The following is a 489,273-nucleotide window of genomic DNA, read 5'->3' as shown; positions in this document are numbered from 1 at the left end:
TTTTCTCCCCAGGGATTTCTTTATATATATATATATATATATATATATTTTTAGAGGGGAAAGGAAGGAGAGAGGGAGAGAACTATCAATGTATGGTTGCCTCTTGTGTGTCCCCTGCTGGGAACTGGCCTGCAACCCAGGCATATCGCCTGACTGGGAATCGAACCGTGGTGGTTTGGTCCCCAGGCCCACGCTCAATCCACTGAGCTACACCAGCCAGGGCACTCTCCCCAGGGATTTCACTGGAGCATCTTTGCCCTCCAGTGGCTGTGTGTGAGGAAGACTTGTATATGCCAAGGAGACCCTCCCTGATCCTCATGTCCCTTTTCTGCCACCTTTTTTTCTTCCATAAACAAGCTTCTTGAGAGCTGCCCACCCTTTCCGTCTCTACTGCCTCCCTCATTCACACCCAGATTCTTGGTGTTACAGCTTCTACTGCCAACCACTAGCTCACGGTTTTCTTGTCAAGGAGACTGTTGAGCAAACCTTTCCTGTCCTTACCTGGCTTGATCTTGATGTTGCACTTGGCACTGTTGAACACACTTCAAGTGTTCATCTCAGTTTTCAGAGTCCCAATCTCCAGCTTTTCTGTGTTTCTTTTCCTCTGCTTGAATTTCTTCAGGGGCATCTCTTCCTTCTGAGTCCAGTTAGAGGTGTTGGCTGGGGTTCCACTGTGGCCTAAGTTTACTTCTATCCATTCTCCATAGGTTATACGATTCATTCCTGTGGTTCTACTTCCATTTGTAATGCCCAAATCCCCATCTCTGGCGCATTCTGCCGGATGTAGTCAACAGCCAATGGGCGTCTCCACTTGCCATGTCCCAGGTCTACTCTACGGTCATCAGTAAGTGGCGCCCGCCATTTGCCGAGTATTATTTTGTAGGACTGCCACCACAAAACTGCCACAGGATAGGGGCTTACACAGAAATGTGTTTCCTCGCAGGTGTGGAAGCTGGACGTCTAGGATCAAGGTGCTGGCAGATTGGGTGTCTGTCAAGGCCTCTCCTAGGCGTTCAGATGGCCACCATCTCCCTTCGTCCTCACATCTCACGTGGCCTTTCCTCTGGGCAGGGGCCTCCTGGGGTCTCTTACAAGGACACCAGGCACGCTGGATTAGGGCTGCACCTTTGGACTTCATTTAACCTTAATTACCTCTTGAAAGGCCTTGTCCCCAATATTGTGAGTGTGGAAGGGAGGAACAGGGAGGGGTTTCAAGCAACAAAGAGCCTCTGGGGGGGGGGAGGTCAGCTTCAAAGGAACCGCCAAATTGGTTCTCAGTTTTGAAATGCCTGCCCGGTTGGCTTCTGGTAGCGGAATGGGGGCACCTCTCCTGAGAATGTGACTGTATAAAGGTTGGTTCTCCTGCCTGTAATTATGTTGTCTGAAAGCATCATTAGGGAAAACTAGAAGTGGCATGTTTGAAGTTCAGAGTGGTTGGAATTTTCAGGCCACTAGTAAATGGAACCAGACAACACCCCCAGAAGGCCTTGCTGTGCAAGGCACGGCTTCACAATGGGGTGCCAGGGTGCCAGGGCCCGAGTAGGTGACGGAGGGTGGCCTGCCGAGATGATCACTTTCTGTGTGTGCCTTGTGACAAGTCCCGCGTCCCAGCCCTCAACAACCCTATGCATTACCATATGTCTCCATTATCACCAATCTGATTGAGGGAGAAGTACCTCCTTATATTATAGCATTAATTTCTTTAATTACCAGTGTTTTTCATATGCTGATTATTCCACTGCATTTTTTCTTTGTGATTTTTTTTTCTTCTTTCCCCTTACTCATGTTGCCACTGGGGCTGTAGCTTTTTTTAAAATAAAGATTTCTGAGTACTACCTAGGAACTACCAGCAGAGGGCACCAGTGCATCAGAGTGCCGTGGGTCTGGTCCCGGAATCTGAACTTTAAAAGTGTGTTTTCCACAAAGGAGAACTTGAGCCCTCAGAGGTTGACATCAGTGGGCTCAAGGAACTTAGGACAAACATAGACAAGGTGGTTAATTTCCTCTCCAAGTTGAGTTAATGTCTGAAGGCCTATGGGTGGGCTAGGAACAAGAAGATGACTTCGAAAGCTCAGGACTGTAGGTCCCAGAGTGGTCACTGAATTGTCTGAGAGGAGACATCAGGGAGCCCTTGGATGGAGGCACTTTTTGTTTTTTTGTGCCACTGCATGAGTCTTTGGTTGTTGCTAGTGTGTGTGTGTGTGTGCGCGCGCAAATGCCCACCCCACCCTCCAGAAAGGTAGCTGACTAAGCTTTTTTATCTGCCAGCCTCTCTCTCTGAGCTGATTGTTCTCAGTCTCGTAGGGAAATCGCAGCAGCTTACTAGGGAGGCCCTGGGTGGTGATGCAGAATGTGGGGATGGGGAGGGGGGAGCGAGCCCCTAAAATCATGCAGAATTGTCTAGGTACTTATATCAATCAGTAGTTTTCAATGAAACAACTTAACCAAAAATCTGTTACAGAATTTTGAGACCCATTAAAACAAAGTTTAATAAGAAAAAAATTACTTTTGAAATAATGATTGATTCAGAAGAAGTTGAAAAAAGAGTAGAGAGACCCCATGTACCTTTTACTCAGTCTCCCCCACCCCAGCCCCCCAGTAGTAACATCTCTTATCACTTTAGTATAAGATGTAAAACCAGGACTTTGGATTAGTACACTTCGGACCTCATTTGGACGCCAGGAGTTTTATATGCAAATCGTGTGTGTTTATGACATTGCAAACCTATATGAGCGGTCCTGGACTGTCATCTTTTGGACTTCTTGTTTTGTGCAAAAGGCATACCCATATTTGTTAAAGTTATCGTTAGTAGAGTCTTCTTTTACTTGCAGCCATAACATATACAAATATACATACAGTTGCAAGGTGCAGAAAACCTAATGCAAACTGGTTTAATTTAAAAAAAAAAGAGGAAGGGGGGGAGTATTGGTTCATGTAATAAAATCCGGAGGAATAACTGAACCAGCACCAGAGGTTCACGGAGGGGGGAGGTGTCTGAGAAGAAAGAGGAGACGCCGTCCCCAGGGAGAGGGTGAACTGCTGCTGGGAGGTGGACCACGGCTGTCCAATACTGCCAGCAGAGGTTCTGTGTCTCTTCCTGATCAAGTCTGCTATGACCAGGGGGACAGGACCATATAGTACAGGCATGTCTACTGGGGTGGGGGTACAGTTGCTGCAAAAGGGGGGTTACAGTGGGGCAGACACCCCAGGAGGTCTCTACCACAGTGGTGGTTTACACCCCTAAGGCACTTCTGCTGCAGGTCTCCATGTGTCTCAGGACAGCAGGCTAGTTGTGGCGTCTCTAGCCATCGCCACTGGCCTAATGTAGGTCTGTAGGGGCCCAGCGGGCTGCAGAGGGAGGCTGTGGTTGAGATAGGGTCATGGGTCTCAGCTGCGTGTGTTGGGTAGGACTTGGGGTATATTCTGACTTCTAGTGCCCCGTGATACTCGGGTTCATGGAAAAGGTCAACATTTCCCAAAGTGTGCTATTCATACCAGTGTGCTATGTGACTTATTTTAATAGGTATGCATCAAATATGCATTTTAAATATTCCTTTAAAAGCCTTTTTCCTTTTTTTAAAGATTTCATTTTATTTTTTTTTTTTATCTTTAGAGGGGAAAGGAAGGAGAGAGGGAGAGAAATATCAATGTATGGCTGCCTCTTGTGTGCCCCCTGCTGGGAACTGGCCTGCAACCCAGGCATGTGCCCCAACCTGGAATCTAACCTTGATCCTTTGGTTCACAGGCCTGTGCTCAATCCACTGAGCTACACCAGCCAGGGCCCATGTGGTATAATGTTGATTGTTCTCATTTAAATGTCTTGATTTGACCATTATCAACTTCAACTGGTCTACCCAACCTTGGAGCATGGTCCAGCGAGAAGTCTCCAGCACAAAACATCACAAACTACTTTTGATACATTAGGTCAGTCACAGGACCTTCTATACATTGCACAAATCTTTTTTTAAACTTTCAGTTGCATTTTTTGCCTTTCTTGAAATAATAAAGCATAATGTGCCAAAAACATTGTATATTTTTTCCATCTTCATTATTAAAATGGATACACACAAATTCACCAACTTTAGTAAGTTTTTTTATACATTGCACAAATCTTTTTTTAAACTTTCAGTTGCATTTTTAGCCTTTCTTGAAATAATAAAGCATAATGTGCCAAAAACATTGTATATTTTTTCCATCTTCATTATTAAAATCGATACACAGAAATTCACCAACTTTGGTAAGTTTTTTAAAAATGCACACTGATATGACAGCTGTCACAATACAATGTAACAGTGATTTCAAACAAATCAAAGATGACTGAGCACTACTAGAGCCATCTTACAGGAAAAAGCAGTTTTGGCATCCAACCCTGCATCCCCTGGGAACTGTGGTTCAGTCTTACCCACTTTAAAGACTTGACCTCCCTTTTAATCTATGGCTTCTCCCTGCATCCTTTTCTTTTCCTTTCCTTTCACCCGTTGAAGAATCCAGGCAATCTAACTGGAGTGTTTGCTCCAGTCTGGATTTTGCTTGCTGCCCACTGAGGGGAGAGTTCAGGTGGCCACATAATGTCTGGCCTGCTCACGTCTGGTGTTCACAGCCAGGGGTGCTCGGCCCCCGGATCCGTTCACTCCCTGGGGCTCCAAAATGGTGACGTGTCAGCTTCATTGTGCTGTGATTCACACCCAGTTGCTTACCAATTTTCCCATTCCACGCAACTTACAAGCAAATGAGCTTTGAAGAAAAATACAGAGAGCACTAAGCAGATGCAGGCAACCTCCTGAGAGTTGCTGAGAGTGCTCCACATCAGGTGTTTCACATCAAGTCACGAGAAGAGCCGCGGCTCCACCACCAGAACATGACGGAATTTTAGTTCCAGCGTCTCTTTCATTTAGTTGCAGGAATTTTTTTTTAAAGATTTTATTTATTTATTTTTAGAGGGGAATGGAGGGAGAAAGGGAGAGAAACATCAGCGTGGTTGTCTCTTGCATGGCCCCCACTGGGGACCGGGCCTGCAACCCAGGCATGTGCCCTGACTGGGAATGGAACCAGTGACCCTTTGGTTTGCAGGCCGGCCCTCAATCCAGTGAGCCACACCAGCCAGGGTGGTTGCAGGAATTCTTTATAAGTAGATGCTTCCTTTCATCTACCACAGGTTACCTAAGGGTAGAGCTCAAATAGGAAAAGCAAGATAATAAATGCTTCCTTTTCCCCTTACATTGACCAGTTTGTAAAATAATAAGCCACCTTATTATCTTCTGGAGGTGACCAGTTTGTTTTCAGTATCATTGCAGACTCGGGGACTGAGATAAACTCGGTGCGTTTCAGTTTGCTGCGGTGACTACTGCGGTCAAAGCTCTAGTTGTCCTGCCTTGCCGACGGGAGCCCCATGCTGCACCCTCATCCACTCACAGCTGCCCGGGGTGGCTTCCGGGCTGTTGTCACTGCTGAGACATGCCAGACTGCTCTGTAACACTTGCTGCTCAGGTCTGCAGTTTGTCAGTTCTGCACATCTGCCCTGGATTCAGTGGGAAACAGCGTTCCGTGACTGCCGTGCGGACCACAAGGGTGCTTGCTGCTGCCGGGTCCGTCATGGCTTCTCGGCCTTTTGGGGGGACAGACTAATAGGTGTCCATAGAATGGTAGTTAAAATACCCCACAAGTGCACACTGTTACTTCCAATTGCATTTCAGGACTACAGATTTTTAATTTAATCTTTAAAAATAAATCACAGCTCCATCTCCTTTCTTCCATGCTGAGAATCCTGATTTTTAGAACACAGGGGCAGTCATTAACATATCCCATAATTATTCATTTGGCTCAGGCAACATCACGCACAGCAGGGAATAGTAATACTGGCACTCCTGCCCCTAGAAGGATGATGGGGGGCGGTCGAACAGTTCTCGCCGCGGATTTTGTAGTTGTTCCGTATCTTCACTGGTCACTCACCGATGGTATCCTCTTCCTTTCAAACCTCGAGTAGTTTGGTTCTACAGGTCCCGTGTGTTCCCTGCTCTCCACTGGCTCTGATGCCGGCATCTCAAGTCATGTGAGCAGTCTGATGCTTGTTCTCCGGGAAATTCTTCAGGAAGATGGATGAGAATACTATTCCCCCGAGTGTTTGTACACTGGTGACATTTTGTATGTACCTTTTATACTGGGAAGCCAGTTTTCCCGGAAATAAGTCCTTGGCTCACACTTTTGACCTTTCAGTCGGCCCTGCCGCTTTCTTCTGGTACAAAGCCGTGCTGTTGAAATGGCTGATGGTGATCGGTTTTCTTGCACTTTATAAGTCAGTTGCTCCTTTTCTCCTCGATGATTAAAAGATTTCGCCCCTTTAATATCCACTAAATGTACTAAAACACTCCGAGGTCTTGGTATTGCTCATTCTGAGTCAATTTTTTGGGCCTGTTGTGTATCTTTCAAAATACATTTACCAGTTAGTAAGGCATCGTGTCTCAGCTCCCAAATCCACCTCTCAAGGTCACCTCTGTGACCACAGGGCTGGACGCCGTAACTGTTTCTCCTTTGGGAGCTGGCCCGGGGTCACACTCTGTCAGTGGAGGGTGCTGTGGAGGCCCTGGAGGAGGGCGGGGGTGGGTGGGTCTCTCCTGGACTCAGGCGGGCCTCGGGCACCAGGCTCAGTCCCAGCAGCCGGTGGCACCAGCTCGAGGACAGCTCCCCTTGGCAGCCACTTGGGCGGCTTCCCAGCAGGCCGCTCCGCCTTTCCGGGAGTCGTGGCTGTGTCAGCTTGTGAGTTCTTGATCTCAGCCCTGGGCCAGGGCTCCTTTCCTTGGCCGCTCGGTCTCAGCCCCAGGTGTAGAGGCTTCTCCCCTCCTCTGCTCCTCATGTATTCCTTTCACCCCTTACTAGCTGTTCCTCCATCTCCAGTCCCCTGTTAATGGTTAGTAATTCTGTAAATAAAACTTTTCCTGTTTAAATTGCTTTGTGGTTCCTCTCTACTAAATGGATCCTGACTAATGCAGTGTAGTATCAATCTTTTTTCCCCTTTTTAAAAAAAGATTTAATTAATTAATTAATTTTTAGAGAGAGGGGAAGGGAGGGAGAAAGAGAGGGAGAGAAACATCATATGTGGTTGCCTCTTGAGTGACCCCTTCTCCAACCCAGGCATGTGCCCTGAGTGGGAATCGAACTAGCAACCCTTTGGGTCGCAGGCCAGTGCTCAATCCACTGAGCCACACCAGGCAGGGCTAAAAAGGGATAAATATTAAGAGAGTGTGGTGGTGGCATAAAGATAGATATATAGATGACTGGAATAGTTTATGAATAAAGCTCATTTTTCAATTGATTATTGGCAGGGGTGCCGAGACAATCAATGGGGGAAAGAACAGTGTTTTCAGTGACTGGAGCTGGGACTACTGGATACCCACAGGCAAAAAAATTGAAGTGTGTACTTACCTCTCATACCAGACACAGAATTACCCCCAAATGAATCATAGACCTAAGTAGATGAGCAAAACTATAAAGTTCATAGGAAAAAATGCAGGGATAAATCTTTGCCACCTTGGATTTGGTAATGGCATCTTAGCTATGACACAAAAAGCATAAGAAACCAAGAAAAAGGTAAATTGAACTTCACAAAATGAAAAGCTTTGTGATTCAAAAGACACCAACAAGAAGAGTTAAAAGATAACCCACCACGTGGGAGAAAAGGTTTACAAGCTGCGTACCTGATAAGGGGCTGGTATCTAAAATATGTAGAAGTCTGGAGTATCTGGGACTCATACAGCTTGGTAAAAAAAGGACAACCCAATCACGCGTACTGCGAAAGGTGTTTGGTCCTTGTCCTCAGTTGCTGGCACAGAGCTCCCAAAACCCTTGGAATTGCCTGAGCGAAAAGGGTGACAGGAGCATCTTTGGTTATGGTGAAGTGGCCCTCGGTGGGCCCCTCAGTAGTGTCTGGATGGGGGGGGAGCTGGTTCCCAGCGAGACCCAGCCTTGGTCAGAAGGGGCAGCGGGCTGGAGGCTGGGTTACGCGCTGTGGCACAGTCCCGTGTGCACGTCGTGAAACCTCCCTGCAGGCCTGGACGTGACAGGTCGGGGGGAGCTGAGGTGGGGAGCAAGCCCCAGGGCGGAGGGTGGTGCATGCACCCCAACCCTGCGGGGACAGAGGCTCCTGTGCTCATGACCCTTTAGGCATTTTTCTGAGTTTTGGGAGTCATTTTAGCAAATTATCGAACCTGGGTGGTGGTGGAGGAGGGGGATGGACACTGGCCCTGTAGCTGAGTCGGATGGAAGTGTAGGCAACCTGGGGACCCGATCCTTGCGGCTGGCATTCGAAGTGAGGGCAGTCTTGTGGCTGCGTCTGACATGACCTAGTGCTGGAATGGGATTGGCTGGTAGGACACCCAGCTGTATCAGAGAGCTGGCGAAGTGAGGCGGGAAAGATACCACCTCTCTGGTGTCAGGAGGGGAAAGGAGCTTCTCACCAGTTACAAAATGGGCAAAGGATCTGAATGAACATTTCTTCAAAGAAGATACAAAAACGGCCAGTAAGCACCTGAAAAGATGCTCAACATGTTTTATCCGGGAAACGCAAATCAAAATTGCAGTGCAATACCATCCCACACCCACCAGAGGGGCTGCAATCCAAGAGACAGCTGATATGCACTCCGCATCCATGGCACCGTGATGAAAAAGTCCTCAGAGACAAACGCCGTGTCGGTGAGACTGGAGGAGCCGGCCCTCCCGCACTGCTGGTGGCGATACTGCTAAAAGCCGGGGCAGCCACTTTGGGTGACAGCCTGGCAGTCCCTCAGAAAGTCAGACACCACGTCACCACTTGACCATAGCAATTTTAATTCTAGGTACATGCCCAAGAGAATGGGGAGCATTCTCCATTGCTCCAGCATTCTCCTGTGTCCACACAGGAACGCGAACACGAGTGGCGGCTGTTCTTTCTGTGGGGGGTGAGGTGGGGTGGCTGGGCGGAGTCCTGGTTGGGCACCAAGCCGTCTGCTCTCTAGGATGCGTTCACATTAATCAAAGTGAGGAGGATGCATCAGCCCAGAATTCCACTTTAGTTTATTAGTTTTTGTGCGTGACAAATGCTGCCGCCAGGGGAGCTGGAAAACACCTGGTCCCCTGAGCCGTGAGTTGTTTACTTTGGGGCTGACCTACATTTGGAAAAGCAAACCTTGGAAGATGGAATGAGGGCGAGGAAACCTGACGAGGCCACCAGCTAATGGCGTGGTGGCCAGACACACCCATCTCTCGTGGACGAGGCCTTGTTCATGGGTCAAGAACTCTACCGGGCACGGGCCGGCTCCGCTGCTGTTCTTTGTGTGGTCAGGGACCTGGAGGATGCAGTCTTTTCTGAGACACATCCTTCCGTTCGGGAGGCTCCCAGGGTCACGTTCGAGGTCTGAGAGCCATTCTAGATCTTTCCGATGGGCTTGCGTGGCTCTGCTGGGTTCTTTCTGGGCTCTTTTGATACCTCTCAGCAGGGGGGTGATCCCTTCCCTCATCTTCCATGTTCTTGAGGGGTTGGGACAAGCTCACAAGGCTGCTCACAGTTTGGTCAAACGTCCCAAAGGGACAGGGGGACGATCCTCAGTCACTCTGTGTCACAAGGAGTGGCCTTCACTTTGGAGAGCCAGTTTGTCATCGTGTTCTAACACAGGGCAGACTAAGAGTGGTTGTCTGCCCACTTGGACTTCTCCTGAGGAGGCAGCCGGGAGAGGGTTAAATTCCAAGCATGAGATACTTATTCAAAGAATGTAGCCAGCCCTGCTGTTCTGTGACCTCGTGAAAACACCCACACCCTTGTCTTTACCCCCACCCCAGCACCTGCCTCCTGCTCCCCATCCTTCACCGGGCAGGTGGGTCCAGCCTGCCCAGCGCCCCTCTGTGCCTCACTCCTCACCCCTGACACTCAGTGCCCCTTCACTCAAGGACGCTCTCAGCCCCGTGTCGTATTTCAGATTCCTGGAGGGAGAAACGGCTGACTGCTTCAGGCCAGATGTCTCACCAGCGGGGTGGCTGTGGCCACCGGGAACCAGCGCAGGGAAGCTTCTGTAGGAAGGGAGTGCAGCCGGAGGAGGCCAAGTCCTCTGGGGTCCAGCCCTGCCCCTCCCCTGCCTGGCACCCCCTCCTCCTTCCCATGAGTCCAGTCCTGGAGGCTCCCTCACCCCATGCCTTCTACGAGCGCTCCCCTGCCCTCGGGCTCTGGCTGACTGCGTTGGTCCGCACAGCACTTTGATGTGACAACACGAGTTTCCTTGTCCATTGTCTGCCTCCCCAGCTAGCGCCTGTGCTGGGGGCAGGGGCTTTGCCTGGCCTCCCTTTGCGGCTGCACCCTGGCTCCTGCAGGTGTGCCTGGTGCTCAGCGGACAGCTGTGGAGTGACTGCAGTAAACTCTCCTCCTCCCCAGCAGGAAATGCCCGAGTCCTGTCTGGGGGCTGTCCTGGGACCACTTTGAAAGCTCAGGTACCCAGAGACCACTGGGTAGTGGCCAGTTCTCCGTCCCCCCTGCCTCCCCCCTTGCCATCAAGGCCCCTCCTGCAGCCCTGGGCGCACCGCCTCCGGAGGAGGGGTGGGGAAACCTACGTGGCACTTTTCCCCCAGTGGCTTCACAGTCATTCTCGCCATTTCCCGAAACTTTCCGTGGAGGATTTGATTGACGTTACTTCAGACACCCGTTTGAGATGAAACTTCGTCATGACAACGTTGGATCCTACCGTGAGCACAACATCTCTTCCTTTTCTTGTCTTCTATAGCTCCGTTTTCACAGTTCCTGCATATTTATCATTAAACTAATTTCTAGGGTACTTTACTTTTGCAGTTGCTGTCTTGTATGTCTTCCCTTACACTTTTACTTTCTAATTGTTGGTAGAGAAGGAAGGAATTGGCTTGTGTTTATTTTGCATCCATTCACTTTAACTCAACTCTTATTAATCCTCAAAGCTTTTCATCTGATTATTTTAGGAGTGAAATCACATTATCGACCAGTGGCCATTTTATCGCCTTCCTCTTCCTTCCTCTAGTTGAACCTCATTTTCAGCCTTTCCTTATTGCTTCCGGGAGAGTGGATTCCTTCTTGAATAACCCTTTCATGAGGGAAGACGTTGAGGACTCCACAGAATATTTAAAGAACAAAACCAAGAAAGTGACATATCTCAGTTTCTGGGAGACTGCCAAGGCAGTACTTAGAGGAGATTTATTGCTCCCAGTGCTTATATTAGGGAGGGAAAAAAGAGAAACAGTAAATCAAGTCGATACTTGATGAACTTTATTCCCTTTGAGTTACAAACCAAGAGAAAGGAGAAAAGGAAGTAATAAATTTAAACAAAATGGAAGGAGAGAATTGATAAACGTAATCAATAGCACGTGGGAGGAAATGGCCCATCTGCAGAGTGGGGCCACTTGGACAAGGCCAGGCAGGCAGCCTGTCCCTTCCTTCCTGTCGGACCCCCGGGGCAGGGGGCTGGGACAGGGGTCTGTTTGCCCCGGGGCCTTCCCTTGGCTGTGGACTCCTGACTGGAGTTCCAGGGTGAGAGGGTGCCAGGTCAGGAGGCAGCCAGTAGACGCCCATGCTTGGAGACAAGCTGAGGGGAAGGCACAGAGCTGAGGGGAGCAGAGGGTGCACCCTACTGTGGGCCTCACACCCGACTGTGATTCCATCGAGTCTTATACTGATTACAGCGTCTTCCTCTTCCTCTATCTTGCTTCTTTTGGGGGTTTATACACACACACACACACACACACACACACACACACACACACGAATTTTACCCTGGTGGAGAAAAGGTCAAGTCCCTGGCTGTGCCCAACTTCAGGCCAGAGCATTCGGGGCCAGACACCCGAGGCCAGGCGGGCACAGTGGTCAGTGCGGGCACCAAGGGCGGAGACCGGCTCTGCTGGGCTCACATGTTCCCATCGTAGTGGTTCTTTAGGGAATTTAACACGGCGTCTATTTGAAGGGAAAGTTCTCTTACAGTCGGTTTTAAAACAATGAGCAAGCCATTAGTTAAGTTTTAAAGAGGAACACATGAGAATTAATAATGTACTCTGGAAAAAGGAACAAACTGAGAGGATGTTTTACAAGCAAAATGAGGGGACCAGATTCTCAGCAGTCAGTGTGTTTTCGTAACAAAATGGAAATTCCTGTCTTTGCAGGGGTTCATTGTCTATTGCCCTGACTCGAGGTAATATGCAGCATTTTTTAATAGAGAGGGAAAAGCTCCCAGCTGCTTCTTTGAACAAATAGAGACAGAAGACGTCTTGGAGTAGGTCTGGGCCTGCTTCGAGTCAGGGTGGCCCCTGGGTCTCCAGATCGAAGGAGGGTGGGCTCCCGTCTTTCAGGGTGGGGCCGCCGCAGAGCAGGCTTAGCAGGCTCTGGCACAGGCAAACCAAAGGCCTCTAGGGGGAAAAATGGAGACCTCAGCCCCTTCTTTCTGAGACCTGAAGTTTGGGAGGCCTGGGAGGTTGCCCAGTGGGCCTGGCTGCAGGGCTGCCCCTAGCACAGTGAGGGCTGCGGCTGGAACCCAGCCTCCTGCTGGTGTGGAGGGCGGGGGGATAGTCCCAACATCGTGAAATGATCCAAGGAAACAGAGGCCTCGGAGCCCATGTGGGGTGCCCTTGGGTCAGGACCAGCAGGGCGTCCCTGCCGCTGTCCACACATCCTGTGGGCTTCCAGACCTGTTCCCAGCAGTGACGCTGGGTGGAGGCCTCAGAGGCCAAGGTGGCAGCTGACTCTCTCTGCCCAGCATGGGTTCATGCTGGGGTGGGGTGGGTTGGGGGAGGGGATGCAGGATGCAAGTGCCCATCTTCCTGTAAGCAGGGGCATGTGGACACTGTCCTGTGGGTGGGACAAATGCAGGTGCCCTCTTAGCTGCCGGGTCAGCAGGGCTCTTCTCCCAGATGGGGAGTTGTCTGTTTTTGCATTTGCACATGTTGCACCCCGTGGCTGCTGCCAGGCCGCTGCTGGTCACCGTGTGCATGACAACACGTGTGGGCACCCCTGCCACCGCCAGGCGCTGCGGCTAGACACACACGGCACATTGCCTCAGCCCTGCAGCCTCTGCAGGAGGCCCTATGACAGGCGGGCTTCTGCCTCCAGGAGCGAGAGGCACGCTCAGCTGCCTCAGGCAGTGGTCTTCATTGTCCAGAGCACCCCGGCCGCTCTGTCTCCTGGGCTGTTTTATTGTAAATGGCAGTTTTGTACTATTCTGCTGAAGGTGGGGGTGGCGGAAGGGGCTTGCCTCACTGTGACACTCTTCACTGTGTTGAAAACTCTCTAGGGCTTCCTCACCAAGGGCTTCCCTGCATTCCTGTCTCCACCACCTGCAGCTCCTAGAAGTCTGAGGAGGTGCCCCCAGCAGGCCCTGACTCCATTAGGGGGTCCTCCCTTCCAACTCAGCCTGCTCATTATGCCAAACAACTGAAATCTCCCCACACTGGGTCCTGGGCCTCCCTGGGCACCCCAACCCCAATAATGTTCTCTGCTAACCAGAGGCGGCCCCTTCCTGCTTGCTCTCCCTTCCCCACTGATGGGCCTTCATTCCCCTCCCGACCCCAGGCAGAAGTGGCCGCAGTCCCCCATTTCCTCTTGCAGCAGGGCAGAGAGGTGCCCTGAGCAGCTCCCCCAGCGCAGGGACCGTGGTGCGTGGCCCTCGGAGATGAGCTGTTGTGGAGTCGTCAGAGTGGAGGCAGCTCTGGGACCTGGTCTTCCGTCCTCTGTCCTGCTTCCCTGCCAGCCTTCATGGCTGTTCATGGTGCCCGTGCGGGCACAGCCCTCTCCCAGCTGCATGACTGGCTCCTCATATTCCCCACCTCTCATTTCTGAAAGGGAATCTGGCCAGCTAATTCCCACTCTCCTTTCACGCCAGCGCCCACAGTTCAGATGCCTTCCTGGCCTGTCAGCTGTGGCCAGGTTGGCATGGAACATGGCCCTGTTTCCTGGGACCTGTGCCTTCTGGGAGGACAGGGCGTGGCATTGCCCGTAGAGCAGAGCCCCTGGCTGCCCCTGGGAGGAACTCTGGAGCACAGTCTCCCACTTTGTGCAAAGTCGTACAGCTGTTTAGTGTCAGAGGCAAGTTGCAAATCCAGGTCTGCTCCTGCCAAAGCCACATGGCCATCAGCCCCTCGTCCATACTGGCCTTTCAGAGGGAGGTGTGGGAGACACGGGAGGGTGGGTGGGAAGCAATTCTTTGGCCGAGACTGAATATGGCCAGAAAGGTGGAAATGAGAACATCCTCTTTTTCAATCACTGCTTTAGTAGATACGTTTACAGCTTCCCCACAAAGAATAGTTATCAAGCCCTTAAACAAATAAAAAACCTCACATTGCAGGATAATGCAAGAAAAAAAGCCAATAAATCATTACCGAATTTTTGGAAAGTGGCATGAATTGCATATTAAAAAGCCAAGGGAATGGAGTGAGCTCATCTTAAAATGGTGGGGGGGGGGCCCTCCAACGAGGGCCAGCTGTGCTTGGGTGCCGCACCTGGCCCCGCACACGGGCCAGTCCAAGTGAGAGAGGAGTCCGGAATGGAATATAAACTATCTGAGAGCCACAGGGGACAAGTCCTTGGCCAGGTAGGAGCTGAAGTGGGACTGCAATGACATCAGCAGCCTTTCAGCTCTGCACGGTTCAATGCTTCAGAGGCATCCTCCAGCGTTGGTAAAGCTTTTCTCCCTTTTGTTTTATTTTTTGTGAATTTTAAAACTGCCTTCTCCCACTCTCTTCTTTCCCCCTGGGCCTCGGGTTTACTTCCTGTTCCAGGCACCTGCAAACAGTACTGGTTTCCCCGGAGTGAGACGGACCCCCTGAGTCTTTGTCCCCAGTTCCCTCGGTGAGCTTTGTCGCCAGGGCACGCTCCTTGAAGGAGGACTGGGTGTGCGAGCACTCAGCGGTTCCAGCCGCGCTGTCTGGGCTTGAGTGCCCACTCCCGTCCCCCCAGCCTGGTGAGCTAGTGCTGTGCCCCGGCCTTCTCATCTGTAAAATGGGGGTAGCGTAGTAATCACCCAACAGGACGAGTGTGAGGATTCAACAAGAGGACTTCTGTTGATTATTGGGGTCACAGGGCAGGGTGCATTGTGAATATTTCCTAAATACTAGCTATTTTCCTTATGAAGCCGGGGGTGGCCTGCTCTGGGACTTGGCATCTCTCCATGGGCCCGAGTCCACTGCAAACGACATGGTGGCTCAGAGTGAGTGATTCTGTGAGCTGTGGTCTTCCACCCTGGCAATAGTTCAGTGACTGTCCCCTCATTTGCCATGGGCACTTGCCTTGTGGCCATCAGATATGCATTTCCATTTTTTGAAAAAACAGGTCTTGACCTCTTTATGGGGGACTTGCCCCCGTCCCATTGAGCATAGTTCTGGGGAGCAGTGGGTCAGGAAGCTCCCAGCTCACTTCATTGCAGAAGAAGCCAAAGCGGTCTTTGGAACCCATCGTGGAACTCAGCGCTGCCCTCGAGTCCTTGGGGCCCAGGGCCCACACTCCACCTGTCACGCTCTGCTGGGCCTCTGAGGTACAGGGACAAAGGGTGACATTGACTCATGGCAGGCACAGCGCTACGCCAGGTCCTGCTCTCTCTGAGCTGCCACCCCTGCCTTCCTGTCAGCCTTCCGAGCTGCCCAGAGCCATCTGTTTGCTTCCAGCTGGCCAGAGTCTCGGTCTCTCCTGTTTGCAATCAGAGACCTTCCACCGAAACTCAGTGGTTCAGTCTATTCAGAGTTGTTCGGTTTCACGGTTCTGACAGGCCAAAGAGCGTGAAGCCCACTGCTGGTGTTCAGCTGGCTCCTGACCTGTGCGTTGGGACCCAGGCGGGAGGTTGTAGAATGATGCAAAGGTCACAGAACTTGGGTTTGTATTCTGATTCTTGTTCATCTGCTTAGAATTCCTGCAGGCAACCCCTCAGGCCTGCTCTCTCTCAAAACCTTCCATGTGTCCCATAACCCGGGCTAGGAATCACTGCACCTGTCAGGAAACTGAGGGTCCGCCAGACTCACTGACTTGCAGAGGCGGGGTTAGAACCCAGGACTCCAGACCTTGTTCAGCACTCCTGTGTTATACCGCATGGCCACCATGAACCAGGAGCTAAAGCTGTTACGAATTAGCAGACAATCAGGTCACTGTTTTTCAGTCTTGCCTCCACGCCCTTTGCCCTTTGCCGCAGGGTCCCGAGTTGCCTCCCACCGAGAGCAGGAAGAGTGCAATTCTCTGCTCCGTGGGTATTGGGCTTGGCCACGGGACTTGCTCTGATGATTGGAATCTGAGCAGAAGTGACCAATGTGCCAAAGGGCACCTGTGTTGCCACTCACCCCTCTTGCACTTTCTGCTACTCACCATGGGAAGAGAATAATAGCCCAGGTGACCACTGGCCCCAGAATGAAAGACACGTGGGGGAAAAACAAATGCAACCCAGAGCCAGGCATAGGGCTGCCCAGCCAACCCACAGGCCCATGACTAGGAAATACACTGAGACTTCTGAGCTTGTGCCACCCAGCATGACTCGGGACGAGGCTGCCCAGCCCAATGTTCTCGAGCTCAGAGAAGAGCTCTGTGAGTAGCCGAGCGCATGGTTCCAGATCCTGGACAGGCTGCTGCAGATGGCCCTCCTAACTCACCCCTGGTTCCTGGCGCCCTGTAATCCAGTTTACCCTCAATGGCTTGGCAGCGAAGGCTCTTTCTTGACCGGCACCCAGTTCTCCAACCTCAGCTCCCTCTTCTTCCCTTTACTAAACTTCCACTCCAGCCACATGGGAACCACGTGTCCATTTCTACCCCTAACTCCTATGCACCTAATTCAGTCCCCAGCTTTATGCAGACAACCAACCCAGTCCCACCCATCCCCCCTTTCTCTGAACACAGGTCATCTGAGCAGACAGAGAGCTCAGCCATGCTTCCTGCCTCTCACACACTCCCCTTCCCACCGTTGTCTCCTCCATCCTTCTGGGTTAGGAGTGTCTGGTGCAGCCCTGCCTGGTCCCTCTGACATGTCGCCTTTGTCACCCCATGTCTCCCCTGGGCACCCTCCCTGGTGCATCCACCCAGGTGACTTGGGATGGAGGAGGCCAAGAGAACAGATCCTTGAAGCAGCAACTAAGGCCAAGGAATGAGGTCTGCCTGCCTTGGGGCTTTGACAGGACCAACCTGGATGCCAGGCCAAGTTCTCCACTGAACCCGAGATCCTGGGAAAGCCCTGGCTTGACACTTGATGGTGACTTAGAGTTCTTAAGGCCCTTCTCTCCCTGGCAGGTGGACATCAGGGCATCAACACCTTTGGAGGAGTGGGGCACGGTGGGCCTGCCTGGTCCCACCAAAGGAAAGTGAGTGGCCACCTGGGTTTTGCCCAGTGGTTGTCTGAAAATATTTTACTGAATAAAACTTTTCCCAACTGGCAAGAGTGGTCTAGAAGCAGATCTCTCAAATAAGAGAGGAAGTCCCTTGGACGTCAGCACAACTCCTGATGCCCTGACGCAGAGAAGCAAAGCCACCACCAGGATACCCAGGTGCACAAGGCCTCCGGCCCCCACTCAGATGGGAGAACCCGCAGCCTCTGGCGCCCAAAGCCAGAGCATGTGTGGGGGCAGTGTCCCCACAGGCACCTAAGATTAACCAGCTGGAGCTCCTCTTGAACAATCATCCTGTTCACGTACTGGAACTAAGTGGTGCATCTTTGAGCAGGTGGTCAGCGTTTCATGGTGAAGACGGAAGAGGGAACAGAGTGTTCTTGGCTGGGTTCTTCCCAGGTTTCCAGGCTCCTTGTCTGGATCTCTCAGCATGTGGCCCAGACACTTATTAGGGCAAGTGTGCTCCAGGCCTGACAGACTGGAGGCCTGCAGACCCCCTCAGCAGGCCGCTGCCAGCCCCTGAGTGACATGCATGGGGTGGGGGACCTCCCTGGAGTGACGTCATCACCTCCTGCGGTTCCACTGGTGCCTGGAAAAGGGATGTTTTAGAACGATCCATGGATTTACCCAAATCCCTTGTAAGAGATACTAAAATGGTTCATAGAGCTACAGTGGTTAAAACTGAAATGTTTTAAAAAACATTCTAATATATTTATTTTTTGAAAGTAGACTTTAGGATACACAGGAAATCAACATGTAACAAAAAGGGGCGGGGGAAACTCATTCCTTGAATAGATCAATAAACTATGAAAACTTCTGGCCAGTTTTACAAAGATAAGTCCACATAATTAGGGAGAAATATAGAGAAATAAGCCCAAGGCAGCTCCTGAAATCAAAACCTGACAAATCAGCAATGAAAATTTATATGGATCAGCCCTGGCTGGCGTAGCTCAGTGGATTGAGCATGGGCCTGCGAACCACACGATGGTGGTTCGATTCCCAGTCAGGGCACATGCCTGGGTTGCAGGCCGGTTCCTTGCAGGCTAACTACCAGCAGGAGATGCACAGAAGGCAACCATACATTGATGTTTCTCTCCCTCTCTCCTTCCCCTCTAAAAATAAATAAATAAAATCTTTTAAAAATTTTATATGGATCAATCTTTCCTACTTGTGAATATTGATATAAAAGTCCTAAATAAAATATTAGCAAATTTGATTCATCTGTGTATTAAGCCACAATTTCACTATGGGAGTGCAAGAAGAGCTTAAAAATTTGAGAAATTTAGTCTTGTAATTTATCACATTAATGGGATTAAACTCACAAGATTTTACACATTATTATCCTCACTGCTGCTCAAACTTTGATGTGTGGAAGAACGCCTGATGGGGCCCCTAAAAAATGCAGATGCCAACTCCTTAGGTCTGGGAAGAGACGGTTTCTAGCAAGCTCCTGGCTAAAAGCTGTGGGTTTAAGGACCCCACGTCTAGTAAAGAAAGGCAGGCTCCCGAGCCCCGCCCCCTCCAGACCAACTGAGTCAAATCTGCAGTTGAGCCGGATCCGGGTGATCCCAGCGCTCAGTGGAGAGGCAGGTTCAGAGGCAGACTTCCAGCGCAGCAATTTGCAACCGGTGTGCTGTAAGAACTTTTTTTTTTTTTTTTTTAAGATTTTACTTTTAGAGAGAGGGGAAGGGAGGGAGAAAGAGAAGGGGAGAAACATCAGTGTGTGGTTGCCTTTTGCATGCCTCCAACTGGGGACCTGGCCTGTGATCCAGGCCTGTGCCCTGACTGGGAATCAACCAGCGACCTTTCAGTTCATAGGCCGGCACTCAATCCCCTGAGCCACACCAGCCGGGCCTTTTTTTTATGTTTATTGTCGACACTATTACTGATGTCCTCATTTCGCCTCCTCCTGGGCCCACCTCCACCCACCCCTCCCCAAGAACTTTCAGAACATGCAACACCTGACTGTTTCGTCAGGGGCACTGACCTCCTCTCTCAGACTGTCACATAAAAACGTGATGACAGCCAGCCCAGCAATAGCCATCTGGTGTGAGTGAATAAAAATTATACCTGTTTTTTTGTCAGATCGGCAAAAAAGATATTTTTTGACGTGCTACAGAATTTAGTAATTAATTTATGTGTGCCATGAGATGAAAAAGGTAGAAAATTGCCACTCTAGCTCAATAGGTTTTAACCCTGAGTAGGTGCTATAATTACCAGGAGAGCTTTAGAAAACGTGCATGTTTAGGCCCCACTGCAGACCGATGAAATCAGAATCTGGATGAGAGGGAACCCAGGCAATAGTGTTTTTAAAAGATTCTAGATGATTCTAATGAAGCCAGTATTGGGAGCCACTGACCTAGGCCAGTGCTGAAAAGACACTGGATATAATTCAACATTCATCACTGACCAAAATGCTCAGAACCCCTAAACAGGAGGGTGAAATCCTTAAAGTGTGTTCCAGAAACCAACAGCAACCACTGTATTTAATGGAGAAAAAACAGAGGCAACCTCATTAAATCAAGAACAGAATGGAAATGCCCACTGTCTCTGCAGGTATTCAAAAGTTCTTGGTGTTTCAGACGATGGAATTAGGGAAGAAAAAGGAAGTCAGGATGTAAGTTGGAAAAATAAAGACCAACCATGATGATTTCCATGTAATATGATTATCCACCTAAAAAATAAAATCAGCTCACTAGAGAGTATCAAAACAATATGAAACTCAGGCTGCGTGGCCAGATACAAGGTAAACAAAAATCAAGAGCCTTTTTGTATATCAGAAACTAGTTACAAAACATCCTTTAAAGACTTTTTGCCCAATAGCAACCACACATAACGTATATCCTAAAACCGCTTCATTAAGAAATGTGTATGGCAATGTGACAAACTCACCAAGTGACAAAACGTTTGCCAAGGAGTAAACGAGGGAGTGAAGAGACACATCCTCTTTGTGGATGGAAGTATAAAAGTGTCAGTTCTGCCTCAAATTAATGAAGAAATTAGCCCGACTGGTGTGGCTTGGCTGGTTGGACATCATCCTGAAAACTGAAGGGTCGCTGGTCAGGGCAGGTGCCCGGGGTGTGGGTTCAGTCCCCTGTTGGGGGGTGGGGTATGTGAAAGGTCACCAATTGACATTTCTCTCCCTCTCTTCCCCTCTCTAAAGAGAAATAAATTCTTTTTTTAAAAGATTTTATTTATTTATCTTTAGAGGAGAAGGGAAGGAGAGAGGGAGAGAAATATCAATGTACGGTTGCCTCTCGTGCATCCCCTGCTGGGAACTGGCCTGCAACCCAGGCATGTGCCCTGACTGGGAATCGAACCGTGATCCTTTGGTTCGCAGGCCTGCGCTCAATCCACTGAACCACACCAGCCAGGGCAAATAAATCTTTTTTAAAAAGAAAGAAATTAATAATTTTTATCAGGAGCCTGATGTAAATTTAAAAATTTTTATAAAACATGTGCAAATTCATCCGGAAGAATAATTTTTAAAGCGGAGAAAAACAAATTTTGGAAACGGCAATTAATTGAGGAGACTTGACTTATCAAACATTTTTAATCAAGGCATAATTTACATACAACACAATTGATCCTTTTTAAGTGTACAGTTTGAAGTCTTGATAAGTGTATGCACTCTTGTGACCACCAACCCTGTGGAACATTCTCACCTTTCTGGAAGGTTCCCTGAAGACACTTTATGGTCAACCTTCCCCCAGCCCCCTCCTCCCCAGCACTGGGCCTGACCCAGGCCACCACTGGTCTGTTTTCCATCACGACAGATGAGTTCCACCTGTTCCAGAATTTCATCAGAGTGGAATCTTACAGAATGTTCTCTGTAGTGTCCAGCATCGGCGTGATGCCTATGAGATCCATCCCCTATCAGATATCAAAACAGGTTATTGTGCCCATAGTAATCAAATAGTGTCATGGCAGCACAGGAACAAACAGGCTGCTTAATGGAAGAGAGCAGGGGCCATCCAGATGGGACTCAAAGTTCAAGTGGGAGTTTGGGAGATGAAGAAGGGAGTAATTAGCTCCATCCGGAAAGTAGAGAGGGGCTGCCGAGTGCTCGTCCCTTGGGGAGATGAGGTGAGATTTCCTGCTGCTGATCTTGAGCTGAAATGAGTGACAGGTGGGTCATGTACAAAGACTAATCTATCAAAGAAGAAAACACAGGTAAAACATTTTATAATCTCGAAATCGGAGAGTTCTCTTTAAGCATCAAGCAAAAGCCAATTTGCATATAAAATAAGAGATTGATAAACTTGACCTATATAAACATCTGAAATGTCCACCTGGCAAATAAAATCATCTGGGGAAAATAGTTGTGATAAAAATAACAGAGAAAGAATGTACATATGCTAAATAGATAAGAAGCTACCAAAAATCAATTAGGCAAATATAAAGAGGAAAATAGCAAAGAACAGCTCACTGACTCAGGAAGAACTCCAAATGGCCAATGAACACAAGAATGGGGTTTAAGGAAATACAAATCACAACAATTGTTGAAGCACCTGATTGACTATTGTTAACTGTCTGACTGACTTTTTAAAAAATTAAGGTGTCCATTTTCAGTGTGCAGAACCATTCATATTCTGCAGAATGGCCGAGTGGTGAGCAGTGTTTGACAAAAATGCGCTCGTGCCACTCCACGTGGTTTCGCAAAGGCGGAGAGAGGAGGGTGAGGAGTTCTTACCTGGATTCTACAAATGAGGAGCCCGAGTCTGGAGAGGCTCCTTTCCCCGGGTCAGCCCGGGGGCTCACGGGTGCTTTTCTTGTGTTTGCTGCGCCACGGCTTTCTCAGAGCCAACGCGTTAGCTTTTTCCCCGGTGAATTCTTATCAGTTCAAAAGTCTTAGAATTATTAATGCTAATATATCATGTTCTCATTTCGGGGAAGATAAATTTCATGCCACTGGACTCTCCAATCTTGTTTCTTAATAAAACATTAAATCCATTTAAGGGGAAGACACAATTGATAGATTAAATGTCTTAGATAGACTGTGAAAAATGACTGCATCATATTACTTCTTTAGCATCGCAAGGAAGCCCTGAGTTAAAGTGCCAAAGAGATTCTCATGTATTTTTAAAATTTGTGAAATTAATTAATTGGTTAATCCACTTCTACAAATATGTGTTGAGTGCCCACAGGCCCTTTTCTTGATCGAGGGGATCGGGGTGGGTGAGCCAGGCCCAAACTTCTGCGTGGAGCAATGATTCTAAATTTACTTTTGACACATGACGAAATAGCGTTGGTGCTAGTTTAAGTATAAAGTAGATGACTGTGCTGCAGGGTCTTAACAATCCCGATAGCATGAAAAGCAGATAGTAACTACACATGGCAGTTTAAAGGACACACAGGCATTCCCCATCTCTGCCTGCTTTATAATAAACTTACAATTATAGGGGTGTCAGGTTGCCCTTAGAGGTTAGGTTTATATTTTTGTTCCTCTTTTTAAAAGGTTTCAGAAAGCCCCCTTGGTCTCATCCAGGGGTGGGGACCCCAACATCTGTCCACAGAACCAGGACATGAAAGGGAGCTGAGAGGACACAGTTACTTTGTAATTTAACACAGTTGGTTGGTTTTGTTTTTTAAATGGACACGAATTATTGGCTCATGTCAGACAAAAGCTGTGCGACCACCCAGGAGGTTTAGGCTTTCCCTACCTGTGCACCGCGCATGTGAGCTTGGCGAATGTGTCAGGTGTGAGGCCCTTGGACTTGACAGAAACTCAGCTGCGGTCCCTTCCGCGCTCTAAGGAGTTTCCGAGGGGTCCTGCACAAGACCTCTGCCGTGCCAGGTGGGGGTGGGCGTGTCAAAGCGAGTGACTCAGGCCTGTCCTTGTCTCCTGACCCCCATCCGCCAAAAGCCCACCCACGAGGGAGGGGGATTCACATTCCAGCAAAAAAACGACTTCGCACTGCCCCTTAGATCTGGCTCTCCCCGCCTGCCACTCCCCAGCTTCTCCGTCCCTCTTTTTTTCATGTTCTCTCCCTTTCTGGAGCAAAGCAAGTGCCCCTTTGTCTCGGACGGAACAGCTCAGCCAGCTCGGATGACTGTTCTCCAAAGCCCCGTTCCCACAGCGCATCAAGCTGTGTTTCTGTACAGACGGCTCCTCTCCCCAGAGGCTTCTGCTGCCAGCTGCTACACTAATAACAAGTTTGCTTCCTTTCACCTGACATTGAACCTCTGCAGCAGGAAGCACAACTGGACACGGACCAGCCATTTATTTGATAACCGCCGATAAGATGCAAACATTATATATAAGCCTCTGGAGACATACTTGAGTTCGTTAATCATGGATATTTCAGAGGTTAGCAGGTGGGGACCATCTCCAGTGGTAGCAAAACAACCCCTTCAAATTCTAGGGTGACTTGTCCACTTGAAATGGTGGAATTGAACCATGTGTGAATTATATCTCCCTAAGACTGTTACAGAAAATCTGCAAACTCTATGGCAGCTCTGAAATGTCCTCTTCGGACCAGCCCGGCCCTCAGGGCACAAGGGCTTCTTTGCTGCTGCTGCTGCTGCTGCTGCTGCTGCTGCTGCTGGAACGAGTTACGTAAACTGGTGGCTGAGACCTTGCCCACTCCTCTTGCAGGTCTGTGGGTGGGAAGCCTCCCGTGGCCTCCCTGAACTCAGGGTGGCACTCCTTGCTGGAGGCCCTAGGGAAAATCTGCTTCCTTGACTTTTCCAGCTTCTAGAGGCCGCCCCCATTTTCCTTGACTCACAGCCCCCTCCTCCATCGTCACACCCGCAGCCTTGTGTCTCTGGGCCTTTCTTCTGCAGCCACGTCTCCCTCTGACTCACCCACATGTCTCCCTTTTCCACTTTTAAGGGCCTTAGGATTGCATTAGGCCCACCAGATAATCCCAGGGCGCTTCCCCAGATCAAGGGGCCAGCTGTTCTGGTCAGGTGGAATGGAGCATTAAACCGAAGGCACCGCCCCTTCTCCAGCGCCCCCACCTGCTGCAGGAAGGCCCAGGATTCTGTTGGCCACAGTGCAGGGGAGACACAGCCACCAAGGGGGCCCAGTCCCCTGCATGGGCCTTGGGACTGGATTCAAGCTCCAACCCCTGGGAGCCAGGGCAATTATGTCCCAGCCCCTAGGCAGTGTCTGGGACACTTACTGTGTCTGCCCCCTCTCTCTGGGGAAAGTAAATCCTGCCCCAAGCCAATCAAGTGCATGCCAGCCGCATTGGGGTTGTGTGCCCATCACAAGGCCCCTGAACTCCAGTCCTAGCGAGCTGGGCTGAGGTGAGTCCGGGACCCCAGCTGGGCTGGTTGGGGTCCATCCCTGGGAATTTTCCTTCTGGAGTGCCTCCCTAACCTGCAGTCTCTCGCTCATGGTGGAGTTGGGAGGGGACACGTGTGGGAATTGCCAAGCTCACAGTGCCGGTGGGTCTGAGAGAACCCTCTGACCCTTAGCGAGAGCCCGAGAGTTGATCAAGGAAAGCCCCTGTGGCCTTGGCGATGCTGATTCCCAGGAACGCACTGCCCCCTGCCACGCCCACTGTCTGTCTCCCCCTGGTCCCTGCCCTGTCTGGGAGTTCTCCTTTCTGCAGCCAAACCGACCCTTCAGCAGACAGGAAGGGTGTGCGCTGGGCCCCAGTCTCAAGAACTCCTCTTGCTCAAGCCGGGGAAGAACCTGAGAGCAAGGGCCAGGGGCAGGCAAAGGACAGGCCTCAGGGGCCCCCGGGGCAGAGGAGGCACCAGCCTTGGGGAAGAGGGTCTCCTCCCATGTTTGGGGAGCCAGCCCCACAGGCCCAGGGCCCAGCTCTCATCTTCTGGGTGGGGACTTTGCAAGAAGAGGGTTTTTGACAGAAGGTTTGTAAAAATGCCAGTAAGGGCCCAGGCTCTGAAGTGCCCAGTCCATCTTTGCAGCGGTCTGTGGTCTGTGGCTGCCTCTCAGAAGGACATCGTGGGAATGGTCCTCCAGGAGTGAGGTGCTTTGGGTCTTTTTGTTTTGTTTAAAAAAAAAAAGCTATGACCCCAGTGCAAAAACTTGGATGATCAAAAATCATCAGAAAGGCCACCCATAAACTACTGTTGAGAGGTGGAAAAATGCTGGTTTTAATGATTTCCTAGCATGCTGTCTAGTACGACAGATGCAAGAGATTAGAGGAGATGAACCCAATCAGTGACCCTCAGTGTCGCCTCAGAAACAGCGGCAGCGGCACCTGGGAACCTGTTATAAACGCTCACTCTCAGGCCTCATCTCAAACCTTTTCAGGAAGAAGCCCGGAATGCGGCCTGGCCCACTGTGTTTTAACAGACCTTGAGAAGCTAGTCTGGGAACCACCATTTAGAACCTTTGCAATCCCACGCAGTTCTGCCCTTTGACCACTAGAGGGAGCCAGCAGGCTACGGTATCCCCTGCCAGACCTCCTCAGACATTTTTGCTTTTTTTGTTTTTTGGATTTTTTTCTTTTCTTTTTAAAAATTTAATTGTTGCTCGAGTACAGTTTTCTGTCTTTTACTCCCATCCCAGCCAACCCTCCCAGCCCTCCCCACCTCCCTCCCACCCCACCCCCATTTTTTTCTTTTTGAATAAAGAATGACTGAGGATTTGCTGAACACCATTGGCTAACTTTAAATGCCATCACGTTTGGGCCAAGTGGAGCTGCCATTCTAGTCTTGCTGAGCTGCGGCCAGTGTGTTTCATGGTGTGGAACGTGGTTGATAGTGCTGGTTTTGTCTGAAACATAAAGGAATGTGAAAGCATCAAGGTTGGCAACCAAGCTTACCTACTTCCCAATAAAAGTCTATGTTCTATAAAAAGCGGGATACAGCTGCACTGTGACCCCTTCCCCCCTTTCCTTTTTCTGCAGCCCCGGACCTCTTACCCCAGGGGCAGGTCCCCTGGCCCCAGGGCCTGGCTGTCACTGTGACCACCTTCCTCCCCTCTCTGGTTACCTCTTTGTTTGTAATTTTCCAACCTTCTGTGCGGAGATGTAGTGTACAGACAAGAAGTGTAGCCATTGGAGGCGTTTGATGTGTTTTAAGTTCATTGAATTTTGGCAAATGTAGCCACCATCATGGAGTTTTTAAAATACATGTAATAGGCCCAGTTATTTGTGTCTCCACTTTAAACACAAACTTTGGCGGCTGTCTTAGCACCCAGGATCCTCTGAACTCACCTGTGGGACAGAGGGCTCCAGGCACCTTGTGGCCTTTCTTAAAAGCATCCCAGAGGAGGCCAGGGTCCAGGAGAGACGCAGTGGATCCAGCTTCCGGCTGTCTCCCTCCCAGGGCTTCAGCTTTCCCCTTCATATCTCTGAGTCCCCTTTTCTGAGGACAAGTCAGACCTCACAATTTGCCTGGGTAACTTGCAAAGCCCTTATGCCTCCCCAACAGACTCAGGCCTTGTATGTTTTTTGAAACTTGCTTGGAACTGAGTGGTTACCCAGGACTTGGCTGTAAGTGTGATTTATTCATTGGACAAATATTTATTGAACACTTATTGTTTAGTCTCTAGATACGGGGTTTTCAGTGAAAACAAGACAAAATCCTGCCTCAGTGAAATTTACATTCTAGAGGGAAAGGCAAGTGATCATGTCAGAAGAAAAATAAAGCAGGGCAGGGTAAGGGGGTAACCTGTGTGTGGGGTGGTAAGGTAGGAAGGTATTCTAGATAAGATGGTCAGGAAGACTTGTCTGAGAAGTTGGCATTTGAGCAGAAATCTGAATAAGTGAATCCACCAGGAAGACATCTGCGGAAATGGCTGTCCAAGCAGAGAGAACAGCAAGTGCAAAGGCCCTGGGGTGAGCACGGTCGCTTGGGTTTCTGTGTAAAGAGAGGGGCATAAGACTAGAAGGCATGGAGACCTACCAAAAGTCTCTTGTGATTGTCCAAGCAGGAGACTCACGTGGCTTGAGCAGGCCAGAGGGAAGCTGCAGCCAGACCCAGGTGTTCTGGGAAGACAGGGTCAACAACATTTGCTTCTGCACCAGGTAAGTTAGAGCCCCGGTACATAGAGAGGTGGCTTCAGGTATCCTCCTCAAATTCTGTTTTTGTGAGTTCTGCATCTTTTGAAATTTTTAAAATTCTCCTTTTTGAAATAATCTTCCTATTTTTAAACTAACAGATTTATTGAGATATACTTCACATACCATGCAGTTCTCACATTTAAAGTATATGCCCTGGCTGGTGTAGCTCAGTGGATTGAGCACGGGCCTGCAAACCAAGGGATCATGGTTCAATTCCCGGTCAGGGCGCATGCCTGGGTTACAGGCCAGTTCCCAGCAGGGGACATACAAGAGGCAACCATGCATTGATGTTTCTCTCCCTCTCTCCTTCCCTTCCCCCTAAAGATAAATAAATAAAATCTTTAAAGTGTGAGGGTGAGTGGTTTTAACATTCGCAGAGTTGAGTAGCCATCACCACATCAATTTTAGACTGTTTTCTTAATCCCCCCAAAGAAGCCCACATTGACTAGCAATTACCCTCCACTTCCCCTCACCCTCCCACCACCGACTGAGACAACCACTCAGAATGGGCTCCATTTCTATGCGTCGACCTACCCTGGACCTGTCATGTGGGTGGAGTCACGCAGTGTGTGGCCTCTTGCGTCTGGCCTCTTTCACTTGGCCTGATGTTTTTAAAGTTCGTCCACGTCGTACCATGCGTCAGTACTTTATTCTCTCTAAGTTGCCAGATAATAGCCCATTTAATGACTAGTCCTCTTTTTGTTCATCCATGCACCTGCTGATGGACCTTGGGTTCTTTCCACTTTTGGGTTATTATGAACAAGGCTGCTGTGAGCACTTGTTTGTACACGCACCCACATGCCCGCCAAACCTCTTCATTGCAAACAATGTGAATATAACCGAAACATATTGAAATTAATAAGTCAGAGTCTCCCGAAATCCCCCATCTAGAGATACTAGCTGTCACCATTTTGGCAAACATCCTGCCAGATGTCACCCACTTTCAGCCTCAAAAAATGACCCAAACCTTCTCCTTCAGTTTAGACCCAGCCTCCCTTATTTTTAAAAATATATTTTATTGATTATGCTATTATAGTTTTCCCAATTTTTCCCTCCCCCTCCACACCTCTCACTCCCCTCTCCCTCCAGCATGTACCTTCCTTAGTTTATGTCCATGGGTTATGCATAAAAGTTCTTTGGCTTCTCCATGTCCTATACTGTTCTTAACATCCCCTGTTGATTTTGTACCTACCATTTATGCTTCTCATTCCCCGTACCTGTTCCCACACTCTCCCCCTCCCCTCCCCCCTTGCAGCTGATAACCCTCCAAATGATCTCCATGATTCTGTTCCTGTTCTGGTTGTTTGCTTAGTTTGTTTTTTTTTTTAGATTCAGTTGTTGATAGTTGTGAATTTGTTGACATTTTTATTATTCATAGTTTTGATCTTCTTTTTCTTAAATAAATCTCTTTAACATTTTACGTAATGGCTTGGTGATGATGAACTTCTTTAGCTTTACCTTGTCTGGGAAGCACTTTATCTGCCCTTCCATCTGAATGACAGCTTTGCTGGATAGAGTAATCTAGATGGTAGGTCTTTGTTTTCATCACTTGGAATACTTCTTGCCAGTCTCTTCTTGCCTGCAAGTTTCTTTTGAGAAATCAGCTGACAGTCTGATGGGAACTCCTTTGTAGGTAGCTCTCTTTTTTCTTGCTGCTTTTAAGATTCTCTCTTTATCTTTATTCTTTGTCATTTCAATTATGTGCTAAATTAGAGAAGTTTTCTTTCATTATTTTTTCAAATAAGTTTTCAAATTCCTGCTCTTCTTCATCTCCTTCTGGCACCCCTATGATTCGGATATTGGTACCTTTGGAGATGTCCCAGAGGGTCCTAATACTATCCTCATTTTTAAAAATTCTTTTGCTATTCTGGTTGAATGCTTATTTTTTCCTTATGTTCCAAATCATTGATTTGAATTCTGGCTTCCTCCCCTTCACTGTTGGTTCCCTGTAGATTCTTCTTTATTTCACTTAGTGTAACCTTCATTTCTTCCTTCATGTTGTTGCCATACTCCATGAGTTCCTTGAGCATCCTGATCACCAGTGTTTTGAACTCTGCCTGTAATAGGTTGGTTATCTCCATTTTGTTCAGTTCTGTTTCTGGGGTTTTGTTCTGTCCTTTCATTTGGGCCATATTTCTTTGTCTCCTCGATTTGGCAGCCTCCCTGTGTTTGTTTCTGTGTATCAGGTAGAGCTGCTCTGACTCCCTGTCTTAGTAGAGTGGCCGTTATAGAAAAGGCACCTGCGAATTGTGTGGGGCGGAGCCTTAGGTAATCACCGAGTGGGGCAACCTGCTTCACTTCTTTGTAGCTCTGTGTGCGGGGAGGGCTCAGAGGGGGGACAGTGCTGCTTTCTGGCTTCTGGAGGTTTTCCCGGCACTTGCTGCCTTTCCAGTCACTTTACCCACTCCCCATATGTGACTGGGACTCTTCCAGCTGTTGCCTTGGTGCTAAATCCCAGATTGGGTGGGTCTGCATGTGTTCTAAGACTGTGTGGGCCTTTTAAGTGGGGTCTCCTGAAAATCCAGCAGTTAATTCTGCTACCCAACACCCACTGGTTTTTACAGCCAGAAGTTATGGGGTTATATCTTCCCGGCGTCGGAACCCTGTGCTGTGTAGTCTGGCCTGGGGCGGGGATTGCTGGCTCCCAAGGTGTCCCTCCCAATTTTTATCCACCACACATGAATGTGGGACAGCCCTTTCTGCAGCCTCTCTGCCTGTCTCCACGTCTCCGCCCATCCTACCTGTCTGTATGAATGTGGCTTCTTTAAATCCTTGGTAGTTGGACTTCATCATCTGGATTTTCTGATGGTTCTGGGTGTTACTTGTTTCGAGGCTTAGTTGTGATTTTCTTTGTGGTTGCGTGAGGAGGCAAAGTGTCTGCCTGCGCCTCCGTTTTGCTGGGAAGTCAGTCTGCCCTATTTTCAAGGATCCTGCGGGAACTGACAGCATCCCCCGACAGTCCTTCCACGGAAAGCCCTGGGGGCTCTTTGGGCCCAAGCTGCCCATGCGCGGGTGTGTGGGTGCATCTCAGGGCCTGGGAAGACAGTATGAGCATATATATAATCTTATAGCTAATTTTATTAACATGAAAGTGCTTGTATTTAATAAATAATTATACCCCAGTTTTTACTGATGGGTGCTTGAGCCCACGTTCACCCGGGCTACTTTGGGTGATGAAAAGGAGGCCGGTCCTGAGCAGCAGGCCGCCCTCCCACAGGCACATCCATGGGCTCCCAGCCTGTCCCCGATGTCTGAGCCCAAGGTCACCGCCACTGCCTGCCTGCCTTGCTCTTTTTGCAACCACCCAGAATCCACACCAGCAATGGACTCTGCCTGTCCAGGGAGGACACCAGGGCCGTGTCCGCAGACGAGATGACAGCAAGCTAGGAGAGGGAGCCCTGCGGTCTTCGCAGGGTTCAAAGTTCCCCGGGCCCCCCCCCCCTCACTCACCGCGAGCACCCAAGCCTGCAGTCCACGCCCCAGTCATCACGCGCGGCATCTTGATGCCCCCCAGTACCCTCGACTTTAGCTGCCTTTGTCCCAGAGGAACCCTCGATCCTTCCAGAGCTGTTGCATGTCCCCTAGTGTCCACGTAGGTGTGGAGCACCTTCCCTGGCCCTACTGGACGGTACAAACAGGACACCTGGAACATTGTTTCTGTCCTGCTCCCGTCTGAAGCCTCACGGTGGTCACAGGGCTCCACAGCAGATGAAAAGGAGTGGGTGAAGACCTCGGAGGGATGCCTTGGAGAGGCGGGAGCCCTGGAGATGACAGGTCTGTCCATTCTCCAGCTCCGCACCTGTGGTCCCTGGGTCAGCGGCGTGCTCCTCGTGGGATGAAGCACAGAGCCAGGGCTGCATGGAGCCAGGGCTACACGCGTGTTGGTGAAATGAAAGGGCTGGCCGGCTCCAGCACCATGCGCAGCACCCCCATCCGCCCCTACATGTGCACCACCCCCAACAAGCTGCTGAGGGGAGCAGGCTGCCAGGCGACAGGCAGACGGTGGAGAAGCCAGCCCAGACCTGGAGGCAGTAAGTGTGCAATGGGGCCTGGCCTGGGAAGAGGGTTAGAAAGGAGAGTCCAAATATCTGGTGGAAATGGGGCCACAAAAGGAAACCTGAAGAAATTTCGAAGAGTGCATGTTTTGGTGCTTTTGATAGTCAGGGAGAGGGTCTGCAGACTGTGTTCATGGAGACCCAGAAAGGGCGGAGGAGGCTGGGGAAGCAGGCAGGCTGAATTCTCCATCTCTCTCGTGAAGGAGCCTGAAGTTACTGTTTGTGATGGTGATTTTCATAGTAATAGATAAACGTGGGTTTACTAATTTCCATGGAAAACTCAACAGAACCACTGACAATTTAAAAGCAGAATGTCACTTTCCAAGTCATTGCAGAAGAAAAAAGCCAGCACAACAGTCTGCAGTGAAAAAAAATCAAATAAAAAGGAACAGAAAAATGAAAGAACCATAAAACGCAGGTCAACATTCAGGTGACGCCAGCCCAAGCGTAAGCAATAAAGACAATAAATGGAAACAATCTAGGTTTCCTTATTAAAAGGCAAAATGCCTCAAATTACATGTATTTTGATTCAGTATCTCATAAATATACCTACATTAAAAAAATATACACAATGGGAAAGAGTCAAAGCTACCGAGCCCAAATGGAAGTGAAGTAGCGCGGATAACACTCCGATCACATCGGATGAAACCAGGAACGGGGCTTGGCGTGGGTGGGTGCCGGGCAGGCGCACTCTGTCCCAGCCACCTGGGTCTCCTCCAATCCGGGCTCCAGGGAGGAGTCCCGGAGCGAGGTTGGCTGCGTGACTTGTTTTCACCAATTCAGAAAGAGTATGTCTCAGGTGTCCCCTATGGGTGGGGACCTTGGGTGCTTCATCTGCTTGACCTGCTGGCAGGCTCTCTTCTCTGCTCCATGGATGGAGGAAAGGCCCTGGGTGGGGGGAGCTGCCCGGGGGGCTGACCAGATCCACAGTGCACTCTACGTGGCCAGAGAGAAATCTTTATTTTAAGCCACCGGGATTTGGTTGTTCGTTACCACTGCCAACCCTCATATATTGCATCTCATACATATATTAATACTGAACCTTTATGTAATAAATAAATAACTACTGTATAACTATTAAACTATACAAATAAATAGAAAAAACCAAAGCATTGCTTTTTTCTAATATCAATTCTCAATCTTTAGTGAATCAAATAGAGAGAGGGTCAGAAGGTTTGGACATGGTAATATAAAAGGTAAATGGGTTAAAAAATTTTTATAGAATTTTGAAAATGCAAACAGATATTCATCTTACTTTCAAAGTATCCATGAAACATTTATAAAATTGATTAAAACATAGGAATGAATAATTTAATAAGCCAGATATTGTATAAGCACTGACACTAACCTCAATAAAGCTAAAATTAATAATATAAATTAAGCAACAATTAAACCCCACTTTGAATTGTTTGATGAAAAAATCCAACAGACTACATAGAAGATAAAAAAATGAGACTGCAATATATCAGAACTTTGGGTTATGAATGTGCCGTACTCAGAAATAAATGTTCAATTAAGAATTTAGAAAAGGTACAGAAAAATGTTAGGGAAACCAATATAAACAACAGTATTAAGTAAAAAATACACAAGCAAAGATAAACAGATCAGAAAATAGCAAAATAACAGAGTTTAAGAGCTTGTATCCTGGTATTTTGAAAAGGTAAAAAACATTAATGAAATAGGGAACCTCTGCTCCTTACAAATCTAAAGATAATTTGTTAGCAAAAGCAGTTTCTGGCCCCAAAGCTGTTTGGGGAGAGGGTCACACGTGCAGGAAGGTGTGGATGTGACCCCAGACTGGAAGGAACGAGACTAATAAGGTGCCGGAGAGAGAAACACCCAACCCAGCCTCGGCTTAGGGCCCCTGCCCCCGGGCCTGGGTCAGGATCCAGCTAACAGGCAGCTACCCAGGATCTCGGCTCCACGCAGAGCTGACCGGAAGCTGGCCAGCCCCTCTCTGACCTCCCAGGTGATGTTCTGTAAACATCAGGGCTTTTCCTGCCTTTTCTGATGTTCCGCCACTGTCCCAACATTTTTCTCGTACCTTCAGGATTTGCAGGGGACAGGCCTCCGAAATGTGTTTGCAGAAGGACCTGGAAGGAAGTTTCAGGAAGCTGTGGTACTTTCTACGTGGAATGCAGGGGCCATGGTTTCTAGGACTGAGGAGCTGAAATGAAAAGGGAGCAGAGTGGGAGAAAAGGAAGACAAGGTGACGAGACGGGAAAAGAACGAGATGTGGGAAACTTGCAAAGGAAGGAAAACAAGCAGAACCTGCAATGGTGGACCCAAAGGTGCCCGGGAGGCAGTTCAGAACAGAACAGGTACAACGGAAGATCAAGTCAGGGATGCGAATACGAACTCAAATTCTGGAACAGGACAAAGAGTAGATGAGGTGGGGGCAGGAGTCCACCTGTGCTGGGGGTCAGGCAGCTGCTTCATGTGGGTCAGTCCTGGGGAACAGGCAGGGGGGCTGGCCATGTGCCCCTTCTGCTCCTGAGCCTTCCCTGTAGAGACGGCGTCTGCCCGGGGCCTGGACCGGGACGGGCAGAGAACACCAGGCAGCCCGCCACCAGGGAGAGGACCCTTGCCTGGCGGGGCATGGAGGGAGGACCGGAGACGCGCCAGACGAGCTCAGTGAGGGTACGGATGTGGGCCTGCCCCCAGAACCTGAGCTGCCCATCATGCAGTGGCCACACTTCTGACCCAGTCAGTCCTCTGTGTCCTGCAATCAAGATGTGGGCCTGGCTCTGGGAGGAGCTATTGGCCTTCCACCTGCCAGGGAGGGCTATTGCCCCTGCCTAAACCAAGGCCCTTGAGACTGTGGAGTCTGTTTGTCTCCTGGCCGTCCTGACCAGCCAACCTCAGCCAGCCCCTTCACGGGGCTCCCCTGTCTGGGGTCTGGTGGGCTCCCCTGTCTGAGGTCTGGTGGGCTTAGCCAAGGTGGCACCACAGAGAGACAGGGTGTGGGGGGAGCGGGGGTTGGGGGTAGTTCTCCCTCCTTCTGCCCTGTTTTGGTGACGCATCCTGCATGCCACACAGTCCCCTCAGGGTGATGCCTCCACTCAGCTCCCACTCTGGGACTTTCCTGCCTTCACCCCCATGAAGACACTGGCTTCCTGTGGGGCTCCTGGGTCACCCCTGCTCTCGGCGCCTCTGGGAGCCATCAGAGTCAAATTCTGTTCTGAGGGGGCCCTGAGCATTGCTCCCTAACTGAGGGTGGGGGCCCCTGGGTCTACACCCTGTCTGACTGAGCTGACAGCTCCTCCCACAGAGGAGCAGGGCTCGGGCCTGCCCAGGCCCTGCAGAGCCCCTGCTGAAGGCCCCTCTGGACCAACCCTGGGGGTCCGTGGCTGTTGGGGGAGGGCTGTCCGCATTTTGAACAGTGAGGGGAAGGCAGGCTCCTGGAGTGGTATGCCTGGCGTGTGCCCTGGAGGCCCTGACTCCCCCATCACCTCGTGGTAGTGGCTGGGGTTCCTCTCTAGTGCCTGGCATGGGTCTCTCCTTCAGGTGTGTCTGAGAGCTGAGGTGGTGCCCTGGGCCCAGTCTGTGGGGCCTGGGCTCCTCTATGTCACCAGCTTCGGTGCCGGGGAGCCTCGACCAGGCTGCTCTCGACTCCTCTCCGTTCCCTCCACCCTGAATCCCCAAGAACTGGGCACCTCAGAGAAGGGAATGGCTCCCCCTGGAACACCCCGAGACCCTCTTTGCCTCTGTCCAGCCTGGGGCCCTTGGCAGGGAACCCTGTGACAATGGAGAGGTGCCACCCTATCCCCGGAGCCATCCCTTCGAACTGGTCCTGGCTGCCGAGAAGCTGCAGGTTCTCCAGGCGGCTTTGGAGGGGGACACGCTGGTGGAGGGGGGGAGGCTGGAGCCCAGGCCAGAGGGCTGGGAGCTCTGGGGTAAAAGCACCTGGGCAATCTTTGGAAGTTTCAAAACGTTTCCCGTTCCTTAAGGAATATTGGTCGATCCTTCCTGGCTTTCCAGCAGAAAGTCCTGGCAGGGGTGACGTCCGCATCGCTGCCGAGGACGCCGGCTGGGGGCTTTAGGCTGGCGTGTCGAAAGCAAATTGGCTGTCCAGCAACATTCCCGCCAGCAGGTTGGGGGCTGGCCTCCTCCTGGCCGGGCCTGAAGTTGGCAGGAGAGGGTCATCTGTGTTGCTCTGTTGTCCCAGGGCTAACTCACACATGCAAGTCTCTTGGCAGGACAGCAGGTGCAGCTTAGGCCCAAGGGTCCCAGTAGCCCCAGGTTACCAGCAGCTCAGGGACTGTCCCGGGGAAAACCTTTAGTTCCTGGAGGTGGCTCCCCGAATCCCACCTTTACCACTCCTTTGTCTCTGGGCTTTGGGAGAATGTGACTGACCAGCTTCTAGCGAAGTCCCAAGTGTGCCTGCCTGCCTCTTCCCACTCGCTCCTGCTTTTGTGGTGGCCCAGCCCAGGGTCTGCACACGGCACAGGGAGGCCTGGGGGCTGGACGTTCACCCTGACTTACATGGGTACCCGAGTTCCGAGCCACAGAAGCAGGGTGAGTCCTGGGAAGAAGAGAGCCCCACCCAGTCCCAGGAAGGGCGCCCAGGTGTCCACGGGGGCAGTGGTGGAAGCTGAGGAGGTGGGAAGACCTGGAATCTTCCCCAGTCAGAACACGTCTTAAAAGCAGTTTCCTCTCCTGGGTTGGGTCACGGTGTTGGCCCCCCACTCATATGACAACCTGCCGCTGGAGTGTGACTTGGGAACAAAGGTCACAGAGCTCAGATGCCAGCAGAAAGGCCAGGCCCCTGCCACCTCCCTCAGTGCTGAGTTTCCTCTGGAACTGCTTAGCTGGGCCTGTGACGCTGTGACCTCGGGGCCACACAGCTCCCAGGGTCTCTGAGCCGGGTCAAGCCCACTTGATACAACCAGCCTGAAAGGCTCTTAATGGCCCCGCTGTCACCAAACGGGGACAGGAGACACACGGGGGAGGCTGTACGAGAGTGTTGCTGTACCAAGGATGTAGTGAGATGATCTCAGAATTACTTGGAAGTTTCCTGCAGGTTCTAGGAAAAGGGTCTCCGAGTGTCCACACTCTCACATTTAAGGGGCACAGGGCACAGGAACCACAACTGTGAGGGGCTGCAACTGGAGAAAAAACATCTCCCCCCTTCGAACGGCACAGTCTCGGGTGCCCGGCCTCCGCTCTGCCTTCCCCACCCCCTCACGGGCCTTCACTCTGAGCTAAAAACCACCAGCAGGTACAGGTCTACACGGCACTGCTGGGATTGGAAAGGTGCCCTGAGCGATTCTGCAAGATGCACAGAAACGTCTAGGTCTCCCCACACGAAGGGGGGTTTCCAGTCCCTCCTTAGTGACAGAGAGAAGGCTCCAGAGAATCAGAGGTCCCTCCCTCAGCTAAATGCAATTTTAACTTAATTCCTGACTTCTGACTTCCTGGCTGTCAGGTGCTCTGGGCGGAGCTTCTTGACCTGGGCAAGCTGGTCAGAGCCATTCCGGACGAAGTCCCCAAGGCCAGCCCATCTGGGGAGACCGGAGGCAAGAGATTTGGACACAGAGAGCCAGACCCAGGACCCCCGCTGCTGGATCTGTCGGGGGGCCAAAAGCCTGGTCTCCCACGTCCTCCCTCTTCCTCAGGCCGCTTCCTAAAACCAAATGCGAGGAGTTTATAAATGAAGACAGTTTTCAGGATGTTCATGGAATGACTTTTTTTTTTTTACATTTTTCAACTAGTTAAGACAAAAACATTACAATGATTGACTTCTTCCATTGTTACATAAATAAAATTTTTATAAATATCTCTTTATAAACAATATAAATAGCTTTACAACATAAATACACTTATGCATGACACGAATTTACAGACAGCAGTGTGTATAGCTGGTTTTGTCCGTCTCTCCAAACAAACTGTCCCTTGTCATCACGTCGGCGTAGGTGCGTGTTTCGTGTATATAATATATATATAATATATAACTTTTTATTTTTCATTTTCAAAGACAAACAAACAAACAATAAAATCAGCCCCCCTCCCCAGATAATAATGAAACAGCTGGTGTTGCATTTTCCCAGTACCACAAAGGGGAAAAAAGGAAAGAAATGCAAAAGCCACATTGCCTTGGAGGTGCTTCCAGATGACCAAGGATGACCTCAGCAAAGCGGAGTGAGTTCTCAGTCCTGAAACACAGAGGGGACATGGGACACTCAGTGCTGGCTCCTGAGCTGAGAAAGCCCGGCCGACCTCCCTCCCCTTTCCCGACGCAGCAGGAGGCCAAGTCCCTGCACCTGTGGCCCGGGCCCTGATACCAGCCTTCCAGTAGGGAGATGGGCCCTCATCTCACCTCCTGCTGGGGCCCTGGCACCTCCTGCCCAGTACTGGGTGGGACTAGAGCCTCGGCCAGCCCTCCTCCCCTCGAACTAACTGTAGGCTGGCAACCTGGGGGCTCTGTGGGGCCCAGTGAGGGGAGGAGCAGGGGAGATGCACCCCTTCCCTTTCTCCCTCCAATACAAACCCTCCGACAGGTGCTCGCCTGGGTGATGGAGGAGGGGAAATATCGGAGGAGTCAGGGGTCCAGGGTTCGAACCCTAGCTCCGATTAATTATGTCCTGCCTGGCCCTGGAGAGCTTTGAGTATCGCTTCCCCCACCGATAAAATGGGATAGTAGCCACTTCCCAGGGCTGGCTTCATCAACGGGCCACACACTGGGCATCAGCAGAGCCCCTGGGTCCCAGCTGCCCCTCAGTAAACAGCACTTCTGTCCCCAGCTGGCTTCCCCTCGAAAGGGTCTCCTTTGAGAGCGGAGGAGCTGGCACCTCCCCAGCCCTGGGCGATGAGGAATGGTCCCGCTGGGTTTGCAGGTCCAGCCGGGTTTGCTGGTCCAGCCGCCAGAGTCACTGGGCGAGCGCTGTCCCTGGTCTTTGCTGATGGGTATGTGGGTGTTCTGGGGTCTCAGGAAGGATCCTCCGGAGACAGTGCGGTGCCCCCCACTCTGTCCTGGCTAGAATGGTGCATGCAGAGGGACCTGGGGCGACCTCTCCCACGAGGCCCTTCTCTGGGCATCTCATGTGTTTAAACAGAGGTCACTGGGGCCCACGGCCAGGTGTGTTCATTCAGGCGTCGGCCTCACCCTGTCTCTGTCATTAGCATTTTACAGTCAAGACTGTAACCTCAGCGACAGTCATTATGGTGGCTGCTTAGAAGAGCCAAGGTCATGGGGGTCAGGAGGGGGTTGGGAAGGTTAAGGGTATTGGAGGTGACTTTCAGGAGGCTGACCGATTTCCCTGAACAGGGGGGTTGAGATGTCTTAGTGACCCCTGCTGGCTCGTCATCTGACACCCATAGACAGCCACCACCAAGAACAAGGAGGCTGTGGGGTCACCCATGCTGGCTACTTCCCAGGCCCTCATCTCATCTCCTGCTAACCCACAAAGTAACACCGGTCTAGACTCCAACGTTTGAGCTCCGTGCTTCGGTCGCAAATGAAAAGCCGGAGGCCTGAGCCTCCACCTCTGCGGTGCTGAGACTGGAGAAAAGAGAGAGAGCCTCGCCATCACAACGGCAGCTATGCAGTCTGGGCCCCGAGGGCGGGACCCATCTCTCCCCTGTGGAGGCGAGTCAGACCAACAAAGCCACGTCCCGCTGCAGAGACAGGAAGGGTGCCCGCTGGAACCCCAGGCAGGGGTGGAGGAGAGCCCCTAAGCTGGGTGGGGCAGGTTCCCCGAGCAGTGACACAGGGGTGCTGCGTGTCACCTTCGGTTAGCGTCTGGCCCTGAGTTAAGCTGAGGAGGCGCCTCGGAACTCAGGTGGAACAGTGTGCCAGCTGTGGGGACAGAAGGTAAGCTCACAGGGTGGTCTGGTCATAAAGTCCTAATGGGGCAGGTCGTGGTGGGTGGGCATGCCCCAGGCCTATAACGTCCCCAGTAAAATGTCTATCTTTGCCCTAAACCAGCCCTGCCTGTGTTTGTGCATGTCGATTTTTCTGGCCTTTGAAACGCCAGAATAGCCCTTTTCAGACCCCAGAAGTGACACCCCCCCCCCCGAGAGAGCAGTGATCTAGTTAACTACCCCATCTTGCTTCCTCCCACCTCACGTCATAATCTTTAGGTCTGTCCTGAGTTCCAAATGCGTAAAAGAAGCTGCGGATTGCCATTCTCCGGAGAGTTGGAGATCTTGCTTCCCAGCAATGTCGTTAGTTTGGCTCAAATAAACTCATAAAAATTCTTTATAAATCTGGACATTTACTTGTCATTGCTGGCAGGACTTTGAAGAAGCCTGCCCAGGACCGCCCGCCGACCCGGACCCAGGGCTAGGTACCAGCATGGGCCCATTGAGCCCCGTCAGCTCCCCACTACAAATGGGGGGAACTTGGGTGAGTTTTCTCTTGGGATCCCAGACCTCCTCGCTTTACGTAGCAGGCCCTGTCTATATTTGAGCTGTTATTAGAGAATCCTCAGGGTGAACCGGGGTTACGATAACCTAAGGAAAGGACAAGAAAAACGGACACCTACTTTCCATTTCAGTTTACTTGGACTGCCGACTGAGAGTCGGAACAGATGCTTGCTGGTTAAATGAGAAACAGAATCTCTTTGGCTCCAAAAGAAAAAAGGACACTTGCTTCCCCACCCCGAACAGTCAGTGGGGTGGGGATAGAGGTCGCAGATCCCCAATCCGGAGGGGGGTGGGGGATGGGCTCTGTGAGCCGTCCTGGGAGGTCCTGGAACCAATCCCGAGAACCAGTGGGAGCCCCCGTGAGAGTGGGGGAGGTGTCTCTGAGAAGGGCAGGGGGGCCATGCCTTGGAGAGCGGCGTGGTTCCGGTGGCTTCGGTAAGCTCTCCCAGCCCTTGCTCTGGCATTTTTAGATGACTAAGAACCTTTGAGGGGTCGCTGGAGGAAAACTCTCCTCTAGGGCATGAAGGATCCTACCGGATTCCCACGGCCTTTGGCCCATCCGGAGACGTGCACACAAGGCTGGTTTGCCCTCGAAGTTTGTACAGACTCTAGAGATCTCAAACACAGCACGGGAAGTGGTGCCGGGGGCGACAAGCACTGGGAGGGACTTCTAAATCTGAATCTTTTGCGTGCACAATGAGAAAAAGCTGACTACAGAAATAGGTGGGATGAATGGAAAGTATATTTTCATTGGTCTCTCAAAGCTTCAGTCAGAGAAATTTGACCAATAGATCAACCTGGGATGTCGTTGAGGTGGCAACTCAGCTCTCTGCGGTAGTAAAAAACAGCTGTCCTTATTGTTAAAGGGGGAAGGTCATTTGGAACTTGACTTGTCCAGGACAGATACGAATGGTGTCTTCTTATACCAACTGCCAAAACAAAATTTGGATCCACTGTTTATAAACTAGTGAATTTTTCTCATGGCTGAATGGTCTGTTTACATGTGTCTGTGTGTGTCTGTCTGTGCATGCTGCGAATATGAGATCATTTTCTACCTCTGGATAGTATTGATACAATCAATTTAATAAATTAAAATTAACTGATTTGAAGGCAAGCACTTATAAGAGTGCTTTGAGCATTGGGTATGCTAAAATTCTTAGAAATATAGAAACTAACCCAAATTCTCTTGGAGTTCGCTCAGTCCATGTTAATAACTGACTTTGACATCTATGAAATGTTTTTAAAGGTTATAAAATGTCCTTATAAGTGACTTCTTGGTTACCATTAGAAATTGAGATTTTCCTTCCTTTTTTTTTAAAGATGTTTCCTGCATGGTTTGTCTCCTCAGTCCCTGTCCAGAGGACTCCGAGAAGCTGTAGGAATACGCAGGCGCAGACTCAAGGCCCGGCTTTCTCTCCAATGTTGTGGAAAGGGACTGTGCATCACCAGGCAGAGCCCTGTGCTCCCCTACGCCACCTGGACAGAGCCCGGGAGAGATTGGGGTTTTTTAGGGGTTCATATCCCAAGGTATTTATGCAATTAAAACTACTAGAAGTAATGTTGCAGTGTTTCAGAAAGGCTCCGGCACACCTCAGAAGATTTGTTTTTGCTATGTTGCGTGGGAAGCTTCATACAGTCAGTGACAGAAGACTTCTACAGTTTGTCGTGTGGGTGAACAACAGCCTGTAAGTTAAACTTCCAGTTGGGGCTATGGGAAACCCAACACGGCCTCTGTGTTCTCCCAGGCCCCCTGGCCAAGCCCGTTCTCTGGTTTTTGCCTTCCTTCATGTGTCCTAGTGCGATTTTAAGCTGAACTGAAATTAGATGAAGAATCTTATGATATGACATTTATTGAGAGGAGACATCGTACATTGTGGCAAGTTTCAATAAAGTACTTCGAGAAAATGCCAAATTAGTTACCACTTCCTCCTTTCCCAGTGAGATCCCAGGAGACAAAGACTTAAGATATTGTTTTTTAGAAAGGACATCAAGTAAAGACACTCTCCAGCCTCATGGGAAGGGACCTATCAGGCACCTAGTCATGAATGTCACCTACCCTTGTCTCCACCTATAGGGGACATCAGAGACCCCTCTAGGATGAGGGGCTGTTGGCATCAGAGGTAAACAGCTGTCCTGAGACACTGACAAGGCCTGTGTACCTACGGGTTGATGTTGAACTCAGAAACTGTTTGTTTGATTGTCTTTATCCGTCTGCCAACGATATCAGCCATAGTAATAGTTACACTTGTCCTTTGGGTTTTTCTACACAGTCCAACTCTTTGTGACTGCTGAGCATGTACAAGACAACTGTTAATACTCTTTATGGCTTATGTAACTGCTACTCTAGATGGAAATATGGAAACACAAGGCAGCCAGCCAAAGTGGGACCACGGGAGGTCACAGGATGGAAATGATGCAGGTGGTTTTCACAACGAAGGCCACCCAGCCTGACTGCCTTCCGTTTATCGGCCCTGCCCTTTCCGGGAAAACTCAGCCTCAACTCACATGCCACGGTGACGGGGTTGCCCCATCCCCAGGGGTCAACAGGGGGATGTCAATACTGAGACTTCCTAGGAACGAGACGTCCCGGTGCTGAGACCTCACTATCGGATCGAAAGGCTGGGCATTAACACATTCTTCAGGTTGAGTTATGACCAAAACGGGGAATTGTGAATGGAAAGGGGCTTTGCGGCAAGTCACTTCACACGGTGACCTGATCCTCAGTTCCTAACTGGGGAGGTCGTGGTGGGTGGTCAAGCCTCAGGCTCAGAACGTCCCAGTAAAACATTACCTTTGGCCTTAAGGGACCTCTGCCCATTGTTTCTGTGCATCCAGGGGAACACACTTTTGAAATGACTCTTTTTCAGATCTCTCAGAAGCATAAAGATTCTCAAGACAGCATATTCTCCCGTTAACTATCTTGCAATCCAATCCCTGCCTTGCTTTCTCTCACCTTCACATAATCTTTCGTACATTCTCTCCTTAATTCCAAATGAATAAAATAAACTGCAAAACTGTTATCCTCTGGGGCAAGATTTGAGATCTTGCTTCCTGGCAATATTGTCAGCTTTGCTCAGATAAATGGTCATAAAAATTCTCTATAGATTTGGACATTTCTTATGTGGACAACTGTAAAAAAAAGGCTTAAGCAATGTGCTGGAGGGTTTCAAAAAGGAGTGCTCTCGCTACCCTCTGGGGAACATAGTGTGGACACTGATAAGGCTTCTTGGGCGAGACGGCAGCTTGGCCTGGAGTGGAAGGGACAGACAGGCTGTGGGACAAGGAATGGCAATAGCCAGGCTGCAGGAGAAGGCTGGGAACCAGTAGGGGTCAGGTTCTAAAGCACTTGAGCGTCAGTTTCCAAGGTCAGGACGTGTTTTTTCCTTGGGCACTGACGGCAGCAGCCATGGAGAGAAGGTAAGGGGAGGATGTGGGGGCCTTTGCCACCATGCCTCTCCAAATTGCAGCACCTGGCGGGGGGCGGGAGGGAGCCCAGGGGCTTCTAGCCCTGGTGAAGAGTGAGGAGGCAGTGCCAGAAACAGGGAGCCCAGGTATGATGGGCATGGGGAGGTTGATAAGGAGATCAGTTTGGGACAAGCTGAGTTTGAGAATTATAAGATTTATTTTAGTCTCTTTTTCCTTGCCCTGACATAGTGTCACAGACACTGAGGTTGGATCCTGAAGTCACACGGGCTGCAGCAGCATCAGGACCCTGGACAGACCAAATTGCCCACAGCCACTGTTNCACCTGGCCGGGGGGCGGGAGGGAGCCCAGGGGCTTCTAGCCCTGGTGGAGAGTGAGGAGGCAGTGCCAGAAACAGGGAGCCCAGGTATGATGGGCGTGGGGAGGTTGATAAGGAGATCAGTTTGGGACAAGCTGAGTTTGAGAATTATAAGATTTATTTTAGTCTCTTTTTCCTTGCCCTGACATAGTGTCACAGACACTGAGGTTGGATCCTGAAGTCACACGGGCTGCAGCAGCATCAGGACCCTGGACAGACCAAATTGCCCACAGCCACTGTTTGGAGAAGGGACAAGAATCAGAATGCCCTGGGGGCAGGGAAGCTCTCTGGCGGTGCCAGTGGAGGGCTACTCTCTCTGCAGCAAGGGGGCAGGTATTTCTCCAAGTCTGTCCCACCTGAGGGACAAGAGGTCTAGGAAGCATCCCAACCTCTGCGCTGCCTGCCTCTGGGCACCGAGATATAGTGCCTGGGAGATAAACTTACCCTGGGCTAGAGTGCGTGCCCTTCCTCCTGTGTTCCCGCCAACCCATGCTCTCCCCTCAAAGCTCCCATTTGGCATTTTGGGGCCAGTGCGGACCGTCCACTTATGGTCCAGGGATAGGCGGGAGCCCTCCAAACTGTCTCTGCTTCTCCAGAAGAAGTTGGGTGGGCTCATTCCTCCTGAGCTATTTCTGACCTCTCCAAAGTCCCCTCACCACCTCATCCCTCAATTTCTCCATCCGTAAAATGGGATGATAAACAGGATTGGGGACAAATGCCTAGCGCACACGTGATCTCATGTCCACATCACTGGTTCCCCTCCAAAGGCCCTGGGAGGCCGACCGGCACCAGGGCTATGGGACCGGCCAGCGAGTGGGTGTTCAGGCTAGGTTCTGGCGGGCGCCGCGGAGAAGCTAGGTGTGCGGGAGCGCCAGGCGGCCAGGTTGGTGGTACTCACCGCCGCCAGGGGTCGCCGCACTAACATCCCAGGCCGCTCGTGGCGCCGATCCGGTCCAGCTTGAGGCCGAAACAGCCCTTGGACGAGCCCTTCTTGGTGCCCGATTTCTTGCGTGCGTTGGGGTTCTCCTGCAGAAGGCGGGCCCACCGAGACTTGGTGTCCACGCGCAGGTCCCGGAGCAGTCTCGACTGGTCGCCCTTGAGGTTGGCACCGCTGCCTCCGGGAGTCTTGTCGCGCTTCTTCTGAGCGCCGCTCTCAGCATGGGACACGGCAGGCACCTCCCCCAGCGGAGCTCGCGGGACCTGTCCGAGGAAAACAGCAGGCAGGTGAAGGGATGCGCGGGGGCAGCAAGGGGGATTTTGCGGGGTCTCTGACGCTCCAGCCTGACACGCTCATGAGCGCGCGATCTGCCCCTTCGGAGCCCTGAGCACGCCCCCACTGATGCCGGACCGCTCGGCCCTGCATCCACCTGCCACAGGGCCGCCGCCGTCTGCTCCTTCGGGGAGCCCCTACTCTCCCTTCCTTTGCCTCTTGCCCGACTGGGGCAGGGGCTGCGCATCTGTCGACGTACTCCCGAGGCTGGGGACGTAGACCCCCGAATCCGAGCTTCGAGGGCTCCCAGGCTCTCACCCGCGCACATCTCAGAGGAAAGGGCCGCCTTCCCGCCCTCTCCACTCCCTCTGGAGGGCCTCTTTCCCCTAAACCCTCAGCCCTCCTGCACAGCCCCTCATAGTCTGACAGCGCCGCGACAGCACCCACCTTCGGCGACCCCGGCTTGGCTTCGGAGGGCAGGAGCGACAGTAGAGTGAGCAGCAGGGCGCAGGCCAGCAGTTGGGAGAGGTGCATGGTGCCGGTGGAGTGGAGGGGCACACACCGGCGGCAGCGAGGGCAGATGCGCAGGCAGGCGCGCGGCGGGCTGGCGGGGCTTCGGTGCGGACTGGGGTCCCAGAGATGCGCGGCGCCGGCTGGGTGCGCTCTGAGTCCGTTGCTCCGCTCGAGCCTTTATAATCCAACCTGCCGCTGATGTCATCCCCCCGCCCACCCGGCCGCCCGGGCCAATGGCACGCGCGCCCAGGGCTGGGAGGGGGCCGCGAGGGCTCCCCCCTCTGCCCCCACCCTCATCTTACCCCCTAGGGATCCCGCGGCTCAGCAGGCTCTCTCCCCGACCGAACTTAGAGACCCAAAGCGGCGCGCAAAAGGGAACTCTATTTGCATCAACGCTCGCCCTGGCGTGCCAAGAATGCCAAGCGTTCGTGTTCCAGCTGCCCGGCACACACCCTTGGCCTTCAACACACACCTTCTTCCTGGAAGGGATCAGTTTCCCTCTTTGCAGGTGCAAAGACAGGCTCAGAGGAATTGAGTCACTTGCCCAAAGTCACACAGCCAGAAAGTTGACACTGCCCCAAGTCCACGCAGATCTGACTTGTTGCCAAACTCTTCCCCCAGCACCTGACAGGCTCAGGCCTGGCGCCTCGGCTCCACTTTTCACCTGCTGGCGGGGAGTTCAGGTCGCACCGACGCCTGTGGGATGGGAAGGTAGAGAATGGTCGAGGGTCTGGACGCAGGCACAGCGGCGATCTCCCCGGGCCGTAGCGGGGAGCGCCAGTCCTACACAGGCATGTGCAAGCATTTCGCCAGACCGTGTGTTTGAGAGCGAAGAGCGAACAAGGTGGGCTAAGAAAGCAGGCCTGAAATTCAGGTGCCAGGTGCGGTGGCATCATGGGTCTGCCACTGTGGCTTTAAGCGCACACTCAGCCCGGCTGCGAGTATGAGCACCGATGGGGGTGGGGCACCCGACCCTATCTGTACCCACGCCAGTATCCACAGGGTGGAGCCGCCCGCCCCAGGGTTCTGTGTACCTGTGCAAACTGGAGAGGGTTCTGTAGCTAGCCCTGAGCTCCGTGTGGCTGCGCTGGTCGCCTTCCCGTTTTCCCCGTAGAGAGGTCCCTGACCTGGCTGTGGGACACAGCCTGCTGCCCACCCACGACTCCCTCTCCTTGAGTAGGGTGTTTGATCCCTCCAGCTCCGAGGAGAACCTTCGCGATAAGCCTCGAACCTGAGAGGTCGGCATCAAAAGAATTCAGTGAGGTGCAGGAAACTATGCCTCCGCTGCCCAGCAGAACTGGGCCAGACAACCCCGGGGAGGGAGGAAGCTCCGGGTGGGTGATGGAACTCGGTTGTCTACCGAACAAAGAAGAATGTAGCCAATCTAGAATTTCTCTGAGGCTTGCTGTATGTACACGAGCTTAAGGAGCCAGGCAGACTTACTCTAGAGCCAGGCAATGGGCTAGTTTCCAGGAGCAACAGTCAGGACACAGTGGCAGTTTCGTCGGTAAGAAGACACACAGGTTGCAGCGGTGACGATCAACTTTTTCCCAGAGAAGAAGCTGCACCAGGGGCGGGAGGACAGCTGGAATGAAGAGGGATGGGAGAATCAGGTACTAGGAGGTGGCTCTGCAGCAGAGCCGGAGCCCAAAGCTGGGAGGCAAAGGTTTTACGTCCCACCCCGGCACACTGAGTCAGAAACTGCCCACCAGCCAACCCTGCCCTAGGGGCCTTTGTTTAAGAAGTAATCCACACCTGAGGCCTGAGTTTGGGTAGAAGAATCTCCTGCTTTTGAAGTGGATCCAGACATGAACAGAGCACCTTATGTGAGTTCTGGTGAGTTGACTCACCACCTCCATGCAGCCCTCAGATTGCCTTTTCAAGATAACCCCTATAGAGCGGCACCACTCTTTCATTTGAGGAGAATGAACGAGGAGCAAGAAGGGGATGAGGAAAGTATCTCCAGGTGGGTGATAAAAATCCCCTCTTCTCTATCCCTACTGGACAAAAAGGAATGTAAGCAACCTGGAACTTCTCCCAGACTCACTTTATTCACACCACCTATACCGGGCAGAATGGCTCCAGAGCCGGGCACTGAGCTGGCTTCTGACACAACAACTACACCCTCTGAAACCCCTTATTAAGGGCAGGTTGGAAGCTTCCAGGGCTCCATCGTCACATCCTCAGTCTAAACATTCGTAGGCTAGTCCTCCCTGTGTTCTGTGTTTCTTGGATGTGCTTGGTGACAGCAGGTAACTGTCTAGGTCCCCTGTCTTTGAGCTTTGAGACTAAATTAGAGTGAACTGTGGACTAAGGCCTCCCTGGGGCAGGCCGTACAGCAGCTCCCACTGAGCTGAGGCCTGAGAGGTAGGGCAGATGGGTGTTCTAGGCCTGGGCTCAAGGGGCATTCGGGGTGGGAGGTGGTCAGCACAGGACTACCTTTGCTGCTGAAGGTCCCCCCCACCCTTGGCTTCATTGCACAGGAAGCTGCAGAAGAAACTCTGTGTCCCTCCTGGGTCTAGACTGGGCCCTCAGGTCCCTGCCCGCTTTTCCCTCGTGAGGTCCACTTCTTCTGCTCTGGCCCCAGGAGCCAGCCCTGGGAAAGCTGGACCCACGAGCCGAGGCACGTGAGGTGTTCGTGGCACTTCACTGAGTGCTCAGTGTGAAAAGTCCGTCCGATGGCAAAGGAGAGAGAAACGGCCTGGCAGTTCTGTGGGGAACCTGATGCTGTCATTGCCACTTTCCCACCCACTGATTCTGCACGTACCCACCAAGCATCCCTGCAGCCTGCAGAGTCCCATCGGGCAGGAAGAACCCACAGGAGAGGCACGTGGCAGGGAGGAAGGCCATCTCCCCCAGCCTGGACTAGGGGGTAGGCTTCCTGGAGAAGGAAAAGCCTGTGCTGAGAGGGGGAAGGAGACTAGCAGAAGGAGAGAAGGGAAATCCAAACGGAAAACAGCAATGTCCCTTTGGCCTATGGGGGAGTGCACCCAGGTTTAAAAGGCAGTAAAAAAAATCAGGTGAGAGACTCTCCTTGCTGAGGGCAACCCAGTGAAACGAGGGACGTGGGAGGGCAGTGATGTTGTAGAACCCAGCATGCCCAGACCTAGGGAAAAGGGGGGTGGCATTCAGGCAGGGTGCCCAGAGGAGGCAAGCTTGGGAGACAGGCAAGTCTGTGGGGGAAAGTCCTGGAGGCAGGTGATGGGATAAAGTGGGGGAGGAGCTTTTCTTCCATAAGTGGGGGCCTATTGAGCTCTTGGGGGTGGGGAGGGCAAGCAAGCCTAGGGGGCATGACAGGGGAGGCTGAGGAAGAGTGGTCAGTGGTAGGGGAGGCAGAGAGGGAACTGGGAGTGGGAAGGTCAGAGCAGGCTGAAGTGTCCCAAGCCCCAGGCGTCAGAGAAATTGCATGGTTGGGACCTGCCTGAACTTCTGAAAGCTGGGGATGTGGAGAAAAAAAGATCTCATTCTTGTAGGTCCCTCTTCCCATTTCCCCTTCTCCTCGAAGGGCAAGGTGAGACTCTTGCACCTACCATGGACGGACCCTACCTTGGGACAGTGGATGTCCAGTTGCTTAGCAGGACCTTATGAAAGATGAAAGGGGGGTCTTGGTGAGGATTTCCATTGTGACAAAGCTGTACAGAGGCTTCTGGGAGGCTGGGGAAGGGATAGCTAAGGCAGGGTTGCCCAGCCCCACTCCCCAAGAGGTGGGAAGTAGCGCCCTGGGGAACAGCGCCTCCTCCTGGCCCTGGGGCCAAACAGGAGGATTCTCAGGCACTCTTCAGAGCGGAGGATTGCTCAGCGGCCCATCTGTTTTCCTTTGCAATTATTTCATCTCAGGGGCCCCCTTCCAGCTGCATAACTTCCCAGAGAGAACACTGAACAGGCGGTGAGCAGATCTCATGGAGGCCGGGCAGGGAAATTGCAGCAGGATCCCGGCCAAGTCCCATCACTGCATGGGGCCTTCAGTTTCACCACCTATAATTGGGAAAAAGCAGAGTGAATCAGGAGACCGGATGAGAGGCTTCTGACCCCTGCATGAAGGCAGGACAGCACAGCTGTGGCAGAAGAGGGGTCTGAGTATCACTGCACAAACACACACACACTCCCAGAGGGCAGGGCGGTTGACCCCATACCCCAAAGACTCCACGGGACTGTCTGGTGATGGAGACCCATGGAGGACCCAGAGGCCATGGCCTGGCCAGGTCTCCTTGAGCTTGGGACCTCCTCCAGGAGTCCTGCACCTACAGGGCCTGGCTGTAGGAGAGGAGCTGGAGGCCAAGGATGCGTCATCCACCCTTTCTGGGCCAGAAATTCCAGGAAAGCTTAACCTCATCGTGACACAAGGTCTCTGTCTGACCCCAGGACACCCCCACCTGATGGGCCAGCTGCTCTCCCAGGGGAGGAGACCTTTTCCTTTCCCAGGGGCCCTGCCAGCACCTGCTGCAGACGGCCTCCAGCCCTGCCGTCCTACGCAGCCTGTGACGTCAGAGTTTATCCCTTCGTTCTCCCCCTCCCTTTTCAAATAAAAGATAGACAGAGAGATAGATAAGCTCCTCAGATAGCCTCAACAGACAGGCTCATTTCCTGGGGGGCAGGAGGGGGGAACAGCGGCTCGCTGTGAGGCTGTCAACACACAGGCGAGGCAGTAGAAGCTGAGTTCTGAACCCTGAGAAAGTGAGCAGGGTGGTGAGGGAGGGGGCCTCCTTGCAGAGGACAGAGCAGCATGCCGACCTCAGCGTGGAGCATGCACCAGATGTTTGCAGAAGGAACGGGTCTGCTGCCAGGCCTGGGCCTGCGGGCCTGGCTTGCTTTGGCCGGGGTCTGGAGCTTTTCCATGTAGGGAGCCACCCCTTGCTTCTCTGGGGGTCCCTGCACTGAGCCTGCTTCTTCGTGGGCACCCAGAGGAGGATGTGTATTGTCTGGTCTTGGAGACCGTGTTGCAGATTCGTTGGACATTACAGCCTTTAAGGCTTCTCCCTGTGGATAAAAGGGGCGCAGAGGGATCAAGGATGGGCCTTCCAGGGTCCAGGGCCACCAGTGAGCCGGAGGAGCCACACCTCTGGGTTTTCCAGGCCAGAGACTCCTCTGTAGACTTCTGCCCCAGAAGAGGGTGCTTACCAACTATTTTCAAGTGAGAAGTCAACTTCTAAGAGGAGAATGACCAGAAAACATGAGCGAAAGAGAGACAACCAGATGCTAATGAGGGTTATGGAATATATTTTTTGCAATGTGGGTTACACAGGGATTGGAAAATACTTTTAAGCCCAAAGTCCCTCCCCCCACAAAAAGCCGTAAATTGTTTGAAAACCATCCTTGTGCCCGTGCGAATTCTTTGCGGGCCCATTGTGCTACGTCGTGCGGAAACCCCTTTCTCCTGGATTGCCCGGGAAGGTCCTGTGTCCCAGTGCCAGCTGGGCGAGGAGACGAAGGGTCCTACCTCCCAAATGATGGCCTGTGGTGCCTTGTGGGTAAAGTGATTTAAGGGAGGAGGTCTCAGCTGAGAGTCCAGTAGGCTCAGCACTTCTGATCACCTGGCTGATTGGGGAGCTTGGCTCCACAGAGGTGCTGAGGAGGGGAGGCAGCCGCTGTGTGGAGTGGACACACCTCAGAGGGATTTATTTATTTATTTATTTATTTATGCTGCTTGGATTCTCAGCCCACTGGAGAAGCTGAAGTGCCAAATGCTTGCTTGCCTGGCCATCCCTGCGTGATGCCCTGGGCAGCCCACAGCCTCAATGCCAGGTCACTGCTTAACCTTTCCAGCCTGTCCTACTTGAATAACCAGTCTGCCAGAGCCCGACTGCCCCCCCCGCCCCCGGCAGCCCCTGAAGTGAGGGAGAGGACATCTGGTCTGCTTCCTGCATCCTTAGTGACAGCTTGAAGGGCAATGTGGACGACACCGAGAGAAGCACCCTCTCAGAGAACACCCCGACTGGCCACCTGATGGAAACAGTGAAGCAAATCGGAGGACAACATTGGACAATTGGGTCCAGGTTGACCATGCTGGCCGTGTTGTCTCGAAAAATCATGTTTTAAATAATCTTATGGGATGATTAAAAATATCACACAGATGCTATAGAATCGGACAGTTGCTGACCATAGCTCACAGCCTGGTGGGGGAGAGTTAACTTCGGTAAAATGAATGCAACATATGCTCATACATATTACTAAATTGAGCAAATATTTCTAACTTCAGCACCTTCTTACCCCATTGAATCCAAATGTGTTTCTCAAGCAGAACAGGCTTCACGGAGCTGGGAGAAATACAGCGTGATGAGTGATGTGTGATGAGACAATCCAGAAAGCTGGGTGGTGGCTGAGCCCAGGAGTGGGGCCGAGAGGGCTGGAAGTCTGCAGGCTGGGCTGGGGGGTGGGGTGCCTGGTTGCAGAGAGCATGCCCGGCTCCACGGGCTCAGGCAGTGGGGCTCTGCCCCTTCCTCCTACCCTGAGGGATCTTGGACCCAGAGGAGTTAAGCATCATACTCTGGACATCCTGGACCCACACCTCCAGGTGCTAGACTCACCTGAACCATGGTCATGTCACCTTCTCTTTGTCCCTTTGAGTTTTACCTGGTGCGGACCACAGATGACCGCAGGGCAGCAGAGCAGCGGTCAGAGTAGGGGTGCATGGTCAGGGCTGCTCACCAAGAACCTCTTGGGAAACGAGGCTCAGGAATATATTCGTGGCCCTTGGGACAGTTTGTGAGCCCTGCAAATGCAGGAAACGCTGTAGGACTGGCTGGTTCCAGGCAGACAGGCCCAGGCAGACAGGCCCGGCCAGGACCTGAGGTGAAGTGGGGTGGCCTGCAAATCTTTTGGTGTGATGACTCTGTTGAGCACCGATGCTCTCTTCCTGGGCCTGTTGGTTCTCATGGGCTTCTCCTCTGGTTCAGCAGAGACACCTGGGGGGTTCCAGCCTCGGTGTCCCTCTGAGCATGTCATGGTCACAGCCCTAATACCATGGGGGCCTCCTCCTCTCCCTCTGTCAGCTTCTCAGGGGAAACCCTGTGTCCATCTCAGGGTACCCAGCTCCTTGCACACTGCCTGCCACACAGTAGGCACTTGATAAATGAACAGAGATGGAAGCCCAGCCCTGCAGAAGGCCTCACGGGGCAGCAGGGACAGAGACAGCCTCTGCGCTCACAGAAGGAGGGTGCTGGTTAAGTGCCCACTGCTCCATTTTGCAGATGGGACCGTAGAGTCCCCAACTGGCCACCTGATCTGCCCTCAGCCACCCACTGGGCTCGGCAAGCTGCTCAGCCTAAACGGTGAGCTGGCTGAACTCCAGTGAGTCATGGGGACCGGGCCGGGGAGCAGCGCCCCTGCTTTGGGCGAGAACATCTGCTGAGAGGAACAGCTGTCTCCGCCCTGCGCTGAGCGGCTCCCGTGGGAATGTGGTCTGTGGCTTGGCAGAGAAATGACACAGCTCCTTCGCCACCCGTAGCCATTTGTGGGGTGGGGGTGTTCAGAGTTCTGGGGCCTTTGTCATATCTGTCAGCGGCTGTCTCTCTGGGCCTGTACTATTCCCTCTTCCCGTTCTTTTCCACTGTAATTTCTGGGAGGCCTGCAAAGGGCAGGGCCAGGCTGGCCGGGCCCATAGTGGCCGTAGTTTTGGGGAAATGGAGCACTCTAGCATCAGGAGTCCAGCATGAAGTAGGTGGTCTGGGGCCAGAGCTGGCGGGGACAGGATTCTGAAAGGGTTCGGGTGGTTGGTGAGGGGTGGGGGTAGGAGGTGGGAGTGGGCGCTCTCACTCCCATTGCTCTGGGGAGAATTGCCCAGTTGCATTGGGACTCACCTTGGACTCCCAGGGGGCTGGGGCACAGGGAGATCGAATGGAGTGAATGAGCCAGCTCTGATCCAGCAGAGAACCCCGACTCACACACTCCAGGGGATGGGGTGTGGGGGGCTGAGGCGGTCAGGGAGAAGAGGCCAGAAGCTGGGCTGGATGGAGCCTCTGTTTCCGCCTTGGAGATCCTTGCAGCTTTCTGACTCTGCTTCCAAGCGTCTCCTCTGGCGGACACCTGGCAGGTGGCTGCTGCCAAGTCTGGGACTGAGGCGGAAACAAGAGAGTGGCGCAGACATGGGCAAGGCCTGGGGTCCAGACAGGGTTCAGCTTCCCAGGCGCTGTGCAAGGTGATGATGGGATGGGCGGAGTGAGCGTGGAGTGTGGAGGGACAGGGTTCAACCCCCCAGGATTTCGGCAGAGCTCAAGTCCTTCAGCTGAACAAGTGTCTGTTCGACATGGAACCAGAGAGTGGGAGTCAGGGCAGCTCTGTGTCTCCTGGGGTCACAGGGCAGGGGCAAGAGGTGGCAAAGGAGCTGGCCCTGACAGGGATCTGACCCCAGGGAGCTTTGCCCGGCAGTGATGAGCTCAGGGGCACCTTTGCTGGGTGACAAGAAAGGGATGGCGATTGTTCGCTGCAGACTTGGAGGCGAGCGGCTCTCACCCAGGCCCATGCGGGGAGGTGCTGCCCAGGCCTGGCCAGCCAGGAGCCTGTGGGTCGCTGTGTCCCGCAGGAGGAGCCCCTGTCAGCTGCTGCGCCCCATGTTCCTGCTCTCGCTTGCTTGGAAACCCCCAGGCGAGCCCCTGGGATCCAGCCCTGAGATGACCTGGGCAATGTTGGACTGATTTGGGTGGAGTAATGAAATGCCAAGTTGATTTGCGATACAGGAAGGGTTGGGAGGGTAGAGAGAGAGAGGCATTGATTAGTTGCTTCACACACACGCTCTGACCAGGACTGAACTCATAACCCAGTTATGTGCTCTGATGGGGATTGAACCCGCAACCTTTTGGCATAGGGGATAACACTCCAACCAACTGAGCCCCACACTGGCCAGGGCCTTTTAAAAAATCTTTTGTATAGAATATTTACTTACTGTTAAGTGCAAAAAAGCCAAGAAATGTCAAACTACCAGCAAAATACACAAATACCTCCATCAACACAACATAACTGCCAGTCAGGTTTCCAGATCCCCCCCAGCACAATTCGTGTCTAGTCGGAATCTAAGTGCACATAGTATCTCATGGTCGACTTCTTCATATAACGTTATCTTGTATAACCTTTTCCATGGATCTATGTAGTCTGCAATATAATAACTCACAGCCAGGGTCCTGTCACAGCCAGGACCCTGGCTGTGTTTAGGGTTACGTGCTAACAAATCACAACCGCTGAAAACATCTCTGCTCAAGCTGGGCCTTTCTCTTTTCTTCCGCCCTCTCTCCCCGCCTCTCTTTCTTCAGGCAGAGGGATGCTGGGTGAAAGGTTTATAGTGTGACCTCTCGGCCACTGGCAGGTGCTGATCAACTCGGCTGATCAGTGTGTAGTCGGTGTGCCTCATTTCCAGCTACTCTGCTGAAGCAGCACCTTTATCTGTATTTGCTGGAGACCCTCAGAGTTGCCTTAAGTTGTCTTCCTCTAATTTCTAAGGACTTTCTTAAACATTTTATCCATTTGTGAAATATTTTAACATTATTATTTTTCATATTTACCATGAAGTATTCTTGCACACCATTGCCTTTCTGTTTACATACAGATGTTTACACATTTTAAAGCCGTGTTAAATTCTCATAGCCTCCTTTAATTCCGGGCTTGGACAGTTATTTGAGTCGGGTCTTTCTTCCCAGCACTGTCTGTTCCTAGCAGCGTCTCACGACCTCTGTGGACAGCTTAGGGACATCTGCTCCAGCAGCTAAGAGTGTGGACCCTGGAGTGGGTTTGATTATTATGAACTGGGTATTTCATTCACCTCCATCACAGATGGGCAACTGAGCTCAAAGGTGTTAAATATTTGAGTAAGCACCTCAGGTGGGACTGAAACTCAGAGATCTGTCTATCCTGACACCAGCGTCTCAGCAGACTGAGTGAGCATACACTTTTACATTCTTCTGTTGTGGTTTTTTTTTTTTAATGGTGTGTGTGTACACCTGTGTGTGTTTAACTGTAACGTGTCTGGAATGTTCTGTGGTAAATAGTATGAGTAAGGATTCACTATTCACACGTCATTCTCATTCATTTCCCATTGAATGTAGTGATAATTTTTCTTCATTTTATTTTCATTTGATTTGTTATATATTAAACTCAAATAAATGGATTCACATCTGCTTCACCATCAAAGTTTCAGCAGCTGCTGCATGTGTTCTATAGATGGGTAAGTAGGTATTTTCCTGGTTTTGCCTTAAATAAAAGATTTTTATAAAAATTTTATATAAAAATGAACAGTTGCTTTTCCATATAAATATTTTTATTACTTTATAAACTTTTATAAAATGAACTTTATTTTCTTATGGATTTTTAATTTTATTGCATTGTGGTCAGAGAATAGAACTCATAATATTTCTGGGATTTGAACTTCACTGAGATTTTCTTTGTAGCTGAATATGTTATTTTTATAACTAATTCCTGGGCACTTCAGATAGTGCTGTTCTTTGTAGTTCCGCGTATCTATTATATAAGATTATGTCATCATTTTCCATGGCATTCTAATGTATGGAGACCTCATAATTTATTTAGTCACTTCCCTGTGGGCCGATTTGCAGGCTGTGCCCACACCTTCACTGGTAGGAACCGGACAACGTGCCCGCCGACGAGCGTAGATCCTGCGGTGTACCGGGCATTTCAGCCTGGGCCAGAGCCTCGCCCCGGGCCAGGTGGCGGAGGGGCTGCCCCTGCAGCGACAGACATTTCCGCTGTCAGAAGGCGGGAAGTGAGGACAGGGTGGACAGTGGAAGAAGACGGTCACTGTGGAGCTGACTGCCGGCTGGGCCTGGCGTCGCCCGCTGGGGAGGCCGGTGGCCTCGCGACAGCAGGCATGCCCCCCGAATGGCCCTGGGCGGGGGTTCCGCCCGCCGAGGCCGTCAGCTTGCTGTCTGTTTTGTGCTTGCCTCCTGGCCTCGGCACATTCGAAGAGCCAGAGTAGGGACTTGCGGGGTCCCGAAGGGGAACCCCAGCCGTGGTCCCCCTGAGAAAAGCTTCTTCGCCCCAGGCTGCGGAACCGAGTCCTCCCAGCCGGGAGCTCGCTCCGGTCCCTTCGCCGCCCCTGCGCTCGGGCACCGCGGGCGTCTTTGACTTGGGGCGTGTTTGGCTTGGAAGAGCTGCTTTGCCTTGGGGTGCTGGTGCCTCTTCTAGACACCCTAGTACATGGTGTTGCGGGGGGCGGGGGTCAACTTCTTCCTTCCCCTCCCACCTGAGCGGTCGGGGTGGGCGAGGGACATCTGGTTTCACGGTGGCAGCAGAGGTGGCGGAGCAGGCACTGGCGCGAGAGCCACTGTGTTTCCGAGTCTCTGCTGGAGCGTCACTGCGCGGGGACCTGAAGAGGCACCTCCGCCAGCGGAGCCAGGGAGTTGGGTCCACCTTGGCCATCAGGGCCTCGGGACTGGAGGCGCCAAAGCTCGCCCCGCCAGCCAGGTGAGAGCGGAGGCGAGGTGGATGCCTGCCAGGTGGAGGCTTTGTCCCCGAGGGACTGTCTCAGTTTCCACTTCCCCAGCCGCATTGGGGGGGGGGGGGGGTGGCAGACTGGGGGACTCATTCAAGCACCACAGAAAGGCCTCACAGGTCGGGAAAGGCTACACCCCCAAACCGACTGGCCTGCCCGCTGCAGGGCCGGGAGGTGCCAGAGTTGGAGTCACTTGGGCATCGATGTAAATGTGATCTTAGCTCCGTCTTCGGAGCAGGTGACATTTATGACTTACCCATTACACTGGTTTTGATACTATGAAAAAGCACTCACGTTTCTCAGGGAAAGAAGTGGGAACGGGTCCATGAGGTCCATAAACTAATCTCCCTAACATTGAGATTGGATAAACACCTGAGGAGTTGATTGACTTTGGAAAATTCACCGCATCTGGGTGAAAGCTTTGAGTTTAACTAATTACAAAAAACTTTCTTTGTCCCTATGAAGAAGAGAGCTTCCCTCCACGTGCTTATTAGAGATGAAAGACTCGGACATGTTTACGCCTCTGGAAAGGATAAATTCACCTGCAAGGTAGAAACGGTTGTTCACCAAGGAACCAGCTCCTCCAAATTTGTTGAAATTGGTTTAATAATTCCTTTTGGATCCCATATTAAAGCTCAGCATGAAAATACAGTAAGTTTAGTGTGTGATTATTTTGAGGATCAGTAAAGTACAGTGGAATGAGGGTGGTAATATGCAAACTTAAAGCATTTTTCACCTGTTTGATACGAAGAGTTTTTAAAACAACTTTTGAGATAAAGTTCGTTTACTACGCAATTCACCAATTTAAAACGTAGAATACAATGGCTTTTAGTTTATTCAGAGTTGAGCTACCATCACCATCATGCATTTTAGAACATTTTCATCACCCTGAAAAAACCCCACACCCCTTAACCATCAACCCCCATTCCATGCTCCCCAGGGCTAGGTAACCGCCAATCTGTTTTCTGTGTCCATAGATTTGCCAGATGGTTTTAATAAACAGAGAAGACACACTTGGTACACTTTTGCCAACTTCCCAAGTGACATAAATTTTACTAATGAGCACAAACTCTGGAACTAGACATCCTTGGTCCAAAACCTGGTTCTGCCATTCCTAGCTATGCGACCTTGGACAAGTTACTCAACCTTGCTGCGCCTCAGAGGCCTGCTCTATGAAAGGCGTGGCCTTATGTGTCTGACTTCTTAACCAGATGGTTTTAAGATCTAGCCATGTTGTAGCATGTATCAGCACTTTGTTTATTTTTACGGCTAAATGACATCCCACCGTGTCAAGCGACTGCATTTTGTTTATCCGTTCATCAGTGGCTGGACATCTGGGTTGTTTCCACTTTTGGGCTACCACGAATAATGCTGCTACGACACACATGCACAGATTTTTCTGTTGACATGTTTTCATTTTCTTATACCTAGGAGAGGAGTCCCTGGGTCTATGGTAACTCCATGTTTAATTTGGATCTGCCCATTTACCGTGGTGGGTTAAACATGTCCCTACGTTCTATTTTCTGCACATGTAGTATCAGCAAACTTTTAAGATCGTGCAAGTGTAACTTATCCCAGTCTAATAAAACTGTTGTAAATTACATGTGGTAAAATCTGTACTTTCATGATGCCCTTTGATCATCGCCTTTCACACAGTGAAAGCAGCCGTACCAAGGACCTACTGATGCTACTCGGCTCTCCGCAGTGAACAGTATTAATGCAGGCGCTGGCGAAGGGCAAAGTGTGGATATTTTTAAAAGAATGTTTACATAGAACAGGTGCTGTTCCAAGTGTTTACTAGGCACTAATTATTAACATATTCAATCCTGGGAGGTACTTTCACCCCATTTCACAGATAAGGGCAAGGTTGAATAACTTGTCCAAGGTCACGCAGCTAAGAATGGTGGAACCCGGATTCAGACCCAGGAAGTCCAGTTCCAGAGTTTGTACTTGTTGATAAAATCTCTGTCACATACATTTGGGAGGTAGATGGAGTGTATCAAATGTGTCTGCTCTGTTGATGGGAACCACCTGGCTAATCAAACCCCTTCATAAAACTGGGACAAGCCAACCTCCAAGGATCATACAGAATCACCCCAGTTCACACAATGGGCCCCCAACGGCCCCAGTGAGTTTCTCTTCCAAGACAGAGGAGGCTTTTGAGCAAGAGTGAGACAGCTTCTGACTTCTGCATGTCTCCAGCGTTGGCTAGCCGGCTGGTTTGGGCTGCCTGGGAGCCTTTCACGGCCAATCTCAGATATTCAGATGAAGGTGTGTTTAATTGACTGACCATCTGTCAGTAAGAGGTGAGAGAAGATATATGCCCCTGGAGGTATGCCTGGAAGAATTTTAAGAAAGCCTCATAGCCAAACAGTTCCTAACAGAATTTGAAAGTAGCTTGACCCTCCCAGCCTTCACAGAGCCATAATCTCACCAGCTTATCCCAAAGGCAGTTACCAGCAAGGACAGCTTTGGAATGGAGGAAGGACAGGGAGACCTGTATTTTGGGGAAGGAGGAGGGGAGCAGGAAAGTGAGGAGAATGGCATTGAGGATGGCAGGTGGCAGGAGTGCTTAAACATCAGAAAGTCAAGGATGCTCACCCCAGGATGGAAACAATAGGGAAATCAGCGTTCCATCAAAGTACATCTCAAAGTACCAGGTTTGTTCTATACACCATCCTTCAGCATCATCAGGTTATACTAGAAATATTTTGCAAATAATTGTTGGCTAAGATTAGTCTATCTGCATTTGGAAAAGAGTCTAAGAGGCAAGAAACCTCATTCTTCAGCAACTCTAAAAGAATATTATAGAAATATTTATATACTTTTAATTTTTGCACATTCTACTTTTAAAAATGTATATGTTTGCCCTGACTGCCTGCCTCAGTTGGTTGGAGCGTTGTCCCACACACCAGAAGACTGTGGGTTCCACTCCTGGTCAGGGTGCACCGCACACCTAAGTTGCAAATTTGGTCCCACACATACAGGGCACCCTGTTGATGTTTCCCTCTCACATCGATGTTTCTGTCTGTCTGTCTGTCTGTCTTTCTCCTTGCCTCTCTCTCTAAAATCAATAAATGTATCCTGGGGTGAGGATTTAAAAAATTTATATATTTGATTTTTCTAGAATTTCTTTGGGTTTAAAGTGAAGAATATAACTATGATTTCCCCAAATAGATCACCGGTTGTCCCAACATTGATTATGAAATTTTATATCACATTTGTTGAGTTTTTCTCCCCTAAATTTAAACTTTAACTTTTGTCATGCTGAATTCTCATTATACTTATGTAAAGTTTTGGACTCTGTTTTATTGTTCTGTCTGCTTATTTCTGATCATACTGTTTTATTCACTATGGTTTTAAAATATGTTTTAACACCTAGTAGTTGTTAAAGATAATTTTCTTTTTCAGGATTTTCTTTACTCTTCTTCAATATTTATTTTCCAGAAGAACTTTAGAATAATTAATCCAAGTTCCCCAAATATCCTGCTATGATTGTAGAGGATTTTATTGAAAATACACATAAACTTAAGACAATTTGACATCTTTCCAATATTAAGTTTTCCTAGCCAAAGAAAAGGTGTGCCTTTCCATTTTCCAGGCTTTAAAGTTTCCTCATATAAGTCCTACACATTTTTATAAAGTTATTCCTGTTTTTATAGGTTTTGTGGTTATAATAAATGGAATTTTTAAAATGCGATTTTCTTACTGAGAATTAAAAAAGTTACTAATTCCTGCTGACATAAATAAAATTATTAATGTTTACATATTGATTTTAAATTTGGACTAATAACTAAATATTTTTTATATTAATAGTTGTTAATTTTACTCTCTCTCTTTTGGCATACAGTCAAATCATGGCAAATAATAATAATATAGTTTCCTGTTTTTCAGGTCTTATTCTTATTATTGGGTTTAATGAAATAACTATTTGAAGGAAATACGAAAGTGGCTCTGGACAAAAACATTTAAAAAAATTCTCACCCGAGCCCTGACTAGTGTGACTCAGTGGGTTGGGTGTCATCTGCAAACTGGAAAGTCGCTGGTGTGATTCGGCTCAGGGCACATGCCTGGGCTGTGGGCCAGGTACCCGGTTGCCTGGTGCTTGAGGCAACCGATTGATGTATCTTTAGCGCATCGATGTTTCTCTCCCTCTTTCTCCCTCCCTTCCGCTCTCTCTAAAAATAAGTACATAACATCTTTTTTTAAAGATTTTTTTCTAAAAAAAGAAAAGTGTTAAGGCATATATGTCCTCTTAGACACATAAATGTGTTATAAATGCTAATTAAGAATGTGTTATTAGCAAAGGACTAGATAGGTTGAAAACACAGAACAGGAGGTGCGGGGATAGACTAAGGTTATTGAGGCAGGTCCCAACTGTCTGAAGGAGATGGACAGATTTGAAACAATACCAGCGCACTGTTAAAAACGTCCGTAGATGAATCATGGACCATGCTGAAGAAGGAACTGGTGGGCACCTCCTGCTGCTCCGCTGGGCACTCCCTGCTCACCCTGCCAGTCCCACTGGTCCCACCGCCAGGCTGTGAAAATGGACCTCTGGGGGCTCCTCACAGCCAGTTCCTAGAGAAAAACCTTAGGCCCTAGGAGCCCATTCTGGGGGCGTGCTAGGTAGCCAAGGCTGTGAGCTTTGCAGCTGAGATTCCACGGAGGCCCCTGTTCTTGGTGGAGCTGCTCCCCAAGATCCAGCTAGTGCAGCTGCTCTGACCTGGATGAAGTATATCTAGTGCCTGGAGGGAAAGGAAATGGGTGGTCCCAGCCTCATCTGGCTACTTGCGCCTTCAAATATTGGGCTGGTACAGGGAGCCAGCAGGCCGTGTGGGGGTGGGGAGGGGAAACCTCTCAGCTTCCTCCTGAGGGTGAGTGGTTGGGAACAGCCTTGTCATCTCACAGGTGGCAGCTCCCTGGTGGCAGGAGGAACCAGAGAGGAATGGGGGGAGTAAGTAGCTTCCAGGTGGCTGCGCCCCCAGATGCACCAGCCTCCTCCTGCCTTGCCCTCCAGCAAGAACCCCACCACCCCTCAGAAGGTGCCCCTTCCTCGGATTTGCTTAGTGCATTTAGCAGCACAATGGGAACCCTATTAAAAAATAAACATGTGTTTGGATATAGGTATTTCCAGACCGAGAGCTTACTTTTCTCTGCAGACGGAAGGCACTGCTGGTGAAGATGTCGGCCAGGATTTGCAGAGTTCAGTGACTGTTTTTCAAGAACAAAAACGATGACACATGAATTAGGTGTATGAGTTCACTACTTATGTTAACTTTCCCGCCCCCAGTGGTTGAGTCCTTACCGTCTGTAATGCTGAGACCAAGCTAAATGCTTTTACTGCATCTGACAAGATAATTCCGGTGAATGTGAAGTTTGAGAATTTGGTTAGCAATTCTCACAGAACCAGGCAGTGGGAAAGCCCCCAGTTTCTGCCTCCTGGCTGTCTGTGGGGCCTGGCCCTGTGGATGGGCCCCTGGGAGCAGGAGAGGACAAGGAGGAGTCTAGGTCAGCAGCAAGAGAAATAGCCCGATGCAAAGGGGGAAACTCAAGATGGGTTAGCCTGCAGACCTAAATGGGACGCCTGATGAGAGCTCTTGAGGACCGGCCACATTGGGCTTGTTCACAGGGATATCTCTAGGACCCAGGCCTCTGCCAGTACCTTGTCTGCACAGGGCAGGAAGCTGAGGCTTGATCAGGTGTTTTGCCCAGGGCTGTGGGCTGCGGTGGTGGGGGTGAGATGCTAAGCTCTCTGACCCACCATACCTAGGCCTACTTTCACACAGGGCAGGCACCACAGACATGCTGTGGGTGTGGGTGGGTCGGTGATGGATACTTCGGGGGAGGAAAGCGCTAACAGAGAGGGCACCCAACTGCAACTGGACGGAGGTTGGGGATATCTTCTCACTAGCTATCCTTTGGTACATTTTGAATTTTGCACTGAATGAGTGTATTATTTCTAAAAACAAATACATAAAATAAGTAGGATTAATATCTCCCAAGCAGAATAGAATAAAAGGCCGTTTTTGAAGGATTGGGAATTGGCTTAGCTTCAGTTTTCATTTTTTTCCAAAATAAATATTCTAAGCCCAGCACGACTCCCTGGCTGCTGTTACATCCTTGTACATTAAAAATAAATGAGGCAAAATGAACGGGAATTTGTTTACAGCAAGAACGACAGAAAATGGTTAACATTAGACTTTAATAAGAGACCTTACAAATTAGTTTAATGGAAGGCCTTAACAGAAGATTTTAAAGTCATGAAAAAATAATATACTCAGAAGAAAATATATTAATAGCATTGAAGAGAAGTCAACAGCGCTCAGTAATCATATAAATGCATCAAAACATAAACGAAAGGCCATTTTCAATCACTAAAGTAGTTTCTTAAAATTAAAGTACTCAATTCTGACAAAGTTGTACTGAGATTGGTACACATTGTTCAGGGCAGCATTAAATTGGTACGATACATATTGGAAATACAGATTGGATATACATCATTGTCATAAAAATGTTTATACCCTTTGGAATCTTAAGTTAGTAGTTTGTCTAAGGAAATTATCCAAAAGGAGCTTAGTTAAATATACAAAAATGTTACTACATCATTATTTATAATACTTAGGTCCTAAATGAAATAATTGTATATAGACTTAATGGTATATTATACAGGCTTTGAAACTGATAAATATAAACAAAGTAATTTAATGCATGTGCAAAGATTTAGTTGCATGGATGTTTATTAAACATTTATAATAACAAAAGATTGGAAATAACCTATGTATTAACAATAAGATGCAATTTTGGTCAAATAACTTATGGAAAATTTATAATGTGGAACACTACATATTTATTTAAATTAATGCTGTAGAATTATATGTATTGACATGTTAATGTGAAAATTTTCAAGTTTTTGAAGTGGAAAAGTTACAAAACAGTGTTAGAGTATATTCTATTGAAGAACTCACACTTTCAATTTAAAACTTACTACAATAAGATACCACTCTACCAGATGAGATACTACTTTATTAGTATGGCTATGATAAGAAGATGCAGCCCTGGCTGTTGTTGCTCAGTAGTTGAGAGCTGGGCTGCAGGTTCGATTCCTAGTCAGGGTGCATGCCTGGGTTGCAGGCTAGGCCCCCAGTGGGGGTGCATGAGAGGCAACCACACATTGATGTTTCTCTCCCTCTCTCTCTCTCTCTCTTTCCCTCTCTGAAAAACAAATGAAATCTTAAACAAAAAGATTATTTCGTGTGTTTTGTGTGTGTGTAAAAACACACACATGAAACAAAAAATGTGATTGTATATACAATGGAATATTATGTAGCCATGGAAGCAATGAAGTACTGATTTCATGCTAAGTGAAAATGTTATGCTCAGTGAAAGAAGCCAGTCACAAGGGACCACATAATTGTCTGATTCCATTGATATGAAATGTCCGGAAGAGGGAAATCCACAGAAACAGAAAGAAGATCGGTAGTTTCCTAGGGCTGGGAAATGGGGTGACTGTTAATGAATATGGGTTTTCTTTTTGGTGTGATAAGATGCTTTAAAACTGATTGTACTGATGATTCCATAACATTATGATTATACTACAAACTACTTGACTTGTACATTTTTAAAAAAGATTTTATTTATTTCTAGAGAGAAGGGAAGGGAGAGAGAAAGAGAAGGAGAGAAACATCAGTATGTGCTTGCTTCTCGTGTGCCTCCGACTGGGCACCTGGCCCCTCAACCCAGGCATGTGCTCTGACTGGGAAACGAACCAGCGACCCTTTGGTTCGCAGGCCAGCACTCAGTCCACTGAGCCACACTAGTCAAGGCTGACTTGTACATTTTAAAGTGATGAATTTCATGTTATGTGAATTTTATTTCAATTTAAAAATTTCAAAAAAGTATATCCCATCAACTACAGATATATATGTGTATCTACTTACATCTGTCTCTGGGTGGTGAAATTACACATAAGTTGTTGTCAATGAACATTTCTCATTTGTATAAAAAAGAAAGAAGATAAAAGAAAACAGGGGAAATACTAAGATACAATTTATAACAGAAGGGTTGTAAAATAGTTATATATTCTGTAATGGCAATATAAATGTACAATACTGGAAATAGAATACTGTGAAAATAATTATGCAAATGTGGTAAAATTATGTATAAAGTAAGTTTTTTCAAAACTTTTTTTGGATTGTCAGAATGATCTCTACAAGTAGGTGGGAAATGACTGTATTTGCCTCACAGTGTGAATTTGTTTTTTATTTATTTGCTGTTGAGTGTTAATGACATTATCAAGTCTTGGTGTTTTTCTTCTAGAAATTCACTCATTCATTCTACAAATCTTTGAATGTTTTCCCTGTTCCTTCCTGTTCCTTTGCTATTCTTTCCTTATTCTTGAGATTTTTTTCTTGTGTTAATTTTATTTAAAATTGTTCATTTTCTTTAATGTTTTAATCTAAAGGTTTAACTTTGAATGATATTTCCTAATAATTGACACTTGTGCTTAGTCTTTTGAGTTTTGTTTCTCTTGTATTCTCTTGTCTATATTTGTGGTTTGTAAATATTATATTAGTTAATTTTTATCTTACTGTTGCATGTTAAACGGATATTTTCTTGTTTTCTAATTTATTTATTTTATATTTATTATTTTTCTTTTTAAATTTTTTTACTTTTATCTTTTTGAAATTTAGGTGCAGATTTACTTGATTCTTTTTCTTTCTCTTTCTTATTACCATAGGCATGAAAGATACAACAGTTCCTCCAATACAGTTTTTTTAAAATTAAAAAGTTATTTATTTATTTATTTATTTTTGCCATCACCATATACCCCCCCTCATGGCCTCTTCCACTGCCTCCTACCCACCGCCCCCACCCACGGTGACCACACTGTCCAATACAGTTTTAACTGTGACCCTGAATCTTATTTTTTGTTTGTTAGTGTTTAAAATAATTTCCCCATATTTGGTGTTGCCCTTTGAACTCATCACACTCTTTGTTCCATTCTTGTCTGGTCCCATGCACATAGGTGGCATATTGGCTTTCTCTCCAATAGTGTTGTATGGACGTCTGAGAAAGTGTGGGTAAAAGTTTGGTGTATTTATTTATTGTGGATCTCTTTATCTGAAAAATTGCTGTTAAGTTTTATGGGAGCTTAATGTACACTTGAGAAAGCTCTGTGTTTCCCACTTTTTCCTCTTTGGAGCAATTCATCCAGTCGCCTCCTTTTGTAGAAGAAATGGAGGCTCAGGGACTTGCCCACGATCCCTCAGGGAGGCTGGGGCAAAGCCTGTGTTTGGGGTCAATGAATGGAGTATTGTCAAGCTTGCTCCAGCGTGACCCTTCCCCAGCTGGTGCCTGTTCTGTTGAAAAGCTCCAGAGCAGGCTGCCTTAGGCCAAGCAGCTTGCCTTGTGGGTGCTGCCTTTCCCTGCACACAGCATCCTACTGACCGGCCGTCCCTGGGCTTCCCTGTAGAACAGATGCTTCCAGATAGCTAGGACGCTAGCTTCTTATGGAAACAGACCTCCAGTGGGCCCTGCCACTGGTGTTCTGGGCATGCCCAGGTATGCCAGAGTCCTGGGCTGCACATAACTTCATCAGTCAAGGTGGGGCCCGCCACACTTGCTTTTATGAAAGCTGGATTTATCTGAGTCAGGCTTTTAAATTCTCCTCTCTCCCCTTTCTTTAAATGTGTTTTTAATAAGATTTGTAGGTGTGGATTTTGTCTTTTTAATTCAGTTTATGAATTCTGTTTTTTAATTAGGAGAACATTTACTTGTAATCTTGTAATTGTTGTAATTGTGTAAATTGTGTAATTTCTCAATTAGTAAAATTTGTTGTTTCTCTTTACCTTAAAGAAGGATTTCTATTGGATGCTGCATTTTTTGATCTATTTAAGTGAGATCAAATGTAACATTTTTGGAACAACCCAATTTCCTAGTGTTTTATTATGTTTTCACTTACTCAACAAAAAACAGCCTGTGCTCATTTCTTTATATTTGTTCTAACTTAAACATGTTTTTCTTTCTTATAAAAAAATTCAGAATTTTTTTTGTCATTCACTCACCTTCTCTAAGTCCTCCTTAGTCAATCTTTTTAGTTTTGGTTTTGTATTCTGAAAACTTTTCTCTCCAGCTTAAATATTTTTAAACTGTGATCATCACACTGTATGACTACACTTTATACTCTTGCTTTTTAGACTGGAATATGCACACCCATGGAGATAGACTAGGTCATCAGGTCTTCACACACAGAGCCCCTGAGAAAGGTGTAAAGCTGAGCAGCTGTGATTCTATGTGGTGCGGCTGTTCGCCTGGCTCTGCTGGTAGGCTCCGGTGGACCCTAACCCAATTCATAGGCTGGCTCGAGCCAGTCAAATGTTTTCTGTCCAGCATTCTAGAATGCGGAGACTCAATCAGTGCTGGGCCCTGGAAAGGGAGAAACAGACTCATCCTTCAGTGAACTTGTTCCCCACCCCAACCCCAACCCCAACACACACACACACACACACACACACACACACCATGCCATCCCCTCCAGAACTTTGTGGAGGACTGTTGTTATCTGAAAGAAATTGGGTTCTGTTAGGAGTGAGAATGCCAAGGAGCAGTTTGGTAGGCTACAGTGTTTGCCACGAGTGGAAGAATAAAAGATGCTCCATCAGTACCATCATCTACAAGATACTTGGTTATTTTACACTCCTGAGAGTGGCTACTGTTTAGGATAACTTCTTATTCAATCGTGATATTAGCAAAAACATATATTTACTAAGTGCCAGGCACTGTTCTAAATGCTTTACATGTATTAACTCATTTAAATCTCACATCAACCTTATGAGATGGTACAGTAATCGCCCACATTCTAAAGGTGAAGAAAGCAGACACAGAGAGGTGGAGTCACTTGCCCAAGATCACACAGAGAGTAAATGGAGGAGTTGGATTTGAACCTGGCAGTTTGGTTTTCCCTTGGCTTATGTGCTGGGCTGCATTGCTGCTGTATCAGGCTTGCAACACAAGAGATGGCTTTCTAGCCTCACATGAGGCTGGTATCTGGCAGGGGGCCAGGTACAGGAGAACACGATCTTGTCCTGTGAAGACGTACCACTGCAGTGAATTCTCCAACAAGGCTATACACATCCTGCATCTGGTGAGTTTAATGTCATTCTTTCTCTTTTAAAGTGTAATAATTGTTAGATGCTATTTGTAGCTGTTCAGACACACCTCTGATTAAAATGAAAAGTTTGAAACCAGAAAAAATCTGGGAGATGGGATGTCCAAGAAAGAAAAGAAAAGGTTAAAATAGGATGAAAGAATATAAAAATTAAGACAAATTTAGACATGTAGGAATAAAAGTTTATAAAGATAACATTGTAAGTTAGAGAATTTTCTAAACTTTACATTTAAAGTAGTATATGTGAAATTAAAAAAAGCAAAGAACTAGAAAACATTTAAACCTAAAAAGCTAAGAATAACATGATGTAATGCTGATAAAATAAACAGTTTAAAATATTTAAAAAGATAAGATAAAAATAATACTATAAAGGTAGAAGGAAAAGAAAAATGTAGTTTTTAAAACTAAGTTTAAAGTGAGACAAGATCAAAAACAGGCTATACTCAGACAAAAACTGCAAGCTGGGAATGGTGGTCCGGGTGGGTCTAGTTGTTGGAGAGAAGAAGGCCAAAAGCAATGGACACGATATCTGATGAGAAATGTTTTCTGTTTACCCACAGCACCACCAGCCTGCACTGGTAAAGATGGCGCCAGGGCTCATGGCGCTTTAGTGCATCCCACAACCAAGCTGGAGCCCGCCAGAGTCTCCGGCCCAGGCCAGCAAACACACCTTCACTTTTGGTTCTTGGAACATGTTCATTCTACCTTAGTTTTTCTTTAACTCAGTTCTTTCATTATCCTTTATTATCTTCCTTCAAGGTGAAATTAGCATGTGAAAAGTAATTAAAACGTGTTGTTTTTGAGTGAAATTATTCCATCGTACCTCCTGAAGTTCTTTTTTTTAAAAGATTTTATTTATTTCTTTTTAGAGGGGAAGGGAGGGAGAAAGAGGGGGAGAGAAACATCAACTCGAGGTTGCTTCTCCTGCGTTCCCAACTGGGGACCTGGCCTGCAACCCAGGCATGTGCCCTGACTGGGAATCGAACCAGTGACCCTTTAGTTTGGAGGCCAGCGCTTGATCCACTGAGCCATACCAAACAGGGTGCCTCCTGAAGTTCTTAAGGTGTTTGGTCATTGCACTGTTTTCATACACACCACACACACAAACACAAACACAGGGACACAAGGTCCGCCTTTATCACCTTGCTACATCTTTGAGGTTGCAACACTTTTTATTGATCCTGCTCATTTATTCTTTTTGCTGTAATTGGTGGCAGTGAAATTGGGTGGGCAGAACAAGACCATCTACAGGGCTTGTTCTTGGACTTGGCCGTTAGAGAGAGGGTGAGGTGATGAGGGAAAGTGGAGGTGTCAAGAATGACTTCTGAGGGTCTGCCTTTGGGACTGGGTGGATGTCAGGATGGAAAAAGGCCAAATGGCTGGTGGTGGTTAGGAATCAGGGCTGGGCCGAAACTGGGAAGCTCTGGGGCAACTACACCTGTCTGTAACTCTTAAATTGCCTGGAAGGCTTGGACTTCACAATACCTTGGCCCCTGAAGGCTAAAATGGATCTCTAGAGGCACTTCGAATACAAACAGGGTGTGATAACCCTGGTCTTCAACTCTCCTATTGGATATTGGGCAGGCTCCGGTGGCTTCCTTCATTTGGCTCAACCCAGTGCTCAGGATACTGCCTGCCCTCCTGCCAGCCTGACATTCAGGGGCAGGGACCACACCTAGATTGCCCCCTCTGAATCCCCAGTGCCAGCCCTGCACCTAGCTCTGAGCAGGTGTTGTTGAGTAAACCCTGTCACAGGAAAAGGCCAGCGTTGCTACACTCGGCGACTAGAAGCCAGGTGAGACTCCGTTAGGCTAGCGGCGACCGCCGGGGTTGAGGGTCCGCCCGGTGTAGGATTGTCGGAGGGCCCGGGTCGGGTGGTGGTGGTGGGTGGGTGGGCGCGCGCGCGCGCGCGTGTGTGTGTGGCTGGGAGGTGGGGGTGCTCGAAATCAGGAATAGGGGCGGGAGCGCGCCCTCTGACAGCTGTCCCCGGGGACGGGAAGGAAGGCGTCTCGCAGGCCGTCTGGCTCGAGCCACCGGCTTCAGCCAGTCGCCCACGCGAGGCAAGACCGGAGAAGCTACAGTGGACCCTCGCTCGGCCCTTAGCCCCCACTGCAGTGGAACTACAGCAGACTACCACCTCTGCAGCGCACGTGCTGCGCATCGCTCTTGGTCCCTTCCGGCCACCGTTGCTCTCTATAGCTGCGCGGCCGTGACCCGGAAGAGCATTCTCCTTAGCAACTGCGGGACCGCGGCGGCGCCTCCCGGGAGCTACGGTGAGGCTACCCGCCCCCGCCCGGTCAGCCCCACCTTGACCCCTTTCCATGACCGACCGGGGTCCGGCCCGTGGAACCTCCACAGCCCTTCGTGGAGCACCTGCGGCGGCCCCGGGCGAGCGCCCTCCGCCTCTTGCATGTCTCTCCGGTCCTGGCGTCGCCCCAGCCTATCTCACGCCTCACGCTCCAGGCAGACCCGGCCTCCGAGCCCCAGCTCCTCGCCGCGGGCCCTCCCTCGTAGCCCGGTGTGGAGTGCAGGGCACAAAGCCTGGTGCTGTAGAGAGGCTACTTGCGGAGGCTCGGGTCACCCGTGGACGCATTCTCATGGGACTGGCAGGGATGGGGCGTCTCAGGAGCCGTGAAGAGCAGCCACTTAAATTTATCACTTGACGTTTGCCAGCTGCCTCCCAGAGTGATGTACTTAATCTGCCTTGTCGATCTTGGAGACCCATTTCATTGATTATTTTGTCTTTTTCCCGGGGAATTAGCTTTCCAGTTTTTAGTGATGTGCAGTTAGTATTCAGTAGTTAAAATTTGTTATCTTCCACATTTCCATAGAAGGAACTCTCCCTGGACTGAGTAGGTTTAGGAAAAATGTCAAGTGAAATTCGCTAGGTTGAAGAAAGTAGTAGTAGGTGTGGTTAATATCTCTGATTTACATTGGAAAACATGCAACACAGCCTTTTATCAAAATCCCAGCTGTTTATGTTTCTTTCCGGAAATTGTCAATCTGAAATTTATATGAACTACAAGGGCTTGAATGAACACCTCCCTTAGCTGAGTTAGGAGGAAGGAGTGGCAACATTGTTGGAGAAAGACTTTATGTTAATCCAGTGATGAGGGAGCCAAGACAGGCATATGAACAATGTTTGGAAATGACGTTATTTGCGAATAAAATGCAGGAGTGGAGTTTATAGATCAATAACCATTATTCAAAAACAGCGTAATTTAGTTTCAGTTCAATGAGTATTGATTAAGCACCTACAGTGCCGTACCTGTTACAGACACATGTAACCTGAAAGGATACATGTAAGAAGTGAGACTGCACATATTCAATTTTAGGAGAATTATAAAATAGCATTTGTTTACATGCAAAATTGGTGAGAGGAGAAATCAGTATTAGTCTGGGTTTTCAGGAATATGTTTAGGTACTATAAAGTATAGATACTATTTGTCCCCTCTCTATGGGTATATCATATTCATATTGGAGAGGACAGGGAATCCTAAATAGTTTCTTTCCTTATATTCTTGAGGGCTTGGGAAATAGTCTCCTGTGACATTTTGTAGTATTTATTTAAATTTCTAAGGCCACTTGATTGTAATATCTATTTCCTTCAGTACAAATCTGTCTGGCATTTTTCTGAGTTTGAGATCTAATATCATGAGGCTGCTAGCTGGGGGAGGGGGTGTGGGGAGACTTTGCTGCTTGGAAACTCTTCCCTCTGCTTCTGCATACTCACCGGTCTTGTGAAATGTCGCTCTTCTTCCTTTGACAGGCGTTTCCAGGGTGCTTCCTGTGCAGCAGGCTCTGCGTCAGGAAATACCAGAACAGGCGACTCAACAACTAGTAGCTCTGCTTTACCTATGGGGGGTTGTGTGTGTGTGTTAGACTGTCACCTTGGATACTCTGCATTTGCCTAGAGACATAGAAGGGCCAGAGAAATTTATACAGGCATACCTTGTTTTATTTTGCTTTGTTTTATTGTGCTTCACAGGTGTTGCATTTTTTACAAATGGTAGGTAAGACCCTTCACCAGCAGAAACATTATGCCTCACTGTATTGTGTTATTCACTTTATCACGGTTGTCTGGAGCTGAAACCGCAATCTCTTTGAGGTGTGCCTGTACATGCATCTGAATTAACTTATTTTTCTTTTTAAAGAACTGAATAGGGATTTTAGGCTCAATTGCTTTGGGTATCTGCCAGAGATTCATCTTGTGAAGAATGTACACTCTTAAGGAGACCTCTTGTGATGTTTTGTTGCTCTCTTATGGATTTAGTGCCCATTTAGTCACTTAGTAAATTGAGTGCTTACTTGGTACTAGGCACTGTCCTTGGCCTTGGAAATGGGGGAGAGTGAGTGCATACAGGGTCCCTGTCCTCAGCAGATGATACCACATCATCACATGAATGTAAAACTGCAACTGTGACAACTATTTGAGTTAGGGAAGTCACAGAAGTGATATTTGGACTGAAATCTGAAGGATGCACAGGAAAGGAAGAGTGTCCCGTCACCGCAAACGATGAGGGCAGAGCTTTGAAAATCATGGTGCGGGGTGGGGGTGGGGGTGAGGAGGACTTACAGTACAGTTCCTCATAAGGAGCAGGAGGAGTGGAGAGGGATCTGGTGGGAGAGGGGCTGGAGAGGTGGGTGGGAGAGTGCTGCCTTCAAGTAGGCGGAGGAGTTTCTCTTGGGAGTAAAGAGAAACCTATGGTTTTACTTAATGGATTTGGTTTGGATTATGGGTGGATCTGACACAGTCAGATTGTGTGTGAATAGCCTGCTTTGTATTTCCACTGTTTGTTACTATTTGTATTATCTTCTTGTTCCTCATTTTTTCAACGTGCTCCCTCAGCTTTATTGTCGCTGGGGAAGCCTCTCTGTCCTACTAGCAAGACATGTTCATTCTTTTTTAATTGGGAGACAAGGAATTTCAGGGTTTGGGACGAGACATTAGAAATTAGATATGGAATCTTTATGCAGTAGTGTGACCTCTAGGACACTGATTTCTGTGACTCTTGTTTTAAATTGTAATAAAAACATTAAATTTACCCTCTTAACCATTTTGGAGTGTACAGTTCATTGTTGCATAACAGATCTCTAGGACTTTGTCATCTTACAAAATGAAAACTTTACCTATTGAACAACTCCTTCTTTCTCCTTCCTCCAACTCCTGGAACTCCCCCACCCCCCCTTTACCTTTCATGATTTTGACTGTGCTAGATATAGCATGTAAGTGAAATCCCACAAGGTATGTTCATTTTTACCTTCATACTCCTTCCCTAGAACTCTGGTATAATATCCTTTCATTTCCCGCCAGTAAATTCAAATCCTCTGAGTTTTTTTTTTAAAGATCCTCACCTGAGGATATATTTTTATTAATTTTAGAGAGGGAGGGAGGGAAAGAAACATCGATTGTTATGAACCTGCGACCTAGACATGTGCTCTGATCATGAATCGGTTTTGCAACCTCTTGTAGGGATGATGCTCCAACTAACTGAGCCACCTGGCCAGGGCCCTCGGGGTTCTTTAACTCCCAGGTCCTCTCCTTGTCCTTCAACTTGGATTAACAAACCCATAGTAGAAGAGGCCTTATAAATTTTCTGGGTGAGCAAATCAATCCCTGTGGATGATTCAGTGATCTGCTCGTGGACAGATCTCTAGTGAGGAGAGCAAGGCTGGAACTAGGGCTCTATCTAGTCTTTCGTCTCTTGGTGGGTGGGTGCCTGTTCTGTCTCCACCTGCTTGCGGGTTGTGATTCAGTGCTCTGTTCTTTAGTTAGAAGTAGCTGAGGCACAGACACGTTTTCCTGTCTCTGTAGTGTCATGCTGAGGCATATTAGATGCCTAGGAAGTATTTGTTAATAAATTGATCGTCTTCAGCATATTTGTTGCCCAAAGGTGGCCCTACATAAAAATTGGACTTCATTGATTTTAGATCCTTGCTTATATGAATTAAATTTACAATAGTCCTTCAGTTGAATAATTCTTTCACTTTTGCAATCAGAATTAAGACTTTCCCACTGTTTCCTGACACTCTTTATTGAATGTATTTGTCCATGGCATGTATATTGGATTCCCTTGCAAATTTTGATGAAAATCTAATGAAGAAGCTGTCAGAAATGACAAACCTAATGCATTCAACTTTCTAGGTTAGCTGATTTATTTTGAGTTAAGGGCTTATGCTTCTTTCTGAGCTCTATTGCTGCTTAGTGTTTCTGAAAGAATCGTATCTGTACCACACTGTATAGTGCTTATCTCAGACTGCCTGTGGATCAGTTGATTCTGGGCATTGGACTGGACATGATTTTGACATGGCTCAATATTTTTAAGGCAAAAAAAAGTGTAACAAAGCATTTTCTTATGTGAGGAAGACTTGTAAACTTTTATTTGAGTTTCCCCATTTATTCCAGACTTTCCTTTTCTGTAATGTTGTATTACCAGCCTTATAGAATCCAACTTTTAAAATGTCCTCTTCAATATAACCTTCAAAAAGTTTTTGTTTGTTTGTTTTATATGGGCCATTGCTGTGGGAAGTAAGGTTCCTTTTTCAGTGAAATACTACTGAGCACATGTACAGATCGAACTGTGAGCTTGGCATGGGTCCATGGGTCCTTCGGAGGCTCGGCCAGTGTTGGCGATGCTGGGGGACTTGGCCAGAACTCCTGTTGTCCTTATCAGACCGAGTGTGGTGGTGGAACTGCACAAAGTGCCCCTTTGTGCCCTGTGACAGAAGACAGATCTGACAGGGAGGGCTTTTCAGATAGCATTTTATTTGGAACCACAGCAAGAACTCGGTGCCGGAGAACGCAGTGCCCCAGAATTGTAATCCTGTGATTACCTCTTATACTGAGGCTAGAAATGGTCAAGTTTAGTCCCGTTAGTCCAAAAAAACTACCTTTCCCCCACCTCTCAGTATTTAAAATTGTGGCGTATTGTGGGGATTATTATTTATGGATCCCTTTGTATGTCAAGTAATTCACATGCATCGTGTCATTTCATAACCAGTATTTGTCCAATGAGAGATGTGATTTGACTCTTATTGAGAAAACTGAGTCATAGGCAGGAAGTGTTAGAACCGAAGTGTGAACTCATCTCTGTCTGATGCCAAAGCCCACACTCCTTTCTTCACGCTGCACCGGGTTCTGAGTCCAGCATTTCCACTGGTCAGGAGGACATCAACAGAAATGCTGTAGTAATGGTAAAGAAAAGGGCAAGTAATGGAGTAAGTAGGCTGATATGGTAGGAAGTTACCTGTTCCTTGTGTCTTAAAAGGAACGACTTCGCCACCTTTAGAAAGCGTTTTCACCTCCTGGAGGTGGCTGCTCCTGTCTGTCCCTCTTGGCCGTGGTCAGCCTCAGTCGGAGATGGAGGGTTGGCGTGGGAGCTGCACCGCAGCTGTCGGGCGGGGATAATGGCGCATCGTTCTTTTTTGTTTGATCCTAAAGTAGAATCCACAGTTTATAGAGTTTGTTTTTATTTCTTAGTTGTTTTCAGGATTTTTTAATGAAAAAATATTTGTCTTTTTCAGATATCTTTTGCTTCTGTGAGACATTTACTTTCTTTACGATTTACTGAATTTTGCTAGTTCAAATCAGTCTTTCTTAATACTTTGGAAGGTAGCCCATGAATTTTATGATAAAATGCATGTTATTAACAAAGAATAATTTTAAGTGAATGAATTAGAGCCCAATTTGTATTATTAAGGATTCCCAGCTATTGGTTAAGCCCATATTTGTTGAAAGCTGATTTATTGAGGTGTAGCTGACCTACTACTACATACAGCCTACTGGAGGTCTACAGTTGACCTACTGTATATATTTAAGGTGTCCACGCGGTTAAGTTTTTTTTAAAAAATATTTTATTTATTTATCTTTAGAGGGGAAGGGAAGGAGAGAGGAAGAGAAACATCAATGTATGGTTGCTTCTTGTGCATCCCCTACTGGGAACTGGTCCCTGCGGGGACCTTGCCTGCAACCCAGGCATGTGTCCTGACTGGGTATCGAACCGCGATCGTCTGGTTCTCAGGCCCGCACTCAATCCATTGAGCTACCCCAGCCAGGGCACGTGGTTAAGTTTTGACATACATGTAGACTCATGAGACCATCATCATGACTGAGGGGGTGAACATATCCATCGCCCCCAAAGCTTTCCTCATATCCTGGCTCCTTGGCCCCCATACCAGACAGCCACTGATCTCTTGTTATATATTTTCATTTCCTAGGACTTTATATAAATGGAATTGTACAGTATGTAGTTGTGCTTATTTCACTCAAATTAATTGTTTTTAGATTCATCATGTTTTTAGTGTGTTAGTAGTTGATTCCTCTTTAATTCTGAGTAATATTCCTTTGTATGGATGTACCAGTTTATTAACACATTTGCCTGTTGCTGTGAATATTGTTTCCAGATTTGGTAACAAATAAGACTAGTATGACACTTGTGTACAGTTTTTGTGTGGACATAATAGTTTTATTTCTTTTGGCTACCTCAGTGTGTAGGAATAGAATGGCTAGATCATATGGTAGGTGTATGTATAACTTCTAAAGAAACTGTCCAGGTTTTTCAAAGTGGGTGCACTGTTTTGCATTCCCACCGGTTCCTCCAGATCCTGTCTACATTCGGGATAGTCAGTCTTTTTAAATGTCAGACATTCTAATTTGTAGTGGTGTCTGACTGCGGTTTTAATTTGCATTTATTTCTCCAACAATTAGTGATGCTGAGCATCTTTTCATGAACGTATTTGCTACCCACATAGCTGTCTTGGTGAAGTGTCTGTTCAAATTTTTTGTCAATTTTTAACTGGGTTCTGTGTTTTCATATTACTGAGTTTTAGGAGTTCTTTATGTATTCAGGATATAAGTCATTTTTCAGACACGAGATTTGCAAATACTTCCTTCCACTCTTTCCATTCTCTTAATGATATCTTTTGAAGAGAAAAGTCCTTAATTTTGATAAAGACCAACTGATAATTTTTTCTTTTATGAATTGTGTTTTTGTTGCTTTATTTAAGAAATCTTTGCCTAAGTCAATATCACAAAGATATTCTCCTATATTCTAGAAGTTTCAGCTTTTACTTTTAGATCTATGATCCACTTTGAGTTAATTTTTATGTATAAAGTACTGATCAAGTTTTATTTCTTTCATTTTTTTCTATATGGAGTACAATTGTTCCCAAACCATTTAATAAAAAGACCATTCCTTCACTAAATTACCTGGTACCTAGATTAAAAATCCATTTCTATATGTATGGTTTTATTTCTGAACTCTCTTTCCTGCTTCATTATTGATCTGTTTGTCTTGGTACCCAGTACTACACTGACTTGATTACTGCAGTTTTATGAGAAGACTTGAAGTCAGATAAGTGTAAGTGTAAGTCCTTCAGCTTTGCGTTTTTTTTCTCAGATTTTGGATCTTCGAAGTCCTTTCATTTCTTTCTTCCTCCCTCCCTCCCACCCTCCCTTTCTTTCTTTTTAAAGGTTTTATTTATTTATTTCTGGAGGGAGGGTAAAGGAGGGAGAGAGAGAAGGAGGGAAACGGCAGTGTGTGGTTGTGGTTGCCTCTCGCGTGCCCCCTACTGCGCCCTGACTTGGGGTGGAACCAGTGACCCTGTGGTTGGCAGGCTGGTGGTCAGCCGCTGAGCCACACCAGCCAGGGTTTAAAATTGTGGTCTTTTATTAAATACTGAGGAATTACAAAATAACGTATGCAAAATATGTGTGAGGTATGCAGAATAACAGGGCAGTGGATGGTCCCGTACCCAAACACCTAGTTTAAGGGAAAGTTAGCAGTGCCACCAAAGTTCCCTGGGATCCGTTCCTTCCCCTTTCTGAGTAACCTGAATTTTGTGTTTTCCTCATACTTGAACCACATACTTTACATCCTTAAGGTGTTCAATTTTGCATGCTTTTGAAATCTGTAAAATGGGATCACAGTGCAAATGTTTTTCAGTAATATTTGGAATTGCGTATTACATATCAAGCAGCTGGTAGTCTTAGAAAATTGGAAATGGGAATTTAGAGGAAACTCTGTTAAGCTGTCTGTCCTTCAGACCAGGTAAAGATGGTTTCCTCCAGCACATTCTTCAGTGCTTGGCTCAGTCTGTTAATTGTCTCAAAGGAAGTGCTCCACTATTCCAGGAAGAAAATAGTTTTGTAATCTCTGGTCTGTCTGGGATGTGTTCTTGGTAATCACATTACGATGATTAAAACATACTTTATTTTTTCAAAATTTTTTTTACGGCACTAGCATCTGAAGTAATACAGAAGACATATGCCCCGGCTGGTGTAGCTCAGTGGATTGAGCGTGGGCTGGCCAGCCGAAGGGTCTCCAATTCAATGCCTAGTCAGGACACATGACTGGGTTGCAGGCCAGGGCCCGGGTAGGTTACCCAAGTGGCAATCACACATCGATGTTTCTCTCCCTCTCTTTCTCCCTCCCTTCTCCTCTCTCTAAAAATAAATAAAATCTTTAAAAAAAAAGAAGACATATATGTGGGCATGTCAAGAGTACAGTTGCTGTGGGAATCATCACTTTGTATTTCTTTATTCTGGATTAATGAATTGTGCCCTGTATGAATATAGGTTTTATGTTTAAGGTGCATCTGTAGGCAGCAGGTTGAACACTTGCAGTATGAGGTTTTAAAATAATCCCAAGGTTATGAGCTTGGTAGTGGAGCCAGTGCCCCACACTCTGCTTCTCTGCTCAGAATCAGTGCGGGGAAACGGAGGCTCCGGAAGGGCAGTAGAGGCCTAGAAATTTACCTGCTGTCTTTGGGCCTTGGGTTTGTTTTGTCTCTATGAGAAGCAGGGATTCCAGTGTTGCCATTTTGAGTTCTTTCTTAGAAGCAGCAAGGGGAAGAAAGGCCGCAGGTCTGTCTTAGTTGCATTTCAATATTTTTGGAACTATTTTGGCTAATTGTTGATTGCCTTATTTCTTACTCTCTACCTGAAGTTATTAACTATTAAATCATGGTGATGCTCTGGTGGGTAGTAGAGGTTTTTATCAGGGAAGTGTATAATTTTAAAAAGTTGCAAACCCTGGACTCTCCATCTTTCAAACTCACTCACAGTGGAAGCGTAAATGTGGAACATGACTCACCCACAGGAGGAAAGGCCGCCATCACCTGTTCTCTGTAGGACTCTCTCAGGTCCCTCAGTACACGGCGCCCAGCCGACAGGCCAGACCCAGGATTGGCAGGTTGGCACAGGGGGCATTAAAGTTCCCCCATCTTTCCATCTGTGGTCTGGGTTTAGTATTAGTCATTTATCTGCTTAGAATTTCTGTCCTACACTCCTTCAGATGCTCTGAGTTATGCTAGAATTTTTCTCTGTGACTTTGATGGGACAGGATAGCTGCATGTAACTTTGCATGTCTTCTTCTGGGAGTGTTCTGTGAGATCCCCACAGGGACCTTGTGTTATAGGCAAGGATGTGCTCCTTAGCCAGGCCTTACCTCTCTTGGGGCTGAGTGAGTCTGAAGGTAGTAAATTCCAGATGTTTTCAGCTACAGCCCTGAGAGTAGGTAGGCATTCATGTAGCAATACATTTCCAAGAGGAGAGTGATAAGATCCCAGACAGACTTTATCTGATATCAAGGACTACGAGTTGATGAATCGATGTTATGATAACCAGCGTCTCCTGTGGTGGCTTTTTCAGTGCTGCTGAAGTACTGCCCCTGAGTGACTTTTGGAAAGATAATACTATTATTTCGTCCTGCTATTGCCCAAGTTTGCTGATCATGTTAGGTGTTTCACTGTGACTGCTCATATGTTATGAAAATAAATCCGTTTTTTTAGTAAGATACTTTCTTTTGCTGTTTGGAGCTGAACATGAATTCTAACATCAATGGGTGCCTTCCTGTGCTTCATTAGACTCTTGATTTCCATTAACAACTGAAATTTTAATTTAGTTCCCATTGTTTTACATGGCACAAGTCTCTGTTCCTCCCCTTTGTTGGATAGAGAGATTTCTTCTTATCTTTAAAGGTACTTGTGTTTAACCTGAGCCTTTTTCTTGCTGTGCCTAGTGTTTTGTCTCCAAGGTCTTCCTAAAAGGAGAAGATAGAACACATTGCAGTGGGTTGAAAGTACTAACTGGTATGAAAGTTTTTAAATCATAAGAAGTAATCTTATTTGTTCCAATTTAGTAATTCTGTAGATGACTTTAATTGTAGTAATAAAATAAGGGAGAGAAACATGAGATTAAATTTAAAATAAATCCTAGGCAAAGTACACATTAGAAATGAAGCTATTTGTTGAAAAATGAAGCAGTTTTCACCTCAGCGTTTTGAGGCCTTAACTTGGTAGCAAAGCTTGCATTTGGGAAGACCGCTCTGAGTCTGGATTTGTGCTGCAGCACTGCGGAGCATGTGTTTGCTGTGGTCGGACCAGAATCTGGTGCCTCAGTTAGGTGAAGGTGATTCTGTCTGTATCAGGCCAGAGGTTACCTAGGTCCACCCTAACAATATCCATAATGTGCTCCCTGCTTTACTGATGTGCTCCTGCGTGTTATCGAGATGTGAAAATATTTAACTGCAGCATTCAGATAAATTTTGTAATAGGCACTGAGATTTTAGAGTGTTACATGAATTTATAAAATAATTTTAATAAGCAGGGGAAATATAGTTTGATTGTTTTGAAGGGTTTAGAATTTAGAATATGAGGAAATATTTTAGTATTTTGAGGACTGCTATTGTTATTTTTTAAAATTAGAGTTAAGAAACGTAGAGGTTTTTTATTTTTTTTTCATCAGTGTCAAGGTATATTGTTAAGTTTTGTCGTTTAAATTCCATTGTGATATTAGGCCATAATCATCATCCTGTTATCAAATTTATTCAGTGTCTACTTTGTAGGGCACTGTGTATAAGTAGGTCTGAGGCATAGTCACTGCTCTTCAGGAATTTACAGATGAGGAGTAACAGAGCGTCAGTTTTAATTGCTTCATCCAGGAAACATCTCCTGGGTGCCCTGCCCGCTGGGCACTGGGGGTACAGTGGTGAACCAGACAGACGAGGCCCCACACTCTTGGAGCTCACATTCCAGGATCTTAACAACTTAATGCTAAATGATGAAATTGTTTAGGACTTTAGGAGGGAAGTAGTACTTGTTCTGGTTTGGTTAGGAAAGGCGGTACTGCGGGGTAGGACATGAGCTGGACAGGAAGTAGGGTTTTCATTTCCCAGTGTATATTCTGTGGAACCTGCTATAAGGGGTTTGTGATCAAAGAAATGCGGAAAACGTAATATACCATGGAGTTGCAGAGAAGGGACCCCAAGAGCTAGTGGAATTAAGTGAGGTTCACAGAGGGGGAGGCCATGAAATGCGAGCTGTTCTGTAATGTGTATAATTTTCAGTGTGAGGTTGGAGTGAAGGGTGAGTGAATTGTGTGAGCTGGGGGAAACCAGTCAAAATGTACCCATGTCCACCCTCTCCTCGGGGAAGCTGTCATTTGTCCTCAGCCCCACCTTCGTGAGCCTGTCAGCATTTGGGCGCACTCAGGGTTCCCCTTTAATGAAAATAATAGCAACAACAATTACCATCACCAGAAACTCTGCCTTTTGATTTCACCTCTCCCTTTTCATAGCGAAATGTCACAGAAGAGTTGACTGCTCACTCGTCCACTAATTTCTCAGCTTCTTTCTCTTTGGTTGCTGCTCCCAGTGCTTTACTAAAGCAGCTGTCACAAAACTCCCTGTGACATCCGTGCTGCTGAGTCTAATCAACACTTAATTTTTTATTTCACTTCTTTTATTCTCCACTGGCTTCTCAAAACCTTGGTTTTCTTGACAACCCCCCCCCCCCACGTGTCTCTTACATGGGGGTACCTCTCTGAGGCCGTTCCTTCTTCGTCTTTGCCATTTTGACTTTCTTCTCCCTGGCTGCTGAACTTTGTCAAGTCTCCATCCTCGGCTCCTTCTCTTCTTCACTTCATACGCTCCCTTGGCTGATCTCATCTGTGTTCACAACTTCAGTTACTCTCTGTTCTCCTGGGACTCCCAGATCTGACCTAGCCCAGATGTTCTCAGAGCTCCAGACTGTGTATCCAGCTGCCTGTTTGATATCATCTGTTGGTGTCACAAAGTTCACTCACACTCAGCGTGTCCAGTGCTGGCCCGATGATCTCTCTCTGTCTACCCCAATCCAGTAATCCTGTTCTAGTGAATATCACAATCGTCCGTCCGATCGTATGAGCCAGAGGACACGAAGCTATCCTTGATCGTCTTTTCTCCCTCCTTCAGAGTCCAACCCATCACCAAGTTTTGTTGATTTGGGTTCCTAAATATTTCTTGATTAACATTTCTTGATTTTAATGTAATTATTTTTTACATGGACTGCTCAGGTACTCTCCTGACTGGAGGCCCCATTCATTCTTTTCCCCAGTCTCCAACCCATTTTCTCCCCTGAAGCTAGAGGGGTCTAAACATAAATCTGATCTTGTCACTCTTCTGATTGAAATACGTAGTACTTCTCCATTGTAAGATTAAAAAACCCACAATTCTTAATCTCCCCTGCCAGTTCCAGCATGGTGTTACCTGTGCTTTCCCTCCAACCTACTCTTGTCCTGCTTGCCTTTTTGTCCTCTAAGCTGTTGCTACAGTATGTCCCCTGAGTGTGTCATATGCCCTCCCACTCCAGGGTAGAAGATTGAGTTTGAAATTACACATCAATTGGTGTATTGTAAATAGACTATAAGCTTCATGAGAAGAAGTCTTATGAGTCTCTTTTTCTTTTTTCCATTGTATTCCTTTGGGCCAAGCATAGTACCTGGTCCAGTGTAGGAACTCAATATATTTTTGTTTCATGTGTGAATGAGTGAATGGTTCAGTCAAAATAATAAGATGTGAAAGAATGTGTGAAGTGACGTGAAAGGAACAAGCAGATGCTGAAGGACTTTTTGAGGTGGTGGCATGAGATTTAAGTAGGGTGATGACAAAATCAGAGCCACACATTGGGAAGGGTAAACTGGCTGTGGGATTAGGGCTTTAACAGAAATTCTAGAAGAAAGAGTTTTATTCACATATGATTTGCAAATTGGAGAACGTGGACCTCACCTTGAACTGAAGGCGTGCTCCTTGGTGGGGTCAGAGAGTGGGGTTTGGAAAGGTGTGAGCTGCAAGGACCTGACCATTAAAGAGAAGGGTTCCTAGGTTATAAACTTATGTTCTTCATTTTTTGATTGGTGGGGCAACTGACCTTTCAGTGGTCAGGAAAATAGGTAACATATGATTAAGCATTTTATCAACGTCCTGGTTTGGTTCTGGCTGACAAAACACAGGCTTTTGGTAGAACAGTTCCAGTATGGGGGTGTTGCTTATCGACCACTGGGGGTACAGTTTATCAAGCAGTGCGGTCAGTGCAGGGAGGCCGTGTCCCCTGCAGGCAGTTTGGAGCTCAGAGGAGCAAAGGCATGCCCTGGATGTAGCTTGAGAGTTTAAACTACAAAATGTCCAAATGTTGGGGCACAAGTTACGATTTTAAAGTTCTTGTCAGTTCTAATTTCCCCCTTCTCATCAAACTTTACAAAATATGTTGGAGTTGATGAATCTGTGTTCCTTTTTTTTTTTGAGTCCCATTGTCAATGGCCAGAGTGGCATGGGCTTCCTGCTCTGGGTCTCTCTTGTCTGGTGGTTGGAGAAAAATGAGACCAAAGATCAATAGAAGTTTTAGCCCTGGTGGCCAAAGCCTGTGAAGGTTGGATTACTAGGATGCAGGGAATTAAAAGTTGCGGAAAATAGAAGACTTTAAGCTGATAGTTGAAACATAGGGCATGTCTACTTATTCAGGAGTATAGGAGTTAAAGGGCTGTTGTCTCAAGGCCAGGCGGCAGGCCCTACCTGGGCTCTGGGAGTTAACTGGCAGCTGTCGTACCCCACGCAGGGGTGTCCTCCACCTGTGGGGCTGAGTAAGCACACCTGCTGCGTCTCTGTGCCTCTCAGGAACAAAAAGAAAGAAGGGGAGATTATAATGGGGATGTCCTAGCATTGGTGCCTGTCAGTTGTTCTTTCAAATAGTAACAGGATCTGCCTTGTTCCCTTGTAGGGGTCTGGAGAAGAGGCTTTCAGGAGCTCATATGAGGGCTGGGAGAGTGAGGAAAAAGTAAGGAGCCAATTACAGTAGTAGCCTGCGGTAGTACCCAAGAACCCTTGACGTTGTCCTTTAGTTTTGGGTTTGGGGAAGCTAATATACTCCACATCTGGGAGGGGGTTAGGTTTAGGTAAGAAGATACCCTAACAATTTTACGGAAGGCTGGCAGAATTGAGGCTTCTCTTTAGTGACCTTGTGTCTCTTTAGAGCAGAATATGTGTTAAGTGGAGACTGTCAGGCCTGTTCGGAGGGAGAGCGTATTGAGAGGCAGCTCATCTATGTATTGAAGTGGGCAGATGATACAGTATTTGTGAGATCTCCTTAAGAATTTGAGAAAAATAAGTGGGGCTTTCAGTATACCCCTGGGGTAAGACAGTCCAGGTATATTGTTGGTTTTTCCAAGTGAAAACAAATGAATGTTGACTTTCTGAATCAAGTGGCATACTGAGGTCTATGGCAGAGAAAAAACAGGTCTCGGGTTAAATAAACAGGAGGGTATGGGAGTCAGGCCTATAGGATGATTAAAGAGAAGGGTTGCTAATGTTGACAAAAATGGGATGCTGAAATAAAACTGACAAGGTGATAGAAAGTAACCTTTCAGGGTGATCTGGTTATAAATTCTCGACTGGGCAGGTCATGGTGAATAGTCGTATAACTTCAGGCCTATAACTTCCTTAGTAAAGGTTTGTCTTTGCCTTAAACAAGCCTTGTCCATTGCTTCGGTGTGCGTAGGATCACACGTCTCTGAAATGCCTCTTTTCAGACCCCTGGGAAGCACAGCCACCCTCAGCAGAGCACAGGATCTTGTTGGCCATCTCGGATCCTGTCCGTGCCTTGCTTCCCCCTTCCTCTGGAGCCTTTGAGATCTTGCTTCCTGACAGTGTCATCAGTTTGATTCCAAGTCTTATAAAAATGACTACGCATTTGGAAACTAAGGGAATAAATAAACTTACATTGTTCACTTTCTGGGGCAACTGAGCTTTCAATGGTGATGATATCAAACTCAGGTTCAGCTGCCTGTTGCTGATGTAAGGAAAGAGGTTCAAGTGTGGGCAGCTTGCAGAGAGGGCGGACTCCCCGTCCTAAAGACCATCCTAACCCTTCAGGGCCGGCGGGGGCTTCATTAGGAGGCAGTGGGGAAGCAGAACAAAGAAATCAAGGGTGGGGGTTGAAAGTTCTTTATCTGTAAGTTAGCATGGTCTATTCCGACCAGTATCTCAGAACTGCTCAAGCAGACGTCTGGTTTTTATGGTCGAAAGCCAGCAAGTGTCCTGAAGCCGGAATGTCCCGTTGCTGGGGTCAGCTGCCTTTGAAGTTAGTTCTTGGAACTCGTACACAAATCACAAATATGCTGTTTATCTATGGGTTACATACTAGTCAACAATTCGTCTTTTACAAAAAACACTTTCAACAAAAACAATATTAAAGGAATGGAAGAGCACCCTGGCTGGTGTGGCTCAGGTGGTTGGGTGTCATCCTGCAAAGCAAAAGGTTACCAGGTTCGACTCCTGGTCAGGGCACATGGCTGGGTTATGGGTTCGGTCCCCTGTCAGGGTGGGTGCAAGAGGGAACCAACTGACATTTCTCTCCCTTTCTCTTCCCTTCCCTTCCCCCCTCTCTAAAAATAAATAAATAGAATCTTAAAAGAATGGAGGAGTGGGTCACAGTAAGAACAAGGGGTAACATACATATGATTAAGCCTTTATCAATGTCCTGGTTTGATTTCAGACTCGCAGAACGGTTTGGGTTGAGCAATTCCAGTACAGAGGGTACGATTTATCACACAGCACACGGCCAACCAGGAGGGCTGTTTACCCCGCTGGCAGTTTAGGACCTCAAAAGGGCAAAGTCATTCCTTATACTCAGCTTTAGAGTTTAAACTGCAGAATGCCCAAATGTTGGGCCATGAGTTAGGATATTAAAATTCTTGTAAGTCCTCAAGTGCTAGATATAAAGGGGGATAGAAGTGAAGCAGGAGAAGCTATTAGCTATCGGTTTAGGACAGAGCCAGTACGGACCGATACTAGTCGAGCAGTGACAGGAAGACTCGTGTTCTGTGGGTGGGGAGTGAAAACGATGGGGTGGGACTGATGGTGGCGCGTGGGCTGAAGCGACAGAATTCCAGTGCTTTGTTATTTCTCTTAAATTCAGCACTTCATTTTCCCTTGGGGAATGGTGGAGTTTTTTTTGTTTGTTTTTTTTTACAGATTTTATTGTGCTGTTATTTAGCAAGCATTTTGCTAGGTTTTGGGATTGCAGAAGTGAAAAAAATATTTCGTAATCTAGGACTCTTAATTACATTTGGTAGTATAATAGTTTTAAACTTAGAGTAAAACTCTATAAACCTAAATTCCACTAAGTGTTATAATGCTTTACAAGTTAGAGAAGCTTTGGGGAGCTAGAGTTCAAGAAGCGTCCGCCTCATTCCAGTACATGAGATGGCCCATTCTCCGTCAGCAGTAACCCTTGATTGATACCAGCAGTCTCAGAATTAACCCTGAAACTTTTAAATTTAATGCCTGGAGATTTTCCCAAAGATCTTAAAATGATAAGTTGTAGGTAAAAGGTGTTAAGCCAATGCCACTCAAATGAAATAATTATATGTAAGTCCCTCTTTTCCACTTCACTACTTAAGGATAAAACAGAGAACTCAGGTTCTAACTATACTCTTTTCAGTCTTCTGAGAAGAGCTCTGGTGTTGGGTAAAATTGTCTTAAATTGTTCTTCAGCTTTGACAATGACCGGGTCCTAGAAATGAAAAGAAAAGTAATTTATCTGTTTTTTCCTTATGATTGATGCTTTTGGTGTCATGTCTGAGAACTCTTTACCTAAGCCTTGGCCATGAAGTTTTTCTCTTAGTTCTCTTCTAAAAGTTTTACAATTTTATATTTGACCTACTGTCTATTTGGAGTTAATTTATATATAAGATGTGAAGTTTGGGTCAAAGTTTATTTTTTTTGTCTTTTGATGGCCAGCTGTTTCGGCCTCATTTGTTGAAAAGCTGTTTTTCCTCCCTTGAATTGCCTTTGCACCCCGTCACAAATCAGGTGGGCATGTCTGTATGGATCTGTCTCATTCTCTGTGTTGTTCCATTGGCCTGTGGGTCTGCCCTGCCGAAAACACCATGTTGTTTTGATTCATATTGAAAATCAGGTAGCACGCTTTCTCCAACTCTGTTCTTTTTTTCCCATCATTTTAGTTATTCTAGTTCCTTTGCATTTCCATATAAATTTTAAGATAAGCTTATCTGTATATAAGAAATCTGGGGATTCTATGAAGAATTATATTGACTTTAAAGATCAGTTTGGGGAGACTTGGTGCTTTTCCTTTGCCATAGTCTACTCCTACGTAGGCTACTACTGCGACATGGTGTCCACATCTTACCACTTAGAGTGAAGTGTAGGAACCTTACCGCTGTGGAGGCCCCTTTATCCTCGACTTTATGATTAGTTGTCTTAAGTGTCTCCTTTACATGTATTGAGAGTATCAGACATACAATACTTTTCCTTTTAACCATCTAACATAATTTACACCTAAGGTTAGTCACCAACATTACTTACTTTTTTTTTACTTCTAAAAGCTCTGTTTAATCCTTAAAATTTATCATTTAGTAAGTCTCTTTCACTTTTTTCTTTATACACATTATAGATTTATTTTTTATTTATTTAGATTTATTTAATTATTTATTTATTTTAGGCAGAGGTGAAGGGAGGGAGAAAGAGAAAGAGAACCATCAATGTGTGGTTGCCTCTCACACACGCCGCACTGGGTCCCTGACCTGGCTTGCAACCCAGGCATGCGCCCTCACCAGGAATTGAACAGGTGACCCTTTGATTTGCAGGCTGGTGCTCAATCTACTGAGCCACACCAGCCAGGGCAACACATTATAGTTCTAAAATATTGTTTATTTATTGTTTTTATGACCTGAAATTGTTTTGTACCACACCTAGCTGTTTTTTCTGACTTTCAGTCATGATGGTTTTCTTCCTCATGTGTTTTATAAGCCTTTACCAGGCTTTGGCTGCGGGATTATTCTGAATTGGGTAGTTCTGAGAGGAGTTTTCAGTTTGGCCAACACCCTGGGACACCCACATAGGATCACTCGAGGTTAGTGCATGAGCCTGCGTTAGCGTGACTCCACTGTATGAGTGCAAACTGGAGTTATGCATCTCCAGGGCAAAGTCTCCCGTGCCCCCAAGTGCAGCCTGAGTCAAAACAGACACATTTCTTTTATTTTTTAAAATATATTTTATTGATTATGCCATTACAGTTCCATTCCCCCCTTCATTCCCCCCCACCCCCCCAACATTCACCCCTTTAGTTCATGTCCATGTGTCATAAGTTCTTTAGCTTCTACATTTCCCACACTACTCTTGCCCTCCCGCTGTCTATTTTCTCCCCACCGTTTATGCTACTTATTCTCTGTCCCTTCTCCCCTCCTCTCCTCCTCCCACTCCCCTGTTGCTAACCCTCCATGTGTTCTTCATTTCCATGGTTCCACTCCTGATCTAGCTGTCCTCTTGGTTTGCTTTTGTTTTAGGTGTGGTTGTTAGTAACTGTGAGTTTGCTGTCCTTTCACTGTTCATATTTTTATCTTCTTTTTCTTAGATAAGTCCCTTTAACATTTCATATAATAAGGGCTTGGTGATGATGAACTCCTTGAACTTGACCTTATCTGAGAAGCACTTTAACTGCCCTTCTACTCTGCTGGGGAAAAAAAGCTTTGCTGGATAGAGCAATCTTGGATGTAGGTCCTTGCCTTTCATGACTTGGAATACTTCTTCCTAGCCCCTCATGCCTGTAAGGTCTCTTTTGAGAAATCAGGTGACAATGTGATGGGAACTCCTTTGTTAGGTAACTGTCCCCTTATCTCTTGCTGCTTCTAAGATTTTCGCCTTCATTTTAATCTTGGGTAATGTAATTATGATGTGCCTTGGTGTGTTCCTCTTTGGGTCCACCTTCTTTGGGACTCTCTGAGCTTCCTGGACTTCCTGGAAGTCTATTTCCTTTGCCAGATTGGGGAAGTTCTCCTTTATTACTTGGTCAAGTAAGTTTTCCACTTGTTGCTGTTCCTCTTCCCCTTCTGGTACCCCTATAATTCAGATGTTGGAGTGTTTAAAGATGTCCTGGATGTTCCTAAGCCTCTCCTCATTTTTTTGAATTCTTATTTCTTATTCTTATTTCTTCATTCTTTTCCGTTTGGTTGTTTCTTTCTTCCTTCTGGTCCACTCCATTGATTTGAGTCGCGGTTTTCTTTTCATCACTCTTGGTTCCCTGTGCATTTTGCTTCATTTCACTTAGTGTATGTAGCCTTCAGTTTTTCATCTAATTTGTGACCAAAATCAACCAGTTCTGTGAGCATCCTGATCACCAGTGTTTTGAACTGTGTATCTGATTGATAGGTTGGTTATCTCTTGGTCCCTTAAAAGTATTGTCTCTGGGGCTTTGATTTGTTCTGTTTGAGCCGTAATGTTTTGGTCTGGTTGTGCCTGTTATGTATGAGTGGTGGAGCCTTAGGTGTTCACCAGGGTGGGACAACCCATTTTCTGGGTTGTGGTGCTGTCTGTGGGGGCAGAGATAGAGAGGGATCGATGGCACTTGTTCTGCTCTCTGTTGGATTTCAGTCCCCTCTGCTGCTTCCCACAAGCAAATTGGGCCCTTTTGGTGCTGGTTCTTGCGTGGGTGGGCTTGTGTATGTTCTAGGACCCTGTGGGTCTCTCCAACAAACTCTCCTGTGAGGCTGGGAATCTTCTGCCAGCACCTCAACCCCCACAAGTGTTTTCAATCGGTGCTTTTAGGCTTTGTTTCCTGGCGCTGGGGCCCTGGGTTTCGCAGTCTGTCTCACTGCCAGTTTTTTGCCTGGTTTATCTGCGCATGAATGTATGACCACGGTCAGCCAGCCTCCTTGCGTGCCTCACTGGATTGGGTCTCCTTGTTTCCTCCCCGCGCCCAGGTTTGCCAACCACCGCTTTTTCCTGCTCCGACCCCTCTCTGCCCCTCTTACCAGTCTAGATGAATGGATCGTTGTCGGAATTTCATATAGTTCAATTTTCTGTTTGTTCTGGTTGTTTTTGTTTCTAAATCTGTTGTTCTTAAATTTGGTTGTGCGAGGAGGCACAGTGTTTCCACTTACACCTCCATCTTGGCCAGAAGAAAAACACATTTCTTGATTCTTTTCTTCACCAGAAGGTGTATTTTTATTCTAGCTCACCTTTCACTGAGTTGGTTGCTTTTTATGGGTCTTGATTTTTTTCCTGGATAACTTCTACTTCTCTACATTTCGTATGGTCAGAGCCTTATTTCTTTTTTTTTTTTTTTAAATATTTTATTTATTTACCTTCAGAGGGGAAGGGAAGGAGAGAAGGAGAGAAATATCAATGTATGGTTGCCTCTCGTGCATCCCCTGCCAGGAACTGGCCCCTGCTGGGAACTGGCCTGCAACCCAGGCATGTGCCCTGACTGGGAATCGAACCTCGATCCTGTGGTTCGCAGGCCCGCGCTCAATCCACTGAGCTACACCAGCCAGGGCCAGAATCTTATTTCTTGTCCCCCTGCACCTTTAGACCATAAGCCTCTTGGCACCGACACCAAGATGTCAAGGTCTCTGTAGCTTCAGCTTTGACATATTCTGGTTTCTACCTCTTGTTTGATTTGGGGGATTTTCTTTTCTCTTTTGAGAGCTCCACTGTGCTGTCAAGGAATTGGTAATATTTTGTTCAGCAGTTGTGATTTGGTATCAGAAAGATTTTCAGAATATTGACTCCACTAAATTATCAGAAATATAATTTTCTGACACACCATTCTATAGATCACAGATTGTTGGGTTAGGGACCTGTTCCTGGTCCCTTCAGAACTGGTCACTTGGGTCACAGGTTGCTTGTTGTCTCTCAGGAGGGGCTGTGGATGTGACATTTGTCCTTGAAAGGAAGTATGGTCATCTTTTGCTCTGCAGTCACATCTGCCAAGCAAGTAGAGAGGCTCAGGAAGAGGGGAAATGTTCAGCTGTGTCAAGGGCTACAGCAAGGTCAAGTGAGACCAAGACTGACATTCGGCAGTGGGGTTTCTCAGTCTGAAGATCCTTGCCAAAGAAGTCTCCGTGGAAGGGAGGGGAAAGAAGCCTGTTGGGTTTTAATCTCTGGGGAGGTGCTTCTTCATCTAGGCAGTCCCCGTCTCAGAAAGCATGACTGTTTCTTCTCAGTGGGTGGCTGTTCACTTTATCTTCTCTTGTTTTAGTTCTCCCTGGGTTCCAGCCCTGCCTCTGGTTGATTAGCTCCATCTCCCAGAAACTGGACCTAGTCCCAGAGTTCCGGGCCTGTCCAGTGTGCTCCTGTCCTCAAAGCTTTCGTTTCATCTCCTCACGTGAGGTAAGCGCAAGACCGAGGGGGTGAGGGCCGAGCTGGGGTATGAAAGTAGGAGGAAGAAGGCATGAGGAATACCTTCTAGTTTTAGCACAAAATTTCTGTTCTGTGGGGTTTCTAACAATTACTATGAAAGGTTTCAAATACACAAAAACTAGGGAGGGTAGCTCACCAGCCCCCATTGACCTGTTTCCCCAAGAATTTTTGCACATTTGCCCCGTTCATCCCGTTTTTAGTTCTCTTTCCTTTGCTGAAATGTTTTAAAGAAACCACCGACGTCATTTACTGTACTTCCATGTACATATACACACTATACAGTATGAAAATTGTTGTCCACAGTCACAATGCCATTACCATACCTGACCCCAAATCCACAGTTCTTTGGTATCACCTACAATATTGAGAGTATTACTGAGGTCTTTTTTTTTTTTAAAAAAAACACCTTCCTTGAACATCCTGAGATTGTTTCCCCTTTGTTGTTTTTTTGTGCTTGTCATGTTCTCTGCCAAGAAGGCTCTACCCTGAGACCTTCATGTGGGGACTTCTTGTTGTTTGGACCTTGGCCACAGTACCGTTTCTCAGTAGAGGCTTTTCCTAATGACTGAAGCTGAAGTAGTGTCCCAAAGGGGACCCATGACCCATCCATTGAATGAATGGGTCATCCAATGAATGACCCATCCATTGGTCATTCCCCGTCCATCTCATCAGTCTGTGTCACTGCTGTGCCTGATTGCTGGGTTCTCCACCCCTAGCCTGTCAGTGCCACGACAGCAGGGGCTTTGCAGGTCGTGTAGAGCTCGTGGGTCTTTGCTTGGGGCCTGAAGAGGTCCTAGCATAGGGCAGTGAAGCACATGTTTAGAAACAAGTCGGCTATTGGAGAGATTAATAGGAAAAGATTCCAGAATTTTCTTAATATTTTATAACATTATCTCTTCCTACAACTGAGACCCATTCCAGAACTTTTCTTTTCTCAAGAGCTTTAACCAACAGCTGTGTTTGCAAAAAGTGCTGGATTGTTGTCCCTTTCAGGACATTTAATCTTTTAAATCCTCAAAATATTTTGTAAAATGTGAGTAAAGTCACTTCTGACCTGTTGAGAGGCAGTGTTTTTACTGACATAACTCTCATTTGAGATCACTTTATTTGAGCTTGCAGCTAATAAATCTGTTTTGGCCCATACGAAACAGGATGAAATGGTTTTGTAGCCCACATGTCTTTTAACTGGTTATTTGAACTTTGTTTTTTTAGTACATCATTTGTATTCCCTTTTATTATGGGGTTGTTTTTAGTTGTTAAATTGTCAGTTTTTGGGAATGTTCTTTAGCATGAGAAAAGTAACTCAACGTTTTAATTATAAAAACAGATATGATTTTATAATTAAGGACTTGGATTCTTTTTGGAAATATAATTTCACACCTACAGAAATGATTGAACTTGGAATTGAAATTGATGGAATGCCATTGATGTAATCTATAGATCCTATTCAGATGTTCTCAGTTTCTCAGTCACATTCTTTACGTGAAAAGAAAATTCCAGTCACAAGTAGTATAGAGTTGTCATGTGTCATCAGTTGCCTTTAATCTGAAACTATTTTAGCTTTTATGAATTTAACATTTTTGAGGATTACAGGCCAGTTATTTTGTAGCAGGTCTGATCCACGTTTCATAAGTGACATGTTTTTCATTGTACCAGGAGGCACGTGATGCCAACTGGTCCCCTTGCAGGCGTCTACTCGGACCGCTCGGTGTGGTGGTCTGCCAGATTGCTCTGCGGTCGAGGGTGCGCTTTCTCTTTGTATTTAATGAGGATCTTTGAGGCTCTTTATTCTGTTACTCCTCAAAACTTTTACCCACTAGTTTTAAGAATCCATCGATGAATCTGAATTATTATGATGATCATCTGTGGTAATTTTCTGATTCTGTCGTTTTTCTACATTTATTAGTTGGGATTCTGATGTAAGAAAGAGCTCCCCCCTTCATTTATATATTATCTATATATCTATCTATCTATATCAGTATGAACTCATATTTTTTTACTTTATGAATGATATAAACTGTCATCATTTAAAAATTTAATCCTCAAATTGTCATATATTTGGCCAGTAATAACCTTTTCAACTGGCTCCTGTGAACTTTTGACATGTCCCCATTATTTTTTGAGTGTTTTCTTTTTGGAACAAGAAGATATTCTAGGCCCAGGGCTTGGCAAACTTTTTCTGTAAGTGGCCAGATAGTAAATATTTTTGGCTTTGTGAGCTATACCGTCTCTGTTGCAACTACTTACTCCACCCTTGCAGCAGGAGTGCAGCCATAGATAATTTGTAAGTGAATGAGCATGGCTGTATTCCAATAAAACTTTATTTGTAAAGAAGGTTGCTATCCAGATTTGGCCTGTGGGCTGTAGTTTGCCAACCCCCTTCTAGACTCATATTGTACTTTTGTTAAGCCAGTCTTAGAACTGACCATTTTTGCCCCGGCTGGTGTAGCTCAGTGGATTGAGCGTGGCCTGCGAACCACACGATTGCGGTCCTAGTCCCAGTCAGGGCACATGCCTGGGTTGCAGGCCAGTTCCCAGGGGACTCACTAAATGCACAAGCACTGGCCACTATATTTAGAAGACAATAAACACGAATTTTGCTTTTGTTGTTAGAGGCTTATCTACAATGAGAAAAAGTATTAAGGTAGTTGATGCTTCAAAAGTTGAAAATCATGTAACCCTCTCGTAAAGCCAGAGCTCAAGTGAAGAAGTGAATAGAATTTCATCAACTACTGTGATTCATTTGGGGGACTCACGAGAGGCAACCATACACTGATATTTCTCTCCTTCTCTCTCTTTCCCTTCCCCTCTAAAGGTAAGTAAATAAAATCTTAAAAAAAAAGAAGAAGAACTGACCATTTTTTCCGAGGAGCCCTGCATGCCTTTTGCAGTGAATGGTATTTAGAAGCCGAGATCTGGGTACTAAATATGTCCACTGCTGCTGGGATATTGGTATTTATAGGCCCTCTCAGCACACAGAGCTAGATAATATGAGAATAGGTACGTATCCTTGTACGTATACTTTTATGTGTATACGTAAAAGTATACACATATAGATATATAGATATAGATATAGATAAATAAATATAGATTATATTTAAATATAATCTATATAAATATAGATTATATTATATAAATATAAAAATAGATATATAAATATAGATATAGACATATCTATATTTCTGTATCTATCTGCATATATTGTAAACCACTGAGTGATAGTGGTGTCTCTACTTCCATTTCTATACCACAGATTTTATACTGGTCTTTCTACTTTCTATATTTGTAATTTCTTTCTCATATTGACAAGCCTGACTGCTATTATCTGCAGTATACTTACTTATTTGTAGAATCCTAAAATATACAGAAGTTAATTTTAGAATTGCTAATGCATACCTCTGTGAAAAACTAATCTATTAATTTGAATTGAACTTTTATTTATACTTCTTTATTTATCTTTAACCTTAGGGTTTAAATACTGTATTCAAAAATTATTTGGGTTAGTTCTCCCCCATCCCTTTAGTATATTGTGTTTTTCATTTTGAATATAGTTAGGACCATTCATTTTTATTTACATTGCATTTTAGGATGTTTTTATCTTACTTTATGTTGACTTTTTTGAGTATGTGAAACATGAATGTCGTTTCAAAAGTCAGGACGTGCCCATTCTGACCGTGAAGTTGCTTCACATCCGTCTGTCTTACTCAGTCTTCCCTGCTGCCTTTTCGTCCTGTTTTAACTTAACCTGTGTAGGTCTCCATTCTCACTAGTTCTAACTTTCTGTGTGTCTTTCTTGCAGAAATGTATGTGTGTGCAATTCTTGTTTTCTCTTCTCTTTCTTTTCTTTTTTTTAAAGATTTTATTTATTTCTAGACAGAAGGGAAGGGAGGAAGAGAGAGGGAGAGAAACATTGACATGTAGCTGCCTCTCACACACACCCCCTACTGGGGATCTAGCCCACAACTCAGGCATGTGCCCTGACTGAGAATCAAACTGGCGACCCTTTGGTTCGCAGGCTGGTGCTCAATCGACCAAACCACACCAGCCAGGGCACTTCTCTTTTCTTTCATAAAAGGAAGCACACTATAAATAATCTGCCCTGTAACTGATTCACAAGCCCTGCTGTGCCATTCTTATTTAAGGTTGGGATCCTGAAGGGCTACCATTGACAGGTAAGAGTGGATGGGATGTAGACAGGCCCTCAGAGGAACTGTGGCTCCACTTTGACTATATTTAGATTATAAAAAGAGGTTGATGTTAATTTATTGTGTTTGTCTCAGGTGCTTGGCAAAAAGCAAATGTAAATCCTGTTTGGAAGATGATAACATTATACTAGGCCTCAAATTATTTCTACAAACATTTTATGATGTAGTATCCATCCTGTAATTAAGAAAATCAGACACAACATGAACAAAATCAAATAGAAGCAATAGAATATAGTGTTAGATCCATAGGGGCCTCTTATATTGTAGCTTTTACGAGTCAACTTTAATATAGCTATGTTTACCTTGTTTAAAAAGACAAAAGAGAAGATTCACTATTTTCAGTCATGAACTGGAAACTTTCCAAAAAAACAAAATGGAAAATCTAGACTTGGAACCATAGTAACTAAAACTAGAATATTATTGGATGAGTTCAAAAGAAGATTATGTAGAGCTGAAGAGAGAATTAGTGAAGTGGAAAAATTACTGAAGAGATTGAGGGAGGCACAGAGCCATCGAAAAGATCAAAAGTGTGTAATTGAGGGAGGTGGGGAGGGCTGGGGGTGGGTTGGGGTGGGGGTAAAAGGCAGAAAACTACTCTAACAACAATTAAAAAAATAAAAGCAAATATTTTTTCTAGTGTATCATTAATAAGAAAACCAATTGAGCATAATTAAAAATGAAAAAAAGTTCCTAATTGGAGTCCCAGACAAACGGTTGAGAGAGAGTGGGGCAGATATGATATTGGAAGAGACTGACTGATACTTTTCATAACTGGTAAAAGTTATCAAGGAATAGATTCAAGAAACCTTACTAACACCAAACTGGGTAAGAAGAAATCCACACCTTGGGTTATTTTAGTAAACCTGTAGAAAACCAAAGATAAGGAGAAAAATTTCAAAAGCTTCCAAAAGTGGGGGGAGAATTTCAAAGAATCAGCTATTTAGACCCCAAATCAGATCGACAGATTTCTCAACCGAAACAGTAGAGGCTTGAAGACAATGGAATGCTATCTTCAAATTACTGAGAGAAAATAAGAAACACTTAGAATTCTGAGCCCTGTGAAAATATCCTATAAGGTAAAGATGAAATACAAATATTTCAGACTGGACAGTTATACTAGCCACCCTTGAAAATGCTCAAAAGACACATGATGTCATGTGGCTACCATGTTGGATGACATAGATATGGAAAATTTCCATCATTTCGGAAAAGACAGCACTGTTGCAGGTATTAAGAAAATCAAGGATATTTTGAACAACATCCTGCACCAACACCCCTGCTCCCCCATGGAAACTTTAGATGAAATTCACAAATTCCTATAAAAATGCAAATAAACAAAACTGACCCAGGAAGAAATGTTAAACTATGTTTAAAACTTTTTTGTCTTGTGCTGTTTTTGCCTTTGGTATCGGGGGATATTATCCTTATGAAATGAGTTGGAGAATATTTCCTCTCTTTTCTGGAAGAGTTTGTAAAGGACTAGTATTATTAATTTTTTAATATTTGGCAGAATTCACCAGGGAAGCTATTTGGGCTTTTCATTATTGGAAAATTTTAAATGACTAATTTTGTTTCTTATTATATGTCTATTTAAATTTTCTATTCTTCTTAAGTCAGCTTCAGTAGTTTGTGTCTTTCTAGAAATTCGTCCATTGCATCTAAGTTGTCTAGGGGGATAAAGTTGTTCATTGTATTCCCTTATAATCCTTTTCCTTTCTGTAATTGGTATAATTGTCCCTTCCTTCATTCCTGTTCTGTGGTCACCCTGCAGAGGTGGGATGCACCACTCCAATTAGTAATCCTACTAATTGCTGACCTGTTCATGCTTACTGCACTCCGTGCACTAAGAGAATTTGAGAGAAGATTTATTACTCATCTGAGAGCCTCAGGGGGCGATTAGGATGGGTACGGGGCCTCAGGGGGAGCTGGTCTGCCCTGGTTTGAGCCAGGCAGAAGGTGTGGGTCAGGCCTTTATAATGGCTGGGGGGCTGGAGAGAGGTGTTCATGTGCATGCCAAGGATTTGCAAAATTTGAATTTGCCTCTAGGGCCCAGTGTGGGGGCAGTGTGGACGTTTCTTATCAACCCATCTGGCTGGGTCAAAGCAGAAGGGGGAAGTGAGGCTTTAAGCATCTGAAATTGGGGCCAGACTCTATTACAAGACCTGAATTTGGATTAAAATTTTCTTAGTTTTTATCTTTTCTTCTTAACTGACCCCCCCGCCCCCCAGGTTTATTGATTCTTTCTCCTGCCAGGTCAAATCTAATGCTGAACCCTTTAGTAAATTTTTCCTTGTTATTCTACCTTTCAACTTGAGTTTCTATTTGGTTCTTTTGTAATTTCTGTCTTATTTATTTGATGAGTTGTTATCCATACTTTACTCTAAAGATGGTTTCTTTTAGTTCTTTGACCATATTTGTAAGACCTGCTTTGAAGTCTTTGTTGTGTAAGTCCAAAATCTGGGTTCCATCAGAGACAGTTTTGTTGAAACTGTCCACCCCAAAATTTAAAAGTGATATTGGCCACACTTTTACATTTTTGCATATACTATAAGTTTTTGTTGAAACCTGGACAATTTTGGTAATATATTCTGCATTCTGATTCATTTTTCTCCAGAGTTAGAGGTGGTTTCTCTTTTTGTTTTTTTGGTTCCTTGCCTGGAACTGATTTTATGAAGTCTGTTTTTTTCCTGTGGGGTGTGCTGCTGATGTCTTTGCTCAGTTCCTCCTTTCTTGTTTTTATTTCATTCATTCATTTATTTGTCCTCACCTGAGGATATTTTTTCAACATTGATTTTAGAGAGAGAGGGAGGGAGAGAGAAACACCAATCATTTGCCTCCCACATGTGTCCTGACTCCAAACCTGCAACCTAGATATGTGCCCCGCAACCTTTTGGTGCGTGGGATGGTGCTCCAACCAACTGAGCCACTGGGCCAAGGCTCATTTTTATTTTAAGCCTGACTTTCTAGTAGTTGCCCTTGGATCAGTGTATCCTTGTAATCAGCCTGTGATTGGTCAGAGGTTGTGTTTCAACTCCTTGAAACAGTGGGGCCTTCACCCTCTGTCAGTAGTTCTTGTGAGACGTGGGGCGTTCGTTCCAGGTTCAGGGGATTTACGGGTCTGCCCTGGCTTCCTGTATTTGCAAGGCTCACGCTCATCCAGGCATGAGTAGCTCCCTGGGGCCCTCTCATTTCTCTCCTGTGTGTTCATAGTCTTGTGCAGGCACACAGCAGGAAAAAGTAGACTCTTCCCAAGGCCCACGAGGTTGTGTCGTTCCCTGATTCTCCGTGTTAATTCCCGGTAGCTCTGCTTGCCCTAACTAGTGTGGCAAATTCAGGCTAGCTGTGATATTGGCCTTCCCTGATTTGTTTGCCTTTTGAATCATTATTGTTTTTGGAAATGCCCCTGGGCATGGAATTCTTCTGGTCCAGGTGAGTTTAACTCCCTCTGCCAGTGGGGCTGCCAGTCTTCACAGTTTGCCCCATTCAGATAGGACTTCCCCATCACGGAATCGGGGATGGATGTGGGCTGGTGGGAGCCCCAGCCTCAGTCACCACACATATCATATCTACTGCTCTTGCTGAGGTTCAGTAGATTTTCTTGAATAAACACTTCTCAATTTGTTGGATGTCTTTGGAAAATATCCAGATTCTTAAATGGTTGGTCTGGATAATTCTGTCCACTTTCATTGTTGGGGATAATATTTGTCACATTCCTCAGTCAGCCACCTGGGCAACTCCTTGCCCTTTCTCTCTCTGTCTTTGTTTTCAACATTTAAATTCTATTCACACTGAGTTTTATTTCAGAATATTATGAAGTGGGGATCTATTGGCTCTTTTAAAAAATGGTATTAAGTAGTATTTTAACATTACTTGTTGACCATTACATGTATTTCCCATTGATTCATAATGCAAATTGTTTATTTCCTTAATTTCAGTGAGATTAATATTAGTTTCATCCTTTAAAAAATCTATCAACTGTGCCCTTTTTCACTTGTTTTTATCATCTGTTGCTCTCCATGGGCCTCTTCTTAGCTTCTGAGTAGGCTCAGCCTTTTCACTCTTTAAACTTTTCTTTTGAATTTATCTCTTTGAGTTTCCTTCACCACCCAGGTTCATAAATTTCATCTGCTCTTGCTACTCATCTGGGCTAAAACTAGGACAAGGCAGGAGAGATGCCTACGGCAGACATTTTCTGAGGCAGTCACCCTCGGAGTCCTGCAGAGTGACTCGGGGCTGGCGCTCATATGAATCTGTTTTAGGAAATTTGTGTCCTAGGTGCCTTGCTTGCCTCATCCTCGTTCTGGCCCTGCAACTCATATTTCTCATTAGTTATATTTACCGAAACCTGGTGGTTTTTGTCCCAAATTGGCTTCGTTTATTTAAATTTTGTGTTCACCTGTTCTGCATTGTGCAGGTTTGGGGAATATAAAGGGTCTCAAGACATCACTTCTTTCACCCAGATGCTTTCTTTAGATTTACTCTCTTTTAAGTTGGTTGCTTCCCCTTTCCTCCTCATTCTATTAGTATTACTGCCTGTCTGTCCTGACCCAGCCCAACTCTTCAGAATGAAAACGTATGGCTATTTCCATGGTAAAACCTCCTCCATGGTAGCCAGTGGGCAGTTGGGCAGCCTATCAGTGGCCCCATTCTGGAAGCTGGTGAGGATTAGAAATTACCTTGTGCTTTCAGCATGTCAGGTAGGAGTGCCAAGGTTTCTTCAGGGTTAAGGGGCATTCACAACTACGTCACTAAGCAGGGAAGGTTGCTTATTTGCTCATCTGCTTAGCATCATATATGTTTGGAATCTTTCCAGCCTCTCCCAGTACTTTGATACCCAAAGCAAGCTTTGACTCCCTGACCAGCTGTCTGGCTTACCCTTGCCAATTTTGTTTCCTGGGTCTTTTTTTTTTTTTCTCCCATTCTTTGCTGACTTTTTTTTTTTTTGCTGTGATTTCCTGGAATGACCCTGCTCTGCTTGGTATTCTCACTGCTTGTGTATGAGAACAAACTCATTATTTAAGGAGCAGTAATTGAGTATCTACTATCTCCTAGGTACTGTGGGAGCCAGTGGGGTTACAATGATCAATGCCACCAAACATTCCTTGTCTTTCTGAGCGAGAGAGACAAGTTAGCTATAATCACACCAACTGGGATATTTGCCGTGAAGGGAAGTCACAGATGCAGCCAACCCAGGGACAGTTACGTCGAGATTTCTGTGCCTCCATCTCACTGAAGTGGCAGTAAACTCCCCCTAATTTTGAACTCTTGCCTACTCAGGACTTGGTATGAAGTACCCCCATTTCAGTTCTGGCTCGTTTTGCATTCTTTTTCCTGCCTTCAGCTTGCCCCCAAACCTTTGCCCTACCCAAGGTTGACATTATTTGTATTCTTATTTAGTAGTGGGTGCAAACCCTGGTCGTGAACCTGTCTTTGGAAGTTATTTTCTTCCCTTAAAAAAATTTGGCTTTGTCAGTTATTTACCAATATCTTTATTAGCTTCTTTGTTATATTTTCTACTTCTTCCTCTTTGCATTTCCTAAAAGTTGCCCTAACCCAAATTTTGTCCTAGGCCTTCTTCTGTATTGGTTTATTCTTGCTTGACAATCTCATCCATTCTAGAAAACTTTGAGGTACCATTTTTATGTAGATGGCTGGCTCATTTAGCTGTGCCCTACTTTCCAGTTATTTGGTGTATAGGTATAGGTGGAGGTATGTATTTCCATGCATAGAGGTACATATAAAGGTATCTATTTTCACATGGAGGTATATAGTACCCCAAGTGGAATTCATCATCTTCACTAACTTAATGATGTTATCACTCCCCAGTCTTGTTGTTTGGAATCGTACGCAATTTCCACTTCCTTGCTCTCCTCCAGATCTACCTGGTTGCCAAACGGTGCCCCTTGACCCTGTGTGATACCATATGAAGGGTCTCTTCCTTTCTGTCTCTGCCTGTACCACTCTGGTCCAGGCCTTCCTTTTCCCCATCCTGGTCTAGTTCTTTCCTAAGGTGCAGCTGCTGCTAGGTTTTCTCAAGTGCTGATGACTCTGAATCCTGAGCAGGTTAATTTTTCCTGAAATGTGACTCTGATCTGTTCTCTTCTGCTCACTCAGCCTTCACAAATTCCCTGCTGTCTTTGAAAAACTGGGCTGGTTCTCCAGACCTTCCATGTTGTTTCACTTTTCTGGCCACTGCTTCCCTTCCTATAGGCTGGACTCCATCCAAATGGAATGAATGTTGCAAGAACCTGCCTGTGCGGTGTGTCTTTTTTTGTTTCCTTTTGCCAGCAGTATGCTTTTCTCACATTCTCAGTTCTTCCTTAAATTTTTTTTCTGAAGCTTTCTTGGATTTCCTGAGCTGGAGATACCCTTTCTCTTCCATCATATGTACATTTACCCGTACTTAAAAAATATTGCTCTCACTTCCCAACTTGTATCAATTGTTAGTTCAATAGGAGTTTTATAAATCAACTCTCGTATCCCTCCTCGTGCCCAGTACGGTACCTTGCAGAAGTATTTGTTGAATGAACGAGTGGGTGAATGCATTTTGGAAGGAGACCATCAGAGAGCCTGGACTCCAGGCTGTGCCCCCCCGCAGCCCTGTTCACCCACAGTGCAGCACGACACAGAATGTTGAGGACGTGGAATGCCTGAGTGTTTAGTCAGGGGCACTGCCCTCCTTTCCCTTGGACTACCAAATAAAATAATGACGACAGCCGACGCAGCAGTAGCTGTCTGGTGTGAATGAATCAAAATTATATCTTTTTTTTGGTCAGGTCGACAAAAAGTATATTTTTGGCATGCTGCAGAATTTTATAGTTTATGTGTGCCGTGAGATGAGAAGGATTGAAAATCACTGATCTAAGACCATCGGATCTCTTCCTTGCTCTTTTTTTGACTTTATGAATCTCTTCATGTATCACTAAATGACCTGTTACCTTTTGTTTCTGCTGCTTCTCTTCTCCTGGGTTATATTAATTTCATTTTAAAGAAAAATTACATCATTTCGGTAAAGGATGTTTTTGGGAAATTTAGAGGAAATGGAAGCCAGTGTTCAGAATGACATCTTGATCCATTTTAGGGGAAATCATAAAGGCTGCTTACCAGGGTTTTGGAAATTTGCAAGTATAGGCTTAGGTCCTGGGCTGGTGGCCAGCCCCGAGTAGGAAGTAGAAGCTGTGATGACATGTTCAGTGTCCAGGTGGCAGGTTGGGGGCCAGCTGCAGGGCCCCGTATTCCAGTCTGCTGATCCAAGCAGCTGCCTTGTATTCCTTAGAAGCAGCTGCCTGAGCTTCTGGTCAGATGACTGGTTTGAAGTGATGGCAGGTAAGAGTAGGCTAATAGATGCTTAACTACCGTATTTCTGTTTTTTGAAAGTTAGGGAACCATTCTGGGTTCCCTGAATGGTTTTGGACTGTGGTTGTGGCAATGAATCAGGTTTTGTTGATGAACTCTAAGGAATCGATTACTTGTTTTTATAGAGGAATGTCATTTTGTTCAAGGTTCAACTTAGGCAGTGTCATGTCTCTTGAGTCCTAGTTTAGTACCTATTTCATTATAGTGTTTAATTCTAGGTCTTTATACCATTTTTCAAAACCATATTCCCTCCTGCTCTTGTGCATTTCAGAAGCTGACTATGAATAGAATGGCAGAACTCCTTAATTTCTACCTCGTTGCCTATTTGTGGAAGTGTTTAGTTGAATTGGCCCAAACAAACAAGCTAGTGATACCTTTGAAGGTAAAGGCCTTGAAAAGAAACTCAGGCCAGATGGTGTGTTTGACTCACTGCCCAGGAGAAAGCGATACCAGGAGCCACGGAGGGCGCCGCGTCGCCTTTGCCATCCAAGTACTAAATGTCAGAGAGCACAGAGGAGGCTTCAGGTTAATTGCTCTTCAGTCACCCACTTCTCTTTGGTTTCAGCTTGTGACACCCGAGCTGCTCAAGGCTGGAAGGACTCTGAGCCTGGGCAGTGGAGGCCGCTCTGCGTCTGGAGAGAAGAGGCAACCATGGATCCAGCAATGAGCCATCCTGACTACAGGCTGAACCTGGGGAGCCTCAGAGGTAGCAAAAGGAATGGGGGGGGGGGGTCTACGCTAGTAGCTAGAGACCTGGCATAGACCCCAGGGTAAAAACAGGGGTAAAATATCTCCAGTTTTAAAAATACAGAGATGTTTGATTGAGGAGAGAGTTGATTACTGCCTCACGTTTCTAGGTGTGTCCTCTGTGGTTGGCCCACGTGGTGTTGGTGCTTCTCCAAGTGACAAAAAGTCAAAGAACAAGTCTACACGAGGGAAGAAAAAGAGCATATTTGAAAATTACTTGTCCAAGGAGGATGTTTCAGAAGGCTTGAAGAGAGGAACACTTATCCAGGTGCTTGAATCATACTAGAAGGCTGTTCCTTGGATGTGTGGGATCAGAAACAATCTGTGTTTTCAGTAAAGTGTCTGTTTTTCTGTGCTGTGTGTTTTGAAAGAAATGATGGTATAACAGGCACAGGGCTTCCCACTTCTGGGACCTACAATACCATTAGAGGTAATACGCGCTGCAGGGCAGAGAAAGCGCAGTGCTCTGAGAGTTGGGAGGCAGGTGCTATTACTTCCAGTTAGGGCTGCCCGCGGATGTGGTATTGGAAGGGATGTCGATGATGCAGGCCGTGGACCGGTGCAATCTCTATAAGATCAGAGAAAGTGCTTTATAAATGGAAGGACCGATAGACAAAAGTGGGAAATGGGGTTTGGCTAGAAGCATGGATAGTTCAGTTTGCCTCAAGCCCATGAAAGCTGAATGACAGAGAACAAGGTTGAAAGGGAAACCATGAACAGCAGCAGACAATATTTGTTAAGTGCTTTATAGTTTACAAAATACTTTTACAAGCTAGTACAGTGGTTTGGCTCAGCAAATGTTTATTGAGCATCTGCTGTTAGCCAGGCACAGTTTGCAGCTAAGAGCAGGCATGTGGGTACTCTTGGGATGACTGTGGAAGAGGCCACCTCTGTGTGCTGTGAGCTGGCAGCCCAGAAGGAGGCTGGCAGCTATGCGAACAGGTGATTGCTGGGTAGACGGTTAGCGCTGAGAGAAAAGTGTGGCTGGGGGCATGGGAGAGTGGTTGGGGGAAATCGGAAAACCGTGGGAGGTGCTGTCTGCTGTGCATGTTGAAGGACACCTAGCTTGGTCTATCCAAAGAGTGACATGTGTGGGAAGAAGGCGTGGAGGGTAGTGGCACTGATGAAAACACGAACCGATGAAATGCTGCGCAGTAGGGCAGCTGAGGCCTCCTTAGGCCTGAAGCCTGAGGCAGGTGGTGGGCAGTGAGATGGAGAGGGGGCAGAGCCACATGTTCTTTGAATTAAGTTCGTTTCATAATTCCTGGATAATGCAATATTGCCATGTGTTACCTGGCTCACTTGAAAATGTTGACTGTGTTCCACTTTTTTTCTCGTTCTGAGAGCTCAGCTTCTATGTTTGTGTTTTTGGCTGGAGATCCAGCCAATTAATAGACAGTATCATCTTCTCTTCCTTTTTTACCACCGTTTTTGTATTTCCCTGTAGTCAAGTGCTTGTGTGATTCATATAAACTCTTTTTTTAAAAATTATTTTATTTTTTAGAGAGAGAGGAAGGGAAGGAGAAAAAGGGGGAGAGAAACATCAATGTGTGGTTGCCTCCTGCACACCCCCAACTGGGGACCTGGCCCAAACCCAGGCATGTGCCCTGCCTGGGACTCAAACCTGGGACCCTTTGCTTTGCAGGCCAGTGCTCAATCCACTGACCTATGCCAACCAGGGGGATTAGTATAAACTGTTAGATGGAAAACTATTTTTTAACAAACTGAGTTGATCTTCTGACTTTAGAAGTCCTATTGGCTTTTTTAAAAAAAAGCTTCCCTTGGATTTCTTTGACAAGCCTCTCTCAGGAGAATTGGACATTTGTCCATTCGTTAGTCCACACACGTGCTGGGTTTCTTTCAGCACACACGCTGAACTCCAGTTTATCTACAGTTTCTTGGCCCTCACCTTGTTCCACGTGCGTGGACCCGTTGTGCCTTTCCATTCTCATCTCCCTCGTTTCTTCCTGGTACGCTCTGCTCTATTTACCCTGCCCTTCAACTTTTCCACTGGAGACTCTGCTCTTCGACTCCTCTGCGACCCTGTGCGTGCTGTTCCTGGTGCTTGGGGTGTCTTCTGTTGTCTTAATGTCATCATGCTCAACCTTTAAGTCCTGAGCGAAGTCTCACCCCCTTTGAGAAGTCTCATTTTAATTCTCTGCAGAATTGGCCATTGCCACTCTTCCTGAAGCAGACTTCTTGGCTTACATTTTATTTTATTTTATTTTTCTTTTACAGTATTTTATTTATTTATTTTTAGAAAGGGGATTGGAGGGAGAAATAGAGGGAGAGAAACATCACTGTGCAAGAGAAACATTGATCAGTTGCCTCTCACCTGCCCCCACCCGGCAACCCGGCCACCCGGCCTGCAACTTGGATATGTGCCCCGAATGGGAGTCAGACTGGTGACCTTTTGCTTTGCAGAGTGACGTCCAAACCGCTGAGCAACGCCAGTCAGGGCTGCCCTCCATGTTAAACCTGTATTCATGTCCTGACATTTATGTTTCCTCAAGTAGATTATTTACTTCCTTTTGGGCAGGGTCATATCTTATTCCTACATACCTGGCATTTGATTGATGCTTAATAAGCTTATTGAATAGTTATTTACTGATTCAACAAAGGATCAAGGTACTTACTGTCTTTGAAGAAAAATGAGGGGAATTTCAGTTGTTGTAACTTGAAAGAAAAATTGCTTATAATTTTGATTATAGAATTTACACAGATAACCTGAGGTAACTATTCTGCAGTTGTATTAGTTTTTGCTTTCTCCTATTAATTTTTGCTTTTGAAGCAACTGTTTGGTGATAGTAAAATAAAACAACAAAAAACTGATCGATATAACAACTCTCATTTCATGGAGTTTTAAGTGGTTCCTCCTGGCCTGTGATATCATGAGACTCCAGCCAGAGCCTCTCCCCCTGCCCTCCCCCTCCCCACGGATGAGAACAGTTGTTCTTTGCAGATGGGGAAAGGAATGGGTTCCAGATATGAGGTCACCGTGTGAAATATACAACACTGTAAATAAGATTTTCATAGGCCAAGGAACACAGTCCATCTGCTTTCTGATGCAAACTTTGTGTGTTCAGGCCTTGAAGGGTGAGCTAAAGAACTAGACAATAAAAGATTTTTGAATGTTGGAATGTATAGCATTTAGCTTTTTATTCACATGTAAGTATATCATTACATCCTTTTTCTTCTCCCCATCCAGAGAAGCAACTTTTAATGAGAGATTTGAGCTATTTTAATATAGGAGTAGAATAATTTTTTGTTTCCTTTCAATACTTTGACCAGTAATTTGACATTTCATTGGTATTTGGCCTATGTGGGGAAGAGAAGTCTACAGTGACCAAGAAACCTCTTTCCCGTGTTAGAGCTGACCAGCAGCCACCCATGACCATGCACATCTAGTTTTGAGGATATTTTGATAAATAAGTTCTCACATCGAAGAACATAGATCCTTTCTCTTTATGTAGGTAGACAGTTGGAAGGTTGATATAGGAGGTGCTGGGAGAAATCGAGAGTATGGGATGGACGGTCTCGGGAGGGGCTCAGGTTTGGGGGCATGACCAAAGTGGCACGGGTAGGGAGGTGGTGGACTTGATTGGCCTCACCATCCCAGGTGTTGCTGTGTCTGCAGGGGGTTCAGGCTGAGCCGCCAGAGCTGCCCGAGACATGACGTCAGAACTCCAATAGAATATCCGTGTAAAGCTGTTATTGGACCTCAGAAGAAATCCTAGTTCAGGAGGACAGGAGCGGAGGAGCTAGTTTCTAGACTGTCACCATTTGTTAAGAGTGAAATCAACTGGAGAACACTGGCTGTGGATTAAAGAGAGGAATAGAGGTGACATGGCAGTGGACTGTGCAGTCATTTAGAAGGAGGAGATGACATAACATTAATACCAGGGGGTGGTGGGAGAATTCAGCTCTGCAGACATTAATTAATTAGCTCAACAAATCTTTCTTGACTGCCTGCTAAGTGCAAAGCATATAACAGACAGGTGTTTCACTGGGGAGATAAACAAAATGACTGGAGAAATAGAGGAAATTACAGCCTGTGACCAGTTCTGTAATCACCTGAGTCGAGATCTGAAGGGTGAGAATGAGCCAGCCATTTGAAGGATTAGGAAAAGAACATTATAGGCAGAGAGATGAGGTAGTAGAAGAAATAGCAAGCAGAAAAAGGCTTGGTGTTTTTGAGGACTAGGGAGGAAGCCTGTTGGACAAAGGGAATGACCATATGGGAGTAAGTTGGAGAGTTAGGCAGCTACCAAATCATGTAAGGTCTCTGGGCTGTGTCGGAGAGTTGGATTTGATTTGAAGAATGGTGGAGAGTCACCAAAATGTGTTAAGCAGAGGAAGGACATGATCTATTTTATGCTTTAAAAACATCTCACTGGCAATTTTAAGACAAATAGACTCGAGTGGAAGCTGGGGGACCATGTCGAAGGACATCCGAATACACCAGGCAAGAACATGTGGAGATGTGAACAAGGCGGGGGCCGGGGAGGTGGAGAGAAGTGGGTGGAAGTGGAGCTGGAACTGGCGTGGCATACGGATGGCTTAACTGTGGGAGGTGAGGCAAAGGGAGGAACGCAGGATGTATGTAAGGTGAGCGGCTGGCTGGGTGATGCCATTCGCGGAGATCAGGAAGCCTGAGGGTCGCAATGTGGTGCGGGATTCCTAGGGGAGGGGGTAGATGATGCAAGAGAGTGGAGAGGCCCTGGGGTGACCGTGGCAGACAGAGGCAGTCTGTGGGTGGTAGTTAGGAGCAAGGTAGTTAGGAGCCAGACGGCTTGGGCTTGAATGTGGGGTGAAAGTGGGCACCTCACAGTGCCTCTCTTTTCTCGTTGTAAACAGGAGAGTAGCAGCACCTACCTCATGGGGTTGCCTGGGTTCGAGTGTTAGATTAGTTGGGTAGATAGAAAGCCCTTAAAACTGTGTGTGACGTGTGGTATCCTGTGTGAGTGTTATTTGCGATTGCTTTTATTGCTGTAAGAGAAGCATCTGTTACTCAACTCAGGTGGTGGCTGCCATGTGGGGTTAGCTGGTGCTTCAAGAAAATCTGGAAATACATATTTATGTGTGAAATTCTTTAGTTTTGAGTATTCTCAAACATTCCTTAAGCCAAATAAAACATGTTTGTGATTGCCAAGTTAGGCTAATTAGCCCAGTTGTAGGGTATTTTCTACAGTGACATTCAGCTCCTTGGGTTTCGGCGTAGAAAACGAAGATGGTGGGGCTAACCGAGGGTGGGGTTTTACTGGTCAGATGTGAGAGGACCAGCAGCCTGAAGGCTCCAGGTTTGCATTGACAGGAGGGGGCGACTGGCTGTGGCGGCTAGGTAGCCAAGGAAGGGACCAAACATAGGGGGACAATGACGAGGGTCAGAATGTGGTGAGGCCTGTGGGTTGGAGTTTGTAGTGAAGACAAAGAGTCATTGAAGGTGTTTCTACCCTAAGTGAGCTGAAGGCCAGAAGATTTTAATCAGAAGGTGTTATACGTGTTTTGTGGGGGTCTGTGTGGGCGTTTGGAGGTGGTGTGATTAGCACTGATGACAAGGCACAGGCCGTGCGCACAGGAGAGAGTGGCTGGGACCACGGGCTGGGGTCGCCTGCTCATCCGTATGGATGCAAAGGCCGTTAAGTGTTTGTAGGGTTGTGTGGTGGAGAGGAGGGCAGTGAGCTACAAGTAAGAGTGTTAGTGAATCAGGGCTGTGACCCGGTTTGAAGATGATGGTGTGAGGAGGTATAGGAGGAGCTAAGGACGTGAACTTCAAAGGATCGGGCGGGTGGGGGGGCAGGGTGCAGCGGTTTGGAAGAGAATGGAGGGGGAAATATTAAAGCCACAGTGTGGAAACAACGGGGAAACATTCTTCCTCTGGCCCCCGAGGTAGTGGAATAGGAGAGAAGAAGTGGTTTCCTGAGAGCCCAGCGAGGAAAGGCAGCATAGGAGGGCACAGCCAGGTTTTGACTGCGTCGAGGAGGTGCAGGAGCATTCAGAGACAAGAGGGAGCCTGTTGGAGCCTTACGGTCCAGCTCCAGGCCTAGGGAAGGGTCGAGGAGGAGGAAGGGGTGGGGCAGACTAGGCGACAGTCATAAGAATATGACAGTGGAAGCGCTGGACTTTTTAGGTAAGATGGAACATCTGCTGGAAGTCTCCTAGTCAAAGATCGTTTCCTTCTGTGCTTTAGTGATAGCTCCTTCTGTCAGGCTGTGGAGGCGACTCTGGTCTGCTGAGGACACTGTTCGAGTCTCTCCGTCCTCAGCGTGATCTGTGCTCTCAAGGGCATGCTGAGGGCCAGTCCTCGGGGACCTGCTGCAGTCAGAGTGCAGACATTCTCCTGGAGCAAGCCTTCTGTCCTGCCGTATGCTTTTCTACATTGTGTAGTTTGGAGTAGAGAGTCAAGAATAGAATCTTTAATGTCCCTTTAATACCTGTTCTTTTAAGTAGAGCCTCGTTACAGCCCTGAGCAAGCTGTCCCTTTCCTTGAGCCCGGCCTTGACCTCTGTCAGTGCTGTGTACTCAACAGGCACTCTGAAAGCAGAAAGCGTTCTCCTCTCTAGACTTCATGTACTAACTGTTCGTGGAGCTAGAAGGGATGATAGAAGAACAGCAATTGAAAATAGTAGAAACTTAGAAAAAATGCCTGGGGTCAGAAAATAAATTAAAAAAATTAACATCAATGAATCTACTTCTGTTTATTTGGAGTGTCTTCCCCTCATTAGACTGTGAGCTCTAGGAGAGCAGAGGCTGTGTCACTCTCCACGGTGTCCCCGTGACTTAGTACGCTGCCTGTCAGTCCTTATCAGGACTATTTGTGGAATGAGTGGATGAAGGTTTAGGATATGCTTTTTTTCCTTCCTCTTCCCAACATGAAGAATCTGTCTGAGAAGTGAGGTTGCTGGTCTGGCCTCAGCAAGCTTTGCCAGCCTTTCCTTCTGGCCCCTTTGTCTCTTAACCTAAGCAGAGTTTCAGCCTGAGAGAGGAAGCACATTTGTCCTCTTAGCCACTCTTGCTTGTATCACTCTGCCTGTGTTTCCTTTCTGATTTATCTGAAAGTTTTCTCCTCCATCAGGACAATGGTGGTCAGACACTGTTTCTGGAGCCTAAGTGCCCCCAGCTAGAAGTCAGCTGTACCCTCTCAGCATTCAGTCATGTTTCAGTGGGACAGAGCTTGGCCATCACTCCTTCTCCCCTGCGGTCTGTCTCAGGGTCTTGAACATCGACAGAATTCAAGAAATAATTACTGAATTAAGGACTGAATGAGCATTTGTAATGCTCTTACTGGGGTGTTAATGGTAGTAGAAACTGTTGCATGGAAATTTGTAATTTAAACATGAAAGGAAGAATTATTTTCTGCTGTATTTTATACCCTCACCTGTTTTGTTAATTATGTATCTTTGAATTTTTCAACATCTTAGGGGGAAGTGTTGTTTAAAACACTTTCTCAAGACACTCTTTGAGTTCTGGCTCTTAGGAAAATAACTGCCTCCATCGTGTGCTCCAGTGGCTTTCAGATGTAGCTGGGACTCGGGGAGGGTTACAGCTTCCTGCAAGAGCCCAAAATACTGAACTCTTATTGAAGACAGCCCCCGTCTGCGCCGCTGTGCGTAAATAGAAGCAGACCCTGATTTGGTGCTGGAATAACATGGGGTTGAAGGCAGACTGGGTGGCCCAGCTGTTGGAGCCAGGCTTCCCATTTACATTAAGAGCTAGTTCTAGACTGTTTTGATTTATTGACTTATTCAGCTCTGCTGAGGGGGCAGAGTAAAAAATATACACCTAATCCCTCCAGGCTAAGTTCCCAGGTTGGAAATCAACCTGTTTCACTTTGAAAATTGTCACAGAAACAAGCAATTGTAGAAGGGTGCAGAGAGTTAAGAAGGCCATTATGTAGTTAGGTGTAATCCCCTGGTCACCTTGTTCTTGAAGTAAGAGTTTCAGTCTGAAGCCTGGCACAGAGGGGCACGTAAAACCCAGCAGCGGCTGCTTTCCCGCTGTACTCCGGCCCTGCTGATGCCCCCTCAGTCCGCTTGGGGCCGGGCGCCCCGGGGGCTGTGTGTCTGCGGAACCTCCATGACAGGTGCCGATGTAAGTCATGTTTCGTGTGCTTAAGGAGTAGTTCTCATAATCCAGCTTGTTTCCAGATTGAGCTGTTTAATTAATTTGAAAATTTGTTATTGGAGAGTAAGATAAGTATAGAAAAAATCATACATGTGTAATGAGTTAAATTTTAATAGATTTTATTTTTATTTTAAAGGGTGTATTGAGAATTAATCCAAAGAAATTTCACGAAGCCTTCATTCCTTCCCCGGTAAGTTCAATAATTTTATAATAAACTTAATGTCACATTTAATTTTTTAGATGTGTTCTCAAACAGAAATAATATATTCCAACTAAAAAGCAGAGTAGTAAAACAGAATTGAGAATGGACATGGATTTGTTTCAGACTTAGATAGACAGGAGTTGCCTGTGGTGAACAGCCCTTTTTGCTGGTCTTAAAGTCACGCTGCCTGTGGGAGGGGCGGCGTTTGTTGCTGGGCTGCAGGGCAGCTGCGCCCACACAGACACCCATCGGTTTGTGTCACTGGATGCCCTTAGTTTGTAGCTTAAAAGGATTTATGGGTTTTCCACTGATTTAAGTTAATCTTTCCTAAACAAATATGCTATCTACTTTCGATCTACTGCATGAGCTAATCTGCACATTTGACTAAAAATAATGTGTAATGCTTTTTTTTTGGTCACATCACTTTTGTGCAGGTGATAGGACTTGGTACAAGGCTCCTCACCACTGGGCCTTCATATCCTTCCTTGTGTTCATGACTTACTTTAACGGGCTGTCTCCCATTAGGGGAGGTTCACTCTGACATACAGTCAGCAGCAGGTCTCTGCATAAGGCTTGATTGTACAAAGCTGGGAGAGCAATGTTCTTAAATTCCTGACCTAACTTTTCCAGGACACCATAAATAGGATGGCAGTAGAATTACAGATTTTTCAGGGTGGAAAAGACCATAGAAATAAACTTTTGCTTATAAATGAGGAAATGGAATATATATATTTCACTTAACATATTTCATTATGTTACGTGACAGGTTTAGTGAAAATATGGGTTTAGTCGTGTATGTCATAGATATTATTGTTGTTGTTATAGTAACCTTAAAACCTGTTCTAGAGCTGAGTTCCCCTTCCTCCAGAACCCAACGATTCACATATTTCAGGTTCCAGTCTTACCCACTGCATTAGACAAAAAACTGTTACTGAAACCAAAGGGAGGATGTGGAGTAGAGGGAGCTCTCATGTCCTGTTGGTGTGATTGTAAATTGGTTCAGCCAGTAGAGAGAGCAATATGGAGTTCCTCAAAAAATTAAAAACAGAATTACCATATAACCCAGCAATTCCACTTCTGGGTATGTCTCTGAAGCAGTCGAAGACACTAATTTGAAAAGATATACGCGCCTCTGTGTGCATTGCAGCATTATTTACAATAGTCAAGATATGGAAGCAGCCCAAGTGTCTATCAATAGATGAGTGGGTAAAGGAGATGCAATACATTTATATTATGCAGTCATAAAAAGGAAAGAGATCTTGCTATTGCAAAAACATGGATGGACCTAGAGGGTATTATGCTAGAGGGTATTATGCTAGGGTATTATGGTATTTTTGAAACAAATCACATGGAGAAAGACAAAGACAAATGATTTCACTTACTTGTGGAATCTAAAACACAAAGAAAACCAACAAAATAGGAACAAACTCACAGACAGAGAACAAAGTGATGGTTGTGGGTGGGAGGGGGTTGGGGCTGGGTGAAAAAGGTGAGGGGAATGAGAAGTACATATTGGCAGTTAGAGAATCGTCACAGGGATGTGAAGTACAGCAGAGGGGGTATAGTCAGTAACAGTGTGACAACTGTGTCTGGTGTCAGATGGGTACTACTTTCATGGGGTGATCACTTCATAAGTTATAGAAATGTCTAATCACTATGTTGTACACTGGCATTTATATGATATTGTATGTAGTTGAGAAAACATACAATATAAACTAATAAACTAATATTAGTTTAGTATACAAAACACACAAGACTAACAATATTGTACGTAGCTGATTGTGCAAAGCCGATTCTCTCTGAACCGTATTCCTTTCCTGTGACAGAATGTGGCATGTATGCCAGCCTCGGTAAGTGGATTGTAGAACTGAGGGTCAGCTTCGAGGAGGTGACTTAGCTGCAGGAGCAGTTCCGTCCTAAGTGAAAGCACATTCTACGTGGGTGTTAGGTTCCAGAGTTTGTGATAAGGAGAAGATTGCATTCAGTAGTCATAAAAGTTACCTGTGGAAATCGCTTAGGCATATGTCATGTTGGAGACAGGTAAGCCATCTCTCAGTAAGTCCAGCACAGCCAGTGTTTTCTCCACAGTAGAAAGGGTGACTGTCCCCTTGTTGGTGTACCAGTCACAGGAGCTTGGTTGTATTAGCTGCCTTGGTATGCGACAAACACGGTTTTTTAAGGCTGGGAATCACAGGCACTATGGAGAGGAGTTCATTCTGAGAGGCACCTGGGGACTGAGCAGGTTTCACATCCCTCATCTCTTGCGCGTACTGAGACTTGCTCTCCCTGATTGGAGCGGTGAGGGGAACTGCACGGAGCATCCTGAAATTCACACTGCTCGCTTCCTCTCTCCTGCGTACCCAGTACTGAATTTCCCTAAGTTAGAGCCCTGTTAGGATGGCCCCTGACAAGTGTGGGGCATAGGACAAGAGTGCACAAGGAGGCATACATACCTTATATCGAATACTTAAAAGTTATGAATCAAACTAATAAGCTGTTAAGTAAAATATATTCATGACAAATAAAATATATCTTGCAAATATACCTTCCATGAACCTGGGTTCACGTGTAGAATTCTCAGACTCTTTGGAGCTGCACGGAGAAGGCCCACCTCTGGCCTGCCCCTCTGCACTCCCCAGTCCTGGCTCCCTAGCCCCTGTTTGCAAAGGTCCTTGCATACACCTGCATGGGCATCTTTTCCTACACATCCAGTCTCTATGCAGAACCCACCTGTTGAATCCAGGGGTGCCATCTATGACCTGGTCTGCCTTCAGGAAGACAGTCCTGGGGAAGATGCCAGTGTGTGCGCCAGAAGTGGACCTGGGGCTGAGTACCAATGGGGATGGATACACATCCGTTTGGCCCTGAGAACTCCTGATGGGGAGGAGTGTGGCTGAGGGGAGGGCAGAGCAGAGGTCCCTTAAAGTGTGAGGCCTAATTAGTTTAGGTTTTTGTAACTTAAATTTATGTGAATTAAATTTGCAAATCATGTGTCACCATTGTTTAATCTGACTTGTTAAAGGAAGTTAAGTAAAACATATTGATATTTCAAAAGCTAAACTTGTTCTATTTGAAATTGTATTCCTGGTGTGTCCTATTTAGACTTTTTTAGACAGTTGTGATATTAGGATTGGCTTATTTCTGTACCTTTTTTATTCTCCTATCTGCCCTGATGGAGTAGTAATATTGTTTCAGAGGGAGAAAAAATGCTAATGATTTACCTTTAAGTAATGAAGAACAGACTAAAAGCTCTCTCAAGGTCCATTTGCAAGTGATTGTAGATATTCCGGTTTGGGGCACTGGAACAATTTTGCATTCTATTTTCATGGGTTTTGGGGTCAGTTTCAGGTTTTTGAAGAGGGAGATAGTAGAGGCAATAAATTATGTGTAGATGAGTCCTACCACTGGTTTGGATTTCTGAGTCTACGTGGCTCATGTCTGTGTCTGGTGTGAACCTATATGAACTGGAAAATGCTCACAGGTGCCCTGGGAGGTGGGGTGTCAGAACCAGGGCCTGAATGTTACAGTCCCCTGCCTGAGCAAGGAGGGTGAAGACAAGAGCTGACTCTAAAGAAGATGTTGCCTCTGCTGTGCTAGTAAGAAACAGAGGTTTTCTTATTTGTAAAATGAGGGGGGATTAAACATTGTGTAAATATGATCTAATGTTCCTATCAACCTCAAAATTCTAAGGTTTTTGGAGAGTCAAAAATAGACTAGATTTGATGAAATTATCTAGAATTCTAAAATGACTGACTCTAAAAGAATATTGTGAACTTATGCAGTGTCATTTGCAATGTTCAAATATCCGCTTAAGTCACGAGACTGGGATCAGTGAACGGATCATCATGTATAGAAAAGATTTGGATTTTTTTTTTACCTAAATTCATTATAATTTCTACTCATAAAAAGTCGATTTTCGTTTTTCCATGACAAACCCAAAATACATGGAATAAGTCACTTTTATGTGTAACTGCTCTCTCTTGCAGTACTGAAAAAAGTAAGACATAGAATTAGAATAAAACTTTGTGACTTTAAGCAAACCAAGATGACCTGATATTATCAAGATGACTTTTTATTCTATTTGGGCATAAGATAGAAAGGAGAAACGGACCCAATGTAACAACCTGGCTTTTTTTAAAAAAAATGTTTCAAATGAATTATGTTGCTGCAAGAAGTTTTGTAGCTTTTTGGTGCATCTTGTCATGGGAGGCACCCTTTGTACGTTTGTGGAAGGGACTTCTGGTCCAAAAGTTGCTATTCCGTTGATGGAGGATGCTCTGATCATCCCACCATGCGTGGGCTGTCCTCTCCCCTCTGGCTTCTGTATATGCAGTTAGGTTACCCCCAGCTCCCTGTTTGCTTCCTCTAGGGTTGTTCATTATCCAGTTTTCTTTCTTTCTTTTTTCTTGTTCTTTCTGATGGGTAAAGCAAGTCTTCTGGCATTCAAATAAAGGGCTGAAACCTTCGGCCTTAGAAAGTTAAGAGAGATTACTCAAACTTTTAACATCGAGGTGTTCCCAAGTTTTGTATCATTAAAGTAAGAGGTTCTGCAATACATATAGGCTTCTGGATGAAGGAAGTAAGAGCTGAGTAGTGATGGAATAGTCACAGATTTGTGTGTTGTCTGAGGTTCCACTCAGCCCTGCTTCTGTTGGTTTGCTGGGGTAGAAACGTGGCAATGCCAGTGTCTTATCTCGGCTGAAGCCTCTGAGCTAAGGGTGGTGTAGCCGTTTATCAGACAGGCACCGCATTGCGTACGTTTTGACTCATGATGATGGGTAGTGTGACCTACATGCAGGCAGCTCTATTTTCACTCTTAGGAAGCCGGAGACATCCTGCTGCTCTCAGTTGCAGACGGCACTGATCGAGGATGCTGTGCCACACTTCGTTGCTCACCCTCTGTGTGCCGGCTGCCTCTCTGTGTGCCGGCTGCCTCTCTGTGTGCTGTTTCTTGGAGAAGCTTGTCCTGAGGTCAGCTGCATTAACTCTGTCTCTGTGGCTAACATGGTAGCTGGTCCTCAGGGCCGGGGTGGGTCAGGTTTGGCAGAGTGTGTGGGCTGCAGCTTCCAGCCCACGGCTAGGTTGGAAACTGAACAGGAAGACTGTGCAGAAAGATCTCTAATGGTTTGTAACTGGAAAGTATAAAAATCGCAGAGTGTCTAAAATCCCATGGGGGTGGTGAGTTTGGAATGCCAATTTTAACTTTGACTAACATGTCACAGTAATCCCTTGTAGTCAACTGTTGAGTGTTAAATCCATTCTATATCAAGTGTCTGTTAGAAAACTTTGAATTTCCAAATGGGTTTCCTGTTATCTCCTCTAAGGAAAATGGGCATTTTACTTCTCTCATCCTCTGAAAGGAAGCATATGGTATTAACTTTTGGAAGGGTAAAAGGATGAGAGTACATGTTTGCATGTTTGTTGAGGAAACACGTTGAAAATGCTTAATTTTGTCACTTACTGTGAAGGCATACTTTTCCTTAGCTGTGTTTTCCATGTAAGTGTTTTTGTAAAGTAATTTGGCTTGTTTTTATAAAGTAACCTGGCACTAATTTGAGTGTAGCAGTTGATACCTGGGGGTTCACTGGGGCTCCACTGCTTCAAGTGGGTTGTTGCTGGTAAGGTGTGACTGAAGCTGAGGTGTTCGTGCCTTGTTGTGTTCACAGTTGGAGTTTACCCTGCTCCTAGGTCAGTGAGGGAGGTGGAGCGTGAGAGAGCTTCAAGAATCTCATTTTATGTCTTTTTCCTTTTCTCCTTTGCCTTCTCCTTAGGTCTCCATAAAAACAACCCCAGTTTCCTCTCCGCCACTTTCCTGGGCGGGGCTGCTGGGGGCAAATGACTTTGCTGGTCTCCTCTTGGAGATCCCAGATCCTAGAGCTGGTTGCTGTTGCTGCTCTTAGTGTTCCCGAGGGATTATGTGCTGCTGTTCTGTTTTCTTGCAATCCTTCTATGTTTCTTTACTCTTTTATTAAAAAAATTCAGCCCATGTAGAAAAGATATCAGCGTGCTTTATTTTATTTTTAAAAAAGAATGACCTAAGGGTAACTTACTCCTTTCTTATTTTAGTTATGAAAGCATGCCGTCCCAGTTTTTTGTTTCATGTGCTTTCATTTGTTTTTGGCCTGCCTGTATTCTGCTGATGTTCTCTTATGTGTTCATCACCATTTCTATTAGTTCCAAAGAGACTGGGCTCTCTCTAGGTCTGCTTGTGGCTATGTACAATTCCTATGAAACCAGTGGACAGATTGTGGAGTGTACAGTTTTTAAACCAAGAAAGTAATTTTTGGTTTCAAGCTTTGGTAAGCTGATTATTTTATTTCTGTCTCCAACTTAGGATGGTGATCGAGACATTTTTATTGATGGGGTTGTTGCTCGTAATAGAGCCTTGAATGGGGACCTGGTCGTCGTGAAGCTGCTTCCAGAGGAGCAGTGGAAGGTGAGTTAAATTTTCATTTTCTAATTGTGGATTTCTCAGGGCCTTCTGCATTCCATGGTGCATCAGCGGGACATCATAAACTAAGCAGTTATGGAACTCCTAAGGCCCTGTGTTTGCCTCAGAAATAGGCCACGTAATGCTTGGGACGTAGAAGCATCTGGTGGGCAGACATTGAATGATTTGAGTTGTTTTCCTTGCTCTCTCCCTGGTGGTCTGTCTTCCCTGTCACATGCTTAGCAAACTGTATAACTTCTCTGTGCCTCAGATGCCTCATCCATAAAATGGGAATGATCATAGCACCTACTTCATTGGCTTGTCATGAGGATTAAATGAGAAACCTGTAAAAATCTGCAAATGGTGTCAGGTGAATGGTAGCAGCTCAAGAAACGTTAGTTCTTATTATTAAGTGGCCCAGAGTGTGGGAAGTATTACCTTATACCAGTGCTCTGTTGAGACATAAGCTTAATTCATCTCATCTGACAGGGCTAGAGTAACTGAGTTAGATTTGTGTGCCAGTGATTCGTGACTCAGGGAAATTAGTCATGATCAGAATGACATAGTTCTTGCCCTCATAGAGCTTTTAGTCTGGTGGGGGGTGCAGGCAGGAAGAGATACATACTAATTATGCTTATACAAATTTAAGAATGATTTTGATTAATACTGTGAAGTTAAGTGCAGAGTGTTTTATGAAAGTTAATTATCCTAGTCCAGAACATCCTCCCACCCCGTTGCTGCCAATTGTGGATAGAGTCTCCTCCCCTTGATTCCTTGAAAGCACAGCTAAGGGTTGGCTCCAGGTCCTAGGAACATAGATTGATTTGGTTCACTTCCTTTTTTCATGGGAGCATCACCTAGCACAGTGTTGACCAGGTCCGAGAAGACATTAGGGCTTGGTCAAGCCAAAGAAAATATTCTTAGAGGTCATTTGACAGTAAAGAGGCAGAATTATAATTAGGATGAGTCAAAGACAAGAAAGAAAGCTTCCTTTGACTTGAGGAGTGATGTGGGTAGAATCGAAAGAAATAGAAGAATGGTTAGTAAGTTGGGTAGGTCTGGAGCTGATTAGGTGTTGACTGGTGAAGAGTAAGCATAGAGTGCATATAGTAGAGCATCTGTTGAGCTCTGCAGAGGTTGTTTAGAAGAGCAAGGCCAAGTTGCCTGGCATCCTTACTATTTTTGGCTAAGGTAGGGGATGGCTAAAATAAACAAGCATGTAAATAAATACTAACGAACTAACTAAATAAATGGTTGCATCATTTCCCTTGTCCTTCACTTATTTGTAGTGAAGACCAGCAAGCACGTTCTTCCCTGGTATTTTTGGAAGCACTCTTGTTTTGGGCAGGACGCCTAAGACGGTGGTGGTAGGCTGGAGGTGAAGGTGTCTATCATTGTTGCGTTCTAGGAGGACAGATTTCAGACTTGGGCGTTCTTACTTCTGCCTTGGTGCCTTTAGCTCTAGACAAAATCTGTACCCGCTTTAAGACTCAACAAAACAAAGTTGTGGTTCTCCCCAAAAGGTCTAATTTTGTGGATTCCTGGGTCACTGGAGCTAGTTAAGTAGATAAGAATTTGTAGATTTCTTATAGCATCTCCACAGTCAAAACATTGAAGCTACATAGACATAGCTTGTTGTTTTTCTGTTTTACAGTTAACATCCATTGGCATAGGTACAGAGAAGGGCTGAGACTGCCAAGGAGGACCCTGCTTTCTGGGTTGCTGGCAGGAGCAGAGTGGGGGCAGTGACAGAGGACCTGCCTTGGTGCGTGCGTGGGCCTCTCCAGCTTTCAGATTTGAAGTGTCGAGGATGGTCCAGGGTTCTCAACTTACGCTGTTTCTGTAACGCCCCTGAGGGTCTTCACAGTGGCTCCCTGACAGTTGCTGTTTATATTAAAGCCAGCCCCATTAGGTATGTCTCTTACGACTCGTTAGTTAGAGTGTTTCACTGCTTCCCATTCTGGAGAGGGGAGCTCTGTTCTCTGTAGCCCACCTGTGACAATTGTTGGTGATAGGTTCAAACTGGGGAGAGCATTCAGACTGTCATCAAGAATCCCTGGCGTGTAGAATCTAAACACTTCAAAGCATACTGGCCAATTGTATTACAGGTTTGCAAGCACAAAAGCATATTGTTATCAAAGGAATGTGTAGTCAGTGGTGTGAACAAGTGCGAATTAATTGGATTATTCATCTTTGCTTCTTTACACTTGTTGTGCTCACCCCTCCTGGGTAAACTATAGGGCCTTTGGGTTTTCAAAAAAAACAACAGTTCTTTTAGCTATTGTGTAAACAGCCAATTTATTTCACAGCATGTTTTTTTTTGTCAAAATAGAGAGCTAAAAAGTATCAAGCTGTGAGGCAATATCAAAAAATAATTTGCTCATATATAACAATTTTAATTTCAGAATTATTCCACATTTTTTATATTTATGCATTTTTATTACAGACATCTAATGAAGGATAGTTGAAGGGAAATGATAGTTTATTTTTACTTTGTCAATTGAGAAGTTAAGTGACTTCTTTGAAAACTTGGAGTTTTTGACAGAACCTGGGAATAGAATCTAAAATTCAGATATTTTGACTTTTAGCTTAATGCTCTTTTCATGTGTGTGTGCACATGCGTGTGCGTGTGTGTTGAGTTAGTGCATGTGTGGGTATTTTTCTAGGCTGAAGGTCCAGGGTTGTCCTCAGGCTTCCAAAGCTGGGGCCATGTCGCCCAAGTGTTAGGAACCGGGGTCCTGATGCTTCTGCCTGTGGCAGTGCAGGGCGCCCAGGGGCTTCTCAGCCTTCACTCACCTGGCTCCACGCTAGATCCTGGGGGGACAGACTTGAATAGGTTACAGGTTTTGTTTTAAGGAGTGTGGGGCCGGATGGGAAGGGGATAGGAACAGTTGTGGTACAGTGTGCAGGGTAGAAAGAGAAATACGTGTTATGGAAGCATGAAACTCTGAGTGAATTGGGGAAGGCTTCGTAGAGGAGGTCATATTTGAAGTCAGGTTTGAAGGATGGGGATGGAGAAGGAGAGGATTTGCTTTGTTTTCAGAGAAGGTCAATTTGTGCTGAGAATGATTGGGCAAGAGAGGATTATGAACATTTCCCTTTTGAGGGAGGAACAGGTGGAATAAAGCCTCTCTTCTGCCATGCCATTGGCTGAGCTCTGTAGCCCTTCAATCAGCTCTTCTAGACACTGGCCAGCGCAGGGGATTCCTGACTGTCCTCTAGGCCCCGCCCTCCAGGAAGACCTGCGTCCTTGGCCCCCTTTTACAGATGCTCATGGAATACTGCACTTTGCTTTGTAGAGTCTCCCATTTGCCATTTATTTGACCTTCCCTCTGCCTCTTCCATTCTCTTTTCTGCCATCAAGTTTATCTCCCATAACTATTAAACAACCTTGTCCTTCATCCTTTTTGTTAACTTTTCCTTCTATTACTACTCCAGCACTTTACAAATAAGCAAATGTAAACCTGTGGATGTTGCTACTGATTGCTGATGTTTCAGTGCTTACTGTGTACCACAAACTGTGTTTAGTGCCTCACGCTGTTCTTTGGTTGGCTGCCATCTCTCTCAGTTTTGCAGATGAGAGATCTGAGGCTTAGCTTAAATATCTTATTTATGGGGCTGGGGAGGGAAAGAATTGGGATTCAGATTTATATCTCATTTTATAATCTCATTGCTGGTTAGTCAGTTCACGGATATAAAGAGGAGAGTTATTCGATCTGTAGATAGATATTGTCAGGTATCATAAAAATCAATAATACATAAAAAAACAGTAATATATGCTTTAGCATTAGGTAACATTTTAAGTTGCCATCATGGGTAAAGAAGATGACTGTATTAATTGGAATGACCAAAGGCCTCGTATTATTTCAGGAAATAAACAGTTTAGAAAAAAATAATTAGAATTCTAGTGGTTGTATCTTAAGGTTAGAGAGGTACGGTGGCTTCCCCGGGTGTTATGGAGGCAGATGTTGGGGGTACATCACAACCTGCCCAGACATCTGCCGGAGATAGTGGATCAGATACTGAGAGAGTCAAATCGAGAGCTGGATAAGGTACAGAGTCAAAGGCGTTTCAGACCCAGATGCCACCCTGACTTGCTGGCAGCAGACCCCACATGCATGGGGGCATGTGGCATAGGTATTGGGAAAGCAGGTAGGCAGTTGTTGTGTAGGAGGTAGGTCCCTCGAGGGCTTTGGGATAGGGTTCTAATTTCAGAAATGCGGAACCATCTTATTATAAACAGACTAGTAGAGGCAGCCACTGCGCTGGGCGTCAAGGGTAGGTTTTGATCCCCAAGCTAGGATTGGCTAGAGCAGTACAGGGAGCAAGAACCAAAGCGGAAGACCAACCCACAGAATTCTGGGCCTTTTCTAGGTGTATAAAGTAAATTTGGGAGACCAGAATTCAGCTTTGGTATCTTGGGTCTCGGAGGGGGGTTAAAAGCTAAGGCTTCCTATAGGAGGAGCCAGAGCTGTTTAAGTATTGCTTGTCTTGCCTGATTGGGAGCTAGGGCCATCAGCTTAGTTGATGCAACCAGAACGAGTGAGAACATCGGAGGGAAGGAGGCCAGCAGGAGCATGTGAAAATTACCCTCAATTAGGTAAAACAGTATGAAACAGAAGCTAACTAGCTGAAGAGTCAGGGTGGATTGCAAGTGAAATTACTACTCCTTGGAACTTAGCTTCTGTATTCTTTTGTCTGAATATTTAAAAATATAGTAAGACAGCCTTGGATTGATTTGGTCATTGATACCCACTGTGAAACTGGAGTGCTGTTCATGTACTCCCAACTGTTTGAGTACTTGTGTTGCATTGACAGGGTGTAGTGGGGGACGCTGTGTTAGCTAAGTCTAAGTTTCTCTCAGAACAGGGTTCTTCCATTTGACTTGCAACAGAGCAAAGGATGCATACATGAAATTAAGGAGCGGGGAAGCAGGGACAGTTACTCTGTATTTTCTAACATGTCTGTTACCCAGTTTCTAAGAAAACATTTTAATATAATGATACTAATATTTTAGCAAGGAAATAATGGAAGTATGGATGAGTATTTTAGAAGAGATTGGCATAGAAACAACTTCAATTTAGAAGAATAAAGGAAGTACTGATAGGAGTAACCACTCTTATTCTAAGTTAAACAATAGAAAAAATCAAAGTGCACATCTAATCCCTGGTTTTCGATGGCTGTTCCAAACCTCCTTATGGGCACATGAAATTGGTCCAGTGCGGTAAACTGTTCCCTTTGACTGGCTTTTCCTTCAAGTGACTGTTTTAAAGCTTTGTATTCCACGTTCTTCTTTAAATACGCACCCATCATGCTAGATCATATTTAATCCAATCTCTTATATAACCACTATCATTTTGGATTGTTCTCAGTTCTAGTGGAATTAGGATTTCTTAGAACTGTTTGGTTTCTTGGCCTGGGTGGCAGGCCCAAAAAAGACTTGGAAGTTACTTAATGAGGGAGGCAAGGTCTTTGCCGCCTCCACCCACAAGCAGTATGGTAGGTAAGGTATATCTACTGCCACGATCAGATTTTCCCCAAATTGTTATATACACAAATCTATTTTTAACAACCATCTTTTCTTCTTCATTATTGCCAGCTCTGGGATCAAGTACTTCAGGTTCTTTACTGTTTTAAGCATGCTTTCAGATCTCTGTAATTCATATTGAAATGTCTGAAATAAGGAATGTATCATTTAAGGATAGAGTAGCTTGTTTGTGCTGGGAAACTCCCAATTAATATTTCAGGATTATTCGCTAGAATACTGATTCTTTCCTTCTTAACTCTATGGAAATGGTCTGATGGAGTTCACGCTCAGTGTTGGGAATGAGTCGATGTAGATAAAGTACTGAGAACAGTTGGCACACTACAGGTACTCCAGAGGTGTCAACTACTGCCATTATTATTCTTTGAAATGAGGCCTGAGAGTCATGGTTTGGCCAAGACCACATGAAAACTCAAATTTACTTTTTCTTGCTCTTGAAATTTACCACTGACAACATTTACTTATTGACATAAAATGTGATTGACTAAGCATTCCTTTGCAGTGTTTAAATTGCTAGACAGCTGTGTGCTACGTGAGGTTATACTGCGGAATGACATAGCTTGTTTCTTACTCATGCTGCTTGCCCATCCAGATCATTTAGGGCTTTGCTTTGTATTGTCTTCATTCCAGAGTTCCAGAATAACTGAATAGCTGCGATCAGGAGTGTCCCCTTTCCTGTGGCAGAAGGAAACAGAGCCCTTAAGGGCCACATTTAAAACACCTTTCTTCAAAAGTGACAGCCAGTTCTGCTCACAACTCTTTAGCCAGGAAGATTCATCTGGCTCTACCACCAGAGAACCATGAAGTGTGATCCTTCCAAGTGTCTCCACGTAGCAATAGTAGGATATATCTGGTGAACTGCACTAATGACTGACACTCTGGATTAATAATATGTTGCAGTCTTGAATAGCCTTCTAAAAGGTACATGCCCTTTGGTTACTAGGGAAATCTGGTAAAAGCTTATGTATCACTTATTACAAAGTTATCCCCACTAGTGAAAAAAGAAATCAGAAGTACCTGAAAGTGATCTAGATGGTCTTTAAGATCACCCTTAAAGTGTAATCACCCTTAAAGTTGGTTATGTAGTTCTTGCTTTAAAGTACAATGGGTGATACAAAGTGAATTTGTTGATCTTTGAATTAACAAATCAAAGATCAACAATTGCAGTCTTCGTAAATGAAAGGCAGGGAGGGAACTGTACTGGTGTTTATTTGGTAATATTTATAAATAATAAAGAGTTTATCATTAATAGTAATATTGTGATATTGCTTTTTACTACCATTGTTAAAATTTTTGTTCCTTATTTTTAAAAAATTTGATAGGTATACCTTATCTCATGTTTTATAGACATTAGTAATGATTTAGAGTATATTTAACTGTATTATCAACTTAGGTTTCTGTCAAAGTAGGGGAAAGATGACAGCTTTAAAAATGACAGCCCTGGCTGGTGTGGCTCAGTGGATTAAGTGCTGGCCTGTGAACTGAAAGTTACTGGTTCGATTCCCAGTCGGGGGCACATGCCTTGGTTGTGGGCCAGGACCCCAGTTGGGGGTGTGCGAGAGGCAGCTGATCAGTATATCTCTCACATATTGATGTTTCTCTCCCTCTCTTTCTCCCTCCCTTCCCCTCTCTCTAAAAATAAATAAATATTTTTTAAATGATTTAAATAAAACTATGAAAATTGTGTTTCTAGCTTTGTGCTGTTAGAAAATGGCTGGTTTAAAGAAAAGTTTACCTTCAGGAGACTTACCATTGGCTTAAATATAAAAAATAATAGCACCACCAAATCCAGCATAAAGTCTAGATGACTCTTTTAAGACTAGATTTTACCAGTGGATTTTGAAAGCAGCATTTGGGGCTGCTCAGTGACTGGATAGCCCCAAACAAGCAGGGTCTATTGTTCAAAAATAGCTTTCTGTTTGGTACTTGGGCTTGGCTCTCTGCAAAGCAAGGAAGAAAAGTGCTAACAGGAAAGCAAAGACACGCTTTTTACGTGATCAGAGACTTACCCAGTGAAGTGAGGGAGCTTCTTGTTAATGTAACTTTCTTCCCAAAGCTTTGGGCAGGTCTAAGCTTGAAAAAAAGGTCAACCACAAGGTAGATAGACTCCTTGCTTTTATGCTCTTGTAAACACACATGCACATACAGTTCTGCTGCCCTTTGCAGCTTGGGGCCAGGTTTCTTCTCCTTTTTTAATCCTTTTTTATTTCTTCTTCAAAGCTAAATCTCATAAACAGATTATCTCCTGGGATAATTCTGTATGTGGCAGTCAGCCTAGTCTCAGAGTTCATAAGAGCTTCCTCTGTTGTGTCAACTTCTGAATCATGGAAGTGCCTAGAGCTCACAGGGAGCATTTGAGGTCTTGTGGGTTTGAAATGAAATGTGACATTATGTGAACAATGAATCGGAAATGATACTGGGTTGTATACCTACAGTTGCTCAGAAATACAGTCTTTGTGGTGGCGAATGAACTACCTCCTTAGTGAGAAACATGCCCCCCACCCCCATTCTCTAAAGTAATGATGCTGTACCTCCCTTAGGGCCAAACAAGTCAAAAACAAGAACAACAAAAAGCCCTTGGACAAATATATTTTAAAAATCAGGTCAGTGTTTATTCAGAGATCTTGGGGCTGTAGATTCTTAGAGTCATCTTGTTTGCGTGCCAGGGCTTCCGCTGTGGGCCTGCTGGGCTGGGAGAAAGTCTGCTGTGGCCGCAGAGGTGGAAGCCTGTCGCCCTCTCCAGCGTCATCTCTGCTGAGAAGTCGCTTTCCCGTCCTTGCCTGGTCGGATTCTGGGCGGCGCAGCACGTGGAGCGGCAGGCGCTCACAGCTCGCCGGAGCGGAGGTTCCAGCCTCTCCCCTCTCGCGGCGCACGGGAGCCAATTAGTGAAACTGCGGCTCACCAAAAATGCACTTTTGCTAATCAGACAAAAAAAGTGGGTTTAATTTCGATTCATTCACACTGGACAACTATCGTGTTGGCTGTTGTCATTTTTTAATGTGACAACCTAAGTGAAAAGAAGTCAGTGCCCCTGACTGAATAGTCAGGTATTATATATATTTTTAAATTTTTATTTTTTATCCTCACCTGAGGACATGCTCACTGGTTTTAGAGAGAGGGGAGGGAGGGAGAGAGGAAGAAAAACATGAATGTGAGAGAAACATTAATCAGTTGCTGCTTGCATGTGCCCTGACTGGAGACCAAACCCACAACCTATGCATGTGCCCTGACTGGGAATTGAACTTGTGACCGTTCGGTTCATGGAACAATGTTCCAACCAAATGAGCCATACTGGCCAGGGAACATATTGCTTGTTTTAAAATTCTTGCGGTGCACCAGTGTTGAAAATTGCTGCACTAGAAGCTCAAGATTGAAATCTTAGGTGTGGGAGTGGTGGTGGGCATCTGAAGAAATGGCTCCTACCATACTATTGAGCAAATGTTTGACTCCTCAGTCCCTGAAGAGTGGGTGTGCTTAATGTAGAGATGCTCTTTGGGAGAGAGTGGATTATGTAATTTCCCAGATGAGTTATTATCATTATTTTGTCCCAGTTGCCCCCCAGTGGAAGTGGGCCAGTGGAAGCCCCCCAATTTGGCATCTGTGTCATTTTGACATGTTTTGAAATTCTTTGAACACTTCTTTATTTTCTGGAGATGGTCCACTCTCACTTTGTGTCTTTTCTGTGCTGGCCCTGGAAACAGCCATTTTCGAAGAAGCCCTGGTTTCTTTTAGTAGAGAAATCCAAATGCTCCAAAACCCTCCCAGTGAACAGATTTAGGAAATACATATATGTGTATATATGTCTGTTTATGTGTCTCTCCATCCGTCTGTCCATGCATCTATCCATCTGTCCATCCATCCATCATCTGTCCAGAAAACCAATTCACACTTATAGCTCTAATTCCAGTGCAGCATCACAAGATTCATTATAGTTTCTCCTTTCTACATTTGTAACTCTCGTCTCTAATAGTGAGAGACCCGGCTCTCGTTGTCCCTGCTACATTGACATACTTGCTCATTCCTGTTGGTAACCACTGTGCTGATACTGCTGGCCTGCTATTCCATTAGGTTGCCTTTCTTGCTCAGGCTTTGATCCCTTTCAGCTTTTGCCTCCTCATTCCCCTGATTCCATACCATTGTACATTGTTATTAATATTACTATTATTATTATTACTATTTTAACATATTTTAACTAGTATTTAAAATGCTTATTGTTAGAGGGAGGGAGGGAGGAAGAGAAATGTTGATGTGTGAGAGAAATACCGACTGGGTATGTATTTAATTTAATTTATTTATTTAATAAATAAGAAACACCCCCAGCTGGGGACCTGACCAGACATGTGCCTTGACCAGGAATTAAACCAGCAACTTTTCAGTTTGTAGATCAACACTCAATTCACCAAGCCACACCAACCAGGGCTGTACCATATTATTTTTGAGTCCTTTGAAAGTTGAGAGTTCTAGCTTTCTACATGGAAATCCATATATATAGCCAGTGGATCAGTGATACTTGGTGTACAAGAACCTCAGCTCCACTTGTGTTTAGAATGTTACTGTCTTGGAGTCTGTCTTGCTGACTATCTTTCTTTTAAGCATGAGGTTGAGACTAAAGAAAAGAAGTAAACGTGTGTGCATGCATGTGCATTTAAGATATGTATGTTTGACATTTAGGGCCGTCTTTGGCAAGGTAGCACTCAGTTTTTCTTTGTGGGGTGTGTGTGTGTGTGTATGTGTGTGTGTGTGTGTATGGCAGAGCCTTCAGCTCTTACCACACCTGTCTCCTTGTTTATCAGACGTGCCTGCTTCCTAGACTTTTCCCTTATCTTTTTCATCAGTATCTCTCCTTTCCACCCATGCTGTTACCACCACCTTCCATAAACCCTTCTCTGGTCATCGCAGTAGAAAACAGTCATTCCTTTCATTGCTTAGAGCTTATGCTACTTGAATAATGTTGATTTCTGCTTAAAGATACTGGGATGTACTTTGTGGTCCTACTTGATTCCAGGTATCAGTGAACAATGCTAGTGATGATAATTTTGAAAGTGTCTTATTAAGTGTCACCTCATTGTAAGGAGCAGTTAATGCCTAGGAGATGCCTTACACATTATAAGATTTTGATAAATGTTTATTGGATTTTGCCAGGATAAAAAATACTTGGTATCTTCAGTTAATAACTTTGGCTCATACTTTTGATATTTTAATTAAGTTTTGCTGCCTCTTATATATACATGATAAGCTTGTTTGAGTACAAAAGAGAGTTATTGGGTTCAGTACAGTATTTATAAACAATAAATTCATGCTTTTTGACATCAGTTTTATGAATTTTAAAACATATAGATTTGTGTAACCATTACCACAAACCAGACAGAAAACAGCTCCATCACACTCCCAGATTCCCTTGTGCCCCTTTTTAGTTAACCCTGCCCCTTCTCCACAACCTCTGCCAAACACGGTGTGTTTTATGTCCCTGTGGACTTGCCTTTTCCAGTGTCGTATAAATGGAAGTATTTTGAGTCTGGCCCTCTGTCGGCATAGCCATTTGTGAGTCATCCGTGTTGTTTAGTGTTGTCGAATAGTATTCCATTGTGTGTATGTCTCAGAGTTTGTTGACCCATCTGACAGTTGAGGGACATTTGGATGATTTCTGGGTTTTGACCATTAAGAATAAGATTGCTGTGAACATTGCAGTACATGTCTTTGTATGGACATATGTTTTTATTTCTCTTGGTTAAATACCTAAAGTGGAATTGCTGACTCACATAGGAAGCATATATTTATTATGTTCATAAGAAACCATGCAGCTGTTTTCCAAAGTAGTTTACCATTTTCCACACCCATTAAAAATGTATAAGTGATTCGTTTTCTCCACAACCTCACCAGGACGTAGTATTATAATTTTTTTACCACTCTGGTGAGTGTATGTATAGTAGTACTTACTTTTTGTTGCCGTCATTGTTTGTTGTCTTTTGTTTTGTATTCTCCTGACGACAAAATGATGCTGAACATATTTTTTGTGTGTGCTCAGTGGCCATTCATACACACACATGCACGTATACACATACATACATGTATATGCACACACACATACATATATATTCTTTTCTGAAGTGTCTGTGAAGTCTTTAATTTATTTTTAATTAGTTTGTCTTCACATTAATGAATTGTAAGACTTCTTTTATAATATGGATATACATACACATATACATACACAAATATGTATATTTGTGAATAGATTTGTATATGTGTATTTCAGATCTGAGTCCTTACTAGTTTTTTGTCTAGTTTTCTTATTTGTTAAAATATCTATGATTGGCTATTTATTTATTTCTCACTTTACTTTTGTCAGAGTTTGTTTCATCTGGCTTGAAGCTTTTTTATTAGATGATTATACGTTTACGGTCATTATAGCTTATTAGTGCATTGACTCTTTTATTAATATGAAATATTCCTTTTTGACCTGTAGAACCTTTTTTTCTTGAATTTGACTTTGATATTAATATAGATAGCTACTTCAGTTTTCTGAGAGTGTTTCCAAAGATGGGAAAATATGGAGAATATCTGTATGGTGATATGAGCAAGTGTTACCACAGAGGAGGAGGGAGCAGTGTAATGGGGGCGGGGGCAGTGTGACCCAATGAGCAAAGCCACCAGGCAGAAAATAATGTTCAAAGTTGGATGCCCCTGTCTGTGATTCCAGTTGGGAAGAAGGGAAGGATAGTTGCAGATACAAGTAGATTTTTTTGAGTAGGCCATACGTTAGATCTATTTTTAAAATCCAGCAATAGGTGCAAAGTTTATAGTGTGTCAACAACCATTAATCAAAGAAATGTGGTTTCGGTTTTTATTGTCAAGTGTTGGCCGGCTTTTCAGGTGATCGTGGGTAACCTGTTAATAGTGAAGTGGCTTTAATGATATGGAGCATCATTAGTTTCTCGGATTGTGGCCCTTGTATTACTGTCCTGAATCTCTCTTGTCCTGAAATTTTTGCATGATATTCTGTCTGGTTTTCTGAAATAATCTGTGAATTGAGCCGTATTTCAGTGAGGTCCAGGATATTGAACTGTGTCTCCAGGCTGTGAAATCCATTTTGCTGGAGGCTGATGTGATGTAAAGGAATCTGAGGTCAGGTACTGCAGCTAATTCTTTATACCTGCAAAAACTTTAAGCACAGATAATCTTTATTTGATTGTTGTTTAAACTTTGCAGGTTATTTTCTTTTCTAAATGACATTACAGCCTTGCTTTGATTTCATATCAGAAATTGTGATTCTTAAAGAGGAATGATCTTTGACTTAGGGAAATAGTTGGAAATGATATTAGTAGGCTTTTACTATTATTAAAAATATAGAGAATGTCTTTTAAAAATTCTGCTTTGAGCATTTCCAAGGAGGCTGCAACTTTGTTCTTTACTTGGATTGAACAGTTGGCCACATTCCACAGTGTAGCCCACCTCCTCACTGTAGTGACTGATTCCGTAGAGAGCATCTGACCCGAATGACCCAGCAGAGGAACCTTGGGACTTTTTGCAGAGCACCTGGGCAAGAGTTTCTTTTTCTCACTGGGGGTGTCTAAGAGGGTGGGGTATAATTCTGAAGCTGCTGGAATCCTTCTTTACCCTATAAGGAGAGAGGCTGCTCTGGAAATGGAGCTAGTACTGAGGAAATCTGAGCGCTCTCTCTCTCTCTCTCTCTCTCTCTCACTCACACACACACACACACACACACACACACACACACAGAGTCACATATTCCCACAAACATCAGATGATTGACTCAATTACTTAAGTCACTAAGTTACTTTTAAAAAGCCAATTCTATTTGTCTTTTCTGTCTCTTGTGGCTAAAATGATCATAATTAATAAGTTGCATATATTTTAAAGACCTAAGTCAATATACAATAAAGAAAAGGAACACAATGTACAAAGTTATATGTACATGCATATATTCCTTCTTAAAATTTTTCCTTACTTACTGATTTGAGAGAGAGGCATTGGTTTGTTGTTCCCCTTATTTATGCACTCATCAATTGCTTCTTTTTTTAAAGATTTTGTTTATTTTTAGAGAGGGGGAGGGAGGGAGAAAGAGAGGGAGAGACCTATTAATGTGTGTTTGCCTCTTGAGCGCCTCCCCACTGGGGACCCGGCCTTTAACCCAGGCATGTGTCCTGACTGGGAATCGAACCAGCAATCCTCTGGTTAACAGTCTGGCACTCAGTCCACTGAGACACATCAATCAGGGCACTTCTTGTAAGCGCCCTGAGTGGGGATTGGACCTGCAACCTTGGTGTATTGGGACAGTGCTCTAACCAACTGGGCTACCTGGCCAAGGTCACATGCATATATACAAGTATTCTTTCACTAAATCTGAGTAATTATTTATTCCTTCTATGAGCTCTATTCTTGAAAGTTTTTTGTCTCTTAGGAACTAGTCCTTAGGATTTGTTTTCCCAGATTTGTCTGTATCTAGCTTCTTGCCTGACTTTTTAAAAATTCTTCTGAGCTTCAGAACTTGGTGTTATACTTTGCCAAATTCTTTCCCTACCTCTCTGCTTATTTCTGCCATCAAAATATTTATCATCTTGCTACTGAGATTGCTCTAATTGCATCCTGCTGTGTTCTGTAAACTGGGTTTCCTCTAAGGGGACCCATAGCTGCTTCTCACTCTCCTTTGTGACTAGGTACAGAGGCTTGGTTGTGTCAGAGTTAGGTGATGGGTAGTTAATTGCTTGTGGTGGCTGTGCAGAAGAAAAGGAAGGCACATGGTGCAGGACACCCACCATTCTGTTCCCAGTCCTGTGATCCCTTGGGAAACTATGTCTGGAGACTCTTAAGGTCTGATGACTCCTACTTCTGCACTGTCCCCCTCCTGCAGCCCAAGCCTGGTCTGCATAGCAGTGGGCACCTTCATAGACCTGGGTCACTTATTTCTGTAGGAGCCCTTTTTTCTTAAAACAGCTAAACCAAAATTGAACCATTTTTAAAGGGAGCTATGTAGTTTTCCCTGCTGTAGTCACAGAGAAGTAGAAAGAGGGAGACAGATTCTACTGTTCTAAGTTTTAGAAACCTATTCTTGGATTGCTGTGATCTAAGCCGTGAAAGAGTTGGCAGCGGCCTGTGAATGGTTTGTAATGGAAGGTAGTGGTAGGTAAGTTTAAAATGGCCAAAAAGAGTCAATGGACATTGAAAAGGTTAAGGTCTTGGAACAGGAAGCCAAGGAACAGGGAATTAGTTTTTTCTGGGAAGAGAAATTCACGGAGTTTTTTTGAGTCAGAAGGGAATGTAATCAGATTTTTTATTCCTAGAAGTTTGTGGGGTGGTGGCATTGAGAATAGCAGGGAATTGTTAAAATGTAATCTTTATTGTATTTTTCCCATTACCATCTAGTCCCCTGGTGCCCCACCTCCCCCGGCAGAGAATGCTAGGGAATGTGTGGAGACACCAGAGTGCTTGCAGGGAGAGGAGTGAAGGGTTTGGTGCAGTGGTGCGTTCAGGGGAAGGGAGAGTCAGGTGTGGCTGTGGGTTTGAAAGGCTTGAAGAAGTGGTACAAGTGGTTTTGAAAAGGAAGAGACCAGAAAGGGGGCTGCTCTGAGGGGAAGGACTAGTGGTTTTGATGCTTTGAGTTTAAGAGGGTAGTAGCACATTAGGATGGAATTGTCTAGAAGACATTGTGTTAGGTACTATATTAAGTGTTGGGAATAGAACAAGGAGCAAATAGGCACAAAAAAAAAAATCCCCTTCTTCACGGAGCTTGTGTTTCACTGGAAAAGATAGAACAATGAAAATAAAATATGCTTAGTGTGTGCTCGCTTCGGCAGCACACATACTAAAATTGGAACGATACAGAGAAGATTAGCGTGGCCCCTGCGCAAGGATGACACGCAAATCCGTGAAGTGTTCCATATTTTTGAAAATCTCAGGTATTCCACGCAGCAAGATTTTTACTGATACGTTCCCTAGAGCAAGGGACATAAAGGAAAGAATAAACAAATGAGATCTCATCAAAATTAAAAGCTTCTGCATGGCTAAGGAAAACAGTATCAAGATAAAAAGAGAAGCAACTGTTTGGGAAAACATATTTGCCAATGATACCTCAGACAAAGGTTTAATCTCCAAAATATACAAAGAACTCACTCGACTCCACTCAAAGAAGACAAGCAACCCAATTAAAAAATGGGCAGAGGACTTGAACAGACATTTCTCCAAGGAGGACATACAGAGGATCCAGAGACACATGAAAAGATGCTCGATATCGCTAGCTATCAGAGAGATGCAAATTAAAACCACAATGAGATACCACTTAACACCAGTCAGAATGGCTATCATAAACAAAGAAACAAACAACAAGTGCTGGAGAGGTTGTGGGGAAAAGGGGACCCTAGTTCACTGTTGGTGGGATTGCAGACTGGTACAACCACTATGGAAAACAGTATGGAATTTTCTAAGAAAACTAAAAATGAACGTGCCTTTTGACCCAGCAATTCCACTATTAGGAGTATATCCTAAGAACCCTGAAACACCAATCCAAAAGAACCTATGCACCCCGATGTTCATAGCAGCACAATTTACGATAGCCAAGAGTTGGAAGCAACCTAGATGCCCATCGGTAAATGACTGGATCAAAAAGCTATGGTACATTTACACAATGGAATTCTATGCTGCAGAAAGGAAGAAGGAGCTCCTACCTTTTGCAACATCATGGATGGAACTAGAGAACATTATGTTGAGCGAAATAAGCCAGGCGGTGAAAGACAAATAGCATATGATATCACCGTTAACAGGAATCTAAACAACAAAACAAACAAGCAAGCAAAATATGACCAATGACACTCAAATATGGAACAGGCTGACAGGGTCCAGAGAGGAGAGGGGAGAGAATCATATGAAAAGGGAAAAGGAGAGGGACTCACATGAATAAGTATAAAGGACACATGGACAATAATTAAGGTGGGGGGGGAGGAAATGGGAGGGACATGGGAGCACTGGGGGGGCAGGGCAGGGAATATAAAACAGAAAACTGTACTTGAATAAGAATTAAATAAAAAAATAAAATTAAATTAAGGTGCTCATAAAACCTAGTTTTCCCAGTTTAACCCTGTTGTTATGTGGGGATTATTGTAGCAACCCATTTTATTCTCAGTGTCCATATTTAGACAATAAAGTACATAATCACTGTAATTATAATATAGAGTACAAAATTGTTCTACTATACACTTAGGAGAATGAATTAGATGGACTCTGAAATCATGTAAAACATAAAGGTTTTGTTAAAATATATAGTATTTTGTTAAAGTACAAAAAATATGCTTAGTGTGCTCAGTAGTGGTATGTATGGAAGATGAAAAATAAATGAGATAAGGAAGAGAGATAAGAACTTTGGGGGTTGGCATTGAGATTTTAAATAGGGTGACCAAAGAAGACGTCATCAAGAAGGTGACTTTGAGTGAGAACTGAAGGAAGTAAGGGAGCTGTCCTTGTGGCAGTAATCTTGGGGAACAGCATTTAGCAGTTATGTGCCTAATGTGTTCGAGGAACAGTAAAGAAGCTGAGCTGGAGAATCGCTGGAGATGACGTCAGAGGGCTCATGAGGCTGGGTATAGATCAGGTAGGGCCTATGCATCAGAGAGGAGCTGGGTTTTAGCCCTGCTGGAGGTGGGAAGCTTTGGAGGATGTAGAGCATTGACATGATATGACATATGTGTCGTGGGCTCACTCGGCTGCTGTGTTGGGAATAGAGAGTAGAGGACTCCTTACAAGGCTGTTGCCTGTGTCCAGGTGAGAGATATATGGACCAGGGTGGTGGCCATGGTGTCAATGAAGGTAGAATTGACAGGATGAGCGGACAGATGTGATAGTAGTGTGTGTGTGTGTGTGTGTGTGAGAGAGAGAGAGAGAGAGATTAATTGACTTAGAAGGATAACAAGAATTTTGCCCTGAGTCACCAGAAGAATGGAGAGAGTATGTTCTCTTCCTGTTAACTAAATAAAAGGTGCTTTTGGATGAACTATCTTAAGCAAACAAAGTTTCCAATAACAGGTATGCCTCTAAGAACGTCTGCAGTATGTCTTTAAGACGATAGTGTTCATGGTCATATTTTATGATGAAAAAAGCTATTGGCAAGCCTTGTCAGGAACTCCCTGTGGAAATATCAATTGCTTTTCTTGGCTCCAAAGTATTTCCTGCACAGTGTATTATACTTTGTCCCAAGTGTGCCATTAAGGGATTTGAAGGTCTGTTCAAACATGTATGGCAAGTGAGTACTGTCACTTAAGCCTGGCCAGAGGAGCCAAGAAACGTGAAGCACCTCCTAGGTGGACTGTGACATGCTTGAGGGCTGAACCAGAGGTGCAGGGAGTGGGAGGGGCAGGGCATTATCTCCTGCGCACCATCCTTAGCCAGCACGTGCTAAACTAAACCGCCCTTTCGGCGGAAAGTGTGTGCCCACATGTCTGTGTGAATCTTCAGGAGAAGCTTCATTATACCGAGCCAATAGCAACCCCCTATCCCAGTGGGATGTAATAGAATTTATTTGCTGGAACAGAATTTACCGGTGCTAATCTAGACTTGCTCTTTTTGTAAGATTTAAAATAACCTTCTTCAAATTTATCTTCAGAAGTCATCAAAGATGACTTTTGTGTTCATGAAGGGCTTTTCTATATGACTAAATGGGGAAACTATGGGATGTTTGGTGCTTGGAGTTTGGGTAGGCCACGTGTGATGGAAATGTCCGTGATATTTTTGTGCAGGGTTTCATTTGAGTTATTTGGTAACAAGGTCTCTTTCTGTTGCTGTCCAGTTTTGCAATACATTATATTAATTTTGAAAGGAAGGGGAAGAAAATCTAATCAACACCAAACACTTTTGAAGTGGCCAGATTCTTGATTCTATTAAGTTTCAGTTGCTATTGGTAGTTGGTCTAATTTATAGCTCACGGTAGACTGGATGGTTTTTCTCGCTTTCTGAGGGAAGGATCAGTAGGACTCAAGAAGTTGTGCGCAGGTCTATACTTGCTTCTCTTTATCTAGGCATTTGTGACTTTTCTTGCTAAAACTGTTGTTTTCAAGTTGGAGAATGGTGAACTTTATGGTTATTTTGAGTTTATATTGAAACTAGAGTTATAATTTACATATGAAGCCTTAGAGTTGTTTTAGGAAAATGCATATATTTAAATGGCTTCCAGTTTTAGTCATTTACGTTTGTGTTTATGTTGGCTCCTTATGGTGATAAGTTTAGACTGTGGTGAAGGAACAGATAAGACTGCCAGTCTCCAGATGTGCGTATCGTGCTGACAGGTATCTTCGTTCAGCTGGCTCTTACTGCTCGGTAGTTATTTCATTCATTTCTTGCAACTTTTAAAGAATGTTTCTTTTGCAGCTGGTTCAGGTCTTTCTCATTCTCTTCAGAAGAAGAGAAATGGAAACCAATATTTATTGAACATGTTTTATATGCCCAACATTTAGGGAGCCTCTGGGGAATATAGAAAATGAATGTGACATGGTTTTCTGCCTGGTTGGAGAAGAAAATATGCAAGCGAAGAAATGGAATATAGCCTGATCAAGAAACCTTATAATGAAAAATAAAGAGAAGAAAAGGAATCTCGTAATGAAAGAATAGTTAAGGAATCATAGTGGAACAAAGGAAGGAAATAGAACATTTCTTGAGAGGGAGGGTGTAGTCAGAGAAACATTCCCAGGAGAGCTGGGTCTCGCATGTTGACTGTTCTCCAGGCAGACAAAAGATGAAGAGGCACTGCACGCAGTGCTGCTCGTGGTGGGAGCTGTGTGTGCAAAACGCGCTCTGAATCTGTTGGCAGGGAACGTCCCACAGGACTGTGCGGGGCTGCGGGTGGGGGGCCGAGGGCCCTAGATCCGCGTGCCTGTTGCGCCTCTGCCCTTCAGTTGCTGAAGGGTTGTGACTGTCTGAATCCATTTTTCCTCTGAGTTGGAGAGTTACCATATTTTTAGGACGATAAGATGTACCAGACCGTAAGATGTACCTAGGTTTTAGAGGAGGAAAATAGGGAAAGAAATTTTGAAGCAAAAAATGTGGTAAAACATTTAATAGCATAAATAACATAGGCTGCTTCCCCTTGCTCCCAGTAAGTCAGGTAACTTACATTCGGACTATAAGACATGCCCCCTTCCCCGTCAAATTTGGGGAGAAAGTGCATCTTATAGTCTGAAAAATATGCTACCCTCTTCTAAATCAAAGGGGCAGTCATTGTGTGGGTCAAATTAGTTAAAGGCACAGGGAAGATTATATAACAAGAATGTGAAGCGATAATAAAAGCCTTAGTGTTTATTACGATCAACATACTCATAATTATATTTAAATTCTCTCTACTTCACTAACTCCTCTCGCTTGTTGAACCCCCTTTATTTGAGTCTCTTCTCAGGGTTCTAATGTCAGCTTCTTTTTTCAGTTGACTCTTGGCCCTGGGACACCTTTGCTTCACTGTCAACACATTGTGGTTCATTCCCTAATCCGGACTTCTGTCCCTAGGACACTCTTCCATCTTCAAACCTACATTTCCAGCTGCCACTGGGGTGGGCCTTTATCACCTTGGACTTCCTGGCTCTAAAGACTGACTGTTTCCCCCATACAAATTCACCTGTTGAGCTCCCTGTCATGTTCCAGGCACCTGTGCTAAGAGCTTTTCCATATATAATCTTGGTTTACACAATAACCTGGTGATGTTGGACACAATTGTCCCCATTGGAAAGATAATGAAACTGAGATTCAGTGAGATTAAATAGCTTTTCTGAAGTGGTATGACTAGTAGGTGGCAGAGTCGTGGCGCGAAACCCGTTTGTTCCTGCTCTTAACCACTTTCTCCTGCCTCTTCACTTTACTTGCTTTACAGTCAAGACCAGACTCATTAAATCGGCATTCTGGACTCTCATGTCTGCTTCTTCATCTTCCTTTCTCACTCTTACTGTGCAGTTCACTATTACTTGCCTTTCCTAAGGGAAAGTCTGCACCTTCTTATCTCCTTGTTTTTGTGTGTATGTCCTTCCCCAGCTCAGTCTTCTCCTTTTCACCTGTTTACCGGTCAGAACCCCGAGGGAGGCAGGGCGGTGTAGTGGAGTAACCCAGGCAGGATCTGTTGCCCGTTGAGTGGGTCTGTTTTCTCTTCCCCTCGCAGTCCTGGTCTGTTCTACAAAGGGCCGGGTCAGTTCACCCTCAGACCGGCAGTGTGGATCTAAAGTGCACATTCAGTGCGCATTCAGTGTGTTAGCAAGCTGTGTGCTGCCACGCATTTTGCCAACATTTGCTGTTGTCAGGCTTGTTAGTTTTGCCCAACTGTGGGTTTATAGTGTTATCTTGTTGTGGTTTTAATTTGCATTTCTCTCGTGACTAATGAGGCTGAGCACCTTTTCCTCTCTATGGGCTATTTTGCATTTCTATTTTGTGAAATGTTATTCAAGACTTTTTCCCATTTCTCCGTTAGATTGTTTGCCTTTCACTGATCTATAGGTGTTTTTTATACATTCTGGATATGAGCACTTCTGTGGCTTCTCTTTTTACATTTCGTTTATGTTATCTTAGGATAAAAGGAGAACTTTAATTTTTATGTAGTTGGGTTTATCAATGTTTTCTATCATGACAGTGCTTTTCTGTATGTTTATAACATGTTTCCCTGTATATTTTCTCACATACTATTTTGTAAAATCCTGCTAGCCTTTTAGATTAGCATCTTCCTTAGCCATTTCCCACTCCCTCCATGAACAGTGGCTGACCCAGCTAGTGTTCTTGTCTTCGAAGGAAGGGGATTCTAGCAATTCTGTCACTAACGTGAGGCTTATGTTCCTCTTAGAGTAGAGAAGTCCTGCTACGACTCCCCAGCTTTTCTTAAAGGTCTGTCTCCTCCTCTCTTGGCTCTCTCAACTCAAGATTTTGAGTCAAGCCTCATCCCTACTCATTTCAGTGGTAAGGTTCTCATAGCCCCCCCTCCCCCAATTTCATTCCTGATCTTACTGGAGAGCAAGATTGTCACTCGCCATGCTTTGGTTTGGAGAGCACAGGGGTTGCAGCCTGATGGAGAAAGGAGATTGCCTTTTCCTCATCACATTGCCATACCGCTCTGTCACCTGTGTTACTTTCCAAAAGGAGACAGTAGGCAGATTGCAGATCTGTCCTCAGGAAAGCTAATTGCAGGGCGTACCTGGCACATGTTTCTCTGTGTGTGGGTGCATGTGCATGCACATTTGTGTTTGGGGAAGCAGAATTCAAGGAAATTAAAATTAAGTATCATAGCGTGCCCTTTCTTGAACATTTTTAGTAGCCATGACACTTTTATTTCCTATTAGTACTCCCCAGTTGGTATCTGCATATATTTTCACTGTTTATTTTTGTTAGCAGACCTCATGTGACACCCATGTTATCCTGTTCATGGAACAAGACTGAGTGAAAAGGATTTGTGTGACCTGTGATTTGATTCCCTCACCAACCCGTTTCCGGCCTGTCCTCCAGAGACCAGGCTAACCCTCCAGGGAGAACGGCCCCCCTGCAGCATGTGCTTCTGGTCGCGAGTGCAGTCAGGGCTGTGGGGGAGACCGGAGGGCTCGTTCAAGTCCTCAGTTCACCAGGTCAGGAATATATTCATTCTCCTCGGGCCCCACGCCTCCTACTCTGAGCCCAGAGCTCTCTGAAATGTTGACACCCCGAACTGGTGGCCGTCAGCACCAGACCCTTTACTCTCCTTACTTGTACTTCCTTACAGAGTGTTTTCTGTTTGTAGTATGCCTTTTTCTGTGCAGGAGGGTTGGTTGCTTTCATCTGATTCTTCGAGGGAATCTGCCAAACTCCAAAGTCAGTGAACTAGACTCTTCAGCCTTTGAGGTCACTCCCACAGAAGAAGGCCACTCCCTTTGCATGTCCGGGGGAAATTGGGCTTCTGGTTTCTAACCCACATACTCTTGTGTCTGCAAACTGTCCTGAAAGCTCTCTTGCGTCCTAATGATCTGTTATGTTTCTTTCTTCATTGTTCTGTCCATGTATTCATCTGTTTATTTGTCAGATATTGAGTACCTAGATTGATTATCAAGTTTCTGTAGCATATACAAAGATGTGTAAGATATAATTGATGAGCGTATAGTCTTAACAGATGAGGTAAATCATGGATGTAAAATACTAATATAGTGAAGAAATTGGGCAGTGTCATAGAAGAGGTATAGATGAAGTGCTTTGGGACTTTAGAAAATGGAGAATTTATTTGCCTAGGGCAGGTGAAGGTGGTGGAGTGGTAAGGAAGTGGGAAAACTGTGTGGTGGACTCTGGGCCATAGAACAGCCAAGTCCTTTGGACTAGGCCTTGAGAGATGGATAGACTGATACCTGGAAATGTTAGAAGCAGCGTACCGTCTCTGGTCCTTTGTTTGTTCAAATGAGACTTGAGTACACACTCTGTCAAGCCTAACCTTGGTCACTTCATAGAATTTATAGTTTATCAGGGAAGAGAGACGCTGACCAAATCATTTCCTAATTAATTAGTTCCTTCCTTCCTGCCCTCCTTCTTTCCTTTATTCAATCAATCAGTATATATTTGAGTGGCTACTAAATTCTGTTCTCAACTGTTGGGAGTCAGTAGTGAATAAAATAGCCTCAGTGCTCATGAAGCCTAAGTTCTATTTGGGAGACAGAAAGTAAATTATTATGTAATGTGTTCACAGGCAGGGATAAGTACAGTGATGAAAAATAAAGCAGGATAGGGTAATGACAGTGAGGTGGGGCTCTTCAGTTAATGTGATCAGGGAAGGCCTTATTAGGGAGGATATTTGAGCAGAGACCTGAACAAAACGAAGAGAGTGACCGCTATGAATAGTTGGGCAAAGAGTTTTCTAGATAGAGGGAGTAGCAAATGTGAAAACCTTGAGATGGATGGCGTTAGTATTCTAGGCACAGCAAAAGATCTCAGGGTTGCAGTGTACTTTGCAGAGGAAGGACTTGTAGAAAATGAGGATGCAAGAATAGATAAGGGCCGATTTGACAAGGCCTTGTGACGTGGTGACGTGGTGATAGACTGATGTTGGGAGCTGTTGGGAGAAGGGCATGATTTGATTTATGTTTTTAAAGTGTCACTCTAGCTGCTTTGGTCCAAAATGGAAACCAGGAGACCAGTTATTGCAGTAGTTCAACAAGGAGATAAAGGTTGCCTGGGTTTGTGTGGTAACAGTGGAAGTGGCAGGACGATACACATGACAGGAAGGGCCGATGGGCCCTCCTGGTGGATGTGGGTGTAAGAGGGAGGGCCAAGGGTCATGCTCTAGTTGGGTGTCTTTGGCTGAGAGCGGGGGTGCTGGGAGAGGAGTGGGTTGTGGTGGGCACCGAGGACTCTCTTGGTTCAGGTGTCAGCTGACATCCAAATGGATATCTAGTGGGGAATTGAACACGAGTCTGGAATTCAAGGAAAAAGTTAAAGATAGGCATTTAATTCTGGTAATTAATAGCATATAGAAGGATTCAAAGCCATGAAACTGGATGAATTCTCCTAGGGATTAAGTTAAAAGGATCCTCTCCATGGTGTTGTTTACTCTTACTTTGTTTCCTTTACCAAATCAGATTTAAGTTGAACTTTTGGGGAAAAAGTACTTCATAGTTAATTGTATGTACTTCCCGTTACAGGTGCGAGAGAACGCACTTTTTGGTTCTTCCTCTTTTTAAGGTATTTATGTTGATTAGCGGGTTCAGGCGTTGCCACTGTGTCCCATCTGTTATAAAACTCCATCCCAATCAGGTTAGGACTGTCTGGTTTTAGTAACCATTGTTGATCAGATCCTGAATCCATTATTTCATTAGGGATGGTAATATGGTGGTATTGACCGTCTTTCCTTTCTCCTTAATTAGCTAAAACTCTTCTGTGAAGAGCCACAATACCTTAGGGACTATTTGGTTAACCTGAGACACAGGAAAGGTAGGATAAATGCTTGGAATTTTCTAAGGTTGAGCAACAGAGAACCCTTTTATGATGATTCCTGAGTCTTAGACAAGATTGTGTTAGCCTTTGATGGCTTCCTTGTTTTCCTGTTATGACAAGATGTTCTAGGATATTTTGTTTGTTTTCTGTTCCAGAGTCGAATTAGCTGTTTCTCTAAGGACTCACACAGTCCTCGCTCTGCCCCCGACGTTTGTTCTCTTCTTGTGTGTGCCAAGACAGCAAGATAGACTCAACATACTTTTTAAATGCAGCGTATTAATTTATATGTTAATTGCACCATTTCTAGTGACGTGATTTATTTATTAATTCCTGCTATTTTATGGAAAATATTTGACATTGTGTAATGCTTCATTCTTATTGGTAGTGTAAATGTTCATGAGTTGTGTACTTTCCTGGTTTCGGGCCTTGAAATGGAGAATTAAGGGTTTGTGTTTTATATGAGAACATTTTGTAAACTTTTATTCACGCTTTTGTTTTCTTCATTTATATTTTATTCTATGGCTTCGTTGGGAGTGCAGCGACATGCTGCGTTGAGGCCTTTTTTCATTACCCGCACACTTTACTGATCTCATGCAATGAGCTGTATAAAGCAGCGTGGTACTTCTGGTATTTGGGGCCTTTAGGGGAGAAGGAATGAAAATGTGTGTCAGGAAAATGAGTAGATGTGGCATTGATCTTGGGTGTCTTGAAGAATTGAGTGCCAACCTGGCGCTGCTGGATCGATCATCTCCATGAGGTAGTCTGTGCTTTGGACAGTAAAAACCCTGCTCAAACCCTGTGGTGAGTGTCTAGTGCTGGAGCTTCCGAATGGGCAGGTTTTCCTTAGGAAGGAAAAATGAAAACTTTGCTCTTTTCCTTTCTTCCCTCCAGTGATCTAGCAGAACTTTCCTATTTTCTTCAGGTAATTAAACCAGGGAGCAGTGACAAAGAAACAGAAGGGGCCTATGAATCGGAGCTCCCTGAGGAGCTCTGTGGGAGCCATCTGCAGCAGTCCCCGAAAGGCTGTAATGACAGTCCTGACGTCATTGTGGAGGCTCAGTGTGATGACAGCGACTCGGAAGATGGACATGGCAACGCACCAGATGTTCTGGTTGATGGTGTCAGGAAACTTGCAGTGTGCGTTCCTGAAAAAGGTGAGTACTGGACTGCCATCCGACATTCGGTTTTAGTGAGTTGGTAGTGTTAGGCATTGGAGTTCTCTCTGTGGTCCCTTCTCAATTTCCAACCTGTGTCAGCTTTTAGGGAAGGGGATCTTCATAGACATTTAGTTCCTGGTTGCCAGGAGGGACAACATGCCACTGGTAATTGTGGTCAGTGGTTGCTGTTACCGTTTCCTGGTAGGTTTTGAGTTGGTTGATAACTGACCTGAAATGTCCTGTGATGAGCCCTGTCCCACTTTATGGTTGTTGGGAACAGAATTAGCCAGCTTTTAAAAATCCTTACAAAAAGCACTTCATTTTACCCTGAATTTTTCTTTAACGCTGTACATTTGGTAAGTATTTATGTAATTGGTGGTGCAAATGGATCACCTTAAATTTGGTAGGTAAATTATTTTAATGTTCAAAGGACGTCCAACCTAAGAAAGAGTCTTAAAGAGTTTATTTGAGTTAAGAGCTAACCTGATGACAGTCACTGAGAAGCACAAACTGAACTGATTCAGAAAATGCCCTGGAGAATGGCAGCTTTGCAGCTTATTTTATACGTGCGAGTCAAATGAGGATATGTTACGAGGGTTACAAGAAATTCACTGGTGGCAGATTAGGGGGGCGGGAGAAACCGAAGCTGGGATGCCTCTGAGAGTGGATAAAAAGCAAAATGGAGAGACACACATCTTTTACATTGGCGGGTACAGGGTAGTTAACATCTACAGCACGTCGAGATGTATGTGGCAGAACAAGATAACAATGAAGGTTCTGGGGGCTGGAAAAGAAGATGACTCTGACATTTCAAAGGTGTTTTGTCTTAGATGCACAGAGACAATAGACAGTCTCAGAGTTAGAGATTGGTGTTTGTCAAGGAAGCCACAGGTCCAGGGCACCACTGCACCCCATGGCCCATTCTGCTCAGACCACCTGTGGGCTCGCCGTGGCCTCTGGGGCTTTATGGCCTGTCGTTGGGCCTCCCCTGAGCCTGTCAGGTTTAGTATGTGACCCCTTTTTCAATTACGTTTACGTTACAAAGTGTTTTTGAAAAATTTTAAACCTTTAAAAAAGCTAGACTTATTTTCTCTGATCAGAATCTAAGCCATGTGTCATCTGAATGCAGAGGACAGCAGTCGCAAACACATGGTGAGGAGCCATGAGCAAGGCTGACCACACTCTGGGAAATGTAACGGCAGGTAGCGATGAAATTGGAATAGCTCGATGTATAGATCTCGGAGAGGTTTTAGGTGCAGGGAGTATGGTTTTAAGCCAGATTGAGTTGAATGTATATTATGAAATGGAAAAGATTGACCTGGCTAGGCCAACTAGACCATTAGTTTTTTTATCAGGAAGAAGTTTCTGGCACAGTCCCCATTAAAGGCTAGAAGAAATGCCAGAAGATCACTAAGGAGAATATTCAGCAGACACCCTGTAATAGGGGCTGGTGAGCACACCTCACTGACGCCCTGAATGGAGCCGGAGGTGATTTCCGGAGATGACTGCGTAAGACACGGGCAGCTGCTCCAGTGATGACTAGGTGGTAGCTTGGTGCTAAGAACAGTGGTATCTTGGTACTCGTTGTTAATTCTTTCCAGAACTCGTGATGAGTGCCTGAACCCACGAGTACTGAACAATGAAGCATTTTCTCTCGCGGGGCAGTGCCGTGGCTCATACGAGTTCTAACAAGTGTGATGAGTCCTGAGCAAGCACCAAGTGCTGAAACATATTTTTCTCGTCGAAATGTGAAGAGTACAGGGTTTGATGAGTTCTAAAGCTAACGAGTACCAAGGTGTGACTGTACGCATTCTGAAGGACTCTCCGACTTAGAAATTTTTTTAATAATCTATTTTATTGATTATGCCATTACAGTTGTCCCCTTCCCCCTCTTCATTCCCTTCTACCCTGCACACCCCCTCCCACCCACATTCACCCCTCCTTTAGTTCATGTCCATGTGTCATAAGTTCTTTAGCGTCTACATTTCCCACACTACTCTTGCCCTCCCCCTATTTTCTCCCCACCGTCTGTGCTACTTATTCTCTGTACCTTCTCCCCCACTCTCCTCCTCCCACTCCCCTGTTGCTAACCTTGCATGTGATGTCCATTTCTGTGATTCTGTTCCCATTCTAGTTGTTTGCTTAGTTTGTTTTTGTTTTTGTTTTTGGTGTGGTTGTTAATAACTGTGAGCTTGTTGTCATTTTGCTGTTCATATTTTTTATTTTTTTTCTTAGCTAAGTCCCTTTAACATTTCCTATAACAAGGGCTTGGTGATGATGAACTCCTTTAACTTGACCTCATCTGGGAAGTATTTTATCTGCCCTTCCATTCTCAATGAAAGCTTTGCTGGATAGAGCAATCTTGGATGTAGGTCCTTGCATTTCATGACTTGGAATACTTCTTTCTAGCCCCTTCTTGCCTATAAGGTCTCTTTTGAGAAATCAGATGACAGTCTGATGGGAACTCCTTTGTAGGTGACTGTCCCCTTATCTCTTGCTACTTCTAGAATTCTCTCCTTCATTTTGATCTTGGCTAATGTAATGATGATGTGCCTTGGTGTGTTCCTCCTTGGGTGCTCCTTCTTTGGCACTCTCTGAGCTTCCTGGACTTCCTGGAAGTCTATTTCCTTTGCCAGACTGGGGAAGTTCTCCTTTGTTATTCGTTCAAGTAAGTTTTCCACTTGTTGCTGTTCCTCTTCCCCTTCTGGTATCCCTATAATTTGGATGTTGGAACGTTTAAAGATGTCCTGGATGTTCCTAAGCCTCTCCTCATTTTTTTGAATTCTTGTTTCTTTATTCTTTTCTGTTTGGTTGTTTCTTTCTTCCTTCTGGTCCACTCCATTGATTTGAGTCGCGGTTTTCTTTTCATCATTCTTGGTTCCCTGTGCATTTTGCTTCATTTCACTTAGTGTAGCCTTCATTTTTTCATCTAATTTGTGACCAAAATCAACCAGTTCTGTGAGCATCCTGATCACCAGTGTTTTGAACTGCGCATCTGATTGATAGGTTGGTTATCTCTTGGTCGCTTAAAAGTATTGTCTCTGGGGCTTTGATTTGTTCTGTTTGAGCCATAATGTTTTGGTCAGGTCACGCCTGTTACGTATGAGGTGTGGAGCCTTAGGTGTTCACCAGGGTGGGACAACCCATTTTCTGGGTTGTGACACTGTATGTGGCGGCAGGGTCCAAGAGGGAACAATGGTGCTTGTTCTGCTCTCTGTTGGACTTCAGTCCCCTTTGCTGCTTTCCACAAGTAAATTAGGCCCTTCTGATGCTGGTTCCCGGGTGGGTGGGCTTGTGTGTGTTCTAGGACCCTGTGGGTCTCTCCAACGAACTCTCCTGTGAGGCCGGGAGACTCTCCCAGCCCCTTTTCAATTGGTGTTTTTAGGCTTTATTTCCCTGTGCTGGGGCCCTGGGTTTCATGGTCTGTCTCGCTGCCCGTTTTTGCCCAGTTAATCTGCGCACAAATGTGTGACCCCGGTCAGCCCTGCGCCATGTGCGCTCCCGGGTATGGCTGCCACCGCCTTTTCCTGCCAAACCCCTCTACCCCAGCCACCGACTCCCCCCCTCTTACCGGTCTGGTTGAATGGTTGTTGGACTTCCGTACAGTTCAGTTTTCTGTCTGTTCTGGTTGTGTTTTTGTTTTTAAATCTTTGTTGTCCTTAATTTTGGTTGTGCGAGGAGACACAGTGTTTCTACCCATGCCTCCATCTTTGCCGGAAGTCCTTTTTTTCTGGAAATTTTTTCTAAACGAAGAGGCTGCTGCTTTCTCCCTGCTCCCCAACCCCCTTCGTCCCCCAGCCCCCCAGGTACAGCAGCCTGAGGGCACTCAGGTTCTTTTGGTTTTATGCCTCCAGGACTAGTGGTTTAACTGTTCAGGGACCAGCCAATTCCACTTGGCTATTACTCTTTGAAATTTTATTCTTCTGTTGTTTCTTTTTTCTTCCTTTAAAAGCAGTTGGATACTGTGACCCTTTTCTGAGAGTGAGTGTGTGTTATCATAATGGCGTCAGTACTGTGAGTCATGTTTTTTCTATGAGAAGAGAGGGAAATAACCAGGACCCTAACTAGCCAAATTCTTCATCATTAAGATCACCAAGGGAGAGAGATACTTGCAGTCTGAATTCAGGCAAAGGAGCACTTTAAAACTTACTATTTGGCCCAAAACTGCTTCATGGAAATGGAGTCCTGATGATTGGACTTGGCAGACCTCAGCAGCCCTTTTCCCCCTGGGCTTCAAGGTGAAGGGATAAAATGCCTTGATTTCTCATTAGTGGTTGTTACCAAAATAAGGGCAAGAAAGTATTGCTGGGTGGAAATGATGGCAAGTTGGTGCCCCGGGTGCATACTAATAATTCACTTTGCCCTTTGTCTTTGGAAATGTGTTCTTGGTTTGTCCTCTATTGTAATTCCCGTCCTTCTCTCTTACAAATAAATACCATTGAGTGCTTTACAAGTCCACTGAATGCTTGTGTTTTCTTTACTCTTTTTACAGTCTTCCTATCCTGCTCTTATTTATATTGCTTCCTTACTGGCCCTGACTGAGGGGACAGCCTTAATCTTTTCTTCAGTATCTGGTACAAATTTCTCTTTCCTGTTAGCCTCTAAGTAAGGAGTTTGTGAAACCACATGGCTGTTTCTCATTTCTTGCCCTCTTGATATTTAGGAAAATTGCAATTTGCTTTTTAAAAAATCATGGTGTTTTTAAGGATATTTTAACCAGCTTTTCTTGTCCAGATAATATGAAATCTGGTTATAGTTAAGATGTTAGTACTTTTTGCACCATTTAAGGTTTTGAAATTTGTTATTGAGACAAACCATAACCTTAAGAACATCGTAAACTTTTCCTTAGACTTCTAGAAAGGTTCTTTCTTTTGTGTTGTAATTGCAAATGGATTATTTGTCGTATTTCACACTTGTATTCAAAAGAGTGCTTTTTACTTGTTTACTTTTGTTTTAATATCATGTTTCTTTACCCAAAGCAACTGTTACATAGTACATGTGTATTCATTATCTATCCCTGTTTGCCCAAGAAACATTTTTATCTTTAAGTTAACTACTGGTTTCTCTTTTAAGTAGTTGCTGCAGCTATCTGTAGCAAGTGCCAATCAAAGTGTTGAGAAAAGTTTCTGGGCATCTCAGACCTACACAATAATGTCTTTTAGGAAGACCGCAGGACCTGCATCATCCTTAGTCCCTGAGAGACAGACAGTGAGCCGAAGACCTGGGCCCCTTTGGTAGGTCCAGTCCCACAGCCTCCCGAGGCCAAGCTTTTTCCGCTTTCCAGGCAGTGAGTGCTATTTTTGTCAGCACGGAAATCCGCCATCTGTATAGAGCCACGGACAACCCTGGTAAACTTTCTTTGGTATCAGATGTGTGGGTAATGGTGGGCTGGTTTACACACTCCAGAGGATAGACATCAGCATGGCCAAATGATACAGCTGGGCCATGTTCTTTCTCTGTGTTTTTAATCATCGGAATTTTAAGAACTTGGCCTCTGAATCTTGGTGACCATGACCTAATTAGGTTATGATGTACATTTCCTCTTGTCTTCCTGGTAGGCTCTGCCAGAGATCTTGTTTAGTTTTCTGGTCTGGAGACAAGCCTCTCCCAGTACTGTGATGACTGAACTTGGGTTTGAATGTGGACTTGGTGACCCTTTCACTATTCTCTTCTGTCTCCTGGCCACCTGCAGTTCTTTCCTGAAGGGACAGTCCACATGGAATCCTTGAGCCTTTTAGAGGTTTGAATTGATCTACTGCTGAGTTCAGGAGCCAGGTAGAGCTCCTTTTCTCACTTGACATTCATCTCCTTTCAATGACTGGCCCGTTCAGTGCCCCTGTTCAGTTCTCATTCTTTGGCTAAAAAGTAACTGTATTTCCCTTTGGCTGAGAAAAAAGATGCATGTGATTTCCTCCTGTGATACTTCAGGGTTACTGAAATCCCAGAACATTTTCTTTTAAATGTCAGGAACCCCTCTTCTTTCTTGAAAATAAATTTCTTCATTTTTTTTCCGAGATCAGATTTTTTCTACCCTTTGTTTCCCAGCTCTCCACTGTGTATGTGATGATTAGTATAACTGGAATGCAGTCAGTCATTTTGCTTCCAAAATTATATTTAAAAAATTAAATGTATAACAATTTTCCATCATCCACAATTTTTGGACAGTGTTTTGTGTCAATATTTTAAAATCTCATAAAAATGTAAATTCTTGTCTAGACTGATTTTAGAAGATACAGTAGGAGTTTTTGCCTCTCTGTCTTTCTGACCAAGTGGAGAGTACAGTCATATCAGGTGTGAGTCAGGTAGAGAAGGTGCACCTTCTGTGTGGGCCAAGAACACCCTCCTCTTGTAGTTGAGCCTTGGTTGCTGTTGGCAGATCAGTGGGAGGGATTTATCCAGGTCAGTCAGCTGCAAAAACTGGCTTCGACCCCTGACCACCAAGCTCCACCCTTTGTGGAGGATCAGCTGTGCAGGGGCAGGGTGGTGGTGCTCTGAAGTGGTCTACGGCTGTCCCCTGGGTGCACTGGGCCTGGGGTTTTTCTGGTGGTGCAGGCCAAGGTCCATCCCCACCTTTTTTTTTTGTCTGGGGCCACCCTGCCTGAGTTATAAAGCAATCTGAGATGGCTGCTACTTGTGCTGGTCTTGGAGATTTCCAGGCAAAGTAAAGCTGTGAACCTAGGCTGGCTGTTGCCAGTGCTGGGCCTGGGGATCACTGAAGCCAGCTATTGGAAGTTGTGAAGCATGAGCCAACACCTGCCATTCGTGTGGAAAAGCAGCTTGGGTGGGCCCCTAAGATGGGTGGGTCAGAGTCTCTGGGGATCTCCAAGAAGGGTCAGACAGTGTTAGCCAGGTTTATGGAGTCTCAGATATGGTACCAGCTTGTTGGCTTTGTTGGGAAAACGTGTAGGAACAGTGGAAACGATGGCCTCTGCTTGCCTCGATACCAGACCTGTCAGGTTCTCCCTGTATGCCGCTGGTGCCTTTCAAGATGCTACCCCAGTGCTTGAGCTCAGGGGGGTGAATCTGAGTAGGTGAGTCCATGTATGGGTTCTTAAAGAGGAACTCCTTGGGGATCCAGAAGTTTCTTCCACTGACTCAATTCCCACTGGTTATTGTAGCCATAAGTTGTGTGAGGACTCAGCTTCCTGGCACTGGAACCCTGGGCTGGTGGGCCTGATGTGGGGCTGGGACTCCTCACTCCTGAGAGACTCCTCCTGAATTTTTATCCACCCCATTTGGGTGAGGGATGAGCCCATTCCACACCTGTGCTGCTCCTACCAGTCTCATGGATGTGGTTTCTATAGTTGTCAGACTTCCATTCAACTTGATTTCTGATGGTTCTGAGTGATGGTTGTTCTATATTTTGTTTGTAATTTTGATGTGTTTGTGCAAAGAGGTGAGTCATGTCTTCCTATACCACCATCTTACCTGGAAGTCTAGTTTTTAAGTTTTTTCTTGTTTCTAGCTCACATGGATATTCTTCCATGTAATTTTTATTAATTTCACAGTTTTGCTGAATTTTATGATGCTGATTCTTTGTTGATTGAAATTATCATCTGGTTTCTCATCTCTAAATCTATTTCTAATGTTGAACCATCCTTGAATTCCTAGGATAAAACTGCTTAATCCTGATATATAATTATTTTTAAAACACATTGTTGGATTTACTTAGGTAATATTCAGTGTAGGACTTTTGTGTCATGTTAAATGTCCTGTCATTTTCTTAGCATTACTCGATTTTTTTAATCAAGAGTATATTAGTTTCATGAACTCTCTCGGTCAATTTTTGACTCTTTCCTATTTTTCCAGAATGGCTTGTATAAGACAGGAATTAACTGTTCCTCAAAATTTGGTAGAACTCATTGTGAATTTGCCTGCACCTGGTGTTTTTCAGGATGCAAGATGTTTGCTTTTTTAATCTTTTCCATACTAATTGATCTGTTCAAGCTCTCTCTTTTTGTGCCAGTTTTGGCATAGCTTAATGGAAATTTATCCACTTAAATTTATTAACATATAGCTATTCCTAATACTCTTTAATATTCTTTAATTATTAAAAAATGCTCTAGTGTTTGTACTTTTGCCTCACTTTTCATTCTGTATTTTAATTATTTGAACATTCTCTCTTTTCTTGATAACTCTTGCTTGCCAAAGATTTATTTTATTAACCTTTTTAAGGAATATGCTTTTTATTTGTGTTATTTTCTCTGTTTATTGTTGATGTTCTGTATATCATAGACGTTTGCCCTTATCTTTGTTCCTTATTTTGAGGGCTTGCTTTTTTGCCTTCTTTCCAACTTCCTGTGTTGAGTACTTACTGTTTTTAGCCTTTTTTGTTTCTTTATAAATGTTTTCAAAGTTATGTTTCCCTCAAAATACTTTCTTATCTGCATTCCATAGATTTTTGACTTGCAGAATTTTTATTATCAGGCCATTTTAAACATAAAGATTTGTTACATAACCAGATTGGTTGTTATAGCTATTTCATTTCTAATTTTTTGCTATTTCATATTATGGTCAGACAACAGGGTCTGTTATGTTGTTAATTGTTTTTTTTTTTACTTTGTTAATTCTTTATAATTTATTGAAGCTTCCTTTATACTCTATTACATGGTCTTTATGTCTAAACATTACCAGTTTGCTAAGGAAGAGGAATGTGTATATATATATCTAAAAACTTAATATGTAATTATATTATTATTCCCTTCATAAGCTCTTTATTGTTTTATATACTTAATCTGTGGGTGTCTGAGGGGGCTGTTTAAAAATACATGTTTATAAATTTATATTTCTTCTACAGTATTTTCAATTGTGGCTTGGTATCTTTTGAAGTTGAATTGTTTTATATATATATATATTAGGATATAGCTAGATATATTTTTGTATACATGCCTATGTGTTTTCACACATATCACTGATATTTATTGAGCATTTACTAGGCCCTAAGTACTTTATAATTAATCTTCATTATGTTTAATTATTTGATGTTTAAACATGCCTAGTATCTATTGCAGAAATATTAATAGTATCTCTCTTGTACTTTTTATTCCCAAAGCACAAAAAAGTTGTACAGCTGATAAAGGAAGTTTAGAATCCCTGGGAGGTTTTTAAAAAGTTATCAATCCCTGGTACCACCCTAGACTATCTGATTCTAGTTGATCTGATATTTTTAAAAAAATTCTCCAGAGACACAAGGATTCTCCTACGTACATGGCCAGAACTGAACAGTTGTAGACTTGTCCTGTTAACCATTACACTGTGTCTCTGCTCACATGCAGGAGTACACAGAACACAGGTTAAACGTTTCATGGCAGTCCAACCCTCCGTGTGATAACTGGTTCTGTCGGGATCATCAATAGGTACTACAATGGATTGTTCTGTTTCCATTCCTATGGAATGCTAATTAAAATAATTCAGGCCAAGATCTATTGCCTCAATTTTTTTGCTTAATTGTGGGAATTTTTTTTTTGTGAGGTGGGGTGTGTGTCTGTGCCCTATTTTGCTGTTTTGGCTATAGCCTGGTCTACATACATCTTCATTTATCAAACCTAGTCACACTGTGAACTATGGACTCTTGAAACTTCTTCATGTGTTTAGTAGTTTGTATATATAGCACTGTCTTGAACTTTTCTTATTAGAAAGAACTTGAGTATTTCGTGTATTTTGTTATTAATTCAAAAGGAAATTTTTTTTAGCATTTTCCCACAGGTTGTTGTTGATATGTGAGAAAGTTATTGGGGTTGTTTAACTGTATACCTTAATGAGTGCTCTTTTTATTTCTAATAATTTTTCAATTGGTTATTTTGATTTTCTAGGAGTAAAATAATTTTATCTGCAAATAATAATTTTGCCTCTTCCTTTCTAATTTTGTGCTTCTTATTACCTCATTCCATTGGCCATCTCTTTAAGGGCTGTATTACATAATAGTGGTGATTGCTTTCTTCCGGACTTTAATGGGAATGCTTCTAGTATTAAACCCACAAGCACAATGCTGGTTGTTGGCTTGAGACCAAGTTAACCAAGTTTCCTCTTTCTTTTTTACTAAAAGTTTCTATTAGGAGTGGATGTTGAAATTTTTTCAAGTGCCTTTTGAACTTCTTTCAAGATGCTCTTTTTCCCTTTGGCCTATTCACATGTTGACATATAACTTTGAATAATTCTTGCGTCCCTCATGTGACCATCACCCTTGTTTTGTCATGGTATGGAGTATGTTTTGTATCTCAATTCTGTTTGCTAATTATTTATGATTTTTGCATTTATAATGTAGAATGTGAGACTGGTCTGTGGTTTATTTTTATTGTGGTGTCTTTGTTGTGTTTTGGTATCAGGCTCTATTAACTTTGGAGGAAGAATCAGGGGGCCTTTCTCTTTCAGTGTTTGGAGCAGTTAGAATAGCCTAGAGAGTGACCAACTGTTCTCAATGACTGAAGCATTTGAAGAACTTATGCTTGAAACACGGGCTAGGGCTTTCCTTAGCCCGCAGCTTTCTCTGGCTCTAGTGGTTTTTGGCTTCTGTAGGAATTTTTTCTCTCTTGCATTAATTTCAGTAATTTGTATTTTCTAGAAAATCATATATTTGAACGACATATTCTGATGTATTAGAAAATAATTGTACAAATTTTTTCAATTTAATTTCTTGTGCATTTATGATCATAACCTCTTTCAATTTTCTTCTCATTTTAATGATATTAGCTAGTGATCTAATTTTTAGTAGAACTTTATATTTATTCCTCATTTACTGTAAATAACTAATTTCTACTTTTATCTTTTATTACTACGAGCCTTCTTTCAGACATATGAAGTCTGAGGTAGTTGGAAATGACAGAAGGTTGACTGGGAATATAGTTTAAAGAGTCATTGGCCTCTAGTTAGTTCCGTGAAGAACCCCTCCCTTCTAAGAATCCCTTTAAGGGACTGTCAGAGGACAGGGCCCACCTCTTCTAGTCTGCCCCTGGACTCCCCTTCGTGAAAGCCGTAAGTATGGTTTATCTCACTGCCCCCTGACCTGGAGGCTCTGTAACAGACAGAAACTCGTGTGTATGTATGTGGTAAAATATATATATATCATCAATTTTGCCATTTTAACCATTTTTATGTATACAGTTCAGTTGCATTAATTACATTCATGATGTACAACTGTTACTACTATCTATAAACTTTCTCATCATCCTAAACTAAAACTCTCTAGTTTTAGTTTAGGATGATGTAGCAGTAACTCTTCATGTCACCTACCTCAACCCCTGAAAACCACTAATCTACTTACTCTCTAAATTTGCCTGTTCTCAGTATTTCATGTAAGTGGAATCATACAATATGTCTCCTTTCTGTGCCTGGCTTATTTCACTTAGTATAATGTCTTCAAGGTTCATTGGTGTCATAGCATGTATCAGCATGTCATTCTTTTGATGGCATCTGAATGATAATCCATTATGTTTATATACCACATTGTGTCTGTCCATTCGTGTTGATGGCCACTTGTGTTGTTCCCGTCTCTTGGTATTGAATAGTGAGTAGTGCTGAAATGAACATTGGTGAGCAAGTATCTGGTTACCTGTTTTCAGTTTACGGGGGCGCATACCTAGGACTAGGATTGCTGGGTCGTATGGTGAGTCTATATTGAGCTGACTGAGGGATGTGGGTTTTTTTAAAGGATTTTTTGTTATTAAATTTGTAGTTATTAGAATGGCTAACAGAAATATAAAATCACGACGAGCCCTAAGAAATCTTTTTTTTTTAAAAATATTGTATTTATTTATTTATTTATCTTTAGAGGGGAAGGAGAGAGGGAGAGGAACATCAATGTATGGTTGCCTTTCGTGCGTCCCCTGCTGGGAGTTGGCCTGCAGGGAACCAGACTGCAACCCAGGCATGTGCCCTGACTGGGAATCGAACCGCGATCGTCTGGTGCGCAGGCCCGAGCTCAGTCCACTGAGCTACACCAGCCAGGGCAGCCCTAAGAAATCTTGAAACAATAATCATTACATCTGTTTGTTATTGAAATGTAACTGGTGCTTGCCCAGTTCTTTTTCCAGCTTGTCCTTTTCACCTTCTCCTTCTCCCGTCTTTGTCATGGAGTCACCTCTGCCTACTTGCCTAGTTTCTCTCTGACACATCAGCAGGCCTAGGGGCTTGAGTTTCAGAACATTTGTCTAACATTACAAGTAGTTTATTTTATAGAATACATAAATAAAACACCTAGGAATAGACATATCTATCAGCCTTTGTGCTAGCAGTGTTAACACAACGTTAATTGGAATAGGAATTTAAATAAAAAGAAATAATAGTAAGCGTTGTTTATGCTGTTGTCTGGCAGTGGGAGCTCCCAGGACGCCAGCACGTCGGTCACTCTGTGTGCCTGCCCTTCGCTTCTGTGCAGTGAAGGAAGACCTGAAGGTCTCGGGGACCACCCTCCCTGTGGCTCTTGGAGTACCTTTTTGATGTGGTTCAGATTCTCTTGCTTGTTGTTCACTTTTAGCTTTATATGTGGTCCCTGGGTTATTTAGTAATCCACTTTCTTGAGTTTATTGGTAGTAGAATGGGAAGATCAACATCTTTATGTGATAGTATCATTTTCTCCTTATTTTTTCAGATTTCGGTATGAAAAAATTGTCATGGAGATTTCGGTCCCCCTTGGAATCTTTCTCCCTAGTCCATCCATTCATTCCCCTCTCTGGTACTCTTAGACTCGACAGTTTGTGCTAGTGACAGGGTCATAACTGTTCATAGTTACATTGTCATAGAAGTAATAGAGTTCTGGACCTGCACAGGTCCTACATGATCATGTACTTGACCTGTGATGGTTTACCTGTGATGGCTTTCAGTGGAGCATTTGACATAATTTATCAATATTTTGTAACACTAAATGAGAACAATAAATTTGCTCTCAGTAAGGCTGCAAGGTAAACTTACTTCAGTTTTGCTATAAACGATGCCAGCTCACCATTGTAACATTGACTTTTCTTGCTGAACAGAGGCTCTTAATGAACAGTTACATGTTTTGGTTAAATAAAAAACAACAGGATGACAAGTTAATTTTCAATGCAGTTACCAAAAATACTTCAAAGTGTGAGATCCCGGGCAAAAACTTAATTTCTAAAATGTACTTATAAAAATCTACTCTGGTTAAAAGGCCAGAAACAACTGATCTAGTTCATCCCTTTTGTTTTACAGACGAGGAAACTGAGGCTCAGAGAAGTTACTTGGCTTGTCCAGTGTCCTGCAGGAAGTTAGTGAGTTCATCAAGGATAAATATTTTATACTTACAATAACAACAGACAGTTTCTACATGTGGGTCATATTTTTTTAGAGTAAATCATGCTAGATCATTTTAATGTCTTTCTGTAAAAATGTGTTGGTCATTGTTCATTGACTGCCTCTATTTCCCCTTTTCCTATTCCCATTTGTTCCCGGGTTTGCATCTGGACATCTGTTCCTTTCCCAATTCGCTGTGCTGTGGGCAAAGTTGACCCCAGTTGCGGAGCTGAGTCTTGGTTGTCTGACATGAGTTGCTTGGTGTACTGGTTACCCTGTGGCGGAAGGCTGCCTGAAGCAGTGGGGGTGTTCTGATCTGTATGATTCAGTGCTGTAGCCACATATGGCTGTTGAACACCTGAAATCTGGCTAATGTGACTAAGAAACTGAGTTTTTAATTTTAGTCAATTGTATTTTAAATAGCTATATATGGTTTGTGGCTACTGTATTAGGCATTATAGCTTTATATGACTTCCTCTTCCCATAGTCACATGACCTAAGCAGTCTAATCAGGTTGGCTCCTCCTAAGAGTTCTGGGATATAAGTAGTTTCCTGATGGATACAAACAAGGAAACACTTACCCCTAATTGCTACTGGCAGCTATTTTATGTCTTGCTAAATGTAGTGGATAGAAAAGTGGAGAACCAAGAAAAAAGTCTGAGCCCCTAAGTGGGCCCTGGATCAACCGGTCCTGAAGTCCACCTTACCACTGAACTTTCAGTTGCATGACCCAGTAAGTCTCTTTGATATATAAGCCAGTTTGTGTTGAATGTTCTGTCATCCCAAGAGTATCTAAGCAAATACAGAGGGAATGACACACGAGGCATGATGTTTCTTGTTTGCAAAAGAAAGATGAAAAAAAGTAAAATCTAGATGCTTGTCCTCAAGGTGAAATTAGCTTATAAGAGGAGATACAATAACAGACATGTGTTCTGGGTCTTGCCTGCCTTTGTTCCCTTCGATGAGAACTGCCTTTACTGAACTGGTACATACAACCTGTCCCTGCCCCTGGGTCTTACTTAGGCCATGAGTGGATCCCTGACCTGAGGACGATTAACATGTAGACTGGCCAGTAATCTGTTAGATTTTTTTTTCTCCCTAGCTTGAGGACTCTGGAGCTAAAATGCTACATAGAGTGAGGACTGGAGACAGTCTTTAGGGAACAGTGGCTGCCAGTAACCACTCAGTGCACATGGAGAAGAGGAACCAATTAGCAGAGGGACGGAAGGGCCATACAGAGAGGAAGGGGGAGAAGGTGAAAGGAGGAGGAGAGAAAAGGGAGAGAAAAAAAGACAACTTGTTCTCTGGGCCTTGAAGGATGAGTAGGGTTTGTCAGGTGAAGAAGGGTGAAAAATACTAGAGGTCTGTCCAGAAAAAGCCCAGCCATTGTTAATGTAATGAGAATGGTTTGCATGGCATAAATGTAACCTGGCAGTCAAGGAGAGTGGACTGGAATGCTCATGTGTGAACAGTGACAACTTTGCTGTACTGGTCAGTGGGGGCGGTAGATGTCGTTGAGAGAGCATGTGTACTGTGTGGCCTTCACATTCGAAATGACTTAGCGAATAGAGCAATGAATCTGCATCAAATTTTGCGTGAAGCTTGAACATTCCTTGGTAGAAACTATTCAAATGATTCAGAAGGCTGCAGCCATGGGCAACTGGTGATTGGCAGCTTCATCACAACAACGCACCTGCTCATGCATCATGTTTCACGCAGAGTTTCTTTGTGAAACATCAAGTCACCCAGGTGACTTAGCCCCCCTACAACCCAGACTTGAAACTTTGTGACTTCTGGCTTTTCCTAAAACTAAAATCACCTTTGAAAGGGAAGAGATTCCAGATTGTTGTTGAGATTAAGAAAATATGATGGGGCAGCTAATGGTGATTGGAACTGTGTGAGGTCCCATTATACCTACTTTGAAGGGGACTGAGGTGTCATTGTCCTATGTACAGTGTTTCTTGTATTTTGTATCTTCAATAAATGTCTCTATTTTTCATATTACATGGCTGGATACCTTCTGGACAGACTTCATAATTTTGGTATGAACAGGGACACAGAGGTGGATGGTAGGTAGAGGAATATATACAGTGGAAATAGTACAGGATGCATAGTGGGGATACTGGAAGGGAAGCTAGAAAAGTAGGCTCTGGTGACATTTTGTCCAGTTATTTGGTTGCTGAGACACCTGTGTCATCTAAGAATCCGGGATCCAAAAATCATCCAAAGTTGTTAAGGAAAGGAGACCAATTATGAGAAAGAAGGGATAGCTTCCAGTCAATTTGGAGGTGTAGATAAACATGACTCACCTCCTTGCACAACTACAGCAAAAATTACACCTAGATTACAAAGCAGCTATCACCCAGAAGTGTTAGAAAATTGAGCTGTATGGAAGTTTGACAACTGAAGAATTAAAGAAGTCACATTCATTCAGACAGGTAGTGAGGGTAGATATGCAGAGACATGGAGACATGCACAGGTAGTCCCACACCTATGTGCGGTGGATAAAAACCAAGAGGGATACCTTGGGAGTGAGGGATCCCAGCCCCACACTAGGCCATTCAGCCCAGGGTTCCTGTGCCAGGAAGATAAGTTCCCATGACCTCTGGCTGTAAAACCAATGGGGGTTGCAATAGTGGAAGAAACTGTGGGATTCTTAGGCATCTCCTGCTAAAGGGCTCACAATAGACTTAGGACTTATGCAGACTCACTCCCTCTGGGCTCCAGTACTAGGAAAGCAGCTAGAAGGGCACCGTGGCATATAGGGAGAAGCTGAAGTGTCTGGCATTAGGGTGCGTGCTGGGGGACAGCCTCCTCCTAGACAAAACTCCAGAGGCCAGGCAGTGGCCCTTGTCCCTTTTCTGAGCCCTCCTCCACACAGAGCCCTCCCCCATACAGAGTGGTGACACCATATTTAAGACTCCATTAACCTAGTTGACAGGGATTGAGCTGCTCTGGTGATTCCCTAAGGCCCTGCCCCATCCGAATTATGGTGTGTGCTTTTCTACAATAAGCCACGCTACTAAGACAGGGAGTCAAAGCAGCTCTACCTAATACATGCAAACAAACACGGGGAGGCTGCCAAAACGAGGAGGCAAAGAGATATGTCCCAAATGAAAGAACAGAACAAAACTCCAGAAAAAGAACTAAACAAAATGGAGATGCTCAAAGAACTCATTGGGTAGTTTAACCCCATAAAAAATCTAGGCAGAAATGAAAGTTACATCAAGTGAAATAAAGAAAGACTTATAGGGTATCAACAGTGGAGAGGATGAAGTTGAGAATCAAATCAATGATTTCGATCATAAGGGAAAAAGAACATTCAATCAGAAAAGCAAGAAAAAAAAAGAATCCAGAAAAACAAGAATAGGCTAAGGATCCTCTGGGACGATTTCAAACATACCAGCATTCAAATCTTAGGGGTGCTGGAAGGAGAAGAGGAAGAGTAAGAAATTGAAAACTTATTTAAAACAATAATGAAAGAAAAATTCTCTAATTTGGTGAAGGAAAATAGATATACAAGTTCAGGAAGCACAGAGAGTCCCAAACAAGATAGACCCGAAGACGAGTACAAGAGACATCATAATTAAAAAGCCAAAGGTTAAAGATAAAGAGAAAATCTTAAAAGCAGCAAGAGAAAAGCAGAGTTACCTATGAAGAAGTTCCCATCAGACTGTCAGCTGAGCTCTCAGAAGGAACTTTGCAGGCTAGAAGGGACTGGCAAGAAGTATTCAAGCAAGGACCTACAGCCTAGATTACTGTATCCAGCAAAGCTATCATTTAGGATGGAAGGGCAGATAAAGTGCTTCCCAGACAAGGAAAAGCTTAAGGAGTTCATCATCACCAAGCCATTATTCTATGAAATGTTAAAGGGACTTTTTCTTATTTAAGAAAAAGAAGATCAAAACTATGAACATAAAATGGCAATAAATTCACAACCCTCAACAACTGAATCTAAAAAACAAACTAAGCAAACAAACAGACCAGAAAGAGAGACATTGATATGGACATCATTTGGAGGGTTATTAGTTGGGAGGGGGAAAGGGAGAATAGGAGAAAGGTGCAGGGATTAAGAAGTGCAAATTGGTATGTACGAAATAGGTAGGGGGAGGTTAAGAACAGTATAGGAAATGGAGAAGCCAAGGGACTTACATGCACGGCCCATGGACAGGGACTGTGGGATTGCCAGAGGAAATGGGGTGTACTAGGTGGAGGGGGGCAATGGAGGAAAAATTGGGACAACTATAATAGCATAATCAATAAAATATATTGAAAAAAAAGAAAGAAGGGGAAAATTAGGACATGGCATAGAACCATGTAAGACTAGACGTGCTCAAAGCCCTGACTGAGAGCAGCAGCAGCTGGAATGCAAGGGGGCTAGAGTCCCAAGCTGTCAGAGCTAGAGCTGACAGAGTTGAGTAGCGGTCCGATGTGGGACTAAGGCCGAGGAACATTTGGATAAGAAGAATTTGACACCTAGGTTAGCAACTGCATAGATGCTGGCATTCCTTTTTTTAAAAGCTTTTTAAAGTTTATTTTTAGAGAGAGGTGGGGGAAGGAGAAAGAGAGAGAGACAGATATCGATGTGAGAGAGAAACATTGAACAGTTGCCTCTTGCGCACCCCCAGTTGCGGAATTGGCCCGCAGCCCAGGTGTGTGCCCGGACCAGGAATCAAATCAGTAACCTTTCAGTTTGCGGACTGTGTTCAACCCACTGAGCCACACTGATCAGGGCAGGCGCTGGCATTCTTAAATGAGAAAAGAAGACCAAGGGTAGGAAGGACTAGGAATTTGGGTTCTGATGATATGTTGGATTTGAGTTACCCAGGGAACATTGAAGTCGTGACATCCAGTAGGCAATCGGAAACAGAGGTGTAGACTCGGAGGAGTGATGGTGAGAGTTACAGATCTGAACATTATCAATTGAAGCCATGGGAAACCAATGAGATTATCAAGTACATGGCTCGTGGTTGGCATCACATGAAGTAGCCATTGTCTCATAAAACCAAGGCACAAGCTGGTTGATATGGAAGATTCGGGGAGAAGGGTGGGCATTGGAAAGTCACTCTGATGAAGATTTTGAGAGTGTTGTACAAGAGCTAACAGAAGAGTATATAGTGCTAAGAAGGAATGCCTCTCTTTCAAGGGTATCAAGTGATTAAGGATTATTTTCATTTAAAAGGGCTAATTCTTACCATTATTTCAAATCAACCTTCATTCAGGAAGGCCCCTCTCTCTTTTGCATTTAAACATTATTCTGGAAGGACAGATTGAAGGAGGAGAGTTCAGTTTGGTTTTTGTTGAGCTGGCGAACAGAATCAACTGTAGATGGGACGGTGCGTGTCCTCATCCCACCTGCCTCTGTCCAGGCCTCTGAGCACTGCGGCCTGTGCAGTTAGTTTCCAGGTCTTCAGGCCGCAGGAGAGATAGGCCCTGTCAGGTGGGTCTTCCCAGTTCATCCCTTCAGTGAGCACATGTCAAGTTTCCTCAGTGGAGTGATGAAGCCTTAAAAAATAATTCTAAGCATTTAACCAGCTTCCTTAAGGGTTCATGTATTTTTTTCTTTCTTTGTTAGAGACCCTTTTATTGCCACTGTTCAGAATTACGTGCCTGTAGATTCATCTTAATGACATTGATTTCCCCTTTGAATCACTTTAAGTAATTCTCATTCTCCCTAAAGAACTAGATTTTTCTGGTCATGCAGAAACATGTCATAGGAAATCGTTGCCCAACAAATAGTAATGTTGCAGATTCCAACTCAACCTGCTGGGGAAAACAAAAACAAAACCTGGGTTGTGTGGCTGTGGATGGGGACAGGGAACTGACAGCTGTCCTGCTCTGGGTATAGAATGTCCATCATTAAGGACAGATCTCATTTAACATTTTACAGTAGAAAATTGACCCTGGTTTTCTAATATTAGTTCAAAAAACCCAGACCTAAGAAGTGATCGAGTTATCTATATCCTTTAAGTGGAAGCAGCCTCTCACTCCTGCACACCCTTTTTCTAGCTGCTTCCTGAGTGAAAGTTCAGCTACAGTGTGAAGTCTCTCATTTCTGCTCCCAGTTAGCTTGCCCCCTTTTGGCCATTCCCTGAAGCTTTGACTCATTTGTTTGAGCCAGAAGCTGCAATTGAGTTTGAACTCGATAGACTTGACTTCTGCTCTAACCCTCCTTTCCACCCTCATATTTCAAAGCCCCTGTGATACTAGCGTCTGCAGTCAAGACTTTAACTCTTGACTCTGCTGTCCACCCTGGCCTCACTGCACCTTCTGTCCCAGGTGGGAATCCACAGGCCAGGATCCAAAGCTGTCTGGCTAGATCCGTTTTAATGGACGCCAGGAAAGGGGATCCAACAAAGCGTGGCAGCACTCTCCGTCGGGAAAAGTGCTGAACGGGAGCTTTTGCCAGTCAATCTTGACTCTTAGTGCCTCATATTCCTTTTCTGTAAAAACAATAACAAAAACAAAAACCCCTTTATAATAAATACTTGCCTGGGCTTCTTCATAGGCTCTTGCATAAATCAAATGAGGTAATGGAAGGGAAAGTATCTTAAAAAGGAGAACGCATGACATTCTACTATGGACAGTTTCCAAATCATTTTTTGAAGCTTGTTGTCTCTCGAGGCAGCAAGTGTCGAGTGAATCTTCCCCCGGAGGCGTTCAGACCACACGATGTCAGCGATGAGCTCTCAGGGCTCTCCTTGGCCTCCCCTGCCCACCGGGGCTCCCCTGCCTGCCTCTCCGGCCTGTGTTCCTGCACCTGCCCGTTCGGATCTGGGTCCAGTCACACCAGACTTTGTATTGTTCCTAAGCACTCCCTTCCCTCTTCTGCCTTTGTGCCTCCGTGCCTCCTCCTCCCTGCCATGAATGCTGCCTGATTTCTCATCTCCTCCTGTGAGGATTCCTCCAGTCTTAAAATGCCAACTGTCTTTTTACATGTACATTAATTATCTATGGCTGTGCCACAGGTGTAGTGGTTTAAAACAACACATTTGTTATCTTGCATTTTATGTGTGTTACTGTAATGTAATAAGAAATGTGTATTTGGCATCTGCCCCCAGTTCCTGACATAGAGCTCCTGAAACCTTGTAATTTCCTGAGTGATAGGAGTGCTAGGAGCATCTTTTGTTCTAACATTTGGTCTTTGACCCTGGTTCCTGACACAGTTCCCAAAACCCTAGTTATTTCCTGAGTGATAGGTGCATCTATTGTTGCATGAGGCACTGCAAGGTGGACTCCTAGACAGCCTCAGGGTGGAGGCTGGTCACCTGAAAGACCAAGCCATGATTAGAAGCTGGAAATTTGCAGCCTCACCCTTCATTTTCCAGGGAGGGGAGAAGGGCTGGAGATGGAGTTAGTCACTGGTCGTGGCTACATGATGACATTGGTCATTCCTGTATGATTTCATAAAAAGCTTAGCGCTCTGGGGATTGGAGAGCCTGTGGGCTGGCCGATTCGTCCGTGTGCTGGGCGGGTGGCACACCTCTGCCCACAGGGACAGAAGCTCCTGTGCTCAGGACCCTTGAAGACCTCAGCCTGTGTGTTTCTTCGTCTCGTTGTCCATCTGTCTTTTATCTTGTTCTTTGTAAAATCAGTAAATGTAAGTTATGTGTTGGCTGAGTTCTGTGAGCTATTGCAGAATTATTGAACCTGAGGAAGAGGCCATAGGAACCCCACCCCAGCTTGTAGCCAAACTCAGAAGTCTGGATAACTTAGAGACACATTACTTGCATTTGGTGTCTGAAGGTAGGGGCAGGGTTGTGGGACTAAGTCCTTCACCTGCAGGGCTGTGCTAACCCTGAGTATTTAGTGTCAGAATTGAGCTACTTGTAGGACATCCAGGTGGATCCTGAAGAGAATGGGAGCGTTCCTTAGTGTGGAAAACCCATACATGTGGTGTCCCACATGTGAGCAGAGGAAGGAAACAGTTTCCCTTTAGTCGGGCCAGCTGGGTTCTCTGCCTCAGGGTTTCTCAGGAGGTGTCTGCAGACAAGGTGGCGCTCATCTGAAGGTTCGACTCAGGAAGGATCTGCTTCTAAGATCATGTGGTTGTGGGCCAGACTTAATTCTTTATGGGCTTTTGGACGGAAGACCTCACTTCCTTGCTGGCTGTGGGGCCGAGGCCCCTCCGCTCCTTGCTGCCTGGGCCACGCTCCGTGGCAGCTGGCTTCGTCAGGTCTAGCAACGGACAGCGTCTGCTATGCAGGCTGAAGTTATAGCCTTAATGTACCTAATTCTGGGAATGACATCCTATCATCTTTTCCATATTTAGTTGATTAGAAGCAAGATACAAGTCCTTTTCACATGTGAAGGGAGGCGATTATACAAGGGTGTGAGGACTCAGAAGTGTGGGGATCACTGAGGGCCATCTTAGAGTCTGCTCACCCCAAGATGTTTCTCCTGCAAGCCTTTACTGACTTTTTCCAACTAAAAGTATGGTCTGTCCTTTCTGTGGCTCTTCGGAGGTACTTTCTGTTTTTCTTTTTATAGCCTATGACTGATGTTATAGTTGAGTATTTTTTATTTTCTTCACATAACTTTTTGCTCATCTTTCATCCACTTGCAACTTCTGGAACAGTCTTGTGTTCACAAATATTGTACAAAAGACTCCCCCCCCTCAACCACCGCTTCCCTTGTTTGAATCTGAAGAAGGACAAATCTAGTCACTCTCCTGATTAACACCTGAGTTTTTTTTCTCCACCGAAGCCACAAAAGATCCATTATAAAGCCTTCAGATTTGCCAATTTGGCATCAAAAGCAATGACTCATCCATGTCTCTATAACCTGGGTGGAGTGATTTGCCTTAGTCTGATTTGCATGTAAAGCTAGACTTGTTACCTTATTAAGGAAAAGCAATTTTCCATCAAAGATGCTTCAGACGTTAGCTGTTTTGGATCAGTGCATTGATCTCTTTCCTAGGGGGCCTGTGGACCTCAGGAGTGATTCAGTCAATAAAAATCAACTTCTTTAAACTCTTTTTGTTTTTTGGTCTGGTCACCGTCACTTTGTGGTCCTGCTATTATTAGGTGGCAGCAAATGAATTGATAAAGAGGACCGGCTCTTGCAGAAGTGATGTTTTCATTTTGTATTTGTTTGTTTCACCCAGGCAGTGGGCTGGATCTCATTATCCCTGCTGATGTTCAGCAGGATGAGGTATCACGTGTGCTGTAAGAGTCTTGGAATATAGGAAAGATATAATGCATGTTTGATATGTGGGGGATTGCAAACTCAAAACATGGCAGAACCCTGCTAGTCCAGCTTCCCAAGCTTTGAGGCCATTCTTAACTCTGTGGTAGCTTAGCACCTTTTTCATTTTTTGTAGTTTTGGTAAATAGCTAGTTCTTGGAAGGCAGGTAAAGCAACACCAGTTTGATTTTAGTAAATGCTGTTTCTGGTGTTGTAATGTGTGATGCTTGGCCTTTTTTAAGTAAAACTCACTGAGGTCAACTTAAACTTGGAGGAATCATCATTTGTTGGGAAAGCTGCAGAATCAGTAAGTTAGAGCTAGAGATGGGAGCATGTAAGTGTGTGTGCCTACTTTTGGGTCTTTTGGGAGCCATGAGGCTAAAAACCAATTAAAGTTTTAGTAGAGAGAAATTTAAAAGTGGTTTCTCCTGGGCAAGAGAAAGATTTGGAGCAGAGAGTGCTCCGAGAAAAGCAGGAGGGTGTTGATGATGTACTTAATAGAGTTAACAGCTGGCAACGGGAATCAGTGCAAAGCGCCCTCTGAGAACACGACCCTGTGGGGGACTTGGGCCCGGGCCTGAAAGCCATGCAGTCCAGGCCTTGACTCCCACTTAGGAACCGAAGGCATCTGCATGGTCAGCCTGATGAGAGGGGCGACCGAGTCCGGCCACAAAGAGCACCTCCCTCCTTTATCTCTCACTGGTTTGTAAGTTTGAACAGGGCAGGATAATTGAGTAGCAAAGGGAACTTTTTTCTTTTAATGCCTGAATATTAGTTTTCCTTCTTTTGTTCATCCTGTTACTCTTAATATATTAAGTCATCTCTTTCCAGTCCCTACACGTTTGTCTACTCAGAAAATGTTATCATCTTAATTCATATTTCCAATCTACAAGATGTATAATTATGTCTCCAGTTTTGTTAGAGACAACTTNTTGAACAGGGCAGGATAATTGAGTAGCAAAGGGAACTTTTTTCTTTTAATGCCTGAATATTAGTTTTCCTTCTTTTGTTCATCCTGTTACTCTTAATATATTAAGTCATCTCTTTCCAGTCCCTACACGTTTGTCTACTCAGAAAATGTTATCATCTTAATTCATATTTCCAATCTACAAGATGTATAATTATGTCTCCAGTTTCGTTAGACGACTTCATCATGCTTTTATTTCATTGTCACCTCAAATTGAAATGTACCCCAGGGTTGATTGGCTTCTCCCTGCACCTCATCACTCAGGCAGGTCTCTCCAAAGTCGTGGGCTCTTTTCCATTCTCATGTGCATCCATCCCTTTCAGATCTTCAAGGTTGAGTGGCATCATGCGAAGAGACTGAGATGTTGGCATTCATGAGATTCTGGTTTGATTCCTGTCCACGTCATTTTCCAGCTGGTAACCACGGGCAAGCATGCTGTTTGACCTTTGTGACCCCCATTTCCTTTATCTCTAAAATTGGCATGATACTCTCTGCCTCCCTTTTTGGATTATTGGAGACTATTAAATAAATCACATAACTGCACTTGGCGTGTTCAGCTTCTGTGCTGAGTTGCCATTTGCATTTGATGCTCACCTGTGATTGAGGAACCCAGTTCTGAATGTAGTGCGTATCCTCCGTCTCCCCTAGCACTTTCCAACAGGCGAGTTTGGCTCCTGTGTTTCAGAGAAAACAACAGCTGCCTCCTTGTGCCCCTCAGCTTTTAGCCAGCAGACTTACAAGTGGCTTGTGTCCAGACTTGTCCCCTCCTCCATTTACTTTGATACAATGAAGTTGGCCTCTTTCTGTTCTTCTGCCTGAAGTCAGTCCTTTCCCCTGGGTTCTGGATCCCATCCCTTCCTACCCAGGGACCTCTCCCTTTCCTAATTATGCCCTCTGTGACCGCACCTTCTTTAGTGGTTTCTTCCCATCAGCAATGAACCGTGTCCAAGCCTCCCTTATCTTAAAAAAATAAAATAATGGAAACCTTGTCTCTCTCTCTCTGGAGCTACCACCCTGTATCATTCCACTCCTTCACAGCTGGACTTCCGGAGCCTAGTTCACGCCCTCTTCCCTGCAGTCCACCTCCCCACTCGGTTCCCCGTGCACATCATTCTGACTTCATTTCATTTCTTCCTTCAGAATCAGTCTCAGTAGGGTCACCTGTTAACTTGCCACTGAGGCCACACTGCTGACCATGCGTTTCCTATCGAATCACTTGCTTTTCTTTGCTTCTCTGACCCCACATTAGCCTAATTTTTCTCTTATGTTTCTGACCATGCCTCACTCTCCTTACAGACTTTTCAGCTTGTGCTTTCTTAAATATTGGTGTTCCTATGGTTCTGTCCTACGCTTGCTGCCTTTCTAATTCTGAACCACTTCTGAGGGGCCGGTTCACTTACTCCCCTGCCCTCTGTACATAGATGACGCCTTCGTTTTTTCTCTAACACCTCGCACTTACTAGGTCCCAACTGAACTTCCATCCCCTTGAGATTCCCAGGTGATGATGCTGCTGGTCAGGGAACATAGTCTGAGAATTTCAGCAATGAGGAAACGAGGCAGTTTTCCCCATTGCTTACTGTACCCGGTATAACCATCACCACCTCCAGTTCCCCTCTAGCATCTAAACAATCCTGTCAGGTTTGCCACTTGTCTGGTTTATTGCAACCTGCTAACTGGCCTTTCTGCCTCCAGTCTCACTTCTCCTAAATCTGTTCCCCGTGTAACAACCAGTGCAAATTGTGTTAGTCTCCTGCCTAGTTTCTTCTGTACCTCTCCATTGCCTTTGGAATAAATCCAGACTCCGTGTGTTGACCTGGTCTCTCCCTCTCTAGAGAGTGCCGTTTCTTGCCTCTTCTTACTTCAGACAGAATGTGCCAGCCATACAGGAAAGTGTGCATGAGTTAAGTGTGTATATTACGTAGCAGTTATTGCGTGCTTACAGTGTTCTCGCCACTGTGGCACTTCTGTAAAATTGATTTCATTTGATCTTCCCATTAACCCTGTAAATGGGTTACATTTGACAGATGATGAAATGTGACCCATTTTATAATATAGCCATTGTTCTATACACCAGTCCTGTTCAGTTGTGCTGAGGGCAATAGGGTTGGATTTATTCAAAATTTACTGCAAGAGCTAATAACAATAGCATTAATAACATATAACAAGTTTTGGTCATGTACTTTGTGCCAGAGCCCTACATGTAAACAGGACTCACATAAACTGTCCCTGATTCACAAAGGAGGAAATCCAAAGGGAAGGAATAACTGGTGCGAAGCCACATAGTTTTGAATTTAGGTCTGGTGACTCTGAAGTTTATGCTTTTATTGTAACTTACTCTGTGGGTACACACAGTGAAATTATATAAGAGTTATTCGTCACTTGGCATCTTCTAAAATTTAAAATCCTTCAATGTCTGCCTATAACTGAATTATAAAACTGTCAGCAACACTCCTATCCCTTCTGGAACCCTCTGACGTGCACCGGTCTTCCCTCCAGATCTCACCCTGCTGTGGTGGGAAGAGTTTGGATGTGGAGTTATACTGGGTATGACTGCCCTCTCCAAACCATATCTGCTTGGATGAACCCTGGGATGTGTTACTTTACCGCTTTGATCTGCTGATTGCTGTTCTCTGAACATCAGAATAGTAGTACTTCCCTCATGGGGTTGTTGAGAAAAATAAATGTCCGACTACCTGCCTCTTCTCTCCATCTCTTGTGCTTCTGCCTTAATGTAGCACTGGGCACTACCAGTGCAGCTTCCATACCGTCTCCCTGTTGCGTTTCTTGTTTGGATCCCTAGTGCCCCTCTCCTGACCTTGCCCCTGTCACTGATCCCCAACTGTGCTTTACACTGCCACCTGAAAAACACTTCTAAAATACAAAGAAATAAAAAGGTCCTAAGAACGTTCTCTTAGTAGTAATGGTGGGCTGTTATTCAGACACACACCTTCCCACTGAAACAACCAGAAATAGTTTGATAAAAGTAAAAAACAAACAACCCCCCCAAACTCTTATTTTTAAAGCATCTCAGAGCTGACAGGCATTACCAGGTTAAAATTGGAATGGAGAACCCAGGCTGCATCGCAGGTTTGACCAGCAGTTGTGGGGAACACGAATAAAGCCCAGACTCCTTACGTGAAGCTGGCATTCTAAATGGCTATCTTCCATCAGGGTGAGGGCAGACCTGAGACGTTCCAGCTGTGGCTGGAATTGTAGCCCACATTCATCCTGACTGGTCATCCATGGAATCTCAAGTCTGGAATGGGTTTAAGGGCTGGTAGTACCTTTAGGTATCTGGCGAGATCAAATGGACATTCTTTCAAAAGGAAAATTTTCTCAACCTTGGCATCAAATTATTCAGTGACCAGCAACCAAGGGAATCATATCCGAAGGAAAGAAGCACCAGCAACTGTAAACAACAGAAACAGCCTCTTATAAACGTCATCAGATGCTGGAATCATTGCCATCTATAGAAAAGCTGTGTTTTAAGAAATAAAAGATAAGTCTGAAGGTATCTGCAAAGGAAACCGTGAAATGTGACATAGCAAATTGGAAAAGGAATGAAATAAAACTTCTAGAAATGAACATACCTGTAATGAAATGAAAAACTCAGTGAATGAGGAAAAGTGTGTATTTGAGTTTAAAGAAAAAAACCTCAGTGGATGGATTTAAGAGAAAAGTGGATAAAGCTGAAGAGAAAACAAACGGGAAGACGTAGAGAAAAATTTATCCGTGGAGACAAATAGAAACCACAGAGAGAATAGAGAACATCCAAGTTCAGTTAGAGTCACAGAAAGAGGTGAGAAAGGAATGAGCAAAGGAGAAATTGGAAGTTAATGGCTGAGATTTTTCAGAGCAGTTGAGGTACCAAACTACAGATTTATGAAAACTAGTGACTGCCAGTAGAATTGTTTTAAAAAAAACCCACACTTAGATATATCAAGGTGAAACTAGAAAACCGTCAACACCGTGTACCATCACTGTTGTCCTCTTTGTTTCGTTTCTAGCACATGAGCTCTTTGAGGACAGAGACAGCGTCATTTGCAGTGCCTGCCACTCCGCTGGCAGTCAGGACCCTGACTGGGCTGTCTCCAGCATCCCGAGGGGTCCCATCACCACTTACACAGAATCTGGATGTAGGTTTCCATGGCTCTCTTCATGATGCTCTGATTCTTCCCTGTGTGGAGAGCAGATCACCGTGGTCAGCACCAGGGTCGCTGCATACAGTTGTTGACTGGCTCTGTCTGTTCGATAATCCTGTTTCCTTGGTAAAACTATGGTGACAGTACCCACCTTACCTGTGGTATGAAGTTGCAGCCTGCACCACATGACGTAACACATATGGGCACACCGTGGAAACGCCCTGGCACCATGCAGTTTCATCAGCTTTATTTCAGAAAGAGGGAGAGGCTTGTTCAGGTGGGGATTTGGTGAAGAAGGGGACTCATTGGTGCCCACGCTTTGGCCCTGGCAGGGGCTAGATGGGAGGTCCTACAGTGACCAGTGACACTCACTGTGCCTGGCAGATGTTCAGCGTAGCAAGTGGCTATAACACGAATGTCATCTGCCCCTGTGAGGACTTGTGTATGTTTCACTGGAGAGACAGGGACCCATGAAATAAGTTTTCTTGGCTGATTGAGTTTGAGAGATCTGAAGGGAAATGTTTTCATTTATGAAAAACAATTGCAATTTTCATTGAATTTCTCTGGAAATTGTAAATTTCTGTGGCCCCTCATTCAGAAATGGAAAAAGCTTAGATTTGTCAGAGTTTGTCACTCCTTTATTTATTTATTTTTTAAATTTCATTCTTGTTCAAGTACAGTTTTCTGTCTTGTATTCTGTCACTTTTTTAATTGGATGGAATGAAACGCCCTTTTGCCCAATTCCTTTTCTTTTCTCGTTGCCCCCGCCTAGCATCACAGCTAATCATGAAAGAAGAGAATCAACAGTTGGGCAGTAACGAGATTCACTGGCACAGGCCCCATCCCACCTCTCTGTCAGCCTTGCTGCTCTCCCCTTCCTGGGCCCTGCCCGCCCAGCACTTGTGGCCTTGACCTGTCAGTAGCTACAGCAAATCTCTTACTGCCCCTTTACCGTGTCAGGCCCTCTCACAGCTCTGGGCCTTTGCATGAGCACCAGCCTTTACCTGAAATGCCCTTCAACTTCCCCATCTCTCTTTGTAACATCTGTACATCCCTCAAACTCCAGTCACTTCCTCAGCAGTGTTCCTTTACTTCCTTCCCAGTGACAGTGTCGGTGACAGTGACAGTGCCTTACTTCTCACTTGAGCACATAGCAGTGGAAGAGCTTCATGAACTTAGTTCAGCAGGCTTGGGTTCGAATCTCTTCCCTGCAGCTTGGGCTGGAAAGAATGAATAATTGTGGAAGTTCTCAGCACAAACATTGTATTTAAAGCCACAGCCCAGACCTCTCTTTCTGAGTCCCAGATCTTCATGTTGAACTGTCCCCCAACGTTATCACTTGAAGCTTTCACAGTTGACCTCTCAAATTGAGCCACCTCTGAAACAGAACTCTTGAGCTTCACCTTACTCTCTAGTCTTTCCCATGTCAATAATGATGCCTCCTTCATCATCCTAGTTGCAGAGGCTAAAAAGCTGGAAATAAGCCTAAGCTCTCATATCAGACTGTCACCAAGGTCTATTAGATCAACTCCAGAATAAATCTTAAACCAATTCCTTTCAATTCCATCTCCAATGCTTGCATGTAGGCACTATCCCCAATGTCTGCACTACTGCAGGTATGAGCCTGCTCAGATCTCACCTTGGGCAGCGTCATTTTCTTGCACAAAATTCTTAGCAAGCATCCTATTGTGTTTAGGTTTAAATTCAGGATTCTTAAGTCCTAGAAGGCTCCACCTGATTTGACTCCATCTGCCTCTTATTCTCACCTGTCATGCATGCTTTTGCTCACTGTGCTCCAGCCGAATGCTCTTCTTTTCCTCTTCTTTTCCCTCTTTTCCTTGGGAAGTAACAAGACCTTCCCACCTCTGCCTCTTCCCTAGTAGCACCTCCCCCGCTTTGGTTCCCTTCCTCATTCCTACACACACCGTCTTTGTGGTCTCAGGTGAAATGTCACTTCCACACAGGGCCTCTCCCTGACCTCTTGGTGTAAATCATATGTCCTCTCCTCTCCTTCCTCGGGGACTTTGCCTTCCTGTCATTCATCACAACTTACAACTTTATGTTTATTGAGTGATTATTTATTGAATTTCACTTCCACATTAAGGTATATGCTCTATAAGGTCTGGGGCTCTATTTCTTTTATTCGCCACTGAATCCTCAGTGCCCAGTTCTCAATCAACACACGTGGAATACATGAATAAATAAATGATCTTGTGCTTAAACGATGCAGTAGATTCTCTCATCAAGTTGGCAGTTCTATTAAGGTGATTCACCTTTCTAACCTGGCATTGTGTTTCTTCATATTTATTGAATACATCTGTGATGCTCACCCGCAGGGCTGAAAACTTAGTTTAATTTGTTAGTTAACTTATTAGCTGTATTTCTGCCAGGACATTGTTATGAACACAGAACCTGAAAAGGTCACGTTCAGGTGTGATATCGGAACATCATGACTAGGCCCACTGCTGTGGCTTGCCCTCTTTCTTTGGATGCAGCCTGGCATCACCTTTGGAACTGAAGACTTGCTTTCTGTTAGATGGGATTTAAAGCAGCAGTCATAAGATGGAGCCATTAGTGACTACCACAGGAAGCTGTATGCCCAGGATTTGGGATAAAACCCTCATTACCCTGTGTTGACTGCCAGCTCTTAGACTGAGAGCTCAGATATTAGATAACTAGGTAGAGTGTGCTTGTTCACAGTAATTCCATGCTCCTAATCTTTCCCAAATTGATACCTTGTTCTGCAGAACACTGGCAAGATATGTTATGGAACAGATCAACAACTTGTGTGGTTCTTTTATGAAGAGTATAAGAGATGTTGTTCTGGAAGTAGCCAGTGATTTTGGAGTTCTGAATTATGGTCTAAGATAAAAGATGAACTTGGATGTTGTCCCTGTTTTACTGATGAACAGGGTGATCAACAATGGGAAAGTTTTTGTTTGTTTTTTCATTTTGGAAAACAATGAGAATTTTGCTTTCACTGGGCACGGTGGTAGGTATATTTCAGCATACATGGAAAAGCAAACCGTTGGCCATTCTTAAACCCCAGTAGGGTCAGATCAGGTCTGTGTTTCCAGGAGATGCCCACAGTGGTAAAAGCTGGCTTTAAGCTGAGGCCTTGCTAAGAGGCAGCTGGTTCTGAAAAGAATGTACTTGTTCTAGTCTTGGTAATGTCTAAATGATGATAAGTACAAGCCTCTCAGCCCTCTGGAGTGGGTCCCACCTGAATTGGTTGTGACCCTTAGAATCCAGAAGCTCCAGTGTAAGTGGCTGAGGATACTTTGTGGTGTGGGGGCACTCTAACGTGACACGCGGGAACACAAAGCACTAGCTGTTCGAAAGCGTGTAATTTGCTGCTTTTGTTCATGAGTGGTTTTAGTACTTCCGGTACAGAACCTAACTCTCTTTACTGGGGAGACGTGGTCTCAGTTTCTGGGGTGAATGTGCATTTGGAAGTTTTTTTTAAAGAGGGGAAATTAAACATTAAAAGACTTTAAATACTTTACTCTTTATATAATGTCACTAAGAAAGCCAGGAAAATCAGGGTTGGCATTTTTATTTTTTATTTAATAAATATAATCTATTTTCCACCATTTTGTTTGTTATGGCTGATACCAAAGTACTTTTAAAAGTTAACGTTTATTTTGATTTTGTTTTATTTCAGCAGATGTGCATAATAAGTTAACCTATCACTGTTCTTCATTGTGGGCAGGGGCAGTATTTACTATCTAGTTATTTTGGCATTTTGACATATAGGCAGTTCAGTTTAATTCAAGCTAGTGTGATGCCATCCACATGTGTGATGCTGAGCATGTGAATGATGTTAAATAGGTACAGTGTGGCCTGCTGAGTGTGAGCATTAAGGCAAGTTGGTGATGTGATTGACCTTAGCCAAGTCATCGGACCACTGGGGGCCTGGGTTCCTGTTTCTGTAAAGTGAGCAGTTTGGGGGTTAAAATGGTATCCAAGAATTCTTGTAGTTCTGAATTTAAAAATCCCATGAGTCTTTATGCCTAATAGATTAGGCCTAATGGATATGTGTATAACTGATTCCTCCCTTTCTCTCTTTTTGTTTCTTTTTTTAATCAAGGAAAAGAGGATGCCGGTGCACCAGTTACAAAAGACGAGAGCACCTCCATGCCACAGGACACAAGCACTGTGCTAGAGAAGTCACTGCAAAGATCAGCAAAGGTCATTGCCTACAGCTTTTCTCCATTTGTCCAAATGGCTGTCCACTGGGCTGCCTGTCAGAGGTCTCTTAGGACTGTAGTTGGTCAGCTAATCAGAATAGTCAGAGGAAGCAGGATATCATAAAAAGAGATTTTTTAAATGACTCTAAATATATACATATGTCTTCATTTGCCTGTCTTTGGATAAAGGGCCAAGGCATTTTCTTTGCATGTAGGTATGTGTATTGATGGTCTGCATTATTTTTTCTGTTTAACCACACTTGTAATGTGGCATGTATGATTTCCAGTTTGGGTTATTTAGAGTGGAGTGAGAATTTAAGCATTGGTGAAACAATGTTAATGTTGAGTCCTAGATTTTTGTAGTTTTGGACCCCATTGGTTTTTTATTGTTGTCATGCCCATATCTAATTCACAAGTAAGCTTTGAAGAAGTCTTTCTTAGTTTTTCCAAAGTATTTAATTATCACAGAAACAAAGACAATTGTTTTTGTATCCTGTTGTTTTGCATAATTCAGTTTTATTTTTTAATTACATATACTAGTGCCATAGTCAGATATGGAATGAAACACAGCTGACCCCAGCTAAGCAGCTCACGGTGGAGGAGGCATGCGCAGGCAAAGAACGAGGTGGCGTGACGGTGCCAGGCTCCCTCTGCCTGAATCACTGGCAGTGTGTTTAACCGGGGAGTGTGGTTTTGCCGCGAGTGGGTCAGGAGAGTGTCTCTTGGGTAGTGACATGCGGGATTTCTGAGTTATATTGCATACGTGTTACTGCCATTGCCCATCCAGTTAGTTGCTTAGATCTTTATTTTAATAGATATTTTGAATACTAACCAAATGTCAGGCACATGCTAGGTATGGGAGATTATAATGAATGGGAAGCCCGGGGGCTAGATCTGGCTCACAGATTTATGTTTTGTTTGACCTGTCAGTATTTAAAAATTTCAACTTGGTAGCTTACATTAAAAAAATTGGAGTGGTCACATAAAAAAATTAAACTTCTGGCGTCCCCTGACAAAACAAAACATCCGGCAGCCCTGGGCCACATTCGGAAATGACTTTGGATCAGAGCTGAGTAGAGGCAGCCCTCTGGAGATGGAGCTTGTAATTTGCTACTGCCCTCCAACTGTGCCCTCTTTCTGGCTGGGTTTTTTTTTCCTTTTTTCTTTTGATAGTTTCTTCATGAATTCAAACTGAAGTTACAAGGCCAAACAGCACGTGGGTGTGAAACCTACACTGTGGGAAAGCCATTTCTGTGACAACTCATAGGAATCATAAGTGACGTGAAGCTGCTTTATACACTTCAGATGCTGTCAAATATTGACACAAGAAGCAAGGACTTCTGGTTTAGATAAGATGCCATAGATTTGTTTCTCCTTGCTCTTCCCTACTAACTACAGCTATAAACCCTGAAAAATAACAAGAAACAACCAAAGGAGAATTCTAAAAAGGGAAACCGGGAAGGCAACCTATTACAGTTAGGGTCTCCTAACAGTGTGGCAGCAAGGGACTTCACAGTCCCCTCGCCAAGGCAAATATCAACTACCTAGTCACACAGTTTCACTAAGAGGTACTCCATATGGACCTGGGAAAACTGAGGGACCCAACTAGTCGACCGAACAGTTTCCTGCTGACTTGTACCCGGTCCTGTATGCAGATAAACAGCATTGAGTGCATCTTTGGTGTTTGCAGGTGGTTTACATCATGGAGAAAAAGCATTCTCGGGCAGCAACTGGCTTCCTCAAACTGCTGACTGACAAGAACAGTGAACTGTTTAGGAAATATGCCCTGTTTTCTCCCTCGGACCACCGAGTGCCTAGAATATATGTGCCTCTCAAGGACTGTCCTCGAGAATTTGTGACCCGGCCCAAAGATTACGCCAACACACTGTTCATCTGCCGCATCGTGGACTGGAAGGAGGACAGCAATTTTGCCCTGGGGTAGGTGAACTCTGGTGAGAAAACCACAGGTCCCACACGGAAACTTGGTTTAGGAGGCCTTTCAGTACCCTTTTTAAAAAAAATTATGATTTCTTTATTAAAGCATGGGTACTTGATGTATTTTGGTCCTGGTTTTTAAGAAATAGACCTTAGCTATCACCTCAGGTGGTCACCTCGAATTGGCAGGCAATCATCTTTTTGGTTTGCTTTTGTTGTTTTAAAGATTTTATTTATTTATCTTCAGAGAGAGGAAGGGAAGGAGAAAGGGAGAGAAATGTCCATGTGTGGTTGCCTCTTGCGCGTCCCCTATTGGGGACCTGGCTCACTACACAGGCATGTGACCTGACTGGGAATAAAACTGGCAACCCTTTAGTTTGCAGGCCCACACTCAGTCCACTGAGCTACACCAGCCAGGGCTGTTTTGTTTTTTGACATAAAATATAAGCACATTTGTTTATTTTGTTTTTTTAATCTCCATCCAAGGGCAGGCTTATTGATTTTTAGAGAGAGGGGAAGGGAAGAAGAGAAACATCAATGTGAGAGAGAAACATCAGTGGGTTGTCTCTCATACTCACCTCACTTGGGGACCAAACCTGCAGCCCAGGCATGTGCCTTAATCAGGAATTGAACCAGAGGCCTTTCAGTTTAAGGAACAGCACTCCAACCAACTGAGCCACACCAGGGTGAGCACATTCTGACCCTCTGCGCATGTCCTCTTATGTCACAAATCCTGGCTTGTTACCTGTGAACTATAAAGAATTCATCGCATTAGACAGTCAGAGCCCCCCTTTCAGACACTAGTGTTAAGATTTGCAAGTTCCAGGCCAGGCACCCCAATCTCCCATGCTTTAAATATCAATCAGGTGTGTTTGAATGATGTGCTTTTTTGGTACTGATCTTCAGAAGTTTCACTTATGGCGGTAGTTGTAAGCAGGAAAAGGGTACCATATTTTTTATGGAAGCTATCGGAAAACAATCTAACTTAACTTAATATGGATTACGTAGGCACAGAGCGTCATGGATAGCCACTTTATTTTGATCTAAAAATCTGCTGGACCCAGCTGTTTGATCAAATGCTGTGCCTGTTTTCTTCTGACAGTTGGTATTCGTTTGGAAAGAAAAGGAACCTTAAGTTTTAACTAAATCTTTAGCTCTTTATCATTGATGGTGTCTAGTTTACGCTTCACAGGAAATGAAAATAAAAGCATACAAGCTAGAAAAAAGTCTGTTCTAACACTTTTTGTCCATTTGGGTGACTTGCTTGCTGGCCCTGCGCAGGGTGGAGCCTCCTGGGAATGCTCTGTGGTTTCGAGCACAGGCGCTGGGCGGAGGGCCACGATGCGCTGCTCTGATCAGGCTCGCTCCGTGCTTAGCCGCTTGCGCCTCATGAAGTGAACTGAGTCAGATCTGTGTGCCACACGCAGTGCCATCGAAGAAACACTGCCCTGTGCCGCTCCTTTGGTGACAGGAAGGTCAGTGTGACTGTGGGGTCTCAGAGCCACTCAGGAACAGTTGCACTTTCTTTTTTGCTCTCAAGTGGTGTGATCGTAGCATCATCATTTTTAAGCTGAACTCATTATCCAAAAGTGACATCAACCCCTTGAGCCCTAAATAGCCCTTCTCAGAGGCTTGCCAGTTTCTCACCATCAACTCAAAGAGCCCGATAGTGGCAGTGCCACCTGGCCTCCGTTGATTGCAGCCACCACACTTTGCTTGGCAGTGAAAAGGGGATACTTTCACATCAGGCAGGAAATCCCGCCTTGTCTTTTATCTGATTTTCTGATTTAGACATTGTGTGTACTTGACTGGACTTCTTCCTTGGTTTTCAAGTTCTAAGGGTGTAGTCAGGAAATCTTCCGGGTGTGGGTTTCTTGTAGTGCTCCAGTGACCTCACAGGGTTTTTTAACAGCTGAGCCATCACTTCATCAAGAATTCTTTTTTCTTGTGCGTAAAGTACAATAATATTTGAAAAAGGACTCAAGCTTTTGAAGTAGTGAGGATATTTGCTGAATCTAAATAACGAACATTTAAAACTAATAACCATGTTAATTGTGTAATTTTAAAAACAAGAAAATTAGAAGATTCTCAGATGGAAAACTCTGATAACTCCTTCTCTACCTCCTTACTGCAAAGACATTAAAAATGATCTTTTATGGAAATATGCCTTTAAAAATCAATGTGAAAAATAGAAAATTTATCTTAAGTACAACGTGGCAGGTTTCCATGATGTCGATCTCAGATGACGTCTGTCTCATGAGGAGGGCGGGCTGCAGCTGCTGAGCACGTTGGTGGTCGCCTTGCCATTTGGTTCTGGCTATCAGTTACTGATCTTCAGGGACTGAGGTCACCGTTTCCCAGTTGGAACGCACTGTGCTGTGACTGCCTGGGTCTCCTCTCTTGTCTTTGCCAGTCCGGCCAGGAGCAGGAAGGTAGTACTTGTTGTGGATGTGAACGTGTGTGCTTAGCTTCTACAGAAATTATGCCTAAAAACAGGGTTTAGCCAAAGAGCCCTTCTTCTGAATTTATTTCCTGCCCCTACACTCTACTCTTATATTGATTATTCAAGTCCAAAATCATTACTTCTGTAGTTAAATTCAGTTCATGAAACAAGTGTTGATAACTATGTGTAAGTCACAGTGCTGTATTATATGAGAAATAGAACAGTAGACAGATACGGTTTCTTTATTTGAAGAAATTATAGCTTAGTGCAGAAGGACTTGTACATAAATGTCTCAGGATTCATTTAATTCTAAGAAATGGAATCCTACTTGACTTAAATACAAGTGGTGATTTACCAGGGCGAGGAGTGTAGGCAGGTCTCACGAGCATCTCCGAAGCAGCAAGGTGGCAGCTTCTCTCTCAACCTCCCTAACAAGCCCACCCACCACGGGTGTCCTTTCTCTACCCCTTTCCACACACAAGCTGTACTGTTTTCTTCACTGCAGCCCCCTCCCTGCTGAAGAGCCTACACAGCCCGGAGTGGTGCTGCTGGTCCTCTGCGGGTCACGTACTGGAGTCCAGGTCACAATACAGAACTTCTAGGGTAGAAAATCTTACTGATCTGGTTGGAGACAGTGTATGTCCTGGTCTCTAATCAGTGTATTCACTAGAGGTGGGGGTCCAGTGTCGCATGCCCAGGTAGCAGGCACTGTGGGGCTCAGCTCTCTGTGAAGGAGTGTGGGTAAAGCAGACAGATTGAATTCGGGCCTGTGTCTTTGAGCTCTCGTTATAGTATGAAGCAGAATATTGTAAGTTCTTCCATAGGAACAAAGTAATTTTCTGGAAGTTTAGAGGAAGTGGATGAAGAGAGAAATCCAGGATTGTTTCTTGGGGAATGGAAGCCTCTTGGCTAACAGCTCACTCACTGGGAGTCCAGAGCGGATGGGAGGGGACGTGACCAGAAGTAAGCAGTCATGAGAGGCTACTGTGGTAAGAGGAGATGGGGAGAACCTGCAGGCGGGGAGTTGCAGTGAGGGAAACAAACAAAAGAAAAAAGGCAAGGATTCAAAGGAGATGAAGAAGGTCAGTTCTCCCAGGCATGATGACCGATTGCGAATGGGGCATGAAGAAGGAGGACAGAATCTTGGATGAACTTCCCGGCTTCCAACTTGGGTGATTGGGTAGGTGGTGCTGGCGCTTGACCAGGGTCCTCTGAGAGCAGCCTCTGCTCCTGCCATTCCCTCCACTCAGGCCTCACTGTGTCCCAGGCCGGCTGGCTGTTCACAGCTGCTGTTCACATCTTTGATTCTTAAGTCCTCCCTCGTAGGTGCTTTTTATAGTTTCTAATAATTCCATTCTTGTAGTTCTCATCTGTTTGTATTGTAATTGCTTATGTAAGTTGTTTTCTTGGCTGTGAGCTCCTTTAGGATAGGGTACTCAGTAAATGTTTGCTGGCCGGTCAGAGGAGTAGATGAAAATTACTTGATGACCCCCAATGCGGACTAGGAAGATGCTGTATGATGAATCAAGCTAGGAAACATAGAAGGTGTTTGGAACAGAGAATGGTGAGAACCAAGGTTCTGTGATTCCAAAATCGATACTTGGTAACAACATATAGCCAATGTATAAACTCAGGTGGAGAACCCTTAATTTAGAATCTTTAACAAAAAGTTTAAATAGAACTTACACATTGTAGAAGGTATAGTGTCAGTAGCTGTGGAAGGGACTTAAGGAGTCCGTTAGTGTCGGTGCCCTCCATGGTGTGAGCATTGCTTCTCCAGCACCCGCAGTGGCTCTCCAGTGGCTCTGGTTAGAGGAAGCCCGGGATCATTACGTATTGGAGACCTCTAGTTGTTAGAAAAGCTGTTTGTCATCTCGTTCTTAGAATTGTCACGAGAGGTCTCAGTTGAGCCCTGTTCACCTCTCTACACTGCCTCCACCATCCTGCCATTTATCAGAAACCTGAAGGTAACCCTTCTTAGTGACACCTTGCTGGCTTTTAGGGAGCACTGCTTTTTACTATGCGCCGCAGCATATGCTGTGCTCTGCATATTTAGTACCGATAGTCCAGGATATTTAAAAAGCCGCATTGACTTCCTTGCTGAGATGATTTGTAATTATATAATCAAATTCACAGTTCTAAGAGTTTCCCAACCCTCTTAAATCATCTTTCCCTTTAGAAACTCTTGTAGTAGAATTCATGCTTATATTTTCTCAGACCTTTGTGAAATCTGTTGCCCTAGAGTCTAGACTTTGCAGCCCCGGACTTCCCTTCCAGGTTGTCATAAGCATGGAGATATCATTATGGTCCCTTTCTCTTAGATTTGTCATGGTTTCTTTTCTTGAATATTTAAGGATAAATCTTGAAGTTTGAAAAGTTTTACAGCAGCTACTACGAGGAACAGAATTGTGTTTCTTGGCAACACTGAAGACTAAACTGAAGATGTACTGCATGAATTGACCTAGAGCAAATGGACATATTATTTTTTAATATTATTTTCTCTAGCAGACTTCAGTAGCTTTAAGGGATGGGGAGGAGGGAAAATGAACAGGTCAGTGCAGATGTAGCAAGGTTGAGAAATTTTTGGTTGAATGTGGGATTGCGTGGGCTTAATGGGAGGCCCTTGAAATGAGAACTAGGGAACTGGTCACAGAGCTGCTGGTGTTCGTGAGAGCGAAGCCGGTTCTGCTGTAGAGCGTGGCTGGGCAAGGTGAAGGGGAGGTTCATCCTGAGGGAGGCTCATCCTGAGGGAGGTTCCGATGGACGTATACGTGGCTGGTTGCGGGGTTGGGTCTGGTATTTCCTTCATCTCCCAGGTTTGTACCCACAGGGTCTTAGTTCCTAGGTAATCAGAAATATTTGTTGACTGATGGAAGCACATACTTTCACTATTCCATTCAGTTTTGATAGACATTGACTTTCTAATGAGGTAGATACAGGTTGGGCGGTGGTCGTAAAATTGTATTTAGTAGAAACATGAAAGAATGACCAGGTTGGTAGAAAAAACAAATAGGAGAAATTAGTTTGTTTCATTGAGGCATAGCCTACATGATTATCAAGTTGAAAAATAGCTCTATCCAGTTTTTCTTCTTGTGCAAAAGGACTAGTTCACAATTTTAAGAGTATGTTCTTTCTTATCTGAGGACTTCTGAGAAAGAGGCTGTTATGTAATCCTATGAACTTGCATTTCCAAACTTGGATTTGGATTTGGATTTGGTGAGTCCTTTGCGGGGGTGGGGTGGGGGTGGGAATGGCTTTTACCTGGCTGGCAGACAAAAAGGGCTTCAGGATGAGGAGGGGTCTCTTTTGTGACTGTTGGGCTCCACCTGGTGGCCTGTAAGGATCAACTTTGGAGAAAGGTTCTTCGCCATTGACAAGAGCATCCTGGTCAAAGCGGAAAAATCGTGAGAGGAATGGAGGACAATGGGCCTGACACAGGCTCTGGTTAGCTACCAGTTTGTTCTTTTCCTCTCTCTGTGTATAATCCTTAAAATGCCTTTTGTGGTTGTCAGCTTCCTCCACAATTTCTAATCCATCTTTTTTCTTTCTGTTTTTACTTTAATTAGTATTTATTTTATGCCAAATTTACTCCTAGGCCATCAGTTTTTGTTTCTTCGGTTTCTCCTGGGATATCTTTTTTTCCGTGCAACCTCCTCTTCTGGTTTAGGAATAAGCTGCTCCTTTTCAGTGGGATCATCTCCACGTGGTGGGGAGAGCTCGTGTGTGGTTAACCCGCCACGAGCTCTGTAAGTTCTACGCCACATCTTGGGAGCGCTGTTCGCCTGGATGGGCTCAATGACCAGAGCTGCACCTCCACCCTTCGGGTTGGCACTACTCTGTGTTTTTAAGCATGTGCAGCAACAGCTCAGCACTCTTTTCGGGCCCCCAACCCTGTGTCCAGTCCCACTGTTTGACCTGCGCACACTTACCAACCCCACCCTTGTAACAACGGAATAGGACCTGTTGCTTCTGCAAGGTGACATCCTTCAGATACTTGGGGTTTTTTTGGATACACGTACCCTTGGTGTCTTGGGCAGCTTCATGAGTGTTCTTAAAGTGAACACAAAGATTTGAACCTCTTGATTTGCATGATTTTGGGGGGTTTTCTGGGTCCATTGAGTAGCAAACCATTCTCAGCTGTCATTCTAAAGTCACTCATAATCTTTACTCTGTAGAATATTTAACACCACTTGTTAGTATTCCTTTTTAATCTTATCATGAATGTTTTTGTGTAGTTACATTGCTATACCTACATACATTTTATTTTTTTCATTTTATGTCATAGTCATTTTTTATGTTGCTATATCTTCAAAATTACCTTTCCAAAGTGCATAGTAGTCAATTGAACAAATATACTGTGATTTTGTTAATCACTTACCTATTATTGGAAATCTAGATGATGTCTTTTTTAAAATTTCTATTATTTTTTTCTTCTGTATCTCAGTTTTTAAAAAAATAAACTATTTTTTATAATAGTTTCAGATTTACAGAAAAATTGTTAAGGTAGTACAGAATTCTCATATATCCTTATATGTACTTTCCCTATTATTTACATATTAGTATGGTAAATTTTTTAAAAGATTTTATTTATTTATTTTTAGAGAGAGGGGAAGGGAGGGAGAAAGAGAGGAATAAAAACATCACAGTGTGGTTGCCATTCGTGGACCCCTTACTGGGGACCTGGCCTGCCACCCAGGCGTGTGCCCTGACTGGGAATTGAACTGGCAACCCTTTGGTTCACAGGCTCATGTTCAATCCACTGGGTCACATTAGCTGGGCCTAGTGTGGTAAATGTATTTGTTAAAATTTATGAATGAATGCTGCTAAAGTCCATATGTTTATTCAGAAATCCTTGATTCTTGAAAATACCGATTATTTTTTTTCCCTATTCTAGGTTCCCACCGAGGATATTTATGCATGACATTTAGTTATCATGTCTCCTTAGGGATTCTCTTGGCTATGAGAGTTTCTAAGTTATTTCTGAAGGACGCTTTTAAAGGCTGAGTAGGCGGGAGCATGGCATTTAAGAGAATGGGTCAGAAGTCTTGATGCAATACGAAAGAGAATTGTCCTAGGCCGTTGTTGCCATTTCTTCAGACAGTGAATAGAAGACAGAACCTGCTTTGAAAGCTAAAATATTTGAACTATAACACATAAAAGGGAACATTACTTTCAGTATTCATTTTAAATAAAGTTTACACTGAAATTAAAATATGAAAACAGACCTTTTTGTTAGACAAATATGCCATATATGCCAGTTACCTAGTAGAGTCTGCTTTTGTTTAGACCCTCAAAATGCTCTGACTGGCAGGGAGATGGCGGGGTTTATGGGTAAGTAGACAGCACAGGGTTCTCTCTGGGGCATTGAGGCCCAGATGCCTGAGCTTTTTCAGCATGCTGACCTGTTAGATTTTTATCTCCTGCAAGTTGCCCAGTCCGTGCTGCTATCAAATAGATCTCCAATGAAAACCTGCAATAAATTTATTTAAATAAAGTACTCAAGAAATGTCTGGAACTTAGTAAAATAAATGTTAATTACTGCTAATAGAAACTTGGAGTCGTTGATCACACTGGAAGCCATAACGGAAATACAAGTTTTTCTCTGTGAGCCATGTTGTAATTTCAGTGAACAAATCAAGCTTTCTGGGACTCAGACTATAAGGTGGTGAAAGATTTTTGCCAGAACACAAAGCACCAATAAAATTACATAAAATAAAAGGCCAATTTATTTTTCTTTAAATTTCGGCAAAGGTCCGGTGACTGGTGTGACTTGTTCTGATCATTAATCTTAGGTCCGTCTTCACCTGCTTCCATTTGTCCTCCATTCTTTTCATCCGCCCACCCCAGAAGTGATCCAGTGCTCAGCACCGTCGTTCTTTTGGGAGAGAGTTGTCTATTTTTGGTAGGCCGTGGCTCTGCATCTAGTACACAGATGGCAAACAGAAAGCTGAGAGGTAAATCCGGCCCTCTCCCTTGTTTCTACCCAGCGGCAGCGCTGAGCTCTTGCTCCACCGTTGACGAGGAGTCCCGTTTGTACAGCCCTCACATGACATTCGGCCTGTTGAAGGCAACAGCGAGGCTGATGTGGCCCCTGGTGAAAATGAGTTTGACACCCCTGATCAAGTAGTTTTTTCTAGAACTCTGTTCCCTGAGTTCTTGTATTTAGAAATTTTCACCTTTGAAATCACTATTGGTGATTTTCAGTGGTGATTTTCTGCATTAGTTTTCTCTGAAACATGGTATATACCCTTTCTGTCTGTAAAATTTCTTTTATTTCAGGAAGGTTGTCTTAAATGGTATCTTAGAAAACGTTTTCTGTTCCATATACCACATTTTGCTGTGTATAATGCACACCCACTTGTTTCACATTATACACGGGATTATTATACCCATGGTATGTAATCATTATACCTATGTATAATGCATATCCTCATTTTTCCCCACAAAAATTTGGGCAAAAAAGTGTGCATTATATACCGCAGAATATGGGTATCTATTTCCTTCCTTCAGGAATAGCAGTTATGCCAATGTTGGAGCTGCTTCATCTGCCTTTCATGTCTGTTTTCTCTGTGATCTTTTTCTTTAAATCTTTGTGCATTTCAATTCCATTTCCTCATTTCTGTCGAGCTTTTTCTCTGTGATCATTTTTATCCCAAATAGTGTCACTTCTTCATTAGTTACCTCCAGTATCACCTGCATGTCTAGGATGGTTTTATTTTTCCTTTCTATTTATTTCCTAGGTCTAAAACACTAGTTTTTATTTCCTTTTGTGAAATCTATTTATTGCTTTGAGCTCTTATCTTATAGCAGTGACATTTTCATTAGTTTTTGAGTTCTTGTGAATATTTTTTTTCACAGTCATTTTTTATGACCATGTACTGGAGTATGTGGTCCTTTTACCATTTCTTTTTCTTTTTCTTTTCTTCCTTTTTACCTGTAATATTTCCTTTTAATAAAACAGATGGGATGGCTTAGCTCCTTCTTCTCTCATCCTCAAATAATTAGTTCTTTGTGGATGTTAGTGTTACATTTTAAACGTTGGGCATTATAAAGTGTCTTCTGCTTACATAGTTAGGCTCTTGTCTACTCCAGGCATAGGAGAACCATTTTTGGCCATTCCAACCTCACCAGGTAAAAGCAGGATGGGTGTTGTGTTTTAAATCTGCCTCACAAAGCCTGTTACCGAGGTCCTTCTGCCCCACAGTGGAAGTCTTTTGCTGAGCATTCTCATGGAATACAAATAGTGATGCTCTAGGCTCATTTCAGTTGGCCTATTTGTCCACAGGTCTCTTCCCCAGCTGTCCTCATTACCAGTCCTCCAATATCGCTTCTTTCAGGCCCAAATCCATCTGGCTAAACATATAACAGCAGCCCATCAGGCCGTCTTTGCTCAGCCATAGTAGACCATGGCTGTATTGTTTGACGTTCTTTTGCAGGGAGAAGTTTCTGCTCTATTGTCTATTCAGAGACCACCCTTAGAATGGATATAATGTTATCTAGTTCCCTTATGACTTGTGACAGTGGAAGGTCAGTTGGCACTGGCCATCCTCCCGTATAATGTCATGTGTGTGTGTGTGTGTGTGTGTAAATCTTGCTCTCTGAGTGTAGCTCTTTCTGATTAGTGCTCCTCAACTTTTCACATAAAGTTTAGTAAAACCCTGACTGCTATGATGTAATGATTTGTCACCCTTTGAGTTTTTTGTCTTATCCTCTAAGAGATTAAAATTATCTTTTTGATATACGTAGGAAGTCCCTGAGTTTCCCTGTTAGCCTGGAATCAAGAATTTAGAGAGAGTGAACATGTAATCCTTTGTTTCCACCCCCTTTCCAGGTTCTCCAAGACTTACTGTTTCTGTGAGCTCTTTGATATCTTTCCAATAAATTCCTTTTCCAGTCAGAATTGGTTTCTTGAGCTTGCAACTAAGAACCTAGATAGTTAAAGACATTAATCTTAGGAGATGGATGTAGAAAACAGAACCTCAGGAACCTGTGAAAATAATAAATAGTTTTAGATGGATTGGAAGTAACTCAGGTTTTATTACTTAGTAATTTTCAGAATACTAATGAATTTCCAAAATGTCCCTTAAACTTCAGAGACAGTGACAAGAGTCCCCAAATTCTCAGTGGGAACTTTATTCTAGTGAACACAGGTAATAAGGAATATAGTAATTTTGAAAATTAATGAGACCTGATTCTTTAACTGTCTGGATTGCTGGTACAAACAAAAAAACAACTCTGGTTGAAAAGGAATTTATTAGAAGGATATTGAAGGGCTCACAGAAACAGTGAAGAGTCTTGAATGCCCTGAGAGGGTTGTGGGTGGGAACCAAGGCAGATTTGGAGAGGCAAGAGCAAGAAGTCTAGCCGTTGTCTTTCTATCAAGGTTAGTTTGTCCATGATGCTGACAGTTTTGACCACTGCGCTTAAAGGACAGCATTGCCACCAGACACTGTTATGCCACTACTGTTGCTAGAAACCACTCCAGTAGCCATGAGTGAACCCTAAGCACCTCTTTGTCTTTGTGTATTCTGTTCACATTCAAAGTGTTGAGTCAGAGTTCAAATCATACGCAGAGTGCCAGCTGCTGGTTTTCACAGAATGAGAGAGGTCTTCTGTAAAGAGAGTCCAGGCATTGTGAGGGAGGCTGGCTGCTTCCATAGTGGGGTTGCTTGACCTTTGCCCCACTTGCATGCAATGTGGAAGTCATCCTTTCCACTCCGTATGCCTTTGCTTTCTTTTTCTTGCTCACTGGTATTCACTAGGACCGCCAATACCACATTTAGTGGTGTTGAGAGCAAACAGCCTTGTCTTTTTCCTGATCCAGTGGAACACTAATGTGTCTTTTCCCATTGAGTTTCACATTCAGATTTTTATAGGGGCTTTTAATCAAGTTGAAGGTGTTCTTTATTACTCATTTGCTGATGGTTTTAATCATGAATGGATTTTGAATTTGTCAAATGCCTTTTCCGCCTCTATTGAGAGTATTGTAGTGTTTTTCTCATTGTTTGCGAATATGATGAATTATATTGACCGACTTTTAATGTTGGACAAAGCTCAAACTACTTGGTCATGATGTATTATCCTTTTTATATATTGCTAAATTCTTTTTGCTAATATTGTATAGGAATTTTAAGTATGTGGGTCTTAAAATTTAAAATCTTATTAATGAAGAATGTTGATCTCATTAATTCTTTGTCTGATTTTTTTGTATCAAGGTAATACTGGCTTCAAGAAACTAGTTAGAAAGCATTTTGTCTTATTCTATATTTGAAAGTTTGTGTAGAATTAGTATTAATCTTTTCTTAAATACTTGGTAGCATTCATCAGTGAAGCCATCTGGCCCAGAGTCTTCTTTGTGAAAGTGTTTTAAACTGTGAATTCAGTTTCTTTAATAGACTTAGGAATATTTAGTTAATGGTATCTTTAAAGGAGTTTATTAATTTCATCCAAGATGTTGAATTTAGTGGTTTAAAGTCATTCATAATTGCTTTCCTATCCTTTTAATGCTTATAGAATTTATAATGATGTTCCCACTCTTGGTAATGGTATTGGTAATTTGTGTCTTTCCTTATTTTTCTCTTTTTTTTATCCTCACCTGAGAACATGCTTATTGAGTTTAAGGAAACAGGGGAGGGGAGAGAGGGAGAGGGAAAGAAACATCAGTGTGAGAGAGAAACTTATGATTGGTTGCCTCTTGCACATGCCCTGATTGGGAACCAAACTGGCAGCTTAGGTCTGTGCCCTGAACGGGAATCGAACCCCATGATTTTTGGTTTACGAGACAATACTCCAACCAACTGAACCACTCAGTGTGGAATGTTATTTTTCTTGATCAACCTCACCAGAAATTTATCTATTTTATTCTCTTTTCAAAGAATAAGTTTTTTGTTTTATTGTGTTTTTTTTGTCATTGTTTATTTATTTTCTATTAATTGATTCCGTCTCTTTTTTATTTCCTTCTTCTTGTTTACCTTGGATCCATTGGGCTGGCCAAAAATTTTGTTAATGCTTTTTCTGTAAAATGAAAGACATTTTTCATTTTCACCAATAACTTTACTGATTTGGATATTTTGAGTATGTCAGCTGTCTCCCGCTATTGGCTTCTGTTGGGTAGAGGCCAGGGGTGCTGCTTAACACCTTCCAATGCATGAGACAGCCCACAGCACAGAACTATTTGGCCACAATGTCAGTGGTACCAGGAAACTTCACATGCCACTTCAGACACGTTCAATCAGTCATCTGCATACACTACACAAATCTGTTTTTGCATTTCAGTTGCATTTTTACCTTTCTTGAAATAATAAAGCATATTATACTGAAAATGTTGCATATCTTCTTCCATCATCAATATTAAAATGCATAAAAATGTACCAGTTTTGGTAAGTTTTTAAAAAGTGCATGCTGATATGACAGCTGTCGCAGTGCAATCTATCAAAATTGTTTTGAATGAGGTAAAGATAGCTACATGCTGCTAGAACCATTGTATGTTAAAAATGTAATGGCAGGTTTTTTTGTTTTTTTGTTGTTTTTTTTTTTTAATAAAGATTTTATTTATTTATTTATTTTTAGAGGGGAAGGAGAGAGGGAGAGAAACATCAATGTATGGTTGCCTTTTTGTGCATCCCCTGCTGGTAGTTAGCCTGCAAGGAACTGGTTTGCAACCCAGGCATGTGCCCTGACTGGGAATCGAACCGCGATCGTCTGGTTCGCAGGCCCGCACTCAATCCACTGAGCTACGCCAGCCAGGGCGTAATGGCCGTTTTGACGTGTCATTTTTTAAGGTAGAAGCTTAGATCAATGAGTTGATACATTTCTTCTTTCTCTCATATGAACATTTAATATAATAAATTTTCCTGAAAACACTGCTTTAGCTGTTTTTCACAAATATTGATGTTATATTTTATTCAGTTCCAATTCTCTTTTTATTTCTTTAACCCATGGGGTTTTTTTGTTTGTTTGTTTGGGGTTTTTTTTTTTTTTGATGTCTAAATATTTGTGGATTTTCCAGACAGCTTTTTGTGATTTTTTTACCTTGTATTTTTTCTGTCTCTGGCTTTTTGATGTGCTTCCTGGGAGATCACTACCTACATCTCAGGAGAAGACACCGATCTGAGCCCATGTTGTAGGTGAGGGGGCCATAGGCTGCCAGGGCCTGTGCTGCTGGGCAGGTGTAAGTAGTGTATGTACGTGTCGGTGTGGGCTTGGCTCTCTTGGCTGGTGTGTGAGGAATGGGGCCAGCCCTGCTCCCACTGCGGCCACGTTCACGGGGAATTTGTTAAAGGACTGTGTCCAAGGCAACCACACGCCTCACTCCCTCCACCACTATGCACCTAAGAACTTTGGCGACCAGACATCTGCCCTTACAGAGGAAGCAGAATCTTTTTAAAGAAATTGAATGGCCCTGGAGAAGGCCTGATGGCAGATCGAAACTCCTTGCTGGACGAGCTGAGGGTGGATTCCTGGATCACCCTGGTAGACCTACAGAAAAGAGGAGGTGGCCGTCTTCGGTCCCCCCAAACCCTCTACAAAGGCATCCACTTCATATATTGCATGTCTTACTGGCCTTCTGTATTCAACATAAAACTTTGGACTTCAGTCCGTTTGTGGTCGGCCAGCACTGATGAGAGTGGAGCTGTCGGTTTTGACATGTGTGTGGATGATTCCTAGAGAAAGAGTGGGATCTGCCCCTGGAAGGTGGAACCATGCTGTCAATGTCAGAAGTATCCCCTTAAACGCAGTCTTACGTTTGAGGGACCAGCACCCTAAATTGTGAATAGAATTTTGCCAGGAGACTGGATTACAGATCATTTTCATCTCGGCACATTTCTGTATTTTGCAACCTCTCTACAGTGAACATATATTACTTTTGTGTTCAGAGAAAATGTTTTAAAATATTAAGATAAGCATCTGTAGAACTATGAAATGAAAACATCGAATCTCATCTAGTGAGCATGACCTAAGGTATGGGCACTATGAAAGTAATGATTGAACAGCAAATTGGGTCCATCAGAATTGTCTATAAAGGTGTTTGTGATAGAAAAAATTGACAAAAGCTTTTAACAATGTCAATTTGACTTCCCCATAAAAAACTATTGTGGAAGTCCTAAGGATAGCTCTCTGGCCCCACCCCCCTGCCGGAATTCCTAAAGAAAGGTAAGATTCCACTGTAGTGTGGATTTAACAGGACAAGAGTATCATTGTCTCTTCCGCCTGCCCCCCCCCCCCCCCGCCCCCCGCCCCCGTTCGCTGGCCACGGTGCTCCTGCAGGGTCAAGGGCAGGCGGTTGTGAAGACTTTTCCACTCCGCTCAGTTTTAAAGAGGAAATGGGCACCTATCTTCTATTTACTCCCTGACACACTTGTCTCCCTCTGTCCTGTCCACAGGCAGCTGGCTAAGAGTCTTGGGCAGGCGGGTGAGATCGAGCCTGAAACAGAAGGGATACTGACAGAGTATGGTGTGGATTTCTCTGATTTCTCTTCAGAAGTTCTAGAATGTCTCCCTCAGAGCTTGCCCTGGACAATACCACCAGAGGAATTCAGCAAGAGAAGAGATTTAAGGTAAATATGTGAAGCTCTTTAAAAACATGTTTATACCTTTCTGCCTTCTAACTTAACTTTCCTGGGAGCTGGGCTCAGATGTCTCCATTTTTCCATCAATGTTCATGTTCAGTTCAGTTGAGAATTAATTGCTTTGTACCAGAGGCTGTGATATTATGGCCCACCAGCTAAATCCAGCCCACTGCCTATTTGTGTGCAGCCAATGAGCTAAGAATTATTTTATATTTTTAAGTGGTTGGAAAAAATTAAAACAAGAGTAATCTTCAAGGAGAGCTATGTGAAATTTAAACTTCAGCATTCATAAAGTTGCATTGGAACACAGCCATGCTTCATTCAGTTGTACATTATTATCTGTGGGTGTATTTTACACAACAACAGCAGAGCTGAATTGCTGCAACAAAGACCTGCAGCCTGCAAAGCCTGAGCGATTTGCTCTCTGGCCCTTTATAAAAAAGTGTGCTGACCCTGCTCTAGGCTGTCTGATTTCAGAAGGCGTGGTTGCCACCTTCCTTTTGCATTCTCTGCCCTGTAGGTCTGCTCAAGTAAAGATGGTGTTATCTGGTTAGAAGTGCCTTCCTTTAAATGGGCCTCTTCGGGCACAGAGCAAAGGATTCAAGACTCTGTGCTTGGAGCTTCATTTTAAAGCTTTACTTTTAGGTCTGGAATTTGTTGGAAAGTACTTTTGTGGTATTTTTATAACAACATCTTCTTTGAAGATGTTTCTTCATTGTGGGATGTTAGTTCTTTTCTGATATTTCTCTTTAGAATTTGGTTTCAGTACTGGCATTCATTTTGGATGCCACATGGAGATATTTAGAACCAAGAAACTTTTCATACAACCCACTGAGGCCGTGGAAGGTTTTTTGCTAAGGTCATCCCGTGTCAGAGTCTTTTCCACCGCACTTGCTCACTCCGTGCAGCTGAACTTATGATACCTTCGGCTCTTCCTCCACCGAGTTTGAGTGTCCTCCTTCCATGCTCCCTGTTGCTGTTGTATCTTTTAGGAATTTACTGCCTTTTTTACTTTTCTTGCTGAGGGTAAGCAAGGGAAAGGAGATGACACTTAGTTCCCTTTTATACTTGTTAGTAGGTCTGGTGGGACACATTACATTTGAGGTCCGTTAACTGAAACTGCCGCCCTAGCCCCTCAGCAGTGTCGGCTGTTCTTGGAACTCCCGCTGGTCTGTTATCTCATTTCAGTGGCCTTGAGAGCATGGGCCTATGACCTTACTCTGGGTAAACCTTTGTTTTCTCAGGTACAAGTCGAGGGGATTATTTCCTGAGATCTTTCCCTAAATCTAGGAATCTATAAAAAGTTTAATGAGAAAAGGTCAGAATGAATGGCTGAACTTTTATTGTTTGAAATGTGTTATTATCTGTGTATAGTTATAGTTATAGTTATCTGTGTATAGTATAGTTATTCTGCAGTTGCTGTCAACATTTTAAATGTACCTACCCTTTCACCCCAAAACTCCACTTCTGGGAATCCATCCTACTCAAAGAAGTGTGCAGGGATCTATGTTCATTACTGCCTTGCTATAAAGACGCTGCTGCTGCTGTCTGTGGATAAAGCGTGGTTAAATAACCCGCATCGTGTCAGTGAGACAGCACTCCCTGCAGCTGCAGAAAAGGAGCCAGACCCATGTGCGCGGCCCTAGAATGGTGGCAAAGGGAAAGGTGGAGGTTTCCGAACAGTGTGAATCTGAGCCTATCTTTTATGTAGGCAAATAACAAGTCTGTATAAGGGTGTATACACGTATGTGTACACATTAAAGTATATATGCATAAAAATTCCTGGGAGGGAAGGAAATCCAGACCTTTCTCTATGGTTATTGACAGGGTATGGACTCAGTAGAGTAGTAGATAATATTATACTTTTCATTTTATAAATTCCTCTATTATTTAAATTAGTTAAAGATAACTTACAACATAAAATTTTAAATGGGACTGTCAGAAAAGAGAGATGCTCTTCCCTGACTGGTGTGGCTCTTTGGTTGGGCCTCATCCCACAGATCTAAGGGCCGCCAGCTCTTCCCCATCAGTGCAGGTGCCCGGGGTGTGGCTTCCGTCCCCATCCTTGGTTGGGGCGTGCGCGAGAGGCATCCGATCGATGGATCTCATCAGATTGATGTTTTTCTCCCTTTCTTTCTCCCTCCTTTCCTCTCTCTCTAAAAAGAAATAAGTAAAATCTTTAAAAAAGAGAGAGAGAAGAGAGATGCTCGGTCATTTCTAGTCTGACTCCTGGCCTGAAGATAAATAACAAGGCACTTAACAGTTGTGGAGCCCAGTGTTGTTCTCAGTCCCCTCTCGTGGCAGCACCCTGCCTTTTTCTTTGGTCCCCACTGCCTTCTGGGCGGGCCACAGAGCCAGAGACCTTGCTCTGCAGAAAGGTGATTATTAAAATACACAATGTGTCCGGCAAAGGGCTCCGAAGATACAGGGGGCAGATGGGATGCTCTCTGCTGTTAGCGTAGTTAGTAAAAGGGATTTTTAAAAATCATTTTAACCTCTAGGCACTTCCTGCCTATTAGCTCTTGGATTATGTTTCTGAAATTCAGATCTGATTTTCTTTTACTCCTTTGGCCTAAAATCTTTCAACTGCTTCCTGATGCCCTAAAGTAGTAATCCCTAAACGTGCTGAACATGCATTCCCAGTAATATATGTCTCTTTATTTTAAAGTTAAAGCATACTGACTATTTTACTAGTTTATTATGTGCATTGTAAATTAACATAGAAGTAGAAAAATGAAATAAATTTTTAAATATTTTCATTTTACTTAAAAAGGGTATAGAAAACTTCATATTAATTTTATTTTCAATTAATGTGATCGAATATTCTTTACTTTTTAAATTTTGCTTTAACAACTTATGGTATAGAAATGAAAAGCTCTGATTATAAGTTCTGTAAATTCGATGCTTAGTTTTGCTTTTAGTGATTACCATAACTGAAAAAGAGACCTGAACGTACTAAATCACGGTACTCATTTTTTACCCTATTCGTTGATTGTATTCAGATTCATTTTGCAGTCCAGCTAATCTTCATCTTTCATGTCAGTTCTTGTAGAGTAACAGAAAGGTGCTGCATTGTTAGATTTTTTTTAAAAAATGGGTTCATAATCCTTGGTTATTCTTCACTTGGCATCTTTAAACACTAGTTAGAAAATTCTGTTAGGGTGTGTAAGTGTATGGATACAAGTAGTTTTAAAGTTTATACACTTAGATTATTTTAGGCTCCCAAACTGTATAACAATGGAAACATTTCAAAACATTCATTTAAAAAATTTTATCTTCAGTGCCTGAATTTTTTGTTCTATTTTTTTATGTCTTTTTTTAATTGTTAAAACATTACTTTTCCTTTGAGGGGACAGATTGTGTTTAATTTTGTCCAAATATCTGCCCAGTAGCATACGATTGATAGTCATTTGCTTTTAATCCCCACTTGAGGATATGTTTTTATTGATTTGACTGAGGAAGGGGAGGGTGGGGGAGGGGAGAGAGATAAAGGGAGAGACAGACAGATGGACATCGATCAGTTGCTTCCCATATGTGCCCCAAACAGGATTCAAGTCCATAACCTTTTGGGATACAAAACAGCACTCCAGTCAACTGAGCCACCCCGACAGAGTGACAGTCATTATTTTGAAGTCATAACGTGACTGATCATGAATTCATATTAGGGGAGGAAGATATGTCCTGGTTTTGGTAGTGTTAGTATTATTATTAGTTTAGCTTATCTGTAATCTGTGGATCTTTGCAATAATCTTCTTAGCCACTTGCCTATGCTGTAAAGGTTAGTTTAACTAAAACCAGATAATTTCTGGAAATACCATGGATGGCGGAAAGCGTAGGCATGAACGGAGTGCGGTGTCACTGCCCTGGTGGGCTGGAATGCCGGCTCTCACCTGCACAGCCCACTCACCTCCTGACCCACATGCCTGGGGAGGCGCCAGGCTTAATTCATGTGGCCGTATAGTCATGGTCAAGTTTTCATTTTTTTAATGAAAAACATAAAGAGAAGTCCATAGTATGCTGAGGTATTTGGATTTGATTATCTTTCCCTTCTCTTTGACTGGTCTTGTGATAGATTTATTAAATTTTTCAACTAATGAACATTTACTGAACACCTTCCACGGGCAGTGGGGAATCAACAGTGAACAGATGTAGCTGTGGTCTCTGTTCTCGTGGTGCTCGCCATCACGGCAGAAGGGCAGGAACCTGATGTTGAACGGCGGTCAGGCATGGGCTCGAAATGGAGGAGAGAGGAGCTTGGGACAGGGCTTGGGACACCATAATTTCTTCTCCTCAGGTTCCGTTCGGTACCTTCACAGGAGCTTTATGCATATTGACTTTCCCAGGAATGTCAGGAGAGAACTAGGAATGAGTCCCAGAGCACACTATAAACATGTGCTCTGAATAAATTAGCACATATTCCACAAATTCCTAAATAAAACCTTCTAATTCTTTTCCCCCTTCTTCTCTCCTATATACACTTATTTACGTAAATTATTATACTCGTATCTGTGTATGTATCATGTGACAAGGAATCAATTAGTCACTGGAAATACAAAGACAAGTAAGGGCCAGCCTGCATTCTTCAGTACTCTGCTGTTTCTCATCGGGAGTCTCACGCTCAGATGAGTAACAGCAGAGTATGTGCTGTAATACCTGAACAGACTGTCAAGGTCGTTGGTGCTTGAGGTGACATCTGAGAAATGAGCAGGTTTAGAGCGAATGAGAGTGACTAAAGCATGAAAATTCATGATAAGCTGTGGCTGCAGAGAAGGTGACATGCTCCCCAACACGCATAGATCCTCTCGTAACAGGGCTCACTGCCCCGGGGTTCCAGTAGCTTCTCGACCCCCTCTGCCGAGCCGCCCTGCCGTAGGCTTGCAGTGTTTCTCTGGCTCTCGCTATGCAAGGGCTTCAACATACCCGTTTAGGTTTGGTATTTGAACAATTATATTTGGAACAGAAAAGTTCCATCAATCTTTAAACCTCATAATCCAATTATGTCAGTAAAATTCCAGTTTTTTAGTCCAATGGAATTGGGGTAATATTTTGCAAACTGAAGTTGAGAGAAATAGTGTTTATTTTGAAAAGAAAAATGGTTGGTTAGCAGTTTTCAAGAAGGAAGGCTGGTGTGAACTCCTAGGGGCGATCTGGCCCTTCTGATTGGGAGCACCGTTTTTCTGAACCTGAAGCCCCAGCTCTGGAGAATCCCTGCTCGCATGGCCTGGACCTGCAGCTCTCATTGGCAGGGCATTTGAGGTGAAAAAAAGAGCAACACCAATACTGCAAGCCTTTGGGGGTCAGGAGAGAATGCATCAAAGGAAACTGCTTAAATGGGTTGTACCAGAAGCCCAAGAAACCCCAAGTTTATTCCTGAGGCTGACTCCAGTAATTACCAATTTCATTGATACTGCTTTGTTTCCTTTGTTGCTAAACTAGAATAGAAAACCAAAGCTTAAAAGCTCAATTAGATTAGAAAATGAACACCTAAATATTGGAGGGGGAAATACCATGCTAAACTGGTTTTTATATTTTTCCTATAGTCGGTAAGATTGGGGAAGTTTGGGTCATGTCACTTTTTGGTACAACTATGAGTTTCATTGATGTAGAGGTGGTTTCTATGGATTTTTTACAGGAGAACTGGTGGATATCTATTTCTTTACTATTCCCTCAATGAAAAGGAAGCCCAGTGACCTCCACCAGACCATTACAAATGTGAAACTTGGCACTTAAAATTGCTTGCTCTAAATTTTCCAACTGCTTTCTTTTTTTTCCATTTAATGTCGTTCTGCCAACTAGTGATTTTATTATTATAAACAGGACATTGTATTCACTTTTAAGAAGAAATATGAAGCTGGAGGTAAAATTACAAACTGCAGCTTCTCGGCTGCCAAAATAGAAAACAATGAACTAAAAATACTGAGCACAGAAAGGGTGTTGTGGTAAGAAATATTGAAATATCTTCAGGATGGAAATGTTCCAAATAGACAGAAATTTCCTCTCACTCCAGGTAAACCAACCTTGAAATAGCAACTTGAAAGGAGAGACATATAACACTAACCTCCTTCAGGTCAACCCTTTCGTGGGAAAGCTTTCAAACATAACGAACATTAAATGACTAATAATCTTGCTGTTTATCAGGAAGTTCAATATGATTAAATTGCCATTTAGAAAAGGTTCCTCTGGTAGAGGGTGTGTGGCGGCATAGAAGGGGCACTAAGAAGTTAGTCCTTGCCCTCTCAGGGACTAGCGGGTAACCTTGGGCAAATCAGTTGAACTTGGGAAGATAGAGAAAGAGAAAGCAATTTCATCTCTTGTGGATTTGTTGACCAGGTTAGAATTTTTCGAAAGGTGTTGGTAGGTTACAAGTTCTTTGGGATTTCAATAGGTGTTACAGAGAAAAAGCAGCCCAAAGGCATGTATTTTTAGAAAACAGTGGGTTAATAGATTTCTTAGAACTTTTTCTTACGAATCATATCGTGGAAGTGTAGTGCTCCTTAGAATACACTTTGAAATTGCTAAACTAGGTATTTCAAAATGTACTAGCTCCAACAGTGTGTGACTCTGTGTTTACGATGTTCTTTCTGAGTTCATGAGAATCCATCTCATTCTTGGTTTTGAAAGAAAATGATACCCCATTGGTGACTATCTTCCATATTTATCTGGCAAATAAATATTGACTGTACCTCACTGTGGGCAACACAAGGTATCCAAGGATCATGCTATAAAGCTCAGCTCCTCCATTGCCAAGGGAACCCCTTTTTTCCTTACCTGGAAGGAAGGAAGATGAAATTATTTGCATTAAGTGGGGAGCTCCCATGTCAATTAAACTACATGAGAATATTATTCCTTTCATGTAAGTCCCAATTCACTGTATGTGAAATTACAAGAGATTCATAGATAGTAACAAAGATTAGTGGGTTCTAAAGTAAATACACAACTGGATATTCATAACTATAAGTGCTTGAGTAGTTTGTCAACCCATAAAATTTGTGTTGACAAATTACACCACTCTTAGAGAAGACAAATATTGGAAGATAGAGATGTCATCTGATCAGGTGGAAAAGTGCCTGTTGGCAGAGAAGGTATTTAAATTTATATCCAGGAATAACTAGAGCACTGTGGAGACAAGTTCACAGGAAAGATGACTAATTTCTATAAATCCTAAATAAAATGTGTTTGGAAATTATACTGTGATGACATAAAAACACTTTTTGTGTGGGTTGTGTAGAATTTGGAGTAAACTATTGGGGTATAAATTAATTAAATGTCAGGGTGGCAAAGTCTTTACTTTTTTTTATGTTGAGATATTCAAATACCATAAAATTCACCCTTTTGAAGTGTACAATTTAGTAGTTTCTTGTATAGTTTCTTTTTTAAAAAAAGATTTTTATTTATTTATCTTTAGAGGGGAAGGGAAGGAGAGAGGGAGAGAAATATCAATGTATGGTTGGTTGCCTCTTGTGTGTCCCCTTCTGGAACTGGCCTGCAACCCAGGCTTGTGCCGTGACTGGGAATCGAACCGTGATCCTTTGGTTTGCAGGCCAGCACTCAATCTACTGAGCTACACCGGACAGGGTGAATAGTTCCAAAATTGTGCAACCATTGCCACTAATTCCCGAGCGTTTTCATCATCCTCCAAAGAAATCCCATTCGATTAGCAGTCACTCCCCATTCCCTCTGCCCCCAGCTCCTCTTAACAACCAAACTACTTTCTCTTTGTACGAATTTTCCCTCTTCTGGGTTCAAAAAATAAGTAGCCTTTTGTATCCGGCTTCTTTTACTTGGTATAATGCTTTCAAGGTTTCATCCATGTTGTAACATGTGTCATGTATCACTGTGGTCCTTTTTATGGCTGAATAGTACTTCATTGCATGGATATAGCACATTTTAAAAATATATTTTATTGATTATGCTATTATGGTTGTCCTATTGTTCCCCCCTTTATTCCCCTCTGCCCTGCATACCCCCTCCCACCTGCATTCCCCCCTTTAGTTCATGTCCATGGGTCATACATATAAGTTCTTTGGCTTCTACATTTCCTATACTATTCTTAACCTCCCCCTGTCTATTTTCTACCTACCATTTATGCTAATTATTCTCTGTACCTTTTCTCCCTCTCTCCCCTAAACCAGTCCCCTGCTGATAACCGTCTATGTGATCTACATTTCTGTGATTCTGTTCCTATTCTAGTGTTTGCTTAGTTTGTTTTTGTTTTTGTTTTTGGTGTGGTTGTTAATAACTGTGAATTTGTTATTCATAACAAACTTTGTCATTTTGCTGTTCATATTTTTTAGCTTCTTTTTCTTAGATAAGTCCCTTTAACATTGCATATAATAAGGGCTTGGTGATGATGAACTCCTTTAACTGGGAAGCACTTTATCTGCCCTTCCATTCTAATTGAAAGCTTTGCTGGATAGAGTAATCTTGGATGTGGATCCTTGCCTTTCATGACTTGGAATACTTCTTTCTAGCCCCTTCTTGCCTGTAAGGTTTCTTTTGAGAAATCAGCTGACAGTCTGATGGGCACTCCTTTGTGGGTAACTGTCTTTTTTCTCTTGCTGCTTTTAAGATTCTCTCCTTATCTTTATTTATTTTTTTAAATAATTTTTTTTATTTAATTCTTGTTCAAGTATAGCTTTCTGTCTTATATTCCCAACCCTCCACTTATCTTTAATCTTGGCTAATCTAATTATGATGTGCCTTGGTGTGTTCCTCCTTGGGTCCAACTTCTTTGGGACTCTCTGAGTTTCCTGGATTTCTTGGAAGTCTATTTCCTTTGCCAGATTGGGGAAGTGCTCCTTTATTATTTGTTCAAATAAGTTTTCAAGTTCTTGCTCTTCCTCTTCTCTTTCTCGTACCCCTATGATTCGGATATTGAAACATTTAAAGATGTCCTGGGGGTTCCTAAGCCTCTCCTCATTTTTTTTTTTGTATTCTTATTTCTTCATTCTGTCTGGTTGAATGTTTTTTTCTTCCTTCTAGTCTACACTGTTGGTTTGAGTCCCAGTTTCCTTCTCATCCCTGTTGGTTCCCTATACCTTTTCCTTTATTTCACCTAGCATAGCGTTTACTTTTTCCTCTATTTTGTGACCATACTCAACCATTTCTGTGAGCATCCTGATCACCAGTATTTTGAACTATGTGTTTGATAAGTTGGCTATCTCTTCATCGTTTAGTTGTATTTTTTCTGGAGCTTTGATCTGTCCTTTCATTTGGGCCAATTTTTTTGTCTTGGTGCACCTTACGTGGTAAGGGGTAGAGCCTTAGGTGTTCACCAGAGCGGGGTAACCGACATCACTGCGTTGTGTCACTCTTCATGGGGGAGGGGTCCGAGAGGGAGCAATGGCACTTGCTCTGCTCTCTGCTGGTTTTCAGTCACTTCCCCTGATACCCACAATTAAATCGAGCCCTTCTGGTGCTGATTCCTGTGTGGGTGGGTTTGTGTGCATTCTAGGACCCTGTGGGTCTCTCCAACAAACTCTCCTGTGAGGCTGGGAGTCTCTCCCCCTGCCTCAAACCCCACTGGTGTTTTCAATCAGAGGCTTGAGGTTTTATTTCCCAGTGCTGGAACCCTGGGTGTGTGGTCTGTCTCACTCCCCAGTTCCTCCTGGTTTATCTGTGAGCGAATGTGGAACCGCCCACCCCACAATCCGCCACCTTGCTGGGTCTGCCAGCTGCTGCCTTGCCTGCCCCAGTCCTCCAGCCGCCACCTTGACATGAGTCCTCTCAGCCTGGCTCTCTGTCTCCGCCCCTCCCACTGGTCTGGATAAATGTTTCTTCTTTAACTCTTTGGTTGTGGGACTTCCATACAGTTCGATTTTCTGTCAATTCTGTTTGGTTTTTGTTTTTAAATTGTTGTTGTCCTTCTTTTGATTGTGCAAGGAGGCACAGTGTGTCTACCTATGCCTCCATCTTGGCCAGAGGTATTCATTGCATGGATAGAGCACATTTTATTTATCCATTTATTGACAGATATTTGGTTGTTTTTCACTCTCTGACTCTTATGAGTAATGCTGCTGTGAATATTTGTGAGCAGGTTTTTTTGTAGACATGTTTTCAATTCTCTTGTGTATATACCTAGGAATGGAATTGCTGGGTCACACAGTCAGTCTAAATTTAACCTTTTGAGTAGCTGTCAAACTGTGTTTTGAAGTGGCTGTACTCTTTCTCATTGCCACCAGCAATGTATGAAGATTGCAAATGCTCCTTACTAACAGCTGTTATCTGTATTTGTAATTACAGCCATCCTTAAGGGTGTGAGGTAGTATCTCATTGTGGTCTGGATTTGAATTTCCTTAATGACTAATGAAGGATGCTAAACATGTTTTTATGTGCTATTGGCCATTTTGTATCTTCTTTCAAGAAATTACCTATTGAGATTCTTTGCCTATTTTTAAATTGGATTGCCCCTATATTATTGAGTTATGAATAGTTTATATATTCTAGATATCAATGCTTTATCAGATATGTGATTTGCAAATATTTTCTTCCGCTTGTGGGTTGTCTTTTCAGTTTCTTGATGCTGTTCTTTGGTTTCCAGCTTTGATGAGGTCAAATTTATCTGTGTTTTCTTTAGTTGCCTATACTTTTGGTGTTCCAAGAAAACCATTGACTAATCCCAGATCACAAAGATTTCAGCCTGTTTTATTTTCTGAGCTTTATAGTTTTAGCTCTTTCATTTATGTTTATGATCCATTTTTAGTTAAATTTTGTATGTGATGTCAAACTTTCTTATTTTGCATGTAGATGTACAGTGTATGAACACCGTAGTAAAAAACTTGTTCAAAAAATAATTGATTCCCTACCCACTGAATTGTCTTGGCACCCTTTTGAAAATCAGTAGGCCATAAATGTTTGTGTTTATTACTGACTCTCAGTTCTGTTCCATCATTTTTTTCCAACTTTTTTACTATTCTGGGTCACTCGCATTTCCATATTAATCTGAGGATCAGTTTGTCAATTTCTGCCAAAGAAAGAAAAGGAGCCAGGATTTTAATAGGGGCTTGTTGAATCTGTAGATTAGTTTGGGGAGTAATGTCGCTAAGCCTTCCAACCCAGGGACATTAGATCTTTAATTTCTTTCAATGTTGTTTTGTAGTTTTCAGTATATAAGTCTTATGTTTCTTTTATAAAAATTTATTCCTAACTATCTTTTTTCTTTTTAATGCTATTTCAAATGAAAGTGCTTTCTTAATTTTCAGATTGTTCGTTGCTGACACACAGAAATAAAATTGATGTTTGTATATAAATCTTATATTGTGCACCCTTGCAGAACTCATTTAATTTTAGCTCTAAGTTTTTTGTGGATGCCTTAGGATTTTTATATTTCTAAGATTGTCATCTACAAATAGAGATAGCGTTACTTTTCCTTCCCAACCTGGATGCCTGTTTATTTTATTTTCTTACTGACTTTCTCTGGCTACTCCCTCCAGTACAGTGTTGAGTAGGAGCAGCCCCAGTGGGCCTCCTTGTCTTGTTCTTGGTCTTAAGAGGAAATCATTCAGGCTTACAAAATTATTTATAATGTGAGCCATGGTGTTTTTTGTAGATGCCTTCAGTCAAAGTGAATGCAGTTTTTTATTTCTAGTGTTTTTTTAGTGTTTTTCTCATGAATTTTCTGGGTTTTGTGAAGTAGTTTATCTGTGTCTTTGTGATTTTTGTCCTTTGTTAATATACTGTATTTCATTGATTGACTTTTATGTGTTGAACTAACCTTGCATTCCTGGGTTAAATCTCACTTATCATGATGTATAATCCTTTTTATGTCACTAGATTTGGCTTGTTAGTGTTCTGTTGAGGATTTTTGCATCTATACTTTAAGGGATCATGGTCTGTAATTTTCTTTTGATTGCTTTGTTTTTGTTTGAGAATTACACGGGCCCTGTAGAATAAGTTTTAGAAGAGTTTGTGGAGAACTGGTGTTAATTCTTTTTTAAATATTGAGTAGGATTTACCGATGCAGTCATCTGACCCTGTGCTTTTCTTTCTGGGAAATTTTAAAATTATTATTCAATTTCTTGTTATAGGTCTATTGAACTTTTGCATTTTCTTTTTTTTTATTGATTTTTTTTGAGAGAGAGAAGAAAGGAGAGAGAAACATTGGTTTGTTGTTCCACTCATTTATACATTTGTTGGTTGCTTCTTGGATGTGTCCTGACTGGGGATTGAACCTGCAACCTTGGGGTACTGGGACAATACTCTAACCTAATGAGCAATCTGGCCAGAGCTCTGTTTCTTCTTAAATCAGTTTCAGTACTTTGCCCTTTTTCTTTACACTTTTTATTGTATTTTATTGATAATGCTATTATAGTTGTCCCAATTTTACCCACTTTGCCCCCATCCACCCAGCATCCCCCATTCGGTCAGGGAATTCCCACACCATTGTTCATGTCCATGGGTCATGCCTATAAGTTGTTTGGCTACTCTATTTCTAATACTATGGTTTACATCTTCGTAGCTATTCTGTAACTACCTCATTGTGCTTCTTAATTCCCCTCACCTCTTCATCTATTCCCTCCTCCCACCTCCCATCTGGCAACCATCAAAACACTCTTCATATCCATGATTCTGAATCTGTCCTTTGTGTTAGCTTAGATTGCTTTTTAGATTCAGTTGTTTATTGCCATTTTATTGTTCATAGTTTTGATCTTCTTTTCTTAAATAAGTCCCTTTAACATTTCATATAATAATGGTTTGATAATGGAGTTCACCAAAGTTTTTTCTCTTCTTATCTGGGTAGCTCTTTATCTTCCCTTCCATCCTAAGTGATATCTTTGCTGGGTAGAGCATTTTGGGCTGTAGGTCCCTGCTTTTCATGACTAAATATTTCTTGTCAGTCCCTTCTAGCCTGCAGTGTTTCTTTTGAGAAATCAGCTGACAGTCTTGTGGGAACTCCCCTGTAAGTCACTAACTGCTTCTCTCTTGCTGCTTTTAAGATCTCTCTTTATCTTTAACTTTCAGCATTTTAATTGTGATGTATCTTGGGGGTGGGCCTTTTTGCATCCACATTGTTCGGAACTCTCTCTGCTTTCTGGAATTGCATGTCTATTCCCTTCACCAAATTAGGGAAGTTTTTTTCAGTATTTTTTCAAATCGATTTCCAGGTTCTTGCTCTTTCTGTTCCATTCCGGCACTCCTATGATGCAAATGTTGGAAGGTTTGAAGTTGTCCTAGAGGCTGCTTATACTATCCTTCTTTTTCTTTTTTTTTTGGATTCTTATTTTAATCTTGTTCTGGCTGGTTGTTTTTGGTTCCTTATGTTCCAAATCATTGATTTGATTCTCATCTTCATCCACTCTACTGTTGTTTCCTTATAAATTGTTCTTTATTTCATTTAGTGAATCCTTCATTTCTGACTGGATCGTTTTTATGCCATTGTGGTCCTAAGTTCCTGGAGCATCCCTATAACCATTGTTTTGAACTCTGCATCTGATAGATTGCTTCTCTCCATTTTGTTTAGTTCTTTTTCTGGAGTTTTGTTCTGTTCTTTCATTTGGGCCATGTTCTTTGTCTCTTCATGTTGGCAGCCTCCTGGTTTTTGTTTCTATGTATTTAGGTAGAGCTACTTTGACTCTGTGTCTTGGTGGCATGTCCTAATGTATAATGTAGTAGATATCCTGTAGTCAAGTGCTGTAGCCTGTCACCCAAGTTGGGTACTCAAGGTGTGCCCTTAGTGTGGGCTAAGTACACCCTCCTCTTGTAGTTGAGCCTTAAATTGCTGTTGACAGGTCAAAGGAAGGATTTATCCAGGCCAGTCAGCAGGCAAGTCAGACTGGCTATGACCACTTACCACCAGCCTCTGCCCTCCATGGAGGATCAGCTTTGCAGGGGCAGAGTGGTAGTGCTCCAGCGTGTAGCTGTCCACTGGGTGTGCAGGTTCTGGGGTTTCTTGGGTGGTGAGGGGAAGGTCAGTCCCAACCTATGTTCTTCCTGGGGCTACCCTGAATTAACTATAAAGCAATCTGAAATGGCTGCTACTTGTGCTGGGTTTTCAGATTCCCAGGAGAAGCCAAGCTGTGAATCTAGGCTGGCTTCTGATAGTATCAGTCCTTGGACCACTGAGCAAGAAGTTGGGGGGCTAGGTGCTCGCTGTTGCTTGTTTGAGAGGATTTAGGAAGTTGTGAAGCATGAGCCAAGACCAGCCATTTGTATGGAAAGTCACTATTAACGGCTTGGGTGGGCCCATAGCTGGGTGGGACGGGAGTCTCAGATGATCTCCAGGCAGGGCCAGTGATGTTAGTCAGGTTGATGGAGTCTCAGATATGGCACCTGCCTCTGTGGCTGTGTGGGGGAAAGGTTTCAGAAAAGGACAATGACTTCTGCCCATCTTTGTGTCTGGGATAAAACTATCCCCAGCTCTTGCCTTGATGCCAGACACAGCAGATTCTCCCTGTATGCCACTGATGCCTTTCAAGCTGCTACCCTGGTGCTGCAGCCCAGAGGGAGTGAGTCTGAGTAAGTGTGTGGGTTCTTTAAGAGGAACTGCTTGGGACTGCAGAAGTTTCTCCCACTGACTCAATCTCTACTGTTTTTTTCAGCTAGAAGCTATGGGGACTTATCTTCTTGGCACTGAAACTCTAGCCTGGGGGGCCTGGTGTGGGGCTGGGACTCCTCACTCCTGAGATTTTTCCCTCCTGAATTTTTACCCACCACATGTTGATGTGGAACCAACCTGTTCCCTGTGTCTGCCCCTCCTACCAGTCTGGATGGTTGTGGTTTCTTTAATTCCTTAGTTGTCAGATCCATTGAACTTGATTCCTGACATTTCTGAGGATGGTTGTTCTATATTTTAGTTGTAATTTTATTGTAGTTACAACTATAGGCCAGCTGTGTCTGCCTATGCTGCCATTTTGGCCAGAATTCCATAAGTATTTCCTTTGTCTTGGTTATCTAATTTGTGTTTTTTCAAGTTTTAACTCACATACCATTCTGAGTAGTGTGCTGAAATCTCACATCATCCCACCCAAGTTGCAAATCATCTCTATGTCCAGCATGTTCATGTTGTATATACTGTCTGCCCTTAGTCCCTTAGTAGCCCTAAATAATGGGAATAGTCCCTTAATAGTGCTAAATAATGGGAATAGTGATTCAGATATGCCAAATATGCAATTCAGATATACCCAAAAGAAGCCATAAAGTGCTTCCTTTAAGAGAAAATGAATATTCTCAGCTTAGTAAGGAAAGAAAAAATGTATGCTAAGATTGTTAAGATCTATACTAGGAACAGTTCTTTTATATTTGAAAAATTGTAAAGAAGGAAAAAGAAATTTGTGCTAATTTTCAGAGAGAAAGTGTTTCATAGTTTTGATTAGTGTGTTGTTGTAGTTCTATTTTAATATTATTGTCATTAATCTCCTTATGATGCCCAGTTTATGAATTAAATTTTATTATAGGTATATATGTATAGGAAAATAGATAGTGTATGTAGGGCTTGGTACTATCCACACTTTCAGGCATCCACTGGGGGTCTTGGAATGTATCCCCTGTGGACGAGGGACTGCTAGTGTAATTTGAATCCTCTCCCTTTTTCCTTGGTCAGTTTAGCTAAAGGTTTGTCAGCTTTGTTGATCTTTTTATATAACTAACCTTGGGGTTTATTTTCACTCCCGTTTTCATATTCTCTTTTTCATTTATTTTTGCTTCAGACTTTCTTATTCCCTCCTTCTGCTTGCTTGATATTAGTTTGCTCTTCCTTTGCTAGTCTCTGAAGTTGGAAGGTTATGTTATTGAATTCAGATCTTTCTACTTTTCTATATAGGTATTTATAACTACAAGTTTACCTCCAAGCAATACTTTAGTTGCTTCCCATAGGTTTTTGTAGGTTGTATTTTGTTTTATAGTTTCTCTGTGATTTCTTCGATTAATTACTTATAAGTGTGTTAATTTACATATATTTATGTATTTCCCAAATTTCCTTTGGTATTAATTTCTAATTTCATTCCATTTTAGTTAGGGAACATACTTTGTATGACTTCAGTCTTTTGAGATTTATTGAAACTTGTTTTATGGCCTGGAGGATGTTCCGTGTGCACTTGAAAGGAATGTGTATTCTGCTGCTGTTAGAGGGGCCCCTCTGTGGGTGTGTGTTACACTGGGTTGGTGGTGGTGTTTTCCAGTCTTCAGTTTCCTTGTTGATCTTCCAGTTGCTGTTTTCTGTGTTGAAAGTTGGGTATTGAAGTCTTCAACTATTATGTTTTAATTGTCTATTTATCCTTTTAGTTCAGCCAGTTTTTGCTTCATTTGGTGGTTCTGTTTTGGGGGCACATATGTTTATAATTGTTATGTCTTCTAGGTGGATTGACCCTGTTATTCCAAATTGTCCTTCTTTGTATTTAGTAACACTTTTTATCTTAAAATCTTTTTTCTATTTAGCTACTATAGCTCTCTTTATTACTGGTTACATATCTTATCATAAAGATATATCTTTATTGCATTTTTAAAAAGAGTTTATTTATTTTTAGAGAAGGGGAGGGAGGGAGAAAGAGAGGGAGAGAAACATCAATGTGTGGTTGCCTCTCACGTGTCCCCTACTGTGGACCTGGCCTGCAGCCCAGGCATGTGCCCTGACTGAGAATTGAACCAGTGACCCTTTGGTTCGCGGGCCCGCACTCAGTCCACTGAGCTACACCAGTCAGGGCTATATCTATTGCACTTTAAATAATGAGGAAATTCTGAAAATCAGATTAAGTCCCCAAGGTTTGTTGTTGTTCTTGTTTGTTTTTGCTGCTGTTTGTGACTTTCCTAAACTAATTCTGTAGAGTCTGTATTCTTTGTTGTGTGAAGTTTCTGTTTGACTAGTTTAGTGGTCATTTAATGAGTCAACCGAGATTTTCTTAAATGCTTAGAACCTAGAGTCTCTCAGCCTTTGCTGAGGGCCTCTGTGCATGGTTGGGGCATCCCTCCAGTGCTCAGAGATACACTTTCCAATGCTGCCTTAGTCTTCACTTCCTGCCTGGTCAGAGTTTCAAGGTCAGACAGAGGTGCAGGCTTAAGGCCTTATCTGGCCTTCCTGGGGCATGTGCACAACCCTGTGGATTTGCGTGGCCGTCTCTATCCCAGGAATACATTTGGCCCTTTCACACCTCTCTATGACATCTTAATTTCATATTTCAACTTTTAACTCTTTTGGTTAGCTTTTTATTTGCCTCACTGTTATAACCACCTCAAAAATCTGCGAAGTTAAATAATTGCTGGTGGTTGTTTTTGACAAGTACCCCTGGGGCTGTGAGATTCTTTGCATTGAGCAAGGTGTGAGTCCGCTCAAATTAATGTGAATGGGGATTTTCATGGAGCTGCCAGACCCGTGAGAGAATGTCAGGTCCTCTGGAATGCGGTTGTTGGTAGGCTTCTAAACCTGTTCCGCCCCTTCCGGTGGCTGCTGAGCTGTCCGTTTTCACTTTATTCGAGGGTTGTTTGTTTTCCAGGCTGCTGCAGCGCTGAGGAGAGGAACACAGGAGCAAGGCAATAAAAAACATACCAAGCTCGCTCTTCTTACTGAGATTAAGCTGTTCCTCTTGAGTAAATGAACAGGAGATTGTTAGAGCTTTTGGTTAATTTCTAGAGTCACGAAAAGGTTGATTGGACAGTTCTGCCCCTGTTGTCAGTGTTTATGTGGAGCAGGGATGTTTCCGAGGCCCGTCCTCTCCCGGCCAGTCCCACCGATGGAACTCTCGTCTCTTCGCTTTTTAATGCAGAGTTTTGAGAAAGAACGAGTCTCTCATTGAAAAGAATAGAGAGAGTAAGGAAGATATAATTTGAAATAAAAGCCATGAGAAGTATAGCAATTTTTTTTTAAGATTAGCAGTTGTTGGATAGCTGGACTCTTATATCAGTGCAAGTGAAAAAGTGAAATTATAAACACTATTGGTAATATGAAAAGAGGGAAGTAAATTTCTTAGCTCCAATGCAGTATCCTGTTCTGCATTTGACCCTTCGTCTTTCCCCAAACCATGTTACTCTGTTGGAGTTACGCGTCTTGCCCGTGCCTCGCCATGCGCTTGCTTCATTTTCCAGGGCCCGTCTTGACTTCATATGCCTTTGCTGGTGCACCAGGAAGAATCGGTCGTGCCCCACTGTCTGTCCCTTTGCTATTCGTTTATCCCTATGTAACAGTACTTGCCATACTGTACTCCAACTTACCTAAGTTTGACTCTGTCTTCCCAATGAGTAGCAAAGTCCTGAAGACCGAGGGCTAGGTCTTAATGGTCTTCCTGTTTCTAGAATCTAACTCAGTGCTTGTTATATAGTGAATTTTATAGAGTGGTTACCCCTCATCTATGTGGGATGTGTTCTATGACCCCCAGTGGATGCCTGAAACTGTGGATAGTACCAAACCCTACGTAGTATACTGTGCTTTTTCTATTCATACATATATACTTGTGATAAAATTTAATGTATAAATTAGGGACAGTAAGAGATTGACGATGATAACTAATAATAGACCTATGATAGAGGTATATTGTATAGAAGTTATATGGGTGTCATTTCTCTCTGGTGACCAGTCTGATAACCAGGATGGCTACTTAGGGGCTCATGGGGAGCTCACACAGTGTGTGTACACCGGAGTAGACACGCGGATGGCTCATGTCCTGGTGAGACAGAGTGGGATGGCTTGAGATTTCATCATGCTAGTCAGTGTGCAGTTTAACACTTCCGAATTATTTGTTTCTGCAATTTTTTATGTAATATTTTTGGGCTGCAGGTTGACCCTGGGGGACTGGAACCACGAAAGTGAGACTGCAGGTGGGAGAGGACTGCTCTGTGTAGACAAGTGTGTACGGGGCCAAAGAAGGGAGGAAAAGGAAGAAGACAAAGAGGGTTATATTTAGAAGTTTGCAGGATATGTACTCATTCATTCAACATAACGTGATTTTAAGCAAGTGCTGGGGTTCATTCTTATGTCTTGATATTCTAGGAAAATGAATATTGATAAAATACAGTTCAGTGCTTGCAAAGTAGTTGCTGTATAGTGTGAAAATTAGATAGGAAAACATCTTAAAGAATAAAATATTAAAATTACTTGAGTAAAATGAAGTACAACTTGAAGTACAACTTTGTCCCTGACAAAGATAGAGCTCCCCTGGGCCTTCCCATGGGGAGGATACCCATTTCTTGTGGGCCTGCCTTCTTGAAGCTGCGAACATGGGCATAGCACAGCAACAAGCGCGGGGAGCATCTGAACGGCGGGAAAAAGAAGACAGAGGTCTGCCTAGGGGTCTCGGGACGCGAGCAACAGGGTGACAGGGGTTCCCCTGAGTTTCCTTATTGCCACCCGTATATCCCAGACAGGGTGCTGTTGAAGTCGCCAACCCGAAGTGGCCGAAAGGCACAGGAGAGATAGTGTCCAAAAGAAACCTTTTTCCTGTAGCCAAAAGACCAGGGGAGGCATGGTCTAACAACAGAAGAGCTTTTTGGCAATATCCACCATATTCCAGCCAAACACTGGTGGAAAGACACACACACACACACACACACACACACACTTTCTTTCTCACTGTTGTTCAGTGGGGCTGAGCAGGCTGTTACTATCCCCACACCCCTGCCCCAGCCCATGAAACTGAGCAGCGATGCTCCAATTCCCCCACCTGGTGATGGCTGTGGAGCCATGCAGTGACTTAATCTTCCATCCTGTCTGGTGACACTCCAGTTCCCCCATTGGGAGGTGTCTGCAGGTCTGAGCATGGAGCTAATCTTCTGTTTCCTGCACAGCAGAAGCAAATTAAGTCCATAATGAAATATCAGTACACACCTATCAAAATGGCTAAAAACTGAAAGGAAAAAAAAAGTTGGCAAAAAGTGCCAGGCCGTGCAAAATGCTGGTGAGGATGCAGAGCAAGCAGGTCGTCCCCACGCGGCTGGTGGAAATGTACGATGGCACAGCCACCCTAGAGACACTTCAGTTTGTTAAAAAGACTAGACACAACCACCGTACAGGCTGGTAATTGCGTTCCTGGGCACTTATCCCAGACAAGTGAACGCTTATGGTTCATGCAAAAGCTGCACACAGATTTTCATAGCAGGCTTATTCATAACAGCCTCTAACCAGAACAGCTGAAATGCCCTTCCATGGGCAAATGGTTAAACAAACCGTGGTACATCCACATCGTGAATGATACTCAGCAATGACAAGAAATGGACTGTTTATACACGCAACAACTTGCATGAATCTTCAGGCTATGCCAAGTGATAAAAGGCCAATTTGAAAGGTTACAGATGTGTGATTCTATTTACATAACATTTTAAAAAGAGACATTTTAGAAATGGAGTATAGACATGCAGTTGCCAGGGACTGAGGAAGGCAGGGCAGGAAGGAGTTGGATGTGATTATTATTAAAAGGCAACAAGAGGTGTGCTTGAGATAATGGCAGTTTCCAACATTCTGATGGAGGGAGTGCCTAGTGAACCTGCGTGTGGTATAGTTGTAGAGAACTTAATGAGGACAAGTAGGAACAGACGATCAAGTAAGATGAGTGCATCCTACCAACAGCAACATCCTGATTTTGATATTGCACTATTTATAATTTTGTTAGATTTTACCATGGAAAATTGGGTAAAAGGTAAATAATGTCTGTTATTTTTACCACTGCCTGTTAATCACAATTATCTCAAAATAAAAGGCTCAAAACTGTTTTAAAAGGCACCAGAGAAACACAGATTAGAAAGTAATAATTAATTTTGCATGAGGAAACTCTAAAGCCAGGTAATCTTTGAGCTTGGCCTTGAAGGATAAATAGGATTTCCATAGGCTTTTGTCTTCTTACTATTAAAAAAGAAGAAAGGCAACTAACACTTAGTGACATCCTCTTCGAAGACCTCTCAGTTGCGGGGATATGCCTGTGTGGCCCTCACACTGTGGCGGTTACCTCAGGCCAGGGTGGGATTCAGGAGAATCTGAGATTGTGAGTCAGAGGGCAAGAACAAAACGCTTGGATGGAGAAAGATGACTAGAAGTTGGATATTACCTGCCTGGAATACCAAAAGGAACCGGCCAGGTGGCAGAGAGAAAAACGGGCCTGGCCAGGCTCAGGAAAGCAGCCCGGGCTGCAGACAGCTGTTCAGGTGCGTGTGGGTAGGACTGAGCCACCGAGTGGAGGGGACCGCTGTGAGCGTGCAGTCCGAAAGAGAGGGGGCCGTGGGGGACTCGGGCGTCCAACGTTCAAAGGGTGGGGGCTTCTTAGGAAAGCAGGGCTGGGGGTGCAGAGAGGAGGATATTGGAGGAGTGAAAGAATACGAAAGGCTGGCTTCTCTGGGTTCTGTTGTAGTGAGGTCAGCAAGGACAAAAGCCACTGCTTTTAGCCATCAAGTCCTTTTCTTCGGCCCTTGGAGTCTCACCAGTTGCATGGGTGGAGTGATGGGAGGCGACCGGAGTGAGCTGAGGAGTGAAAGGGAGGGCCGAAGTGGGACACTAAGTATAAACATCTCTTTGAAGGGGGCTTTTGGTGGGGAGCAGGTGAGAGGGGACTTGACAGGAGCGGGGTCCTCAGGGCGTCTGAGAGTGAAGAGGTTCGAGCTTGCTGGTGAGCTGCGGAGAGGGAGCCGGGGAGGACATATGCATTTTTGGACTCCTCTTCGGAAACTGCCTTCGGAGAGCCTAAGGCACATTTTCAACAATGGCAAATCTTCATCTTCTGAGAGTGGCTTTGATTTTTGGAAACAGCCAACTCCATTTAGAGCCAAGAGTGGTAAATCAGGTGGCGATCAAGCTGGATAATACAACTTCAAAAAAATAAAGTATAATTATAAAGTAGTAAAACTGATTTTCTTGTGAAGCTCATGAATTGGCTTAGAAAGTAGTTCTTAAAGAATTCCAAAGCCCTTTGAGCAGTTGTGGCATGATGTGAACAAGTGTGTGGAGTTCGTTTGTGACCCAGAGGAGGACACTGACGCGTGCAGAGGTTCTGCATGGGAAGCAATTGGCTTTGTTGTTTTATATTTACTCTTAATGTGCAAATGTCAAGTTACCCTATAATCTTTTTGCCTGAGAGGTGACTTAGTGGAATTATACCAAAGTTTGTGTATGGGAGAATCAGGAGTTTCAAATTGTGATTGTTTAAACAGTTCTCCTGTGGTCTTACAGATGTAATTAGAATTCCTAGGATAGGAGTGTTCCCACAAGCATAATAATACTCTAAATGTGTGTTCAATTATCCTTTTCTATAGTCATATTTAACTGTTTCTTTTTGAAGTGGAGTTACTTTGAAAATATTAAATCACCAGCATAATCTCTACTGTCAGTCAGACCTAGGACAGCGCTGGGCACGTAGTAGGTACTCACTGGGTGTCCCTGTCCTGTGTTCTCTGCCCTGGGACCTGACATACACCAGGGGACACACCAAGAGACAGATTGGTTTCCTAGTAGTGGAGTACCTCTATTACTGTTCAGCCCAAAATAGCCAAGATAAAGAAATTTAGCTTTGTTAATGTGAGAAATATACACATACCAGAATGTGTTATTTATCAAATTATTCTTTTGTTTTTGTTTGATTTTAGAGAGAGGGAGGGGAGGGAGAAAGAGAGGGAGAGAAACACTGATGTGAGAAACTAATATTGATTGGCTGCCTTCTATATGCACCTTGACTGGGAATCGAACCAGTGACCTTTCAGATCCCAGAACAATGCCCGACTGACCGAGACGTACCAGCTGGGGCTCAAATGTTTCTTTGATACCTTTTTATGTGGATTATCTCATTTAATTATTTTATATTTATGTAATACCTTATTTAATCATTGAAACAACCCTGTGAAATAGCTTTTCCTATTTTACAGGTAAAGAAACTATGACTTAGGCCAGTGTAGTCACTTGCCCCTGGTCTCATGGCTGAGAGGGGCAGAGCTGAGGCTTGAATTCAGATCTCCAGTCAGGAAGCTCTTACCTACCATCCCTGTGTGTCTCCACCTTCTTAAACCCATGACCTTAATAAACATTTTAAAATAATCAAAAGCACCGCATACTTTCCCAACCCCATATTAAGGAGGTTAGAGTCTTCTTCAAATCCCTACTGACAAAAAAAAATGTATAGCACTGTATTTTGTGTTACTTGAATTACAAAAGCAATCCTTTTTTAAAGTGGATTTGATTTTTAAATAGGAACTTCATATCTATAACCTGTCATGGCTCCCCACACCTCAGACTCTTGCCGTGCGCCCAGGAGTGGGAGGTGTGGAAGCATCTGCCACAACCCCGTCCTGGCTTCTTAAGGAGCGACATAGAGAGCCGCAACAAGCAGGCATGCTGGGGAACTTTCGCAGCTGTTGCATTAATTAGGACTTTTTTTTGGTCCCACCTAACAGAAGCCACTGGGGCTCATGTAAGCAGAAAGGGAAATTTAAAGGTCCTGTGGTAACTCCAGGGACTCAAGGGCAGGGAACCCAAAAGGGCTTCTTTCTTCATATCTGCCTCTCCTGCTCTCTCCACGCCTGACCCTACTCTTCGCCCAGACCAGCCTCTCTCCTCCTGCCCCTCATTGGGAGACTGCTACGGACCAGCCGCCACAGCCTTGAAAAGGGAGCCTGCCCTCTCTCTCTCTTCTCTCCTCGCCTACTTCTTCCTCCTCACCTCCCTCTCCCTTTCTCAGTCCCAGTTTGAAACTGTAGGCCCAGGGTCAGTGTGTCCCCGTTTGGGTTACGTGCTGGTTTGGGAGAGGGAGCAGCAGGATGGAAATCAGTCTGCCTCAGCTGTGTTCACTGGTTCTTTTTCTGTTCCAGGAGTTTGAAAATTTTAAATGACCCTGACGTCACAGGGCTGAAATATAAGAACATAGGCTTTAGAGACAGATTTGACTTGAATCATCACTCCCTCTGCCACTGACTGGGTATATACGAATAGTCTTAGGAGACTCAGCTCCTCAGAGCTTTACTTTGTGCGCAACTCAAAAGGGATGTATAGGTGCTGTCTTTCTTTTTTATTTAGTCTTTATTGGTTTTTTTCCATACCATTTAGCCCCGTTATACCCCTGGCACTGTCTTTCTCATGAAGTTGTGGCAGGGATAAAATGTAACAATGTGCGCAGTGCGCAGCGCAGGGTCTGGCACACGTATGCTTGATAAGGTACTGCTCCTTCTTTCCGAGGAACATTAATAAGCACACTGATGTTTAAGTCATGTGTAGAGTAAGAAGTTCAAACTACCTTCTGCCCTCAAATTCTGTTTCCCCTTAGCCCATTTTTAGTTCTCGTTTTCATCTACCCTTGAGTATCAGTATATTCATAATTGAAAGGACTTTGGTCTAAACCTGGAAAATTCTCTTGCATCGTGTTCCCAGGAAACATGTCCAGCTGGGGAGAGCTGCTTCTGCAGGAAAAGAGGGTGGGATTATGAAGACAGGTCCAGTCCCAGGTTTGGTAAGGACCAGGTGATGGAGACGGGGCTGAGGCAGAGGGAGTATACTGGGAGACTTGACCTCAACATGCAGGACGAGGTGCAGACTGTGCGCGGAGTCATCCAGGGTCACCTGGGCTGCTCCTGATGACGATGGGGTAGGAGTGGAGAAGTAGCCCTCTGTGCTTCACTCAGTGTGCATTCTGCAGCCGAGGGGTGCGTACCGGAACCGGGGTGCTGCTGTTAGAGCTTTATATGCTCACCTCCCTCAAAGGGAAGCTTTCTGGGGGGTGCGGGTTATTGTCGTTTTTGAGAAAGGAAACCTAGATGAATTTCATGCCTTATTGGAAATTCTCTGGAGCAAACAAATTATGAATATGTTTTTTATCTCAAAATATAAATATTTAATATGGAAATCAGCTAGGAAGTCATTGCCAGCCTGTTTGTTTGTATTTTTTAAACTATAGAATCAGTTACGTGAGCAGTGAAGCAGAATTTTGGCCCAAAGTGAATATCAAGATATTCAATACAAGAATAGACTAGACTTTTCCCGTTAATGAGAAGAAAGAGTTGAAAGAGTTCACACTTTTTTTTTTCTGTGAAGAGTTACAGAGTTCTACTCACGTTAGCCAAAGTAATAGTAGTGAGTCCCTGATTGTCCTGAAATGCAGCTGGCATTTATTTTGGCATTTTTGTTTGACTACTCAGGTTGTTCCTTTCAGCAGTGATTTTAATGAAACGCTGTGTGCGTCTCTTAGACAAGTCTCTCACCTCGCTGCACTGGGACTCTAGTAAACGTTCCCAGTGTTTTCCAGAGCTGTTCAAGGTCTGTTAAGGCTCATTCATGGTGCTTTAATCATCCTTTTAATAAAAAACAATCATTTGGGAATACATTTTCCAGGCAGTTCCCTTGCCTCCCAGGGAGAATATTTTGAGGCCTCCCAGTGACCACAGGATTAAAAGCCTTGACAAGGAAGCCCTAGAATTCTTGAAGAGCTAGGCCTTTGAAAGATTCATTGTTGTGGAATCTCCCTCTGAAAGAGACTACTTTATCTTGCTCCTAAACATCTATAGGACAGACATAGCACTTTCTGAAAAGAAATTCCGGGCCGTGTAGGAGAGCAAACGCATGTAGGTAATCCAGTATGGGCAGTGTGTAATTTGAAGAATGATAGTTCCACTTTGATGGTTACCATAACAATCATACAGTTGTGCAAAATATGTGTATGGCTTTTATAGAAGGGAGCTGGCACCATTGTAATGATTCTTCCCATATCGGAACAACTGTTTTCAGATCTGGAAACGGGTGGCTTAACCCTTCCCCGGTTAGCTCAGCATGCTCCCTGAGAAGGCTCTTTGGAGCTCCCGGGCCGTTGAAACGTATTCACCGCTTACATTTGCATGTTAGCCTGATAAATGGATGGAGAATTAAGGATGATGATCCTTTCAACAGCAGGTTCTGAATTCCTAGCTTGAGAATTCAAAGGATGAGAAAAAAAATACTGTTCCTCAAATAGAAATCTAGGAGAGATGTCTAGACATAGTTAATTCCTTGACTTTGTGACTATTCTTAATTCTGCCCACTAGAATTTAAATCCGTTAAATGCTGGCCTTTACCCCCATTGTGTTTAAGTCTCTGACAAAGTCCTATTAAAATTTGGTTACAATTTCTGTTTTATTTTTACATACTAACTACGTCTCTTCTGGAAATTCTATAGCAAATTTAAAAGAGTAGTATTCTAAATGAAAATATATCTATGTATAGTCTTTTCAAAGCTCCTTTTTCCTATTTTTGTGTATCCTTTCCAAAAGAAAGTGTTTGGGACTTGACTTTCTATGACAAACTAAGGAATATTCACTTTGAATAAATTTGGTACTGGAACTCTGTATGTGGATTTTCAAGTTAAAAGTTATCAGATTTGAAATTAAGTCATTGTCAACTTAGTCCACCATAGAGCAACTTTTTCTGAAAGAAATTTTTGGTAATTCTTATTACAGCCGAGATGTTTCTGGGATGTTTAAATCTTAAGATAAAGTGTGGAGCTAAGAGTAATTAGAAAAGACTTCAACTTCTATTGAAATAAAACTTATTGGTCTAATTCATTTAACACCTACTCTTTTGAATTCCTGTCCCATTAAACCAAAGCTCTGCAAGTCTTTGACCTTAGACATGTTACTTAATGTCTCTGAGCCTCAGTTTCCCCATCTACAAAATCAGAGTGAAAAATAATACCCACCACTATTGTAGTTCTATTTTCTCAAGAGGTAATTTGTAGGAGATAGGGGGAAAAGTGTTCTAATGAGAGCAAGGTTTCTTATACTTTGAAGACCTCTAATATGTTTATATTCTGTGAAGATTTATATATTGTATGGAGTGTTTTATGTCTAAGCTCTTAACACTGTAGGTATATAGGGGCTGAGAAATCCGATCCCCGTATGGGAGCTTTTCTTGGAAGTTTCCTGCTACCTCATTTCATATAGCTTTGAAACTTATTATCGATCTGTGTTCTCATAGCTTGGTTTAACCCCAGTCTGATATTTTAAATCTGGATTATAGGAAAACACTACTACCAGAGGTAAGAGAAGACAGAGAGGTATGCGGTCAGAGCTTTGGATAGAAGGACTTTTTAAAAAAGATTTTATTCAATTTTAGAAGGAGAAAGAGAGGGAGAGAAACATCAGTGTGTGGTTGCCTCTTGCACACCCCCGACCGGGGACTTGGCCTACAACCCAGGCATGTGCTCTGACTGGGAATCGAACTAGTGACCCTTTGGTTTGCAGGCTGGCTCTCAATCCACTGAGCCCCACTAACCAGGGACAGAAAGACTTGTGGGCAGAGTGGGATTCGGCCACTGTGGTTGCTACTCCCTTAGACAAGCCTAAGTTCTAATGGGAAGTAAGGGAGTGCTGAGGCCAAGCTGTCTCTGCTCCGGTGCAACTCCCTTGGTTCAGTTTGCCCAGTAGTTCTGGGCCTTCAGGGACACTAATGAGGTGGGTTCTGACTGTTGCACTTGCTCTCTGTTTGGCCCAAGTCTTCCTTCCTCCAGATACCCATGGCTCACTTCCTCACCTCCTTCAGTCACCCTCAGTGTCACCTCACATCGAGGCCTGCCCCGACTGTCCTATTTATAATTGTACTTGGTACTTCAAACTGGTCTTGCTCTGTTCTAATGTTTCTTTTTTTCCTCCATAGCACTGAAGTACAATACTGTTTATTTTGTCTCCTCTCCCACTAGAATGAGTAGATAGGAATCTTTGCTCTCACATGTGTCCCAGACACCTGGGGCAAGTACTAGATGCCCAGTAAATATTAAATGAAGGAATTCTGGCCTTCTTTCTCTTGACCTTCTTCACATTGATGTTTCACTGGTCCCTATAATTTTGATTAGATCTGAATACAAAGTAAGTGAAATTTATGAAAGAGCTATATTGCATGTAGTTATAAACCATTTAAAGCAGGAAAGGGATGGGCCGGTTTCAAGGGGAAAGTCATGTTTGAAGGACTGTGTGGTGAAGGAACCAGCTACTTCTTTGTGGCTGCAGAGGGCTGAATGATGAAGTTGCTCAGAATCAGACTTAATTCAGAATATGAATTAGTGCTCTCTAACATTCAATGGCCTGTCTAACAGAGCTCTCTAAAATTCACTGGCCTGCCTAATGAGGCAGTGAATTTCACTGCTCCCCGTCCCGGGTGTTCAGGAGGAAAGCCCATCTGCCTGAGTGAGTTCTGGTTTGCTGGCGCTTAGGGGATTAGACCTTGGACTAGGGGGGTGGTTGAGGCGCTTTCAGCTCTGATGATTTGATGACCTTGTTCCCAGAACTGATGCAGAGTACTTCCCAGATTTATTGTTCAGCGAAAAATCGGGCAGCAGAAGAGAATTTATAGTATTCCCCTGTTCATGTAAGAAATGAGAAAGAATGTATATCAGTAAAGAAAAGCAAAAGAAAGGATAAGCCAGAAAATGATAAAAACAGTTATTTGTAGGGATGGATAGGATCAAAGTAAAAATATAGAGGCAAGAATAAGACTCAATTTAAATTTGAACCATTTAAATATTTTAAATATTCAACAATAAAATTAAGTCAAATCTAAAAGGAGGTAGAAGCAAAATCTCTAAAATAGACCTAAAACAAAAATAAATTGTTCTAATGTTTAGCAAATGTATATTATCACCGCATACAGCAAAAAGAATTAATTCAAGTAACTTTTCGGTACTGTGCATTGGACCACTTTGAATACCCTTAGTGACTGTATTCTAAGGCTGAAACTCCAAAGAAATCTTATACTGAATAGGTCTTTGTTGCCAGTAGCATTGGGATTAAAATTCTGAAGCTATTTTGAATACGAAGTTGTTGGTAGCTGACATCTCAGCTGACATGCTCACTGGGAGAATAAAGGCACAAATACAGGATGGGAGGAGATGAGGAAGAGCTCGGCAGTATTAGATTTCAGTTGGACGTGTCAGTTTGAACTCCTCATTTTCAAGCAGTAGGTCAGGTCGAACCACATGACATTGCCAGTTTTTAGGCCACAAGTGGTCAAATGTTAGCAATTTTACATGATTTAACCTGTTACTTTTCCATTCTACTCTCTAAAAGGTATTGTGTTTCTGTAGAAGCATGCCCTTGTTCTTACCTATGATCAGGTATGGAGGGGTAAAGTTTTGTGATCTCTGCAACACAATTTTAAATGGTTCAGATGTGAAAAAAATCTAGCCATAGGGAGGGAGGGACGCAGAGAGGAGAAAAATAAAGCAAATATGGCAAAGTGTTGGCATTTGGTGAATCTTGATGAGAAGTATGTGGATGTTTATTTACTGTTCTTTCAACTTTCCTGAAAGTTTGACATTTTTGAAAATGAAAATCGAGAGGAGGAAAGTTAATTTCAGCGCAGTCTCTGAATTTAGACCATGGCTTGCTTGGACGATGCTGTAGTCTTGGCTCCCACAGTCCCGCGCCAGCCCTGTCCTGTGGCCTCCGCTCTAGAGCGCCATGTTTTTTAAGAATAAAGAGAGGTGCGGCTGGCGAATGAGTAAATGAATGTAAAAGGGGCGGTCATTTCAGTCGGTTCTGAGTCAGTCTAATAACCGTCCTTTAGTCGCTCTCACAACCGCCATTCTAGATCCCTTGGTCTAGAACTTTGCTGCTGCACGAGGTAGACCTTCCACAGATGGGTCAGCTCCTCACTTGGAGCAGAGGAGGCAGATGGACCAAGGTCTCTTTCTGCTTTAGACAGACCTAAGCCTTCCTCTGTTCTGAAAAGTCTGTGATTTGTGTCAGACTTGTTAGCATCTGTTGTGACATTAGAACTGAGTGAGTGTTACCATAGCCGTAGCTGGCATCAGAAGGAAAAAATGGGGAGCCCCTACATCAAGGGGGCAGAGCGAGGCGGGAATGATGATCCCAGCTCCCTTTGCCTCCAAGAGGAGCGGTCAGCCCAGCCCCAAGAAAAGCCAGAGGGAAATGGAAGTGCAGGCGAATTCAGCGTCCACCCTGACTGCACCGTCCCGGCACCCGTCCGGCTGGCTCTCCACATGGCGCCCTTAAGGCCATGTTACTGTGGATGGAGCGCTCCAGCTCTTCTGCTGTTTTTCCTGCTACAGTTGACATAAAAATTTCTGGTTTCTTTATAAAACTGTAATACCATCTAATCTAAGAAAGTGTTTGAGTAAAAAAAATTACTCTTTATTTTCTTAAGGTTAAGTCTTAAATTTTTCCATTCCTTTTCACCCATTCACCACCACTGACCCAGATCCTCCCAGCAGAATTGCTTGCTAGCAAGGAGACCGACTCCGAGGCATGGACAGAATCGGTCCTCTGTACACTTTGTTAGTCCACAGATGGTCCCTGAACTGCAGTGTATAGAACACTGTTTTGAGAGAAAAGAAGGACCCCTGGCTGGTGTAGCTCAGTGGATTGAGCACGGGCTGTGAACCAAAGGGTTGCAGGTTCGATTCCCAGTCAGGGCACATGCTTGGGTTGCGGGCCAGGTCCCCAGTGGGGGCCACACAAGAGGCAACCACGTATTAATGTTTCTCTCTCTCTTTCTCCCTCCCTTCCCCTCTCTAAAAATAAATAAATAAATAAAAATTTTAAAGAGAGAGAGAGAAAAGAAGGTGGGCCAGACAGAAAAGGACGCCCTAGAAACAGTAACCTGTGGTGTGACCACAGGTTTGGATGCCGAGAGGTCATGGGTTCTAATCCTAAATGTATTTCCCAAGACACAGTGGCAGAATTGAATGGAAAACTGCTAAAGAGAGCCCTTTCGTCACATTTTCATTCACTTGTCCATCAGCTGTTCTTTGCACGTGTGCCTTCAGTATGCTGGAGGAGACACTGAGACAGGCCAGCCTTGCAGCCAGACCCTGGAGTGTTTCTGGCCTTGTCACTGCTGTGAGACACATCCATAAGCAACTGCTGGCATGCAGGGGCGGTGGCCGGTTTTGTTGGAGAGGGGTCCCGGGTGTGGGCAGGGCAGGCAGGGAGAGGTGGCTTCCACTCTGGAGCCACGAAGGTCCCCTAGAAAAAAAGATGGCGTTGCAGCCAGGCCTTTACAAGCCGTGTAAATCTTGGCCAGTGGAGATTGGTGGGGAAATGCCTCGGCGTGAGGGACAGCACCAACAATGTCTCAGAGACCAGTTTGGCACATAAGGTCCGCGTTGGGCATGTGCAGTCTTGCTTGAAAAATACAGGTTGGGGCCCTCTTGGAAAGGTTTTGAATTCTAAGCGGAGTTTCTGTTTTACTCAGTAAGGAGTTGATGAAGGTTTTTGACCAGATGCATGCTTTAAGATGGTGAATCTGGCAGCCTCATGACCGTGGGGAGAACAGTTTCTATGATGTGGTAGGAGCCATGGCCAAACCCCAGTGAGGTGAACAGTGACAAAGTGGTGAGTAGCAGTTGTTGTGCAGACCAGACAGCTGTTGCGCTGCTGCGAGCAGCGGCCATGCCGGTCCCTTGAGGAGGAAGAGGGTGTGAGGCGAAGGAGAGCATGTGAGTGACAGAAGGAACAGAAACTCTTCCTACGCTTTCTGCGTTCCTAGGGTTCTTGGCCAGCCCCTACAGATTACAGAAGACTTCTTGTTATTCTTCCTGTGTTCTTTTCCTGAACCCATGGCTTTGCATAAGATGATCTTAGAAGATTCCTGTCACTTTAAAATGTAATAGTGAGCCCTCAGTCACGTGCCTTCGGAAATTTTGGTTACATAACATTGCTCTGAACTAGAATTCTGCAGCCTCATGAACGGGAGTCTCCCTCCCCCACCTGGTACTTTATTTCCTGTGGGTCAGGGTTAGCTTCTTTCTAACCATTGTTGCGGAACTCTTTAAATATTTGGTCTCACAGGTTCTAAAAGCTGGCAGGCCAGGCTGCTCCCTGCAGGTTGTGAGCCCAAAGCCTTCCAGAAAAGGAGCCAGTAAAATCCGAAGCATGTTAACAGAGTATAACAGCTGCCCAGCGCACTGCCCATGGGGCCAGGCTCCCAGGTGCTGGGGCCAGCAGCTCCCAGCCGCTATGGCCCGCAACCAGAAGGAGCCCTCAGGCGCCACATCATGGCTGAGCCTTAATTGTGGCGATGACAACAGATTAAGTCACTGGCTCTCAGCACTGAGGACTGGACTTTGTGAGGGTCACTCACTGTTCCCTTGCTTCTCCCAAATTTCCAGAGTGAGAGAACAAGTTGGAGTCCACTGCCACAGTACGAATACTCGTCGGGCGCTCCGTGGGTTTGCTTGGCCTAGAAGTTGGTTTCCTTAGTAGCCCATACTGAATGTCTCCTTTCCTCCCCAAACCTCTCGACATACATAGGTATTTACCTCTACTCTGCTTTTAAATGTATGGTTTAAGGCAGCTTGCAGTAACACATTTAATGCAGATAATTTTTTAAATTAGGATATAGGGCAGAAGGAATATATACATAGAAAAAGTAGGCACAGCCAGGATAAAGGTTAGTTCACAAAGTTCAGACTAAAAATAAGATCCTTTAGAGGCAAGACACAAATGGTTTGAGTTTCCTGGCAGCCAAAGCAGAGAGGGAAATCTGAAAAGATAAAATCCCTATGTCTGTAAGATACAAACACACCAGCTCCAGACAAGAAGAGGGAGTTCTTGCACTGTCTAAACTTCCCTTGAAGAAGGGGCACTGAGCTGTGACACAGGTGAGGCCCCCACCAGTTTCTCTGCAGTGAACAGCGTAGCCATTTCGTTGACTTCTTGCAGTGTCCCTCAGGGTAGGCTTGGTGACAAGGTCCCAAGTGGAACAAGGACTCCCTTGGCGGCTTGTACAGGGTGTTTCTGTGCAGTTCATCACTTCTCAGTGGGTACTGGCCTGAGGGACCCTGCATCTGGGAGAATCTCTGCCATTAAAAGTGCCAAGATCAAAAAAGTCTGGCAAGAACTGGGCAGTACCAACATACTGAAGGCTCTGAGAAGTCCCACAAAGTGGTGATGGGAGGAGACTTGACCTGGGGTAGCGAGCATGCGATACGGTGGTCGGATTATGCATTATAGAACTGTACCCTTGAAACCTATACATTGTATTAACCAGTTAAAAAAACAAACAAACAAAAACAGAAGTCCTACAATTAAGAAATTGGCTCGGCATTTCCCAAACCGATTTAATCACAGGAACTTTCTAAAAAATTGAAATTTGATTCCCCACTTACTTGGCACATTGGGGAAGCACTGATTTAAAACAGGGGTCAGCAAACTTCCTGCTAAGGGCCAGGCTGACAGGGTGTAAGCAGACAGTCCTGTCATACTTACCTCGGCCACTGTACTGAGAACGGGTGGTGATGTGTCAATAGAGCTCCGTTTATGGAAACTAAAATTTGAATTTCATATAGTTTTTACATGTCATGAAGTAGTCTTCTTTTGATTTTTTTCCCAGCCATTTAAAAATGCAAAAACCATTCGTAGCTTGCAGGCCATTCCAAACAGGTGGCAGGCCCCATTTGGCCTGTGAACTGTAGTTTGCCCACCCCGGATCAAGAATAATGTTTTGCTGGTGTGTTTTTCCAGCAAACTTTCCTGATGACTGTTCCTCAGAGTTGTTTTAATTTAGATTTTTATGTTTCTGGTTTAAGAGTCGATTTTTTTTTTAAGTAGAAAAGAATTGGTTTGAGTACTTAGAGTTTAGTCTAAGATTTTTCTCAGTTTGTGGGTCGTTTCAAAGAAGATGTGGACAAACTAAAATTTGAAGCCTTACAGTGTAGTTTTACTCTGTTACATATGACTGAATCAGTTCGAAGCTAGAAATATTCATTTATTTCTAATTTTCTAAAAAGGTTTTTATTTATTTACTTTTTAGAGAGAGGGGAAGGAAAGGAGAAAGAAAGGGAGAGAAGCATCAAATGCGTGGTTGCCTCTCAAGTTCCCCTCACTGGGGACCTGGCCCACAACCCAGGCATGTGCTCTGACTGGGAATCGAACCCGAGACCCTTTGGTTCTCAGTCCAGCTCTCAATCCACTGAACCATATCAGCCAGGGTGAGGCTGGAAATATTTTAGTGGGAATTATCATTCATTCATAGAAATAAAAGTCTCAAATCACCCAGACATGTAATTGTAAGAAAACATTTCTTTCTAGTTAACTCTCTAAGTAAACCAGTAAACTGTGGTCCTCCCCCCATTCCCAAGATAAGAGAGTTCTTTTTTATTTTGGCTACAGGGATGTTTTTTTCAGCTTCTTTTGATATCATTATGATGAAGAGAGGAGGACCAAAATATTCCTACCATCAAGTCTGACATTTCAGTTCCAATTCAACAAATATTACTGAGTACTCAGTATATATAAAGCATTTTGCTAGCTTCTATGGAGAATACAAAAAGAAGCAAGAAGCAGACAGTTTCTTCTTTACTTTGTGAATCAGGTTCAAGATTCTCACCAATTTAGAGCCCATTACTGCTGTGTCTGGATTAATTGCAGACACATCCCTGTCCCATCCTGTCAGCATTCATTCATTCATTCCGTAAACACTTGTGAGTTGTAGGCTATGTTCCTAGCACTGGAACACAGCCTTTGGTGACCTGCTGAACACCCCCATCTCCAGGCCAGTGCCTGGAGGGGAGAGGGCAGAAGGGATGGAGAGTTGGGGCCAGAATCTGCCCTGATCTTTAGGTATTTACACGCTAGGAATGGCTGGGTTGGGTGGGGCATGTTATTTGAGAAGCTCCAAAGCAAAAAGAGAATGGCCAGGCATTTCACAGAGTAGGAGTGACGTGTGCATGGAGGATAGTGAGTGAAGATAGATGGACAGAGGGTGTGTCTGGTGATGGGACATGGAAACAAACTGTGATGAGGATGATTTCCAAGTAGAATTCTATTATGGCTAACTGTATGGCTTCAAGTTTTTTTGCAAAACTTATTCTTGGGTCAGAAGAAGTTAGGTTGGGTCAGAAGAAGTTAGAAGAAAGATTTATATGATCCGAAGGGAAACCAGAGTATAGGTGGTTTATTTTTTACCGCAGTCCTCTTTGGGGAGAAAGGAAAAGGGGCAGTAGACTATCCTCATACAGCTCTTGAAGGGAAACCGGAGGAGGAGAAGGAGGACAGGCCTCCGTCAGCCACTGAGGAGGAGGGGAGCCAAAGGAAGAACCAGCCGTGGGAGAATGATTTACTGAAGAGACTTGCTGCTCTCGTGAGACAGCACTTCTTGGGAAGCCTCGTTCATGGATGCTGCCTCGCTTCCACCTTCTGACAGCTGCTTCTCTTCAGAGTCAAGGAGAAACAGGTCTACAGAGAGAGAGACAGTCACTCCGAGACAGCATGGAGCCTTGTCACCCCCCAGGGCCCCCCTGCCCCGTCTTGAATTTTCCTGAAGACCCCCCTCAGAGAGACACTGTGGAAGTCTCTCTGCACTTTGCCTACCATTTGCACATTTTCACAGCAGCTGCGCTGCAGTGAGTAAAGTTTCTGTTGTTTGTGGCATCACTGATTGTTTCTTCAATCTTTCCTAGAAAGGACTGTACCTTCACCATTGACCCACCAACTGCCCGAGACCTTGATGATGCCCTCTCCTGTAAGCCACTTTCTGACGGTAGGTTAGAGATTTTTGTACCATTCTGGGTAGCAGACAGTGTGCATAGCTTGTGGGTGGCCTGGCTGCTTTGCACTCCCCAGGCGGTGTAAACCCAAGGTACAAACTTGGGTTTGCCTTGTTCCTGAACTTGTCAGAAGCCACTGAGGCTGCACAAATGTGTGGCATAAGGATTGTGCTCCTGTGGTGACTTTGGTGAGGGTGAAAAATGTTTTTTCAGCAGAGCAGGGTCCTTCTGTGGCCTTAGAACAGGCAGCAGAGAAGGTAGAAGAACTGGTGTCAGGCCTTGGCCCTCCAGGGCTTTCCAGTTTGGGTATGATGTATTAGAACACAGGTGCCAAACACAAGGCCCAGGGGCCGAATCCGGCCTCCACCTTGTTTTATCTGCCTGGCACCTGGTTTCTACTTGGCAGCAGCGCGGCGCTTTTTGCCTCTAGTTAAGGAGTAGTTAGTTAACTTATACAGCCCTAAAATTATATTCGGCCCTTTGAAGGCAACCACGAGGCTGATGTGGCCCCTGGTGAAAATGAGTTTGACACCCCTATCTTAGAAGAAAGCCCCGAAGGGCTCTGCTTAGGAGAAACATAGAGCTCTTTTCCTGCGTTTACCAGTGGGCGGGGTGAATCGGGTGGTGCTCTCTGGAGGCATGCGTGGCAGTGGGTGTTAGGGGCGCCTCCCCTGAGGGTGCTCCTCCAGTGAGCTGGAGAAGCCTGTGCTGCTCCCAGTAGGTCTCATGTACCCAGTAAATTGCAAAAGGCAGCTGTTAGGGGCTCTTTCTACTTTCGGGATGGAGCTAAGCAGGCAAAGGTGGGATTTGAGGTCAGCAGCCTTTGAAAACTACAGTAGGGAAAAAGGAAAGTGTGATATAAGAAGAGCAAACTCTTATCAATCCCCAGTTTAATTTCTCCCCAGATACACCCCTCGCTAGGGTGGTGTCTGGGTGACCGCTTTGGCTTCAGTCATTCTCAGTTGTGGCTTTGGTTCTAACTTGGCCTTGGATGGTCTGCCCAGGGTGGCTATACACTCTGTGGTTCTAGTAAGCAGAGAAATGTTGATGGTCAAGTGGCTTAGTCTTTTTTAAAACATTGCGGAGGTGTTTACATATTCCACTAATACAACACTGTGCAGGTTCAGCGTCTGATCTCTACTGTAACAGGCAGTGAAGCTAGTAGAGAGGAGCCCGAGAGACAGGGAGCCTCATTGCCTAGAAGTGCTTTTGTCTTCTGTTAGTGGGAGTCCTCCTTGAAACTGCGGGCAGAATAGGTCAATATTTTCAACTGAAGGAAATGGAAAGGAAGATAAAACATAAAGAGAGAAAAAATCCCCATGGAAATTTTTGAGGAATTGTATATTTTTAAAATCCAAACTGTGAACACCCTAATTAAAAAAGCAAATACTGTGTTGGTTTCTTAAGCCCTGAGCTGTGTCTGCTGTGTGCGGGGGCTGTGGCCCTGAACCCTGGTGTGAAAAGTGCCCCCGGACAGAAAGCCAGACTGCAGCGGGTCACGCTTCCTGCACTCCAGGTTCACTGCGCAGCCGCTTTTAGGTGAATGCTTGCAAACAGCTGCTTCACTTACTCTGCCCCCTTTCATAGTTGCCCACGAGAAGGACAGGTCTAGTACCTGGGACTCCATAGCAGCCCGCCCCAGTAATACTCCCCTTGCAGGGTGGAGCACGAGGGAGCTGGCCTGTGTGCTGCCTCTAGTTTCCTGTGTACCAGATCCCTGCAGAGGTTTCCGGTAGCGCAGTGGTAACAGGTAGGGCAAGAAAGGTAGATTGGGGACAAGTTCTACATTTTTGTAACCAAAGAATCTACTTTGCCAAACAGTCCAAAATCTATTGTTTTCAATTTGTGGTTTAGGAAGAGCAGTGAAAATGAGGAAAACAGCTTATTGGTACTGATGAAGGCTAAGGAGAGGAAGTAGAGGCAGAGAAACGAGTCAGAGAAGCTCCAACTTGTGATTGCTTGGGGTTGTAGGTAGGTAGTAAAGAGCTGGGCTGGAGCAGGTGGCAGCATTGCTGGGGCTGGGGAGGAGGGACGGGAGAGAGGGCAACAATGGAAATATCGGTGGGAATGGGTGTTGGAGTTCAGGGAGGGGAGTCGAGATGGGGCGCAAGCTTCAACCTGGCGGATAAGGAGGTAGAACCCGGGAGACAGGGGGTCAGGCTGGTTTTGGAGATAGTGTATCCACATGGAGCCGTCTGTCCGATGACAGGGTTTGTATGGGCTGCTGCAGACCCTGTTCAGAGGAGGTGGGGCCCAGATAAGCTACACACATGTGGTCCGTATGGCTCTGTCTGGAGAGCCCTGAAGGAAAGGAGACAGTGCACCAAATGCAAACAGTGATTTTACTCGGGTGATGGAATCATAAGTGATTTTTCTATTTTCTCTAGTTCCCAAAATTTTATAATGTGGTAATAATAGTTTTATAATGAAAAAAGTTTTGCAATAAAAAATATTATGAGGTGCCAGAAATCCCAGGGCTGCCGAGTAGCGCACTGCACCAGGTGACTAGATACCTCCCATCTGCTAGGTTGCTCTTACATTCCAGAGGTGATTAACATCTGGTCAGTTGGCAGAGCGGCAGGAAGGGACAAGGGAAAGGGGTCAGGGGGGGATCTGCAAAGGCCTGAGTTGGTCAGTCAAGTGTTTTTATGATGGCACTTCTACAGTTGGCCTTTGTGACAGCAGTTTCTGCCAAGGTCATTTATCCAGGGAGCTGAAAAGTAAAAGTTCCAGTTTGGATGGAGGTGAGGTTGGCTAAGTTCAAGTTCTGTTAGTTACCAGTTCATGTCATTTCTTGCTTAGAGGAAAAAATGTTTAATGTTTCAAAGAGCAAATAATGTTTTCTGGCCATATTTACATCATCTATAACCATTTTATTTATTTCTTTGCTGAATTTATTGGGGTGACATTGGTTAATAAAATCATACAGGTTTCAGGGATACAATTCTATATATAAACTTTTCTTTGTTCACATTGAAATTATCTGAATGACTGTTCTGTGAAAATAAAACACGCAGACAGATGTAGCTAATTTAGTCCTCACTCACCCTTTGGACAGATTTCCAGTGCAACCCCAGAACTTGTTCCTAGTGTCTCCTATAGGCATGAGGCTGAGACTGAGACTGAACAACCCATAGATAAACTCAGCAGAAACACAGTGACACCTGTTCTTCAGTGGGTCCTGATTAGGTTGAAAGGCCAGGGGCAGGGGTGGGGGGGGGGCCTACTTTTGAGGAATCTCGGCTGTGGAAGGGATCCTACCTGTCATCTAGCCTGGTAATGCTCCACCTATAAACACACTTGAGTGGAACATTCCCGTGAGCATTCCCCAGCCTGCCACCTTGAACACGGAGTTTTTCACTTTCGCTCGAGAAAGTGCTTAACAATGTAAGTCAGTAAGAGTGGTGTTATAATGGTAACCCACAATCTAAACACAGTAAATCACACACTTCAGTTTTAGTGCTCCAGTGGGTCACTTGCAAGACACCCCACAGCTGACCTCCCCAGTCAAGTGTGGGAATGCCACCGCCGTCACATCACCTTCTGTTTTTCAGATTACCTCTACTGCATCCACTTATTGAATGTCCAGATTGCATTTTAACACCCTCCCCTACAGGCAGCCCATTTGGCTTGGGGATTGCGTGACTAAGGAAACCCTCTCCTGTAATGACCTGAAATATTGTTGTCTCCCTGTAATTTTCTACCCTTGAGTTCCATTGTGCCCCTGGTGGCCTACACAACAAGTCTCAGCTCTCAGGTGACAACCCTTCAGATACCAGATGACAGCGATCACATGTTTCCGAGTCATGGCTTCTCAGCTGAGCACCCTGTGTACTCTTCTGTACCCTTTGGAAGCTTTGGAAGCTTTGGAAGTTTGGAAGTTTGAGCCCATTTCCCATGCCATGGCATTCCCTCTACCTTTATAGGGTCAGAGGAAGTTGACTGTCTGCGTCCAGACCTCTCCTCATTGGTGGCCAGGGCACGATGACTCTCCCAGCCAGTTCCTCCCCACCGGGCAGGCAGAGTCTGGAGTGATACCACTCATTCTGATAAGTTAAACTCATGTTATTGCTTTGCTCTAGTCTCCGAGAGAGGAAATTGTTAGCCAGATGAGTGAGGACCTTCATTCGGCATTCAGCTGTTCAGGCTTCCAACAGACCCTATGCAAAGTTGACGTTCAATGCATCTCTACCGTCTTGTTTTTCTAATGTGTTCTCCTCTGATGATGCATTGCCACTGAGCATGTCAGGATTGCCCTAGAAATGAAGGATTGAGGGGCTAAGGAGGGGGGGTGAGGAATGCCTGCTAATGGGCGTGGGGTTTCTTTTAGGGGTGATAGAGTGTTCTGGAATTAGAGTGTTGTTGGTTGCATAGCTTGGTGAATATACTACAAACCACTGGGGGAATTGAGTGTAGGGATGAATGAAGAAGGACAAATAAACAAATCACACATCCTGAGGCTTTCTGGAAATTGGAATTTACACCTTAATCACAACTTAGCAGAAGATTTGATGGAATGTCTGGGCTGGATACCCGGAGTGACTTGACATCCCTCTTCTCTGTCTCCCCCTCCTTACTGCTCTCATGTATGGATCAGGGAGCACAGCCGCCTGCTCATATTTCCCTTCCCCACAGAGCACAGCGATCTGACTCAAAAGAAGGAAGGGCAGGTCCTACTGTCCAAAGATAAGAAATGACCAGATAAACAGGCACCATCTAACCTGAGGACACATGTGGAAAACGTTTGCTGAATTAAAGAGTTAATAAACTTTCAATATTGGGTATAAGAGAAGAATCTAAAATGTCATTTAAGTTTCTGGCTTGGGCACTGGATGGAATGTAATGCTGTTCAGTAGGCCATATTGAGGGAAGCCTGTTTCTGAGGGGGAAAGATGGTGAGTTCAGAAAAGCGCAGGTTGAGTTTGTAGTCCCTGAGAGGCATCCGGGTGGAAATATCCAGGGGACAAGGAAAAGGAGTTGGGGCTAGAGTAAGGAGTTGCGAGTCATTAGTGCGTGGGCCTGGGAGTGATGACCCAGAAGTCACAAACAGAGGAAGACCAGACCGGACCTCTGGGAGAGATGCCCAACAGAGTAACCCAGAGGGTGAGGCCCTGAAAACGGGAGGCAAAGCAGAGGAGACAGGCTGGGCGGGCTAGGGGTGAACTCAGGAAGGAGGTAGGAAAGGCAGGCAGGCAGAAGAGGACCGGAGAAGTCTGGGTTTGGCACCTGGGATGACTTGGCGAAACCGCGTCAGTGGTGTTGAGGCGAGGAATGCAGACTGCGGGTGGACGACAGGAGTGGACATTGTTTCCTGTGAGCAGCATGGCTGTGAAGGCTGGGGGTGCAGGAGGGCAGGGTGAGAGGGGACTTCTCCCCTGTTTTTAAGATGGAAGTGGTTTTAATGTGTTTCTGTATTGAGAGATAAGAGATGGAGTAGTTGAAAATATAGGAATGAGAGGAGATGATTATATCTTCAAGGTCTTGAAGAAGGAGGGAGTGAACTCAGCGTATAAGTGGAGAGTGAGCCCGAGACAGAGGGTGACCCCCTCTCCCTTTGAAATGAGCAAGTCATAGAGAATGGGCTGCTGCTGCTGAGTCTTCACACCTGATACTACCTGCTTTACCTGTGGGAGGGGGCAGAGATGGGGGTGGCGCCGACGAGAAATCCATCGTACCCCCATTCCCAGATACGCTGACCAGGAATGCTGAGTTGGAGTTACCACTAGCAAGTCCAGGGGATTTTCTTCCAAACCCTCAGCCTCCTAGATCTGGGAGCCGGAGTTGCAATGATCCCAATCTGGGAGCTTGCTGGGAGAGAAAGCGTGGTCAGCACCAAGACAGGGGTGCTGGGACCTTGCCTCCCCTCTGAATCTATTTTTTTCTGTTCCCTCCTTTTGTAAAAACATCACCTGCCACCTAGTCTGCCAAAGGCTTCTTGGAAAAGGACTCTCGGCATCATGTTTGATTCCTCTTAGCACTGTCATGGCCATTTCAATAATTTCCTTCCCTCCTCCTGCCCACTCTCCATCTTGCTACCCAGCTATCTCATCTGTGCACGCACAAGAACCAGGTCACGATGCTTTTCTGCGTGGAATTCTTGTACATGTTGGTGTAGTCCACATTTTCTAGCAGAGCTTTGTTATAAAAGCCCTTTAAGATTAGTCTCCAGCCTCTTCTTTGACCACCCCCACCTCCCAATGCCACTTCTCCCAATACACACACACCCCTAATGACAGTTGGCCACTCTGGGCTCTACATATCCCACTGCATTCTGCCCTGCCTACTTCTTGTCAGCCGAAATCCCATTGAAGAGCAAGATAAAACCTTCAGAGCTTTTCCTACCTCCTGGCAGAATGAATTGTTTCTAGCCTATCAGCATATTTTCTTCATGTCACTAATTCAGCAGTCAATAAACATCATTGCTTGTGGATTTAATTCTCCTTTCTGCTTATTTCCTAAGGGCAAGGAGTGCCTTGGATATCTCTATATCCTGAGTATCAAAACCTATGTTTAAAAACCATTTGGTCTAGTTAGTCTAACCAAGCAACCTGGTGTATACCTTCGGAGCTTTACTCCTTTTTCTGTTTCTTACCTTGCCCTTTACATTTTGACCCTTAAGCCTGTGAGTTGTCTGTGGGCTTAGATGCTGCCATATGAGCCTACTCCATGTGTTCTCCTAAAACAGTCTATTTTTTTTTTAATTTGCTGTACCTTCCCATCATCACAGTCAAGTCTTTCAGTTCATTTCATCACATCCCAGCGATACTAGGAGATTGCTGAGTTACATCTTAGGTTCCTGACACCTGTTTCTCCAGCTCTGTGATTGGCGTATCTGAGCCTCACTCCTTCTCCATTATTTCTGTTAATGCGTCTCTTGCATGGTCTACGCTGCTCCTCCCATTTCACACCTACAGGCCGCCATGGCAACTGGTTTCATGGTTTTATTTTGTCATTTTCCTCCATCTCCCTCCTGCCTGTATCTTTGCCATTTTCAAATTCAGTGATCACTAACTTTCTGATAAAATTAACTTTCTGAATGAATCTCAGCATAATACAAAAAGACCAGTTTGTGATATAAAAACCGGAATTATATTGGCAAACAGGCTTGATAGTTAAGTAAAGCCTTTTTTAAGAAAGGCTTCCTCACTGGAGAAGGAGAAAGTTGGTAAACTCTGAATCCAAGTATCTCTCGGGACAGATAGGTCTCAATTAGTAGTCAGCTAAGACACTGGAAATTAAAAAGATTTTTTTGAGTTTCTCCTGTTGGGAACATTTGGTGGTTAGGGGCTGCATGGGGATCACGTCAAGGTGATACCAGAACATAAAAATCCGGTGACATTTTGAGAATAGAAGTCAGCTTTAAATGATTATCTGCAGAATTTCCTCTTGCCTAGAAATCTGTAAAACATCAGGTAAAATCTACTATTTTAGTTTGCAGAAGGCTGAAACAGACTGGTAACAGGGTTAGTCTCTTCTCGTTGCAAATCCCTTTGAGCATCTCATAATAGCTATAGACTCTCTTCTCAGAAAAAATGCCCAGATGTGTATATACACACAATATTTTGCACAGGATTTACATTTCCAGTAATATTGTAGAATGAATAGCCAGAAAAACCCTTCCAGTAATAGAAGATAACTATTGACAATGACACATCTTTTAAAAATGTATGGCTAAGCTGATAAGAAAAGGTGGCTAGTCCTTAGAAGCCGAGAGTCAAACAAGAGCAGGCGACCAAGGAAGGACGTGCCGAAGTAGCCAGCCTAACAGCACCTTTGGAAGCCTACCGACTGAGGCAGTTTTCTTAGCACCTGCATTAAGAAACGCACGGTCTACCTGCATTGGTCCATAAAATTCCAAGCCAAGTATTTAAAGTGGCACCAGGTAGACAATGTTTTCAGAATCCAGGCAAAATCACAAACATATTCATTCTGGAGGAATTAATCCTCAACAGAAGCCTTAAAGATTGGCCACAGATAAAGTTCGAGTAAACGTCAATGCACATAAAAGTCATGAAACATGACTTTTAGGATGCAGCTAAAGCAATATTTGAAGGAAAATTTATAGCTTTAGTACTTACATTAGAAAAGGATAAAGTTTTTAAAATTGAACCTATAAAGGTTAGCTTTACAAATGTTACAGATAAGGGGAAGTTAAAAGTTCATGACTTACTGTATGAACATATGCTATGGGTACAAGTACTGAACCGAAAAATGGAAGTTACCTATTATAACTATAGTAGAAGCTGTCTGTGCTTCCCCACAAAATACATAAGACAGATAACCAAACCTTACCATGTTTTTCATGCATGTCATAGGGAAAAACAGAATTTATTTACTCAAATAACAAAAATTCCTGTTTCCACTTTGGGGCCTGCCAAAATGGAAGTCTTAAAAAGTAGACACAAAATACCAAGCATAGCTATTAGATCTCATTTCTGTTTTTCTAGTATTAGAGTGCTATTTAATTGCCAAACTAAGGGTATTTTACCAAAACCCATTAATGTTTGAAAAAATACTGGCATGTTATGATTTAACTTTGGAACAGAATTTGAAACATATGAACATGTACATATGCTTTTTTAATATTCTGCATTATTTTTAGATTTTATATCATACATATTATATTTATAGTGTTCTTATTCCATGAACATTTTAAATATCTTTTGAATAATAGAAATATAGTAAAGAACTTCCAAACTTGCAGAGAGAGGCGAATGGAATGAGGAAAACCACACAGAAAGTCCTCAGTGTAAAAGAAAGCATGACACGAGGGAAAAAATGTGTAGAAAGAAGTAAACACCTCCTCACACAACCACAGAAAAAATTACAACTAGGCTACAAAGCAACTATCACCGAGAATCATCAGAAAGCCAAGCTGCGTGGGAGTCCGACGACAAAGGAATTGTGGAAGTCACATTCATCCAGACAGGTAGGAGGGGTGGAGGCACAGAGATGTGGAGCCGTGGAGTGGGTGATCCCACACCAGACCATCCAGCCCAGGGTTCCAGTGCCAGCAAGATAAGTCCACATAATTTAAGGCTGTAACAACCGGTGGGGATTGAGGTGGCAGAGGAAACTGCGGATTCTCAGGAGTCTCCTCTTAAAAGGGCCTGCAGCGGACTTAGGACTTACGCAGACTCACTCGCCTCTGGGCTGCAGCATGAGAGCAGAAGCTGGGAGGGACCAGTGGCACACAGGGAAAACTTAAAGTGTCTGGAATCAGGTCAAGAGCTGGGGGACAGCTTCCTCCCAGACAAAACTCCAAAGGCCAGGCAGTGGCATTGTCCCCTTTCTGAGCCCTCCCCCATACAGAGTGGTGACACAGTATCTGAGACTCCATGATTATGGTTCACACAGGTTGTCCTGCCAGGTGATTACCTAAGGCTCTGCCCCATCCAATTTACCTGTGTACTTTTCTACAGTAAGCCACGCTACTAAGACAGGGAGTCAAAGCAGCTCTACCTAATACATGGAAACAAACACGGGGAGGCTGCCAAAACGAGGAGGCAAAGAAATATGGCCCAAATGAAAGAACAGAACAAAACTCCAGAAAAAGAATTAAAGAAAATGGAGAGAAGCAATCTGTCAGATGCAGAGTTCAAAACACTGGTTATTAGGATGCTCAAGGAAGTCATTGGGTACTTCAACAGCATAAATAAGATCTAGGCAGAAATGAAGGTTACACCAAGTGAAGTAAAGAAAAACTTATGGGGAATCAACAGTGGAGTGAATGAAGCTGAGAATCAAATCAATGATTCGGATCATAAGGGGAAAAAACATTCAATCAGAAAAGCAAGAAGAAGAAAAAAAACAAGGATAGGATCATCTGGGACAATTTCAAATGTACCCACATATGAATCATAGAGGTGCTGGAAGGAGAAGAGGAAGAGGAAGAAATTGAAAACTTATTTAAAACAATAATGAAAGAAAACTTCCCTAATTTGGTGAAGGAAATAGACATACAAGTCCAGGAAGCACAGAGAATCCCAAACAAGATGGACACAAAAAGGAACACACCAAGACACATCATAATTAAAATGCCAAAGATTAAAGATAAAGAGAAGATCTTAAAAGCAGCAAGAGAAAAGCAGAGAGTTACCTACAAAGGAGTTCCCATCAGACTGTCAGCTGAGTACTCAGAAGAAACTTTGCAGGCTAGAAGGGACTGGCAAGAAGTATTCAAAGGAGCTATGGCCTAGATTACTTAGCTCTTGATCCAGCAAAGCTATCATTTAGAATGGAAGGGCAGATAAAGTGCTTCCCAGACAAGGAAAAGCTAAAGGAGTTCATCATCACCAAGCTATTATTACATGAAATGTTAAAGGGACTTATATAAGAAAAAGAAAGTCAAAACTGTGAACATTAAAATGGCAATAAATTCACAACTGTCAACAATTGAATCTAAAAAGCAAACTAGCAAAACAAACAGGATCATTTGGAGGGTTATCAGTTGGGAGAAGGTAGGGTAGGGGAAGAATGAGAGGAAAAATGCAGGGATTAAGAAGTTTAGATTGGTAGGTACTGAACAGTCGAGTTGTTAAGAACAGTATCAGAAATGGAGAAGACAGCCCTGGCTGGCGTAGCTCAGTGGATTGAGCGCGGGCCTGCGAACCACACGATCGCGGTTCGATTCCCAGTCAGGGCACATGCCTGGGTTGCGGGCCAGTTCCCAGCAGGGGACTCATGAGAGGCAACCATACATTGATATTTCTCTCCTTCCCTTCCCCTCTGAATATAAATAAATAAAATCTTTAAAAAAAAAAAAAAGAAATGGAGAAGACAAAGAACTTACATGCATGACCCATGGACATGAACTAAGGGGGAGTGATTGCTGGAGGGAATGTGAGGGTGCTGGGTGGAGGGAGCAAAGGGGGGAAATTGAGACAACTATATAGCATAATCAATTAAATGTTTTTTTAAAAGAGGGGGGAAAAGTAGGACAAATAAAAAGCACATATTAAGTTACCCCCAAATAAACAAATATGTTAAATTTAACTCTATAGTTAAAAACCAAGGACTTGATCAGTAAATCTAGCTATATGCTTTTTAAAATTTTTAATGGCACACCTAAAACATGAAGACACTGAGATTAAATATAAAAATATAACTAAATGAAGACACAAAGATTAAATGTAAACCAGGCCCACCTAGGTTTAGACTTGTCCCCACACTGTGCTGGCATCACCCAGGCACATCTCAACATCTGCCCTTCAAAAGTCCTGACCTAAGAGATTCTAGAAGGAGGCCTGGGGCCTACCTCCTGTATTTCCCACCTGAGGACTTGCCTCTTCCCAGGAAGACTGACCCTGGGAGGCCCGGGCCCTTTAGGGAAGAACACGCCCATGTTCTGTGTCAGCCAGTGCCCTGCGGTGGCAGGGGGATTGCTGCACGCAATGGAGCTGAAGGTGTTGGCTCTGCATCTAGTAGGAGAGCGGTTCTGCTGCTTCTGCTGCACGCACAGTGAGATGACTTCCAGACCGCGTGGCGTTCCGTTGTGCTCTGCGCCACATCTGGCTGCACACAGGGTTATGTTACCGTGTCCTTCTCACTGGCTGAGTCCCACCTTCCACTCCATGCAGTCACATGTCCTCTGTTGACAAGGAATATTTCTAGGCACCCCTGATGCCTAGAAAACTAGAAAATAGGCATCAGAATCCTAACCTCTTGTCACTTCGGTCATTGGGTAGGAAATAGGCTCTTTGATGGGAGTCCTACTTCAAGCACTGCAGAGAGAGGGTCCCCTGGCTCGCCTCCTTCATCCACCTGGACCCTGAAATGCCCAGTCCCATGGGATGCCCTTCGTAAACAGTGAGCACCGTACTGTGAGAGGCAACTTAATTTGGAGGGTTAATCGCTTAGATGTTGGAAACATGCCATGTGTCCTTTAAAAATAAGATCTATGTGCAACATTTAATTTAACTGAAAGAAACTATGCTTAAACTCTGTTCCTTGCTTTCTAGGGGAAAAACAAACCCTTGATTAATGTTCTATAGATTTTTGGAAAAGAAAAATTCCACATCAGGCTAGGTCCATTCCTGGGGTTTGTGTCTGACAGCTTCATGATGCCTGGTTCTTCCAATGCTAGTCCTTCTCCTCTCCTCTTCTGTGTGAAGTCATCTGTAATCCCAGCTTTGAAACGCTTATTTTTCCTCTTGCAGTTTCTTATGTCAGAGGGCATTCTGACCTCAGGCAAATGCAAGGCAACCAAAGCACTTGATCTCAGACAGACCTTACTTTTGTAAGGATTTCTCCTCCACCTGGGAGGAGAAATGGAAATTCTGTATTGTGGTCAGCTCACAAGGAAGTACTTCTCCATTCATCTGGGGCATGGGTGAGTGAGCAGTTTCAGCTGTCCTTGTAGTATGATCATTTTTTACTGAATTGTACCTTGACTCGAAAAATCCAAGTAACTGAACAGTCATGCGAGTCCTCTGGCATGGAAGTGGGCTTCTGGGAGGCTTGCCAATGAGTTCCTGTTCTGAGGACACAGAATCTAAGTGGAAAGATTAAGTGGAGAGACAGCTCCACCCCTCTAAGTCTTATTCCTATGTTCCATTTGAATCTTCTAGCCTGATTCTGTGGGGTCTGGGCTTCGGAAATTCTCTTTTTTCATGGATGTCTCAGTGCACCTTGTTAAACCAAATTTGGACTATGGCCTGTTCATCTGCTTCCAGCTCTGCTGATTGGTTCCAGTTTCCTTCCTCATTAAAGCCAAGATAATCTGGCACCTACCAGTCAGGCATCCTCAAGTATCTGGCACCAAGGTAAACCTGGAAGCCGGTGAAGAAGGCTCAGTGGTCCAGCGCACTCATTGCATGATGAGAGGCAGCTGCGGTGTACCAGGAGGAGCGCTGGGGCGGGAGCAGGGGAGCTGGGCTCTCGCCTCCTCTCCACCTCTCCTGCATCATGTAAGTTTGGACATGTCTGTGGTTTCTCTGAAATTCCCTTTCCTCGGCTATATGGGTATTTGGACGAGACAGCTTCTCAAATGTCTTCCAGTTCCAAAATACTTTGAGTACATGAAAAGCTAAAGGAACAAAGCTCCATTTATGCCTATTGTTGCAAAACACAACCTAGCTGTAAAGATGTTAGCAGAAGCTGCCAAAAGTTGCATGTGCTGCTACTGGTGCTTTTCCATAAAAGTGGAGTGTGACGACAAAGTGAGAAGAGGCACAGTCTGCATTTCAGAGGAAAAAATTAACCTCGCCCTGCCTCACATTTCCCATTTGTACAGTGGGGACAATAGTCCCATTTAAAATTGCTGGGAAGAGTAAATGAAATGATCCCTGGCACTTAGAACTGTGCCAGATAAAAATTAAGTGCTCAATGAAAATTAATATAAAAATGAAAGATTAAAATTGACGTGGTTATGCTGAAATAATGTGTTCAGTTGCTGTTCCGAAGTCCAGGTGGACACGGAATAGAGAGACTGCAGAGGCGGACCCACTCATCTGTGATCGCCGGGTTTTCGACAAAGGTATCACTGCAGCGTAGTGAGGAAAAGGCGGTTTTGTCAGTAAATGGTATGGGGTCAGGTGACTATCCATGTGGAAAAACATGAACTTTGGCTCCTACTTCATACCATATATACAAGTCAGTGCCATGTGGCTCACAGATCTAAGTGTGAAAAGGTAAAATGTTAACACTTCTGGAAGATAATAACAGAAGAGTAACCTCATGACTTTAGGATAGGCAAAGATTTGTTAAGCAGGACACAAAAAAGCACTAACCTTAAAGGAAGAGAATGATGAATTAGAATGAAAAGGCGAGTCACAGAGTAGGAGAAGATATTTGCAACATATCCATCAAAGGGCGTCCATTCTATTGAGAGTGTGTCGAGTTGAACAGGCACTTCCTGAGAGAAGACAGCCAGTGCTCAACACCATGTGGAAGTGCTCAGTATCGTTAGTCCACGGGGAAAGTGGAAATTCACACTGCAAGGAGATACTGCTATGTTCCCACCCAAGTAGCTCATTTTTTTAAAGCTGACAGTATCAAAAGTTGGTGCGCATGTGCAGCAATTAGAACTCTCGCCCCTGCGTAGGAATGAGTGCAGGTTGGTGCAGCCATTATGGAAAACCGCTGTACGGTGCCTGATGGAGCTGAAGAGATTCCTACTCCACAACCCACCTTCAGCTACATACCCTACAGGAAGGAGTGTGTGTGTACAAGAATGTTCATGGCAACGTTATTCATAATAGCAAGAAGCTAAAAACAGACCACTGTCATCATAAAATGATACATTGTCTAATATTCTTACAATGGAATACTGTGCAGCCATTATACACAGTAAATTCAAAACACAACATGGATGAGGCTCAAAAACACATTTAGCAAAAGGAGCTGAGTGCGCACACAGACACACACTACATGCTGTGTGAGCCTGTTTGTGTGCCGTGCACAGACAAGCGGCACAGATGTCAGAAAAAGCAGTTCTCTTCGACAGGTGTAAAGACTGAGTGGAAGACATGAGAGAAACTTCTGGATTTCTGATTATGTTCTGTTTCTTGAACTGGGGGGTGTTTACCTAAGTGTATTCATGTTGTAAAAATTCACTGAGCTGTGTGCTTAAGATTTGTATACTTTTTGCATTTTATGCCTCAATAAAAAGTTTATTTTAAAAAGTGAAGGAGCATGGAAAAAGTGGAAAGAACCCAAATGTCTATCAGCTGGTGAAAAACAGTTTAATAGTCGTAGAATAGCCACACAGTGAGTATTGTTCAACCGCTAAACAAGTGGGGTGCTGGCGCCCGCTGCAGCGTGGGTGAAGCTGGGAAGCGTGGTGCAACCGAGAGCAGGCACGCCGTGTCTGATCCCTTTTCCATGAAGTAGCCTGAAGAGGCACATTTGTAGAGACAGGAGGTAGATGAGTGTTTGCCTAGGGCTGGGAAGGCGGCTGAAAACAGACGGGGTTCTCTTAGGGGTGTTGAAATCCTCTAAAGGGGATTGTGGTGATGGTTGCACAACTCGGTGTACACAAAACAACCATTGAACTGTACACTTTAAATGAGTGAATCGTGTGGTATGTGAACGAAATAGAAATAAAGCTGCCGTGGAACAAAAAGCTGAGGGATGCTGCTGACCGCGGAATGATCCCAGCCCCTTAGGGAACGGCCGCACCGCATGGCCCCGTGGGATGCGAGTTCACAGCGCTGGTGCTGGGGTCCAGCCGAGTTCTAATCCTGACTCTGCCACCTCCTCCGTGTGACATTGGGGGAAACAGCTCTCTCAGTTCTCTGAGCCAAGTGTCTTCGTCTGTAAAGTATGGATATTAATAGTATCTACCCCACAGAACTTTTGTGAAGATGATTCATTTAATCAAGAAATATGTGAGTAGCTTTCATGTGCCAGGTCAAATTAGTGATAATTGTTGTTATAATTAGCCAGGAGGTTCTGCATCCGAAAAGTCTTCACTCCCTTCTAGTGACAGTAACAAGTAAATACGAGAGTGTGTCCCGAGCATTGGACGACTTTGCCCTGCTGTGCCTCATCGACTCCTATCACAGGATCCAAAAGAAATGTTCGTATCGGTGACCCTGAGTTATTGATATTGAATTGCATTCTGCTGTTAAGAAAAGGAAGTACATAATACATTTATAGAGGATTTTCATCCGGAAGTATTAAAGGGTTGGTATTCAGTGACCTAGAAAGTTTGGCAATTGATAATACTTTATATGAAAACTGAGTTTATTGAAAAACTGGAAAGCTGAGTTACAGCTGTAGTCAATATATGGATAGTTCAAAAATAGAAAGTAACCTTAGGTTACAGGAATGCGTGACAAGGTTTTCTTTTTTAGCAAATGTTTATTGTCCTCATAAAGAAGTCACTTTTGCTCATGTTGAAAATCATACTGTGTTCTACTTAGTTGTCTTAAAATAGGTGTTCTGCAAGGTAAATGTATGACCTTTTTTCAGTGTTCCATTGGTAGCCTGCAGTTGTTGAGGAAGCAGCAATTACAAGTTAGTCAAGTACCTGACACTAAGGAGCGGATCCCATAATGTGGTGGTTAAGAGATTAGTCTCAGGAGCCAGACTTGGATGCAAGGGATCCAGTCTCTCCTGATTCCAGCCTCTCACCTGTAGAGTGATAATCTTTTAGCAAGGGAGGGATTGAATGAATACAAAACGCCCTAAAAAGCACACAGCCAAGGTGGGGAGAGGGTGGGTGGAGGTGGAAGAGGGTATAGGGGGGATAAATTGTAATGGAAAAAACGAAAAATAAATAAATTTTTAAGTAGATTAAAAATCAGCCAGTATGCTGTTGTTGTAAGACAGCCAGTGTGGCAGATTCATGTCGTAAGCGTGCATACATTATGACTATCATTTTATTTTTACCCTTGGGAAGCCTTGGAGAGTCAGGAAAAGTTGCTTCTTCATGCAAGGAGATTAATTAATGAGATTGACTAGGTCTAAAAAGAGCTAATTGGGTATGGTGAAAAAGTAGGAGGAACCCACAAAGGCTTCTCCAGAATAAGAAAAATTAATAAGGAATTTTTCACCAGGATATAAACCTTTTAAAAGCTTTTGCCTCAGAATTCAAGATGAGTTTGAATTTGCTTTAATTGGACTAAGCAGTTGTCGATAATAATTATCAGTATCTAAATACACACAGGTGTTTATTTCCTCAAAACTTGTTGAAAATTATATATATATATTGTTTCAATTTGACTATTTATAGACTTGTAATTATGTTTTGTTAATAGAGGAAGGTTTTTTAAAAATAGAAAAAATTGCCCTGGCTGGTGTGGTTCAGTGGATTGAGTGCCAGCTGAGAACCAAAGCGTCACTGGTTCGATTCCCAGTCGGGGTACGTGCCTGAGTTTCAGGCCAGGTCCCCAGTTGGGGGCATCTGAGAGGCAACCACATATCAGTGTTTCTCTCCTCTTTCTCCCTCCCTACCCCTCTCTAAAAGAATAAATCAAATCCTTTAAAAAATGAAAATAGAAAAAATCCACAAATAAGTGTGGAAATAGTCTGAAATTCAGTTTTTCAGCCTGCATCTTTAAGAAACTGGTCTCCCGGGATCATACAAGCCTTGCTTCTGCCCCACAGGCATGGAAAAGAACTTGTTTCTCATGCTAACCACACACACTTAACCTGCACAGCGATGACAAAAGCCACAGGCTGCCACAAACTGGAGTCGCGTTTCTGGCATGAAGCTGTTTCCTCTTCAGAAGGGGCGTGCCGGGTTCCTGCCACTTCATTCACTGAGCCGCCCTGAGAGAACTTGCCTGCAAAGGGTTTATTTAGCAGCTGCTCTCCACCAGGAACGTTGCTGGCGAGCTACTGCCCGCTCCCCCCACCTCCGGCCCAGACTGGACTTTCTGTGCTGTGGTGGGGGGTCGGGTAGAGGGGCGGCTGGCGGGGGGGGGGGGGTGCACAACATTTTGTTGGTGTGTTTTTATTTTAAAAAAACTATAAAACAACCCACTTATGATAGAAAATTTAGAACTTACATATAAGCGGAAAGAAAAATTCATAATCCTGCCGCTCAGACATTTTCAGGCCAGGTTTGCATTTTTTATTTTATACTTTTTATCGTTCTTGCCTTTCCGGCCTTCGAGAGCTGGAAACATTGCAAGTGTGTATAGTGCAGAAAGGCACAGTCCCCGTGTCCTCAGCGTCCAGGCATCATCACTGGGGACATTTGCACTCTGTTCTCCTTAAGCAGTAACCCTCTCCTGCCTCTGTTGCCTTGTCTTTCTTTTAATACATGTAGCTAGTTTTACTGAACTGGATTTTACCTTTTTATTTTATTTTTTTTTTATTTTTATTTTTTTTTTTTAAATATATTTTATTGATTNTCTCCTTAAGCAGTAACCCTCTCCTGCCTCTGTTGCCTTGTCTTTCTTTTAATACATGTAGCTAGTTTTACTGAACTGGATTTTACCTTTTTAAACATTTCTTTCCTTGGCTTCATTTAGCCCCTGCAAACTTTCTTTCTCTTAACTTTTGGATAGGGAATTTTGAACATGCATAAAAGTAGACAGACTAGTATAATAAAACCCACTGTTCCCATCACCCAGCCCTGGGAACCCTAAAACCATGGCCAGCCCCCCCGCCCCCTGCCCTTCACACCCACCCCCGGCCTCCCAGCCCTTATTACTTGCATCTGCTAACTTTGTAACTACTTTTTAAGGATCCTTCTTGGCCCCTCTGACTTCACTCTCCTTTGGAAATGAGAAAGGACCAAATGCCTACCCTCTTCCTCCTAAGCCTGTGCTCAGCCCTCTGTCTGCGGCCTGGCTGGGTGACCTGGGCTTTCCCCAGTCCCTTCTGAAAGGCCCAGAAGCCCTCCGACGATGCTGGGTGTGCCAGCCTCAGTGTGCAGCCCCTTACTCTTCCCTGCTAGTGAAGGAGGCCAGTGCTCGAGTCATCTGGAGGGGGAAGTGGAACTGACTGCCTGGGTGTTCCTCTTCCGTGCCGCTCATATAAATTTGAACTTAGATTCTGGGAGTTAGATTGGACATGACAAAAATCGCTGTGTGGGTGATTCCGTTGAGTACTTGCAGATTGATAGAGCCTTCTGTAACAATGAAGGAAAGGGGTTCTCTAAGCTGCTTACGTAGTTCCAGAAGGTGAGCTCACTAGGTAAGGAGTTCACAGCTCAAGGCCCTCATCAGCCCTTTGCTGGATGGCAGAAAGGAAATGTGAAAAGGACAACCCACAGGCTCCTCAAATCCTGGCTTTCAGAAGAACCCGAGAAACTCAAACAGCCCCCTCCTCGTATATGGGCACCTTGCTTCGCATTCAGATTCATTTGTCCCAGAGGGGGTTTTTTGCTCTGACTCCTTTTAAGTTTGTGAAACATCCTCAAACCACCACCCTGGCCTGGCTGGGGGGTCCTGCCATGGCTTTCTGTACCCGTGTCAGCTTCACGTGTGACCGCATAACCAAGCACCGTGCAGCGCCGGGAGACGTCGGAGTCTGGGTTGTCCCTCTCACAGCGCAGCCCACTCGGTGTTTCCATCCAAGTCAGGGAATTTGCTCAGCGAAAAGGTGGGGTTTGTTGTGCGGCCCCCAGGGGATCCAAGCCCAGTCATTTCTCAGCTGTGAGTCTGTCTCTCAAATTCAGTGGGACCAGACTAAGGCCAGGGCCCACGTCCAGGCTGGGTGTGCCGCCCTCAGCGAGGCCGTCACTGATGGGGATGTTGGGACAGCACGAAGTCCTTTTCTCTCCGTTCTCGCCACCAGATCGCCCCTTCTGAGCTTCCTGAGTAGTTTGCTGGCTCTCGGAGGCTTGTGTTGTTGCGAGGACCAGCACAGGGTCGGGAGGGAGACCAGCCTGCGGGACGCACATCCAGCATCCACTGGGCCTGTCAGTGTGTCTGCCAGGCTTCGCCTCTTTGCATCGTCTGCCTCCATTCACCAAGTGCACTCCTTCCCCGCAGGACCGTGTTCCTTCGTTTGCCCCACGGTGCCATTGCTAAGAGGTCGTGGTCCTCTCCAGCTCACTGTTTCAGTTCGGCCGGGCCTTAGACTCCATTAGCGGAACCACGGTATGCCGAGTGCAGAAGGCGGCGGCGTGAGAAGGTGAACGTGGCATATGCAGTTCATGTCACTTGGCTGCTTCAAACTCTCCAGCGGGTCGCCATCACACTGGAAAGGAATCTAAATGCTGCACCCTGCCCCAGCAGGGTGCCTCTCAGTGGCCTCCTGGCTTCCAGTTCTCCCCTTCTTTCCCTTTCTTGGGGGCACCAGGCTTGCCACCACCTTCAGCCCTTTGGTCTGGCCTCCTCCTGCCAGGGATGCCCTCCCTCATGCCAGCACGTGACAGGCTCCTTTCAGGCAGACATCTCCGTCTTTCCTCAGAGAAACCTGCCTGAACGGAACCTGAGGTGGACCCCGGTCTTCTCACTACCGCCCCTATTTTAATTTCCTTACAGTCCTTCTTTTACTGTCTTGAGTCATCTTGTCACTCACTTGGTTGCTCACTGTCTTTCTCTCCCCACTAGAGTGTGAGCCCCATAAGGGAAGGGACCTTGTCGGTCCTGCTGGCTTGTATGTCCCTTGTGCCTAGAAAACCGCCTGCCACATAGTAGGGCTCACAGAGTATCTGCTGAATGGCTAGTGGAGTGGATGAAGGCGGTCACTGGTGACAGGTTTGAAGGAGACATTGAGGATTACGAGGTGACTCAGAGCCACGCCATACGCCATGTGGGCACTGAGCCTGAAGGAGAGGAGGTCCAGGGGCCACGTGCTGCCTGTCTGAACATTCAGGGCTGGTGCTTCCCCCGAAGTAGCGCCCCACCCTGCTGGCAGAGGTTTGCCCCCTCCCTCGTTTCTCTTCACCACACAGCTGTCCTCTGAGGAGAGGGGCTTGTTCTGGGCAGCTCCATGAGGCTGAACTGCACCAACAAGTGGGAATTCTGGGAAGACGTATTTTGGCTTTAAAGGGGGAAACGTTTTATTGTCGTTGCTCTCTGAGGACCAGGCAGACTCCGCTGGGAAGCAGTGAGTTCAAGGTTATTCACTGAGGGATGCAAGAATAGGTTGGACACCCTCTGAGAAGACCAGGTATGGGGAGGACTGCAGGCTTACGCTGTGGGGTGGCAGGGAGATTGGCATTTTGGAAAGAGTACTGTCTTCAGTGTGGAGAATGGGCTTGCGAAATGGCGGGAAGAGCCATGAGAAGGTTGTTAGATCTTCCTTCGGCGAGTTGGTGGCGGCCCTGGCCAGGGTGGGGACGGTGGGCAGAGGAGAGATGGGTGGACTCAGGAGGTGGCAGGAGGTAGAGTTCGGAGTGCTTGAGGGATGCAGGCAGACGCAGGTCCAGTTTCTTCCAGGTTCAGGCAATGGTCAGTTAGTGGAGGCAGTTCCACTTCCTGAACAGAGAACCCAGGAGGAGAAAGGCTCTGCTGGGTGTGGGGCTTTCTGGAGGTATGAGTGTGAGGTGCCCGTGGGACGGCTGCGGGGCCGTTCCTAGTAGACCGGTGTGCGCGTCGGCTGGAGCTCTGCGGTGTCTGCGCTGGTGGCACAGCGGGAGGAGGCTGCCTCACAGGAATGAAGCTGGGACTCCTGGGAGTGGGTGAGGCAGTCCAGGGGGGCAGCAGAGTTGGAAGAGAAGGCAGCCTGGGGCTGGACCTGGAGGCTTGTCAACATGGGACAAGGAGGGGATGAGGAGCCTGAGGAGAGGCAGCCGCAGAGTTGGACACCCCGAGCAGGGTCCGTAGCCAAAGATAGGGGTTTCAACCAGGGAGATGGCACCAGGTCTCAGACACCCTATGGAGTCAGGCCAAGTTGGGCCCCAAAAGGTGTGAATTTCGTGACACAAAGGCCATTAGTGACCTAGACAAGTGCAGTTATTGTCCACTGATGAACAATAACTACCAGCATCATTCCCCTATAATCTGGGCCAAAAGGAGTGTCCTGTGGGGTCAAGAAGAGCCTCTGTCATCTGCCCAGTCTCAGCAGTGGGGAATCAGGTGACCCAGGTCTGGAAGGCCCTCGTCTCACTCCTGGCAAAGTAGGGGAAGCCTGATATTCTCACCTCTATTAGGACAGTCACCCTGCCACCAGCTAAAGATAACCATAAGCTAGAAATTTAGGAAGGGGTTGGTGAATCTCGAGGACTCATAATTGAATAGAACTAGAGGTGATGGCTTAGTGGTTGCTCTGGAATCAGGCCCTGCTACCAGTGGCCAAGGAGATCGGCAGCGGGAACCAACAGAGGCTCTGCAGAGTTGGGTATGTGGCCGTGGAAGAGGCTGGGGAAGGTCCCTCGTGGAACTTCTGGTTGCATGGTGCCATTGTGGCGTTTGTTGAGTCATAAGAGGCAGGGAGGCGTTTCTAGCTGTGGCCCACTGAGACGAAAAAATGGGGTTGTGGCATGTCCTAGAGTTAAGGTGACAGTGGCAGGGGTGAGGGTTGGTAATAAAAGGAGCAAAGGCTCTGAACCCCACCTGGTTCTGACTCCTGGGTTTATTACTTACCAGCCAGGTAAACCTGGACAAGTGACTTGGAGCCTCTCTGAGCCTCAGGTGGTTCATCTGTGAACTGCAGTTTACATGGCTATTGCCAGAGCCACGTGGGTGTGTGTGGGGGGCGGGGGCTGGCGCAAAGGAGGCATTCAGTAAATGGTCACTGCTGCTGTCCGCACTTCCATTTTTGTGGTCACCACCATCCACATCGCACTTAACACAGTTAGAGAGTATTAAACATTTCACGCGTTCTCATGGAAGTAAACACAAATTCAGCCCAGCTTGCTCCCATGCAGAGAGACTGTAACCTTCCTGTTTCAGAGCGCTAGCAGCATCATATTGTCACCACATTGGTGCATCTGCCAATCCCCCTGGACTGGGCACTCCTTTAACAGAGGGACCACCTCTTACCGAGGGCCGTGCTGAAATCAACCAGGGCCCTGTATCTGTGCTGTGGGCCTGGGTGCGGAGGTGCTTTCCTGACACCACAGCTCATCAGCAGTAGAGCAGGGGCTTCGAAACAGGAGCTCCTCCCCTGCTGAGGCTCAGGAGTCGTACGGGGACCCTGCTGGGAGTGACCAAATTGGCTGAGGGGCTGGCGTGGAAGATGGTTCTTGAGCCCCTGCTTTGGGTTCTGTTAGTGTTTTAATTAGATGCAGCCCTTCTGATGTCCCATCACATTCCTTCAGAGGAGCGTTTGTGCCCCCCGAGGGCTGCGGGGCCTGTGCTCGGGTAGCCCGACCGGCCGGCCTTGGGGTTCCCCCTCCCTCTGTGTCCACAGCTCTTCAGGACTCACAGGACTCACCTTAGCCCCGGACGTAAAGATGTTTTAATGTAGTGAAAAAAATTTTAATGTTTTTATATGGGTCACAGTATTTTTTAGAACATCAAATTATAACCCTTCAGATTTATATTTTCTCTTTCATAGAAGAAAAACTACAGTACAACTACCTCAAGAGTTCTGCAAGTTCACATTATGTAAATATATGTAATAAAATATTTACTTAGGGTTTCCATAAAAAAGGTCCAAAGGAGAGAATAAGAGAGCTTCTCTTTGCTGGTTTTAGAGGCTCTGCTGGGAATTCTTTGTGAAATTTAAGCCTCTCAAATATGTTTTGATTGGCTTCCTTCATGTTTTATCTCCTGTAATGAACCCTTTGTCAGTTTGTCAATTTTGACTGAGGACAGAAAGTTCATGTGTAGTAACAACACACAGACTGAATTTAAAGTTATGGTTCATATCATGATGTAATAATCCTCTCTCTTTTCCTTTAGTCAATATTTACCTGTTAGGCCAATATATTATCATTCTGACTTCAAAAGAAGATACTTTATTTTACCTTCTTCGAGTGTTGGTTTTCAATACTTGTAATGTCAGACCTGGAAGCTGAGCCGTCTGAGACTCCTGGCCGCACTCCCCTGGGGCAAGTTCCTCGAGCACCGCAGGGCAGGGCCCTCCGCTCCCTGACCCGGCAGCACTGCGGGCAGCACCTCGAGCAGCACCGGGCAGCACCTCGAGCAGCACCGCGGCGGGGCTCTTGGAGCGGAGCAAGGCAGCTGAACTCTGAGCCACACTGCTTCCTCCTGGCTTTCCAGACAGGCCTTCTCCCCTTTTCCTGGGGAAGGGGGCCAGATCTCTCATGTTGTCCCAGAGCAGCCAGGATCTGTTAGATGGACTCAGTTTTCCTGTAACGTACTAATGGTACAGGCTGGGCGGCAAAACCGGGGAGTGCCCTGTCGGAGGTGGGCTCGGAGTGGGAGACACATGCAGAATGGGAAATCTTCGATCTTTTCCTCCCCAGACCCCCTTATTGTAACTCCCCCATGTTTAGACGTTTTCCTACTTTAAAAACTGAGGGAAGACTCATCCCCCAGTAAAGAAGGAATAGGAGGATGATAAAGTAGCTATAAGATTTGCAGATTAAGTGTGTGATACCTTTGCGCTAATTATCCTGGTAATGAGAGGAATGAGTGGTGTTGTGTTAGCAAACTCTTCTGAGTCAACTCGGGTGTCAGGTTTCTTTCAGCAGGTCCGAGTAACTTAAAGGGATTGGTGGACTCATGAATGGCCAAGTGCACAGGTAGGCTAGTTGCAAGGCAGCCAGGTCCCGAGGTTTCAGTGAGGTCATTGTGACTTCCCTTCTGTCCCTTAGACCTATTGTTTCCTGTATCGGCGTGATTCCGGGGCAGAGACGTTTCCGTGGCAGTTCCATGACTTACAGTGCTCCTTACTGTCTCTGGGGCCCTGAGACTACGCGCCTCTCCTCAAAGTCCATACCAATCCCTGAAAACAGGCTCGGAATAGACCCACTTGAGTCCCGTGCCTATGCCTCGGCCAGTCACTACGGACAGGGGCGGGGTACAGTGTGTACCTAAATTTCATCAGGTGCGCCTTGTGCTCATGTTGTCATTGTGCTTCTTTCTGCCCGCGATGCTCTCTTCGAATCACACACTTACTTCACATGTGCTTTTTTATGTTCTCTCCATTTTGTGCATTTTCATACATCTTTGTGTGTATATAATTAAATATACATATTCGATAGATGATTTAGTTGTTCAAGAGTAGATCGAACATTTCAGTTCAAGAGTAGACCTCACTGGCCCCCAGCCCAGCTTTCGGTGCAGTTCCCTTGGCCCGCATCATCTGCCCATCTCTGGTGGGGCTGACAGGGAAGGCAGGGCCTGTTGAAAACCAGCTCTGCTGGCAGAGGACAGGGCCGTTCCACCAGGCGGAGCAAGCAGGGTCTTTGGCCAGAAGGGAAAAGGCAACAGCCAAACCAATTATTGCTTTGTTCACTCAACAGGTGTTATTGAGTGCCTACTATGTATGTGTCAGGCATTCTTCTAGGCACCGGGCCAACAACAGTGAACTTGACACAAAAGGCCCTGCCTTTCTGGAGCTTACACTGTAGGGAGAGGGACAGACATTGGAGTAATAACCCAGTGCAGATGTGCTGTGATGTCTGGCAGTGATGAGACCTGTGAAGGAAAAGCCGAGGCGAGCATCTTCAGTTGCAGATCCAGGGCTTTCCCAGCGCAGGCGGAGGAAACAGAGGGCAGAGGGGCTCTTCTTGTTCTGGGGTTCTCTTCCCATTTCCCCCTATAAGGTAAGAAGGGCTTGGTAGACAGATCCTGCTGAGATTACCCCAAGGGTAAGAAAGAGCAGGAGCCGAGCCAGCATGTGAACAGGATGAGGTTGTAGGGAGGGAAGGAGGTTTGCCGCGACAGCTGCATACGGAGCACAGGGATGGTGAGGGCGTCGGGCTGGCATGGTGGACCGGGGGAGACCATGAGGGGACGTGAATTGAGCAGGCTAAGGAGTGACATCGCCAGATCTGTGCCTAAGGAGGTGGCCAGCAACAGTATGGAAAGCTGGACCAGCGGGGACTGCTTCAAGGCAGGAGGGCCACTTGCGGGGCTGAATGAAGGCTGTGGCCCGAAGGCCAGGATGAGTGGAGCTTGCAGAGGCAGAGTCTGTGGGGTTTGGGGTTAACTTGCCTCTAGTGACCTGAAAGGTTTCATTCATCATCCAACATGAGTCTTCCTTTGCAAGTCTGCTGATGTTTCCTCAAGGACAAGAAGCCTTTGGAAATGGGAACCATTTGTGAAGAAGGCTAATGTTGTTTGCTGGGGATAAAAATCTCACCAGGTAGCAACAGTGAAGTCATGGGGGTAGGGGGAGCGCCCCACGAGGCTGCAAAGGGCCACTTGTGGCCTCTGAGAGTGACATGCGTTCGTGGGAAGAGTGGGAGGGAGGGGGGAAGGGCTGTTGTCTCCAGACCAGGCTGATGGACCTTCTTGTGCCTTTACAGGCAACATCTACGAGGTGGGAGTGCATATCGCCGACGTCAGTTACTTTGTTCCTGAGGGCTCCGAGCTGGATCAAGTGGCTGCACAGCGGGCGACAAGTGTCTACTTGGTTCAGAAGGTAAAACTCAGTCTCCAGTATCTTGGATTGAAGATGTGCTTCTCCTTAGTCATCTTCTCCCTTTATTTTGTGTGTTTATCTATCTTTTTAAATAAATTTTATTTATTTTTAGAGAGAGGGACAGGGAGAGAAAGAGAGGGAGAGAAACAGTGATGTGCAACGACCATGCACCATATGTCAGTTGGTTGCCTCTTGTGTGCCCCCAACCTGGGGACCTGGCCCAAAATCCAGACATGTGCCCTGACTGGGAACTGAACTGGCAACCTACTGGCTCGCCGGCAGGGGTTCAGTCCTCTCTGAGCTACCCAAGCCAGGTCCGTTTATTTCTATTTAAACAAAAAATTCCCGAGGAACAGCAACTATGTCTGAACATCTTTTCTCACATCCAGTAAGGTCTTTGAAAAATAAAAATAAAAAGATTTTCCCTGGAAAAACACTTGCCCTCTATTATCACATGTTTTCCCATTAGGCCCTTAGTGTTCAAGAGGAACCAAACTGAAGAGACACCAAGGCTGGTCACAGGTATTCATCTCTGGCCTTCATCCGGCCCCGCTGTGTAAGGGGCTCAGGGAGGGGGTCAGCTTCAGAAAGAAACGAGGGAACATAACTGCTTATAACGGTTGTTCCAGAGCAGGGCTCAGCCAGTTCAGTGCACGGCAGCCGCTGTTTTTATCACGTGTTACTGTAACACAGCCAGGCCCGTTCGCTTACGTAATACCTATGGAACCACCATACTTCATAGGAGAATGGATTGAAAGACTCACTACCGGTCTTTTAAGAAGTTTTGACCCCTGTTCTAAAGGGTGGGGCTCATCTTTACAAGACCACCTGCAGTCCCAGAGACGGAAAAGCGAAGGCTCTTCCTTCCAGTCCTGATCCTGATACTCCTAGTAAGGCGCTGACTCTGCAGACCTCCTGTAACAAGTGTTTAATGGGCACCACGGTTTTCCAGGCACTGCCTGAGGCCCTGGGGACAGTGATGAATAAAAGGCCACACCTGGGTTATTTCTAGCCCCACACTGGAGCTCATGAATTCTCCCTGGTGTCCTTCCCCTCCCTTTGACACTGTTTACCTGCTTATTTGGATCATCTTATGTCTTTGGCTATATCACAACTTTCAGGTCCCACTTAGCTTTGGTGCATATAATTAGCTTGAACCTTCCCTCCTCCCATGCCCTCAGGACATGACTTCTGGTGTTTGCTCTTCAAATAGATTAAGATGGGAGATGTATCCCACCACCCACCCCCTGACCAGTACGTGGGAGCTGGGAACCTTTTACCTGGCCCTGTTTCTCAGGGCCAAGAACCCAGGCCAGGTGCCAAACCTGCTCCATTCTGAGAATTTCATGTGTCAGCACCTAGGGAGAGGATACAGCTGCCCAGTCTCCCTCCACGGCCTCATCCGCTGGGCAGCTCTCTCAGCCGGCACACCTGTGTGCCCACACGACTGGCGGGAAGAAAAGCCAGGCTCCTCACACCGTCCTCAGGAGCAGCACATCCTGGTAGGCGGCTCTGCTTCCCACCCCACCTGTCTAACTCCTGGGGAAATTCACTGTGCTGCCTGCCCCAGGTAGGAGTGCTTAGAGGGGTTCCACACTAAAGGTTTGAGAAAACCACCAACACGGGGTCTGAAGAGGCCTAGAAAGCCCCTGGCCTCTACAAGCCTACACATCTCGGCACAGCATTGAGACACATCTGTAGGACAGCATTCCCCTTCTCTCCATTACTGCTGACCTCTCTTCACTGTCACCGCTTCAAAGCAAGGGCTTGAGAAATGTGTGCCCCTGGCCACCTGAACCTCCACTTCCTGCTGGCCCTTTTGGGGACATGTCTAGACCCAGGCAGAGCAGGTCACCAGAGGTCCAAGTTCTGCACACCCTGGAGATGCCCCACCCCAGGGTCCTGGGAACCTGACTGCGTGCTCTTACTGTGCCCGTCCCTGGTCACAGGGAAGATGAGTGTGATCCTGGCAGTGCGCACTGTGGCAGGGTATCTCTTGAAGAGCCAGTGTTCTCCCGGTTCTGTTTATGTCATAGCTGAGATCAGAAAGCCATCACTGACTACATGTCCTCCTGATGGCCCCATGTCACCTCCATACCCACCCACTCCCCAGCACACCATTGCCTAGAACGAACCATCTGCCCAGGTACTCAGACAGAGGAAGGGGACCCGTATCCCACATGGGTAGTTGCCCTGTGGCCCCAGGCTTGTCAGACCACCCGACGACCGTAGTGAGCAGTCAGCCGTCTGTGTTCATGGTTCCGAACCCTTTGATTCGACCCAGGGCAGATCAAAAACATGCGGAAAGACGCAGGAAGACGTCATGCTGTTGCTGACGTGCATCTTGTAGTTGGTCCTGTGAGGGTTGTGTCCAAACTCAACACATTCGGGCCTTTTTTCTTTTTATTGCTTAACAACGCAGTACTGTTCACATTGTGTTGGGTATTACAAGTAATCTAGAGACGACTTAAAGAATATGTGTAGGCTCTACACACACCAGTTAGTAAAAGGAACCTGAGCATCTTTGGATTTCAGTATCGGCAGGTGTGTCCTGAACCCAGTGCCCCCGATACCCAGGGACAACTGGACTTCCTTTTCAAGTCTGAAATCAAGGCTTTCCACAGGTAGGGATGCCAGCCGTGTCAGGGGTTTCCTAGCCTCTCTGTCCTTCTTGGGGAGCCCACTTCTGCCAGGACTTCTGCAGCTTCAACATGGCTGTCAGGGAGTGCTCCCATCTGCATCTGCTCCCCCAGACTGACACCTCCTGCAGCTGTGCTCTGCTGCTCAGCCCGCCCTGGCAGCCTGCGTGACGCGGGCAAGGTGGACTCCAGGCAAACCTCCGCCGGGTCCGATGAACCTGAGGTCAGTTGACCTTTGAGCTTCCCAGCCATGTGCTAGCAATGCATGGACTCATTTAGTGTAACCTCAGATCGGAGACATTTCTCATCCATATCCCTGCCTGAAGATGCGGGGTCTCTTAGGGAAGGGAGCTGACTCCAAAACCACCCCTATCCACAAAAACTGTACTGTGTAAATACTATGTTGTATCTAGAAAAAGTATGAAAGTTATGATGGGAAGAGAAATAGAAGTAGCAATCTCTTTAAAGACCACATAAAGTAAATGAATCAGAAATGCTCTCACCACATAGAAAAGTTTAACTCTGCTCTTCAGATTCAAATATTTAAGAATTTTAGTCACACTTAGAGGTTCTTCTTCTAAGCAGGTGTCTTTCTTTTATCTATCTGCTGCAGTCTCCTTTTGTAACCAGGAATTATGTTTCAAAATCAGAAAATGATACAACAAAATTGGGTTAAGTAACTAGGTATATTTTCTTTTCTGTCCTCCTTACTTTGGTTCCCTGATTGTCACAGTTCTAAGATTTCTCACTGGGACTCTGCTCTCAAGCCCCGGAAGGAGGAAGGGCCAGTGCCTCTGAGTGGCCGTGGCCCCTGCGCCCACGGCACTGCCCCCAGCTTGGCGGGAGCCCACGCGCCAGCCACAACCTTGGACAGCAGCAGCTGTGCCTTTGGATTCCTTGGAACCGTGGCTCTGACCTTTCTTCCTACTCATTTTTGTTTCTTAAAGGACTGTGCCCAGGAACTTTTCTGCTGTTTTCACTTTCCCTTGACTGTGACGGTCTTAAAAGCCGGAGGAGCTGCCTCCTCCTGCTCCGGACCCTCTGCTCTCTGACTTGGCAGCGCCCTCACCCAGCCCCGTCCATGGGGAAAGGGTGTGGGTGGTGGAGACGGGGGCGGGGTGCCGGCTGTGTTCTCCTCTGAGTGGGGGTGGCAGTGATCTCTCTCATTCTGTGCTGCTCACCTGTGAGTGACAGGCGTCAGAATTGCGATCGAAGCTGGACTCGGGACGCCGGCCCAGGGCCCAGATGCCAGCTGCTACTGCCTCCCGGATGGAGTTCTCGTTGTCGGGACCTCAGTCCCAGAAGCGAGTACTTGGTAACTCTTGCTAATGATAGGGTGTATCAGGAGGAAAGGCCAGAGTAAGTACTGTCCCTCTATTGCTTCTCGGCCTCTTGTCTGAGATCGAGTGTAAGGACTGTCCATCTAAATCCCTTGAAAAAAACACCTTTTTTGACAAAAGATGGATATCAGTTAGGATAGGGAATAACCACCCACCCTAACCCAGGCCTGTCCCTCTCTGAATGGCATGACAGCTAATGCCTCCCAGCTGTCTTCTCGGAGGGTGAAATACAGTGTCACTGTAAAATTTAAAGTAATGTTTAAAATAAGTGATTAGGCTTTAAAAGTAAAAGAAAACCTGAACAGCTGAAACCTAAACCAAAGATGTCTGCCTGGTGGCCCAAGCGGTCGTGTTATTTTAGGTGCGAAACAGCTCAAACGAAAGCCCGCCTGTAAATCTCGACGGTGTTTATTGGTGCTACTCTATAATAGAGGTCGAGGGTCGGGACTGGAAGCCTGTCTTCATGTGGGGTCCAAAGAGTTTTAAGATGTTTCTTTCTGACCCCAGCAGGTTGTCAGAGTGTTGATGTTTTGTTAACGTCAAACTGTGTAACAAAGAGTTGATCAAATTTGGAATTCATGGAAGTGTTGATATGAAAAAGAAAACTCTTTAAACAGAGATGTGGGTTGGCAAGTGAATTATCTCTATCGTTTAAGTTGTTTGCACTGTGAGTGGGGAGCTAGCTGAGTGTGCCTTACTGTTAAAACCTCGAAGTCCTCCGAGAAAAGGAGAAAACTCCCCGGGTTCTCAGGCTCGGGGAGCCAATGGGCCTGTGGGGGTGGGGAGCTTTGGGAGCCAGCAGTGACCTGAGCCAAGAAGGGCAGAGAGGCCCCTCCCAGAACTGGGCGGGTTCTTGATGGCTGGCCCCCTTGAGCTACTGGAGCCCCCAAGTCGCTGCTAGTCCGTCCTGCTCCTCCTTGCCTGGACGATTGATTCTTCCCCTCTGTGGCCCTTTCTGTTGGTCACAGGGCTGTCCTGGCTAACCCGTTGCTGAACTTGGCCCGCCAGCCTGCTGTGGCTTTAGCAGATGTTTCTGCTCTCCGAGGCTAATATAAGATTTTATAGTCTTGTTGGTACCCCCACCCAGCTGTCTTGGGCAGTGGAGTATTTACCTAAATGATCAGTTTCTCTCAACTTGCTGAAGCCCTGGTCCAGAATGCTTAGAAAGTTGCGTCCCATCACCAGTGGCCCTTCTTATCCATGACAAGCTTTCAAGCTCTGCACGGACCCAACTTTGATCCCGGCTCTGAAACATGCTTAAGAAGACTTAGCACTCCTGGAGCCCCTTTCCTTCTCTGCTGCCCGAAGTGCTGTTAGTCTGTATCCAGTAGCATTTGTAAGCACCAGCTGTGTGCCAGGTGTATCAAGACGACAGAGGCAGAGATGCTGACCCTTGCTCTGGGGGAGTCACAGGCAATCACAGCACAGTGGCTGATCTGCACTCCCCAGGTGAGGGGGTCCTACAGAGGGGAGAGAAGTTGTATGCGCCCTGGTTGGTGGTAACACAGGAGCTTCCATAACAGCCAAGAAGGCTTCATGAAACTATTAACTTTTGAGCAGTGTTTCAACTTGGGAGTAGAAAATTCCTAGGTAGACAGAAGGAGGTGGAGAGGGCGTTCCAGGCCCAGGCTAGGAACAGCATGGAACTTTCAAGGAACAGTGTGTAGTGTACACTTGCTGGGGTGTGCGTTGTAGGGGTGCCAAGAGATGAAATTGCAGAGATGCCTGGAGTGGTGGGTGAAGAGCTGGGCCTTCATTTTGCCGGCCGATAGGAAAGTGACATGACCTCCTTTGACCAAGATAGAAAGTCACCTCAGTAGTCGTGTGGTTGAAAATAGTGAGGCCACAGGCAGGAAAGTCGCCATCAGTGCCAGAGCCCTTTCCCTCAGTCGTGGCCCCTTGAGGCTTTGAGTAACCACCCGGAGAGTCGCAGGGGAGTTTACCAGTGTGGCAGTGTCCAGCTGAAGCCCAGGAGCACCAGAGCAAGAGGTGTCTACAGTCTGTGCCCAGAATGGCCATTCAGAACGAGGAGGGTCTCACACTCGCCCCCAGATAGCCTCCCCTCCCAAACTGGTGACCCCTGTCATACAACAAAGAGTGGGGCCAGGCAAACAGCAGAAGTTAGCTTCCCACCGTTACTTTTAGTGTCTCCTTGGAGATGGGGTCTGGAGGCCCTGTGCCAGCTTCTTCTGGAGAGCCCTTGACCCCCCGTGACCCCTGGACGCTGAACATGCTTTATTAACGACTTATTGGCCCCATCGAAGGTGCCTGAGCCCTCCCTGGTTAGCAGGGCAAGTGAAAACTCAAATTACTGAGTTTAGCTCTTCTACCATCAGGGAAAGTAAAGGCAGTAGGACCTAATATAAGTGGGACACAGGTTATCTTTGGGTGGGGTTCTGTAAGAAGATGCAGAAATGTGGGGATCAATAAGGAAATCATGTCCAGAATAATTCCCACTCCAGAATTTTGCTGCTGGTTTAGGAGATATTAGAAAATAGTCTCACATCAGAATTAGAACTAAACTATGGGAAAACCATCACTCAGAACCATCAGAAATCAAGTTGAATGGAAGTCTGACAACTATGGAATTAAATAAACCACATCCCCCCAGACCGATGGGAGGGACAAGACACAGAATTGCCTGGTCCCACATCCATGTGTGGTAGTTAAAAATTTTGGAGGGGTGTCTTGGGAGTGAGGAGTACCAGCCCTACACATGGCTTCCCAGCCCAGGGTTCCAGTTCCAGGAAGGTAACTTCTGGTTGCAAAAACCAGCAAGGATTGAGTCAGTGGAAGAAACTGCTGGAGCCCCAAGCAGTTCCTCTTGAAGAACCCACAGGCTCGCCCACTCAGACTCACTCTCTCTGAGCTCCAGCACTGGGACAACAGCTTGCAAGGCACCAGTGGCACATAGGGAGAACCTGACATGTTTGGCATCCAGGCAAACGCTGGGGGACAGTGCACTCCCAGACAGACAGGCAGACAGAGGCCATTGTCCCTTTTTTGAACCCTCCCGTCACAGATCCACAGAGGCAGGTGCCATACCTAAGGCTCCATCAGCCTGGCCAACACTATTTGCCCTGCCTTGCAGATCCCCTGAGATTCTGTCTCAGCCACCTTAGGGGCCATCCAAGCTGTTAACAGTGGCTTTTCCATATGAATGACTGGTCTTGGCTCATGCTTCACAACTTCCTAAATCCTCTCAAACAGGCAACAGCTGGCCTCAGTCAGCCCCCAGTCCCTGTACCTCATGCTAAGTGACCCCAGGCCCAGTAACCATCCTAGATTCAGTTTGGATTTGCCTGGGAATCTCCAAGCCAAGCACAACTAGCAACCATCTCAGATTACTTTATAGCTCAGGCATGGTGGCCCCAGACAAAACGGGGCGGGGGGTCTGACCTTGGCCTGTACCACCCAGAAAACACCAGAACCTACACACCCAGTGGATAGCTGTAGACCACATTGGAGCACTACCATCCTGCCTATGCACAGCCAATCCTCCACAGGTGGCGGAGACTGGTTGTCAGTGGTCATAGCCAAACTTACAGCAGACTGGTCTGGGTAAATTCCTCCCATTGACCTGCTGACAGCTATCAAGTCTCAGCTACATGAGGAGGGGGTACTCAGCTCACAGGAAGGGCGCACCTCAAGTGCCCTGCTTGGGTGATAGGGGGGCTGTGCCACTGGGCTGTATAAGACACCTACTACATTAGGCCACACTACTAAGACACAGAGTCAAAGCAGCTCTACCTAATACATGGAAACAAACACAGGGAGGTTGCCAAAATGAGGAGACAAAGAAACATGGCCCAAATGAAAGAACAGATCGAAACTCTAGAAAAAGAGCTAAACAAAATGGAGATAAACAATCTATCTGATGCAGAGTTCAAAATACTGTAAGAATGCTCAAGGAACTTAGCGAGGGCCTCAACAGCATAAAAAAGACCCAGTCTGAAATGAAGGGCACACTAATTGAAATAAAGAAAAAATTACAGGGAAACAACAGTAGACTGGATGAAGCAGAGAAGCCCATCAATGATTTGGAACAGAAGGAAAAAAAAAACAAAACAGAACAAAACCCACTCAGAAGAACAAGAAGAAAAAAGAATCCAAAAAAATGAAGATAGTGTAAACAGCCTCTGGGACAACTTCAAGCATTCTAACATTTGCATGATGGGGTACCAGAGGAGAAGAGAAAGACCAAAAAATTGGAAATCTATCTGAAAAAATAATGAAAGAAAACTTCCCTAATTTGGTGAAGGAAATAGACATGCAAGTCCAGGAAGCACCAGGAGTCCCAAACAAGGTGGATGCAGAGTCCCACTCCAAAACACATTGTAATTAAAATGCCAAAGTACTTAAAATGCTTGAAGATAAGAAGAGAATCTTAGAAGCAGCAAGAGAGAGAAGCACTTAGTTACCTACAGGGGAGTTCCCATTTGACTGTCAGCTGATTTCTCAAAAGAAATTTTGCAAGCTAGAAGAGACTGGCAGGAAATACTCAAAGTCATGAAAAGCAAGGGCCTACAACCAAAATTACTGTATTCAGCAAAGCTATCATTTAGAGTTTAAAGGCAGATAAAGAGCTTCCCAGATAAGAAAAAACTAAAAGAGTTCATCATCACTAAGCCATTATTATATGAAATGTTAAAGGGACTTATTTAAGAAAAAGAAGATCAAAACTCTGAACAATAAAATGGCAATAAATATGTATCTATCAACAACTGAATCCAGAAAACAAACTAAGCAAACAAGAAGAACAGAGACAGAATCATGGATACAGAGAGTGTTTTGATGGTTGCCAGATGGGAGGCAGTTATAGGGAAATGGGTGAAGAGGTGAGGGGAGTAAGAGGTACAAATAGGTAGTCACAGAATAGCCATGGGAATGTAAAGTTCAGTACAGGAAATGGAATAGCCAAAGAACTTACAGGCATGACCCATGGACATGAACAATGGTGTGGGGATTGGTTAAGGGAGTAGGGGGTGTTGGGTGAAGGGGGGCAAAGGAGGAAAAACTGGGACAGCAGTCATAGCATAGTCAATAAAATATTTTGCAGAAAAGAATATATCCCAAGGTAGACAAAGGTGTCCACATTTGAACAGGAGAAGAAGGGGAGCNGAGAGTGTTTTGATGGTTGCCAGATGGGAGGCAGTTATAGGGAAATGGGTGAAGAGGTGAGGGGAGTAAGAGGTACAAATAGGTAGTCACAGAATAGCCGTGGGAATGTAAAGTTCAGTACAGGAAATGGAATAGCCAAAGAACTTACAGGCATGACCCATGGACATGAACAATGGTGTGGGGATTGGTTAAGGGAGTAGGGGGTGTTGGGTGAAGGGGGGGCAAAGGAGGAAAAACTGGGACAGCAGTCATAGCTTAGTCAATAAAATATTTTGCAGAAAAGAATATATCCCAAGGTAGACAAAGGTGTCCACATTTGAACAGGAGGAGAAGGGGAGGGAAAGACTTGTTTGAGGGAGATTTGGAATGTAAAACCTACTGGACCTGGAATGGACGGACACAGCAGGAAGAGGAGAGGAGAGGAATCACAAGAGAATGCTCAGCTGTGTTCTGTGGGAGGGGTGCACGTGCGTGTGTGCGCACATGCGTGTGTGGTGTTTTTGTTTGCTGGCTGGCTTCTTTAACTGGGAGAGTGGGTTCCTCTTAACAGAGAAAGGAAATACAGACACAGGAGCAGGTGCAGGGCAAAAACCGCTGACCTTTGCTCTGCGTGCAGAGTTTGCAGGGGGCGTGGGCCATCCAAGTCAGGGTGTGAGGAGGGCGGCGTGGGAGAGGCATCTGGAGTTACCAGGAAAGGAGGGCCCAGGCTGGAGATGCAGGCGGAGGTGGACTTGTGCCTCACTGGTGTGCATACCCAGGAGGGAAGGGGCTCCTTGGGGAACGTGGGCTGTGAGGGAGTGGCCAGCAAAGCCCAAGGGTGAGGAGCACCGACGCCTCAGGGGCCGTCGGCGGAGAGGAACGTCTGAGAGTGTCCGCTGGTTCTGTGTTGCAGAAAAGATGCGAACCTGTGATGCATGATATTTTACCTGAACTGTGGCCGCTCATGTGTGCACAGAAGAAAGACCAGAGCTCTGTGCTGGCATGTCACCACTGTGTCCCGTGGCATGGGGCCTCTCGTGTTTCGGTTTGTTATCATTAAGAATTTCCACAGTGAACACATAACTTTTGTAATTTAAAGATGTCATATTGGCCTGAGAAGTGAAAGAAAGGTGAAAATAAAGATAGGACATGTGAACTGTTTGAGAACCTTAAATGAGAAGTGGAGGGGAGGGCCCAGAGGGGGGGCGAGCTTTAGACTGGGGAGGAAGCGTTCTTAAGACTGGGAGGCTGGCCTTGTATTTATGGTCCACAGGAAAGGTATGAAGACCAGCAGAGCAGGTAGCTGATTGAGAAGAGAGTTGGTGAGGAGGGGTGGATCAAAATCCCAGATGGAGGCCAGGCTCTGGGCAGGGAGGACCCTTCTCAGAAGTTGGGGACCTGAGGCACCCACCCAGAAGTTAGGAGGATGGAGTCTGGAGAAACTGGCTGAAGGAGAGGGCAGGGAGGATGTTTGGGAGTGGGTCAGTCTGACGTTCTCATCTTCTCTGTGAGGAAGAGTTGAGGTTTTCTGCTGAGAATGAGGGAGAAGGCAGTTGGGCAGGAGGCTTGCGGAGAGTGATGAAGTTTTGGGATAAAGTCTGAGGGGCATAGAGGGAGGAACTAACTAGCCAGAGATTAATGGAAGGCCGGCCCACCTCCACCGAGGGGAGAGTGAGGCTGGTTGCGTGGCCCAGCTCCACGCAGCCCCGTGATTTCCTCTGCTACCACCCAGCTCTGACCTGCAGCAGCAGGAAAGGCTGGCTGGGAGACTGAGCAAGGGGCTGTAGGGTTGGGACTGGGGGAGTGTGTTGTTCGAGGACTTTGGAGGAATAATCCACTGGAGCCACACTGAGTGATGACGCTCATGAGGGCCGGGCAGGGCACGACTGGGGACAACTCTGTAGGCACCACGGGACGCCTGTGTGTCCGCACGACACTAATGACAGCCAGCAGTTTCTGGCTGAGACTCCTGGGAAGGCCTTCCTTCTCTGTTCCAGTGAGACCCCGTGTGCTGCCTCAGGCTCACTCTAGGCGGCACGGCAGCTCTGACGCAGCCGGTGAGGGTGCGCGGCCCACTGTGCTGTCGTCCAGGCAGGCCTTCCCTGCACTCCCAGACTTGTGTTTGAAGATGCAGCTTATCAGGAGCCGCTCTCTGTCCCTCCAGCCCCACCTCCCGTGAGGTCTCTTCTGTGCTGTGGACTTGACACTTGGGCCAAGTGTCATGGAGCACATTCCCGGTGACCCCAGCAGAAACCGGGCCCGATTTATGAGAGGCCATGACGTGCCAAACCACAAATGTGATTGTGGCTCATTCATTTCCCTTTCAAAGGCAGAGAAATAACCAGTTATTGACAGAACTATGTGGACATAAAGACTGCTCTCTGATTTCCATCTGAATTTTGCCCTAAGATTTAGGGGAAATTTATTAAAAGGAATACCCTTTAAAATTTAAAGGTAATTAGGCAAGCTGAAAAATTTTCATGTCTAGCGCCTTCCTGAGCACTTAAGTTCTTTGGCATCTGGACGCAGCAGTGTGAATAGTAAAATGTTGCCTCTGGATAAGGCAGTGAACCAAGTAGTGTGTATGTGTTACCTGGGCAGCCAGTGTGAGTGCCAGTAGTTGTTGGGAGGGAGTAGCCCAAACAGTTCATCTTATACTTAAAGTATGAGCTGCCCATGAAAATCTTTTGTAAAGATGGTAAGTAGAAGTCTGCCATGTATTTCATAAAATCTCCCTTGTGATGCAATAAACAGTAAATGTAGAAAAACATAGGCGATTCATTTCCCGGGCCATGTCATTTGCCAACCAGAAGGGCCTGCTGTGTGTCAGGGGCTAGGTAGAGAACCGGGGTCAGGAACTGGTCCTCATCCCTAAAGATGGATCGCATGGCCTAGGAGAGGTTAGGCACGAGGAGAAGCAATGAGGATGAGCGTGTCAGAGCTACAGGAGGGCCGTGGGAGAGCAGGGAGGGTGGAAGAAGTGACTGTCGGTTCGGGACTGCCTCCAGTCCTTTTCTGAACGATCAGGGGTGGGGCGGGTGTGGACACAGAACACAGTACACACACCACCTGCGGGAATCTGTATCAGCCTTTAGAGATGGTGATGAGGTGAATGTGGCCAGATGTGAAACATCCATACAGATGTTCCAGAAAGAGCTAGAGAACAAGAACAAGAGATGGAGCAGTGAGCAGGCCTGGCAGGTGAAGGGTGAGCAATGAGCAGGTCGGCGTGGCTCTGCTTAGGGTGTAGGAGGGGAGTGCCAGGGCAAAGGCTGGGGGGAGGCCGAGCCAGGTGACCAGAGACCTGGCAGACCCTGGGGTGGCCAGGGAGCTGACTTTGTTGGTCGTCTTCAGTATTATTTTACTAAATAGAAAACCGAGACTCAGAAAATTTGACAAGCTTGCCCTACTTGTACAGGAAGTGGCGGACCCCAGGGTCAGACCCCACTGTCTGTCTGGCTTCCAAGCCTTTGTTCTCTTCCCTGCGTTGCGCCCATGATGTGTGGACTTCCCTGTTGGTTAATGGGTCTTAGACATTTTTTTAGATGGGTCTGGACTTCACTCTATTGGTTAATGGTTTCTTAAAGATAATTTGCTTTCTTGCAAATAAAATCTTAATGCCAAACTCCAATATATAAAAACAGACCTGGTTGTATTGATTAACATAAATTTCTTCCACATTTAAATGTATGGCACTTAGGAGGTCAACCAATAAAAACAGCGGCTTTCTTTTTAATAAGTGCTTTCATTTTGAAGTAATTTTAGATTTACGGAGAAATTGCAATAACAGTACAGAGGGGCCCCACACCCAGTTCCCTCATTGTAAACATTTTAACATTACGAGGCTACATTTGCTGTAACTAAGAAGCAGACATCAGAACATTACTATTAACTGGAGTCCATACTATATAATGTCTTCTTTCTGTCCAGGGTGCAGTCCAGGGCACCACATTGCATTCAGTTGCAATGATTTCCTTTTGACAAACACTAACACATGAAGTCAGGAGATGTGTTACATTCTCAGATGCTCAGCTTGGTGATTCACAATCAGAGAGACACTGCCTTGCACACTTAGAAGAAATCCTGACTATCTGTAAACAAGGTATTAAGCCTTGGACCACAAGCTTGCAGGGTGAGTAGCCTGCTACCAAAATACAGTTTTTATACCTAATTTTCTGATAATGCAGCCCAGATAAGAACCCACAAATGCACCCCCCCCCCAAACTTGAGCTGGCCGGTCTCACTCAGCTCAGGCTGTCAGGCACTGTACTATAGATAGGACTTCAACAGCGCACATTTACTGTTTCACAGTTCTGGAGGCCGTGCATCCCAGATAAAGGTGCCAGCCAAGCTGGTTCCTGCTAAGGACGCTTTCTGGCCTGCAGACAGCTTTGTCCTCACTTGGCCTTCTGTGTGTGTGTGCTGGGCAGGGAGGAAGTTGCCTCTATCGGATCAGGGCCCCCCTGCTTATGACCTCATTTAACCTTGGTTACCTCCTGAAGACCCTCAAATACAGTCAAATTGAGGGTCCCTGCTTCTACAGTCCAAGGGCTGAAATGATGTAAAACCTTTACAATTTAATCATGACACAATATAGTGCTGAAACTTGCTCCATTTTGTTCAGTATGTTTATACAGGTAAAAATGTGTTACTTTGTATAATACTTGATGCATGCAAGGAAACGGTAAGTATTTAGACCACGTTTTAATAGTATGTTAAAGAAAATATAGTATTGTCTGGACGCGTGGTGAAAAAGCAATGATGAGGGGAAAATGTCAAAAGTGGTTATCCTACAAAAGCTGTTACCAGACATTTTCACTTGGGCGTTAGATTTTACATAGGCATTAAAAAGATATGGCATCCTTTAGAATAATGCCAAGTAACACCATATAGTTAGTTCTTAATTATTTGTTACTGGTGTAGTCTGTGAGTTCTAGAATTCACTTTTCCATACCAAAGGTTATATACTGTACTGAAATGGTGCAAGTCTAAACACTCCATACAGAATAAGGAACCGCTGGGGTTTATTTGCTTTTGCTGATACTGAGGCTTACCTGGCTAACTGTTCAGCCAGGGCAGAGTTGCCCCTCTCCCCATCACTCCTCAGCTCTTTGCACGGGGTGACGTGTTACCTGTGCTTCACTGCAAATCAGGTTGGTGTATGGTGTACTGAGTAAACAGCTCTTGATGACGCAAGTTTTAGTTTGGAGGCAGTGAGTGGTGATGCCATTAATGCAGAAAACTGGGAGGAGGAATGTGTTCAAAGGAAGGAGAGAGAGTTTGAAGCATCTTCAGGAGATCCAGGTACAGAAACTTATTTTATCTCCGGAATTTTAGAAAAAACACGTAACATTCTGGGATGGCTGTAAGTCATCATTTGAAAGTAAATTGAAGAGATTTTTTTTTAATTAAAGAGGGTGTACCACTGAATCAGTTCATTATGGGATAGAAAGATCAGTAAAGGGAAGAAATAGTTTAGGCTTAAAACCTGCAAAATGAATGACCAGTTGACCACAGTGTTCACCTGGGGAACTTGGACTTACTAACCTTGCAGGGTTACTTCGTTGGAATGTATGTTAATGTTCTAACACATGATTTGGCCAGTTGTGTTATTTTCAATTTCTAAAGCATTGATTCAGCAATTTTACTTCTGTCATGAGTTTATACTCAGCCCTTAGATATTTTCCCCCAGCTTTATTGAAGAATCATTGACAAATATAATTGTATATATTTAAAATGCACAATGTGATGATTTCATATACATATGCATTGTGAAATGATTGCCAAGATCAAGATAACACATCCATCACCTCATGTAATCCCTTGCGTGTAGTAAGGTATGTTCTCAGCAAATTTCAGGCATGCGTTATCTTATTATTAACTGTAGTCACCACCATGCTGCACCTTAGATCCTCAGAATGTGTTCACATCTGAGAGCTGGAAGTGTGTGCCCTTTGACCTACACCTCTCTATTCCTGTCTCCGCATCCCACCACCCAGCCCCTGGCAGCAACCCCCATTCTGCTCTCTGTTTCTGTTTTCATGGAATAGGCTTTTTTTTTTCAGATTAAACATGTATGTGATGCCATATAGTACTTGTGTTTCTTTGTCTGGCTTGTTTCACTTAGTGTAATGCCCTCCAGGTTCGTCAGTGTTGTCACAAACGGCAGTATTTCCTTCTTTTTATGGCTGAATAGTATTCCTGTGTGTGTGTGTGTGTGTCTCACGTTCTTTAGCCATTCATCTGAGACACACACATGCATATTGCATTTCCTAATCCATTTATCGGTGGACACTGACATTGTCCCCATGTTTGGCTACTGTGAATAACACTGTAATGGGCATGGGGACACCACTCAAGATGCCGACTCTTCTTCCTTCAGAGATACACCTACAAGTGGGATTACTGGATCACATAGTAATTCTACTTTTAATTTTTTAAGGAAGCTCCATACTGTTTTTCATTGCAGCTGTACCAATTTATATTCCCACCAGCAATGTACAAGGGCTTTTTTTCCCTCCACATCTTTGTCAGCATTTGTTATCTCTTGCCTTTTTGATAATAGCCATTATAACAGATTTGAGGTGATATAGAAATAAAGAAAGCAATCCCACTTACAATAGCATTAAAAACAATGAAATACTTAAGAGTAGATTTAACTAAGGAGGTGAAAGACCTGTACACTGAAAACTATAAGCCATTGATGAAAGAAATTGACAGAGACACAAATAAGTGGAAAGATGGCCCATTCTTGGGTTGGAAGAATTAATATTGTGAAATTGTTCATACAATTCAAAGTGATCTACAAATTTAGTGTAATCCCTATCAAAATTCCAGTCAAATTTTTCACAAAAATAAAGATAAACTGTCCTAAAAATCATTTGAAACCACAAAAGACCCTGAGTAGCCAAAGCAATCTTGAGAAAGAAGAACAAAGCTAGAGGCATCACATTTCTGATTTTAAAATATTTTAAAAAGCTGTAATAATCAAAATGGTATGGCACTAGCATAAATGAACACATAGACAAATGGAACAGAATAGGCTACCCATATATTTATCTATATTCAACTAATCTTTGACAAGGGTGCCAAGAACATACAATGGGGAAAAGATAGTTTCTTTCAATAGAAGTTGGGGAAACTGGACAGACTCATGCAACAAAAATGAAGATGGACCCCTGCCTTAACACCATACATAAAAATTAGCTCAAAATGAATTAATGACTTAAATGTAAGACCTTGGGTTTTTAAGTATATAGTTCAGCTGGAATAGTTCTATCCCCAAGTACAATTCATTGCTGAGTAATAGAGCTTTAGTTCTAGTATTATAGTAAAATGTACTTGTTTTTCATTGCTCTAATGTATTTTTTCGCTGTTACCAATTCTTCATACCTTTCTTTTCACATTCCCAGTTGATTATAGAGGCTCACAGAAAAGCGTGAGTCTTTGGGGAAAAGAGCTCCCTGCATCTTCAGCTCTCTGGGTGCTCCAGCTGCTCACGAGACTCTGCTGTCGGGGGTGCTGTGAGCCTGTGTAAAGTCCTGCAGGTTGCAGAACGGTCGGTGCTCATGGGCCTGCTCTCTGTCTGCAGGTAGTGCCCATGCTTCCCAGAATGCTGTGTGAGGAGCTGTGCAGCCTCAACCCTATGACCGACAAACTGACCTTCTCCGTGATCTGGACACTGACTTCGGAGGGCAAGGTAACAACTTACAGTTGCATCCATTCCATTTAGTGAGTCCCTGTGGAGCCCCCACCGTGTGCCTGGCACTGGGCTGAATCCCACGGTGGTACATGAGGGCAGGGTAGGGGCAGCTGCCATAGAGACGGACAGAGCTTCTGCCTCTGAAAAGTGGTTAGTCCACTTATAAGGCAAGACTGACCCTAAACTCGGGGGGGAGGCTTAGTGTGGCAGAGAGGGTGTGTGAGTGAAGGTGCACGCGGGCTGGCAGTGGTGAGAGGAGCAGCCCGAGCTGCAGTGAGGACAGCATGTGCTGCCCGTAGGAGGGCATTCAAGGGAGGGGTGGCGAGTGGGGGGCGGGGGTGGGTCAAACTAGGGGGAGCCGCACACCAGTGTCAGTCACAAGTGAATTGTAGTCGTTGGAGTTCCTCTGAAGCGTCATGAGAAAGGGGACATTTAGAAGGATGAGTGCTGCATCATTGTGCAGGTGATCTGGTCGGTGGTTTAAAGATGAATTAGGTCTACACAAGTGCCACAATCGAGGCCAAGGTGATGAACAGAGCAGTGAGGAACGTCGGCAAGAAGTCCCTAAGAGAGGGAACGAGTGGGACACATGAATCCAAGGCGCCTCGAGGACAAACTAGTTCCCTCCCCCAAACAGAAACAACTCTGAACACCCAAAACCAGGGTAGTGACTGAGTGAGCTACGGCTCTGACTCAGTGGAGTGCCCGGCACTTACTAAACCAGTTACAAAGACCATGTAAGACCATGGGAAATGTTTATGCTGTAAAATTAAGTGAAAGTAAAAAAAAAGATATTTAATTGTAAAGAGGTTCCAAATAAAGATGGAGGATCAAATACCCACATTTGCTTTCATTCCCTCCCAAAACCTCACTAAAACAACAGTGAAGAGATTTTTTTTAAAGACATAAACCCGCAAGGACAAAGAGAATGGGAGAGGAGACAACGGCAACAACAGTTTGGAAGCCGGGCAGCAGATGGATGAGTGGTAACTGACTTAGCAGTCCTGAGAAAGCCGGACCCCGTGCCAGCAGCACAGAAAGCCAAGAGGCAGCCCGGTTCCCACAGCAGAGCCCTGGAGAAACCCAGAAACCGACAGCACCAGGTAACTCCTTAAAATGGGAGAGAGTCAGGTGAAGAGAAGGCCAAGTTTTCTGGTTGAAAGTCGATTTAAAAGATTGTCCCTCCCACAATTTAGAAGACCAGAAATTTATTTTCTGGACAGGATACAGTAAAGGGTGTTTGAAGTAAAGGGACACCAAACACACTTACTTATTGGTTGCAGTTTCTCAGTGGAGGTTCAGTGAACATAGGTACACTGAATGTTAAAGCCCCAGCCTTTTTTCCCCCCAACCAACTCCAGAATTCTGGTAGCCAAGCCTGTACCCTGAGTCAGGAGATGGGAAAAATTCTCTGAGGAATCTGAGTAGTGAAGCAGGTTTAATGATAGTAACCTCAGGGTTTCTGAACTAACGGCCCAGCTGTACCTCCCCACAGTAAAGCTTATAGGCCGTCAGCTTCACTCACAAACGCAGAGCTTTCTCGGACCTCACTAAAAAGCAGTCTGTTAGTATTTCCCTTTCACCTATAAAGAGACACCAAGAGGAAAGCCTCTAGCATGGTCTAGGAAAACCAAAACAAACCAAAAAAAGTGACTGGAACAAAACAGACTATACAAGGAAGCAGAACTATTGCTCATGGCCTCAGAGAATTGTTTTTCAAAGAAAGTATCTATCTCACAAGATCTAAATACTTTGAAAAAGAAACATTCAATGAGAGAAAAAGAGCCCTTGGAAATTAAAAACACGATAGAAAAAACGAAGAAAACTCAAACTTCTGGTGGAGACAGATAAAGTAGAAGAATTGTCCCAAAATGAGAAGAAAAAAATTGTAGGACCGGTCCACGATGCCCAACATCTGTTCGATAAATATTCCATAAACAGAGAAACCCCCCCCCCAAAAGAAAAAAACCCACAACAGCAGACGGGAAAGAAATAATTGAAGGAAATGCCCCGCCACTGGAGGGTTGATTTTCTAGACTGAAAGAGCCCGCTGCCCAGGACACTGATGGAGACACATCATCCCCAGCCACATGCTCATAAAATTGCAGAGTGGGCACTAAGGACACAGAAAAGGCCCCACAGGCTTCTAAGGGTTAAAGAAAAAGTCACATGCAGTAAGTAGATCAGAACTCAAAGTAACTTAATACTTTTTCTATCATAACTCTAGAAGCCAGATGACAATGAGGCAAAACTCTCTGATTATGAAAGACTGATTTCTATGCTAAAATTCTGTACCCATCTGAACTATCAATAAAACATGAGACTATAAAAGGACATTTTCAGAGATGCAAGATCTCAATAAAATGTACCTTTCGTACCCCTTTCTCAAGAAGTTGCCAGAGATGTGCTTCACCAAAATTAAGGAGTAAATGAGGAAGGAGGAAGACATGGGCTTCAGGAAACAAACCCGCACAGGGATGAAGTGAAAAAATCAGCTGAGCCACAAGTCAGCAAACATGTCTCGTCAAGGATCAAATAGTAAATATTTTTAGCTTTACGTTTATTTGGTCCCTGTCACAGTGACTCCATTCTGCTGTTGTAGCAGTAGAGAGGACAACAGCCGGATGAAAGAGCGTGGCTCTGTCCCAGTAAAATTAACAAACAGGTGGCAGGCTGGATTTGGCCCACAGGCCAAAATTTGCGGACACCTGACCTAGTGATGGTGAGGAAAGTTGCTGTGTGCCACCTCTACACAGCGTAGAGGACAGCTGATGCAGATTGGAGCCGGTCAGAGGGCTCCAGGAGAGAGGTCTGTGGGAAAATGAAATCGTTAAAACATCCGCACGCCTGAGTCTCTTGGAAGACGATTTAGACCTGCAGTCAGTCATCAGGCTTTTTGGTCTCCGGACCTGCTGCACTGAAAAAATGATCGAGACCCTCAGAGAACTTTATGTGGATTACCACTGCTTACCCTATTGGAAATCAGAACTGATTAGATTGTAAACATTTACTTAATTTTCCTTAGATTTTATTTATTTATTTTTAGAGGAGGGAAGGAGGGAGAAAGAGAGGGAGGGAAGTAATCAGTGTGTGGTTGCCTCTCACGTGCTCCCCACTGGGGACCTGGCCCACAACCTAGGCATGTACCCTGACTGGGAATCGAACCTGCGACCCTTTATCTCACAGGCCAGCACTTAATCCACTGAGCCACACCAGCCAGGGCCATTTACTTATTTTAACTAAAATAATAAGCTCAATTCATTATATGTTAAGATAAATAACATTTTGTGAAAAGCAGTTATGTTCTAAAGCAAAATTAGAAGAAAAGCTGCTTTGCAGTGTTGTAAATCTCACATCCATCTTAGAGAAGACATTACACTGGGTTCTCACACGTGCTTCTCCATTCAGCCTGCAGGGTGAGCGCTTCTGGTGGAAGTAGGTGAAGGGCATCTGGCTTCAGGCAGACAGGTAGTTGGAAAGGGAGGGGTGTTTTAATACCTTTTTTCAAGTGATTGTGGACATTCATTTATCTTTGTACTACACTGGAGTTTGACAGTAGTTTCTTAAAACTTGATTCCAGTCCAGAACCTGAAACCATATCTATGCCTCAAATTCCTATGTTGAAGCCCTAATCCTTCATGTGACTGTATTTGGAGGCAGGGCTTTTGAGTAGATAATCAAAGTTAATTAGGTCGTGAGGGTGGAGCCCTGGTCTGATCAGATTAGTATCCTTATAAGAAGAAACCAGAGAGCTTACTTGCTCCCTGCCATTGGGAGAAGGTGACCGCCCAGCTACAGGCCAGGAAGAGATATCTCATGAGAACCCAAATCCGCAGCCCCCTTGACTTTGGACTTCTGGCCTCCAGAAATGAGAGAAATAAATGTCTGTGTTTGAACCACCCAGCCCGTGGTATGTTATGGCAGCACTAGCAGACTAATATAATATCAACTGAATTTTTTTACTGGGTTACATTAAAATCTATTGGTCTATTTTACACTCTGAATGGATCTTTCACTCGTGCATGATTTTTATTATGTATTTATAAATTTAGATTGTTTAAAAACATTGGCTTGTTATGCTGATTTTTTAAATGTGTCCACATTTCATTATATGATATCAAAAAAACACATTTGTAGGTGGGGAGCACTGGGGAGGTGGGCTGGGATGGGAGTAAAAGAAAACTGTACTTGAGCAACAATTAAATAAACATTTAAAAACCACATTTGTTAATATCACTACCAATCTTAGACAAGTCTTTAAGCATTAGGAAATGTGTGTGTTGTGTGTCAGATACAAGGTTTCCAAAATCCTAACTTTTGTGAAAGTTCACATTTTATCATTGGCCATAAGTAGTGTCAGTTGTTTTCGTTGAAGTACCAAATAACCATGGTCTGTGTGTCGGTCGTTCCCTCGGGTAAAAATGGTAGCCCGTAAAAAAGAGCAGTCAATTCAGCATGCAACTCAGTTAGTTACATAAATGCTTTTCCTCCAGATAGTCATCATACTTGGGCATTCAGCGTAAGTGATAAAACAAGTTCTAGAGGGTTGAGACATAGTAAAGTTAATAACTTTTACTGCTTCATCAAAAGCATTCTTAAGTGACCTAGCTTGCTCTCCCCGAGAGTACGAGGTGGCGGTAAGCGTCCTGACCCCGGCACCCTTCGTGGCCAGGGGCTGATTCATGCTGAAGCAGCCGCAGCTTTTCCCACCGCTGCTCTTGTGCCATCAGTGTAAATGCCAGCACACGGAATGGGGCAGATAATGCCTTGGTACTGCCTCGAGAGTAGTTATTACCTCACAGGTACCCGAAAGAGTCTTAGGGGCCCCCAGGAGCCCACAGACCATACTTCGAGAATCACTGTTTAAGACAGTTGGTGAAGAGTCTGGGGTCCAGAAAAACCAAGCAAATTAAAACAAGACAGGTATTAATTCAGTGAAAACAAAAGTTGGGTAGGAAAGAAAATAACACTTAGTATGTATGTAGCCATAATAGTGAACTCTAATAGTTTATGATGTAATTTTATTGGGAGGATGAGAGCCTGGAACAGTTCCGTGGGTTTGATTAGGGGAAGAGTGTGTGTGGAAAGAAAAATAAATTCTCATCTTCTATAGTGAAAAGTTTGTGAAAACTGCCTAAAACTGAAAAATCAAGAAGTAGAAATCAAGCAGGCTCTGTGTAAATATGAAAGTAACACCAAAACAGCCTGGTGTGCTCGGGGAGGTGCGCGCGGCCGCCCTGTGGGGAGGGCAGGGGCCTGCTGTTCTCCGCAGCGCATCTTTCGGGCTGCTGGGCTGTGTGACCCGTGGGATACTCCAGTCTTTTAACTTCTGTTTTGTACGTTTCAGACGTACAATAACCCCACGACCCCTGTCTCTTACCCAGATTCAACTACTACCCACATTTTTTCTTTGCTAAAGTACTTTAAAACAAATCACGGATATCATGTCATTACACTCATACATATGTGACTAAAAAATCTGGACACTTTCTTACGTAACCACAGTGCCATCAGCACACCTGCCAGCAGTGCCAATCCTGTGGTGTCGTGTCCAAATCCAGTCCATAGTTACATTTCCTGGGTCCTTTCCAGTTGGTTTGTCTGAATTGGAATCAAAACAGGTGACACACAGTACATTTGTTTTTTATATGTGTGATAATAGGTTCCTTTGTGAGCATCAGGCAGCAAACCCGACCCGAAACACAACGATGGAATTGTGGAGACAGTGTGCCAGCAATCATATTTTGTTGGGGGTGGGGACATGCGCAGGGAAAAAAATGAATGGAAAAAGACCAGAAGGAAATAAAAGAGAATGCCAGTAGTGGTTGTGTTTGGGTAGTAAGACGATGAGTAATTTTTTCTACTTTTTTGTGTTTTCTAATGTTTTTTAAAAACGTGTATTACTTTTATATTTTTATAAATGCTTATTTTTGCAAAAATTTAAATAGGAAATAAAAGCCCATAGAAGAAAACTAACTTGAGTCAACAGAAAGAACGTTGAATCTGAATTATGCCTGCCAGGGTCAGACCCAAGGAATAAAAAGCTGCCTGATCTAATGAGCTTCTAAAATATGAGGGTCATAAAAGAAGCACTAGAAAGAGGCACTCGGAAAACCCACTGGTCTTGAGGGTTTCTGTTGGAGGCAGCGTCCAGTAACCAAGCCTCTGGCACGAGGCGCTGCAGAGCAGGTGGGAAGTAGGCACAGGGTCCAGGAAGGGATGCTGGGCCCCTCGAACCAGGCCAGGTAGGAAGTGCAGGGATTCGGGCTGGAGACAGTTGTGGAGCCACAACCACACTTCTCGTCCTGTGGTCATCAGGCACCTACCAGCCCAGAGAGCACATGGGGTGGGCCTGGGTGGTTAGTGGGGGCGTGTAGTGACAAATGACATCTTCTGTGGTCAGAATGCAGAAACTGGGCCTGGGGGTTAGATGGGAGGGTCGGGGAGCCAGAGCAGGCCAGTGAGGAACCTGAATGAGTGAGACCTGAGGCTGGGTCTGTACGGAGTCTACTTGGGACTAGAGTCTCTTCTCGTTTCCTAGAGCACTTTGCTTTGGGAAAATGGGCTTTTATTGCATAACCGAACCGAGCTCTCCACTGCGTAGCAGCTGCCCACCCAGCTTCCGTGACCTGACTTCAGTCACAGTCACACTTTCTGAACTGCCACCTTAGAACATCCTTCAAGTCTCTGCCTCGTCCCTGGAGCTCTAGGAAAACCTTTCCCATCCCTGCCTAACACCTGCCATTTTGAACATTGGACATTGTAGGGAGTGCCGGTACATACTAGTTCAGGCTGTCTGCCTTCAGCTGCACCTTCAGTGTGCTGCTTGGGGGTCCTTTTGTTTATTGCCAATGTAGGTGCTTCAAACTTTATTCTTGGCTCTGGACTTCTACTCCTCTTTCCTTCAAAATCTACCATTCCCCCGGGGAGGCTTTCAGTTCTGGGAGACCAGGGAAGCCAGCCAGCTTGACCTGCTGGAGTCCCCACTTCAGGGGTTCAGAACTCCCCTCTGCCTTCCTCATCTTTCACCTCTTCACCCAGTGCAACACCTCCTGGTCCAGCCCGTTGTGCACCTGTCTTCTCCAGGTCTGTCTGCGGCAGCAGCACCTTCCTAGCCTCTCATCCTCCAGGCTGCTTCCCCTCTGCCACATCCCCGCGGCTCCGAGTGCTCATGGCTCTGCCTTTGCAGAGTGTCCCTGCCTTTGCAGGGTGTCCTTGCCTTTGTGGGGTGTCAGTCCTCTCTCGTCTTGCCACAGTCACTGTCCTACTCAAATCCTTGCTGTCCTCCCCTGGGGCGGCTGAGAGAAGCTGTTCGTGGCCGCTCCACTCTTTCCCTGTGGTGGTAGATACCTTTCTAGAAGCTGAACCTGGTCTGACTACATTGTGGCTGAGCATCCTTTACAGCTTGACAGTGGGCCATGGTTATCCACAAAAGTCCAGTCCCCAGAGCAGGGCACGCAGAGACCTCCACCAACTCCTCCCCCACGATGTGACTGCTGCCTATTCTCCAGTCCCGTCAACCCCTACCCTTGCCACCAAAGGGTTTGTTTGGTCTAATATGGAATTGTCACACTTGTAAGACTTTGCATATGCTCTACCCTCTGTCTTCTTAGGCTGTCTTTGCTGCATCTCTACAAGTAGGAATCCTACTTACTCTTTGAGATCCAGCTAGTGTGCCACTTTTGCGAAACTGTTATTAGTCCTTCCTCCATTCATTTAGTGAATAGTCATTGAATGTTTGCTCTGTTCAATACAAGGCATTGAAGATATGGGCATTAAATATGCGTCAAAGTAGAAACAGTACGTAGTTATCTCCTGATGGTGGATTTATAGGAGATTCGTTTGCTTCTTCTTTTCCCACCTGTATTTAAGATTTCTATAAGGAATGCATATTACCATTGTAGTAAGAGAAAAATAAGAATTATTTTGAGACATTTTTCCTTTTTTTTTTAAATAAGCAAATGAGACACATTGGAGTTTTTCGTAGGCTGCATGGGAAGGTGAATAGAAAAGGAGATATTGAAGATGAGGAAAGAGTAACAAATTTTTGGAGCCCAGCCCTGGCCACCCCAAACTGGTTTTATTCCAGTCAGGAAAATGTTTCTCTCTAATACAGTTTTTTGAAATAAGTGTTTTATTTACAGAAACCCAGAGCTGCTGTAGAAGTAATTTTGCATCTACTTACGTAAAATTACAAATTCACCCCATGAGCAGTTTTTTTAATCAAGAGGTTTTTTTAATGAAGTACTGACATTTTTTAAGAACATACATTTTAAAATATATTTAAATAAAAGTAAACTTGGTATCTGCAATATATAGGAAGTTGGTATATGAGGTATACTTTATTTTCTTTACTTGACCATTTATCTCCATTATTTGACCTTTAGCTAAAATACAATAAAAGTACCATTAGATTCTGAGACGAGTGTGGCCCTCCCAGATGTGCAAAGGGACTGTGAAAGGTGGCTCGGGCAGGGGACAAGGCCGCATGCTGCGTCATTCCCTGTAGGTCCTGGGGCCACGATCACTCTCTCCTTTCTGACCAGGCGTCCCCAGCCGTCCCCAGCCGTCCCCAGCCGTCCCCAGCCCTGTGCCTTCAGCAGGCTTCGGCACTGCGTGTCGTCTGACAGACATTCTAAGCAGTGGTGCCCAGAGTATGTGCGGGGAGCCTGCTGCCTGCAGAAAGCGAGGGGCCCGGACCCCGTGACACAGCGAAGGGAAGAGGAAGGACATGATCTGCCTGAAGGGTTTTGTTTATGAAATGCCTCGTGGCTTTTTTACTTTTTCCATGAGAAACTCTTTGTCCTTTTGTCTTCTGCCACTGGCCCTGGTTATGGATGGTGTTGATGGGAATACAGTTTCCAAATTGGAAATTAATGAGGTGTTCCTTCCAGAAAGGCCTTCCTCCCCTGCTATGAGGCCTGCCGTGCCCAGGAACCCCACTCCCGGCCTTTCTTTCCCTGCTGCCCTGCTCTGTGGGGCTGCGGGGGGCATCCTTCTCTGTGCCCTCCCCACAGGGTGGTTTCAGGCTAGTTTTCCTGGCCGAAGAATTCTTTTCGGTCCGTGTGTCAGAGTGATTTCTAGAATCACCAGGCTGTGTTGAGAGAAAGCAGTATGGGTTCTGCTGCTGAGGCCACTGTCCCAGGGCTGGGAAGTCCTTGATGGCTCTTCAGAACTTTCACATCAGCCTTTGCATGTTCACAAAGCAGGTTTTCTGGGATGCAGGCCATATAGGAAACTCCTCGCCAGCCCCGCCGTCTCAGGGCCGGTGGTGTCCACGTGTGCTGGCGAGATGGGGGTTGGCACGTGAGGAGACAACTGAAGGAGCAGAGGTGCCTGCCGGGAGAGGGGCTCACACTGAGCTGGCGCAGGCTCCGTAAGGAGTGCAGACTTCCAAGGTTGCCAGGCTGCATATAGTAAAGTTCAGGAACTGGTCAGGATGAAAAGTGCCTCTGGTCCGGGCTCAGCACTGCAGCCCGTGGGCACAGAGTGGGCAACCGAGCTCTGCCCAGAGCCGGGACCCATGGGCGGGGCGGGGGCGGGGGCTCGGGGCCTCAGAGCTCACCGCAAAATACTGTGCGTAGGTATTTCAGGGGAAGAGGCTTGGAGATCTCATTAGATTTTTTCAATTTTATTTTTCAATTGCAGTTTACTTTCAGTATTATCTTGTATTGGTTTCAGGTGTACAGCACAGTGATTAGACATTCATATACCTTACAAAGTGTTGCCCCCAATATTTCCAATGCCCACCTGACATCATGCATAGTTATTAAAATACTATTGGCCGTATTCCTGATGCTGCACTTTACATCCCCATGACTGTTTTCTGACTACTGGTTCATACTTCTTAACCCCTTCACCTCTTTCCCGCAGTCCCAGAACCCGCCTCCCCTCTGGCAACCATCAGTCTGTCCTCTGTGTCTGTGGCTCTCATTAGATTTGTAAAGTAATTCTTAACCCAGCAGCTTACACGAAGAGAGACACCCAGTCGTGGTTCTCTCTGGCCTGAGTGTGGTGGTTGCCTGTGTCCCCTAGGGCAAAGGGACACAGACCCCAGAAGATCAGACATCCTGTGACCTGGACGCCTGAGAGAATCCACCAGAGAACTTGTGCAGTGCGTGGGAGAGAGGGTAGAACAGGACGGAGAGCTTTCCTAGGCACATGTTAACACAAGATGTGGACGTGCACAGGAAGAGGAGGGCTGGCTTGGTTTGGAATGAAAGGGGGGAAGGAAACAGGCCAGATCTCCAGAACGAATAGGTCCCTGCCTGTCATTTTAGAGGAGGTGGGAGCAACCAGTCAACAGGGCGTTTTCGGGAAATGTGGATGTGACAGCAGGGCATGAAGCTCTCCTGGAGGCCTTTGCCTGCTGCTTTCCCCTGGATGTCGGGTGGGGCCTGGAGCCGGCTCTGCCACGTCTGCTGCTGTCGGCACACGCACACGCCTCCTGCGAGCCAATCATGGCCCGCCTGCCACAGCAGAGACCTGAGCACGCTGTTCAAGTTGCGTGTATTTTTGGAGAGGAGCAGTTCTTGGCATAATACAGAAAGTGTAGTTTGAGGATTTTTATTCTAAGAAAAATTAAGGTGTGGTCTTACAGATCCAAGACTATTATAATGAGGCTCTTTGCACTGAATCAAAGAAAAGAGCAAGTGGTTGCTACCTCTCTCCCTGGGATGCTGGCTGCCATTTTAAGAGTGTTGGTGCTTCTTCTGAGGGAAGGTGACGGTGTCGGAGGCATGGACAGCCTCTTGGCATGGGCTCTCCCCCACTCCAGTGGGCACACCTGTGGGCCCTCCAGATACCCTTTAGGGAAGCATTGTCTTGGAGGCTGCGAGCAGAACAGTTTGTCTGGTGGAAGGGAGGGAGGGCAAGGGGTGTGTGGCAGCCCAGGCTGAAAGGTTCCTCGCACTGGTTGCCCTCCCTTTGCCCAAGCCCTCCCCGCCACTCAAGCACCTGGGTTTGCCTTGCTCATGCATCACACTGCCCATGGCCTTGATGGCAGAGCTTTTCCCTTTCCCCCTGCCCTTGGATCCCACTCAGCCCGCTTATTCTTTGCCTTGCACTTGACTGTAGGTTGGGACTGTCTGGTCTGAGTGCTCTCAGTGCCCCTCGTCTCCCACTCCAGATCGCCTTTCTTGCCTCCCCTCCAGGCCCAGCTCCTCTCTCATGGCGGGTCACCTCCTGGGGTCCTTTGGCCCAGAATCCGTTCATTCTGCGTCATCGGTCTGCCTTTTGTACAGGCTTATTCCCTCACCCTCCAAACGACGACATCCCTGCCCTTCCATCTTTGTGGAATCTGTCATACCCACATTGCCTCCATGGCTCCCATCCCCCATCCTTAACCCCAGATTTCTCACACTTTTTCGAATGTGATGCACACAGAAGATGCTGCTCTCTGAGTGGCACATGTGTGTGTATGTGAGAGAGAGAGAGAGAGGGCCTGGCTGATGGAAGGCAGAGCTCTGGCTGCCCTGTGACAGCATCTCTGTGACCCATCCGTAGCACATGCTGACGTCCTCCCCTCCTGTGCCACATGTCCCCCTAAAATAGCTTTCCTACAGATTACCAATAAACAAATGCTAAGGACAAGGACTTTTCCTTTGTTTTCATCTTCCTCGATGTCCAGGTGGCATTCCGCGTCCTCTCGGGGTTCAGAGCTCGGACCCCGGGGCTGGACTGCCAGGGTCAGTCACTGGCTCTGCCATTCGTTTTCTGGCCGGTGACATAATGTGTCTGGCCTTAGTTTCCTCGTTTGCAGAGTGAGGGTAGTAAAATACCCACCTCGTGTGTCACTGTGTGGTCACTCAGCTGCCACTGGGAAGGGTGTGCCGCGCCTGCCTCGTCGGGAGTGCCGCGGGCTGTCAGTGCTCCCGCGCTGCTTCCCTGCAGCCCTTTCTCCTGCTTCTCCCAACGTCGGGCACTCCTGCTCTTCCTCCTGTCTCTTTGAGTCCTCTTGTTCTTCGTTGGTTTTCATCCCCCAGCTTTTCTCGTTGTTCCCTAATATGGAGGCATTGGTAGGCAATTTAGCCCCAACTCTCTTATTTGCCTTCTCTTTCTTTCAGTCCAAGATTCCAGAGACCATCTCCCCTCCTCCAGACCAGTCACCGCCCCAGGGCTCCATGGCCCCACCCAGGTCCTCCCTGCCCCTCAGGCCCAGGAGTCCCCGAGATAGTTTACTGTTTATTTTACTTTTGTTTTAAAAGTAGTAAGTGCTCCTTATAGAAAGTACGGATTGAAAGGATAAGGTGGAAATCAGTGGTGATGCCCCCCCTCAGCGAGCACTGCTCCTCAGCTGGTTCGCATCTGCTTCAAGCCCAGTGGGTTGGAAGCTGGGCCGAGCTACCCCAGGGCGTGCCGGCAATGTCTGGAGATGGTCTGGGTTGTCAGCTCAGGAGGCTGGGGAGAGGGTCCACTGGCACCTAATGGGCAGAGTTCAAGGGCACTGCTAAGCATCTCTCAATGCACAGGACAGCCCCCCAGCAATGAATCAGCCCAGTAGTGCTGAGGCTGAGAAACCCTGTTCTGGGCCTTTGTGTCCACATAAATACCTCCCAGAGAACAAGCTGGAATTGGCTTTCTCCTTCTGCCTCTATTCTGGTCTCAGTTTCTGTCAGTGGCCCCACCTCCTCCCTCACCCACTTAGCCCACGGAATCCCCACCTGTCATGTCTTTGTCATCTGCCCCTTCCTCCCTCTTCCAGCTTTGGCATTGATGACCTCTCACCCAGGCTAATGACCAAGCCTCCACAGGCCCTTTCCGTCAAGTCTCTTGCTCGGAGACCTTCCGTAGACCTCCATGCCTGTTAAGTCCATGTCTGATAGAGTCTGAGCTCCCTGCTGGCGGCAGCTTCCCCATCAGATCAGTCTTGGTGCCCAGCCAGAAGTTAACACTGTTCTGAGCAGGGAGTCAGTGCAGGGTGTGTGGATGAAGGGTTACGTGTAAGAAGAACCTCACCATCTGTCCCTCCGCAGATCCTCAGCGAATGGTTTGGCCGGACCATCATCCGCTCCTGCACCAAACTGAGCTACGAGCATGCACAGAGCATGATTGAAAGCCCAGCTCATAGAATCCCGGAGGAGGAGCTGCCCGCCATCTCCCCGGAGCACACCAGTGAGGAGGTGCACCAGGCGGTCTTGAGTCTCCACAGAATTGCAAAGGAGTTACGCAAGCAGCGGTTTTTGGATGGCGCGCTGCGTCTGGATCAGGTCAGTCACTTCCCTTTCTCAGTGCAGCCAACAGGCCAAACTGTGCCTGAAGCCAGCATGCTTGAGACAGAGCACGGCGTTCTCAGGCCCTTCCCTCCATCTCCCTTTCCTCCATCTCTCTTCCCCAGCCACTGCACTGAAACAGGCAGGAGGGAAGGAGGCTCCACAGGCACAGGAGGCCTGATACTGTGAGCCCAGGCAGAAGGGTGGGGTCTGCCTTGGTGGCTCTGAGACCCAAAACCCTGCCTGGCCTAACCCAGTAAGACTATGTCCAGCGTTTGGTCCTAGCCTCCGTTTCTACGGTTTCTACCTCGCATCTGAGGAAGGAGTTGACTGGTATCTAATTGTGGCGCTTAAAGCAAAAAAGTATCTTTTTATTCCTTGTCTTCCCAGAAGAGTTATATGTTTGCAAATCCCAGATTACTAGCTCAAGATGCAAGGAACTGGGGAGACTGTGGAAGGAACGGTGGCTGTGGAAGGAAGCGATGGCCTGCAATGGCACTGAGCGCTCTTGAGCATCCCAGCCATACCCTCTGGGACATAAGCAGCTGGCCTGCAGACCTGGCTGAGTTGCCACATCCGCCAGTCAATGACTGTTACGATCCAGGAGTTCCGCCCTCGTTACTTGTAACAGAGTAGAGCCTGTGTTCCGTATAGTTCGATTTTTCTTCTCACTTATATCTCTTATGCAAATCCCTGGGCACTCACCCTCCCTCCCTGGTCGCCATCTGGCGTGAGGACTCTGGGTGCTGGACGGGAGGAGCGGGGCCTCGGGATTGGCTGGCGGGGCTGTTCCGCAGACCAGTGGCAGCATGCAGCCACACCAAGAATTCTCTCTCTGAGCCCTTCAGCCTGGAGAGGTCTCAGAGGCCTTGTTTTGAAAACTTCTAACTGGAGATTTCATTTCATTCTGCCTTGGGTGATAAACGTGCACAAACGCTTCTCAGCAAGCACTGCAAATAGCTGCTGCCGTGGGCCTGGGAGTCAGTTCGCAGCACTCAGGTGAAGGCTCATCTGTTCTGCCAGGGCTCTGGAGAGTCGGGGTGTCCTCCAGAGTCCTCCTGCTGCCCCTTCCCTGGCCTGGGTCATTCTCTGCATGAGAATGCCAGTGTGGGGACAGCAGGCAGAGTGGCTCCTGACAGCAAGTCTGGTAGGAGAGGGACCAAAGCCATGCAAGGCAACAGAGCCTTTCCTTCCTTCAGTGAGATCATTCAGGGGGTGTAAACACTTTCAAATCCTCACTCAGCAGTAGCTGCCTGGTGGTCAAATCCAAGGATGTTTCTCAGCTGTTTCTTCCAGGCTTCAGTCCTACATTTGCCCCTTGGAAGCTCCCCACTTCCTGGTGCTCTGCTTCCCTTCATTCATTTCCAGCAAGGTCCTGCTGGTCCCTTTGCAGGAAGCTCTTTCTCTGCTCACCCTTTGAGAGTTGGCATTCCTTGGGGTCTAGCTCACCCCCTTTTATCCTCTACCCGTACTCCCTCCCTGAATGGAGTCCTTCACCTCTTGTGATTGTAACCACTAACTGGATGCTGATGATGCCAGACTCTCCGCCCTGCCCTCCCTCCCCAGGCTCCGACGAGCCTCTGCACCTGCCTCCCTAAACGCGTTGCCTAGACACCCGTGGTCCTCTCAGCCAGGGCCCCCATTCCTTCTGCAGGACACAGCGCCCAGTGCCCTGGCGTGCTGCACATGCCCTGGTGTGGTTCCGAGAAATATCAGGTGAACTGGTCAAGTGAGAGGACGCAGAAGAAAGTTGCTGTTTCCGTGAAAACAAAATGCTTTGGAAAGACTTGATGAAGATGAATCTTCAAATACTCTGCTGTTTGGGTGTGACCAATAAAAGGGTAGGGCAAAATTATAAAATTCACGAAGAGTTCTATACTCAGATTGCCTTATAAACGTCTAACTTTCTTCTAAAGAAACAAAAACTATAAATTATATACAATGAATTACAAGTGCAGGGGTTTTTTTTCAGAAAAAAAAGGTATGTAGAAACCCAATCAGCATACACTTGAAAAGATTTACATTTCAGAAAATAGTTAAAGTGCATTCCTGTAAGTTAAAACAAAAGTTTAGTTACACATGTATCTCTTCTGTGTGGTTCCCCTCTTTGGGCAGCTCCTGGGATAACTAACCAACCACCTCTTCCAGCACATCGAATGAAAGGCCTTCTGTTATGGCATTTTTGAGACCTCCCCTCATCAGATTGTTACTCAGCTTGATTGAATTAGACATGTGAAATACTCTAAAAACTATAAAAGACCATTAGTGATCTCAACTCACATCGAGAGGGCTGGAACTCAATGGGAGAATGATCACAGGTTGACACTGATCTGCTGGCATGTCTTAGAACAGGGGTGTCAAACTCACCTTCACTGGGGGCCACATCAGCCTCGCAGTTGCCTTCAAAGGGCCGAAGTAATTTTAGGACTGTATGAATATAATTGCTCCTTGACTGTGAAGGAGTCGGTATGACATTCAGCCCTTTGAAGGCAACCATGAGGCTGATGTGCCCCTGCTGAAAATGAGTTTGACACCCCTGCCTTAGAAGCAGAATTGTATTGCTGAAAATGGCAATAGCTTTCGGTATCCGCATCTTACTAGCCTTCTCACTTTATAAATCAGAAAGCCGAAGCCCCCAAAGGGTAAATAAATCGCTTACATGCAAGTCCAGATAGCTAACTCTTTGTTTATTATCCATCCATTTACACCATGCTGACTTAAGAGAAAACGTTTCCTTTAAAGTGAGAAAAACAAGCCCTTAAAAGTCCTAATTAGGTTCCAGTTAATGAAGGTTTGATAATAAGGGCTTTGCATCCTCAGGGTTGATTCCTTGGTGCCCTAGAGGGGTGTGGAGCTCCGCTGTGGCGGGAGGCGCGCATGGGTCTCCTGCAGCGGGGGGCGCTGGGGCGGCCTTCACAGGCCAGCTCAGTGGCCTGTTCAGCAGCCTGCACATCTGTTCTCGAGTGCTGACTGCCTGCACGTGCCCTCACTGAGACCCATTATTCCTCTGGGCTTTGGGCATAGCCTGCTGTTGAGTTGCTCTCTGGTGCTGTGTTTGCCTCAGTTCATTCTGTCCACATTTTGGGTGGCAGTCCCCAAAAATGTGTACCTTTTTCTACCCTAGCCTCAATTAGAAAGGTGCTGTGAGTGGCCTCCATAAGGGGGACACCATGCATGTCACCCAGCGTGCCCTCGAATGTCGAACAAATCTGCTAACCCAGAAGTGTCGCCTTTCCCAGAAGTCAGCGTGACCACAATGACCTTCGGAATGAGTAAGGTGGAGGACCCCAGCATGGCACGTTTGCTGGGCCAAGGACCCAGTGGTTTGGAGGTCACCGTACTTTCAGAAATGCAGAGTAACCTGACCCCCACCCCACACCTGCCCTGGGTGACTACCGTGAACACCTTAGAGCAGAGCTGCCCGGCGTCTGCAGTAGTGCACCTCGGCCCTCAGGGCCACCTGCGCTGGCTTCAGTCCCTGGGATCACCTGCTGGCAGTCCTGTCTGCTCACCCAAGGGTGCCATCCAGTATCAGCCACTTCTGTAGGTGCTTCGGTGTCAGGCTGGGAAGCACCGCCTTCGCTGTCACATTATCTGCTCCGAGTGTCTCTTGTACCTGGATCTTGAACCCACCCCGAAGAGACTCTAGCTCAGTGAAGTGCTGCTCCTTTGTTCACTGCTCAAAATCCAGATGCAGGTGCCAGTGCCTTCTTTGTGCTTTTTGGTTCTCAGAGTTGAGGAATGTCCCTTCCAAGTGGTTTCTTCCCATCTCATATTTGCTGCCGAGTTAACTCTAGAATTTAACAGGTGCAATTTGTTATAGCCTATGTCACTGCTGTTTCGTGAAGGGACTCTTTGTGTTTGTAGTCAAACTAACCACGATGGTTTATGATCATATGCAAATCTGAGGGGGGCAGGGGAGCTGCAGGAAGCCTCAGCCCTGCTCAGTTCTTGCTGGGTACCTCAGCCCCGCCCCGCCTGCCGGCCTTGGCAATGGGCAGAGCTCCCTGGCTCTCCGTCCTCCTTCAGAAAGGACAGAAGGGAAGGGTAGCAGGGTGCCAAATGGGCCCTAAACAAAAACATCTTCGGAACACTGGTTGTTTTCAGGAAAGTTCACCAACACTTCCTGGGGCTTCCTCTCCAGCTGACCTCCCTCAGTCTGGTGACAGCATTTGGAGGCCACTCAGTGCGAGGCTTCTGAAGAGATGATCCTGACAGGGGCCCTCTTCTGGGGTCCCCAGCAGGGGGTCACAGGATGGGACTGGCTCCTAATGTGACTTGCTGAATTTAGAGAAAGTTGTAGAATAGGAAAATTTATTTTCATCTTCTTAGGCAAATTCCTCCAAACAAAAGGGGCCTTTACTAAATTCTCAGCTGAGTATTATATGATTTCTACTTGCCACAATTCCGAAGCTCAAACTTGAGGTCGTTTCTTTGAGAGGACTTGATTTTAAAGATAAACTTGTTAATCAAAATAATTTTTAAGTACCAGGGATCCAAGCTTCTGTGGAATGCTGTTAAGGATAAGCTTGGCCTAGCCAGCTCTTACTTAAGTCAGGGGTCTGCAGACTTTCTCTAAAGGGCCAGATAGTGAACACCTGAGGCCCTCTGGCCCCGGGGTCTGTCTCAGGCACTCAGCGCTGCCGTTGCAGTGTGACAGCAGCCGGAGACAGACTGCTGTGCGTTCGGCTGTGTGCCAGTAAAATGCTAAGGACACTGAAACTTGAAGTTCATATAATTTTCATGTCACGAAATTTATTTTTTACTTATTTAGAAGTGTAAAAACCATTGTTAGCTCACAGACCGTACAAAGGCAGGCGGAAGGCCAGAGTTGGCCCGTGGTCCGCGGTTTGCTGACCCTGCCTCCGTGACACTCGGCTCTGGTGCCCCGTCAGCTCCTCTCTGCTCACCCCCACTGCCCTGGGGAACCAGGCTGGGAAGCGGAGAACAGGTGTGCTAAGCCAGCTCTCAGGAAGGTTTCACGCAGTTAAGCAAATTGTTCCTTTGACTAGTACCATGCTTAGCAGGTCCGATTGGAGGCCAGAAGTAGAGGAACAAATCCGTTTAGCACCAGCTCCCTTGCGCTGTCCACAGGCAGCTTCGATTAGCCCGAAGCAAAGAGAGCAGTGGCTCTAATTTTCCACCTCTGCTGGCAGCCTCTTTGCAGCCAGGTCTCCGCCGACCCAGCCCCTCGCCTGTCCTGCTCCGGGGATGGGGCTCCGCCATCTTGTCGGGCACACTGAAGGTGGGGGCGGCTCCTGACCGAGCAGGCCTGTGTGGAAACTGTGGGGTCCCTCCCCTCCACCCAGTTGCTGTAGGTAGCAGTGTGCTCTGTTGCATCACACATTTACAAATTATAGTTAAGGATGTTTCTCTTCCTTCTCTCCAGTATAGTTCTACTCAAGAAATGAGCATTCCAGCTCTCAGCTGTTTAGTTTTTGTATCGTGTGGTATTTGGTACAGGGTAAGGAGGGTGGGCGCAATCGTTCTGTCTGGCTCCTCTTTGGCTCTTACCTCCTGTGCATACCAGCTTTCAGGCACTGTTTGGGTGGGCCTCGCAGGAGCGATCATAAGGAAACTTAACTGAATGAAGACTGAGGGGAATGAGTTCCCTCTTTGTAGCCTGTGTCCCCACAAGAATTGTGATGTTTCCTTCGAAGGTAGAGACAAACAATACAGGAAGACTTCTACCAGAAATGCAGGACTTCTTCGCTTAGAGTTTTCCATCCTGTTTATAAATAAGTCTGCAGCCAACATGGTGCCCCTTTGAGCCTTGCAGTCCCCAGGCTTCCTAGAATGGCCTCTGGATGGGAGGGGAGCAGCTGGAGCGGAGACACAGAGAACTCAGGCACATTGCCATCTTTCCCGTGAGGGAAACAGAGATGGACCCAGCGACCGCACTTTGGTATCATGTGGGGTCAGGAAAGACAGCCCTTATTTATGCGTCCCACAGCACAAACAAGAGGCAGGGTCAAAAACCTGGCCTAGTTGTATGTAAGTAACACTAATTACAGCCACTTGGGTGAGCTGACCACTCTTTGTGGCTTGTTAACATACGCATAAAAACTAACATGTGTCATTAAGTTTCAGAGGGACTCTGCTGAGCAGCTTGTTATTATAACCTTAACTCTTCACGTACTTGCTCTTCCTTAAGGCATGTCACATAGTCACTTGCTCACAGTTTTCAAAAATTGAAAACCCCAATTAGAAAGGCTGCAGGTGGTATTATTCTGGAAGTTGTTAAAAATCCAGACGCAGACCCAATTGCAACACTCACTGCACAGATATTCCTTAAGTCCCTGTTGTGTTTCAAATGCTGCTCATAGTTCTGTGAAGGAGCCTTAGGCAGTGAAGATGGACTTTCTACCCTAAAGATGCACAGTGAGTTTGGGAAGAACTCTGTGTACTTATTCACAAGAACCTCTACTAAGATCAAACCAAGGGCCCACCTTGTCAGCTGCTGCAGGGCTGGAGGAATAGCAAACCTGGTGGTTCTTGGGTAGATGGGTAAGTGAAAGAAGGCTAGTTTGGGAAGCGGGGGTATGACTGGGAGGAGAGCTGGAAGATGTGGAGCGCCATCCCTGTGGAAATTTCAGGGATGCACAGTTGTCCTCGATGTCCACTGGGGATTGGTTCTAGGATACCCCACGAATACCAAACTCCACAGGTACGCATATCCCTTATATAAAGTGGCGCAGAATGATACACACAGTCAGCCTTTCGTGTCCACAGAGTCCCAGTCCTGGATTGCAAATATAGTTAGTTGAATCTGTGCATGCAAAACACATGGATTCGGAGGGCCAGCGCATTTCTCCTCTGAGTTCTGCATCCACTGAGAAATGGACACACGAATCATACTGGGATGAAATAGTCTGGCTACTACCGATGAAGCTGAGTTAGAGAAGCAGTTTGAGCAGGTTTGGGGTTTTACACAGTGCTTTTGGAACAGTCCCGGAGGAATTAATGTTATCAAAAGACACTCTGATTAGAGAGATTAGAGGGAGGAGAAGGTAGCGAGGGCTGAGAGAGAAGCGTGCTCTCTGGCTGGCACTCTGGGTGCTCCAGGGATGGTCCCAGCATGACCCCTGCTACTGGGTACCCTCCCCTCTGGTGTGGTGGCTGCTGGTGAGGACCGATGGCTGCTGCTTCTGCTTTGGGTCAGAATGGCCAGTACGGGCCTTCAGCACAACCTTGGAGACTGCTTTTGCTACACCTTCAGCAGGAAAACTGGGCTCCTACTGTGCCCCCAGAAGCTTCATTGTTTGCCTTCCGTTTTTTTCTGCCTGCCTATACCCAGGCTCATTTGCTGTAAGTGGGAAAAGCCCTCCTCACATCCTGCCCCACCCACCCTGCCTTCCTTAGCTTCCAGGAAGCTGAAGAGTGAAACTCCGCATCCTCCTGTACAGGGGTCTGCACTGGTCTGCCCATCTACTCCCTCCCACTCAGGACTCCCTCGCTCTCTATTTGCACCTGTCACCCCTCCTGACCTCCCTGTCACATTGCCTCGTCATTTTCCATTTGCTCCCTTGACTGAGTTCCTTAGGGGAAGGACAGTCTTTCCCTCGCTGAATCCCTGGGCCCCATACAGTGCTTGTCTTTGAGCAGGCGTTTCAAGATCTCTGCACGGCTCTTTTTAAAGGGATGCGACGGGTGTGCTCTGGGAGTGGCCGGTAGCCCTAGAAGAGAGGTGTGTTTATGTAAGAGCATTAAGTGCACATTGTGAATCAGAGAGGTTTCCTCCCCCTTTGAATAAAAGGGTGGGTGTCTGAGTACTTGCCAGGGCATCCAGGGTTTGGAACAAGGTGTAATGAGGACTTTCTTGAGGTGGAGCTGCCTGGACAGGTGCGAGGAGCCAGGAAGCTTCAGCAGCCGGGGCGGGGCGGGCGGGGGGGGGGGGGGNGGCGGCACCGGGGGGGGGGGGGGGGGGGGGGGGGGGGGGGGGGGGCTGGCAGTGCTTCTGAAGCATCCTGAGCAGTCTGTGCTCACCACAGGGTCCTCAGACCAAACTGTGTTCCTTGGGGGTCCTGCCAGACGGGGCTCTCTGGGAGGAAGCACAGAGACCCCCAGAGGGCCTCACCTGGAAAGATGGGTAAGGCACCCAGTTCCCACACCTGCCTCTCGAAAAAATTCTCTTTGGGGTGAGCTAATATGAGCTGCTGTCCTCACCTCCATGACAACAAGGAAATGATTTGTATACCCTGGTGGGATCCCTCATCTAATGTTCCCTCTGGGAATTCTGATCAGGACCCGGTTTTGCTTCTCATGGAAATGGTTTCCACAAGGCAGGTTCTGGGTTAGTTGCTGCTGGGCTCTCTGGGAAGAAAACTCATATCACAGTTCACGGTTGGAGTTGAGAGTGTGCCCAGATGACTCAAAGTTAAGTCCCTCGCGTTTCCAGAGGGCAGTGAAGTGAGACAGCTCTCACACTGGCAAGGTGATGTGTAAGGAACTTCTGGGGCTCGGGCAGAGCAGTGGCTGGTGCCCTGTCCCTCTCCAGGACATGAGCCTTCGGGTTAGCAGCTGTCACAGACAGAGCAGAGTTGGCTTCTCCGGGCCTGTCTTTCGGGTAGCTGAACTCAGGGTTGGGAAGCACTTGGACTCTCCCCTTTCTTCTTATTTTTTTTTCAGGGTCAATAATTAAAGTCCCAGAGTTATATGTTTCAAAGAAATAAATGACACCCATTCATTTTACCTTCTGGCAGACGTTCACCAGGATGATTTAAAGAAACTCTTAACTCCAAAATGCCTCATTTCCTGGACCGCCAGTTCCTACCTGCTCCACGTTCTCCAGCATTTCAGGCAGGTTTCAAACTGATCTCAGGAAAACAGACCCGGGATGAGTTTCAGCCTCTGCCTTCTCTGGCCGGGCCTTTGTTCTTCTGGCAGAGCGCACAGGCAGGGTAAAAGGGAGAGCTCTCCTCATCGTATTCACGGGGCACACTGCACAGCCCCCCACTGTCCCCATATCACACCCCACGTCACACCCCATGTCACACCCCACGTCACACCCCACATCACCCGCATGTGAGCCAAGCAGCCACATAAGAGACGTGGAACCCTTTGACGTTATTAAGACCTGCATCGAGGGAAGGGCGCCCTTGCAGCGGATGCTGAGACTTCCGCCGTCACTGCCTCCTGGGGCAGGCCTGGTTGATTTCAGTTTGTGGTTCAGTGAGCTGGGGGCTCTGCTTCTGCTGGGTTTGCTGTCTGTCTGAAACTCGGCTTCCGGCATGCCCCAAAACGTGCTTTCACCTGTCACTCAAGAACCTACAGTCTCCTCCAGTAAGGTTTCCATGAATATTCTGGGGGAAAATGCAGGATTGCTAGGTGTTAATTCTGCCGAACAAGAAAATTTTCCTAAAAAGCTAGTTGCCATCTACTATCTCCATAATTTTATCACTGAAAACATCTTAGCACCAAAAAAAGGAAAAGATACAATTTCACAATATGGGACTGCCTTTTACTTTGTGCTTTATGGAGAACCTTTTTCTCATTTTGTTAATCTCCAACCAGCCTTTGAAAACTACTGACTCCCTCCATCTGGCTTTGGAGGCCCTCTGTGATGTGTTCGTGCTTGGTGTTCCCTGTCCCCCAGCCACCCTAACCCCTCCTCCCCGTACCTCCCTCCCGCATGCTGCCCTGCCTGGAGTGGCCTGGACTGCCACTCGCTGCGCTTAGGCCCACAGACCTTGGACCTCCTGCATCCTGCAGCCTCCACTCGGCTCTCCTGCCTTGGGCGCTGGATGGAGCACTTGGTAGGTTTGCATTTGCTTCATTTTGTAGTTTTGTTTCTTATTCCCCCCCTTCTCCCTCCCACCTGCATTCTTGATCACCAGCTGGCAGAAGGCAGAGCCCTCACTGTCCCTCCTTTTTCATCCATAAATCTATGTGCCGGCATGGAAGAGGCAGACTGAAAGCTGTTCCAGCCTTCCAAGTCACCGAGGTCAGTGGGTGCTGAGGACATTCTGCCCACCTTACAGTCTAGAACTTGAAGGCACAGTCCTACTATTTCTCAAGAAATTCCCACATTTTTAAAGAATGTTAGTATTATAACAAGTTTGTGTTTTAACTTATACCATTCCCATTTTTTAATTAATTAATTTATTTATTTATTTATTTATTTATTTTTAGAGAGAGGGGAGGAAGAAAGAGAGGAGAAACATCAATGTGTGGTTGCCTTTCACGCACCCCCTACTGGGGACCAAGCCTACAACCCAGGCGTGTGCCCTGACTGGGAATCAAACCAGAGACCCCTTGGTTCTCAGGCTGGCACTCAGTCTACCAAGCCACGCCAGCCAGGGCACCACCATCCCCATGTTCAGTGACTCATGGCAGACGTTTTTTTAACTAAGGAGAAGTGAAATCATTCTGTGACTTCAGAATACCCCTTTTGACCTACCTCCCTAGGACCCCGCATAGTTTCTGACTACCTGCCGCCACAAGGTGTACTGTGCTAGGTGCTGGTGACAAAGGGAAAGTTAGCACACGGTCCCAGCTCTCAGTGCTCCAGCCCTCAGGGTAGCATGATGCCTGATGGAGGAAGTGGACATACAGAGAGAGGCCTGGGCATGTTGGGTTTGGGCCGCGTGGAAACAGCTGTTCTGGTGGTTGACGAGACACTGTCTGTGTCCGAAGGAGCCACCTTAAAAAGTTGATTGGGAACAAGGTCATTCTGTTTTGGAAATTTCTGCAAAATACAAATTAGCAGTTTGCTCTATGAAAATGCTAGAAATTCTGAAAATGAGTAAGAAATTATTTAATTGCCCCTGGAATTGTGACCTCCCGTAGTCAAGGAAATCTGCCCTGTGGAGGGACGTGAGTGCAGAGTGGAAGGGCGACGATGGGGAGGGGATCCCAGCAGGTCTCCTGCCTGCTTGTTGGTGGCCATTTCACTAAAGATGATTCATAGGCTACAGGATCTGAAGAACTCTTGAATACGGAGCTGTTTCTGAGCTCTGAGAACCTGGGCTTGGCCATCAGACTGTTTGAAACTGATTTGCTACAATCACTTTCCTTCTGTAAGTAACAAGGAGCTCTCCCCTTCCAGTCCTGCCCCCTATGCCAGCCAAGTACAGGGCTTAGCCCTTTCTGCAAGCTTCCAGCCAGCCAAGCTCACAGTCTTGCCTGCCTCCCTGGCTGGCCTGCCGAACGCAGTTCTGGGCTCAAGCGGAGGGGAGCAGAGTGCTATCTGAGCGTGTCCCCTTCCCCTGCCTGTGGCTGTCCAGCTTCCTGGCCTGGATGCCTGACTCCTCGTGGCCAAGGACTTCTTATTGGTCCTTGTGGAGATCTGTCCTGTGTGCCCAGAGGCCTACCTCTGAACTCCTCTTTGGCACATGCTTCTGCTCCAGACTGTGTCGGGCCCAGGGTCAGTTCCCCTGTTGCCACCAGCATTGAGTCAGTGAATAATTAGAGAGCACGGACTCCCAAGCACAGACCCTGCCCCAGACGGCCGAGGCTCACTCCCTCTCTCACGTAGCTGTGAGTCTTGAACTTTTCTGTGCCTCAGTTTCCTACGATGGTGGGAAAAATGAGGTAACATGTTTTGATGTAACAGTCGATAACACGGGAATATAACAGGGCCTGTGGCATAGGGTCCTTGTTAGGTAATGAGTTGTACCCATCGAACACATAGAACAGTGCCTGACATGTCACCAGCCCCCTGTGGAAGCTGGATGAATGGCCAGGTGCCAAGAAAGGACCCATCTCTGTCCTCACGGAAGAGCCACCTCTAACGGAGAATAACCCAGCCAGGCATGGTACAGGGCTGGTGGCACCAGAAGGAAAAACTTTGCCCCACGTGTGATATTTCAGGTGGTCCGACAGAGGGGAGGATGTGGGATGCAGGTGCGGGGNTACCCATCAAACACATAGAACAGTGCCTGACATGTCACCAGCCCCCTGTGGAAGCTGGATGAATGGCCAGGTGCCAAGAAAGGACCCATCTCTGTCCTCACGGAAGAGCCACCTCTAACGGAGAATAACCTAGCCAGGCATGGTACAGGGCTGGTGGCACCAGAAGGAAAAACTTTGCCCCACGTGTGATATTTCAGGTGGTCTGACAGAGGGGAGGATGTGGGATGCAGGTGCGGGGATGAGGAAAGGAGCGGCCCAGGCTGCCGAGTGTGTGCGGCGAGTGCGGCAGCAAGAGCTCAGACTGGGCATCAGGAGTTGGCACTGATTCATTCACAGGGGACACCACGCAAGATCTGTGAGCAAGAGAGGGAGGGAGGGGGTCTTGTGCATCACTCTCCAGGTGCCTCAAATAGGAGCTGCAAAATACTCCGTTCGCATAATTATACCATGCTTTAAAGAACTCCTCCCCTAATGTTGCTTAGGTCATTTTTAGTTTTTACGATTGTGTGTGGCGTGCTATTCTGGCTGGTGTGGCTCAATGGATTGAGCACTGTCCTGGGAACTGAAGGCTCACCAGTTCACTCCCCAGTCAGGACACATGCCTGGGTTGTGGGCCAGGTCCCCAGTAGGGGGTGTGTGACATGCAACCACACATTGATGTTTCTCTCTCCCTGCCTCTCTCTAAAGTAAATAAATAAAATATTTTTAAAATTTTTTAAAGAACTTAGACATTAGTAAGTAAGCCAAAAATAACCATCAGTCACCCATCACTTAGCAAGAATATTTTCAGAGCTTTTGATGCAACTGGCAGATAACTCTCCGGACAGCTTAGCCTAATTTGGGCTTTCCCCAGCAGGGAACAGTCCTGCATTGTTGCTGCCTCTCACTGAAGTGAGAGTCTGGGGGTTTTATTTAATCTTTGTTAATGTGATAGGTTGGAAATGGTGTTTTATTAGTGTTTTGACTTGCATTTGTTTTTTTATTTGCGGGCTCAATCAACTCTTCAGTCCCCTCCGACGGGCAGATTTTATGCACCATCATGTCCTACCCCCTAAACACTAGACCTCACCAGCTTCATTTTTAGCCAGAATTACTTTTTTCCCTAGTAAGGTATAATTTACACACAGTAAAACTCGCTTTTTTTAGTGTACAGTTCTACAAGCTACACATTCCACAATGAAAACATAGAGCAGTTCTGTCCTACCAGAAAATTCCTGCAGGCCCCTAGTAGTCAGCCCTCTCCTGTAGCCTCAGCCCCTGGCCACCGCTAACCTGTTTTCTCTGCCTGCGTTTCACCTTTTGCAGAGTGATGTACAGATGGAATCGTAGTTGGTAGCCTTTGGAATCCAGCTTCTTCCACGCAGCACCGTGCCCCTGAGGCTCATCCCCATGCGTGCAGTGTGAGGTCGTCCCCTTCGCTGCAGAGTAGTGGTCCATGGGGGAGACATGCGATTCGCTTAACCATTTTCCACCAGAGGCTCCTGGGCTTGTTTCCAGTTTTCGGAGGTTGTGAATAATAACGCTGTGAACATTGGCCTACAGGCTTTTGCGTAACCATGAAATTTTCATTCCACTTGGTTGAATATCTAGAAGGGGAGATTGCTGGCTTGTATGCCAAGTATATATTTAATTTTATGAAAAATTGCCAAAATGTTTCCAGAGTGGCTAGACCACTCACCAGCAGTGTGGGAGAACTCTAGTTTTGTCATATGTTCACCAGCACTTAGTGTTGTCACTTGTGTGTGTGTGTGTGTTTGAACCATGCTAATAGATGTGTAGTGGTATTTCATTGTGGTTTTCATTTGTATTTCCCTAATGACTAAATGACATTGAGGACCTCTTCATGTGCATATTTGCAATCTGTGTATCTTTTCTGATGAAGTGTCTGGTCGTAGCTTTTGCCCATTTTTCAATTGAGTTGTTTGGTTTCTTATTAGTGAGTATTGAGAGTTCTTTTCTTATTCTAGTCATAAATCCTCTATCAGACTTGTGATTTGCAAATATTTTCCTTTAGTCTTTGGCTTCTCTTTTCATTCTCAGTTCTTCATTCTCTCTGGCTTGTCTTTTTATCCTCTTTTGAAGAGCAAATTTTTAAACTTTGATGAAGTCCAATTTATCAAACTTTTTTTTTTTATGGATTGTGCTTTTGGCTAAGAAATCTTAGACTAACCCAAGGTCATAAAGATTTTCTCCTGTTTTCTTCCAGAAGTTTTATGGTTTTAGGATTTACATTTAGGTTCTCCCTTCCTTTTAAAACACTTTTTTCCTAGGCCCAGAAATTTCTTTTGGAAAACAGTTCCGATCACAGAGACAGACCCACCTGAGAAGGTTTAGGATGGATTCGGTCCCAGGAGCCTTGCCAGGCCCAGTGCCCTCCGGGAGCCGCCTGAAAGGGGCTGTCAGTGTCGGAAGCTGCCCGGGGAATGGCTTTTAACCAGACATGAGGCTGCGCTGGCTTAAGACTTGGCATAAAAGTGAAGATTATCACTCTCTGAAGGAGGGTGCTGATGATAAGAGAAAAACCTCTAAACTCTCTAGATTAATCCTTCTGACCACTGCACAAAGTCAGGTTGGGGAGGGGGGCCAAGCATAGGACTTTGCTGATTACATGCAAACACCCATGTCAGTGACTCAGCCAATCATGCTTTAATCTCATAACTGAGAGGCTTTTAAAATTTATAGTCAACAAAGCAGCTTGCTCGTTATGACTGCCACTGAACTCGGGTTTTCCTCAGAACAGCTGGAGCGTGATGTGGTGGGAAGCAAGCCTGAAGGGGGTGAGAGGCCAAGGATTGCTTGCCTGGGAAGGATGGGCAGCTAACGTTTGGTAGAAATCTGTGAAATGACCAACTTCAGCCAAGCTAAGTAGAGGCCTGCCATCTCCCATCCATGGGAAAGTGTGTTGCAGCAAAAATATTCCAAGGACGGCGCTGACAGTCAGCTTTGTGTCGGTCACCGCACAGCAGATAGGCTGCGGCCCTGTCTCCCAACACAAGGCCCTCATTGTGATCCATGCTGGGCTCTGGGGCCAGAAGAGGACTCCGGGTTTAGGAAAGGGGAGCAGTTGACAGCCAGTTGGTGCAGGCAGGGTGGTCCAAGGACGGTGCAGGCAGAGCCAAGCAGGGGTTTGGGATGTGCCAGGATGGGCTGGCTGTTGGTGTGGCTGCATCCTAGGAAGGGGTTGCAGTGTGACGTTGGGGACTGTAATCAGAGGTGTGACCAGGGCCACCCTTGAAGGACCTTGTTTGCTTTGCACTGAAATACGAGTGTTTCGAATTTGACCTGGTACCAGGAAGGATTTTACATAGGAGAGAGATGGGATGGGACTTGCCATTTAGAAAGATCTCTCTGGTAGCTCTGTAGGGAATGAACTGGAAGGGGTCAAGGTGAACATCATGGAAGCCCATTGGGTACCTACCATGGCAATCCAGGTAAGGCCCATTAGGCCCCTAATCTGAAGTTATACAGCTGACAGGAAGGCCCTGTTAGGTACTGAGAGAAGTACTGAAGAGGTAGAATCGGAATCCAAGTAGTGGGGGTGGGGAGGCATCTGGATCCTCCTGGGTTTCGCTGACACCCAGAGAGGAAGAGCAGGCATCAGTTTAGGACCCTCTGGGCTTGAGACGTACTAGGGCCGTTTGGCACCAGAACCACGAGGCAGCGGGCCGTGGAAGTCTGGTGTACCTCTACCGCCCTGCCACCCGTTCTTCCTCTGCTCCAGTTACATGCGCTTTTCTGGAAGTGTCAGGAACAGGTGCACCTTCCAAAGTACAGTGAGTAGGGCCAGAAAGATAGCAAGACCAGTGGAGGGGCTGTGGTGAGCACACTCAGACCTTGCAGAGCAATGCATGGTGCACCTGTCCCCCACCATGAGCCAGGATGTCAAAGGAGAGCTTCGGTCTCAGCCTGACAGTGGAGGAAAGTGGCCACCATTAGTGCTGGTCTTGCTGGCTGCTTTCCCGCCTACTCTCCTTCCCTCTCTTCCCAGCAGAACCCTCCTCACTTATTTAAAAAAAAAAAAAAGAGTGAATTCACTCCCAGTCCTTTTGAAACCCAACATGTCAGTGATAGATGAGGCAGTATTCTTTAACTTCAAAGGAGAAAAAGTGAGGGAGTGAATGTGGGCCAGGGGAGTTGAAAAGTCCAAGGGAATAGGAGACATATGGGGTGACCTTGCCATCAGGAGGAGCGGCCTCTGTCCCACCCCTGCTGGTGCCATGCAAAGTCACAGACAATACCACTTTTAATAAATCATGAAGGGTCTTGAATACACGTTTTTGTCCGTTTTCAATGGGCCTGGGGCATACTGCTTAGGATATAGCCAGCCATTTATGCTGGGTTCCCAGCTACTTGGTGCGCTTTCTCGACTATGTAACGGAGGCTTTGCATATGTGATTTTGAGGGAGATTTCTTCAGATTTCCATAGCTAGTCACAGTAAAGGTGACCTCATGGGTAGTACGGGCCATTGTCACCCTTCACACATGGAGCCTTTGAGTGATGCTGAGCTTTGTGAAGTACCCATGCAGCACCTAATTCGATCACACATCTGACCCTTGCATCTCTTTGGCTCTGTCCCCCTCTCTGTGCTCAGTGTGCTACCGGGGGCCTCCACACAACCCCACTGTCCTCTGGGGGCCTTGGTGCCAAACAGAGAGCTCTGGGCCATTTTTCCCACTTTCACAATCCTGGGCCCCTGGTGATTCTGGCACGGGGAGTGGCTGCTTGTTCTCATGAGGGTGTGTGCGTGAAGATGCCTGTTGGAAGCGCCTTTTAAAAGTCACTCGCTTGTTTCCACAGGGGAGTCTCGGGGAAAAAAAGGGAAGAATAACCTGGGGTCACTTAAGAGCTGGCGGGGTCATTTCCTTAACCATCTGTGACCGTTAAGAGCCTGATTTTCTATAAAGAGGCGCAGCGGCTTCCTCGACATATTATTGGTAATAACAGCGAGAATTTATGGAGCACTGCCTCTTGCCAAGTGCTTGCCGTGTCATCCACCTCCTTTAGTCCTTATACCCATTTTACAGATGAGGAGACTGAGACTGGGCTTAAGTAGCCGGTTAAAAGTCACATTACTGGAAGAATCAAAATTAGGTTAGAAATAATCCTAATTCTGCTTAATTTTTAGGTTTTTCTTAGTGGTGGTAGCAGTTATAAAAAATGGTCCAGTTTAATCCTAGGATAACTTTGAAGAGCTATTTTAAAATACTGTTATGATTCCATTTATATAACATTCTTGAAATGACAAAATTATACTGCTGGAGAACAGATCAGTGGTTGCCGAGAGTTCGGGGTGGTGGAGGCGAGGGAGGTGGCCTGGAGGAGACCTTTGTGGTGAGGGAGCAGTCCTATATCCAGACTGCAGTGGCAGTCACTCACACCGACACGTGTGACCGAGTGACAGAGGACTAGACACCACTGTGCCAGTGTCAGTTTCCTGGGTTTGATATTGTATCATAGTTACTGAAGGTGCCACCTTTGGTACAAATTGGGTAAAGGGTGCACGGGAGCTTTCCATACTATCTTTGCAATTTCTGTAGATCTGTAATGATCTCAAAACAAAAAGTGGGTCTTTTTGTTCCCTTGGGTGGGACATAGGCATCGCACTGGGGGAAAGGCCAGGCCTCAGCTCAGGGGCTGCTGGCTCTCAGAAAGCAGTCCTCATCACATGGTTGTAGGTGGCCTAGGAGGGAACACCACCCAGAAGAGAGTCCAGGCGTCACCTCTGTCACGTGTGACCCAAGGTTCTGCTGTCACATGAGGAAGAACTCAGCTGAGTCAGGGCCCTGAGCTCCAGTCCCAGGGCTGCCGTTGTATGCTCCAGGACAAGCTTGGCCACCTCTGTGGCACAGAGGGAGAAACGGTCCTAGCACCGCCCCCAGGAGGCCGCTGGGAACAGGTGCGTGTGCTTAGTGCAGGGAGGCTTCTTGAGTAAGCGCAACATATTCTGACTGTTGCTGACCGCCGTCGATACACTTTATCTGTTCCCAAGTTGTACCCTTCCCTCTATAGTCAGACCCGAGGACAGTGCACAGTCACTCTCATTTTTCTGGTATTGGTCATTTATTCCTTCAACAGTTATTTTTTATTGTATTTTTTCTATTACCATTTAGTCCCCTTATACCTCCCTTTCTCCCCACAGTGCCCACACTGTTATCCATGCCCATGAGTCCTTTTTCCTTTTTGCTTAGTCCCTCCACCCCTCACCTCCCTCCCCCTTAGCTGTCATCCTGCTCACCATCTATGAGCCTGTGCCTATTTTGCTTGTTAGTTCAGTTTGTTCATTAGATTTCATATATGAGTGAAATCATATGGTACTTGTCTTTCTCTGACTGGCTTATTTCACTTAGCATAATGCCCTCCAGGTCCATCCATGCTGTCGACAAGGGTAAAACTTTCTTCTTTTTTATGATTGAGTAGTATTCCATTCTGTGAATATCCCATAGTTGTTTTAACAGTTACTTCTTGAGCACCTACTTTGCCAAAGACTGTGGTAGGTATTGGGGATGTAGTGATGGACGTGACTCGTGTGGTTTGTGCCCTCGGAGAACTAAAGGTCTCAGTTTTTCCTATTACCTGGGACCTCTTATCTGTGTCTTTCAAACCCTCGTTGTCCTGGCAGACTCACCGCACGCCTCACCCAGCCCACATGCAGATCGTCCTAGCAGATCCTTCTCTGAGCCCCAGCTGCACAGGAGGCAGTGTGACTTGGTCACCGATGCCAGCCCCGCCAGCCGTTTCCCCTCCCTTCTGGTGCAGAGCCAAGCAGCACACAGAGCGGTGCCCAGCAGGGCTCGCTCGCGGAGTGGTGCGATGGGCAGCCACAGGGAACCACAGGAACACCTCTTCCGGGGCTCTGGTTGTACAAGTGAAGTCATGGGTAAGGGCTAATGACTTAAGGAATAGAAGTTGGCTATATGAATCCCAGCCCACTTTTTCAATAGAATAATAATTGATTCTACATTAATCTTACCTTTTTGTTATTGCTTTTTAACATTCTTATTTTCTTCATGCCACCCGGTATTTTGACTAAAAGCAGGAAGACCTTGGCTCTGGTACTAGTCTTACCACTAACTATAGCTGTGTGACTGAGCCCTGTGAACCAGAACGCAGCTTTGGCAAATTGGAAAAGCAGAGCCAGACAGCCCTCTCGTTCTCACTGTGTGTCACTTGAGGGGTCTAACCAGGCAGCTCCAGCCTCCAAGCAGGGCGTTGAATCTGGCAGGTGCACCCAGGCATCCACTTCTCCAGTCCAGCTTCTCCACCTGAAACTGGACAGGTCAGCCATTCAGCCTCTCCACTGGACAGAAGGAGTACCCTCCTTGCTCTTCAGGGATGCCTGTGCCAGTGAGCCTGGGAAGGCTGATACCTTGAACGCCGCTTACTGTCCTTCATCTGTTAGAATCCAGAGAGGGAAGTGAATTGTTGGAGCCCCCTGTTTGTGGGAGGAGAAATTGCAGGCGTGGCCAAGTTGGGGATGATTAGACTTGAGCTACCTGGGCCTGGGCTCTGTTTCTGGGTCTACCCAGGGTTGCCTGACCCCAGGGTAGGCGAGTTACTTCACTTCTGTGAGCCTCGGTTACTGCACCTTTAACACAGAAGTAGCAGTACCTGTACACATGGCGTCTTTGGCACTGTGTCTGGTTGAATATGGAACCTATTATTCCTACTGCTTATTGCAGCGCCTATATCACACAAAAAATCCTTTATTTAATAAAGGCTTGTGAGAGATCACAAAGAGTAAGCCATTGGGATTTTCCTGTTGGAGCTTATAACCTGTGATAGGTAAACACACAGCTAGAGACATGTTCCAACTTGAGGATAAATGAGAGCATCAGACCGTGATAGAGGCAATTTTTTGTACCCAGACTGTCAGAAAGCAGCCCTCTCTCGTGCACTAGCAGGTCATGGCAGCCTCTCCTTCCCCGAGAGATTTACAGACAAGTTGATGCCGGTGCAGAGGTACCAGGCAGCCTCCACATTGAGACATCTGCCAACCTGGCAGGGCCTTAGAGCTTTGTTTTGAGTGGCGAGCCTCACGTAGGGCACAGCAGCCTCCATGCCCACTGCCTCCAGAGACTGGGTCACAGAGAACACAGTGGGGCTGCCCTGCAGGAGGGGCCTCCAATCAGCACACTGCCATCAGCGCTACGGATGAGTAGTATTCCGTTCTGTGAGGCTGTCCAGGGACACAGGTGATGCTCTGAGGCATTGAGTCCTGCCGAGTGACACAGGGGTCCTGCATGTAGAGAAGTGGCTTCCCAAATGGCTGCTCCAGCTAAGACGTGGCGCCCTTATGGTCATGGCAGTTCCTCAGGTTGTAGCGTGATCCCACCTGGAGCTGTTGCGTCCTGTCAGCTCGTTCTGGTGTGTCGTCGTCTTCTTCGTTTGGATCTCAGCTCATTGTAAGAAAGAAACCCAGGCCTTGTTACATCAGGAACATTCAGAGAATGTGTGCCGTTGCCAGGTACTGTTCTAGTGTGGTTTCCTGATTTAATTCTCACAACAACCCTATGAAGGAGGTCCTGTCATTGTCCCCATTTTCCAGAGGAGGAAACTGAGGTACAAGGAGGTACAGTTACTTGCCTGGGGCTATACAACTAATAGGAAGTAAAGCCAGGATCACAATCAGCCCAGAAAGGCTGGGCCTGGACTTCTGTGTGGCCCCCCGGCATCGGAAGCTGTATGTAAGTGCGCCGTTAGCATTCCCTTCCTAACACAGGAGGCCTGCGCCCAGGTGAGGGGGTCGCAGCAAAAGCATGGACTCTTAGGAATGCTGGGAGGAGGACTTGCGCAGTCCGACGGGCAGAAGGTTAGACTGGAGGGTCCCCAAGGCCTCTGCAGAGGGTGAGAGCCTCTCCCTGTGCCTAAGCTCTGTCTAGCCCAGGGCCTCCGGAGAGATGGCACAGAGGTGGGAAGGAAAACGGGGTTCTGCTGAATGAAAATGCTCCCCTAAGAGTCCTGCAAAACTTACTGTTTAACACTGGACATTATGTCTAGTTTCTTAAGTGATTTTCAAGTATGTTTGCTTATCCAACAATTTTCTGTTTACCAAGGCTGATTTTTCTGTTAGCAGGGCAAATAGAAATTCTGTTCATTTTTAACTAACCTCTTTTAAATTTTTTGGAGTTTTGCATTTTAACTTAGCTGTAAACTTCTTTCTGTACTTTCTTTAAACTTCAAAATACCTACATTGTCTTTGGTTTTTACCATAATTAGAATGGTCTCTATTAGATTAAAATGTTGTTCCATAAACAAAAAGGCTGTTTAAATGATTTTGGATGAGAACAGGAATCTTGGGTAACCCCAGGTACGGGCCTCCTAGGTATTGCTTCCACGTTGTTCTGAGCAGTTCAGACCAATAGGCATTTTGTGACCGGATGCGGATGGGCAGGAGGTGGTGCTGAGCCCGCTGCCGCTAGTTGAAGCCAAGTTGCAGGAGCAGGGGAGGGGGGCAGACTGACTGCCCCAAAACCAGAAAGGACCTTAGGGTGTGGTCCTGGCATATGTTGCCCAGACATTTGACCTTGTCTGGGAGGAAGGAAGTAGAATTAGCATGGCATCATGTCATGAACTTTGCTGCTTGCTCTTGGCTACACAGGCAGCCTTACATAGTAGAATTAATTCTCAGCTGTCACTTTGTTCTCATTAAAACATCTCAAGATGTGAGCCCTGGTCCTTCTGAAATCCTCCAAGCTTCTATTCTCACAGATTGAGCAGGGGCATGTTACAGGGCTTTCTTCCAGTAAACCTAGAAAATAGCTCACATTCACCCATAAAACAGACACAAGAAGGGCCATAAGGGAGCTGAGCTCCATTTCACAGGCGGAAAGGCCAAGGCCGACGGAGCCTTGTGCCCCTGGAGCCTGCGGGGAGCAGCGCAGGCCTGGAGCTGCTGGCTCCCAGCTTGGTTTACATAACTCCCGGCTCCTCAAGTCCCTGGAAACTGAGGCCAATTCCCTGGAAGATCATTCTGTTCTCTCCTGTTTTTCAAGAGCAGAGCCAGCTTGATTAGGGCTCTGAGGACTGTACAAGACTACCCCGCTTCCTCTCTTCTATGAGCGAGTGCCTTCCGTCACGATCGTCATTTAATCAGGCTGTGTTCAAACCTGCCTAGCTCTCAGTTTTACGTATGTTTGGCTTATATTTTGAAGGCCCGTATTTTATTTATGCATACCGTTATCTGTCTCCAAAAAGGATTTGGGAAAACTCACAACAAAGGAAATGGCCCATGAAATGAGTACAGTAGAAAGAAGGACAATGAGAACAAGAAAAGGAGGCAGAAGGATCCTGCTTTGGGGGGCGGGGATTTTCATAAGGTCATTTCTTATAACAAACCTCATTGGAAGTCAAGGGATACTTTTTCTAGCTCTCATGTAAGGCTTGGTGTTGGGGACATTAAATGTTATACTGGACAGATTTTTACATTTATGGAGTATGAAGAAGGAGCTTTTATGAGGCTGTTTCTTAAACAAACTTTGGTGAAAATTGAAGGATGGTTAAACATCTTGAAGAAGGCAAGTGAGCTGGTGAACAAGCTCATGTCATCCACGGACATGACTTTCCTGTAGCCTCACTTGACTCAAGGATGAGCTGAGAGCGGCTCCCTGAGTGGGCAGCTGGCCTCTCACTGGGCTGCTGTGGACACGGTTCCCCTCTTCCCTGCAGCACATGGAGCAGAAGTGAGAGGCAGTTTCTGGCACTGGAGGCCCCACGAGGTCTGTGGTGGGGAGAGTCTGCTCTGTGTGGGACAGGGCCCCTCACTTTGGAAAACAGATAAGCTAACCAGCAAGGCTGGTGTCTTCCAAATGCAGAGGGACCCAGATGACATCTCTCCCCTCCTAGAGGGCTAGATGTGTCCCTGCAGTTAGCAGTGTGGACGCAGCTTTGGGCAACTCCACTCTCAGCAGTGGTTGTCCTGAGCCCCAGAGCTCTGAGCAGAGAAGGGTCTGACTGGTAATGTACCAGCAGCATCACCCTCTTTGGCCATGAAAATCTTCAGGACTGCTTCAGCTGTGAGTAGGAGGAGCAAATTGGTTGCAAGTCCCTGCCTCGGACTGCCTGTGGCACATGCAGACGTGCTCACCATGCTTTGTCGTCTTTGTTGTCCCATCGCCCAGAAACTTGAAGGGCAGCAGCATGGCGCCATGACCAGGTGAGGCCTGGTCAGGACAGCTGGGGCAAGGGAACACCTGTTCTGCTGGAGGAGACCCCAGATGGGGAATGAGTGATTCTGGGTGGTTCTCAGCTGGTAATAGAGGCAGAGCTGATGTGGGACAGTGGCCAGCAGAGCTCTGCAGCCTCAGCCTTGCTGCTGAGCGATGAAATAACCCTCAGAAGAGGAGGCAGCCTGACAGCGGGCAGGAGAAGGCAGGCCTCTGCTCCCCAGGGACCAGCTAGTTGACTGAGGCAAACTGAGAACGGATCAGCAAGTGTGGCCTTAACCAAAGAGAGCCTCCCCGTGGGTCAGCTATAGGTGGAGAGACAGGCAGCTTTCCTTCTGAGCAAGTAAAACCTCAGCATCGAAGAATCCTTGTCCTGTCATTTCTAACCTTAATGAGAAGAGAACAAGCTTCTGGAACAGGGTGCGATGGAGTCAGGAGAAGGGGCCTTAAGTGAAAACGCAGCTGCAGGGTTTACAGACGGGGCCGCAGGGAGGCGTCATCCAGGGGCGCGGCCAGCCTCACCGGAGACTTTCCAACACTAATGGATCGGGAACTCCATGCTGAACAGCACTGAGCTCGAAGGGTCCCCGTGCCAGCAGATGGGTGTATTTTTCTTGAAAGACCAAGGTGCCAGAAAGCTCCATGATTACGTTACTGGAGCAAGGTTCTGTTTTGTGGTTTGTGAGGCTGAGCGTCAGGGCTGCAGGGTTCTCTTGCTCTTTCTCACTCTTATTTTTTCCAGGTCAGAACCAGAGCCTGGGGTGGGGAGGAAAATCCTGCTGAATGAGCAAGTTCTTTCTTAAAAAGCTCCCTCCAAGTCCAAAAAGACTTCAGTGGACTTAGGAGAAAGAAACTTAATACATTGCCGTAGAATCATTGTGAACCCAGTGAAAGCCAAGTCCACAGCATCTTTGTCTTATAAAAGAAAGCAAAGAGGAGATGGAAAAAAAGAAATAATGCTTAGGAAATCCAAACCAAACAAGGAAAACTAAAGAAGAAAAAACTAAAGATCACTTCAGAGAATATGAAGATTTCCTTCTAATAAGATTCTCAATTACAAAACCAGGCTCAGGTAGAAGTGACTTTCCTCTTCATAAGTGGCATACCTGAAATGTTTGAACCGGGATGGGATCTGCCACTTGCATCTTGAGAGAGAGTTGGACACCCTGCAAGACCAGTGGACTGTGCGGGGAAGAGTCAGCCGTGGAGCGGCTGGAGGCCTCCCAAGCTGGTCCTTGACCTGCATTTGAACCTTGGTCCTAATAGCTAGCAGATTGGAGCAAGCTCACAGGCCTCCCGGAGAACCCATGTTGGTTTGAACTCAGGCGGGCCCGGCCACAGAACTATGACTCTTCTTTCACCAGCCACCTCTGTCAGGCCTCCTGTGAGTGGAACTCAGCGCTGGGCTCTGAGTCGTCCCAGCTTGGCCATGGAGCAGCCTGCAAGTGCCATCCAGGCCGTGGCCAGAAGCCTGGTTGCCCATCACGGGTCACCTTGGAGCTTTTGTGGACAAGACAGGCAACTCCTAAACTTCTTAACACATTTTTTGCCTATCCAAGATCAGGCCAGGTGTTTTCAAAAGCAGCAGCAGCTCTGAGCTGGGGCCTTCCAGCTCAGAGCTGGAACAACCTGGGGTTCAGTGCCCGGGAGCCTGTGTGTCACATTCTCTGGGAATGTAGCTGTTTGGGAAAGCCAGCCATGCACCTGAACAGACTGAAGACTGACATGCGCACTAGCCCAGAGAAATATCTGGCACACCACCCTTAGCCACCCTTTCCGGCACTTTTTTGGTTAGCCTCATGAATGTGATCTGGCCCATGTGGGTTGGCCTCCAAAGTAAAGTCACACATCCTTTAATAGTGGCATCCAGTGACTCCATGCACCCCTCTCCTGCTTAGCCCGGGACATTTGTTCTTCCCCTTAGGTTCACCTGGAGGGTCTTCCTCAAGCTATGTCTGAGAACCCTGAGGAAGACTTGGTCCTGAGTCGGTCGTACTTGTTGCTCACCTGTTGCTACCTGCTGGGAGGATGGCCCTTCTGCCTCTCTTGTCCCCTCTCCCTCTCCCAGCCCAGAGGGACTGCAGGGAACTTCTGGCGGTCCTAGCAAACCCCAGCAGGGCCTATACCCGGCATACCCATGGTGCATGGAGAAGGGCTCAGTTCCCCGAGGGTCCTAATAGCCCCTTCCACTCACCCAGATGCTTCGGCTCACCCACACTGCCAGTTTCCCTGGGCCCCCGAGAGCAGGAGAGCTGGTCAGAAGGGGTCCCGGCCGGAGCCTCATACCCCCACTGCCCCGGCCTGCCCTCCTCTGTCAGCTGGGGTGAGCCCCTGAAAGGGGAAGGCTCTTCCCTTTCCTGTCCGAGGGGCTGGCCTGTCCTTCATGCGGAGGAGAGCCTTGCTTCTGACCAGACCCGCCTAAAGGCCTCCTTGCTGTGCAGGGCCCTTCGGGCCCTTTGCTGCCTTCCCACCTTTCCCAGCCCCAGGACTGCCGTGGCGTTGGAGCAGACTGGTAGAGGGGGGTGAGCTCTTGTCCTGCCGGATGTAGTAGCTGCCCTGGGGAGCAGGGGAGAGACCTCATGACGTCCCAGATGGCTGTCATGCTGCAGGCCAACTCTCCAGGCTGAGCCTCTCTGTGGGCCGGTCCTTGCAGGCTTTGGTTAGAGCCGGTACCGACGCAGATGCAGCCTGGGACCTGCCTGTTTCCTTGCCGTGCCTGGCTCGTAGGACGTGCTCAGTGACTGCTTTTGGGGAAAGGCTGAGTGTGCCTCTTCAAAGGCACTAGGGAGATGGGCCACCTGAGCACAAGAGAATTCGAGCCACTGCCTGTTGTCCGGTGGCACAGTTACTGAATGCGGGCAGGTGTGTGGCAAAATTTCTTCACTGACGTAAGAGGAGGAATGACAAACTCGGTGGAGAGATTGAATGACCAAAGAACTGTTCGGCCAGATCACAGTGTGCCACAGGGCACAGACACCTGCAGGGGGCGTGATTCTGTGTCTGTACATCAAATGTCTGGAGTTGTTAGCAGGTGAACAAAGTGTTCTAAATCCCTTCTGTGCAGTTCAGCCCACCAACCTGCATTGGGCGCCTGCTGTGATGAGGGCACTAAGTATTCTGGGTACCTGGGAAAGCTACCCACCCCGAGCCCTTGGGCTCACCCAGAAGAGAGGCCCTGCCTCCCGTTACCAGGGGCATGAGGAACGAACGATGCACTTTTACGGAAGCTCTAAGGATGTGTGGGGTCTCGCTGGGATAGGCAGGAAGGGCTCTCCTGGAAGCAGTCTCAGCGTGAAGAAGGTCATGGTGTGAATGTGCAGAGTGTGGTCCAAAGTCATGCTGTGAGCTATGCGTCGTAGGAAGGGTGCACAGTGCTATGCAGCGGAAGGAGAGTGGGGCCCCCTTTCCTGCCCAGCAAACTTGTGTTTCTTCTTTAAGAGTCCTGTCTTCTACTCTGAGGTCCTCCTGGATGGCATACCCTCCTCGGCGCATGCCCAGGTCGTGCATCTCCCCGTCACAGTCCATATGAGCAGCCAACTCCACAGAGCCCAGGCTGTGTTTAATTCATTTTAACATCTGACATATAGACAGCAGGAAGCTGTCACAGGTACTTCAAGAGGGAAGTCTCATCAGGCTTGTGTTTTAGCAAGGTGGCTTGGCCGGTTGTGGAGCATGAATTAGAAAAGAGCCAAGGGAGTGGGTGGACATTAGTATGTGTCACTGTCCTCAAGAGAAAGGGTGTGCAATTACCAAACAAAACAGTGGAGGTCCTGAAGGCTGGCAGAGACCAGGCATAGCTCGATCAAGGCTCCGGCTCTGCTCGCCTGCCGGTCTGCTGGCCTCTGCTGGCCCAGCTTCCTCTGTGACTTGGCTTCTTTCTCAGGCTGTAAATGAGCCACCTGCACCAGTGCTGGTCCTAGTGCCCAGGAGCACCCAGCAAGCATCCCCTTGTATGATGGGTCTCTGCTGGGTCACACATCCATTCCCAAACCAGTTCCTGGAGCCAGGAAATGCCCTGCACAGATTAGCTTGAGTTTCTGTCAGTTACTGAAAGGTACGTAATTACCTTAGAATTGTCAGGTCCAGCCTTGGAGATTGGATCTGCATCCTCTGGGAGCCCCTGGACTGGGGTGGAAGGGTGAACAGCAGAGAGAAACCAGGGTGTTGTTCCGAAGGAGGACGTGACGCTAGATGAGCGTCTGTGTCTGCCCATGGGCCAGTTTGACTCATTCATTCATCTGTTGAAATGTCCACATGGTAGGCACCTACACACACTTAAACACCTGTAGAGACATACTTTGTAGATGTCCCTCACCTGGGGACATCATCTTCCCAGGTGAGTCAGACCTCTCATGGAGGACCCCCACGCCCACACACACCTCTGACTCTCCATCCCTTGATTTCTCCTCAGATCTTGTGACTAACCGTTGCATCTCCAGGGTCAGACACAGTGTATTCTCCGACCACAGCCTCCAGTCCCTTCCACTGCCTTTCCCAGGGTCTCCCACGACTCCTGTGCTTAATCTCATGGTCACCTGGTGAACTAGTGTAGACCAGTGGTCAGCAACGTGGACCGCACTTTGTCTCTGCCACTGACTTGCTAATCTGGGCCAAATACTTAAACACCTCTGTAACAGAGGGCTAGGAAACCAGCTCTCGGGCTGTTGGAAAGATGAAATGAAGTTGTGTGTGGAAGTTGCTTAGAATGGAAGACATGCTCAATATCAGCTCCATACAAGACATCTGTCACCCAGACCCTTCTGTTTTCTGCCAGCAAGCCCCTTTCCGTTCCATTTCCTGCCTCTCCCTCCTTAGAGTCCCTGGTTCATCTGTTGCCGATGTCATCTGTCCACTCTCTTGCTCCCTCAAACCTTATTCTTCCCTCACACCTTCCTGGCAAATTCTCAGCTTTGGACCAACCTAACTTTCTTCATGCCAGTGTCTAGGGGCTAGAAGAAACCAACTGGGCAGATGGTTGCTGCACCAACCCCAGACCCCGTGGCCTCTGCCAGCCCCCTAGCACCCCTGGCAGTCCCCCCGCTCTCCCCCGCTCTCCCCCGCTCAACTGGCTTTCCTCTTCTCCAAAGAAGCGGTTTCAGACTTCCGCCACTGCCCTCGAACTTCCTCTCCTTCCTCACCAAATCCGCCGTTCCTTACAGATAGTTTCACCTTCTAACTCTGAGAAACACACAGAAATCAGACTGGAATGTTCCAAACTACCACCACCTGCCAAATCCGCAGATAGGTCTGCACCCCTGCGGGCCTTCCCCACCCCTGCAGTGGGGACAGGGCGTCGGATTGTCATCTCAGACTCCTCGACTCTGCCCTTATCTCTGTCCTGCCTGTATTTTTGACCCCTCTCTGTAGGGCCTCCACCTCAGCATTTAAACAAGTCTTGGTCATCTTAGAACACACTCTCCTTCAGTCCCACGTCCTACCGTCCTGCCCTTTCCATCCCACTCATCACCATCTAATTTTCTAGAAGAGTTGTATACGCTCACGGTCCCCTTTCCTCACCTTCCATTCATTTGCAAACCTGTCACACCCAGGTATCTGCCCCCACCACTCTTCTGAGAGTTTTTGTTGCTCCCTCCAGTGGATTCTTCATTTTGGGTGCTCATTCCTCTCTTACTGAACCTCTTAGAACAATTTAATGCTGCTGACTGCTCCCTCCTTAAGACACGTTCTCCCCTTGGCCCCTGTGACCTCATAACGGAAAAGTCCATGGCCACTCCTTCTCGGCCTCTATTGTCCAGCTTTTCCATACTGCTGCCTCTTAGGGTCTGTCCAAGACCCCATTTTTACTCTCCACACGCTCTGAGGACAATCTTGTCCACTCTAGTGACTTCAGTTGCCACTCACTTGGCACCCACAGGTCCCCAGATTTGTGCCTCTAGATTACACTCTCTGTCCCTTACAAACTTCAGGGTTGTCCATGCAGCTGCCTGCTGGTCGTCCGCAGTAAGGTGGCACCATAAAGTCAGCTCTCCCAGACTAAGCTCAGACCCTCTTCCCAGACCTGCTGTTCCTCCTCCTGGCCATGGCAGCACCGTCTGCCCCGCTGCCCAGGACGGAGAACTCCTCCTTCTCGCACGGACTTCGTAACCAGACCATCGCCAAGTCCTCTGATTCTGGTGAGGTGGAAAGGATATGGGTTTGGTTGGAATTCTCATTCTCATCGTGGTTTGGGCAAATTACTTATCCTTTCTCAGCCTCAAGTGCCTCACCTGTAAAAAGAAAGCAGTAACACCTAATCCACATGGCTGTGGTCAGAATAAAGGAAGTACTCACCTGGGAGGCGTCCAGTGACTGGAAGTTCTCCATTCAGGAAAGAGGGGCTCTCTTCGGTCTCCAGTCCCTGTCACCCTCCCTGTTACCGCCTCTGCTCACTTGGCTTTTTTTTTGAATCAGTATATACATAGTTTCTTGACCTTGAGAATCCCCCTGGAATTAAATTACCCATAATTCTTTCATGACTAAGGACTACAGTTCATAGCTCAGCATGAAGAATTTGGAAAATGCAAAGAAAGTCAAACAATTGCTCTTGCCATTTTGATATCCCATCCAGTCTTTCTTCTATGCAGTCTTTGTTGTTAATTATGTCGTTTTTCTATACATAGTAAGTGTTCATCCTGGGGGTTTTTTTCCATCTAATCCAAATAATTTCCCCAGGTTAATAAAAATTCTTTATAAGCAGTGTAATGGCTGCATGCTGTTCTGCTGTGACCCTGGTGTAGTTTGTTTAACCAGTCTGCTGTTGCTGGTCTTTTAGATTATTTCCAGCAAATAATACTAAGGTGAACAGTTTCGCAAAAACAAAGTTTTCCTCCTACATTTATAATAATTTTTCTAAGCCATAAATGTATAATCTGAATCACTAGATCAAAGGATTTAAAGTTTTCTAAGCCATCAGTCTTTGAAACAGACTAGATGAATATAGGCCTGACCTTGGCTACAAAGCCGGGGCGGGGGGCGGAGGGGGCAGTAAAGAGAAAAGGGTTATTTTAACAGATTTTTTAAAATAATTATTTCTTATTTCAAATTAGTTGAATGTATTAAACCATCCGATTAACATTTCCTTTTCAATACACAGCACTAGATGTGAGTTATATTAAGAATCTTCCCTTTCTTTTTGCTTTCAAGATAAGTACTGTGATTGAATGCATAAAACAAAGAATAGTTGTATAATTTATCATGGGCATGCTGTTACTGTACTTGATTTCTTTCTTGGTGCTTCCAAGAAATTCTAGAATGATGTTATGTTTTTGTAACTGAATGAATTATATAGAACTTCCAGGTCATGTTTATTTTCTTCTTGTAAGTAAAAATGTCTGCTTCAGGATATTCAGAAAATGTGATATTATTAATAAAACTCACCTCTATACTAAAAAAAATTATTTTACTGAAGGAGGGCTGGGAAGAACCGAGCTGTGATCGGTAGGGAAAACACGCCTTTGACTTGAAGTTCTGGCTTCGCGATGGTAAAGACGGCCTTGTTTCTGCTTTTGTATTTTCGTCTGGGTCAGAAAGAGGACAAGCCCTTCCTACGAGCTCGATTCCCTCTAAGGAAGAGAAAAATTGTCCAGCACCCAGTGATGCAGATCATTAGCTGTGTTAACAGCCTTGCAGTTAGGAAAAGAAGTTATGATAATGTATCCTCCTAATGTGCAATTAATTTTAGTGAAAATTTCCCTAGTGATTTAAAAGTCCAGTGACTCTGTAAGTCTAGTAACTGGCTCTGCATTTGGAAATGTTACAGTTGTCACAGCCACTGGGCTCTAGAGTGAGACACATGGGACCTCCCTGAGCCCTGGCTTCCCAGTGACACAGACGGAGTTCTACACTTACCTGAGCCCCCCTACCCCCATCCCCCACCACTTAGCCCCCCTCTGGAATCTGGAAATAAACTGAGACTTCATTACCAGAATTCTTTAAAAATCAAATTCTTTATTTTTATTTTTTATTTTTAGAGGGGAAGGGAGAGAGAAAGAAAGACAGGGAGAGAAACATCAATGTGTGGTTGCCTCTAGTGCGCCCCCCTACGGGGGACCTGACCCACCACCCAGGCATGTGCCCTGACCGGGAATCGAATTGGCCGTCCTTTGCTTTGCAGTTCAGTGCTCATTCCACTGAGCCACACCAGCCAGGGCTCATGACCAGAATTCTTGTTTGTGATCTTTCCTAATCAGAGAGAACTAATGAGTGCCTCCAGGTTAACATGACCAAAATCAAACTGTTGACTTCCTATCCATATCCAAGTTCAGTCTTCCCACCCAGCAATGGAATACCTGCCTGGTTGTTCAAAAAAAAAAAAATCAAACCATCATTGATTTCTCCTTTTTTGTCCTCACCACTTCCCAACCTCAAATCCATCAGTATATCCTGTCGATTCTACTTCGAAAAGTTCACTTCAAAGATAAATCTCAGATTGATCATTTGTGACTCTCTTGCCTGCCCGCACTCCCCTTCCAGCCTCTGTCGTCACTTGCCTGCTTTTCTCAGTAGCCTCCTGCAGGTTCCTGCGTCTGCTCTCTCCCCTGCAGTCTAGGCTCAACGTGGCAGCCAGACAGATCTGGCCAAAGCTTAACTTTGACCATGTTGTCCACCCCTTCCATAAATCGTGTCATAGTTCTTCCTTTGCTATTAAGGTGGTACCAAAACTTCTCATGTAGCTAAGAAGGTCGTGCATTCTCTGCCCTGGCCTTCCTCCCCACCACCGCTGCCCTGTGTGCAGCGAGTGCTGGCTCACCAGCTTTCCCTCAGTCCTGGAGCTCCTGCACCCGGCCCTCTGCTCTGTGCAAGGAGAACCTCCTGCCCTCCCCATCCTCCTCCCCTCGCTCCAGGCAGCTCCCCCTTCCCTCACTCCTAGTCTAGGTCCACGCACTTACCCCTGGAGAAACATGAGAGGTTTGCCCTGCTTCAGAGGACCTATTTTAACTTGAAGTCATATATATTCATCTGTTAGCTTATGTGATTGTTGACATCCATCTCCTGAACTATAGACTGTGAGATCTGTGTGAAAGGCCGCTTTCTGCTGCTGGGCACCGTTCTTTCCCCATCAGCTAGCTCCGGGTCACAAAGCAGGAGCTTAATAAATAACAGGTTGCGTGCTAACTGAGCGAGTGGAGTCCTGGCAACAGTGCCTGCTGCCAGCGGTGTCCCTGTAAGACGGGCCCTTCCCCACCGTGGCGGGCCCGGGTTCCCCACAGCGTGTCAGCTGGGTGGGGGGGTGGGGGGGGCGTGATTTTGCTGCTTTTTTTTTTTTCATTTCAGCTGTCACAATGGACAGAGCATTCTACCTACAACTTACTTTTTTTCCTCTTCTCCCTTTATTCAGCTGAAGCTTGCTTTCACTCTGGACCACGAGACTGGATTGCCACAAGGGTGTTACATCTACGAGTACCGCGACAGCAACAAGTAAGCCCCTCAGTGGGAAGGAGTGTCACCTCACCGTGTCCCACAGGGGGAGCACCTGTGGGCTTCCTTATACTGGGCTTCCCCTGCAAAGGGACTGTCAGGGCGGGAATCCCACTTTTGTGACTGTCCCAGGAAATAGATGGCAGAAAAATATTTCTCTTATGACATCTCTTCGGGCCCCCAACAGAGAACTCGAAGTGCCTGCAGGAGAGCAGTTGTGGTGTCGGTCCCGAAGCAGACCTTCCTGTCCGGGCTCCAGCTGTTCCCCAGCCCCGCCCCCACTTTGTCTCCAGCCACATACCTGCTCACTTGGTTCACCGTGGGGCTTGGCTTGCATTGCAGTTCTGTCGGGCAGTGCTTGAGTGTGCAAGTTTTGTTGTGGTAGTCCGCCTTGTGGATTTTGTACTTGGAGCGTTCGAGTGCTTTTGGAGATTTAACCCGGAGGCCGTCTTAGGAATACGGCAGCTGGCATAGGTCTCTAGCCCCACCTTTCTCCCTGGTACCCTGCTTCCAGGACAGTGTGTTTTTGTCCGTAAGATAGGAAAAGTGGTGGTGAGTGAGGCAAAGGGAGTGTGCCCTGATGATGACAATGACAGTGGCAGTGATGATAAATAAGGACGGCACCACCACTGAGGTCCTCTGCTGGGTGTCAGGCACAGTCCTGGGACATCAGTCTTGCTGTCCAGTTTAATCCTCATGACAACCTGAAGAGTTTCCTTGTAGCACAGATGCTGCCGAAGCCAGCACTGGAGTTTTCTTTCACTGTCGATGTATTTGCAGAAGCCAAGGTCTAGGGGACTTGTTCACAGCCACTGGCCACAGCTGTGCGAGGCAGAGGCAACATTACCGATTGTCATCCCAACTTGCTCCCTTTGAAAACCCCAGTCCGTGGCAAGAGCAATCCAAGTACAGGTTGAGGACAGCATGCCCTGGTCTGCACATTTAAATGTCCAAACTGCACCGTCTTACTGGTGGGGAACTCAGTGGCCGCATAACAGGGGGCTGTGCATCGCCTTCCAGAAGAGAAACTCGTGTCTTTCTCAGGAACTCTCACTTTGTTCATGGTCGAGATGGTTCCTGGGTGCCTTTATGATCAAACCCCCCACTCAGGGTACTTTCATTGCCGTTTACCCTGGGGCGGTATCTTTAGGAGGAAGTCGTGGTGAGCTCTTGTATGCCCTCAGCTCCCACCAAACCAGTCATTTAGGAAAGGCTGGCTGAGCACCCTTAACACCATCACTCCGCCTCTGGGTTGGCCTGTGCCAGGCTGCGTGGGCCATGGTGTCAGAACTGCGCTCTCAGCTTCTTGTCATTCCTAGAGACGTGGGGCTGAATTTGTCTGTAGTCCGGGGGTGGCAGGGGCAGTTGAGCAAGTCGCTGGGTGCCAAGGGCAAGCATCGCTGGGGAAGAGGGGAAACATAAGCCCTAAGTTGCTTGGTGTGCCATTCTGCCACCCTGCCCGGCAGTGCCACCCTGTGCTGCCTGCTACTCGCTGGTGGCAGTGCGTGGCAGCAGAAATGGGTCGTCAGACCCAGGGCTGTACATACTCCATTTCTGGCCTGACTCTTCGCTCCCTGAAGCAAAGGTCAGCAGAGCAGTTTTTGTTCAGCTGGAGACCCTTCCCAGTGCCCGACTGGCACTCCTTCCTTTAAGTTCCTGTGGCCCAATTATGGCGACTTTGGTCGCTTTTGAAGCTGAGAGGAGAAAACAGTCCACTCTGTTTCTCGGCCCACCCCTAGGTCCAGTGCACATGCGTATCAGAGTAAGCGGTGTGAGAGGGGAATCTAGGGGCTGTACATACTGGTAAGCTTTGGCCTTTGGAGACCTGAGAAAGAAGACGTGGGAAACGGGGCAGGAAAGATGTGGTCCATTGCCTCCATGAGCCCTCTCTATGGCTCTTTCTTGCTTGTGTTTGAGGCACTGTTCATTCTCAATCCATGGACAGTTTCCTAACCTCACTGAGCCTCAGGTTTCTTCTTCTGTTAAGAACAGTGAGACTCATTATACCTACCTGGTGTGATTGTTATGGGGATCGCGTGGGGTGACATGTGAAAACATCGTCACTGTCCTACATGTAGAATGCCCAGAGCGTCGATTGCCTCTCCCGCCCAAACACAGAGAGCACCTCCTGCGTTCCCTTCTGCTGTGAGCTCTGATGCAGCGACCCTCAGAGTGCTGATTCAGGAGGTGGCTGGTGCCCAGGCCTCAGACAGCCCTGGGCTGTGTGCATGCACTCTGTCCAAAGGCGACTCCTTTCCCCACTCAGGCATCATGAAAACTCCATGAGCTTGACCATGACTTTCTCTTCTCCCCCAGGCTCTGCCTTATGTTCCTCTGTTTGCTTTGGGAGTCATTTCCCCAGAAGTGCCTGAATCCCAATATTGGTGTAATAGCGATGTTTAGGAAGTGAGGGTATTTGCCCCGGGCACTAAGGGACCGAATAACGTGGAGGTGGCAGCAGCAGAGATGAGGTTCTGCATGTGGGAGACATTAGCTTGGTATCTCAGTATTAACTTGCAATAATTGATTATTGAAGCCACTACTTGTTTTGTTCATTTCAGTAACCCCAGTGACTAGTCCAGTGCCTGGCAAATAATGCTGGATGAAGGGGGTAGGGGCACCCAATTTCATCCTTTTAGAGCGAGAACCTAACTCTTGGGAGTCACGTCCCTTCCCAGCCTTTGTCTTTGCGTTTGCTGTAGGGCTACGCTGAGGGTAACATTACTCATGACATCAGGGAAACCATCTGAGGGTATTTATGGATTCTAAAGAGCCAACGTGTAGAAGAAGGAAGCCGTAAAAATTTGGTTTAACCCGTGGATAGAGTAGTAATTACAGCTTTTACATCAACTGCCTACAATTTTTTGCCTGATAGTGAAGCATTAAATGTGCCAGACAAACTTGTAGGAACCAAGTTTGACAGTCAGGCTGCACTTCGTTCATGACCTCGTGAGTGTCTGGTCCAGGGCTCATAAGAGTGGTCAGTCCCCACCTCCTGACTGCCCACACCAGGCCACGGGCTTACCCAGGTCGTTTCCAGTTCCAGAACCACTCAGGACAGACGTTACAGTCCCAGTTTTACAGATTACTAAATAAAAACAAATGAAGACTGAGAGTCCAAGAGGTTTGTCTGCCCAAGGTCATGCTGTGGTCAAGAGCAGAGCCTGAATTTTACCCCAGCTCTGGCAGATACCAAGGCCCAGCTGTGCCGTAACATCCACTGCCTTCATCTCAGCAGCTTACAGCTCGAGGGGCTTCTGATTCACAGAAGCTGGCAGGCCTCCTCTAAGCTGGCCTGCCCTCAGAGCAGTCTGTCTGGAAACCCCTGGGATTTCTAGTCCCTGCAGACCTCTGGGTGGATAGACAGCCTGGTCTGGTGGAATGAGCTCTCAACGTGCCATTGTGAGTCTGAGTGTGGCCACTCTCTGTGGCAGGTCATCACCGTCGCCCAGGGTGCAGCCTACCCAGTAGAGACGTGAAGAGGCCAGTGCCCCGCAGGGTGGGGCCTGGGCAAGATGGAAGGTGCCGTGGAGGTCTGGGGGTGGCACCTGCCCTTGCAGCTGCCCAAGGGGCCCGGGCAGGGGCCTGGCAGACCCAGGCTCCAGCTTTGGGCTGCCCTCTACACCTCCCAGGGGCTGCTGGGCCTGGCCTGGTCCAGAGACCCCCGGACACCCACAGCCTGCGCCCCACCTCCACCTTACTCTGGGGATAGGTTAGTTTGCTAAACCAATGAAACTAAAAAGTTTGGTTTTTCCTGCCTCGCTGGATGACTGATACCATCAGAGCTAACAGCCAGCACCTAGATGATCGGAGAGCGTGCTCCTGCGGGGCTGACTTTCCTCAGCCGAAGTGCCTCCCACCTTCACAGCCCACCCTGAAGGACAGCGGCGCTGTGCCTTCCTGAGGGCATGGCAGTCTGGTCCTCACGCCCTGTCCTCTCCCTAGTCTATGGAAGCCTCTGAGCTCAGGCCACTGGCCTCTCTGGCTGTGCCGGGGCTCTCGGCCCCTGGGTTCTTTCCTCCAGCCCCTGATCACATAGTCCTTTCTGAATGCAAGGGCTTCCCAGCGTGCTGGCCCGCCTCTGGGGGTCTGGCCCACTTGGCTCTCCAAGGTCTGAGGACATTCTCCAGGTAGGCAGGGCAGACCGAGGGACAAGGCTTAGGGTCACACTGGGATTGTCCTGTTGTTTTGTTCTCATCACAGATGTCATGCTGGGCCAGTTCAGGTGCACTGACAAGCGGACTCCGAATGGGAGTAACGTGCAGGAGACACTTGTGGGTGAAGGGAGCACACAGGAGCTGCTGGGGCTGCAGCTGGTCTGCTCCTGAGAAAGAGCAGTCTGGGGGAAGGAGGGCTGGTGAGCGGGCCTCGGGTTCTGAGAAAGTTGTGGCCAGGCCAGTGATGCACCCTTAAGCCCAAACCGCTGGTTGGAGGAGCTTAGAAAGGAGAAATGAGTGAGACAAACTGCCACCTCCATTATCCTAGTGGAACTCGGGCCCCAACTGGTTCTCACCTCAGCTAGCGCCTCAACAGGTCCTGGCAGCTCAGCTGGTAGTGTGGCCCAAACCTTCAGGGCAAGGTTTCTGAGCCCTTGGCTGTCCTGCCCTTCTCGGCACAGGGTTGACACATACATCTGCTCACAGTGGGGCAGGGGAGTCCAGGAGGTTCGCTGGGGCCCCACACATCTCCTTCCCTGCCCCTCCTCTGACCTGGGTTATCACCCCAGTCAACTCCCCATGGTGACTCCTCCTCTTATCTTCTGGCCCCTGGACACACACGGTCAAAGAATCCTGGCAACAGCCATCCCTGGCATTCAGAGGGACCCTTGCCGTGTTACCTGGGGCCTCTAGTATCTCAGTCTCTGCCACACACTGCCCTCCCCCACCCCAGTGCTAACGAGCTCCCCTCCGTGGCTGCCTCTCCTGCTGTCCTCACTGGCCTACAGAGGAATGCCACCACCGAACTCTACGATGGTGCAGGCACCTCCCCAGTGTGTTTCTGATGGCCCTACTAAAGGGCTGTCCTGCAGGCTCTCTGTTCAGGGGCCCTTCGGACTCAGTGATGCATCCGTTCCAGCGTGGCTGCTTCTCTGAGCCTGCTCTCTGTTCCTACACTGCTGTCTGCCAGGGCAGTTCATTCCTATTCACTTTCTCCAGGCTTCTCAGGACCACCCAGCAGCAAGTTTGCCCCATTCCCTAGGGTCTTTGCCAGGTGCTGAACCCCATGTCTCAAGAAATTACCCCCAAATCAATGAACTGTTGCTCATCTGGTCTTATTTCCTGGTCCCCTTAATCAAACCCCTCAATTAGCAACTAATTGTTCTCACTCTTGGTGTAAAATCTTTTTCATCTCCTGTCAGGCCCAGCTGGGTTATCCAGGCTGTCAACCCTCTTTAGAGGACAGGCAGCTGGAAAGGAAGTTGGGGAGGCTCTTGAGGAAGGGGGGGGACTTCTGCATGCCCTCTAGGATGGGGCATTGCTAGCCTTCCAGAGGAACAGTGGGCCCCCTTTCAGTAAGCTGCCAGGGAGGCCCTCTGGCTCTCCCACTTCGCCTTTAACTGTGTGCTGCGGGCCCTCAGACAGTCACTGGGCCCTGCTGGACATCGGCACGCCTCAGTCACCAGCCAACTCCACGGACCTGGGCTTCCCAGGCTCTCAAATGCTTCAGTCATCACAAAGTAATCGAAGGCTTTTTCCCAGGTCACCACTGGTGAATCTTTGAGCACTTGGGCCCCTGCTTTGTGCCAGGGACTCTCCAATCCCCATACACCACTCCGAAGAGTGCCCTACCTTGATTGCCAGGGAGTGAGTGAGCCGTCCCAAATCCCACCTCGCTGGCTGATCTCTCAGATCTACTCCAGTGTTGCTGGTGTGCGCTCAGGCCTCCTGAGAAGCAGGTGCCAGGACAGGACAAGATGTGGGGACTGCGCTGAGGGAAGGCCATGGGGGTCAAGGGAGGAGGAGCAATCAGGGAGGACCCCCCACTGCCACTGCCAGCTCAAGGTGAAGGATGCCTCTCCTGGGTCAGGAGAAAGGGGACCTTGAAATCAAGGAGCAGAGGGCTTGGGGAGAGGGTATTAGAAGCAATGCAACTGGAGAGAGGCCATGCAGAAGCGGCCTCATGGGAGTGAGCCTGCAGCTGTCACGGGCGTGTGGAGTCAGCCCCTTACTGTGCAGATGTGAGCTCCCTGTGTTCCGTCACATCCCTCGCTGCTGGGCGTTGGCCTGCCTGGGGTGCTGGAATCACAGTGGTGATCGGTAAAGGGTGTTTTTCTCCACCTTCCCCACCACGCGGAGAGATGGAGGTGGCTCTTTGTTCCCTCTCATCATGCACTCCATGCAGCGACAGTAATGATATGTTAGATGAGCAGTCCCCTACTGCTGTGCTCATTTGACCTCAATTTTGCCTACAGGAAGGGAAAGGCATATGAACACTTCTGTAGACCATTTTATAGAGAGGGCTACTGATTCCCTGAGAGGTGCCCTGCCCAAGGTCAAGCTGTAAACTGGAAGTAGAGCCAGCAGGCTTCTCTCCGGGAGACTGCCTGCACCACGTGACACCAATGGAGCAGGTCTGGACAGCTCCACAGAGCAGTGCACAGGGGGGGCAGCAGGGTCCAGGTCAGTGTGGCTGCCTCCTGTGCCCCTTGCATTGCCTTGGGTTCCAGTAACCCAGTTCCCCACAGATGTCATGTGGCTGGAACAGGGAGAAGTTCTTAATCAGCTGTGTGCATCACACCATTTCCCTGCTGCTGGGAGGTGGGGGAGGGACGGAGCCTGAAGCCCTCTGTTCAAGCACTGGACCGCCTCAGGAAAGGGTGCCCATGCTGCCGGATGAGGGTGCCGAGCCCTGTGTGGCAGTCACTAACCCTGGGCTCCTGCTGGTTTTCTGAGGCCAGGACCAATCGGAGTGCGAAAACGCAGGAGGCAGCCCCAGCGGGAGAACGGGCTGGGCCGAAAGCACCGAAGACACATCAGTGCACAGGCAGAGGCGCCCTGCTCTGCTTCTCAGCGCATTTATGACTGGACATCCGCCTCACCCTTTTCCTCTGAAGTGCACAGGAAAACAGACTTGACAGTGACCTCGCCTCCGTAGACCAAGTTTCTGAATGATGGGTGACACAAACGGGCAGAAGTACACAAATCACATGCACCTAGTTCAGAGGAGTATTACAGTGAACCCATCCACGGGACTGTCACCCAGATCAGGAGGTGGAGCATTTCAGCGCCTCAGGAGCTTCCCTCTGTCCTCTCTCTCTCGTCCCCGGGGAATTCGTCATTTAACCTCAAACACTGTGGCTTAGCTTTGCCTGGTTTTGCACTTTACGTAAATGGAATCATTCAGTACGTTCTCTTTGGTGTTGGACTCTTTTCTTTCAGCATTGTGTTCGTGGGAAGTTGTCTCTGTTGCTCGTCTGGCGATGGCCCACTCATTTTCACTGCTGCAGGACTTCCCGTGTGTGAATATGTACGTAGCAGTTCATCCAGTCTGCATTAGTTCAGTCCACACTGGGTTGTGTCCTGCTTGGTGTTACTATAAATCTGCTTGTACGTGCTTTTTGGTGCATATGTGCTGCATGTATTCCTTTTTGAGTATGGAACGAGGAGTGAAATTGCTGAGTCATAGGAAAAGTGTCCGCTTTAATGGGTACTGCCAAACAGTTTTTGCGAGTGACCGTACAGTTTCAGACTCCCACCTGCAGTGTATGAGACTTCGTGTTTATTGGCCATTCAGTAGAGCGCCTTTTCAAATTCCGTGCCTGTGTTTCTACTGGGCTTCTGTTTTTTCCTGTTTATTTACAGTTCTCTTCATTTTGGATATGAGTCCTTTGTTGATTTTACTCGTCATAAATATATTCTGTATGGTAGCTTGCTTTTTTTACTCACTCCGGTGGTGTTTCGATAAACAGAAGTTCTTCATTTCAATGTCATTCAGTGTATCAGATTTTTTCATTACAATTAATTCTTCTTATATTCCTATGAATCCTATATTAAATCCCTTAAGAAACCTCTATTAAAATCCTGAAGACATGTCTATAGTAGTCAGGGTTTTCCAGAGAATTAGAAACAATTGGATACATATACAGGGTCCAGCCCAAATAACACCCCTTTTTAATGATAAAATCTCTTATTACAAAATCATAATAAGCATGTAACTCTGTAACATAATAATATCACACCCAAGCATACCATGTGACATTTTAGGTGAAGTTTTCAAATTAAAACTATAAATTATTACACCCACGTTATTACCCTACCAACCACACTCAAGAAGGCCTCACTTCTGCCAGACCCTGAGTATTGAGATTTGTCTTCGGGACGCGGCTCATGTGCTTCTGGAGGCTGAGAAGTCCCGTGGTCTCCGTCTGCACGCTGGAGGCCCAGGAAGGCTGGTGGTGTGATTCAGTGGAGTCCAGAGACTGAGAACGAGGGCAGTCCCTGGTGCACATCTCAGCCTGAGGCCAGGAGAAGATGAGGTGAGATGCCCGGCTCAACAAGTGAGACAGAAAAAGGGAGGACTTCCTTCCCCCTCTCCTTTTGTTCTGTGTGCTCTGTTCAGGCCTTCAGCAGATTGGGTGAGGCCCCCACGCCGGGGAAGGCTGCCCGCCTGCCTGAGCCCACTGACTCAAGTGCTCATCGCCACACCCAGAACACCCTCACAGACACACTCAAAAATAGTGTTTAATCTGGCACTCATGGCCAGTGTAGTCGACACATAAAATTACCCATCAAATTCTGCTACATTATCTGCCAGCAGCTCTGTTATATTACCTTTTACATTTTATGCCTCTAATCTATTCAGAATTGGTTTTTGTATATGGTACAGCAAGGTTTTTTTTCCCTTATGGATATCTAATTGACCCAGCATCAGTTATTGAAAAGACTTTGCTACTAGTCCATAGCGCCACCTTCATCAAAAACGAAGAGCCCACGTAAGCACAGGTTTGTTTCTGTACTGTGTTTTGTTTCAGTGATTTTGTCAGTCTGTTCTTGTGCCAGTACCACGCTGTCCTGATTATTGTGCTTCTCTTTTCTTGCTATCCAGTAGGGCTACACTTTCCACCTCACTCCTCTTCTCTAAAGGGCATCTAAGCTATTCTTGGCCCTTTTGATTTCCACATAAGTTTTAGAATCAAATTGTCAGTTGCCACACACATGTACCAAACTTTCTGGGATTTATATTGAAATTGCTTTGACTCTATAACTCAGTTTTAGAAAAATTGATACTTTTATGATAGTGAGTCTTCTACTGTACAGACATGGTATATGACAGTCTTTCTTTAGGTCCTCTTTAATTTTTCTCAATAATGTTTTATAATTTTCTAGGTAGAGGTCTTGACCATTTTTCTTTAGACTACTCCTAGGTGTTGGATATTTGTGATACTATTTTAGATGGTATTTATAAATTTCCTTTTCTCCTTATTGCCAACATACAGAAATACAACTTATTTTTATTGACCCTGTTTCCAGTGGCCTTGCTAAATTTAATTTTCAAAATCAAATAATTTATTTGTAGATTCTCTTTTATTTTCTGTATACCCGGTATGACATCTGCAAATAGTAACATTTTTACTTTTTTTCTCCCAGTTCTCACACCACATATTTCTTTTTCTTGTCTTATTGCACTGTGCAGCATTTAATGGAAGTGATATCAGTAGGCATCCATGTCTTATTCCTGATCTCAGTGAGAAGGGTTTTTACCACAAGCTTACTTTTAGGTTGTGAACATTTACACTGAAAGTTTTGCTAGCAATACACTTGATTTTGCTTGTCCCCAAGATGAGCTTTCAATTTGGGAATACTTTTCAATTTGGGAATACTTTTAAGTTTGAAATGCAGCAAAGATGGTTTGTAAGCTAGGGGCTAGGTGAATAGAATCAGGTTTTTATCTTACAGGAAAGGAGCTAATGTTTATCAGAAGACTGTGGCTCCGTATTTTAACCTTGTGAAGATTTTGCCCTGTCCGTTTTACAGAAGGACCTCATGACTGGTACAGATGAGCAGCAATTCAGGGAGATGTATTGGACCCAAAGCTCAGGCTGTTCTTACTGCACCCCAGTTTCCTGGTGAATGTATAATCCCCAAGTTCACAAAATTATCACTTTTTATTTATTTATTTTTAGAGGGGAAGGAAAGGAGAGAGGGAGAGAAATATCAATGTAATTTGATATTTACCCAGCATCAGTTGGGTCAACCAGTGTGGTTGCCTCTCATGTGTCCTCTACTGAGGATCTGTCCTGCAACCTAGGCATGTGCCCTAACTGGGAATCGAACCACAATCCTCTGGTTCACAGGCCTGCACTCAATTGAAGCTACACCAGCCAGGGATCACTTTTGTCTTCTATCTCCAAGAGAAAAGTTGTTAAACTGCTTCATAGGTATATTTAACATCTTTTCCTTCACCCTCCTGCATCTCTCTTTATATAACTGTCATCTGTCCCTTACCATCTTCCTCTCATTTCCATTGCCGTGGAAGCAAACTTGGGCTGTTGTGAGTCTCACAGGAAAGGAGCCCTCCCACCTCCCTGGGACCCTGAAGGGCTACACCCGCAGTTCTCCTCAGCCACCTGGCCTAGCCACCCAGCAGGCCAGGTACAGGGTCTCCCCTTGTGTCTGCTGTCGTGGGTGCTCTCGTCTGACTCCAGAGGGTGGGAGGGGGTGACTCTCCTCTAGTCAGGCTGCCTGGGCCATGGCTCTTCCTAACCTCAGCTGTCCCAAGTTAAGGGTGAGCCCTGTGCAGATACTCAGATGCTTTCTCTGCTGAGGTTCAGAGAGGAGGAGGAAGGGCACAGGGGGGTGGGGACCCAAATCCAAACCCCACCAGCCATGAGCTGCCCAGGCGAGGATGTCCTTGTTATTCTCACTCCCTTCCTTTTGCAGACCAAGTAACTACCCAGGGATGACCCAAGAGATCTCCCTGCAAGACAGAAAATTCTAGGATACCAGGAACTCTTGAGACTAAACACTTGTAAGTTCTCAAAGACCTTATTAAAGAAAGTGTTTTCTTCATTGATTTCACACAGGGTTACATTAAGCACATACCTTTTTTTCCTTCTTGAGTTAAATTTCTTTGTGCAATTCTGCCTTTTTCTTTCCTTGTCTTTTGGTAGTGCCTGCAGTTCTCTTCGTTCTGGGGGGCCTCCCGGGGCTGCAGCAACCCAGTGTGACTAGGACCCTTCTGTTGTTTTCTTCCAAATGCTCGTTAGCATGTGGTGACCCGCTCTGACCCACGAGAGAGGATGGGCAGAATTGGCATATTTGTTTTCTCTGTGCCTCTGCCTGCCATCTATACCCCTTTCAGAATTTCCTGGCATGAGCCGTGTCTCTTTTTCTACCTCTCTGTGTATTTGTCCATCCACAGGTTTACATGTGGGAAGACTGCTCTCTGGCCCCTAAGATTGGCTCTAAGAGAGGCGGCTCAGCTGTGCAGTGTTCCATCCCAAGGGCTGGCCCCTTTGCAGGCCTTCTAGAGGAGGCTGCTGGGGTTCAGGCAGCTCCCCTGCAGGAGGGGCAGGCCTGCTCAGCTCCCAGCTGGTGGACGTGTGCCTCTGGCCCCCTCCATGCCGGCCTGTCACGCCAGACTCCAGGGCGTGTCCAGATACTTAGGGCAGCGAGTCCCTTTGCACAAACACCCTCTCTTGGGCACGTGAACACAGAGGCCTGAGACACTGTCAGGAAGGGCAGCCCATACAGGAAACAGGCCACAGAATAGCGTGTTGGCTCCAAGCTGGAAGAACGGTGCCTATGGCCCTCACCTCCTGCAGCTGCCTGGCCGGTGACAGCAACATGCTTGGCGCTCAGCTCCTGGCTGCGCTGTCTGTGCGGAAGTGTTTCGGACCCATCTTCACTACCCGTCCCCAGTTCTCCGGGGCACTGTGGCTTTTTCTTGGTGGTTGGGCAGGAGGCCTCCGGAGCCTGAAGGAATCACTGTGCTTGATGACAAAGGCCATCAATTGGTATAAATCACAGGCTGCTTCATTTATTTAAAAGGAATTAAACACAATCACTCTCTCTTCTTAGCGCACTTCTCCAGTGATCAGTACCCAGGTGAGCAAAGCCGTCACTGAGGGACCCAGCAGGCACCCAACTCATGGCCATTGAGTCAAGTGAAAGAAAGGGCGGGCCTACACAGCTGCTCTGGGAACCCAGCAGAGCAGGGCCTCGCTGAGATACAGAACACGTGCCACACTGCTGAGCCCTGTCTGCCCCAGGGACATGCCAGGCACTGCTGGGCCAGGCTCCAAGTGGAAGGTGAAGGAGACACGGTTTCCGCCCTCCAGGTCCAGGATGGTCAGTGGGGGCCGGTTCAGAACATGATAGAGGACTGGGATGGCAGGGGACACGGCTCAGTTCCTGGATTGAGGACTTGCTGTCATCACAGTGGGACCGAAGGGCTGTGGGGAGCTGAAGTGAGGCTGCTGCTCCGCATCTCACACAGCAGGGGCTGGCCACGGCCATTGGTCCGTCCCTTACGTTCGAGCATCTGGAACCTCAGGGAGGGAACTGCTCTGCAGAACTGTATTTTCACCTGGGAAAGGGTGCATTCTTTCACACACCAGACCTTTTCATTTAGACACCTACTGTTTGCTTTGGTAGTGTCAACTGGACATAACGTGGTCCTTCTGAAGACATCGGCTTGTCCACAGCATTTAGGTTGTAGCATCCGAGGACTTTCCTTATGGGCTGCTGCACCACCTACACCAAGTACCCCACGCTGCCTGGTGTCTTCAGTCGACTTCATGAGGCCCTGCCCCACTTGCCTGTGGCCCCCTCACAATCACTTGTCACTTCCCCACCGCCGTGCAGAAGGAGCTGACAGCACCCTCTCCAGGCTGGTGTGAGTGAGGACCCACGGGGTACAAGGTCAGTCAGGAAGCCCTGTGGAGGGTCAGACCGGTCCGAGAAGAGAGGAGGCTCTGAGTGACTTCCCCGTGAGCCACAGTCGGCGCCCAGCTCCCATACCTGTGCAGCTGCCCCTGGTCTTTGCTGCTCGGTTCCTGGTCGTGCCCTGCAGTTCAAGTGCTCCAGACTGTGTGCAGCTGGGTTCCAGACAAGTGAGAGGAGGCCACACTTTTTAAATCAGATTTTGAACTGAATTGTTTCGTGCATTCGTCGTGTTAGAGAGTTCCACCTGAGCTCTTAACAGCCCTCCAGTTGAATCTAAATCTATTCCTCTCATTAGTCGTCAGTGTAGATCAAAGAAAGACCAGTCAGCTTGTTGCCATCTTTGCATCGTAAATATTCTAAGAAACCGTCAGATCTTCGGTGTCCTGTTCTTGAAGCCGAAGGCACTCTTCACCCCTTAGGCCTTTCCCACTGTCAGCGTCATCAGACGTGACTCCCATGCTGTCCGTGTGCCATCGGACCCACCAGGACCCCCCGAGTGCCCCGAGAGCCGAGCTGCCTTCTGGCCTCATGGAAACGCCGCTGTGGGTGAGGGTGGGGGCAGGTGTAAAACCAGTTTGCATAGACCATCTGAGGGCTCCATCGCCCCAAGTGCTGAGAACACTTTGTGGGAGCTCAGGAAATAAATGCCACAGAAAAGAGCCGGTTTGTGACTCTAAGAAAATTCTAATTGGGGGGAAGAGCAGACGTGTCCATCTTCTGAGGCCCTGTGCCCAGGCGAGGGTGGCGTCTCTGTTCCAGCCCCAGCACAGTGGCTAGCCTGCCCAGTGGGTGTCGGCTGACCGGCTCCAGGGAGCAGGCTGCCTCTGCTTTTATCCCCTCGTGGTCTCTATTCCTAACATTTTTCTGTTTTTAGTAACATCAGGCTCTCTTCACCCTAAGGCTTTCACAGTTATATCATGAATATGTGTGGGATACATGACAACGTGCCAGGCCCAGAGATAAGTGTTCCACACGGTTCATCTCCCTTCATCCTCACGGACGAACCCGCGGGTAGGTAGTGGAGGTGGAGTGGCTAACCGGCCATGGTCGTCTGGGCAGTGTGTGCTGGGCAACTCCCCACCTTTCCCTCGAATGAGTAGGAGAGCACATAGGAGGTCGCTGCTGGGCTGGCCTCCACCTGTCCCCAAGGGAGAGCCAGCCCCTGCCGCCTCACTCGTCCTTCCCACAGTCCAGGCCTGCTGGGGACCTGAGGCCAGTGCCGCTCAGAGGCCCAACAGAGCTGGGCTGGAGCAGGGAGCCGTGGGAGGCACGTACCGATGGCTTGTTTCCCACCACCAGACTTAGACAGTGACCCCCAGGAATTGCTCAGTGCGAGAGAGGAAGAGCTCGCAGGAGGTCTGCCCACATGCCTCGTCGGTAGGAGGGCCAGCTGCCGGTGTTTTCTGCTCTGACCAAGACCCGTTCCTTGGCTTGTTTGGCACACTTTGCAGGCACCTGCTCGCGCCAGTGCTGCCGAGCCTGGGTGACGGAGATAGGCCCTCCTCCCTGTGTACTCAGCCCACTGGGGAGGACGCATGTAAAATGGCATGTGTGAGGGCGACAAGGGCCATGGCAGAGGTGTACAGAGGATGCGGGGAGCAGGCCCCCAGTGACGTGCCCACTCCACGTGGGAAAGCCCGTGCAGCTCCATGCCTGTGTGCTGGTTGGCCGGCTCCTCTCACAGGGGAGTCAGCGTGGGAGGCCCACCCCACCCAGGGAAGGCAGGTGCTCTCTGGCAGGTGGCAGGGTGGGGGCAGGGGACAGAAGCTCGGAGAGAAGAGGCTGGCCGGGCCCTGGCAAGCTGAATGCAGCTTTGAGGGCTGGCTTGTAAGGCCCTGCGTTCTATGATGCCAGGCTTTGTTGGAGGAGAGGGACCCGCTGAGGGTCAAGGATGGAAGGAGAATGGTTCTCCCCACCCCACTCCACCCCTGACTACCTCTCCCTAAAACTCCAGAAGCGTTCTCAGATACAGCACATGAGTTGGCCACTTCCATTGGCATGCCTGTGTGCCACGGCCACTTTTGTCTTGGCACACCTTGTGCCAGGGTGTCAGGCACAACTTGCCTCAGCCCTCCGCAGGGAGCGCCTCACCGCCACCACACAGCTGCTACAGCCATTCCCAGGCAGAGGGGCAGCATCCGGCTCCATGTGAGGTCGGCAGCGGACACCGCTGAGCTGTATGCTTCCTGTAAGGACGTCCTCACGCCAGTGACTGGGTCACTCTGTTGTCGTTGTTGCACACGACCATTTGGCAGTAGCTCCTCCAGCACCCTGATGTATCGTGTGAGGAACTGGGCTTGAGGGTCACACAGACTGGCTGGTGTGCACGGACTGGCAGAGGCACCGTTAACCAGGGAACACGTCACTCCCCCCCCACCCACCGCAGTGACTTCATAGGAGCCACAAGAGCCAGATTGAGGGCAGACAGCTGCAGCCAGGGGTCCACAGGGCCCAGCAGGGTGTCAGGCGGGGCCACCACACAAGTGGGGCCAGCCAGGCTAAGGCCAGAGAGCCCTGGGGGCTATGGCCTCTGTCAAGAAGAGCGGTACCCACCTCAGGGAGACCTGTGTAGAACTGATTGGTCATCTCATCATGGATGGCTGCCCAGTCCTGGCCTGAGCTACCTGTGAAGGCCTTTGCTGATGTAAAAATCTGGTCAGTGTCTAGGTGCCCAGCTTTCTCAAAGCATCTCTGAGTTAAGGATAAACAGGACTCCCCTCTACATCTTGGGCTGCCCTAAAAGATAAACTTGGAGCTGCTGTTCAGGGAAGTGGAATGGTGGAGTCCAGTCAGGCATTGACATTCGCTGGCCTTGCAGTCGGACTTGCATTGACTCAGCTCACCTGGAGGGGTGAAGGGCCTAATCCAGTTTGTTCTGGCCTTGGGTCTAAGGTAGAGTTGAGGGTGGCACCCCGAAAGGGCTGAATGTTCACACAGCCTGCGTCTGGGAGATTTCACTGGCCAGAGGCCCAGGGGTAGAGATGGGGCGACACCAGCAGTCTCCCTGCTCACCACCCCCTGCGCCTTTCTGTGTGCCTTGGTGTCCCTTGGACATGGGCTGTGTGCGCGTCTGGGCAGGGCCGTGACGATGTTGGGGAACCCAAGGCTCTGGGTGGAGACATATCCATTTAAACCACTCTGAACCCAGCTCATAAAACTGTGGGGCAGGATTTTACCATGTAACTAAGGGAGGCTCAACACACTGCACCCCAGTGGGCAATAAGACAAGTGTTAGTTCAGTGGAAAGCAGCCCCGGAAGAGAGTTTTTTTTATAATCAGCTGGGTTTCATGTTTACCATGAGGCAGGCTGTCCTTGGACAGGAGTGTTCATCCATCAGGTGACCGACAAGTGAGCCCCAGCACACTTGTCACCCTGTGAGGGGTCTGAGTGGTAACCACCCACAGGTGAGTCGGAGTTTCACGCAAACAGATTCAGTGAGTCCCACAAGGCTGGCAGAAGCTCTCGTAGTTCCGTCTGTCGAGTTCGCATGCCGGCCTCCCAGCAGGAGTAAGCTGAGGCAAGCTGCAGGCCCCAAACCTCCACTCTGAGGGACCCACCCCAGAAACAGGCCTCATTCTTCCCTCAGTGTTTCCTGTGGTGCACAGAGCAAACCGTATCTCAGAAACTCCCCTTTGTTCTCGAGCGCTTCATCAGCACCTGCACGTGCCCTTGGCCCTGGGGTACAGAGATGAGCGAGGCCCGCTCCTTCAGACAGGACAACTGGCAACCCTGCAGTGAGTTCTGGGCCTGAACAGAGCCTTGAAAACAACATGGCTGTGCGGAGAAGGTGGGCAAGGGCGCGGAGGCACAGGGAGCAGAGCGGGAGCCCCAGGGGAAATCCTGGAGAGCCTGGGTGCCTGTCAGCCAAGAGGAGGCCCAGGGTGTGAAGGTGACAGTTTCCCATGGCTTGGTGGGAGAGCTAGGCAGAGGTCAGGAGCCGGCCAGCAAGAGCCTGCAGGGGCCGAGGGAGCTGCAGCCTTGGATGCATGAAGCCACGTCCCCCGTGCTGAGAGCCTCCGCAGCCTGTGCGGAGCTCAGCCACTGGGGTGGGGGAGGCCATGGAAACGCAGGTTCCCTCTGTATGGCTGAGGAGCCACTGCTTAGCTAAAGAACTCAAGATTCCTGTTTTGCCCAGTCCAGAAAACCCTTTTCTCCTGGACACAGTGCCTTTTCCTCCGCTTGCACCAGAGAGGCCTGGGCCTCAGCTACCCTGGCAAACCCTCCCCCCACTCCCCCCGCAGGCTGACAGTGGAGAACAGGCTTTGGAGTCAAAAAGACCAGTCTCCAGAACACAGCCCAGCCACAGTCTGGTTAGGTGACCCATGTGCTTACCGTCCTTGGCCTCTCAGACACTCAGTGTCCCTCTGTGCAGACCAGGCCTAGCACAGCTTTCCCTGTGCAAGTCTTTTGTGAGGATTCTGTGAGATGCTGCGCAGATAGCCCAGCCTGAGACCCGCAGCTATCCTTATTCCCTTGCAGCATCAGTGGCCATGTGCCTGGGGTGGTGGCCCTGCTCAGTGGGAGCTGCACCCAGCACAGTGGGGCCAAAAGTGTCTTTGGGAAGGTGAGCAAAGCATACTCTAATTTATGAAAACCAAGCAGCTTGAGTTCCCAGGAACATGGGTCTCATCCTCCCTTATCTAGCTGTCTTTGGGGGGACAGGGAGTGGGTGTGTGTGAGAGAGAGCAAATACCTGCATATTCCCACACACACTTCTATCTTCATGCCCAGAGCCTAACTTTAACATCAAATCAATCCCTCCCAATGTCAGTGGTGACTTAGCGGGCCCCACAGAGCTTGTCCACGGTGAGAGTCAGCCCCCATTGTTGGGCTGGAACATGAAAGAGACTCATCGTCCCAGAATCAAAGCAGGGCAGCAAAGCTGTTGGGGGGCCCAGAGGCTCCCAGAGATGGCTGGGCCTCCATGCATCTTGGCCACACCTCCTCTGGTCAGCGGTTCCAATTCCAGTTGGACAGCAGCGAGAAGTGGAGAAAGGCATGTGTGTCAACACCCTGGCGGAGCCAGCCAGCCCTGGTTGCCCAGCTCTGCAAGGCCGCACAGCAGAAGCTGCCACCTGGTTCTGCTTAGGGGGAGCTTTCTGCCGTGAGCGAGTCCGGGCACTGCGGCATGCAGGCCTGCCATGCGCCTGCCTCCCTGAGCAAGCCCTGAACCTGTGGAAGGCAGCGAGGCTGTTCTTTACGCTGACAAAGGGCTTTCTGCCTGTCCACCCGGCTCCTCAGCAAGCCCCCACCCCCTGCCTACCGCAGCCACTGGGCCTCCCCTTGGCAGGGCCTGAGGGCCTGTGCTCCGGAGGCCTAGCCTCTGGAGACTTCCTTATAAGCTAGAAAAACAAGCGGCTGAACTGTTCCTCACTGCAGCTGGGCCCCGCCTGCTGAACCTATAGAAAGGCCTGGAGTGGATTCAGCCTCCCAGAAGAGGAAACCTGGCTCCAGCCTCACCCACAGGGCCTGTTATGTCTGGCTGCAAAGGCCTTCTCCTCTGGGGTTTTCCATGCCTGTGAGCGAGGCCCCATTCATTTCCCTGTGGTTTCATGAGAATGTCCAAAACGCTCAGCAGGTTGCAGCGAGCCCTGGAGGAGAGGGGTCAGCAAGAGGCCCAAGCTCTGGCATGTGGGCAGCCCTGGAGCTGCAGCACCTTCCACTCAGTTGCTTGATGTGGGGTGCCTGTCATTCAGTCTGCTGAACTTCCTCCCAAGGGCCCCCCACCCGCCCTGGCCTATGCTGCCTGCAGCTCCCTCTCCCGCCCTCTGCTTTCCAGCTCCCAGGCCACCAGCCCCACCCTGGCCTGGCCTGGCCTAGGAGAGAACTGCCGCAGGGAGTTTCGGCTGCTTAGCCCAGCAGCTCCCACCCCAGTGCTCCTCAGCCACTGCCTCCCATCATGCCCCGGCACCCAGGGCCTTCCAGCTTTCGCCCACACGACAGTCAGTTTGAGGCTGTGGCAGAGCAGCAGGTCCCCCAGGCCCACAGCGAGGCTGTGCCTAGTGGGAGATGCACTCTTAGGACAGACGGATTTGAGACCGGCTGGAAGCAGTGCTCTTCAGATGTCCAGGTTAGCAGATTTCACCGAGAGCTAACTGAGTGATCTCTGTGAGTGGCCTAGTGCCCTTTGCACGAGCCACCCACAGAGCTATGACAAGCGCCCTGAGGGCTGAGGGCAGAAGAGGCTCCCTTGGTCTCTCACTCGGTTCTGGTCTTTGGAAATGGATGTGTTTTCAGGTTTGGGCAACAGCCATGCCACTGCCCTGGCTGCCCGGCTCCCCAGCCGCTTCCAAAGCCACTTTGTGAGTGAGCTGAGCATGGAAGGGGTGGGGCCAGTTTCTCATCTGGTTTAGCTGGCAAAATGGATCTGGAAGTGGAACATCCTCCGGGCCCAGTGTCTCTGACCAGGCAGGGTTGAGAGGGTGAGGGCAGAGGAGCCGAGAGCCAGAGCGTGAGGGCCCTGAGCTGGCTGGTGCCACCCTGGGCTGAGGAGAGCCCTGCTGCGGGGGCCACATGCTGAGGGAGGGGACATAGCCTGCTTGGCCGTGGTTGGCCCAGCGCTGACCTCGATCTGGACCGTGCCTGCCAGTGGCACAGGACAGAGACCAGCGCCCCCACCCCAGGTCTGCCCAGGAGGTGGCCCTTCCTTGAGAGCCCCTTCCTCCCCCAGTGCTGGCTGGCCACACCCTCAACCCCAGGCCCTCCCTCACGTTGGCCCCTTGGCCTCTGAGAGCATGTTGAGATCTTCCGGATGCATACAACGGCAATCAGAAAACAGTAATAACTCTTGCCTCTTTCACCAGTGAATGTACTGAGAGTCGGCTGGCCTCGCTGGCTCTGTAACCTTTGGGTTTCGGAATCAATTTCCCCATCCCCACTGCCATCGAGACTTGGAGCTCCTGCTGCTATATCCAGTGGCCTCTGCCAGGCTCCCCTCTCCTCCTGACAGCGGGGGCACTGTGGACATCCTGCAGACGCAGCTCAGCCGCATCCCCTCCTCTCGTGCCACTCCACGCCGTGGCCACTGCGTCACTTCTCAGTGCCCGACTTTGTGTGCGTCTCTGGACTTGGGCCCAACCTACCCTCTCTGGCTGCTTCTTGGTGGCCCTCAGACTCTGCAGCTTCCACCCTAACCACACCTGGCCTTTGGTCCCTGGGTCTCACCATCCCTGGGTTCTCCTTCATGTCCATCTCCAGTTCTGTACCCTCCCCCGGGCCCCTCTCCCATGAAGTTCCCACTGCACAGCCCTCCTCTGCCCTCAATGCCTTCTTTTCCAGACAGGCCTGCTTTTTGGGGGTTGGGGGTTGGGAGGCCTTAACACTTTTACTGTTTCATCCCTTTGTGTAAAGGATTGCCATCTCTTGGAATTGATCTTGCATTTCTGGACATATGTCCTCCTGAAGCTGAGGCTCTCTGGTGGTAGCAAGGTCCAGCACACCGTGGGGGCAACGGGGCTTTGGATCCCACAGCCCCGGTCCTGAATCCCAGCAGCTGCTCGGGGAGGAGTGGGACTTGTACCCACCCGTAGAAAGGGATTAGAAAGGTCTCCTGGGCCTGCAAGAGGGTTTAATGGGCTGCACCTAGCATGCACCTAGCATGCCCTGACCTGCAGCGGCAGCTCTGAGGTTTCAGGATGAGCGAGGGAACAGAGAGAAGTGAGCAGCTCTGGGTGGGAAGTAGAGCAGTCTGGCTCACTTCGAGTAACAACGCTGCCCGCTCGCTGTGGGCACACTGAGCGAGGGGGAAGAGCAGGAATGGGCTGTGGCTTCTCTCTAGCCTTGTTCGGGGATGGCCTCGGTCAAGCTCTTTTCCTAGGCAGAGTTTTACATTAATGACAGTCTGGCAGTGAGTATAAGGAATCAGAAGGGTATGTGCGAGGACTGTGTGCCCAAGCAGAAAAGGGCACGCTGCCGGGGACCTAGCCTTCCCCACTCCTAGCGTGCCCCGTCCCGTGAGTCCTTCATTCTGCACAGATTTACTGGGAGCCTGCACGTGCCAGGCCTTGCTCAGGGACCAGGGCAGGCAGCCCCCTGTCAGAGAGGCAGTCGCAGTTGTGTGGTTGAGTGCCAGCCGATAAAGGGTGGGCGTCTCGTCCCTACGCAGAGGAAGGGACCTCTAAGAGAGAGAGACAGGAGAAGCATGGTCCGGGATTCCAGGGTAAGGGAACAGCAGTGCAAAGAGCCGTAAGAATTCAGGATGGTCCAAGTGTGAGAGATGGGGGCAGGGAGAAGGGAGACGTGGCTCGGGTGCATGACAAAAGCGTGGTCACCCTCATTGACCAGGAGGTGGAACTGGCTGGAGGGCAGTGGTGGCAGCTGAAGGGATTCAGGCACGAGAGGAAAGTGACCAGATTTGCCCTCGAGAAAGAATGCACTGCTCTGGGTGTGAAGGACCAAACGGAGCAGGTGTGACTAGAGGTAGGGAGGCTCACTGTTGGTAAGAGATGGAGGCCTGGACCCAGGATGGGGGGTGTCACTGTGATGAGGTGTCACTGTGGTAGGAGGATGTCACTGGTAGGGGTGACACTGGTGGGGTGTCACTGTGGTGGGGGTGACCCTTTGATGGGGGTGTCACTGGTGGGGGTGTCACTGTGGTGGGAGTGTCACTGTAGTAAGAGGATGTCACTATAATGGGGGTGACACTGGTGGGTATCACTGTGGTGGGGGTGACACTGGTGGGAGGATGTCACTGCAGTGGGGGTGTCACTGTGATGGGGGTAACACTGGTGGAGATGTCACTGTGATGGGGTATGGCTGGTGGGGGTGTCACTGTAGTGGGAGGATATCACTATGGTGGGGGTGACACTGGTGGGGGTATCACTGTGATGGGGGTGACACTGTGGTGGGGATGTCACTGGGATGGGGTGTCACTGTGGTGGGAGGGCCACAGAAGCCTCGAGGCCTCTTGCCGTGTTTAGCCCAAATCCTGGGGTTGGGGCCACCCTGCTCAGTGACATCCACAGAATGTGTAATAATATTGTAATATTTGATTAAGGCACTTGCATATTGCGTCCCCATTTTTCACATAAATAAACTGAGATTCAGAGAGGTTAAGAAATTTATCTGAAGTTGCACAACTAGTGAGCAGCAAAGCTGGGGTTTAGGGCACGCTGCCGAGCTGGTAACCGGCCTCGCCTGGAGAGGCGGCATGGCCTGAGCAAGGAAGAAGGGTGGGGGTGGTGTGGAGCAGGAGCCTTAGTCAGAGCACGCCTTGTGCAGCCACAGGCACAGAACAGAGCCACCGCCTTCCAGCCAAGCAGAGGGGCACTTGGTCCAGCTCCTTGATGGTCGGGGATGCACAGCCTTCCTCTGACAGGGTGGCGTGTTAGCCCAGCTCTTGTGGGGCCACAGTCTGGCCTTTGCCAGGTGGAGCGGCCTTTCCCAACCGTCACCCCTTAAGATGCAACACAGATAGGTTCAGTCATCCATGAGCAGCAGGTGCTGCCCCCCGCACCTCCTCCCTGTCAAGTCGTAATGCAGTTCACGCTGGCATCTCAAAGGCAAAGCAGTGTCCCGTAATAAAAATGTCCAATAGAATTATCTCCAGTGCTTCCTATGTATTTACACCTTATTCTTTCATTGGCAGTAACACTTCTGAGCCGTGTTCTTCTGGACCGAGTCGGCGTTGTTGTGGGAGGGGTATGTGCACTTGTGTGGGGGATGCTGGTGACCTTACCTACTGTCCACCATAGCAGGTGAGGGACCCTGGCACCTCTAGGCTGGCTCAGCCCCTCCTTGAGGAAGCCTTGCACCAGCCCTCCTGCCTCGCCCTCCAGTACCTGGAGGCCCAGAGCACAGGTAGGCAGGGTGCTGTGAGGGAGTACGCAGCCCTCAGCTGGTCGTGCAACTGTCCGTCACAGCAGAGCTCGCCTCAGACCTCCAGAGCAGTGGACCCCCGGTGGCACTGGCTCCAGATGCTCAGCAGATGCCAGGCGTGGGACCAAGGCCTTGTCTCCGAGGGCTTGGCTTGCTGTTCTGGAAGGTAGTCCTGGCTGTCAGCCACTCCGGAGCCCCTATTCAGAGCAGTTGTCAAGCAGTTGCTGAGTTCCTGCTCTCCTCTCCCCACCCTCCCCAGCAGGACTGTGATCTCATGTGTCTGCCATGCTGGGGGTGGCAGGTCGCAGGGGAAGGGTCACAGTCCGAGGCCAGGGCAGCGTGCAGGGCTCCCACCCCCTTGGGTCCCCAGGGCCCAGTGTGCAGCTTGCTCTCAGAGGTGCATCCCAACCACCCGGACCAGCTTGGGCACCAACTGAGGCCTGGTTGGGGGCCAGTGCCTGTGCACTACCCCCCGAGAGAGTGAGGCAATAGGGATGGAACAGTGCTTGCTCGTGGGGCCACTGTCGGAGCTGCTCTTCTAACCACCCTGCGGTTCGCCTTCCCTGGTGGAGTGCAGCCCTCTGGCTTTTGAGAAGGAAAAACACTGAATGGGGAGCCTAAAGACCCCTGGCCTTGGGCTGCAGAGCTGCCGTTTATAAACTAAGGCTCTTCTTTCCTGCCCAGAAGTTCCTGGGTTCTAAGCTGCTCCTGCCACGTCCCAGGTCCTGCAAAAGGAAGATGTTGGGGGCCCCCTGCTGGTCCTTCCAGCAAGCTGACCTGAAGGCCTGTGACGTGGTAAGAGGGGCCTTGGCTGGCCCCAGATGAGAGCTGTGACATTCACCTGCCCCCCACCCCACCCCTGCTCTGTTCTCCCTCCCGTGGGGCCTGGCCAGGTTTCCGACAGTGACTCCTGAGCTCTGAAATCTGGTTGCTGGCTGCTTTGCTTTTCCTTGGCCTTCCTGTTCCGCGCTCTGCGGGGACCCAGTTCCGTCTGCACTGTTCTCTTCCTGCCACCCTGGGGCTTGACCGCCGGGGCATTCCAGGGCCCCAGGCTCACACACTGTCAGGTTCTCTTTATCACCACCTCCCCCGGCCTGCTGGGTAAGAAGGTGTTGAGGACAGGTTGTAGGGAAATGGCCCCTGCGGCTGTCCGAAAACACGGACGAGCCTTGGCCCCACTTAGGGAATCAGGCCTGTGGCTGCGCTGCCTCCGAGGCTGGTGACACTGGCATGTTTCTGGGACGAATGCTCGATATCAGCAGACTGATTTGGAGGGGCTTCCACAGGCTTCCCTCCTAAGTCCAGCTGCCCTGTGGCAAGGGAGAGGTGAGACACGCAGAGGGAATCGAGCCTCCCAAAGACTGAGGGCCCGTCCAAGGTCAGCCTCTGCGTCCAAAGTTTTGCCAGACTTGGCGTTCAGGGTCAATAAGAGCACACTTGTTTTTCTCTCACCAGCCTCAGACAACTTGCAGCACTATACCAGCTGTCCAGGGGTGACAAATAGTGGGGTCACTGGAGAAGCTGCTTGACTGGGATCTGTTGTCACTGCCTGGGGCTCTGGACGTGGGCCCTCCCCTCCCCATCCTTTTTCTGCTGTTCTCTTTTCCTGAGACCTTGAGAGGTGAGGCAGGAACTAGGAGCAGGAACGTGGCTCGGTCTGGGGAGGCTGCCCAAGCATTCCGTTCCTCTGACCAAGCAGGGTGGGGGGGACAGGCAAAAGCCACCGTCCCAGCTCAGCCAGGCTACTTCGCCTTGCTGCCTGACCATAGTCCTGTTGTGGTGTCATGCTGCCCTCTGCTGGTCACGCTGGCAGAACGCAGCCCAGAGTCTTCACCCTAGTCTGCCACTGGGCTGGATACTGGGGGCTCTGAGGAACATATGTACCCTGGCACACAGTCATGTTCGTTGAGTGAACACAGGAATAAATGACCGTATGCATCTGAAGCATTTAGGTGGTGATGGTCTGCAACACCTGGCTGAGAGCAGGCAACGAATCGAATCAGACATTTGTGGGGCAGGAACTGAGACTCCTCTTGGTCTGACAGGCGCTGAAAAAGAACCAACTACGAAGAGTTAGATGATGCTAGCCCCTGATGCGGGTGACCCTAGAGCAGCCCAGGGCCTTCAGGGAAGGTCTGGGAAGTGGCTGGGAGATGGCGGGGTGAAAATCACAGAGCACTCTGGAGAGACCCCAGGCAGCCACTTAGCATGGAGTGGGGGCAGGGAGAGGCGAGCGCCCCCTCAGTCTTGAGGCTGAGGGCCCAGCAGGCATAGGTCGGCCCTTATTGCAGAGCTCTCTGCAGCCACCCTGGGAGGCAGGCACTACTTCTCATTATTCCCGTGCTGCTTGCGAGGAAAGGGAGGGTCGGAAAAGGCCTGTGACTTGCTCAGGGTCCTGCAGCAAGAGCTCATGGAACCAGATCCAGACCTCGTCTCAGGAGATTTTTGGTGATCAGGTTCAGGTGCTCAAACTCAAGGGTTTTTCAGTAGGAAGTGATGTGCTCAAGGGCAAATGGGGGAGGGGCAAGGGTCAGAATGGCCACTTTAAAGGCTCCCTGGGCATCCTAATGGAAATAAAGAAACTCCTCATTCCCCACTCAGGGCTTCCTGCATGGTGCGTGGGCCAGCAGAGGCCCAAGCTCTCCCTCCCCCACAGCAGGCCCATCCAAAGCAGCACTGAAGAGAAGGGGCCAGCAGCGTGGGACTTGTAGAGGGCTTCTGGGAGAGGTGGTTGCGCTGTGGGGAGAGCATGGCAGCCCAGCGCCATGCTTCAGCTGAGGTGGTCCCAGTGTGGGGGGAGGGGCTCCGCACACTGAGCTCTCGCTCTCCATCCCACCACCCCCACTGGCTGCTTCTCTTTGCAACAGCTTGGTGCGGTGACAGGGCCAGCCTGCAACTCTACCCATACCTCCAGGAAGGCTGCTGCCTGGCCTGCTGGAACTTCCTCCCTGACCTCTCCTGCCTTCGTGGGAGAAGCACAGGCTGGGCATGTAGCCTGGGGTTCAGATTAAGGCAGGGGAGAGTCCTCTTCTGGGCAAGGCACTTTCTCCCCACTCAGGGTGCCCTGCCACTGTGGCCTCAGAATGTGCCAGAGGCCCCCCAGAGGCTCTGCCTAGTGCACATGCGTGATCCATGGAGCCCCAGGTCGGGGAGCAGCACGTGGCTGCCCCAGATTGCACTGGGGGGTTACTGACCCCGGGCTTCTGAGATCCAGCCTCCCACTTTGCCTTCCACCTCAATTCCGGCACACTTTCTTCATCTGCCATCAGGCCCTCCTCCCCCAGGTCCTCAGCGAGCCGTATCTGTTTGTACATATTGTTGATTCTGATTACACAGTGAAGCAAAACCAGAGCATCAACTACTAAGAGATTGACTGTCTGGGGTTTGAACACCCCAACGGCACCTTGGCCTTATCCCACGATGTGTGGTTTCCCTCCTGCTGTTTGGGACTCTCCTGCTCAGTTGCAGAACCCCTAGTCCCCCAGGAGGAGGAGAGCCCAGCACTCCTGGGGACAGGAGAAGCACTGGGTTATGGGGACACATTGTTTTCTTACAGTTGGGGTGCCCCTGGGGGTTCTGGGATGCTAGTCACTCATCAGGGATCTTCACTGGGCACCTTCCGCGTGTCAGGCAGGGTGAATCCCTGGGGCAACTACAGAGAGTCAGAGAGACCCTGAGCCTCCTCCCCAGGAGCCCCATCTGGCAGGGTTTGGCAGCACACAAGCTGACACTGAAGAGAGGAGTCGTGCAGACTGGCAGTGAAGTGAGGGGTGAGTGGGGGGGAGACAGAGGGCTCCCCGAGGAACCACATAGATTGAATAGCAGGAGGGCATTGCCAGGCTGAGACCAAGGGTGCACAAAAGCCTGCCAGCAGAGAGCCTGGGACAGAGAGAAGGGGCAGCCCCTGACTGGTCCTTCCCCACCCCACAGGCTCGTGGAGGAGTTCATGCTCCTGGCCAACATGGCAGTGGCCCACAGAATCTACCGCTCCTTCCCCGAGAGGGCACTGCTGCGCCGGCACCCCCCACCCCAAACCAAGATGCTCAATGACCTGATGGAGTTCTGCGACCAGATGGGACTGCCCATGGACTTCAGCTCCGCTGGAGCCCTCAATGTGAGTGCTGGGAGCTGGTGGGGGGCGGGGCGGGGGGCAAGGAGATTCCCTGTTTGGGGGAAGAGGAGGAAGGCCTGGAAGTTGGGGATACAGCAGCCTCTGCCTCCCACCAGGGTCTGTTCCCTTCAACCATGACTACCCCGCAAGAGAGTGAGGAGGCCCTGAGGAGAAGGCCTCCAAGTCCCCGAGGCCCTGGCGTAGGCCGTTCTCACCCCCAGGAGCAGCGAGGGATGCCACTCGAGGCCCAGCTGTGGGCAGGGGTCCTGTAGCCAGAGGTGGGCTGGGTCACGGGAGCCAGAGCGTGCTTTTAATGTACACTGTGTCAGTGGTGCACTGCCTGGAGTTAAGCTGCATGGAGCTCAGAGGGCCCTGCTCCCCCAGGAGAGAGACTTTCTGTCTGTGCCCGGGGCCCAGGGTGGCTGGGGTACCTTAGGTCAGCCAGCTGGAAACTGCCTGTCCAGGCCAGCCCACCACAGGAGAAAGGCCTGACCTCAGAGCCATTGCCCTTGAGACAGGCCTCGTGAGGGACCCTGGCTGGGGGCACGCTGGCCCCCTGCACCTCGCCCATGGCCACCTGAGCAGGGCTGGGCACCTCAGGTGACCCTTTCTCCCTAGAGCCGGGTCTTAGAGGCTCAGTGGGTGACAAGGACCACAGACCCTCTCCCGAAGCCTGACCACATATCACACGGGTTTGCTTCTAGGAAAGTCTGACCAAAATATTTGGAGATGACAAGTACTCACTGGCCCGGAAGGAGGTGCTCACCAACATGTGCTCCAGGCCTATGCAGGTAAGGAGGGGCCTTTCCCCCACCCTCCCCCTTCTCCCAGGAGCACCCATGACCTCGGCACATGTAGAGGACCTGAGGGGGGTGGGGACACCCCCAGGCGACACCTGGGCCAGGTGGGCCCTGGGCTGAGCCTCATCTGCTGCCTCCAACTCAGTCGTGCCAGCTTCACCTGCTCAGGGACCACTGGTCTGGGTGGGTTTGAGGTTCCATCTGGGCCCGGCTGCCCTCTGCATGGGCTCCAGCTCTGTTTCCCGATAGAAGGCAGGGAGCTACCACAGGGCACACACCAAACCCTCAGTGCCTAATCCCCATAGGCCACACCAGGTTGGGGAAGGGAATGGGGGGTGGTCAACAACTGAGGGCAGGATGGAGATCCTGGAGGGGAGAGAGTGTTTCCTGTGGCAGCCACACGGGAGAGAGGTCCTCAGCCCCCACTGTGGTCTGTGGCCCGAGGTAGAGCGCCTCCGTCTCACTGGCTGGGAGAAGAGGAGATGGGCTGTGGGCCCACGTCCACAGGCAGGGTGAGGGGCAGGCAGCCTGGGGGGAGGGGGTGGCTCGCTCCTGGCAGCCTCTTGGCCCTCCGAGGCTGAGCTTCAACCCCTGCCAGCCCAAGCACCTTGGGAAGGAGCCAGCCCAGTGGCCTGTCAGGCCAGCAGGAGCTGCGGATGCAGATGCCACTAGCTCTGGGCTGCGGCCTGGCTGGGGGCAGTGACAAACCCTTTCTCAGGGGCTCCGCCACTCAGCACTATTTATCCTTTTCGCAGGAACCAGATCGCCCCATTTGGCCATAGCTGGCTCTTTTCTAGCACCTCAGAGCTCTGCCAGGGCTGAAGCCATCAGGACCTGTTTGGACTGGCTGCCCTAACCCGGCCCCAGTCATTATTGTGCCTTAAGCCCCACACAGGGAAGCTGGGTGTGCCTGTGGCCACTGGGCTCAGCACTGCTCTGCCCCTCAACTGCCCCTAGGTCCCAAGAAATGCTCCCTAGCGGGGCCATGCGGGGCCAGTGGGTTCCCCATTCCCTGTTCCTAGAAGCCGTCCCCTCCAAGGTCAAACCAGACCTGGAGCTCCATGGAAAGGAGCATTTCCCAGAGTCACCCAGCGCCTGAAAAGGACTGTACTTCTCCTGGCCTTTCCTGCCAGTGACCTTGGAGGCCTGCCTTTGCCTTGGGATCTGATGGCAGGACAGAGACCAGGCAAGGGTGGCCCCAGGGAGCACAAAAGTCCCCAGTGAACTGCTGGAACAGGACACCAAGGCTGTCCCAGGGAGGGCTGGTCCCTGTGGGAAAGCCATGGTCCCCTCCCAGCCCACCCTGCCCAGGGCACCTTCACCAGCCAGGAAGGAAGCCAGGGTCTTTGGCCTTCCCTCCTCACCCCAGCTCATGTGGGGAGCTGGGCCTCCTCTGAGAACGAAGCCCAAGCGTGGCTCAGGGTGGAGGCAGCTGCCCCCTCCCCCTGTGCCTTGCCCCAGACGTAACCAGGGCCCTGCAGGAGCAGAGAGAGAAGCAGAGCTGGGGAGCTGGATGGGTCACCACCAGCCACTGCCCGGTTCCAGAGCCTCCATACAACAGTAACCAGAGCCAGCTGTCCACTCGGCTGAGCGAGCGCACTGAAGGGTGTGACTCTGGCTCACGACACCAACCTGTTCATTGCCTTCCAGGCAGCAGTGTGTCCTTGATTCCCAGCCTGGGAGCTTGAGATGCAGGGCAGGCAGCTTCAGGGCCTGGGGCCAGGACTCCCAGCACCACAGGGCTGTTCCAGTCTGGGGCTCTTTGCTGGGCCCCTGGAGCGACTCCATGTCCCTCCCTGCACCACAGTCATAATCCCCGCCCTGCAGAAGGGTCTTTGGAACTCGGACCTGGGTCTTGGCCTCAGGACAGGTTATCAGGGGCAAGCAGGGCAGAGGCTGGCAGGGTGGCGAGCCCCTGACGTGGCCTGGCTGGGCTCTGAGACCAACTCCCCGCCCCACCGCAGATGGCCCTGTACTTCTGCTCCGGGGTGCTGCGGGACGAGTTGCAGTTCCAGCACTACGCCCTCAACGTGCCGCTCTACACGCACTTCACCTCGCCCATCCGCCGCTTTGCCGACATCATGGTGCACCGGCTCCTGGCTGCTTCACTCGGTAAGGGCACACGCGGCTCAGGGGCACAGCTCGGGGACACAGCCCCCCCCCCCCCGAGTAGGTAACCAGAGGCCTCACTGCTGGGGCTGTGGAAGCTCTAAGGCGTAGCCAGCCCCAGCAGCAGGGAGCCTGGGCCTGAACCTCGCCCTCTGTGAGCCCCTATAGGGGAAGCCACCTAGGGCTCATTAAAAACCCAAACCTGACCAGTGTGGCTCAGTGGGTTGGGCATCCTCCCGCACCAAAAGGTCTCTGGTTTAATTCCCAGTCAGGGCACATGCCTGGATTGCATTCCAGGTCCCCTGCTGGGGACATGCAAGAGGCAACTGATAGATGTATCTTTCACACCTGGATGTTTCTCTACCTCTCTTTCTCCCCACCTTCCCCTCTCTAAAAATAAATAAATAAAATCTAAATAAGCCCTGGCTGGTGTAGCTCAGTAGATTGAGCACAGGCCTGAGAACCAAACAACCGCAGTTTGATTCCCAGTCAGGGCACATGCATGGGTTGCAGGCCAGTTCCCAGCAGGGGACGCACAAGAGGCAATCACACATTGATAGTTCTCTCCCTTTCCCTTCTTCTCTTCCCCTCTCTCTAAAAATGAATAAATAAAATCTTAAAAAGGAAAAGAATTATTCTCTTTAAAAAATAATAATAAATAAAAATCCAAAAAAATAGAATGGCTGGGGTTTGAGGCCCTAACCAGAGCAGCCCCACTGTTCTCAGCCTTGGGAGCTGGGCAGCAGGTGGCCTTCGTTCTGCGTGAGCCTTCCAGGCCCCATCTTGCCTGGTTAGGGGCGCCATGCTGCCTGTCACCCAGCTGTGGCCAATGCACGCAGAGCACCCTCTTTTCAGGCCACAGCGCACCCCCAGATGCAGAGCCTGGCGCAGTACAGAAGCGAGCTGACCACTGCAATGACCGCCGCATGGCGTCCAAGCGTGTGCAGGAGCTCAGCACGGGCCTCTTTTTTGCCGTCCTGGTCAGGGTGAGGCCGCCGCCCTGCGCCCCTTCCCCTTCCCTTCGCCCTCCCTCCCTTCCTGGGTAGCTGCTCACATGGGACCTGGGGGAGCCAGGGTGGACCCTGAGGGGAGGCCATGTTCCATGGCCGAGCCCTGGAAGGAGCCCTGCCCTGCAGGAGAGTGGCCCCCTGGAGTCGGAGGCCATGGTGCTGGGCGTCCTGAACCAAGCCTTCGACGTGCTGGTGCTGCGCTACGGGGTGCAGAAGCGCATCTACTGCAATGTGAGTATGCGGGGTTGGGGGGAGCAGGCCGGGGTTAGGGACCTCTGGGCAGGCGAGGGCCGGCTGTGGGGCGCAGAATTGCGTCAACTATGAAATGCATGCCAGGGCCACACAGTTCCTGTGCCCTCCCTGCTCACAGGCTCTGAGCTGCATCCTTGTACACACTGTTTCCCCGCCTGTGACCCTCTCCTCCAGAGTCCCCAGCATCTGATAGGGTCCTGGCCCAGGGATAGCCCTCAGCGGATGCACAAGCATGGAGGACAGTGGCACAGGCCAAGGACCCTGCTTTCCCTGTCCACTCTGGGGTATTCAAGCCGCACCCTTGCTTAGGTGTGGCCTGTGCTGGCACAAGGTGGCAGAGGGTAGAGATGCCTTGACCTTGCCCCCCACCCCCACCCAGCACCAAGCCCACCCGTGGGCCTTGCCAAGTCACCCAGCTGCACCTGCTGGGATGAGGGGTCCAGGCTGAGGGTCAGGCTTTGGCCTCTTCTCCAAGGACCCAGGTAGCTAGAAGACCGGTCCCTCCATAACTGATGCAGGGTGGCAGGGCATGCAGGCTTTGCAAGATCTTTTTATAGGAGCATGGAGGAAGGAAAAAGCAGAAAGAGTAGTCCCTGGCCACTGTGGAAGCAATGTCCCCTAAACAAAAGGAAAAAACCAGCCTCTGTCCTGGGTGGCTATCATTCCAGGTTCTTGGTATCTACGCCCCCTCACAGAGCTGTTTCAGCTGACCTCGTGGTTAGCAGGTCACTACCTGGGTCCCAGCCCTGGCTTTGAATTTCCCAGTATCCAAAGCACATAGTATGGAATAAATACGATATCAACAAAATGGAGTAAAAACAGAAGAGACAGAATAGGGTCTAGCTGGAACCATCAGGGTCTTCATCCTGAGGCCCTGAGGTCCTGCTTTCCTTAAGCAGGACAGAAGTTCAGGTCTAGGTCGTCTCTCAGACAGCTCAGCCCTCTGTGGGTGCTAACAGATCCAGTGCCAGCAGGGGGCGGCAGCCCTCCAGCCTCAGGTGCCTGCTCCCTGTTGGCCCACATCCTGGTGAGCCAGGACAGACCCACCACTTCCCCTGAATGACAAACACAGCCAGGGGCCCAGCCCCTGGCCCCGTGCTGCCTCAGCGACAGATGGCCTGGCAGAGCCTCTGGGAAGCTGGCCAGAGGTGAGGATGGGGTGGTCTCCCCTGGACAATCAAGTAGCCAGCTGCCAGCTGGGTGTCAGGGCAAGGAGCTCCCTTGAGGCCAGTCAGAGGTGGGCCAAGGCAGGAGGCTACTTCTCAGCATCAGGTCTTTGCAGGGTCAAAGGTTAGGAGATGGCAGCCAGGGCCCAGGGTATAACACCCAGGTGTGTGCACCCCTAGGCCCTGCCCCTTCGGTCCCACCACTTCCAGAGGGTGGGCAAGAAGCCGGTGCTCACGCTCACCTGGGAACCTGAGGACATGGAGCAGGAGCCGGTGCAGCAGGTCAGACCCCGGGGCTGGGGCAGCTTTCCCCGAGACCCGCTCCATCCCTCCCCACCCCCAGCTCTTGGGGAGCCCCCCTCCTGCCCCTGGGGCACACTCCTCTGGCCTCCCCAGCACTCAGGCTCTAGCTCACCCACTGCCCCACCCCACTTACTGGCTCCGTCTTCCCTCCCTTGGGAACACCTGCTGTGAGGAGAGGCAGGCCAGGGGGAAGCTCTGCCTCTCTTTAAAGCGGGGTCCTTAACTTTGGGGGTCCCTTTGAGAATCCGATGAAGGCCATGGACCTCCTGCCTACAGAATTGTACAAAACAGTTCTCACCCACAACGTGCTCCAAAGGCCAGCCCAGGCCCCACTTTCGTCCCCGACGCCACATGCTTGCTGTGTACCAGGCACCGAGACCCTGTCACCAGAGGCTTAAAGAGGCAGAGGGAGTGGTCTCAGGGCCCAGCTGGGTAGATAGTGCCCGCAGGCCCCAGCCCCACTGTCCCATGGGCGCCCCTCAAGACCCGCCCACGTCACTGTGTGGGCTCCACTCCCCGCAGGTTGTCACCATCTTCAGCCTGGTGGAGGTGGTGCTGCAGGCAGAGGCCGCTGCCCTCAAGTACAGCGCCCTCCTCAAACGCCCGAGCACCGGGGACCCCTCAGACCTGCAGGACGAGGAGAAGTGTGACCGTGATCGTGATCTTGAGCAGGAGGACTGAAGGCAGTGTACCGGCACCCCAATTACCTCGCACCTCACCCACTGGCTTTCGGAAGAGGACCTTTTGGCACCAAAGGGGATTTTTAATTCGGTTTTTAATAACTCAGGGTTTTATTTTTATTTTTTTTCATTCTATTTTATTTTTGCAGCTCAGTTTTTAAATGAACTGGAGGGGAGAGGGTGGGGCTGGCTGAAAGACTGAGGCCTGGCCAGTACTCACTGCAGCAGAGTGGTGCCCGGTCCCCCTGGGAAGCCAGCCCCCGCTTCTGCCAGGCTCCCACTGCCTTCCCCTGCCCAGGAAAGGGGCTTTTCAGCAAATCAGTGTCATGGAATAAAATCAGATGTGAAGGGCAGTCTGGTGTGTGAGGCACTGCTGCTGGGAGACCAGGGCAGCGGCGTGCCCCTTGGGCCTGAGACCAGAGACATGGCTCAGGCTCCACCCTGACAGCTGAGCTGGGGTCACCGCCTCATGGCAGATTGGTGCGGGCACCTCATTCTGGCTGATGAGAAGTGTAATTAGTGTGCAAGGCGGTGAGTTCATGCCCCCTGCTGCGTGCGGTGGCTCTGTCTGTCCCTGCCACAGCACCTCCTCTCTGCCTGCCAGACCACAGGGTCTCAGGGCAGGGTAGGGGTCCTGTGATACCCCTCCCTCTCTTTCGAGGCCAGTGTCTCGGCCCCACCCCTTGTGCAGCCCGAACCTCTGAGCCTTCAGTCCTGATCCTGCACCCTCACTGCACCCAGGGAACATGGGGACAAAGTGAGCCCGGGCCTGCTGATTGTGAGAGGGGCCCTCACACTGGCCTTCCCAGCCAGGGGGTTGGGGGGAGAGGGGGCTCCTGGTGGCTCAGTCTGACCCAGTCACCTGTCTGGCATCCTGACCTCCACTGTCCCACTACTTCAGGGACACAGGGACAGAGATGGTGGGTCTATGGACAGCAACCCCCCAGCAGGCCTGACCTCCCTCTACACCCCTTCCCCAACAAACTAGGGGACCACAGGTTACAGGTTGGCTTCCCCAAGGGCTGTCAGAAACTAGCATGGAAACCGGGGTAACCAAGGGCCTGGGGCTTCCCCCACTGTTTCTGGGGGGTTAATAACAAATACAAGTCCATCTGGTGTAGTTATAGTGCTTGCTTGCTTGCTTTATTCCTTCCTTTCTTCCTTTTTTTTTTTTAAGATTTTATTTTCAGAGAGAAGGGAAAGGGAGGAGAAAGAGAAGGAGAGAAACATCATTGTTTAGTTGCCTCTCACTCACCCCTGCTGAGGACCTGGCCTGCAACCCAGGCATGTGCCCTGACTGGGAATCGAAGTAGCGACCCTTTGGTTTGCAGGCCAGCACTCAATCTACTGAGCCACACCAGCCAGGGCTATAGTGCACTTTCTTCAAAGAAAAATTCAACGCACTACCTTGCAGGAGGGCCTCACACTGACTGAGCATGGCTGTTTTTATCTGTCACCAGCAGGCTATGGTCCACTGTCCGCTCAGCACTGGGCTGGGTGCCACAGGGGACAAAGGGCATGTGATTGTGCCTGCCTCCTGTTCCTCTAACACCTCAGTCAGCTTTCAGGCTGTCCATCCTGCCATTTCCAAGGTGTCCCCTTGCTTCTCCTGTGCCCAGAGCCTTCTAGAACCAAGTACCTGGGAGAGAAAAGATGAGCATCTGGTAGTTTGGCATTTGGATGAGGAGGTTTCTGAGCTTATATCTTGCAACTTACCCTCCTGGAAAAAAAGATTGACCCCTCTCCCAATTCTAGTGAGGAGAGGCCCCACCACAGAGATGGCATGGCACAGAATGGCAGCTCCTGGGGCCCGCACGGCTGGGAGGGACGAGCAGGTCCCAGAGACAGAAGCCACTGAGGAGACCACATAGATGCCCAGTGCAGCTGCTCTGGCCACAGGACCACATGGCAGGGAGCTGGAGGCCAGGATGTCCAGACAGCTGACACAGTAGGGTGCGGAAGTCACCAAGAAGGATAGGCTCCCAGCAGCAGGCAGGGAGGAGAGCCTTGGGGTAGGAGACAATGAAGGGCAGAGACTGGACTCCTGGAGGCAAGGCATCTCAATGCTCCCATGGCGCTCTGGCCCCCCTCTCCCCCTCTCTGAAAGCAGTTCTTAAAAAACCTTAAAAAGGGCATCCTGCCACTTATGACAACACAGACCAACCAGAGGACACTGCTGAGTGACACGAGCGGAGCACAGAAAGACAAAGACCGTGTGTTTTCATGTGTGGCATCTAGTCTGAAATGGAAGCCACAGAGCAGCGGTCCCCAGGGGCCGGGGAGGAGCAGCGGAGTTTGGAGACATGGGTGGGGGGCACAGGTTTCAGTTAGGAAATGGGTAGTTCCGGGGGTCAAAGGTGCAGCATGGAGGTACAGTTAACAGCACTGTTTTGTACTTGCCATTTGCTAAGGGGATAGATTTTTAAATTGGTTTTGAGGGAGCGAGACAGTGATTTGTTGTTCCACTTATTTATGCATTCACTGGTTGATTCCTGTATGCGCCTGCCCAGGGATTGAACCCACAGCCTTGGTGTGTTGGGACAATGCTCTAATCAGCTGAGCGACCCGGCTGGGGCTGGAGGGTAGATCTTAAGTGTTCTTACCACGGAGGGAGTGTGGTGACCATGAGGCGGGTAACAGGTGTGTTGATGAGCTTGGTCACGGTGATCATTTCGTGGTGTGTGCACATACCGAAACGCCCGCGCTTCTCTCCCTTTCTCCCTCCCCCTCCCTCTAAAAATAAAGTCTTTTGAAAAGCATCGAGTGTACATCCTAAATATATAAAAGTCCTAAATTAATTAATTGAATAGGTATGATCTATATCCCCTCCCTTAAATCTGGACAGGCCTTGTAGCTGTCCATCGACAGAAATGTGCAAAGTGACAATGGGCAGCTTTCTAGGCCCAGGGCTTAAAAAGTTGGCCACTTCTTCCTGTCTCTTGTAAGGAAGCTAAAGCAACCTGCAGAGAAAAACCCACGTGGGGAGGAGCTGGCGGGACAGCCCCCTGGGGGCTCCCCCCCTCCCCTGGGGAGCAAAGGCCCAGGGCCCCTTTCCCGCCCCGTGCGAGCAGCCGGTCTGGGGCCCAGTCCGTCGGGGTCGCCGCTGTGGAAGGCGGGTGGGCAGTTCACTGCACAACAGCAGGTCCACACGGGGCTTCCAGCTAAAAATGGAACAAATGTGTGATTCAGAAATTGGTAAAACCGACACAAAAAGCCAAGAGAGGGAAGGTGATTGCTCCTGAGACCGGAAGACGGAGAAGGGGCCGCCTATTTGTTCTGTTGTGACAAATGTTGATCTCTTTGGTACTTTGCACACGTGTATAACTTAGATAAACATGAAAACTAAAAAAAAAAATTTTTTTTCATTAGCAAAAATGGATCTACACAGGGTTTGAAAGGCTTCTTGTACATTCAGCAACGGGTGCATCAAACTCCATTATTCCAGTAAATAAAATTTCTGCTGACAAGCAACCTGATATTCCCACTCAGTTAAAATGCTGCCTAAGGCTTTCGGCTAGAAGACTCAGGTAGTAGGGTAGTAGTCTTGGTGGTGACAAGCCCTGGTCGCCTCTACAGAGCCCCTAGGGACTGCGTTCATTGCATCCAAGCCCAGGAAGTGCAGGGTGAGGGGTGAACCTCTGGTAGCTACCCGCCAGGAGGCCACAGTGTGGCCGGGGAGGGCAGGGCTGCAGACTGGGCTGCTGGCCCCGTGGGGGAAGCTCTGCAGAGGGGCTGGGCCACAGAGGCCACCTTCCAGGGTCAAGTCCCCAGTTTCTGGGGTAATTGGAGTTGGGAGGGGTGGTAAGATTTGAGCCCTGGTGAAAGGCGGGCAGGAGGAAGAGAACTGTCGGCACCTCTCACAACCACAGACTAGGTTCTGGGTGTGGGGGAGGGTGCACTCAGCACTGGGAACGAAGAGCCTGAACGCGCACAGAGCCTGAACGAGCACAGAACCTCGAGGTGGTGACTTTAAAACCCTTTTGTAATGTGACCTCTCTGAAACCTGTCTTTGGCTTTTGTGGGAGTGTCGAGTGTCTGTTTTCATGTATGGACAGTGTGGGGTGGAAGGAACTTCCTCCAGGGGGTCCAGATGTCGGATGGGAGACAGATTGACCGAAGAGGACACCAGGTGTGATGCATCCATAGGTGTGCGCCCCGCAGGAGAGCGAGTCCCGGACCCTACCTTCCCCAGAGGTTCAAAGACTGAAAGGGGCAGGACCTTCTGACCTAGGGGTGAGTCAGGTGCCCTGGGGGCTTCCCGAGTCCTTGCGGAAGGAGAAGAGCAGATGTGTAGTAAGTAGAAATCTGCCCAGATGAGTAGGTGAGTCAGAAAGAGGTTATAGCTGATGACCTTTTAAGAGCCAGATCCCTAAATTCAGATTCTTCTAGGCAAGGGGAGTGGCGGGGATTTATCTTGTGCCTGAAGCTAAAACTGCTTTTAGCTCAAAACACAGCACATTCCACAGAAGCATGCCTGGGTGTGACTGGTCTGAAGCCCCACCCATCATGGTTTTAGCGCAAGTGATGCCTTTTGGGGGCTGTGATTTTTCTCCTTAACACCTTCTCAGTTCTGGCTGGTCTAATAAGGAAGTTGACATGAGACAGATGAGCAGCAGAGAACAAATTAAAGTTGAATGACATGTACGCCTCCTTTAGACATGGGAGAAATCCATGGGCGACTGAGAACTCTCCAACACGGTGGAAGCCGGCCCCTGAAATGACAGCTTCTGCTCCTGAGGAAAGAAGATGCTGGCAGTGGGGAGTCCGTTATGGGAGGTGAAGCACAGCAGAGTCGGTGGCCGGTGGCCGTGCAAGCGGAAATACCTGCCTCCTCCGTGGAGGAGTTTCTAAGAGTTTAATATGCTGCTTCTCCAGGTGCAGTGAGGAAACTGCCCTTACAGATAGAGGTTTCCCTCACAAACCTGAACGTCCTTTTACCAAGAGTAACTTCCACTTGGTTCCCAGAGCTCCTCCCATATCGGCTGTTCCTTGAAGTCACCCAGCCTAAAGGACTCAGCATCCCCAAAGAGGCGTGGTCTGAGCTGGGGAACTTGGCTCCCTTCCGCAGGAGCAGGAGGACGAGGCAGGGAGTAGAGGGGGCGACAGGTGGGGCTAGTGTGGGGGAGAGGCCTGCAGGTGAGAGTTTCTCAGCAGCAAGGAGGACCCAGGAAGGCTCTGCAGGTGGGGGGTGCGGCAGGGGGTGCTGGATGGCGAGTGCAGGCACCCTGGGATTTGGGGGCCAAGTCCTTGCTCAAGTGGGTGGGAGACCCAGTGGAAAAGGGGGCTGCTGTGGTTTGCTGGGGTGGGAAGAGCTAGGAGGAAGGGTCTTTTTAAACAAAATATGGTAAAAAGTGCAACAAAATTTACCATCTTAACCACTTTAAGAGTGCAGAGAGTTTAATGGCTGGCAAGATTATGTGCTCTCTTGAGGGTTGATACTCTCTTCGGAGGTATTGCCTCTGGTGTTTCAAAGGTGCAGCATAAAACCTTCCACTGGAGAGCTGCAGGCCGGGGCGTGACCACCCACTGTGCCCTGCCCCCGAGAATTCACGGTCAAGTGGCCCTGACAGGTCACTCTCCACAGAACCCTGTTTCCACCCACAGTTGGACGTCACGTTTTATTTATCCATCTGTTGACGGACACTTGGAGAGCTCCCCTCTATCCTTCAGTTCTGAATTCTGGACTAGTAATAAAGTAATAAAAATTGACACGCTACTAGATTAACAGGGTGTTAACAAACATTCCAGAATGAATGAAGATAGGATTTGTACGTCAGGGGCTCCAAAGTGGAGGGGATGCAGCCCTGACTGGCGTGGCTCCGTGGCTGAACTGTTTCTGGAAAAGCGACCAATTTGATTCCGGGTCAGGGCACATGCCTGGGCTGTGGGTTTGGTTCCTGTTTGGGGCACCTGCAAAAGGCAAGAGTCGATGTTTCTCACACCAATGTTTCTCTCTCCCACCTGTCTCTCTCTTTTTTTAAAGATATTGATTTATTTAGAGGGCAAGGAGAAAGGGAGGGAGAGAAACATCAGTGTGTGGTTGCCTCCTGCACACCCCCCGCTGGGGACCCAGAATCAAACCAGTGACCCTTTGGTTCACAGGCCAGAGCTCAGTCCACTGAGCCACACCAGCCAGGGCCCCTCTCTCTAAAAATAAAACCTTCAAAGTCGAGGGGTTAGAGGAAGTTTTCTGAGCTGCCAGTCAGAGATGAGTGACACAGGGAAAGACGACCATCCTAGTGCACTATGGGTTCTCTGATAGCTGAGGCTACTAGGAAACTCAGCGGGCTGCCAGTGCCGTGCGGGGAGCAGGGCTGTGGTGCAGAGCCATGGGTGGCCCGCTCGGCACTGGTCCAGGTCCTGGTTCGGATTAGCTCCTGGAACAAATGCTTTGGTTTGGGGTCTGTACCGGCGGAAACCAGACAAGACTGGCAGACCGACCTTCCGCAGGCCGATTGCAAAGCTTCTGAGTCAGGCCTGTAAGCAGCCTCAGAGTTCAAACTGCAAAAATCCAAATGCTTGAACATACATTGTGACAAAGTTCTTGTAAGTGCTGAAGGAGAAAAACCAGTTTAATGCGTGCGCACGGGAGAATCAGCGTGATTGATGCTCCGATGGGAAAATGAGGCGCACAGAAGTGACTGTGCCCAGCACCTCTGCGTACGTTGTAGAGGAACACGCTGGGGAGAGAGGACGCAGAGAGTCGCTCCTCGCTGGAAGGGCCGCGAGCAGGGCTTGGGCTCAGCGCTAAGTCAGCAACGGGGCTGAGATGGGTCAGGCAGCTTTCTCCCTGCGATCCCTTCAGACTTGAGAGAAGGCTGTGTCTCAGCCCTGGAGGGGGGCAGCAGGGAAGGTGCCCGGTGTGGGGACAGTTCTGTCCTGCTCTTAGGGGCAAAGTCACTCCCTGTCTTCCCGGGCCTCTGTGGTTGGAGACAATCGACAGGCTCTCCTGGAACACTGGGATAGCCTGGGGTGGCCCACCCGGGCCCCAATACATTTTGGGCAGTTGCTGCTGTGCAACTGGGGATGTGGTTCCCATCTCAGAGCCCCTGCCTTTGGCGGGACACCCAGAGGGTGGGAGGAATGCTTCAGAATCTGGGCTGGGGCTACTGTGAGCTCCTAGCTCAGCTCCCACCTGGGCTCCAACTCCCTGTCCAAGGGATCAGAGGTCAAGAGTGTACAGAGCAAAGGGCCCCACACCAGCCTGCCCGCTGCAGGCACAGCCCAGTCCCAGTCATTAGACACACGGACCAGTCCTCACTCTGTTGTGCCACACCGGACTCTGGGCCCAGGCCCCTGGGCACCCCCTCAGCCCGGTGCCTGTTGACCCACTCAGGCCAACCTGTAAGAAGCCATGTGTGTGGCAGGGTGACACAGGGAAGCCACACCAGGCCCTATGCCTGCACCCTATCACACTCAGCACCCAGAACTGAGCCTGGACCAAACCCGGTGGCAGGAAATACTGAACAAACCAAATGAATGAAGGAGAGACAGGTCCCCCAGGGCGGTGGAAACAGTGGGTGGAGGTGGCCGCAGCCGGACTCAGCAAATCCTCCCCACCCAGAGAGCTTCTACCTCTTACTTCCACCCTACCCTGGGGAGAAACCTGGGGCCTGCTCTGTGCAAATAGTCCTGCTGGCTCAGGCCCCTGCCCCAAGGCCCAGTCACACCCAGCTAAATCCCTTCTACCATCAGGGGGCTGATGGGGCATGGGAGGGACAAATGAGCCTTTTACGGCAGGGATAAAGTCCTCCCTGATCTAAGCCCTGACAGCTCTCACCCTAGCTGCTCCCCTGGTGCCTCAGCCTTACCCAAGTCCCAGCCTCGGCAGGGTCCCAGAGCCGTTGAGAGATTGACCACCTCTCCTCCCCAAGCAGATCATGCCTTGGTAGTTTTATTTTCATCCATGGTAGACAGGGGGACTTGTGGACAAAGTTTCCCCCACACTAATTAATTAATTTCTTTCCATGTAATCTTTTATTGGTTTATCAGGGAGCAAAGAATGTTCCTGGGTCCAGATCATTTGATTGCTTACCTCTGCCTAATCAGTTGCAGCATCAGCTAAATGATTTCTTTTTCCTTCCAGGGTGGTAGCTTCAGAATGCCCTAGAGTTCTAAGTATTTCCAGCTGTCTTGGTTGCTGTGTGCCATCGAACAACTCTGCACCCTGTTCTGCATTCTCTACAGACTGCCGTGAGAAGGGCAGGAGCCCCGACTTCTGAAGGCACAGCTGCTCTCGGTGTAACTGTTGGCCATTTGATCTTTGGCCAATTGACAAGCCTGAGTTAGAGCAATTAATTTGGCTTGTTGATCTCGTTTCAGGTAAACAAGAACTTTTACATACATCCACCAGGAAGTTACTGCATACCCAGCTGAGTTAGTCCCTATTTGTCTTTGAGATAAGAGTCATCTGTACACCAAAAATAAGTCAGCATTATCAATGGGCATTTTCTTTTTCTTTCTTAAAAAATATTTTATTGTTGTTCAATTACAGTTGTCTGCATTTACCCTACCACCACTCCCCCACACCCCAGCCATCCCTACCTCCCTCCCCTGCATCCACACCCCCCTTTGGTTTTGGCCGTGTGTCTTTTATAGTTGTTCCTGGAAACCCTTCCCCCCTTGCCCCCCATTATTCCCTCCCACCTCCCCTCTGTTACTTTCAGATTGCTCTTCATTTAACAGGTATTTCCTATAAATAATTCCCAAGAGCATGGTGGTCAGACTTCCAGTCAAGATGGAGGCGTAGGTAGACACACTTCACCTCCTCATGCAACCACAGAGAGAAGTACAACTCAATGTCAAAAGAAATAACACCCAGAACTATCAGAAAATCAAGCTGTATGGCAGTGTGACAACCAAGGGTATAAAGAAGCCACATTCACCCAGACAGGTAGGAGGGGTGGAGGCGCAGACATGGTGAAATGTATGGTCCCACACTCATGTGTAGTGGATAAAAATCAGGAGGGACACCTTGGGAGCGATCCCAGCCCCAGGCCAGACCGCACAGCCCAGGGTTCCAGCACTGGGTACATAAATCCCCATAACTTCTGCCTGTAAAAACCAGTGGGGGTTGGGGTGGCAGAAGAAACTGCCATACCTTCAGGAGAGTCCATTTAAGGGTCACACACAGATTTAGAACATACGCAAACCCACCCGCTCTGGGAATCTCCATCAGGACAACAGCCGGAAAGGTGCCAGTAGCATACAGGGAGTGAGTGAAGTGACTGGAAATGGGGTGAGTGCCAGGGAAACCTCCAGAGGTCAGGCAGTGACATTGTCCTTTCCCTGAGTCCTCCCCCCACACAGAGCCATAAAGTGGTGAAGCGAGTTGCCCCACCCTGGTGATTACCTAAGGCTCCGCCCCACACAAGTTACAGGTGCCTCTTCTAAGACAGGGAATCAAAGCAGCTCTACCTAGTACACAGACACAAACACAGGGAGGCTGCTGAATTGAGGAGACCAGGAAATATGGCCCAAATTATAGAACAGAACAAAACCCCAGAAAAAGGACTAAACGAAATGGAGATAACCAACCTATCAGATGCAGAGTTCAAAATACTGGTGATTAGGGTGTTCCAGGAACTCACTGAGTACGGCAACAACATAAGGGAATAAATGAATGTTACAATAAATGAAATAAAAATCTGTAGGGAACCAGCAGTGCAGAGGATGAGGCCAAGAATCAAATCAACAATTTGGAACACAAAGAAAGATAAAACCTTCAACAAACAGCAGGCACAAAACAAAATTTTAAAAAACGAGGACAGGCTGAGGAACCTATGGGACAACTTTAAATGTTCCAACATCTGAATCATAGGGGTGCCAGAAGAAGAGGAAGAGCAAGAAATTGAAAACTCATTTGAAAAAATAATGAAAGAAAACTTCCCTAATTTGGTGAAGGAAATAGACATACAAGTCCAGGAAGCACAGAGTCCCAAACAAGTTGGACCCAAAGAGGATCACACCAGGACACATCATAATAAAAATGCCAAAAATTAAAAGTAAAAAGAGAATCTTAAAAGCAGTAACAGGAAAGCGAAGAGTTACCTACAAAGGAATTCCCATAAGACTACCAACTGATTTCTCAAAAGAAACCTTACAGGCAAGAAGGGGTTGGAGAGAAGTATTCAAAGTGATGAAAAGCAAGGACTTACAACCTAGATTACTCTGTCCAGCCAAGCTATCATTTAGAATGGAAGAGCAGATAAGATCAAGTTAAAGGAGTTCATTATCACAAAGCCCTTATTATATGCAATGTTAAAGGGACTTATCTAAGAAAAAGAAGATCAAAACTATGAACATTAAAATGGTAACAAATTCACAACTATCAAAAACTGAATCAAAAATAAAAATTAAAAAGAAAAAACTAAGCAAACAACCAGAATAGGAACAGAATCATAGATGTGGAGATCATTTGGAGGGTTATCAGCTGGAGGGGGAAGGGGGAGAATGTGGGAAAAGGTGCAGGGATTAAGAAGCATAATTGGCAGGTACAAAATAGGGGGGTGGTTAAGAATGATATAGGAAATGTAGAAGCCAAAGACCTTGTATGTGTGACCCATGGACTTGAACTAAGGGGAGGAGCAATTGCTGGAAGGAAGGGGATGTACCAGGCAGAGGGGGGCAGTGGAGGAAAAAATTGGGACAACTGTAATAGCATAATCAATAAAATATATTTAATAATAAAAGAAGGTGGTCAGCAAGTAAAATGCAATCATGGGTGTGTTCATTCATCCTGAAAAGAAGGTAGTAAGGTTGCTGGGTTAAAATTTACATTGAGTAAAAGTAGCACTGGGTGCCCTGGCTGGTGTAGCTCAGTAGATTGAGTGAGGGCTACAAACCAAAGTGTCTCAGGTTCAATTCCCAGTCGGGGCACATGCCTGGGTTGCAGGCCAGGTGCCCAGCAGAGGGCACGGGAGAGGCAACCACACATTGATATTTCGTCTCTCTCTCTGAAAATAAATAATTTTTTAAAGAAACCTAGCATTAGATGTAGAAAACAGGAGTACTTCATAAAAAGCCAGTCGAGTAATGCTGAGTGTGGTGAGAGTTCAGCAAAGATTGGACAGAATGAGCAACGTGATTAAATGTCTGTTTGCGCAATGTGGCTGGAACAGAGGTGGCCCTCGTGCAGGGAGGAACCCTTCCAGCTGCGGGGCTCCAACACCCTCTGGCACCGGGGTGGCCTCTATGGGCCTGACCCAGGCCCCCTCCAGCGCTTCCCGTCTTTTCCTGTAGAAGAGGGAAGAAAGGAAATTTGTAATTAGGGTGTCCCCAAATGGACGCTTCAGCTCATTTTTCTCCTAGCAGGGGTGTCCAACCTTTTCGCGTCTCTTGGCCACATGGGAAGAAGGTTTGTGTTGGGCCACAAATTAAATACATCGTGACACATAATCACACGAAAAATATCTCAGGTTTGAAGTAAATGCACGATTTTGTGTCAGGCCCCATTCACAGCCGTGCTGGGCCCCAGGTGGCCCATAGGCCCCAGGTTGGATGCCCCTGCGAGTTGCCACACCTTGTTTGCCTTCAAGGTTCCACCGGAAGGGACCCAGTTAATGTGATTGGGATAAGGTGGGTAGAGGTTGGTGTCTGGATGTCCCCACGGAGGCCCTAAGCTGCGTCACAGGTCTTGAAAGAGAAAAGGATGGGATCCCTTTGAGCCATTTGGGGTCAATCAGTAGCCTCTCTTTAGATGCGAGTTGGCCAAGGTACTTCACTTGCAGCAGACAGGATGGAAGCTTGCCTTCCGGGACCTTCTGTCCTTCGAGGCAGCGGTAGCAGGCAAACTGTCCTTTCGAGGTCTCATGTGTCCTGGGGAATCATCCGCATGTTGGATTACAGTGAGTCAAAACTCCCTGAGTCACTTCGGAATTTGTCCAGTGACGGCAGAGAAATGTTGGCCGTCTTTTCCCACAGAGATGCAGAAAGAGGCGCTGCATAAACCGCACGGAAAACATCGGTAGTTCGAGCAGTGGCTGGTAATAGGGTGTGTGGGTTTGGAGACACAGGATGTCTGTGAATAACTTCTAGTTATAGCTCTGAGATACTGTACAAATCTCCATCCTTTTCCACTAGGTTTCTTTTATTTATTTATTTTTAAAATGATTTTATATATTTATTTTTAGAAAGAGGGGAGGGAGAGAGAAAGAGAGGGAGAGAAACATCAACTGGTTGCCTCTCTCACGTCCCTAACTGGGGACCTGCCCCACAACCCAGGCATGTGCCCTGACTGGGAATCGAACCAGCGATCGTTCGGTTCACAGGCCAGCCTCAATTCACTGAGCCACACCAGCCAAGGCTCCATCAGGTTTCCTTCCTGGAAAGATGAGAGAATTGCAGGGGCTCTGATTTGGAACTACAAACCCCTTTTAGAGTAATCTCATACAGTCAGCTTAATTCCAGCCAGCACATCAGGACCTGGGCAGGCTGGTGGCTGGGGCTCGCTGACCGCCAGCCTGCGTCTGCGGGGCAGTCCTGGGCCGGATGGTTCAGAACCCTGCAGCCGCACCGGCACAATGCCCGTGTAACACTGCCCAGGCCTGTAGAGAGCTTCCATAAAAAGAACTTGAGCTGAACAAGGGGACATCTGGAAGCAAGATCTCAACAGGCTGGAAAAAAAATGCTTCATAGAATGGCAGTGTACAGCTTCTTTTATGCATTTGGAATTAAGGAGGAAACACCAGGAAGACAACTGGGAGGTGGGAGAAAGCGAGGCAGGAGAGCTAACAAGCGAACTCGCTCTCTGGAGGGCGGATTTTCTTCTCAGGGGTCTGAAAAGACACATTTCAGAGGTGAATTAACTTAGATGCACGGAAATAACAGGCAGGACCGAAAGATAAACCTTTTGCTAAGGAAGTGAATGCTCACCAGGAGCTGCCAGGTCATGGATTTGTGCCAAGATCACCCTGTGAGGTTACTATACCCTCATTGGTCCACACTCACCCCTCCTGCTACACCCAAGGGGCTCAAAGAGAACACAGAACAAAATGAGGTGGTTGAAGGACGGGATCCCAGACTGCGGGGGCGGTGGGTCCGGGTGGCCCCATCAGGCCTCTGCACCTGCTTCTCACCCAGAGGGCTTTTGCCCCTGTCCCCAGTATACTCTGGGAGACACCTGTGGCCTGTGGTCTTCCGGATGGCCCCGCTGGCTCAGGAAATGAGCCTGGACACCTAGTCACTCCCTGGCACCGCCCTTTTGCCAGCAGGACAGGGGTGGGGTGGGAGCGGCCGCCTGGGGCATGGGAGGGACATGGAGCCTTTTACAGCAGGGATAAAGTCCTCCCTGATCTAAGCCCTGATAGCTCTCACCCCAGCTGGTCCCCTGGTGCCTCAGCCTTACCCAAGTCCCAGCCTCGGCAGGGTCCCAGAGCTTCTGGACCCCTAGTGCCGCCACCTTCCTGCCACCCCACAGCCATGCAGGGCGCCTGGGGGCTGCTGCTGCTGGGCCTAAGGCTACAGTTCTCCCTCGGCGTCATCCCAGGTAACGAGGGCCTCCTTGTCCCTACCCACACGCTGAGCACTCACTCCCCCAAGGCTGACCTGGCCCCCTGTCCCCTTGGCCAGCTGAGGAGAAAGACCCAGCCTTCTGGAACCGCCAGGCAGCCCAGACCCTGGACGCCTCCAAGAAGCTGCAGCCCATCCAGACCACAGCCAAGAACCTCATTCTCTTCTTGGGGGACGGTGAGTGTGCATGGTCGCCCATCCCCCAAAGCCAGGCACCCAAGCCAACCTTTGCACACTGCCACCTCTGGGGACTCAGGCCTTGACAAGGTCTGTTCCTTCAGGGATGGGGGTGTCCACAGTGACAGCCGCTCGGATCCTAAAAGGACAGGTGAATGGCAAGCTGGGACCCGAGACCCCCCTGGCCATGGACCAGTTTCCATACACAGCTCTGGCCAAGGTAAGGCCCGGGGGCCTCGGGGTGCCTCACACCACAGGGTGAGGTGGCCTTAGAGTCTGGTAGGAGGGAAGGCCCCGGGAGGGAGGAGGCCTGAGGTAGGGGCTCAGGGCCTGGGCAAGATCTGGGCATCTGTCCCAGAGTGGAGCCGAGGGTGTCTCTGTCCCCAGACATACAATGTGGACAGACAAGTACCAGACAGCGCAGGCACGGCCACGGCCTACCTGTGTGGGGTCAAGGCCAACTACCAGACCATTGGTGTGAGTGCAGCAGCCCAATATAACCAGTGCAACACAACACGCGGCAATGAGGTCACCTCTGTGATGCAACGGGCCAAGAACGCAGGTGCGCTTGGGGCTGCAGAGTGGCCAGGGGTCAGGCTCAGAGACCTCGAGGCTCACCCTGCCCTCTGCCACCCTCAGGGAAGTCAGTGGGCGTGGTGACCGAAACCAGGGTGCAGCACGCCTCTCCAGCCGGCACCTACGCGCACGTGGTGAACCGTGAGTGGTACTCAGATGCGGACATGCCCCCTGCGGCTCTGGAGGAGGGCTGCCGGGACATCGCCACGCAGCTCATCTCCAATGTGGACATTGACGTGAGTCAGGAAGGGCGGTGGGGACCTGGGCCGGGGGTAAGGGACCCAGGCAGGCCACAGGCCCAGGCAACCCATAGCCTGAGCCCTGAGCCTTGAGCCCTGAGCCTTGGGGCCTGGCCTGGTCTCAGGACACTTGGGATGGTGTAGAGGTACAGCCCAGCCAGGTCATTGCCACAGACCAGGCAGGGGCTCCAGGAGTTGTTGGATCAGGGGCAAAGGGCCTGCCAGCCCCAAGCTCACCTGCCCTGATCCTCGGGCTCCAGGTGATCCTGGGTGGAGGCCGCAAGTACATGTTTCCCAAGGGGACCCCTGACCCCGAGTACCCTGGTGAAGCGGCACAGAGCGGGGTCAGGCTGGACAAGAGGAACCTGGTTCAGGAGTGGCTGGCCAAGCACCAGGTGAGGGGGCTCATGGGTGCAGGGGGCGGGGCAGACACAAGGGCAGGCCCAGGGTCCTAGGGCTGTGCATTCAAGCCTGGGCCTGTCCCTCCCAGGCTGGCCAGTATGTGTGGAACCGAACGGCGCTCATCCAGGCTTCCCAGGACACCTCTGTGACTCACCTCATGGGTACTGCCCCCACCCCCACTGCCACCCCCAGCTCCTTGCCCCGGGCCCCCTGGGGCCTGGGCTGGCAGAGCTCGGGTGCTGGGATGTGTGCAGGGCCCCCACCCCACAGCAGTCGGTCACTCAGCCCCGTGTCCCCACAGGCCTGTTTGAGCCAGAGGACATGAAGTACGAGGTCTACCGAGACTCTGTGCGGGACCCGAGCCTGACGGAGATGACCGAGGCGGCCTTGCGTGTGCTGAGCAGGAACCCCCGAGGCTTCTACCTCTTTGTGGAGGGTGAGGGAGTGGCAGCCCTGGCTGAGCAGGGCGGGGAGGGGACTCGGGGCAGGTTCCCTGTCACCCACCTCCCCCATGGTCTCTCTGCAGGCGGTCGCATTGACCACGGTCATCATGCAGGCAGAGCTTATCTGGCACTCAGTGAAACTGTCAGTTTTGATGACGCCATTAGCAAGGCCAGCCAGCTTACAAGTGAGAAGGACACACTGACCCTCATCACCGCTGACCACTCTCACGTCTTCACTTTTGGTGGCTATACTCTGCGTGGCAGCTCCATTTTCGGTAGGCCCGGGGCAGTGACAGGTGCTGTCTCCCAAATTCAGTGGCAAAAGATGCACTGGGCCTCAGCTGGCTCTTTTGTCCAACGGGGTCAGGATAGCAATGACCCCTCAGGGTTCTTGGGTGGATGAGGCCACTGCATAGGCACGCAGTGCCGGGCTTAGCCCACAGGGGGCGCTGCAGGGTTGCGCTGGCGCCATCCCAGGCCCCTCCTCCCCCCAGGGCTGGCTCCTTCCAGGGCCACAGACGGCAAGAGCTACACCTCCATCCTCTATGGCAATGGCCCCGGCTTCGCCCTCAGCGGGGGCCCCCGGCCCAACGTCAGCGACAGCGAGAGTGGTGAGTGCGCCCCGTGGGGCGGGCGAGGCGACCAGGGAGGGGAACCCCGGGGGCCGGGGGGCTGCCCACCCTCCCGCCTGTCCTGAACCTTCATCGTCTGTCCAGGGGATCCCGAGTACAAGCAGCAGGCGGCCGTGCCCCTGTTGTCGGAGACCCACGGCGGCGAGGACGTGGTGGTGTTCGCGCGCGGCCCGCAGGCGCACCTGGTGCGCGGCGTGCAGGAGCAGCACTTCGTGGCGCACGTCATGGCCTTCGCCGCCTGCCTGGAGCCCTACACGGCCTGCGACCTGAGCGGTGCGGCGCGCCCGGGGCCCTCTGGCAGCCCGTCTCTGGTCCTGATTGCTGGGGCGTTGCTGCTGCTGTTGCTGGGGACCGTGTTGCCCTGACCACTCCCTGGCCCTAGCCCCCGGATCCCCACTCCTCTTGCGCCCCCAATTGTTTTTCCTCGGCACCCATGTCCAAAGCCTCCAGACCCAGGACCCACCTAGGGCCCCTAGGTTCTGACCTTTACCTGTTGGCAATAAATGAGCCTCAGCTGGTGTGGTGCTGACCCCACACCTCCCTGCTGCGCACCAGACCCTGGGGCACCCCGGAGGCGGAGCCAGTGATGCTCCTGCTTAGTGGGCTCCGAGAGTCATCCTGGTCTTAGTGGGCTCTCTTGCCCCAAACCAGGCAGCCTGAGACTTGAGCAATGTAAAGGCACCCCTATGACAGTGGCTGCCTGTCACCCTGCAGCCAGTGAGGGCACCTTGCTGGTGATGGAGGCTGCTGGGGTCACCTGTTTGGGAGGTGGTTTGGGGGAGAGTATGGCTTGGACAGGGATGGAGGGCAAGACCAGTAAAACGGAGCTGGTCTGATTAAGACAGCATAAAGTGTATAAAACAAAGTGGAGTCACTTAAGCTAACTAAAATGGCTATCAGTCAGCCAATACACTTTGGTTTAAGAGGAAAATTCCCTGAGTCAGAGTAAACACTTGTGGCAAGGAGACAGGTCTGCCCATGTGGCCAGAGCAGAGATGTGTGGCAAAGAGTCACACCTATGATATCTGCACACGTGGTTGGAAGAGCAGTGTCAGCGGGACCACTCACAGCTGGGATCCTGGGGAAATTCCACACTGGCCAGCAGGGGTGTTGAGCAGAACAGGCGTGTACCACCCATAAGCTCCTGAGCAAATCCCACAGTTGGCATCATGGGTGCCAAGACATTTACGGAAAGGACCCAGAAGGGTGGAGTGCACCACTCTCAAGGTGTAACTGAGGCAGCTCCAGACCATGGCAGAGACAGCCGGGCTCCACATACCAGAGTGCTGCTCCCCGCCACGCTGACCTCCCTCGGCATCGGCCGCCAGGGGCTCTGCCTGCTGGACTGAGGACTTCGCCTGCCCTGCTGCCCACCTGGCTCCTGAGGTCCTTCCCTGCAGGACGCTGACAACTCCCGTGCCCACCGTGCTGACTCCCAGACCTGCAGACGGAGACTCTGGGACTCGGGTTCGTTATCCCCCACTGATTGCTCTGTGTGTGTGTTATATTCCTCTTAGACGGTTAGCGTGTGAGTAGGATAGTAATATACATTGATAGTAGTATACATAGTAATATACATTGAGTGACCCTACATTCAATAAAAGCTGAATGAACAACACAGTTACTGTGTGTGATTCTTTACTCCTTGGCCCCCCGCCTCAGGCTGCTCAGCAGGCAGCCAGCTGAGCAGTGGCCTCGCTGACAGAAGACTCTGTCATGAACAGATGTCGGGACAGGAGCACCAGGCCTGGGGTTGGCACCGTTACATGGAAGAAGAGATGGGACACAGAAAAGAGCGACCTGTTCCAAGTCATTCAGCCACTGACACAATCACTCCCAATGTCCATTCAGGCTAGGAGAACTGAGAAACTTCAGGAAGCCCCGGGCAGCCCTTGGCCCCACCCCAAGGTCATCTGAGCTCTAGACAAAGATCGTGAACAGGAGATTCCCTGCCTTCCAGGGGCCTCTGTTCTGGAAGGGACAAGGAATAATCAACTAAACCATTATACAATGTAATGCTGATGCTGGTATGTTCTGAAAAGAAAAGTCATTAGCGTGTGAGAGCACAGAAAGTGTGTGTGGCCAGGGGACTACAGAGGTGACGCTGGTCAGGAGGCCTGGGAGCGGGGAGGGTGCCCTGAGGGCCAGACAGGTTCTCCCAGACTGTAGACGCGGGGCTGGAGCGAGTCTCAGTGTGCGGCCTGGCAAGGGCCCCACCTGAGGCAGCAGTCAGGGGTGATTGATCAGAGGCCAGTCTTTGGGGGGGGGGACCCGGAGGGGTGGGGGAGCAGCTGGGGCTTCACCCAGAGTGTGACTCGCGGTCAGGAGGCCTTGAGCTCGGGCACAGCCGGACCTGACTCCGAAAACAGCACCTGGCCACTGTGCGGGGAGGAGTGGGTTCTGTTCTGTCTCACTTCGCTGCAGGGAGGAGACGGGAGCCAAGGGCAGGTGCGGACGCTGAGCCTGTCTCACCTCCCCCAGGCATGGAGGCCGGCGTCCTGCAGCCCCCGCTCCCAGAGCATCTGACCCACCTGGAGGCCACATTTAAAAGCATTCCAGAAGGGGGCCACCAGCCATGGTTTTCGCTGCCTTCTGACAGAATTACAGATCCATGCCTCCGTTCACAAGGGTGCAGGAAGCGACCTGGCTCTCAGGGGACAGGCTGATAGGACCGAGCCTGCCTCCTCTTTGACTGGCGTCTCCACTGAAGGGCAAACGTCACCTTGAAGGCCTGGCCCTCAGGGCAGTGGACTCCAAGCCTGGGTTTCAGGGGCTGTCACGGAATGTGGGTGCACGGTGGAAGGAGGGCATCGTCAGCCGGGCTCACTGAGTCGCCACCCTGGCAACTCCGGACACCGACCACAAAGGCCCACACTGGACACAGCTGTTATTTCTGTCTTCCTGGGTCAGTCTGTTGGCCTTACCTACTGGTGGGAGGCGCCACGTGCCTGGTCCACAGGCGGACCGGAAACCAGCGGTAACCCTACATTTTAAAACTCCACAGGTTTTATCCCTGGCGGTGTAGCCCAGTGGATTGAGTGCTGGCCTGTGAACCGAAGGGTCATCAGTTCAGGGCACATGCCTGGGTTGCGGGCCAGGTCCCCACTGTGGGGAGGGGGGAATGTGACAGGCAACCCCACATGGATGTTTCTCTCTCTTTCTCCTTCCCTTTCTCTATAAATAAATAAGTCTTAAAAAATAAAACTCCACAGGTCTTAGAGACAGATTATTCTAGAGTTAGTGCTGATGGCCACACAACTTCAAACATTCTAAAAATCATCAGACTCTATACACTTTAAAAGTTTTACATATTTTCTTTTAGAGAGAGGGGGCCGGAGTGAGACAGGGGGACAGACATAGGGGAGTCACACCTGCCGGCTGCCTCTCACGCGCCCCCAGAGCGGGAGCCAGCCCACGACACCAGCCAGGGCATGAACCGTGTACACTTCAGAAGGGTGAATTTTATGGTATGTAAGTTATACCTAAATTTTATAATACACTTTCTACCCCCAGGTTTTTTAATGTGAGGTGGGACAAGCTTCACTGTCCAATGCGGGTTGGCCACAAGGTCTCGTGTCCGTGGAAACGTTCCTCTACCCGATGGGGCAGACCCACGGGAAGCGAGTTAACTTTTTCATTGGTTCCCAAGACGGACGGGGGGCTCTTGTCACCTCAGGACATGTCAGCACGTTGGTCTTGAGACAGGAAGGTTAGGAAGAGCAAAGAAAACTCTCGACAGCCCTGGTTCTTGGTCATCTGGAAAGTGTCCGGAGCCACAGACGACCTTGTAACTGTGAGCAGAACCCCTCACCGGCTGGGCCCTGCCCCCTCGACCCCCACAGAAGCTGCTCGGTAGAAGGATCCTGGGATTCCTTGCGTGAGCCGGCGAAGATGGGAGTTCTCGCCGTCTCCTGGGTCTCCCCCTGCAGAGCACACGGGGGCCCCGTGGTGAGTGTCCCGTTCTAAACTTAGACAAGGAGAAAATACCTGCAGAACTAGCTCTGTGGACACGGTGACTAGTGGTTATTTGGAATGAGTATTCTTAGTTTGGGGGATTTTTTTACCCTTTCCTCCTGGGGTCCCAAGGGCTTGGCATGTCTGTCCTGTCTGCCTGGGACAAGCAGGCTGTCAGTTCTTTCTTTTCGCCATCAGAGGGAATGTTCTGGAAGATAATAACCTCTGCACTGTCTAAAGGCCATCGAATGATATGATATTACCAGAAATATTCACTGTTTGTCCTGGTTGATGTCTGACAAGACATGGAGAGGATTTTGTAACTGTGATCAGAAATTTGGCCAAACTGGAAGCTGAGATTCAGAGCCTGACGGGATTTTATTTCTAATTTGGACCTCCTCCTATAGGTTAAACTGAAACTATGTAGTCAGAAGGAAAGAAGACCATTAGAGATAAAGTAGTTGGACCGGTAGATCAGCCTACGAGGCCTCTTCCGTTGCCCAGTTCTACGGAGAAATCGGGCCGTCCCTCCTACCCTCCATTTCTTTGTGACACCACGGACGTAGGGAGCCTAGAAGCCCTTCAGAGCCTGCCTGCCTTCGCCGTTCTCACTTCCTGAGACTGAGGAAAGAAGAGTGAGGGGAGGGTTAACAACAGGGAAAAAACAGCTATAGAAGCACCCTCGCCCGAAATCCAGCCACAGCTTCCGTAAGAGTAAGTGTCTTCCCACCAGCGTTAAGGAGAACGAGCCTCGGCCCTGAGTGGATGGACGCCTTTATCAGCCGTCTTATGGGTGAAGTTGTAAAGGGAGGCTGGCGGGTTGTTTCTGCTCGGCTCTGTCTGCATGTCCACGTGTGTTGTGTGGTATTTTCTACCTCTGGACGATAGCGCTAATTTGCAAAAGAGCTCTTATAAATGTCTTAAACCAGCAAGTGCTTATACAGAAATGTTCAAAATATAATAGAAATGAACCCAAATGCTTTTCGTGATCATGTGATCTGGGAAAATGTTTGATGCTCAAACCAGTCTGAGTTGGGTCTGGTTAAATCGGTGTGTCTTTAGAGATTGTAAGCATTGGCCTGGCTGGTGTGGCCCAGTAGATTGACCACCGTCCTGCGAATCAAAATATCACCAGTTCGATTCCCAGGCAGGGCATATGCCTGGGTTTCGGGCCAGGTCCCCAGTAGGGGGCGCATGAGAAGCAACCACACATGGATATTTCTCTCCCTCTCTTTCTCCCTCCCTTCCTTTCCCTCTAAAAAAATAAATAAGATCTTAAAAAAAAGAAAACCTACATAAAAGCTTCTCCTTCTTCTTTTAGTTATTTATTTACTTATTTTGGTGGCTACAAGATGAAAGCTATCCCCATCCCACTTGGCAGATGCCAAAGGATTCTGTAAGATCAAAGATGGGGAGGGCACTAGTCATGAACACTAGTGTGTGAAAACTTCTAGGAACAGAAATGCCTTTACATGCTTGGCCAGGTGAGGACCACAGCCTGTCCCAGGGAGCGGCTTGCAGTGGCGGGTAGTGGAGGGATGTTGACTTATGGCAGAATGAACCAGACCACCTCGAAGGCGGGCGTGCGGTGAGCAGTCTGCGCCTTCTGGCCCAGGTCCAGCAGGGGCTGCTCCACCCCTCCTGACTGCCTCCCACAGTCGCATGTGCCCCATCTTCACAAGGTGTCCTGAGTGGTCCGTGGGGGCCTTTAGGAGTGTGGAGGTGGCTCGCACAGCTGCTGACAGGCCTCACCGGAGACTCGGTCCGCAGCAACGGTACAGTCACGTACAAGAAAAGAGGCGGGTAGAGACAGTCGAGCGTCAGGGCCCGTGTTCTCACCGTGCCCGCCCAGGCTCTGAACCAGGTTCGGGGCCAGGTTATTTAGGGCCTGTGTGTTTTCACCAGGTTATTTAGGGCCTGTGTGTTTTCACCTGTGTGTTTTCTTCTTTGTGTTGACAAAAAAGCAACATTAGCAAATGAATCTGGCATAAACGCATAACCTTTGGTTTGGATGACGGCACAGGTGCGCCCCTGACCGGGATCCACAGGAGCAGAAAGAGAGTCAGAAAGACGGGCAGTTCATGGGGACTTGGACCAGGAGGCCTCCTGCTACAGGACATAAACGTGCAGCCTGATCCCGAGCCGTCAGGGTGGCCTCGCCTGGGAGGTTTGGCCAGGCCGTATAAACCACAGGTGAGGGCCAGGGGCGGTGGTGCTCTCTGGTGTGCAGACGTGAGTGGGAGGGGCACTGGGCCAGACCAGGACCCCCACTTCCCCTCTCTCCATCGTGCCCGTCGCTGCATCGTGGGTTCCCACGGGTTCCTGTTGTGTTAGGGCAATGGGGTCCCACCAGAGACTGAACAGTTCCTTCCCCCAACCCCCAGGAGTATGAAGGGACTGGCCCATCCTGGTAGAAAGTCCCATTGCAGATGCTGGGAAACTGTCCCCATTCCAGAGACAAGAGGGCTTTGTGCCCTCATCACCGTGGCCCACTGGTCCGTGGCAAGCATCAGCCTTATTGCTGCGTCCTCTGTTTCCGGCACCTGTACTGTCTCGGGTGCCGCGGTCTGAGTGCCCAGCCTGGTGTACGGGTCAACAGGCGCACGTGCCTGTCATCGAAATGTGTCGGGAAAGCACCTTCGTCCATCCAGCCAAAGTGGGCTGGCCAGTTAGTAGCTCCGTCGGTTGCTGTGGGGCGCCGTCTCCCGCCCCGGCGACTGCCTGTGCACTGTGGGGCAGGCAGGGCCTCTATTCAATGTCGCTTTCCTTTGCCCATTTCCGGGAGTGCCCACTGACGTGTGGCCCCCATCGCTCTCTCCTCACCGGGTGCCCCATCCAGTGAAGAGACACAGGGCTCAGTCGCTCAGGTCACACTCATGCCCAAGCACCTGCTTCCCGTCAGCTGGATGCGTGGACACCTGACAGTTGGGGTCATAGAAGACAAATCTGCGTCAGGCTCTTGTAGATGAGCCCAACTATCTTGTCATATCTGTGGCCACCGTGAAGATTTGCTCCGAATTGCTCACCCTTCTGTTTCCCACTGTCCAAGCCACAGAGTCAATCCTTGTAAAACAGCCCGACTTTCTGTACACGGCGTCAGCAGTCAAGGTTCGAGTGTGATTGCCACCCAGGTGGCTCTCAACTCAATCCACTGGCTACTGTGACTCGTTCCTGTTTCTATCCACATGGCATCAGGAGACAGTGTGGTGGCCAGTGCCGTCCGGGTAGACGGATACCTAGGGCGCGGTGGGTGTCCCAGGCTCCAGTCAGAACCTCCCCTCCTCCTTCTCTGGCGTGCCATTTACCCAGGGAGGCGTCTGAGCCGTGGCGGAGGTAGGTGGGCAGGATGCGATGCCCACCCGCCCCTTGATGGGAAGGGAGTTTCTCACGGGAACCGGCTGTGCCATCGCTGTGTATGAAGATCTCCGCCCTCTTCCTGCTGGGGTCAAAGTGCAAGGGGCGCTCTCTTCCTTTACGGTTTTTGTTCTTTTCCCCCCTAAGATCCTATTTACTTGTTTTTAGAGGGAGGGGGAAAGAGGGAGAGGAACATCGATGAGCGAGAGAGACATCAGAAACATCGATCAGCTGCCTCCCACTCGCCCCCACCTGGGGACCCAGCCTGCGACCCAGCCTGTGCCCTGACCAGAAACCGAACCAACAACCTCTCTGTCTGAAGGCCAGTGCTCAGTCCACACCCGCCAGGGCGCAGCTTTTCTTCTGATGCCCAGCCCACGCCTTCCAGGGTCACGAAACGTCTAATCCAAATGGCAGCCCTGCCTGTGAGATTCCAGTATTTTTGCTTTCTCAGATGCAGCCTGGTGTCCAGCACTCCCCACCCCCCCGCCCCATCCCACACATGTCCCTTCCTCACCAGCATGGCACTAAATGGGATATGAAAGTTCACCAATAATCCCTGTAGAAGCCTGGACCTCTTTTACATTTTTTGATGTGTGACAGGAGTGTGCTTTGCCTATGACTGTCTCAGGGACACGTGGTTCTTACCCAACCACGTGCCTCCCAAAAACTTTACTCTGGTGCCTGGACCTTAAATTGCCTGTGGATTCACTGTCCATACTCCCTGCTGTAGGGGGTCCAGCAAAGCCCGTGAGGCTTCTGTAGCAGAGGTTAGCGTCGTCGCCAGTATCATTTCACAGGGGTCGGGAAGGACAACAGAGGGAAGTCCTGGGCCACCATGCCAGGACAGGCGGTGGGGCCATGGAAATATCTGGAAGTATTTGGAAGGTCCACTGTTGCCCTTCCTGGGTAAATAAAGGCAAATGGTCGCCGGGCTCGGCAAGCCAGGTGCGTTCTGGAGCAGCCGGGTCTGGCACGGCAGGGTGGGCTCCACCGCCCAGCAGGCTGTCGGAGGGGCGGCTTAGGTGCCCCTGCGTAAACAGAAGGCGCCAGCTTATTCAGCTGCTGTGGACCCTGCCATTCTCTAAGGCTAGACGGCCTTGGCTTTTCTGCAGGCCTCACCGGGCTATTAAAGGCACTGTGCTGGGGCACACAAGGCCCATTCAGGGGAGCTCCTGGAGAGATCTCCCACTTCCTGTCTCCTCATGGCCACCGGCATCACCTGACCATTGCCGCTGTCCGGAGGGGAGGTGAATTGACTGGTTCTCAGCAGGCATCGTCTCTCAGCGCCGATCCTGTCACTCACACTCCGGGCGGGATCTCCTCTCAGAGGTCTGTAGAGTCTGGCCTTGCAAAATGTCAATGCCCAGCGTGTCCTCCAGGACTGGGGAGGTAAAGGCACCGTGGTCCAAAGGGGCCTGGTCTGCAGAACCAGCGGGATCCTTCTGATCACTTTGGTCTGATTTCTGTACTTGTTCACGACACTGAGGAGGGCAGAGCACGTTTCTTAGGATTACCATGTATTAGGGTCCACTCAGCCCCGGTGCCAGCCAAAGCAGTTACTCTGTGTGTGTTTCTGGGGGACCAGTGACTGGTGAGTTCCATGACACCTCCCATCACCACCGTGGCCCCCACCTGCCAGTGACCCTACCTTTCCTCCTGCCCTGGGGGCTCCTCCTGCCAGGGGTCGCCCTCCTGCTGCAACACTTTCTTTGAATCAAGGCAGGTGGCGTCCTCTGTCTCACTGCTCCTAGTTTCCCTTGAGAGAAAGGAGGGTGGGTAGACAGCGACCTCGAATACCACGGAAAGGCAGTGGGAAAGCTGGGACAGGCACCTGCTGCTCCTCTGCTCCCCAGAAAACCCCGTTTCCGGGTTTGTGCGCCCCTTCATCCACCGCAGTGCATTTAAGCCTGAATGCATTCAGCTGCCACTCCGCTCCGGTTATCAGCACGCTCTCCTTGCTGCAGGCCTGCTTTCCGAATGGGTGGGGGCCTTCCTCTGCCACACGCCGGTGCCTCACGGTGACAAAGAAACTGGTGGAGGATGCGTTTCCCGCTTGGGGTGTGTCTTCTACCTTCCCGGTGGTCAAGGCACTCACTGCACGGACCAAGTCGTGGCAGCCCTGCAGACTTCTGGGGACTGTCACCAACCCTGCCAACCCTCAGCTGTCAGGCAAGGTCGAGAGAAGTAATTAAAAAAAAAAAAACTGGGTTAGAGCAGAAGTCTTAATTACACGGGACTGAATGAGCTGAAGGGGGTGATTACAGTTTTATGGCTTTTTGTTTGACACATTGCTGGTTCTTTCTTTTTTTTTTTCCAGGTACAAGGAAGCCTTTTTAACCATGACAGAAATTTGGTAAATTACACTTTTGTATGCAGCACTGAAACCCTCCTCTTTCCCTTTCTACTTAATTTCTCCAGAAGGCAGAATCCGTGTGTTTGTTTTCACTGAAGTACTGCTACCCACACGGGTTCAGTAAGAAGGCACTCTCCTGGGGGTGGGAGGCAATCAGAAACCAGTCCCATTGCCAAGGCTGTGACTGGAATGTCACACTTCAGAGAGACACACATAGATGCAGACACAACCAGGCAGCCAGAAGGAATAGAGACTGGCTTAGGGAAGCCAATAAAACCCCTGAACACAGTGGCCTGGTACCTTGCTCCCAGGGTTCTTAGCAGCCTAATCAGGTGAGTAAAGATGGTCGCTTCTTGGCAGGTGCAGGAGTCTCAAGATATTTGGGGGACACAGAGAAAAGGGGAACTCTTCCAAATCTGTAGGTATCGCAGGTAAAGTCTGAGGCAACTGCTCACCATCAGAGGCTTTTTAAAGTCTGGTCTGGAGATTCATCATGAAAATTCTGGCAAAGCAGATTCCAAAGAGCCTCTATGATCAGTTGCTGTTCTTTTATTTGTACAAGTAATAGACCAGGTTTATCAAAACTGTACTATTTTGCCCTGGCTGGTGTGGCTCAGTGGACTGAGTGCCAGTCTGTGAAGCAAAGGGTCACCAGTTCGATTCCCAGTCAGGGCACATGCCTGGGTAGTAGGCCAGGTCTCCAACAGGGGGTGTACAAGAGGCAACCACACAATAATGTTTCCCTTTCTTTCTCCCTCCCTTCCCCTCTCTTTAAAAATAAATAAATAAAGTCTTTAAAAAAAACTGTACCATTTTAAACAAATTAGTCTTATTTGGCTATTTGTGGTAAAAACGGTGGTGATTTTAGAGAAAAAAATTATATTGCAGTAATGCACTTGTGTGGCTATTAGATTCTGTTGCTGTTCATTGTCTTTTTTTTTTTTTTAGCCTCACCCAATGCCACTTTTTCATTGCTTTTAGAAAGAGAGGAAGGGAGAGAGAGAAACATCAACTGGCTATCCCGGTACGTGCCCGGACTGGGGTCCTGTGTACTCAGACCAGGGTTCAAATCCATGACCCAGGTGTGTGGGCTGACCAGCAATCGAACCCACAACCTTCCGGTTTGGGGACAACACTCCAGCCAACTGAGCCACACCAGCCAGGGCCTGCTCACTGTCCTTTGGGGGTCTGTTTTTATCTGTAAACTAGACCAGATCCTACTTTCCCCTGATGTCTAGTGATGACTCCCCACACTAACCTGTCCAGTTCCCCCCACCTTTCTCTGCCTTGGAATCACTGAGCACCAAGTCCACCTTTCCAAAGCCATGCAAGCTAAAGTGGACGGTTTGAGAGGAACTGCAGAGAAATCACAGAAGCTCAATTATGGACAATTTCCGTGCCTGTAGCAGAAAGATCAGCAGAGACATCGAAACAGAGGACCAGGAGGCTGTCAGACCGCCCCGCCTGCCTTCACCCCGTCCAGGGGTGATCCCAACTGGACATCCAGAAATGTCCCACCCACAGCCTCCGGAACTCACAACCGGGGGTGCAGTTGGCTGCAACCAGCAGCCAGTGTTCCCCTGCTGTTGCCAGAGAGATGCCTCTTACTAGGTACCTACCTGCTGGTACCTCAGGGCCTAACTCTGGGGGCCGCCGGCACCGCCACCACCCAAAATGAGACAAAACCGTTTAACTGAACTGCAAGACAGGCTAGTTGATGAGATATGGAACAATCTAGCAGCACAGCTTCTGGAAAGTGCAACTTCTACGGGAGTTTCAAAGGCAGGACTGCAGGGGTTCAGAACAGGCGTCCTGAGCCGTGCCTCTTTGGCACGTGTGTAATTTCAGGCTGAGCTCAATGGTGACCTTTCAGGTTCATGAGAAGCTAAGGTCTCTCCCTGGAAGAATTCTAATTAGAGGCTGCGCCCGTAATAAGAGTTATCAGAAGTAACGTTTCATGGACTATAAACAGGGAAGGGCAGATTTCTATTACCAAATATCTGCTCTTCATATCGCCCTGCAATGGCCTCCTTCCACGCTGAGGCACCAGGCGCCAGTCCTCATCCCTCACTCAGAAGGCCAAGTGCACCCTGTTTCCCCTTTCTGTGTCTGAACCTCTCCTGTGGTGGGGGAGGGTCTCTGGCTCCTGTGCGGGGGAGTTCCCCTAGGTATGTATGTTACCAAATTTGGTCATTTTCTCCTGTTAATCTGTCTCATGTCTATTTGATTATTAGACCAGACAGAAGAGTCTAGAAGGGAACGTTCCCTCCTCCCCCACATCACCAAGTATAATGAGGCTTCTACTCTGCTAGGACAACCTGGGTTTACGAAGTTCATGCCATGGAGGCTCCTACGGCATTTTATGGGCCATCCAGGCTTCCAGCCCTTCCCCTTGGCTGTTTGACCTTGGATGGGCTGCTGGCTCCGCACTTTGTCCTCCTCCAGAATCCCTTACAATAAAAATCCTTCTGAGTAACTGTTCCGTCAACCGGTACGCTTTCCCTGTTTTCCCCCCATGACATTGTTTTTATGAAACAAGACATTTACTGTTGGGAATGTATCTTCTCTGCTGTATCTTTCCATGAGTAGCTCAGGGGGGAAAGCGGTTTGTGTGTTTCATTATTGGAACAGAATTCAGCAAACACCTTAAGCTGAGACGTGTTAGAAACAGCTGCTCTCAGCCAACTGTGCAGCAAACCTCCCACGCTGGGTAATTTGCTTTAACATTTCCTCCTAATCTACGGCAGTGTTTTCTCTACATCTTCCAACCGTATTTGCTGACAAAGAAATGCCTTTCGGTTTGTCGACAGATCATTTTCTGTTCATTGTTTCTGCCATTTTTACTGCAGCAGCGAGAATAAGTGGTTGTTTTTTTGTCTTCTGCTATTATGCAAGAAATTGAGAAGAGCTTTCCCAATATTTATCACCGCTGAGGTAAATGGCTAGAAGGACAGATTGGACAGCCCTCGACTGCACCCATCACTGGGAGAGGCTGCAGGGGGTTTTCTTGTGGGGGTTGGTTTGTCTCCGTGTTCTGAAATCTTCCTCTTTTTTATTGATTTTTGGAGAGAGAGAAACACTGATTTGCTGTCCCACTCATTCGTGCATTCATTGGTTGATTCTTGCATGGTCCCTCACTGGGGCTTGAACCCCTAACCTGGCGCATTGAGGATGACCCTCCAATCAGCTGAGCCACCCGGTAACAACTCCTCCCGGTCACGGCTCCTGAAAGCTTTTTTGAAAAAATAGTAAATCACTTCAGGTAGTCCTCTTCTGACTTTTTTTAAAGATTTTTTTTCTTCTTTAAATATCAATGATTGCCTCTCGTGTGTCCCCTGCTGGGAACTGGCCTGCAACCCAGGCATGTGCCCTGACTGGGAATCGAACCGTGATCGTGTGGTTCGCAGGCCCGCACTCAATCCACTGAACTACATCAGCCAGGGCTGAAAGCTTATTTTTTAAATATCTTGCTGACCAGGAAGATCCTATGCTGTCATTGATGAATATGTCCAGGCATAAGGTACCAAGGCAAGATTCACCAGGGGTGATGGGTGGGGTGCGGTGCTTCAAACGGTTTGGTTTTACTCACCATTTTTATTTTTAAGATTTTATTTATTTATTTTTAGAGAGAGGGGAAGGGAGGGGAAAAAAGAGGGAGAGAAACATCAATATGTGGTTGCCCCCCACACGCCCCTTACTGGGGACCTGGCCGGCAACCCAGGCATGGGCCCTATCTGGGAAGAGACACTTTGGCTTGCAGGCCAACATTCAATTCCCTGAGCCACACCAACCAGGGCTATTTACAGTTTTTTTAAAATATATTTTATTGATTATGCTATTACAGTTGTCCCATTTCCCCCCTTTATTCCCCTCCCCCCTTCACCCCCTTCCCACCTACATTCCCCTCCCTTAGTTCATGTCCATGGGTCACACAGTTAACTTCTTTGGCTTCTTCATTATATACTAGTCTTAACCTCCCCCCGGTCTATTTTCTACCTACCATTTAGGCTACTTATTCCCTATACCTTTTCCCCCAATCTCCCCTCCCCCTCCCCGCTGATAACCCTCCATGTGATCTCTATTTCTCTGATTCTGTTCCTGTCCTAGTTGTTTGCTTAGTTTGTTGTTTTTGTTTAGGTTCAATTGTTAATAACTGTGAGTGTGTTGTCATTCTACTGTTCGTATTTTTTATCTCCTTTTTCTTAGATAAGTCCCTCTAACATTTCATATAACAAGGGCTTGGTAATGATTAACTCTTTTAATTTGACCTCATCTGGGAAGCATTTTATCTGCCCTCCCATTCTAAATGAAAGCTTTGCTGGATAGAGCAATCTTGGGTGTAGGTCCTTGCCTTTCACGGCCTTGAATACTTCTTTCGAGTCCCTTCTTGCCTGCAAGGTCTCTTTTGAGAAATCAGCTGACAGTCTTATGGGCATTCCTTTGTAGGTAACTGTTTCCATTTCTCTTGCTGCTTTTAAGATTCTCTCCTTCTCTTTCATCTTGGCTAATGTCATTACGATGTGCCTTGGTGTGTTCCTCCTTGGGTCCAACTTCTTTGGGACCCTCTGAGCTTCCTGGACTTTTTAGAAGTCTATTTCCGTTGCCAGATTGGGGAAGTTCTCCTTTATTATTTGTTCAAATAAGTTTTCAATTCCTTGCTGTTGTTCTTCTCCTTCTGGCACCCCTATGATTCAGATGTTGGAACGTTTAAAGTTGTCCTGGAGGTTCCTAATCCTCTCCTCATTTTTTAAAATTCTTGCTTCTTCATTCTGTTCTGGTTGAATGTTTTTTTCTTCCTTCTGGTCCAAACTGTTGATTTGAGTCCTGGTTTCCTTCCCATCACTGTTGGTTCCCTGTATATTTTCCTTTATTTCACTTTTTATAGCCTTTACTTTTTTCTCTTCTTTGAGACCATACGTCACCATTTCTGTGAGCATCCTGATTACCAGTGTTTTGAACTCTGCATCTGATGGTTGGCTATCTCTTCATTGCTTAGTTGTACTTTTTCTGTAGCTTTGATCTGTTCTTTCATTTGGGCCCATTTTTTTTTGTCTTGGTGCACCTATTAAGTAGTGAGGGGTGGAGCCTTAGGTGTTCACCAGGGCGGGGCGACCCAGTCGATGAGTTGTGACACTGTCTGTGGGGGAGGGGTCCGAGAGGAAACAATGCTGCTTGCTCTTCTGTCTGCTGGTTTTCAGTCACTTCCCCTACTTCCCACAGTCAAAGTGGGGCCCTTCTGGTGCTGATTCTCAGGTGTGTGGGCTTGTGTACATTCCACGACCCTGTGGGTCTCTCCAACAAACTCTCCTGTGAGGCTGGGAGTCTTCCGCCGCCACCTCAACCCACGCAGGTGTTTTCAATCAAAGGTTTTGAGGCTTTATTTCCTGTGTTGGAACCCTGGGTGGAGTCTGTCTGGCTCCCCAGTTGTTCTTCCCAGTTTATCCGCATGCAAATGCGGGGCTGCCCTCCACCAGCCGCTGCCTTGCCCTGAGCCCCCTCCGCCCCTGCTGCCTGTCTCCACCTCTCCTACCCGTCTGGGTGAGTGTTTCTTCTTTAACTCCTGGGTTGTCGGACTTCCATACAGTTCAATTTTCTGTCAGTTCTTGTTTTTTGTTTTTAAATTGTTGTTGTCCTTCTTTCGGTTGTACGAGGAGGCACAGTGTGCCTACCTACGTCTCCATCTTGGCCGGAAGTCCAGTTTCCAGGAATATTCTGTAAGCCACTTGATTGTTTTGGAGGATCGTTTTGTTTAAAATTAGATCATATAACCCATAAATGCACGCAGGCAGACACACTAAAGTCTAATACATCGCAAATCACTAAAAGTGAGCAAATGGGGAAGGGGTACAGTGTCGACCTCCTGCCTGTGGCACCCACGTCCTCCTTCCCAGGACACCTGACAACCATGCTGGGCGGGTGCCAGGAAGACAAGGTGAAGCTGCCAGCATGGAGCTGGACTTTATGTCCGTACAATGCCGCTTCCCTGCCATCTCAGGGCCCCCAGCCTGGGGTCGAGGTGAGGCTGCAGATGGGGAGGCCCCAGGACACACTAGGCCCTCAAGGAAGACCTGCTGTCCCTTTCACCAAAACCCCAGAGGTCAGGGTGGCCAGAGGTGCTCGGGCCCAGACCACACTCTCAGGCCAAACAATTCCCTGCAGAGCTCAGACTGGGCTCCAGAGGGCGCCATAGGTCCAGTCACAGCTATACCAGGAGCCCCTGCTTACTGAACCCTTTGGAGCCCTTGCCTGCCTTGCACCCAGTCCACATGGCTCTGGTGGATGACCAGGAAGCATCCTGATAGGTAGAAACAGGCCCACTGCCTCACAGACTCTAGGGATAAGGGGATGCTAGATGTGCCATGCCCTGACCTTGGGGACCTGACCTGACTCCATAATGTCCGCCCAGGCCACCCCTCCCACCCCTGTCCCAGAAACAGGTCTCTCCACCTGGTCCCTCAGAGGATGCCTCCCAGGGTCCCTGCCTTGCTGCTGGGAGCTGCTCAGCACCCTCTGATCTCACCCTCCTCAGGACCGGCTTACCCCATCGGTGCAGAGCTTCCACACTTGCTACCAGTGCACAGACCAGGAGGCAGCCCCGAAAAGCCACCGGAGTTCCCCTGGACGGAACCTTGCCACAGGCGATGATGCACTGTCTGCCTCAACACCCCTGGCGCAGGCTGGGAACCCGTCGCTTTCTCCCCAGCTGCCCCTCAGGGAGGCAACTGCCGCCCCCTGTCCCAAAGTGTCCCACAGGGGAAGAGAAGTGGGACTCCCAAGCCCTGCCTGCTGCCTGTCCTGCTGCAGGGCAGCCTGAAGGGACACCCAGCAGGGCACAGACAGCGCCCAGGCCCTGGGCCAGGCTAGGGCAGGTAGGAGAAGGGCAAATGCTCTTTTTAATAAACCAAGAAAAGGGGGGCTTCTCAAGCTTATTTAAGGGAAGGGTGAGGAGCCCAGAAAGGGGAGAGAGGGGAGCAGGGAAAGGGGCCACACCGCCCCCAGCAGCCTAGCCCCCCAGCAAAGCCTGTGCCTTCAGCAGCCTGTGCAGCGGTCCCTGGGGAGGTGGGTAAGCCGGGTGCTGTCCCCACAGNGCAACTGCCGCCCCCTGTCCCAAAGTGTCCCACAGGGGAAGAGAAGTGGGACTCCCAAGCCCTGCCTGCTGCCTGTCCTGCTGCAGGGCAGCCTGAAGGGACACCCAGCAGGGCACAGACAGCGCCCAGGCCCTGGGCCAGGCTAGGGCAGGTAGGAGAAGGGCAAATGCTCTTTTTAATAAACCAAGAAAAAGGGGGGCTTCTCAAGCTTATTTAAGGGAAGGGTGAGGAGCCCAGAAAGGGGAGAAAGGAGAGAGGGGAGCAGGGAAAGGGGCCACACCGCCCCCAGCAGCCTAGCCCCCCAGCAAAGCCTGTGCCTTCACCAGCCTGTGCAGTGGTCCCTGGGGAGGTGGGTAAGCTGGGTGCTGTCCCCACAGGGAACGTGGAGTAGGAAAGGGCGGCCCACCCAGGGGGGCCTGAGGAGAAAGCCAAGCCCCCTGAAAACCCACCCCTGAAGGCACTCACATTTGGGGACCTTGGGCTTTCCAGCACATTTGGAACAGAGGCTCAAGCCATTTAAAAATATTGCATCAGGGGCACCTCACCAGCTGGGCACCCGGGACCCCCAGGGTGCTGGACATCTGGTCAGCAGAGAAGCAAGCACACGGTGACAGAAACTTGACTCCAGGCTCCCCAGTGGGCTAGAAAGTCCTGGGCTCTCAGCCACTCAGGGGCACCAGAGGCTCTGAGCCCCTTCCTGGGGGCCCAGAAACCCCAGGTTGCCATGCCCACATCTCCTCTGAGGCTGGAGGCAGGGACACCTGGGCCCAAGTTCCCCTTTCCGGTTGGCCTCAAAGGCTTCTCATGTCTGTGCAGACCTGGCACTCACGGGGGCCGGGGCTGAGGGAGACCCCAGCAGCCTTGGCCCTGAGGACGTGGCAGGGCTGGGCTGGGCTGAGGGAGTAGAGGGCTCCACTGCACGTGAATTAAGCCCACGCCCGCACCCCTGGCTCTGCTGGGATTTTCCTGGGGAGCAGAGGCAGTGAGTCATGTGTCTAGGTCACCCAGCGGTGATCCCCGGGCTCCTAGCTGCCTACGGGCCCAGCGGGACCCCAAGTGGAGGCGGGGGATCTGGAGGCCCCCCACCACGGCCACACAGGTGCCTCCTGGGGGCAGCCTGCAGCTGTAAACCATCCCGCGCCGGTTCAGTGCCTAGCTGGGGTTACTTCCTCTCATCCCTGCGGGCTGCGCTGAGGATGCCTGCTGCTCCCACAGCCCACCCCCCGGGAGACGGTGCAGCCAGCCCTGCGTGGGCACCCGGGCAGTGACCAGGCTCACTGCGTTGCTGCAGGCAGGGCCTTCACCACTGTGCTCATGCTCCCCCTGCACAAAAGGGAAACCGAGGCCCCGAGGGCAGCTGTGCTGTTTGCTTACCTCCTCCACCCCAGCAGAGTCAGCCAATCCAGTGCGGCTGCCAGGATGCATTTCCTAACAGACACACTGAAAGCTGATGCTGAATGTGGTGTGGACACCTGGGGCTGGAGGACTGGGTGGCCTGGTCACACCCATCAGCTGCCACAGCCAGGGACCCCTCAGTCCCCATCTGTTAAAGAGGCTGTGCCGGCCGCCACCCACCTCCCCAAGTTGCAGTGACGAGGCTCTTGATGGTCTGTCTGGGCCAACACTTTGGGAGCCCCTGGGAGGTAGAGTGCTACATCCTTGCCCTGCTGCGCTGCCCCGCCCTGAGGCTCTGCATTCCACAGCTGTGTCTGAAGGTCATGGACTGTGTCTACATAACAGGACTCTGTCCCCCAGATGTCCTGGGCATGTGTTTTCTTGGACCCACTGTCTCCCTCTGCCCCCCCCCAAAGGAATGTGGGGAGTTGCAGAGCCCTGGGTGGCAGCACGTGGACACAGCAGCCAGGCGGGGACCTGTCAGGCTAAGGGCTCTCTGAGGGCCTCATGGCCTGTTGGACGCAACCCTGCCAGCAGAGTGGGCATCCAACTGGGACACACAGTGGGCATCAGGGCCCCCTGCCTGCAGTCTGGACCTGTCTCCAGCCAAGGAGCCTGGTGTCCTCTCCCAGGACCCCTGGGCCCACTGTCCCCCACATGTCCTCGCCCAGGGGCCCCTCCACTGGGCACAGATGGGGGGGAGTATCCAGACTTTGCTGTACTTCTCACTGTAGAGCAGAAGTGACCTCACAGGCCCCCCCCCCCAACCTTGAGGCCTCCTCTAAGCCAACAGGGAGACAGGAGGGATGGATCTTGGGTGGGTCTGGAAAACTTGGAGAGCTCTGGGTGGGGGCAAGAAGGCTAGGCCGGGAGATTCCAGTTCCAGCCAGGTCCCAGGCCAGAGGGTCCCAGATACCAGGCCCCACATAGGTGGGTGGTAGATCGAGGTAGGGAGAGAACAGTCCTTTTGCCCAGCTGCCCAAGAGCACTGACATGTATGTGACCAGCCCAGGGAAAAAGGGGCTTTGAGGGGAAATCAAGGCAGGCTCCTGTCAGCGCCTCCACAGGGCCAACCCCTGCAGGTCCTGCCTCCACCCTGGACGGGCGGCTCTGAGCAGGCTCCCTGCCCAGACTGATTAATGAGGGTGGCCGCCGCAGTCTGCCCCAGGAAGAGGCACGCCCCTCGGGGAACTCAGCGGCTCCTGTGGGGTCCTGTCTCTTGTCTGGGGAGTCTGCCCACCCACTCCCCTGGCTCCATTGTGGCTCAGTCGGCTGGCTGGTCTCTCACTCTCCAGCTTGGTGCATCTGAGGCTCAGACAACAGGCTTTTTCAACCTCACTCAAGCCTGGGAGGGGAGCAGACACCCTCTAAGCATCGTGACAGGAACTGGCTGGCAGGGAATCCCCACTTCGCCCACTGGTGGGAGATGGGGACAGGCACCATCTCCTTCAAGGTCACCCCTGAAAAAACAGACCCCAAGAGGAAGGGCAGGTGGCCCACAGGCCCCCCTCACTACCCTGTAGGGCTGCCCCCCCACTGGTGACATGCTGCACTTCCTCCACCCCACCACCCCAGGCTGGAGGGGTGGCCGCCAGGTCACATGGGCCGCCCCCACCTCTGCATAAGTGACAGTCAGGGTCCCCCCAGGCCAGGGATTGATGCCTGGCTGAGGGGTCCTGCGGACACTTCCCCTGGGGGAACAGTGAGGTGTCACTCTGCACTTCCAGGGGAATTGAGTCCAGCATCACACCGGGGTGCAGGTCACTGAGCAGGGTACCCCCCAGAACTGGGCAGGAGCCCAGGCAGGACTTGGGGGAGGGGAAGAATGGGGGACTGGTGGAAAAGGGAGAAGAGCCTGGGGAGGCACGACAGAGGCAGCTCAGCCAAGGTCCCCAGGAGGGTGACAAGAACACCTCTAGGCTCCTGGTGGTGCTAAGCCCGGAGGGGTCCCTCCAGCCCCATCTTCTCAGGGGCCCCTGAAGAGGCCGAGGTGACAGTGCAGCAGCTTTATTGACCGGACACAGCGGCAGAGACACAGCAGAAGTGGGGCCTGGGCAGCCCAGCCTGGCCAAGGGCTCGGGCCACCTGGAGCCAAGTCTGGGGACCCCGGCATCTCTCCCCGTGCCAACCTGGAGCCCAGCCTCATCCCTGCTCTGGGTCCCCGCCTGAAATAAGGAAGCCCACAGTGGGCCAGGTCCTGGAGAGGCTGGGAAGGCGTGTGGCACCCAGATCGGACCAGCACCGGGTCCAGCAGCTGGCAGCAGGCAATTCGTGCAGGGTGGCAGGGGCGTGCGGGTGGGTGGGCAAGCAGCTGGCTCACCACACAGAGCACTTGTGAGCAGGGTTCATGGGTGAGTCTTTGGGGCAATGGAAGGCCCGGCCAAACTCCTCGAACTGGGACACGCTGCCCAGCACCCTGGGTGGGAGGAGAGACCCGCAAGTGTGGGTCCCAGCACCCCACGCTGTCCCTTCCCACCAGCACCTGCTCCCATCCCGGACACAGGGAGAGTGCGGCCCAGGCAGCTGGGGGGCACACCTGTAGTGCTCAGGGGCGTGCTTGTCGGTCAGCACCTGCAGGTAGATGGACTGCGACCGCCGTTTGATGCACCAGTTCTGGGTCAGGACAGGCATGCAGAACAGGAGAGTGGGGGTGAGGCCAGGCCTCCACTGGGTTTGCCCCAGCCCCGCAAACCCCCCAGAAAACCCCAGCACACTAGGTCTGGAACTCCCATCAGAACCCACAGGGCCCTTCCCCACCCCCGACCCCCTGCCACCCCCACAAGGCCCACCTGAGCAAAGGCAATGAAAAAGAGCTGGTTGTGTGTGTACTTGAGCCGGTGCAGGGGGTGCTCCGGGCCGTGCTCCCGCACCCACTTCTGATAGGCCTGGGGGTGCAGAGGGCAGAGCTTCGGTGCCCACGGTGAGGCAGCCTGACTCACCCTCCACCCAGTCGGCCCCAGCTGCACACATCCACTGCCCTGGGCCCCATCTCCCTGCCTTTCCTGCTCTCCAAGCTGTGTTCCCTCCCACAAAGGCTAACCCCAGGCAGGTGCCACCCCCTCCAGGCAGCCCTCCCTTCTCTCTGAACCAGGGTCTGGGAGTCCTTCAGAGGACCTCTTGCTTGGACAGGCCCCAGCCCATCGGGCAGAGGACAGCAAGATAGGGAGAAGAGGTGCCTTCAGCCCCCAGCCCCCACAAGGGTCAGAGGCCCAGCCCCTGCAGCTCACATAGTAGGCCAGCTTGAGACCCCCCATGTCTGCAATGTTCTCGCCAAGTGTGTGCTTCCCATTCACCTGTGAGAAAGGAAAGGGCCGGGGGCTGTGTGGGGCCTCGCTGACCTCCCTCAGACCCCGCACCTGGGGCCCTTGCCCACCCCGCCCCTTTCCCAGAGCATTCGGGAAAGGGACTCCAGTCCCTCTGTGCCTTGGGACCCTAGGGAGCCTGTGTGAATATGTTCACATGCCCGTGTGGGTGTACACACAACCCTGAGTGTGTGCACATGGACCTGCACAGCGTTTGCTCAGGCGCGTGCCTGTGTCAAGCCAGGCCCGAGGGGCCGAGCAAGGCTAGGGGCTCTCACCCGCTGGCTGTAGACGGTGAAGTTGTCGTAGAGGCGGACGATGCACTGGGCCTTGCGTAGGAAGCGGCTGTAGGAGGNAAGGGCCGGGGGCTGTGTGGGGCCTCGCTGACCTCCCTCAGACCCCGCACCTGGGGCCCTTGCCCACCCCGCCCCTTTCCCAGAGCATTCGGGAAAGGGACTCCAGTCCCTCTGTGCCTTGGGACCCTGGGGAGCCTGTGTGAATATGTTCACATGCCTGTGTGGGTGTACACACAACCCTGAGTGTGTGCACATGGACCTGCACAGCGTTTGCTCAGGCGCGTGCCTGTGTCAAGCCAGGCCCAAGGGGCCGAGCAAGGCTAGGGGCTCTCACCCGCTGGCTGTAGACGGTGAAGTTGTCATAGAGGCGGACGATGCACTGGGCCTTGCGTAGGAAGCGGCTGTAGGAGGCCTCTGTCCACCAGTGCAGCAGGTTGCCCGAGCGGTCGTACTGGCCCCCTGTGCAACCGGGTGGGGCGGAGTGAGCCTGGCCCTCACCCCCAGGGCCCGAGCTGGGTGCCAAGTAGGCCCCCCCACCCCCACCAGGCAATGGACATGGAGGGACCCCCTGGGGCCTCAATCAGCCCATCAGCACCCTGCGCCCACTGCCTGTCTCCCCCTCCCCAGCCATCCCCTCAACCCTCAGGCCTCACCCCAGTCGTCGTAGCCGTGGGTCAGCTCGTGCCCGATGATGGTGCCGATGCCCCCGTAGTTCAGAGACCTGGACCCACAGCAGCAGCATCAGGCCCCACCTGCCTCTGAAAGCGCCTGGCTGCCACCCAGGCCCCATGAGGTCCTGATCAGGCTAGAGGGTGACCCAGGGAGGCCCTAGGGGTGTCCGCAGGGTCCCAGGGCACTCCTACCTCAGCTTCCTCGTGGGACATGTGAAAGGAGCCACCGGTAACTGTGCACCTTTTAGTAAATAACATCTCACAGAGTGGGGGATGGGGGTAGAGACCAGGGTGGAGGAAGGGAACTGAGGCGCCCCGCTTGGGATGTGGCCTTTTTCTTCGTCACTAGCATCGCTCCACTTTTGAAACACTCATACCTCAAATGAGGTAAGGGGGGACTCAGGACATTCGAAAGAAAAAATCCCTACACATTTCCCTAAATTACCAAGGATGAAGTAGGACTATGGGGACCCGGGGTCTGCAGATGCCATGACCCCCAGGCCCAGCCCCAGGTTGGGGGCAGTGTGAGCAGCCCCACCCACCGTGGAGACAAGGCTGGGTTCAGTACTCACTGTGGAAAGTCGGGGTCGTACAGCGTGGGCTGCAGGATACCAGCGGGGAAGACTGCAGGGAGGCTGTGGTCAGCAGGAGACCTGCCCATCTCCAAACCCCGCCCCTTTCAGGACACGCCCCTTACCCATCTGGTTCTTGTTGGGTAGGTAGTAGGCATTAAGTGCTTGTGGGGGAAGCAGCCATCTGTGGAGGAAGGTTGAGGTCAGCTGGGGGGAGCCACACTCCCCCACTACCCTCACTCCCCAGCCAACTTCTCCTTGAGGGCTGTTCTTGTGGCCCATGTTCTGGGCCTCCCTCAGCCTGATCCCCAACCCCAACAGCACCCACTCGTGACCTGCACAGGCCTTGTGCCCTGTGCACCAGCACAGCATGAGGCAGTTTGCCGCACCAACCTCCTGGCTGCAGTACGGTGCCCTCTCCCCATGGCACCTCCCGGGCCCCCCCAGCTCTGGGCCAGGCACCCACGTGGACTTGTCCACCTCCTGCCGGATCTTCTTGACTGAGAGCTGGATGCTGAAGCGGATGCTATTTAAGATGTTCTTGAAGTAGGTTTTCTCATGGACCTCAAACTGCACGGGGGACAGGCAGCACTCAGAGGCAGGCCAGGGCCGGGCAAGACCAGCGCCCCTCAGGCCACGCGCCCGCCCCCACGCATCAGCTGAGGCCTGGCTCTGGCTCCTTCTCTGCCATGGCAGTGGGCTCCCTGGGGGTCATGGCCACAGCCCAGGTAAAGCCCAGCTGCTCAGGCTGGGCAGGAAGAGGCCAGGGGGAAGGCCCACCTCATACTCTTTGTCCACAGCCTCGGGTGTGAGCAGGAAGTCCGGGTAGCCCACCATCACCATCATGTGCTGGAGCTGCAGACACGGGAGAGGGCAGTGGGTGTGGGCGGGGCCTCGGGTGACAGCCCCCACACACCGAGGAGCAGGCTCTAGCTCCAGCTTAGGGGTGTGGCTCAAAGAGCAAGAAGAGGAGGAGGGTGATGCCAACTCCACCAAAGGCACCTTGGTCTCTGCTGTTGTCCCAGAGCTAGGCACACAGTAGGTACTCAGTAAGTATGAACCAACCAGATGGAAATGGGGTCCCACGTCACCTTGGCCCGAGCTGCTGCCTTGGTCTCTGCGTCCATCCAGTCCAGTTCCTCCAGGCGCTGGCCCAGGATATACTTGATGTCCTCCACCAGCTGCTGCACCTGCAGGGTCAGGGCTCATGGCTCACAGACTGGCCAGGAGGGGCTCAGCCTGGGACCCCCAGCACCTGGCACCAGGGGTCCCCCAATCAGTCAGCACCACTTCATAAGCTCAGGGCTGGTGTTGAGCACCAAGGGAGACCTTGGTGGCGGGGATCCAGGCCCTACACCCGGGACAAAAAGCTCCCAGTCTGGAAGGGGGCAAGCTGCTCCAACAACGGTCACACACATCCCTGAGGCGATGCCTACTGAGCACGTTACAGAGGGTGGGAAGAGTTCAGTTCGGAGGGCCTCCTGTGGCCAACAGACCAGGTAGCCTTCTGGGGGAGGAGGTCTAGTGAAAACAGCGTGGAGCCTCAGAGAGGGCAGAATTCTAAGCTGGGTGCAGGGGCATGTGTGGGGCTCTCCACCCTCAGGCCGAGGCCATGCAAGGACTCCATACCCCGTCAGCACCCGTACCCCCACCCCCAAGCCCAGGGCAGCCTGACCTTGGCCTTGCTGGCGGCTGAGAAGTGCTCATGTACAAAGAGAGCGCCCAGAGCCATGCCAAAGTGGCGGTTGGCCTGGCCCAGGCAGACACGGGCCAACTCCTGGGGTTTGTCACTGCCCTCCATCTCTCTCGCCAGCTCATGCAGTGCCTCTCGAAAGGGCGGTGACAGATGCTCACTCAGGACCACCACCACACGCCACACCAGGTAGTTGTGCAGGATCCTGAGGGCCAGGTGAAGCAGCTGGGTGTCCAGACAGGCTTGCATGCTAGGGCCACCCCAGTGCATCCCCTGTCCCCATATTCCCGAGCCTGGGGTGGGGCCTATCACCCCCAGGAATGAGGGTCATTCCAGGCACACAGAGGCAGAACCTGGAGTCGGCTAGTCAGGGAAAAGGGCGGGGTCCACGCACAGCGAGACACACCTCCAGTCACCGTGCAGAGCCCCTGACGCTGCCGAGTCACGGGCCAGCATTGTTTTTTGACTTGCTATGGGGAGGGACAGTGGGCACTTCTGGTGACCGCCTGCCTCAGAGCTGACCTTGAGAGGCCTCTGCTTCTCTTTCAGGCGGGCAGAGAGCAGACTTCCCCCTCAGTGTCCCTGGGGTGGCGGAGCTGTGGCCACACCAGCCCTTCCCAATGTGCAGACCCACGCAGGCCTCACTGTCCCCAGATGCAGCTCAGAAGCCCACTGCCCTGCTCAGGGTGCCACAGAGCAGGTGGCACAGCCATGTCTGAACCTGGGGACAGGACTCCTACTCCAGTGCTCCTCACTCACCCCCCACCCAGTGCAGCTCCCGAACTGAAGAGAAGGTGGGGGGGTCAGGCTAGGGGGCTGGGGCGCAGCTGTACCTCCGGGGTGTGGAGCGGATGAGCTGTGACACCTGCTGCATGTAGTCCGTGGCCAGCAGCACCACCTCCTCATCCTCAGAGAAGTCCTCCTGGAAGATCTGGTCCAGCAGCCACTTCCACCGAAGCTGCGGGGCCGTGGGCGGGAACGGTGGGCTGGGGGGGCCAGGGGCCACAGGCAAGAGGGAGGGGAACAGGGACACACAAGAGGACACTGGAGCCCTGGGGAGGGGAGGCCCTGGGGCTCCAGCCAGCACCTCCCTGACCATGGCCTGGCTGCACTCACGTGGGGGGTGATCTTCTGCAGCTGTCCCAGTGTCACCTTGTTGTACATAGAGCTGACGTCACGACGGAGGTCATCGTACTCCGACACCGTGATCTGAGACGGAGAGCAGGCTGAGCCAGCCTTGCCCGAGGGTCCCCGTCTCCCAGCCCGGGGCAGTCCCCCTGCTCACGTTGGCCAGCCGCTGCTCCAGCTGCAGGATCTCCTGGGCCTTCTGCTCCACCGCATCGGCACCCAGCAGGCTGAGCAGGCGCTCCATGAACACGCGGTACGCCGCCAGGATCTGCTCCGCGTCGGCACATCAGGGGCAGGGGTCAACACTAGGCCCTGGTTCACCCGGGCGGAGCCCCACACCTTCCCTGCACCCGGCCCCCAGGCCCCCACACCTTCTCACTCTCCTCATCCTGAGCCAAGTACAGGGTCCTCTCTGGCAGGGTGAGCCCATCCTGGTCAATCTGGGGAGAGAAGTGGGGGCTCAGAGGTCAGAGGTCAACAAGCCACGTTCAGACAAACAGACTGAATTCCCACTCAAATGCTCAAACAGACAAGGCACCCATTGTCATAGCCCCTCCCTGTGTCCGGAGAAGAGGGAGTGGAAGGTCCCCGCCCCCGGTCTTTCCTCCTGTCAGCCTTTGCTCTGCCCACCTGTGAGCGACCTCCTCCACCAGTGAGGGGCACTCGCACCAACATTTAGGGCCCGGTATCCGGCCTGCGGCGGCGCAGGGCTCAGGGGCACACAGCTCCCTCCGCGCTCTCAGTTTGCCACAGGCCGCGACACTGCCGCTCCGCGGCTCCGCTAAACACCGCGGCCGGCCGCTCCGGGGAAATTACTTGCGCCCTCCTCCTGCGCTCTGCCAGCGCACAGCGGTCCTCCGCCCTCCCCTCCCCTCCCCTTCTGCACAGGTCCCTGGGATGCCGGGCCGTGCGCCTCGCGTTCCTGGACGCTGGCGGGGGTGCCTGGGGAGCAGGGGACACTCACGCGGATGACGTAGCGTGAGGAGTTCCTGTCGTCCAGGCTCACGGTGAGTGAGAAGAGCGCGGCGGCGCTGTACACACCCTGCGCCTTGTACAGCAGCCGGTTGAGGTCCCAGCTCGCCGCGGACGCTGGGCCCTCGGCGGCGCCCCCCAGGTCCCAGCCACCGCAGTCCTCGATGACCTCAAGCATGGGCCTCGGGCCGAGCCTCTCGATCTCACGCATGTCGAGGCATGAGCGGAAGAAGGCGCGCACCTTGCGCTGGGCCGCGCCGCCGGGCCCACCCCCGGGCCGCGCCAGCAGACGCCGCAGGCGCTCCTCGTTCTGTTCGCCGATGGCCGCGATGGTGCCATAGGTGAGCTTGTCGTCGGGGATGGCATGGCGCCGCAGCCAGCCACCGCACGCGAAGGAGTAGAAGTCCTGACACGGGTCTATGCTGGCGTCCAGGTTGGCGGCCAGGAAGCGGGCGGCGCGCGCGAAGGCCTTGCGCTCCGGACAGCCCTCGGGGCAGGCGCCGCCGCCCGCCGCGCCTGGGCCCAGGTACTTGAGCGCCAGCATGGCGGCCAGGATGGCGCAGAGGCCGGCAGCGAACACCAGCCCCGACAGCAGGCACACCTCGCGCCGGTTCCAGCGCGGCAGCCCGGCCCGGGCGCCGGTGGTGCTGCGCCCAGCACTCAACGGGAAGCCAGGGGGCAGCGAGGTCCCGCGCGCGCCCCCCGTGCCGCACCGGCTCATGTACTTGACCTCCTGGAACTCGTCATAGTGCGCAGTCATCGAATACGGGGCCTCCATGGCGCTGCGGACACTGCCCCACAGCCCTTGGCGATCTTGGCTACAGGATCCACCGGGCTGCCGGCCTCCCGTCTGGCCCCGGCATGGCCCCCCGGGCCGCAGCTGCGGGAAGGGTAGATACAGGCTTAGAGAGGCACCGAGAGGGGCACCCCTGGGGCCTGCAAGCACAATGGGGAGGGGTGCAGGCTTAGGTCCAGAGACAGGAGGCCACCCTTGTCCCCACCAACGAGCAGGCCTGGCGCTTGACCTCCCTGCGCAGCTGGGAGAATGAAGAAAGGCGAAGGCTCAGAGTGGCCGCCACCTCCACTTTTGCGCACTGGCACCCTTTGACCTGTCTCCTCCCCTCCCTGAATGCCAGTCGCAGATTTGGGAGTCCCCTGGTGGAAAGCTAGGGGCACCGGGCTCGAGGCCTGGCACGTAGTAGGCCTTCAATGAAAGGCTGTTTCGCTTCCCCTTGCCTTTCTTGTCCACGTCCTGCTACAGCGAATGCCAGGTGGGGAGGGGAGAGCGGAGGCCGAAAAAAGGAGGCGCGGTCAGTGTTGCGCCTATGCGGATCCTGAAGCCGCCTTCAGCTCCCCGAGCCGAAGCTGGATGCTCAAGAAAGAGGCTAAGAAAAAACAAACTTTGCCCTGGCGGATGTCAGCAGGCTCTCCCTGTCCTCCTTCTTTCTGTCCATGAGCTAGAATGTCCACGAGCCCCTTTCCCAAGCGTCGCCTGCCGTCGGGGCCCAAGAAGGGGGAGAACCCCCGATGGCCCTAAAATCCTGGACCCAGTACCGTCGCCAGCCTCCTCGTCCCCTGGGCTACTCCCGGCTTCAACAGGTTCTCCCTGGAACCCAAACTTGGGCGAAGTTTCACCCCTCGCTCGGAGAGAGTCGCCCCGCGCGCCCAGGGCCTGGGCACTGAGCCGCGCAGTCCGCGGAGCTGGAGAGCCCAGCCGGGGAGTCGCAGGTGCAGCCGGAGCCGGAGCTGCGAGGACGCAGACAAAGCCCAGAGGCTCGCCGCCGCGGCGGAGGTGGCTGCGGTGGTGGCCGCGGCAGCGAAAGACCAGAGTGCCACTTACCCATCAGGTGCGCGTCCGGGCCAAGCGGGATCAGAGCGGGTAGAGCCCGAGCTCGAGCCCGAGCCCGAGCCCGAGCCCCAGACCGAACCGAAGCGGGAGCCAGAGCGGGGCGGGCGGCCGCTCCCTCCGAGCGCCCGCCGCTCCTCTGCTGCCGCGCCGCGCCGCGCAGCCCGCCGGCCCCGAGGGAGGGGGCGCGCGGGCTGCTCCACCCTCCTCCGCCCGCCCCCCTCACCCCCTCCTTCCTCTCGCCTCCATCCAGGCTACCTGGCAGCTCGGTGGAAGCTTGGGAGCAGTGATGACGGCTGTGGGGACACGCTCTCGAGGGTCTCGCACCGACTCCGGGCTCGGGGATTCCAGTTCCAACCGCGACCCGAGAAGAGTGGGGGCGCCGGCCAATACCGGGAAGGGGTCCCTCCGATCTCATGCCCGGACTCGACACTGCCCACCAGCACGCCCATAAGGGGCTCAGGCGGGAGGTGACGCTCACGGGCTGTACCAGCACAGCCCACAGGCCTGGAGCCCCGAGCGCCCGAGGAGGACTCCCCGAAAAGCTGCGGAACGCGTCTCTACCACGCTGGCGGAGAGCGGGCTTCAATCAGGGGACTTCCCGGGTCTCCGCTTCAGCCCCGGCCCACCCAGGCCTCCCCTGGGGACGTCTGGGGTTGCGGTCGCTCTCGCAACCCTTCCCCAGTCCCTGCTGCAGGAAGGGGACCCCTGGGATGAGACTGCACCCCTCCCTCCGCACCCTGACTGGCCTTGGCACCCACTGCTCGGGAAGCCCCTGACCAGAGGAGAGGAAAGGACTGGAGGGTAGAGAGCGACAGGGACGCTGCCTGCCCTGCCCTGCAGGCCAGTCGTTAGGCAGACCCTGGGCCTCAGGACCCCGGCATGTGGCCTGATGGGAGGACTCCGAATGTATCCGCCCACCACCTTCCCCTACAACTTGCTTCTTAAAAAGGGAGCCCCCTCCCACCGCGCGGCCTCTCAGTTGGAGCCCACGTCTTCCTGGCTCGCCAGACCAGCGTATCCACCAGAACTCGGAGCTACTGTTTCTGGGGGTCTCAGCTTTCTTTGCCCTGTCCGGCGGGCTTGCCCCCTCTGCTCTCGCAGTCCCGAGAGGGGGCCCGACAAAGCACCAGCTCTTCCAGGCCTGCAGGACTGGCCTGGACAATATGTGAGAGCTCCAGGCTGCCACAGGCCCCATCTGATTAGAAGCATGCAAAGCCGGGACTTAAAGGATCTATCACCCTGTCCCCTCCCCAGGGCTTCTCATCAACCAGCCACTGGGCCCCTGCCGAGGGGTCACCTCTGTCCCCCTTCTGCCTGTCCTGCGTCTGGCCACCTGTCTGTCCATCTCTAAGCCCCGGCTCTGGACACTCTCTGCCTCCACCTCTGGTCAGCGCCAGTCCTCCTCTGTCCATTATGCTCTTCTTGGGTCTAATTAATTCCACAGAAGAGAGGTGGAATTATGTAAAATGTGGCGATTCCACGGAGGGGGGGGGCGGGGAGGGCAGGGCGGTGGCAGAGTGGCTCTTTGTGCTTTTCATCCGCGTTTTTCCCTCAATGACGCGTCTCCAGAAGGTAATTTCCCAGCCTTTTCAGGCCCTGATTGGTATCATTTCTCCAGCAATGACAGCTTTTATTTTCCCCGAAATGAATGCCGTGAAATTTCCAAGAAATATAAAAATGAATATTGTCTCAGGGAGCGGATGCTCTTCCGACAGAAAGGCAGAAAGGCGCAAAGGCAAACCCGCTTGCCCGGGACCTGAGCACCCAGCCGTGGGGGGGGGGGTTGGGGGGAGACCCTCAGCTCCTCCTGTGCCCCGCCCTCCCCAGTCAGCTGTCTAAACCTCCTTCTGGCCACCCCTCTCCCAGACTCAGCCGCCATCGATCTGTCCCCCACCCCGCCAGGCCGCCCAGCCTGCAGGCCTCACTTGCCTGCTCTGTGAGGCACCTCACCCCCCATAGCCAGCCCTGGGCTCAGCGGCTAGCACCACCCCCAACCCTGGGATTGAGCCTGCCACCACTCAGTCCTGGTGGCCCTGCCCGCCCACCAATAAGAGCAACGAGGCCTGGCCTTCACTCCCCTACCCTTCTACGGAGGGGAAGGGAGCAGAGGTGACTGCAACTCCCTCACTTTCTTTTTGAGGCTTCCCAAGCTCTTCTCCCCCATGGTCAAGGTGACCCCTTGAGGAGCAGCACAGTAACTGGATATGGCAGCAGTGTCCAGCCAAGCCCTGAGTGAGGCCAATGGATGTCCCAGCCTGGGGGGTGCGGGGAAACGGGAGTGAGGGGGCGTGGCTAGGGCTGCCTTGGAAGGAGAAGTCCTGAGCACTGTGGAGAACAGAGGTTAGGGGTTCTGGTCGGCTCCCAAACACCTCCCCGCCACCCCTTCCCTGACCCTGGCCCCAGCCCAGCCCACCCCTGCCAGAATCACGTTCTGGGGCCGGGGTACAGAGCAGCCCCAACAGCCCTCGCCCTGATGGCTCCCCTCTATCCGGGGGAGGCCAGGGCGTGGCAAAGTGGTGTTTTGTGCTTTTTTTTTTTTGGTGGATGTGTAGGGTGATGTCTAGTTGCAGAAATAGTGCATTTTTTTCAATTACAGTTTACATTCAGTGTAAAGACTATGACTTGTGCCCTCCGTCTCCTTCCCTCCCAACCCTGTCCCTCAAACTCCTCTGCTCTGTGCTTTTATTCTGCATTTGGCAGCAAGTGAGGTGCTCACTCCAAAGGGGCACTGATCTGATGACCGGAAGCCAGGCCTCGTGGCCATCAGCCACAGTTTTGTGTCCCTCCGGCGTGCCCGCGTTGGGGGGCAGACTGGGCACCCTCTGCCTGCTGCTCGAGCCCCTCGGGAGCTGAGCTCCAATGCTGCCCCCGCGCCGCCCAGCCCTCCCTCTCCACAGTGACAGCCCTGCAGTGTCTTCTGTGCCCTGGAAGTCATCCCCCAACCAGCATCCTGTCCTCCGCCCCGCCTCTCGGGGCTCATCCTATCTATTATTCACAGCACAAAATGGATTTTTAATTTGAGAAATGAAATGACTCTCCCAAGTGGCCGGAGTGGCAGGGAGGGGGTGGGGAAGGCTGGAGACATGAGGCAGCCATCATGGTGCTGACTCAGCCTCCTCCTGGAAACCTGGGTGTCCAGAGCAGACCTGGGGGACTGCAAAGGGACGTCCCACCACCCAGCCTGCTCCCTCGTTGTGCCCGGTTGCTGTGCTCCCTATTGCTATGACCAGAGCGGGCAAGTAGGTGCCGGTCGGTCCTGCCTGAGCAGTGGGCTCTGCTCCAAGGGCCGACCCTGTGCTCCATCTACTTGAGTCTGGGCCTCAAGGGCAGGCTTGGGCTCCCTGGCCTGGCCCTCATTTCCCCCAACTTCCTGGACCTCACTGGGCTGGGCTCAAGAGTCTCCCCTGCATAGACCCTAGCTGAGCCACTCTGCTAGGTCCCAGTGCCGTGGGACACCCACTCTAGTCCGGACAGCTGCCCCAGCCTCCCCACTGGCTCCAGCTCCCAGGGCCCTCGCCTCACCCCTCATGATAGAATTCACGCACCGAACAAGGCCCACACGGCAGTGGCCTCTTCCCTGTCCTCTGCCCACCTCCTACCTCCCTGTCTGCGGGTCCCTCCGACCTACTTTCGTTTCCTAGAACTTAGCTGGCTCGCACAGCTCAAGGGCTTAGCACCTGCTGTTCCAGCTGCCTGGAACACCTTGTCCCATCACCTCTTCCATTGGCTTATTGCCACTCATCCTTCTGGGCATGTCAGCCTCACTGTCTGGGCCGGTAAAGCCTCCTCAAGCTGCCTGCGAGCTGCGAACTGCGTTGTGGACTTGCCCTCCCTGGGCCCCTGCTACACTCACAGCATCTTAATCAGCTGTGTGGCCCAGAGCCCGGCAAAGACAATAGACGGCCATTCTCACACTGCAGGGGTCAGCTCAGGGACCTCCCGCATTAAGTGTCTCCCAGGCTGGCCTGACACCGGGCGCAGCACCTCCACCCACACACCGGCCTAGACTCCCAGATCCACACACACTTTCCCTTGGCTCTGGGACCCATCAGACAACAAGGGGGGCCACTTCTCACCTCCCCTGTCCCCCCCACTTCCACCCTCCTGCCCTGTGGCAGATTCCATCCCCGCTGGGCACACACTCCTCTGGAGTCACCCACTAACCTCTAGATCCGGTTTTTATTTCATACAAGAAATAGAGAAATATGCCCTGGCTGGTGTAGCTCAGTGGACTGAGCAAGGGCCTGAAAACCAAAGGGTCACTGGTTCAATTCCCTCTCCAGGGCACATGCCTGGGTTGCTGGCCAGGTCCCCAGTAGGGGGCATGTGAGAGGCAACCACACATTGATGTTTTTCCCCCTCTCTTCTCCTCCCTTCCCCTCTCTCTATAAATAAATAAATAAAATCTTTTAAAAAAGAAGAAAGAGAAATACAATCTCCATTGAAAGGACGTGAACTCCAGGGTGTGTGGAGGCATGAAGGTCCTTCCTCGAACACGCCCCCCCACCCCACCCCCCCGGCCTGCCCCGAGAAGGGAGGGAGGCTCTGCCACCACTTCAGGTGAGCACCCCCACCTTGCGGGCCTCTCTGTGTGTTTAAAAACGTAAATACAGTTTAGTGCCTGGTGCCCGCAGGCCTATACCAGCATCTCCCACACAGAAGTCCTCAGCATTACTGTCCCCAACTAAGGGACACTTTGGTTGCCTTGTTCACACCTGCCTGGTCTCCAATTCTGAGGCTGCTCCTCTCACCTGGGCCCACCCCCACTCCACCGCCCCTTCCCCCGGAGGCTGCACCCAGGTGAGGGCCATGGCTCCCGAGTCTGCGCCCTGACCGCCCCGCCCGCGCCAGCAGCTCGCTGCACCCCCATCTCACCTTCCACTCTTCCTCCTCCTCCTCCTCCTCCCGTCGGTATATCAGGGCCGAGCCTGGGTTCTCGCCTTAGAAAGGCTCCTGCTTTCTCCCCCCATCCTCTCTCCGTTCTGGTCCTCGGACAGGCCCCTCAGGCATGGCTGCATCCTGCCCATTCCTGTCCCACACCCTCTGTGATCCCACCACCTGGCTTACTGTCCCCTGAATGTCCCTCCTCCTCAAGGGGACTGCGTCCCCACCTCTTTCCTTTGCTCAAGCCATCCCCTTTGCCTAGAGGCCTCATCCCCACCCCGCCTGCCCTCCTCTAGACCCATGTCCAGCTCCCAGAATCCCTGGATAGTCCCACAGCTGCACAGGGCCGACCCCGAGGAGCCTGCCTGACGGCCCCTCCCTAGGGGAGAGACGCGAGACCCTGTGGAGCCCAGCCGAGCCTGCTTCGAGAGGCCTGGGCTGGATGGAGCAGGCCCTACTCTGACCTGGAGAGGCCTCCCACAGCGCGGCCTGGACCCCCACGGTGACATGTGTGGGGCACCTGCTAAGAGCCACGCTCTCCACCTGCTTCACCGTGCTGAGCCTCCCAGTCACCCCTGCTCCCAGTTTACACAGGAGGACACCGAGGCCCGAGAAGGAAAGAAAGGCACCCAAGTCCACCCAGCTCACTGGCACTGAGCTCAGGTTTCAGCCGCGCCTGCTGCCTTCAGGGGCTTGGGGACACGCATGCAGCGGGCCGGGAGCTGAGACAACTGCTCGGCAGGACAGGCGGGACAGTCAGAACCGCAGTGGAAGCAACTCAGGAGCCCAGCTGTGCCCTCGGCGCAGGAACTGTGTTGGGGATGAGGAGTGGGTTATGGGGAAGCATGCAAGTACCAAGGCTGGCTCTGCCCAGGTACCTCAGGGGGAACCCCGGGGCTTGCAGCTGGGCCTTGACCTCCCCACCTCCGGGGGCCCTCCTCGGATCCTCTTCTGAAGGGCCCACTCATTTTCTGTCTGTTGCTCGGGGCACGACGTCCCTCACCACCCTCATTCCTACCCGACATTAGCTTATAACTTGGTGTTTTCATGGTCTCTTTTTCTTAGCTCCTTTTGGACCCCTGATTTCCATGCCCCCTGCCCCCCCCCCATGCCCTATGCCCTGTCCCTTCTAGCCCAGCCTGAAGGGGCAGGCCTCAACCACAAAGCAGCTGGGGACGGGGCCAGAATGGCAGAGACCAGCAGGGTGGTGGCCATGGCAGTAGGGAGCGGGAGGAGAGTCTGAGGTCCCCTGGGCTCCCTGTTTGATGGACAGGCCACAGCAGGCCTCTCAGCTTCTAATGCAAGCTGCACATTGGGCCACAGGGGCTGAGGTACATAGGAAGGTGGACCCCTTTTTGTCAGAGTCACCGGTGGCTTTTGCTGGGGACTAGCAAAGGAAGGAGGGAGGCTTGGGGTGGGCAGGGCCCAGAGAAGGCAGTGGGACCTAAAGGGCCTCTTCGTGGTCTCCCAGGGTCACTGGAGGTCCCTTCCCCCAGCAATCGGTCATCATTTCAAGTGACTGGAGCTGAGGGGGATTGTTAGCTAATGAAAGCTGAGGCCACTAATTGTCCCTTGTAGGAGACAGAGCAGGGCTGCAGAGGGGAGGGGACAGAGGGTCCAGAGGGACACAGGGGGACCTGGCCCTGGGCGAGGCCTTCTCCCCGACTGTGTTCTGTACGGCAGCGTTGTCAGAGAGTCCTCGGAGTGGAACTGTGGGACAGAGGCCAGAGCACCGGATTTGGGGGTGCCCTCCGACACTGCCTGCCCACCTCTGCCTATGGCCAGCCTGCCCTGGAGCTGGGAGGGGGAACTTGGGTGGTGGGTGGCAAGGGTCCCACAGACATCCTGTGGAGGTGGCAACAGGTCAGATTTGAGACCTACAGAAGGAGGCCAGGGCCCCAGCCGCAGGCTGGCCCCAGCAGGAAGCCTGGCTGCCAAGTCTCTGGCCGCCCCCTGGCCCCCCTACCAGCCTCCCCCCATAGCAGAACCAGCTGGGGCTGCCCACAGGCTGGCTCCAAGGGCCCTCCGGTCAGGGTGTCTCAGGGCCTTCCATCAGAACGACCGAGAGGGTTATCAGTTTTCTATGGCTGTGTACCAAATCTCCACAAACTGAGCAACTTAAAACAAGGCAACTTTATTATCTCAGCCTCGTAGGTCAGAAGTGCAGGCCCAGTGGGGCTGGAGTCTCCGCTGGGGTCTCACTGGGCTGACGTCGGGGTCGGGCTGGGCCCTCCCCTGACGCGTAGGCTGCCCTTTCGCATTCACAGGAGGCAGCAGAATTCAGCTGCTCCCGTTGTAGAACCAGCCCATCCGTTCCCTGGGGGCTGTCCCCCTAGGGCTGCTCCCAGCTCCTAGTGGCCGCCCGCTTTGCTGGTCTCATGGCTCCTCCATCTTCAAAGTCACCCCTGGGAAATCTACCCCCAAACCGATTCCCTGTCGTGCTCGAAGTCTGTCTTCCTCTCACCAACCAGCTAGAGCAACTCGGCTTTTAAAGGGCCCAAGGAATCACATCTGTGAAATGCCCAGGTTTGTGTTTGACTGGGAAACGGGGGGATGTGTGTACGTGTGCCCACGGGGGCTGGAACCTCAGGGCACCTGAGAGTCCTGCCTACCGTGGGGCACGTGGGCCGAAGAGCAAAGACCACTCTAAGAATGTGAGCTCGGGCCGGCCCTGGGCTTTGAGGGCTCAGCTGTCTCCTTTAGTCCTCACAACCACTCCAGGAGGGGTCCTCCCATCGCCCCCACCTTACAGAGGCAGCAACGGAGGCTGGAGGGTGTCCCCAGGTCGCACAGCCGGTAAGCGGCCACGCTCAGATCCCAGGGCAGAGGTTTCCCACCTTTCCCCTCTTGTGCGTGGCACGGAGGAACTGCTGACTAAAATTAGGAGGCAGACCAAATAGTGTATCTTTTGCCGATCTGACCAAAAATATAGATATAATTTTGAGTCATTCACACCTGGCAGCTGTTGTGTTGGCTGTTTTCATTTTTTTTATTGGACATTTTTATTGTCGTTTTTTAAGGGGAAAGGGGCCATGCCTGCCTGAAGAGTCAGTACTGCCTGTTTCAAAAATTCCCCGCGGTGCTGCTGCGTGCCTGCCACAGCACACGGTGGAAAATTGCTGTCCTAGGTCAACACAAAGTCTGACTCAGCATGGCTGTGTGTTCTTGGGAAAGCTGTGTGACCTCTCTGGGCCTCTGTGAAGTGACAGGCGCTGAGGCCTGTTTCCCATGGACAGGTAGGCCAGACTCCAGGGCCCAGGTCGAGATCAGCAGGCCACCTACAGCCAGTGGGCAGGAGGGTGTGTGATTGGCACCTATGACTCCCAATGAGATGAGGTGGGGTCGGAGTCCCTGCTGTCAGCTCATTGCATTTCCTGGCCTCCGCAGTCCAATGACCCAATGCTCCCTGGCACTGAGGCGGGGAGGCTCACAGTTACCACGGTGCCTCTGGTCCCAAGGCTAATGGTCAGGAAACCACTGCTCACTGGAGCTGGCTGGGCCCCTTCAAGAAGTGAAGGAGGATTTTAGACCTTTGCCCAGAGGTGGGTGTGTTTGTTGGAGTCACCCCTCCCACTTCTAAGCTCTGGCTCTCCCCACTTTGCCGGGCAGGCTCCTGTTGGCCACAGCTCTGGGGGTGCAGGGGACCACAGAGGTCGCCGTGGCTGCCTGCTCCCCCTTCCCATGAGAAAGGCTGTCAGCCAGCCCCTGTACAGCTCCCTGCCCCCACTACAGCCAGCCTCCCGGTCCCCACCCCCACCCCCACGCTTGAGCTGCCTCCCTCTGTAATGGGGCTTAATCATAACAGGCATTAGCTAGAGCCTGCTGCCTGCAATTACCGCTTCAATCAGCCACCCACCACCTGCCACCCCCAGCCTCAGGCCACCTGTGGGGACAGCCTGGCCCTGCACTCTCCGGCCCCCTCCCCCAGGGCAGCACAGGTGCCCAGGCTATGCTCAGGGACAGAGAAGGGACCCCCGGCATCGGGGTGGCCTGGGGCAGGGCAGGCAGTGGACAGGGAGCTACTGCTCAGGGTCACAGGCAATTATTGTAAAAGCCTGTGGGAAGCAGCAGCTTCCCCAGTGCTCGGCCCCTCCCGGGGGTGGTGCTGCCCCAGCTGCCGTCGCGCTCGTGTGCACACGCGGTGCTCACACGTGCTCACCACACACTCACACGGGACAGCGGATTCCAGGGCACAGCAGCCATGGCTACTGGCTGTCTGTGAGGTATGCACGTCCCCAAGGAACCAGCCCCCAGGCCTGTCCCCTGCACAGAGGCCTCCCGTCCTTTCCCCTCTGCACCCCAGGCCTGGGGCACAGGGAGGATGAACTGATCTGGGGGCTCCCTCCGAGCTGGACGGGGGCTGGAGATAAGGGGAAGGAGGCAGACCTGGTGGGGGCAGGGGGGTGGAGGGAACTGCTGTTTTGCTGTGATTTTCTCTAATTGCTGTTTTGCTGAGAGGTAATTAAAATCCCTTTTTATTTCACACGTCAGAGCCCTCGCCAGCCTGTGGAGAGGGCGCAGGGGGAGGCCAGGAGATGGGGGCCTTGGAGGGCCAGGCAGCCTGGCGCAGGGAGGGATGGGAAGGTGGGGCAGCCAAGCCAGCCTGCCCTGCTGGCCCAGCCTGGCTGCAAAGGGCCCGATGCGGGAGTCCCCGCCCGGCCCTGGGCCCAGCGCATGGGCACCTGGACCCCGGCCAGGGTATGTGCGGTCCACCGGAGTCCCCCAAAGCCAGAAGAATGAAGGCAGGGACATTTCCAAGTGCCTCCTCCATGCCAGGTGTTTTCCTGACTCCCAATGGTAGTTGCAAAAATAGTTACTGACAGGTGGATGCCATCATTGTCCCATATGTGGGGACAGTGACAAAGCTGAGCCTCAGAGAGATGAAGGAACAGCCAAGCCCACCCAGCTTGTCAATGGTGGAAGTGGGTTTGAACTGGTGACCCCAAATGCAGAGCACTGGGTCCACCAGCCCACTCCAGTCCACAGAGCTGCCCCTCCTGCAGAGCCTGTCGGAGTTCCACAGCCTGACCCTCACCCCTCCAAGCCCTGAGAGAGGGGCCACAGGCTTGGGACACCTGCCCAAGGCCACTGCAACAGTGCCATGGCTGTCCCCATGGTCGACTGCTGATCAGGTCATCAGGGGAGGACACACAGGGCTCACCCTGTCCATCGGGAACTATGGGTGTTCCCTATAGGCCTGGATGTAGCCACAAGGCCATGGCCAGACCAGAACCTGGACTCACGCCCTGCCAAAGTCAGGCCAGTGAGAGTCCCTGAGTGGCACCTCTGTGCTCTGCACCCCCTTTCTCTCTGTTTCCCCCCTTTCTTTGGTCCAGGAGTTGCATCTCTACCCTTTTCATCATCCTCCCCCTCACCACCGCCACCACCGCCATCCACCGTGTCACCATCGGCAGCAGCATCACCACCTCCGCTCTCATCACTGTTATTTCCTCCTCCACCACCACCACCACCACCATCATCATCACAACCACTGTCAGCCTGGTCATCACCCCGGAATTGTGGTCACCATCACCACCACCTTCTCTACCGTCATTTTGCCAAATTCAGCATGGTCATCATCTTCACCCACCGCAACCATGATAAGATTATGACCATCACTTTCTTAGTTATCATCATCCTCATTTTCACCAAAATCACCAGAAGCAGCAGCACCATCGCCGCCATCACCATCAGGACTCACCACACCAGGCACCGTTCTGAGACCACAGGCAGTTCGTCTCAGTGGATCCTCACCATCCCTGAGAAGTGGCTGCGGGAGTGATCCTCCCATTTCACAGAGCGGGAAACCGAGGCTCACCGTGAAGGAGTTCGCCCAAAGTCAGAAGGTGGCAGAGGAGGACTTAACCTGAACAGCCTGGTACCAGAGCCCAAAATCATAACCACTACGCTCACCACCTCTCCGTCACTCCGAGGCAGCAATCCAAGGCATTCCTTCCTTCCGGCCTGGCTGACTTCGCCAGGGCAGCAGTAGGAAAAGGGTCCCAGCAGCCTTTAGTCTCTAGTCCCATGGAGGTCACTGTCCTGTTGCCCCGAGTGTTCCCTCATTTTCTGGCTGCGGCTTGCCCGAGGTGCTCATTCGCCTCTTATGGATGGGCAGTCAGGTCGGGGTGGAGGGTGGGGAAGCGGCAGCCCCAGAGTGAGTGCGGGGCATGCTGCAGCCCCACGCGGCCTCGGTGATGTCTGGGGACACAGGACCAGATGGTGGCCAAGAGAGGAGAACCCTCCCAGCCGCCGGCCACCCTCTCTTCAGCTCAGGGTCTTGTCCTTGATGTCTTGGTCACTCGGACTCCCTGGGTCCCCAGGAAGGAGGCGGAGCCGTCTTGGCTGCCTGCAGCAGCTGGGGCTGGGGCAGGGAAGGGTCTTCTTCTTTATGTGTTTCCAGGGCGCAGAGCTGGCACTACAAGGTACTTAATGTATTTATGGAGTAAAAGAGTGAAAACATTTTCGAGATTAAACTGTCCTCCAAAGGACACCAGCAGTGAGGTAGGTCCCCATCCCTGGAGTCCAAAGACTCAAACGTCAGGCTCTGCAGTCTGGACTGGATGCCTGCACCGCTCTTCCCTGTCTGTGAGCAGGTCACGTGGCCTCTTTAAGCCTCAGTTTCCTCATCCAAAAAAGGAACTAATGAGCCCTGACCAGCCTGGCTCAGTGGGTTGGGCTCCATCCCACAAACCAAAATGTCACCTGTTCGATTCCCAGTCAGGGCACATGCATGGGTTTTGGGCCAGGTTCCCAGTTTGGGATGCGCAAGAGGCAACTGATGGATGTTTCTCTCCCTCTCCTTCTCCCTCCTTTCCCCCATCTCTAAAAATAAATATATGTATATTTTAAAGTGGGGATAATGAGGTCTGTCTGAAATCAACACAAGGAGTGCCAGGTAGCCTGGTCCCATGACCAGGCCTCTAGGCTGAAGAATGACCCGGGGGGCAGCACCCATCTGAGCAAACCCAGGGGAGGGGCAGGGCCAGCCAGAGATCCTGAGCCGCCCCTCCCATCCCCCTTCAGACACCCCATGACCTGCTTCCCTCACCCCATCTGTGTCCACTGAGGGGCGCCTGGACACAGCTGATCCGAACCAGACAAACTCCCTGGCCAGCTGTCCATGTGCAGCGAGAAACGCCCACGGGGCAGGGCCAGGAGGCTGGAGGCTGGAGGCTGGAGACTGGACAGAGAGCAGAGAGGCAGCAACTCGGCCCCTGGGGCATTTGGGGCCTGGGGATACCTGAGAAGGGGCTCCAGGGAAGCCGGTGGAATCTCAGACCAGGGCTTGAGTCCTCTCCCTGACACCCACGGGGCAACCTTGCTCAAGCCCTTCTTGTCCTGGGGCCTCTGTTTCCTCATCTGTGACCCAGGGCCGACCTCTCAGGGCTGTCGGTGGGTTTATATGAGGTGCTGCTGGGAAAGCCCCCAGCAGCAGGTCTGGCAGAGAGTGGCACCCTCATCACCCCCACAGTCCCCCCCACACACATACCCAGGCTGCTAGCCACTCCCACGGCGTTGCTGCCTCCCTGGGAGCCCCGGATCCCGTCCCTCTGGCCCCCCTCCCCCGCACATCTGTGGCAGAAACACACACTGCTCTTCCCTCCTGTCGATGTTCCCTGCCAGCTAATGGGCCAATTTTTTAGCATTACGGAGATTTGGCCAATTTGGCGGCCCTGACAGAAAGGCGGCGTGAACAATCGCCTGGGGGTGGGGAGAGGCCCGTAAGCAAGGATGGCAGAGGAGAAGGTGGAGGAGGAGGAGAAAGGGAAGGGCACAGTGGGCAGCCACGTCTCTCTGGTTGCTCCCAGCTGCCCATCCAAGTCCTGGGCAAGGGGGGTGGAGCAGTGGGGACATTACAGAGATAATTAGCCCCACTTATGCACCCCCTCCCCACCGTGCACAGGCTCTGTGCTAAGCACTTTGCATATATTTTCTATTTTAATCCTCCAATAACCCTCTGAGACCAGTCCTATTATTTGCTCCATCCTTCCTGGTGTGGAACTCAGGCACAGGAGCTGGGAGCAGGCCCAAGGTCACAGCCAGGAAGTGATGGAGCTGGAATGTGAGCTGAAGCAGAAAGCTGGCCTTTTAGCCATAATGGAGCTCAGTTTTTAACTAAAGGCTGAGAATTAGGCCAGGACCACCCTTACCCATCCGTCCTCAGCCCCTGCCCCCCCACACACACAGAGTCTGGAAAAGCCTCATCCTTCCGGTACCTGGGGATCCCTGCGTAGCACACATGCCCCTCCCCTCCTGCTCCAAGGGGGCTCCACGGGAAGGCATCTCTGCAGGGAGATCCCAGAGCAGCACGGCTGCCAGACAAGGGCGGGGGTTCCAGCCCCTGATTGGTTCTCCCCTCTTGGCTAGACTGTGGGCTGAGGACCCTGTGCCCACTGTGGTTTCTGGAGACCCCTACCTGGCACCAGTGCCCTCCACCACCCACCCTGGGCCCTCTGGGAGCGGAGAGGCAGCTCTTCCAGGGAAACCGGGAAAGGAGGGGAGAGGGAGGGGACTGCCTCTGGGCTGGGGGAGGGGGCTGCGGAACTCTGTGCATTAAGCGATCAGAGAGCACAATATTTCATTGCTGGCAATCGCAGCCAAGACATCAACTACTTGGGGAGAGCAGCCTTAAAAGCCTTTTGATTTTATTTCTTCCACTTCATTTTTTTTCCTTTCCTCGCTAGTGTCCTTGACAAGGCCTCCCTTCCCCCTCTGCTGCCCCTTCCTCAACCCCCTCTGGAGGCCCGGTAGCCTAAGGAGGGGGGAAATGGGGGGCGTTGGTGGAGCAGCTGCATGTATGCGCACCCGCGAGTGCATGTCAGTGCATGCGAGGCTGGAGGGCGCATCCCTGGGCACCTGTGTGCGCGCCTGGGCTCCACTGTGTCCATCTGGAAGTGTGCATCCTGTGGGCACATATCTGGGTGCCCTGGTGGGCCCTGTGTGCACACTCGTGTGTGCATGACTGACTGTGTATGCACACGCGAGGACCTCACTGTGCACGCACCCACCACAAAGCTTCACCAAGGTGAGAGACACGAGGCCAGGGCCATGGGAGAATGGCACATTCGGAGGGCTGAGAGGACAGAGGAGGGCTCGGACGAGATTATGGGGGGTCACACTCTTAGGAGTCAGCCTAATTGGGCTTGCGGTCCCAGCGGAAGCCTTCGAGGCCCAGGACGTCCCCGAGAGGTGTGGCGCACGGAGTCACAAGTGTGCACAGGCACACACGGGCGGACCCACACGCACACTCTCAAGCCCACACTCCCTGCAGAGGGCGGGCACTGGCCTCGTCGCTGCGGGGCTCCTGGCTCCACGCCCAGGACATCAGTGGCCAGGCTGTGACGTCACCGCCGCCCCCGCCCCCGGACCTCTCACCACCGCCTAAAGGCAAGCGACGCAGAATTGCGCATCTGTCTTATCGGGAATTAGTTAATTGGATGCAGCGGCTGGAGCTGCCGTAGCGACCACCGCGGCGAGGGCCCGGGCTGGGGGCTGGGGGCTGGGCGGGGGGTGGGCGCTCGGCTCGAGGGCGCCGGAGACCGGGGCCCACTGAGAAAGGCGCGGCGAGGCCCAGCGCTCCCCGGAATGCGGGTCGGGGTCCCGCTCAGCTCCCCGGCCCCCGACCCCCAGCCCAGTGAGGACACGGACCGAGGGCCTGGCGCCCGCCGGAGGACTGTGGGCTGGCTGCCGCCCAGGCTCTGCGGACGCCGCGCGGGGGCTCTCCCTCCCCCAGCCCGCCCTGCCCCAGAGCGCTCGCGCCGGCGGCTCGGCCTCTCCCGCACCTGCCCGGGTTTGACGGCTCCCTCTGTCTTCGCCTCCGCCCGATGGTGCCGAAAAAAGCAGCTAGTTCCCGAGCTCCCCCCTCTCCCACGGCGGGCCCCCTCGCCTCCTCCCTCCAGAGCGCGTTCCCTGGGTGCCGCGACCTGAGGAGTCGCGGCCAGATTTGTCAGAACCGGTTAGGCGCCCTGGAGACGTCCTCCCACCCTGGCGCTTCGGCTGGCCCTCCATCCTTGTCCCCTGGCCCTGTGTCTCTTACCTCAGGCGCTCCCAGGCCTGTCCTGCAGGGCCGTCCTCTGATCTCCCTCCCTCCTGACTCCTCNGGGCCCCCTCGCCTCCTCCCTCCAGAGCGCGTTCCCTGGGTGCCGCGACCTGAGGAGTCGCGGCCAGATTTGTCAGAACCGGTTAGGCGCCCTGGAGACGTCCTCCCACCCTGGCGCTTCGGCTGGCCCTCCATCCTTGTCCCCTGGCCCTGTGTCTCTTACCTCAGGCGCTCCCAGGCCTGCCCTGCAGGGCGGTCCTCTGATCTCCCTCCCTCCTGACTCCTCCACCTCCATCCTTGGGGCCCCCTCCCTCCCCACTCTTTCTTCCCCAACTCATCGGACACAGCAGGGAAAGGTGTGGTCAAGGCTTTCAGAGACACCCAGGTTCCTGGCCTGGCTCTTCTCCCCGGAGCTGCCAGACCTTGGCCTGCGACTTAGCGTCACTGAGCCCGTTTCCACACCTGACACTGGGAAATAACGAGTGGAACCTGTTGTGCTGGGTACAATCCAATGTGGGGAGCTGATGCATTACAGAGAGTAAGGGCAGGCAGAGCTGTCCTGGGGTGCGGTTTCTCCGGGAAAACCTATGGGTTCTGGATGACCAGAAGCACCACACTGAGGACTGGAGATTTGAAGGGCCAAGGAGTCTGGATGGGAAAGCCCGGTGGGCCAGGCTGGGGTCCCTCCTGAGGAGGCCCGCCCATGGCAGGCTCCCACCTGGAGCCCAGGACCACCTTTCTCTGCTCCCACCCAGGCTCAGCAGTGTCCCACTGGCCTTTGTCATTACGTCCACACCTTTGCATAGCCCCTCACGTTTCATAGATTGACAATGTAACCCAAAATGCTTAATCTGTGAACGTCATCATTCCCATTACACAGATGGGAGAGCAGAGGCTCAGAGGGGTTAAGTGACTTGCCTAAGACCTCATGGCTACCGCAGAGCATAGCTGGGCTTTGAACCCAAGTTCTCTGGCCTCAAATGTCAGCCACTCCACTGCTGGGCCTTCCCCTCTGAGGACCACTCAGTTGCTAGGAGACAGCAAGCCAGTGGTTACTATGGGAACTGAGCTGATGTGGAAAGCGGAAGAGTTGGTGTCCAGGCAGCAGTGGGCAGGCTCACAGCCTCTTTCCTGCCCCTGCCATGGGTAGCACCCAGATTTTAGCTCTAGGGCCTGGGTTTAGATGGCAGATGCCCAGTGACAGGGCCCAAAAGAGGTGTGATGATGGCGGGCAGCCCTGAACGCTGCCCCTGCAAACCAAGAGCCCTGGTAGAGTCTGTGACCCCCGGGACCAGGGGCACACAGGCCAGGCCAGGGAGCCTCGTGCTCCTGCATCCCCCAAACTGGCTGCAACCTTCCCTGCTCTGCAAACAGCAGTGTAGAGCTGAGCCTGTTCTTAGGAAACAGGAGAGAGGGAGGGTGCGAGACCTGGGGGAAGCCTCAGTTTTCTCATCCGTACGAAGGGGCAGATACTAGCCCCTCTCCCACAGATACAGCCTTGAAAAAACTAACAAGGAAACAAAGCACTAATACCTGACACCGATTTCACTAGCTGTGCGACCTTGGGCAAGTCACTGAGCCTCTCTGAGCCCCTTAAAATGAGGATAAAATAGTGTTTACCTCATAAGGTTGGTAAGGCTTAAATGAGGGAATTCAGGTAAAGGGCTTCAAACAGCGTCTGGCAGGCTTTAAGGACTAGATATGGTCATATGTTAGCTGTTCTGTTTTTATAGTAAATCCTCAACAGCCCCCAGGGGCCCAAGTCACTCTGGACCCAGCTTCTTTTCTCTCTCCCACAGAAATCGCTCCTGCTGTCCCTCAGCCCTGCCTGGACTCTTTGAGGTGGAGCAGAAATGAGCAACCGTGCCCTAAGGCCTCACACCTCCTGACTGAATGTTCAGGGGCCTGGTGCCTGGGAGGCTGGGGTGAGGGGGCGGGGAGCGAAGAGGCGGTGTCGTTGGCGGCTACATTTGTTCATCAGGCCTGTCAGTCCCTTAATCTGATCCCCAAGGAACAACGCAGAGGTTTCACTCCAGATGACAAATGAGAAGGGGAGAGGCCTGCCCTGCCCGGGCTCCGGGTGAGTAATGGCCTTGCATTAAGATATTAGGCCTGGACAACACGAAATGTGCTTGGGCTCCCCCTCTGCCCCCACCAAGGCCGGGAAGACGGAGCTTGGGAAGAGGAGGAGGGGCTGGGGCTTGGGCAGCAGCGGGGAGGGCACAGAGAGAGAGAACAAGAGACAGAGAGACACGGAGGGAGGGAGGATGCAGAGGGGAGAGAGGCCGGAGAGGAGGGTGTCAGAGGGAGACAGAGAGGGGCAGGGGTGGCAGGGAGAGAGGGACAGAGGGAGAGAAGAGAGGGGCAGAGCGACGAACAAGGACTCTGAGAGAGAGGATGGAGAGAGAAAAGACACCTGCACTCACACAGGGTAGGCAGCCCAGGGGGAGTCAGCCTTCAGGGAGGGCCACGCTGGAGGCCCGGGGTCAAGGCAGGTCCTGGTCTTGGATGTGCCACTGCTCGATCCTGAGCCTCCTGGGCCAGGAGGGCACTGGGTGGAGATGGTGGCCCTTTGGAAACTGGCTGAGGTTGACAGGCAGGGCCTCCAGCACAGGGACAGCACCCTTTCCTAGGCAGCTCGTTCCTTGCAGGGGAGGGGACCAGATCACCCAGGGGCGATCAGGACAGAGGCCAGTCCAGAGAGTACATTCTGGCAGCAAGGTTCTGCACTGCTCACGGAGCCCCTCCCTCACGGAGCCCCAGGTGCGCCATCGCTGGGGGGCCTGTGATGCAGCGCTGCGGGGTGGGGGCTCTGGGGGGAGAGGAGACGGGCTGGGCGCAGGGTAGGACTTAGGACTTAGAGACAGTGCAGCTCAGAGAGGATGGGCCCAGAGAGAGCACAGGGGGGTGGAGGTGACACTCAGACAGACCGAGGGACAGCCTGTCCGCCTGTCACCAGGGTCAGCCTCCCCTGGCACCCTCAGAGGTACACTGCTTGCTGGCTCAGACAGCAGACCTTTGCTGGCAGGGATTCAAGTCCTGGCCCCTGCCTTTCTGTGGTGTGACCCTGAGCGGGTCCTCACTGGGCCTCCTCTGTCCCTGTCTGTAAAGTGGAGTGATCATGGTCCCTCCTGCATGATGCTTCTGTGAGGGACCCCTGGGTCAGTCCCCGCAGGACACCTACAATAGGCCTGGCCCATGCTAATGGTTCAGGAGCTTCCCAAATTAGTCGTACTGTCTCCTCCAGGCACCAGCCATAGGCTGGAAGCAAGGAGACCTAGAGCAAATCTCTGCTCTAGGGGTCTGCAAGTCTCCCCAGTGCTTCGTGCCCAGATGTGGAGCCCCCGCTCACCTTGGTAAGCCATCAACCTCTCCATGCCTTGGCTTCCCCATCAGCAAGGTGGACATACCATGAGGCTCCGTGGAGCTGGTCCATGTGATCACTGAGCAGAGCTTGCAGTGTGGCCTGTTCCAATGCCCCAGCCCTCTGTCCTGAGGACCCACCTCTCCCACCAGACACGTGTGTGTGCGTGTGTGTGTGCATGCACAGACAGCGAGGTGCAGGGCAGGTCTGGGGGTCCCCAGAGCACACATGCACAGACGTAGGGGGCACGAGACCCAGGCCCAGAGCCTCTTGTGCAGGGGAGCAGAGGTTAGGATCCCAGTTACCCCTCTCTCCAGCACCCCCATGGCCTGTGGCCCTGGACTCTGGTCCCACTCAGGTTCTTGGATGCCTGGCTCCGAGGCCCTGCTTTGTTTAACTCGCTACTGTGCCGTCCTGAAATTCTTCATAGTTGTTGAGCAAGGGGCCCTGCACATTATGCAGCCAGTCCTCCACCATTCTCAGTCAGGGTTACACAGGTGCCAAAGCTAAGGGGGGCTGTGGCTTGAGCAGGGGGTGCCTTCAGAAAAGGAAGGGGCAGCCTCGGGGAAGAGGGGCAGGGTGGAATGATCACAGGAGGGGCAGAAAAGATGGAAGACTCACTCCCAGGACCCCAGAAGAACAGAGGGTAGAGGCTGTGCCCTTCCCCTGGGGAACAGGGGCCCTGTCACCCTCTGGGCAGTGCTTCTGAAAGACGCTCCCACAGCCCATCGTCTGGGGAGTCACTGGACGGAGCCACGATCACTGAGATCTTCTGTCCATGGCCCTAAGATCTCACTCTGAATCGCCCAGGTTCAAATCCCTTGTCCCAGCTGCGCGACCCTATGTTTTACAATACTTAGTCCCCCATGCCTCCATGGGGTGCTGGGACTTGGTGCATGGCTTCCCAGTCCTTCAGGGCCTGCAGGTCTCGCAGAGCGCCACCAGGAGGCGCCCCACGCCTGCTCTGCCCTCATGGCCCCGGACTGCCACGTTCGATCGTTGGGGAGGAGGAGTCTCCTCTGGGTCCCAGTGGGAAGGAGTGCCCGGCTGCCCCGGAACGTGCGCGCTGCGTAAAGCCGCGCGCCTTCCTGACCCGTGATCCGTCGGCAGCGGCGGGCGTCCCACCAGACCCTTTCCACGGGGCTGGTCCAGCTGAGTCCGTCGTGGTTTGCTCGGCCACTCCTCCAGGGCCCACCCGCGGAACCTTTGGCCTTCCAGCGAGACAGAGCTCCGAGTCCATTTGAGTCCTGGGCTGGTCGGGACCACACCTGGGGCAGGTCACTAGCCTTGACACTCTGATCCCTGAAGGTTCGTGGATGAAATGTTTCCAAATCTGGTTTGTTTAGAGTAATTATTTCCGAACCACCCCAGCTTGAGGGTGGCCTGGAATCTAAATTTAACCAACTCCCTCCACCCTCCATGCTCCCTCACCGCCCCGCCCCGTGCGTTGCCCTCTAGGAGAAAAAGAAATCACTTAAATATTAGTTTTTAAAAATTTTTTGGTAGAAAATACATCCTAATGATTCAAAAATAAAAAGCCTTCCTGCTCCCCTGTCCCCATCCCCTGATTCCTGCCCCCGTCCACATACCCCCAAGGCCACTTTTAGTAACTTCCTGTGTTGTTTTCTAAAGAAAACAAAAATCTGTGCCCCTTCATTTTTCTCCTTTCTTATGTAAAGAGCAGCATACCCTGTACACTGCTCCACATACTGTTTTCACTAAATCTGTCTGACACTTGTTTCGTAAACAAAGTCCGTGTTCCTTTTCCCCCGCTGCACAGTATTCCATTCTGTGGCTGTACACTGTTGAGCTCAGCCCTTTCTTAATGAATAACCTCAGCCCTTTCTCAGCCGCCCATCCTGTTCCTCTGGCACTGACAACCTCACAGTGAACATCTTTGCATGTCCGTCATTTCGCCGACGTGTTTTTGCACAGACCAGTAGGATGAAGTGTCCTGAGGGGCAGCGCTGGTCACAGAATGGGAGTGTTTGTAATTCGGGCAGGTGTTGCCAATTGCCCTGCGTGGGGCTTGAACCCCGGGGCACGCCCCCAGCGGGGATGAGACTCAGCAGCTGTGGCAGCAGAGCGTAGCGCTCAGCTTCTGGGTTTTCCGATAAATCCGATTGTACTCAGTGCCCCCAGGAGGTCCACCTTGACCTCCGGACTGGAACACACTGCCTGTGTCACCCCAGAACTAATAATGATTTATGTGTTATGTCATTATTATTTCTCCAGCATTTGCCTGCTCCAGCCTACACACTCCACGCAGGCAGGGGCTGCACCCAGGGACTGCATGGGCACATCAGAGATGGTGAATACCCTCTCGTTAGCTCAGACAACCCCCTGGGTGCCCTGCACCCTTGCAGGTGCTTTGCCTGGGCGGCCCAGCTGTGCCTCACCACCCCCTTAGGAGGGAGGCCCTGGAGCTAGCTCATTGAACAGAGGAGGAGGCTGAGGCTCAGAGATGGGAGGTGATTTGCTCAAGGACTCACAGCTGGCCAAGACGGAAATCCTTTCTCCTTAGCCCCTGTTGCTCCTCCTGAGACCCCGGCCTTGCTTCCCTATCTGGCTCTTGGGGACCCCCAGTTGCCAGAAGCAGTGAGGCCCAGGTCAGGGGCACTCCCAGATCAAGATTGGCCACCTGCTGTGATGGGAAGCCAAGCCGGGGACTGGCCCTGAGTCCCCAGGGGCCTGGTTAGCTTGTAGGCTCAGACCCCCGCTTTGGTGGCATCGCCAGGGCCACAGTGACTCCCGCAGCTGTGCAGTGGCCAGAGCCTCTTCCCAGAGGCCCCACGGCTGTGCTGGCTTTGTGCCCGGCTGTCACTCTGTTCCCCAGAGACTCTTTGTGGCGGCTGCCTGCCTCCCTGTCTCCCGTTAATCATGTCTGTGCAGGATTTATTTTCTCCAGCAATTTATTTCAGCAAATGCAATCGGGGTGTGCCCGCAGGTGGGCAGGGCGCTCTGCTGCTGCCAGAGTCACGGAGGCTGGCTTCACTGTCAGGCTGACAGGCACGACTTGCCTGCGACCCCATGACAGAAAGCAGGCCTGGCAGAGCCCTGGGGTGGGACGCCAGGGAGCCCAGGGATCAGCCCCTTCCCGCATCGCCACGACCTCAGGGACCCAAGCAGCCTGGAGGGCCCAGTTTGCCCCACTTTCTTTTGGAGGCATTGCTGCCCACCCCCCCAAGCTAGATGACTAAGGTGGGGGGGGGCATCCTCAGCCGGCAGCAGGCACTCAGAGGCCTTTTCCAAAGACCAGGCGGTGGCTCTGTTCAGTTGTCTGGTCTGGGGAAGGAGGGGATGCTCCCTCCCACACCCCCTCCTGCCTGGCACTGCTGCGCAACCCAGCCCTCGTCCCCACAGAGGGAAACCATCAACTAATTCCAACTCTGCCACCCACATCACCAAACCCACAACAAGTGTCCTCCTCCCTGGGGTTCCCTTTGGTCCCTTTGTCACCCTGGGCCCCTGTCTCTGGGCTGGCAGCAGGACACAGCCCCAGGGCCGGGACAGGAGCAGGGAGCTGCTCGGCCGAGATTTCAGGGCCTGAGTCAGTGTCCCTGGTTATCTGTCCACTTCTAGGCCTTGGAAGCAGGAAGGAAAGGGCTGTGGGCACTGGAGGGCAGGGGCTGTCCATCTGGGCCTGCCACTCCCCCGAGCCCTTCAGCTGCCTCCCACCCCTACAGCGTCCCCAGGGGCCCAGGTTCTAGCCCATGGGCACCTGCTTCCTCTTTTAGAGAACTCAGCCTGTGCCCTCCCCACTCAGCCTGGCTGCCTCTAATGCTGCAGATAATTTCTGCTGTCGCAAAGCCATTACCCTGAAAACAGGCTACATGTGTGCGTGTGTGTAGGGGAGGAGGTGGCTGCTGGCAGGCCAAGCGCCTTGTTTATGCCTCGCTCAGTGCCACGGTTGCCTTGGGGGATATAGTGGCTGCGTCCTCCACTCCCTTGCCTTTGGTTCCCCCTGTCCCCCTGCCCTGGTCTTTGGCCTCTTCTGCCCACAACCCGACCTCCCCTCCCCCGACCCCGTGATGGGGCTTGGAGCTCGGGGCAGAGAGCGGACATGCCGAGCTGAGCAATCCCTGGGGGTCTGTGCACTCCCCCTTCTACTCTGTGATTGGCAGCTGGGCTCCGAAAGGGTGGCCGAGGTGCCCCGAGGTGGCCTCCCAGCCCTCAGGGATCCTGAGAGGTAAAGCTGCCTGGGGGTGCGGCATGGAGGCTGGAGAAACTTGGGTGGCATCCACGTCCCGTTGCTCCTCTTCCCCCTCGCTCCATCCCCTCAGGGCCCCGCTCTCCCACCCTCTGCTTTGTTTGACGTTTGCAGACCCCCACCTCCAGCCCCGGGTGCCATCATAACCCTTGCTCCTCAACGCTCCTGCCTTGGCGCAGCCACTCTCCCCAGGGGCAAGGCGAACCCTCCTCCCTTTCTAGAAGAAACTTTGACCTTTGTGTTCCTGAAAACCCTGGCAGGGTACCCAGTCTGGGAGTATCTGCGGATTCAGGAGGCGGGGCTGGACAGAGGTCAAAGGTGTGCTTCCGCCACAGGCAGCCTTTCTTTCAATCTCTGCGCTGCCATGTTCTAGTGATGCGGTCTCAGCCGTCCCAACCTCTCTGGCCTCAACGGCCTCCTCTGCAAAGTTGGTTTGCTACACCTGTCTCCAGTGGTTACCGTAAAGGTTTATACTACATGGGATTGTAATGCATGGAGCCACGCAACGTTGCCTATATTTAACCAGTTTTTGACATTAATATTCATCGGGTGACATATCGCGTCAACAGGCTTTGTATTGTTGATTTGGTTCCTTGTCGAGGCCCTGCACATTTCTTTCAGACTCTTCAGGTTTCGCATTTGTACAAATGCTACCTGCTGGCTTTAAAGAATTCGAGCAACATGGGAAAGCACAAAGAAGACAGTAAAAAGTGAAACAAAATGACACTAAATCTCCCTATGGGAAGTAGCCGTGATTAATGCATAACCAGCACTTCCAGAAATCTCTTCTGCACTGATGCAGATAGAAGCTTAGGGAGATAAATTGATAGAAATATCGCCATAAGGAGGGATCCAATTGAATATTTTAACCATAATTTATTAAACCTAATTTGTTTTAACAAAAGAAAATAAAGGGAAGGAACACCGGCGGAAACCGCAGCCCCCGCGCACATCTCTTCATTAGGACAACACTGTTTTCTGGAAAGATCATTTTGTGCTAACAAAAAGGTCTGAAAGCAAGAAGAATAAAAAACATTGCTTAGGGAGGACCTGGCATGTAGAAGGAGGAGAAATCTGAATATTACGGTACAAATGGAAGGCGTTACATTGGCAGGTCTCAGAGACACCGCTGACAGCAGGGTGACAAGGGAAGGGAAGACACACGGAGAGGGGTAGAGACCGGCCGGGTCTCGAAGTGGTTTGCCTTCTTGGGATCACAAGGTCGGACAGCGACATTCAAATGCGGTGCATGTTCAGCTTAAAAGGTTTTGCCTGGACACGCCCTTCTTCCCCAAAGGTGTCCATCATGCTTCTATAGGAAGAGAGTCAGAACCTCCAATGTGTTGTAAATATTGTAAATACCAATATATATATTTGTATAAAGCTGTTTCGGTGCTCTTCAGAATCATTTGAGGGAAAGAATGTCCATTTCCTGTGGTTCAACCTACGAATGAAACACCCAGCCTGGTGCTCACCCTGGCAGCTCTTGGGCGAGTCTCCCTTCCATTGGCCTTTGCCCATCCTCTGGGGGGCGGGGCTGGGAGGTCAGGGTGGTTTGGAATGATGGAGGGACAAACACAGCCATGACTTGGAGGGGCCCGAGGAAGAAAGAGAGAAAGGTCCTTGCCCGAAGGACAGTACAGAGACCTGGAAGGCAGTTTCTCTCTCCGGCTGGCAAGTGCCTGGGCATGCGCTCCCTGTCTCCAGAAGCTCGGGGTGTCCCACCCTCCTCCTCGAATCCCAGAGAGTGCCCCGTGCTGGTAGGGAGGCCGCAGGCCGGCTCACCCACAGCTGCCTCCTGACCTGAGTCCGCTGGGTGATGAAAAAGTCTAAGGTTCTTTCCCTCCCTCCTCCCTGAAGTGGGAGGTTGCAGCTGAGACTTGGACTCCACCTGCAGGAGGGATCAAGGTGCAGCCAATGAGTCCTGGGAGGACTAGGGCAGAAAGGTCAGCCAATGGCAGACAGGGCCAGCTTCCCTCCTAGGCAGGAGCCTGGAGGGGAGGCAGAGCATCCAGAGGCTGCCGATGTCACTACCGGTCCCTGGAGCCCCTTCTGCATCCCTCCAGCACTCTGACAGCCACCCTGACAGCCAGCCACACACCCTGAAAAACTGGGGAGGCCAAGAGGAAAGAATATGGGAACGACAGAGGAGGGGAGGCCCCAGCTCTGCCGCCTGAGGCTGGGTGGCCACATTCCAAGCAATGGGCTGGTACCTAAAGCCCCCTGCCCACCCCCCCACCCCCGCCCAGTGTCGCTTCTCCCCTGGGCTGCCGCAGGCAGGTTGAGGTTGACTGCGGGGGCAGGGGGGTGGGGGGGGGAACAGGGATTCTGCCCGGAAGCAGGAAGATCGCTGCTCCTAGTGCTGATCGCCGCTGCCTTCCTTTGTTTGACCAACAGTGTATCGGGCTCTGTCCTAGGTGCTGGGGACAGACAGGGAGGAGACAGAAAGCCCTGTTCCACTACAGCTGGCACACGACACATGTCCAAGCTCACACTGCCAAGGGCTCTCGTCCCCTTTGCTGGGGACTCTCCACGTGTCGGGATATAGATTTAAGATGATGTGATTTCTCCAGGCACTGCCCAACCAGCTGGTGAGGCTTCTCTCCCACTGGAAGGGGCAGCTTCCTTCCCAGTGTGTGGCCAGATCTGAGCCTCCCCTACCCACCAGGTTGGAACCTTCTCCTGACCAGGGTCCATTGAAACTCCGGTCTCTTGCTTGCTGCAAAGCCCTCTTCCTTCCCTGGGCCCAGCTTGAGTTTAAGAAGGGCATGTGGGGAGGGTCTCCCCTAACCCTCCATTCTTTGGTAGGGAAAGAGGAAAGGGCACCTGCCCTTGGCTTGCCTGGGCCAGGGCGCCCCAGAATCTCAGCCAGAGCCCGTCCCTGCACCAGCTCCTTTTCTGTCACCAGAAGAAATGCCAGGGGGCCAACCTGCCCCCCAAGAAAGGGTCCCTTGGGCCAGCCGTTAGGGCACATGACCCCTATACACTCAGCAAGACCCCACCCTCAGTTTAATGCTCGGCTGCCACTGTCTTTAAATTCGTAATTGTCAAACAAGGGGCCCCACATTTTCGTTTGCCCTGGGAACCCCGAAAATTACATGGCCGGTCCTGCCGGCCAGACTGGTGCAAGGCATTCCCTCCACCTTCTCTGCTTTCCAGGTCCCCTGCCTTGGCGGCTCTCTCATGAAACCACAGCTGGCTGTGCTTTGGACACTTCCTCACACCTCTGTTGGTGCTTCACAAACAGGCCTGGTGAGCTAACACCCTCCCTGGCCGGGATTTGGAGATTACAGATGAACAGTTATACCCTATCTAGGTACCCTCTCTATCCAGGAGAGATACTCTGACGAGTGCAATACTCTCTGACTTGCTGACCTGCACTCACGAGAGTCCGCGCCCAGGCAGTGTGATGTCGCCGGGGAGGGGACCACCACACCTCCTCCCTGGGGAGGGTGTGTGTGACGTTTGCTGATGAATCCTGAGACCTGGCTGTCCAGGGAACGGAGTGCTGGTCTGTGGTGTTTGCTGACCTCCATGCCGTCAGTTCGTGGCTGAGTTGGAGCTACCAACATGATGTCACCAAACACAAACTTGGGAAGGGATGCCAATAATTGTCTCGCGGTACGAGCGGACTCCAGTGAACCATGGGATGAAGGGCAACCTCCAGGGGAGTTCTGAGGGGTGGGCAGCCCTTTGTGGTCAGTGCCAAGAGAGCTGGGGAACCAAAACGATAGGCATCTCGGCGATCATGGGGGAAGGGAATTCTGGGTGGCGGGGGGGGGGAAGGGGCTGGGCCCATTCTCTGCTGCCAGTGGTGTGGACGGGAGAGGCTGGAGAAGCCGCTGGATCTGGCTGACCTATCTGTGCTGCTCACTCGTCACCTCTGCAGGTTGGGGCTCTGACTTATAGAGTGGGGCAGGTTCTCATTCGAGGCTTGTCTGCCTGTGCAGAAGGAGCAAGGGCTGGAGAGAAGAGGATGGTCTGCTACCGGGGAGATATCGTAACAGAATCCACTCTGGGGAAGGGCCAGGCCGGCCAAAGCCACCCTGGAGTCACCAGCATGAACTGGGTGCAGGATTCTTTTCTTGGCCCCACGACATTTTGTGGGGCAGAGGATACCTCCCCTCTGTCCCCAGGTGGGGACTCGGTCCCAGAAGAGCTGTCCATTTGTGGCCCTTCCCGTGAGACTCCAGAAGATTCCCTCTGCCCAGTCAGGGTCACGGCAACAGAGAACAATGCTGGGCAGGAGGAGCAGGCCCCACCCGGGGGCAGGGGGTCTGGGAGAGCGTCAGAAGCTGCTGGGGCCTCTCCTCCCCAAACTGGGCCACTGGCGGGGCCTTTCATCTCCCGCCTTCCTCTCTGGGCCACTCCAGGGTCCGCCTGCCTCTGCTTCTTCCCACCCCACTACCCCCAGTACAGCAATTATGGCACTAATTGGGACGCTTTGATCATCTTTAGAAACAGCCACATTGGGGAGGGACACTGCCAAGCAATTAGGGGCAGAGGAGCTTGGCACTCCGGCACCTAGTCAAGGGGCTGGGGCTGCCGAGGACCCTCAGACACTCCCTGCCCTCCTCTCTCCGAGTGTGTCTGCCCCCAGCACAGCTGTGAACTCTTCAGGGACATAAGGCAAATGGGAAACCCCTCCCCCATCTGAGCCCTGGAGATAGGGCCAGCCCCTGCCCATCAGCGCCCCTTCTCCTGGCCCCCAGCCCAACTGTCAGCTCTTCTGGGCTGGCCAGGCCCCTTTGATGGAGCCGCAGAAACAAGGGCTCCTTTGACAGAAGGGGGGGCCTCAGAGCCGGGTGCTGAGGCTTCAAAGGTGAGGGTCGAGCCCACTACCCCGTGCCCTCTCTCAGCCCCGGCCCCTCCTGGTTCCCCGCCAGTCTGCCCTCTATATAGCCCCCCCAAGGCCCATTCCCCTGTGGACTCTGGGAGCTACGGGCCAGGTGAGGGATGACCAAGGGCAGCAGTAACTTTGATTAAGAGGATCAGGTGGTTCAGGGACAAGAATTCAGTGCCCAGGGACAGAAAGGCAAGCACCACAGCATAAGCGCCTGGAGGGTGGACCCCCAAGGGGAAACAGGACAGGGTCAGGTCAATGCCCCGGCTTCTGGTCACCATGCTGCTGGCTGTGCTGCTGCTGCTGTCCCTTCCAGGCCCCCCGTCTGCCCACGGGTACCCATCGTACATGCGCCTGCCCCCCAGCACCCTGCAAGGTGAGCCGGGCTGGTCTGAGGGAGCAGCCAAGGAGGGAGGGGCAGAGAGGAAGTGGGTTCCGGGTAGAGGAACGTGAGTTTACCACCTGCATTCACAAGGGCCTTCGGCTTCTTCCTTCCATGCTGCCAGGAGAAGGGGCCAGGGACACAGGCTAGAAGAGGGAGGGAGGAGATGAGGACGGAAGGAGACAGGAGCCCACCAGGGCTGCATTAGGGCCCAGAGCATCCCCTTGGTTTTCTGGACCAAAGGCAGGTGATCCAACCACAGTCATTTTGTATCAGTAAGTCTTCTGAGTTCTGTGGTATCTGCACCTTCAGGGAGCTGTTTTTCCTTCAAGGTTTTTAAGGAAAGACCCTAATCAAAGCTTCCAGCCCAGCTCGGTTAAATTTCAGAGCTATCTTGGCCTGGGAATCCAGAACCATCAGCTCTGAGTGCTGGGCCCTGGGGCCCGGGGCCTCTGTCTCCCCCCATTCCACCCCAGTGCTCCAGGAGTCCAGCCTGTTACCCTACGGTTCTCCCAAGGCAGGGCTCAGGGCTGGGGCTAAGAGGACAAGACGTTGACTCTTCCCCAGCCATGCATGGCTATTCTCCATGTCCCAGCAGCTTTGTCAGCCCAGGGGACAAAGGCATTGCAGGCGGCCCAGAGGAGCGCCCGGCGGGCAGTGAATCTAGTCGCGATGGAGATCCAGCATAGATTGCATAAGTGCCAGGGCTGCGCTGACCACACGACCCCTTGCGCCGGTGAGCTTGCCCGTACTGCTGGGGCCTGTTCTCCGGTTGCCCCTTCCCCTCCATTCAGACTTGACTCCCTCCTGGAGACAGAGACTGGGCGGGGCCAAAATCGGGACAATGCTTATGGATGTCTCTCCAAGTGAAAAGGGTATGGCACTCGCGGTGCAATTAGTGCAAGGGCAGCGAGCAGGAGCAGTCTGGGCTCGTCTGCTGGCCACTGAGAGGTCCGCGGCTGCTGAAAGAGATGCTGGCTGCTAGGGACGGGGGGAGAGAAGGGGAGCCCAGGCAGAGAAGGCTGGGCCCAGCTCCGGGTGGAGGAAGGTGGGAGGGTGGCAGTGAAGCTCAAAGGGTCTATTTCTCAGCAGGTCCTGGGCGCCCCAGGCCTCAGGCCCCCCTGCTCCAGGATCCACCTGAGCCAGGTGAGGCTGAAAAAGTTTCAAAGGGAAGGGCTGGGAGGAGGTGGACCCTGGAAGAGGCTGGATGGTGAAAACCGCCTGGACTTGTCTCTCACGACAGCGGTTCCACCTTTCTAGGGCAGTGTGGCGAGAGGCGTCGGGGCCCCCCAGTCAATGTGACTCTGGCCCGGGGCCGCATTGTGGGCGGCAGCGCGGCGCCGCCTGGGGCCTGGCCCTGGCTGGTGAGGCTGCAGCTCAACGGGCAGCCTCTGTGTGGCGGTGTCCTGGTGGCGGCGTCCTGGGTGCTCACAGCTGCGCACTGCTTCGTGGGGTAGGTCGGACCCCCAGGCTCCTGCCCAGTCCGGTTCCCACCCCAGGGTCCGACTCCTCCCGGATCTCTGGGTGAGCGACACGCGCGAGGGCCGGTCTCTGCTGCCCCCTGGCGGCGGCGGCCCGCTCCTCAGCTCCTCGGCTCCCCGGCCCGCGGGCTCGTGTTCGGCCCGGGGGCTGCAGCGGCCTCTCCCAGGCGCGCCTTCCCTCCCGTAAGGCGGGGAAACGGCTCGGCGGACGGCCTCGCTGTCTGGTGACCCTGGGCGCAGCCCCTGGGCAGAGAGCAGGGTCTCCCGGGTACTTCGCTGCACCCTTGTCCCGAGTTACCTCCCAACTTTCGACCCGCAGCGCCCCGAACGAGCTTCTGTGGACGGTGATGCTGGCCGAGGGGCCCCGGGGCGAGCAGCGGAAGGAAGTGCAGGTGAACCGCATCTTGCCCCACCCTAAGGTGAGAAGGCGGCCCCCAGGACCCTAGAGCTGGGAACAGCATCTTCCCCCCACACCTTGCTGACACTGCGTCGCCACTCCCATCCTAGTTTGACCCGCGGACCTTCCACAACGACCTTGCCCTGGTGCAATTGTGGACGCCCGTGAGCCCCGCAGGGGCGGCGCGCCCCGTGTGCCTGCCCCAGGGACCCCGGGAGCCCCCCGCCGGCACCGCCTGCGCCATCGCAGGCTGGGGGGCTCTCTTCGAAGGTACCGGCAGGACCGGACCTAGGCAAGCCGAGCATGTGCCTGGGAAGAATGGGGGCTGGGGTGGTGGAGTTTGGGGAGGTGGGCGAGCAAGGAATAGGACCTACACCCAGCTCTCTTCGCAAAATGCTGCCGGATCTCGCAAAGGGGAGGGACTCAGGGGACACAGTGGGAAAGGGGACCCTGGGAGCGGAGCCCTTGCCCCCCAGGCCTGAGTTTCTTCCACTGCTTCCCTGTAGATGGGCCTGAGGCAGAGGCGGTCAGGGAGGCCCACGTGCCCCTGCTCAGCGCCGACACCTGCAGGAGGGCCCTGGGGCCCGGGCTGCACCCCAGCACCATGCTTTGTGCCGGCTATCTGGCCGGGGGCATCGACTCATGCCAGGTATGAGCCCCAGTTGATCATGGGGCACTAGATGGGCCACTCTCCAGGCACGGGACAGCCTACTTTCCTTCTAGGTCAGGTTGTCACTCTGAGCCTCGATGTCCTCATGACTAAAGTGGGTACAAAAGTGGCGACCCCAGTAGAGCTCAGAGCTGCTTTATCCTGCCAGGTATAAGGCTGGCATATGGGGGGTGCGGGGGCAGGTCGATGCAGTGCCCTCTCTCTCGGCTCATCCCCTGCAGGGTGACTCTGGAGGCCCCCTCACCTGTTCTGAGCCTGACCCCCACCCCAGGGAGATCCTGTATGGAGTCACCTCGTGGGGGGATGGATGTGGGGAGCCAGGGAAGCCTGGGGTCTACACCCGTGTGGCCGTTTTCAAGGACTGGCTCCAGGAGCAGATGAGTGGTGAGTGCTGGATTCCCATTGCCCCCTCGGCAGAGTGTCCCGCTGTGCAACGCGCCCAATCTGGTTTCCATCCCGCCTACCCTCAGCCCTCTTCTGCCTTCCGGTAAGGCCGTCTATCTCCAGGTCTGGGCTTCCGGGGCTAGGGCTCAAAACGAGGGTGGAGGGAGCGGGTGAATTGGACCCAGCCGCTCTCCGCAGCGGCCCCCTCCAGCCGCGAGCCCAGCTGCAGGGAGGTTCTGGCCTGGGAACCTCCCGAGGAGCCACTAGCAGACGCCGTCCAGCCCTGCGCTTTCTACGCCCACCTGTGCAGGGGACCCGAGAGCGTGTGTGCGCCCCTAGCGCATCAGCAGTGCCTGCAGCGCCGACAACGATGCGGTCTGTCTCGTTCCCGGGGCTGGGGCTGGGCCTGGGAGCAGGGGCCTGGCCCAGGTCTGACCTCCAACCGCACCCTTGTCCTGCCCACAGAGCTGCGCTCGCTGGCCCACACGCTGCTGGAGCTGCTGCGGGGTGCCCAGGAGCTGATCGGCCCGCGTCCGGGGATGCCACACCTGGCTCGCCCCGCTCGTTCGCTCCAGGAGCTTCCTAGGCACCCCACCCGAGAGCAGCGGCTGCACCCAGGTACCCCAAGTCCTCTCGGCTCAGCCCCTTCCCACCCCTGTTCGAGCAAAGCTTTCCCCTGATCCTTTGATTCCTCAGGGTCACCGGCTGCAGACGCCCAGTTGCCGAAGCGGAAGCCGGAGCAGCGCGGAGAAGCGCTCGGTAACTACGCCGCCTGTCGGCCATCGCTAGAGTAACAGGCTGAAAGCTGGCAGAGGCCTGGAGAGTCTGGGATCTGCACTGGGAAGCAGATCCCTGATGGGGCAAGGGGCAGACCCCACCCCCTCTTCCCCGAAGCAAGGGCATGATTCTGGCGCTACTTGTGGCTTCGGGCCTCATCAGTGTCAGGAAATGCTCGGCTCTGTGTTACCACTTCACCTCTCTGAGCCTCAGTTTCTCCATCCAGGGCTTGAGAAGCTGCCCCCTGGGAGGTGGTCCTGAGGTTCTGATGGGAACCACTCCACTCCCCTCACTCCCTGCGGGTGTCTCTCCTTCCCTGCAGATTGTCCCGGCCTGGAGCCCCTGCGACAGAGGTTGGCCACCCTCCAGGACACCCACGCCTGGATCCTGCAGGTTCCCTCTGAGCGCCTGGCCATGGACTTTCAGGAGGTAGTTGACCAGGCTTCTCCGGCTCCTTCACAGGGGCCTCTGAAGGCGAACCTGGGTCAGCCCTGACTGGTAGGGGACAGAGGGGAACCCTCCTCACCAGGAAGGAGGACCTTCTCCTGCAGCCTGGGGGGTGGGGAGCAGAGTCCAAGTGGAAGGGGCAGCTGGCTGTGAGCTGGGACACTGGGTGGGTGTGAAGGTGTGGTGGGGAGGGGAGGGGGGAGGAGATGGGCTCGTGGGGGTTAACAAGTGAGCAGGGAGCGTGCAGGGGTAAGGAAGTGGGTGGGGTGGGGGTGGGTGAGAGCTTGGAGGGCCAGGAGGAGGTGACCAAAAGTAGGGTTGTGGATCCCTAAGTGTCCTCCTCCGTCCGCAGGTCCTGGCGGATCTGGGCTCCAAGACCATAACAGGCCTCTTCCAAGCCTGGGTTCGGGCAGGCTTGGGGGGCCAGCATGTGGTCTTCGGTGGCCTGGTGGGCCTGGAGCCAGCCACCCTGGCTCGAAGTCTTCCCCGGTTGCTGGTGCAGGCCCTGCAGGCCTTCCGCTTGGCTGCTCAGGCCAAGGAGCCCAGGAGCTCAGCCCAAGGAGCCCAGACAGGGGCAGAGCAGAGCCGAGGGCTGGTGGGGAAGGACCACCACCCGCCTGGCCCTCAGCTTCCGGAAGCCAGGCAGCCACGAGTCACGTCTGAGCCCCTAGCGCCTGGTCAGGACCTACTGCTGCCAGGGGCTGGGCATGTTCGGGGAGCATGATGACAAACTGCCCCAGCTGGTCTGATGTGTGAGGTGGGGGTGGGGGGGTCCGGGCCCCATATGTCTTACCAGATGTGTCATCAGAAACCGCAGCTGCTTTAATAAATGTTATTTATGGTGTAATCGGAGACAACTCTGGAGCTTTCTTGGGGTGGGAACTGGGTGAGGGGGCATTAGCCCTCCAGGAGCAGGGCCATGCAGGGCCCAGCCTCAAGAAGCAGTTGGCAGCGGTCACAACCACACAGGAGAGGGCTGTCAAGCCCCCGCCTGAGCAGACTCGTCTGAGTCCCTGGAAACGGCAGCTGACTTGCCTGTCGCCACTCCCCGACCCATGGCCGACCAGCACTGCCCCAGTGTCCACTGCCTCCCCGCAGCTCTCACCACACTGCTAGCTGTGGGGACTCCTAGCCTGGGAAATTCACCTCATGTCCTTGGGCTCCAGCCCTGCCAGCCAGTCCCTGTCCCCACCCCCTCATCACCTGCCCAGCATTTTGTACCCGGCAGCAGAGCCTAGAAGTATCAGATTGCATTTCCGGCTGCCTCTTCCTTCAGTCTCTCTGACCCTCCTCTGCACCTGTCCCCTCTGCCACTCACCCACATCCCCTAGCCCAGTGGACAGGAGGAGCAGACGCAACACCTAGCCGGAGGGGCAGGATGGAGGGGCCTGTGTTAGCGCTGGGGCTGCTGGCCACCCTGGTGGTGTGCGGTAAGACTGGGCATCATCCCACCTACCCAAGCCCCCACAGCATGGTCCCCTCCTGCCCTTCCTACAGGGTGCTCCCTACCCCCCAGACTCAGGCTCCTCCCCCTCCCACTACCAGGCCTCCCTGGAGGGCTGACCACTGCAGGGGGTGGATGGGTGCCCCAGCAGGACCCCAGGGCAGCTTCCTTCCCAGGCCCCTGCCCAGCACCCCATCCCTGTCTCCATCCGTCTCCAGGCAGCTGGGGTCTCAATGAGGAGGAGCGGCTGATCCAGCACCTGTTTAAGGAGAAGGGCTACAACAAGGAGCTCCGGCCAGTGGCTCGCCCGGAGGACAGAGTGGAGATCACGCTGGCCCTCACCCTATCCAACCTCATCTCCCTGGTGAGCGGCCCTCTGGGGCTGGGCTGGGGACTGGGGGCAGGCACAGCTTCGTCAAGGCCTGGCTTGCTCCCAGACTGGGATGGCCGTGGAGGAAGCTCAAGGCCACAGGCTGGCCTATGGCAGCTCGTCTCTCCATACCCTGTGCTGCCCGCCAGCCCTCAGGCTGATGCCCCTCCCCTGCAGCTGCCACTCTGGGGGGCCCCGCCCCCCTATCACACTTCAGAGGCCATGTGTCCTCCCTGCTCCCTGATCTGCCCACCTACTCCGGAGTGCTTGGGCCAGTTGCCATGGTTTCCCTGGGGGGGGAGTGGGGGGTGGCAGCAGGAGGAGGTGCCTAGGGAATGCCTGTAGGTGAGAGCCTGACGCTGGCCCCTGGGGACGGCCTTCTGTCTGATTACAGAAGGAAGTCGAGGAAACCCTCACCACGAACGTGTGGATTGAGCACGTAAGGAGAGCACCCCACTCAGAGCCGGGGTGGGGTGCGGTGAGGGTGCAGGGCCCAGACTCCCCCATGCCCACTTCTGCTTGGGGACCCCCAGCCTGCCTAGACACGGTGGGGCTCCTGCTGGCAGAGGCAGAGAAACGGCAGCCCAGGGCCCTTCCCCCACCTAGTGTAGCCCCCAGCCCAGACAGCCTTGAGGTGGGTTAGGGTTCTTCAACCGTGGGCAGAGTGTCGCAGTGTCCTCATCTTGTTAGAAGACGCCCTCTGTCACCTGTCAGAAGTCCTTAATATAGACATGTCTTCTACGTCCACAGCGGAAGTGAGGTTCCCTTAGCTGTGTGAGTACGCACCCCACACAGCCATACCTGACCCACCTGAGTCCTCACTCTCTACCCACCTCCCCGGACCCCTTTGGTCCCAGCCCTGGACCCTGTCCTGTCTCCCTCAGGGAAGTCACAGGGAGCAAGGGGGCCGGGACGGCAGCAGAATCCACTGCTAACATCCCCGTCGGCTTCCAGGGCTGGATGGACAGCCGGCTGCAGTGGAATGCCCAGGACTTCGGGAACATCAGCGTGCTGCGCCTGCCGTCCCACATGCTGTGGCTCCCAGAGATCGTGCTGGAGAACAAGTTGAGCCCAGCTCCTCCTCTGCCCTCCCCCGTGCGCCCCACCCCGCCCCTCCCCTCCCCACTCAACCTCCCTGCCCAGGCGTCTGCTGTCTTTCCCTCCAGCCCAAGCTTCCCGCGGCCCTCGCTCTTTTGCCTTCCCCGGCCCCGCCAGTGTGAAGCTGGCCCTTGCTCACTGTGGCCTTTGTCCCTGCCCTCCAGCAATGACGGCTCCTTCCAGATTTCCTTCTCCTGCAACACACTGATCTATCCTTCAGGCAACGTGTACTGGCTGCCACCCGCCATCTTCCGCTCTTCTTGCCCCATCTCTGTCACTTACTTCCCCTTCGACTGGCAGAACTGCTCGCTCAAGTTCAGGTGCACCCACTGCTCCAGCCACCCCTCCCCTGAGGGCCCTCTGCCAGGGGCCACCTTCGGGCGGAGGCTCCTGCTCTGTGCCCTTAGAGCCCCCCTCCCCCTCAACAGCCCCTCTGACCGTGGGGCCTTTCCCATGAGTGGCCCCAGCCAGTGGCTGAGGACCACCCTCTGCCCACTGCCCTCCCCAGTTCCCTCAAGTACACTGCCAAGGAGATCACCCTGAGCCTGAAGCAGGAAGAAGAAGAGGGCCGCTTGTACCCCGTGGAGTGGATCATCATCGACCCCGAGGGCTTCACAGGTGCTGGCAGCAGCAGCGGGAGGGTGGGCAGGTGGCCAGGCCCCTCGGGACCTCCCCCCCGGGGATACACATAGGGTCACGCTGCCACCTCTGCACTCACACATTCTCTCTTACGGACGGACGCAAACCCAGCACATTGAAAGGAAAAGAAGCCCAACTGGGGGGGACTGTGTCCCAGAGGCAGAGACAGAGGGGCGCTGTGCCCACTCCCACCTCTGCCCAGGCTGGAAGACCCTCTGGGTCTGAGCAGGGCCCTTGGGAGGGGTGTGGCTGACAGGTGAGGTGGGTGTCAGTCTTCCTGTCCCCAGAGCACCCAGAGGTGTGGCTGGGGCTTTAGCTATCATCCTGATAGTGTGCATGTCACTGCCCGCCCCCTGTTTGTGACCAGGCTCAGACCCTTCACAGGCCCCCAGCACTTGCCCCTGTCCATCAGAGGAGACCTGCATCCTGCTGACCCACCACAGGCTGGTGGAGGGTTCTTACTCTCCCGCCTGTTACCCCCAATTACTCCTTGTTTGAGCTGCCTACAGCCTCTGCTCTTATTTTTCCCGAGGAGGAAAAAAATCAATCCTAGAGGAACATTTCTCCCTTGCAGATGGAAACCTCCATCCCTATCCCCGGGAAAAGACCCACAAATAGAACCTGAACCCTCCTCTGAGTGGCCCCCCACCCAGGGCCTTGCAGACAGGCCTGGCTGCACCTCGGGGTGGCTCACTCCACCACCCCCTCGTCCTGCCCTGAGGTCCCTGGACCCCCTTGCCCGGCCTGACCCCGAGGCGTCTGTGTGCTGCCCTCAGAGAATGGGGAGTGGGAGATAGTGCACCGGCCGGCCAGGGTCAACGTGGACCCCAGCGCCCCTCTGGACAGTCCCAGCCACCAGGACGTCACCTTCTACCTCATCATCCGCCGCAAGCCCCTCTTCTACATCATCAACATCCTGGTGCCCTGCGTGCTCATCTCCTTCATGATCAACCTGGTCTTCTACCTGCCGGCCGACTGTGAGCCTCCGCGCCCAGCACCGGGCTGCCTGGGCAGCCTCTCCTGTCCTTGGGGCCTCCAGAGCACTGCCCTCCCACCCAGACGCTCACCTCCTCCTGGGGGTGACCACCACCCAGGCTCCAGGCATGAGGGGCACGTGGCCAGCCAGGGGGAGGGCTCCTTGGCCCCGGCCCACATCCCCCAAGTGGTCAGGGCCAAGGACCCTAGACTGGCTCTCTGCCAGGGCAGAAGTCAGGTCTGTCGTGGTCACCAGGTGCGACTGTGGACCTGGCACGCAGGGTCTGTCAACAGTTAAGGGAGAGGGGGGTGTGGGGACGGCACCTCCAGGAAACCAGGCCGTGGAGACGCACCCATGCTCTCTCCCCTGGTTCTGGAGGGGCACACACCATCACCTGGGCTCGCCTGGCTGCAGAATGTTCGCTGAGCATTCTGCAGGGCACAGCAAGTCCCAGAGACAAGTGCCAGCCAGCCCCGGACCCTGGCTGAGACAGGTTGAGAGGCACACTACGCACGGGTAGAGGATGCTGGGGCAGAGCCACCGGTGGCCACCAAATTTGCTCAGGAGCTCAGGTGGGCAGGAAGGGCAGGGCACCCAGGGCCAGGAGGAGAGGCCAGCAGGTACCACACCCTCTCGCCTGGTCCTCACAACATTTCACGTTGAGAGACCTGAAGCATGGAGAGGCGAGGCTACGGCCCAGGGGCCCCACCCCGCCAGGAAGTGTCAGGGCTGGGATTTGAACCCGGTCCCTTTCTCACCATAGCCTATTGTGTTAAAGAGAGCACCGTGGCATTTTGAACAGGGGTGCAGGGGCCCCAGTAGAGCTCACAGCTAAGTGCAGGCTCCCCCAGGTGGCGAGAAGACATCAGTGGCGATCTCAGTGCTCCTGGCACAGTCTGTCTTCCTGCTGCTCATCTCCAAGCGCCTGCCCCCCACATCCATAGCCATCCCCCTCATTGGCAAGTAAGGGCCCCCTTCCTCCTACTCCGCCCAACCCCACCCCCGCCCCGCCACACCCTGGAGGCTGCAGGCTGAACATGCGCCCGCAGGTTCCTGCTCTTCGGCATGGTGCTGGTGACCATAGTGGTCGTGGTCTGTGTCGTCGTGCTCAACATCCACTTCCGCACCCCCAGCACCCACGTGCTGTCCGAGGGCGTCAAGAAGGTGAGGTTTGTCATGGTCCAAGGCTGGAGACTGTCCACAGGCGCCCCTGGAGGAGTCTGGGTAAAAACACTGTGTGCATCACACAGCGGCGCACCCCTGAGCCTCACGAACACACCGACCGCTGCTATACCCCACCCTAGAGTCTGGCTCTGCCTGGGCGGGGGTGGGGGGGTGTCACATGAGAGAAGCCCAACACGAAAGAGCAGACTGCGCAGTTTCCCTTGTCCGAAGCTCAAGGGCAGGCAAAACCAAGTCATTAGTGATTGAAGTCAGGGTGCTGGGTACCTCTGGGGGTGAGAAGGGCTTGATGTGGGAGGCGTGAGGGGGCCTTCTGGGGTGGTGCTCCGTAGCCTAGCTGGGCGGTGTTCCCGGGCTGAACGCGCCTGTGAAACTGCTACTCTAGCAGCCAGAAACGGAGCCACGGGAGTTTGCATGTGTGAAGGCAACCCGCGTTGGCTCAGTGGCCTTCCCGTGTCCCCCGCCCTCCACAGCTTTTCCTGGAGACCCTGCCCAAGCTCCTGCACATGTCCCTCCCGGAGGAGGGCGCGCCCGGCGCTGGGGCCCTGGTGCGGCGGAGCAGCTCCCTGGGCTACATCTCCAAGGCTGAGGAGTACTTCTCCCTCAAGTCCCGGAGCGACCTCATGTTCGAAAAGCAGTCCGAGCGTCACGGGCTGGCCCGGCGCCTCACGGCAGCCCGTGGGTGCCTGGCGGCCTGGGGTGCGGGCTGGCCGTGGGGGGCAGGGGGGGCGGCCGTGCCCACCTCCGGCCTGTATCCGCAGGCCGGCCCCCAGCGGGCTCTGAGCAGGCCCAGCAGGAGCTGTCCAGTGAGCTGAGGCCAGCTGTGGAGGGCGCCAACTTCATCGTTGGCCATGTGAGGGACCAGAACAACTACAGCGAGGTGAGTGGCCACAGGGCTGCCGTGTACAGGGGCTCCCATGGTGACCAATCTAGTGTATCCCACCTTAAGGATACAGTCCCCTTAAAGTGGGGGACACATGCCAACATAGATAAAGGGGTTCCCAGTGGGTGCAGAATTCACCCCCCTCCCCTGCAGCCAGGGAGCCCCTGCCCAGAGCCCAGAGCGGGACACAGGGCTGGGCACACGCTCAGGGGCACGCACAGACACGCAGCCTCACGTTCTGGGCAGCCCTCAGGTCCCTTCTCGCTCCTGACTGCCAGTCATTTTCTGCCCCTGCTCACCCTCCAAGTCAGGTGCTCCAGGCACAGCCAGGCCTTACAGCTAGACCTTTAAAAGGTGGCCTCACAGGGTTGTTTGATACTTCACGACTTTCTAAAATTTTCTCTGGAGGAAAGGGCGCCTTTTTCCAGTTCACCCAGGAGGAGGGCCTGGGCCCTTGCTGGGGACAGGCAGTGTGTCCCCTCTGCCGTAAGCCCAAGGTGGCCCCCGCAGACACACCAAGGCCGTGCCCGTCACTGGGCCCCAGCTTTGGGGCAGGGGCCTGTGGTCCTCAGGCCCTCCTCACCCTACCACCTCCGCCTCCACACTGTCTGCAGGAGAAGGACTGCTGGAACCGGGTGGCCCGCACGGTGGACCGACTCTGCCTGTCTGTCGTGACGCCCATCATGGTGGTGGGCACGGCCTGGATCTTTCTGCAGGGTGCCTACAACATCCCCCCACCACAGCCCTTCCCTGGGGACGCCTTCTCCTACCGGGAGCAGGACAAGCGCTTCATCTAAAGCACACCGCCCTGCCCAGCCTGGCCCCGCTCCCAGGGCAGCTTTGGTGGGGCTTTTGGCCTGAAGGGGATGGGCCTCCAGGGGTGGCAGGGGTGCCTAAGGAGGGGCGAGCTCTTCTAGGGAGGTGCCCCCGGCCCTGAGACTTGAGCGCCTTTGGTCCTGCAAGGCCGGCATGAGATTCACTCCTGAGACTGAGAAGAGGAGGGAGAAGGCCCAGTCTCAGTGAGTGAAGACAGAAGCCAGCAGAAGTCTGAGAGTGGGCACCAGCTGGCGGGTGGGGCAGGCAGGGGCCTCGTCCAGTGCCACTCAGGCTGGCCTTTTGGGGCCCCTCTGTGAGAAAGACAGAGGCCTCCTCTTGCCTCCCCTCCCCCACATAGGGGTAGAGCTGGTGGGCCCTGTGCCCTCACTTCCTGGCTCCTCAAGCTTCCCTGCTCCTGTCTCCCCTGAAGCCCTGAGGCCCCGCCGGAGACAAGGTTGGGGGCACCTCCCTCCCCAGACCCTTTATGAAAGCAGGTTTGGGGCAGGAGCTGCAGAAGGGCCTTTCTGCCTTGGCCTCTCTGGCTGGGTCCTCCTGGGAAGCTGGGGGCTGGGGCGGAAGGGCTGGCCCAGCAGCCACCGAGGCCGAAGTTCAGCCTAGAGCCCAGGACTCAGCCCCTCCCACCCACCAGTGGTGTCCCCTCTTTGTCATCTATTCTTCTTCTCCAAAGTAGGGTTGCCAGGCAAGATCTGGGACTACTTATACTAAAACATGTATTCGTATTCACCCAAAATTAAAATTTAACCGGGCACTTCATGTATTTATTTACCAAAACTAGCAACTCTACCCCAAAGGGATCTCCCATCAGTCTTACCCCAAGGGCCAAAGGCCGAGGCTGGAAGACCTGGGAGATGCGGCTGTGAGAGGTAGCCCACCTCCAGGGTGGCCCCAGTGGTCCCTGCCTCCTGTGCCACACCCTTGGGCGGCGCCCTCTGCACCCACACCATCCGGGGTTAGTCTGTGTGACAACAGAATGAGGCGGGAGTGACACAGTCACTCCTGAGGTCAGGTTGTAGAAGACATGGCAGCACCCCCTTCGCGCTGTCCTTCCTTCCCTCTCACTTTCACTTGGGGAGCCAGGAGGCACGCCATGCACACCCTGTGGAGAGGCTCCTGCCGACAGCCCTGGGAGTGAACCAGGGTGTGGGCCTCCAGCCGCACGGACCTTTGGAGAAGATCTCGCCCCATGACCACCCCTGAGCTGCAACTGCCCAGCTGTGGTGCTCCTGGGCCCCTGGCCCCCACAAACTGTGGGAGATAATAAATGTTTGTTGCTTTATGAGACAAAGTGTTGAGTAGCTTGGAGCAGCGTGACCTTGGGCAAGCTATACCTTGTCTCCCAGCTTCAGTTTTCTCATCTGCAAATGTGTGTAAATAGGTCCCTCCCAAGGGGCATTGTGAAAATGGAACTCACTAGAAAGTGTGAGGGCGCTTACATGCGTCCTGCAAATGAAGGGGTGGCTTTTTGTCTCATTCCTCATGGAGACAGATAACCCCTCACACAGGCAGGGCCCTGGGGGCTCTCACAGCACCTCCTGCCTCCAAGGCCTGCAAAGTGGGGGCTGAGAGGGCTGCAGCGGGGGCAGCGGCCGGATCCCTCACCTCCTGGGCCCAGGATTAAGGCCTCACAGCCCACCAGTTCCCCTCAGAGGGCGTCCCTGAGCTCAGGAGCACAGCCACACAGAAGGTGACCTGCTTGGTCTTTCAGTGGAACTCAGGGGAAAGAACAAAACTGACCTTACTTCCGCCTTCCAGTACGAATCATCCATAAGTAGGCGTTTTTTCAAAGATTGTATTTATTTACTCAGAAAAGGGGGGAGGGAGGGAGAAGGAGAGGGAGAGAAACACTTATTTGTGAGAGATACATTGATTGGCTGCCTCCCGCAGACCCCCAACTGGGGGCCTGGTTGGCATCCCAGGCCTGTGCCCTGCCTGGGAATCAAACCAGCGACCTTTCGGTTCGCAGACCGGCACGCAGTCCACTGAGCCACACCAGCCAGGGATCGAGGTGTACATTTTTTATGCCTTCCCTTTGAATAGGAAAACTAGCTGGCACTTAGACTTGTCAGGTGATCGGGAAGGCCCCGCCTTCCCGGAATCTTCCACCAACTCCAACCTCTGTCATCACTTCTCTCTGCCACATGGTGGCGCTGTTGGCAGGCGAATCCTTAGTTGCCTCCGGCCCAGCTCAGGTAGCTGTGAGCCTTGTGGAAGAGACAACCCCAGATGCCACACCCAGCCGAAACTGCTGGTTGCGCAGGTTCCCAGAGTCACAGCAGGTCCCCCAGCAGCGCCCACTCCCCTGGCACTCCAGCTCCAGGGTGCCGTTGGGACAGCCCGCTCTCTGGGTGACATGGAACTCTCATCTTCCCTCCGTAGGAGGTCACAGCCACGTTGGCCTGCTCCCCACAAAGCCAGGGGTGTCCCTACACGAGTAAGCTTTCCTCTTTCTCACTTAGTAAGAATCACGGGGCAGTGGTGGTGACATGGCTTCAGCTGTCCCACAGAGCTATTAGGGACCCAGGCTTCTTGCCCTGTGAGGCAAGCTGACTGCCACAGCTCCGCTCTTCACACCACGTTTGGGGCAGGAAAGGGGCCAGCCATTTCGGACCCCTTTTATCAGGAAGCAGAAGCTTCCCCAGAAGACCCTGAGCCGCCTTCTGCAGACACACCATCATCCATCCAGACGTTCTCCCACGGCCAGTCCTATCTGCAAGGGAGCCTGGGAAATGAGCATTTGGCGTCTCTAGCCTCCGGAGTAGAAGGTGCTGGTGGGGGACTTGTTAGACAAGAAGTGACGCCTACGGAAGATTTTCTCTTGGTGGGTCCTGGACCTCCCCCTCTAGCCCCACTGGGCAGAAACTCCACTCCTCAGAGGTGATGCCCCAACCTGAGAACCAAGGAGATGCTTCGGCCTCTCTCCCTAAGTGGAGGGAAGGGGGAAAGCAGGAGTTTGAATCCTCATACAATGGGAGGCGGCATAATTCAAACCAGAGAGCAGTCAGCCTCCAGCATCTCCCTTGTCCCTCCCTCCCAGACACTTGCGGGAAGGAGACCGGCACAATCAGGAACGTTAAAGCATCGGCTGGGCCACCTATGCCTGGGATGGTGCCGGGGGACGGGGTAGGCGGCCCATTATTGAGCAGAAGCCCTTAACGATCTTTGACAAAGTGTGGTTTTAGAAGGGAGTGGAGAAGGGGAGAGAGGTCACTCTGCAAAATGGGTGAGGGCGTGGGACCTGGGGGCACCAGAGGGCAGAGTGGGGAGAAGGGGATGTTGGCCTTGTAAACGCCAGAGAAAGTGGCCTAGATAGATACATGGAGAGGTCAAAGCTTGGGGGTGGAGGTGGGATGTCAGGGAAATCTGAGCGTGGGGCCCAGAGGACCGAATGCAAGAAGGGCAGATGAGCCACCCACAGCACAAGGAAGCAGATGACCAGGGAGGCCACTGCCATTCCCCCCTTCTGCCGCCCCCCCCAGTCCTGGTGAGGGCAGGAGGAGCTCATGGCCCTGCTGCAAGGGGCTGGGGTCCAAGCCAACCTCATTGGGATCTGCAAAGACAGGGCATGTCAGCTGACTTCCAGTGTATTGAAACACATGGAAATGCCACAGGTATGGTCATTTGTGGAGTGGGGCACATGTTCTCAAATGTGTTTTCTGCCCTGGCTGGCATAGCTCAGTGGATTGAGCGTGGGCTTGCGAACCAAAGGATCGTGGTTCGATTCCCATTCAGGGCACATGCCTGGGTTGCAGGCCAGTTCCCAGCAGGGGACACATGAGAGGCAGCCACACACTGATATTTCTCTCCCTTTCTTCTTTCCTTCCCCTCTAAAGATAAATAAGTAAAATCTTAAACAACAACAACAACAAAAAAAAAATGGTGTTTTCTTCTGGACTTCAGAGGCATTTGCCTCCCTGTCCCCCGGGGTGCAGAGGGTGGGGGGCATGAACAGGAACCTGTTTTCTGACTTACCCGTGAAGTAGGGCATGCTGACCTGTCTGCTTGGAATGGACAGTCAGGGGACAGGTGGCCTGAGCCTGAGGTCACGGCCATCGGTTCCCAGATCAGCCTCAGCCTCGCCCTGCCCCTGACCACATCTGACGCTCAGGGGGCCATGACTTCTATCTTGTTCACCTGCCCCACTGGACTGTGGGCTCCCGTGAGCAGCTCAGGAGTTTCCTGGGTCCCCCCAGCCTAGCGCTGTGCCGGCCATATGGCAGGGACTCCCTAAGTCTGTGGGTGACTTAGTAACTACTGAGGCCTCACAGAGGAGCCCCTGTTCAAGGGCTGTGCTATTCACAGTAGCCCCAGGTTCTAGATCTTCCTCAGCTCTCCCTCCTAAAAACTTACTAGGCTGGGACCCAGGCGTCAGAGGCAGGGAGGATCCTGATCTGACACCCTAATTTGCGTTAAGGTGTCAAAGCCTGGGGGACATGACGCATCTTTGTCATGGGCATATTTCACCTGCCACTGTTGCTTGGCCCAGTGCAGTGACGCATGGAGTCGGCAGGCTGGTGGAAGAGGTTTGGGGTCCCCAACCACATCCCAGAGCAACTCAGGTATAAACTCAGGTGAGCGAGCACTCTGCCTCCTCTCTGATACCCACGTGGCCCTGGCTGCCTCCTCAGCCCCACAGCTGGGCCATGAATCAGGGACAGCTGAGTCTGAGTGGGGATGGAGGCTGGCCCATTTCTGTTGGGGCAGCCGGGGGCCCCTCTGTCCCCTCCCCAGCCCAGGTAACCTGATCCCGGCATTTTGTCTACGCTGGAGCAGCTGACGGTGTTGAGGTCGGACAGCTGGCAGGGCTGGGCCGGCCAGGCTGGGGTGGGAGTGCGGGCTGCTACACGAGACCCAGAGTCTGCATCTCTTGGCCTCAGACCCAGGGAGCTGCCATCCCACCCCTGGCACTGCGGAGAGCTGGGCACCATGCGTGGGGCTCAGGGGCTGCTGTTCCTCCTGGTGCTGCTGGCTGTCTGCCTGGGTGTGGACCCAGGGGCCTGGGGGAGACCAGAGCTGGGGTCTGAGGCCTCTGGAGGCAAAGGGACTAGAGGGCTACTGGAGCCTGCCCCCCCACCCCAGCTCCCTGTCTTCCCATGTCACCTCTGCCCACAGCCTCCCCCTTTTTCTGCCCCAAGTCCCCTCACCCTGGCTCACCACTGTCTGTTGCAGGAGCCCAGGGCCGGAACCAGGAGGAGCGGCTGCTGGCGGACTTGATGCACAGCTACAACCCCCACCTGCGGCCCGCTGAGCATGACACGGACGTGGTCAACGTCAGCCTGAAGCTCACCCTCACCAACCTCATCTCCCTGGTGAGCCGCAGGCCTGTGGGCTGACGAGGGAGGGAGGGAGGGCCAGGGCTGCGGAGAGGAAGGGGCTGCTCCAGCAGCCACAAGAGGTGGTGGGGGGTCGGGAGGCCGTCCAGGGGAGAGAGAGGCCAGGATGCCGTAACCACCCGTGGAGGCCGCTAGGGGGCCTGGGGGCCTCTGGGACCCCACCGTGGCCTGTGGGACTAACATCTGGGGAGGTAAGTGATGGGGGTTACACTTGGGTCTGCACCCCCAGAATGAGCGAGAGGAGGCCCTCACCACCAACGTTTGGATAGAGATGGTAAGAGATCACTCTGTCGCCCTCTTCCCCTCTATCAATCCCCCCGACACGGGCCCCAGGTCCTCAAAGCTGCCTGTAACCCTGCTCCCTGCCCCTTCCGTGCCCCCTGGGCGGGGCTCCTGTTCCTGATGTGGCACAACAGAGAGTGGGGGCAGGGAGCCTGGCGACGCTTCTCTCCCTGCAGCAGTGGTGTGACTACCGCCTTCGCTGGGACCCACAAGACTATGAGGGCCTGTGGGTGCTGAGGGTGCCGTCCACCATGGTGTGGCGGCCGGACGTCGTGCTGGAGAACAAGTGAGAGGAGGCGTGGGCAGGGTGGGGGACAAAAGGACACCAGGGCAGGGCCTAGCAGAACGGGGGCATCTAGAGAAAAGGAAGGGAACAGAGGGTGCCAACCCGCGGCCCTTCAGGGACGGGGACTACCAGGCAGAGCAGGTGCTGAAGGCCAGCCCGGGGCCACCCCACTGATTGTAGGCCCGGCTGCTGGGCCGGGCCGCCTGCGTGGGCACCCCCACCTCTAACTTGGGGGTGAGGGCAGCTCCTACGGAAGTTATCAAGAGTTGAGGGTCAGCAAGACATGAAAAATGCTGCACTCAGGCCTGGCCCTTTGCAAGATGTGAACAGGTGACAGTGGCCATTCTGAAGGGAGCTACTGAAGGAAGCTGGGGTCACAGCAGGGCTTAGGAGATGGCCAGGGAGCCTGGCGGGGTGGGCGAGGCAGGGCAGTGCTGGGGAAGGTGGTGGGTCGTGCGCCTGCTGGGGACCAGGCAGGGGCGTGGCCCCTGGGAGCGGTTGCCGTCTGCAGGCCTGTCCAGGCTGGGGAGAGGGCTGGTGCTGGTGTAGTCCCGGCAGGCAGCCGTGTGGCCTATCCCGTCCGCAGCGTGGATGGCGTGTTCGAGGTGGCCCTCTACTGCAACGTGCTCGTGTCCCCGGACGGCTGTGTCTACTGGCTGCCGCCTGCCATCTTCCGTTCCTCCTGCCCCGTCTCCGTCACCTACTTCCCCTTCGACTGGCAGAACTGTTCCCTCATCTTCCAGTGAGGCCACGCATTTGTGATGAGGGGGTCGTCGGGAGCTGCCCCAAGAGGGGCTCTGGTGGGGTGGGGGACAAGAGGTCTCTGGCCAGGGGCCTGGCTCCGTCTCCCCGGGACCTCTGTGCCCATCTCAGGTCCAGACACCTGGAGTCACCCAAGTCCCTCACTGCTAAGCCCCTGTCCCCTTACTCATCCTCCTTCACTGCCTCAGTTTCCCTGCCTGTGCCCCAAGGGGAGAAAAGAATGGGTGGGGGTGAGTGGAGGTGTATACAACATACGTGGTACACACACATGTGCCAAGACACACATAAGGCCGCTACCCCTATAGCGCAGTGGAGAGGCCGGGATGTCTGTTTCCTCACCCATTAGTGTGGAGGGGGGTCCAGAGGAGCAGCCTTCTCACAGGGAGGCCTGGCAGGGAGGTGGACTCAGTAAACAGAGCTGAGCGGCTCTGCTCTGACCTCCAGCCCCTCCTGCCCGGGAGGCAGCGGAAGAGCAGAGCACAGTGACCCCAGGCCTTTGGACACCAGGTCACCGCACCGAGCCACAGTCTCCTGGCCCTTCAATTTAAACTTCGTTGGGGGCCCAAAGAACCCAACCCCCCTCATCTCGTCACCAGAGTTTTGTGGAGAACTGAGAATTATTGGCTGTCCTTTTTAAGGCAAAACTGCCTGCAGTGGCCCCTGGTGACTCTACCATACACCTCACAGGTGGGCCTGTGCGCATCCGTCCTCTCCTTGTCCCATCCCCAGGTCGCAGACCTACAGCACCAACGAGATCAGCCTGCAGCTGAGCCAGGAGGATGGTCAGACCATCGAGTGGATTTTCATCGACCCCGAGGCCTTCACAGGTAACCCCACCCAGGACCTCCACTGGACCTGGCTGTGGGGACAAAGCTAGACCAAGATCACACCATCTCCTCCCACGCAACTCAAGATGCAACTAAGCAAACCATAAAATGGGCTTTTTAACCACCCTACAAACCTCTGACTTCCCCCGTGATAACAAATTTTGGAGGGCAGGGGATCGAGGGTCCCACTTCCCTCGCTGTTCCTGTCCCTGTTCTTCGGGCACACATGGGCTGCAGGGGTCTGCCCGGCCCACCACCTGTGCCCACCTGGCCTGCTGCTCACAGAGAACGGGGAGTGGGCCATCCGGCACCGGCCGGCCAAGGTGCTGCTGGACCCTGCGGCCCCGGCGGAGGAGGCGGGCCACCAAAAGGTGGCCTTCTACCTGCTCATCCAGCGCAAGCCCCTCTTCTACGTCATCAACATCATCGCACCCTGTGTGCTCATCTCCTCCGTCGCCATCCTCATCTACTTCCTTCCGGCCAAGGGTACCTGCCCCTGCGGGAGGGGAGCCAGTGGCCCCAGTCAGGAGCACAGGGGACAGCTGGCAGGGCAGAGTGGGCCGGGGCAGTGGGCTCCTTGTTGGGGGGAGGGGCCCCACATCAGGGGGATTGAGACCCGCTCTGAGAGCCTCTGGGTCACCGGCAGCCGGTGGCCAGAAGTGCACCGTCGCCATCAACGTGCTCCTGGCACAGACGGTCTTCCTCTTCCTTGTCGCGAAGAAGGTGCCTGAGACCTCCCAGGCTGTGCCCCTCATCAGCAAGTAAGGCCAGTCCTCAGGTCTGCCGCCCACCTCCGCCCCCACCTTCTTGGCACTGCCCTCCCACCAGGCCCCCCTCCAATGTCAGCCTCTCATCCGTGGGACCTGGGGGGAACAGCTGCCAAGGGCGGGGTTGGCATCTGGAGATGCAGTGTTAAAGGGCTGGCCCCGCCTCCTGCCCCCCTCCCCAGGTACTTGACCTTCCTCCTGGTGGTGACCATCCTCATTGTTGTGAATGCTGTGGTCGTGCTCAACGTGTCCTTGAGGTCCCCCCACACACACTCCATGGCCCACGGGGTCCGCAAGGCAAGGCCTCTCCCTGCCCGTCCCAGCACCGCCCCAGTCCAGTGACACACCTTTTCCTCGGCACCCCGTCCCTGTGCCCACACCTCCCCTGCAATATTCAGCAGCAAATCTGCTGTGTGTATCTTGAAGCATGTACCCGAATGAGTTAATAACACTGAGTGCTTACCAAGCGGCAGGTACATTACACATACTAGCTTATTTAATGTCCATAAAACCCCTTTGCAGTGGGTATTAGTATCATCTCTACTTTTTAAAAAAAGAGTTTTATTTACTTATTTTTAGAGAGAGGGGAAGGAAGAGAGAAAGAGAGGGAGAGAAACATGGGACCTGGCCTGCAACCCAGGCATGTGCCCTGACTGGGAATCGAACTGGTGACCCTTTGGTTCGCAGGCCGGTGCTCAGTCCACTGAGCCACACCAGCCAGGGCTCATTTCCACCTTTTAGATGACGAAATGAAGCTCAGAGGTTCACCCAAGGTCACACAGGTAGAAAGTGGAGGAGGCAAGACTCTGACATGGCAGTCTGGCTCCAGAGCCTGTATAACCTGCAACCCGCCCGCAGCCCACACCTGAAGCCCTTGTCACAAATGCAGATTCCCAGGACCCCCACCACATCCTGGGCCAGAATAGCGGGATGGGGCCCAGAGGCCTGTGTTTGGAACCTGGTGTTTCCGATGTGCAGGGAACTGCGGACACTGGCCCCAGTGTCAGGCACAGAACACCCAAGCTGCACAGAGCCCCACCCCGCCCCCACGGTGCTGCCCCCAGACCCCTTCCCACCAGCCTCTATCTCCTGCTCGGATGCGGAGCCACCCAGAACATCCCCTCTGCAGGTGTTCCTGTGGCTCCTGCCCCAGCTGCTGCGGATGCATGTGCGCCCCCTGCCCCCAGTGGCTGTGCTGGATGCCCGGCCCCGGCTGCAGAATGGCTCCTCCTCAGGGTGGTCACCGTCCGGTGGGGAAGAGGCGGCCCTCTGCCTGCCTCGCAGTGAACTCCTCTTCCGGCAACAGCAGCGCAATGGGCTGGTGAGGGCAGCGCTGGAAAGACTAGGTGAGGCAGTGACACTGGTGGCACTCCTCTGGGGTCCCCAGGCAGGGAGCGATATCTCTTGGCCAAAGCACCAGGCACCGCCGAAGAGTGTTGAGCAAATGTCCAGGCTGGGGACTTGGGTCCCTCAGGAGAGGCCACCTCCTCTGCCTATTCTCCTCCATTCTTCTCACCGTCCTGACCCCCTCCTCTTGTGGACTAGAGAAAGGCCCGGAGCCAGGGCAGAGCCAGGACCTGTGTGGCAGCCTGAAGCAAGCTGCCCCGGCCATCCGGGCCTGTGTGGAGGCCTGCAACTTTGTCGCCCGGGCCCGACACCAGCAGAGGCACTTTGACAGTGTAAGCCTTTCTGGGGGTGGGAGCAGCTGTGAGCACCTGGTGAGGGGCTGGGCCCTGACGTGTGGGGGCAGGATAAAGGGGGTGACCATGGAAGGGCAATGGGAGGGGAAAAGTAGACTTGGGAGTGGGGAACGTGGCGGGTATCATGCCAGGGGACCCTGGAAGAAGCCAGATTAAGGGCTGGAAGCAGGTAAGAAAGGCCCAAGGAAAGCCAAGGAGTGACCTGGGACTCAGGACAGGCTCTGTGTCACTGCTGGCCACCCCACACCCTGCCCCCTGCCCTCAGGGGAACGAGGAGTGGTTCCTGGTAGGCCGTGTTCTGGACCGCGTCTGCTTCCTGGCCATGCTCTCGCTCTTCGTCTGTGGCACTGCCGGCATCTTCCTCGTGGCGCACTACCACCGGGTGCCTGCCCTGCCGTTCCCTGGGGACCCTCGCCTCTACCTGCCCTCTCCTGACTGAGCCAGCTAACGCCTGTTAGCCATGTAGAGTCTTGTTAGCTACGTTCTTCTGCCGAGGTCACGAGCGTGCTCTCTGGGAAGCAGCCTCAGGGCCGTGGAAGCAGCCTCAGGGCCGTGGAAGCCAAACAGCCCTGAGAAAAGCTGGAGAAATAAAAAGACAGAGCTGGAGTCATGGAGTGTGGTTGGGGGTGGGCTGTGGCCAGGGCGTGCCATGTGGGTCAGCCTCCGGGTGCCAGGGGCTCTCTCCTCCTGGCACTTGCCCCACTTCAGCAAAGCTTTATAAACTCGCATAATTTTTGAAGCCCTAACGACTGTTTTGCAGGATGTCCCCAACTAGGTAAGGTCCTGTCCTTCCAGACCTGGGCCTTCCTTCTTTGGTATGAGTTCCCTGCAGGCTCCAGAAAGAGGAAAGTCAAGAGAAATATGAAGAGTAGCAACCAGTGCTCTCTGCCCTGGCCAGTGTGGCAGAGTTGGTTGGAGCATGGTCCGGTAATTAAAAGATTGTAGGTTCGATTCCTGGTCAGGATACATGCCTGGGTTGTGGTTTCAGTGCCCAGTGCAGGCTTGTGCGATCCCTGGTCCAGGCACATAAGGGAGGCAACTAATCGATGCTTCTCTCTCTCCCTTCCTCTCTCTCTCTAAAAAGTAATAAAAAAGAGTCTTCAGATGAGGATAAAAAATAATAATAAAAACTTAAAAACAAAGATGGCAGTCCACTCTAGCTGTCATCTCCCTCCTATGCCTTTGGGTACAGTAAGTACTCAGTACTCACCTGCACCAACGATCTATCCATAAGCATTTATGCCATTGATTACAAACAATTTCATGAGTCTTATTATCTTTTTCCATCCTTAAGAGCTCCTCACAACATCATGGAAAAGCAAGAGTTGCTATATGCCTATGTTTTGGATGGTCAAATTGAGGCCGAGTCAGAAAGGCTTCCCAGAACACTGGCGGCTTTCTGGTTTGGAGCCCAGAGTCCCCAACTCTGACCTAACCTCAGACACTCCAAGACCCCACAGAGAATTTGCTCTGGTCCCACAGGATGGTCAGGGAAGAATGAGGTAGGGAGGCTGGGAGGTAACAGGGAACCAGCTGGGCTTTGCCTCCTGGGGGAAGATTCTGACCAGCCTCCCTGGACCCCACTTAGGAGACAAGATGGCTAGCTGACATTTTCCTGGGGGGAAGCAAGACTCTGCTTTGAGAGTTCAGGTGGGGCCTGAGTTCTGCTGGTGACAAGAGGGAAAATTTGGGCATGTCATTTGTGCTCCTTGAGCCTCTGTTTCCTCATCTGTAACTATGGGCACAGATATCAGCTCCTATCTACCCTCATCACAGGATCAAAGTTGTGGGTGAAGGTGATTCAGAAATGTGAAGCTCCCATGTGAAGACCTGACAATGAACATTGTTGCGGGAAGGGAAAAGGATCCCAGAAATATCCCTCTCTCCCAAGTACAGGGATACTGGTTTTGGTGCTCAATCACCAGCAGCTTCGTTTCCTTTACTCCTACGTGTGTGTGTGTGTGTGTGTGTGTGCGCGCGCGCGCGCGCAAAGACTTAAATCCAGGAGGCAATTTGATGGCGGAACCAGCTCTGGTTCCTGTGTCTCTTACTAGCTCTGTCACCTGGGATGAATCTCTCAACCTTTCTGAATACGGAGGTTAGCTCTTGTAGCTCCTGGCCCAAGTAAGCAATGAGAAACAAGAGCTACCACTTAATGTGTCTAGCGCCCCAGTTGGATTATTTCCTTGGATCCACACGGCAACTCGAAGAGGCAGGTACTACAGTATAGTATCGCCTGTACCAAAGAGGAGGAAACTGCTGGGGCGGGAAGTGTTAAGAGTGAGGATCGGTCAGCCCGCTCTGGGGCTGGAGTTGGGACCTGTACCAAGCTCTGAGTCCAGAGCCCGCGCCTTCGCCGTGCGAGCCTGCCTAGGGGAGGGGGGCAGCACGCGCTGCCTCGGCCGGGGAGTGATTTCTTGGAGGCACAGAGCGGGCGCCCGGGAGGCTGGCCGGCGGACTAGAACCGATCTGACGCCAGCCTCCACTGGGGCCCGCCAGCCCAAGCGCCTCGGTGCAGCCGCCCTGGGCGGGCGTCCCGGGATATCCGCCCCCCACCAGCCCCGCGCGCCTACGTTCCGCTGAGCCCCGCGCAACCGGAAGTGGCCGGGCCCTAGGCGGAGGGACCCGGCGAAGCGGAAATCACTTCGTGAGGCGGTGGCGACGGCAAGAGGATGAACAACAAGTTCGACGCGTGAGTGGCGTGCGGCCGCCTCCAGGGGCCCCTTCCTCCGACCGTTCCCCGCGCCTGCCCTCGTCGCGGCTGGCGGCGGCGCCAACTCCGCGGCGCTGGCCTTCGTCCCTGGCTCGGGCTGCAGGCTGGACCCGGCCCAGTCGGCCGGCTGGGAGGAGGGAGCTGGGAGAGCGGGGAGCAAGTGTCCCGGGGACCTCGGGGCAGCCCGGACCAAGGGCAAGACGCAGGGGCCGGGAAAGGGGTAGTTGTGCTGCCCGGAAGGAGATTTTCGGACGCCCCGCCCCGGCAGGCGCGGGGTGCGCCGGCGGCGTGGAGGGCTTTGGGTGTTTCCGCAGCCTGGCCGCTTCTGAATTTCTGAAACCAGCTTCCCCACACGCTCATTCTGGCCTGCGCTGGTCACCTCTCCTCGCCGAGTCTGTTTTCTCATCTGCAGAGTGGGGACGGTAAAGAGCCCAGGTCGTAGAGTTGTGAAGATGCAGTGAGGTAATGCGGCCAGCGGCCGCTCTGTTGGACGGAGTTCTCCCGGTCTTCATGAGACTCCTTCCTATTTCCTTTCTCCTCCCCCTCCTTTTCCTTTCCGACACACTCCGGGAGCTGCTCGCTTCTGGCCCGGCGGGTGTACTTGTCGTGGCCCCGTTCCGGACTTCTCTAGGTACCCCGAGTCCTAATTCCAGCAACAATGTGGAGATGCAGAAAGGAAATGCGGAGTAATTTTGCTTATTTCCCCCCAACGATTGTTATCTCGAGGTAGATTATGTCTTAGCTGACTTTTAGGAGTGTTGTAAATCTGTCTGACAGCAGAAAAGTTGCCCAGGCTCTGAGACATCGTTACCCGAGCTACTTCAGGTCTCCGTTGCCCTATAGGGACTGTATAAGGGCCACACCACATACAGCATGGCTTAATGCGTAAATCGCTAGAGCGATGCATGAATGTGAAGTGGAACGATTTAGTTCAGGTTGCGACCCACTTTCTCCCAGTGCAGTGAGTGCTGGCGTGCGTGTTCCCAGGTCCTGATCCCGGTGCTCCCGCAGTCTCTGGCAAGTGCCCTGCACCGACCCTCCCCATCGCAAACCCTGCAACACCCAGCTCCAGACCCAAGTCTTCAGTGGAGCTGCCTGCCAGGCCTGCACCCCTTTCTCCACTAAACTGAACAAATCCAAATTTTATCTTAGGACACTTTATGGGTCATCTGGCCCAGTCCTACCCGAATTATTTGGAGGTCTGCAGTAAGCTAATTTAGGAATGGTAATAATGGTTTTCAAGGGCAGCTTTCTAGGTCCTTTTAATAGAGTCTTTAAAAAAAGATTTTATTTATTTTTAGAGAGAGGGGAAGGAAAGGAGAAAGAAAGGGAGAGAAACATCAATCGGTTGCCTCGCACGCTTCCCTGACCAGCGACCTGGCGTGCAACTCAGGCATGTGCCCTGACAGGGAATCAAACTCATGACCTTCTGGTTCGCAGGCTGGCTCTCAGTCTGGCTCTCAGTCCGCTAAGCAACACCAGCCAGGGCTCACATATTATTTCTAGTACTAACAATCCTGCAAAGGGACCCTTGCCTCCTTTCACGGGTAGGGAAAATGAGGTGCTCTGAGCCTAAGTAGCTTGCTCCCAACAGCAGGAAGGACCATGTGGTGGGATTCAAACCCAGGTTTGTTGTTTAGCCTTGGTTCAAGCACCTCTTGACAAAGATTAACCTGGGTCATTTATAATTGGTTCTGATTATTAACTATTCCTTATACAGAGCCAGAGTTTTTTAACGTCCATCTTCCAGCTGTGCAGGGGAAAAACCCAGCTTTTTTTCATTTGAAAATAGTCATTGAAGATAGCATTCTTGGCCCTAGTTTTTCTGTTGTTTTTATTTTTCATGCAAAAAGTCTGCATTCCCACACCATTGTGACATACTTGGCTTCTTCACCCTGCACCAGTGGTGCTTAAGGCTTTGGTTCAATTTGCCAGAACCCTAAAAGCCCTGTGCCTGGAGGCGAGTGCTGTAGCCTGATCAGGTGGGCTCAGATTAATGAAGAGCTCAAGCTTCCTTCCCTGCGTGGGCTCCACTTCCGCAGATGTAACTGAAGGATGTAGTTGCATCCTGCCCCCTTAGTCTGTCAGGTTGTCAGCTACCATTGCCGTTGATCCTGTTCCTGTGAAAACCGTCGGGTCCTTTCCCCTGTGCTGCAGTCCCAGCTGGAGAAGCTAGGTTTTCAGATCCAGATGCCAAATTGGTTTTGTCCCTCCTCCGTCTTTGTTAGCTTTCGGCTCACTCCTGCCTGTGGTCTGAGCCCCTTATTCGGCACTCCTCTCATTTGCTGGGTGTCGCATTGATTTCAGAGACCCATTCACTAAGTAGGTATTTTTTTCCTCCCACTGTCTGATGATAGATGTGGAAAGATGAACTAGACTAAGTTCTTACCACAAGGAATCTGTCTAGTCTGAAAGTATGAGGACATACCTGGGCAGGAGCAAGTAATAGGTGCAAGTAATTTGCCTTAAGTTTAGGCTGGGGGGTGGGGGGGTTGGTTAGCTCCACCCTCAAGAAATAACTGCACAAGGTGGAGGTCATTAGGGTTTCCAATTACTGTCTTAGAAGGGAGTCGGAAAGTATGGTGGAGTTGTGTTGTTTCTTTGTGACATAATTGTTTTTGTTGTCATTTTTTTCTTTTCTAGTAGTGATTAGCAGCAAAACCACTAAAAAGGATGTTCGTGCTCTGTGTGGAATAGCACAAGGAGGGATGCTGGGTGACTGCCCCTCTTCAACCAAGACTTCAGGGAAGGGAACCCAGAGAATATAGTGGGGGTGGGGGCTGAGGAGAGAGGGAAATGGCTTGTGTCCCTGGCATATGCCCTAAGGAGGAGAGAGAGCTTGGGCGTGAACAGTAGAAAAACCCATGACATGTTCTCAATCAGGAGACCAAAAAACTGGCCATGCCAGTATAGCTGGGATGAGCATAAACATTTATTTGGGGCTGTCCAGAAGAGAGGAGCTAGGTTCAGCCTAGGGAGAGACTAGGAAATATTTCCAGGAGAAAGTGGCCCTCAGTCGAAGCTCTGAAGGACACTTTAAGAAAGGAAAGAGGGCTGACCCCATAATGGGGGCCGGGGGAGGTTGGGGAGCTCTAAACAGGGTGCACACTGCAGTGAGCGGAGCGTGCAGGACCAGGCAAGAGATGGTGTTGGCACGCACAGGGAGAGGGCCTCCGTACTAGGCAAGGCCCGAGTGCTTGTCCTCCATCAGGCCCTTGGGGACAGGCACTCGTAGTGTCTGATGTTGACAGTGGGTGCTCAGTAAATGTCCTGGCACTTGGGTGCTAAACAGGCTCCTTTTGGAAAGGAAATCAAACCAACCCAAGTGTCACAAGGGGAAGGGACATAAGCACAGATTAGGCCTCCCACAAGTCCGGGGAGGTCAGACCAAGCCAATGAAATGACAGCATGACAGACACAGCCAGTCTCGTCCCTGTTCTCTCTGCTGTCTGTTCTGTCCCCTTTCCCAGCTAGCTCCCTCTGCTTTCATTCATTGTCTTTATTCCTTCGTGGTGGTTCTTGTGTGTTACCCACATGCCTGCTCCAGCTCTGGCTGTGTGTGGTTGTTCATCTTTTGGATGAGAAACTGAGAAGGAATCTGCTCATAACTTTGGACGAGGCCCTGAATGTAGGTATGGTCAGGGTAGACTGTCCTTTTGTCAGATGCCCTTCATAGTCATGTCGTGTCAGAGTGGGGGCATGAACAGCACAGTGCGAAATCACCTGTGTTTGTACCCTGCACTGGGCCTGTGGAGTGGGCAGAGCAGGGACCCTGACACAGGGCTAGCTCTTGAGTTCTGACACTAACGGAATGCTTTTCTGCACGCTAGGCAATGAGGATTCGCAGGCCAAAAAAATAAAGGAAAGTGCCCGACAGCAGGCTTCTGTTTCTGCGTAGAGTAACACCTGAATTATAATCTGAGTGTGTCTAGTACTTGCCTTGAGAATTACCTAATTCCATTTGACTAGGTAGTTATTAGGGCCAGGAAGGTGATTTCAGAGAATATCCTTGATAAGTTAATGGTCCAGCTCTAAACAGCATTCTTATCAAATCGCCTTCTGCTTCTCTTTCTGTCTGAATCTAGTGAACTTTAGGTGTGCCTGAAAGCTGTGGAGTAATTTCACTCTTCAAAAAAGGGAGCACCTGAAGGACATTTGACTGTGCTTATGAGGCGGGAAGGCATTCATTTCTTCTTTCAGTCATTTTTTTCCCATTTATCACTAATGCAGCATCTTCCTGTCCTAGGTGCTGGAGATACAAAGATTCAGAGACACTGTTCTAGGGGATCCCTCCACCTAGGAAAAACAGGTGTGGGAGGCTGTGGGGGGGAGTGGCGCCTGAGGCGGAGGGTAGTGTCTGCACAGCGCACAGACGCGGGGATGTAGGTTGCTCCGGGGGGGCAGGGTGGAGGCCGGTAGGCAGGAGTCAGGTTCCAGAGTATCTCACATTTCATTGTACTTTATCCTGCAGGGTGGGCATCAAAAGGAAAGGAACAGTTCAGAGTTTGGGGGTTTTTTAGCCTTTTTTTTTTAATCCTCACCTGAGGATATGTTTATTGATTTTAGAGAGAGGAAGGGAGAGACAGAGACACTGACATGAGAGAGAAACATCGATTGGTTGCCTCCGGTACACACCCCAACCGGGGATCGAACCCGCAACTTAGGTATGTGCCCTGATCGGGAATCCAGCCCACAACCTTCTGGTGTACAGGATGATCCTCCAACCAACCGAGCAACCTGGTCAGAGCGACAGTGGAGTTTTGAGCATGGAAGTTAAACGGTCAGTTTGCATTTAGAAGGACCATGCTCGTGGCTATGTGGAGGATGGATAGAGGGCAGAGATGATTTGTGTTGGGGACTCACTGTAATGATTAAGGTGATGGGAAGCAGGCCTGAACTGAGGCAAGTGGCAGTGGGGAAAGATAGGAGAGACGATTAAAAGATGTGGCAAGAAGGATAGGTAAGTTTTCGAACTTCATTTGAAATGCCAAAGCAGTTATTTAATTCAGAAACTCTTCTGATTATTGACTCTTTATTTTTGAACAAGAAAACAATCCCTAAACTGTTTACCTCTTTTTAAAATTTTTTTACTTGTTTATTTTTAGAGAGATGGGAAGGGAGGAAGAGAGGGAGAGAAACCTAGATCCATTGCCTCTCGCACGCCCCCAACTGGGGACCTGGCCCGCAACCCAGGCACATGCCCTGACCAGGAATCGAGCCTGTGACATTCGGTTCACAGGCTGGCGCTCAATCCACAGAACCTCACCAACCAGGGCTAAAATGTTTACCTCTTGCTTCTTTGTGCAGCCTGTTAGGAAACTGGAAGATGATGCTTGCTGGAATTCACACATTAGCCGATGGGCATTTCATTTTTGTTTAACCCTCCTAATTGACTCTCTGCATCCTCTGGCCCTTCTCTGGTTTCATGGCCATATTTTGAGTGACTTCGGGCTGGTTACATGGTAGCACGTTTGACCCAGTAGCTGTGTGAGGTAAGCGGGAGTCAGTTCAGTCATGAGATAACACTGTTTTGCCTTTCCACATAGATTGAAAGATGATGACAGTGGGGACCATGACCAGAATGAAGAAAACAGCACACAGAAAGATGGTGAGAAGGAAAAAACAGAACGAGACAAAGGTCAGAGCAGCAGCAAGAGGAAGGTGAGTTCTGTGCTGGGCAGAGATAGTTGCCTTGGGACTCCAGCTCGGCTATCTCGCGGAACCTGTTTATCTGGAAGAGTCCAGATTCACTCGACTACGCGCTGTTGTGTAAGCCGATTCTGTTCTCAGGAAAAGGTTACAGAGCCACTTGAGTGCGTTCTGGGATGTAGAGTATGGGGGGAGCTCTGTCCATAGGGCACCTCCCCACCCCCGGCCACCACTGATGAGAATAAGTCTCTCAAGACATGATCTGCTTGGGGAGGAAAGGTGGCTGATCTTGCAAAGGAGAAGGGCCAAGAGCCTTTTCCTCAGTGGGCTTTTATTAGGTTCATTTTGCACAGGAATACAGGGAAAGCTCATTAATCATTGTCGAGCAGTAAGGATCAAACAATAAATAGCACCCAAAGGACTACTAGGGCTTATTCTGAGTCAGGGTCTGTTAGCTAAAGGGCTACAAAACTTTGGGAAACAAACTCATTTCCTGCTCGGACCCTTATCAGAAAACAGAGCATTCTTAGCAAAGCACCTTTCACAGGATTTTATGCATTTTTTCTTAGGCCTGATCACCCCAGGGAACCTGCCCTTTGCAGCACAGGTCCACACCCACCTCCAGCATTGTTTCATGTTTAAGCCAGGCAGGGGAAGTAAGGCATCCAAGAGATTAGGAGACTTCTCACAGGCAGAATGAGGACTCAGGCTGTGTCAAAGCTGAGGGGCGAGGGTCCATCACCCCCTTTTGCTGTAGCCCCCCAAGTCCTTCCCTGGGGGTTCCCTGTGATTGTGCCTATCTTAGGTTGTTCCTCCTTTGAGGAATCTTACCCATCCTTGGCTAACCAATTCTGTACTGGGGGCCAGGCAGGGTGAAGTAAAAGGGGCAGAGGCGGGGCCCCTTCCAGGGAGATAAGCTTTGTCTCCTTAGTGGCTTATGGTCCCAAGGTCGCTCACTCTGCCTTAGTCACAGGGGTTACTGCTTCTGAAACCAGGCAGCATGGTTCCCTGCATCGGAGCTCCTCCCTTGGCACAGGACTTGGAGGTGCTGCCTTGCTTTCCAGCGCTTTCCTGGCCTGAGGTGGGGAGGATAGCCCTGGGGTTAACACTGCTGTTCATTTGCTTCATAAGCTCCTGCTGAGTGTTTCAGATCCTGCACATGCCTTGAAATTAGTGACTTGGAAAAGAGACGATTTGGAGAATTAGATGGGCCAACTTCTTGAAGAATCAAAGCAGCCCTAGCCTATGTGTCTTGGTTGGAGTGTCATCTGGTAACCAGGGGTGTCCACCCTTCTTGGTGTCTCTGGGCCACACATTAAGTACATTGTGACACATAATCACAAAAAAAATCCCATAATGTTTTCAATGTATTTACAGTTTTGTGTTGGGCTGCATTCATAGCCATCTTGGGTGGCCTGTGGACATCAGCTTTGATACTCCTGCGCCCCAAAAGATGGCAGGTTCATTTCTGGATTGGGTCCCATGCCTCAGTTGCAAGTTCGGTCCCTAGTTGAGGTGCATATGAGAGGCAACCATTTGATTTTTCTCTTCCTCCCTTTTCTTCTTTCTAAAAAAAAAACACAAAATCAATCAAATCAGCATGTCCTTGGATGAGGATTTTTTTTAAAATCAAAGCAATCATTACTGCTTTATTCAACAGTATTGAGCCCTGACTGGTGTGGCTCAGTGGATTGAGTGCTAGCCTGCAAACCAAACAGTTGCAGGTTCGATTCCCAGTCAAGACACATGCCTGAGCTGCAGGCCAGGTCCCCAGTGGGGGGCAAATGATAGGCAACGACATATTGATAATTCTCTCCCTCTCTTTCCCTCTCTCTAAAAATAAATAAGTAAAAGTCTTTAAAAGAACCCCAATATGGAATATCCTATAGATACAAGCATTTTAGATGCTAAGGGGACACAAAGATGAGTGAAACTGTGAATCAAGGAAATAACATTTAATAGTGGTGATAATAACAGTAGCTGATTTATTGCGTGCCTACTGTGTGCCAGTCACTGTGCTCAGCACTTCATGTCTATTCATTTCTTTGATCCTCTCAGCACCTCTACGAGATGATTATTGTTATTTGCCTCATTTTCAGATCAGTAGCCGAGGCACAAACAGGTTAAACAACTTGCCCAAGGTCACCAGCCAGTAAGTGAGAGAGTGTCGTAGAGGAGGTTGTGCTGGACCTAGGACTATGTTGAGATAAGGTACAAGCACAAATACTTACGAAGGAGAAAGTTACAGGAGCCGTCGGAGCAGAGATAAAATGTTGTAGGAACTTGGAGTCAGTTAACCGCTACGGCAGGTCACTGTGTGAGCAGAACCTTGGGCACACTGTAGGCAGTAAATTGGGGAGGTGGTACGGGGTGATGCCAAAGTATGTCTTCTCCATCCCAGAGCCTGTAGAGAATGGCCAGTTCTAACACGCCTCCTTTAATTCGCAGGCTGTTGTCCCTGGACCAGCAGAGCACCCCCTGCAGTACAACTACACGTTCTGGTACTCCAGGAGGACCCCCGGCCGGCCCACCAGCTCGCAGAGCTATGAGCAGAACATCAAACAGATCGGCACCTTTGCCTCTGTGAGTACTTAGTGAGCCCTGTGGTGCATTCGTGCCCGTACCGATGTGTTTCCTTACCCTCCCGCTAACCTCTATAGGCTTCTGGTTTCCTTATCTCAGGTCAGGTGTGGTCATTCTGGGGTTTCCCATTACACACCCATAGGTAACCAGTATGTGAATTGTGGGGTTGATCAGAAGGGGACCATACGAAAATGCAGGTTTGTTTAAGTAGATCTTTATTGAGTCCCGACTGTGTGTAGTGTTTGGGGTACATGATGTACTCACAAGGCTTGATGATTAAGTAAAGAGTAAACTTCAGAAGGTTCTTTTGTATTTTTTAAAATATGTTTTTCTAAGATTTCCTACATTTGTAGAGGGGAAGGACGGGAGAAAGAGAGGGAGAGAAACATCGATCGGTGGCCCGTGACAAGCCCCCAACCGGGGACATGGCCTGCAATGCAGTCATGTGCCCTGACTGGGAATCGAACTGGCAACCTTTCAGTTTGCAGGACAATGCCCACTTCACTGAGCCACACCAGGCAGGGTGATTCTTTTGTGTTTTATATAACCTCCTGCCAGGGTTTTGAATCTGTTAGTGATACATGTATAGAGTAGCATCTTCCTTTCTTCAGAAAGAAAGTGAAATCTCTTAAAAATCATTTCTGTGGGTCCTGTCAGTACAGGGAGCCCAGCTGTCTTATCTCCCTCACAGGCAGGTAGCTGGGTTTGTGTTCCCTGAGCTGTCTGCAGCTTACCCTGTATTTCCTGTGTGCTGCACCTTCCATCTCTGGGCAGAATCAAATGCGGAGTCTGTTATTTTCTTGAAATTATTGGGGTATCTGCCCTGTTTAAAATGCAGACCTAGAAGAGGAACCTGATAGACAGTAAGTGTTAAAATAAAATAGTGAAGGAGGAGGACACAGGAACAGCCACCCTGTGTGACTTCCTTTAAGCGTCGGGGCGGCCCTGTGAGGTCAACAATGTTACCCAGACGTTACAGGTGAGAATGTGAGACTTGGGCCAAGTGCTCCTGAGGCTCCAGTAGCTGGAATTGACTTGACTTGGGTGGAGGAGCCGGTGTGGAAAGCCAGGTTGCAGACCCTTGCAGTCTTCCAGGGCACCGGGACGCTTGGTGAGAGGTGCCCGTTCTTAAAATGGTGGCTTGCCAGACAAGCTCTGTTTGTGTGTCCATTCACTATTGGATGTAGCAGGTAGTTCATCTTATTCCTGAGAGAAGAGATATACGCCCTCTCATCACTGGTAAGTGTAGGCTCTTTTTTTTAAGCCTTTTTTTAAAGGTTTTATTTATTTATTTTTTGAGGGGGAGGGAAGGAGAGAGGGAGAGAAATACAGTGTATGGTTGCTTCTCATGTGTCCCCTGCTGGGAACTGGCCTGCAACCCAGGCATGTGCCCTGACTGGGAATTGAACCGTGATCCTATGGTTCGCAGGCCCATGGTCAATCCACTGAGCTACACTAGGCAGGGTAAATGCAGGCTCTTTTGAAAATTAAAGACAGCTTGTGCACTAGAGAGTATTTGGTTCAAGGAATGTTTGTTGAGTGAATTCAAGGCACGAGTGGGGTTCTAAAATGAACCAAGACCTTGGGCTTAGGGAAGCAGGACCTGGCCAGGAATTTCCGACATAGGAGACAGCTGTGCTGTTGGGGAGAGCTGCAGGGCCACTTCCACGCACTGTGTTTCTGAATGGCCCAGGCAGTCACGCCTGCGATGTTCAAGGGTCAGCTCCGTTCCCGGCACTTCTGAACCTGTCACAGCCATGTCGTTGCCTGTTGTGCAGGAGTGCTAGCCGTCACAGTGCAGTGGCAGCCTCGGGGCTGCAGACCGCCGGTTGAGCAAGCACATGAGGGTCAGAGAGGATGCTGAACTGGAGAGGGTGCTCTCAGCCGCGGTCCTCTTGGTGCCTTTGTGGGAACCACAGATACTTCTTGCCATTTTCTTCCTCTCTCAAGAAAGTGTAGTTTACCCACCTTGGGGAAGGAGGGTTTTTGTTTTCTTTGGCACACAAGTGGAGTTGAATAGATGTCATCATTAGTGTTGTCTTGGGTTAATTCTTCTTCCGTACTTGCTGGATGGGTGATGTTGTTCAGGTTCACTGCTGTATAATCAAGGCAGTAAGAGATGGCTCCCAATATTAAATTCCTTGCAGGGAAGTAATTACATTGTGAAACCTTTCAGTAAATCCAAAGTGGTATTTCCCATTTGTCCTTAGTCCTAGTATTTAACAGTATGTAAAGGTTCCCGAAATCATGTGACTCAGAAGGCGGTGGTTTACATGGAAAGAGCAGTGGGCTTGAGGGGGTCACGGGGCACGTTCTCTGGTGCCTGACTCCGTGCATGGGGCAGGTTCTGACACCCCGATCTCTACTCTATATGGAGGAAGGTTGTTCTGAGGTCTTTTCTACACCCCATTAATTGAGTCTGAACACTTAAAAAAATTTTTTTTCAATTAAGAGTTTCAGAAACCAAAATTGCCTGGAGAGAAGGGGAGGAAAGGCTTTCAAAGTTAGTTCATGTTTTTGAGCTGCTTGCCCCACCTCCCATGGATCAGATGTGAGGTCGTGATTGTGAGACCAAAGTCTGGCCTGAGCGCAGGGCAGGGCCGAACTGGCCGTGGAGCGGTGCTTGTTGAGGAACTGGGGTGGCTTGTGTACCTGCCCCCCACAGCCCTCCCCGTCCCTAATCGCAGCGAGCCACGGGGCCCGGGGGTGCGCTTCCTTCCTTTCCGCTCTGTCCAGGTGGAGAAAGGTGATTGCTTGTGCACGCGTGACCACTCACCATCCCAGAGCACCTTAAACAGGTGCGCGCAGCAGCTGCCAAGATGAGACGCTGCTGATGGCATGCATTCCTGACTTGTCTGTCACATGAGGCACTGCCTGGGTCCTTGTCCTGTAGAGGAGCTGAAGGGACCTCGGTTTCACACACTGGGTGGTCCCCTTCTCCTTGGTTGCCATCCAGGTCCAGAAACATGGCCTAAACCTCTGTTTCTCTCCAGACTGGTCCACATTTTTTCTTTCCTCCTCTAAAATGTGCCCCTTCCCTGGCCAGCACATAGTAGTTGCACCTGTGAATCACAGGGGAATCGGGAATCAGGCTCTCCTCTCAGCACCCCGCTGAGGAACGGGACCAGACAGAGAAGCGTGTCTGCTTTCCCCTCGGGGCCACAGAGGAGGAACAGGGAGCCCCAAGAATGTTCCAGTGTAAAAGGGGCCTCCTCGGGGCAGGCTGGTGATCTCTGGAGCGGGTGCAGGGTGAGGGCTGGCTGGAGCTGGTGAAGGATCGGTCATGGAGACATTGACTGTTTTTGCAGTCACTCACATTGTACTAACTGTGCCGGTGCCCGGTGGGTACTGGGACCACTGGGGGTCACTTTGTAAGGGGTGCAGCTCACCACTGTGCTATGCACCTGAAATTGAAACGAAACAGTACTGAATGCCTGCTGTGATTGAAGTGAGTGAAGAGGGACTTCAACTCTAAGTGTGAGAAGCTGAGTCCTGCTCGTTTCCGGACTGTCCTGGCCTCAGTAGAGGCACCGTGGCTGCTCCTGTCACCAGGCTCAGTAACTGAATGGGACTGAAGTGCATCTCATCGTCGCTGATGCTGGATTTGAGTGAACAGTCTGTGATCAAGGGGACGAAAGGGGTTTCCCTTGCATGGAACAAGGTCCCCACAGCAGGTCATGGGTGTCCTGCTGCCTCTGTGGGAGGGAGGGCGTGTCGACGGATGCTACTCTGCCCGCAGAGGCCCTGGCTGAGGCTGGCATTTCTCACCTAGAGGGGTTCTTGGGTCGACAACGTTAGGTTTTTCTTTCATCCACCTTACCATGTGTTTTTATCTAACACGCCTGGCCTCCCACACAAGCCTCCAAATGAAAATGCACTTTCAGAAGTGTAGCCTGAAACAGTGTGTCTTCTGTGTTTATTCTTCTCTTAGGTAAGGCTTGCGTTCATTCATTCAGAGGGAAAGGGTCACATCTTTTGTATCCTGGGCCTTCTCTTCACAGGTGGAGCAGTTCTGGAGGTTTTACAGCCACATGGTACGTCCCGGGGACCTGACTGGCCATAGTGACTTCCATCTCTTCAAAGAAGGAATTAAACCCATGTGGGAGGTGAGGACTGAGGGCCTCACACTGCTTTTCTGAGCAAGTTGTGTTTTGTTTGGGGTTTTTGTTTTGTTTTTTAGCCTAGCCAAGGCTTGAAGTATTTTAAAGTCTTCTCTCAAAACTGCATCGCTGATTGGCACCTCCTTAGGACTGGGACCTCTGGGGAAAGACACGGTGCCATCGCCTGTCCGGGTTTGGTGCTGGGTGGTCTGGAAGGGTGTTGCAGTGACATTCATGGGTGTTTTTTAAATTACCCTTATGCCCGTAGAACTGGCAGTGTGTGTGTTATATTCCCATGGCATATGTAATATTAAAGTGGGTGGAAAAATAAGCTTATAGGCAAGAACGGAAGACCCAGAGCTGAGCTTTGTGATCTCGTGCTTTGCTGAAATCCATCGCTAGTTGGTGCCATGGTGTTTTTCTAGAAGACAAGTGTGATCACACCCCATACCCTGCCCTGACCAAAATTTAAAATGTCACACAGCTCTCTATTGCTCACATGCTCTTGCAGCTGGTTGGCCTTGCCGGCCCCATCCCCCATCCTCTCTAAATCATCCTTTCCCTTGTCCCCCTTCCCGCACTCAGGCAGAGTCTGCGTCGGAAGCACCAGCGGCACCTGCAGGCCTTCCGCTTGCTCTGCCTCGCAGACTCCTGGGTCCCTGGAGGCCCAGCTGCTAAATGCTTCCTCCTTTTGAGTGTTTCTTTCTTCTTTCTTTTTCTTTTTAAGTATGGGTTTGTGGGTTTTTTTTTAGATTTCATTTGATACAGCAGTGCTGGTCAGACTGCACTGGCTTAGTTAATGTTCTCTTCTGTCTGTCTCAGCTAGACTGGGTCTGGGAGATGCTGGCTTCCTGTCTGTATTTGTGACATGGTGACACTGGCACACTTGTGGCACACTCACGGCAAATGAAGTGAGGAATGATCTGTGTTTGGAATCTGACATCATTTCGATTCCTAGTTGCAAAAAAGAGGGTCCTTTTTAAAGCGTTCGTTGAGCCATTGTTTGGACTGGCTTGTATCAGGACCCCCACCTTGCTTTTCTTTCTCTCCTCTCCCTACCACCATTTTTTCTGTAAAGTTGGATAACTGGAAAGTGTCAAGACCTCTGAGGGATCATGCCAAAGAAAAAAGCTGTGAAACTATTTTAATTTTTTGCATTTTGTCTTTTTATAGGATGATGCAAATAAAAACGGTGGCAAGTGGATTATTCGGCTACGGAAGGGCTTGGCATCCCGTTGCTGGGAGAATCTCATCCTGGCCATGTTGGGGGAACAGTTCATGGTTGGGGAGGAGATCTGTGGGGCTGTGGTCTCTGTCCGGTTCCAGGTAAGGCCCCCATGGGCAGGTCTGGTTTCACGTGCTGCCTCTCCTCTCCCCTGCTCCGGCTTGCTTTGATGAGGCCTCTTGTCCTCCTGTAGGAGGATATCATTTCAATATGGAACAAGACTGCCAGCGACCAGGCAACCACAGCCCGAATCCGGGACACCCTTCGGCGAGTGCTTAACCTACCTCCCAACACCATTATGGAATACAAAACGCACACCGACAGCATCAAGTACGTGTTGGGGAGGGTTGGGGGGACGTGTCCCTGAGCTTAGCGGAAGTCTGTTCTTAGTTGGGTCCAGAGGAGTACGGTCGAACAGGGGACTGCCTTATGGAGAAGGGCCAGACCAGTCTTCCCCTCTAGTGCTTCTGGCCACTAGTAGCAACTCTGCTGGTGAGACTCCTGCACGCCTCACTGCAGCAGGGAGCGCCCCCTGCAGGACCCCAGCTGCAGTGTCTGGGCTGGCTTTCCTCACACAGCGGGCTTGTCTTTCATGGGCTAGCTGCCGTCTTCAAGCGAAAGGCAAGGGCTCTTCCTTTTCCTGCCGTTTTTTAAGGTAACTTCACTGAACAAGAAAGGCCTCCCTGTCCGCTCCTGCCCCCACTTTTGCATGTCTTTTTAACCCGTTAGCTTCTGTCTGTCTCTGTGCCCTGGGGAATTACCTTCTTCTCAGGAATGTGACTCCATTTCCTGGTGTGCAGAGCTGAAGTCCCAGAGGAAGCAGAATAGTGTGTTTGTGAGGGTGGACTCTCAGGAAGCATGAGTGCCAGTGGGGAGATAAACTGGGCTTTGTGCTCTGCCAAGGGCTCCGGGCAGTGGAGCGGGCGTCCATACACAGCAGTCACCGGCCAGGGCAGTGAGTGCGTAACTGCAGCCAGGCCCTCTGAAGAAGTGGGGGGAGTGGCCATCAGACTTTCTCAAGGCTGGTGGAGAGCCGGCCGACGAGGAGTCAGGACGTGTAGGTCCAACTTCTCTCCTTTGACTCCAGCATCAGGATGTGTCTTTGGCAAGTCTCTGCCACCCGGCCTCAGTTTTTCCATCTGTGAAATGGGGCTGATGCCACTCCACCTGACAGGGTTGTTGGGAGGCTCACTGAATCTTTATCATGCAAGGTCCTCAGAAAGAGACTGCGCTTACAGGGCCGAGTATTAGTGCCGCTGTCATCGTCATCATCATCAGACGTGACACCATCATGATGTTGTTCTGGTTAAAGACTAGTGACAGCCCATTTGGGAGTCTTCCGCATGCATCCACAGGTGGTGGCCTTAGCTGAAACCAGCCGGGGGCCTGTTTTTGACCTGAACGCTGCCCCAGGAGTTGGTCCGTAGGCAGCCCCCAGGAGCTACGAGCCAGCCATAGCGCTGGGCACTGGATTGAGCGTCCTGTGTTAGCATTGTTTCCTCTGAGTAGATTTTTCCTGTGCATTATTCTGAGGGTGGAAATAGTGTCTGCCCTCCAACCAGTTTTAGTGCAGGCTGGAGGCATCCACACCTGCCTTGTCTAGGACTCCCAGACCACTCCCCAGTTCGGTCCCCCCCAAAGCAAGCTTTTCACTGGGGTAGGAAGGGAAAAGAGGTATTTTCCAGCTCTCCCCTCTCCACTGGTCTCCCTCTCTCATACCCTGAGGCAGTTCTTCCTGACTTCTGTAGCAATGTGTTCAAGTCCGTACAGAGGCTGGGAGAGCCTGTGGGCTGTTGCCTTAGTCTGCTGTGCTGCTTATCCAGCCGTCTGCCTAGCACTCCAGCCCTGCAGCGACAGGGACCAGAAAACCCTCCTTGACACCCAGATGCTACTTTCTTCGCGTCTCCCTCCCTTTCCTCCCCCAATGTGCCGACCTTTTGCACTCCTACTAGAATGCCAGGCAGGCTGGGCCCCCCAAGGCTCCTTTTCCAAAACCTCTGGAAGCCGCGGTTGAATGGGCCATGACCCTCTCCCTGTGTGGATGGCACCATCATTGAAGCTGGCATCATCGGAGCCCCTTGTTCTGTTGGCGTGCTACCTGGAAGACCCTTCTGTCCTGGACGAGAGGAATCGGAGGAGCACTTTGTGTTTTAAGAACAGGCTGACACAGCAGCTACCACAACAGCTGAGATCACTTAATAAATGGTGCTAAACTAGCTTGTCTCATGCTCTTGCTCTTTGTGGCGCATCAAAGAAGTGGCCTTTCAGACTGACTGTCACCACGTTAAGGAGCGGCACAGACTTCTCCATGAGGGCCATCGGGGGAGTGCAGCTTCATTTCCATAAGCCCACTGTACAGTGTCCCGTGGTGTTTCATTCCACTTCCGCTGAGGTCTGACATAAGGAGGTGATATCTAACCCAACATGAGACCCCATTTTCTGGTACTTGAATTTTAGTTTCCATCTGGCCATGCCGATGAACAAGAACAGAGTGGTTTCTGAGGTAGAGTTCAGCTGGAAGGCCGTTAAGGTTGGAAAGGGGGGTCCTTGGCTTTTGCTTCGCTGGCTTTGTTTGCCTCTACTTCAGAGATAGCTCTTGCTTGGAGGTGAAGTCCTGAGTCCCTCTGTGTGCGTCTGTATGCAGCTTCCTTGCTTGGTGCTGACGGGCTTTTCTCACTGCCAGAGCTGCCCAAGCCACAAGCTCTGCCGGCCTCTCCCTTGCGCTTTCCCTGTACAGCCAGGTGGTCATCCTCTTTAAGCCAGCTCCGCTGGCAGGGCCTCCAAGGCCCAGCCCTTCCCTTTCTCCCAGGCGGTTTTGCCTCGGGAGCCAGGCTGGGGTGGCATCTTCTTCCTCTGTGAGTCTGCTCCTTAGGGTTGCTGACCGCAGTGTATGCCAGCCCCTCGCGTGCTTTGTGGCTTGGCTTGCGTGGCCCATAGGCCCTAACCTGCATGCACAGATTGCAGTGAACCTCATGTTCCTTTCGGCTTTCTTGGGAGCTACCAATGAAACCAAAACCAAACGTTTTTGCAGACCCTGGGTCAGGTTGCCTAACAGCATCTGTGAAGGTGGCCATAGGCAGATGTGGGGGTTTCCAAAGTGGCTGTTCCATTGGTGGCGCCATCCCGGGCTTGTGCTGCCCTGATGGACCATCGGGCTCCATGTGGCCCGGCATCCCACAGGACACAGTTGGGAGCTGCACCCTGGGCTCCGCCCTTGGGAGCAGTTGTGTCGTTGCTGCTTTGTTGCAGACACAAAGTCGGTCGGAGGTCCTGGGAAAGGGGAGGTGTGTTGGTACATGGAGGTGCCTGTTCTCTGATGTCAGCATTTGTGATTATCGCTTAGGGCCTTTTTCCTCTTGCCTCCACTAGTGTGTCATGTGTACTGGCCTTCATTTCGGCTCATGTCCAGGGCATAGGTGTAACGTCACCGTCCTGAGCCAGGGTTCATCAGAAAGCACCAAACTGACCTTGAGACCCCTCTGGTCCTTGCCACATGTGAGCAGACGTCAGAACTGTCCTGCTTCGTGCCCTTCCTCATGGCTCTTGCACAGGATGGCTTTGTTTAAGCCAAGGGACAGCAGCTGCTGGGACTTGAGAATCGAGGAAATGAAGGAAGAAGCGCTCTGTAGAACAGGCCCAAGTATTCTGGAAATGGCGAGGGGACTCTTAGGAGTGGCCTAGATTCTCAGGCAGGTGGACCTCTATCTTGCTACATTTCTGTCCAATTTCCAATGTCGTTTTTTCAACTCAGTTTCTCCAGCCTGTCCCTCACTGCTTGTGGCCTTTTCCTGCTGTGCTTGCGCTCCTAGGAGAGCTGGAGAGGCAGTCACTGCCGCGCTGAGCACCCAGGCTGCTTAGCTGTGGAGGGGTCACCTGCCTGCTGCCTCCTGCTCTTGTGTTGCCCGCAGTGGGCCCCATACAAGTGAACAGGTCCCAGTGAGAAATGGGAGGCTGGTTAGACCGAGTGTGCGCCCAGGTGTATAGTTCCTGTTAATGAGGCCAGTCACCGCTGAGGCTATGTAAGTTTGGGTCTTTGTAGGCATGAGGTGACTTGCTGCATCCTTCGTTTTGAGAGGCAGTCTCCTAACACAGACTTGTAACCCAGAATCATGGGCACATCGGGGTAACACTGGGCAGAGAGCCCACACAGCAGCACTGTCTTCTGTGCTGCCTCTTTGGAATAGGCTCATGATCCCTTTGTGCGTCTGGCCTGGAACGGAAGCGGGGAAGACAGGGCCGTCTTCACGCAGGGGGCCACCGTGGTGGGGAGACTGACAGCTCCCTCTGCAGAGAGAGTTGAGGGTAGGTGACTTCTCTTTATTTCTTTATTCTAGAGGAGAAACAGATCAAGTCGTGGGGAATTTCTTTAACCTTGTCCAGATTTCATTTTATTTAAACATCAGCCTTTGTGGGCCAGGGCCAACCCTTCCTTCTGTTGTGGCTAAATCATAGCCCAATGGCGCTGGGCCACACTAGTGCAACTGCTGGCCTGGCTTAGGAAATGTGTCCCTACTGATGTTCCAGGTAAAGGAAGCCCAGGCTAGTAGGAGGCTGAGCTTGTCCCATGGGTGTGGGGGACCAGCTGGGTGTGGAGGGCTAGCTGAGTGCAAGGCTGTGAACCAGGCCTTGGGGGTGGGGTTGGGTGGGTGAAAGTTCAGGGCCACACAAAAATGAGCTCTCTGCTCCCAGAGTTTGCTTTCCAGTAAGTGAGCTGAAACAAGAGTGGTCTTCAAAGGACTCTGCTAACTTGTTATTTGAGTTTGTTCAGAATTCCCTGTGGGCTATATTCATCTCAGCAAGTTTTTTTAGAAGCTTCATTCATATGACACTTTTTTGACATTTAACTTTTTTCTTTTACCTTTAAAAGAAGCAAGTTTTAGTATTACTTAATATGCCTGGGATGCCACATGGAAAATAGGCCGTTTTCCCTCGCTTTAGCTCGTTGGTTTGCTCGTAGCCAGAGTGATGGTGCCAGTGACTGTGACCAGCTGCTTTGTTTCCACTGGGCCCGTGTGAGGGACGTCCTTTACCCGGTTCTTCATGCCAAGGTTTAACATGAGGACGGAACTTGTGAAGGAACAGGGAGGTTGGTTCTGTGTGGGAACTAGGCAGAGGGCGTCTGAGGTCCGTATGTGTCTGTAGGTTCTGGACACAGCTGCTCTGTTGGGACTAGTGCAGGCCTTCCTAGAAACAAAGGAATAAATGAGATGAAGCTTCCACATAATCATGTCATTTCTTGTGGACACTAAAGTGCTTAAAACAGAAGTTAAAGCTCACTGTTAAAACGAGAGGGGCTTCCTGGCTTATTGCCTCAGCATCGGATTTGGCTTTGCCTTATGTGCCTTACTTAACTCGGAATGAAGAGCGAAGTGGCCTTCTGACGTCACACGTGGACTCACAGAGCTCCTCCCTGCATGGCCATCACCAGAGTGGGCTGTGGGACAGATGTCTCGCTGTGGAAGCTGAACTGACGGACTGGCGCGCCTGCTCAGTCCTTCTGAGCTGTGCTTCTCAGCTCAGTCCGTGCGTGTGTGCAGCTTCGAGGCTGCAGAGCACTGGCTTGCGAGGACGGAGCCGCGTCGGTGTTGCCGGGAGAGGGGGTTGGCACTGCCAGGTCTCTGTATTCAACCCCTCCCCCGTTTAAAAGGAAGAACAAAAGCTACCTGTAGGAGTCCTGGTAAGAAAGTGTGCTTCAGTGGCCATAACCTAAACCTGTCGCAAGTGACACAGTACATTGTCACTCCTTTAAACAAAGGGTGGAATGATTCACAAAGGGAAATCTTAGATTTTAGAAGCCCCAAACGACCCATTATGTGTATAATTGCCAGGGAACTTAGCAGACATTTCATCCATAATGGGGTGGCAAAGTGGCCAGGATATTCTCTTGTAGTTCTCTGACAAAATTGGAGGTGTATTAGGGCTCCAGATGCCGGAGGACTCTTCTGTCTTCTCGGGCAGAGTCACCAAGGACCTCTCTGGAGCACCAGCCTGAGAGACCGTGCCCCTGGGTCACACTCCTGCCCCTCCCTGACCCCAGTTTCTGCGAGAGCTCATCAGCATGGAAGCTGTCCTGAGCCTCATTCCCTGGAGACCGCGGACTGCTGTGACCTGCACCGCCTAAACTTTAGATGATCACACGGGTGTATTCAGAAACGACCAGTATAAACTTGGGGTCTCATGTTAGAGGCTCAGAAGGTAGGGAATGTGAAAGCAAAGCAATGCAGAGCGGTGTCCCCCTTGCACCTGTAGACGTGATGCCGTTGGGCACCTGCCTCTGCCCTCAAGGTGAGGCCTGGTGCAGCAGAGCCCTTCCTGCCCCACACCCCCCCCCCCCGCCGCCTCCCTGCTGCCCTTTGCCCCAGTGAGTGGGAGGTGTTGCCCTTGATGGTGGAGCTTAGCTCTGCCCTCATTGGCCTCCCTGATGAACTCGTGGGAGGTTGGGCTATAAAACCTCAACGGAACAGTGAGCGAGGGTCAGAGTTCACCAGTGGAGCAGCCAGGACAAGTGCCAACTGTCCCTGAAAAGCATTGCCCTCCCTGCAAATCTGATGGCGAGTCCAGGTGGGAAGCCTCACAGCTGTGCTTCCGATATCAGGTGGGCTGCACTCGACCTTGAGGGATTCTGAAGCAGGGTGTGGGGTGATGTGTCTTCTCTTTGTTGTTAAAAAGCTTTTGATCTGAATGTGCTATTGTGTTTTTTTGTCTCTGGTTTGCCAGGGCCTGGGAGGAGTTTCATGGCCTGGTGAACAGCAGCGGCCGCTGATCGGACGCTCCCCTCTGTCTCTCACACTCAGGGTAGGGCCTCGTCTATTCTCTGTAACCCTGTGACATACCTCTCAGCTGTAGGGCCCCTCATCCCAAGGGGCTGTGCTCCCCCCGTGTACCCCCAGCCTTAATCTGCCCACATTAGTCAGCTCCAGCCCCTCCTCTGGCTGATGCTCACGGTTTCAGTCCAAACCCACTGGACTGCGGTGCTCCTTGGGTCGCATGTCTCCCAGTGAACACCTGGGCAGGTTGCTCAGTCTCAACCGCCCTTCCCTCGTTTGGGAGGGAGGGTCCACGGACTAACACGTCTCTGGCCTCCTCCGATGCCAGCATTTGGTGGTGATGCATGTGCCACAGATCCTTTTTCTTTGGCCCAAACGTGGCCATTTGCAAGTCCTCTGGCAGTGTCCTGTGACTAACGTGGGGCAGGTGAGACATTTTTCTCGTTTGCTGTGGGTTTGTCAGTTGGGGCAGAAGGGCGGGTTTGCACAGTGAGAGTCCTGGGGTGGGTGCAGGGCTCTGTGGGAGATAGAGAGCTCCGGGTCGTGCTGTGACTACCACTGCATGCTGGCCAGCAGGGAGAGGCCCTGGGACAGCGGCGCGGGGTTAGCTGGAGCGTTCACAGATGGCGCGTTCGCATTCTGGCGAAGGGCATGCTAGGTTCAGGTCCACCGCTTTAGAGAGGACACTGGGAGCACTTACTCTGGACGAGGAGTGGATGGAGAGACTGTCTGTGTGTGCTGACCCAGGAGCATCTTCCTGGACAGGACCCGCCTCTCCTCCCCACCCACCGTTCCTAAGAAACAGAATTTCTTAGGGTGGAACAGAATGTGTCGGCTGTAGTAGCTGCTTCAAAACTCCACCTTCACAGGGAGGAAATGAGACTTTTTTCAAGAGGAGACCTGCATCCCTTGGGTGGGCTGGTCAAGAGGGATGACACAGGGATAGAAGCAGGTGGCCAAGGGGTCTGAGGACTGTGTGGATAAACAGTCCCAGAGTTGCTGCACACGGGATGATGCCACTCACACCTCTTACTGTACCAGTTTAATTCCCATATGATAAATTCCATTTTAGATGATAATGCTAGATTTTTTAAGTTTTTTAAAAAAGATGTTTATTGATTTAGACCCTGGTTGGTGTAGCTCAGTGGATTGAGCCCGGGCCTGCAAACCAAAGGGTCGAAGTTCAATTCCCAGTCAGGGCACATGCCTGGGTTGTGGGCCAGGTCCCCAGTAGGGGGCGCATGAGAGGCAACCAGACATTGATGTTTCTCTCTCTGTCTCCCCTTCCCCTCTCTCTAAAAATAAATAAATAAACTCTTTAAAAATATTTGTTGATTTGAGAGAGAAAGGAGGAGAAAGGGAGAAAGACAAATATCAATGTGAGAGAAGCATCTATTGGTTGCCTCTCATATGTGCCCCGACTGGGGATCAAACCCACATACATAGGTATGTGCCCTGACCAGGGATTGAACCTGCAGCTTTTTGGAGTACAGGGTGATGTTCCAACCAATGGAGCTACACTGGCATGGGCTAGATGATAATACTAGATTTTTTAAAGTTGAAATTTAAAAGGTTTCTCTGTCATTTGTAGTCAACATGGAATTCTGGGATGGCTGCTAATATGCCAGAAAGGATGGAAATGACATTAGCTGTGCAATTAGATACACCGATTTGCAGGCTGCAGAGTAGGTATTTGAAGTATATTAAGTTTAATTTCCAGAGGCCTGCGTCTATAATGGAATTGTTTTAATTATATTACCATATTGAATTATGTCTAATATTTTTTTACTTTTAATATCCCTATAATTGCAATGCTTACAGTGAAAGTAATAAGAAAGATTTTTGACGTAGTTTAATTATCAATATTTACTTCTTAAAGTACATAAAACGATACCTTAGAAGTCAGTAGCATTAATAACATCTTAGGTTCCATGCAAAACACTTTAAAGTGAAATTGGAATAGTCAGAATGAGAGAAAACTTATTCCCTCTCCCCTTAGTTACAACTAAATCCCCCAGATAAAATATCGAATTGCTTTGGAAAGTCCTATCTTTGCATGATTGCCATTTTGTAGTCTCTGTGTTCTCCCCTTCCCCCGTCTTTTTTTTTTATTTTAGATTTTATTTAGCCCTGGCTGGTGTAGCTCAGTGGATTGAGCGAGGGCCTGCGAACCACATGATTGTGGTTCAATTCCCAGTCAGGGCACATGCCTGGGTTGCAGGCCAGTTGCAGGACTCATGAGAGGCAACCATACATTGATATTTCTCTCCTTCTCTTCTTCTCCTCCTCTCTAAAGATAAATAAATAAAATAATTTTTTAAAAAAGATTTTACTTATTTATTTTTAGAGAGCGGGGAAGGGAGGGAGAAAGGGGGAAAGAAACATAGATGTGCGAGAGAGACATCAATCAGTTGCCTCTCACACGCCCCCAACTCAGGACCTGGCCTGCAACCCAGGCATGTGCCCTGACTAGGAATTGAACCGGTAACCTTTTGGTTCACAGGCCGATGCTCAGTCCACTGAGCCACACCAGCCAGGGGCTCCCCACTCTGTCTTTTATGGGCAGATGAAGGGGGCACTTGTGCCCCATGATGTACAGACTTGGAAGTCTGAGAGAAGGATTAGAGTCCAAACAAAAACCCAGCTCACTCCATCGTCTTGCTAGACTTGAAAAGGCCTTCTTCCTATTTCATGTATTGATTTAACCTTGAAGTGGGTGCTCGCAGAAGCTGCACGTGTCCAGCTTGTGTTGCCTGAGCTGCCATTTCAGACACCCCTGACATTCGGCCTCTCGTCCTCTCTTTGTGTTTTCCCCTTACAAGGAGGTCACGATCTGTGATGAAATAAAAACTGCTGTTTAAATAATTCTTATTGAACCACGAGTGGTTCCTCAGTTTATAGGATATTTTTTGCCATTATATGTGACTGCTAATGCTGGAGGATCATTTCATTTGGCCCCCCATTATAAGAGAATTGACCTTCCCAGCATGGTGTCCCTAGAAGCCCCAGTTAGCTGCTGGGAGAGGATTCTGGTCACTTCTGTTTCTGGGCTGGCATGCACAGAACAGTGGTCTGTACTTCTGGGGAATGAAGTTGGTGTGGCCACTCAGTGGGAAGTCAGGCATTGAAATGGCCCCGCTGCACCTAGGGGCTTGACTTTTTAGTTCCTGTGTGGTCAGGAGCGTGGAGGAAGCCAGAACGGGGTGGGGCTGCACAGCTGAGGGCCAGAGAATGTTCCCGTGAAGAGCATGGGCACTTCAGCTGGCAGCCTCTCTGTGGCTACACTCTCAGGGCCCCCGGCAGGGCTGATGCGCAGGGTGGGCTCCTCCTGGCTGGCGCCCAGCTTTCCCCAGAGGACCCAGAGTCTCTTTGTGCCCAGCTCAGGGGCAGGTTTCTGTAAGAACAGGAGGTGTTCTGAGGGACCAGCTACTCTGCTCCCCCACCGTCCACCCTCAGGAGCTAACTCTGCCCTAGCTCATTCTTTCTAGAGTTTGTTGTACTCGTCCATTTTTCTGAAAGGACAGAAGGTGACCATTTTGAGGCAGAGCAGATTAGAAAGTGGTTTGAGGTATTTGGGCAACACTTTGCCGCACATTGCCTGGCAGTGTGCAGTTAGGAGCCAGTTTTGATGGAGCTCTGCTGTTCCTGAGGCTCTGTCATCCCGACAGAGGGTCATCCAGGGGAGAGAGAGTCCCTGTGGCATTGTGGGTCCTGCAGCCCTGTGTCCTGTGCCCTGGCATGTAAACGCCTGCTGGGATAGGTTAAGGTGCAGTGAGAATCTCCATGTCTGGGGCCCAGTCCTGGTAGCTCATTTTACATAAATTTGCAGGTGAGAGTGTAAAGTTTCCCTCACTTCCTTCTAAAATGTCTTCCAAATCAAGAACAGCAAGAACCTTCCCGGTAGCCTGTGCACCATCCCAGCCTGGCTGGGTGGCTGGGGGCCAGCTTTTGGGAGTTCTCTCGGATTTCTGAAATGTTAGTTTGCTTTTAAAGGAACAGAAGCCCATCTTTTTGTACAAAAACAAAAATCACCTGTGCCTCTGCCACTTCCTGTCTCCACTCGCCCTTTCCCTGTCTCCTAATCTCTCGCAGCCTGGGAGAGTGATTAGGTTCCCAGGGAACCTCTCTTGGTTCCCAGCTGGTTCCAGGTGAACACATTCTGCAGACCGAATTTGGCCCCAGGCTGCTCTCAGCCCACTTCTTTTTTAGAAAGGCTGAACCAAAGCCACCAACTGCCACCAGCCTGTCATTGCAGGAACCTGTCACCCACCCTGTTGCTCTTTCTCTTCCTTGATGACAGACTCTGGAGGAACAGCTGATTGTCNTGAGTTAGGGTGTTGGTGTCCTCTCCTGTTTTCTGACTCTGCGGGCTTGGCGGCAGCAGCAACACCGAGAAGAAGTATGAAGACCTCTCCAGCCACCCCGCCATGGGAGGAATTTGTTTGCGGCCAACCCCAGCACAGGGCAGGAATTCTTCCCGAAAAGGACCACCTGCTTAGGGTGAAGACGTCCTGGAAAGGCTCTTCCTTATGTCACAGAACAGTGGCTAGGGCTGCTCCCGACCCTGGTCTGTCCTCTCCTCTAAGGCTGATCGGTCTCCCGCAGGCAGACCTTTCCCCGGCTCTCCTTCCTGCACCCCCACCCACCTATCACCTGCCTTGCTTCTCCCTGCTGGTTCATGACCCAGTCGCTCAGTGGGAGTAGAGGTGGCATGGGAAGGAAGGAGATGGAACAGAGCAAGCCACCCCCTCCTCACGCTTCTTTGGTAGGCGTGTCCTCTGTCCTGCGGACTCTGCGGTAGCAACTGTCCCTCCAGGGTTCCGAAGTAGCACACACACCAGTTCCACTTGCCGCTCTCTGTCTTAGGGTCGGGTATGTTTCTTGTCCTTTGCTGGCTACTTGGTGGCATCTCGGTGGGGTCTGTCCTTTTGAAAGTCCTTTTTAAAAAGATGCATACTCCATTAAGTTCCCTTTATATTTGGCCTTCAGCTCCTTAGATCGATGGAGCGCCCAGGAGCCATTCATAAATGAGCTACGTGGGCACGCATGACAGTTACGGAAAATGCCGGTGGGCTTTTGGATACTGTCGGTTTCTTCTGTGGGCAGAGGTCGCCTGCCGGGCCGCAGCTCCCGGTTGGTCCATGTCTCACACTCACTGCAGCTTGTCTCTGCGTCAGGGGGCCGTTAGTCCCTGCCAGCCTGCCCCTGGCACGGAGGAGAGCCCATGGCCCGTGGTGGGAGGACACTGCTGCCTGGCTGGACTGAGTGTACCTGCTCATGTGGACCCGTTGCCCTGTGCCCAGTGAGATAGGGCCACTGAAGCCAAGTTTCTAGAATGTTCCATTAAAAATTAAAGGGTAATAATGGCTTCAGAATCAGGTTAATGACACTTTCTGTTTCAGAATTTCAGACAAATTGAAGATGTAAGCACTGGGCCAGAGTAGTAGATAAGGCGACCTCTAGAGCCCCTTCCAGCCCTTAGATCTCGGGACTCGAATGGCTGAGGTGTCGCTGGGTCCTGGTGGGCGCAGGAGTGGGCACTAGCAGGTGGCCAGACCTGTCTGCACACAGTAGCAGGCAATGGGCAGGACGCATCCTGTAGTCCGTGCCACACACACGTGCACACCCACTCACGATTCTCTTTCAAGACCGAGAACTGAGTTTCTAAAGTGGAGGGTACCTGGGTTTCACCTGCGGGGACATCCCTTTTAGCTGCTGCAAGTTTGAAGCCCAGGGTTGTTTGGTTGGTCTTTTTGAGTAGGTAGCACAATCGTGTGGTTCAGTTTGTTTTTAAAGTGTGTGTGTGTGTGTGAGAAAGAGAGGCCTCCCTCCTACCTGACAGCCCCCGCACAGCCTCTGCCCTGCCCCCCTCCCCTGTTCTGGGGAGCCGGCACTGCTGGTTTCTCGGGGAGCCTGCAGCCTTGCTCCGTGCACTGTGAGCAGATGCGGATGTGGTCCTCCTTCCCCAGCCCCTGCGTGCACGAAAGGGAGCATCCTATGTGTGCACGGTGTTCTGCACCTTAACTTACCCATTTCTCCTGGAGATGTTTCCTTATTAGCAGGGAGCTTCCTTTTATTTTTTAAGCTACACAGTGTCCCATTATATGAGTGTGCCATTGCATTAATATTTAACTAGTCCCCTATTGATGTGCGTTCAGGTGGTTTGGAATCTTTTGCTCCTGCGGAAAGTCGAGTCACAGTGTTTGAAGGGACTTGGGGGGCCAGTCACAGAGCCAGCAGTAGGACAGTGAGGGAGGGGGGTCCTGGGCTGTGTCCCAGGCAGACGGGCCCCCGGGCTGCAGAGTTCAGGCCTCCCCTGTGTGTGTGCGTGGTCTGCAGACCTGTGAACTGAATGCTGTTTTCTCCATCTTTTCTTCCAGGGACAACTCCAGCTTTCGAAACACAAAAATCACATTGTGAACGTGCACAGCTGGCAGTAATCCTCTCCTGTGTGTGTGTCGCCCAAGTGGACAGGAGGTCTCTGGCTGGCCCTCCCCTCTGCTCACGGAGGGCACCCCTGGGCAGCCTGCTCCCTTTTGCACTCATTCCTGGAGGACGGACTCCGCTAGACACCCTCCAGCAGCGCCGACTTTATAAAGCGGAAGAATGGCAAACGTGACTTTGTGACAGACACACTTTTTTAATGGGTTTCTGTGGGGGGAGTCTAGCCTTTCATTTTGCCGCGTGCTGTCTGGGTGCCTCTCAGGCCTCCTGCCGTGCTCCTCTCTGCCGTGCGAAGGTGCCGTGGCTGAGGGCACCAGCCAGAGCTGCAGGCTGGGAGCTGTCAGTGTTAGGGACGCCCATGTGCCCAGGAAGCCCTGTTTGTTGGAGAGTCCGGGGTAGCTGTAAATGCTGTCTTCTAGCTTTGCCATTAAATTATTGGGACGTTCTGTTTATTTCGCTCCCCTCTCCCCCAAGCCCACCAGCCTCTGACAGTGTGTTGTTGACTGTGTGTGGTCTCCTGCCTTATGCCCGCCAGTCTTCCCTGGGGCGGGACTCTCCTGCTCAGGCGCTGCTGCACTCAGAACTGTGCCCCAGAGGGCCACCGCCTTCCCCGAGGCACCTTAGAGGTATGACTCCATAAATTAAACTAGAGCAGAAGCCAGCTGGGTCAGGAGCAAAATGGCAGCAGAGGTCCTGAGCAAGACTGGGAGCGGAGGGCAGTGTCTGAAAGCCTGTTTACCCAGAGGGGCGGGGCCTGTGTGTCCAGCCTGTGTCTGTGGGTTCTCACCTGGCCCTCACCGAGGGAGGGAGCAAAGGCTGGCCATAGCCAGGTGCTCACCCTCTCTGGTGAAAACTCTGTGGTTCTGAAACTGGGCATCCAAAGAAAAGGTGACCATGGCAGATGGCTTTCTTTGAGTGGCTGTGCCTGTCTGGGGGTGTCAGAGACCTGCTCAGTCCTCATCACCTGGTACCTATGTGGCAAGCATGTGCCGATCCAGGACGCCCACAGAAACTTCTGGCAGGCTCCGGCAGGCGTGCCTCAGAGAAGTCTCAGAGCACGTGGGAGTGGCCTAAGTACTGAGGAGCAGTCCTCTCACAGCCTTGAAGGAGCTCTGTCTTACTAGGCTCTCGTGAGCAGAGACAGAAGTACCTTAAATTAAGGTCCCTCCTGAAATCTTGCAGGCCAGATGGCCTCAGCTACCTGGCCTCGGAGGCGAAGTTGCGTCCTTACTGCTCCTGTCACTCCTCCCACTGCCCATCCCCTCAACACCCTCCGATCACCACTGTCTGGGATGCTTTCTGCTGAAAGAACAGAAATACAGGGGCCGAAGGGAGGTGCTGCTTCTGTTACAGGTGAGGTCAGTTCAGGTAAGAAGATCGAGCAGTGATTTAAGCCACAGGAACAGGAAGGATAAACTCTAGTGCCCAGGCCTTTGCCAAGTGCCCAGGCAACAGGAGCAGTGCTGGCTGGCTGGGGAGCGAGGCTGCCCCCAGAGACCTGCTCAGCTGCTGGGGGGCATCCCCCTTGCCCGAACTCGGATTTGCCGTGGGAATCCCAGAGAGAGCGGGCACTGGGGCTGCCCTCCTGTGGGCATCTCTCGGACTGGTGTGTGTGCATAGCGTGTTCACAAGTGAGGGTGTTGTCATGCCTGTGCTCAGGTGGTTTGTCCACATTCATGTTGTTCTTTCTAGTTTGGTCTCATTTGCTCAGATTTTTTACTCTTGTGTTCCTGAAGCTGCTTGTGTCTCCCCTTCCTCTTTGTCATCACAGCATTTGATAGTGGTTTTCCCCCCATGCAAAACAGGCTGACCTTGTGCTGGGTAGGCCCGGGGTGGCTTCTGTTGGGCTGCGACTTGCCCTCCAAGTGCTCCAGACACTGCCTGGAGCTCTCAGCGGGGGCTGGAAGAGTCGGCTGGTCCCCACCGCCCACCCTCCAGCCTCACCTGGGAGTCCCCTCCACCTCCGCCTCCGGAGGCCTCTGCCGGAGGCCTCTGCCGTGCTGAGGTGGGACCCAGTTGGCCATGGCACCGTCTGTTTTTTTGCGGGGGAAGGGGGAGTGCACCTGACAAACACCGATGTCGCTGCCAGGGGCCGAGGAGCTACTTCCCACTTAACGCAGGCGCGCTGTGTTCCCGGGGCCCCTCCCCCTCCAGTGCCGTGCTCATCTCGTCCTGTCCCTGTGTGCTCCTGCTTTCCCCGCCAATATTCCCTATTGGCAGTGGCAGTAACTTTGCACCCAGAGAGACCCTTGTGGTTCGCGATGCCCCAGGGATGAGTCTCCAGGCGTCCACCAGCGGAGAAGCGAAGGCGGTGACAGGAGGGACCCAGTGTCGCACTTTCAGAGCCATTGTCTGCTCAATAATAAACAGAAGGTATCAGCAACAGCGGGCTGCAGACTCTTCAATACGCGGGAGACGGGGTGTGGTGCTTTGTTGCTGCCTGTGCTGCCCTCCCGCGCACCGCCTCGGCTGGAGTGCGTCTCGGACTGCGCAGGGATGGCGGGCGTAAACACGCGTGGGAGTGTTCTCTGATTGGCGGGCATCGCTGCCAAAACTCAGTTGACGTTTTTAATACCACAGAGTCGTCGTTAACTCTTCTCAACTTGGGGAAAGGAATATTGGAATGGAAGGCAGCTCCACGAATTAGAATGAAGTAAGACATCCCTCCAGGCCTACGCTTGGAGTGTCGATTGAGATTAAGTAGCTCAGCCCAAAGGTGGGTGGGTGGGCGGGAGTCCTGCTGCCGGGTGCCCATGGGAGCACCCAGAGGGGCGAGACCCGCAGAGCCTCAGTTACTGTGCGTGAGGGTTTAAAACAATGCGTCGTGAGGCCCTGTTTCAGCAGATGGAAATTTTCCTTCTGTGTATATCATCCATGGTGCAAATAGGGGACAGAAAGCCTTGGAAGTTACTTTCATAGTGCGACAGGCTGGCAGACTCAGTAACTGAAAAAGGCAAGAAGGAAACCACTCAGAGAGGCAGCAACTCCAGGAGCTGCTGCCGGAGGCGGGAGGCTGCCCCCTGGTCCTGGTGCCCAGTGTGAACACGCCTGGCTTGGAGCACGGCCGGGCAGCTGGGCTGCTTTGGGGACACCACCACTGCAGAGGTGCAGGAGAGCCACACCGCCGGGAGCGGGAGCAGGCCCTTTTCTCCCTCCAGCATTGAGGCTTTCCTTGGGGCGCCTGGCCGGGTGGGCTGAGTCCTTGGCCTAGGACCCCCAAAACAGAGGAAGCTGAGAGGATGAAAGAGCTGAGCGACTGATCGTATGGTTCTCCCCTTTTTCCACTCAGCACCTAGACACACCCTTCCACACATCCCTGAACTTGAACAGTATCTCAGGAGTAGCCCTGTTTCTGCCCAAGACAGAATGAATTGTAGGATATTCTTAACCCTCTCCCCAAACTGAGGACGGGTAAAGCTCAGCCTCCGTGGATGCCTCTGATTCCGCCCCAGCCTCATCCGGCGGGAAGGGAGAATAGCGGGACGGTACCTAAAGACGAAGGAGAGATGTCCGCCAGTCTTGGGCCCAAGAAGGCAGGCGGAGCTGTCAGGTGTCCCTGGGCCAGCAGGCCTTCCTCCTGTCACTGACCAGAGGACTGCGGACCTTGATGCCCAAGCGCCAGAGGCCTGTCCCAGCCCTGGCCTTGGCCTGCTCCTCCAGGTCCCCCCGGGGCAGTTCCTGGAAGGGGCCGAGGTCCTACAAAGGCTGCAGCCCATCTGTTGCCAGGCCACCCTGGCCCTGTCCATCATGCAGTTCTTGGGGGGCCTGCCCCCCCTCAGTGCTCCGCTTTCTCAGGGCTATTTTCCGTGCTCTCTGACTCACCGTGCCCACCACACCCCAGCCCTGGGCACCCTGGCTGGGGTCCTGGCTGACTCAGTGCTGGGCTGCTTTGCAGTTGCTAATCTACCCGAACACTCGCCTCACCTGCTGTCTCCTGCCAGTCCCCACTTTCCCTTGTGCCCTCCAAGACTCCTCACAAAGGGCAGGGGTCTCACCCCTCCAACTGATAAAATGGCCAGTGCCAGAGGCAGAGAGACCCCACCTCTCCTTAACACAGCGGGTGCCCCTTGGGAGGTCCTAGGGACAGCCGGGACCACGGCCTTTGCCTGGGTTCCTGGCTCACACAGCTCCCCAAACCAGCGGGATTTCCTGAGCTGTGAGGACAAGGGGAGCATCTTGTGTTCTGAGTTCCTGAAATCACCTAAGAGCCAGGGGCTGACACGGGTGTGTTGTTATTGGTAACCAGCCCCTTTCCAGCACAACTGGGTTTATGTTTATCAAGTGACTTTTGTTTTTTTGTTTTTTAATTTGTATTTAGTTTTTAGAGAGAGAGGAAGGGAGAGCAAAAGAGAGGGAGAGAAACAGCCAACCAACTGAGCCACGGGGTCAGGGCGATCAGGGGATGTTTGGAAGCACCTGAGGATGGGGCTAGTTGCCAGGGCAACCATCCCAGAATAGAGGGGTGGAACTTTCAGTCCCACTCCCTGACCTCCGGGGAGGGTAGAGGGGCTGGAGGTTGAATCAGTCACCAATGGCCAAGGATGGAATCAGCCCTGCCCACGTGACGAGGCCTCCATAAAACCCAAGGGGAATGTGAGGAGAGCTTCCATGTTGCCACTGCGTCCGGCCGAAGTCTCCACGGGGGGAGAAGCCCTTCTGTGCAAAAGCTCACCCTGGGCATCTCTTCTCTGGCTGTGAGCTGCTCAGGCAAGTTGGTGGAACCCGAGGAAGAGGTTGGTGAGAACTGCAGGTGACAGCCTGGCCTTGTGACTGGCATCCTGGATGAGGCCATGGGAACCTCCAGTCGGTGGCTGCTCAGTGAGAAGTGCAGGTGGCAACTTGAACTTGTGATTGGAGCGTGTGTGGAAGGCACAGTTTTCCTGACTGAGCCCTTCAGCTGGGGACTCTGGATGCTATCCCCAGGCAGGCAGACAGAATCAAGTTGAAGTCCAGGCACCAGCCTTCCCTGGGTCGTCAAGGCACAGGCAGAGAGGCGGAGGGTGGAGAGGATCACAGGCAGGGGTGAGGGTGGGCTGACCGCAGAGCAGAAGGGAGGGCTGCAGGCCTGCTGAGGCTGCTTGGAAGACTGGCAGGAAAGGCTGCAGGCACCTGAGTCCAGAAAGAGGGCGATTCCAGGTGATGGCAGAGACCAAGAGTGAGTGCGGGGCCAGCAGCTCAGAGAGAAGATCAGGGAGGCCAAGAACCCACGAGGGAGGGGAGATGGGTGTGGGCCATGTCATCCAGGTGGTGACGTGTGCTGCAGCCCAAACTGAGCCCAAAGCCAGGGGTCTCTCCACCCAGCACATCACAGCCCACTCCCCACCTCCTCACGGTGCATCGCTCACTTAGTGTCTGGGCCCAGGTCAGTATCTATTCTGACTTAAGTCCCTGTTAAACTTCCTTCACACAGACTTTGGGGCAGGTCGGGGGGAATGCGTGGCTCAGACCAAAGGACCGAGGGCACCGAGAGGTCCCATTGGTGCGTCTTAGGCCTGACCCGGGGAATTGGCAGCCTTTGCCTGGAGCCTCAGCCATGCCAGGGCTCACAGCCCCAGCGCAGGCTCAGGCCCGACTCCCTAGCCCTTAGCTGAGGTCCTGGGCCACCACAGCAGGGATCTGGGCATGAGCTTGGGCTCGGGTGTCGTTCTGGCAGCATGTCACCTCGTCTTGATGAGTCCACTGTCAGGGAACAGAGCGTCTGCCAGGAAGAGGGTGTGTGGAGGTGGAAGACTGGCAGCCCAGGGGACAACTGCCATTCACTGTCACCTTCCTGTGGTATCCGACCCCGAGTGCTGCCGTAAAACAGCCTCTGAAGTCACAGGCAGTGTGAGGATTAGCCCCTGACCCCTGTGCTCTGGGTTAGAGGAAGAGGCATCGGTGTGAGGTTGCGTGTATGTCCATACACGTGTACACCTACTCAGGGAGACAGCGAAATAACCACAGCTGTGGGGACGAGCGCACATTGGTACACACAGACACAACACGGGGCCTGGCACCCAGAACACCCCTGTTTTACTGTAAAATCTTTTACTACAAAATCATAAGTGTGACATTCTCTAACATACCAATGTCACATTCAAGCATACCATATGACATTTTAGGTGACATGTTCACATTAAAACTCTTAAGTCATTACACCCGTGTTATTACCCCACCAGCCATATTCAAGCAGGCCGGCCCCTCTATCTCCCCTAGCTCTCTCCTCTAAGGGAGCCTGGAAACGATGACACCCCAGGGGCAGTGAGTGCCCTGCACCCAGACCTTAATGTCTACACGCCACTCTCCAGGAGGGCCACTTGCTGGGGGACTGACCATGGAGGGTACACCAAGGGTAGACCAGATGGCCCTTAAGGCCACCATCATCCCTGGGATCTAGGGTTTCAGGATGAGGGTGAGGGAACTAACTTCTGCCACTTTCCACAGCTATCCAGGCCATGGGGACACTGTGCTGTCAGACAGGCTCTCAGCTGTTGGTGGCTGATGAATTATGCCCTAGGCCCTGTGGTGACCCGGCAGCTTGCCAGTTTGGCCACAATGGTGCTGAATGTCCAGGCTCTGAGCCCCTGGCATCTGGGAAGTGCTCCACAGTGAGTTTTCCAGACCGCAGCTGCCAGGAAGGCGTGGTGGGAGCTTTGGAACCCACCATGAGCCAGACAGGAAATTCCTCAAGACACAGGTCACCATGAAGTGACATGAGATGCCAACCGCTCCTGCACCTGTCATGCCTCCGCCTTCAGTCCCAAGACCCAGAGGCCCAGGGCCCCAAATAAGTACCTGCTGCTGCTGCTCCTGCTGTGCCTGCCTCCCGCAGCCCTTCTCCCTCCCAGCGCTGCCCCGCCCCGCCCCCTTGCACTGCCCCGGCTGCTCCGGTCTCCCCCCACCATTCACATACCTTTCCTTCTGCCTTCTCGCCCCCAAATATGCTTTACTCCCCTTGCTAAGGTAGGGGGGCCCTTTCCTGATTTTAACCGTGCTCATTGGGCAGACAAACTGGTGCATTCAAACGACGAGATAGGATTCAATGGTAAAAAGAAATGAGCTTTCAAGCCATAAGAAGACATGGAGGAAACTTGAATGCACGTGACTAAGTGACAGGAAGAAATCCGAAAGACTACACACTGCATGACTCCAACTACATGACGTTCTGGAAAAATCAACTCTGCCAACGGTGAAAAGATCCCAGCGGCTGCGGGTTGGGGGCGGGGTGCACGGGCAGAGGACGTTCAGGGCGGCGACACTCCCCTCGTGACCCTCACGGGTGGGCGCGTGACATGATACCTGTGTGGAAACCCACAGGAGGCACAGCGGCCAGGGTGAACCCTACTGTGCACGACGGCCTTTAGTTCCTAGCAACGTGTCCGCATCGGCTTCTCAGTGGTAGCACGTGGGCGGCACGGGGGAAGATGCTGACAATCCAGAACCTGGGGAGGGGGAAGGGGATATGCGGACCCTGTGCTCAACATTTCCTGCGAACCTGCAAATGCTGTTTCCACGTTTTGTTAAGAAGTAATTTTAGTCTCCCAGGAGTTGCGGAAGTAGTGCAGAGGCCAGGATCTCCCTCCCCCAACCCGTTCCCCTCCCACTGGGGAACGGTTTACACCACGATGGGACAAGACGAAATCCGGGGCCCCCCACCTGACAGCGGCTTCATGTGTGTCACTGCGCGCACAGAGTCTGGTTCCCGGTTGCTGGGTTTCCATGGCCACGTGCTGACTCCTCCTGTGAATTGCTGTAATATATTCAACAGTCCCTTCAGCTGGACTTAAGTTTGTTTTCAACTTTTTGCTGTTACAAAGGTCATTAATTTCAATGTCAGTTAACAGGTAAGGGTATTTACTCTGTGGGTGTCCCCTATAGAAGCCCTTCGTGCATATGGACCCATTTAATCCTCCAACCACGCGCCTTCCCCCCTCCTGCAGGCGCAGGACCCGCAGCGCAGGAAAATGAAACACTGGCCGCCAGAGCCCGGGCCCTTGCCCACAGAGCCCTCTGCCCCAAGAAGGCTCCCTGCGTTTCCTTAGGGTAAACGCCCAGGGATGGGAGCGCGGGGCCACGGGGGACACACCTCGTCTCTGCCGCCAGCAGCACAACCAGCTCACGCTGGTGCCCGCAGCGCCCGGGCCTTCATTCCACAGGCGTAAGGCTGCTTCTGCGTCTGAGAGTGCGCGTCTCTCTCTGCGTTGGGAGGGTTCTTCCTGGCTGTGGCAGCCCACCAGCCCAGGTCGCAGGCAAACTGGGAGTCCTGGCAGGTGGATGTCCCAGCGGCGGTGGCCTCCATCTAATGGACCGGGAGCTGCTTGGTTGCCTCTTGGTTGGGATAGCGGGGAGGGGGGGTCTGCACTGTACCCCAGAGCTGCGGGGTGGGACGGGGCTCCCGTTGCCCGCAGTGGCAAGTGATTTCATAACGCGCACTGCCCTCCCCTGTCTCTCTCCCACACTCTCCTGTGGGTGTTGCCCGGGATCTCTTCTCAGGAAGCCATTTGCACGGAATCCTTATCTCGAAGCTGCCTGCTTCTACGGAGACCCAAACCAAACCACGGAGAGGACGGGCACACAGAACCAGAAGGCCCAGAGGCAGCGAAGGCTCCGGGGCTGCTGTGATTCAGTGGTCCCGCATTGCCATCAAGAACGCAGTCCTGCCGTGGCTGGTGTGGTTCAGTGGATTGAGCACTGGCAGATGGAAAGGTCCGCAGTTTGATTCCCAGTCAGGGCACAAGCCTGGGTTGTGGGCCAGGTCCCCATGTGAGGTTGTGAAAGAGGCAAACCACGTTTCTCTCCCTCTTTCTCCTTCCTTTCCCCTCTCTCTAAAAATAAACAAACCCTTAAAAAACAGCAACGACAAACAATCCTTTTCTTCTCTCTCCCCTGTCTCTCTTGGGAGAGCTTCTTCCTCTGCACCAACCCTCGTGGTGGCAAAAAGGCTTCAGCGCTTCCAGGGTTCTCAGTGCATTCCAGTTTTTCCAGAAAAGGAGGGAGAACAGGAGTCTGGGTGCTCTTGCCAAAGGGCATGGGATACTCCTTCCCTGGCGCCCCTGCAAACCTCCCTGTGAGTTTCTTTGGCTTCAACAGGGAGAAGTGGCCATACCTAGGCCACACAGGGTGCGTGAGCATCGAGTGAACTAAAGTCCGGAGGAGCACGGCGCAGTGTCTGAAACGTGCTGGGGATCGGGGAACGACATAATAACCAATAAATGTTGGTGCCAAGGGGGACGATCTTGGCACGGGTGTTGAACGAGTCTCCGAGCGGAATGTATGTGCTCGGCGGCGCCATCTAGTGGTGGTTTGGCTTTGCTACATCTTGGCCCCCTCTAGATGAAGGAACAGAACGAGAGAAAGTTGAGGGTCCGAGACACCCCAGGGACCCTTTACCCATAGGCCCCAGACTCTGGGAGCTGCTGCGAGGGGACAGGCAGGGCTTGGGCTATATGGGTGTCACCTGGGACAGGGTACAGGCTTCGGTCTTCTCTTCCCACCCTCATGCTAGACACAAGGTTCCATTGTCACCCCAAATTCAACAGGTCCACAAAGGGCTTGCCCTGGGCCTCCCATTCACCTTCCACCACTTGTTAGCAGGAGAGGAATTAACTGACTAACTGCACATCAATGTCTTTCACTTTTAAATAACTCTTCAAGTAGCAAACCTCTGAAACCGACCTTAACGTATTATGCATATTACACTTTAGTGTATATGGTGATGTTTCAAATCACTAAAGAAGTATTACTCAATAAAGGGGCTGGGGGGTTAATTTAATTAACTATTAAAAATGAAATAATCTCATCCTCTTCTCCTTTCATTAGATATTAATTATTGGCATTATTTCCTTGATGCCCAGCATTTGTGATAGGCATCACCTGGCTCTTTGTCAAAAAGCCATGAGGCGGGTCCATGTGTGATCTTTGGCCTGGGATGGGGGAAGGTGCCCCAAATTTGGGGGGCCCCGCATGTGGAGGGGTAGCGTCCTGGAGGGGTAGGGAGGGCACTTGTACTGGGAATCGTGAGCAAGGAGGCAGCCATGTCGAGGGCACTGGAACCAGGTTCTCATGGTTGGAAAGGAGCTATGACCTGGCAAGGGAGATGTGTGCAGCTGTGAGCGTGAGCGTGTCTGTGTGTCCTTGTGCTTGTGTGCGTGCACGTGTTTCCCAGTTCTGCCTGCTGGCAAGGCCTGGGAACACGACACACCTGTGACAGCGGCCACACCCACCATCTAGGCCTTGGTTCCCGAAGGGCATACTCCACCAATGGGAGCCAGGCTCCTAGGACACATGGAGAAAGGGAACTCGGATGAACCCGGAACACCCCCAGGGCCAGAGAAGTAGGAAGTACTTCTAAATGTCAGGACATTTAGAAAAAAGTCAGAAAAGCTAATTTAAAGGGGCTACCAGTAGCCAAACCTGGGACAATTTGAGCATCCAAATAACTAATGATAGTAACAGATTATAATCCATTAAATAACATAAGAATTCAGGAGCCCATGCTGATAGAAATGAATGGACGAGTGAGAATGGAAAGCTATTTCTCACCGAAGAAGGGCGGCCAACCGCTGCAGGAGTGGCCACGTCAGAACATCACTGTTGGGCAGGCACCGCTGTAAGAATTCATTCTGTTCCGGCAGGAAGCAGTAAGATGCCGAACGAATGGTGATGGGCAGGGGGTGGGGGTGTGTGAGGGGTGGGGTTTTACATGGCCTTGAAGAACAGTGGGAAGACCTGGCATGTGCTGTCCTCATCGGCGTCCGAGGGACTAAGGTACCACCACCACTGTGGGACAGAGACAGCAGGTGGCATTTTTTAAAAATAACTTTTTAGTTTTTCGATTACCGTTGACGACAGTGTTACATCAGCCCAGCATTTGTGATAGGCATCACCTGGCTCTGATCATGAGGAAATATGGGACAATCCAAGTTGTGGGACGTTCTGCAGAGTGACTGGTCTGTGCTCTCCCAAGGTGCTGAAGTCCTGAGAGTCAAAGAGAAACTGAGGGGCCACTTCTGACGAGGAGTGACTAGGGAGGCGAGAGGACAGGGTGCAGCGCAGGGTCCTGACCTGGAGCCTTTGCCCTGGTGACACCTGGGAAACTGGGATAGTGCCCTCTGCTGAAGGGTGTGTGAGAGGTCTTTGTACTATTCTTTCGGCTTTTCTGTAACTTTAAAGCTGTTAACATTTTAACTTTATTTTTTAAATACTTTATTCATTATCTTCTTTAAATTTTATCTTTTTAATCCTCACCCAAGGTTATGTTCATTGATTTTAGAGAGGGAGAGAGAGAAACATTGACGTGAGAGAGAAGCGTGGATTGGTTGTTTCCCATCTGTGCCCCAACTGGGGATCCAACCCGCAACCTAGGTATGTGACCTGACCAGGGTTGTACAGGATAATGCTCCAACCAACTGAGCTACCTGGCCAGGGCCCTATTTATTTATTTTTTAAAGAGAGGGGAAGGGAGGGAGGAAGAGAGGAAGAGAAACATCAACTGGTTTCCTCCAGCATGCCCACAACTTGGGGACCTGGCCCGCAACCCCAGCATGTGCCCTCACAGGGAATTGAACAGGTGACCTTTGGGTTTGCAGGCCGTAGCTCAATCCACTGAGCCACACCAGCCAGGGCAACCTTTCAACTTTCAAATGTTAAAAACAATCACAGGACTGACCTGCCCGCTCTGGTCAAGATTAGAATCTTCAGCTTCCTGTCCAGAGCGTCAGGTGACTTGCCCACAGGCTCCCACCAGAAACTAGACAACTGGACGAAACGCCCACTGGCACCAGGAAACAGGCGGCACAGGAGAAAAGGGGAGAACACGAGGTGAGTCCTGCTCTCTCCCAGGCTTTCTGTCTGAGGTGAAATACAGACTGGGCACCAAGAAGGGAAACCCAAGCAGAGCCCAGCAATCTCACAGAGAGCAGAGTGTGGGGCAGCCAAGACAGCAGGAGGTGGGATAAGCAGATAGAGGTTCCAGAAATCTGCATAGGGTCCCTGGCATCTTTGACTGGATGAAGACTCAACTTTCTATACACCAGGCCCTCCTGCCTGCCATTTTGGTTAATTCCAAACTTCCATTTCAGGAGCAATGACACCTCCTACAGGAAGCCTTCCCTGACTGCCTAGGGCAGGTCCTCTCTAATATGTTCTCATTGCTCTGTTCTTTTACCCTGGATATTTATTACAGTTGGTGTTAATTTATGCGAATGCTTTATTAATATCTGTCTCCCCCATGAATGCTCAGAGCCCAAGAACTGGAGCCGGGTGTATTCCCTAAATCTCCAGCACCAGGCACAGTGCCTGGCACAGGGGTCATCCATAAACATTTGCTGAATGAATGACCGAGCAAATGTTGTGGGCATTATTATTCAGTCTTTGAACCAGTGGCGTCCAGAAGGGGGCGCTCCAAACTTGTGATGAAGTGGAACTGGCTGGTTTAGCCCTAAGTCAGCTTCAGAAAGCACACTTGGAGCAGGGAACGTATTCGAGCTCCAGTCTGACTCCCTTTGGACGATTCAGTCTTAACAGAGGACTCTCTCACACAGTGTCTTCGGGTCACAACCTGTCACGCTGACAGCACTGTCCTCATGGGCGAGAGCCTGCCCCTGGACATGAAACGGGACGGGTGCCGCGGATGGTCTTTAAAAGCCCTTTCGACCTTCAAAGTCTGTGATTTTGACGTTAACCAGTTAATTTTTGTATTTTTTAAAAAAATCAGCTTTAATGAGGTATAACCGACATTAAAAATTATAAAATATTTCAAGTATGCCTCGTGGTGATTTGATATATGTACACACTGTGAAAGGATTCTCCCAGTCTAGTTCGTCAGCACATACATCACATTATTTTTATTATTACTATTACTACTGCTGCTGCTGCTGCTGTTTTGTAAGACATTCGTTTAAGACGTTCTACTCTCGAAGCAAATTTCCATTTCAATTATTTAACCATCCGGGTTGGTTCTAGTCCCGCGTAGGGACGCAGTAATTCTCCACTGCCGCCACTAGGTGGCACCTCCCTTTTAAATTCCCCGCCCGGCAGAAGGTTTAAAATCCTTTTTGATTTAAACCTGTACTGGGGTTTGTTTGTCTTTGTAGAAGAGAGAATCCGGTAACTAAAAACTTGTGAGGCCGTGCAGCCTCCAGCAATCCGGGGAGGGGTGGGGTGGAGTGTTGGGGGAGTCCACCATCGGACGCACCTGGAGCGTTGGTGAGTCTCACGCTCTCGCTCCTGCCCACCTACCTCACTTGCGGTCTCTCTGCGGCCGCGTACGCGCTTGGAGAGACCTGTCGGGGCTGGAGAGACCGTGAGCAAATTCCACATCCGCAATGACCCTCGTCTTTAAAGGTAGGGTACACCTGAGGACATCCCAGAACATCTTGTTTCTAAAATAGATTCTGATGCATGGGGGAGGGGTGTGGGTGGAGGTGGAGGAGGGTATAAGGGGGATAAATGGTATTGGGGAAAAAATACAATAAAAGGACAATTAAAATAAAATAGATTCTCAAGCTTCGCCTCCAGAGATGCTGATTGGGCCTGGCTGAGGTTATGTCCCAGGTCACTGTCGAGGTTAAAGAAGACAAACGCAGCCTGCAGGATTTATGGGAACTTAAGTGAGGCCGTGTGAAGAAAGCTCCTAGTACCTTGTGTAGCGCGTAGTGAGTGTGGCTCAATGAGAGCTTTTATTATTTTTGCTGTTAGCAGTTTGCAGCCCGAGTGCTTGTACACAGACGCCCAGGAAATGCTGTTGAACTTCTGGGAGAAAATGGGAAGAGAACACAAGTACGCCAGATCTCTCACTTTTCCAGGGGACAGTCACAAAAACTGTTAATTAAGAAAATATAGGTTCAGATGTATTTTTCTTTCTTCTTTTTTGGTTGAAGGTAACCACCAACACCATAACATTGAACTTATTTGTGGGAAAACAGAAACGATGTTTGACTTGAAGAGGGAAGAAAGGGAAAACCCAGGGAATGCAGGGTAGTGTCAGGAAAAAATTCCCAACACCCATTATCATAACACATCGATAGGCTTGACTTTTCTATCACAAAACAAAGTTGTTTTTTTTTTAAAGCATGAGAAGCATAAGCTCTTATAATGAAAATGCAGGTAAACATGTCATATACAAACATATTCTGATCAGGGAAGGCAAGGTTAGGTGAAATATAAAATGTCTCTTTATTCAACAATTCCTTCCTCCCTTCATCACCATTTGTGATGTTTCAGTGCCAGGCACTGACTTGGGGACCAGGGGTCACAGGTGAAGAGACTATGAGGTCAGGGAGGAGGGTGCTTTCACCCGCCCCCCCCCCCAGGGGAACTTGGTCTGTCCTGGATGCCCCTCACAGTCATTCTGCATGTGGGAAGGCCACCCGTGTGGGGGAAGCTGGCTCCTGGGCCCGGACTCCTGCCCAGAGGTGCCCTTTCCGGGGAAGTCCAGGAATCACAGGGCCAGGTGTGTGGAATGAGCCTGGCGCTGGTGAGGTTTGCAGTGAACCCTCGGGCTGTGTGCCCCCCCACCCCAGTCAGAGCTGCATTCTCCCTGCCCTTTGTGCCAGAGTGTCTCTACCTGGGGTCCCCAGACCCCCAAGGCGACAGAGTGAAATGGGTCTGTAAATGTGGATGGTGAGGGAATTCTGCCTCTGTCTCTACTGACCCCCAGTGGAATCTGGCATTTTCTTCAAGCGTGGACACTGGCAGTCTAGCGGGATTCTGTGTCACGGCTCAGGGCGGCAGGTGTCTGGCAGCACTTGGAACATTATTCTGTTTTCAGACAGCTGGCACTATGAGGCCTGCTGCTAGAATGTTCACCAAGAGGCACCGCAGAGCACACGTTTTCCAAAGTTTTGGTCACTGTATCTCACCATAGTTGGTTTCCTTTGTTCTCCTATGTGTGCTGTTTTCACACTGGATAACATTCTGGATGAGTCTGTAGGTGAAGAGGCCCGTAGAGTCCAGGGCCAGGGCAAGGTCAAGTGCCCCAGAACTCCATCTTCTTTTGTTGTTTTCCAGTCCAGGTGAGTCTACCTGCAGCTCGCAGGGTCCAGCCAACAAGTCCCAGTTGGGCCCAGAAGGCAGAAAGGCTCCAGACCCCGGCTGTCCAGGCAAGGGAGCTCCATGGCCCCTGTCCCCACCCCCCCCCTCTGTTCCTCCGCTGCGCTCACCCACCGGGTCTTCAGGGACCCCTGGGCCCCACAGGCATCCTGGGCAGGGGATCCATTCTGAGAAGAAGGGGCCCTCGTGATTCAGTCTGAAGCCCTAAAGCCTGGTGAGTTCTCCAGCTTTGCAGCCCTGTCCACAGTGGCAACGTGGGAGGGGGCGGCCGTCTACCCCCACATCACACATAATATCTTTGTGCTAAAGGCCTTCCATTGCTAGAAGGTTCTGGTCACCTCGGGCCCCCAAATAGGAGGAGTGTCAGATCACTTGTGGTCATGTTTTAAATGCCCCACAAACATAATACAAAAAAGTACACAAACCACGAGGGTCTTGCTTGATGAAATTGGCAGAGTGACCAGCTCAAGAACCAGAAACATGCCCCAAGTCAGTCACTCCCCCTACCGCGCCCCCGACCTCTAACACTGAAGGTTACTTTTGCTTGAACTTCACATAAATATGCAGAATATATCATTTTGTGTCCAGCTTCTTTCTCTCCACCTTGCATTTTTGAGATTCATTGTGTTTTCACGTGTTCAAGCTGTTCATTTTCACTGCTGTATACAATTGCACTGTATGAATTTGACACAATTGTATGTGTCTCTTTAACTATCAAGAGACATTTGTGGTGTTTCTGGTTCCAGCTTTTATGAATGAAGTCGCCGTGAACCTATTATACATGTCTTGCAGTGCACAGGTGCATGCATTTCTGTTTAGTATGTGCAGAAGATGTCTATTGTTTTGCAAACTTTTAAAAAAGATTTATTTTCAGAGAGTGGGGAGGGAAGAAGAAAGAGAGGGAGAGAAACTCAGTGTGAGAGAGAAACATCTATCGGCTGCCTCTCACTCCTGACAGGGGACTTGGCTGGTGACGCAGGCAAGTGCCCGGATCTGGAATCGAACTCGTGACCTTTCCCTTTGCAGGAGGATGCCCAACCCACTGAGCCACAGCAGTGAGGGCTGAGAACTTTTTACTTAACATTAATTTTGTCAGTCACTCAAATAGATGCATATACCGTCATTTATCCATTGAGGTTGTTTCTGTGTTGTGCCTCCTGCAACAATACGATGCAGAGAAGGAAAAAATGTTTTTCCCTTTTACTCTTCTAGGTTCCCAGCAGGGTCTCGTAATAAAAGGCAGATTAAGAAGAAAAGCATGCATGCTTAATGACAGTTCTATGTGATGGGGGACCTCACAAGGACAGGGAGACTCGAAGCTAAGCTGGGGAGTTTGTCCGCTGGGTGTGATGAGGAGTGGAGATGTGATGGGCGGAAAGGGGTGCGAGCTAAGTGCTGTAAACCGAGCAGACAGCGAGGCCTGCTCATTCCGATCCCTCTCCGTGCCCCTCTGTCTTGGA

General features: G+C 49.4%; 8 protein-coding genes, 2 long non-coding RNA genes, 1 other non-coding gene and 1 pseudogene across 19 annotated transcripts; 8 read left to right on the top strand and 4 right to left on the bottom strand.

The window, feature by feature from the left end:
* Positions 1-37,037: 37,037 nt before the first annotated feature.
* NPPC (natriuretic peptide C) lies at positions 37,038-45,373 on the bottom strand. 2 transcript variants are annotated; one of them, XM_037063526.1, is made up of 3 exons: positions 45,170-45,373; positions 44,411-44,712; positions 37,038-37,518 (listed from the first exon to the last, which is right to left on the bottom strand). In XM_037063526.1, exons 1-2 carry the CDS (start codon positions 45,254-45,256, stop codon positions 44,431-44,433), a joined length of 369 nt encoding a protein of 122 aa, XP_036919421.1. In that variant the 5' UTR covers positions 45,257-45,373; the 3' UTR covers positions 37,038-37,518; positions 44,411-44,430. The 2 variants fall into 2 exon arrangements, with proteins under 2 accessions (XP_036919421.1, XP_036919422.1); XM_037063527.1 differs by lacking the exon at positions 37,038-37,518 and adding an exon at positions 43,586-43,748.
* On the bottom strand, positions 41,049-41,231 carry LOC118999188 (uncharacterized; annotated as a pseudogene).
* An 18,922-nt stretch (positions 45,374-64,295) lies between the features above and the next one.
* Positions 64,296-68,834, bottom strand: LOC118999131 (uncharacterized). Its single transcript, XR_005069043.1, has 2 exons — positions 68,784-68,834; positions 64,296-64,395 (listed from the first exon to the last, which is right to left on the bottom strand). It is a non-coding gene; the product is annotated as an uncharacterized LOC118999131 (long non-coding RNA).
* Positions 68,835-70,060: 1,226 nt separating this feature from the next.
* On the top strand, positions 70,061-349,783 carry DIS3L2 (DIS3 like 3'-5' exoribonuclease 2). 4 transcript variants are annotated; one of them, XM_037063524.1, is made up of 21 exons: positions 70,061-70,112; positions 103,437-103,577; positions 103,729-103,886; positions 111,879-111,932; positions 118,279-118,380; positions 143,751-143,982; positions 175,619-175,719; positions 177,409-177,656; positions 192,480-192,653; positions 227,936-228,015; positions 253,755-253,870; positions 270,541-270,648; positions 283,626-283,859; positions 316,216-316,295; positions 342,930-343,113; positions 343,815-343,901; positions 345,875-346,022; positions 346,875-347,005; positions 347,156-347,260; positions 348,628-348,733; positions 349,277-349,783. In XM_037063524.1, exons 2-21 carry the CDS (start codon positions 103,523-103,525, stop codon positions 349,429-349,431), a joined length of 2,658 nt encoding a protein of 885 aa, XP_036919419.1. In that variant the 5' UTR covers positions 70,061-70,112; positions 103,437-103,522; the 3' UTR covers positions 349,432-349,783. The 4 variants fall into 4 exon arrangements, with proteins under 4 accessions (XP_036919419.1, XP_036919417.1, XP_036919416.1 ...); XM_037063522.1 differs by lacking the exon at positions 70,061-70,112 and adding an exon at positions 91,160-91,280 and having other exon boundaries at positions 348,628-348,729; positions 349,273-349,783; XM_037063521.1 differs by lacking the exon at positions 70,061-70,112 and adding an exon at positions 91,160-91,280.
* Positions 133,716-133,822, top strand: LOC118999187 (U6 spliceosomal RNA). The gene has a single exon (XR_005069063.1). It is a non-coding gene; the product is annotated as a U6 spliceosomal RNA (small nuclear RNA).
* Positions 349,784-362,694: 12,911 nt separating the features above from the next.
* On the top strand, positions 362,695-366,267 carry LOC118999173 (intestinal-type alkaline phosphatase-like). The gene is made up of 11 exons (XM_037063572.1): positions 362,695-362,916; positions 363,000-363,116; positions 363,221-363,336; positions 363,504-363,678; positions 363,756-363,928; positions 364,192-364,326; positions 364,422-364,494; positions 364,635-364,769; positions 364,860-365,051; positions 365,271-365,387; positions 365,493-366,267. The coding sequence occupies exons 1-11, from the start codon at positions 362,850-362,852 to the stop codon at positions 365,771-365,773; spliced, it is 1,581 nt and encodes a 526-aa protein (XP_036919467.1). The 5' UTR covers positions 362,695-362,849; the 3' UTR covers positions 365,774-366,267.
* A 19,292-nt stretch (positions 366,268-385,559) lies between these two features.
* Positions 385,560-394,161, bottom strand: ECEL1 (endothelin converting enzyme like 1). Its single transcript, XM_037063520.1, has 18 exons — positions 394,030-394,161; positions 392,182-393,069; positions 391,589-391,657; positions 391,375-391,485; positions 391,206-391,298; positions 390,923-391,047; positions 390,072-390,294; positions 389,488-389,586; positions 389,177-389,251; positions 388,863-388,966; positions 388,522-388,580; positions 388,397-388,448; positions 387,807-387,874; positions 387,488-387,612; positions 386,783-386,848; positions 386,345-386,440; positions 386,092-386,168; positions 385,560-385,971 (listed from the first exon to the last, which is right to left on the bottom strand). The coding sequence occupies exons 2-18, from the start codon at positions 392,965-392,967 to the stop codon at positions 385,872-385,874; spliced, it is 2,328 nt and encodes a 775-aa protein (XP_036919415.1). The 5' UTR covers positions 392,968-393,069; positions 394,030-394,161; the 3' UTR covers positions 385,560-385,871.
* Positions 394,162-421,239: 27,078 nt separating this feature from the next.
* PRSS56 (serine protease 56) lies at positions 421,240-426,789 on the top strand. Its single transcript, XM_037063571.1, has 13 exons — positions 421,240-421,757; positions 422,362-422,469; positions 422,856-422,909; positions 423,024-423,216; positions 423,564-423,663; positions 423,752-423,911; positions 424,148-424,290; positions 424,533-424,695; positions 424,894-425,070; positions 425,161-425,313; positions 425,392-425,454; positions 425,795-425,901; positions 426,272-426,789. Exons 1-13 carry the CDS (start codon positions 421,640-421,642, stop codon positions 426,641-426,643), a joined length of 1,911 nt encoding a protein of 636 aa, XP_036919466.1. The 5' UTR covers positions 421,240-421,639; the 3' UTR covers positions 426,644-426,789.
* Positions 426,790-427,125: 336 nt separating this feature from the next.
* On the top strand, positions 427,126-434,610 carry CHRND (cholinergic receptor nicotinic delta subunit). Of its 2 annotated transcripts, XM_037063517.1 has the most exons (12): positions 427,128-427,349; positions 427,582-427,727; positions 428,128-428,172; positions 428,688-428,797; positions 428,996-429,151; positions 429,340-429,449; positions 430,247-430,447; positions 431,298-431,409; positions 431,496-431,610; positions 432,102-432,306; positions 432,390-432,508; positions 433,126-434,610. In XM_037063517.1, the coding sequence occupies exons 1-12, from the start codon at positions 427,298-427,300 to the stop codon at positions 433,306-433,308; spliced, it is 1,554 nt and encodes a 517-aa protein (XP_036919412.1). In that variant the 5' UTR covers positions 427,128-427,297; the 3' UTR covers positions 433,309-434,610. The 2 variants fall into 2 exon arrangements, with proteins under 2 accessions (XP_036919413.1, XP_036919412.1); XM_037063518.1 differs by lacking the exon at positions 428,996-429,151 and having other exon boundaries at positions 427,126-427,349.
* Positions 434,611-438,271: 3,661 nt separating this feature from the next.
* Positions 438,272-443,741, top strand: CHRNG (cholinergic receptor nicotinic gamma subunit). Its single transcript, XM_037063519.1, has 12 exons — positions 438,272-438,326; positions 438,515-438,654; positions 438,908-438,952; positions 439,137-439,246; positions 439,833-439,988; positions 440,738-440,835; positions 441,121-441,321; positions 441,482-441,596; positions 441,785-441,899; positions 442,732-442,948; positions 443,148-443,281; positions 443,568-443,741. The coding sequence occupies exons 1-12, from the start codon at positions 438,272-438,274 to the stop codon at positions 443,739-443,741; spliced, it is 1,560 nt and encodes a 519-aa protein (XP_036919414.1).
* A 2,140-nt stretch (positions 443,742-445,881) lies between these two features.
* EIF4E2 (eukaryotic translation initiation factor 4E family member 2) lies at positions 445,882-475,166 on the top strand. 4 transcript variants are annotated; one of them, XM_037063514.1, is made up of 8 exons: positions 445,887-445,994; positions 451,562-451,676; positions 454,113-454,247; positions 458,249-458,353; positions 459,521-459,673; positions 459,766-459,902; positions 466,290-466,367; positions 472,720-475,166. In XM_037063514.1, exons 1-7 carry the CDS (start codon positions 445,975-445,977, stop codon positions 466,333-466,335), a joined length of 711 nt encoding a protein of 236 aa, XP_036919409.1. In that variant the 5' UTR covers positions 445,887-445,974; the 3' UTR covers positions 466,336-466,367; positions 472,720-475,166. The 4 variants fall into 4 exon arrangements, with proteins under 4 accessions (XP_036919407.1, XP_036919409.1, XP_036919410.1 ...); XM_037063512.1 differs by lacking the exons at positions 466,290-466,367; positions 472,720-475,166 and adding an exon at positions 463,757-463,862 and having other exon boundaries at positions 445,882-445,994; XM_037063515.1 differs by lacking the exon at positions 466,290-466,367.
* Positions 446,003-450,620, top strand: LOC118999145 (uncharacterized). Its single transcript, XR_005069048.1, has 3 exons — positions 446,003-446,477; positions 450,262-450,324; positions 450,582-450,620. It is a non-coding gene; the product is annotated as an uncharacterized LOC118999145 (long non-coding RNA).
* Positions 475,167-489,273: the final 14,107 nt, after the last annotated feature.

This window comes from Sturnira hondurensis, unplaced genomic scaffold (assembly GCF_014824575.4).
Source record: "Sturnira hondurensis isolate 20B ecotype Veracruz unplaced genomic scaffold, ASM1482457v3 Scaffold0014615, whole genome shotgun sequence".
NCBI classification, from domain to species: Eukaryota; Metazoa; Chordata; class Mammalia; order Chiroptera; family Phyllostomidae; genus Sturnira; species Sturnira hondurensis.
Note: the sequence above shows the minus strand (reverse complement) of the source record. Positions and strands in the feature narration are given on the sequence as shown.

Bases quoted from the DNA above. Each gene is read 5' to 3' on its own strand.
- NPPC (XM_037063526.1), bottom strand. From the start codon at position 45,256: ATGCACCTCTCCCAACTGCTGGCCTGCGCCCTGCTGCTCACTCTACTG. The intron at 44,713-45,169 runs GTGGGTGCTGTC...TTCCTCGGACAG, and splicing joins CCAAGCCGGGGTCGCCGAAG to GTCCCGCGAGCTCCGCTGGG.
- DIS3L2 (XM_037063524.1), top strand. From the start codon at position 103,523: ATGGATCCAGCAATGAGCCATCCTGACTACAGGCTGAACCTGGGGAGC. The intron at 175,720-177,408 runs GTCATTGCCTAC...TGGTGTTTGCAG, and splicing joins CACTGCAAAGATCAGCAAAG to GTGGTTTACATCATGGAGAA. The intron at 346,023-346,874 runs GTAAGGGCACAC...CCCTCTTTTCAG, and splicing joins GCTCCTGGCTGCTTCACTCG to GCCACAGCGCACCCCCAGAT.
- LOC118999173 (XM_037063572.1), top strand. From the start codon at position 362,850: ATGCAGGGCGCCTGGGGGCTGCTGCTGCTGGGCCTAAGGCTACAGTTC. The intron at 362,917-362,999 runs GTAACGAGGGCC...CCCCTTGGCCAG, and splicing joins CTCCCTCGGCGTCATCCCAG to CTGAGGAGAAAGACCCAGCC. The intron at 364,495-364,634 runs GTACTGCCCCCA...GTGTCCCCACAG, and splicing joins CTCTGTGACTCACCTCATGG to GCCTGTTTGAGCCAGAGGAC.
- ECEL1 (XM_037063520.1), bottom strand. From the start codon at position 392,967: ATGGAGGCCCCGTATTCGATGACTGCGCACTATGACGAGTTCCAGGAG. The intron at 390,295-390,922 runs GTACAGCTGCGC...CCTGGCCCTCAG, and splicing joins ATCCGCTCCACACCCCGGAG to GATCCTGCACAACTACCTGG. The intron at 386,169-386,344 runs GTGGGCCTTGTG...GTCCTGACCCAG, and splicing joins TTTTCATTGCCTTTGCTCAG to AACTGGTGCATCAAACGGCG.
- PRSS56 (XM_037063571.1), top strand. From the start codon at position 421,640: ATGCCCCGGCTTCTGGTCACCATGCTGCTGGCTGTGCTGCTGCTGCTG. The intron at 424,291-424,532 runs GTATGAGCCCCA...CATCCCCTGCAG, and splicing joins GGGGCATCGACTCATGCCAG to GGTGACTCTGGAGGCCCCCT. The intron at 424,696-424,893 runs GTGAGTGCTGGA...CGCTCTCCGCAG, and splicing joins GCTCCAGGAGCAGATGAGTG to CGGCCCCCTCCAGCCGCGAG.
- CHRND (XM_037063517.1), top strand. From the start codon at position 427,298: ATGGAGGGGCCTGTGTTAGCGCTGGGGCTGCTGGCCACCCTGGTGGTG. The intron at 431,611-432,101 runs GTGAGGTTTGTC...CGCCCTCCACAG, and splicing joins TGTCCGAGGGCGTCAAGAAG to CTTTTCCTGGAGACCCTGCC. The intron at 432,307-432,389 runs GTGGGTGCCTGG...CTGTATCCGCAG, and splicing joins CCGGCGCCTCACGGCAGCCC to GCCGGCCCCCAGCGGGCTCT.
- CHRNG (XM_037063519.1), top strand. From the start codon at position 438,272: ATGCGTGGGGCTCAGGGGCTGCTGTTCCTCCTGGTGCTGCTGGCTGTC. The intron at 438,327-438,514 runs GTGTGGACCCAG...TGTCTGTTGCAG, and splicing joins GCTGCTGGCTGTCTGCCTGG to GAGCCCAGGGCCGGAACCAG. The intron at 440,836-441,120 runs GTAACCCCACCC...TGCTGCTCACAG, and splicing joins CGACCCCGAGGCCTTCACAG to AGAACGGGGAGTGGGCCATC.
- EIF4E2 (XM_037063512.1), top strand. From the start codon at position 445,975: ATGAACAACAAGTTCGACGC. The intron at 458,354-459,520 runs GTGAGGACTGAG...GTCTTTTTATAG, and splicing joins GAATTAAACCCATGTGGGAG to GATGATGCAAATAAAAACGG. The intron at 459,674-459,765 runs GTAAGGCCCCCA...GTCCTCCTGTAG, and splicing joins TGGTCTCTGTCCGGTTCCAG to GAGGATATCATTTCAATATG.